General features: G+C 36.5%; 8 protein-coding genes, 2 long non-coding RNA genes, 2 other non-coding genes and 3 pseudogenes across 19 annotated transcripts; 6 read left to right on the top strand and 9 right to left on the bottom strand.

Moving 5' to 3' along the window:
• Positions 1–5,188: 5,188 nt before the first annotated feature.
• Positions 5,189–14,169, bottom strand: LOC139771493 (synaptic vesicular amine transporter-like; annotated as a pseudogene).
• On the top strand, positions 7,388–7,458 carry Trnag-gcc (transfer RNA glycine (anticodon GCC)). The gene has a single exon. It is a non-coding gene; the product is annotated as a tRNA-Gly (tRNA).
• On the bottom strand, positions 8,866–8,936 carry Trnag-gcc (transfer RNA glycine (anticodon GCC)). Its single transcript has one exon. It is a non-coding gene; the product is annotated as a tRNA-Gly (tRNA).
• A 310-nt stretch (positions 14,170–14,479) lies between the features above and the next one.
• Positions 14,480–30,581, bottom strand: LOC139771500 (uncharacterized). The gene is made up of 5 exons (XR_011717920.1): positions 29,725–30,581; positions 29,116–29,459; positions 28,367–28,989; positions 28,018–28,146; positions 14,480–14,757 (listed from the first exon to the last, which is right to left on the bottom strand). It is a non-coding gene; the product is annotated as an uncharacterized lncRNA (long non-coding RNA).
• LOC139771499 (T-box protein 2-like) lies at positions 20,593–24,268 on the top strand (annotated as a pseudogene).
• Positions 30,582–55,838: 25,257 nt separating the features above from the next.
• On the top strand, positions 55,839–280,095 carry Shal (potassium voltage-gated channel protein Shal). The gene is made up of 4 exons (XM_071704304.1): positions 55,839–60,009; positions 167,436–167,598; positions 191,957–192,145; positions 272,305–280,095. Exons 1-4 carry the CDS (start codon positions 58,895–58,897, stop codon positions 272,680–272,682), a joined length of 1,845 nt encoding a protein of 614 aa, XP_071560405.1. The 5' UTR covers positions 55,839–58,894; the 3' UTR covers positions 272,683–280,095.
• Positions 92,133–93,647, bottom strand: LOC139771489 (uncharacterized). Its single transcript, XM_071704305.1, has one exon. The coding sequence runs from the start codon at positions 93,645–93,647 to the stop codon at positions 92,850–92,852; it is 798 nt and encodes a 265-aa protein (XP_071560406.1). The 3' UTR covers positions 92,133–92,849.
• Positions 144,728–146,112, top strand: LOC139771468 (uncharacterized). The gene is made up of 5 exons (XM_071704264.1): positions 144,728–144,804; positions 145,220–145,430; positions 145,501–145,632; positions 145,752–145,924; positions 146,016–146,112. The coding sequence occupies exons 1-5, from the start codon at positions 144,728–144,730 to the stop codon at positions 146,095–146,097; spliced, it is 675 nt and encodes a 224-aa protein (XP_071560365.1). The 3' UTR covers positions 146,098–146,112.
• On the top strand, positions 171,173–174,307 carry LOC139771498 (uncharacterized). 2 transcript variants are annotated; one of them, XR_011717919.1, is made up of 4 exons: positions 171,173–172,158; positions 172,248–172,625; positions 173,488–173,646; positions 173,757–174,307. It is a non-coding gene; the product is annotated as an uncharacterized lncRNA (long non-coding RNA). The 2 variants fall into 2 exon arrangements; XR_011717918.1 differs by having other exon boundaries at positions 172,248–173,646.
• Positions 280,096–285,389: 5,294 nt separating the features above from the next.
• LOC139771485 (uncharacterized) lies at positions 285,390–298,150 on the bottom strand. 5 transcript variants are annotated; one of them, XM_071704299.1, is made up of 9 exons: positions 297,924–298,150; positions 296,919–297,062; positions 289,837–293,415; positions 289,313–289,525; positions 288,902–289,195; positions 288,572–288,795; positions 288,051–288,210; positions 287,084–287,192; positions 285,390–285,727 (listed from the first exon to the last, which is right to left on the bottom strand). In XM_071704299.1, the coding sequence occupies exons 4-9, from the start codon at positions 289,512–289,514 to the stop codon at positions 285,553–285,555; spliced, it is 1,164 nt and encodes a 387-aa protein (XP_071560400.1). In that variant the 5' UTR covers positions 289,515–289,525; positions 289,837–293,415; positions 296,919–297,062; positions 297,924–298,150; the 3' UTR covers positions 285,390–285,552. The 5 variants fall into 5 exon arrangements, with proteins under 5 accessions (XP_071560400.1, XP_071560403.1, XP_071560399.1 ...); XM_071704302.1 differs by having other exon boundaries at positions 289,837–289,952; XM_071704298.1 differs by having other exon boundaries at positions 289,313–293,415.
• Positions 298,151–346,907: 48,757 nt separating this feature from the next.
• On the top strand, positions 346,908–357,531 carry LOC139771492 (F-box/LRR-repeat protein 4-like). Its single transcript, XM_071704308.1, has 6 exons — positions 346,908–347,012; positions 355,580–355,810; positions 355,933–356,044; positions 356,136–356,586; positions 357,013–357,082; positions 357,248–357,531. The coding sequence occupies exons 1-6, from the start codon at positions 346,908–346,910 to the stop codon at positions 357,449–357,451; spliced, it is 1,173 nt and encodes a 390-aa protein (XP_071560409.1). The 3' UTR covers positions 357,452–357,531.
• A 35,315-nt stretch (positions 357,532–392,846) lies between these two features.
• LOC139771491 (insulin-degrading enzyme-like) lies at positions 392,847–435,727 on the bottom strand (annotated as a pseudogene).
• LOC139771484 (insulin-degrading enzyme-like) lies at positions 435,541–452,887 on the bottom strand. 2 transcript variants are annotated; one of them, XM_071704296.1, is made up of 14 exons: positions 452,627–452,887; positions 450,780–450,988; positions 449,514–449,999; positions 447,303–447,499; positions 445,266–445,514; positions 444,711–445,112; positions 444,188–444,300; positions 443,643–443,787; positions 443,063–443,173; positions 442,872–442,992; positions 442,539–442,748; positions 437,157–437,446; positions 436,775–436,987; positions 435,541–436,604 (listed from the first exon to the last, which is right to left on the bottom strand). In XM_071704296.1, exons 2-14 carry the CDS (start codon positions 450,949–450,951, stop codon positions 436,359–436,361), a joined length of 2,955 nt encoding a protein of 984 aa, XP_071560397.1. In that variant the 5' UTR covers positions 450,952–450,988; positions 452,627–452,887; the 3' UTR covers positions 435,541–436,358. The 2 variants fall into 2 exon arrangements, with proteins under 2 accessions (XP_071560397.1, XP_071560398.1); XM_071704297.1 differs by lacking the exon at positions 452,627–452,887 and adding an exon at positions 451,716–452,102.
• A 552-nt stretch (positions 452,888–453,439) lies between these two features.
• LOC139771483 (insulin-degrading enzyme-like) lies at positions 453,440–468,133 on the bottom strand. 2 transcript variants are annotated; one of them, XM_071704294.1, is made up of 14 exons: positions 467,659–468,133; positions 465,128–465,327; positions 463,837–464,337; positions 461,669–461,868; positions 458,253–458,501; positions 457,728–458,114; positions 457,174–457,286; positions 456,623–456,767; positions 456,201–456,308; positions 456,014–456,131; positions 455,688–455,891; positions 455,040–455,332; positions 454,662–454,868; positions 453,440–454,491 (listed from the first exon to the last, which is right to left on the bottom strand). In XM_071704294.1, exons 2-14 carry the CDS (start codon positions 465,288–465,290, stop codon positions 454,261–454,263), a joined length of 2,919 nt encoding a protein of 972 aa, XP_071560395.1. In that variant the 5' UTR covers positions 465,291–465,327; positions 467,659–468,133; the 3' UTR covers positions 453,440–454,260. The 2 variants fall into 2 exon arrangements, with proteins under 2 accessions (XP_071560395.1, XP_071560396.1); XM_071704295.1 differs by lacking the exon at positions 465,128–465,327.
• Positions 468,134–468,535: 402 nt separating this feature from the next.
• Positions 468,536–483,976, bottom strand: LOC139771482 (insulin-degrading enzyme-like). The gene is made up of 14 exons (XM_071704293.1): positions 483,756–483,976; positions 481,889–482,097; positions 480,598–481,098; positions 478,419–478,618; positions 473,538–473,786; positions 473,010–473,399; positions 472,434–472,546; positions 471,877–472,021; positions 471,314–471,418; positions 471,132–471,243; positions 470,794–471,003; positions 470,140–470,432; positions 469,760–469,969; positions 468,536–469,589 (listed from the first exon to the last, which is right to left on the bottom strand). Exons 2-14 carry the CDS (start codon positions 482,058–482,060, stop codon positions 469,356–469,358), a joined length of 2,934 nt encoding a protein of 977 aa, XP_071560394.1. The 5' UTR covers positions 482,061–482,097; positions 483,756–483,976; the 3' UTR covers positions 468,536–469,355.
• Between the last annotated feature and the right edge of the window lie 59,046 nt (positions 483,977–543,022).

Raw genomic sequence — 543,022 nt, 5'->3', positions numbered from 1 at the left:
ACTTCAGATCAAATAAAAATAAGTGTGACGTTAGGTGGTCCATCAGTTTCTCTCTTATGGCAAAACATGCTCAAATCCGTAGATACATCACGGAAGCATTTCTACCACGTCACACCGATCAATTATAATGACTCGACTCTATACCCGCAATGAGTGATGGCCCGAAAATACGGCACGCGCGATTGAAAGGACGCGAAATACAAGACACGCGAGGAGCGATTCTCCTCAGCGCATACCGCACGCAAGAAACGAGTCTACGCAAAGATTATACCCGCCAGCGAATATACGCCAATGAATAATGCACGCCAAGAAGGAACATACGCAAAAGAATAAGGCACGCGAAGAAAGAATATACGCAGAAGAATAACGCACGCGAAGAAAGAATATACGCAAAAGAATAATACACGCGAAGAAAGAATGTACGCAAAAGAATAATACACGCGAAGAAAGAATATACGCAAAAGAATAATACACGCAAAGAAAGAATATACGCAAAAGAATAATACACGCAAAGAAAGAATATCCGCGAAGGAGTAATACACGCAATGAATATACGCAAAAGAATAATATACGCAGAAAAATGGCTCGCCACTAGGGGTTCTCAACCGAATTATCCGCAGATTATACGCGCAAAGAATAGATGCAAAACGATTATCCGCAAAATATTATACACGCAATGAACGAATCTCCGCAAAGACTATATATGCAAGGAAGGTGAGGAACGTTTATCCTCGGCAGGCGATTCACGCCGCGAGCGCGTGATACTCTCGTACGCTACACCCCGGGGCGCGTGATACTCCCCATAATACCCGCACAATCTGAACGCTAATCGCGGCCGACAAGAACTCTCAAAATTGTCCGCCCGCGATAACACACGACGAGAACGCGTAATCCGGGAACACTTCCGACCCGTGATTCCGACACCTCACACTCTTAAGTACCGGGCGCGGTAATTAACGCATTGGAGTGCCGGCGCGCCCCTGAATGAATATGCGCGTCGAGAGCACGCCCCGCCTAATCTTAACCATACGCGAAGACGAATTTTAACGAGAACGCCGAGACTAAGTCCCACGCGAACGCAAAACTAAAGTTAACGAGAACGCAAAAACTAAGGTTAACGAGAACGCAAAACTAATACTACGAGTGACTGTTGAGTCGATCCGCGAGGTTCAACCGCGTAACACGCACAAGAATCGTGACGCGTGGCCGGTGCCACGTCGTCGATCGTCGGTACTCTATTACACGCAAATCACATACTACGATTGTCGAGTCGGGAAGAAACGGACGGCCTTTCCTATACTTACGGGGTGGCAGCGGGCGGTATATGTCTGACCCGTAGAAACGGACGGCGATAATCCCGGCGAGGAATTCACGACAATGGCGCGTAGGCTGTAAGACAAACCTACGCGTCTCTCTCAAAATTAACGCGAAACGGTACTCGACTTTCCGCCCCGCTGTTCCCCGTTACCTGGTGTCCGGGATTGCTGGTCGTTTACATCCTCCTTCGTCCTCCCTTCTCGATCACGCTCGTAGGGCCGCCGCCCTCGCTTATGCTGCGTTCCCACTATACGCGTCGCGCGTCGCGTCACGACGCCGCGTCATGAGTTATCCAATCAAAACGTTTTATTTTATGGCAAGATCTCGCGTCGGAAATGACGTCATAAAATGAAACGTTTTGATTGGATAACTCATGACGCGGCGTCGTGACGCGACGCGCGACGCGTATAGTGGGAACGCAGCATTACTCTCCGCGAAACGGGAAGGTCCTCGCCGGACGTCCGCCTTAGTTCACGATCGACCCAACAGTAACGAGATCTTTCCCGCGGCTTCGATAATTGGGGCGCTTCGCCGTGCCGGCGGATGGCGCCACTCTGCCAATCTGAGGCCGCACGGCCGCTTCCTCCTGAAACTAGATAACTAGACGACAACTAGCGATATATACAATCGGACCAGACGACCCGCGTAATACAAAATGTTCGGGTGGCATACGCGCCGCAAGTACAGGTGACGGGCACACGGTGCAACGTCACAACGCATACGCAAACACAACACGCAAAATGCTAAATTCGCGACACAAGATTTGCCGAATGTCGAAACATTTGTAAATGCTCGATTTCTTGAATTTAGTTCTTGATCAAAACATTGATTAATGATCGCTTTTAAATTATTCTTTATTAATGTTACTTGTTCCGCGTTATATATAGGATTCCGAGCTAGATTTTTTGCCACTGCTCATAAGAAAGGTCTATGGTCTGGAGCGTGCAATGATTTACACCGAGTATTGATTTAATTCACAAGTTTATTTTAATCAAACGTTGTCACGGTTTTATAACGTGCTCTCGACACACATGCTCAAGTCACTCTGCCCTGCTCCCGAATTCATCGGTGCGGGATCGCTAGATCGACGCGCGCGTCAATCGATATATAGTGGGGGTAAGGGCCTCGCGATTATTATATACCGGCTAGAAACTCACTTTTATGCGTGAACAATTAATATTTTGCATTTTGACACAGGTGAGAATTTGCTGCGTATTGTATTACAGAACTGCTTCCGAAATTCTAGCATTATGAGAATCTCATTTGCTAAAATTAACGCGCTTTCCGCTTTTCAAATTTTTTTTGCAGATTATTGAACTAAATAATTCTGTAGGATTATTCGTCAAATTTAACAGCAAGCTGCCGGAATAAGCGCTTAGATAAATAACACTCTATTTTTGGGTATAGACCCTGCAGTTTCAGAAACGGTACGTAGTTTTTCTTCGTTTCACGCCCCAGGGGGGTCGATTAAAACCTTTCATAGCAAGGCAAGATATATCAAAAGATTTGGTTACCCTTGATTTGGTGTATCACATATTGAGCAAGCGTGGCGTAGCAGACAGCGCACTGGTCTGCTAAACCAAAGATCTCAGGTTCGAATCCAGTCCTGGTAGAACCAAAATAAATAAAATTGTATCGCTTGTCTCTCCTCTTCGACGGAGTGGCAGCCCGTCAGGAGTATCCCTTGCCTAGAAACCCCCTCTATTTTGCCGTTCGGATTCGGCGTTAAACTGTAGGTCCCATGTGCTTGTGTACAACCTGCGTGCGCACCACAAGCACATGACTTTGGGGGAGGCCTAAGTCCGATTCGGACTGTTGCGCCATTGGATTGGATTGTAGCTCCGAAATATTATTATCTCTTGTTTCGGTACTGACAATGAGTTTATTATCTTTGTAGACATTGACAAGTTGTTGAAATGCATCATACGCCATTTCCGACTGACAATGAGTGTTAATGGTATCTATGATACGATCTTCTTGATTTCGCGTGGTCTGCTCGACTAGCAGAATGGTCATGCTTGGTATCACAATACGTGATACACACATATTGTGTATCATAATTTATTTGATACACAAGAGAAAGAATTTTATTTTATATTCATTGTAACTTATCAAGTCTCTTCAGGTACAAAAATTTACAAAGAACAGCCCCAGGTAGCAAGGTGACGTCTATTTAACGTCATTTTTTGGTCATGTTCTGACGATTGCGACGTTATGAAATGACGTCAAAGTGCCGTAAAAATGACGTACTTTTGTCTCATCTCCGTGACGTCATATATTGACGTCACTAATACGTAATTAATGACGTCGCCGGGACGAAATAAAAGTACGTCAGATTTTGAACATTTGGACGTCATCTTGGAATGGCAGTCACAAGACTGACCATAAAATGTCATCAAATAGACGACAACTTTTTAATCTACATTATTTTTTATGAAATTAAAATGTTAAAATGTCCACTTGATAAACGTTTATAAAAAAACGTTTTTCTTCTTTATCTGTGAAAAAAAAACGCTTTTTTAACTGTTTCTTTACGTATCATGTGCATATTAGCCCCGCTCTCTCAAGGCGGTCACCCATCCTAGTACAGTACCGCGCCCGTGTTGCTTGACTTCGATGATCCAGTGAACAGTGACGATCTTCTGACCCTGATGCTTCCTTAGTAACTGTACTTGTCTATAACAAGTACATATTTAAAGTGTTCAAAAATCTTGTAATGATATCTTCTTGATAGCTATAACACTGCATGAAATAGTTATCATTGTCTTATAAACGTCCATTATTAGTCGCCGTGACCGGGGCACGTTGTCACATCAAATGTTGTAATTGCATGCAAAATGTTATCCAAACTGTATTCAACGTAAATATCAATATATTATAGTGCGCTGCAATGTAAAAAAGTAAAATCCTTCACAGAAACATTTATTTTATTTCAAAAAAGTACAAAAAGCACGAAGTTTTTGTCTTAATCTAAATACAAGAATTCCACTCGAATGCGCAACTTATTGATCGTTAAAATCAAGACGAATTACTTCTAGATCGACTACTGCGGCTCTCGCAGTTTTCCGTTTGTAGGAGCGCACCATATTCCAATTGCACCTATGACATTAAAATTCGTGACAACGCGCCCCGAGGGCATTTTTTTACTCCAAACAGCCTCATGGCCGACACATTTGAGATGTTCATAAGGTTAGGTATTGCACGCGGTAGGTAAAAGTACATACTTTAAGATAATATAAAGGTCTATTCTGAAAAAACATAAGCTTCATGTCCAGTACGTTGAATATTAGACAATAAAATTTTACTTACGGTCGCAAAAAACTTTCAAGTTGATTTTACGTCAACACGGCTGGAGCAATCTCAACACTGTAAACACACCAAAGATGGGCATACACTAACACGTTTTAGGAATGACGGGTGCTGCCCTCTGGTTATTAGTTTTTTAAATAAAGCCGATGTGACAACGTGCCCCGTGTGACAACGTGCCCCGGTCTACCCTATTAATTGTTACTAATATAAATTCTATAGAAGTCCATCAACGGTTTATCTTAAACTGCATTAAATTCAATCATGGAGATCTGTAAAACAGGGATATAAAGTCTTTCATTTCCCACTCCGAATCGTGTACAATTTTTCACGCATTTGTACAACGATGACGTTATTCTCGCTGCAAATTTATATTTCATACACGAAACGGAAAATTTAATTCGATATGGCAAATAAGGGCCGGTCTACAATGGGTGTTGTAACTGTCGTAAGTCGTTAGTCGTAAGAAATTGACCAATCACAATCGAATTTGAAGAGAATAATCAACTAATGATTGGAATCATGTAAAGGAAAGTAAAATGTGAGAGACATACGCGGAAGTTAGTCATGTGCATATACCTATAGCAAAGCCGAGGCAGAACGCCACATCGTCGATGGTAAACGCTTCCGTAAACAGCGCTGTGCCTTATGTCAACCAGATATCCTAGCTCAGGCATCATTGAACTGTCCACCATTCCGATCGCGAATCCCAATCCCGCGTTCGATACGATCAAGTGATCGATACTTCTCGCTAACGGAATCTGCGAAACAAATTGAAAAAAATAAGATTAGGAACAGCCACGGAATACTACTGTCCTGATCGACGCTTTCACCGACGATAGGCGGGCATGTACTTAATTGATTTGTTATCAGAAATTTTTGTTTACTAATTTCATAAAATAATGAAACTATCACTACAGGTAGCTATAGACTAATAGGTTTCTCATCATCGAGTCTAACTTTCCATTTTATGAAGGTGAAATAAAAATTCTTGATCTGATAGTGAAGTAGTCTGGCCAGTTCCTGGTCGAAATTATTTATTATAGTTTATTTTATATCATTCGCGAAAAGCATGTGACAATATAACTCATATATTCGGAATTGCTATATGTATAAGCGTGAACAAATTTGCTAGACTACGGTTTTCCGAGCAATTTTCATACATTTTCTAATATAGTGAAATATTTTAAAAGCTTTAATTACACGAGCTTATTTTAACGCGGTCCAATTAACGTGGTTACTGATTCTCGAGTCTCTAACAAATCTTTCAATTTGAATGACTTACAAATGTATACATTTGTAAGTCATTCAAATATATAAATATTTTTATCACTGTATTATTGCATTACGATTCATATGTAATTTCAATCGAGTTGTCGACGAAATTCCGTCGTTTTATGTCATAACGTAGACACAAGTGACGTTAAATGGCAGTTGTTTCGCTCTCTCGGTGGTAAGGATGTAAGCCAATCCTTACGGGTTTTTGCCCTGGCCGTGCGCCTGGGCAGATAATCGTTACGGTGTTAACCGGCTCGTCCCGAAATTACAGGGTCCCGAAATCGTCGCAACTTCGCTCAAGTTCACGGGAAACGCAAAATCTTCGTAATATTACTGTGACCGGACGAAGGTATGATGCTCGTCACAAAATGAAATTATGTACCACGCAGGTATGTACTTACACACATCAAGCAGATACCAATGACGACGAGTCCTATCAGGGAAGCTAGCCATCTGTAACAAGCGCATATCGAGATAAAAACGTTAGGCCGTCTAGCAAAAGATATCTTCGCCCGAACAGAGACTCGAACCCTGGACCCTCAGATTAAAAGTCAGTCTGATGCTCTGAGCTATCCGGGCGACATATAGCTCGAAATTTGGCGATTTCGCCATTATTAGAATATTTTTATATTTAAGGCAAGATACCCGGCCGGACTGACCTGCCCATTTTGTGCCCGAGCGGCCCGAAAAGATTCGTCCCGATCAAGTAACTGATGCTCGCCGGTAAAAACGTCGCCCCTTGTTTCCAGCGGCTTGCGCCCATCGTATCCATCATCCAGATAGGTAGGCTCGGTTCCAGCATAGCGATGTCCATATTTGCAAACGTTATCGCGCCTGGAATACCGGTAACCCTTATATCTTTTACTTGAAGTGCGAAACGTGGTATTTTATATAACTAGGTAGATTTCCCGTACCAGCTGCTAAAATGATGTAAGGATCGGTACGATAAGGGACTTCAACGACGGTGGTTCCGCTTCCGTGTACACAACCGACGGTTGAAGCATCAAAAGCTGCAATACTTGAGAATTTTTCAAAAAATTATTAATTATTATGAAACATGAGCATTAAGAGAAATTTTTATTTTTGAATGCGATAATATAAGATTATAAGCGAATTTGAGGTATAATATCACGTATATCAGAAAATATTTTTAAACTGTAAATTAACATATAAATTAAGCATAATTTGTCAATTACGCGTGATAAGTGTTTTTTTATTACACATTTATACTCACGTCCATCGCCAAGGGCTAACGCGGAAAGGACTAAAAACGGGGCGGATTTTCCTACAAATTTGTACATTACTCCGCCGAATGGAGGGCCAATAAGGACGCCAAGGACCAGACCGCCCAGCGCGATACCCATCGCGTTCTTTGTCGTCCTGATATCTCTCCGCTAACATACCCATACCTGTCGGAGAATCGTATATGAGAAAGTATTACAATCACATACTACGTCATTGGAGAAAGAGCTCCTACGTCGCAACAACATCGGTGGTTCAGTGGTAGAATGTTCGCCTGCCACGCGGGCGGCCCGGGTTCGATTCCCGGCCGATGCAATTTTGAATTTTATTTTGTTAATTATTTACGTAACTCAATTAAGTTGCACTGTTATTGCAACTTTAATTTTAATTTAAAACAACCTTCGTTCGAAACGCGGATCTAGCTCGCGGCTGGGCTGGGTTCGAAGGAGGTGCGGAGGAACGGACGCGCGGTGAGGTTTGGCAAAATGAAGTGTATCGTGGTTCGCAATAACGTAACAGAGTTTATTCTATAATGAACGGGCGCGGTATTTACAACGGGTTGAGAATACAGTGGAACGGTCGCGGTATGTACAATGGTGCGGTAAGCGCAGGACACAGAGTCAGGGCGCACGCGGTGTGCGCGGGAATGCACGTGTGGTGCGATCGTGACGGGCGATCGGCTTGTGGCGGGTGGCGCGAGGTAAAGCGCGGCGCGCACGGGAGCGGATACGGCGATGAGATCGCTGCAATTCGGCGCGTTAGGCGGCAGGAGTATCCGGTGAGAAGCGCTCGGTGGAGGCAGAGAAGCGCTCTGCCCCCGTGCGGATAACTCCGTGTGCAGGGAAGCCGGTCGTGTACCGAGAAGCGCTCGGTGAAGATAGAGTATGCCAGAGGCTCTCTACCTTCGTTCTGACTAGCGGGGGCGTGGTGTAGGGAAGCTGGTCGTCTAACGAGAATCGCTCGGCGAAGACAGAGAGTGCCCGAGGCGCTCTACCTTCGTTTTGACTAGCGGGTGCGCGGTGGAAGAAAGCTGGTCGCCTATCGAGAATCACTCGGCGAAGACAGAGAATGCCGGAGGCGCTCTACCCTCGTTCTGACTAGCGGGCGCGTGGTGGAAGAAAGCCGGTCGTCTATCGAGAATCACTCGGCGAAGACAGAGAATGCCGGAGGCGCTCTACCCTCGTTCTGACTTGCTAGAGAGATGCGGGAATTCAGGATCGGTGCGGTCGGTCGGAACGTTGATCAGGAAATCGCCTTTAGCGTTAAAAACGCTCGTCTTTTATACCCGGCGCGGCGGTGTTACGCAGTGGCGGGGGTAGCGACGGCGATCGCGAGCGCCGGGATGGTGCGGCGGAACGGTCGGGAAATACGGCGTCCCGACGCCGCGATCGCGTTCGGCGGTCTTCGGTCGCGGTCGGCATCGCTCGGCGTGTCGAGGCGGTTGCCGCGGCAAGTCCGTTCGCGGGCTTCCTAACGTTACATGCTAGCGTTTGAAAGGGTGTGGGCATAACGTGCCCTGTCTTCGCCCTGCGGGTGGTCGGCCGGGCGGTCTCGGCGGGATGTTATGCCGGAACGATGCATATTTGGGGGTGCATCGTTATCTCGTTGCAAATTTTTTATGCAACGAGATTTAAATGCTTGATAAAAAAAATTAGAACCTTTTGTGCGATTTTTTTTGAAAAATTTTGCCGAAACTAAACGCTAGAGCAAAATATATTTTCTTGCATCGGCCGGGAATCGAACCCAGGCCGCCCGCGTGGCAGGCGAGCATTCTACCACTGAACCACCGATGCTTGTGTAGAAATGGGAGAAAATAGCCTTGACGAGTGTGGAAACTTTCTATGTTATTTAATAAGATTGCCATTTGTGAACACCAAGTTAATGCGGGTTAATAGAGACAAGCTTTTACCGGAAACACTAGAGCACGATGAACCGATACCCTGAAGAGCTCGCGCTAGGAAAAGTATACCATAGCTTCGTCCGAAAGCAAAAATCAGCGTGGATAGGAACATGATAATGAATCTGGTAAACATAGGTATGCTGTATCCGATTCTAAAAACAAATAACAAATTTAAAAATTGAACCTAAGCCTGCGTTCGTTTGTTCTCATTGGGAGCTATTGGGAAAATAAAATATATAATACACGTAACATGTATTATAAGATTTTTTATTTTTCTAATAGCTACCAATGTGAATAAACGAAACGCAGACTAAATATTATCACGTTTTGCGATATTCTTTTGTTTGATACATCGGTACTTTATTGACATTAGATTAAGGAGAAAGATTTCCCATTTTTCGATTAAATTCTATTTTAACGTTATTTCTATTATAAATTATATTTTTAAGTTATTGATCTGATAGAGAGGTAAAGAGAGAGAAAGAGATTGTTTTAAAAAGAGATCGGAAAATTTCTTTCTAAATAGAAAAATTTTTTTGATATTAATAGTGACTATCTTGATGGATAAAAATCGCCTTTAAAACGTTTTGTTCTCGGTTTGATGCAACGCAAGCATAACAAACCTCTCTCGTATTAATCTAATATTTAATATGTTCCGAACAAAAGTCAGTCACATTTTGGGTAAGTGCAAAACTTACTTATGGGTCAATGGCCCAACTATAGGGTTAGCCAACAATTGAACAAAAGCTTTGGAAGCGAACATCATTCCTACTGCTACGGTTTCTTCTAATAATTCTCGATGTCTCTGCTCTTTTTCCTTTGTGTCCGGCAATGTGAGATTGGCTGCGGTAATTTTTAAAATGGAAAATAAATCAGTGAAGCGTTCGTCCTATTGAGCGTATCGAAAGATTTTGTAGCTGAACAAGAAGGTCTTTGCTCTTCTCTTCTTCGTCTCTAAAAGAACGTAGTCGTTTAAAACGTAGTTTCTAGTCGTTTAAAATTGTTTTTAATTATTTCATCCTTTTTGCGTAATTCGAGGAGTCTCCTGCTGTGCAGTATCATCCTCGTGAGACCAACTACCGCCTTCCGCATCCTATAAATAAAAAAATATTTTAGAAAACATTAGAATAAATACTTTCTGTTCCTATCCCTTTCTAAAATATGATATTATTTTCTAGATTTTTTAAGTTTAACATGCTTTAACTTCTTCAAGGGCACATATAAGTTTAATTCTTTTTAAAATTTTAATATTGCTAACAAAGGAAAAGTAACAGTCATTACAATAATATTCTTAATTTTTACCAAATAATATTTCCAATTTTTTTTATTATTTTCTTTTTTATTTAATTGCTATGGATTTAAAATATAAAATATAATTAAACAAAAAATCAAATAAATTTTTTCTAACTTTAAAAAATTTCTGAAGAAGTTAATCTTTTTCACGAATTGCCTTATTTTTTTACGATGGAACATATACATTGCAAATCAATGTGTTTTATTTAATACACTTTTGTAGTTACTTTTTAGACGTTTAGAAACGTATTCAATATAAAATTATGTGTTAACACATAAAGCGTTTTCAAGCGTTACACACAAAATATGAAACACTAAAATTGAGTTAAAATAAAACACTTATTAATCGAAAAAGCGTTTAAAGTAACAAACGCTTAATCCATTTATAGAAAATACACTTTAAGCGTTTTATTTAACTTATACATTACTTTATTTTGAAAATTTGACAGCACATTACAATTTTTATAAAGATTTAATTTATCCAAGAAACCGCTCATGATTAATTAATGGAATAAACCTTGTATTTCTAATTTTGAAATCAGAAAGAGGGTGCGGAAATATTAAATTATTGACATTAACAATATTTTGTCGATTGTTTGAAAAAAGCACTTTATGTGTTTTTATATTGAATACGTTTCTAAACGTTTAAAAAATGACTACAAAAAAGTGTATTAAATAAAACACTTGGATTTGCAGTGTAGTTCCAGGTACAATTTCTGAAATCTTCAATTTGTTGCTATAATTGAATTCTTCCAGCCGTTATGGTTTTTATAATATTGGTGGTGTTTTAAAAAATAGTTATAAATTTGGGATAATTCGAGCTTTTTGTTTCGCGCCGAGGCGATCGCCATGACGATCAGCTCTCTGGTCGTATGCGGCGGTGGCACGGGAGATCGACGTCCTTGATTCTCGACTTTTTGACCAAATTTCTCGTTAATGAGATTTTGTTCTGGTAATTGTGAAATTTTATATACAAATGAGATGTCTAGTTCAGACACGTTGTCCAAGACTTCGTTGCTACTGAATTCCACTTTCGCACTAATATCTGTGTCGAATATTTCAAGCATCACAGTTATTTGTATTTTGAGACATTGCATCATCTTTCGATGATAAAATTGCGTTTTTCACGACTTTAAGGTCAGATTTCCCCTCTTGGGAGAAAGAGGTTATTTTCTTTTTGTGACCATCAACTTTTATAATTGCTTTCTTTTTTGTTTTCATCGCAGCTAGGGGAGACCGGGACTAGTTAGTTGGTACATGGGCCAGATAGGTAAAGTTGATCGTAGGAAACAGTAGCTTCACAGAGCCTTTCCATATAAGTCATGCCGTATAATTTTATACCTAACTTACAAATAGAAATTTCATAAAAATAATAGTAAGTAGAAATTTCTAATACAGTAAACTTTACATTACTAATACAGTTTTCGCAAATATAAGGGCACTAGTCTACCAGAAAAACTTTTCATAATAAAGATCAAGGGAAGTAGTAGAACTCACTTCTTGGTTACAAAATATGCATTTGTCTACGCCTTCTGCACATTCAGAGCAGCATATGATGCATCTGCATGGCAGAAACACGGTATCGATTCTTTTAGCATGACAGTAATCGTAAAGATTTATAATGATTTCTTTATCGCCAGATGCCGTGGCTGTTTCTGTACTCTCAATGACAATACTTTGAGAGCTCGGCGTACTTTGAGAGCTTCCGGCAATTATTGCAAAAGTGACAAAAGATAATATTGCATAAAAAATATAATATTTTCGCAAAAACATTGCGATAATATTTCAATTAGTTATTTTAGGCTGAGTATTTTTACAAACAGAAAATATTTTTAGTTTTGTATAGCCAAAAGTAAAATAAATCAGTGATGTATTAAATGTTATATTTATAAAGGACCCCGCGGAATCCTTATGGAAAATGGCTTTCGGTCAAATGTTTCGAAACTTTGCAAAAAGGTAGTTCTCAACATGTAGATTAAAAGTGTCAATGGGCATGAAACTCTAAAAATTCGAGATTTTGAGCTACAGCCATCCAAAGTAGTAGATTTTTTAATTTCTGCAGCATATTCCGAAGTTCGGCAACGGTAGCTTATCTTAATTGGGTGAGGTTTTACAAAAAAATGGTAAATACAAAAGTTTTGTATTAGATTCGAGGCTCCTTTTTTTAGGCTCTTTTTTCACTTTAAGGCCCATCGCCTGTTTGGGGCCCATTGCCTATTTGGGACACTACACATGTAGCCTGTGGTGCATTTGGCCAGCTAAGGCAAGACTGTGGGGCGTCCGGCCAGCTAAGGCAAGACTGTGGGGCGTCCGGCCAGCTAAGGCAAGACTGTGGGGCGTCCGGCCAGCTAAGACAAGACTATGGGGCGTCCGGCCAGCTAAGACAAGACTGTGGGGCGTCCGGCCAGCTAAGGCAAGACTGTGGGGCGTCCGGCCAGCTAAGGCAAGACTGTGGGGCGTCCGGCCAGCTAAGGCAAGACTGTGGGGCATCCGGCCAGCTAAGACCCACGCTATCAGACGTCTCCTTGCTCATAATTCCAGTTTACGCTACCCTTGTGACTAGGCTATGCTGAATTTTTGTGCTTAATATAGTTGAACGTATATAGCCTTAGTATGCCACGGACCCAAAAACTTGAGTTCTCCTGATGATTTTACAAAACTTTTGTACTTACCACTTTTTTGTAAAACCTCATCCAACTAAGATAAGCTACCGTTGCCGAACTTCGGAATATGCTGCAGAAATTCAAAAATCTACCACTTTGGATGGCTGTAGCTCAAAATCTCGAATTTTTAGAGCTTCATGCCCATTGACACTTTTAATCTACATGTTGAGAACTACCTTTTTGCAAAGTTTCGAAACATTTGACCGAAAGCCATTTTCCATAAGGATTCCGCGGGGTGTTGGAATAACGCAGGAAAATTGAAATAAAATAGAAAATTATCTTTGAAATTTGTCCTTCTCGTGACGTCCATTTATAAAAAAAAAAACAAAAATTACGTACCGTAAGACTTTATCCGCAACACGTTCGGGTTTCGCTCGCTGAAAAAAAAAAAAATTTCGCATTCTGGCACAATTACTCGCGCGTTTCGCCGCAATGTCTCTTGCTGGCGATATCGCTAATCCCACTGCATTCTTCAATGTCATCCGTGGTGCGTTTACGATTGTACAATGGACCTTTGAAAATGTGTACTTGTATTCGGGCTTCGATAGCCTCTTTCGTGCATTGCAATATGTCATCTGGCCAAAATACATCCATCGAGTTGACGCACACGATCTTTCGGAGGCCAGCCGGCACTCGCACAGAACTATATTTAATGTCTTGCGTATAAGCAGTTTCTCTCTCCATCATATGGATAATCGTTTCTGGAAGCCATTTTCGGAAGGCCATGTCGTCTAAAGCGTCGATAGTATCCAATTTGATTTATATGTTACATTATTTCCACCTGCACCAGATCTTGCCTGTGATTGTACAACCTTTCGGCGCTCTTTCCCAAATTTCTGTCGCAGACGGTAGAATTCTTTCTCTGCAGCGGATCTTGCGAATATACATACATAATTTATATAGGGACCATAGACAAATTGATGCATAAAAGAGCTAATTTAACCTTACTTCTTCGTTATTATATCACTTACCAGTCATTGGCGGTATCAACGCTTCTCCAATATGCTTCCATATTAAATCCTTGTCAGATTTTTTACTGTATCCTTTCGTTTTTTTTTCATACAGTACAGAATTTGGCATAACTAAATTAATTAATGTCCTCCATGCCAGGATTTGCGCTTCCGATGCATTCTCGTCTTCATATTCCGTATCTGTATTCCATGTATCCATCCTTTCAGCGAGAGATACAATTTCGGTTGCAGTTTTTAGGTTGTTGATTATATTTTGATAGAATGAAAAGACCCGCCAGTTCTGTCGGGAACCGGAACGATTTTTCTGTTGTGAGGTGGCGTTATAACCTGTTGCGTTCTGATTGGCCGAGCGTAAGTGTAAGAATAAGAGTAGGAGTAAGAAATAAAATTAATTTAAAGCGTCGTCTACAATGGCAGCAAGAGTAAGGATTAAGCAGGATTAAGGCGTAAGCAGTAAGTTATTGACTAATGGGATTTTTACAATTTAAGAATAATCGACAGTGGTTGGTTAATAGCTTACTGCTTATGTCTTACTGCATACTCCTGCTGCCATTGTAGACGACGCTTTATTTCGCTTACGCCCTTACGCCAGCTCTCTTAAACCGGAAATAGCTCTCTTACGCCCACTCTTACTCCTTACTCCACGCTTACTCCGTGCATTGTAGACGACGCTTAATACCACGCCGTCTGTGTGTCCCTCTTTGAATCTTGTCCAATCTTGTTTTCCCCTTATTAAAAGCGGGTTCGTAAAATGCGCCAACGCAAATTGTGTCTTGCCGATGCGAGTCTGTAACAAAAAAAAGACAACATTACACACACGTGTATATATACATATATATATATATGTCCGCGGCCCGACATAACCTACTTTTACAGACAACTTGACACTTTTCACAATCAAATATATTTACTTTTAAATGAATGGACTAATAATAAATTCACTTTTAATCACAGCAAACAGTCATCACAGCAGTCTTTCAGAGTACTGCATGCAGCTTTGAGTTTATAAGTTAATAAGTGTTTACTTTCATTAGTGTGTAATTAGAAAGTGTTTGAAATACAAATCTGTTTGAATTTCTAATAATTAAACACAAATTGTTTTATTTTGTTCCCGTTTGAAAATCAAACATATATATCTGTTTAATTTGACTTGTGTTTGATTTTAGAACTACAATTTTGTATAGGTCTGTAATGTTTGATACAAAAGTGTCTTTTCTCGCCTAACCGTTGAAGAGTGCGGACGTATATTCGAGTGCGGTCTTAGAATTTTCTAGATTGCGCAACATTGCATATCGTTTATTCGAGATCGTAAATACGCTCAGGGAAAAGACAGTTTCGCGATACGCGATTACGTATAAAAGTCTTGACACGGCATACGTTCTGCGAGTAATTTAACGTCGTATTATTCCGAGGTATCGAGATTTGTACCCGGGTAACGCTCGTGAACAGTTTGATTCATCAATCGCTTACGCATTACTGTATTCGTGTGCTAGAAGCAAATATATGTGAGATCTAGATTCTGGAAATATTGAGAGCGCTCTATCACGTGATCGATATACATGTGACATGCCTCGACCGCGTGTGTGTGCGTGCCGGGCCTGTCGAAAGTACGGGTTGGAGTGGCAGTCATCTACCGGCCGCCGAACGATAAGACGGATTAATGTAGTAGTATCTAACATATATATTCTTGTTTTTGTTAACTCAAAACGAGATACATTATAATTATTTAAATAATCCTCATCTTAATCCTTGACGAAATCGTTCGTGAACCGAGTGTTAGTGCGCGATCTTGTCCGAGGACATTGGCCATTACTACACATGAAGCTGGCAGCGGACATTTTGTATCTTGGTACGAGACAGGAAGGAAGGAAGTTCAGCAGCCTTCGTATACATCGTATACATCGTTGGCTCTTATATGTTCTACGTTCCAACGTCAAACGTAGTGGCGACCGTAAATTCAACTCAAAGTGAGTTCACAATATTCTCAGACCTAAAGTTCGGTCACAGAGATAAATAGCCATTAGAAGCGCGTTCAATAGCCAAGTTAATGATAGACTGCAAAAGAAAGCCTGTGAGGTCCGATAATACGCGGTAATCAGATTTATGCAGCGGTGCTAGAAGGGGATCGCCGAGATAAGGATATGATTTTCCGTCGGGATTAATTTACCGAATAGCATTAATCGTAGCTGGTGCAAACAACGGCTCGAGCGCAAAAAGGGCATACACCCATAATAAGCATGAAGAATGGCAATCACTTCTATGCATAAGTGTTTGAAACTCAAATGCTTTTCCAATTGTTTGATAAGTTAAACATTTTTTCTACTTTAATGTTTATAATTTAAACAGTTACGATAAACCCATTTTTAGAGTGTATCTATTACAATTGCGCCATAATTTTGACACAAAGATTTTAATTTTTCTAATGCTGATATTTTTATCCGCTTTAGGTCTACTATTGGAAATTCCGTAGGTCTCGTTCGTATTTTTCGATTTTTTTAATTTTTTAATGGCATCGATCTCTCTAAATGAGCACAATGACCTCAATGATTTGGTCGAAAGCAATCTGAGCTGTTCGTTTGATTTCTTTAATTCTTCGTTTGATTTTTCGAACTCATTAAGCCTTGAATTGAGCTGTTCATTTGATTTCTTTAATTCTTCGTTTGATTTTTTGAACTCATTAAGCCTTGAATTGAGCTGTTCGTTTGATTTCTTTAATGTTGTTGAAGTGGTTTCTCGTTTGATTTTTTAAATTCTTTAATGGCATCGATCTCTCTAAATGAGCATAATGACCTCAATGATTTGGTCGAAAGCAATCTCGCCATTTCTACAACAAAAAACAGTAGAATGAACTAAGTACGCGCCTTCTTTCTCTCATTCCTCTCCGTGCACAACTCGCTCTGAAAGTAATGTATTTCCCTAATGCATTTTCTAATTTCTTAATTGACATTTCATATTTCAAAGAAAGAATTTAAGTCGACCTGACTGGCCTTAATTACAAAAACGATGTTTCGACCATTATTCCGTATCTTTGCATATTCACCGTATCACCGTATTTCTTAATGAAAAACATCAGCTATCTCTTTTTCTATAACGTTTTTCACTGTGTAGCACTTTTGACTTAGATCAATTAAAATCGTGCCTATTTGAAAGACGGTGTCTGCTTACTGATTGGCTATTCTCGTGTTTTCTAATATCTAAACGAAGTTTATTAATACGCGTCTTTAAGTGTCTCTTGGTTGTTCTACAAAATAGGCATTGCAATCGTTGCAACTGATTTTATACACAATTTCAGTCTTCCTAATATTATCAAGCACATCGTTTCCTTTTTTTTATAATAAAATCGAATTTTTTCAGAACAGTGTAAAGGACGTTGAAATTAATGCCTCACAAAATACGACAAATATTCTCGCTATGGCCCTTGACGTAAGGGATTTTAAAGTATTTTTTAATATCGTGGAAATTATCGGTAGCATTATTAGTATCGAATTTCATATTTCATTGCCTCACATGGGGTGTGTGAAGTTGGCACCCCTACTTTAAAATTCGATAGTTCTGATTAGAGTTCCGAAGATTAGAGATACTCTTCTTTTCGAAGAGTATAGGAGTATTTTTATGTTTATAAAAAGAGTTCCGGCGATTAACACTATGAAAAAGGTAATTAAAAAATGGGGTGCTAACTTCACACCCAACTTTAAGATCGAATAGTTCTCAATAGCTCATCTGAAGAATTTTGATGACTAGAGTTCCTGATAAAAGTAAACATTTTTTGATTTTTTTCAAAAAACAAAGAAATGAAAATCTGATTTTAAGTCAGAATAGTTCTAAGTAGCTTATTTGATTTCTTTCGAAAAGTTCTAGAGTTCTTGATAAGTAAAACATTCCAAAACCTTAGAATTGTTTTAAAAAATCATCATCAAAACTTACGCAAATGACGTTTACGGCAGACCTTCGAAGTCGAATATCTTCTTAACTAGTGACTGGATCGTTTTCGATCATAGAAATTTCTTTCAGAATTCTTAGAGTTATACTAAAAAACGGAACTCTTATCAGAACGTCTAGAACTTTCAAAATAATTTTTATGCGGACTTAGTCGAATTTTACGCGTTGCATCCTCGAAGTCGAATATCTTCTTAACTAGCTATTAAGAAGTTAATATATGTCTTGCTCAACATTTAGAAATTAAGTTAAAAGTACCAATACCCGGACATGTATCTATATCTGGACACCTTTATTATTTATAAGTATAACGCGAATTAAAATTAAAGATACAAATATTTTTTTTGTAGTTTGAAACTTTAGTTGTGGTATCCAAACGTTAATTTTCATAAATTTATATTTTTTTAAAGGTATCCAGACATAGATACGTGTCCAGGCATTGGTACATTTACCTACTCTTAAGTGTCCGGGTATTAGTACCTTTATACCTTAATTGGATTTGAAAATTAAATAATTTCCCTCCACACGAGCCGAAATAATTAATAAGATATTTTTTTTTTCTATTATATGCAAAATAAAGATAAACTTTATATTCTACAAATTTAGATTTTGTATTAAACATAATGATTAAATGTCTAATACAAAATCTAAATTTGTTCGAATTTTTATTAGAGAATTCGATAATTTGTATACGACAATTAAAATTAAATCCATATAATTAATTGCATCTTTAAGCTTATCGGTTAAATGAGTTTTGATAAATGATAGCATTTATCTTGTGTTTTTACTAAATCTAGAATTTATTGGTACCTACAATATATGATGATGAATAGTTCACAAAAGAGTACTTTTTAATGAAAAGTAGATTACAGCGGATATACTGAATAGTCCGAGCTTGTGAAAATATCGTTTTGTTAATGATACCACGTAAATGTAATTTTCAAAAAAGGCAAAAAAAAAGGCGCCAAGTACACATTTATAATATATACATTAATGATGCGCGAGATTTACTTTCGTGTACAAGCTAAACGTCTATTGTTTTCTATTTTGTATACATTGAGTATAATTATGTATTTTTCTTTTGATATTTAAAGGCGCACATTATGTCATCGGTTGAAGTTCGGCCGAAACAGTCGTTTATTATAAGTTTTAATACGATATCGTAACACGCGATTTGGCGTGAAAACGTGAGTTTTCGTTACCGCAGAGAGAGAGAAAAAGAGAAAAATCTCGAGATTCCCCGTGTACATGGATTTTTACGTAAATTTAACATTGTAATGACTTAACGCATTTTTATTTTTCGATATCCTCTTTCTATATTTGTAAAGAGTGTACAGAAGAATGGTGCACGGAAAGAACGGTTTTGCTGAAGTATCAAAAAATTTAGCTAGATACAGATCTGAAAATAATTTTGTTGCATCATCAAAATAATTATGTAAAACAATCAAACTGATTACTAAAATATCAAAATTTTTACAGCATTATCATCATAGTCCAGCGACCTACTATAATTATTTTAATGGTGCAACAAAATTATTTTCAAACAGAAAACCGTTCTTTCCGTATGTGTAGATTAAAGGCGTGCATTTCCATGATGCGTGAATAAGAAACTCTGCAAGTCTCTGGCTTTCGTTTGCGCTTCACAAAACCGAATTTTGTACCCGTAGTATCTAAAAATTTAGCTAGATACAGATCTGAAAATAATTTTGTTGGTCTATTAAAATAATTATGTAGAACTTAAACTGATTGCTAAAATGTCAAAATTTTTTACAGAATCATCATATTTCAGCGACTTACTATAATTATTTTAATGGTGTAACAAAATTATTTTCAGATCTGTATATTTAGCTAAATTTTTAGATACTTCAGCAAAACCGTTCTTTCCGTGAACATATTTTTATCAGGATCTAAATATCGCTAATATGTATCACTAATGTAAAATGTACATAAAAGAAGCCAGTTGTTGCCATTTGTACACACATTAATCTAATAATTTCTTCGTCTGAACGTTGTTGGAATATTATCGAATCATTAGAGAATCTTAATATCTTGAGTTCGACTGATCGAGATTCAGCGGAAAGGCAAATATGTATAATATATGAGAAGCTTGAAAAAGTGCAGGATGTCTCTACTGAGATTACCCGGAAAAGGAACAGACAGTATCTGAACATTTTTAATCCTTTAGGGGCCTGTGTACATAATTATGTACTGGAAAAAAAAACTAAAAAACTTTCATCAGGGACGTCTTTTAAGACTACCTTATAAATTATAACATTTTACTCCAACGGGATCGATGTGTGGCCCCTAAAGGGTTAAAGAAAGATAAAGTTACGACAAATGGATTAACAACGCGTAATGAATTAATATTTATTTTAACTGGCTCAGTATTATGATTATGATTTAGTATTGTGATTATGGCATTTAAAATTATCATGTGAATGTTATTTGTTACCTTATATATTACCTTTTGTGAATCGCGGCAGAAAGAACAAAAGGTTCATGGACACATAGTTGTCTCATGTGTTGGCGCCGAACGACCGACGACACATATAGTTCACCTAGTTTCGGCGGATTGCACTGATCTCGTTTTGTGGTAGGTCACTGGTAGGCGAGAACCGATCGTCTCAGTTCCATTCTACAACTGCACGTGATTTCGACGTTCGTTCTGACCATTTCCGTGTTTGCCTTATACCTTACACCGACGGTGTCGGAGAAGAAACGTCGATCATCGGAGATGTTTCTTCAGGATCCAAACAACGCACTGATGCTACTGGAACTGAATATGCAACTAGCATCGCCATTCTTCGCGCAGTCACCGATCGCTCTACAACGCAAATTAGGTGAGAGGATGAATTCAAGCGAATGGGTATTTCAACTCCCATTGCTGCGCGGAGTCAACGTGGAGCTGCTTAATCAAAACCTCTGGCAGCAATTCTACAAGAATAATACAGAAATGATAATTACCAAGAGCGGCCGGCGCATGTTCCCGTCCGTTCAAATAAACGTAAACGGTTTGAAGAAACGTGAGAATTATTATGTCCTCATGGAGATAGCACCGGCCTCCGATCGCCGCCACAAGTACTGTGGATACCAAAACGGGGGCGAGAACAGCAATATGGGTGGCTGGAGTTTTGCGGGGCCGGCAGAGCCGCAACAGCCCTTCGGCTATAGGATTTATAAGCATCCCGAGAGTTCGGCAACGGGGAGCCACTGGATGGACAATCCGATCAGCTTCAATAAATTGAAGCTCACGAACAACATCAACGACCCCAATAATAACGTGGTATTAACATCGATGCACAAATACGTTCCTAGGATCTGGATAGTCCGTTGCTTCGATGCGAAGAACTACAACGAGCTCTTTACTCATTCAACCGCGTTGTTCGCTTTCAAGGAGACGGAATTTATCGCGGTGACGGGACCAAAACGAGAACATTACGAAGTTGAAGATCAATAACAATCCATTCGCGAAGGGTTTTCGCGAGATGGGTCAGTCACGGTTCAAGCGAAAGCATTATTCGATCGATCATCAGACCCAATCGGATTCCAGTCCCGACGAAGGGGTCTCATTGACCTACGACTCCGAATCGAATCAGCCGAACGACCTCCCCTTAAGGGTTCCAAGCCCATTAAAGCACGCGATTATCTTTTACTTTAGCCGGGGAGTCGAAGTTGGCCGGCCTTGCAACGTGGGAGAAGCGGACGCGAATCCCGCCACCGTTGCGAGTCGATCCCCGGCGCCGGGCGTGCTTGAAACGCAGTGCCCGTGCACTGCGTTTGACACAGATGGATATCCATTCACGAAATAACTTATTACTATTTATTTCTATTTTAATTTGACACGGCTACTGGGGGCAAGTCTCGTCGAGACCGTGGACATGTTCGGACGTGTTTTGTCCTGAATACTTTTTGAAGATTGCTGATGCAATCAGCGTCGAGTTTGGATTGAATCTTTCGAGTCTGTATCTATTATTTTTGACTTGTTCTTGGCCGTTATGTAATCCTGAGGAGGATTAGGTGCTATAAAATTTACAAAGAAGAAGAGGAAGAAGAAGGCTATTGGGGGCCACGGCTACTCGTGGCATGAGTCTCGTGCGTCAAGAGGCGTAATCGTTTCTATACCCGATAACTAGCGCCTACTCTCGAGGAGCCAGCTACGCAGTCACTGGGTGTCTCCGCACTAACCGAGTCATCAATCTCGCATCGTGCGTGCAGTGCCCGGACCATCCGAGAACCCGGGCGTGAAGATTCATTCTTAACTTCTTCATATTTATTGCGTATTGGGGAGCAAACGGATTGACAGCCGAGAGCTTCCCAGATAACCGTGCCCTTCCTTGGCTCCACAACTCACCAGCGGTACTTGGGCCCGTATCACTACAGGCTCTTATGGCCAATTTCTTCACCGTCGGATAACTCTATCCTTCGGTTAACCTTACTTTTCATCACTTTCTAACTGCCTCCTTAGAAAGAGATGAAGAGTGAGGTTAACCGAAGGATAGAGTTATCCGACGGTGAAGAAATTGGCCATTAGAGGCGCAGTCAGATCGCTATTGACGCCACTTGGTTACTGCAGAACGCGCTGTCCAGCCGACATCAGATCTTGCGACCGAGCCGTACTGAATCGGAACAGCCGCATTGCAGCGGTTCAGCGAGACCACTGGGAGGTGGGCGCATGACTCGACTAGGAGAGGTTATATATTCGCATCACCAGACCAGTAACTGACTCTGACCCCAGGCCCAAAGAGACTCGTGCAGAGAATCAATGGCTTAAGACAGCCTGACTCCTTCGATACAATACGACAGTGCTCGCACCAGCGTAGTTTTCAGGCCACTTGAATCTTCGGATTCTAACACGGATTTGCCATTTTTTTCGCGTTCCTTTCTGCCACAATTTACAAAAGGTAGTAGTCTTGCCGCTGTTCGCAACGCGGACGGGAGCGAGGCCGCCGTGGCCAGCGTGATAACCGGTAGTAGGTCCGAGAGAACGAGTATGTGTATACGCGATCGTTTACTTAACGCGGATCGGCGAGCGACCGGTCGGTCGGCGGGTTTGGTACACGGCTAACAGTGCCTCCGATCGCGTAATCTAACTGATCGTTTCCAGTTTCGCCGGCGTGAACTCGCTTCTAGTATTAGGGCCACGCGAAGTAAGACTATCTCTGCTACTCAATATGTCGTTAACCCTTTAGGGGCCTGTGTACATAATTATGTACATTAAAAAAAAACAAAAAAAAAAACAAAAACAAACAAAAACAAACAAAAACAAACAAAAAAAACAAAAAAAAAACAAAAAAACTAAAAGAAACTAAAAAACTTTCATCATGGACGTCTTTTAAGACTATCTTATAAATTATAACATTTTACTCCAACGGGATCGATGTGTGGTTCCTAAAGGGTTAATTTAATTATTAATTTGACTAGTCAATGGAGTTAAAATAACATTATTTGTGTTAAAATAATAAATTTCGACACATGGTAATTAAAAAGAACAAAATGTTATTTAACTCAAGGTATTGGTTTAACCCTTTGTAACTCATGTTATCAAAAATAAAAAATATGACAACTATTTTAAATTGATTTACAACAGATAAATTCATGATTTAGAATGTTAATGGACACTTTGCCGGTTTGTAACAGTATTGTTACCAGGAGTTACAAAGGGTTAAATTTTATCTTTTGATATTTAATAGCGTAGGGACAATTATAGTAACTATACCATTTTTGATTTATATAGAGTATATAGACTAATGATTGTATGTATAGAATATTTTGTAATGAATTGTAATTGCAAGCCGTTTTATTATACACTTTAAATCCAAAAGTGTTATTTCTACACGGATAAACGTTTAAAAATGACACATTTGACTGAAGCTCGTTTTACATGTTTTATTGCGTGTTAAATCCACACGTTTAATCGTATTAATATGTTCAACCGTGTTAAATGGCATCATTCAAAACGACAAGAAAATGTGTAAGAAGAGCTTTAGTTAAAGCAACACACTTGGATTTGCTGTAAATTAACCGTATAGAAAAAGAATTTCTCATTATTTCATAAAATTATACATTTCTTTTTTAAATGAAAGAAAGTTACGCACGTTGCACGTAACTTTCTTGAACTTTTTAATGCGCCATGAATGTCTGTACTCGATGCATTAAATTATGCGTTTTACTCGTTGATATTGTTTACGATAATTTTATCGTTGCATCTTTAATCGATTATACGCGTATATATCGATGCTGCGAGATTTATATCAATATTACCCGTATGACGAACCTCCTCCGTGAATGTATCTCCGATTTAAGGTCGATTTAGACATAACCGTGCCGTGCCCGTACCGTTTACGGACAGAAAGATTTAGACTCGTTTCACATGTAGGTATCCGGCACCGGCCTACCGATGCCAGGTATCCGATCGATTTTCTTTGTTTTCACAAATCGGTTATCGGACAAACGTGTAAATGCTCCCATATTAATCCATACACTTCGTGATCGGATACCCGGCGTCAGTAGTCCAGTATCGGATACGTGTGAAACGGGGCTTAGTCGAATTTCATCCGTTGCATCTTCGAATATCTTCTTAACTAGGGGCCGGATCGCCACTAGTTAGTGGTAGAGTTGCAGACGTTTTGATGGGAGTTTTAAGAAGATATTCGATTTCGAAGGTCTGCCGTGAATGTCATTTGTGTTTTGATGATAATTTTTTAAAACAATTCTAAGGTTTTGCAATTTTTTACTTATCAGGAACTCTAGAACTTTTTGAAAGGAATTAAATGAGCTACTTAGAACTATTCTGACTTTAAATTAAACTTTTCTATTTTTTTTTGTTTTTTGAAAAAAATTAAAAAAATTTTTCTTTTATCAGGAATTCTAATACTCGTCAAAATGCTTCAGATGAGCTATTCAGAACTATTAGGTCTTAAAGTTGGGTGTAAAGTTAGCATTCCATTTTTTAAATGCCTTTTTCAAAGTGTTAATCGCCGGAACTCTTTTTATAAACATAAAAATACTCTTATACTCTTCGAAAAGAAGCTGGAACTTTAATTAGAATTAAAAAATTTTAAAGTAGGAGTGCGAACTTCACACACCCAGTGGGTACATAGCAGAGTTACTTATTTCTGCATTTGTCTTGCATTTTACTTGATTTTTATTTCAGATATTTTTAGACTTGAATTTTGTTTTCGTATTTCTCATTTATATGTATAAATATTTCTCATACATGTTAAATTTTTCCGTCAGTTAATATATTTGTCCAAATTTCTGTGATTTTACTTGTCTCTTTGTATATAGTGTGGAAAAGAAATTTGAATTAATTTAATTTGAAGTTGTTTCAAATTCTTACGAATATGCATATTTGTATGCAATTTTTGGACATAAGAAACTAAATTAATCCCAATAATTATTTAAAAAAAAAAATTGTAAGGCATATATTTCAATATATGTTAAAGAGTTGTGACAAAAAGATGAATAAATTGTCCAATTTTATTTAACATGTACTTTAATATCAAAATCTAACTGGCCAACCAAGTTTTCACCCCTAACAACACACACTCAATCCAATAACAGTCTTTCAAATCGACTTTTCATAGCTCTTCGCACGATAACTATTAACGGTAAATCTACTTTTCTCACGTCTTGTATAATTTGTAAAAATTTCTTTTGAGCCAAAGCCACGGCTTTTAAAAACCGTTTATCTTTATCTTCTTTCTTGTCCTGACACGACATTTTTAGTCTGCAGCATCGCTGCTGTTAAGGCGCAACGGCGCGTTATAATCCATAAACATATGGAAGAGTTCCACTGAGCTCCTGAGCGCTTGAAGTGTTAGCGTTCTCAGCGAGCCTCTGTCTTTGATTTGCAGCTCATGAAGACAGGTAACAGTGTCTCTGGGCATTGCTCCTCTTGTCCCGATAACTATCGGGAGGATCACACAGTCTTTCGCCCCTAACTGAGCTTTAAGCGGGGCTATGAGGGACGCATATTGCAATTGTTGTGATTTTACCATTAATAATTTTAAAATTATAAAGGCCAGAATATTCACCAGATGTTGAAAGATCTACTTTTACAACACGTTGTCCTTGAGGTCTTGGTGCTGAACTGGGGATTAAAATCCCTGACGGACCAGGCGAGCCATTTTCCGGTAAAAGATCGAGTTTTTTTATTTTTATGATTGTATTTTCAAACACTTCTTGCAAATTTGCTAAATTAGCTGAAACATTTGAAACTTGTGTGGCAAATTTTAAACTTTTATTTTAATAGTTTTCTGTAGCCGCAATGGTTGATTCCATTAAGGATACTAACTGTGTAGTTCGATCTTCAAGGGTACCAAATTTTTCAACTTGATTTAATAGAAGGGTCTTAACTCTGTTAAGACATTTCAGATAAGGAAATACACTGTTTGGATCATCAAGGAGATATCCTGCTATATCTGATGCAATTTCAGGAAGCCTCAAGTTGCCAATTTGAGTCAAAATTGGATTCAATGTTGTCCATAAAGATAATGTTCGTTTACATCCAATGCTATTAGACATTTTTTCAGCTGATTGAAGATATTGAAAAGCCTCCGATTCAGAAATCTTAGCTCTTTTGATAAAATTTAAATAAATATTTGTTAGATTGCCTTCCATACTATCTTTATTTTGATGTGGATACCATTCCTCATCTTCGATTTCTGTAAATTTAGGAATCTTTGGAGGAGCTGGTGGTTGAAGGGTTTTTGCAAGAGGAGTTTTGGTCATAAAGTATGATCCAGAGCTTTGATCTCCATCTCCTAACATTGATTCAAAAGCTGCATTAGGATCGATATCCATGACTGACCTCATATGCTCAAAACTAACTTTTTGTAGTTTTTCAGCCAATTGATTCGCCTGATCTTGCATTTCTGGTGTCATTTGTTCTGTCTGTTGATCATTTGTATTAATAGGACTGTAATAAGGATCTTTTTGGTAATCATCTGAATGTTCTGATGAGCTAGATTTATTGGATGACATTGTTGTGGTTGAACGAGGGGTTAAGAAATTAGAGATATCAAATTGCTTTATTCAATAATGATAATACTATTTTTCTCCTTAAGAGAGTCATAGTTACTCCCGTTGAAGTTTTTGGACGCGCTGATAAAAAAAGAAACAGAAACAGAGATTATTTAAAAGACCATATTTCCGAACACACAAATTGTTCGATCTTGCTCTTTCGCTTTCTCTCTCTCAATTTCTCTCTTTGTCTATCTATTTATTTATCTATGTACTATTTAAATCTTGCGCATCCTGAACGGTTTAATCTTGCTAATATCTATGCTTTATTCACTAATATATTCAAAGTTATATGACACAAGCATAAAAATTACGATTTGGGGGGAAAATGTACACGATATTTTAAGTCCGCATCTTTTTGAAATATAGTGCGCCACGTAGTAACGCGTTCGTCGCTTTTTCTGCAGATGGCGAACGCTAAGATAGCAAAATTAATAAAAATAATTTTTGTGAGCGTATCATTTTTAATTCATTAATATGTATCACATGCTAGGAAAATACATGTACACTCCACTATCAATTGTATATTTGTTTAAATTAGAGAAAATGCCGATAGGATTATAAACCAAACTTAATTAATTTTAAAATAATTAGCGATATTGACAATCACTTTAATGTCAAGTTAAATGATAAATCAGTATATCTAAAAGTCGATAGATGATCGACTTAGTCAAACATCATGCATGTAAGTTCTTTTTGATAGAAAAAGAATCAGAGGCGCCTACTACGACATATATGGTTCGCTAATATCCAAGTACATATATATATATATATGTATAAATATTTAAATGTCAAATTCCTTATAACACCAATAATTACAACATTTAATAGTTTATAGAATTTAAATGTACGGAAAGGTACAAAAATATGAAATGTAAAAATGTAATATCAATTTTGCATATTAAGTTGACTTGAAATAAATTTAACTGTAAACTATAAAATAAATTACATGCAATAGACTACAGAGTAATACAAAATAAGAGATTATTTTAAAGTAATAATTTGGTCGGTTTTTTCGCAATAATATAATACATATTGTATACATATAATTTTGATATATATATATAAGAGATGGTATTTATTATACCTCGACACATGGTGTTATCCGAATATGTTCTCTTATCTGAGCCAATGCTGAGATGATTGTATTGCTCGAGATCATGTATCTTTCCGACAGGGAAAGAATTGATTTTTCAGATCCTTTTTCAATTACTGTCTGTAAAATAAAATAAAACACTAAATTCACGTTGTCCTACTTCACCGAATATTCATTATTTAAATAACTTTCGTGCGGTTGAGGAATATTATTATTTTTGCATTCAACTCTGAGAAATGTATTTGAAATACAAGAATATTGTTACAGATAATACGCATTGATGTACATTCTGCGTGAATGTATTGAGCTTTAAAACTGCGATTAATAAAATTAGACATACCCATAAGCAACGTGATTTCCTTTTGTCTCGACACAGAGGACGGACGGACCAAATCATAAGAGAAAGTTGTCTTCGAATACTTTTCTCTTGCTTCTTTTTTCACTTTTTCGTTTTCTACATAAGCAAAGAGATACTTATGTATGAAGTTTTTTTTTTAAATTGAATAGGTACTTTATTTACCCCCAAGGGGTCTTAAAGGGCGTTTTAAAGGGACGTACCCAACACTGTACAATCCTATCTTTCAATATTCGCCTAAGTCCTATTCCGTACAAACTTTCGACTTTCCCTGCTCCGCTCAAACCGTCCACCCGTCACGTCCGCTCCACCGGAAGTCCTCTGCTTGTTGTTAGGTATTACTTGTTATTAGGTATCACCTATATATTTCGCGTTTTCCGATTAACGCAACTGATGTAGATATTTTTTAGAATATATCTATTTGGCTTTCATCAAATAGCATAATGTCATCAAAATCTTCCCTTGATTTAGAAGAACTCGGTGTAAGTTCCGAATTAAAGTTTGTTATTCCTGTTTCTCGTTCAGGCGGTTTCATTTGATCGAATGTTTCTATTCCACTTTCACATTGCATAGGCTCATGAAAATTAGCGTCACTCATATCTGTTAATCTAGAAGTACACGGTGCAGATTCAGTGCTTTGTAGTGATGGACAAACTCCTGGTTTGATATCTTTTAACATAACTTTCGTATATTTTGTAAATAAAGTCTGATTTTTTTAAGTGTTTGCTACAAACCGAAATAGTTCGGCTTGTCGTGCGACCAATAAATCCAAACCATTTTTCTCTATCCTCTTTATTTTTTAGTAATTTATGAAAGGATACGTCATGTTCTTGTCCGTGTTCCAGCTTGCAAATGCAACAATATCTAACCGTTTTTGCAATACAAGTACACTCTCAGAAAGGATTTAGTTTATTCTCGGTACACTGAGCAGTGGCTGGATTTCGTTGCATCAATAGTCCGGTCCAAAACTCCTGGATTGGCAACCATTATTTCTTTTACCTGTTTCTGGTGCGGAGTTATTTTGTTGATGATAAACTTTTTAAACAATTGTTCTATAATTTTTTTTTCCTTCTCCGATCTACAATGTCCCAGGAAAAACTAAGTAGTCTTGCACTTATTTCTATTGAACATGAAATATCAGAAAGTATGGACTTATAAAAAATAATAGACGAATTTGCGTCTCTAAAAGCCAGAAGAGTTAATTTGAATCGGTAAAAATTCTTGATGTTGATAAATCAAAAACTGAAAATTCTTATGTTAATAAATAAAAATTGAAAATTGGCACTGCTAGATTTTGAAATTTAAACATTATTTATAAATAGTTTTATTCATTAAACTTTTACCTTTTTTTCGTTTTTTTTTATTTGGTCGTAGACCTGTCTCCTAATTGCATCAATAGTCCGGTCCAAAACTTTTGGATTGGCAACCATTATTTCTTTTACCTGTTTCTGGTGCGGAGTTATTTTGTTGATGATAAACTTTTTAAACAATTGTTCTATAATTTTTTTTTCCTTTTTCCTTTACCGATTATATATATCGCCAAATTCAATACCAACCTTTCTTAAATGATACTCTATCGATTAAAAAAAAATTCAACCCGATATCTCAATATTTGCAGAAATTAGAGCAACCACGGACATTTCTAAAAAAATTCAAAATTTTTTTAAAAAAGAACCCCTTTACCGATCATCGCCAAATTTAATACCAACCTTCCTTGAATGATACTCTATCGATTAAAAAAAAAAAAAACAGCCCGATATCTCAATATTTGCGGAAGTTAGAGCAACCACGAACATTTCTAAAAAAATTCAAAAATTTTTTAAAAAAGAACCCTTTTACCGATCATCGCCAAATTCAATACCAACCTTCCTTGAATGATACTTTATCGATTAAAAAAAATAAACAGCCCGATATCTCAATATTTGCAGAAGTTAAAGCAACCACAACATCAAATCTGCACATACACACACATGCGGACATTTTTTTTTAATGCGATATTTTGACGTTTTAGAACACTCTGAACATATTAGCATCAAAAACTCAAAAAACAATCTTTTTTTTGGTTTCTTCTATCCCTATTTCATATATAATTCTTTTAAGGACGTTCTCCGGTCCTTATACTAGAGAAAATCGATTTTCTTAAGATTTTCTTAAAACTGTGAATATACGTTAATTTAGGTGTGCTTTATGCGTGGTATAAATTTCAGTACCTCTTCCGGTATGAAAAATAAAGATACTGAGCCTCAAAGTTTCAAAAAAAAATTTAATTTTAATTTTTTTTTAGTTTTGGCATTTTTTCCTTATAGAACTCGACGAGAGGAGCAACTTTGGTCCTCTTGGCCAACCTCGTATCTCTTACCGTTTGGCCTGGAAAACCTTTTCATTAGTAAAAGTTGAAACTTTGAGGCTCAGTATCTTTATTTTTTATACCGGAAGAGGTACTGAAATTTATACCACGCATAAAGCACACCTAAATTAACGTATTTTCACAGTTTCAAGAAAATCCTAAGAAAATCGATTTTCTCTAGTATAAGGACCGGAGAACGTCCTTAAATTTGGTAGACCCAACTTTATGAGGATTCATGAGGAAGCAATACAATTCAATTGTGGTGGTGATGGCTGGTCTAGTGGGTAGAGCGCCAGACTCGTAATCCGGAGAACCGGGTTCGAATTCCACTAGGCCACTGACAAATTTCTCAGCAAAAATGCCGCCCCCCCCCCCCCCAGCTAGGAAAGAGGTAACCCTAGCCGTACACAGTTGATAATTTTCGGCTCTTTAAGGCGCGATTAACGTTGTTGATAGTTATTGTTTTCCGGTATGCAAATTTAGTATAGATGAGCATCACCTATAACGTCCTTTAAAAATCTTCGTAATACAGTTCAATTTTTTGTAAAGTAGAGATTATATTGGAGAGGAATAAAGAAGCGTGAATTTATTAGAAAAAAAAATAGAACGAACGACGTCAATTCGATCGAAATAAAAATAGTATTACGAAAACTTTTTTTAAAGAGAAAATATAAAATACGGTTAGTAGGAACTAGCCTGTTTGACACATTTATACATGCGGTTGCGTTTTTTTGTACTGAAAACTTTTTTTGATACCAGCTAATATCAGAGAAACCTGTGAGCGGCCGTGGACACGATTTAGGCGATCATAGTATAGCAGACATAAAAATCATCTATGCGCACGTATTTCATTGTGCTCAACCCCCAACCTGGTGACCCTCTCCAAATATAGAGAGGGCAGAGCTAGGCAAGATACTCTCGGTGGGTTGCTATTCCTGCTTCCGAGAGGTGGCGATTGAATAAAAATCAACAATTTTTGGTCGGATTTGAACTCGGATTTTCCGGCTTCGCGGGCCAGCGCACGTACATTGCCGTAGCGTCTTAAGCCTTACGTGAAAATCTTGAGGTTACGTGAACATAAGCTAATCTTACGGCTACGCACAAAGAAAAATGTAACGTAACTAGTCTTACGTTACATACGTTACGTTACGTACGTTATGGTGCGTCTCCACCTGCGAGTAAAAACTCTCGAGAGCAAAAAGAGAGAGAGAGAGAGAGACTCTCGAGAGTCTCTGGACACGCACCATTACGTTACGTTTTTCTTTGTACGTTGCCGTAATGGTGCTTGTCCACCTGCGAGTAAAAACTCTCGATAGTAGCTCTCGAGAGTGATTCTCGCACATGGACATACTCCTGAGAGTACCTAAAGGTACTCTCCATATACGAAAATCACTCTTGAGAGCTACTCTCGAGAGTTTTTACTCGCAGGTGGACAAGCACCATTAGATTAGTTTACATGTCGCATAAGTGCTGGTCTACAACCTTGCTTTAAAAGATTTCCAATCACAATGGAATTTGAGGAGAATATTCGACTGTGATTGGTCAATTTCTTATGGCTTAGAGCTTAAATACCCTTTAAAGCAAGGTTGTAGACCAGCACTAACGCAAGACTTTCACGTAAGGCGTAAGACGCTACGGCAATGTACGTGCACTGGCCCTTTACTTATAGACCAGTACACATCTCTCTGCGCCACGATCCTGTAGGTAATATCCACGACTTTGTGGTTCTTCCGTATTGTTTTTTTTTTAGGTTAGATCCCTCGGATGAGGGAAATTAAGTGCCTTCAGCACCACCTTAGGGCTATATGACACTGTGTATATGTATGAGTGTACGTGTAACTGTGTGTTTATGTCCGCGATGTAGTGAACTCGGTATGCCGTAGGTGCGTTAGGCCCAAGGAATTGCGCGGATCACTTCCCCCTGCGGCCTTCCGTATTATGTCCACGATTATTTGGTTCTCTTTCGAAAAGAACAAAAAAATCGTGAACATAGCACGGAAGAGAACCACAAATTCGTGGACATTACCTGCGGGATTCATGAACGTTAGCTACGTACATCAATGTCCGCATTTCATGGACATAGAGGCGCTTTAAAATAAAGTAACAGCTAAATCGCGCCCATGACCTCTCTCGTTATACCTTTGAATCCTATTCTGATGTATCTATAGATCACTAGTTTACCAGTAATAGCTACATTTATTTGTATCTACAAGAGATAATTGTGAGTAGACTAGATTCCAGAGTTAAATTTTACGTTCAACTGTAGAAAAAAAAAGAAAAATTTATAATAATAATAACATTTGAACAAATAATTTCTGCAGTAAAATAAAATTGTTGGTAAATGGAAGTCAAGTCTAATCACAGATCAGGAAACAAGTGGTCCACATTGCATCATGACTCTTGCATAGTGAATGAGATTATGATGTTTTGGTTTCGAATGCTGTTTTGTGCATTTTATATACAGATTATGTTCTTCCACTAATGTTTTGAATGCTGTAGCAGATTCCTGTGACATTGATCTACTGAAGACAAATTCAATTATTTCTTTTAACAATAAGTACAATTTCCAAAATGGGTTATTATATGATTTCACATTATGTCCAATAATTACCCCAAAAAGTTTACAAAAACAGTCAGCTGTCTTTATAACATTTTTTTGCATGATTTCTAAGATTTCTAGTAACGTACTGCATAACAAATAATTGAACCACAACGTTTAGATATAGGTATACTTATTTAGAAGCATTTTCAGAATGTGAAATATTTTTTCGGTTTTTTTAAATATTTTAGATTTCATGAAAGATGTTATATTCTTTTAAGTGTTGTCTTAGTTCATGTCTGTGTGTACGACTACCAAAAATCTCGCGTCAATCAGGACATTTTATATTACCGTATACATTGCCATATATATCTATTGGAATAAAGTATTTGTATATAAATTTAGTCATGGTCCATTGTTATCATTTATCAATATTATAACATTTTCGTGCATGTACGTTAATTTTGTCAGTAGACCATGTATAAGAAATGTATGTACCACAATGTTTACATTCACCCATATTTATGTTTAGATGGAATGTGAAATATTCGTCCAGAGCTGTCTTATTGGAAATGTTCATGTTTGCATCAAATATTTTATGTTTTTTTAAGTGTTGTCTTAGGTAACGGCTCGGTGTATAATCATCAAAACTCATGTCACATTCAGGACATTTTATTTGAGCTTTACCTGTAATTTTAATAAAGTGGTCCCGTATGTCATCATATACTATAGCCTTGTACGTCCGCAGAAGCTTCTTGATTTTCTCAGGCCTAGAAAAAATTGAAATATTTTGCGATTGAGTTGAGTTAATATGCAAATAATTAATTAATCAGTTGAGAAATAAATTTTATAGATCGTGACATAATAACCATTATATAAAATATCCCAGATTTTAATGGCCAAAATATGCCAGTGTGCTACAGATAAAAATAGAAAGGACTGAAGAATATAAAAAAAAATAAAAATAGATATCTCAAAATTTGTGGAAATTAGCGCAACATTTAAAATTCGAAGAATCCGTACTTACATAAAAGTCTTATAAAACTGGATCTAATCAACTAAATCTTAAAGTATCATATATGAAATAGGGGTAGAAAAGACTGAAAAATATAATAAAATTAGAATTAAACCGATATCTTAAAATTTGCGGAAGTTAGAGCATTAACGGACAAAAAGCGTACATACATACACACATACATACGGACATTTTTAAAATTACGATTTTTCGACGTTTTTGAACATAAGCAATCGAATTGGCATCGAAAACTCAAAAAACAATGTTTACTTCGGTCTTTTCTACCCCTATTTCATGTATAATTCTTTTAAATTCGGTTGATTAGACTTAGCTTTATATGCGATCAAAGGTCCATATACGAAGTTTATGAAAACAAAGCTTCCTCTATGAGGAAGCAAAATTAACATTTCTGAGGCTGTCATTTTTTTTGTTGTAAAATTATTTGCGATACAAGGTGGTTTGTTTTGTACACTAGGACCGTAATCAAACATTTGCAAGCTATAATTCAGACTTGATAAAGTAAAATAACCGATCTCAATAAAATGATTTGTTATGGGAATCATATCGTAGTGAGCGATACCTTCTAGAACATCATGCATGATATCAACATAAGTATTGTCTATAACGTGAAATGAAGTAATTGCATTGAAGACACACTCTTCTTTGATTCTACTGAGTGAACAGTTTGCTAAAGCTAGATCCATATTATACGATGCACGTGTTCTCAAAACAGATTTGTTTTCAAGGCAAGTAGTCTCAGAATTAGTACGATGAATTTTGCAAAATCTACATGTATATAGTTAGCCCGGAAACTTTCAGCAAATCCACACATAGCATGAAGGCCCAAGTTATCGCCCAATAGTGAACTTAACACAAAATTTTATGAAGATTTCCATTAACAGTAATTGTTATTCCGATTTGTTCTAAAAAATTTAATTTCTCAGTTAAAGGTGCGAATATACGTTTATTTCCAAATTCTCTACGATCTTTTGTGTTAAACAGGAGAGTCAAAAAACTATTTTCCAACTGAGATACACATTCAGGTGGCAAACATGGTATGTAACAATATACTCTTCCAAGAGCAGTACAATGAGATTCTAATGGATTGTTCACTTCCCAGTCATCATTATATACAAACAATGGGAAAACGATAGCGTCATCTTCAAAGCTTTTTCTTTTCTCACGCCAAAGTTTGGACTAAATAAAGTTCGTAATGATATCTGAATCTTTCAGCGAGTTAATATAATATATTCTTTCAATTATTACATATAATAAAGTTATTCTTGATTCTGGAATTCATGTTCTATTAAGATATATATAAAAGCAATTTTGTTTCTATTTCGAAAAGATATAACAGAAATTCTCGGAGAACGAATTTATAAAGGGCACGCGAAATGAATAGTCGAATAATACTTCTGCGATACATTTTACGATGGTTGAATCGTTTTTAAGGCGCGCTATTTACCAGTTTCTCATTCGCTCGAGAGACTCGTTCCATTCCGCAGAAATCCTTCGTTAACCCAGATAAGTATCATACATGTTTTAGTTATGTAAATCATCGCTTATCGCAGAAAACCTTACAAAGAGCTCGATTGCCTGTTTTAAATCAACATTTCAACGGGTCAAAAACAGAACGGTCACTGTCAGCAACTACCTCGAGGGGTTGCTCTCGCGCGTTTGTGAAACAAAAAAAACTTAGAAAAACGACACGGAGGGCGGACATACGAGGTGGACAGGAGCGCGAAGGGATCGCGACCCCGATTTTAATACGGAACGGATTAACGAATGCCTGCCGGCGATTTTCCACGAGCATTTTTCAGTTTTAGCCGCGGGAGTATGAAATGAATTATAGTCCAAAGGGCAATATGGGGATGAAAAAGGCGCGCAATCTGCAACAAAACAATCGTGGCGATTGTTTCGCTTAGCTTTATTGATGGGCGATTGAAACCATTGAAAACGAGTAAATTGCATGTCACGAGATTTTATCGAGCCGTTTAGTCCTTAACTCTTGACATCGATGTAACGCATTGCAATTGAGATCAAATTCTTGTTATAATTATGTCATAATTAATTTCTGATAAAGCGATGAAGATCACAAAATAATTTGGAGGTAGATTCGCAAGTATTCACGAGGCTTGAGATTCGGCATTGTGCTTTTGTATCAAAGAATTATTTGTAATTTATAATTATTTAGTTGTACTTTGATTTACTGCAGTTTTGATGGAAAATATTTGTAGACGTTGTATTGGCACGAGGACAATTGACTTCGTTAAAAATCGCACGTATACGAACGCACGTACACGTAGAATTCGAGATGCGGTATAAAAATCATTAATTGAATCGATAATAAAGGAATGTTTACGAAAAAAACTGTGCACATGCGTATCCGTATTATAATATCGCGTTGGGTTGAAGTGCGTAAAATACAATAGCATTTGCGCGTTCTTTTCCATTTTTTTCAAATCAAAGCAAACGCTCGCGCAAAACTTTACTTATTCAAGATACATAATTAAAAGCATGTTAAATAGATAACATCCTGAGAAAAAAATGGGTATAATATCAGATGTAAAAATATATTATTAGATACAAAAAGGAAACATTCCCATTTTATCACACAATATACCTGTGCTTTTACGTATCAATTATGTATTTCCTTATTACATTGTTTATGATATTATAAGTTAATTGCAACAACATATTTATTTAAAAAATATATATATATATACATATACACATATATACATATATTAATTTAAAATTAAATACCTCTATTAACAGGAAAATTAATATAAACAATGATAGTTATTAAAAAAAGAATCCCTTGGGGTAAATAAAGACCCCTCGGGGTAAATAAAGTATATGTCTTTATCCTTTTTTTTTTAGGGTAATTAATGAAGGATATAAACGTGGTGGTACAGTTTTATTAATAGCGAATTCGGGCGCTTGCACTAGTGCACACTGAGTACGCACTAAGGCTTGTTTATAATCTATTCTTATATTTAAAGTCGCTTAAATACACATTTAAAGACTTTTTAGCCAATAAAACAATCTGTAATATCTATATGGATGCTGTACAAATCATTTTATAGACTAAGAAGTATTTAAGATGATCTGTAAATATAATAATTGATTAAGAACAAGCCTTAGTGCGCACTCAGTGTGCACTAGTGCAAGCGCCCGAATTCGCTATTAGACATAGGTCTTATATGTACAATTGGGAGGGTAATTATAATGAAGGATATAAACGTGGTGATACAGTTTTATTAAGACATAGGTCTTACGTGTTAAGCGCAATTAGAGCGCTATAGGCTGTAGAGCGCGGCAAGATACTCTCGGTGGGTTGCCATCCCCTGCCTTCCGAGAGGTGGCGATCGAATAAAAACACCTAGCGAGATTCTTGGTCGGATCGGATTTGAACTCGGATCCTCCGGCTCACTAGACCAGCGCACATCTCTCTGCGCCACGATCGCCACAAGGTAGTTTTGCAATGAATAATTTATATGAGCTCACATCACATTATTTTGTTTTATTTGTTGTAAAACCAGTTTTTCAATTATTAGATGGATAAGCTATAAGCATTACACAGTAAAAAATTTTGTGTCAATGGAAGTCCACTCTCAATTTTGTGTTAAAATAACTCATTCATCGTGTTATTTTTGACATTTAGAAATGTTATATCGACATTTATAACATTTCTAAATGTCAAAAATAACACGATGAATGAGTTATTTTAACACAAAATTGAGAGTGGACTTCCATTGACACAAAATTTTTTACTGTGTATGTATAAATTGGCGCTTTATACAAATTAATATAATATTGTCATATATATAATAAATACAATATATTGCGTTACTGAAATACATGTTTCTTGTTTTTATAAGATAATACTAATATTTTATATACACATATTCGAAAAAATATTTACAGATATACATGTAGCTGATTGCACTAATTTCTAAAATATTTAATCTTGGACGAATATTTGGGGAAGAGATTAAAGGAAACACATGTCTAACTGATTTAGTAAATTTATTTTCTATATAAAGACAATTCTTTATTTCTATTTTGCATATATAAATATTCTGTATTAATTTTTTTTGTGAAAAAGAAATTTGTAGAAAAGCTTTATATATTTTTAATCAAACAAGGGAAAACGCCGTAATCGGTCAGGACTGGATCTTGCTTGTCCGAATAATATATATTAATTTTAGAGTGACTTTTTACGTACAATTCTTTGGCCCTTGGCAGACCACGCGCCGTTACTTCCGGACATAACGCAGTCTCAACCAAAGCCAGAACGATACAGTCACACGATTAAATTGATATCAATTTAATCATATTAAAACATACACAAGAAATTCGGATTAAACGATATGATATATCTATATATATATACATATACATATAGGATAGGATACTGAGAATATAAAGGAAAATGTTGCGAAAAAATAACACCCCAGCCAGGATTACACCCCCAGTCACTCTAAAATTAATATATATTATTCGGACAAGCAAGATCCTGTCCTGACCGATTACGGCGTTTTCCCTTGTTTGATTGTATATCTTACACAGTCGTATAATTTCATACTTATTGTTTATATTTTTAAAATGCTAATATTTTGTTCTCAATATACGATTTTAACTTTTCTTATACCTTTTTTATTATTTTTCTGATGTCTATGGAACTATTTATCTTTATTAAGATACAAGATATTCTCTCGAATTTAATGTGTTTCGCGAATATGTTGCCTCTAATTAGGTTCGTGTTCGATTTCAATGCTACAATAAGGACATCGAAACTGCAACAAAAAGAGAAATGATTATATAATAATTTGAACTAGTGCAGACAGTTCAGCAATAAAAAACAAACCTCTAATCTAGTCTAAAACTAATTCGTATTTAAATATATTCAAAGAGAGTTTTACCTTTATTTGATTATTATTGGTTTCTCTGGCCTCATTATTTTTTGCCACTTCATGGCCTGAGCCTGAGCCTTCTCCGTATGTAGCCATATTTCCCACATCGTGGGATGGTGCTTCCTCGTATGTTATTGCTGCTGCCTGATTTTAAACAAATTTAATTACAGCATAGATAATTAAATATTTTTAACAGAATAAAAATAAAAATATCTTTACACAATGTCGATACTTACTTCGTCCTGTCTAAATAGTTTATCCACATTTTCTCGGAATTCTTTGTAATATGTTTTATATTTGTATTTTTCTCTTAATAAAATTTCAATGGTCTTGTTTGCAATATTAATCATCTCTTTCTAACTGCCCCCTTAGAAAGAGACGAAGAGTGAGTTTAATCGGAGGATCAAGTTAATCGGAGACTGTGAAATAAGTCCTATATTGAAGTAGATTATCAGAAGCGAGAAAACGCATATAAGTTTTTTCTTGTATTATACATTAAAATAAATGAATATGTTCACATTTCAGTACTTATTATTCAATAGCATATTCGTAAAATATATCGAAAATTATCTTCTTTGTTGTCCTTTGTTAGTAAATAAATATGCAATTCAAACAACATTTCTAAAAATTGGTTTATAACAAATATGAAATTAACTTGCATTAATTAAATATACACTAGTAAAATTAAACGTCTATTACATTACAAATCTAGTCTTCAATATTTTATCAAATATTATTGAATATTTGATGATCAATATTGAATATTGAAAATTTGATAACATGAGTAGCGAAACTTAGAAATATAATTTTATTTCGACATATAATGCAAAAAAAGATTCATATGTCTCATCTTTTATTAAAATATAAATACAAACTTAATTAAAAGTTGTAACTAATAACTATTTATTTCTATGTATATACCTTGTAGATAAATGTAAATACAAATATCTTATTGTATTAATATTTATTATTAATATTTAATTAGTTGCTTAATTTAACTTCTTGTTTAATAAATGAGCGAATGTAGTACTGAATGTACCTATATTGTATAATATTTCAATTTTGTTGTGACTTTTACAGTTATAAAGTAACTATTTAATGGAAATGGAAGCCTAAAAAAATTAATGTAATTATTATGCTCAAATCATAAAATCTTTACATTACCCATGTCTGCCAATACAATATAATTTTCTATTCATATTGCATTCTATATAATGGCAATGTTATTATATTTGACAGGCGAATCAAAATTGCTTCGAATTGATATCAAAATGATGAAATATCGATGTCTTAACAGAAAATACATAATTTGCCTATTTAGAGTCTGGCGCGATAAATGTGTGTCACAATATATATATATATATAATCTCTTCTTTTAAAAAATGTCATAAAGCACAAACATCGAAATAAGCTTCAAATTTCGAGCATTATTTCGATATGATGTAATATCGATGATTTCGACATCAATTAGACGTCGATTCGATGGGTCATTTCTCGCTGGGCAGATATTATAAATCACATCAGATCAAGATTGCACTGAAATTGTCTAATTTTATATGATTATATTTATATGATTCATATCTTATTAATTGGTTATTAATTTGTTCCTCGAGACTTTCAATAAATTTTTTATATTTGCCATTTGTTTTTTTCGTTTTGGCGAAAATAGCAAAAAAACAATTTTTATTTTTTTACTTATTAATACTCATTTATACATGTCGTACTTTTTTAATGAAGGTATTGTTCAAAATGTTGGCCTCCTGCAGCATGCAACGCACCGCCTGCAAGCTAAGATTCATACAGAAGAAAGTGCACGTGCACAACGTCGATATATGGAACGTAATTGAGGCATTTCGAGAGAACGGTCTGAACACGTTGGAGCCGTCGAGCACTTTAGGAGTATCCAGACTTGAAACACTACTGTCTTCCTTGTTCTGGTGATATTTGATCAAACTTATTCGTATTTAAATATATTCGAAGAGAGTTTTACCCTATGCTTATTTTGGTTATCAGTTTTCTCGCCTTCTTTGGTAGCCTCATTACCAGCTGCTGCCACTTCGTGGTCTGAGGGTTTATCCTCGTATATGTTTATATTTGCTTGATTGTGCAAATTGTCCGCAATCGCTGTCTTATTCTAAACAAATGGAATTACAGCAGATAATTAAATATTTTTAACAGAATAAAATCTTTTTTTTTTTGACCGGCTTGTTCCCGACGGTGCAGTGGCATTTTATTGGTTCGAAAAAATTACTTATTGTAGAATACTATTCCAAAATTCCTCCTACATAAAATATATGGCGATCGTACCAAAAGCATATCATATTTTTAAAAAATGGAAAAAAATACTTTATTTTTTAAAAGCGTACCCATTTTATTGGTTCCAAAAAATTATGTTTGATAGGAAATTACTCCAAGATTCTACAAAAATTTTTCGTAATTGTGCCAGAAAGATATCGGGACAAAAAAAAGCAAGAACATTTATTTATTTTTTTATCAATGTTTCTGTTATCAGAAACCTTTTCCGAATTTTCCACAAATGTGTCTCAATGATATCTACAACATATTAAAATTTCATCAAAATCGGTTAAGCCGATCAAAAGATATGAATTATTTTCGAAATTTTTATTTTTATTTTTTACACCAAAACGGTTCAATATTAAGGGCTAATATCTGACTAAATTGTAAATGATACTGATAACAGTCAAAGGAAAAAAAATTAGCATGATCTGTGTGGGGGCACATTTATCCTTCTTATCCGGCTACGGCCTTTGAGTATAAACACTCAATATTTGAGTGTTTTTTCCGTAAGGGTATAAATTCAATAATGATGAAAGTCGCCACGGTAACTCGTGTTTAAGATTTATGGTTTGTGGTAACTCGCGTTTATAAGATTTGAATCCGAGATCTGGTTAACGATCGAATAATTGAATCGGAAATCTAGACAGTATTAAACAAATTCGGATCCGAAGAAGATCTGGATCCGAACAAGAACCGAATTCGAACAAGATCCGGATCCGAACAAGTTCCGGATATTCGGATTTTCACTTGAATCGAATATTTTATCGCGGATCTCTATTTCTATCTCGAATATCCGGATATCCGGATAAACGGATAATTGTCATCCCTAATTTATACTGTCCTGTAGTAGCTATGTCATCAGGAGACAAACGGTTTATTTTCTCATAACTATAATACATCTTTCTAATTTATACATATTGTAGTCGTAATTAATTAACTCTTTGACTATGGCTGAGTTGGACGTGAAGCATGTCTAATAGACATCTTAAAGACATTTTTACCAGACAACACGCATGCCTAAAAGACGTCGTAAAGACATCTTGAAAATGCCTAACTTCTTAAGAACTAACTTTTTCGATGAAATAAATGCAAATCAAAACAATTAAGGATATTCGAGCAACGAGGAGATAAAATGAGTAAAACAAAGCTGCTATAGTGGCGTTTTGTCCCAAATAATCGTGCAGGAGGAAGTTATTATAGTAGCGTTTCGTGAAAAAAATCGGTTAACAGAAAGTCACTATAGTGTCATTATATGGCGCGTAGCAGCCAAAGGGTTAAAACTTGAGTCTTTCGGCGTATTGCAATATATTACTCGGTCGAGTGACGTAAAATTGTAACAAATTATGAATTGCGTATTCGGTTGCGGGGAAGCTAATATAAATTAATTATGCGCCACGCGTTTGTTCTATCTCATGTGATATGATGTATTGCGAAACGAAACCTTATCTCGATCCGAGTGCATGCGTGCATCGTCGGGTTACGAAACGGAGCGTCGATACTCGATTGGCGATCGGATAACGGGAAGCCGGAACGAAACGCGTGGCTATGTTCAAAGCCATCGTTATGTCTCGCGTTAGTTCGATGCGTTCGGAATGCGAGGAGGAAACGGTATTTATCTCGCTCGCGCTGTATTTGTCAAAAGCAAAGTTCTCGTTTGTCGCCGAAGTACTACTAGACATCCGAGCGCTCAGGTATTGCGAGTAATGGGAGACGAGGAGCTTCCACAACGGATCGCCGCAAAATCGTGGTCGAGACCCTCAAAGTAGAGAAGCGCGAGAGAAAAACGCGTAAGACATTCGCTTCCGATATCAGATTGTTTACAATTTTTATGAGACGCAGACAGCAAAAAAGGCGTGACACGTAGAATTACAAAGAAAAAAAACAGGAATCTTTTTACGAATTTCTTGAAAAATTTTGTAAATTGTGGGTTGTTTGAAGTGAGGTTGACCGATGTTTCTCTGTATCTTTTTATTTTACTTAACTTTTTCCGTGTGGTGTATTTTGTGTATTACGTGAAATCCGTGATTTGTCAGTAAGCGTTTATCAAGTAGACATTTTAACATTTTAATTTCATAAAAAACATTTCTAGAAACCGGTATGTCGTACAATGGACCTATTTTTGCCGTCAATAAGACGTCAGAAAATGACGTCAATTGTCTGTGACATTCGACCGTCATTTTAACGTCATTATGTCGCCAGTTAGTGACGTCAGGAATAGTCAGTAAAGGACCAAAATTTGACGTCAAAATGACTTGTGTTTCCTACCTGGGTATACATTAGAGAAAACGTAAAATGTTCCGGAACATACCTGTGTGCAAACATGTATATACAAAAATATATTAATTATAAACTTGTAAGATATGACAAAAATATTAATTTACCTGTAGTATACAATTAAACAGAATAAAATGGTTAATCCGCCACAGGATATTAATAATAATAATTTTTTACTGTTATTATTAGTTACATTAGATGTAACATTAGTTACATCTAATGTCATGTTTTCCGGTCTGACATCTAAAATAATAATAGTTTCTAATTAGTAAACATGTAAAAACATTAGTACTTACCCTTATACGAGAAATTTAATACTGTAAGTGATTATTTGGCTAGTAATTAATTACTTATTTTGAGTATTAAAATCATTAAAAACAGTACTTTTAATACTCGAAAAAGACTTTGTGAGATACATTATTGCCCAACTGATGAGACTCGAAATAATCTCGCCGGGAGTCGACAATAATAAACGTCTTGTACGTATAAGAGACAAGGTGACAATGATAACTGATAACTCGATTTGAAATGTAGAGGACGAGGATGTAACTCTAATTTCTAATTGGCTAATTTAAATAATCGTCATTGGTTATAAGCATTCGATACAAAACTGTACGAATACGAATACGAACCAATCACAGGCGCGGCTATACCACGCATTTCAAAGTGGCCGCCATGTCTCGCGCCGTTCGCTTTGAAATTATGCGCGCGGAATACCTCCTCATTATTCACACGTTTTACTCGTGAATACCGTGTGCTCGTGGAAACATCGAGAGTGCGAATGTGACGCGTAGACGATCGCGATTAACTGTTGTTGATTCCGACTCGATCGCCGCCAACACTGAATTCAGTCATTTACCGGGAGTACTCTTACGTGTCTTAAATTTATTTTCTCACGGAGTATATCGGGAGTCTCATCGAATATGGAAAGTATTATGTGGATTGTTGAACAATTAGGATCTGCGAGTTTTGCAATTCGCTGCGCGATAGATATGTAACGCGAGATGTCGAAGTAGTAGATTTCTTCGTGTTTTATGTCTTATTCATTTAGGTGAGTAAATCAGAAATGTCAAATTATTTTAATATTGCTTTGAAGGCTTTGTATACATAGCTTTCCACAAATAATTTCCCCAAAATGCAATTAAGTAACGTTGCGCTTTCAATATACAGCCTATTTGGAGTCTTTGTTGTAAATCGTGCGTTAGTGGAGGTAAAGGTGTTGGATATGGTAGCGATCCCTTTAGTTTAGATAAATTCTTTGTTGTTTCCTTTATAGGTACTCGTATCACGAAATATAAAGAAGTAAAAAAATAAAGGGATTTAGTTGTTAAAGTTTCTTAAATATACATCTATCATTTCATCTTTTTAATTTAAAAAATTGTTAAGTCATTGAAATATTGTGTCTTTTATACTTTTTTATATATTTAAACTTGCATTATATATAAAAAAGAAATTGTTTGGCAATAAAGGTATATTTTTCGCATCTCTGTATGTAACGCAAATGGATTAAAATGCGATTCAATTAAGCGGTATTCCTATTTATATTAAAAATATATTATTAGTGTAATAAAAAAAATATATTGATGTCTCGAAATATATAAATTTTTTATCTTCTTAAAAAGAATTTACACCACTTTTAAAATTATCTATGATTATTGCTAATGATTAACATGCATGAATTATATTATCTTATTAAACAGCTTCATTGTTATTTACAAGTTTTGCAATCCGTAATTAACGACAGCCTGATTCTTTGTATTATTTTACATCCGTTTCAATCTGATAAAAGATCCGTAGCAGTTGCGAGTTACGAAACTTATGAGTGCTTTTCATTTGCCATGCCGACATAAGTTTCCGAAGAAGAACTATTCCGTTCGTTATTCGGAGTTGTAACTTTCGACAAAGTCAAACGGCCCCGTGGAGAGATGGCGATACAACTTTCGATGGCGACGAAACTCTTGGGAAACTGCGCGACGAAATTTTACCGAGACGGACACGTAGAATTGCCGTGAAGGGACACGGGACTTCTGAAAGCTTTTGTACCTTCAACACTTCTATGTGTCTTCTACTCCTGAGTAATCCTCTTATCAATAAGATCTTAAGATCGATACTAAGCCTCGAAACTTACAACTAGTGTACTAATCGCGCGACTTACGAGGCATTACGATGCATTACACGCGGTTTGTGTTTGTTCTAATTGATTCCTTGTGCGATGTCTTAAAAATAACAATTTATCGAAAGGATGCTGGACAATCGAAATTTTTCTAATGCTTAAAAATGCATAAGTTATTAGAAGATTTGATGAATTTCTTAATTAATTTTACTATATTTAAAGACAATATAATTATTTTGATATAAAATTTACTTTTATTGAATACTCATGCCGTATTCAATACACACACATATATATTTAATATTATTAATAAATGAGAAATTTCTTTACATATAAATATCAAACAAATTTTATTGAAAACAAAAAGTGATTATATAAATAAAAACGCAGTCAAAATAAAAATGTGTCTTAATTAATCATCAAAGTAAAAGTACAGTTAAAATACGGTTACCTCACATTGTCTTCCGGGATCTTTGTCTCCGTTAGTAATACTGCGGATTGGCAAAAGAGAAAAGATTCCAGATTTTTAATAAAGAATTCAGCAGCTAACTTGGCGCAATTACCAGACATATCACAAAGAGGGAGAGGGAGAGGGAGAGGGAGAGGGAGAGAAAGAGGGAGAGGGAGAGGGAGAGGGAGAGGGATTTACATACACCACCACTCATAATTATTTGAACGGATATTGTATTTTATACTTTACTCCGATTTTAAAAACTCGATTAATATCTTATATTGCTGTTAGCAGAGATAATATTTTATTAAAATAATTAATACTTTTTTTTATTGCATATTTGTTGTACGTATTCTCAAATTATTGGGACAACGTTCAATGATTATCTATTTTTGATTATTTGCATATCGTCTACTATCTGTCTATTATTGAACTATTTCTAATTATTTTTGAGTCAATATTGTTATTATTATTATTATTTTATTTATTAAAATCTATGCTTCCTAATATTTTTACAACAATATGTTATATTATACATATGATAAAGTTGTCTAATTTAGTATATTAAGTATATTAAATTATATACATATTTCACTACTTTAATACAATGAAAAGCGTGCATTTTATTTATTACCGAAGCCGCGTTCGATTTGGAGCAACTACTTTAATTTACGGTGTAATGACAATGCTGCGAGTTTTCTATTTGTCTTTTTCCGCCGCAATAACGATCGCAAAAAACTACCGATGAAAAAAACCCCGCCGATTACAAACGGAAACGACGTTAATTGAAAAGTTCCGCGTGAAAGGAGAAAAAAAGAAAGGAAGAAAAATATGTGAAAGAGACATGGGTTCTCGTTTGCGGAATATATTCCGGAAAATGCGGTTGCATCAGTTGTGAATCCAAGAAGTTATTATATTTGCAAAATCCGCCAAAAGAAGACTACCTATATTGCGATACATTGTTACGACTCATCGCTTTGTTCAAATTTTTAGTTTACTCCTCGCGTACAAAGTCTATCTTTTCATCAACGATTTATCAGGATTTTCCTAACGGTGATAAATTATTGCACTTAAGATTATGTCATATCTAGATTAAAAAAAACTGTATAAAGATAAGTGTGTTTTGAATTAATAAATAAACTAACAAAGGCAAATGAGAGCCCGTTCGCACGATGGTCGGGCGACAGTAACAAACCAAAATTACAAAAATGAATAATTATATAATAAAGCAAACGTTTCGGTCCTTGGTTTGGACCTTCCTCAGTACATACAGATGGTCAACGGAATGTGTGGTTCTGATAGCCATTATACAAATCTTTTGCTCCACTCAGGCAAGTAGAAAGTTTTTGTTCTTTAAACAATTTTTACACTTCTTTTTCGCTAAAACCAAAATGGGTGCTATAACCTTTATCTAAAAGGGTATAAGTTTTAAGGTTATTTAAACCAGAAAGCATACTATCTTTAGAAACACGTAATATGCCCGTTAATATGCCTTTTTCTAAAATACAATTATCTTTTAAAGCAGAACTAAGTAGGTTACGCATAAATTCTACCACAGTTTCCAAGTATGCCTCATTACCGCGTTTTTTTTATTAAGCTCTAAAGCTTTATTAAGAGGCGTATCATATTCATCTATGATAATATATACTGTTTGGCCATGATGTTTGTAAAGGCATTCACTAAGGAGCTTTAAAGATAATTCTAATTCTTGTTGATTAGCTTTCTTACTTATAATATCATTTAACTTTGTAATCTCAACGGAGTGTGTGGTTCTAAAAAATTAAAAAACTGTCAATACATTTATATAACATTTTTTAATTTAATTTTAAATTTAGTTAAACCAAAAACTTGTAAAACTATATATTTAAAATGTTTGTATTTACCAGTATCTGGGTCGACGAAATTCATAGAATGATTAACTATGGAAGCTTTCATTGTTTAAACAATTGACTTCCAACAATCTGACATTATTGTCGTCCCAGGTGGGATCCACTCTTTAATTATTTCAAGCAAAGTTTTTTCTGTGTGCGATCAGGAACCGCAACAAGAAATATTTTTCTTGACTCGCGTTCGTATCCATCGAAGATCCATTTCCCTTCGATAATTCGGTCACAATTGTACTTCCTCGATTTTTGCTTCGTCTATTTCAACAATTTTTTCTGGACTTCCAAGCTTTGTTGAATTTTTTTCAGCCCAATATATGCAAACATCATTTTTTACATTATATAAATTTACTAAATATATATTTATATTAACATATTTATATTTAATGTATTAAATGTATTAAATTATACTTCTCGGCAAAAGGAAACCCAATCAACAACCGAATGCTCGGAAAGTTGTAATTCCGTACATAAAAATTGATGTCGTGGATTAACTTGACTAAAGATTTGTTACAAGCAAATATCGTTTAATGATTTAAAATGATGACATTTAAATATTGTGTTTCTCTGTTTTGGCACAGCAATCTTTTGATACTTTGCACATTCTTTTCAGTAGTTAAAAAAAAAAAGGTATTTTGAGAGATAATGATTATTTTAGAATAAAATCTCTTTGGTGAAATGTGTATCAATTTGTTTAATTTGCCGTGTTATTTTTGAAATATTAGGTCCGTATCGAAGTTATTATCACGGCTGTTTGTTAATGTGGAACATTCTAAGAATGTTTCACAAAAGGGTCGTCTTACGGAAAAGTTACTAGCTCTGCCGGAGGGTGACTCTCATCTTCAAGTTGCACTCTTTCGCACGTTCATTAAAGTCGAGAATTTACCTGGCGGCGCAGCACTCGTCCTTCTTGTATCTTTCCCTAGTTTCTCTTTATTATCCTTCTACTAGATTGTTCTATGCTTGCAATTAGGAGCAAGTTTTATATAATATTTCCATTTGTCGAATTGGTAGGACACCCGTTACGGAATGGAGGTTCCAGGTTCGAATCCTAGCTGAGGTAATATTTTTCGCAATAAATTAAGGGGGTATTCTACTCTAAAACGCGCTTTTTTTCGGGATTTTTTTACAAGAAACTAGTGAAAATTGTTAATATTAGCTTTTTATGTATATATTTTATTATCTTTAGAGAACATAAAAAATATTTTTTGAAGCTGAATTAATGAATATAAATATTAATTAAACCCTATCGAATACATGGCACGGTGACCATGATTGCGCCTATTCTGGTTGTCTGAAACAAAAAATTCAAAAAGATTCTTAATTAGTATAAGTTTGGCTATAGCCGGAACTAGAATAAAGTAAAAAAAAAATTTTTTTACGATTTTGACAACCTTCGAAAGATAAGAAAATTCATACTAAATTTTCAAAGTGCCGCAATTTTTTAAATTTTCAATTTAAAAATTCCATTCTAGTTCCTGCTATAGCCAAACTCATACTGATTAAGAATCTTTTTGAATTTTTTGTTTCAGACAACCAGAATGGGCGCAACCATGGGCACCGTTTTTTTTTGCCATGTATTCGATAGGGTTTAATTAATATTTATATTCATTAATTCAGCTTCAAAAAATATTTTTTATGTTCTCTAAAGATAATAAAATATATACATAAAAAGCTGATATTAACAATTTTCACTGGTTTCTTGTAAAAAAAATCCCGAAAAAAGCGCGTTTTAGAGTAGAATACCCCCTTAAATTATTCAAATAGGATGCTTATAATATAAGCATCTAAATTACATCAATTTCAGAAGGACCAGAACCCATGGTCGAAACGGCGTGACGAGTTCTTATTTCACTCAATATTACATATAATTTAACAAACGGATTTGAATTCTTGTCTCTCTTATTATATTTTAGGGATACGGGTCTCTCACGCGTGTTTACGTGATCGCGCCGTGACGGGCGAGCCAGTTGAAAATATTACACTATTTCGATATAATGCATTTATTACAGCAAAGGGGCTATACTTTAGTAGCCTGTAGAGCACAGTAGAACATACGAATCTAAGCGTAACTTAGCCATGTAATTAATATACCGAATATTCGCTTTCTGCTGGAGGAACAAATTCGTGTGATCACTCGAAGTCGAAAGAGCGGCCGTATTTCAAGCTAGTCACTAAAATTCAAATTTGTCAAGATTAATGTTTAAAGAAAAGTGCATTCTGTTAATGATTGTTACACAAAAACCTGCCCCGAATTACACAAAATGAAGAGTTAACTAAAAAAATCAGAATAATTTTAAGAGAAAGTTGTAACCTTTCCAACATTAAAGCATCGTTCAATTCGTCGATTTGGATTTTCCCTCTTTTCAGTTTTTCCCGAAAGTTTTTCCAATTTTGAATTTCTTCTTCCGTCAAAAAGTCTCTCCCTTCTTCGACCTTCTCGTCCAATTCAATCAGCAAAGTAATTTTCTTAATCTTGTTATTTAAGATCTTCAGTCGAATAAACATTTTGACATTTTGAGCTAATTCGCCCACGTATAAAATATGTGATGAATACGATCCTTTTCTTTATTCATCTCTTTCAAATTTTGTATGATTTCATAATTGTTTTTAGTTATTTTTTCCAAATTTTGTATGATTTTTTTTCCTTTTACTTAATTACCACGGCCAAAGTAAACTAATAAAAAAGGAGAACACATAAAACAACAGACTTATCTTTATTTCAAAAGTGTCGCGTGTTTCCGCTCGGCCCGCGATACCACTCACAAATTTCGCACTTATCAAACACCCCCGCTCGTAACACTTTGGACATAGAAATAACATATAAATATGTAAAATTTATATAATATGAATTTATAGCATACTGATTATTTATCATTAAATAATCTATTTGAGTTTTTTAAGAAAATATTATAATAAAGATGATCTATTAAACTCAATACAAATGGAAATCTAATTAAAACTTTAATCGACTATACTGGCAAATGTGGCAAACATTATTATCGTCATGACAAATCGTAAAATATATATATTGAGTATGAAAAATGTTATTTTAGTAATATAAAATCATTTTTTAAGATGTCCGTTGCGCGGCGGCGCGTACGCGATCCTAACGAATTCATATTTCGAAGGCTGAAGTATTCATACTTTAATTTCTAATGAAACAACTACTGTATATATATGCATATATATATCATACTAGTCATACTATAATATAAAACCCGACTGTTTGTCTGTCTGTCTGTCTGTCTGTCCGCGAACTACTCATTCGTTAATGGACCGAATTTCAAAGCATTGTACATGAAGTAGGGGTAGAATTTCCCGGGGAGTGCTATGATGTGGTTAATTTTTCGTTATCGATTTTTTTGGAAACCGGTATCAGAATTTTTCCAATTTCTTGGGAAATAATTGACCGAATCTCAAAGAATTATATATGAAACAGGGATGGTAGCTTCGCACCACCGGCCGCTCGACCGAGTGCGTGAACCAAATGTCCGAACCTGCGGTTTCTCTCGTACTGAACAGGATTACTATCGCAATGACTGGTCATCAGTAGGGTAAAACTAACCTGTGCCAAAATTTGTTTAATTCTTGGAGGATAAGTTTAATTTTTCATTAATGGACCGATTTTCTTGAAACCAGTGCCAAAATTTTTTTTAATTCTTGGAGGATAAGTTTAATTAATATCACCAAACTTCAATTGACTATAACTGGCATATTTATTCACAAAAAATCACACAGAAATACAGACTTTGAATTCGAGTGACAATTTGAAGACATACAATTACAAAACCGTGTTCATAATGGGTGATATACTATAGACATAGTATATACTATGTAATCGTTAATCGGGCGTTCTTACTCACTTTTTTTTAACAATAGTTATATTTCCGTCTACTTCTATATAGATTTTGCATATAGATAACATAGCTATAAACTTCCGGTGTCATTTCAGGCGGTAATACTCTAAAGTTTGTGTACATTGGCCTTTTCCATTGCGGGGACATTCGCGTTCCATTGAAGCATTGCGTCTTGAGTGCACCGAAGAAGATGCCCTTAATCACTATACTTCCTGCTTTCGCCAATATGGTATCGATATTGTCCAAACAGTTTTTAAAATCACTTTCGCAGCTACAGTGCGACATCGTATATGACATACTGTTGCACTGCTCATGTTTTTAATCTATTAAGCTGCAGTGCCCTGGCTCAATTGTCAAATTACAAAAATCATGCGCGCGACAGCACGCATCTATGGCCTGCGCCGAGCCTAAATCATCGTACGATTCAGCCACATTGCCGGTGCCACACCACTTGGTAAATGGCACTATCAACTTTCCATTGAACCAATATTGAAAGGTGCGGGGATCCCTGTTTTGTGCGATTGATTCGTTAAGTTTTACAGCAAACTGGTGAATCTCATTGTACATTTCGATGGAAATATCGTCTTTAGGCTTGTCACTGTTAATCTTGATTAATAATCTCGTAGATTATTGTTTTAAAAATTGTGAAGTTATCTGTATAGTATGCAATAACATAACAGTCATAAAGAGTACTTAGGGTGCAAATTCTTTGTGTATGAAAGAATTCTTTTTTTTAACACCGTTTTTGCAAAGAATATAAAGAGTGAAAAAATAGATATAAGCACAGCGCGAGAAATGACATAATTGTAAAAAAATTATCATAAATTTATTTAAAAATGTAAAATATTAAAAAAGTAAAAATATTTAAATATTAAGAAAGTAAAAAAAAACAAAAAATAAAATTGGGATATACTCTCGCCACCTCTTCGACGGTTATTCCCGAGTTCGGTAAAGAGTGAGATAAGATTGTTTCAATTTTTTAGGTCGTTATATTGGATCCGTTATTTTGAATTTTTACATTAGATTTGCTTTCAGCGACATGAAACATTCTTATAACTCCAAAATTTAAAAATAGATTTAATTCCGTGAGCTTAAATGCGACGAGTTAATTGTTTTCATCCTTAAAGTTGCACCATTGTCGATATAAAAAAAATACGTGTTTATTATTTTTTTCTGCTCTACAAGTGTACCGAGTTTCAATAAAATCGGTGAGTAACACTAAGGTTGCTTTACTTGTTAGTGGTACCACATAGAGAGGAGTAAAAAATACTTTCGCGCGCGCTCAAAATCTAGCTTATATATATATATATATATGCACATATATTTAATTGTTATGTACAACGAGAATTTGGGTTCTAGCACCATCGAACTCAGTTTTAAATAGCATTCATATAATTGTCTGTATACAGTTGCCGGCCTTAAGTCGCTGTGCTCGCGCAAGGACTCGGATTGGCTGAGCCGGGTATGTTCGCGACGCGCGATTTAGGGAGACCACGCTATATGAATGCGCGACTCCCGTGGTGCGCGATTCGCGGGTTGACTCGGGTTCGTCCCGAGTCGATTTTGTTAGGAGGAAAAGTGCAGTGCGGGACCGAAAAAACGGCTCTGCACGTAACAAGAGAATCACTTAAAGAATTTTTGCATACATACACTTATATTATTTATTTTTATAATAATCAATGCATACATTGTATATAAGTTGTTATATAATGAGTTGCATTTTTATTTTTTAATTGATATTAAATCACGTATTGTTAAAAATTGCTGAATTTCGCCAATGGTGACGAATGAAAACCTGTTGTACATTATTTCGCTTCAACCAAGCGCCGGCGCTATCAAAGTAAACTGACAACAAGGAATAGAATCGTGAAACCATCTGCACCTCCTGTTGAAGACGAATGAATGGAAGCTTAAACGAAGTATCTCCCTTGCTACAGGAGAGGCAGAAAGCTGAAAAATAACGCAACACTTAGAGAATGAACAAGGGAAACTTGTCAGGCCCGCGGTAATGAAACGGAAGGTGAGGGGAAAATGGTGGAAAGAAAAAAAGGACTTTTTGTTTCTAGTCGGGGCGTTTGTCAGATGAAAAAAGCGCAAAAAGATGATGTGAGATCATAATTTGTAGAATTGGTCCGAAAGTAACAAGCTGGAAATGAGGGACATGGAAAATATAAAAGGAAAATAACGAGAAGTATGTGCAAAATCGAGAGCAGCCGTACTTCATAAGATGCAAAACGTTAACTAGATAAATACGAATGTCGTACGAAATTCTTCCAAACAAAAGAAATTTAAATGAAAGACACAAATTAAAACTGTAATTAAAACGGTACACACCGAAAAAATGAGAATGAAAAGGCGACAGAGATATGGCAGAAGTATAAAGATAAAGTGTCGGTGACTGAAAAAGAAGATAAGGAAGAGAAAAGGTAGAAACGGAAGACCGTCAGAAAGAGGAAAGACAAACGGCCCGAAATTATAGTCCGAGGTGAAAATATAAGAGAAAGGGGTGCAGCAATGATGATTGATACTGGTGATGTAAGCGGAACGGTAAAAATACGAGAAAATCGAACGAAAAGAACCCCGAAGAGAATGGAGCTGGGCTCGGTGGATAACACGTGGACGCGCAAATAGAGTAGGCGAAAGGAGTAAATAGAATGGGAAAGCATTGTTCATCACAAGGGGAAATGGAAGATGAGAGAAGAGAGGGAAATAGTGAGATGGGATTTAGATTATTAAATCGCAACATTGTCGTGCAACTAAAGCCAAAGCAGCGAAAGCCATTTTTATTTATCATTTTTATTCACGCGTGCGAGTCAAGCAGTTAGAATAACCGAGTTTTTTCTTAACTTCTGCATTACTACTTGGATTGGATAACTGCTTTTCAAGTCTTTCTAGATCATAATGACAATGTAATATAAGAGAGTCAAGGTTAGCTAACCGAGGAATAGACTTAACCGACCATAAGCCCGCAATAAGTCCGGAGCAAGCTCGATTACGGATTACGCGCGAGAGAATAACAGAATAAACTCGGAATAAGCCGGATTGGTTTGATATTAAAATACAGAAATGATAAACAGAGTTAAATGGAAAAAAGGATGATTCGTGCTGAGAGATTGATTATTCGAGATGAAGACGGAAGGAGTTTTTTCGTCGGGAAAAAAGCCTAATACTCCGCTAGAGTAGATCTATGTGGAGAGAATCATAACGAGAACAAAGGACAAATGAATGAATGAATGAATGAATGAATGCAAGAACACGAGAAAACACAACAGTACGATAAATACGAGGGTTCGCGTGAAAGGCGAGAGGTAGACATAGCGGATCGGGATAACTTCTACCTCTCTCTCTCTCTCTCTCTCTCTCTCTCTCTCTCTCTCTCTCTCTCTCTCTCTCTTTCTCTTCCTCCCTTTTTCTTTCCCTCTCGTTAAGAGAACCGTGCGAAGTGCGGAGCGAGCGGACGAAGCTGAAAGCCAGCGTTTCTCAAAGCGCAAGTAGGCTAAAGTGGAAATACGGGGGCAGCGCGGCGGTGGTGGATCGGGTGGTGAAGAAGGAGAAGCGAATGGTGGCGGCGGCGGGCGCAAAAGGGGTAGCGGTGGGAACCATGACGTCATCGTTGAGGGGTTGCCCGGGCAACGGGAAATGTTCGCCGCGTCGGGACGCCGACGCGCGTCGCCACCGCCGCCGTCGCCGTAAAAATCAATTTAGACCTTGGCTAGGTGACCGCTCTGCACTCGCACGGCGTTGCTGCGACGCGGCCGCTCCGCTCTCTCTGGCGAGGCGACGAGAGCCACGCTTCTCTGGAGGTGCCGGGCTAGCCGACTGCCACCACCGCACCACCGCCGCGAACCACACGAGCTCTCGGGGCCGCGCGGGCCAAGCTCCGGCAGTCGCGAGCGGCCAACTCATCGAGCGGGTGCTCCAATCGTGGTGCTGGCGACGGTGCCGCGCGCGTAAAGGCCACATTACACGCGCTCGTACAACACATATACACGTACGTGTGACACACACACATACACACACACACACACACGCACACACGTACACGGCACGGCAGTTACCGTATACGTACGAGGACGTCTGCGCGTACACCCGGTCACGCGTGCGTACGCACTATTCGCGCGCGCGTCGCGTCGCATCGCGCAGCGGGAGGAGCAGCGGTGGAAAAGCTTGGACGAAAGAGCGATACTCGTGCAAGAAGGTAGCATCGGGTACACGGCGAGAGAGAAAGAGAGTGAGAGAGATAGAGTGAGAGGAAACGGGGGGGGGGGGAGCATCGAGTTTGTGAGCGGAACGTAGTGCGCGCAAGCTTACGGAGAATAGTCCAGGCGGACGCCTGAGGGGGAAGATCGACGTGCGAGCTCCCAGTGCCGGAGCTTGCGGAGACGCGCTACCTTCTCGGGAAGAACTCCGATCGTGGAGGCTTTTGACCGACTGGCGTGCTTCCGGAACCTCCGGAATCGGTGGATCGGCACGTCGCAGGAAACGGGAGCGTGTACGAGTTTGATAGACCTGGATGCGACGCGAGAGAAGCACGCGCGGTGCTTGCGTAAGCGGTCGCGTGCGTCGGTGAGTGAGCTTCGTACCTGCGCTCCGGCGATCGCCAGAAGAGCCACGAGGAGGAAAATGTCCGGGACCATACGAAGATAGACGCTGCGCGTAGCGCGGGGCGTGCGTGATCGAAAAAAGCTCGCGCGTATTCCGATCCGGAGTGCCCGATGAACGAGACTCGCTCGGCATTTGGTCTTTGAGCGAACGACAAACGCCTCTTTTTGTTTTGACGCGAAGCACGGCGGAGCTTTCAGAAAGTACGCCGGGAAGCTGTGCGGAAGCTCTTCTTTCGTTGACTGTTTGATGTTTACTCGTAAGCGTTTTCTCCTCTATTCTACAAGCGGCTTCGGCGAAGCTTTATCCATGCGAATTTCGACTTCACGGACGTGACCAAGTTTACGAGTGTGCGCTTGGATAACGAAGGTTTTATAGCAAGAAACGAAATTTTTCTTAGCATCAGCCAATTGGCATTTACAAGTGAATGGCATCTTGAAAGAAGCTTGTATCTCGATACACGGTGTCTTAAATAATATTCTGCGAAAAGCTCTACGTGTGACCTCTACCTACTACGAAGTGTATAAGAGAAATTTTACAGAAACCTCTGATCTTCTCGCAGAGACTACTTCTGGACTTATTTTCTCAAGTGTCGCGATTATCTTTAGCCTTTAAAGCACTTTTTCTTGTTATTATTAAAAGAGAACGTTTTGTTGTTTGTTACATGAACTCGTGAGGTTTGAATGTGAACCCGGGCTCGATAAAAACATCGAGTCTTATCGACGCGTAATGTCGTCAACAGCCGTCTCTCCGAGAAGTGCACTCGTATCTATGTAGGGACCCGACGGTGAGCTCGAAAGCTCGAGAATGTAGTGTCCTGGTGGGCGCTTGCTGGCGGAGACTCAAGCTCAGGCTCTCGCGGCGGCCAAGCCGAGCCAAAACAGGTGGAAGATCTCCGGCGCGATACTCTGAAGAGTACCACGAAGAGCTATCGCGTGACTATCGATGATGATGGGAGGCACGTTGCCAGAACGCGATTGGTTGGCCCGGCGCGCGTCTCCGCTCGGCTCGTGTTTTGCTGCGTGCCGGTCGTCACTTCGTTAAGCTCGATATTTCCTCAAGAGACCGAATTAGAGAAAGGGAGGACCTTGGAATGCCAGGTGTGAAATGACGATCTTCGGGATCGTGCCCGATCTTAGGCAATCAACGCTGATGTCATCGTCATTGTTGTCGTCGTCGCCGGCGTCGTCGTCATCGTCGTCGCCGCGACGTTGGAGAGGCAAACGTTGTTTGCCCAGTTAATTACGATTCTTCGATGCCACTCGCGATCTTATAATGACGAATGCGGCGAGGTGCGACGGGTCTCGGTGAGAGACTGTTTCGATATTTGCATTTTAAAGAGCGAGAGTGACGATAAAGAAAAATTGAATCCGTTTTCCCGCGAGGGAGAGCTTTGTTGAAGAGATTAAGTATACGCAACCGACGAGTAGATAAATAGATTTGTATATAAAATAAGCGAAATAAATAGATGGAAGTAGAAGGGTTGCCGATAGCAAGGAAGACATAGCAAGTAGATCTTGGACTTAAGAACTAAGATCAGATTAGAAGAATCGTTAAAAGTCGAGAAGTTGAATTAAAAATAGAGATTAGCAATGTGATCGTTTTTTGAGAGAGAGAAAGAGAGAGAGAGATCTAGACCAGTAGTCATACTGCTGATCGTGCGGCGGGCTTGAAGAAGCATGAATCAAACAAACGTCAGCTTGAGCTGACCTAAGAAGAATCGCGGCAAGAAGCAGCGTATTCCACGCCACAAATTGGAGAGAGGAAGTCTTTAAGTTCGAAAGGTTTATTGAATCTGTATGTAGAAGAAATCTTTGGAGAGTTGCCAGTCTCAAATAAAAAAATCGTTTTAAGTTTGTTGCAAGAAAGATATTTGAAGTAAGATATTTGAAGTCGAGATAGCGACGAACGTTCGAGCGGCGCGCAGTGCCGCTAAATTTTAGCTCGTAAATGTCGAACCGACGAAAAAACGTACTACACGCTCCAAGGATTTTATCCATCGTCGAGGCACGTATTCACCGTAAGTGATTGATGCAGGTCGGATCATCGATGTTGAACCCGTCGTGGATCTAGATCGTCACTCCGAAGAGAGAGGGTCTGGGCGTATAGAGGATCAATTTGACGTGACAAGAGTAGAGCGTGCCGCCAAGCACTTCGGGTACGGTGAACGCTGGCTCTCCCGTTACCCTGAAGGAAGATTCCACCTTCAAATATGGCCTCGGTGGCAGCGTGGCTGCCATTCGCCCGTGCGGCGGCGATCGGCTGGGTACCGATCGCCACACACCCACTGCCACCGCCGCCGATCCCGAAGGACCGGCGCAAGGCCGACGACGAGAAGCTGTTGATCAACGTGAGCGGCCGTCGCTTCGAGACGTGGCGCAACACCCTAGAGAAGTATCCGGACACGCTGCTCGGCTCGAACGAGCGCGAGTTCTTCTACGACGAGGAGAGCAAGGAGTATTTTTTCGACCGGGATCCGGACATCTTCCGGCACATCCTCAACTATTATAGAACCGGCAAGCTGCACTATCCGAAGCACGAGTGTCTGACGAGCTACGACGAGGAACTGGCGTTCTTCGGTATCTTGCCGGACGTGATCGGCGATTGTTGTTACGAGGACTATCGGGATCGTAAGCGCGAGAACGCCGAGCGGCTGATGGACGACAAGCTGAGCGAGAACGGTGACCAGACCCTCCAGCAGCTGCTCGACATCCGGGAGAGTATGTGGCGAGCCTTCCAGAATCCGCACATCTCCACCGCCGCGTTGGTGTTTTATTACGTCACCGGATTCTTTATCGCCGTGAGCGTGCTGGCGAACGTGGTGGAGACCGTGCCGTGCGGCAATCGTCCGGGCCGCGCCGGCACACTCTCGTGCGGCGAGCGTTACAAGATCGTGTTTTTCTGCCTGGACACTGCGTGCGTGATGATCTTCACGGCCGAATACCTGCTCAGGCTGTTCGCCGCGCCGGACCGGTGCAAGTTCGCGCGTTCCGTGATGTCTGTCATCGACGTGGTGGCGATACTGCCGTACTACATCGGGCTCGGGATCACCGACAACGACGACGTGTCGGGCGCGTTTGTGACGCTGCGCGTGTTCCGCGTGTTCCGTATCTTCAAGTTCTCACGACACTCGCAGGGACTACGTATTCTCGGCTACACTCTAAAATCCTGCGCCTCCGAGCTTGGTTTCCTCGTGTTCTCGCTCGCGATGGCCATCATCATCTTCGCCACTGTTATGTTCTACGCGGAGAAGAACGTCGACGGCACCAACTTCACTTCGATACCTTCCGCCTTCTGGTACACCATCGTTACGATGACTACGCTGGGGTAAATATGATTTTTTTATTGATTTTTATAATGTTGTGATTGTGACGAATTTCTTACGTGTCAGTTGCAAAAATCACGATACCTTGCTATATACGAAATCTTGCACGTCAATCTTCCTCACGTACAAGATAATTTTTAATTACTTATTTTTATTTGAATTAATGTATTATTTAATTTGAATTATGACACACAGACGCATCAATGTCTGAACGATTATAAATATCTTGTTCTTTTCTTCCAAGGGCGAATCATATTATACTTTGCACGCCCCTATGCAAAAAGTGTTTTTCAACGTTTTTAATTTATTTGCTTTTTTTCTGCATGTCAATTTTTGTCGTTGATACTTAATATCCTTAATAGAATTTTGATCGACAGACCCATGTCATCTTCGAGTATGAAAGCAGAACGCAATTTTATTTTAGAAAACTGTTGCAAAGCGAGAGAATGATGTACGTGTAAATATTTAGATGTCGAGTTTATGTAAAACTTCTTTGCATAAAAGAGTCTGTCGATAAATCGATTTTTGCAAATTTCGCATTTATAACTCGTGTTACTCAACACGATGATGGAGTGTAGCGGTACATTTACAATGCGACGAGTTATGCACCGCCATATAGTACAAGTGAATTGCCCGTCGAAGTGCACGAGAGTTCGAGTATTTGACACAATCTGGCGGCCAACTTTAGCATCGTTATAACTTTTTAACGAGATCGTCACAGTCCCTCGCTCGTACGTAGCTGTTTTTGCGCGAAACTTTGACACTTAGTGTTTTGCACTTTGAATTATTTCGATAACGCGCGTTTTCGTGCGCACTTTATCATGTTTTTAAACTTTCCCAGATTATTACTGCTTTGGTGCGTGAATAATTTATGAACTCTAACATCACGCAAAATAAAAAATTTAGTTATTACAAAGTTTGAACGTCTTTGTAGTTTTCACTTTTTATAATTTTGTGTTTGTGAGAGTACACAACTCTTGAGCTGAAAACAATTTATAATTTGTATATATGTAATGAATATGCATATGTCATTATATTTGTGTTTAATTTTCAAAATCTTTTAATGTTAAATATATCTACTTCATCTACATATTTCATTTACTTCATACTCAATCTCTTTTCATAATTCTAGAAAAAGAGCTCAACTTGAAATTCATCGAATATTCGTTTTATATAATGCTTATATACGTCATTATACTATGCACAGCTTATAACGTACAGCTTATGGCTCATAAGCCTACTAATTATCCAATCTAATCATCATCGGTTGAATGTAGTAAATTCTATCCGGTGGAAATATGATCCGAAAGCGCATTATTCCCGCGGAATTTACTGGCCCATAAACTCTTCTCTTTTCCCCACAACCCACGTATTTTCTTTTTCCCTTTCTCTGCTCAATATCGAAAACGAGCACCGGGTACGAACGGAAAAGTCTCGGACGCATTTCTTTCGTAGCCGCAAACGCGCCCGCGCTCGATGCCTCGGAAGCGCCGGTTGTTCCTCTATTTTACGACACAGCCGCTATTTTTGTCCGGCCGAATCTATGCCAATGGTATTTTTGTTGCGTTTTCGTTCGGACAGCTGACAATCACGCGTGTAACCCGAGTCACCGAGAACCGCCTGATAGTTGCACCTACTTGTTACCATTCGTACGTTTTGGATCAAGTTTTGTCTGGATCGCGCCTCGCCGACCGCGTTTTTTTCTACATAATATTGGCGCTGAGTACTAGATGACTCTACGTTCAGACTACATTCGAAAGTATTTTTCGAAAAATGGATTTAATTAGTTTGTATTTACCATCCAGTGTGAGCATTGAGGGAGAAAATAGACAGTGATGCAATTTTTTTAAAGTTTTTAAAAAACTTGATTTGAGAGCTTTAAGAACAAAGAAAGGCATTCTTTATGGATTATCACATGGAAATATAAATATTTTGTTTCCAATTTTTTTTTCCAAAAAATGTAGTTGCTAGAAAAAATTTATAACTATCATATTAGGATTAATTTAACATATTAAAAATAATATTAAGTATTAAAGGACAAATATGTAAATTATTTGTTTTAATGTAACTAATATCTATATTTAATTTGATTTATGAAATCCATTTGATCCACGTTAATTGAAAAATATTGTTTGTTATTTTATATTTTGATATTTAATTTGTCAGAACATTTTTATTCTGGGTTTTAGGTACTATATCTTTTAGATATACCTATCTCTACATTACAAGAACCACCATTGTCCTTCGGTATCCAAATAGAGTGGCGTGGCACAGTAGTTATACGGAACTTTGTATGTAAATTACATTCCTCAAATAATTTTATGCAAAACTATCTTGTCTGACATTATCGCTCAGACGAAGTGTGAGTACGTAGCTCCGTAGATCGAGGTTTCCTTAGAGTGCCGGACGAGGCTCATAAAATAGCGCTAAAGATAATCTCCGGCATAGATCCGGATTTAATGGATAATGTAATGTATATTCATGTTGGACCGCGAGCAGGAAAAATCTGATTTGTCAGTAGAGCCAACGGCGTGTCGCGCTACTTTTTTCCTGTCTCACCGCCTGCCTTAGCATTTGCGTGTCTGCAGGACTAGGACAGGTCACTTCCTTCAAACTTTAACGAGAAGGATCAACAGGTGCCTCGAGGGTTCGTCTAGTCGCATGGCTAGCGTGATCCTTTTTTAATCTACACCGGCCGAATAGTTGCTGCCGATACGAATTAGCTTCGGCCCAGGCTTATACGCGGGTAAAAAAAGGGGTAAAAATTGCGGTATTGAAAACCACGCGAAAAATTCCGAAATCAAATCGGTGCGCGGGATTAGTTTCGCGAAACTTTTCGCTTATCATAGGGATTACGTAGCTGTATCGGCGACAGCGTAATTCGACCGTACTTTTAATCCTCCATCGTGCAAATCTATTTTCGTTAGAAACGGATATTAATTTTCGCGCACGTAAAGCACGAATCTCGGAAAATAACGAAGTTAAAAAGCTTTTTGCCGCTGGAACTATCGAATTAATTTTGTAGCAACGCTTTATATAAGCTGTTATACCCTACTCTCGCAGGGTATAAGAAATATTTGCGTTTACATTGACTTAAAAATTTTGTTTAAATCGAATTTTTCGCCGCATTAAAAATTATTGCATAATTCTATAACGCGTAAGTTAAAAATTTTTGTGTTCTTTATTCAATCCTTAATACACTGGAAGTTAATACACTGAAAGTAAAATGATCCTCAGGGATCATTTTGTCCATATCTCAGGGACGTACATTTGTACATCCCTGGTACCAAATAATCTCTTTACAGAATTTTGGTAAAAAAAACCTATATATACCTAGCAGCATTAATTCAGAACATTTTTTGGGGGGGAAAAAAGCAATTAGTTAAATATAAAGTTTCTTATATTATGTTTATGTAGCTTAATTGATAAATAATTGAAATATCTGGTTTTACAAAGGAGTATAAATCTTTAGTAGATCCTTATAAAATCCAAATCCATTTTATGAGATTCATAGCCGATTTATAATGCATGTTTATATAACATTTTTAAAATTATTATTTTTGTATTGAAATATATTAAAAAAAGCGATATATTCTGAGCTATCAGTCCTGCTGTAGCCTGATCCATAGTCTCGCTACAATTAGTTTCGTTATTTCGTTAATTTTAATTAATTTCGATTCGCGAAATCTGGCGTCCTGAACATCTAATCAGCGCGTGAGAGACGCGCGGTATCGTTCTCGCGACGATTTGTACAGTAACATGAGAATCACGAGGCTAAACACGACGGCATTATAATTTACGATAAATCAAAAACAACTTGCAGGGTGGTTATATTACGCGGGTTAAAATTCACTCGTGCGTCAGGAAATATTTAGCGGCGTATGTAAATATAATATCATTATATTATATATATGTAAATATAATATCGTAGGCCTATGCTATTATAATTTCACATCAAGAATTTCCGCTTTGTTATGTATTTGTACTGAAAAATAAATGTTTATTAACAATATTCTCTTTCGTATAAATATCGTCTCTTTTATATTGTATATCAAAGCAGAGCAAGTAGAATATCAATTCTCGTAGTCATAGATCAGAATCATTATATCTCATTCTCTATCGATCGGCATTTGATTCGTATGCAATTTTAGAAAGAACAAATACGAAGAGGCTTAAAAATCTCTACTTTATGAAAACAAGAATTAAGATGTTTGCTGAGTACACAATTATTATACAATTACATTACATATTTCGAAATCACTTGGGATAGTAGATCTAAACTGGCTATACAAGGGTACAGTATTGCTTGTAATATCTACCATTTTTTTTTTGACCGGGGCTAGAAGTCACACTTCTCTGGTTAGTTGTCACAAAGCTTATATATTTTACTTAATAGATAGAGTGGTATATTCTTCTCTAGTGTAGGTTGCCCCTATCGTGTTAGTTGGGTGTACGAAACAGCTCGTTGCAAAAACATCGCATGTGATATTTACGAGCACTTTTTAAAAATTGGACTTGGTTAGTAAATTTTTCTTATACCTTTATTTTTATTGTTTCGTTGGTTTTTGGAATTACTAGTTGTAATTTTTATTTTATTTCTACGATATGACACTCTATACATGGATAACATAATACTAATAAAATTCTCGTGGGCGTAAAAACGGTATCCCGTTGTTTAATATTTTCAGTTTAAACCCAAACAATACTGCAGTAAAGAGTAATAATATTATAGATACGCGCGTAATGCTTTTGGCAACACATCCTTTTCTTTAGAAAACAATGTTGAGGAAAGAATAGGGTAAAGTGCATATTTCGCATCAGAAAATTCGGATCAGTAAATTTGAAATGCCTCTCTAGCCGACTGTACCTGTCATATGTGGATTTTTTTCATTAATTGTCTAACAATAAAAAGGTTTGAAGAGATAAAATTTATCATCTATTCAGTATTGAAAAAATTAACTAGCACACAACGAAATATTATGGAAGCAATAATTGAATTGTAGAAAGATTCGAGATATGATAACGTTTATGTGAGATTTAGATAAATTTTATAAAACGGAAGCAATAATTGAATTGTAGAAAGATTCGAGATATGATAACGTTTATATATGAGATTTAGGTGAATTTTATAAAACGGAAACACAACGAAATATTATGAATATTTCAAATATTTAAATTAACATTAACTTTCTGGGGTATTAAATCGTGTATTAAATTTGGGGTATTAAAACTTATTGTAATACAAAGTTTATCTAAATCTATTTACAATTTTCTTTATTTTACTTTTATGCAAATACTTTGAAATTTGTGCGTCATCAGAATTGAAGTAATTACTAAAAGTTTTTGAGTGCATAACATGCATGCGTATATCTCAGTGGCTTTCAAGAGGTAAAATATATCGCGTGAAGTGGGTAACGGTCGTCGTAAACGAGACTTAACAACGTTTGAAGAGAAAAAAGAGCGTGAGTCTTTAAAGGGTTCGTTCGAGATTCTGAGAGCGGTGCGTTCTGAGCAACGTTATTCAGTTTGCTGTAAGTGGGACAGTCTCCCAGATCTCGACGTGTCGTATCACAGTACCTTATTCAATCTGCTCGGTGCACTCTATCAGCCAATCTCCCGCCAATGGAATCCATCGAGCGTGAATTCACATCGCGACTTGAATGAGAATTGCGTTTGACATGACGACGACGACGACGTGCGTTTTGCAATTACGCTGTAGTCATACGATGCTACGTAAAAAATTTAAATTTGTATATCAAAGATGTGCTCATTGATAAATATGAAGTCATATTTTCTTTGCGAAAGCCAAAGGTTGGGTCAATGAGCTGTTTCAAACATTACAAATTGTTGACATAATTAATTTTTGTACTCTCTATAGAGTATGTATGAAACATCCAACATAGAATAATTACTCATCAGGTTTCTTCTTTTCAATCTTTTTTCTTAAGTCCAATGGTTCGTCTTAATTATTTTGTTCCACATCAAACGGTTTGTTGATTTTGTGCTGGCTAATTTTGTACTTACTGATTTTGATTTTCATATGACTGAAGGTATTGCCATAAAAAGTAATAGCCTCTTAAAGTCGGGAATATAAAATTGCAGTGTTTGCATTTTGCTTGAAATCCGACTAATCGGCAGCAAAGATGTGCTTATTGACAAATATGAAGTCATATTTTCTTTGCGAGAGCCAAGGGTTGGATCAATGAACTGTTTAATTTCAAACATTAAAAATTGTTGACAAGATTAATTTTTACACTCTGGAGTTTGTATGAAATATCCAACATAAAATAATGTTCTTTTGTTCAATTTTGTTTTCTTAAGTCCAAGTTGGTGCTTCATTCTCGGATGCTATTGTAACCGTTTTACGTTATAAGTTTACAAATCCGCAGAGAAATCGAATTAACGGACTATCACTATGAGTAAGTGTACATGGTCTAAATCATTTTGTTCCACATGAAATGGTTTTATTGCAGAGTTACTCCAAAGGGCAAATGGTAGTATCTGCATTAAAATATGGAAAATATTATTTATCTGTCTATATTATATTATATTCCCTTGAATATGATTAAATGCTTCAATAAAATTTTTAATGTGTACTTACTGATTATGATTTTCATATGAAGGTTGTAACACTTCACATGGGACATTCTATATATAATTCTATTAAAGAATGAGGACAGGGCATTTAACTTTATGACTTAAATCATGCATGAGGTTGCATAAAAATGCTTTCAACAATTATAGTTCTAGAGCGAAAATATAATGCACGTAATCATTTTTTCATATCATGCGGTTTTTCTTGAAATACCAGGGTGCACACTTATAATTATTGTACAAGTATTTATTGAGGCATTCAATTTTACAATGTTTTAACAAGTTGTAATCTTTTATATATCCTTTTAAAGTTGGGAATATGAGATTGCAGTGTTTGCATTTTACTCGACATCCGATTAATACAATATCTTCATGTTTAGTAACAGTACGCGGTGTTCCCATTAAACAAAAAAGGTTATTGCGTTTATAGAATTTGATGGAATTAGCTATGATGTGTGTTACATAAATAAATTTTTTTTTTACCAATCTTATAAAAGTTTACATAATTTTCTCTTATAACAAAGATTAGCTTTTATTGTCCATTTGCTCATTGTATATTTAACTTATTATAAAAGACATTCAGTTCAAAACAAATGTAAAATAATATACTATAAAAAATGCTACAAAGTATTTTTAACATTTTTCAATGTGTACATTGAATGCAATAACGTCAAACTACCAGTGACTTCTTGTGGATCTAATATCTCCGAGTTTGAAAATTAGATGTCCCCTTCGGGCCAATTTCCGAGGCGACGCCTACTATTACTATAATCCTTCGCACTGCTGCTCGAAGCCTGACGGCCGAGGCGCCGATTGTACGTGTGACATATCGTGCCTCAAGAGGTTTCCATATGAGACACAGGAATCGTACCTTCCGCCAAATCGTTATTGAAACGTTTTCCTTGGTATATAATTTTTATTTTCTTAAAAAATTTATAAACTAATAATTTAAATACAGTAATAATAATAATAATAAAAAACATTGTAAAATTTGTGAAAACATAATTATCGTAAAATTTGGTTAAAAACCGTATCCCAAAATTAAATCAAATAATTTTAGACTGTCTGCATTAATAATTTTTTTTTTTAATACTTTTTAACAGGTGGGTGTATGACTATTACTTATTTAAACTGTTGTTTAAATAAGTAATACAGTTGATATAGGTATACTAGACATGTGTTGTGGCCCAAATCATTATTTGAGCTCCAACTATTATGTATTTACATAATACTATTTACAGGATCAAGTCCTGAGGTTTATGCTGTTTAAGGCGTCTTATATCTGCTTTAGTATCAATCAGTTTAGTGGCTTTCACATTTACATGTTGTTGTAGCCGTCTTTCATGTAATTTATCAGTCGCCTTTCATGGAATTTATCAGTCCGTTTTCGATAAATTCTTGTACGATGTCTTCCACGTCCCGATAACTTCTCTTAATTTCTTTCGCTAGTTTCGAGAAAGCTGTTAGAACATTGCGTCTCTGTACATGGGAACACTCCGAGGTTAAGAGATTTGTTATAGGTTGTATGACTTTTATCATTAAATAATCGGGAAATGCAATCGTAGGGTCTGGCGTGAGTCCCAGATAGACCAGGGCTCGTGAAGCATATGAGTAATACTGTTGCAGTAATTATTGTCTCTTCTAATCTATTTTACAGGCGCTAAAATTCACGATAACAATTCCGAACTTTACTTAAACGTTACATTCGAATGATTAAACGAGCTTAAAATGTAATCAGAGCGTATAAATCTGATTTCTTCGAGTTTTGCAAAACTAAACTGTACGCGAGGCGAAGAACTTCGATAATCGCGCCGTCTGCATAATTTGGCAACAATTCGGCGAGTGCAGCCAATTAGCCAGGTAATATACTGTATATAGAAATATTTAATGCGTAGTTTAGAACGATGGATGAAGGAGAAATTGGCCGTAGACTTATCAGTACTATCGGTGCTTTATCATTTTTACTGCATTTTTAACATAAAAGCGCGAACGCATCGATAATTAATTGCTGTCGTGAAATACGTTCACTCTTTAGGCAATTAAAACGGCAAGTGAAATATTCATTCGTTGAATCAATTGTAATAATAATTTCTCTTTACGCGCGATATAGTTCATTAGATCGTGTTGATACAACGGAATTAATGTCGGATTACAATCGCTCGTACATTATGCTTTAATACTTCCACGAATACCACGTAATAAGTGCCATGTAATGTGAATACCACGTATACAATAAATATTGTAAGGAAAAATGATGATGTAAATAAATCCCCGTTTTTCGGGATTTGTGAATGATGTAAATAAATTATGATATATCTCATTTATTATGATATAACTCCTAATATATAATACACGGAAAGAACGTTTTTTTTGCTGAAGTATCTAAAAATTACCTAGATAAGATCTGAAAATAATTTTGTTACACCATCAAAATAATTATAGTAGGTCGCTAAAGTATGATGATAATGTTGTAAAAAAATGACATTTTATCAAACAGTTTGAGTGTTCTACATAATTATCTTGATGGTGCGACAAAATTATTTTCAGATCTGTGTCTAGCTAAATTTTTAGATACTTCAACAAAACCGTTCTTTCCGTGTAGGCGTTACAAATTGGTCAATGAAAGATTAAATGAAACAATGGTTTCCTGTAGAACGTAAATTATAGTCTTCTTAATTTAATCTACGAGCGACCCTCCCGTTTTCATGCAGCAGAGAAAGAGAGAACGATACGAGTTTCGTAGAAAGCACATTGGGTCGAGAAAAAAGCACGCATTATCGTGGCTGGGAAGTCTGTGTTTTGGCGATACGCCAATCAGGCTTTCCCGACACAGCAAAGTGTTTGTCGATGCCTGCAATCCCTCCTCTTCGTTATCCCTGCACTACCTTTCGACCTATTTTTTCGCTCTTAAGGTATACATCAACGTCACTTTAAAGCCATCCCGTGTTAAACTTCGCGCGAACGAATCTTTGATAGCGCCTCGCTCGAGTTTTTAATCCCCGGAAAAAATCTTTAAGAGCGACGGCGGTTAATTTTATATAATAGCGCAATTCTCTTTGATCATCGCAGCTTTTTATTCATACGCTGCATAACTCGCTTAACCAAGAAAAGCGAAATTTCTTCGAGATCGTTTATTATTTATCGAAAAAGAAAAGGAAAAATAATTGAGCTTAAAATTAATTTAAACTATATTTATTTGCAAGTTTATTAACTATATTTTAATAAAACTTTAAAATATTTTTATTTTGAACTTTTGTGATATCGGAAGATCAATTTTGCCCATATGATAATATCGAGAAAAACGAATAGAAAACAAATAACAAAAGATTTAGAAACTTGCGTGAGTTACATAAATACTTTGACGTAACATGATTTTTGAAAAAACAAATGTTTCACAGCAAAGTTTAGCTGAATCTCTAGCCGATGCTTACACCGAGATACTATATTTAACGTTGTAGAACTGCAAAACAAATTCAACTTGAAGCAAGAGTTTCTTAAAAGGTCTCCCTGTATTTTACATTGTATTATCTCGTAATTTTGCCCTTCCATTCTCGAGGATTCTCTTTTTATGAGCCCTAAGGATCTCGTGCCTGGTAACGTGAAACATATATAGACTCGAGAGAGATTTTATTTTCGGAGTTCAATGACGGCGGATACGAAACTCTTGTGGAAGTTCGTCCTTGTACTTATTTTTTATGTACACACCTTAATCCATCCCTATCTCACGACCTAAATAAAGGCGGCCCGCGATCGTGCGCCTTAGGAAGGAAACTCTCCTCAAAACTCGCATTCGGTCGTATACCGAGGAGAAACGGCATTACATAAGTGCATATTCTCATAGCATGCACCATATGCACAGATACAGGACGTAAATTAGTCGAACGATTGTAGAAACTTTCCCTTCCCCACCCTTTTGCTGCCGCTTGCCGAGATGAATGTTCGATTCGGCGCGGCGAGGCTAGAGATCCAGTGCGAAAATCTGTTTTTGATATTACTGGCTTGCCTCTTAAACTGCAGAAGGATTTTCCGGGAGAGATAACTCCTCTTTATCCTTATGTTACCCGTCGCACAAACAATCCTCCCTCATAAGTTCGTTCTTGCGGAAAGCGGACACTTCCAACGATCCGCGATAATACGAATATGTCGAACAATCGAAATTGATCTCGTTTAAAAATTAATTTTTAAAATTTCTAGGAGAGATTTGATTTTAATAAATAGACTATATTTTAATAAATAGACATCCCACCTCTGCTTATAGGGTGAAACGAGGTCTATCATTATATACGTTTCGGGTTTTCAACTTTCCATGCGAATCGAGGTCTACCCTCATCCACCCCTGCCTGCAGGAGAGGCTCTCTATATCTTAGAACATATATAACTGGAAGGGGAATTGTCTCATTTTCATGACGATATCTTAGAAAATACAAGCGACCCCCCAATTTTATCAACAGTTTCGGATTTGGAGGTCAAGAATACATAAAATTTCATCCATTATTAGACCGTCGAGGATAACTTTTTTAGCTAATACGGATCTCGACGCACAACGAGAGACAATTAAAGTGAAACACACTCCCGATCGCGGAAAAAGGCTGGAGACACGACAAGGGAACGCGCAGGCGACCGGCCGGTCACACTTTGGATAAAAAATTCAAGATGCCGCTCGCTCGAGCTAGCGGGAAGACGTGCCCCGCTGATTTGTAGTGCAAATATTTTCAACAGATCTCGACACACAACGAAAGACAAGGCGGAACATACTCCCGATCGCGGAAAAATGCTGGAGATACGATCTTCTTCTTCTTCTTTCTATATGGCCTGTGAGCAATACTGCTCTATATATGGCCAGGGCGAACCACTTGTCGTAAAATAGCCGTGAAGCGTGTCTTAAAAACCACTTGTCGTAAATAGCCGTAATGGCGTCGTAATAAAAATGCGATATAATAAAAACACAATGCAGACAGTAACAGTCGCAATACTGTTACTAAAATAATTGTAATTGTGTTAATAAAAGTAGGCTGTATGCACTAAGATTGTTTGCTCCATTTACACAATTACGCCGATTGCTCCGTTTACACAAATATGTCGTTTACTTCGTTTACAATACTATTACGTTTTAATACAATCCAACTCAACAGTCCTTTGCGAGTATTCGGATTAACTTATTAACGGCAGCCCGATCGCAGTCCCTTGGATCGCAGACTCTACCGTTCGGAGTATTCTCACGTACTGCTCCAAATCGGATTCTATAGCGTCACATTATTTCGACAGGTGGAGCCATATACATATATCGCAATTCGGCGCCTACAATACGCACATCGCAATTCGGCGCTACATGCGCCAATATCGACGTCGTATCAATCGATTCGACGTCTTTTCAAAATCATTGCGTGTCATTTACTTGGGCCGGTATTCATAGTCGGTTCTTATTTCAAGACCGTCTTAAGTAATGTCTTAAGATGCTAATGCGGATCTGTGATCGGTTTATAACATCTTAAGACTGTACTTAAGACGGTCTTAAATATATATGAGATCCGACTATGAATACCGGTCTTAGAGGTCTATTAGATGTTTATTAGATGTCGAAAAGTAAATTGTGCTCAAAAAGTGTTTTATAAACAATGCACCGTTATTGTATGAATATTAGGTTTTAATTGTCTCTATAGAAAACGCAATGAGATAAAATCACATGACATCTAATTAAGATATTTCTAGACGTTGTTTTAAACTAGATGGCTCCGACATGTAATAGACGTCTATCTGATCTTGCGTTTCTCCCTGGGCAGGCAATATTTTTAAATTCAATATTTTCAATATTTTCAATATTTTCAATATTTTCAATATTTTCAATATTTTCAATATTTTCAATATTTTCAATATTTTCAATATTTTCAATATTTTCAATATTTTCAATATTTTCAATATTTTCAATATTTTCAATATTTTCAATATTTTCAATATTTTTAATATTTTCAATATTTTCAATATTTCAATATTTTCAAAATTTTTCCAAATAAACTGCGGTTTCGGGTGTTCCATTTTTTTTTCTCTAAAACACACATACAACACATACACAGGTTAGAATATATAATTTCTATTTTATGCTGACCGCAGTTGAATGGAATTGATCGGTGAATAAATAATTACGCCTTAATCACAATCGACATTTGTACCGCAGCAAGGTTCAAGATGTGGGACAGTGAAAAATTCATGATTGAAGATGAGAGCTACACCACGCTTGGAATGATTCATGTTATATGTGGCATAACTGAGTAGGTGCCGTGGGTCGTTCACGCCCGCACCTGTTTGTTAACATTCTATTAAATGATGCTAAATGAAGTAAAAAGTCATCATTTCTGTTACTTTTTTTATAATTATCTGTGAATAATTAAAAAATTGCGGGGAATACAGCATGTTACTGGTTCACCAGGATTATGAGTCTGGCACCTTAGAGATACACCACACGGCGCTCCTAATTTAGGAGCGCCAAAGTTTTATCTACTACATTATATGTCCATCTCTTGAAAGTACATATAGTACAAATCACACGTAGCATTGCATTAATTGCTACGTGTAGACCAGGCAGGAAAAATGCCGAGAGAGAAAAATTTCAAAATTCTGTACTACCAAGGTAGACTCGAACCTGATTTCTCAGGTTTACCAGGGTGACGGCTGGTCTAGTGGGTAGAGCGCCAGATTCGTAATCCGGAGAACCGGGTTCGAATCCCGCTATGCCACTGAGAATTTCTCAGCAAAAACGCTGCCCCCCCCCCCATCTAGCGGAAAGAGGTATCCCTAGATGGAAAAACTGGGCTCCGTCTTTCGGAAGAGACGTTAAACCGTTGGTCCAAAGGAAATGGTAATGGGAATGGATGAGTTGAATAGGGTTGGGTACGTCCCTTCAAAAACGCCCTTTAAGGCCCCCTCGGGGTAAATAGAGTATATATCTTTATCTTTATCTTACAGCATGTTACAGGAAGACAGGATATTAAAATGTTGTTTTATTCCCTCGTAATTATTTAGCTCTACTAATGTTGTAAATCTGCGATACAATGTTGTTAGTTATACATTGAAAAGTAATCAGACATTACTAAAGTCTACATACTATGTAGTATAAACCATGTGGTTTAGGTTTATTTTGTTTTATTGCTTTTTGAGATAAGCGCCATATTTGTTTCTTTACTTTTGATACTCAATTCGATATTCTGTTCGGTATTCAAATCGATACTCTCATTGAGACTTCCTCTTTATCCGCTGTATTGTTAAAATGTAACACATTAAAGAAGAGGTTATAATTTTCATTGTCATTCTGACCTTTATTATTGGGACCGCACCTCATATCTCATCAAATGTTGTGGCTAATTCGTCTGTAGCTAATTTGGTTGCATTTGTGCAATTCACAAATTATTTCCAGATTTAGTCAAACATGTGTAAATTATTTTTGCAACTTTATCTGCGGATGAGTGAATTCTAGATCATTAGTGAATTCTTGTGATTGCAACAATGCATATTAATATATGCTCTGTTAAATTTTACACTATGTAAAGTATAAACACCATTTGATTGGTGCGAAACTCTTACGACGGAAACATTAATTTAAAGAAGCGAGAAGAAAGCCATATTTCTTTTTAATCGAGTCACAAAATTAAATATTTATTTTTAATATTTTTAATTGACACGTGAATGCATTGATATCTTGATTTACGAAAAATTGGGCGATATATATGTATGGTTTTTATTTTTTTTTAGTTTTGCGACAATTCGGCGTATTCTGTTGAAGATTGGCTGAAATCATTTATAGGCCGGTTTCGCGCTTTATTTCCGTTTTAGTCTTCGACGCTATTTTCCACAGCTCGGATAAACCTCTCGCGCTGAATTTCCGGAAATATAAGGCCTCCTCAGTTTCGCCTCCAATATCCAATCCAATTTTCTTTGCGTTCCATATTTTTCTCTTTCTACCGTGTCTCGTGCCCTCTTTGAAAATATCTGTCGTATTTCTTATTTGGTAAGAAATCCCATATTTTGTCGACAAAAAAAGTGATTCATACTTTCAAATTCGCAAAAATGAACATTCCTTTAGGCATTATAAAGGTTATACAAATGACTAAAGGAATAAGACCTCCTGGATCCCAGTCTTTTACGAATATTTGATACCTAACACGAACGCAATATTTTATGTACACATTCTACATAGCCGAGTTTTGCAACTGTGAAATATAAAAGAACTTATTGAGTCCTTGAACATTATTATAATTAGTAAAATCAGAAAATAGATTTTTTTGTAACAAACTATCGATAGAATAATGAAACAAATAAATCATTAACAAACAAGAACGAATTTCGTCAATATAACATTTTTATTCTAGAAATTTAAGATTTATACGAGATACATGTGTTGTGAGAAAATTTGGAGTTTGAATCTTATCATCCAAAATCATAAATCCTCATCTAATCATAAAATATAATATATTCATGAAGATCTAGAATTCATGAATTTATATCGCTCGCTTACTGTGTAACAAAAGGTCACGATCATTATTGGTTTGGCATATCTTGTCTATAATACTAATTGCACTGTGAATTGCTTCTACATCATCAGGAACTTTCTCTTCAAAGATAGTATAAACGTCCGGCTTCCATGTTGATAGTCTAAGCAGATTAATTATAGTGGTTTCACGTTTCTCGCTATTCTCTGCAATCACTTCAAATGTTACAGTCATCATTTCTGTTACTTTTTTTATAATTGTCTGTGAATAATTAAAAAATTGCGGGGAATACAGCATGTTACAGGATATTATAATGTTGTTTTATTCCCTCGTAATTATCTAACTCTATTAATCCTGTAAATATATCTGCGATACAATGTTGTGGCTAATTCGTCTGTAGCTAATTTGGTTGCCTTTGTGCGATACATTCCTCCAAATGTTCTCTTAATATTTTATGAGATTGAATATTTTTTTCTCAAGCTTACATCAAACTTCGTTGAACAAAGTATCGCGTGGACAGAAAACCAATGGTTTTCGTGCGCGGTTCTCGTCGTTTGTCATTAGCGTGAAACGTTGAAAAATGATTTCCGCAGCCTCACCGAGCCGTACGTCGGTGGCGCCTAGTTCCCGGACAAGCATCAGTGTTAACAAGATCCGATTTGTAATTCATGAAGCGCCGGACGGGATAGATTGCACGTGCTGGCTAAAAAAAAGGAATGCCATACGAAAAAAGAGACTGGTTTTTCTTGGCCTCCGCGTTAACGCTCCGTAGAATTCATTAACTCCGTGAAAATGCATTGCCTCGGCTATACGTTACTTACTGCTGATTGTTAATGGAAAACAGAAAAGCGCGCGGAAAAGAGATAAAATCGTCAGTTCCGTACTTTCGTTTCAACGGACACGCTATCTTGAAAATGTAACGAAACTGTCTCTATTTACGTTAAATATTATCCTGCTTCTTACTTACATAATTTAGTTGCACATTAATCTTTTGCAAATTTGATTCCAATTTAGCTATTTTGAAAATTTATGCACGAGCGTATTGAATCTGGTTTTAACTCAAAATTATATATTGTATTGTAGTTATAGGTACTAAGTTGCAACTTATACTATTTATAAGTTTAGTAGATTATCCTTAAGACGATTGTTATTGTTATAAGGGGGTTGATTTAAAAGTGGCAAGTATGTAATACAAGACCATGCGATAAATCGAATCAGTGCCGCGGTCTAGACAGCCTGGCGTCAGGATATGTATGATCTCAATTTCTCCTTTAATGGGTAACGCCACTCTAGAGTCCCAAAAAAAGCCAATTTTTGATAATTTTTTTCAGAAATACAATAATCATAAATGAAAATCGGTTTAATTCTATTTATTATCTATATATTAAAGTATAAAAAAATTTTTTTTTTATTAATTTTTTATTGACAAAATGGCGGCGCCAGAGCCATTGATCCAAAATGCCAAGTCGTCCAACGGGCGGAATCGAAGCTCCTATAATTTCTGAGCTGGAACAAAAATTCAAAGATTTTTGAAAAATACATAAGATTTTCTATAGAAGTACGTATGGATTTTGCGATAAATTGAACAAAACTTTTTTTATAAACAATTTTGTGCGAAATTTTTTTAGCGAAAAATGAAACATTTTTTTCCAACATGCACCATTCTTACAAAAAATGATATTTCGCAATTCCCATACGTATTTCTATAGAAAATCTTATATATTTTTAAAAAATCTTTGAATTTTTGTTCCAGCTCAGAAATTATAGGAGCTTCGATTCCGCCCGTTGGACGACTTCCGCAAAAAGGCACTTTGGATCAATGGCTCTGGCGCCGCCATTTTGTCAAAAAAAAATTAATAAAAAAATTTTTTTTATACTTTAATATATAGATAATAAATAGAATTAAACCGATTTTCATTTATGATTATTGTATTTCTGAAAAAAATTATCAAAAATTGGCTTCTTTTTGGGACTCTAGAGTGGCGTTACCCCTTAAGTTGAACACTCACGAAGCAATCCAGCCTTTCAACAGAGATTGTGCTTCAATTGTCAAAAGAAATGTTCAACTCGAGAAACGAATAATTAGAGGTTTTAACTCAATTTATAAGCAGTATGGTAAATGCAACATTATTCTAGTAAATAACATTAAATGCACTGTTAAGGCAAAAGACAAACAAATTATACCTGAAAGTCTAAATAAAGAATATGAACATTAATAAGGTAAAAAAAGAACAAACGTGCAATCTCATTAAAGAATACTGAAACCTGAGTGAGAATTGTTTCTGTTTACGTTAGATTGCATTTAAAGGTCATAGAGACCCTTAAAGATGGTACAGACCTGAAGTACGATTTCATAAAGTTGAGAACCTTTGATTGCAGGGAAGAAGTCCGGTAGTTTGTATACCATGTCTATGATTCCTTTAACCTTCCTATACCCGCGTCAAATAGTGTAACACATATACCCGCGCATGGTGTGTGAGACCGAAAGTGCTAGGGCCATTTTAGTACGTTATTTAGTAAAATATCATCATAAAATCAAGTTTACTATCAGATGGAAATGTGTAAAAACATATCAAACAAAGGTTTATAGAAAATATTTACTTTTATTGGCGACTAACAGTCTTTCATTACAGCCTTTGGAAAATTACAATATTCTTAAGAGCTACAAAAACTTGAACGAAAATATACTTCTTATTATATCAAACTAAAAGAAACTCTGAAATTTCAAAGAACAATATATAAAATTAAAAAAAAGAAACAATCTAAATCGCCTCAGATGCCTCTTCATGGCAACCCTGGCGAAAATAAGAAGCTTTATAAAGCGTTGACAACCGTTCAATGAGGGTTTTTTGAGAGTTTATACGCTTTCAAACTTTATAAGAACGCTTACACAACGCCGTTGGGTTTTTCAAACGCTGTAGCGTTGCAATTTCCGCTCTACGAACTCTCTACTGACCGTTTCTAAACTCTCAATGAACTTCCGCAAACGCTCACTTCTCATTTTCGCCAGGGAATCGGAGCATATCATAATAGCATGTTCCATACACGCGTTGTATGCGCGAACGCTCGCGTTGCACTGATTTGAAGTTAACCACGAACCATGCAGCTACCAAGGAGCCCAAAGCGCCAGCGTTTTCCATTTAAAAAAAAACAAGGCAAACGTATATCGTCGGTCTGACAGACCAATGCGCGGGTATAGGAAGGTTAATAAACGAAGGAAGTATCACATTGAAAAAATTTGAGTTAGAGCTATTGTCATTAGGAAAACTCTGATCAGAGGTCCTGTCAAACGTAAAGAGGGGAGAACCTTTTTCACTGTCTTTGGTTCTGCCATTTGGAGAATTTTTTTTTGTTTCCCGTAGGAAGAGGGGAAATGCCTCGCGCATTCAACCGGGGGCCGGCCACCCGGGATATGTGGGGCTTGCACCCACTAAAACCCCTCTCCCTGAAACATAGCACGCTGGACAACAGTTGCGATACGCGGGACTACTACGAGGCATAACATCACGTACCACAACAGTCCTCACGCCGAGGCGACAGAAAAAACGTAAACAGACAAAGGACCAAAACGAGCGGGTTACCGCTGGGGGATACCCCAATTCCCGGGAGGGAAGAAATCCCTAGTCTAATGAAGCGGCACAAGTGTCGCCATTCGACCGCCTCTGAGAGTTCTCATGATAGTAACCGCGGGCAGTCATATCATTGAGGACTCTCTTCATTGGCTGCGAGACACTTCGCCCGGGAAAACCCGCACCCCCAGTACAAAGTCGTACACAGACCACAGGACGTGTACGAACTATAACTAACAGGAACCCTCTATCCGGATAGGGGTTCCACACAACACAGAAAACACGAGCCCAACTTTCTTGGGCCCGTCAACGCTAAGATCCAAACCGGATCTCCATCCCTGGCCAGGGTGAAGCGCCTGGCGAGAGAAAACGGTCGGAGACCAAAATACGACACTCGGCGACTGATGACGACGTCTCGGCGGTCTCCCATTTGGAGAATTGAGACACGCGTTGTGAGCTTCTCTAAGTTTATGTTGACGAATTCTAGAGAGTTGCTCTTGAGTGGCGCGATTACCTGAATTTGAGTCCGCAGAAAGATTCCGCACTACCTGATGAACGCCTTCCGAGTTTGCTTGGCTACCTTGTGATTTGTTTCGAAGAATACTTGCGTATAAGTCTGACGCCGGTTCAGTGGAACTGCGTTGACTGGAAGATGATTCGAAGTTGAATCTCAGGCTTTTCGACGAACGCCCGGTGCTCGCGGAGCTAGACAGAGTGGGAAAAGAAATCGAGGAATTAAAGTCGCGGGGGGGGACTGATTTTTCTCGACACGAGCGCGAGCTTCTAAGTAAGGAATATTCTCCGTTGCTGCAATAGAGACAATTTGTTTTTGTTTCATAAAAACAGGGCAGGAGGTCGAGGTAGGGAGGTGATCGCCTTTGCAATTAATACAGAGAGGAGCCAACTGGGCTCTTGGACAATCCTCTTGTTTCTCATGGGCTAGCTGTGAACATTTGTTACAGCGTGGTTTGCCACGGCAGTTTGAGCTAATGTGCCCGAATCGAAAGCAGGAAAAACAAATTTGAACCTGAGAAATGTAAGGTTCAACTTCTAATTTAGTTTTATAGATTGATATTTCTTTAGGGAATCTCTGTCCCTCAAATTTAACCATAATAGTTTTCGAGGGTTCAAATTTCGTTTCACCATCCTTCCTGACTCTGCGATTCATGCGTTGAACAGATATTATTTTTACTGGGGATGCAATTTTTTCGATGAGTTTATTGTCGCTAAAACACAACGGAATACCCTTAACGAGGGCAATGCGCATAATTTTGAATGAGGGAATAAAGGCAACGAGATTATGTTTTTTTGAGTGCAGGATGGCCGATGATGGCATATTAACAATATTGTAAGAGATAAATATAATCAAATTTTAATATATTTTCTTATGTTAAAAACTATAACTTACACGTTCATTTTTGCATTGCGGACCTCAGCAGCATTAAAGTTGTCATTATTTTTCACATGTTCACATATTATAAACATGTCTACTTTTGGTAAATTATTGGAATTACCTTTTATACAAAGCCCCAATCAACCATTTTTTACTTTATCTCAAGAAACTCGAATAAAAGTATAAACTCTTTACTTCGCTGTATAACACCGTCTCAAACTTCTCGTTGTGACATCACATCATCTTCGGTTAACTTCGGGCGTTTCCGGGGCATCATCGGATAGTTTGAATATTCATGTTTTAAAACGCTATAATTATTAATAAATTCACGTTTTTTAAGCGAAAAAAATTATTTACAATACAATTTATGTATAAACTATCATATTATGATGTTTTTCAAAAATCGTTTTTGACCCAATTGGGCCCTGACCTTATTATTGCCGATTGCGCGAATCTCAGTAACGTCTTCTTTAATTAAACCGTTAATAATTTTAGAAATCAAAAGAGGATCGAGGGAGAAACGTTCGATCCCGCGTATTGAAAATGAACTAGATTCGGAGGGAAGTCGTTATCCGTATATCTGTTCGCTCCCCTTCTGTATTTTTTTTATCAAAACAGATGCGGCGGACGCCGCACGTCCCCCCAATGTTGTTTTTCATGTCGGAAAACAAAAACAAGACTGTTTACAACACCGGCTCATGCAGCGCGAACGTTCTTACCAGCGAGCCGCGTGCCAACCGCCGCGCCCGCACCGGGACACGAGCGCACTTCGTGCTAGCGGTAGCCGGGCTCGCGCCTTAATCTCAAACAACGATACAATATTAAGAGAGAGAGAGAGAGCACATGTTCTTGTTTCTTTATCTTTCGTGTTGCTTTAATCAAATAAGAATTTTTAATTTGCATAGTTGCGAGTATGAGGAAGATGATAAAAAAGTACTAACTTACAACTTTAGTACAGTTGAAGTCGTAATAAGATCAAATGATTTGGATAAGGGAACTGTAAACGGAATCAAGCAATTTAGATTTCAATTTTGATCTCATCTTATGGTTCACATTGCTATGCAAGTATTAAGGATAAGTTATATACACAATGAAAGGATATAGTTATTTATCAAATTTTTTCTTAATCTGGAGATAAAAATTCATCTACGCACTTCACACGCATTTTATGACGTGTTTTACGCATTTTTAAATTGTTATATATTTTTAAATTGTTAATGTATAACATATAATACATTTAACACAAGATCAATAGTTTCTATTTTCACTTGGTTGCATAATCGAGAGTAACCGACTTTCATATTGACTTCTGTGAGCTATTTTGAGGGGAATTTATGGATATAAGATACCGAGATTTTTATTTCGTCGATTTTCTGATTAAATCGACGGCGCGCGAGTCTGCTATGTTCGATTCCTGCGGTGCGGCACTTCTATCCTTTTTTCGCATTAGCTCATTGTCCATTGTTAGCTCTTCTCTTCCCATAGAATCTTTTCATAGCCTTCCGGCATCTATGTCCCTATCGATCTGTCTGACCGAGGCCGTGTACAAGGCCGGTTTGGGCGGGGTCATATCACGAGGAGAGAAAAATTGGCAGCGATGTTGCGAATAGAGAGAACTCCGAAACTCTCCGATTTCGAGAGCACAAGGGAACGACCTTTTCCATTGAAGTCTACTCCATCGTTTTTGAGAAATAAACGGCGGTGTCGCGGTTCGACACGCCGTTTTCTTTGCGCAAAATCACACGCAAACATTTTTACACGAGATACAGCGATAGCTCTTGTAAAACGTTTCAATGTAAACCTTTATTACATTGTTCCGCATTTTATCTAACATCAATGAATGATAAAATTTTAAGAAAATTATAAAACTAGGATGTTTACAGATGATGTCTGTGAAAGAAGAAACGCCATTGAAATAATTTTCTCGTGTTTAAATTACCATTTCTATTAAAATTTAGCGAAGTGCACAGGAAGCATGAAATTGACTGAATTGAATTTCAAATATGTTAGGCCGGGTCGAGTCTGCGAGCGACCATATTTTCGATGCAATTACTTACTCTGAGATATATATGTATGCAAGATGATTCGAAGAAACTTTCGAGTCCGGAGTAAGTCAGTTTGTCTGTATAGAGTGACCCAGTTGCTTGGCGCTAATACACTCTTCTGGACTACGGCGTTAAGTTCCAGTAATTCCTTAACTTGCATTTGACAGAAATTCGGTTCTTCATTACTTGCCTCTCGTTTTTTCTTTGTGTTCTTCATTGCCATTGGCGTCGTTAACGTCAAATACAGATTACACAGCTGACGCTAAATTACATGTGTAATTATGATCCGTTTTTATAATTTCAGAAATGTCTTTAATAATTTTCTTAATTTTTGAGGTTTGATACCAAAAAATTAGACTGCAAGCTCTGTTGAATAATGTGACTCACCCGAAGTAGAATATAAATTTAAAATAGAAGAGATTAAAAACTTACATAAGTGGTCATGTGATAAAAGGAAAAGAGAAATCTTGTAATCAGCCTCTCGTCTGTATGATGTCGTGTGAGAGACTGACGCCGAACGAAAGATCGTTGTGTCCGGGAACAGTGAAATAATAGAACGTTCTGATGAAGACCAAGTAGGTTGAAACGTAAATGAATGTCATATATTTTTATTAAATTTTAATTCTAAACTAACATCTAAAAATTTCTTGTGCTCGAATATTGGCCGTTTAACCTTCTTTTAGCTTTTTGATTGATATTTTATATAATATTAATAATGATCTTAGAATATAATAATGCTCTACAATTTTATTGTTTTAAACATCTATTTCGTTTAATTATTTTCTCATCAATATAAATATTATTAATTTGTTTATTCGTAAATACGAAAGAAAAGGAGAAAGTTGATATTTGAGACGGTCGCCAATCTATTTGTGCGTTGTAAAAAAAAAGAATCGATGAAATCTCTCATCGGTCCGAGATTTCGAGTCCAATTCCGCAACAATTTTTCACGCCCGTCCAATATCGCTTTAAAGCGGTTATCGCGTCGATGTTTCCAGCGCCGATAGTGGTTGACTAAAAATAATATCTCCACTCTCCACTTGCCGGGCGTGACATTTAACGGTTACTCGCCCACGAATCGACCCGACTCTCTCAAACATAATTACCCTTTCTCATTAGCCTCTTTCACGGTTTACGGTCCGATCGGCCCCTCATCGCCGCAGATAATCGCCGCGATAGAAGTGGCTCGCGATAAACTCGAAATACTAGCTGACGATGATTTTCTGCAACAAAAATATTTTACAGTAGTATTTGATTAATTTGTTTAATTCGGCGTGTATTTTTTACGAAGTATATTACTGTTGTATGATAATTAAAAAATTTTAGTGATATATTTCATATGTATATAAATTATTAATAATATTGTTCATTTGAAGTTTTAAAGTATTTTTTGATACATAGCTGTATTTTCTGATACACATTTTTATCATAAAGGATTTTTGATTAAGATTATATCGAAATCGATACATAAATATAAGCTAACTGTCCTATGCGTCCTATCCTTTTCCGTCACATGGATTAGCAACGTTGTTCAAAGCTTTTCAGTTATATTGTAATCCCAATAATTCTATAATCTATTCGCAGCGCAGAATGTATATATAGACACACAATTGTGTCAGTCTCTAATTTTGGATTATTGTATTTGAATGCAATCTAAAGGCGAGAATTTATGGAACTTTGACATTTGAATAAATTTAGAATTAACTATAGATACATGGGAATAATACCGATACATAAATTATTGCAACGATTAATCTTTCTTATGTACTTTTATATATTTTAAATAAAAATGTGTGTATGCAATGAAACTATATTCTCGGGGACGAAAAATTAAATTTGCTTTTTCTTTTAATTAATTAACAATTTATTAAAAATATGTGACATTTTGCTTTCTCATAGAGGAAGCTTTGTTTTCGTAAAAAAAATTTTTTTTTAGTTGCCGCTGCCAATGTGTTCAGAATGTTCTAAAACGTCGAAAAATCGCTATTTTAAAAAATGTCGGGATGTGTGTATGTGTGTATGTATGTATGTATGTATGTGCCAAATTTACCGAAATTTCTATAACTCCAGAACTGATCAACCAAATCTTAACCAATTATATATGAAATAGGGGTAGAAAAGACTGAAGAATATAATAGAATTAGAGAAATTGCCAATATTTTAAAATTTTAACCTTTAAGGGCTACATCTCAAGTCTCAACAATTGAGACTTTTCATAAATTGATATTTTTTGACAATTTAGTATTAATTATTGGCAACTTTTCTAATTCTATTATATTCTTCAGTCTTTTCTACCCCTATTTCATATATAATTATGTAAGATTTGGTTGATTAGACCCAGTTTTATAAAGCTTCTATGTATGTACGAATTCTCCGAAATTTCAAATGTGTGTAACACGAGAACTGATCAATCAAATTTTAAAGAATTATATATGAAATAGGGGTAGAAGAGACCTAAGAATACAATAGATTTTGTTATATATTATGAAAAAATACAAGTTTATGAATTTTGTGATTGAATGATTACTGCGATTATACGCTATCGGCAAGTTGAACAAGCATACATACCCAGCATTGGGCTGCATATATTGCCGATAGTACATTTATATTCGCAGTAAACATTCAATTACAGAGAGAGAGATAGATAGATAGATAAGTATATTTATGCCCAAGCCTTGGCTAAAGGGCAAAGTACAATATAACAGTGTACAGATATACTGTGTAGTATCGACAAATCGATAGAAATAACATTATACACAGAATTACCTAATACAGTATAAAGCAACAAAAATCTATAGAACAATTATAATAATAAACAACTTAAAACTAACGCACTTAAAGCTAGTCTACTAACCAACTACTTAACACCGCCACTCAAAATACTTGACATCTATACTGACCTCAATAAAAGAATAAGAAAAGAACAGCAAGCTGATGCATTCAGTCAGATTCAGATGCTAGCAGAAATGATCGAAGAAGACTCTTAAAAGATACAACAGACGATGCAGAAGTTATATTGTCAGGGAGCGAGTGCCAGAAATAGATTGCAGAGATATGAAAGGAGTTTCTGTATGTAACCGTTCTATGAGCTGGAATGTGGAAGTACTGAGAAGAGGTGACCAGACGTTCAGATCTTCTTAGCAATGGATCAGGTATTGTGAAAAGCTCACGCAGGTAAGATGGCGAACGCATATGGAGGATCCCAGGTAGCAGACAGTCGTCATAATGACGTGATTCTTACGTCATTTTATGACGCATGTTACGTCATTTATTCCTAAAGTTTAACGTAAAAATGACGTATTTTTCACGGTCCTAAGTCACATCCACAACGACGTCATTTTCTGACGTTTTATTGACGGCAAAAATAGGTCCAATGTACGACATACCGGTTTCTAGAAATGTTTTTTATGAAATTAAAATGTCTACTTGATAAACGTTTATAAAAAAATGTTCTTCTTCTTTATCTAAGAAAAAAAAAACTTTTTTAACTGTTTCGTTACATATATGCCATGTGCGTATAGCTGCTCTCAAGGCGGTCACCCATCCTAGTACAGTACCGCGTCCGAGTCGCTTGACTTCGATGATCCAGTGGACAGTGACGATCTCCTGATCCTGATGCTTCCTTATTAACTGTACTTGTCTATAACAGGTACATCTTTAGTGTTCAAAAATCTTATAATGATATCTTCTTGATAGTCATAACACTGCATGAAATAGTTGTCATAAAACTATAATTACACGCAACTAGATCCACTTATACCATAAATTCACCACTTCAATCATAAAGTTACGAAACACTCTATAAATGTAGGAATATTCCTGTGAAAAATACTGTGAAAAATACGTTATTTTTATGTTAAACTTTAGAAATAAATGACGTAACATGCGTCATGAAATGACGTAAGAATCACGTCATTATGACGACTGTCTGCTACCTGGATAGTCAATTAAACGTCTATATAATGTCATTTTACAAAGTCTTTTTGACGTATTAAAACATGACGTTAAATATACGTCACTTAATCGACGAATGACGTCACTGACCAATTATGACCAAATATTGACGTCAAAATGACGAGTGCTTGCTACCTGGGATCCGATACAATTGGCAGCCCATAAAAAGCCTTCTATTTTCAACACGGAGCCATCCTAACTTGCGCCTATATGGAGTTATATGTTCATCACGCCTGAGATTGTAGATGAATCGAATACTGCAATTGACTAACCTCTGTAATTTCGTGTTTAACTCATCAGTCATGCTGTGATACACTAGACAGCAGTAGTCAATGTTACGTGCGGGGTTCGGTTAAGGCGATTGATTTCTGACTGCAACTCTCTCGCAATATCATTCGAATGCGCTGAGTGAGTATTACGTCCTCCGTAATGCGAGGGAGTTGGCGCGAGGAAACTACGGGTGCCGGAGGGGCTGGCGTTTCTGCAGGAGCGTCACTTGGGGGTGCACTCGTGGGCCCGTACCTAGGCCCGGACTCTACAGCGCGACTCTCGTTCGGCGGGACGTCAAAAATGCGCGGATCAAATGTTCCGCTGGAATAAAGGAGGCGCCGCAGCTTCCTTATCTGTCTCGCGCGTCCGGCGCGGCACCCTCGACGTCGACCCATGGGCCCTGCCCGGCAATTCGCAAACTGAATGTCGTCATTGTTCGAGTTCGAATATTACGCATAAACTTACTTACCTGTTAGGCAACTCCGGCGAAAAATTGTTTAAGTGTATATAGGGCTGGTGGCAGGCACTTGCTTTTCTGAAAAGCACCCGTGAGAGGAGATTTATTTCGATTCTATGGCTGTGATTATTATATTTCGCGCGTGATTACTCGGAGGGATAACGCACAGTGAATCTGTTTAAGGATGCCCTTTTCTTTTGCGGGCTTGAGCGAGAGAGGATAGCAGTGACAGGGTTAAAATAGGGTCCTCGGGTGTCCTTAAAGATCGCTCAGATGAAGGTGCGTCGATGAGGCGCCCGAGTTAGGTTGTAGTGTTTGGAACGGTGCCATCGTTCGCCTCGAAAGAAGCGCACGAAACGTAAAGGAGTCGCGGCGAGTTCGCCCTACGAAGGCGCACAGCGCAAGCGGACGCGGGATCGCAGCGAGTTCGCCCCGTGGGAAGCGCACAACGCTCTCGAGGAGATTCGCCGCGGGTTCGCCCATAAGAAGGCGGGCACCGGGCAACTGGATGCACTGCTAGCGGGTAGAAGGACCATCGGGACGACGCACACACTGGGAGAAAGACGGGTAATTTCGAGAGAAAATTATTATTCTTTTTTTTTTAGTTCGGCACTATATGCTCTTTAATATGAACTGGATTCTAACTCATACACGTACTATGCAATCTATACATTCTTACTAACGTTTACAAGTAACTAACTATAAAATATCGCTTTTAGGTATTATGTCACAACGGTGCTCTGGTGGAGGCCACACGGAGCAACTGATACACGTTACTGCACTATTGGTTCACGTGGCTCCCCGGGAAAAAAAAATTATATATAATCATATATAATTATATATAAATGATCATATATAATTATATATGAAAATTGGCACGATATAATTTTATCTGATTATATATAAAAATATATAATTCTACAAATTTTTATATAATTTTATATAATTATATATAACTTTATATTAAGGTTTACTTTCAAAAAGGATTATATATTATTATATAAAATTATAGATATATAATTTTTGCATTATTTTGCATCAAGAAATTTACTTACGAGTTAGTCTTACCATTATGCGCCGCCTAGTGGCGTCGTTGCAAACTATCACGGAAAGACAGCTACCGCGCGCATGCATCTTTCTTAACTGCATGTACATTATTTCTATATCTTTGACAGATAAAATTATATATAATTATATATCTATCTACATATGGAGGGGTTAAAGCCATAGTGGTGTAAGTCACTTTTTTTAACCTATCGAGTTAAGTTCATAGATGCAGTCTACACATGCAGATATGTTGAAAAAAGAAGAAAAAAAAAGTGGTCAAAAAAATTGACTTACACCACTATGGCTTTAACCCCTCCATATATAAAGACAAATGTCCTGACTGACTGACTCATCAACGCCCAGCCGATACCCCTGAACCTAGAAACATGAAATTTGGAGAGTGTATTCCTCTCATGACGTAAGCACCCACTAAGAAGGGATTTTTAGAAATTCGACCCCTAAGGGGGTGAATAGGGGTAAGATGTGTTTTCACGACTTTCTCCCTGCTTGGGCCTGATGAGATATCGACTTGGTTTTTGCTTACAAAGGTTACCCGCATACAAGTGTTTAAAAACATAATTCAAGATTTTGCCCTAATCGACCCCTAAAGGGGCAAATCTAAATTCGGGGGTGAATTATAGAATCCTTCGCATACCGTAGCGAAGCACGCGGGTGTATCAAGCTAGTTATATATAATTATATAAATTTATATATTTTAGGATTTACTTATTTAGAAAAATTCTATATTCATTTATATAAAAATATATTAATATATATAATTATATAAAATTATATATAATTTTACGTGAGAAATCAGATATAATTTTATATAATTATATAGAATAATATATATTTTATACGGGGTGGGAGAAAAGTATGGAAACCCTGAAAAATCTCGAAAACTATAAGTTTTACAGAAAAATGTTTCAGACAAAAGTTGTTTGGTTTCGAGGGGGCCATAAGATGGTATCATTGGTTTGACCTGGGATGGTCGTTTAAAGCTCACGTAAACGACACCTTTAATTTCTTAAATGGAAACCCCTATTTTTCAATGCATATTCTTGTAGCTAATCTCGAGAGCTTTTCAAAACACTATAATAAAGTATTTTTTTATTAAGAACTTTTGGAATTATGAGGCTTGAAAGTTTTAGTATTTTGACATAAAATACAAAATATCTTGTAAAACATTAAGTTTTCGGTAATGTTACCTTAATACTTTTATGCACAGAATAATGAGACGAATCAATTGGTATGAAAAAAAGGCACAGTTCCTTTAAGAAAAAATATGTAATTTGCAACACGCATCTGCATACTTTTTCTTAAAAGCAACTATGTCTTTTTTTCATACCAATTGATTCGTCTCATTATTCTGTGCATAAAAGTATTAAGGTAACATTACCGAAAACTTAATGTTTTACAAGATATTTTGTATTTTATGTCAAAATACTAGAACTTTCAAGCCTCATAATTCCAAAAGTTCTTAATGAAAAAATACTTTATTATAGTGTTTTGAAAAGCTCTCGAGATTAGCTACAAGAATATGCATTGAAAAATAGGGGTTTCCATTTAAGAAATTAAAGGTGTTGTTTACGTGAGCTTTAAACGACCATCCAAGGTCAAACCAATGGTACCATCTTATGGCCCCCTCGAAACCAAACAACTTTTGTGTGAAACATTTTTCTGTAAAACTTATAGTTTTCGAGATTTTGCAGGGTTTCCATACTTTTCTCCCACCCTGTATATAATAATATATAAATATATATGTTGAAATTTTCTGATTTATACAAAATTATATATGCTTATATATAAATATATATAAATATATATACTTATATATAATTATATAAAATTTTATATAATTTTATATAAGAATCTAGATATAATTATATTAAATTATATAAAAGAATACATATTTATATATAATTATGCATAATTTTATATGTTTTTATATAGTTATATATAATTTTTTTTCCCGGGTCGCGACGGGAACTAAGTATTTGTAACTCACTACTATAACCCGCGAACGGGGAGAATGCGGCTAAGTCCTCACGAAATGATTATGGACTGACTGCCGAGCGAACGACGCGAACCAAACTTGCCGATCTTCACGTATTGAGAACGAAAAACAGAGAGCAAGTGTGGGGCTGCGAGGGCCCTTTATATACTGTAATTCGGTGGCCCCGCGCGGGAGCGGAGAGGTCCCCACAATTTCCCGAAATGTGGGATTATTTACAAAAATAAAAACTTTTTATTAATGAATATTGCAGGACCCCTCCTTCGACTCCCTTACAATACCTTATGTGCGCTAGTCATTAACAAAATGCATTCTTTTATTACACAGAAGGCTTAACAATTTGAAATTTAGTTTTTATGACTACATTACCTATGGTAGCTCGACCGTTTTCAGATGCTCACGTGAAACTGCTCTTCTCGTTGGAAACGACTACTTGAAGTTTTATTTGCAAGATTACTCTGTTCTTTCATTCGATTATTTCACATGCGCCCTTGATTTAAACAATCATTTTAGTACTTTGCTCCCAGTGCATCCCGGCTTCGCAAAAGTGTCTCTCTTGTTATACTTGCGCCCGCTAGTCACGCTGCGACCACGTGAACGCGCACGTGAAGGATGCCCGTTACGTGGCGAGCTCGCACGCTATCCTTAACGAGTTTGAACTTAGAAATTAAGATTCAATAATTGGTATTCCCAGCGCGTTTCTTTGGCGAAAGAACTCTCCTTTCTTTGTTCTTTCAGCATTCGCACTTAGGACCTTATCACCTAACAGCTGCCTATCAAAAAGGACTTCATAAGAACGCGTACATACATCGACATGTACACATGTTTATACGTCTATGCGCTGGCATACTCAAAATTTCCTGTAACAAAGACCTGAGTTAGGACGCCATTGCAATTAATCCGAATGCCATTTATTTAATTATTCGTAGCTGAATGCCGAGCCGAAGAAACGGAGCTTAAGCGGGGCGTTGATTGGCGGAGTCGTATACGTGCAAGGCGCGCTATTCGAGGAGATCGCGCTATGGTAAAGCGCGATTTTCCTGTTGCTCTCCTCACGGTTTGTCTCATAGGGGCTCCATTGCCGACGTACCCGTGCAGTGCGAAACTATGGGATGCGCTTTCGCACGTAACATCAATATGAGGCATAATTAAGGTGACGGCAAGCTTTATCCTTAGTGCAGTTGAAAGAGAGTTCTTGTTGAACTTGAGATTGTATAGCGCATGATAAACCTTTTGAGAGATAAGCAAGATATGCCTCTTCCAAGAAAGGTTGGACGTAAAGATAACGCCCAGAATCCTCACCTCGCTCGCGAAAGGTATAGGCGTATCATTTACAACTACAGATAGTAAAAGATTGAGATCAATATTACTAATATGAGCTTGACTGCCGAATATCATAACTTTTGACTTAGCCGGATTGAGTTTGAGATCATTCAGTTCGGCATAATCGAAAATAGCCTTAGCATCTCTAGAAATCAACTCAAGTCCCTGAGCAATATCAGCCGGTGGGCAAGAGCGATATACCTGAATATCATCAGCAAATGGCATGTGATGTGAATAGAGTAAAACACAGGCTATATCGTTGATATAGAGAGAGAATAACGGAGGGCCAAGCACAGAACCCTGAGGCACTCCAGATGACGTAAACAGCCATTTAGAAATGTTACCAACATCATCAACTACTGCCTGAGATCGGCCAGTTAGGTATGAGAAAATCCACATAATAGCAGCATCAGAAAAACCGATCTCTTTCAGCTTTATGAAAAGTCGAGGATGTGGAACTGTGTCGAACGCTTTACTGAAATCAAAGAGTATCATGATTGTAACATGACCATTATCAATCCCCTGCTTGATATCATCACTGACCCGTAAGAGAGCGGACTGAGTATTGTGACCCGGGCGGTAAGCAGACTGTCTGGGATTTAACAAATCAAACTCATCCAGATATTGTGCAATTTGCGAGGCAACAATCCTTTCAAGAATCTTTGACAATTCCGGCAGATTTGCTATCGGTCTCGTGTCAGACGGAGACTGTGGTTTTCGAATCTTCGAATGTGGGCGAATAAGTGCTCGCTTCCATTCCGACGGGAACGTAGAAGTCTCCAAGGACCGATTGAACAATGTAGTAAGCCCTGAAGAAATCACTGGCCAAGCAATTCTTAGAATGTACAGCGGAATGCCATCTGAACCTGACGCATATGAGTGTAAGGGTCCAGTTGTAATAAGTTTATAGACCTCACAAGGCGTTACAGTAGAGAACGTAAACTCCGGTCGCAGGGTTGGTCGAGGTATTTGGGCAGTAGATGAGACAAAGTCTGCATATGAACATGGCAGCTGAGCCTTGGAAACCGAAACATAATACACATTCAACTGATCGGATGTGAAAAAGTGTAATGGAGAGACTACTATCATTAACACTACTAATTATATTACCACTACGCATTTGCTTCTCTCTCGTTCGTTACTATATACCGTGCTAACTTCTTTCTAAAATTTTGTATTTTTTCTACATTTTTTCTCTCTATTGGTAACGCATTATACATAATGAAATGTTTCCAATGATTATATACGATAATTATATACGAAGCTAGGTTCACATAATAAATGTCATTTTAAGAAGATATTAATACTTTAAGAAGATATTAATCTATAAGAAAAAATTGTAGTACACGAAGATTCCGGATATTTTTTTTCAGAAATTAAGAAAATGGATAATAAAAAGAAAGAAATTGAAGAATTTAGAAAAAGTAAATTTAAAAAAAATTAAATTATTATATTCAAACGATCAGCCCCTCGCCCTCAGTTTTCTCTCCTCAAAATTTCTTAGATTCCAACGATGACGTCCTTGTAGAGATCCAAAATTATATAAAAAAAGGAATAAAAAACGCAAATAAAATTTTATTAATTATAGGCCCCCTTCCCCCTAGAGATCTCGCGATTGCTCACATATAGATCACTTTATTCGTTTATACACTATATATAATAACATATAAATGATAGATATGCGAAACAGTAAATACTACCACAATAATAATAAATTTTTCATATTTGAATCTCCGTCGCCTTCTTTACAAATAATATGTTGTAACGATGCACCCCCAAATCTGCATCGTTCCGGCCTAACACCTTGCCGATGCCGCCCGGCCGACCATCCGCCGGGCGAGGAACGGGCACGGTGTGCGAAATTTCCCTTTCGGCCTGTCCATGAATACTTCATAGCCAATTTATTTGTAAATATTTTTTCTAAACTACATTTAATTTGACTCTGGGGTGAGTCTCCCCCAAGCAAATAGAAAAATTTTTCCAGTTGTTTTTTCCCATCTTCATTATTCTTCAATGACGTGTCAAATTGTAGCAATTTTCGATGCTTTTTGAATGGTCTTGTAGGGACAATCGAACAATTATTATTGGAATTACTTGGACCTGCTGTTGGCTGGTCCAATACTACTGGTGTGGTTCCAAAACATTGTTCCAAAAATTTATTTTGTTGTTCTAATAGCTTTTTAATCGCTATCGTGTTTTCCAAAATCTTAATTATATTCTGGCTATTCGGTGCAAGATCTTCAAAAATTATGTTTCGTGCCAATGAGTTATTTATTATCGGAATTGGAGATGCGTTTCCGGAATTATTTTCCGGATCTAAATCATTTATATTTTTATTAACGGTTGGAAGAATGTTGTCAATATCTGCTGACAACCTGACCTGACTTGCTGCCTCTGCTGGCAGATGTCTTGTGGTCTGTGGAACTTTACTTGATCGTCTACGTTTGATTGCAGGATCAAATACGGCGGTAGGCAACATCGGAGGTGGTGTCATTCTACGACTTTGAGAATTATCGCTGTTCTTTATTACTCTTCTTTTGCCTCGGCCAATTTCTGGAGATGATGACATATCTGTATCAGTTTTTGTTTTTCTTTTTACGAAATCTACGGCCTCCTGGTATTTATATTTAAATTGATATTCAAGTTGTCGGGATGACTTCTACTGCATTCGATTCTTCGAAATCCTGCGTAAATTCGACTACAGACCAAAGAAACTCATGTCGTAATTGATCCTCCTCAGCAATAGAATCGGTCCGAGTGTGGGACGTTATTTTTAATTGTGTTTAATATAAATTGTACCACACTGCAAACACTGCTGGGCAAAGCGAGCGGGCAAAGACTGCCGGTCGTTGTCGATATCGGTAGCTATAAATTGTACTTTTTAAATTTTTGGAGTAGATTTTTTTCAAAACGGGACGGTGAAAAATTCCCAAAAAATTCACATAATTCTATTTTGCATTCCAGAACAACATATTAAAATTTCATGAAACTGGCTGCATTTTTTTGTAGCCACTGAACCTCCTTAAGGCCGCCGCAAAATCGAAAATATAAGAAACATCAGGGAACAGATATGAGTAATTAGGAAGAAGGAATGAGTAATAAGAAACAGATCAACGCAAAATAAAATATATAAACAATGGGTTTCATAGCTTGTACACACTACGTAACCTAACCTGGAAAATTGGAATAAAAGTTACTTTCAAAAGTCAAAAAATAAAATCCTCCCAGTAAGCAAGAAACGTCAAGAAACATTTCAACTACATTGCATTAATGTTAAAACGTTGCTGTAATGTAGTTAAAATGTTTCTTGATGTTTCTTGCTTACTGGGCTTATTCCTTATCTCTAATATCTGTTCCCTATTGCTTATGTTTTTGATTGTGCGGTGGTCTTTATTGTGTTGTCATTATAAAAATTATACTTACACTATGTTTTAAACGAATCGCTAAACACAAGAGACGGTTAAACCGTGCGGGATTAGAATATTTTCTTGCTTTCACTCCTTCCGCCGACGCTAATATAATTTGCTCGGTAATTCCGTGATTTACAAATGCGATTATTTCAAAACGTTTAATGTTTTGCTCTTCCTTACGCGTGTTTATTATTCGTCTTCTTTATGACAGCAGCCATATTGGATTTGAACATTTCTGGGCATTTCTGATTCGCCATTATTTAGGACGACTGCGCATCCACGGGACTGGTACACCTTTATATTTACATCATGGGTTTTACTATGAATTATTGGGAATATACCACTATAACATATTTCAAGCTTGACAAAACCTGAGAGGATAATCTTTGGTGGTCCTTTTGATAAATATTTTTTCAAATAATTATGCAATTTACAATATGCAATTATATATTTTTATTGAAAATGTGTTTTCTTTTCACCAATTAATTCATTTTTTTTCATGTACGATTATCAAAAAATGGATAATATATTTGAGATATTTATATTTTATGTTAAAATTAACATGACAAAATAAACTATAAAATATTATCATAAATTCACTGTTCAACAAAAAATTATTTTTTTTTAGCACAAGGACGAAAATAATCTTTTCTTGTAACTTTTTGGATGCTATATACGATCCCGTTTGTCAAATTGTTCTATTACATCACACTTTTGAGAAATTTGCAATTAAAATAAAAAAAGAGCTATTTTACAATATGCAATGTATTAAAGAAATTTTATTGCAATCAAAGTTAAGTATATTGTTAGGACTTTCTTGTAACTTTTTGGATGCTATATCTATACAATCCCGTTTGTCAAATTGTTCTATTACATCACACTTTTGAGAAATTTGCAATTAAAATAAAAAAAGAGCTATTTTACAATATGCAATGTATTAAAGAAATTTTATTGCAATCAAAGTTAAGTATATTGTTAGGACTTTCTATTCTTAAAAGAAAATTGTGTCGATTATGATAACAAAAATATTTATGATTAACATAGAGTCCATTGCATCAAAATTGCAACTTACACAGATGATTAAAAATTTATAAAATATTTCTTAATTATGTGATTCAAACTTAAAAGTTTTTCATGTGCTGAATATTAATCTAATGTCAAAATTAATAAATTAAAAATGACGGAGCCAATATAATAGATTTCAAAAGTAAAAATTTGACCATTTTTATTTATAATTTATTCACTTCAACGTCAGATTAGTATTCAGCGATCTAAAAAACTTTTAAGTTTAAATAACATAACTAAAAAATATTTTACAGATCTTTAATGGTCACAATTTTGATGCAATAGATATTAATATCTATATTAGTTATAATCATCTTTTATCTTAATATTAATATTTTTTTAATCATAGTTGACACAAATTTCTTTTAAGAGCGGAAAGTCTTAACAACATACTAAATTTTGATTGTAATAAAACTTCTCCAACACTTCACACATATCGTAATTATAATATACCAAAATACACTAAAATAGGCCTTTTTGCAATTTTAACTGCAAAATTGTGACGTAATAGAGCAATTTATTAAATGAGACCACATTCAGTGTCTAAAAAACTATAGAAAACAATTATTCTCTTGTATAATTATTCTTGTACATTTTTTTGTTGAATAGTGTTACTAATTTTTTTTAATAACTTTATTTTTTTTTATTTTTATATTAGACTCTTAAGACTCTTGGCCACTTACTATAATTGTTCTAGATTATAGTGTTAGAAGCAAAAAAAATAATAATAAAAATTCTTGCTAAATAGAAATATTTTTTAATAAAGCAACATTTGTAATTGATAGAATAGACTTGTAAAATATACTTTTTTGGGTAAATTCTTATTTTGATAAAAAATTAAATAATCTTTACTTTAAGGTATTACTAATTCAACAACTGTCAATATAGCTTGTTCCTTTTTTGATATAATTCAATTTCAGACATATAGTTATTTAATAATTTACAAAAAAAATTTAGTATATTTTATAAGTCTAGTCTATCAATTATAAATATTATTTTATTGAAAAAGTTTTCTATTTTTATGTATTTTACAAAAATTTTTATATTATGCTTTTTTTCTTTTAACATCTCAATCTCAGATAGTAAATGAACAAGAGTCTTAATCAGAAAACTATTAAATATAATGTACTACACATTCAAGATATAATATTTCATATAATTTAAATAATTTTTAAAAAATTTAAAAATTTAACTTTTTGTCAATTTTTAGAATAAAGTACTACGCAACATTTATATTATAACAACAAGTTTCTACTCGCACACTTAAAAACTATAAGGAAGCAATGCAAGTTTCTACTTGCTCACTTAAACAAGTTTCTACTTACACATTTAAAAACTATGAGAAAGCAATGTACAAGTTTCCACTTGCACACTTAAAAACTATGAGGAAGCAATGTACAAGTTTCTACTTGCACATTTAAAAACTATGAGGAAGTAATGTGCAAGTTTCTACTCGCACACTTGAAAACTATGAGGAAGCAATGTGCAAGTTTCTACTTGCTCACTTAAACAAGTTTCTACTTACACACTTAAAAACTATGAGAAAGCAATGTACAAGTTTCCACTTGCACACTTAAAAACTATGAGGAAGCAATGTGCAAGTTTCTACTGCCCTATTTTATATATAATTCTTTTAAATTTAGTTGATTAGAACCAACTTTATACGCAATCAAAAGTTCATATACGAATTTACGAAAACAAAGCTTCCTCTATGAGGAAGCAAAAAATGAAACAAAATGGAAAAATTAAGAAATATCCGCAATTAGTAGGGATCATTTTAATAAAAACATTAATTATTTAATTGATTTTTGTAATAGTATAACAAATATTAGTCGCAATAAAGCTTATCACAATAAAAAAGTGTGCAAGTAGAAACTTGCACATTGCTTCCTCATAATTTTCAAGTGTACAAATTATAAATTTGAACATTACTTCCTCACAATTTTCAAGTATGCAACTTATAAATTTGCACGTTGCTTAATCAACATTTTATTTCGCTCATAAAGCTTCCTCTATGAGGAAGCCAAATCAATAAATATCTACTAATAATTATACATAAAAAAATAGGCTTCTTCATAAGAGGAAGCTTTATGAGCGAAATAAAATGTTGATTAAGCAACGTGCAAATTTATAATTTGCATACTTGAAAATTGTGAGGAAGTAATGTTCAAATTTATAATTTGTACACTTGAAAATTATGAGGAAGCAATGTGCAAGTTTCTACTTGCCCACTTAAAAACTATGAGGAAGCAATGTGCAAGTTTCTACTTGCACACTTTTTTATTTATTTTTACAGAATACGTTGCTATGTTTTTTTAAGAGGTAATATTTTTTTTGTTTATCACGTTGTACGGCATTAAGTAATTATTGTCTTTCAATAGGCCTCTGTTTAAGACATGTTGGCATATACTAAACGGCTGTTGAATCGAAAACACGCAACGCAACTAATATACGTTCTAATTGCTTAAGTTTGGGCAATTAAGAAGTTCCTGTGCGGCCTGAAATCTCGCGCATGTACCTACGTACGGTATTACGCGAACGGATATTAATCTATATACGTGACGGTCAAAAAGAATCACGCGATAACAGCTTAATATAATAGCAGCGCTATAGTTTATATGCCCCGTATACAATCTAAACTTCCGTAAAAACTTGTACATTTATTTACTTTATGACATACCACTCAATTTTTATCTTATCTGAAAGCGTTCTGCGTTAAGGCAATCATCCTGTGCAATACTTATTTCAGCTCGTTTAAATTAATGAAAGCGGAACGCTAATTTAATTAAAGTGCAAAAGTAACTAACGACCATGAAAAGATCTTAATTGCTCTTGCTAATCTTGTTGCGTGCTTTCGTTTAATAGCGTCGCATGGCACACGCCATCGTGTGAACTCAGATGGCCGATTATAAATTACAAGATTACCGCTACTATATCCATAATTCGGGAAAAACACGGATTATGTTATTAAGCTGGTGTGTGCTGAGCGCACTGAAAATAGTGATTATACAAACGAGGTGATGCGGATTAAAAATGGATGCGATATCGCGTCAAATTACTTAACTGCGTTAAATGCAACGCGCGTTAACCATTTATATTTTACTTAATAACCTGTCAAGAGCTAAATAAATGTGCATGCAAATGTTTCACACAGAGAGAGGAAGTATGCTCTATCTATGTATGTACAGGTGGTAAATTATTTTAAATCTATTTCGTATTTATATCTATTTTAAATCAACTTCGCTTTTTATTCATACAAACTTCACACACACATGTGCTTAGAAGTTTAGCACCGCCAAGTTTTTTGAACGAAATATTGTTATTTTAATAAGTATAATAGTAAAAGAATGGGTAATTATTTACAATAGGGCTTTTCCCGAATTTTGATATTTTCTTGCGGCTCTCTTGGTAAAAACCTTTGTTGTGACTCTGACAGTGATAATCAATCGGGGGAGCCCGAAAAATATGTACCCTACCTATTTTTTAATCTATTTTTTTTTTAAGTATTGTTTAATTTTCCACGCAAACGTTTAATTTTCTTTGGTATTTAAATTAAATAAAAGGGGCCCCCTCTCCAATTTGGTTTAGTTTTAAATATGTTGTTGGAGGAGTCTTCCCGAATCATTTCATATATAAATCACTCTCATACTATTATTTACACTATTTATAGTTATATTCATATGGATGGACTAATCTTCATCACTATTTTCATTGATAATATGCGTGATGCCGTCTGTTTTAAATATATTTAAATAATTTTTTTAAACATATTTAAATATATTTAAATATATTTAAAACAGACGGCAATTACGCCTATTATCAATGAAGATATAGTGATGAAGATTAGTCCATCCATATGAATATAACTGTAAATAATAGGTAGTATAAGAGTAATTATGTGAACAAATGTGTATGTGTACTTTATTAATAAACATTTGATTTAATACGATTATAGTTTATCCTTTTATAATTATTTCAATTTACTTTATTTTATTATTTTTTTAGTACCTGCACCTATTTATTTAATCGATTCCAGAAAATTACTTGTTGTAGGATTCCATTCCAAGATTCTAAACAAAAATATGGCGATGGTACCAAAAAACTATGATAATTTAGAAAAAAAAATTGTTTTTTAAAGTACCTTCTACACATTTTATTGGTTCGAAAAAATTACTTGTTGTAGAATACCGTCTTAAAAGTCTACAAAAAAATATGGCTATGGTATAAAGAGCATATCATAATTTAATTTAAATAAATAAAAAACAATCTTTTATTTTTTTGAACTTCCGCCTACCTATTTTATTGGTTCAAAAAATTACTTGTAGAATACTATCCCAAAATTCTACATAAAATATATGGTGATTGTACCAAAAGCATATCATATTTTAAAAAAATGAAAAAGAATACTTTATTTTTTAAAAGTACCGCCTACCCATTTTATTGCTTGTAAAAAATTATGTCTGATAGGAAACTACTCCAAGATTCTACAAAAATTTTTTCGTAATAGTCAATGGGATCACCTTGATCAATTCCAGAGTCTTTTAGATATGAATATATCTAATATAATTACCTATTGAAGATTTGTTGGTCTTCAGCTGACTAGAGTCCGACCTTCCAAGCACTTATGGAGCGTTGGTTCTGCAGCATATCTGCAATATTTAAGAAAATCGAAAATACGATAGAGAAATTTAGGTTTATTGCTTCAATATAATTTGAAGCATGGGTTGTTGGCTAATACAAATTGTAAATATTAAATGCGAACATTGATATGAAATTAGCAATTCGTTATTTTACCCACTTCGTCATCTTACCCCCTTTCCCGTATGTTTATTTAATAAAATTTCTTAATGGTGTGTAATATATATAACGTCTATGAATATATATCCCAAACGAATAATTATCCCTCAGGTTCTACTTCTTTTTTTCTTTTAGTTCATTTAGTCGTGCCAGGTGGTACGTGCTCTTCTGCCGTATCCTTCTGAATATGAGATGTTCCTGAACAGCCCGGAGCATCGACATATAGTATGGACTGCGCACAAGTATAGAAAAATATGACCGGCGACTCACACCGGTGGAAGAAAAGAGATAGCGACTGGTAGAGGTCAAGCTGTCTTTTTCTATCCAGTGCGTACAGACAAAGAGGGAACGAGGTAGAGGTCAACTCTACCGGACACTTTTTGAAGGCTTTCATATAGAGATCGCGTAGTCCATACTATATGTCGGTGGCCCGGAGCATCTCTGCAATATGGACTTAAAAAAATCAAAAATTCTTAAAAATTTTTAGGATGCAAATTCAAATTTAAAAAGATTCAAGAAATTTAAAATGGTTAATTTTCAAGTGAAATAATCGTGTGATTAACTTTATATTTTTTCCTATCATCTTTTCAACATTATTTTCCTCTAATATGTTCAGACATTTTAGAAATAAGCGTCAATGTTAAAGAACTGAAAATATGGTTTTCTCAACTTTTTATGCAGGAGAGTAACTTAATTATTTAAAAGCAAAGCGAATAATTACAGATCAGAGGCTGCTTCTTCTTGCGATCTCTTTTTCTCCAATCTCTTATATTCTTCAATTTCATATTGAGCTATGGATTCTTTTTTAGTCTTTTCGAAATCTTCGGGGATCCAAAATCTATATACAGAGTTAAGAAGTAATAATAAGACATTTTTTTCAAAATATGAATAAAGTATAGAGTATCTCATAAACTATTGATTTTTCATAAATCAAAATTAATACTTTTATACACGCAGAATAACTAGAAGAATAAATATGAAATTATACGACCGTGTAAGATATATAATCAAACAAGGGAAAACGCCGTAATCGGTCAGGACTGGATCTTGCTTGTCCGAATAATTATTAATTTTAGAGTGACTTTTTACGTACAATTCTTTGGCCCTTGGCAGACCACGCGCCGTTACTTCCGGACATAACGCAGTCTCAACCAAAGCCAGAACGATACAGTCACACGATTAAATTGATATCAATTTAATCATATTAAAACATACACAAGAAATTCGGATTAAACGATATGATATATCTATATATATATATATATATATATATATATATGATAGGATACTGAGAATATAAAGGAAAATGTTGCGAAAAAATAACACCCCAGCCAGGATTCGAACCTAAATAATTAGAAGAATTGTATCATGCAAAAAACTCATACAATTTTATCTTTAAAAAATGGCAATGAATATATCATGAATACGTCATAAATATATCTAAAACAAATAAAACTTACTCAATAACAGTTTGTTGCTTTTCAGGTGATAGAGTTTCTGTTAAGCATCTCTCATATTCTTCAGTTTTATATTGAACTGATTCTTCTCTACCCTTTTCGAAATCCTCGGGGATCCAAAATCTATATACAGAGTTAAGAAGTAATAATAAGACATGAAAAGAAATAAAAAATTTCTGCCATGATTATGTTAAATACACAAATAATTAATAATTAAATGTTCAATATTTTATATGTTTACAATATATAAAATCATATACATATGAACGATTAAAAAAATACAATATTTATAAATTTTATACGTTTTTTCTTTATTTTCTTTTATTTGCGGATTTTGATTGCAAATAATTTAAAAAAGTCAAACAATATTTATAAAATTAATACCGGCTATTTTTTACTTAATAAACTTCTTTTTTTCTAAAACTAAATTTTTTCACGCATTAAGAGGGTAGTACTGGTTTTGCCTTCGAATTTGGCATCATCGTAGTTATGTAGTTTCAACTCGATGTTATAATGCAACGGTTCTATATGGTCTGGTAATAAATAATAATTTTGCTGAACTGCAGGTCGAGACTTGTCTTTCCACTTTTCGAAGTTGTGAGTTACACAACTTAAGAAGTTTAAAGCCACGCGAAAAAAAAATTTGGTTGAATTAATTGGAAATCTGGTTGAAACAACCTGACTGTCTGGTGAGAAATGAACGATCCATAATTTTCATTAAAATAACCAGACAAATTTGGTTAGTCGCATTCTGGTTGAAGTAACCAGACAAATTGGATTGGATGTATCCTGGTTTCGGCAACCAGGCGCATTTGGTTGATTGTCAACAACGGGTATTGTTTATGTCTTCAACGTTTTTGGATTGAAACCTTCCTTGCTTTTGAGGCTCTTCCTCATCGATCTCCTCGTGAGGCTCTTCCTCGATCTCCTCGTGAGCCTCTTCCTCATGATCGATCTCAGAAAATAGTTCCGGATACCTGTAAACATATATATATGTATATGTATACAAGAATAAATTAATTATAAACTTAATTGTAAGATATGTTTACCTGTACTGTAGTAAGTAATGTATAATTAAACTGCATATGTAAATTATTATTAATACAGTAAAAATAATTTTGCTGTCATTGAATGTATCAATATATGTATCAATATTAGTTGTATACACCGATAGTGCCGGTCGTAGGTCATCTGTCAAAATAATAATATAAAATAATATAAAAACATTAGTACTTATTGCAATGTAGTCTAAAGCGGGGAGCACACACTTCTGCATAACGCATAATGCGTAAGCATTAAGAAAATTGATTGGTCCATACACATGTGCATAAGAAAATAGACCAATCAATTTTCTTATGCTTACGCATTATGCGTTATGCAGAAGTGTGTGCTCCCCGCTATAGGCCACGTTCCGTAACGTGCATATGCGCGCATTTATCTATAGTATACTTAACACGTTTACTATAGAAAATATGCACGTTACGGAACGCATACTACGTTTACGTGAGCGTTACTTTTGTAGTAACTTACGATAATTCCTTCGCGTAAACGGGATTTTCCTTCGCGTAAACGGGATTTTGTAGTAACTTGCGATAATTTACTCCGCGTAAACGAGTGATATATCGTAAGTTACTACAGAAGTAACGCTCGCGTAAACGTAGTAGCAGGGATAGTTACCTGAGTATCGGGAAGTTATCGGAATGAGGAAAATTATAATAATAAAAATCACTTTCAAATACATTATTGCTTATATAACTGACTAACACAACGGCCGACACAACACTAATCGTCTTGTACACTGACCGGTAGAGTGTACACATAACAGACAAGGTGACAATGATAACTCGATTTGAAATGTATATGTGAGTAAAATATGCAGGGAGTAAAATCTGTATTATAACTAAAATATAAAATATCCAAATTTTTCTCTGCTTTTTATATACATATTATCAATAATCTGTTCTTAGTAGTTGCTAAACGAGTCGCTATACAAAATGGAGTATCGAATTTAACTACGAACGATATTATTGTTGCGAATCTCATAATGCTTTATTGTTTCGTAACGATCAGTAATATTAAAAATTAATTATAATTAAAATTTAAGCTGTTACTAATAATAAAACAAATTATAAGCCTTGACAAAGCGGCACAATCTACTTATGTAGGATATAATATTTCTTAACAAATTTACGAATTAATAAATAATATAATAATAAAAATTGATATTACATTAATAATTTTAACTTTTTTTGAAATTAAAGCATCGAAATTTCATTATAAAGAGGGAAGAAACAATAAGATTATAATCAACTTAAATTATATTATTCTTGTAATAAATAAATAACTTTGACTTAAATAATATTTTAACTTTTATTTACAAGCTCTTAATTTATGCTGTTTATTTATGCAATTTAGTGCTAAATAGTATTTAATTAATAATTAAATATACGATTTATTTTATTTCAATCAAACTAAGGAAAAAGCCGTTAAACGATCACAACTGGATCTCGATTTCCTAATTATTCGTGTGAATTTTACGTGCATTCTAAAAATTTCATGTTTCTTTTAGGGTGGGAGTTGATGAGTCAGTCAGTCAGGACATTTTTTTAAAATATATATAGATCATTCTGTTAAGTAGGTATAATAAAGGAATTAAATTTTATGGAGTGTATAAATTCATGTTCAGTTTGGCTCAATGTTTGATATCACTACTTTTGTCGCAAAAATAAGTTAAAACAACATATATTCGGTTTGTTTTTTAAAACAACATTGTTTTGCACAATACTATTTTAATAGACGCGGACATAGTGGCGCTCTTTTTGTATTTTTTTTTATAGGTGATTTTATGGCGATTATAAAATAGTCAAAATAATTAGATATTGTAAGTAATCTTTAAATAATCTGGTTACTATTATATCAGCAGTATATCTTTGACTGAGAAAGATTACTTATTGATTACTTTAACGAGAATTTTGCGGTATTTTTATTGCGAGAATTTCATGAACTATACATTGAAAGCCGTACAATGTATTGATGTTAACGCATTTTCAGGCACCAACGAAAAACAATGTTTAACATGGTGGGCTCACTAGTATCGCCCACACGATCATTGGTTTGGCATATATCTTGTCTATAATACTAATTGCGCTGTGAATTGCTTCTACATCATCAGGAACTTTCTCTTCGAAGATAGTATAAACGTCCGGCTTCCATGTTGATAGTCTAAGCAGGTTAATTATAGTGGTTTCACGTTTCTCTGCATTCACGTCAAATGCTACAGTCATCATTTCTGTTACTTTTTTTATAATTGTCTGTGAATAACTCTTTGCCTTCGTCGCAGTTAGAATTGAATCTGTTTATTTGATTTGAGTTGAAATGCGGTGCTAACATCGCGTGTCATTAAAGTGTGTTTTCAAGAAATCGGGGTATAGCGACTACCTCCAAGTACGGCCCGCGCCTTCGGATTTCTCTAGAATCTCTTGGTCGTTTGCCAAGGATTGTTAGATCGCATCCAACGATTCGTATATACGTAATATAATCTGGATGTATTAATACGTACTAAATCCCAACGTGGTGCAGCGTCGGCCGTTTGTTTACCCGTTTATTAGTACTTTACGTTCCTCCGTGTAATCCGTCGAGGCTTTCTCACAATAAATTTGCCTTAAATTAATTTAGCGTCATGACTCTTTTTACCGCCGCGGAATAAGATTTGATCTTATTATTTTTTATACGCGGAAAGATAATTCCCTTTGCTGTTACTCTGTTTTATGGCCATAAATGTGTCACTCACGGATTTTTATATATTTTTGCACAATTATTTTTCTCTTTTCTCATTGCAATTGTTCTGTGAAAATTAAACAATTACTTGAAACACATTTTATTTTAATTATTACGGAATATTTCTTTTAAATCGAATATCTCCTTTTTGCTAAAAGAAAAAAAGCGAATGGCATCATATGTGTATCTATTAAGTACATTTAATTTTAGCAAAAAATTATAATTTGGTATGTTGTTCGATGTTGCTCGCACGATTTAAGAAAGTCTGATATTTCTCTCTTGTTAGAAATTGCTTGATAAAGCTTTCAAGGTTGTTCAGAAGTTATTTCGCGATGAAGAATTTCCCTCAGGACTTTCTGAGAAAGCTCATTTTGGAGATAAAGTCTTTTCGAAGTCTCCTCACGGAACTATTATTTGACTAATTATGGTTAAGAATAAATTATTACTTTATTAACCGTTCCATTGTCAAAAGGCTGCATGAATATTTTTCTAGGAAATATTTTTCCACCGAGCAACATTGAAATTTCATAAAACGGCTGCGGACAAATAAATTAAAGTTTGCTGACATAAATAAAAATTATGAACGATAACATTTTAAGATTGCCGCGTATATTTTTTAACGTTCTACCTGTGTCTGTCCGTGTGTTAATTAGCGGCATTTACTATCTTCCGACAATTTATGATTGTTTTGAATTCGTTTTAACTGTATCATTAACCGGCTGAAATGGGAGTTCTGGATTTTGTCATGATCGTGCTAGGAAGTCGTAATACGCACACGAATTTTCGAACTAACCGCAAGAGTTAAAACGTATCTGCGGAAAGGGTTTTAGACGATGTTACCGCAGATAAAATATAAAAGTTTCGTTTCTCTCCTACGGTTTTTACTCATCCACCATCACTGCTCGCGGCTAATAAATTGTAGTGGCCGTAAAAGTTTCTTTATACGATGCGCGTGTAGCGCGATAGGCGCCGGTACTCAAGTCGTGTTATAAAAAATAAAGTGCGATCTATCAGGAGTTTAATTATCTATATGTTCCGAAGGTGTTAAGAGTAGGTATCATACTAATACTACACGAGTCGTAATGTAAATTATTATTAGGCAGTGTTGCAGTTCTAATACACTATTCGCGATGCTGCATAATCATGCAATATGATGAACTGTCTGAGTACCTCCTGTAGAACTGTCTGAGTTTTGGGACCTTAAATCTGTTACGTCTGTTAATCCATAAAAAGGTTATCTGGCAAATGATCAAAGCCCTAAAATGTATTCTGGCGAATCCTCACGTGATTTAAATCCTTGTTGTCCACTGCTGGACTGTCCACTGTTGTTCACATTGGACCTGCATGTATATACAGAGTGATTAAAAAATATGAAAACTGTTAATGTAATTAGAATTATAAAATCATATTGCAGTCATATGAGATAATTTTATCATTTGCAATTGCGATTTAATAGAGGATTTCAGATACGGCTTAAGATGCAGCTTGAACTTTATTTCTTAATTTAATTTCGCAATTCGATAATTGATGATTGTGAGAAGATCATACGTTTATGTGCGTGTGTTAATTGTTTACGAATTTTGAAACGTTTTCTGCAATTGACTTGAAAGAAACGATTACTTATATTCCTCAAAAAATAATAATCTTTATAAATAGCATAACTAATAATAATTATTTATTGACATTTATGAACAATTAAATTGTTATTAGTCTGTCATTAAAAGAAAAAAATAAATATTTTTAATTTATATTAATATGAAATTTTCTATTAATAAAATATATATTTTTATGCATATTCTTCGATCAGATTAAGGAGGTTCGGTTGCTTCATCGGGGGCAGTAGTGGGACGCGGGGGTTCTGGAAACAGCGCACTAGCGTTTGAAATAGTGGGAATGAAGGAGATTGCTCTGATTGGTCGCCGCGTGTATAGTGCGTGAAGCTGCTTACGATCGTGGCAGTCTAGCAGACGAAAAATCAAGCAATTTATGCTTTAATAATTAATTTTTCTATGAAATGTGCGGTAACCTTCCCCTTTCTTTCACTCATTTATTTGTAAATTATTAAGTTACATGTGCATTTTTTTTCCCTTATCATTTGCATTTTTTCTTGCACTTATTTCATTCTGAAGGTGTGCAATATGTCATTTCCCATAAGAACCTATGTTAAAAATACAGCCAGTTTCATGAAATTTTAATATGTTGTTCTGGAATGCAAAATAGAATTATGTGAATTTTTTGGGAATTTTTCACCGTCCCGTTTTGAAAAAAATCTACTCCAAAAATTGTACTTTTTAAATTTTTGGAGTAGATTTTTTTCAAAACGGGACGGTGAAAACTTCCCAAAAAATTCACATAATTCTATTTTGCATTCCAGAACAACATATTAAAATTTCATGAAACTGGCTGCATATTTTTGTAGTGACGGAACCTCCTTAAAACAAAGTCTCTTGTCAAAGTTAAGATTCAAGCAATTCTATTCTATAACGATTTCACAATTGTTATCGAATGGAAGTAATTAGATGAGTCTACAAAACGAAATGCAAAATACGCAGTAACAATTTGTTTATCGAAAGTAATTAAGAAAACAAGAAGTAGAATACTCAGCGTACATTTATTTCGTAATACGTTGAATATTTTGTGGCCTTGGGCATTTGTTTTTGTGGTGTACATAGCGCGCTATTGTTTACGTACGATCGCTCTGCATTCGTACGTCGAGATTCGAACAGCTAGGTACCTACATAGTAGAGCAAGCTGCGCGCGCTCCGTGCGTCATCGTATCACCTTCGAGACTCGATCGCGACGAGCACTACGAATAACGCGATTCTTCTAGCGAACAAGCAACTCTTCGTATCTCGCGTCGTGCATTGAATTTTTTAACGGATTAATAATTTAGCTACCTTTTTCGGATTGAGAGCGCGACATGTGTGATCCAACGTGACATGGCTATTATTTATATTGGTTCGAAAGAAGAATATCAAGAAAGAAGAAATATGTTCGATACGAATTTAATAAAGTATTAAATATTTCGGGATGATAACACATATCAGCACGTCGTCTGGCATACGGTCTTGGTAGTTGTTATTATGATGTACAGCGCGCTATTGTTCAAGATCGTCGCGCTATCATTCATGCTCAGACTCAAACAGGAAGGTAGCAGAGCGAATGCTTCGTGCGTCATCGTGTTAACTCCGTGACAAGTACTATGGACAACGTAATCGTTCCTAGTGAACGAATAATGTTTAATATATTAATTCTTGCGATCAATAAGTTTTCCTACAATTAACAAGAACTTTATTTATTTTTTGTTACGCGATTATTTTCTATGAAAAGTTATTGAATGCGTACAAGGAGTTTCTTAATATGATAAACATATATCTTATAAACATAAATAAGATATGGAAGGGAAGTATTTGATTGTGTGAGTGTGTGGTGCGACATATTTTAATTTATTTGATAACAAACATGCTAATAATTATTAATTATATTTATTTTCAACTTCCACTTTCTTGGTAATTTCTCCTAGGAGCTTCTCAGTCTTCTCTTTTCTTTCGTTTTTTCATTTCCTAGCTTCGCTCCTTTTATAATTATATTGTTTTTTTCTTTTTCTCCACTATTTTTAAGTTTCTTTCGATCTCGTTCACTTTTTTCTGCAGGTCGTTGTTCTCTTGCTTTTCGTTTTGGCTCATTTTCGATTCTTCGAGCTTATCTTCCAACCATTTAACTCTATTTTCTATACTCGCTTTCTGTTGTTTCTCTGTCTGCGCCCAGACAGCACACAATATTTATGATAAATATTTATAAATATTTTCAAAAAAAGAAATTTTATCATACAAAATTTTGTGCGGAGGCTCCTAGTGGTAGATGCTCTCACATCCAACGAAAAATCACGAAAAATTACAGCATGCAACACTGCTCGAGTGGGGAACCTTGGGAGAGTTGGAGAACATTTAATTTTGAAATAATAAGAGCACCAAATTTTATCTACCACATCAAATTATATATATAAATCAAAATCTCTTTCACTTTTTTCTGCAGGTCGTTGTTCTCTTGCTTTTCGTTTTGGCTCATTTTCGATTCTTCGAGCTTCTCTTCCAACCGCTTAACTCTATTTTCTATACTCGCTTTCTGTTGTTCCTCTGTCTGCGCCCAGACAGCACACAATATTTATGATAAATATTCATAAATATTTTCAAAAAAAGAAATGTTATCATATAAAATTTTGTGCGGAGGCTCCTAGTGGTAGATGCTCTCACATCCAACGAAAAATCACGAAAAATCACAGCACGCAACACTGCTCGAGTGGGGAACCTTGGGAGAGTTGGAGAACATTTAATTTTGAAATAATAAGAACACCAAATTTTATCTATTACATCAAATTATATATATAAATCAAATTATATATATGTATGTATGTATGTATTGATTTATTTCTTATCCCCGCAGAGTTTGAAAGGCGTTTTTCAAGGAACGGTCCCAAACCTTTACAAATTAGCCCACTCCTCTCTTATCCGAATACATAAAAAATTTACATCACACATTTAACACAGACTTATCCTAAATACGTGGCGTTTTTCAGGGACGTACCCAATCTTTTACAAACCATACCCCTTCCTAACCCGACCTGACCAATACGGCCCTTTACATTCTTTTTCCTCCCTCCCTTCCTCGCCCTCTACCCTGCTCTCATTCCCCATTCCTCCCTCTCCTCGCTCCGTCTCCACTCTCTGGCGTCATCCTCTCCTTCCTCTCGTGACAGACCCTCTCCTTCGCTTTCCTCGCACGACAGGTTCTCTGCACCTTCGCTGGGTTCTCTTCTTTTCCGCCGCCTCTCCTATTGCCTCCATCGCTTCCAATCCAGCTCCTCTCCGCATCCTGCCATCTCCTTGTCCTGCTCCCATTCTGCACACAAAACTTTGTCAAACCTCTCCTTACAACCCACAATCTTAACCCCCTCCTTACTCCCTTTCCTTAAGGAGACCCCCTCTTATTCTACCCAAACAGACCCAAAACAGACCACCGGACCAGCTTTCTTCAGCGCTACCCCTTTCGTCTTTTACCACCGCCTCGACGTCCCGCCGTAGTGCCGCCCCGCTCGGCATCTGCCCCCGGCGCCGTCTCGGTCCTCCTCCACTCACCCCGCCAAAGGTGCCCCCCCTGTCCTTTGCCTCATCCTACCTCACCACTTTCCCTTCCCTCTCCTCGTTCGCCTGCCGCTGCCTTCTCTTCACCCTCCTGCCTTCTTCTCCGCTGCGCCACCACGTCTTTCTCTCCTCTATGGACAGGTCTTTGTCTACCCCTATCCCCCCCCTTTACCTAACTACCCATACCTTCCTAACCGCTCCGCTCTCTCCTTCTCATCATCTACATCCCCCTCGTCCGCTCCTTTTCCCCCTTTTTCCTGCCCTTCTTTACCCTAGCTCTTTCTGCTCCACTGCTTCCAGGAACCTCCATGAGCTTCTCTCCCTGCCGATTCACCCTTTCTCCTCCCTCTGCTGACACTCGTGTATCGCCGCTCCTCGCCGCGCTCCATCGACCCCGCCTCTCTCGCTCTCTCGATCTCCATCTATCGCTGGCGCGCCGCTCGCGCTGCTCGTTCGCTCCTGTCCTCTTTCGCCGGTCTCTCCACTCCCTTCCTTACCGGCCCGCTCCGCACGCTGGTCCCGCCGCCAGTCCCGTCGCCCTGCAGTGGTGCCAACGTACCCTTTTGAGGCCGTCGGCACCCCGCTCTGGGCCCCGGAACGCCAGTGCTGCCCGCTTCCGCTACTCTCCTCACCCGCTAACCAGCGCGCCACACTTCACCACTTCGACCGGACGGACCCCGCTCCTTGACACCTCTCTCTCTCTCGAGTCTCTCTCCTCTTCCGTCTCCGCCCCCCTTTTCTTTCTGCTCCTCGCCCTAACCTCCAAACTTGCACCAACTAACTCTTGCCACCGCACTCCATCCACGCCATCCTCGGCTCCTCCTCCAATTCCTCATCTTCTTCTGGGCCTTCTCCATCATCTCCTCCACACCGCTCACTTACTGTGCTCTTATCTCCTCCTTAAATCTCACACCTTTCTCCACTCACGCTCGGAGCCAACCGTCCGCTCTGTCCCCCAACATGGAGTCCCTTAGATTACGATTATTGATTTTGATTTTGAAGGCAATCGCGAGCCACTAGGGCACACAGATCCATGGAAACGCAAGTCGAAGAGGATGTTCCTAGCGAGAGGAAACATCCTTATATAACCTAAATGTGCGCTACAATATGCCACTCCCGGAGAGTACCGAGGTGCACGCAAATCGTCGCGTATCAATATCCACGCACTAGTGGGTACGGTAACGCGTTCATCTGGGAGAAATATTGACCCAAAGGGCGTACCCACAGAGAGATCGTAGGAGTGCTTGCGACATGTAACGCAGGGTTCCCGCACGGCAAATCCGAGAATATATAATATGCGCGCATGCAAAGTACATTCGCATAGTAACTCGTGGTCGCACCATAGGATCCGCCCGTTGAAGACGGCGCCCGCGCACGCGTAATAGAAACACATGCCGAGATCGAGTATCGTCATATAAGTAATCACATGTAAAACTTGGGTGTAATATCCATCATGACCATTAAATCATATAAACGGCCATCACGATAAGATAGATAGAAATAAAATGCACGTAGCACCCGTAGCCGTTGTTCACAGTCATATAAATGTGCCACGTCAGTATGATTCCATTACCACTTCTTAAACGAGGTATATGTGGGATGAAGGCCGGGCCGGAATTAAACCACGGACCTTTGAGTTACCAATCACTCACGAAGCCACAGAGCCACGCCACCCCACTCCATACCAATTCCCTCCTCCTGTATTCCTCTCTCTGTCTTTTTCTCTTTATTTCTTCTTTATCCGTTCTTCTCTCCTTCTCCTGTTCGTCCATTTTCGTCAAAATCTCCTTTAGCATTTTTTCTGCTTCCATGCTTTCTTCTCTCTTCTTTTTTTATTTTATTTGGTGGTGATTTTATCACTCTTGTTTCTTTATTAAATCTTTCTAAAATTTCTTTTTTAGCTTATTTCGCCATTCTACTTCTCATAATCAGTTGAGCACACTTCTGATTTTTAAACAAAAAATTATTGAACCGACTGTTGATCTGAACTTTATCAAGAGACACGGCAGTGTCTCGTGCCAAGTGTACGCACCCGCGACATGGGCAGCGACACAGAAAGTATATCTATACATGAACCATCGAGTTGAGCGGAAGCACGATTGTCATATCTAAAAAAAAACCGCTAATTCCACCAATGTAAGGCGAGTCAGTGGGGTGGCAGTGTGGTCTTGTGGTAAAGCGCCAGACTCGTAACTCCGAGGAACCGGGTTCGAGTTCACCTGATCACAGGAATTTTTATATTCCAAACTGCACTCCCCGCACGAGTGGGGGGCGGTTCGTGCGGCGAAACTGGGCTATCTTTCGGAGGAGACATTAAATTTGAAATTGGTCGTCAAGCTTGGGGAGCTTGGGAGTTTTGGGTCAATAATACTGCTATCACTAGCTGCAATATTAGTACAATTCTATCAATATATTGCAATGTAGTCATAGTTACCTGAAGTTGATGGGATTAAACTTAGAAAAATGGCAATCATTAGTAATACTTTTATGAGATACATTTTTGCTTAACTCGAAATAATCTCGCCGGGATGAAAGCGGAGTCGACAACACTAATCGTCTTGTACACATAAGAGACAAGGTGACAATGATAACTCGATTTGAAATGTAGAGGACGAGGACGTAACTCTAATTTCTAATTGGGTTTTAGGCAGTAGTTATCTGCGCTAGACGCTGGATTCCGGAGATCCAGGTTCAATCCCAGGCAGGTATTCCAAATCCTGTGGGAGTTTTTCTCGGGGATCTGGGGTGGGAGTCTGGCAGAAGGCAGCAATGGCTACCGGGTGCGCGAGTAGTCCCCGGAGTTTTCGGGTGGCACCACCAAGGCGTCGAAATTTCTCCCTAATGGGGACTCGCCCTCTACAACCACCATTTTTCCAGGTGGAAGCGTAGAGAAAGAGAGGGTATCGGCGCCTATCGAGGTATTGCTAGCTCCTCTGCTCGTATTATCGGTATTATGAATGGTGCCAGTTGAAGGAATTCGTGTATGTCTAGCTCCGGATTTTTGCGGTTTATTTTACGTTTTAAGAAGGCAGACATTATTACTTGCAAGCGGGTGAAATTTTTAATAAGCTCAATCGATTGTTTAATCCAGTGTGCAACGTCTATACGTATGTAACATTTTGGTAAACAAGTTTCACTTTTGCATATGTTTGTAGCACCGTATTGCTACGCGCGAAAAGCTTCCTCTATGAGGAAGCCAAACTAAAAATTACGCATCTAATAAAATACAAGATTTCTCATAGAGGAGCTTTGAGCGCGTAGCAATACGTTGTGGATTCAATTTGTTAATTTCCTACTCTCTCACTTCAAAATTGTGACTTTGCTATGTGCAAATTTCCAAATCGCACATCTCAATTTGATGAGGAAGCCAAGTGCAAATTTCTAATTTGCACAATTTTTTTTTCTTTCTACGTCGAATATACAGCGATTGCATTGTCACATATCTAATTGCCCAGATTATTCGAGTAACGTACAAATACAGGTTTTTCCAGCCAAACTGTGTCAGTATAATATGTTTTACAAGTAGAAATAAGAAAAAAATTTTCAATGGTGTATAATAACGTCTATGAAGATATTCAAAACGAATAATTACCTCTCATCAACTCCTACTTTTCTTTTCCTTTTAGTCATCTGATCTTGGTAGTACCATATTCGAATGAAAACCTGAAGGGCCCGGAGCACATCTGCAATATGATTTTAAAAAATCGAAAATACGGTATTAGATAAATTTATTTAAAGTGTTATGTTACGTCCAACCCCGGGATTAGGATAAGAAAATCCGGGAAGCAAAGGAAAGGCTAACCAGAGGGGTCGGGGTAAGGAAGGACGCAACTAGACGCTTAAGAAATTTGCTCGCAGGTACACGCTCTGAGGCGCGTGGCGCGAGCCGGACGCACTTTCGATGGCTCAGGAAGGGTCAACGTCCGTAGAGACGATAGGACGCCTTCCGTGAGCGGTGCGACCGAAGGTCCTCTTTCGAGTCAGGGAATTCAATCCCTTTAACTCAGGATCGGACCTCGTGCGATTTCGAAAGGGAGGATGGTACTGAGAGTGAGGTCTTATTTAAAATAAACAACCATTTAATTAAATCTTATAAACAAATTAAACATTTATTACAATAAAATAATACTTGTTACTGACATTGGTAGAGTGAATATTACAATAAAATAATACTTGTAACTGACATTGGTAGAGTGAATATTACAATAAAATAATACTTGTAACTGACATTGGTAGAGTGAATATTACAATAAAATAATACTTGTAACTGACATTGGTAGAGTGACTATTACAATAAAATAATACTTGTAACTGACATTGGTAGAGAATCAGGTATTGAGATGAACTGGAGTGTATGTTATTTGTGTGTGAGTGTAAATGTGTATTTGGAACTAAATTAAGTCGTAATTACGAATAAATTATAAAGGAATGTTAAGGGGTGTTAATTATTATTCGAGGGTAATCAGCTCGGGATCGCCTACTTCTTCAAGATCGAGAGTTGAGGCGGTCGAGGAGGTCGGGGAATCGGGAGGTTCTAGTAGGGGGGCGGGATCGGGGTTGACGGGGACCACACGAAAAGGGGCCACCCGGCAAACAGGGCGAGAAGATGCGACGAAAGGGCGGGAAGGTAGGATGACAGGGCGAGAAAGTGGGACAACGGGGCGATTCTCTTGTGAAGCTGGTGGAGGCGGTGGAGTGGCGAGTCGCAGAGGACTTGCGTTGCCTGACTCCTGAGGGAAGTCAAGTTCCCTTCGCGCCCGTTTGTTCCGTCGATTTCTCTTCCGCTTGATCATGCGGAGATTCTGTCCTTCAAGGGGTGGAACTTTTGGGTCCACTAAAATTATTTTATTTATTTAGTGGTCGATCTCCCTCGGACCCGGTCGGAAGCATACAAAACGAACAAGGAAATCGTTACGGCTCAGGGGGGTCGGTGAACCAGCCGAGTCCACAACAGCGACAAAGACGCCGGGAGTCAAAGGCCGACAAGTCAGCCAGACTCGCGACAACGCCAACGACCGCCGGGAACTCAATACCTACACCGATCGACCCAAACCCACGATGACAATCTACCACGAGCTCAAGGTGTCAGCGGACCAGCTGAGTCCGCAACGGCGACGAAGACGCCGGGAGTCAAAGGCCGATAAGTCAGCCAGACCCGCGACAACGCCAACGACCGCTGGGAACTCAATGCCTACACCGATCGACCCAAAGCCACGATGACGATCTACCACGAGCTCAAGGTGTCAGTGGACCAGCTGAGTCCGCAACGGCGACGAAGACGCCGGGAGTCAAAGGCCAATAAGTCAGCCAGACCCGCGACAACGCCAACGACCGCCGGGAACTCAATGCCTACACCGATCGACCCAAAGCCACGATGTTAGTAGACTCGCCACAATAAACTCCCGGGGATCCAACAATCGATAGACCACTTGAGAAGGGGGATGATAACACGCGAAAGAAAAAGAAAAAGGAATTACGAGACTTACTACTTGTTAAATTTCGAACGTGGGAGCGGATCTTTCCTGAATGGACCTTAGTTGGAGGATGAGTCGGGGCGACTGATTTGCTGTCGGATTTCTTGCACTGACTCTAAGTGCGGAATCGTGGCTCAAAAGAGATCACGATTATAATGCCGAGATTAAAAGGGCGAGACTAAGGCTTGAGACGCTTGAAGAGAGTCGAAAGCTTTTTGTGTCCTGAGTGCCGCAATGTCAGGGTTTATATAGGAAAATGTAAGGAATGGAAGGGATGGGTTTCGTGTGGGATGTGTCTGGTTTTCATTATGGGAACTTCTGGTTGACGGGATATTTCTAATTTGGGTTTAAAGGATTTCCCTTGGGTGGGTTGGTCTTCACCCAAGAGGTGGATTCTTCAGTTTTCGCCTATCCTAGAGAGCTAGAGACGGTTATCGATTTTTCCGGCTGTTCATTGGTGAGTGGTCTCGTAAGGCCCCCACTGTCTTATCGGGGGTGCAACCCAGCGATTCTTCCAGTGACTTATTTGTTTTCGACTATCGTCGATTTCTCTTTTTATTAGGGTCCCTTATTTATCTCGCGACCCTGCTTTCAGTATCGACAGACAAATGCATTCCGTCTAATCTTAATTGCAGTTTTATTGCAAACAGAGACTTCCGCCACGTGCTCTTACAAGATTTCCAAAAGCACGCTTTAGATCTCGCCTCTATTTGTCGGAACATTGCGCGGGCAATTTTGAGCTAGTCGCGCGATGCAATAAGGATCCTAAGCAAACTCTTCGTCTGGGATTAAGGCCCCTTTTGGCGCGTCGTGGCGCCGGGTTTAAAGTTATGGGTTAATAAAGACCGATCACGTAGGTCCCGTCTGTCAATAGTTTGTCATCTGGAAGGTTGCTTTTAGTTGCCCAAGCAAATAGGTATTTTGATCATAAAAAAAGGAATGTGAGGGGATCAAGGATCACTCGCCGATCGATAACCGTCCGTGCTCAGTTTACTTATCTTAATCTTAAGGCCTATCCTAGGCGCATAGGAATTTCCGCGAAAAAGGGAAATCGTTTAGTTCGCAGGACGTAACAGTTATAATAATGTATATTTCTTATTATTAGATAAAAAACGTTATTTCCAAATTATAATTTTTAGCAGTAAAATTTATCAATGTTATATATAATGTATGTATGTATGTATGTACATATACACTTACTCATAGTTCGTTATCTTAACTGGATAACTTGACGGTTGCTGCAGCTCAAAAAATATTATATTATATATAATATTATATTATATTATGTGATGATATACGAATCTTTTATATTAATATTCATAATATATATCAATTGTTGTTGCGTTGTTTTTAATATTTGGAAGTCAAGCAACGTTGAGTGCAGTTACTACTCGGATGGGTGACCGCCCGAATAAAAAAAATACGGCAATATATTTCGGAAACCTTTCAACACACTTTCAGAAAGGTTTCAAGTGCGAGAATCGCGGACATTTTGCTATTCCAGAGCTGTCTCAGAGATGTTGCAGAAACATTTTGAAATATTTATGAGATGTTTCAACCTATCGAATGAAACATTTCTTAGATATTTCTGAAAGATTCCTGTGCTATATGGATATATATAATTACAAATTTATATACTTACCATTTATATAGCCAGACGTACCAACATTAGATAAATAATGGTTGCGAAATTTAAATCCACATTTCAATTTTATTGCAGCCTAAATTTTTTTTGTGATAAAGTCTTCCCAAACTCCAGGTCGAAAAGTTTTCTAAGTTCTGTTTCGTATTTTTTTCCCTTGCATACGTTTGTATGATTTAAAAACAATTGATTCTTCAAATTCGTTGTTTGGTATTGTTATTACAAAATTAATAGGTTTTGTATCTTTCTCACTTTGTGATACAGAATTGTCGAGAGATGTGGTGCCACTTATTCTATTACGTAATCTTAACCTGGAATTTCTTGTTATTTTTTTGTATCCTTAATCAGTGTTATATTTTCTTCTGTTATTTAGAATTTTTAGAAAGATTGGTGTATCATTATCATAATCACTGAATTTATTTCTATACATAAACATTTATTAAAAAATGGTTATTTTTATTATTGTTTATATTTGAATAATTTATTTCAATATGTTGTAAGATATTTATTTGCCTGACGAGCAACGATGGCCCAATTCACATCGATAAATTCACTTCGTATTAATTGTAGGGAACAGGAGAAACGGCACAAAATATACTCTGAATAAGATCTCGGATAGAAACGGCGGCTCTACTTTGAACTCCTATTCATGTTACAAATTCTATCTCTTTCTTTTCCTCTCATGCCGCGCATACATACATCCGCTCACACATATCACGCTTGAAGTAAGTCACGCTGTCTTGATAACCGGTTACAATTCAATTACAATTCAAGGGCGAATATGGAGTACTTATTTTTATGCTTCTTTACCTTTGCGCATTTCCCACGTTGGCTCTCTCATCTGTTCCGGGGGACTTTTACCTCCTTCTTTTCGATTCTTTATGCTGAGAATGGGCAGGCCGGACCGAATATCTAGAAGATTATGAAAGAAGATTGAAATTCACTCTTCTCAAAAATTCCTATTATTTAATAGAGAAAGACAAAGTGAGCAAATACTTTTGAGCGATAGTGTACGATCAAGCTTAATCAAAATAAATATATTATTTTAGGATTATTTCGACGTTTGCACAACGATGTCTTATCCATCTTGCTGATTCTACTGTATGTAGAATACAGTATACACTGTCACGACTTTTTCACTCCCGGAGCGGTCCGGGACGTGTGCCGGATCAAAAGGGGAAAGGAGAGCGGGATGATAGGCCTCTCCGGTGATTCTCTCGCACCTCCGACACTTCACGAAACGATTCTAATGTTGGGCGCCAGACGCGTAAATTCGCGTCCGCGAAATCGCGAGAAATCAAAAACGAGACGCAAAACGAAATGAGTCGGTGTGCGAGGGAATGGCTAGCTCGACCTAATAGCAGGGCGGGGTTGATGAAGGGCAGCGCAGTATTCGGCGGGGTGACGCCTAATAAAGAATGTCGTAACTCAAGCCATTAACAAATAAAGAATAACATTTATTCTGTAATGATCCCCGGATGAACAGTAAATGCCAATGTGGCTTTCAAAACAAAAGCAAATAGCAGGTGGTAGATAACGCGGGCGTCAAATTTCGAATACAAAATATGATCACGCGGACGCCAGAACTAAACGGAAAATTACGTTAACTCAGTAAACGCGCGGAAGGCGCAGCAAGAGAACGTGTGAGGAAAACTAAACTTACAAAATCATCGAGATCATATAATTTCACAGCTAACAATAGTAGAAAAGTTCGCGGGCAAATAACATAGAATATCGGTACAAATTACGACTGACTACGACATAACGGAAATAAACGCGAAATAATAGCGCGAAATACCGCGAAATGATAATGCGCCACGCTTGGAGCGCGTGAACGCAAGTTCCCAAACCCGTGCCGGGATTCTGTCGCCAAATAATCTTAACCTAACGCAAATCATAATCTTAATCTACCGCAAGTAATAATCTTAAACTAACGCAAAGAATAATCTTAAACTAACGCAACGAACGCGACGCGAGTAACGTCCCAACGCAAGAAGGAACGAACGCAACATGTGATATCGCCAGGGATATCCTCACGCGAAGAATAAAGGCGCCGGGGCGCTCGACGAAATGCGAAATACTAAACTAACGCGAGAAAATATACGGAATTACCGCGAGCAATATTATAACTAACGCGAAATGACCGAGTTATCCTAACGCAAGAACTGATATTACGCCAGTGATTCTGATCGAACGCAACACACGCGATCGTCAGCGATCGTCCAACGCGAAAGATGATGCGCCGAGACACTCGGCATAACGCGAAATACTCGAATTAACGCGAGAAAGATACGGAATTACCGCGAGGGATAACGAGACGCAACATTAGGTCGACGCGAATGGTATCTTAAGGCGAACCACAACCTTCCGCGAATAATCTCTCAACGTAGCCGATATCGCGAGGATAGTCTAAATGTCCGAACGCGAATCGTAAGTAACGCAATTAAACCAACGCGAATATCCCTCTGACGCCATTAATTACGCGTACAGAATCTAAGGTTCGACCGGGCGAAATACTACGCCTAACGAGACACGCGGTCGTGGACGTGAAGGGCGCGAGAAATGGCGTATTCGCGACATCGAACGTCGTCATCGACGCGCCTACCGCGATCTCCAGAGGTTCGTAGATTTCGATCGCGATCCCACGGCCACGAGACCATTCCGGTGCCCCTCGCTCTCGCTATCGATCGCTAAATACGCCTTGTCGGCGAATACGCTAATTATCGCGAATTTTCCCGAGCGAGAGCGCGACCCGGGGAGCGGTGTCGTGGCTTTACATAAAACGTTACCGAGGCAACCTCACCGTAGGCAGATTCTCTTCCGAGGGTCCTCGCCGTCGTCCCAAGGGTCGAAAGAGATAGCAGCCGGACGTCGTACTCGGCTCCGGAATGCGACTTAACGTGATACCGCGACTTGACTTTCGACGTGCGTCGATCACCGAGGACGATTTACGAATGCTCCCGAAATTTCGCTCGATGGCGGAATCGATAGCGCACCCCACCCCGGGCGTACGCGGCCCCGCGACGTTGGAGCGCGGACCAATGAGGGGTGAGCTTGCAGGCTCGCGGCGGATTCGTGCGTAGGGCCGTGAATTACGGCTTTCCGCAGGGCGCTAAACGGCCCTTCGCTCGCGCGGCAAATTTTCCGGGATTCTTCCCGGCGGCAGACGGGACGTGTCTGCCTCCGTGTTCCTTCCCGCACCGGTTCGGGAATGGTGGCCATCCATCCCGGAATCCGGTCAGCAGGGTGAGGAGGACAGATGGGCTGATTTTTGCCCCGGCGTCCCGGGGCCTTGCCATTATGGGTCCGCCCGCCGCTGTGTCACGCGCCGCGCGCGTGTTCCTGCGCTCCGTCGCTTTCGGCGGCCCGCGGGTCGCTTCGATCCGCTTTCCGTCGTCCGAGCTCTCGCCGTTATCCTTCTCGTCGACTCCGCGTCCGCTTCCTCTGTATCCTCTCAGGAACTCCAGTCTCAGCTCGGTGAGGCGCCACGCAATAATACAAAATAAAAGGGATCAGTATATCGTAACGCAATGACTAATATGCCCCTGGAGATCTCGCATCGATTCGTTGAACCGTCCTCGGGCGTGAAAAGGTCGCGAAACCCGCGCCTTGTAACGGCGGCGGGGCGCTGCAACGCTGCAGCGAAACTGCAACGTCACAACACCCCACCCCAAGAGAGAGCATACCGGGCTCGGTTGCCTCCACTTTAGTCACTCGCCTCCCCGGGGCTACCGTGAGAGCGCTCGTGCGATCGAGATCTCCCGCGAAGGGCTCCAGACCAACACAAGATGTGACGATACAAAACACAAAGAAAATATCACACAAAAGAAACTACCCTTATTCTATTCCCCTTCCCACGCGTCGCAAGAACCTCGGAATCGTAGTTCGGAACGCAAGTTTCGACCGTTTCCCTTCGTGTACCGACACGACGCAAGTCGGACTTTTACGATGGCCCACGACGATTAGTTGCCTCGCGCTTGGTGCCGACCGCCTAAAACGTTAAATGTCGACCGCCCTTCTATTCTTAGAACGCGTCGACGGTTCAACCACGCTAAGTGTCGACCGCCCTTCTATTCCTAGGACGCGTCGACGATTTTTCGTCAGAGTCGACCGCCCTTCTATTCTTAGGACGCGTCGACTACAACGGGGATGCACCCCTTAGTGGCCCGGTACGCCGGCTTGTACCGTGGCTAAGTTCGCTACGCCGCTTTCGGCGAGCACGCCAACACCAACGCGAAATGACGCGCCGACCCCAGAACGGGAGCGCAACTTTATTTCCATCGTAGCTCTTCGATGTATTATCGGGCTTACGCGGCAACGCTTACTCTTGGATTCGACGACTACTATAACGGCGATGTTCGCAATTCGGAAACTAACAAATGAACGGAGGTCCCGGGGGTGGGTTCAAGGATTTCACTCTATTTACAATAAAATTAACCGTGATAAGGTTTTAAATCCTTAACGTGGATTTTTCCTACCGAGTTGCCTAACGAATCGGCGAGTTCATACACGACTGGCGACAGAATCCTGCAAACGGTAAAAGGGCCATGGAATTTCGTGGCCAATTTCGCGGAAACGTGTTGTGCGGCGGACGATAACACGTGTTGTCTTTTTAACACCTGTTCGCCTACCGCAAACTGCCGATCCCGCTTACGCAAATTATAATACCGCGTTTGCTTTTGTCTCGCGGCCTCCAAGTTTTCCACGATCCATTCCCGCAGTAGTCGGATTCGCGCCATCCTTTCGCCCCACTTTTCCGGGTCCGCGAGTTCCACTTCGGCCGCCCCGTTTCGGCCGCGGAATACATTGACCGGCTGTGGTTCCCTCCCGAAATTTAAAAACGCCGGTGTCGCTTGTAGCGACGTGTGATACGCGGAATTATACGCGAAACGAAATTCATGAATATGTTGGTCCCATTCACGGTGGTCTCGTCCCAAAAAGGCAGTAATCATTGTTTTGAGAACCCGGTTAACCCTCTCGACGGGGTTCGCCTCAGGGTGGTACGGCGGTACCGTCGAATGGTGAAACCCATATTGCTCAGCCAACGATTGTATTTCGCGATTTAGAAACTCGGTACCATTATCGGTCAGCAGCACGCGCGGCGCGCCCCAACGAAAAATGACGAGATCCTCGATCGCTTCCCGAATCTTTTTGCCGGTCGCCTTACGGAGTGGGCAGCACTCAATCCACTTTGTAAATAAATCCTGAACCACGAGAAGATACGCGTGCCCCGATTTACTGGGCGGGAGCGGCCCCATAATATCCGCGGCGATAACTGTCCACGGAGCCTCGACTACTCGCTGACCCATTAATCCCGCGGGAACGTCTTGTTCCACTTTTGTCCGTTGGCAGGTATCGCACCGGCGCACGTACCGGGCGACATCCTTAAACATCCGCGGCCAATAATATCTTATCGCGATACGGCGGTACGTTTTTTCTACGCCCAAGTGTCCGGCCTGAGGCGGATCGTGACTCTCGCGTATTATCTCCTCGCGCGACTCCTTCGGCACGACAAGCTTCCATTGGTCTAAATCAACTACGGTCTCGTTTACGACAGGGCGGGGTCTGCGAAAATATAATTTGTCTTCGTCTATCTTCCACCCCGGGAATCGACGCGGGTGTTCGGTAACATCGTTTAATCGCTTCACGTACCAATCGTCTTCAACCGCGGCGACCGCGCACAACTCAACGTCCTGTTCGTACATTCGCGAGAGCGCGTCCGGCACGTGGTGCATCGCACCCTTTCGGTGCTCGATACTATAATCGTACTCTAAGAGTTCGAGAGCCCATCTCGCTAGACGTCCGGTCGGATTCTTTAAATTATGTAGCCACCGGAGGCTGCTGTGGTCCGTGATGACAGTAAATCGGTAGCCTTCTAGGTACGGCCTAAACTTTTTAATCGCCCATATGACTGCGAGGCATTCTTGTTCGGTTGTCGAATATTTCTTTTCCGCGTCAGACAGGGCCCTACTCGCGAAAGCAATTACATGTTCGGCCCCGTTTATCTGTTGCGTTAACACCGCGCCTAAGCCGACGGAACTGGCGTCGGTCTGTAATTCAAACGGTATGCTGAAGTCCGGACACGACAATGTGGGTGGAGAAGTGAGACACTCCTTAATAGTCTCGAACGCGGCTTGCTGGTCCTCGCCCCACTCCCACGCCTGATTCTTTTTAAGTAGTCGCGTTAACGGCTCCAAGCGAGTAGCGCACTGCGGGATAAAACGGCGGTACCACGACGCCATACCAATAAACCGCCGCAATTGCCGAAGGTTACGCGGCGCGGGATATTCCCTAATCGTAACGGTCTTGTCGGGGTCGACCTTCAACCCCTCCCGTTGGACCAAAAATCCTAGATACTTCACCTGAGAGCGACAGAATTTGCTCTTCTCGGGGTTTATTGTCAAGCCCGCTTCGCGAATACGCTTGAAAACGCGGCTCAACCACTCGAGATGCTCCTCGAACGTTTCGGTAGCCACCACGATATCGTCTAAATACGCGAACGCGTACGGGTCCATCTCTGGTCCGATCAACCGATCTAATAATCTCTGAAAGGTTGCGGGGGCTCCCGTTAAGCCAAACGGCATCCGCTTGAAATGAAAAAGGCCTTTTCCCGGTACCGCGAAAGCCGTGATCTCCCGACTCCTTTTCGATAACGGAATCTGGAAGTAGGCCTGGCTCAGATCTATGGTCGAAATGTACCGGGCTTTTCGCAGTTTATCGAGAATTCCGTTCATGTACGGCAACGGGTACGCGTCCTTTTTCGAAACGTTATTTACTAGCCGGAAATCTAGGCAAAAACGGTACGTCCCGTTGGGCTTCTTGATCATCACGATCGGCGTCGACCACTCGCTCTGAGATGGCTCGATAATACCGGCTTTTAACAGCCGATCTACTTCGTCGTAGATAGCCTCCTTTATTTTCGGCGATACGGGATAGCAACGCTGTCTAATAGGAGGGTGGTCTCCGACCTCGATATTATGTTCGGTTAACGTGGTGGCCCCGAGCTCGTCCGAATTAATCGTAATTTGAGACGCTAAAAATTCTTGTAGACGCTTTTCTTGGTCCGGCGTCAATTCACTTAACCCACAACAAACGAGAGGTGACGCCTCAGGCTTTCGTGTCTTTTCCCCTTCACCCGATTGACCTGGCTCGAGATTTACGCTTTCATTCTCGGACAAGATCACCCGAACATTCGCGAGAGAACTCGACGAACCTTTTTCAAAAGAATACTGCCGCGAAGGATCGTCCGCGAAACTCCAAGTATCGCTCGCGAAATTCACATTTATCCCGAAATTTTTCAAAAAATCTACTCCCAAGATACACGGTAACGCTAAAGTCGGTAGCGAATGAATCCTCAGATTCAGAGTTTTACCGTGTATGCTAACGGGAACCTTTACCTCCCCCCTCACTCTCGCGGTTTGATTAGTCGCGGTCGTCACACGTTTCCCGCCAGTCGAAGTGAACGAAAAACCGAGTTGCCTAATTAACGCCGTAACTTCCGGACCGGCAAACGTACGACTTGAACCCGAATCTACTAACGCGCTTATTTCGTAGCCCGCGATTTGCACGCGGAGGAACTTGAGAGAGGCCGAGCCTCCTCGATCGCTATACGCGCTATACGCGGCATCCCGAGTTCCCATTGATAAATTTTCGGGGGCTGAGGGGGTAGGAGTCGGGTTGCCCCTTTTTCGCGACTCCTCTATTCGTTTCCCGAACACGTCGGGCATGTCCGGGTGGTAACCGCTACCTTTCCGCAACGGTAGCAATGCCTTCTCGACGGAGCCTGGCAATCGCGCGAAAAGTGTCCTGCTTGGTCGCAGTTCCAACACGTGGCGGCGGGATTCACGCTCGCGGAAGTCGGAGAATCGACCGACGCGCCTGTCGCAGGGGCGGCGGTCGCGGCCGGGGCCGGGGCGCTCGCTTTCGGCCCGCCGGCCTTACCTTTTCTCGCCCCCGTCCCTGTGCCGCTCGCATTCGCGGGGGACACGCCGAGCGCGGCCACGGCGTCGCGTTGTTTCCCCCCCGGGTTGCGATTAGCGCCCTTGGGCGTTCGGTATGCTAAATCCGGGAAGAAAGAGCGTTCTGGCGGAGGAGGAGCGCGATAGTTTTGCGCGGCACGGTAACTCGCCTCTGCACGCGCGGCCCATAGTTCGAGCGCGTCCATATCTTGAACCGAGTCTCGATGTATCTGTGTCTGTAACCGGGGAAGCATATGTCGGTGTGCGTACCCGACCTTTTCCTCCTCGCGCCACGGCGGCGATAATCGATCGTAAAGCGTATTTAAGCACGTCAGGTAGTCCGTTACGGACTCCTGTTCCCCCTGCGTACGCCGCATTATCTCGTCGCGAAGGGCAAACTGAAAATCCGGGTTGCCGAAACGGGTACGCCACGCGGTTTTAAACGCGGTCCAGGTCGTCAGGCGCTCCCGCTTTCCGCGAAACCAGTAAAGCGCAATACCCGATAGGAAGAACGGGAGGCATCGCAGAATATCCTCGTCGTCCACGGGGATCAATTCGCGGCCCTCCTCGACACGCAACAGAAACGTCTCGGCATCCTCTCCACGCGCGCCCGAAAACTTTAAGTCCCATTTCCGCATGATATTATAGATGGTCGTCGCGGAATTGCCGTTCGTATCCCGAGAGGCCCTATGCGCGTTATCTCCGGGGACGCTTGAAGGGCTGTGCCCCGAGTGTGCACCTATTCCCGCGGACGGGCTATCCGGGCGGATGTCGCCTACCGGAATATCGAGATACGCGACGTCGGCCGGGTGGTTCGACTCAGCGTCCGCCATGCGGTGCGAGTCAGCGTCGGCTACGCGGTTCGAATCGGATGCCCTTTCGGAGCCTCCACTGCGGCGCGCGGCCGTCAACAAACGTAATAACCGGAGCGCTAGCTCGGTGTCAGATCCGTCGATAGACAACCCGCGGTGATTCAGTTCGGCAGTTCGCTGTTCACGAGTAGCGTGGAGAATCCACTCGTCGCTCAGCTCAATTGGATCCATTTCGAAAAATCGCAAAATCTTCTTAAACGCTAAATCTACCGCTCGCAAGAAACCGACGGAATCCTACTGTGCTCCAAAAAAAAGTATCGCTAATCGTCCGACCGAATCATTCACTAAATTCGCGAAATTTCATTCATCACGATGTTCCATTCTCAAGTCGAATAACATAACACGCGAACAATACACGCGAACGGAATGTGAAGGTAACTCGATAGTAATAGTTTTTCTGAAGCGGCCTTCCGCCGACGTAAACAGAATTCCGATGATATCGCGATCGCGCTTTCTCCAAATTCCAACGCGCTATTTGGCCGCAATGATTATCGCGAATCTAACGCTAACCCACCCAAACACATTTATTTAAATAATGCTCCCAAATAAGATTTCATACAAAACTGAAAGAAAGTGGTTAAACAAATTATACCAGAACACAAGATAGCATAACACAAATAATATCGCATCAAAAACATAGCATATATAACATAAGGATAGGGTCAATTCTTTATTTCGACAAACACAATTTTAATTCAATAAGAAATCCGCGAAAACCTTGTCACCCGCACGAAATCGCTAATGCCCTGTACGTACTTGTCTTTCGACGATCTTCGGCGGCCCCACGTTGGGCGCCAAATTTTGTCACGACTTTTTCACTCCCGGAGCGGTCCGGGACGTGTGCCGGATCAAAAGGGGAAAGGAGAGCGGGATGATAGGCCTCTCCGGTGATTCTCTCGCACCTCCGACACTTCACGAAACGATTCTAATGTTGGGCGCCAGACGCGTAAATTCGCGTCCGCGAAATCGCGAGAAATCAAAAACGAGACGCAAAACGAAATGAGTCGGTGTGCGAGGGAATGGCTAGCTCGACCTAATAGCAGGGCGGGGTTGATGAAGGGCAGCGCAGTATTCGGCGGGGTGACGCCTAATAAAGAATGTCGTAACTCAAGCCATTAACAAATAAAGAATAACATTTATTCTGTAATGATCCCCGGATGAACAGTAAATGCCAATGTGGCTTTCAAAACAAAAGCAAATAGCAGGTGGTAGATAACGCGGGCGTCAAATTTCGAATACAAAATATGATCACGCGGACGCCAGAACTAAACGGAAAATTACGTTAACTCAGTAAACGCGCAGAAGGCGCAGCAAGAGAACGTGTGAGGAAAACTAAACTTACAAAATCATCGAGATCATATAATTTCACAGCTAACAATAGTAGAAAAGTTCGCGGGCAAATAACATAGAATATCGGTACAAATTACGACTGACTACGACATAACGGAAATAAACGCGAAATAATAGCGCGAAATACCGCGAAATGATAATGCGCCACGCTTGGAGCGCGTGAACGCAAGTTCCCAAACCCGTGCCGGGATTCTGTCGCCAAATAATCTTAACCTAACGCAAATCATAATCTTAATCTACCGCAAGTAATAATCTTAAACTAACGCAAAGAATAATCTTAAACTAACGCAACGAACGCGACGCGAGTAACGTCCCAACGCAAGAAGGAACGAACGCAACATGTGATATCGCCAGGGATATCCTCACGCGAAGAATAAAGGCGCCGGGGCGCTCGACGAAATGCGAAATACTAAACTAACGCGAGAAAATATACGGAATTACCGCGAGCAATATTATAACTAACGCGAAATGACCGAGTTATCCTAACGCAAGAACTGATATTACGCCAGTGATTCTGATCGAACGCAACACACGCGATCGTCAGCGATCGTCCAACGCGAAAGATGATGCGCCGAGACACTCGGCATAACGCGAAATACTCGAATTAACGCGAGAAAGATACGGAATTACCGCGAGGGATAACGAGACGCAACATTAGGTCGACGCGAATGGTATCTTAAGGCGAACCACAACCTTCCGCGAATAATCTCTCAACGTAGCCGATATCGCGAGGATAGTCTAAATGTCCGAACGCGAATCGTAAGTAACGCAATTAAACCAACGCGAATATCCCTCTGACGCCATTAATTACGCGTACAGAATCTAAGGTTCGACCGGGCGAAATACTACGCCTAATGAGACACGCGGTCGTGGACGTGAAGGGCGCGAGAAATGGCGTATTCGCGACATCGAACGTCGTCATCGACGCGCCTACCGCGATCTCCAGAGGTTCGTAGATTTCGATCGCGATCCCACGGCCACGAGACCATTCCGGTGCCCCTCGCTCTCGCTATCGATCGCTAAATACGCCTTGTCGGCGAATACGCTAATTATCGCGAATTTTCCCGAGCGAGAGCGCGACCCGGGGAGCGGTGTCGTGGCTTTACATAAAACGTTACCGAGGCAACCTCACCGTAGGCAGATTCTCTTCCGAGGGTCCTCGCCGTCGTCCCAAGGGTCGAAAGAGATAGCAGCCGGACGTCGTACTCGGCTCCGGAATGCGACTTAACGTGATACCGCGACTTGACTTTCGACGTGCGTCGATCACCGAGGACGATTTACGAATGCTCCCGAAATTTCGCTCGATGGCGGAATCGATAGCGCACCCCACCCCGGGCGTACGCGGCCCCGCGACGTTGGAGCGCGGACCAATGAGGGGTGAGCTTGCAGGCTCGCGGCGGATTCGTGCGTAGGGCCGTGAATTACGGCTTTCCGCAGGGCGCTAAACGGCCCTTCGCTCGCGCGGCAAATTTTCCGGGATTCTTCCCGGCGGCAGACGGGACGTGTCTGCCTCCGTGTTCCTTCCCGCACCGGTTCGGGAATGGTGGCCATCCATCCCGGAATCCGGTCAGCAGGGTGAGGAGGACAGATGGGCTGATTTTTGCCCCGGCGTCCCGGGGCCTTGCCATTATGGGTCCGCCCGCCGCTGTGTCACGCGCCGCGCGCGTGTTCCTGCGCTCCGTCGCTTTCGGCGGCCCGCGGGTCGCTTCGATCCGCTTTCCGTCGTCCGAGCTCTCGCCGTTATCCTTCTCGTCGACTCCGCGTCCGCTTCCTCTGTATCCTCTCAGGAACTCCAGTCTCAGCTCGGTGAGGCGCCACGCAATAATACAAAATAAAAGGGATCAGTATATCGTAACGCAATGACTAATATGCCCCTGGAGATCTCGCATCGATTCGTTGAACCGTCCTCGGGCGTGAAAAGGTCGCGAAACCCGCGCCTTGTGACGGCGGCGGGGCGCTGCAACGCTGCAGCGAAACTGCAACGTCACAACACATATGTAGGTATATACAAGATGTAATAGTATTTTCTCAAAAAATGTTCTATAAAAAAGTTGTAGGGTCTAGAGAGAGACAGATAATAGTAAAATCAATTTTTGAAAAAATCCATTTTTCAAAGTCACATAAAGTTTGTCGCCATTTTTTTAAATAGAATCATATAATTTTTCTTACATAATATAATTTCTCCAGTTATTCTGCATATAAAAGTATTTAAATAAAGTTATCAAAAAATCAATAGTTTAAGAGTCTTAGATATTTTATATTTTGTGTTAAAATATGCCAGAATAAAGTATAAAATATCTCGTAAAGTAAATATTAATTTTTTGGTAATTTTTTCTTAACACTTTTATATGCAGAATAACTGGAGAAATTATATCATGTAAGAAAAATGCGACAAACCGCCGCCATTTATAGGCGAAGCAATGTGACTCACATTATATTTCCTAAAATTTAGATCCGTTGCACTAATATAACACTGACAGCTGTTAAATTAAATGACAGTTGTCATTATATTATAAGTATAAATATAAATGTAAGCACGTGGCTCGGTGTCAGCGCGAATCATAGATTAATTAAATTAAATTAAATATAAATATAATAATACTGAAATAACACTATCCAACAAATTTTAACCTTTTTTGCCTCACGGTTGCGATTAGTCATTTTCTTAATTAATATAAAATAAGTTAATGCTTTTATTTTTTTCTAAAGATTAAAACTATACTCAAATTTCATCAACATATTGCTTTATTATATTGGTCAATACCTGAAAAAAAAATTTAGAAAATGCAAGGAAACAGAAGTAATAAAAATAGATTTATTATATTTTAAATGCATTAAAATGTTTATAAAACGTAGGAAGTAAATCCACAAAATACGCGTCACCAACCCGAAAACGAATTTAAACATTGTTATAGGAATATAAGAAATAGAATAAAAGAAGAAGGAAGGGGACATACAAAATAACTTAACTTTATTTTATTTTACCATGCATACAAACGCTTTTACTAGACATGTTCCATATTATTAGCTTTAAGATCATATATCTTCAACATTTTTTTAAGTCTAAAGCTAAGGAATTTTGCTATAATTTTTTACTTTAAGTCATGACATGGAGGAAGGCTAAAAGAAATATCATTAAATTTGTTAATAAAGAATTATTTAATATTTATAGGTAACATGCAAATTTGCTTGTAATATAGTATTACATAGCGAGACTTCATTATTCTATAATATGCATTTTTACATATTGTTTGGCAGTCGTAAAAGCAGTAGAAGCAACCTCTTCTTGCATTGTCGTGTATAAAAGTATATGGCAGGATGTAATTTGGTATTCTACAAAAAATAACTTGTATGAACAATTTATATATATAATCAAGAGACACGGTAGTGTCTCGCGCCAAGTACACGCGGAGCGAGACCGACCGTGACTCTTACGCGACGCGACGATTTGCGAGTACTCGAGATGTTGAGATCTCGATAACGAGTGAACGGATCAAGTTCTAAGCTTGGGGTCGATAGCTTGGGGTCGATTTTTTGGGGGGGGGGGGGTACGTGTTTTTATTTTTCCGTATATGTTACAGTAACAAACCTGAGCTTATGTTGCCATATTACTGCAGATGATAAGTCTGCAAGACTTCTTATTATAAGGTCTCTTTTTCTCGATTTAGATTTCGATCGATACACGGATTGTTTTGAAAATTTTTTGTTGAGTTCCATACAAAAATTTCTATGGGTGCAGATAATAATAGATTATACGATACGTCTAAAGTGTTAAGACTTGAAATATATCCAGGAGTATGCGGTAAAAACTTTAACTTGTTATGCGAAAGGTTTAAACGTCTTAAAGCTTTTAACTCTCCAATGTAATATGGTATTTCGATCAGCTGTAAATAATAATCATTATTAATAATGATAATTATTAATATTAGTAATAATAAATTAACTAATTACTTACAGAATTTTTGCTTAAATTAAGGTCCTCTAACGTTTTTCTAATTTCAATTTGTGTCAGCCAAGTCCATCTGGAGTAAAATCCAATACGATTGTTCGATAATACAAGGCGTTGTATAAAAGGTAATGTTCCAAATTTTTTGGGTAAACTTCGAACTCTATTGTTGGATAAGTCAATGCAGGTTAAATTGATCCATTTCGTCATATTATTAAAATTATCACGTAATGGATTAAACTGACACAATGTTATAATAATTGAAAATGTATCCGTTCCAATAATAGTCTGCATATTTGTATACGTGCATGTTCTTTACACGATCGTTTTTTAACTGCGTATTTTTTTAAGTCTTGGTTGTCCAAATGAACATTTTCTTTTAAACATCTCCGATGCCGTGCAACAGTTTTTTTCTCCCTCTCTATGCGTAAACACGAAGCGTTGAAACGTGCACGGACACTAGACAAGGCAGAATCAGCGCAGATTCCGAGAATGCATATAATTAAGCACGCCGTGTTCCTTGTCGCACACTCGTGTGCGCACGTAAGCACGCACACACGTGCAGGAGGACGCAGTGAGAGAACCAATCGCGACATCGCGGAAAAGTGGTAACAATTAAATCTCTTACATGGCTTTTTAAAGAGTGCAGGATTTATTGACAAGTATCAAGTGTTATTTGTTTCATGAAATTTATCTTTCACGTTAAATCGCGAAAGACAAATCTCGATTGTCCGTGGAAATTCACGCATTTACGGGGAGGAGTGCGTCGTCCGAGTGTAATAATTCTCATTCATAGTAGCGTGGCTGCCGTTTCGCGGAGACGAATGAAGTGTGCTATTGTGGCTTTGCACGTATCACTTAAATTCTTCAGCGTTGACTCCGCTGGGGTATTTGGCATCGCGACGCGCATCTGGTGCGTGATTTTGATTAACGGCGGCGGCGGCGGCGGCGGTAATTCTCCGCACCCGGAAATAAGTTCGCAGCGAAAATGAAGTCCGATGCACCGGTCTTGAAATAATCTATTGCGCAGCAAAAAATTGATGAGAGTCATGCTATTTTATTTAGCGGTGAAGCTACAATTTTTGACCCTTTACGCGAAAAGATTACTGTGTGATTAGTCTTCCCAAAGGTAAAGAAATTTATCAAAAGAATTAGTATGAAATCCGTTTCCAGGTAAATTGCAACATATTCTTTGGCGTGGTACTTGCTTGTAATTTGGAAAAGACTTGTTTATTTTTTGGGCTTACACCGTGCAAAAGAAATTTACCTACGTTTTTATATCTTGTATACGTTGGATTATTCAGTTTAGCCGTAATGTTTTCTAATCCTAAAATAATATCTTATAATTATAAATAACGGCTACTTACTAAAAGGTTAGACAAATGTTAGTGACAAATGTTTCATTAAGTTTGTCATTTTAGAATGACAAACTTGTGATGTATCTGGCATTATGATGCAGCTTAAATGTATCTTTTTTTGTAGATTATTATTAAATTTTTGGCTGTTGTGTGGTGCAGACGTTCTTGATAACTACTCCAGCGTGATTTTAATATGCGACTCACTAAACATGTAAGTCTCTCAAAGTAATTTACTATTGCATATGTATATTTAGTTTATAGATATCCGTTTTAATCATAGAATATCGTGAACTATAAAGTGTTTTGCGAGAGCGATCTTAATATTAGTACACTTGAGAAGGACCAGAATTTGTGGTCGAACGTTGTGTAATTTTTCATAGAATTGCCAATCACGTCGAAAAATTAACTATCAATTTTTTGTAGAGCATTATTGTAAAGCAATTTAGAGACGATTATGTAACTGAGTTAATCGATGACGAGATGGTTGGAACGGTAGCTTGCGAAACCATTTGAATTCACAACCACTAACTCTAGTCCACTCACATTCCGCCATTCGTTACCGGCCTGCTCTTTGGCGATCATTCGGACCGGTAGAATGTGGGTTATTACATCGTCGTTAAAACGTTGATCGCACAGTGGCGTAACCGAATCTGATCTCGCGTTTGCAGCGAAATTTCGCGCGATTTCGCGTGAAATCAGGGCTGATATGATCATCGTGTTACTGTCAGTCAGGCAACACGATTGACGGATCTTTTAAGGACGTCGCAGATCGATGCTAACGTTGATACAGTATTGTTAACACGATACAGAATAGTGAGGATTAATAGTGCTCCACCTTCGCAGCGATTTTATATTAAACAAAAATTGTTTTATTCCATATTTATTAGTGAAGTTTTATCTTTAATTTATTGTTGATTTTGATTATTTTCACAAATTTTATATGTTCTTTAAATAATATCCAACGTATTTAATATTTTAATACGAATTACATTTTGAAGATAGCAGATTTCCAAGTTTATATGTTTAATATAAAAGATTTAAAAACAGTATATAGTTATATTTATATATGGTTATATATTTTTAGAATTTTAAGATAATCAGGATTAATTAAATAGACATTCACAATAAGTTTAATAAAGTTATATTAGTTTATAAAATGTTTTATGAACTAATATATGTATAAAATGTTTTAACATGCGCGTCATTAGTTAAAGGCATAATTTTCTTACAATTTTTATATATTTGCCAGCACATTAATATTTCGAATTTCAAAATAGAGCTTACGTTATCAAGAATATCGAGAATATTTGATATCGAGAATGATTGTGAATTTAATATGAATCGTTGCAAGTTAGTTTTTAAAAACATCTCATCTATGAATAACATCGTGACCATTCGATCGGAAGGAGTTTTTCTTTCCGAAGGAATTATATTTGATTTATAAACTTTTAAATTATTTTTATATATAAATCTAAACATCCGTATACTTTCTTTTATGGATTCACCTATGGACGTGAGGAAAAACATTTTTCTATAAAAAATATTAAATAATTTTTTTTTCTGTAGGACAAAGAATTTATTAATATTATTAATTGACAAATAATGTTCTTTCAAGGAAATACGATTGTATTGAATTTTGAATGCGTTTTACGACGGCAATTGACGGAAATCATGATATCTTTTTGCCAAACTACGATATTAGTTGAGATCCACATTGGACTGAATTTCCCCGAACTTGCAATTAGGGCGTGATAGATCGTCGACATCGATGTTGAAATCGTCTTTCCGTGGCAGACCGCATTATCCGATTAATCAGAAACTTCACATAGCGGGACTTATGGCACTTTGAAGTTAGGCAACTGACAGAATTAGAGTACATGCATATATACCGTAAGGCAGTTCATATTTTTCTATTCGATTTTTATTCAATTTATATAGTCCGAAATATTTAATAGCTGATAAAGTTAAGAAAATTTAATATTAACATGATTAAAAATTATTATAAATTGGCAGTTTTATTATAGAACTAGATAATTATTAGATTATTAGGCAGTTTTATTCAACACCACTCTCCTCTTCTCCTCTACAAACAAATGGATATTGACTGCAATTTTTACAATATACAGGCTGATAATAATTGGATGTCATATTTCCTCTCAATTTCGAAAGTTCATCTAATTTCGAAAGCGTCGCTCAGTTTATGTCGCAGATCGTAAATGCGTAACCAAATCACGAGCGCTTTATGTTCTCGTATCTTTTTGTCAATCTGAAATGTTCATCATCTAACTTCGAAAGCGTCGCTAAATTTCTTATCGCAGCCTCGCAGATCGTCAATGCGTAGCCGAAGCACGAGCGCTTTACGTTCTCGCGTCTTTTTCTCGGTTCCCCAAAGACGACGTTCCCCAAAGACGAACGCCGAACGAGTCAAATGTAGGTGATCTAACCTCCGTAATGGTTCGATTATTTCGAAGATGAAGATATCACTGTTTCCGTCAACGTCTTGATCTCAGGGTGTCGCGCAGCCAAGCGATCCCTAGTATCCCTATACGCAGTACGCACTGCTAGGCACCTCGAGAGAGCCTTCTCCCTACTACTACTATTATATGTAGAATTAGATAATTATTAGATTATAATAAATTTGAGTTTTATTTTATTTTATTTGTTTGATTGATTGATGTATATTTCTTATATTTCTAGATTTCAACTCAGAGTCAAATCGTATGTGAACTTTTTGAAATAACATTTTCTTGGATAGTAAGATAGAAGGTTCTTTTTAAATAGAACAAAAAAAAGGAAGAATTTTCTTTTCAAAAGAAGAAATAAAAAATGAGAAAGAAAAATAAAGTCTCAGGCTGAAAAACGGGAAACAGAAAAAAAATCGTTATCGAATACTAACAAGATTTATCCCAATATAACGCAAACATCTACAAGCTTTTCGGAAAACATAATAATAGATTATCATGTTTCAGCCATTTTATCTATACATTCAACGGAGACTTAATTATCCCTAAAATTTGAGTAGTTTTGGTCTACCATTGTGGTAACTTTTTAAAAATACACCCCAAATTGCACAAGTGTAATATTAATAGTAATACCTAATTAAAGCTAAATAGCGCGCGTCTATGATGTCTATTACTAATAATAAACGTTATATGAAATTGTAGAGAGCAAGCGTGGCGTAGCAGACAGCGCACTGGTCTGCTAAACCAAAGGTTCGAATCCAGTCCTGGTAGAATCAAAATAAATAAATTGTATTGCTTGTCTCTCCTCCTCGACGGAATGGCAGCTCGTCAGGAGTATTCCTTGCCTCGACATTTGCAGTCGCATGGCATAGACACTGGAGAGTCCAATTTTCAAAGCTTCCCTGTGGTTTGGACTTAGAAAAAATTTCAAAAATTTCCAAAAAAAGGTTTAAAAAAGGAGGGGGGAGGTCCAAAACGCGTTTTTCGACGTTCCGAGTCGCCTGGCATAGACACTGGGGAGTCGAATTTTCTTGGGACTTAGAAAATTTTTCAAAAAAAGAAAAAATTCTAAATCGTGGCCGCTCTTGGTCGGTGCGTCAAGGGGGGACGCACGCGTTCACATCGGCGGGGGGGAAAGGGAAATGGGAAGGAAAGGGAAATTGGAATAGGGAAGGGGAAGATTGGGAGACTTAGGGCTCAGACACAATGAGAAAAATAAGGAATAAGATAAAGGAATAAGGAATAAGGCATGTTGCATCTCACTTTAATGTACGTGTACTGACTCGAGAGCGAAGTGATTCTTTTTGGCTCGGTGTCATATATTTTTTTCGTCGTCATCGGGAGACGACGTTCTTCTCGTAGCATGGCGTCGATTGTAACAGGGCACTTTCTTTCCAAGGAGGCAGCGAAAGGAAATTCATCGTGGCGTGATAACATTGAACGCGAAAACGTTTATGCCTCATGATCTTTTATACCCCCTTGGAGAATCGGTGGGGTCAGCCGATCTTCGGGCGAGACTAACGCCAGGGATGAGCGGCGCGGATCGGAGTTACGAATCCCTGTCGTCGCGCTCACGCTCGGCGAAGATCGGCCCCCGTCGGCGGCGCTCGGCGTTCGGAGGGATATCGGAGCCTCGAGCCATTTCGGGGCTCGAGCTTGACGATTCGGTGGAGGCGTTTAAAACATGGGGGCGCAATGCGCCCTGTCATCGCCCGACTGACGTTTGGTCGGGCGGCATCCGGTTGTTGTTCGCCGAGAATTACGATGCACCGTTTAAGGTGCGCATCGTTACAAGTGTGTTCTTAATATTCCGATTAATCCTGTAACGCCCACATTTTGATTTCGCTGTCATAAAATTCTGAAACTTATATATTTGTTTTATTTTATTATTTGAAAGTGAAAAAACCGACAGAAAAAGATTTGGAGCCCTAAGTGTGAAAATTATGGTATGTTGCACTAGTGCAACGTTGGGCGTTACGAGGGTAAAATACGGTATGAATATAAAATCGGAAAACATTTTTAACAGCAATAAATGTTTTCAATTTTTTACTAATACATGTTTCTATAAAAAATGACAATAAAAAATTATAATTTGTAATAATTATTGTGAAAAAAAATATTGAAAATAAGTCAATTCTTATTATGAAACTCGTAAAAACAGTTTTTCTCTTTACGGAAGCACAGGCGGATATCGCCAGTGATGAGGTGGTTCTTGACTTTGTACGGAGGGAGTCGTAATATGATCCGTTGATCTCTGCCATTGTGTAGAGGGATCCATAATATAATCCGTTAACCGTGAAGTACTTGGCTGATTTTTTGCTTCCTCATAGAGGAAGCTTTGTTTTCGTAAATTTCGTATATGAACCTTTGATTGCGTATAAAGTTGGGTCTAGTCAACCAAATTTAAATGAATTATATATGAAATAGGGGTAGAAGAGAGAGAAACCAAAGAAAAGATTGTTTTTTGAGTTTTTGATGCTAATATGTTCAGAGTGTTCTAAAACGTCGAAATATTGCATTAAAAAAAATGTCCGATGTGTGTGTGTGTGTGTGTGTGGTGTGTGTGTGCGTGTGCGTGTGCGTGTGCGTGTGCGTGTGCGTGTGCGTGTGCGTGTGCGTGTGCGTGTGCGTGTGCGTGTGCGTGTGCGTGTGCGTGTGCGTGTGCGTGTGCGTGTGCGTGTGCGTGTGCGTGTGCGTGAGCGTGTGCGTGTGCGTGTGTGTGTGTGTGTGTGTGTGTGTGTGTGTGTGTGTGTGTGTGTGCAGATTTGATGTTGTGGTTGCTCTAACTTCCGCAAATATTGAAATATCGGGCTGTTTTTTTTTTAATCGATAGATTAACATTCAAGGAAGGTTGGTATTGAATTTGGCGATGATCGGTAAAGGGGTCCTTTTTTAAAAAAATTTTGAATTTTTTTAGAAATGTCCGTGGTTGCTTTAACTTTCGCAAATATTAAGATATCGGGCTGAATTTTTTTTTAATTGATAGAGTATCATTTAAGGAAGGTTGGTATTGAATTTGGCGATGATCGGTAAAGGGTTCTTTTTAAAAAAATTTTTGAATTTTTTAAAAAATGTCCGTGGTTGCTATAACTTTTGCAAATTTTGAAATATTGGGCTATTTCTAATTTTATTATATTCTTCAGTTATTTTAACCCTATTTCATATATAATACTTTAAGATTAGGTTGATTATCGGTATATCTAATAATCGGTAAAAGGGTTTCTTCTTTATAAAATTTTGAATTTTTTGACGATCGGTGAAGGAATTACCGATTTCTGCTTAAAAAGTGTATAAGATGTACATGTAATGTTATATAGAGTATCATTTAAAAAAAGGTTGGTATTGAATTTGGCGATAATCGGTAAAGAGGTTTTTTCTTTATATTGAATTTTTCAAAATTTTAAATGCCTTTAACTCAAGAACTGATCAACCAAATCTTAAAGAATTATACATATATGAAATAAGGGTAAAAAAGATTGAAAAATATAATAAAATTAGAAATAGTCCAATATTTCAAAATTTACAAAAGTCAGAGCAACCACGGGCATTTCTAAAAAAATTCAAAATTTTATAAAGAAAGAACCTTTTTACCGATTATCGTCAAATTCAATACCAACCTTCTTTTAATGATACTCTATATATATAAAATTACATATACAACTTATACATATAACTTTTTGAGCAGAAATCGGTAACTCTTTCACTGATCATCGCCAAATTCAATACCTTCCTTAAATAATATTCTATCCATCAAATAACTTACACATTTTTTAAGCAAAACTCGATAACCCTTTCACCGACCCTCGCAAAATTCAAAACAACTTTATTTTAATGATACTCTATATAAGATGACAAATATGACATGTACATCTTATACACTTTTTAAGCAGAAATCGGTAATCCCTTCCACCAATCCTCAAAAAATTCAAAATTTTATAAAAAAAGAACCCTTTTACCGATTATTAGATATACCGATAATCATGTTACATGTACATCTTATACACTTTTTAAGCAGAAATCGGTAATCATTTCACCGATCCTTGCCAAATTAAATAACAATCTTCCTTTAATAATACTCTATCCATCAAATAACTTAGCGTAGATTGAGGCGAATCGGATTAATATAAGTTTTAAGACAATTTTCGTTAGTGTTTTATTTTAAACGAGCTATTTTATCGTGCTAATTAGTAATCCGATTTGCCTCGGTCTACCCTATACATTTTTTAGGCAGAAATCGGTAACTCTTTCACTAATCTTCGCCAAATTCAAAACAACCTCCCTTTAATGATACCTTATATATAAGATTACATGTATGACTTGTACACTTTTTAGACAAAAATTGGTAACCCCTTCACCGATCATTGCCAAATTCAACACCAATCTATCTTTAATGATACTCTATCCATAAAAAAAAGTGTGCAAGTAGAAACTTGCACATTGCTTCCTCATAGTTTTTAAGTGTGCAAGTAAAAACTTGCACATTGCTTCCTCATAGTTTTTAAATGTGCAAGTAGAAACTTGTACATTGCTTCCTCATAGTTTTTAAGTGTGCAAGTAAAAACTTGTACATTGCTTTCTCATAATTTTTAAGTGTGCAAGTATTATTATTATGTAAATATTAACAATATTCATAAAAAAACGTTACACGGATTGAACATCCTTAAAATGGTCATAATAATAAACTAAAACTTTGGTGTAAAACTTTGGTTTTTTAAACTACGAGTAATATATAAAACAGAGATTGTTTAATTTTTATACTTTGATTTATATTCCGTGTATTTAAAATTTTTAATGTGTGACATAACTCATCGTTTCATAATATGAGACATAGGTCAATCGTGTAAATTATTATTCATGCCGTTAGACACGTTTGAAATAACAATGGATGACTGTCGAACTTCTGATTGTCATGCCGAATACGAGGTATTCACCGAATGTTATAAATAGAAGACACAGAGCCATTTCCCTTCATAAGTAGAGGCGCTTTACTATCGAGTAGTAATACTTAGCCGCGCAACTTTTCGCGGCTTGATTTCGGCAATTATATCACAATATATTAGTGGCAGAACATTCAGACGACGACGTAGTACTGGTCTATAGATTTAAAAAACGATAAAATTTTTCTATTAAGCTGACTTTCGAAGATAATTATAAATTATAGTTTTCACAGGTACTCCATACTTTCTTGACGCCTCTGGGACTTTGCAAACTCCGTTGTTCACATCTTTTATTGCATTTTGTAAGTTCTCATCAGGGTACTGTTTATACGGCTTGTATTTTTTTCCGGATTTGTTTGGTTTTCCTGAAATAAAACAATAAAAAAGATCTTAACATAAGACAAAAAATATATCTTGGAAACTCTTCTAAGTTTCTAAAATAAAGATTTCTTTACCGTAATCGTAACCTTATCATTTTTACCTTTTAATGTAGGATCTTCGTTGAGAGACGCGTTGTCAAAATTCCTTTTCTTACTCTTCTTAATTATAGTTGGGACGGCATTAGGTTTGGCAACTGAACGCCCAACTCTTTGAATTATATTATCTTTTTCAAAGTGATCCGAACATAATTTGGTACAAGTCCTCAAAACTGTTTCGTCAATCCTACAAAAATCCAGCCATTTTTTCCGATATTCCTCTTTTTTCGGAAATTTGTTAAGAATAAATAAATTTAATTTACAATTTAAACAAATACAAAAATACGAACTAAATTTTATCACATGATGTGTTTTTTTAGTGGTTTACCCAGTAGGCCTATTCCACTGTCAAATAAAAAATTTACTAACTTTGTGTAGTGGGAGCGAAGTGTCCTTTGTCAATCAAACTTACGTCCCCAATTACAGTTGAACATCAGTGATGATTCCGTCACTCACCACGTTGTCGACGTCTACATTGATCAATTAATTTATCAATTACAATTTATTTCAATTAAAGACATATAAGTGTAGTAATTTTTACTTTTTGATGTAGTGGGATCTTCGACAGATACAGTGTCCACTTTGTCCTCAGTTTTATTTATGTTGCCAAAACAGTTCTTCTTCTTTTTCTTCTTGATAATCGTTGGGACGGCATCAGGTTTGGTAACTGAACGCCCAACTCTTTGAATTATATTCTCTTTTTCAAAGTGATCCGAACATAATTTCGTAGAAGTACTCAAAACTGTTTCGTCAATCCCACAAAAATCCAGCCATTTTTTCCGATATTTCTCTTTTTTCGGAAATCTGTTAAGAATAAATAAATTTAAATTTACAATTTAAACAAATACAAAAATACGAACTAAATTTTATCACATACTATTTTTAATTTATGTCGATCTACGTGTTTTCTCAAATTCGATCGGCCTGCTACATAAGACACTAGTCTTTCACATATTCTACATTTTGCCGTATAATTAGGAAATTTTTTAAAATTTTGTCGTTGGTCGTCAGGTACATCATAATCTTTTTGAAAAATGTTGTGCTTACATAAGTGCATTTTATACGATGTTGGAATATTTCTTAATTTTAAGGGAATAACATCATTGCAAATGTTGCATCTTGCGATCGGTTTTCCATCAACTTCAAATTTGTGGAAAGTATCGTGTATTTCTTCGAGCGTCAGTTGCAATTCCATGTTCATCGGAATAAGGGAACGACCGTCGTTAATGGGAAAGCATTGTTATTATGTTGAAATTCATTTTTGTTGACATTTTCCGATGGTTCGTTGTCTAAAATAATGATAGTTTCTAATTAATTATATCCAACATGTAAAAACATTAGTACTTATTGTAGTCATAGTTACCTGTTGATGGGATTAACATCATGAAAATGCCAATCACTATGAACACCTTTGTCATGAGAGACATTATGGAATATTGCCAACTGAATGGATGATATTGCCTGGAAAGGTCAGATGCGAATCATGAAATTTACCGCCCTGTCACACACGTCTTAATAATGACTAAGGATTATTTAATTTTTTAATTTTTGACGCACAATGATATATCATTGTTAAATTTAACTTGATAAGGACCCAATTAAAGTAGAGGTCGAAACGTCGTTGTGATTAATAAATTATTGCCAGTCAGGCCGATTAATATTTTTGTCTATTATTTCATCACTGGCGAAAGATTATTCTATTGAATTTAATAATATATGATACAATATATTAACTAATACAATATATTAACTAATAATTACAACTCGTTATCGTCGATATTTTAAAGAATTAAATGCTTATCAATGTAAAATAATTTGTTTAGCTTACCGATTCGGTAATCCGTTGGATGAGACTCGAAATAATCTCGCCGGGATGAAAGCGGAGTCAACAATCGTCTTATACGTATAACAGACAATGTGACAATAACAACTCGATTTGAGAACGATAGAGGACGAGGACGTAACTCTAATTTCTAATTGGCTATTTCAAATAATCGTCATTGGTTATAAGCATTCAATATAAAACTGTTTATTCTAAAGCCACGCGTTCTTCTCGCAATCTTAGGCCGGTATTCATAGTCGAATCTTATATTTAAGACCGTCTTAAGGGGATCCTATAGTGGCAGTAGTTACCGACATTTCTTATTTTAAAGAAATCTTTGAATTGGCTTTACAGAATTGCAAAATTCTTGTACAGAATTAAAGTACGCACAAAAATCTAGTGCAGGACACACTGCACTAGATCCTGAAGTCGGTGAATGTTTCTGTTAGTCGATAATCTTTTATCTTTCGGGATAGGTAATAAACGAGGTTTTGTTTCTAATTCTCAATACAATGGGCACGGGTACACCGGGACATTTAGGCCGCGGCCTATACCTCAAATTCAACCTAAAGTCTGACCTGAAGCTAGTTTCGGCCGCCTATCAAATGTTTACAGCAGGCGGCCTAAATAATTTAGGTCGAATTTGAGGTATAGGCCGCGGCCTAAATTCAGGGTGTAAACCTAGCCAATATCTGCGCATCATCCCTTAAGTTGCTGATGGCGCATGTTTCTAGCGCGTGTCTAATAATAATTAGATCCATCGCCTCCGTAAAGTGCCTCACCTTCATGGTCATTTTTCTGGCCGGTTTGTTCATCGCCGTACTGTCGTCTGTCCTCGCGGCTTCTGATTCGCGTGCCGATATACGCGCCGACCTCCTCAATGTCGGCGGCGGAGCACCCATTACGACTGCGGCGGCGACGGCGGCGACGACACACCTCCTGAACGACGTTTTCTTCCTCGTCCTCGTTCGAAGAGACGAGTCGTCTCGAACGGCGCCTTCTGACTCGAGACGTCGACGCGGATCGCTCCGTCTCGCTCGACTCCCGCTGCGCGGTGATCTCCTCTTCCACCATGTCTTCCAACTCGGGCGCCGATCTCGATTTTCTAGATCGACGACGACTGCTGCCACGTCTCTCACATCGACAAGCGGTATGTATGGCCTCCTGCAGTTTTTTGTACGACAACTGCGCCGTCTCGTCCTCCTAGTCCTTGATTCTCGCCCAGTAGTAAAAATGTTCGCGCCCTTGCACCAAATAGGTTAGATAGACTTGCGCGTGACGCCTCAGGTAGTCGCGAATCGCCATTATTAACGCCTCTTCACCTTCGACGCGTAGCGTCATCCTCACTATTTTATGACAAGTCGGATGGTGGGAGAAAAAACTTAAATATCGTTCAGAAAACGTGGGCTTATGATACCAATTAAATTCAACGATTCCATTGTTGATAATAACCGTGGTATCCAAAAAATTAATGGCCTTATTACGTCCAATTTCAACCGTAAAAATTGCAGTCTATTATGGAAGGAATTAAATATTTCCAAAACCGTCTTGACAAGCGAAAGCGGGATGGACATCAAAACATCGTCCACGAATCTACGATAAATCGGTATAATGATGGGGAGGCGTTCTAATGCCTTCTTCTCCAAATCCTGCATTACTAAGTCCGCCACCACAGGAGACAGAGAAGATCCCATCGGCGAACCGAAAGTTTGCTTATAAATTACCCCATCAAAAACAAAATACGTTGAATCCAGCACAAATTGAACAGCTCTCAAAAATTCTTCCTGTGGTATGGTAGTGTTTGCCGCGATGTAAGGCCACCTATCCTTAATACCAGTCAAAACTAACTCCGTAGGAACGTTTGTGAACAGCGAGACCACATCAAGGGATATCAACTCAAAATGGTCGTCCAAGTGTGTACCCGCCAAGCTCTTAATTAACTCGAAGCTATTTTCCACGCGACTACTAGCCTTAGGCACGCTCGCCTGTATTAAATCTTGTAAAAACTTGGCTAATGGTTGCAGCGAGCTGTTAACGAGACTATAATCCTGAGCGGACAATTGACCTTATGTATCTTCGGTAGTCCATAAGCTCGTGGAATAACGCCATCGGTGCAATTGAGAAAATTATACTGTTGTTGTGTGATAAAATCACTTTTATTGTTTGATGATGGCGTAACTGGCAAAGCCAGGCATATAGGTGTAACCGGGTACCCGGTGTCCGTACTGAAAGAATGCGTCGAAAAAAGTAACATAAATATAGCCAGTGTGTTGAGTTACTCGAGACTCACTCTCATCGACGACACTTTGTTGGAATACGTTCCATTCTTCAAAGTGCGTAATCTCATTCGTGTCGCGTAACGCCGCAGATTTAATGATAATTTCATTAATTGTCGACTTGTAGAAGCATAAGATCGATCTAATTAATGCCGCAACACCATGTATGGGTCTCCTAACGAATAATGGCCCACCGAGCTGGCATCCAGCCTCTGACGAGACAAAGAAACAATGCGCGAATGCTGCGCAATATTGCAAGGTTCGTTAACAATAGAGACGTCAATTAAAACAATCCATTGTTGTACAGCTGTGGTACACTGATGAGATATTCAAATTTAGTTGTGCAAAAAAATGACGTTATGATAAAAAATAACGCAGGAACATGACGTGGAACTCGGCAAACTAGCGATATGGCACTCCATGCAATACACGGATATAGACACCAATTTAATTGGAATACAGAACACAAAGCAGTTGAAGATGAATCTGGATGTGATGCGAAACGGCATTACGGAAAAAGAAAAAGCACTGCTGCAAGAAATTCAAGAAAAGTAAGTTTCGTTAAAAATTTCTTTTGCAACGTATTTTTACTTTTCTTTAATTCACTCTGTGAACACTCAAACCGGGACGGAATTGTTTTAGGTTTCTGTCGACAGTGAAGAATCAGCACTGGGAAGGTAAAGAAATCCGTACGTACCGAGAAGCCACCAAGAAGAACATATGAGAAAAATATACTTTTATTTCCGCCGTTTTATGTATCATTTATAGAATTCTATGATATAGGTATACAATATTTGGAATACCTAACAAACATTTCGTAAAAAATAATACCTCTTCTACGTTTAATACCATTCCATTGGTTAATATAAAATTTGGATAATACTAAGCGTATCAATCAAGTAGAGATCACTATTTGGTTCGAGCACTTTGTTTCGCAGGAAACACAGTATCAGTCGCCTTGTAATCGGCGCTTCGGCTCTCATTTGCCTGTATTTCACGTGTTTGTTTATGCGAGAGCCTTAACCTTTTATATTAATCAATCAGTCAAGAAATAAATTACCAAGCGTTAATTTTATTCTAAATGGATCAAAACTTTTCAATATATCTAAAATAATTATCTCTCGAGGATTTGTAGGTCTTCGGCTGTCAGAGTGCGACCTTCTTTGCAATTATGGGGTGTAGAGTTCTGCTGGGGATGGGGTTCTGCAGCATATCTGCAATATTTAAGAAAATCGAAAATAGAGAAATTTAAGTTTATTGCTTCAATATAATTTGAAGCATGGGTTGTTGGCTAATACAAATTGTAATATAACATGGATCAATATTTCTAAAATAATTACCTATTAAAGATTTGTTATTCTTCACCCGAAAGAGTCCGACCTTCTATCTAATTATTAGGCTTCTCGAAAGCCTCTCACAAAGATCGCGCTGCTTCTCGCCACACGTCTACCCACGCCGAAGGACGAACCGGAAAAGATCGAGCGAACGCTGCTCGATACCGCGATACCGGATCGATGGTATGCCAGCAGGGGTGCGCAAATCTTCTGCGCGTTATCGCGACCGCCGACCAATTAGGGGCGAGTTCCGCGGATTCGCAAGCTCGCCACGGTCCCCGTCGCGCAGTGTCGTATACAGTCGGTCCTACGGGGGTGCTTCGCGAGCCCGCGCCTTCGCAATGGCATTTCGAAATTTTCGCCGAGCCCTCCGGACAGCCGGGCCTCACTTCTATCGACCGGAGCTCTCTCGGTGAACCTCTGGGATGATGACCTCGCCATCCCGGGTCCGGTCGGTGCCGTGGAGATCGGTCGGGGCATCTCTCATTTTCCTTGGCCGTGGAGGGCCCTGCGACAGTCTTCTCCGTCACCTGCCGATCACGCGCTATACGCGCGTTTCATCGCGCTCCCCTTCCGCTTAGCCTCCTGCGAGCTCCGCGAACGGCGCGAACAGGCCTCCCTCCTCCCTCTCGACTTCCTCAAACGATCAGCCCCTCGCCCTCAGTTTTCTCTCCTCAAAATTCCTTAGATTCCAACGATGACGTCCTTGTAGAGATCCCAAAATTATATAAAAGAAAAGGAATAAAAAAAACGCAAATAAAATTATTAATTATAGGCCCCCTCCCCCCTGGAGATCTCGCGATTGCTCACATATAGATCACTTTATTTTCATATTTGAATCTCCGTCGCCTTCTTTACAAATAGTATGTCTATTAAGTACAAGGTTAAATAAAAGTTTAAATTAATTATAATAATAAGAGAAATAGGATCGACAATATACAATATCAAGAATTAAAAGCCTTGCGATCCAAGCCTAGTTCTTTGACGGCCTTATGTTAGTTTCTGTATATATGTATATATACTATATATATACATATAATTTTTCCAACAAACTGCGCGCCGTTGGAAAAATTATATGTATATATATAGTATATATACATATATACAGAAACTAACATAAGGCCGTCAAAGAACTAGGCTTGGATCGCAAGGCTTTTAATTCTTGATATTGTATATTGTCGATCCTATTTCTCTTATTATTATTTATTCACGTCGCCTGAGTAAAACGTTCCAAACTATTATCACCGGTTATTGCGATGAACATTACCACATGCCTCGGTGGTCGAATTGGTACGACGCCCTACACGGAATGAGGGAGGTTCCAGGTTCGAACCCTGGCTGAGGTAATTTTTTTCGCAATAAAATTCTTTACAGTTTTTAGATAATTAAATCGAGTCGATTTAATTCCGGGGAGGGAAGGGTTTTTAATTCTAACAATAACTGTGTTTTAAAGTCCGACATTAATCGGCGCGCAGTTTGTTGGAAAAATTATATGTATATATATAGTATATATACATATATACAGAAACTAACATAAGGCCGTCAAAGAACTAGGCTTGGATCGCAAGGCTTTTAATTCTTGATAAATTAATTATATTAAGTATTATGAATTAAACGATATATGTATATAAATAAAATAAGATAGGTAATAAAATAAGATAAGGTAATAAATCAAATAAATATTATATTTTCATTTCCTCACCGCAGATATCCTGATTCAGAATCTCAAAGAATATATACTATTTATAATATCAGATATGTATACTATTTATATCAGATATATATCAAAATGTGTGAAAAGATATGCCTTCTTTTTTCTCTTATTAATAATTAAGCTCTATTTAAGAAAGAACAACAAACATGTAAAATATATACTTCGATTTTTTGTTATCCCTTATATCGATAAGATTTCTAACGCCCTTGGCAACACGGTTAAAAAGTTTAACTGCCGCACAGCTTTCGTCGGTATGAATAAACTAAACCGTTTCGTTAAGCCACATAAGGATGTATTACATGATTTTGCTCAGAAGGGGGTGGTTTATAAAATTAACTGCCGTGATTGCGACGCCTCTTACGTTGGCCAGACCAAGAGACAATTGGGCACGCGGGTTAAAGAACATCGTAATCAGTTTAGTGGAAAGGCGAAGAAGTTGTCGGTCGTGTCCCAGCACCGCCTAGAAGGACATGAATTCGATTGGGATAATGTCACAATTTTGGACAGAGAGAGATCTTATACTCGAAGGAGCGTCTCGGAGATGTTTCACATTAAGCGCCAAGCCAATGGCATTAATTTACAGGAGGACACGGCGAAGCTAAGCAGCGTCTATTTACCGATCATCGAGAGATTTTCTCATATGTAACAGCCCCTCTCGGTTGTTTATACATCTAATGACTAATTGTTATTTTCGATTTGCCCCTGAATAGTGTAAGCCTAGCGCTCCCGCAATAACGACGACTTGTACGTGGCAAAGTTAACTAAATGATAATTTTGGGCCACAGTGACGATGTCCGCGAATTTCTACGTGGTGACTGTCAGGTAATATTGCTTTCTGATTGATCTTTATTCAGAATTTGAAATTGTTTTCCTATTCTTAATTAAGGCAACAGTTGCCCCGGGAAATTGCATCGTCCCTTTGTATTTGACGATTTGCGACGACATATTGTCGACCAACGGATTTTGCAATGCTGACCTTACGGAAATGACAGCGTGGCTGGACTTTTATTGTTTGACGATGGCGTAACTGCATGTTATTAATTTTATTTCTGCGTCACTGAAGAAGGTCCAAACGAAGGACCGAAACGTATGTATCTGTGTTCGGAGTTTAAATATACTATGTAATTGTCGCCTTGTAATCGGCGCTTCGGCTCTCATTTGCCTGTATTTCACGTGTTTAAAAAATTTGTTAATCCCAAAAAATATTTAGTCCGATACGAACAACTAAACATGTTAGTTAGTTAACTAAACATTAGTTGTTTCAACAATTATTAAGTTGCACTAAAAAAGGTATAATGCATTCATGTCAACCTTTAAAATTTTGTAATCAAAAATTAATTAATTTAACTAACGTTTAGTTAAACTACCTAAAATATATTTAGTTGCTCGTATCGGACTAAATATTTTTTGGGATTAACAAATTTGTTTTCTCAGTGAGAGTTTCGATTACCCTTCTCGACTTTACAGCATGATATATTCACTGCTCTGAAATTGGTATATCGCTATCGATTGCTTTGGAAGACGTCTCATCGCGAATCTCTTCTTCCTTCCATTCGCCGTTTGCGAATGTTGAAATAATCTTTACGGAGGCACAAGTGTACGGCCTCGGATCGCCTAGATCCCGATGCTAAATCCGCTTGTCGGTACAAGCAGACAGGTGCCAGCCGATTTCGAGCCAATCCACTCCACCATCTCCGTATCCCTTACCGTGTTTCTGCCACCTTCGCAGAATAAATATACATATATATAATTTATATATATAATAATATATACGGAGGTGCCACGGGACAAACGGGTTTAAAAAGAGGCAGATGCAGAATTACGCTTTTGCGATCGTGCCAATTGTCCTTATAATCCAATTTTCCAAATAGTTGAGAAAACTTTCCTGTAAAATAATTGAATCAGTTTTACAATGCTACAGCTCTAGTCGCAAAATTATTATTTTGATAATATTACTTATTTTTTTTTTACAAAAGATATAAATTTTATTCTTAAAAGCTCACATTCTTAAAATCAAACGGAAATTTTGAATTTAATCCAGATTATCTCGAGAGAGAAGATGTTTTTAGTTCAATCAAGTTTTTTAATTAAATGACTCGGCTATTAAATCCACTCGTTTACTTATACAAGAGGATAGATGTCAAACAGACGCAATTTTGTATTGTCTACTGATAACGATTATTCCTTACAAAATGCAAATTAATAAATTGTTTTACGTGTATATAGAAGCTTCTCGTTGGCTGATATGTTATAAAGAAATATTGTATGTGGAAGATGAAAAATAAGTAAATTATTATTTTGCATTAAATTTTAATTACAACGAAATATTCTTTTTATATTTGAAAATATGCTATTCTAGATCTCTTAAACTATCTTTCTTCTTTGTCGTTAATAAACAAAATATGTTGCTTAATAATCCTTATGCATTTTAAAAACATGTGCAAGCTTTACGAAGCGGAATCCTTTTTTATGAGAAAGTTCTGACCTTCTGCAGCATATCTTACATATCGATTAATTCCGAGACAATTACGAGTTTAGGTCAGTCGAGTTGCGCACGGTTGATTCGTAAATAGCAAAGTTCTCTTTTCTGGGCAGAAATTCTCGCCGTTTCTGGGACACTCTGTATATCGATTAATTCAGAAATAGCTGCAAGTGCGCTTAAAACGCTCGAGTATCAGTACTCTTCTTTATAACAACGCAATTCTCATCTGTCGCGGTATTTGTATCCGCTGTATCAGCAATATTTACTAGCTCTTTTAATTATTGAATAATGTTATCTGTAATAATGTCAGCAATGAATTAATATAATTGCATATGAATATAGATATATTATATTGATTTAATGCTGTTATTATTGCCTCATATATATGTATATGTAATTAACAGTAGTCCGCCATATAACACCGATTTGTATGCTATATTTGATATAGCACGACGAAAAATTCTAATATTTGTTTGTTTTAAAGTGAAAAAAAAATATTTTACTGTTACATCTTCAATATTTATTTTACACTTTTTTAAATAAGCCTTTAGATATTTTATAAATATATGTTTCCATATGTGTATACATAATCTATATACACTGTGAAAAAAATATTTAATTTTAAATAAATATGTGTATTATATTAAGTAAATAAGCTCTTGGCAGCAATCTAAATAAATATTTTTTTGAATCTAAATTTTTTTTTAGTATATGTATATAATCTATATGACTGATATAACGCAGAACGCATCCGCGTGTTATACGGGGGTCTGCTGTATATATATTACCTATCTGTATACAGGTACTACACAGAAAAGTACATACTGCCTGCAAGTAAATATTAGTTGTTCTAAGTATTTGATAAGTTTATATATCCGCAAATCTACCATAAAGTCATCACAAGCATCTCATTTACTCAAAACATATTCTGGATCTTAGCAGGTCTAGTACTTCAAACAAGAATATTTTGTTGATATAAGAATTCGGTTATAAGAGTCTCTACGGAAGAGAAACACATAATATTATTGAATAAATATATAATATTATTGGAAGAAGAATCAATTCTTGTTTTGAACACAAAATGATGAGCTTTTCTAAGACTTGTGCCAAGTATATCTTAAAACTATTATTAAGAAAATATTATTTGTTGAAGAAAACTACTACTTAAGACAAATAAAATAAAATAAGTAATTGCTTTCCCTGTAGAATGATATTCTTTTGCGTGTAGATGGTGACTCTATATTATCTAATGGTATTTGAATTTTATTTATTATTTTAATTATTGTAACAAGTGTGTATCATTTTATTCATATGACTCATTAACGAGTACTGATGATTAATAAGTAGCGTGATTCCTTGTCATAACAGTCGATCATCGTTCGAATCGTCGTATTCGTCTTCGACTACGCCTTCGTCATTTAAGTTATTACGATGGACGCGTCTCGCGACTCGGGGCGAGAATGCACTTTATTTTCAGACAAGGCGCGCGAACACTTCGCGGCCAATGTGGAAAGCCAGTGGTTCGTCTTTTAATAGCACGTTGCATCTTGGTAACGACGGGCCGCCGTCCGCGGAGCTTACCTGATGTACCGGGTGGCCCGAAAATGTCGTTCGGTTATTTGATGAAGATATAGTGCCGGTCTGGTGCCGGGCGACGCGATGTTGCGGCTGATCGTTTTGTTGTAAATTTAGATTCGTTTGTCTGTGATCGAGTCGACCAGTTGTTGACCGGTATTTGGGTTTACACACAGTAGTCGAATTGTGTGCAAACTGCTCTTTATGCCAACGTAGTAACCATCAATATCATCGATAATTTGCGATGGGATTTCAGTTGTAGCTTAATGATTGTCGCATGTAAAATTTATTTGTGCAGCAATTTGTGAATTTATTTATCTAGTTCCAGTAAAATGTAATTCTTAGGTTAAATACACATATGTGCATTTATAGACATATTAGAAACGATTTCTGCTTTTGCTTTAGCCTGTCAAAAATATGTCACATACATTTATAACGGAAATATAAACATAGGATTCATAAAAGTTTTGATACAGAGGAAAGAAAAAAAGATAACTTATACATAATTCAAATCAATTAATTAGGACTCTCGATAATGAAAACAATAGAGATTAATCTGGCCATGGGAGTCAACGCGGTTATTTATGCGTAATAAATCAATTTATTTAAATCGTCTTACATTTGTCCGAACGTTTCGGCTCCGCATTGAGCCATCATCAGCGACATAACAATGTTGTCGCGATCTCCGTTACGCTATGGATGAGTGCTTTATACATAATTTATACTCAATTTACTTTTAAATATATGTCACTTTTTACATATTAGAAATTATATATAAAGAAGATCGACGCTAATTATGAATTATTGTTAAATTATTAGATAAAATTTATTGTATCCCCTCAGGGTTCACAAGGCGTTTTTTAAGGATGTTCTATCTATAATTTTAAAAACAATGAGAAGTCGATAAAAATTTGTGAGATTGTTCTTTTAGTCTTCCTGATGTGCTGCAAAAAAGTTGAAACAAATCCACTGAACGGTTGCTGAGTTATAACGATTTTAAAGATGTATTGAAGGCGAGATTGAAGGTATTTTAAATATATTCAGAAATGGCTGAAATTTTGAGATGTTTTTTTTAAATTAAATTAAAAACACTTTGTAAGTGATCTACTAAACTATTTAAGAGTTATTAAGGTTTAAAGTTGATAAAATTAACATTATCACTTATGGAGAACATTTTTGCGGTAAATATAAATAAAAACAGTGAGATATTTCTAAAACTTTTTTTATGTGTAAAACATACATTATTGTATGTTTCAAAACTTTTTGCTAAAAATTTTTTAATTTTTTAATTGTTTAAATGACAACCGTATTCAAACTGTTAACGGTAATCCTTTCTAACATCAGGGATTGTATAGGTAGAACATCCTCAAGGAACGTACCCAAATCCTTACAATCGATAATGATCTTTTCCCAGCCTGACCATTGGCACATTGTTAAATTATTATAGATCACATTTTTCTTAAGAAGTAAGGGTAAAAGTTTACAATAACTTACACAGCTCGGATTACTTTGACCTTGACATATGTTGTCAAGGACATAATACTGAGTAACTTTTCCTTATAACTTAATCGGCGGTCGCTGCTTATTAAAAAGTTATAAACAAAAAAAGTTATAATTCACGCATACACTTTTCACGCGAACCGAGGTTCACCCACACCCCCCCCCTGCTTTCGGGGGAGGTGCGATAGCCCCTCCCTCGCTTACGTGTAGGTTGTGTAGGTTTACAAAAATGATAAACAATAAATAAATATATGTATGTAATTTAAGAATTTATTTTCAATTTATATGGGATATAATCTGCCATTATAGTAAAAAATGCATGAATACGTTCATCAAAAATAAACTGACGTTTAAATAAAAATTCTGCAATATAGCCTGCATAATGTTCAGTGCGTGTTCCATAACGAGGTATTGCACCTCGTGTATCTCTCCATGCACGTTCAATATTTTGCGTATGGGCTTTAGTTTCTGGATCAACAAAATTATATTTATGGTTAACAGTTAAATGCTTGTATTCATTATTTTCTAAACAATTGTAAGCTTTCCAGCAATCGGAAATTATAGTTGTTCCTGGTTTAATCCACCGTTTTATAACTTCTAAAAGAGTTTCAGCTGATCGATTAGGAACGGATTCAATAAATAGTTTTTTTGTATTTCTTTCGAAACCACCAAATATCCATTGACCATCGACGAGACGTCCTTTGTTGTATTTGCGTTTTCCAATTTTAGCTTCGTCCACTTCTACTATACATCCTTTTCCGCCTATTTGTTCGCTGATCTTATTCACCCATTGAATACACAGCTGATAGAAATGTATAACAAAAAAAGAAATATATAAAGAGAAAGAAAAATATGTGATCCAAATATAGAACAAAAACGCACATACCTCACGACAAAAATTACTCCAATCAACAACAGTTTTTGATGACATCTCTAATTCTACTTTCAGAAATGGTTGACGCGGTGGACGGATCATCAAAAAATATGCAATAAACCGACAAGCTTTTTGTAAGCCTAAATTTCTATTCGAAAACCAAGTTTCATGAAGCGCACTTTTACGAAAATTACACCACAACCGTCTTCTTTTTTTCTTTCTTGCTTCATACCGTACATTGTGACACTCTAATAATAAACGTTCTCGTGAAAAGGTTGTTGAAGAACCACAATGTGGACAAGTCATTTTGTCACGTATCACACGATATTGTACTAAAAAGTCAATTAATTTAGTTTTGTCTTCGATAATAGCCAGAAACTCGTGTAGTCGCATGTTTGCTTTGGAAGTCAAAGACCGACTAGTAATACGTTAGATACAAAGGACACAAATCCACGCGAAACAAGATGCCACATGGGTTCGTGGCGCGCTTTACAAGTTTGTTTACCATAGCCAATATTTACCAAACAGTACACACGTAAGCGAGGGAGAGGCTATAGCACCTCCCCCGAAAGCAGGGGGGGGGTGTGGGTGAACCTCGGTTCGCGTGAAAAGTGTATGCGTGAACTATTTCGACATAACAAGCTTGTAAAGCGCGCCACGAAACCATGTGGGTCGCGAGGAGCAATGTTTACGTCGCAACAAGTACACATGTAAGCGAGGCAGGGGCTACCGCACCTCCCCCGAAAGCAGGGGGAGGGTGTGGGTAAATCTCGGTTCGCGTGAAAAGTGTATGCGTGAACTATTTTGACATATATATTAGTCATTTATACCTTTCAATACTCAAAATAGCTGCTATATTTTTCAAACTTTTTGACGTAGAACTACGTCTTTATCGACAGTAAGGAGGGGTACAAGGGGGGTATAAGGGAGGGGGTATAAGGGGGGGGGGTATATAAGGGGGTAGAGGGGTATAAGGGGGGGTATAAAGGGGGGTAAATCTAGGCACAGCCTGCAACGAATGCAACGAAAATATGTCACACTTTGAACGTTTGTATCTTTGAAACTAATAATCGTAGAATAATCAATAACATCTCATTTTAAAGCTTAAGAAGTCCCATTTATGATAAGACAAGTCGGAACCTTCCACTTCTTATCTCTTCGATGCAGTAGCGTTAGAAAGTTTAGCTACATTTCTTGTGCTATTTTCGAATGCAACGAAAATATGTCACACTTTGAACGTTTGTATCTTCGAAACTAATAATCGTAGAGTAATCATTGACATCTCATTTTAAAGCTTAAGAAGTCCCATTTATGATAAATCCAGCCTGAACTCTCTATTTCTTTCCGTTTAGATATAGTAGCGTTAGAAAGTTTAGCTAAATTTCTCGTAGATGCAACGAAAACATGTCACACTTTGAACGTTTATATCTTCGAAACTAATAATCGTAGACTAATAAATGATATCTCATTTTAAAGCTTAAGAAGTCCCATTTATGATAAAACAAGACCGAACTCTCTATTTATAACCGATTTTCTTGAAATGGAATTATTATAAGAATCTGACGTCTGTTTGTATGTCTGTCTGTCTGTCTGACCGTGAACTATTCATTCGTTAATAGACCGAATTTTAAAGAATTATGTATGAAATAGGGGTAGAATTTTCCGGAAATGACGGTGGTGGGGTTACTTTTTCGATACCGATTTTTTTTAAACCGGTTGTGCAGTTTTTTGTTACTAGTGACTAGTGACAGTCTTAGAACATATATAACTGAAAGGGGGGCGCATTGCCTATATCGCCCGTGGAATAATCTTGTTACTGTGCCTGGACAGTAGACGTAGTTCTACGTTGTTGGTTGCGGCACAGTTGTTACTGTGCCTGTTTGATTTTTCCAAAAGAACATGATGGTAAATGTAAAATTTCGCCCACATCACACGGAGGTCCAATTATGTTTGGTGTTGTATAATTTTGCTCTGATGTTCTCTTGGTAACAAATTTTTTCTTAACAAATTGATAGACAAAGTCAACGTTACCATAATCTTCTCCTACGGATACTCTGCCGATGTAAGGATATCGACTACAATCGCAATTCAAAAATTTATTGTAGCCGGTCGTCGACATTGTCTCTCTAAAAGAAGATAAAAAATATGGAGAATAATCCTTTCTGTTTTGTTTATAACTTTTTAATAAGCAGCGACCGCCGATTAAGTTATAAGGAAAAGTTATTCAGTATTATGTCCTTGACAACATATGTCAAGGTCAATGTAATCCGAGCTGTGTAAGTTATTGTAAACTTTTACCTTAAATTATTATATAAACACATAAGCCTCGAATATACGTTGATTGCTTCTGATTTGAAACCACTAGTTTATATAATTATCGATTAGCGTACGTGCATTGAGTAGTTTCTGTAAACGTTGGCAATGAAGAGCAAACAGTTCTTGTAGCCGATCGATTTCCGCTTTTTCCCCTTCTATCAAACAGTATCATTTACCTCGGAAGCAAATACAAATTCGTTAAAGCTAGTCAAATGCGCCCACCTCAGTTAACGATTATCGTGTACGAAGAAAAACAAGAAAATCTTGACTATTTTTACTACACACGAGTACATATGTGAAGTAAAAAAAAATGTATCTGGTATTTGTCAATATATATGTATCAATGTTCGGAAAGCAAAACCATGTTAGGTTTGTTATTTTTAACTGCTCTTTATTGTACTTTTTTACGTATAAAGTGGGACAAATGCATATGTCATATTTTTAACCCGTCACATCTTTAATTCGTCTATTCAGGTTTTCTAGACCCATATGTAGTTACTCGGAGAGTTGCTGACATATTTACATATTATTTGTAATATTATATGTTTATATATAACAACAATTTTAATATTATTTGGATTGATATAAAATTAGGTAAAAAAAGGTGTGGTTGTTAGAATTGCATATAGGTAAAACTTTTTATTTAAAAAATTGCGAGTATGCGTTGAAGATTGTTTCTGACATATGTACAATCAAAACAAATTTATCTATTTTTTCTTTTGTAACTGGGTTATCGTGATAAAGTAAAAAATTATAAAAAACAAATATTGTATAAACATTTGAAATTTTTTGTTACATGCTTTCTTACATCTTTTTACCTCAGGAATATTGTTTGAAAAAGAAGTGGGTCATTGTGACTACTGAACAATGGCGCAAAGCAAGAAAAGTGTGCGACCATGCGAGGTAGCTGCGACGCGATGAGCCGGTGATGCATAGATCTCGTGTTAGAACATTTTGCTGTATTCATGACTGTCGACGTAAATCAAAGGTATAGTATGTTCGCAAACGATCGAGTTTTACTAAGAATCCATACTTCAACTAAAATTCGTTTAAGCTTTAAAATTCATTAAAATATCGGAATTCGGTTACATAAGTATACTAGATTTCATATCTTTCGTTAAGTCTTTCGAAATACCTAATATCGACTAATATATTTTCACTTTCTGTGAAATATATGTGAATCGAGACAATTATGATTCTGAATTATTTTCAATGATAATTAAGAATATTACATGAAAATTGTTAAGATAACGGTTATTCATATCGTAGATATGACTTGAAATTGTCACAAGTGATCATATAGTTAGAAAATATCACAATGTTATAATTACTCTAACGTAGTGTCACAATTAGTGTAATTGATCTTATTTTTTTGGAAGAGTCTATTATGAAAACAGCCTTGAAAAACATTGTCCTCGCGTTCTCACGGAAATGCAATTCAGAGTTCACTAAGCCGATAAAATAGTGTCATATAACATTTGTACGTTTTTCGAAGTCGTGGAATATTTTGTCGCGTTGGTGGAATCGTGTTATTGGTTTTGCACAGCTGCAGCCGCGATATATAAGGCCACGTTATTTGCCTGATTCGCAGTTTTTTCTTCGGTGTTGGAAAATAAAACAATTTAATACTTTTTTTAGCGACGTTAAATGAGACATTTTGTATCTTGCGACTTTGTGAGTTTTCTTTCTTATGATATATTTTTGATATTATAGTTATACAATATGATACACACAAAAGCTTTCTCTGAGCTTAAAATATTTAACAAAAGGGGATAAATTTATATACATAGTTATATTACATACATTTTTCTCTTATATTATATTTATTCTATATTATACTTAAAAAAAAGAGATGATTTTTTTCTCATAGATTATAAACGATGCCAATAACAATGAGTTATTTTTTTGTGGTTTTAACAAGAATTTTACATTTATTATTTTACGTAATTATTTTACGTAAATAATTAAAAAAGAATAATAAAATAATTGAGGACTCTCGATAATAATAAGAACATACAAGAAAAATTGGCAATAAGAGAGTCGACGCGGTTATTAGTGCGTAATGTCAAAAGACAGATATATTTTCATATTACAAGTTTCCGGACGTTTCGGCTTTTCTTCGAGCTATCCTTAGTAGTATAATAAACCATTCTCCATCATAACCATGAACTTTCGGATTAGGAGAAACATAATTAAAAAAGAAATATTTATAAAAATATCTTTTTTCTCTTTAATATAATATAATATAATATTGTATAATATTTGAAATTGTTATTATTTCTTAGCCAGCGTACAGTAATTATTAACGTTTCTTATGCACATAAGTGAGTTTTACTGGACATTTACGTTTTATAAAATAGCATCAAATTATATAGTAACGTTGAGTGTACTTGGGATGAGTTTACCAAATTATGTTCTAAAATATTGTAGTATTATATATAGTTAGTATATATAAATATAATTTTTTGAATAATCGCGAAATCAGATAATAAAAACCATAAAAAATAGCTTCGTCCGCCAGTGATTAAAAACAAAAAAATTTTCTTTATTATAACTCGACTAGCAACAATATAAATAATATTCACTATGTTTCGACCCTTGGTTCGAGTCTTTTTCAAGTAAAGTCTGTAACATAAATGGAACATAGCGTCAATTCGTAATACTAATTATATAAATTAATGAAAACAGAAAGCACACACAATATCTAAATCCTCAATATTGAGTCGTCAGTCGTAATCGCGAGACATCTTTGTGTTTATGAAAATATTCGAAAATAGTCATAAAGTAAACGCTACTAATTTTTTGATAAATTACGTAAATAGAAGGAGAATATGAAGATTACATTTATTCTTTATTCTTATTGAATTTATTTTTTTCTCTTCTTTTTCATGTTTTTTTTTCTTTCTTTTTCCTGTTTCTTCCTTTTCTGAGTAGACTAACTGTTTTTATTTGGATTATTTTATATTTTAAATACATTTTTCATTTTTCGTATTAAAATGCAGAAGAGTGTAATTGTATGTCCTCGTATTTTCTATTTTCTCGCAATGTTCTTACGTGACTACTACTTGCGTACATTATAAATGAGCGCGTAACACCGTTCTCGTGACGAAACGAATTAAGGAAGACGACGGCGTCCGCAGTTTGCGCGAACTTTGCTAATTCGCAAAACTTTTGTATTCGGAAGATATACCTGTTGTGACGGAGGTTTTATCTTCGTTCCAAACCAATATAACTCTTGCGAGTTGAGGTTCGTTATAACGTATGATGTGAATTAATTGCAAATTTATTTCTTTCTCATGGTAATGTTTCAAAATTTGTATAGAAACTTCCTTTGAACTTCTATATATAATCAGCTAAAGATTAAAACTGGAATATCGGACGAGGAATTCTACGAGAGAGAAAGAGAAAAAAAAGGAAAGAGAGTCCTCGTATAAAAGTTTTAACGCGCTTATTTAAGTTTGAGTTAACTTCAAAATTTGATTAACCTTTTAGATACGAATGCCGGATATATTTCATCCTTTTTCTTTTATTTGCGGATTTTTTGATAAATCTAGATTGGAGCTTCTTCTCTCAGTAATTAATGAGGTTAAAACTCCAGTAGCTTTGAAGCTGCAGATTATTATAAGATTTTTACAAATTAAATTTTAGAGCTATATGAACTGATAACAAAATGCTTTAGATAATTTATGTAATTGCATTAATCTTTATATAATGTTAAATAGATTTTGAGTAGTATGTTAATTTGAGGCTTAGTTATGAAGATATTTAAAACTGAATAGTCATTATGGGAAGATCGATTTTGAATTGTTACAATTGAAATTGGCTAAATTGCACACTCATGATAGATTTATAGAACATACATTGTACGTATGGATCACATGTACATTGACAGTCGCGTTTGTGATTTAACTATGGATTCGGCCTGGTCTTTATCTGTATGAAATACCAACTTATAGTCCCAGGTAGTTGCTCGGCGACCGCCCAAGGCGCGCTTGCCTAAAAATAGATCACTAAATTCTACGTTTTCGTCGGTTCTAAACTCTCTACCGTCGCGTGTCCCGACTACATTGACAAGTAAGAAAAATTAGTCGCTCGACCATCGGCTCGACCTGAGAGCGTTTGCCTTGAACTCGTGAGACCTGCAATTTCTCATTCCTAACGCTCGATATTTGTCTATTTTAAGCGTACGATATTATTGTAGAGTGAAATAAGTTAGTAATTGTGCTTTGTAACAAGTTTATTTATTTTTAGAATATGTAAATGACTAATTAACTTTTAAGTTTTTGTGATTATCTTGGTATTAAATTCTTGAATAATATAGTGCCATAATTTATACAATTGAATAGAGATTTTTACCATTAAATATATAATTTACATTGTATATTAAATATGCATTTATTATATGTATATTTATATTAATTATATGTATTAAATGATTAAATTTGATTTTATATTTTGCTTAAAAACAACAGATTTGCTTTAAGATTTTGATATATAGCCATTTTTTTGTAATAAATAATAGTTGTAATATTTACTCTTTTTTTATGTCGTTATCTTTGAAGTTTTAATCTGACATTTATACCTTTTTGTTGGGTAACAGCATTTATTCTTAGGCTCAACTAATACTTTAATTATTTTCAATTGTTTATACCTCGCTTGTTTACTGAGAAACAGATTTACCCGTGTAGAAGGTACTCCCCACGGAAGATAGTCATGTAAGAAAAAAAAATTATTCGATCGATAAATAACTAGCGTGAGAAATTGTTAAATAAATAAAAGGTGCGAGAAAGGAGGAAGATCGATAACACGCAGCATATCACGTGCGCGAAAGTCGATAGGGCGAGCATCGGGTGAGATCCCGCTAGGACGAGTTTCATGGTCGCTGTAAAAGTCCGTGGGAAACGTAAATCATGGTCGAGAAACGGGCCCGGGGGGCCATAGGGCGCGGGAAAATTATTGTCGACCGGGAAAAACCGAGCTCGGATGAAAGTTCGCGTGACCCGCAATTCCAGGTTGACTTTCACTTTTTTTTGTATGGGTGCTTTTTATAGACCAAATTGTCGTTTACGTCTTTATGTTACGCGACAGAAGAGATTGTTTATAAAATAATGTGTGACTGGCAAAGCAATATAGAACTAGATAAGCCTAATATAGATTGTATTAGAAGATTACTTAACTAAAGAAACTATAAACCAATCTAGTCTCTAAAAGCTATGTAATTGATTTAATAATATTATTATTCAACAATATATCAGTAGCGATATCTGTGCGAGAAATTATGTATATCACATTTAAAAGCGTTATCTTATAGGTGTATACCATATATTTGCCGTTTATTACCAATACAATTTAAGAGGACTGGGCAGTCAGATTTGTCGAAAATGAAGCTTTTTGGGGGAATTTATTACGAAGAAATAAATTGAAACCGAGATTGAGCTCAAAATCACATTCTAGATCGAAATCTAAGATTCGGAGACGGATCTAGCGTAATCTTAAATCTATGTAATGTTTGAGAATATGGAAAACATTTAATATTTATTCTTACAATTAGTTTATTATTAGAGAGAAATAACAAAAAAATTTCTTTAGAAAATATCTATTTTGATATATCGGTATATCTTCTATTTTTTAGCATTCTTTTATTGTTATATATTATAATTTATTATAACTTCTGGTGTTAATATTTATAATACAAATATCTTTACACGTTCTTCGATTTTATTCTAACGATTTCAAATTTGCAGATTTTTAATTTTAAGAATTTTGCAATTTAAAAATTGGCAGATGTGTGTGTATCGCAGATAACAAATTCTACAATTTAAGCAATATATAAATACAGTAAATGAAAATTTATATTATAAAATTTCTGCAATTTAAACTTAGAAAATCTTAATAATGTTACAATTAAAACAATCTGTAGTATTATAGAATCTATAATAGAAAAATCTTATTTAATAATTAGTATTCTAATATTTTTTAATTAAATTAGTAAATATTTTTTTTATTATTATAAATAGAGTTTGTTTTAAGTTTAAAGCATACATATTTTCTCAATAATTTAAGATTTAATAAATGATAAATTTGGCGATATATCGCGCAGGATATTGAGCAATCGATCATTTTTAAAAAAACATTTTTTTCCCTCAGACTCCACGTCGTTTGCAGAATAGAACTTCCTTTTACTCTTGCTCCCTTCGTCACGAGCCGAAATTGCGTGCGGCCCGAGAAATTCGCTGGAAAAAGGAACGATCTGTAGCTGTCGAGTGCGATCCATTACACTTCATTTTATCCCCTCGGCTCCATCGGCGCTCTCTCTTTTCCGCGCGCGCCTTCTTTTGATCTTTCGAGTGAGGCATGTCGGCAGAATAAACGATCGCCATTGTGCACAGTATAACGTAGTTTCTGGTTTCCCCAGTAATAATGCGTCACTCTTTTTGTACTAATTGTCGTGGCGAGCATTAAGTGTACCGGCATCCCCTTTTCTTCCGGAATTTTCTAATATTTGAAAAATGTCATATAGTATTCTAAATATAATCATGTGAAACCTTTAAGAGTGAATTTTATACATGATAGAACTTTTCATACAATTATTTGTTGCATCTATAAAATCCCTGATTAATTTTTGGTTTTGACATATTTTGTAAATCTATACAATTCAAGCTTTAGAGTGCTAAAACTCAAGAATCCTTGAATTGTAAGAATATTGCTTTGCAAGGGGAGTCGTATGGTATAAAATTCTTGATACTCTCTACCCCTTTCCTATATTACTCAATCCTTAAATCAACAATTCTATAGTTAAATTAGAGTAATCAGAAATCTTATTTCTTATGAAGTTTAGAAGTTGCCCTGATCGACACTCTCACCGAGAGTTAGGCGGGCATATAATGGAGTGGCACCATCGCGACTCGCAGAGAGTCGCATGGCATTTTTGGGGATGCACCCTCCACACTATCATCCATGATCGATCCCCGACATACGTCAATCCCCAAAACCCTAAAAAATATATTATATTCATAGCGGGCCAATGCGACTTTGTTGGTCCTTCCTGTCCCTGCGTTTGCGATTCCTGTCCCTTCTTCTTCTTCTTCTTGTGGTATGGCCTTTACGGGTGGCCAATATTGGAACGTAGTAATGCAATCGACAAGATAACCTTGAAAAAAAACCTAATATGCTTACCTCGAAACACTTTAAAAAGGCCCCGACGCGACGCCGGTATAGCCAGCGTTCGTCTTCTCGTGAGCAAGTTTGGTTACATTAAGCCAACGTTTCGACCTTACTTGGTCTTCCTCAGGGCATAAGGTGGTATTACATTTAAAGTTACATAATAATAAAAGTATAAAAATAAAAATAAAAATAATAATAACTGTTGGAGTTTACATTAGAAATATTGAGAAATATAGTCATCGCCGGTGAACAATACGACACGCAATAGAAACAAGGTCAAAGTCAAATTCGAATTAAACGTTGTCACGGGGCACATGATTGCAATAAAATTGTTACCGATTACAATAAATAGCGATCTGAGTCGCAGTTGATGGAAATGCTAATTCGGTGCATTTTCTGTATATTCTAAACAGCGCTTTTCTGTAGGATTTGATTGTATCCTGGTATTTTTACAATAAACAAATAACTGCACGAATCATTTTCCTGTCAATCGCAATGGTTTCCTTTAAAGATACCATTGTCTCGCTCAATTCTTTCCATTATCGCATCCTTGCTTGAACTCACACGTCACTATCTGTCGCACCTGCAGGTTTCGTCCTGCTTGAACGGAAGATATACGTCGTGGATGAAACCAGCGGAAAATGCTGACGTACGCGACGAATTGCGGAATATATAGTAGTCGGCATAAAAAGATGAGGTAATATTTGGAAATGTCGGTTGAAAATATTTCGCATATGAAAAGTTATTGAGGCACAAAGAGGGCTCGTCAGTGGGGAGCAAATTCGTAAGGAATATCTTGAATCATTTATTCTTTTTAGACGAATACCATCAAAGTGACCGAAAATAACGTAGATCCCGTGAATATTTTTACTTTTATTCAAGAAATATATACGTCACTATGCGAATGGCAAATACGATTTAAATTTACATTTCACACTGGGTGAATAATAATTCTTTTGCAAATATCATTTTTCATTTCTATTCGATTTCGACAAATATTTCGAATTATGATACAAATTTTCATGATCCAATTATCTCAATAGTAAAATTAGATGATAAAAAGAAGCAATGTAGATTCTAAAAAACAGTTCTTATCACCTTATCGTCAATTTTAACGGAACGCAAATATGTTCAAGCGCGTCGTCACGAAAGAAAATTGAACAAATATCCGCGCATTTTGCACGGTCGCGTATTTGCGCCACTCGATATACAGTAAATATGTAAAGAGGCTAGACTGGGAAACCTTGCGGGAAATGATCGACCACGTAGCGAGCCACGTGTAGCCAAGAATAGTATATTACACTACAAGGGCCGAAAGTTGAATTTTCGGCCCTGCGCGTCATGATGCCCCGAGGCGAAGCCGAGGGCATCATGACGAGCAGGACCGAGATTTCAACTTTTGGCCCGCGTAGTGTATACGATTTTTCTTCATAGCCGGTCGAAAGTACGTTATTAATTTTACTTTTTTTAACTTTAAATGTTAATAAGCATGTTTTTGATGCCTGCCCCCGACATTTGCGGCACGAGCGAAGCGAGTGCTGCTGGTCGTGGGAGCAGGCATCAAATACATTCGAAGAGTCAAGTCTTGTCATATTTTGTAAAAATAAATTAATTCCATTCTATCAAAAATGTATTTATTTTCATTAGTTTAACAAATTATATTAATTATAATAAAATTTATAAAAAAAAAACATATTATAAGCTAAAAACTCTTATTGCTTTTTTTTATCGTTTTCATTTTTACTTGAATGATCACAATTATTAAGAAAACTTCCATAAAAAACACAGTTTTCAAACTTGATATTAGAGTAGTTATTTTTGCTAGATTATTGAATTGACTTTAATAATATTTTAATATTAAATTAACTGACGACAGAACAATATTGATGACTATTTTTAAGGTTAAAGGGCGTTAAGGTTTAAGGTTATAGAGGGAGCGCGTGTACTTCTCACAGGGAGTAAATGTTAAACTTTCGTCCCTGCTATTAGGGACGAAAGTACGTACTTTCGACCGAGGTATGAAGAAAAAAGTTTTACGGACGGACATTCGCGCGACTGGGAAACGAGGACGAGCGTATCCTTTACGGCTGAATTCTTCAAGCACTCGGTGAATTATCCACATTCTCCCATTTCCCTCGCCATGATGCGTGCTCCCGCGGGCGACGACGTCGGGGGAATGCATAATTCTATCGTGTCTTCTGAACATTTGGCCGGATCGTTTGTCTAAGCTGCTATACTGTTTTGTGTCGCCAACAATGCTCATAATAATGTTTCGCGAATGAATGTCCGTCGCGCGAGGCGCGACATTCGCCTGGAATTATTATGCGGTATCTCGAAATGAATGTGATATATCCGACGAGTTTGGAAATCTTTGAACTGTGAAATATATTGGATTGTAGAATATGCAAATCCTGGGATTCATGAATCTTGGGGTTTAAGCATACAACAGAAACGGTGACTATCAGAATCCCTGACTTCTAATATGCATGTTCAAATTGGAAACTATAACATTGTTGCATCTTGAAATTGTATATTTTAAAGTTTTTGAATTTTACGAATTTTTTTTATTTTTCTCAAAATTTTATAGTCCATAATATAGTTGTACTAAAGTTTAGAATGTATAAAGAATTGTTTATGTTCGAGAATTTATCATGATCCTTAAATTTTGGAATTTGGGGAGAATTTATAAATTATTACATGGCTGTAACTCGAGATATTCGATTATTTCATAAATAGTTTGTTAAATATATCTAATTTTCTAAATGTTTTGATAATCACAAAGAAAGATACATTGTGAAGAGGATAAATTATAAAAATTTGGTATTTTTGGTGTTTAGCAGTAATTTTTACTTTACGAGATTTATGGAATGACATCTCGTATTGAGTCATGTGATTTTATTATTAAAATATTGTATTTTAAGGTAGTACGTCCGTAACTCATTTTCTTAGGAATCTTGTAAAATTTGGACAGCATATCAATGTAAACACGCTTTACACACATGTGCAATTAGAAAAAGATTGAGGAAGCTTAGCACTTGTACGGTACTTGTACGGTCATGGAATTGTTGCTTTAACAAAACAAATATTTTTCTGCTTGTTTCAGCTACGGTGACATGGTTCCGAAAACGATTGCGGGAAAAGTCGTCGGGGGTGTATGCTCCTTGAGCGGTGTCCTAGTGATCGCTTTACCGGTACCTGTAATCGTCAGTAACTTCAGCAGAATATATCATCAAAACCAACGTGCTGATAAGCGGAAGGCGCAAAGGGTGAGTGCAAGATACTTCAAAAATATATTACATTACTTGTATAAAATTTAATAACAGGACAATTTTTTGCAACTTGAAAAGCAGAGTTAAAAATAAATGATAAAGCATCAATCATCTTTCAATTTTGAAATAAACTTTAACGTAATTTTTATTTGAAACTTTTAGTTATTAAGATATCGAATGGTAAAATGGAAAAATTTGAGAAATTGTGTAAAATATAGAAGGAAAGTTGATTCTATAATTCACGCAAAATTAACTATTTGTTAATTCTGAAGAAAAAATTTGTGGCAGAAGAGATCTATCACATATGAAGTCAGTATCACACGATCCTGTAATAATTTAACATGTCTTTCGCGTTTAGTTATTAAATCTTATATTGATATGTATCCATTACAATTTTATGTAGGATGTCTCTTGAAATATGTGCCTCTTTTTCACGTGTACGATGCGCATCTACAAATAGCCTCGTCACTATTCGCGCGGTCGAGTGTACATTTTATTCTAGTACAATGGATATCGATACTTCTGGATGCTGTCTTCGGACTAGAAAACTCGCTTCGCTAGCTCAAGGCCGTTCTCGTAACAAAGTCGCGAGCGAGGCAGAGCAACCGAGCTTTTCTCCCGTTGTTTCATTATGTCGCGTGACTGCTACTGTAATAAGAAAAAATCGCGGAATATATTATTAATAAAAATTGCTTTCTAGAATACGAGACGCCCTGAAATAATGCCGACGCGCGACAATATATCGCGCGGAGAGAAAGAAATAATGTTAAGAAATATCTCTTTAATTTAAATTCTATTTAAATTTTGTTGCCTGCAATGCGTGATGACGTGTACCAAGTAGCGAGATTTATATTCCTAAATCTTTTCGTAAAACGGAGAGATAAAATAGAACGATCTTAAATCGTAGGAATTTGCAACTCACTGCGAGTTGATTTTCATGCAACAATATTGAGGATGACATGGCTGCGATCGCGGAACGTATTTTCGCGGTCGACATTCTCGTATAAAAGGTGAGGAACTCTCCCGTCGCCATTTTCGTATCCTCCCAATATCGACGTTTCGAAAGATATTTCTTCCATTATAGGGAGGAAGTGGTGGTCCCTAGTCGGGTTGCAGTCGATGACACGTTAGCTCGTTTCGCGTCGTCGTTTCCAGAAGTCGGACGATTTATTCTCATCCACGTGTAGCCTGTAACTTCGTCCCCGTGGCACAGTTTACGACCATTTAACCGAGCATCTCACAAACTGATGTCATCAAGAAAGGAAAACAAGTTATCCCTTCCGATGAAGACGTTAAAACTTTCTTTATTCTCTTTACCTTTATTATTATATTATTTTCTCAAGCTTTATAGTTTCCAAAAAGTAAGAGGTTAATTAAAGTATGCATTCTTGATTAAAAATTAATATAACAATTTGTTAGTAATATTAAAATGTTATAGTATATAAAAAAATTTTTTAACAATATTAATAATTTTTTAAACAATACTTGATTTAAAATAAATTAAGTAGATTTTTGAAAATTAGGCTTTCATAATTAAATTAATACTGTCACGTTAGATATCATTAATTATTATCTAAATAATTTAATTCTTTTTTATAAATATCGAAAAGAAGAGGCATCTTTTTCCGAGCTTCTTAAAAGTCTCTCTTATAGTATCACGATGAAATAAGGACAGTCATTCTCGCACACTCGTTTCCCTCCTGTGACACGATTACCATTTTTAGCGTCGACATTTCGGCGGCGCATCGATCGATCCGTAAAAAGAATTCTGGCCGAATTCGTCTCGAAAAATAGAGAGAAGAAATGGCAAAATCATCGCCTCGAATATCTTCCCGCGAGACGCCGCGTCTAGCTCTTGTATCCTCTCACGCAGAATATCATCCACTGGCGCGCGATATTTTTACAAGAACTCGCGGGCGTGTGTGTGTGTGTGTGTGCGCGCGCGCGCGCGCAAGATTTATTTCGAAAGACGAGATCTTTTAAATCTCTCCCGCGCGAATGGACGATTTATTCCCGCACGTGTACGCTTATGCGTCTACTTTGCTCACGCCCGGCACACTTGCAACGATTTAAGGAGACATCGACGACTCGTCCGGATCGATCTCCAGAAGAGGGATGGAGTCACGCTCAGCTGAAGGAAGAAGTCAGCTGCGCGCTGCCTTAAATCTTCCCTGTACGCTCGATTTCGCGAAAATGTACCATGTTGCGAGTAAAAAGGATTTACGTTGCAGTTATAAATCGAACGATATAATTCACTCTAACTTGCAAAATTGTACCGTCGAGCGAAACTTTTTCAGGGCGCAATTTCCTGAGAACTAAGAAATTAACCAGATGTTGCAGAAAGATTGGTAGATTTCCAGATATTGTCATTTGCGCTATCTAAACATTAACTCTCCATTGCCCTCGTTCAGCAAACAAACGTCAGTACTCTCGTGTTAGCGCCGTGCCGCTCTATAGTGTGTTTGTCACTATATTAGACTGTCTATATTTTACATTATTTATCATGTAGGGGCATTTTTGTGTTTCGAGAATATTCTTTTGGTTAATATTACTTATTGTTCTGCTATTTATTAAAAACTTAGTCGCGATCTTTTAGATATATTTAATGTAAAGAATATAAATGTAAAAAGTAATGTTTTATTAATTTATAGTCTTTTTATTTGTCAATAAAAATCATGGACTGTAGAAGCATTTACTTTTTTAGGAAACTATCAATGAGATAGAAACGCTACGTGATATGATAACGTTATAAACAATATAAACGAAGCAATTAAGCAATTGTATTATTTTATGATTCGAAGAACTCTATAGAAGATTAATAACTTTGTTTTATCCATTATAATTTGATTCTCTTTCTTTCTTCTTTCTTTTCTCTCTTTCTCTTTTTCTGTTTGTCTATCTATCTATCTCTTGTTTTCTGCTCTTAATTTTAGTTTATTTTGTAATTTTTTGAATTGGTTCGAATACGGAATTGCGAAGTCTCGGATCACTCGGTTTCGCGAAGGTCGACTCGCCGATGCCGCGCAGATCTGCATTGCAGATGCAGTCGCATCTACATATGCATGGACACGTTTGTTCTGATTCTCGTTCTTGAACAGCGACGGATTTTTCGTCAACCGGCTTCTTTCTTGCGCCTCGTCGACGTTTGAATTTTTGCGCTGTGAGTTCTCGTGACGCTCTCTTGGAATCGCGCGACACGACGCGTCGTGTATCTAGAATTTTAAGTGCTCTGGTGAACGGTGGTTTTTAGTGTTACCACGAATAACATTTTGAAAACGGAACCTTTATAAAATTTGATACAGTTCTCTTCTTTGAAAGATTTTTCGTTACAGAAATCTTGAAGATTTTTGAACTGTCAAAATAGGAATCGTGAGCTTCGTGTTAAAAAATTAATAAAATCTGAGAACGATTCTAGATTATTCTGAGAGACTGAAGGAATAAGCGCGGCTAAAGGAACGGCGGAAGGATAACTGTCCACATGAATATCTGGCAGTATTCTGCTTATTTCCATGATTCATGCTGATTCAAGGCGCTTTACAATCGTTCATTACGTATTCCATACGCTGCGATTTCCAGTTTGCGCGACTCCTATATATATGAAGTAGCGGTAATGAACCGACGGCGACAGTCGATAATACGTCACGTTATACTCGTAGATCTCGCGTGAAAATCTACTGAGCTAATTTGAAAATCTAAAACGGAAATAGAAACAGTCGTCGTTAACTTTGCGCGAGTGTCCTGTGCATCTCCATTGGACAATATCATTTAATTTGCGGCAATGTGCCGTGGCAAGAATGTTAGGTCAAATGCCGCGCGAGCGTGTGATAATATCGAATTTTGGACGTCAAGAAATTGTGTCACGCGTCGTTGGAAGTTCTCACCGCAAAAAGGGAGTCCTCGACCTCACGTCATTGTTGCCCGGGTTAATATAAAGCCATTCACGCGGTTACTATCTCCCCGCATATTACACGCCCGGCGATCGAACATGGACTGCCGTAATAGCTGTGTGATTTACGGGCGGCATGGCCGTCATCGATATATCTACATTGTCAGTAAACGCCACTGTGAACTTTGCATCTGCATTTAATGTTACGTCCGGCGTTAACGGGCAAACAGGGGTCCGGATCGATTTCCCCTGACCGTCGGCGCAAACAGCGACACGAATCTCCGTTTAACGTCGGTTACTTTACTGTCCGTCGCATCGATTCTTCTGTACTATGTTTGGTCAGGAGGTATACATATATTATATCGCGTGATAATAACGGCATTAATTTTTTGTGGAACAAAATAACTTGGACGAACCGTTGACCTTAAGAGAAAAAAAATTTAAAAGAACAACTTGGTGCTTATTGAAAAAATATCTATACTACATTTAATAGGAGACAATCAAACAACCTAAGTATGTGTTTGATAGAGAAAAATAAAATGGAACTCGCTCAAAATCTGATCCTATTTGGAAACATTTTTTTGAATTCAAGAGTATAACGTACAAACTTATAACTTTAATAAGAGGCTATGATTCTTTATGGCAACACAGTCACATGGAAATCAAAATCAGTAAGTATACGTTGAAGTTTTTATTGAAGTATTTAATCACATTCAAGGGAATATAATATAGATAAATAATATTTTCCATTATATTGCAGATATCACCATTTGCCGAGTACCTCTGGAATAGAACTGGAATAGTTCCCACACAGCAAAATATATCTGTGATATAATCTGTGTATAATCAGGTGTTACGTGCAAGCAAAATTTAACTCAGTCTTAAAATAGCCAGGAATGTTAAAAGAGAGATATCGATATTGATTAATTATCCGACTTCTACCGATTTCGCTGACTACCATTGCCGGGCGGCTTCTCGATCTTCTCAAAGCACTTATTCAGCGACAGATTGTGCTTCACGGAGTTATTCCAGCCAGTCGGCGCGGTCGTAAAGTAGGGAAAGTGCCGGCACATGAAGTTATAGATTTCGGAGACCGGCAGCGATCCCTGTTCTTCAGTGCCATCGCGATGAGACACGAGTACGAGTACGCGGGTTTTGAATAAGAATTGTCACGGTTCCCCGTCGTTAAGTCCTTCTCGCGTTTTGCCGCCTGTATCATCACCGGCTGCGTAACAATTGATCTCCGACTAAATATCTTCGACAAAATATCTTGGTCAAAATATCTCACCGACAAAGTATCTCGCGACTAAATATCTCGCCGACAGATAATTTCACAAATATCAACAATATAGCTGAACATAAGGCGTTTATTGCAAATCCACTTGGAAAGTTGTTAACCCATGTGGCACTTCGTTTCGCGTGGAAAGTCTATGCGTGGAGGCAGTAGGTTTCGCCCCCCTGCGGGGGGCCCACTATTATTAAACTAGACACATAGTGTGCCTTCAAAGTACATGCGTTGGCTTTCCACGCGTGGAAAGTTGTAAACCCATGTGGCATCTCGTTTCGCGCGAAAAGTGTATGCGTGGAGGCAGTAGGTTCCGCCCCCCTGCGGGGGGCTCCACTATTGTTAAACTAGACACATAGTGTGCCTTCAAAGTACATGCGTTGGCTTTCCACGCGTGGAAAGTCGTAAACCCATGTGGCATCTCGTTTCGCGCGAAAAGTGTATGCGTGGAAGCAGTAGGTTCCGCCCCCCTGTTTTTCTGAGATATTTTGTCGAAAATATTGTGTCGGAGAAATATTTCGACGTGAGATATTTTTCCCGAGTTATTTTGTCGAAGATATTTAGTCGTAAATATTTAGTCGTGCTACCATCATCACCGTCGTCGTCGCACCCGTAGGTAGATTATAATTATTAACCGATGGGGAGACGGTTCTCAGGCCGCGGTTCGCAGAGAATAGAATTACACCTAATGATAAGACCTTCCTCCTCCTTTAAGATACAAAGACAAAGAAGTGGTGAGAAGCTCGCGCGGGCGATTTAATCTGTCCAGATTGATATTTCGGAAACCATCAAAGCTAAACGAAAAATTAAAAAATATTTTATGTGGAACAAAATAACAGACGAACTATTGGACATAAGAAAAAAGAATAACTTGGTTAGTAATTATTCTATGTTGGATGTTACAAACTCCATAGAGAGTTAGAAAAATATAAAATAAAATATATAAAAATTAATCTTGTCAAAAAATTTTTATGTTTGAAACAGATACCACCATCTGCCCAATACCTCTGGAATGGAACCATTTTTTTCACGTATTCTAAGAGGAAGCCTCTCTTCGTCATTATACGTTCGACGAAAATTTTTAAATTTATAGATCGTAAAGTCGCTCTCCGCAAAGGATTTATTTTGACACCTAAGTGCTGTACATCAGGCATATGCTGAGATATTTTTCGACCGAGAGGCTAAGCGAATCAACGACGATGCGTTACGAGTCCTCGATAATTCAGACATAATTTTGCTGAAACGATAAAGTAAAAAAAGAATCCTCGGAGTTCTGTGCTTAAATTTTTCTTCTTCTCAACATTTCTGCTAAATCAAACGGATTTGTCTGGTCTTGATTTAGAACAAATGCAATTTTTAACTTTGACACATTTGTGAAATTCGTGAAATTTATTTTATTTGTAACATTTATTAAATATTAAGTTATTGCATACATTATAAAAAGTAATTATTCTCGGTTTTGTAAATATAAAATAATGATTTGACAATGTATTGTATAAACTTATTAAACTGATTGTTTTATATGCAAGATTTAATTCTATGTTTAATTGATCACGATCCCGTGTTTATTTAAGCCCTAAGGTACATTGAATTTATTGATTGCTGATAAATTTGCCATATTTATCATGATAACAGATGATTACATTTTAATCTAATTAAATAATCTCGTGCGTTGTCGAATATCAAAATTCAACAAATTGATTAAATTGTGCTGTAACTATAGAATTCAATAAAGCTTTCAGAGCTATCAGAAGTGTGAATATTTGTAACTTTTATTTGATCAAATATAGTTCTAAAATTTTTAAATTTTGTGATGTTAAATGTAGTGAAAATTTTACAATATTAAATTATAAAATGAATAAAATTCGTTAATTATAACAATTAATTAGAGAGCCATTAAGATTGCTTTTATCAAAGTAGACAGATATATTATTTATTAAATAAAATTAATTGATAAAATTTTATAAAGAAAGAATTATTTTAAGCAAAGATTATTTTATGATCGGTTCTCATTACTGTTACATACTTAGGCCTGTATTCTCAGTTCACTTTTATCGATAAAAGCGCACTTTTATTGATTCTAAGATACTATATAGTTCACGTTACATACACTATAGCATTTCAGAAATAAAAGTGCGCTTTTATTGTTAAAAGTGAATTGAGAATGGGCCTTAGAGATTAACTTGTAAGGATTATAATGAAGTCGACCGAGCTCATTGGCAGCCAGAGTTTGTTTATTATTATAAAAAGCTCGCGATGAAGCAGCTTAGTTATATAAATACACTTTCAAACAGTCGTTTACCTTTAACTTTACACGCGTAGGATTGATTTTGACAGTTGATGCCTGAAACGAAAAACCATGGAAACTCGTAAAGCTCATTTCAACTTTCACACGCGGTTTTCAATAAATCTCGTCAGTTAACGGAAACTTTGTGAATTATCTTAAGGTGAATAATGAGTTGAAAACTGCGGAGTTGTTGAATAGATCCCGTCGAAAATTTATTCTGTATTATGCTTTCACATGTATGTTTATGTAGTAAAAAGTTTTACGTTTCTATTCATTTTAATTTAACCTAGTTTTTCTAATTTTATTTATTGTGCGAATTTTTCAATTAATTTAATTTTTCCTTAGCATACATTTTTTTGCTGTTTAAACGTTGATCGACAGTTCTACGTTTTTCACATAATTTTCTTTCTTTTTCTTTATTTAATATAGAAATAAATTTTATTTCATGTATTTTTTCTAACTCCTTTTTTAATCTTACTTGCAATTGTAATGTATTCTTCATTATTTTTATGTTTTGTCCTGTGTGTTTAATTAATGAAATAATCTCGTCTCGCGTAATTATACGTTTTCTCTTTATCGATGGCATATGCATTTACACCTTCCGTATTTGCATACTATTCTTTTTATCTCTCGCGTATTCAAACCGTCGGTAAATTGGCTTCACTCTCGTCGACGACGCGGGTTAATTGTCTGTTTGTAAGCTATATATAGCGTGAGTATCTGTCTATTATCTCTCGTTAGACGTCTTTTTCCTTAAAACGAGCACCGACTCACGGCCCGTCGTTCTCCTGTTCTCTATACTCTTGTTTCCCAAGGGCAGATGTGCAGCTAGAGGGGACCGCGGAAAGAAAACAGAAGCATCAAACGTGCCAAGGGTTTGCTCCAGGAATAAACGAGGAGGATGAAGGAGGCCCGCGAAAATCTTGACGAAGCATAGTCAGCAAAGCGGGATTCATTAGCGGCGACACGTCAATTTTTTAGACCGTGATTCAGCGTCGGCTAGAAACGCTCGTGAATAGAAAGAGATGAAAATACCTTTCTTAAACTTTCAATATTTTTTTATTGTAAGCGTAACATTTTGGTCAGGAACTTTTTTATTTTACGATAGCTTTATATGTCGTACATTGGTATAAGAGTGAATAGTTTCTATACAAATACAATATAAATTTTATCAAAATGTGTGTGATGTGTGAGACGGAGATTTTAATTAATTGATTACAAATTTTATCACATTTTAATTTAATATCTATAGTACATTTGAGATTTTCATCGAACATACCTACTCGTGTTATGACAATATATCATCGGCGATGTATGCATCGGAATTAATATGAGGCGGTTTGAGATTTAGACCCCTGACCTACATTTGAGTGAATGACTTCAGTTTGAAATTTCACTGGGGAATATTTTCCTAAGGGAAATATTTTCCATCTCTATTTCTAGCTATGTAATCTAATAGCGTAAACGCCGTAAACCATTCCTTAATATATACCGCGGTAATCAAGCAAATCAAGTAATAGAGTGCTTATCTATATTATAAAATGAGAGTAACAAACAAAAGAACTTTTTATGTGCATTATTTCTCTCCAAAATAAATTTTGCATTTTAAGTTTGTATTATTTTATGATTTTATTCGTCAAATTTACGAGAGTGATTCTTTTTCGTTCGAGTCAATCGTGAGTAAATAAAAATAATCGCGTCTCATTGTCAGTCAGACGAGTAGCTATCGCAGTTCCAGAATATACTTTATGTCTTTTCTCGGCAAAGAGAAAGACTTTCTGTCGATTACTGATTCTTTTAACTCTTCCTGTGACGCGCGATCAAATCGTTGACGTCATTGGCCGACTGTCGAAGTTTATTACGCCGCTTTTCTACTAAACAAACAGTCGCGCGCGGCTGCAGCAACGGCGCAACGTGCTCGCGTTTATTCTGAACGCTGCAAACAGTTCCGAATGATTCGATCGTGTGTGGGCGCGTTAATCAAGATCACCTCGATCATTCACCATCGAGGAATGTAATGCTCATTTATCGAGCCCCTTTTTTGGTCAAAATTGAAAATTTCTTCCCATCTTTGTTAATCAGCAAATAATTGCATACACTGGGAAACCCATTTCGTTGAATCAACTAAATCCTTGTTTGGATATGGTCAAACAAATTCTTTAGTTAATATAACAAAAATTTGGTTCACATAACAAAAAATTTAGTTATGTTAGAAAATTTTTGTTATGTTAACCAAATTTTTTGTTATGTGAACCAAATTTTTGTTATATTAACTAAAGAATTTGTTTGACCATATCCAAACAAGGATTTAGTTGATTCAACGAAATGGGTTTCTCAGTGTAGGGATTAAAGTCAAATATTTGCTTGCCAAATATGGATATTGAGAAAGAAAAATTTAAATTTGTTGAAATTTTTTACAGAGAAAATTTTTATTCTTGATCTATTACGAATGCCGTACCAAAATTTCAAGTGCAAGTTACGACTTTTTTTATTTAAAAATCTGGATAAAATATTCAAGAAATCATTTTTGGTAAAGAAAAAATAGCTTCGAAAGCAGTCAATTTTGAATAACAAAATTAATATTAAAGAAAGAAGATTAGTAGTTAAAATATGCAAAAATCGATCAAATTTTAAAGTTAAATATTAAGCTATAACATCATGAATGATATTTCTTTTAATCTTAAATTAACTTAGGTTTGAAAGAAATAGAAGAAAGATAATAATTTAATAACTAGACTTTATTCTACAATAATAATTAATAATAACCGGATTTCCTCTTATTTATTTTTTTATTTTTTTAGATGATTTTTCTTGCTTTTTGCGTCTCGATGATGAGTCGTCATAGATTTTAATCATAGATGTTAATTGTTATAGATTTGCGGATGCCGATTAATTTCAATGATCACGTTTTATTAAAGGCACTTTATATTTGTGGCATAGCCAAGACTGTAGAACATTATTGCGCCCCTGGAAAATCCGATATTAATTTTTTGCGAATGGCAGTGGCGCTGAGAATAGTTACGACGCCGACGTGGTATGCTATGGTTCTTGCAAAAAACACGTTATCATGGGCAGGCAAAATCGCGATAGATCGATGGAAGTGCGCCGATCGGCAAACAATATTGCTATAATTCTCAAATGAAAAAAATTTGATTAAAGTCATATCGTTCAATTTTGCCTACTTATTGTCCATAAAAATGCACGAAAGAGCGCTTCTCGGTAGCGTATATGACTCAACGAATAAATCTGTATTAACTCGCCTACTCATGGCCTGCTCGAACATGTAGGCGTTCTAACGAACATGTGAAAAACATCGAATCCTAGAATAAAATTACCGGTCTGATCTTTTATCTTCAGTAATTGCGTATACATATCCAAAGTGCACAAAGTCCATTTTGTAATAACATTAACCTTTTTGCTAGTCGTTTTTACGCGATATACATATACTTTTAATTTAAAATAAAAAAATTACATAATATTTCAAAAATGTGATACTCTTTATATATTTAGCGATTTACGTTAAAAATATTTACATTTCGTTGATTTTAATCCAGAGATATAAAATTTATTAATATTTGTTACAGTCAAATTATTTTAGTAATTTTTTATTGGCTACAACGATATTCTTCAATGATTTTTTTATTTTTTACTTTCTATTGTTAAATTTTTATTTATACTCAAGAATTAATTTTTTATTAGCCAAATTAAATATGCGACACGAAATAAGTATACTATACTATAAGATATACTTTACTTTGAATGATATCTACATTATGTGCACATATTATCGTAAATATTCGATATGACAACCGCGCTGAATGAAATTTAAATTAATTTTTTTCGTCGGAGAAAAGTTTATTGATTTTATTTACTCGGTAACCGGAGTTTCTTTTGAATATTATCTATGCGCAACAGTTACGGGCACGCTCGATATTCATAACGAAATTATAGCAGTAGGAGCTATTTGATCGCTCCCGTACACTGAGAGAAATGTTTTGTTGAAACTACCAAATTTTGTTGCAGTAACAAAAATGTTTTGTTGAAACAACCAAAATTAACCAAAATTTTGTTACAGTAACAAAATTTTGGTTGTTTTAACAAAACTTTCTTCAACATTTCTCTCAGTGTAGATAAAATCTTTACGCGATTTTCGTATCGATGCGATTGAACGCGTTGCTTTCATATATATGAGTAACGCGCGAAAATGGCAGATATTGTGAAATTAATACGTACGAATAAATATGTTGTTATGACGTCATACGTGACTTAAATATAATTTTCGAGCGAATTGCGTAAATTACTCTGAAATAATTAATGAAGTTTCTTTGCAGAAAATATATACTTCGCGTAATGAGTTACAAAGTACGTATACGTTTGTTAATACTTCACTCTAAAATTTCATCCGTTTATTGTACCCAAACAGATAATATTTCACTGAATTAGAGATGTTATAATTACTTCTACAATTATATCGCAGTTGTATTAGCCAAGATTTATGAATGCATTTATTTTTATGATTAAAAACTCATGAGAATAAGATTGAAATAAAAGGTTTTATTACGTTTTATAATAGAAAATATATTGCGACTTTTGTGCAATTATTATACAGCAACCCAAGCGAGCATTATTATTTCGCGCTCATTACCTCGCAATCGTCGAAGAACAGTAAGCTTCGTCGAAAGATGCGTCGTTGCGCTTATGCAATGCCTCTCGACATCTCCAATAATGCAAATGCACCTATTAGCTATTCGTCGTGCGAGTTAATTATAAGCGGCGGTCCAAAACGAAAAGCCTGTGACAAGAAATTTTGGATGGCACTTCCAGCCGGCAGTGTGAATTATCGTCAGGCTTCCGCGTTGTCGCCGCCTCTAATTAATTGCGACTGCTACACACGTAGGCGGTAATTAGAACACACTCTCTGCTACGGATGTTAAACGCAAATAGTAATCACCAATAAATGGGCCGACTAACGGATGTGCGCGAGACGCGATGTAAATAACTGACCTTAATTTTTCGACGCGACGCGACGCGCGGACATTTTTAATAAATAGAGCCTTGGCCCGAAGGAAGATGGTGCATCTTAAATAAATCGTGTGGCAGTTGAAGCTAGTCAATATTTAGAAATTAGGAAACGCGATAAATCTTTTGGAGATGTCTTTTTATTAACGTACTTCATGATCATGATTTTATATATATAATCTAACAGTATTTTTCTGTATTCGCGGGAGTTGTTACAAAAGATACTAGTAATATAGTTGTTTACGTAGATTATTGTGTTCCCCAGGTAGATTGTTGTCTAGATTGTCGTTGCATGTGACATTACGTGCAACGTTACATGCGACGTTACATGCAGGACGATTAATCAAGCATATTGATATTTGCAATTCCGTCGTTATATTTGAATTGTTACGTGCTGTTGATTACCTATTACGTTCCCCAATATGATTTGCAGTACTTAGTATTTGAAAGGGCGTTATTCATTCATTAAAATTGTTAATGGATGGAATATCAAAGTGAGGATACAGCGAACGCAGTCTGAAATTTCCAACGCGTACCTATTATTATGCAACTGTCGCGACGATTAATTAATACAGTTTAATTCACATAGTCTGGAAAATCCATTTAATGTTACGCATGCTACGTTACGCAAGAGAACTTGATCATTAATAATTCGAGAAACAGTATATTGATATAAAAATATGAAGTATTAAGATTAATAAAAGCATATATGTTCCATCAAATAATTAACGAATATGAATTAAAGTACTATATTTCTTAAATTATTATTGTATATTATCTTCAATGTTTACAGTATGTTTCTAGTGTTTACTATCAAATATAGAATTTCTGTAGATATTAATAATTAATAATTAATAATTATTAATTCCTACTGCTAATTACGGTAATGTAAATTTGAAGATTATAATTTTAATGACGTAATTAAATCAACGGTTGTTTTTTGATTATTTTTTATGTTAATGAGTCGAGATTAGTCACGAATGTTAGATAACATGATGTAGATCATTACGCAACCAGCATGTTGACGTAACGTTAATTAATAATTACGTAATTAGTACATGGTCTTGTATGAAACCGCTTCAATCGAATGTTACGTATACGAATTCGAACAATACCAGCGTCGATGCTGGAGGCGATTGGTTCACTATATTTGTGAAATATTGGATAGAATTCTTTTATCTTCTTGCTTGTGTGTCGGCGATATCGCGGCTTTTGCCAATGGCGAAATTACAATAGCCTTCGATACTTTCGGTAGACGATACCGAAACGTGGGTACTAACGTTTTTATTTCATGCGGATAGACATTTTCCTCTGGGAAAGAGACAATATTTCCGAGAAACATTCTAGGCGTATGCTATCTCAGTAAATGTCATGGGAATTTATCGTGCTACATTGAAATCATTTAGACTTTAGAAGGAAGGAAGCATGTAACATAGTACTTAAACGTTTTTGTATTTTCCTTATATCTTGATTAAATTTAAGTAACATGAGCATGGTTCAAGTAATAATAGCATTTCTCATTCTCATTAACTTTATTGTCTTTACTTTTGTGCTTCCTACTAAAGTTTATTCTTCTTAATGTAGCATTCATATTCGCATCTATATAAAAATGTACATAAAAGGAAGCCACCATATATAATGAAAAAGATAAAAATATCCTTGATACGGACATACCTATACATACAGGATGCTTTTACTAACTGGACTGGGTTATAATTTTTTTCTAAACCAAGATAGAAAAAAATAAAAGAAGGAAATCTTTCACTGTTTAGTATGATCTTCCATTGTATGATTATATTTTTTTTTTCAAACAATATATTTGCATTTTCAAACAATATTTTAAACAATATTGATGTATTTTTTAAATTATATATTTTCTTTATCATAAATCGATTCTTCTCATTATTCTACATATAAAAGTACTGGAGTAAGATAATTAGAAGATCGATACTTTGCAATATTACATTTTTTATGTCATAAAATTATTTAATTAATAATTATTTTTTATAAATTATTTTTTGAAGTAAATTCTTATAAATACATTATATTCTTTAAAAACTCTTATAAGAAAAAATTCTGCTGATTATTTTATGCTAATATATATAGTGCATTTTTCGAAAAAAATATAATTACAAAATGATAAATCACACATATTAATAATTGTATAGTGAAAAAATTTTTTTTATTTTGTTTTCTATTTTAATTGAATTCAGTATCGATTTTTCTGACATTGTAAAGCGAATAATGGCATCGATTTTAGAATCTGATAGTTTCAGTTTAATGATTATTTGAATCGATATTCGCATAGCAATTAGAAATCAGTTTATTGCAAATCCAAGTGTGTTAATTTTTACACGCATGCACGTCTAAAAATTAACACATTAGACTGAAGCTCTTTTTACATGTTTCTTTATATGTTAAATGTCGTGATTTAACGGCAAGAAATGTATAAGAAGAGCTTCAGCTAAAATAACACACGTGGATTTGCAGTGTTGTTTCGATGTAACGATTGTGTGAAACAATTATGCGTATCGATTGCGAAATCGATGACTGTTTTACACAGCCCTAACCGGCTCCTTGACGGGAATTTCCGAGTTCGGTTGGGTAATAGAGCGATGTGAGCATACCACGGATACACGCGATGACCCTCGCGTGGCATTCGACGATTAATTCCAGCGGCGTGCCTCGACGATAAGAAAAGAGTATAACGCGATCGGTAACGATCGCGAGCTTTCGCCCGCCGCTTATCCGCCTAAGTTAATTAGGCGAATGCCGCGAAATAACGCGGGTCACGGACGAGAGGTCTAGCCAGTCTGAAGCGGGGTTGTTTTTTTCTTCTTTTTCTCTCTTTAAAGAAAGCCTACTCGCTCTCGCACGTGTATTACGCAAGACCTTCTTTTTCAGGTTTTTCTGAAAAGGGTAAAAGTGATCCTTCAGAATTGCGTTTTCTTCTATGAGAGCTTGGGAGGCAGACTAAAGAGAGAACTCCTTTGAGATTTCATTGGGAGAGAGAGAGAAAGAGAGAGAGAGAGAGAGAGAGGGAGAGAGAGAGAGAGAGAGAGAGAGAGAGAGAGAGGGGAGAGAGAGAGAGGGAGAGAGAGAGAGAGAGAGGGAGGGAGAGAGAGAGGAGAGAGAGAGAGGAGAGAGAGAGAGAGAGAGAGAGAGAGAGAGAGAGAGAGAGAGAGAGAGAGAGAGAGAGAGAGAGAGAGAGAGAGAGAGAGAGAGAGAGAGAGAGAGAGAGAGAGAGAGAGAGAGAGAGAGAGAGAGAGAGAGAGAGAGAGAGAGAGATTTTGGCGGGCTTCAGTGAGTGCATCATTCAGATCCCGCGAGATAAAATTTTTCCTAAAAGTGAAGCATGCCTGACGTTTATACGGATGTTTGAAAATTTTTCGCGACCGTGTTTGCGAATTCGAATGTCTCTTCAGACAACCTAAAAATTGCAATCTAGACAGACCTTTGCAACGTTGTCTTCATATTCAGTTGAATTATTTCAACATTCATTCAAGTTATATTTGTTCTCCGAATTATTGGAATTTTTCTCGGTAATTATAAATCATTGGTTTTTTGGAATATTTAATTGGGTTATTTGAACGAAACAGGAGATATATATGTGAATAATTCACATTTGGTGTTACAGTTTTCGGCGACACAGTTTTCTCGTAATTGCAGGATCGTCATGCACTTTTTAATCGCTCTGTCTACAGCCGCGTAAATGTACAATATTGTTATCGTCATCGCTTTTGTTTTGCGCACGCGTCTGTTTGGCGACTAGCCTGTTCGAATATTCGATTGTGTCTGCCTTGGGCTGTGAAACCGCTGCGAGCTGTAGATACGTTTCAGCCCCAACTTCTACTTTCCCTCGTTTCACAAGCGATACCGTGCCGACGGGTTGAATGCATTCACGAATCTATGTAACTTCCGTCGGCGACGCTGCCAGACATTGATAACCCTTTCGTGGTTTCGAAATGTAAAAGCTTCTTCGGAAAGACACGTTTACAATGTAACGGCGATAAGGAAATTAAGTGATTCTATGTCTCGTTACTGGCAGAACACTTCTTTTCGGATGTTTACCGGTTGCGTGTTACGTTAAGTATTCCAGAGTACTATTTCTCCCATTTCTTTTTTATGTAAATTTGATTAGAAATGATGTTGCTTGATAAAATAATTATGAAAATTTTAATATGCGTTTAAGCATTTTTTTCATCTTTATGTTTCTTAATATTTTAATATACGTGTAAGAAAATTATACGTATTCAAACACTATTTAATATGACCGAGAATCGATACGCGACATCTGGATACACCAACTGCGGTTTAACTGCGCTTTACTGACGACGATCGAGAGTAGCAGCGTGGCCTGACAAGGTGGAATCGTCGCCTATGATTGAATGTGGCGTTATGAAGCCGCAATGAAAAAACGGGCGAAATTGAGCTCTCCAGACGCACAGCGTAACGTGATAAAATGCAGAGTAATGGTGTTTGATACCCAACAACTTTTGTATTCAACATTTTTCTCTAAAATGTCTTATTTTCGAGATATCTTGCTGGCCCGGGACTTTTTAAACATCCTCTATATACATTGTGTGTGTGTGTGTGTGTGTGTGTGTGTGTGTGTGTGTGTGTGTGTGTGTGTGTGTTTGTGTGCGTTTAAACTTTTATTTTAATTTTTTGAAGAAATAATTTCAGACGGCCGTGGAAGAATTGATAACAGGAATCATGTATTTTGATTTATTTCTTCGATCGGTAACCGATCCTGATTCCTGATTTGTTTGAAATACTTGTTAGATTTCTGTTAGATGACTGTAGAATACCGGATACCGTAATACGAAGGATTTCTTCTCGATGGAGGGTAAATTACAAATCGTTCCTTCTTACAATCATCTGACAGAATATTTAAATATAAATTTGTTTCTAACTATAAATTTGTTTCACGTGTAATGGAAACACGCGGAATATTTGGATTCATTAAATGTTATCCCAATGAGAATGAAAATAAAATTGTATTGTTGATGTAATTTCTGCTATATAAATTGCGTAATTAATATACGCCGACATAACGTGTCATCGTGTAATCTCGATAAGAACTGCAGCAAGCCCATATGCAAATTGAGAATGGTCATAAACCAGCGGTTGATTTGTTACACGAACTCTGTCAAGCATGCCATTTGAAATACGCCCGGCACAACATACGTCAGTACGCGTTGTTTGCAGGCATTTTCATGTATACAGTGGAAATCACAATTTACATTTGGCCTGTGTTTAGTTACGAGTGCATCATGAGAACGTTAATTAACCCGAATAAACATTTTTTTCTAAGTTAATTTCAACTTTTTTCGCGTGATGATATTTATAATTAAAAGTAAACATATGTACATAAATACACACCTACATATACATACATGTAGGGTGATTCTAGGCTCTTTTCTAATTGTAAGTAAAGATATAAAATAGTGGTAAAGGAAAATCTTTTTTCGAATACTTAATGCACCATTAATATAAAATAATCAGAAAAATATTTTCTTGTGGAGTTTAAAAAAAATATTCTTCGGTATTTGCAAAAGAATCGATTTCACAAAATAACTTGAAAGAACGAATTACAAGTGTGTTCTAATGTAGCTAGTGATCAACTTGGTATGTTATAAACAATATAAAAACCGTGTTAGAAATTTTTAGAATATCACAATGATACACTCGCCACTTAACGTAATAAAGTAATTAGACATAAAATATGTAATGTGTGGCAAAGTATAATATTGATTTTCTAATTATCTTACTCCAATACTATATACAGAATAATAAGAAGAATCGATTTAAGAAAGAATCGAAGCTAAAAGAGGTATATGATTCCATTTAAAGAAGAAAGTACAATTGCATCTTGCAAGTACATCAGTGCATTGTTCGGAAAAATATAATCACAGAATGGTAAATTATTCTAAACAGTGAGAGGTTCTCTTCTATTACTTTTTTCTATCTTAATTTAAGAACTAACCGTAATTCAACCTAGTTTCTAGAATCGCCTTGTAGATACAAATCGCTGGAAGCATTGAGATAATATTTAATAAATCCAAATATTCCGCGTGTTTTCATTACACGCGAAACACCATTGCTCTGCATTTCACGTTGCGCCGTGCGTCTGGAGAGCTCGATTTCGTCCGCTTTACAGTGTTTTCATTGCGGCTTCATAAGGCCACGTTCAATCACAGCTGGCGACGATTCCACGTTTGTCAGGTCACGCTGCTACTCTCGACTCTCTCGATCGTCGTCGTCGCTGTCGTGGTGTTGTGACAGTAAAGCGCAGTTAAGCCGCAGTCGGTGTATCCGGGGGGGAGAGTTTTCTGACGTTTCGCAGATGCCTCGATCCATAACGGCGTAAACATCCGCGAGTGCCGAATGAATGCACGTCGCAGAAAAGCGCGGCTGCGATTCTGGCCGAGATTGCACCGCGCGAAAATATACCGAGGCGAAAACGTAAACGGGCCTTCTGTTCGGCGAGCCGACCTTGCGGCTTCTTACCTTGGCTACTACTATGCCCCGCAATTTATCGCGAATTCGTGATAAGCGGAGAATTTCCGGCTTATAATCTCGGCGAATTTAGCGCTAAAGCCGGCTGCTTGAAATTTCTGAACGGGCGGCGACGGAATTAGATCTGTATAATTCTCTATTACGCGGTTCATTTACCGCAAAATGCGCCCGTCTGTGATACGGATCTTTAGAGATATTTGAATTAATTTCTATTAATTCAAACTCTGCGTTCACGCAGAGTTATCGGATTGTCATTGACGATGAGAATACATTTCTTGAAGTTACATGAACTTATGAAACGCTAATTACGCGAAAATTATTTGCGTTTTGCTGACCCGATTATTGTAAAAGTAATAAAAAGCGCACGATTTCTGGTGTTTTTATCAACATTTATTAATTAACAGTTAAGTTGATGAATACACGTGTCACAACTGCAAATGTGAGACGGGCTATATTGTAATATTTGCACATCGCGTATATTTTACTTAGTGTACGGTTTTTATTTAAAATTTGTGTTACGAAATGATACACGTGTCCTTGGATATCTACGTGGAAAATAACTTATTTACAAATCATTTGAAGATCGAGAGCGTAAATTTCTTTGGCAAAGAGAGAGGACTCAATTCCTCGTGTCCACGTTCCCAGGTAGCAAACACAAGTCATTTTGACGTCAAATTTTGGTCCTTTACTGACCATTCCTGACGTCACTAACTGGCGGCATAATGACGTTAAAATGACGGTCTAATGTCACAGACAATTGACGTCATTTTCTGACGTCTTATTGACGGCAAAAATAGGTCCATTGTACGACATACCGGTTTCTAGAAATGTTTTTTATGAAATTAAAATGTTAAAATGTCTACTTGATAAACGTTTATAAAAAAATGTTCTTTTTCTTTATCTAAGAAAAAAAAAACTTTTTTAACTGTTTCGTTACATGCCATGTGCGTATAGCCGCTCTCAAGGCGGTCACCCATCCTAGTACAGTACCGCGTCCGAGTCGCTTGACTTCGATGATCCAGTGGACAGTGACGATCTTCTCACCCTGATGCTTCCTTATTAACTGTACTTGTCTATAACAGGTACATCTTTAAAGTGTTCAAAAATCTTGTAATGATACTCTTCTTGATAGCTATAACACTGTGTGAAATAGTTATCATAAAACTATAATCACACGCAACTACATCCACTTATACCATAAATTCGCCACTTCAATCATAAAGTTGCTAAACAAACATATTGCAGTTAATTTTGTGGTTTTTATTTTATTATTACTTTATTAAACAATATTAAGAAGTAAAAATAGTTATATTACAAAAAGATCTTATTTGGACGACTTTAAGACGTCTTTAAAATGACGTCTTTAGATGGTCTAAGAAATGACGTCTTATAAACGTCCATTATTAGTCGCCGATGTCATAGACTAACCTAACCAAAAATGACTAAAAATAGACGTCATAATAATGTTATGGAATAACGTCAGTATAATGTCATTTTTAAAGACATAGTCGCTTTTTGGTCATTTGACGTCATTTGTACAAACATGACTAGTATTTGACGTCAAAATGACTTGTGTTTGCTACCTGGGTTTTTATCGACTAAAGCAAATTCTCCGACCCTCCAGCTGCCATGACGCTTTTACCCCTTCTTTTTAACAAAAATAGAACCGATAGAAACACTGAGCCCTTTCAATCTCTAATCAGCCGATTAATGGTAACTATCGATATCGTTCGCAAAAATATACACTAGCGTTCGGTAAAATCTCACAAAGAACATGTGGCGCATCTTAGCTCGTTATATATTCATAATCACGCACGGCAGTTGGAGACGTGGACATTGAATTAGCGCTTATAGCCGTCTGCCGCAATTTCCGCAATTACATGGCGCAAGTTGCGAAAGTTACAAAATTAGCGCGGTCGATACGCGACCGCTCGGACTTCGCCGTTAATCCTCGTTTGCGGCCGGAAAAGAGTCTGTCGAGAGTTTATTCGTTGTAATATCGCGTAAAACCGCAGAAATTCCGATATTATTCCATTATATCAAAACTACGGCCAGAACGTGTACGAAAGAGCGTTTAACGATCAGTTAATGTTTTCAATCACTACACCATTTTTTATTTTTTCAAAAGTGAAATAATAATAGAAATTATAATGATAATAATATCTTTAACATTCGCGGATTGCTTGACGGATCGTGTGGTGAATAACCAAATTTATTATATAATTTAGGTACATATTCAATATAATTTCTCTTTTCTTTTTCTTTATCGAATAAGTTTTTAGGTTTGGTTGGCTTTTGATCTTGTTATTATTTAATTATAAATTTTCTTTTTTCTTTAAAAAGGATACACGTTAAAGCCAAAGAAAAAAGATGATATATTCAGCATGCAGAGATGATAGAATAAATTCTATATATGTGCGTGTGTGTATACATCCGAGGTTAATTAATTATGCAGTACAAATACATATAAGTAGTTGAAGTTTCTGGCGTTATTTTTTTATTTAAAAAATTGAAATTAAAATTTTTTTATTTATATTTTTAATTTAAATTGTATTATAATTATGATTTTCAAGAATTACAGTTATTTAAAGTTAAACGTTAAAATATGAGCAAAAATAATATCCATTCGAGCTTTTGCTGTGGAAAAATTGAAATATTTTTACTAGATTTCCTTTTGAATTTAAAAACAACGTTTTTAAGCGTGAGTTAGAGAGAGAGGTCTAAACATGAAATTAAAGACTTTTTTATATACATACATATCTTCTTGTATCTCTGTGAAGAATTAATTGTAAGAAAAAATCATATAAAGATTAAACAACATTGATTAAGGAAATTATTTGTGTTCGCGCCGGTCGCGCGCAGTTTTCTTGCCGCATAAAATAACGCGATAGTTGTTGCAGGTCGACCGTGAGAAAAAAGAAAAATTAAACACGTGGTTGTATGCGGCGTCAATAAGGTTGCATAAGGTCGTTTATTTATAAAAACGCTTAGAAAAATACAGGGCGGAAAGAGCCGCGTTTATTTATAGTTTCTCGCTTGTCCGTGATTATAAATAAATGATTCAAAGTATTTCAACTTGTAATATTGCTTGTCATAACTTAAGATTTACGAACTCTGCAAGTCTTCACTCTTCGCGTTTTGTTTTTATGATTTTATTTTATTGTAGATGAAGAAGCAGCTATAGATGATACACGTCGTATTTCAAGTTATCAATTTTAGAGTGTAGCAATAATGGGATTTGACATTACACGTGTTCCATTTATCTGTAATAAAATTTTAATAATGTTAGAGAACTATTAAGTTCTGATATATTATGTTACGTACACCGTTATTCATTTTGAAATTGAAACCGATACCTTCAGAATTTAACGGCAGACACTAGATATCTTGTGTTATCTTGTATAACTATAAAACACTTGTAAAGATCGCTTCTCTTTTATTGGAATAGCAAACGTCTTCTCAGTCTTCTAAAGATAAGCGAGAACAATTGCAGAAACTAAAAGATAGATTATATGTAGGGGAGACCGGGGCTAAGCCGACACTATTTTTTCAAAGGCAATTTTTAATATTTAATTAAAATTTTTAGGCAAATTCAATGGTACATATTTAAAGAGTGTTTCTTCAGGTACAAAATTGATTCAGGAAGTTTTGCTGTATGTCGCTTTGTTTTGCCGCCAGGAAAGGAAAAGTGACGCGAAGACAAATTTTCGAATTGAAAAATGCCGGGGCAAACTCGACACCCCGCCGGGGCAAACTCAACACTTTGTCTGATCGACACAATTTGATCTGGAACTTATTTTTTACTGTCTGAAAATGAAAATACATTGTTTATTGTGTATTTAAAAAGTACAAAAATTCGGAATAAAGTAGCTAGAACAATCATTTAAAATAATGAAAACAAAAATTGTTGAACTTTCAATTATCTTCATCTAAACTCATGTCTGAAAAACAATTAATGCAGGTAAACTCGCGATCGGACGTGCGCATACATTTGTCATGAGCCATACGGCTGCATGACAAGCATCGTTTGTTACTGGAAGCCGACGAAACGGCGTGGTGTTGACTTTGCCCCGGACGTCGTTTTTCACTTTTGTCACTTCAAAAACATGAAAATTTTGAAAATATGCAAAAACGATTATCGGATTCATATAGAGCATCAAATTTCCCATCAAAATCACTTACCGGTAGATTCGCAAGAGTAAAGCTCGATGAAAGAGTAGACATTTTCGAGAGATCAGAAAAATTACTTTTCACTATCAAAAACGCTTATGTCGCGTTAAAAATTACACTATAACTCAGAATGTTACCAAATTCCGTTGATAATACTGGCACATAAAGACGCATTTACAGTAGGAAAGGCAAGTTTCTACGATAGATTTAAATTGGCAAAAAGCCTAGTGTCAAGTTTGCCCCGTTGTCGGCTTAGCCCCGGTCTCCCCTACATTATATAAAGTAGAAAAATGATAATGTATTTATTGAGAATAATTCAATTTAGATAAGATTTCCGAATACAGTCTTTATCTGCTTGCAAATTATAAAACAATAAAAAGCTGAAAAGTTTTGCTTTAATTTAAGAGAGAACGAAAAAATACCAAGGGAAAATACTAATCAAAAGAAAATTTTCTTGAAAAGGGTTCTTTTTCCAGAGAACTGTACTTTAAAAATTTTCATAAAATATTTACGGCGACGAAATTCAGCCATTTGTCAACCGAAAACTTCCCCGCGCTGCGTAAAATGGGGATTTAAGGAGGCACAATGAAGTCCGGACGTTATACGCCACGACGCGCGACGCCGAGATAAAAATTTATTCTGGCCTTAGCGGGAGTTTATTTCCAGTAAACATCGAAAGACATTTTTACGTATACTTTTATCATAAAGTAATATACAAATGGTTGTATACCTACGTTTCTCTTACGACGGGTTTTATTTATTCCAATCAGAAAGAGCGCATGCTCTTTAACAAATTGAAATCACTTGGCTTATTTTCAAAGCGTATAATGAAATGGTTATGTACTGTATATCAGAATTTAGATTTCTCGAAAATGTGGTGGAAGCATAATTTATTAATGTTATATAATAGAGATAAAAATATTTAAATGTTAGCTTCTACTGACAACTAATAACACACTTATATATTATGCTCGCTCAATAAATTTAAATTTCTCTCAATAGATTATTTAGCGAGAAAAAATTTGATGTATCTATATTGGGGGGGTTTCTTCGATTTTTATTATTTATTGTATTTCTTCATCGTAGTTTTAAATTAACCGATTTTCTAACTGATTTTAATTTGACGTTTAGATCTTATTAAAAGAATAAAGAACTAACGCAAATTTCTCTCTTTTCCGTGTTGCAGAAGGCCAGATTGGCGCGTATCAGAATCGCGAAGGCGTCGAGCGGCGCCGCCTTCGTGAACAAAAAGAAGGCAGCGGAGGCGCGTTTGGCTGCTCAGGAGAGCGGACTGCACCTGGAGGAGTTCTACAAGGAGGAGGATATCTTCGAGCTGCAGCATCATCACCTACTTCGTTGCTTGGAGAAGACCACGGTAACTACTAATGCCCCTGTCTAGTAACAACTGCATGTCCGCTTTTATACGGGAAGATTCTCCTCATCCGTTAAATCGCTTTGAAATCCTTAAAATCCCACCGATAAATTAGCTTTCTTAAATAGGGTACTTTATCTCCTATTTCTCGTTCTGATAATAAAAGAACTTAGGCAATGTTCTTTCTTCTCTTGGACACATTTTAAAGTTAACACTGTAAAGAGAGAGAGATGCGTAAAAAGAAGAGATTACGATTTCTTAATGAAAGAGATTTTCTTTTTAAAGTATACGTTATTTTTGATAATAATACAAGCATTGAATAGGTATGCTATATCTGTTGCGTTGTTTTTTAGTTAGGATTCTATTAGAATAAACGGTTATAATTAATAGACAGAATAGAAATAATGTTGACAAGTTACATAACTATAGCATACCGGTATGCTCATCGGTATACAATGGCAATTTTATGAAAAAAAGAATGACATCGAAGGAGATTAAAGAGAAACTTCAAGATAATATAAAGGCTGCTTGCTATCATTACGCAGAGTTTTTCGACGTTCTGCATAAAGACCGGTGCGACGAAGATGGATTAATCAGCGAAATGATAATTAATCATTCATGAATGCAATGGTTCTCTCGCCGTGAACGATGACAAAAACTCGTACAAAAACGCAAGTCTATCTTTGAGCGTCCCCGTCATTATTCCCGCGCAAAGTGCGCGATAAAGCAACTTGCATCGTCGCGAATGCATCGTCGACACTTCCGTTTCTGGAGCGCCGAGAATTCAATGGGTACTCCGCCTCGCGAAAATCCGGCAGTCTGTTTCGTAGAGTATTGCGCGCCGAGTGGCGCGGAGTAATTTGAATAAACCCTAGTCTCTCCCTCTGTCTCTCCCGGACGCTCCGTGCTCCGTCTAATTTTAGCCCTGGTGAGAGGTTGGTTGCGCGAGCCGAGGGTTGGTGCCTGCCGCGTATACGGAGTGTATAGTCGTTATCGAGCCCGAATACCAGCAGCCAACCCTCGTTTATGGAACCGCTGTTACAGAAACTGTGCTGTTGTGAAATAGTACATGCGGGGTGTCACAGAGATCCCCGGACTTTTCGTGCGAACGCAGATAAGAAGGCCAAACAGTAAAGTTAGATAATAAATGAGGCAATAAATATAAAAATAATCTTAATATGTTTTTTAAATTAAAAGAGGAAAATGAAGTATAACTACGTTAGATGAGATAAGATAGGAATATAAAATAAATTAAAATTTGTGCGATAACTTTCATTAGTCATTTTTCTTTACTTTCTTTTAAAAATACTGAAATGCAGAATAAAGGTCTGCATAATCTCTGTTTATATCACTGAAAATTAAGTTTTAATGGGCATAACTCGTAAGAATAAGTTATATCTAATTTTATAGATTAAGAATGTATTATGTTTCTATTTTTTTTATTCCACGACTCTATTGTCATATAATAAAATAAGAATTTTATGAATTACGGAAAACATTAGTAAAAAGAAGATGGAAGCTGTGCAAGAGAATATGAAACTCAAATAAATTTGTTAAAGAAAATTCGATTCAGCGTATTCGTAAAAGGATTTGCAGCTGCGGAAAAGGGCACCACTTTTCCGATATATCCTATTCGGGTTACATGTATGTGTATGTTTCTGCAGATAAATGCATACAGGCTTATGCGATTAAACCAACCGCGACGTGCGATTTATACGACGTATGTAGTGACAGTGCTGGGGTTGTACGAAATATGTAATATACGCGAAAGGGTGAAATTAGTTTATTACGTTGAAAACGAGAAAAGGAGGTTTATGACGTACAGGATATATGAATAAGGATTGTGTAGGTCCTAATTTCATATAAAATCTGTTAGCATAAAGTGATAGTTAGAAGGCAAAAATTTAAGAAGGAGAATATAGGTAAGCGTTTAGATAACAGTAGATAAAAGACTACGCGGAGTTTATACTAATTAATTTTGTTTATTTTAGTAGTTTTATCTAAAACCTAGTTTTCTTATTTGATGATATTTCGGTTATTATTTCGTGTAATTTTAACTCGGCAACATTGAAAAAATTAACTTATGATGTGAGGTTTATATAATACAATTTTATGTCACACGTGCATGGAAAGTGACACATTCCGCACGCGACGCGTGCGGGATGGACCACTTTCCACGCACTTGCAACATAAAATAAGGTGTGCAACACGTGCGTGAAGTTGAAAATTCCCGGGTGCGGTGACCGCACTCGCCTTCGGCTCGTGCGTCAACTCCGCACCCGTGAATTTTCATCTTCCAGCACTTGTTGCACAAATAACTATTATTACAAGATTACTATGTTTACGCGAGCATTACTTCTGCAGTAACTTACGATAATTCCTCCGCGTAAACGGAGATTTGTAGTAACTTACGATAATTCACTTCTAAACGAGTGAATTATCGTAAGTTACTACAGAAGTAACGCTTGCGTAAACGTAGTATATGCAGAAGATACACATAGCTGAAGGAAAATACAAGACAATTTACAAAGGAAAGAAAGATGAAAGAAATACTAAACTTATCAACTTTCATTTTTTTATCTTATTGTAGAAATTTAGAATTAAACAAGATATCTTTACAATAAAGTTTTGGGAAGAAATCTTTAGTTGCAATAAAATCTGTGGCGGTCTAATAATTTTTTCATTAACACTTTTAAGCACTTACTAGGCAGCTAGTTTTGCGCGAAGCTCTCTTATATTGTCTCGTCCTTTGGTTGAAGATATGGAGCTTCGAATATTGAGCTTTCCCTCATGATGGGTTCATGTGATTTGTGTACCTTGATGTTGACAGAACAAAATGATCAAATACATGAGGTAACGTGTAAAGCAGTAGTCGCTACTATAACACAAGTTGCAGGAGTACAAACAACTTTGGAAATACAAATTCAGGAACTGACCAAATAGGTCGCAACACTTACTTCGCGTAGATAAAAATAATATATATGACGCGGAGGGAGCTTGGCGGAGGAAAAATTTTTGTTTAAAAAGCAGAACACGTGACAGATAAGCAGACGATAAAAATATTTAATAAATGATTAATTAACCAAAGATATTAAAGTTAACGTGTAACAAGGAAAAGTGGGCTTTGACAATCAAACGCGGTTAATTGTGCGTGAGTTAATGCTATGTAACATTTAATTAATAATTTAATGCAAATTATAAATCGTATGTTTCGGATCTACTTTGAGCCATCTTTAGCGACGAGGTGATAGATAAATTAAATAATCTCAAGCTTTCCGACGAGCATAAGGTGCGTATTTAAAAATTGAATAAAGGTAGTGTAATTTTTAAGAGGAAATTCTGCCAGAAAAATTCTGCCAACATTCATAATCTGCCAAATGTTCGGATTAAAAATGCAAATTGGGACCAACCGACAAAGAGAAGTGAAATCCACTCACCAAACCAAGTTCAGAGAACGTGAGATTGATAAACTGAAGTTTTGAGAAAGACGACGGAACATGAGATGATTTTTAAGCGGTGGTGGTTGATATAATCGAAACAATGATACAATTAGAGAATAAATCTGCATGGTTTCAAATAACACTTGGTTCATTCGGGAGTCAACCATTGACTGAGGTCAAAAACGAAACATAACTTATAGTCTTAGTGCGTACGGTAAAAAGCGTCGTAGGTGAAGAGAAAAGAAGAAAAAAGGGGATTTAAATTAATGTCAATAGAGTAATAAGAAATACAGAAATAAAAATTAACCTCCAATATAAATTTAGAGAATAACTAATTTAAATTTTTACAATAGAAGAGTGAACGTAATAGATAAAAAGTTTACAATTTATTTAAAATTGAGACGTATGCATGATGTAGATACTTTGTGTCTACATTGTCGGTTAGTCTTAATTTTCATTTCTAGTTTGAATATTTTGCAGACTATGAATGTTTGCTGAATTTCCTCTTGAAAATTACACTGTTTGTATATTTAATTTTTAAATACTCACCTTACACTCGTCGGAAACTTGAGATTATTTAATTTATCTATCATCGCTGAAAATAGCTTGAAGTAGAGCCAAAACGTTTATAATTTGTATTAAATTATTAATTAAATGTTACATAGCACTAATTCACGCATAACTAACCGCGTTTTACTTTCAAAGTCCACTTTTCTTTATTAGCCGTTAATAAAAACATCTGTTATTATCACTGACGATTCAGAACGAAGGCAAAGAAATATTCTAAACCATGTGAATATAAGATAGAAAACCCAAGAGGGCAATCTTAATTGAGGCTAGCGTTTCGAGTTTTAGGTCTCACCGTCTATTCATGACAGACTATAGTTAGTTTTAAAATGAGATTGACATAAGCTCAGATGTTAGTGTATATTCTAAATTGATGCGAGATTGACAACGAGTGGACTTGTATGGACTGTTGCCAATTACCCCACAATCTCCATAGATGTCATATAACTCTGGTTCTTAAATTGTATAGATTAACAGAATTTTAGTTTATATTTCTGTGATTCTATTGCAATTTCATTAAAATTCAAAATCGTACATCAAGAATATTGAATACTGACAAAATATCTATCTGTTCCTCCATCGAGAATACAAATTAAGATATAAAAGCAATGATAAATTTCAGTAAAATTACAGAAGAAAGCAGATATTTCCCAAGAAGTAATAAAGACTTTTTATCGGCATAGGAAATATCAGAAGAAAAATTTAAGCAACAAATAAGGGTTTAGTTGCCGCGTACCGAATAACAATTTTTTTACGTAGTGCAATTTATGTTTACAGATAAAGATGTTTATGCGTAAATATTTAATTTTTGAAGTTATTTTTGTACACTTTACGCAGTATAAGAAAAGAAAATACTTACTCGTAATTTAAGTATGTTTCTGGTCCAGTCTGTTCCATCTGGTCGAATGTTCCACTTCCAATATGCATAATCTCGTGAGAATTGGCTGCACTCATTGATGTAAAAGCACTTGATGCAAATCTGGAATTATATGTGATGCGATTAATAAAGTAGAAAGCATTATAACGTAAAAAGTTTTCAAAATTTTACAATTACGATTAATTTCAGCACTTTGTTTGTTATATAAAAATCAATATAAAATCATTCTTTTCATATAGGCATATTGTTTTCTTTTTATATCATGATAAAAGTTGCGACGCCCGTTACAGCTACTGGGCTGATATACGTGGCTGCAGGGCGATGCAAAATAGGATCGGTTGCTTGAGCACTCTCAATAACTGTTAACTGTAAATAATTTATTGCGAAGAACATTACCTCAGCCAGGGTTTGAACTTGGAACCTCCCTTATTCTGTGTAGGATGTTGTACCAATTAATGTTCGATCATTGAGGCATGTGGTAATATTTATCGCAATAACTGGTTATTAATATTTTTATACTCGAAAATTGTAATGTTACGCATTTTTAGCCAGCGTGACATAATTAAATTGGAGAATTAAATTGATTTTATGTTTAGTTCTTAGCAGTTAATTTTTTACTTTATGATATATATATTATACTTTTTAATATTTTTTATGTACTTGTTGTATATTCGTTACCTTTATAGTTTTTTGATAACATTTACATATTTTACACTTATCAGTAATTTTGTCGTAAAATTTAATCTACTAATCATCAAAAATATCAAATACTCATTAAATGTCTCTCTGTTCCTCCATCGGGAATAAAAATTAAGATATAATAGTAATAATTTAATAAAAAAATTTTAATAAAATTACGAAAAAAAGCAGATTTTCCGCAAGGAACAACCGTGTATCTGTTGTCATAGAAAATATGTATACAAAGAAAAATTTGGTAACAAATAAATGTCTAGTTGTCGCAAACTGAGAAACAATTTTTTCACATAGAGACAATTTATGTTTACAAATAAAGATCTTTTTGTAAATTTAATTTTTAAAATAATTTTTTTACACTTTGCGCAATATAAGAAAAGAGAATATTTATATACTCGGTATTAAAATCTGTTATTCGTGTTTGTTGTTCAAAATATATCTAATAGATTAATTTATACTAACTTATAATAGATTACATACGTGGTCTGTTTAAAAAGTAATAAGATTAAATTTTTTTTTCAACAACTGGTAATACTATAAAAACGAGACTGCAGTAGATCGAGAGCTACATTTATACTTTACCTTCAGTCAAAATTTTAATCTGATAACATTAACACATGTGATTCTACAATCATTTGTATAACTGTATGTTTGGGTGACGCGCCACGAAAATGAAACACAAGAAAATCGAGCAGCATTATACGATCAAATTTTGTGTCAAACTCTAGGACAATGCGATGGAAACATTTAAGAAGTTGAAACAGACTTACAAAGATCGAGTTCTATCCCGGGCACAAGGCATTTTTAGATGGCGGTGAAATTATGAAGATGAATCCCGTTCTGGATCACCAATATAGCCTGACTTCGGATTACGTGTTTCCATGGCGATTCGTCATAATTGATGTTACGCAACCAATAATCGGATCAGACTGATCAGATCGGATCAGGTCGGATTTTTCTCATTCTACCATCTATCAAACGTTTCAAAAACAGTTAATAAATGACAAGACTTTCGCAAATTATAAGATTTTAAAGAAAAAAATTAAAAAATGTGAAAAAATACATTAATAAGTAGTAAATATAAGAGTGATATCAACTATCAAGAGACACGATAGTGTCTCGCGCCAAGTACACGAAGCGAGACCGCACCGCGACTGTTTTACGCGACGCGACGAGTTGCAAGTACTCGAGATTTTGAGATCTCGATAATGACTGAATAGAACGAGTTATGAGTAGGCTTAATCGATAGTTTGGCGTTGATTTATACAATAAAAGTGTTTTTATTTCTCCTCTACGTGCCCTACGAGCGGAGATATTACGATGCAAAGTCCGAAATGTAAATACAGTAAAACCTCGTTTATCCGAGATAATGTGGGGAAGGGGTACCTCGGATAAGCGAAAACTCGGATAACACGGAATAAATAAAAAAAACTCGAAAACTTCCCTTATTTTTGGTATATTTAAAATGGTACAAGGGAATTTAACCACATTAACATATGAAAATGAAAAATTAACGAACGTGGATTAATTTTTCGCGTAACAAGCATTACTTATTACAAACGTGGTTTAAGAAAGTCAGTGATAGAGCACTGCTTCAACCTGCTCATTCGTTTTTTAGCTGCAATATCTCGCCATCGTTTCATCAATAAGAGATCACTTGCAGTACTTTCCGGCTGTTCCTCGATATATTTGAGAGCTAGTTCAAGCGCATTTAATCCTTCTTCGTAGCTGATTACCGGACTTTCTTCCGTCTCGCCGTCTTCTATATTATCCGCGATCTCTTCTCCAGAATTTACGAGTTGGCTAATTTCGTCGTCTGTAAGTTCTTCTTCACAATCGTCACCATGAACCCATCCCTCAGTATCGTTTTTTTCGACGTTTTCACAACCAGGAATCTGCTCCATGATGCTATGCAGATCTACATCGTCTGCTATTTCATCGCTTTGATTGTTAGAACACAAGATTTTTGCCCATGATCTTTCAAGCGTAAGCCTTTGGACAGCATCCCAAGCTTGAGCTGACCAGTAAATAACACTTTTCATATTTATTGCTAGCAAACACTCTTTAAGGGTACTACCCGCGGCGCTTTTTTCCAGAATTTCTTGCAGCAAAAAACGTCGATAATGACGTTTGAAAGTCTCGAGTACGCCTTGATCCATTGGTTGTCCAATGGAGGTCACATTCGGTGGAAAAAATTTTACAATTATATTTTCACTTCTGAGAACCGACTCGTTCGGGTGTGATGGAGCGTTGTCGAGTAACAAAATAGCTTTTCTTGGAAGACCATTTTTGTTCAAAAATCTCTCAACCGAAGGGACGAATTGTTCGAAAAACCATTTTTGGAAAAGATCGCGACTCATCCAAGCACTCTTTTGATGCGCGTAGTAAACTGGCAAGGCTTCCGGTTTGATGTGTTTAATTGCTCTCGGTTTAGCCGATTTCCCGATACACATCAACGGAAGTTTGTGTGTACCGGACGCGTTACTGCATGCTAAAATGCTGACCCTTTCTTTGTTCTTTTGTACCCCGGAGCAACCGCTTCTTCTCGCGAGGCCAATGTTTTAGAAGGCATCATTCGAAAATTCAGGCCAGTCTCGTCGCAGTTATAAATTTGATCCCGCAAGTATCCTTCTTCCTCTACAAGCTTATTAAATTCTTCTTTAAATTCATTCAATCCGCCTTCATCAGCTGACATTTTTTCGCCACAGATGCTTAACTGACGAATAGCGTGTCTTTTCTTCCATCTGTCGAGCCATCCGCAACTTGCCGTAAAAGTTTCGCTTTTATCGGGAAACTGCTTTGCAAGCATCATGGCCTTTGCCTGTAAAATGGGGCCTGAAGGGGGGAAAACGATATTGTATCGATGACGAATCTTCAAACTCCGGGGTGTGCTTACCTGATACTGGCAGTCCCTTTTCTCTCATTTGAGTGAACCATAGAAATAAAGCTTTATCAACTTTATCATACTCTGCCGGTTTCATCGTTTTACGACTAGTCATCGCACCGCCCGATTTTATCGCGAATTGCTCTAAATTAGATCGATTTCGACGCCAATCGCCAACGGTGGTCTCTTCAACACCATAATCAGCCGCGACATTGCGAATGATTTCTTCTCTATCCAATCTTCTAATTGCTTCCAACTTTTTCTCTACACTCACGACGACTTTTTTTCGCTTCTGCGACATAGCGATGTTTTTTCATTGACTGTTGAAGCCCAACTGTTAAATTCTACCTCACAACCGCGGAGAACAAAGCGTGCACTAACAAGCTCGTGCGTGGTTAAACAACAGAGTAGCGATCGCAAACTACATACATACTTCGCGCGCATCGCGTAGCAGCGAAGCGCCATCCGTTTCATCCGAGTTTTTCCGTATTATCCGAGCGCACAGCTCGGTTAACGCGGAGTGCTCGGATAAGTCCGGTGGCTCGGATAACGCGGAGCCTCGGTTGATCGAAGGCCGGATAAACGAGGTTTTACTGTATTTCGATTAAGATACGTCGTTATTATTATCGTCGTCATCGCCCTAACAAATTGTTGTCCCTTTCACTTTTTCGACACTATGCGGTGCTAATATCACTTCTGATAAATAAACCGTTTGACGACTATGGAAAAAAGTGGAAAATGTTCCTTCCGCATATGTATTTCTTGCAAATCTTACTTTTCGGCCAATTGTATATGAATTTCACGAATACGTTAAACATTATAGCATAAGAGAGAATAATAAGGAAATTGCACGCACGACAAAATAAAGTTGTCAACATGTCACAGAGAACAAAGTTGTCCATTGGACAGAGTTCTTATTTCTATCGTTACGACTACGTCGCCACCGTCAACCCGGAGTTCTCGGCTGAGGGACCAGGAGCTTTAAGGAGGTTCGGTTGCTTCATCGGGGGGAGTAGTGGGACGCGGGGGTTCTGGCAACAGCACACTAGCGTTTGAAGTAGTGGGAGTGAAGGGGATTGCTCTGATTGGTCGCCGCGTGTATAGTGCGTGCTGCTGTTCACGTCGTTCACGACCGTGGCAGTCTAGCAGACGAAAAATCAAGCATTTTATGCTTTAATAATTAATTTTTCTACGAAATATGCGGTAACCTTCCCTTTTCTTTCACTCGTTTATTTTTAAATTATTAAGTTACATGTGCATATTTTTTTTTCCTTATCATTTGCATTTTTTCTTGCACTTATTTCATTCTGAAGGTATGCAATATGTCATTTCTCATAATAACCTATGTTAAAAATGCAGCCAGTTTCATGAAATTTTAATATGTTGTTCTGGAATGCAAAATAGAATTATGTGAATTTTTTGGGAATTTTTCACCGTCCCGTTTGGAAAAAAATCTACTCCAAAAATTGTACTTTTTAAATTTTTAGAGTAGATTTTTTTCAAAACGGGACGGTGAAAAATTCCCAAAAAATTCACATAATTCTATTTTGCATTCCAGAACAACATATTAAAATTTCATTAAACTGGCTGCATTTTTTTGTAGCGACGGAACCTCCTTAAGTAGTAGAATATGATTATATTGTATAATATAAGCAATGGGAATAATTAATTACTCGTTGTACCATTGAACGTACAATGCGAAAAGCTGGTAACAAAATTTATTTATTGATAGGTGTACAACGTTTGGCGCGATGCTCACCGGTCGCGCGTACCATATACGGCGGGCACTTGTCAATTATATAATCGTTTGACTGTTCAGCGCTTCGTATTAATATTTCTCGGAGGCACTCCACGTTCATTTAAGATAAAAATACGCAAATAGAATATAATAAGTATGTTAGTGACTAGGCGAACTCGGAGCGATCTAACTATTCGTTCGGCGGTTGTTGGAGCGACTGACTGTGCCGCGGTCTCGAATACACGTATTCGGCGATCTTCCCCCGGTTCGGCAATTCGCGCACGAGGCCCACGCGTGATCGGGTCGTGCGGCATCAACCGTTACGAAAATATAATATATAATACATACATATCCCGCCCACCATTAATAACAATTAATCCTAACGCTTGATTGCACATATAGCAGGCGACGCATCGGTTAGCGGGAGTTTACACAATTTATTTATGCTTCGCTTACAAATTCCGCTCGCAGTTTTGAGGGTCACAACACGCACCCTGTCGTCGGTACCCTCGTGAGTTTTTATTACCTTTCCTAATTTCCACCTTAATGGTGGCGCATTATTGTCTTGTATTAAGACAACATCGTCAATGGCTAAATTGTCTCGCTCGGACGTCCATTTCGTTCTGCCTTGCAGTGACGTCAAATATTCTCTGCTCCATCGCTTCCAAAAATCTTGCGCGATTCTCTGAACTGCCTGCCAGCGGTCGAGTCGATTTAAAGGAACGTCTGTTACGTCAGCATCTGGAAGAGCGATCAATAAATCACCTGTTAAAAAATGTCCCGGTGTTAGTGGTTGTAAATCCGCTGCCGTGGACGGCAGCTGGCAAATCGGACGCGAGTTCAGACATGCCTCAACTTGTATCAACACTGTAGCCAATTCCTCAAAAGTCAGAAGACTTTCTCCAATAACGCGTTTCAGATGAAATTTACAAGATTTTACCCCAGCTTCCCACAATCCCCCCATGTGAGGTGACGATGGTGGAATAAACTTCCACTCGATATTGTGTGAAGTGCAAAACTCGTTTACGTCTTGCTTCCTATTCTCGAGTAGATGATATATCTCACGGAACTCATTTTTGGATCCCACAAAGTTGGTAGCATTATCGCAATAAATGCGCTGTGGACAACCTCGACGTCCTACAAAGCGTCTAAGCGCTGCCAGAAAGGAAGCCGTGCTAAGATCACTCACCGCCTCAAGATGGACGGCCCTTGTTGAGAAACATACGAATAGGGATATGTAAGTTTTGTTAGTTTTTCTTCCGCGGCCTCGATTAACCAATGTAGTAATAGGTCCGGCAAAATCAACGCCGATTGCGAAAAATGGACGAGTCGGGGTGACTCGATCTGCGGGTAAATGACCTATGATTTGCGATAGTGGTTTCGGCTTGTTGCGGAAACAAGTTATGCAATCATGTGTGATTTTTCTAGCGATGATTTTCCCTTTGAGCGGCCAATATATTTCTCGAATAGAATATAACAATGCCTGTGGACCTATATGCAATAGTCTACGATGTTCTCTTTCGAACACCAACCGCGTGAATTTGCTGTCGGATGGTAAAATGATCGGATGTTTTTTCCCAAAAGATACTTGCGAATTTTGAATTCTGCCGCCCACCCTGAGAAGTCCTTTCTCATCTATGAACGGATTAAGCGATAATAATTTGCTACTAGATCGAATTTGCTTCCCCGACAATAGGCTTGACATTTCCTCAGACAAATGAACTCTCTGCACCGCTACAATCAACAACTGATGCGCGCGGCGAATTTCGTCAATTGTCAGAAACCCGAACTTACGATTGTCGCGATTCGCTCTAACATTAAAGCCGAATCGAACAATCCAAGCCAGAATACGCTCGATCCTTGACAGTGAAGAATAGTTATTTAATAAGAGTTCTCTAACGTCATTCGAACTGTTAACGCTTGCGAAAACTCGCGTACTCGAAATCTGCTCAGCCCGAATAATTTTTTCGTCTTCCTCGGTAAGACTCGGAGGTTGGATCTTGCGCTGCTCGCAATCACCGGAACGCGATAACCAATCGGGGCCCTCCCACCAGATTCCGTTTTGCCTCAAAATTTTCAAACTTGTACCCCTTGAAATCAAATCCGCAGGGTTCTCGTTTCCGTCAACATGATGCCAATGTTTTGACGGAAGAATGGACTGAATCTCAGCTGTTCGATTCGATACGAATAACTTCTGACGCGATGGATCGCCGGCAATCCATGCCCGTGCTATCTCAGAGTCAGTCCATGCGTGCTCCTCATCGAACTTAATCTTGATAGCCTTCTTAACACTCTGCACCAAATTTACAAGCACCACAGCACCGCATAGCTCGAGCCTAGGCAGCGTGATAGTCTTACTTCTAACTGGCGCAACACGTGCCTTTGAACATAATAAGAAGGAATTAGAATTGCCATCTGCGTCGATTGTTTGCAAGTAAATACAAGCCCCATAGGCCTTCAAAGATGCATCGCAAAATGCATGTAGGATGAAGCGCACCACATTGGAGCTCCGAATCACTCTACGAGGTACTTGGATCGTACTAACCTCTCGTAAGTCTTCCGTATAAGCCTCCCATGCCTGACGAAGATCCTCAGTCAATGGCTCATCCCAACCCAGATTCGCTAACCAGGTCTTTTGCATGATCAGTTTAGCTCGAGTCAAAATGGGACCGATCAATCCGAGTGGATCAAACAATCTAGAAATTGTTGACAGAACCTCACGCTTAGTTTTAACTGAACTCGCTATAGGCTCGATAGAAAATTGAAACATGTCTGATTTGGGATGCCAACCCAATCCCAATGTCTTTACGGCGCTCGCGTCAATCTCCAACACCGACGATTCCTCGACTCGATCGACGGCATGCAGCTCAGGTACAATTTCCTCACGATTTGAGCGCCATTTGTGAGTCTCGAAACCCCCTTCGCGTAACAAATTCTCCAATTGTGAGACTAGTTTAATAGCTTCAGGCTCGCTATCAGCTCCTGTAATAATATCGTCAACATAAGAATCCTCCAGTAGAACTCGCGACGCCATTTCAAACCGGGTAGCCCCGTCTTTCGCCTGCTGTTGCACGGAACTAATGGCTAAATGCGAAGCGCTAGTTTGACCATAAGTCACGGTATTTAGCCAATATTCCTCTACCGGATCATTTGGGGAAAAACGCCATAGAATTCTCTGATAATCGCGGTCATCCTCGTGTACTAAAACCTGACGATACATCTTTTGTAAATCAGCCGTGATCGCAACGGCGCGCAAACGGAATCGCAACATTATGTTGATTATGCTATCTTGTAAATTAGGTCCCGTCATCAACGCATCGTTCAATGAAATACCCGAAGTGGTCTTCGAGGACGCGTTGAATACCACTCGCAGCTTAGTTGTTGTGCTTGATTCCCGAAGAACGCCATGGTGCGGCAAATAGACTGGATTCGGTATTCGAGCGTCCCCGGTGACCTTAGACATGTGATTCAAGTCGATATATTCTCGCATAAATTCGGAATACAATTTGTATAATTCCGGTTCCCGTTGAAATTTCCGTTCTAAACAAAGTAAACGCTTCATCGCGATGTCTCTCGATTGTCCGAGCTGAGCCTTATTTTCGCGGAAAGGTAGTCGGACGATAAACCGCCCCGAAGCGTCTCGCTTTGTTGTGTTTGCGAAATGATTCTCGCAGCACTGTTCTTCCTTCGATAATATTGTGTTATTATCCGCGTACTCCTCTAATTCCCAGAATTTCCGCAAAGTATCATCTACTGATACTTGCTGTGTAATTAAACATATGTGATTATTCGAAAGTTGGCGGTTGGTCGTCCGACCTGCGATCAAATGTTGTGGTACCGGACCCGACACAATCCAACCGAACTTAGTGTTTTGCAAAACCGGCAAACCTTCGCCGATTTCAATCTTACCGGCTTCCAACAATTGAAGGAAGAATTCTCCGCCTATGAGCGCGTCAACGTGACCTGGATTGTAAAAGAAAGGATCTGCCAATTTTAGATTTTCTGGGATAGGCAAATTCGATATTTTGATGGAAAACGAAGGCAAATTTTTGGTTATTTTCGGGACGACCAAACAACAGAGGCTCAACTCGAACTTGGACGTTCGCGATTTCATCGAAATTTGACAACCGTAATTTATCGCGCAACTCATATTGTTTAGACCGTTTATGGATTCGCATACGCTTTCTAATTTTAAGTTTAGTCTTTTACACGCCGCTAACGTGATGAAATTAACTTCGCTCGCACTATCTAACAATACGCGCAACTGATTATCGTTATTGTTTGATTTGACATTTACAATAGCCGTTGACATCAGTACTTGCTTACGCTCGCCTCGGGCGTGTTGTACCGACATGTTTCCTGATGACTCGTCGTCGTTGGTTGATGCTCCCATCTCGATGTCCGCCACGGAGCACAGCGTGGTCCCGGATGAACGGTCCGCCGAACCCCCTGCCGAATTCGCTGACGAACAGGATGCCCGCTTCACGATGTGGCACAGTGTGTTATGCCGCTCACCACATTCTCGACATGAACCGGACCTGCAATCTCTCGAAAAATGATCATGTCTGAGACAATTGAGACAAAGTTTCAATCGCTTGATTTCCCGGATTCTATCCTCAACGGATAAGCCCAGAAATTGTTTACACGCATAAATAGAATGCTGTCCTTGGCACAGGTAACACCGTCGCTCCTGTGTGGTTGTTGACAGCGTCGTCTTGTCCTGCGATTTCGAATATAACGACCGCTGCTTGCTCGCCCTGTCCTTCTCGCGAATGTCGTCCCTCGCCTTGTTGACGCTTTCGCTGTCCGAAGTCGCTCGCCGCAACAGCTGACATTGCCGTTGCAAAAACTCGATCATCGTGCTTGTCGTCACACCGTCCCTCTGCTCGATGTGCTCCTCCCAACGTCTTCTCGTCGCATTGTCCAAATTTTTCTCGATCAAATAAATAATTAGATCTCCCCATGACTCGGTAGGGAGTCCCATTGCTTGTAAAACTCGCAAATGTTTTGAATATGATCCACCAAATCTTGGATCGCACTGGCTGATTCTCGTTTCACCAGTGGTAGCTCGAACAAACACTGTATGTGCCGCTTTCGAATGCCTCGCTCGTCATCGTATCTCTTCTTCAATAAGTCCCAAGCGATGGCGTAATTGTTCTCGGAAATGTCTATCGACTCGATTATTTTAGCCGCTTGGCCGCTCAACGAACCAACCAAATATTGATGCTTCTGTACCTTAGTCAGATCGCTGTCGTGTATCAATGTTTTAAAAGTGTCGGAGTATCGCTTCCACTCCTCCATGTTTCCATCAAATGACGGCAACTGGATCACTGGCAATTTTACTTGAGATTCTCGTGCGGGCATGTTAGACCGCGTACTTAATCTTTCTAGCAATTGATTTTGCTGTTCCACTATCCGTGCCAACGCACCACCGTCGCTGCTCTCAACCGACCGCTCGGCCAATCTCTGAATCAACGTAGTCTGCTGCTCCAGAACCTGCATCACGCTTGCATCGCTATTCGAACTCGATGTGCTTGTTGAGGGGCCCATGGACGGCGGTTTGATTTTGTCCGCTAACTGCTGTAAAGATGCCTTTGCCGAAAAGTATCGCTCATCGAACTCACTTTCCTCCACTTCGTCTCTTCGTCCGTATTCCTCCTCAGGCAACAGTGAAACGAGGTTCTGCGCCACAGCTTGGAACCTCGAATAAATGTCTTCCAAGGCTTGAAGGCGCGCCGTAATCTCTCCCGGTAGCACGCTCTCCACATCCTGGTCAGCCTTGACGACGAAGTTTTTTATGTTCGTTAATTTGCCCTTTAATGAGCTTCTTTGCTTGCGGAGGTTTTCGACGCTCATTTTCTTTGTTATACGTGTACGACGACTGACTGTTAGAAACTTGTCTTTCTGTCTCGATGAAAGCCAGGAAGAGGAAAAAAAATGGAAACACGATCACGCGAACTCAGGCTGACACTCAGAGCTCAGCGAGGTCGGCCGAATGCCTCTCGCTAACGACTGTTAATAGAATGCTCTCGAAGTCTCTTGAAAGTTTATAATGTCTATCTGGTGAGCGCACTAAATGTTCACTCGTTTTAAACGTACACCCTTGTTACTCCGGCGCGCGCTAAGACCGGCGGTTACTCGCCGACCGCCACCGCGTGCTCCGAAACGTGCACCCTATCCGGCTCGAAGGACCAATGTGTACCATTGAACGTACAATGCGAAAAGCTGGTAACAAAATTTATTTATTGATAGGTGTACAACGTTTGGCGCGATGCTCACCGGTCGCGCGTACCATATACGGCGGGCACTTGTCAATTATATAATCGTTTGACTGTTCAGCGCTTCGTATTAATATTTCTCGGAGGCACTCCACGTTCATTTAAGATAAAAATACGCAAATAGAATATAATAAGTATGTTAGTGACTAGGCGAACTCGGAGCGATCTAACTATTCGTTCGGCGGTTGTTGGAGCGACTGACTGTGCCGCGGTCTCGAATACACGTATTCGGCGATCTTCCCCCGGTTCGGCAATTCGCGCACGAGGCCCACGCGTGATCGGGTCGTGCGGCATCAACCGTTACGAAAATATAATATAAGCAATGGGAATAATTAATTACTCGTCAAATGCGCTTGTCTTATTTCTTGTTTCGGCAGTTGATAAAACGAGTGTATCAGATACGATTCCGAACTTTGTTTTAAAGTGCTCCCTATAGTAGATTTACAAATCTGCATTGAAATATGACGTGATTAAAAATGGAAATTAAAGAGTAATTTTTTATAATATTACAGTTGCAAATTATACTTGAGCAAGAAAGTCAATATATATAATAAAATGTTATTATCCTTTATGATATAAGTAAAACGAATGCTTACTCGTCAAGTGCTTCTCTTCTAGTGTTTCGTTTTGGACGTTTTATGCTTGCCATAAATCTGCATAGAAATGTAATTAGTGATTAAAAATAGGAACCAAAGAGAGAGTAATTTAAAATATTACAGTTGTAAATTATTTTCGTGCATAAAAGTCAAAATTTAACTAGTCAGATAACATGTGTGATATAAACAATAATTACAAATAATTACTTATCAGGTGCGTCGATTTCTTCAATCGTTAGCAGCTCATGATTGAATCGACGAATTTGGTGGATTTTCATCTTGATATGGATAAGATGGAAATGAATCTATCACGTTAAGTTTGACGTGCTAAGTTTGCATTAAAATGTAGGGCGATTAAAAATAGAAATAAAGAATTATTATTTATAATATTACGATTTTACGCATTACTTAATGCTATTGTGTCTATAAAGAAGGTCATCCATAATGGAGTGAAGGTTGTGAGAGCGTGATGTAAAGAGTAAAGGGGAGAAAAATATAAGGAGAAAATATTTTATATCTCGAATTTCTGTAATACTAATGTCAAGTAAACAAAAATCTAAATTAAATTTATAACTTTTTATATGTATATAGTTTATAAATAAGACTGTCTCGAGTATGCGTTTAGACATTAGTCGGGATACAGTCACAAATCAGGATAGTCGAAAACAATAGAATGTTTTTACAAAAGATTGTAGAATAAGTTAGAATTTACTTATTATTAATCATTTATAATAAGTAAATGGTAAATTTGAGTTTTTATATGTAGATTTTATTAAATATTAGTATTTAATGTTGAATACCGATAAGAACTACATATCGCTTTTATCCAATTTAAATTTCTGAATTACAGTTGTTTTGGAACGGCAGGGAATTTCGAAGTCTGAGGCGAGTAAGTTTGAATCTCGAAGTTCTGATAAAAGTGAGCTTTATTGCATCGGTATGTACATTGAGAGTCGAGCTTTAAGATTGATTTTAGCTTATCTTATGCCGGTGCACAAGGGCGCCGAACTTCTCAAAAAAGGGTCTAAAGCAAGAGCTTGTGCTTTACTGCTTGCTTAGATGCGATTACTCTGTCAGGGAGGCCGTCGTTATTATTGACGTCGACTTTCTTTCCCGGAGTTGTAGGGGCCCGATCGAGGGGTAACTCCGGGATTTCAGAGGAGGGCAGGGCCGGCTCGCTGGTCTTCCCCTTATGAAAAAAAACTATTGACAGCGAATTAACTATTGGACTTTCAATAGTTAACTATTAAATTTGAATAGTACGTACTATTCAAATCTAATAGTTATCCAATAGTTAATTCGCTCTCAATAGTTTTTCAATAGTTTTTTTTCATAAGGGTCGGTTCGCAGCTCCTCTTCGTCTTCTTCCTCTTCTCGGTTTGGGTGCCCACAGTCCTCCAGGCATCCGGTGGTAAAGGCCTTTGTGCCCGAGGGTCACCCGGCGCTAGGCTCAGCCCTGGTGGGCGTGTGAGTCTCCTATGCGACTCGGGGAGGCTTATCCTGGTCAGAAGCCACCGCGGCTCTGGTGGAAGCGCCGGTTTTGCGGCCTCTAGTCGTTTCGGTGAGGAGAGCCTTCTGGCTCGCCTCCTTGGTCGTGGTCGTCGGCGTCCTCTGCTGGAGCCTCGGGCAGAGTGGCCCTTCGCTACTACCACCACGGATCGAACGTGTCCTGTTCGGCGGGTGGGAGGGGCGGACTCTCCCGGGCTCGACAGCAGGCGCTGGTGGTCCCTCGCACTTCGTTCCGAGGAACGGGAAGAGTATTCCGCTCGCTCCAGGTTGGTGCGGAATTTGGTATTCGTCTCGATCGCAGTCTCGACACCCGGTTTATGTAACGCCCGGAGGAGTATCAATGCGAGAGACGAATAATGATCCTTATGGGCAAGCTCGCCCTTATGAATGTTTCCGTTCAAGTTTTAAATGCGAGTAATGACAGCCGCTCCGCGGCGACAAGTGTTACTCGCGCTCGCGGCTTGGAGTGGGGTGGTGCCGCGTGCGCCCGGTTTGGCGGGCTTGAGAGCGCAGAACGGGTTGCCGCTCTCGCAGGCGCGCCGTTCGGAGTACGGATCCGAACAATAGTATATGTTTGTGATGCATAAAAAACGCCAATATAAGCAACTCGAGTTTTTTTTTCAAATTATATGTAAAATGATCGAAAGGTCATTATTATCATTATTATAATTGAAAAGGAACATTTATGATCGGAATTGCAAGAAACTATTATAGGGATGAAAATTTTATTGTTTTAATCTTCTCTAGCTATTCATTATTCTATCATTTATTTGCAACTTTTAATAAGTTCTTGAATGTATACTTACTCATGTACTTACTCATGTATACTTACATCTTGAGACTGCATTGTTCCATTCTCATGTATCTTTAAATGTCGTTCTAAATTAGTATAATTCCAGATGTATGATAGTGTTTTACCACATATGTTACATTTTGCTTGGTAAGTCCGAGTAATATTGTCGCAGCCTGTTAGTATGTAGTGTTTATCAGGAAACATTCCATGCTTTATTTCAATGGCGCAACAGCTCGAGTCGGACCTAGGCCTCCCTCAAAGTCATGTTCTTGTGGTGCGCACGTAGGTTGTACACAAGCACATGGGATCTACAGTTTAACGCTGAATCCGAACGGCAAGGTAGAGGGGGTTTCGAGGCAAGGGATACTCCTGACGGGCTGCCATTCCGTCGAGGAGGAGAGATAAGCGATACAATTTTATTTATTTTTGGTTCTACCAGGACTAGATTCGAACCTGAGATCTTTGGTTTAGCAGACCAGTGCGCTGTCTGCTATGCCACGCTCGCTTTCAACATTCCATGTTTACTTAAGTGTATAACGACCTTCCGTTTTCTCGAACGCGGATAAGCTCGTCGGATTCCGGGGTTCGAGGGATAGGTCCAGAAACGAATAACACGCTCTGTTCAAGTCATTGCCCAATTCTTTAACAACTATCATATATTTTAAAGGTTCTGCTACAAAGGATTTCAATTCTGGGAACCTTTTCGAATATTTCTCTTGTGTGAATTTGTGTATAGTAGCTATTTCATTATAGATTAAGATTTAATATAAAATCTTAACAATTTATTATACCAAAAGATACAGTATGCAGACGGACCGACGTACGCGGACGCCGTCGAGACAAGGTGCGCGATAGAGACCACCGGTCGTGCGCGTTAGCAAATCTGCAGTACTTTCGGATTACAGATATAAACGGCGTACGCCCGTAGCGAGTTTCCGGATAACGACCGAATACTTTGATAATCTAATTACTGAAATATAATACAATATAATACAAGCTATAATACAAGAATTACGGACCGAGAATATAAACCTTACAATGAAGAGTACGGATATAATTACGGACCGAGATACATTACAGCGCGAGAATACGGTAATTGCAGGCGCGGACGATTTAGCGGAGATCGGAACGCATGCGCGGCGGCAATGGCGCGGCAGGAATCGTATCGCGGCGCGATGTTTCCGGTTTCAATTGCGAAGCCGATGCCGTTAATACGGCGTGCAGAAAAAAGGTCGGGATGCAGAGACACTGGCGTCGAGAGTTCTCGACCGGGGCGGAGTTCCCTCAACCTCGGTGTTTCACCAGTGGTACTGAGCCCAAGCAGCATTTTTCGGTTAACTTTCCGACTAAGGACTACTTTTCTACTAATCACAACGTTGTAAGCGGTCCAAGAAAGTTATAAAATGTAACTTATAATTATAATTATAAGGGTTATAAAAGATAATACTAACGTTTTTGGGACGTTGTCTTAACGTTAAAATTACGACGTGCTTTTTTTATCATTTCCCCAACGTCAAATTTGAAACAGTTTAAGTCCTATTACCCGACGTTAAGATATTTAACGTTCGCCTGACGTTATACTCTGCACCACACTTTTCGAGCGACTTCAATACGTAATTCCCAACGTAAACCAACGTTTTGTTATCAAACGTTGTAAAACGCTAACGTTGTGAAACGTCGCCTGTGGTCATTTCTGACTGACGTTAAGAAATCGCGAGAAATGGTAACAAATTCTGCCTAAAAGAGAGTAGAGATATAAGTGTAAATCCGACTTACGCTTAACGCTATACCATAACCATAACCTAGATCACCATAGATGGTATTGCATAGGTCGGATTTGGTTAAGATATACGACGCATTCGCAAATCTAGTATAGAATTTTCAACTAATCGATACTTTATCGACATGTTAAGTCAGTTTGGCGACCTTGTTAAGACTTTTAGTCAATATAGGTACAATTTTGCCTACAGTGGTATACTACTTAGTTTGCAAAAGTCTGAAAAAGTTTATTATTTTATACGAGAAGACAAATCTTAGTAGAATTTATCGCACCTTTTACTACGTAAAGTTTGATATAGTGTGGAACGCTGACTTCGCCATTTTCATTCCTCAAAGAGGAAGGCAAATAATCCGCCATTTTCCAGTATATTTAGATTTATATTTTTTAACGCACTTTATTAACAATTTAAAGCATTTATATAATATCTGTTGTTAAAGTTTTGACAACATGTTTATTTTAAAAGTAATTTTGATAAAAAAAATAAAAATCTACATTTTGAAAATTTTAGTTATTTAATAGAATATTTAATAAATTGGAATATTTTAGAAGGGATTCGTCTAATTTCGACCTATTATTTCCACATTTATCAATAAAGTGGGTTTCGTTATAAATTTTCAGTGCTGGGTTCGTGTATTTATGGCAAAATTACAATAGTATCAAAGACTGCGCAAACTATATTTTTCCTCTAAAGCCATTTTATTTGTGCCAAATTGATAAGTACGTATTATGATACATTTATTACACCAATGCCGTCATATGGTTTGAATGGAAGCACGAAAACTACACGTAATATTACGTTGTGAAAAAATAACCTCAGGTCTAGCAGAGTGTACAAAATCAAAGTTTACAAAAATTACTTACACCAACGTTAAAACTGGTGGAAAAAATGTAACCTTAATTTAACTTATATAAGTCGGATCCCAACGTTGGTACAACCTAAATTTGATTCCCCAAATTAGTGCAAAAGAGGGTTGAAACGACGTAGCGAAAACATTGGATACCAACGTTAAGTGTGTTTATCTTAACGTCGGGCGGACGTCAAAATGCTGCTTGGAAGGATAATTCAGAGTTTCGGGAGAGCGAGTGGACTTTCGAGATTACTTGACCGAGAGCAGGAAGATCACTCGGTTGTGTCGACTCTGATGGAGCGGAATGGCTTCGTATCTCGAGTTTAACGGCGGATCGGACTGGAGCTGACTCGAGAGCGAAGTGATTCTTTTTGGCTCGGTGTCATATATTTTTTTCGTCGTCATCGGGAGACGACATTCTTCTCGTAGCATGGCGTCGATTGTAACAGGGCACTTTCTTTCCAAGGAGGCAGCGAAAGGAAATTCATCGTGGCGTGATAATATTGAACGCGAAAGCGTTTATGCCTTATGATCTTTTATGCCCCTTGGAGAATCGGTGGGGGGTAAAAAAACTTTTGGGATATTTAATGTGCCGTCGACCATTGGAAATCGGTGAAGGGTAAGAATCGGTGGGGTTAGCCGATCTTCGGGCGAGACTAACGCCAGGGATGAGCGGCGCGGATCGGAGTTACAAATCCCTGTCGTCGCGCTCGCGCTCGGCGAAGATCGGCCCCCGTCGGCGGCGCTCGGCGTTCGGAGAGATATCGGAGCCTCGAGCCATTTCGGGGCTCGAGCTCGACGATTCGGTGGAGGCGTTTAAAACGTGGGGGGAGAACGCTGGTCACACCGGCATTCGCTAACACGCACCGTCTATTTTGCACGAAGTCGTCATCTGTGGCCAGATCAGCCTCGGGGAAATAAAATAAAATAAGCTTTATCAATTCTTTCACCTCGGATATGAAAAGGTCTTCCTCTTGTTCATAACCGTCATAAGCGTTGCATAGATTCATCAACATTATGACTACGGCGTAGAGTACTAACAGATCGTCAGTCTTGGTAAGCTCGATCATCGCTTGAACAACGCGCTTGAACAATGCGCCCTGTCATCGCCCGACTGACGTTTGGTCGGGCGGCATCTGGTTGTTGTTCGCCGAGAATTACGATGCACCGTTTAAGGTGCGCATCGCTACAAGTGTGTTCTTAATATTCCGATTAATCCTGTAACGCCCACATTTTGATTTCGCTGTCATAAAATTCTGAAACTTATATATTTGTTTTATTTTATTATTTGAAGGTGAAAAAACCGACAGAAAAAGATTTGGAGCCATAAGTGTGAAAATTATGGTATGTTGCACTAGTACAACGTTGGGCGTTACGAGGGTAAATTACGGTATAAATATAAAATCGGAAAAAAAATTTTAAGAGCAATAAATGTTTTCAATTTTTTACTATATGGATTATGGATAGAAATACATGTTTCTATAAAAAATGGCCAGTCATTGCGATAGTAATCCTATCATAAAAGAAACCATATAGATAATCCTTAAAGCGATTAGTATCCATTATATCGTTTTCAGATTCGAAAAATTGTAAATAAGATTGTAAAAAGTTTTTGAAAATTACAGGTCCTAAAGAAAGTTCCAAGTGATTTAAAAGTAAACATCCTTTTTCGTACGGTACGTTCTTGATAATATTCATGGGTAAAACATCCGTCAAATTGGGTACTAGAGCGTGACTATGTAAATTTACGTCTAGAAGTTTTGGCATTTCTCCATCCACCATATTATTTACAATATTCCTACAAATGAATGCACTGAAACTTTTAATTAACCACAAATGTTCAAAATTTGCAATCGTAACCATTCTTCCCATCCAGCTCTCAAAGATGTTTTGAATCAAGCGCCCGCGGCCAGGCCCCGACAATAAAAAATTATAATTTGTAATAATTATTGTGAAAAAAAATATTGAAAATAAGTCAATTCTTATTATGAAACTCGTAAAAACAGTTTTTCTCTTTACGGAAGCACAGACGAATATCGCCAGTGATGAGGTGGTTCTTGACTTTGTACGGAGGGAGTCATAATATGATCCGTTGATCTCTGCCATTGTGTAGAGGGATCTATAATATAATCCGTTAACCGTGAAGTACTTGGCTGATTTTTCTTTTTTAATTTATGTCGATTTACGTGTTTTCTCAAATTCGATCGGTCTGCTACATAAAACACTAGTCTTTCACATATTCTGCATTTTGCCGTATAATTAGGAAATTTTTATAAATTTTGTCGTTGGTCCTGTTGCTGCTGCTGCTGTTGTTGCAACATCAATAATTCCTGACCGCTGTGTTGTTGCTGGCGTGAAGAACTCATCGCCGCGTACGAACCTTGAGAGCTATATGCCGAACGGTTAGGACATCTGTGCTGATATAACCGAATTGATCTGACCGAATGGGACGAAAACATGGTCGTTCTCTCCGTGAACGCAGTATAGTTAAGATGTTCAGTTTCAAAGAAAAATGAAAGTTAGGCCAAAAAACCTGTCACATAATATTTTATGCAGTCAAGGATCGGGGAGTGGGAATCATCATGATCGGAATAGCTTTTGAAAATGTCATCAGCTACCCAATTGTCATGTTGTATAATTTTATCTAATTTATCTCTAATTTTCAGTAGAAATTTAGCGCTTTGTGCTTCAGATTTCTGTCCGTAAGCAGCCTTCAGGTCTTCCAGCGAAACGAGAATGTGTGGTTTCGGCTGATCAGTAACGGTGCAGTTTCCAAATTTCGGAGGTTTTATAATGCTGTACATTACTAACAGTTTGTAGAGCTGCAAGAATGTTGGGCAGTTTGGGTGATCATTGCACACTGCAGCTTGGCGAACGGTACCGAGAAATTTCTAGAACGAATCGTAAGGACGCATATAATATTGAATAAAAACATGTGATTTTTTGTTACAAAAGTCACTGTAAAAAGAAAGTACCTCCAAGTTATCCTGGTTCAACTTTCCCGTTAACAGATACTGGAAATCATATTTTTCAATAAGATAACGGCACATGTCCATTGATGATTGTAGGGTTAATCGTAATCCTTGTGAAGTCTCTTGTGTGAGGTATTCATCTGGAATTATGTCACCTTTTTGGACAGCTGTCTCCCACTCATTCAACCACTCCAACGAATCTTGCAATACCTGAAAATACGTGGAACAAACTTACGTTAGTGACAAATCGTCATAAACTGCTGTATACATATTTTGTGAATGTGATTTATATACCTTGAAGTCCTTGCTGTCAGGGGTAGGTCCTTGATTCAGGGTTTTTCGATTCAGCGCATCGAACATATCATTGATACGTTTGCAGAATTGAATTGTTTCTTCACATCCTTTTTTTTGTTTACGCGGAAGAGGGGAAATGCCTCGCGCATTCCTGGGCACCGGCCACCCAGGATATGTGGGGCTTGCACCCACTAAAACCCCTCTCCCTAACATTCAGCACAAAATGGACTACAGTCACGTTGCACGGGAGACCAGAGGTATTACATCGCAACAACGGACAGTCCTCACGCTAAGCGCCAGGAAGACAGTTTCTTCACATCCTGTGAGAGAATCCTTCGTATGTAATGCGTAAAAAGCTAATCCCTGTGCCACAGAATTACTAAAAAAATCTAATCAGGGTCAACAAGACGAAGTGTTAGTCACAAAAAGTAAGAAATGGTACTAATTGAAAGAAGTGAAATTACCTGGGTTGTGCAAGGCGAACACGCATTTTCGAGGGGTTATTTAGCACAATATGCCTTTGCATTAATTTAGGACAGACCCTGGCGATTCCTGCGTGTTGAGTATCAAGATCGAACAAGGTCTTCAAGTGATCCCAATAGCTGTAGTTATCGGACGATTTTGTCTACAGAAACAAAAAAAGAAACATTTATTTATTTTTTCACGTTATTTCATATCTGTATCATTTATCCTGTTTCCTGTTTTATTAATTGCAAGTGCTATTTGCGTACCCGTAACTTACCCGCAACCTTTTCTTATTGTACCACCGATTTTGTATACATTTGATGAGGTGCGGTGTATCCAAAAAGACGAAGACTTTTCGTTCATCATCTTCGGGATGGGTGAACCAGGTCTTCGTGACGTCCATTGAACCCGATACGCCCAAAATGGACCACATTTTCTCGTTCGTTGCCGCACCATCGGCAATGATGCCATGAATTTTTGCGCCAGTTATTTCAAGATACGCGATAGCTTTAATTACTATCTTCGCGAGTTCATCACCCTTGACGGGGTTTTTTGAAGCAAACATTGCTATTGGTTGAGTGTACGTATCTGCATGTGGCTGGAACATTAAGAAAAGACCGTGTGTTACTTGGTCTTCGATGTTAGTAGATCGCGGCCCGTCATCGCCGAAGTCAGTCAAACCAGAATAAGTCTACCCGGGAAAAAAAACCTCTTATTTGTTCATATTAGTCTATATTAGTTTATATTAGTAGATATATGATTATATATGATCATATAAGAAATGGAAAATATAATCTAAAACAATATTATATGGCCATATATAAGAGTATATAATTAAAAGATAAAGATATATACTTTATTTACCCCGAGGGGGCCTTAAAGGGCGTTTTGAAGGGACGTACCCAACCCTATCCTTTCCTATTCCTCCCTATTCCTTATTCCTTTGGACCAACGGTTTAACGTCTCTTCCGAAAGACGGAGCCCAGTTTTTCCATCTAGGGATACCTATAAGAGTATATAATTATATATGGCCATATATGAGCATATATGATTATATACTCGGGAAAAAATACCTCTTATTTGTTCATATTAGTAGATATACAGGGTGTAACAAAAAGGTCGGGACCCTGGATTATCTCGGAAAGTTGACGTTTTCGGAAGAAATGTTTTATACAAAAGTTGTAGGATACCAAGTTACCTATTATGTGGTGATATTGGTTTGACTTTGAACGATCTTGGGAAAGTCACATCAGAATTACATTAAGTTTTTTAAACGGGGACCCCTATTTTTTATTGTAAATTCTTGTAGTCGACGTCGAGAACTTTACAAAACAGTATAAGTAAATTCCATTTAGCCAAGAACTATTCGAGATATGCGCCGATAAAAGCGTTATTTCGAGGTTTAGGGACTCCAAACAGCGGTCGGTGACCCAGCCAGCGAAGGCAAGATCGGTCGGTGATCCAGCCAGCTAAGGCAAGATTCATATATACTATATCGTGTATATACGATTGATTCAGACGAGTAATAATTGTACATATAGAAAACGATTCATAACTATAAAATTTGTATAGTTATTTCCTTATTCGGATCTAAAACGATAGAAACAGATTCGATTCGATTAATGTTTTATCTGTCTTCTAAATATGCAACGATAGAACCGATAAGATATAATTAAAAACGATACAGATATAGCCGTTTTTAATCGTTTTCTATCGGAGATGGTTACCAGGGCCATCATCACTGAGAAGTAGTGGTTCCACAAAGAAATATCGAACATTGCGCCGCGTCGTACTTTACGACGACTTAACACGCCAACCCAAGTGTGCTCAAAATAATCGAGGAAACTCCTCAAATCCTTCTCATTATCCGTGAAAAATTTCGACTGCAGCAAAGCATCGTACGCGTAGGTTACATCGCAGGAAGGAACGAATGCCAATGCGAATAACATTCGCAAATTACGAGCTACGCGGCTGCTCTCGCGGTACAATGGCGCAAGGTCGTGATTTTGTATACTACGCCAAAGTGCCTGACCGAAATGGAATAAACACCCTTTGATATCACACTCGGGAAATTCTATTGTAACGGCCTTTAAAAATGCCATCTCAAAATCCGACATTACATTTTTTGGGGCCAAAGGAATAGCATCCTTTAGAACCCGCAACAGAGTTTGATATGTTCTCTTGCGTCGATTAGGGCATAACGCCCCGGGAAAAAAAAATTATATATAATCATATATAATTATATATAAATGATCATATATAATTATATATAATTATATATGAAAATTGGCACGATATAATTTTATCTGATTATATATAAAAATATATAATTCTACAAATTTTTATATAATTTTATATAATTATATATAACTTTATATTAAGGTTTACTTTCAATTTTTCAAAAAGGATTATATATTATTATATAAAATTATACATATATAATTTTTGCATTATTTTGCATCAAGACAGTGTTGGGTGAGTCTTGCGTTGTATTGCTGACAAAGATAGATGTCTCGCGGATGTCATGATTTTGCTTCGCAGGAGGCCTGCTTATATTAGCCCCCAACTGAAATTTACTTACGAGTTAGTCTTACCATTATGCGCCGCCTAGTGGCGTCGTTGCAAACTATCACGGAAAGACAGCTACCGCGCGCATGCATCTTTCTTAACTGCATGTACATTATTTCTATATCTTTGACAGATAAAATTATATATAATTATATATCTATCTACATATATAAAGACAAATGTCCTGACTGACTGACTCATCAACGCCCAGCCGAAACCCCTGAACCTAGAAACATGAAATTTGGAGAGTGTATTCCTCTCATAACGTAAGCACCCACTAAGAAGGGATTTTTAGAAATTTGAACCCTAAGGGGGTGAATAGGGGTAAGATGTGTTTTCACGACTTTCTCCCTGCTTGGGCCTGATGAGATATCGACTTGGTTTTTGCTTACAAAGGTTACCCGCATACAAGTGTTTAAAAACATAATTCAAGATTTTGCCCTAATCAACCCCTAAAGGGGCAAATCTAAATTCGGGGGTGAATTATAGAATCCTTCGCATACCGTAGCGAAGCACGCGGGTGTATCAAGCTAGTTATATATAATTTAATATAAAAATCATACGTTTTGGCTCTACTTATTTAAAAAATTGAATAGGGGAGACCGGGGCTAAGCCGACACTATTTTTTCAAAGGCAATTTTTAATATTTAATTAAAATTTTTAGGCAAATTCAATGGTACATATTTAAAGAGTGTTTCTTCAGGTACAAAATTGATTCAGGAAGTTTTGCTGTACGTCGCTTTGTTTTGCCGCCAGGAAAGGAAAAGTGACGCGAAGACTAATTTTCGAATTGAAAAATGCCGGGGCAAACTCGACACCCCGCCGGGGCAAACTCAACACTTTGTCTGATCGACACAATTTGATCTGGAACTTATTTTTTACTGTCTGAAAATGAAAATACATTGTTTATTGTGTATTTAAAAAGTACAAAAATTCGGAATAAAGTAGCTAGAACAATCATTTGAAATAATGAGAACAAAAATTGTTGAACTTTCAATTATCTTCATCTAAACTCATGTCTGAAAAACAATTAATGCAAGTAAACTCGCGATCGGACGTGCGCATACATTTGTCATGAGCCATACGGCTGCATGACAAGCATCGTTTGTTACTGGGAGCCGACGAAACGGCGTGGTGTTGACTTTGCCCCGGACGTCGTTTTTCACTTTTGTCACTTCAAAAACATGAACATTTTGAAAATATGCAAAAACGATTATCGGATTCATATAGAGCATCAAATTTCCCATCAAAATCACTTACCGGTAGATTCGCAAGAGTAAAGCTCGATGAAAGAGTAGACATTTTCGAGAGATCAGAAAAATTACTTTTCACTATCAAAAACGCTTATGTCGCGTTAAAAATTACACTATAACTCAGAATGTTACCAAATTCCGTTGATAATACTGGCACATAAAGACGCATTTACAGTAGGAAAGGCAAGTTTCTACGATAGATTTAAATTGGCAAAAAGCCTAGTGTCAAGTTTGCCCCGTTGTCGGCTTAGCCCCGGTCTCCCCTATTCATTTATATAAAAATATATTAATATATATAATTATATAAAATTATATATAATTTTACGTGAGGAATCAGATATAATTTTATATAATTATATAGAATAATATATATTTTATATAATTATATATTTTAATATATATTTATATATAATAATATATAAATATATATGTTGAAATTTTCTGATTTATACAAAATTATGTATGCTTATATATAAATATATATAAATATATATACTTATATATAATTATATAAAATTTTATATAATTTTATATAAGGATCTAGATATAATTATATTAAATTATATAAAAGAATACATATTTATATATAATTATGCATAATTTTATATGTTTTTATATAGTTATATATAATTTTTTTTTCCCGGGGCATATACAAGAGGCACAATTTTGCCATTCACCTCCCCATGTATGGTGTACAGTTGGTCGAATATTTCTGGCACTACTTTAAAAGTACCATCACAATATCATATGTCACATCCTCGCAAAACCTGCAGATTATCCTCCGTAGCAAATATAAGCAGTCTGTTGTTAATATCTTCAGAGTCAGAGAATAACAAGAATTTAACGCTCTTCAATGTGTTTTGAAATTGATCTGGTATTACGTACAATGAGTCCTTCCTGAGATTAGGCGGTAAAGGATTGTTCCTTTGACGGATTCCTCGGACAGCCCGACTCAATGACTCAGCACTCGGTAATTGTGCAGCAACAGGAGACGACATTGTACCCAGCACGGACGCCACTAACGACGATGATGCTTCCTTGCTTGTCACCGCCTTCTTCCGTAATTTTGCAACAACGCGCTTCGTCTCAACTGCTACAGCGTTAGGAGTGTGAGTTGTGTGCTCAGTTTCATGCAAAATGATGCCTATATTAAGCAATAAAAAATTATGTGAACCTAGCTTCGTATATAATTATCGTATATAATCATTGGAGGCATTCAGGAGCGCAACCGCTCACTGAGCGCTCAGTGAAATTTCGGAGAATTCGTACATACATAGAAGCTTTATAAAACTGGGTCTAATCAACCAAATCTTACATAATTATATATGAAATCATATGTGTGTATATATATATACTAGCTGGTTACCCGGGCTTCGCCCCGGAGGACATATGTAATAAGACACGCAAATAGTCTCTCTCTCTCCCCCTCTCTCTCTCTCTCTAAAATGCTATAAATTGAAAAATATTACTTTTTTATCTACTGAAGTTCAATTCCGTCGTATACAATTCTTTGAGATTCACTCAATTATTTCCTAAAAAATTGGAAAAATTTCGTAACCGATTTCCAAAACATACCGGTTTCCAAAAAGATTGGTAACGAAAAAATATATACTTTATAGCACTCCCCGGGAAATTCAACCCCTACTTTATGTACAATTCTTTAAGATTCGGTCATTCGGAACCGGTTTCCAAAAAGATCGGTAACAAAAAATAGACTTTATAGCACTCCCCGGGAAATTCTACCCTTACTTCATGTATAATTCTTTAAGATTCGGTCAATTAATTCTCGAAAAATTGAAAAAATTTCGGTACTGGCTTCCAAAAAGATCGGTAACGAAAAATTATACACTTTATAGCACTTCCCGGAAAATTCTACCCCTGTTTGATCTATAATTCTTTGAGATTCGGTCAATTATTTCCCGAAAAATTAGAAAAACCGGTTTCCAGAAAATTGGTAACAAAAAACTATACACATAGTGGCACTTCCCGGAAAATTCTACCCCTATTTCATATACTTTTGGTAAAAATTCGGTTCAGGGGTTTGGGCTGGGCGTTGATGAGTCAGTCAGTCAGTCAGTCAGTCAGTCAGTCAGTCAGGGGACATCTTCCTTTATATATATATATATATATATATATATATATATAATTCTATTGAAGTGCGATCAAAGGAGGATAGATCAAATGGTTTAAGGAGAGTTTTTTTAATATTTACATGACGCTCCTAAATTTAACGCACGACGCGACGAACCGGTTTATTTATTTAGCTAATTGTAAGCAACGGCGACAATCTATATTAATTTTTCCGTTGTTAGGTTTTGAGCTCTCGTGCTAAGTCTTACACATCAAGTGTACCCCATAGAATATGTGGTCAATGAAAAGAAATGCTTTAAAAAATAATCAAACTTTCGTCAATACGTTAATAATTATTCAATGCACTGTAAAATAAATGCCCATTGTTTTGTTTAATGCATCACACATTAATCTCAATTAATAAATAGTCGATATATAATGGTTCATTACTTGAATCATTTAATATGGCGATACATGTATTATTCCACACTCCTGATCCGAAAATAATATGAAAATTACATTTAATTCTACGAACAATTAAACATCACCAATGAGGTACTATTGTTGATGCGTTTTTTTTGTGGTTTCCCCAGTAGGCCTATTCCACTGTCAAATAAAAAATTTACTAACTTTGTGTAGTGGGAGCGAAGTGTCCTTTGTCAATTAAACTTACGTCCCCAATTACAGTTGTATCATCAGTGATGATTCCGTCACTCACCACGTTGTCGACGTCTACATTGATCAATTAATTTATCAATTACAATTTATTTCAATTAAAGACATATAAATGTAGTAATTTTTATCTTTTGATGTAGTGGGATCTTCGACAGATACAGTGTCGAAGTGTCCTTTGTCCTCAGTTTTATTTATGTTGCCAAAATAACAGTTCTTCTTCTTTTTTTTCTTGATAATCGTTAGGACGGCATCAGGTTTGGCAACTGAATGCCCAACTCTTTGAATTATATTATCTTTTTTAAAGTGATCCGAACATAATTTCGTACAAGTCCTCAAAACTGTTTCGTCAATCCTACAAAAATCCAGCCATTTTTTCCGATATTCCTCTTTTTTCGAAAATCTGTTAAAAATAAATAAATTTAAATTTACAATTTAAACAAATACAAAAATACAAACTAAATTTTATCACATAATTCATTAGTTGCTTTCCATTTACACTCAAGTGATCTGAGTCACTCACTTATGTGAGTATTTTATACTCAGGTAAGATATTGCTTCCTCATAGAGAAAGCTTTGTTTTCGTAAATTCGTATATGAACCTTTGATTGCGTATAAAGTTGGCTCTAATCAACCAAATTTAAAAAAAATTATATATAAAATAGAGGTAGAAGAAACCGAAGAAAAGATTGTTTTTTGAGTTTTTGATGTCAATATGTTTAGAGTGTTCTAAAACGTCGAAAAATCGCTATTTTAAAAAATGTCGGTATGTGTGTATGTATGTGTGTATGTATGTGTGTATGTATGTGTGTATGTATGTGTGTATGTATGTATGTATGTGCCAAATTTACCGAAATTTTTATAACTCCAGAACTAATCAACCAAATCTTAACGAATTATATATGAAATAGGGGTAGAAAAGACTGAAGAATATAATAGAATTAATAAATAAAATGTAAAAACAAAAACATACAAAAAAAATTTAAAAACAAAAATTTATACAAAAATAAATTTAACTACAAACAAGTTTAAAAAGTTTAAAATAATAATTTTAAAAAATTTAAAAACAAAAACTTTACCAACAAAAACAGGTTTAAAAAGTTTAAAATAATAAAAAAATTTTAAAACAAAAACTTATACAAAAATAAATTTAACCAAAAACAGGTTTAAAAAGTTTAAATAATAAAAACAACAAGTCTTAAAAATTAATTGGTATATAAGACAGGTTTATTTGGTAATAAAAATGTAATACACATATAATAATAAGTATAAAGTACAAAATTAAAAACTTCTAAAAATTTAAAATAATATTAATTATAAAATATTAAGACAATTGACACACTATTAGGAAATATTATCTAATAACAAATATGATTGAAAATCTATACAAATACTTGATTACTTACTACAATTTATTCTTCTTATTATTATATTAGGCATTACAGATATAATTATTAATTGCATATTTTAAAAAAGCAGTCGGGAGACGCCATGCCAAGTGTTTCTCAATCACGTTTTAGATGTCAAAGAAAATTCTGTATTTAAGTTGTTTAACTGCGTACAGAAAAAGAGAAGCAAAAATATATGTTGAAATATTAAGTATAAAATTTGGCGTGGCGTCTCCCGACTGCTTTTTTAAAATATGCAATTAATAATTATATCTGTAATGCCTAATATAATAATAAGAAGAATAAATTGTAGTAAGTAATCAAGTATTTGTATAGATTTTCAATCATATTTGTTATTAGATAATATTTCCTAATAGTGTGTCAATTGTCTTAATATTTTATAATTAATATTATTTTAAATTTTTAGAAGTTTTTAATTTTGTACTTTATACTTATTATTATATGTGTATTACATTTTTATTACCAAATAAACCTGTCTTATATACCAATTAATTTTTAAGACTTGTTGTTTTTATTATTTAAACTTTTTAAACCTATTTTTGGTTAAATTTATTTTTGTATAAGTTTTTGTTTTAAAATTTTTTTTATTATTTTAAACTTTTTAAACCTGTTTTTGTTGGTAAAGTTTTTGTTTTTAAATTTTTTAAAATTATTATTTTAAACTTTTTAAACTTTTGTAGTTAAATTTATTTTTGTATAAATTTTTGTTTTTAAATTTTTTTTGTATGTTTTTGTTTTTACATTTTATTATAAATTTTAGTTATTAAATTTATTTTTTTTATAAGTTTGTTTTTATTTATTAATTTTTATTTTCTGCATTTAATTTAACCTAGTTTAGGCAGCAGTCGGGAGTCTTTTTTTAAAAAAAAACAATTTTTTATTTAATTTTTTTATATAAGTTTTTGTTTTTAACTTTTTAAAATTTTTGGTTTTTTATTATTATTTAACTTACTTTAGGCAGCAGTCGGGAGTCTATTTTTTTTAAAACTAACTCTTTACCAATTAATTTCTAAGTTTTTGTTTTTTGTATTTTGTTTTCTATTATTATAATTTTTGTTTTTATTTAATTTTTTAATTTTTTAATTTTTAGTTTTTTTAATCTGTTTTTTTACTGATTAATTTTTAAGTTTTTATTTTTTTAATTTTATTATAATTTTTGTTTACAATTTTTTTGCTGCAGTTGCAAGATTTTAATTATATATTTATTTCATACTTTTAAAAGCAATATATATATTTCTATGCTATGCAGAAGTATATTTTATAATATATAAATAGTTGAAAATGTAGGCACTATAGGCATAATCTAAATCTTATACACAATAGTATATGAGATTAATTATGACAAGTAATTTTCTCTATCTTTTTGGCATTTTTAATGATTTTTATTTATATATAATAAATTTAAATTTACAATTATATAAACATGTATATACAGGGTGTTAGGTAATAAGCGGGCCACTTCTCGTGGACAGAAAGAGCGAATTAAACTGAATCAAATTAAACGTCCTTTATCGTACTGTAAGTTTCTCAATAATTAATGAGAAATTAATTAATAAAGATAAGAGAATTAATCAGTGTGCATCCACACGATTTGACGAGAAGGAGCAGCCCAACGTTTACGTTACTATGTGCATAGCGAAATATTATGAGAGGAGTGCTTTATAAACAATAACGACAATGAGTGTCACTCATGTATAGTTAATAATTTTTGTTATAAACATAGCGTTTCTCCCAATATCTCGCCACGGCCTAGCAACGTAAACATTGGGCTGCTCTTTCTCGTCGAATCGCACGAACGCATCTTGATTCGCGTATCTTTATTAATTACTTTCTTATTCATTATTGAAATACTTACAAAACAGTAAAAGACTTTTCGATTCAGTTTTACCCGCTTTAACTGCCCATTACGGGCATCACGAGCAGTGATCCGCTTATTACTTGACACCCTGTATGTATACACACATATAAGATACTTGATACCACATGGTATTTCCAAGGAAATGATTCGATAAACAAACTTGTATTAGGCAGTGTATTACTGTTTATCACACTATTTATTATATTTTTATTTAATTTTGTAAAGATTAAACCTGTATAAACAAACTTAACCTCTAACTACCGGCCAAATATGACATGTGAGCAATAGAGCAGACCAGTAGCCCTATTCTGTAACTCTAACGACAGTATCGATATCGTTATATCGTCGTTGCGCAGCTTTTTTCCCATATAGTATACCTGCGCAACGACAACATAACGATACCGACACTGTCGTTAAGAGTTACAGAATAGGGGTACAGCGCGCGCGATAACATCGTGCACGACGAGCGATATCCAATGAGCGTGCAGCAATGAACAGAACAGCTGTACGTTCTGCCGGAGCTCAATAGAGGTAACTGGAAATCACTCAAATTCCCCATGCGGATGCATGTCATTGGTTAATCAATTTCCTCTGTAACTCAGTCGATAGCCAATAAGAGAACGTATAAATGTAATACATCGTTTTTTCGCTTTTTATTTAACACAACGATTAATGATAATTATAAGCTATAAACCTTGCTTGATCAATAAGAAACTTATATACGGAAGCACATATCATAGTATGTTGTAGTTATCGAGAACTAAGGTAACAAAGGTTCGGCCCCAGTGAAACGCATACTCCCTCGTCTTCGCCAACCGAAGGTTGGCAGCAGTCGGGAGAAAAAGTTAATAATAAAGGGGTTACCGATTTTTGTTAAAAAAAATAACCAAGTTTATACCAAAATTTCTATAACTCAAGAACTGATTAACCAAATTTTAAAGAATTATATATGAAATAGGGGTAAAACAAAAAACTGAAGAATATAATAAAATTAATAAAAATTGCTAATAATGAAGGGGTTACCGATTTTTATCTAAAAGAATCTACATGATTGCTCTCATTTCCGCAAATTTTGAGATATCAAACTTAATTTTTTTTTATAGATAGAGTATCATTAAAGGTAGGTTGGTGTTGAATTTGGCAATGATCGGTAAAGGGGTTACCGATTTTTGCCTAAAAAGTGTACAAGTTATACACGTAATCTATATACATATATAGAACGTATCATTAAAGGAAGGTTGTTTTAAATTTCGCGAAGATTGGTGAAAGGGTTACCGATTTCTGCCTAAAAAATATATAGGGTAGACCGAGGCGAATCGGATTACTAATTAGCACGATAAAATAGCTCGTTTGAAAAAAAAAAAAACACTAACGAAAACTGTCTTAAAACTTATATTGATCCGATTCGCCTCGGTCTACCCTAAGTTATTTGATGGATAGAGTATCATTAAAGGAAGATTGTTAGTGAATTTGGCGAGGATCGGTGAAGGGATTACCGATTTCTGCTTAAAAAGTGTATAAGATGTACATGTAATTTTATATAGAGTATTATTAAAAGAAAGTTGTTTTGAATTTTGCGAGAATCGGTGAGAGGGTTACCGATTTCTGCTAAAAAAAATGTGTAACGATTTCTGCTTTTTAATGATACTCTATATAAAATTACATATATAACTAATACATGTAACTTTTAAGCAAAAATCGGTAACTCCTTCACCGATCCTCGCCAAATTCAATACCTTTCTTAAATGACGTTGTAAGAGACGTCTCTATGACTTGTTAGAAATACGTCTGTATGACGTCATAAGAAAAACGTCTTTCAGACTTTGTTAGAAATACGTCTGTACGACGTCTTAGAAAAAATGTCTTTCAGACTTTGTTAGAAATACGTCTGTATGACCTCTTAGAAAGACGTGTTTGAGAGTTTAACAAAATGTCCTTTCCTCTTTCGCTATCTGTAAACAAAATTCTGGTTACTGTCTATTCTCTCTGTTTAGCACCTCCTGTGCTCTCTTGCATTCTTCTCCTCTTCAAATCCTCCATCTGCTTCACTTATTCACCTTTACTGCCTATCTTTACCTTTTTTCCTTTCGCAAACAATTCTTTCTGTAATCACCGCTTACTTTCTATTAACGCTCGCTTCTTCTCACTGCTTGCCTTTACTGCCGCCGTATGTGCGTCTCACATCGATCCCTTCCTTCGATCTCTCGATCCCGCCGCATATCCGTCGCACCCGTTGCGAGGACGCGTGTTGCGTATCCGTTTTATTTCCTTCTGCTGCTCTTGCCTCTTGTGCCATCTCCTCCGTCGCCAACGCCTACTGTTACCTTAACCTCTTTCTCAGGCCTCCTGATCTCCAACCGATTTCTGCCGTCCAGCCATGCTTTCCATCTCGCCTCCAATTACTCCACCTCCTTTCGACTTCCCTCGCACCTACCTTGCCTCCTCCACCTTCCTTCTCCCCTATATCACTTTTTTCCGGTACTCTTTTCCTCCCTTTCCACTCTCCACCTGTTCCCCCGCCGAGGGCCACGGGGGAACTCCAAATATATCCTCTAGGTGTTTCGTATAATGCAGCAAAATTTAGAAAGATTTCTGGTGAAATTAGAAAAGTGATGATGTTTGAAAAGAGGACTAATGTTTGAAAAGAAGACGTTAAAATTCTCGTTAGGTTAAGTGGACTGTATTCTCAGACGATATACATTTATTAAGAACTTCGTTAAACATATCGAATTACAGGCGTGAGATGATGGAACATTTATGATATTCGAACAAATAATTCTCTTATAGGTTGGATCAATGCATAAATATATTAAAGATAATATGCTATTATTATCAAGGGTGATATAAGAAGAATGCTCCTTAAAAACAACGGACTAATACATAGTTTTTTAATAGATTAAACATAAATTGGAGGTCGACTCTAATATTAATTGTATGTAATATAAAGTGAATTTATAAATATGGTCTTTACGCATTAATCCTCGTGTAACATAATTCAAGGTAAATAGATACCCGAAAATGCTTATGTCTAAAACGGAATATTATTCGCATGCTCGTAAACGTATTCTTTCTAATATGACTATATATGAAATTACATGAGGATCTTGTGAACTAAATTATTAAGAGGTTGAGTATCTAAGTTAAGAATCTAATACTTTAATGCCTCGAGGACTTATTAATTACAATAAAACCAACTCAAAGATAAATATCGAAAGTGACTCGTTAATGAATGCATTCAACGCGATAGATGATTTTCTCAGTCACCAAATTCTGCAATCAAAGATCGAGAGAGTTACTGTAATGATATTACAGTAATCATAAAGCTCAGTCGGATGATCCTTTGATATAATACAGAATGCGATGACTTACCTCGTAATGTAACAACGACTCGCGTTACATTAGCATGTAATATATTACATGAGTAAAGTTCCTTGTAGCCATAATGGCCGGTAAGGATTAGACAACGACGTGATGTGGTAATGGCCGTCGTAGAGAAAGTCCTTCTTTGTTTTCCTTCCTTCCTTCCTTCCTTCCTTTATAATAATATCGAGTAATACCCCTCCGTTGCAAGGAATACTTCGTGTATCTCTCGGATCCCGATTCCGTGGGTGTAGAACTCGGGGATGTGTATAGCCGGTATCGTTATCCTCAATAACGCTAATATGTATTTCGGAAGATTAAGGACGTGTTATCGTAGTGGAGACTCGATGGCTTCTGTCGCTGTCCGGTCCCGTCTTCTCGCGATGGCAGCGCGGAGTGATATCTGGTCTGCGCCGTTAACGAGTGCGCATCGGTCCCCTTGCCGTGTGACCGCTGTGGACCGTTCTGCAGTGGCGCGTAGGGCTCGGCCCTCTCTTTCTTTCTATGGTGTGTATGTTTCTCGCGTGTGTACCCGCGTGCTTGTGTGAGTGTGCATGTGTGTGTGTGTTTACGGAATAAGGATTATAAAGCGTTCGCGGAGCTCTGTTCTACGAGCGTATTCCTTCTCTCTTTAGACAGATGAGAAGCAATACGTTACGAGTCACGTTAATACTAAGAAATCCTGCATAGATATATGCTGAATCGATTTTTTTTTGTCAACAATTATTGCTATTAACAAGTCAAAATGATAGAAGCTCCAAGTTCTGAAGACATAGTAGGGAAGCGCAGATATTTATGTTTGTCTGTCACACGTACTTGTCACATATCAGAGGTCCTAGCTTGTTTATTATGTTCTATATGATGCTACAGGCTCTTGTCGCCGTTCATCTTCTTCCTGCTCATCAATTCCAGAAAATTGTAGAAGATTCCTATTATAATATAGAAGTAAACGGTATAAAATTATTATTATGCAAATTGTTGTCATTTTAAATATATCGTTATCATTAGTTCTCATTATAATCATTGCAATTTCTAATATATCTGAGAGATACCATAATCACCTGATATCGAAGGAATTTTACTTAAGGCAATTATAATTATTAGTAAAAATTTTATGAGATACATTTTCATACAGTTAGTGTAAAATAACTGTGTAGCAACTGGAAACGACGCTACAGAGAGAGAGAACTAGTTCCCGTTATATATATATATATATATATATATATATATATATATATATATATATCTGCGTCTATATATATATATATATATAGACGCAGAGAGAAACCTCTCTCTCGGAATTATGTCTTACAATTTCTTGTACTGCGATGTTTCAATCTGGCAAAACGATAATGATCTAAACGATAATGATCACGTTGAGCGAATATATGAAAACGATAATGATGACTGGACTTGTCCTCGATTTGAATAGAGGACGAGGCAGTGTTCAAATCAGCCACTAATTTATTGATTTAAAAGATTGCATTCCGATTATACTTTGCTAAATAATTTGCTAGTTTCAGAGAAAAGAAAAAAATATCGAAGACCAACCAAATCTTAAAAAGTGTGTATTTATCTTTTTAAATATTTACCTTACTTACGATATTTACAAAACTTTTGGTATTAATTTTGTCATTTCTCTCTCATATAAATAGAGAGATTTAAATTGAATAGAACAATTCTTTATCGATTTCCTCAATAATTATTGAGACATTAATTAAAGGAAATTTGTTCGAATTAGTATACGTCCGCGCGCGATTTAGTACGATAGTGTAATCAAATGAATATTCCACCCGGTTATTCTGTATTTTGTTTTAAAAAAAGTGTGCAAGTAGAAACTTGCACATTGCTTCCTCATAGTTTTTAAGTGTGCAAGTAGAAACCTTCGCTCACAAAGCTTCCTCTATGAGCTTAAAAACTATGAGGAAGCAATGTGCAAGTTTCTACTTGCACACTTAAAAACTATGAGTTTTTTTTGCACTTTGAGGTCGCTCGCTCTCATCAGTCTGACTTTCGATTCTCCGTGTCGATACCGAGTAACAAAGTTAGCATGCCGACAACGCATGTTACGCTCCAGGTGACTGATAATCTTTTATCCTTTCCGCTTCCTAACCCGACGTCGTTGTATAAATAAATCGGGTTTCCCAAGCGAACGGCGAAGACTTTCGCATTTCGACATCCTGTTACCGCAGGAAGCCCGCGTTCGCCGGAAATGCGCGCTGTCTACGACGTACGCGCCGATATATACACTGACCGCTTACAATAAATCAGATTTCTCAGGTGTTTACAAGATTTCCGCGACGCGCCAAGTAAATTTTCTCGCAACATTGAGCAAACGTTGTTTGCGAGTCTTGCAAATCTTTTCTCGATGCGCATGATCCCTCTACCTCACAACGTAATTTATCCGTTTGCTATTGATTTATACTTTTTCTTTGTTTTTTACTTATTTGCTGCAATTATATTATCGAATTTTTCGAATTTAGAGAGACCTTATATATGTAACTATAAAATTTTTATTAAGATTATTTGACGCTGAGGATGACCCAAAAAAAGTGTCGAAACGTTCGTTTTTAATATATTTATTTATTATTACAATTTGTCTGCGCATTGACTACCGCGCTTGGCTCCGATTGCCTCACCTATTTCCTTTGAAAGATTATTTGATACAGGTTATTTTTAATTAGAATATAAAATTTGATAGTTTCCGATGTTGCCATCTCCCACTTATGCTACACCTCTCATGTCTCCTTACAGTGCCAGACTAGAGTCAAGCTCAACAGGGTCTTCTTTCCCCGCTAATTTTTCCAAGCCCGTTCCCTTGGCAGTGGTTTCGCTAGATAGTAGATAGGGACAGTGGGAATCTCGTTAATCCATTCATGCGCGTCACTAATTAGATGACGAGGCATTTGGCTACCTTGAGATATTGATACAAATTTGGCTACCTTGGCTCATTTGGCTACCTTGGCTACCTAAGATATTGATACAAATTATTTTATTAAATTATAAGATTATTAATATAAGTTAACATAAAACTATTATATATAAATGATAAATCAGACAGATAATATTTAATATTTTGACAGATAATATACACAACAGATATCTAACGTTTTATTTTGTTTGTAACAAGAAAAGTATATATAAATATAATTAATATAAGTGATATAGTAATTATATATAAACATGTAAGAAATAATAAATATGTATTAAATAAAAAAATATATTGATTTAATTAGAAGAAACAGTTATTTTCCTCAAAAATGTATAAAATTATATAGACATAATATTGATAATTGAAGTAAAATTTTAGATTAATACACTGAGAAAAAAATTTGTTAATCCCAAAGATTATTTAGTCCAATACGTTCAACTAAACATTTTAATTAGTTAACTAAACATTAGTTGAATTAATTAATTCTTGATTAAAGAAACTAAATAAATTGTTAAAACAACTAATGTTTAGTTAATTAACTAAAATGTTTAGTTGAACGTATCGGATTAAATATTTTTTTCGAATTAACAATTTTTTTTTCAGTGGAGCAATAATTCCTTAATTCATTCAGTTAAACATTCGCGATAACTAACAAAATACTTTGTAAGATTAAGTTAATATTATACCTATTAAATAAGAAATATGTATAATAATACAAAGAAAATGTTTACTTGATCCAATGTTATATTTGACTAATTTTAAAATATATGTTGTTTTTTAAACTCAATATATATTTGAAATAAGATATTATATTGATATAAAGAAAACAAATCTTGATTTTATTTAATTTTATATTCGCGACAGTTAATACAATAATTATTTTATATTACATTAAATATTGTTTAATAAATAATTTATTTATTTGAATGAAATTTATATCTGTCTTGTGTAATTATGTATATAATTAAAATATATTAAATTAACTGTCATTTAATTAAATAAACAAAGTTGATGTACAATTGATTTTATATGTATTTAAACATAATTCAATCTTGTTAAACCAACTAAATATTTCTTTTGATATAAATTAAATATTGTATTTACTGAGACATCATATTTTTGCAGAGTAACAAATATTTGCTTGACAGCCCGTGACCGCCGCATATAGTTGGATAAAACCAATTTTTTTTAAATTTAACTTTTTTTTTCTTAGTGCACATACGATGGACAATAACGTGAACATTCCACTTGATCTGTTCAACTATGTCATTTGTTTAACATAATAAATTATTTATTTCCGCGGAAAGTATGGTGTAATGAAATTGACAATAAATACATTTTATTGAATCAGGTCTATTAACTAAATATTGTGTTTATGCAGCAAAATGTTCATCAAAGTGACTAAATTAATTTTCCTCATAACATAATGTGTGCTTATATGCAATTAATTGTTTTTGTACAGTAGCTAAATATTTCATTCGGGTATGGCAATAATTATTCCACCTAATACAGATGAGTATTTTAAATAAATAGAAATATTTTTTATTTGATCCAATTTATTTATTTTATTACATATTTTCTTCACCATTATTGCATATTTGAATTAACTATAAATTGCATGGTTAAGATAATAAGTTATTCAGTTCACTAAATTAAATGTGTCAACAAAATCATATTTTTCTTTTAAATTAGGTGAATCAGTTAATACTACTGACGTATATTTTACTTAAACATCTAAATATTTCAAGTAAACAAATGATAATGAACTAAACGCGTTTAGTCAGTTTAACAATTTTTTTTCTCAGTGTGGTATAGCCAGTTTAATTACTATGTAAATAAATAAATTTTTATATAGACGCAGGAAATTTACATCTATAATAGTTGGTCCTAAAATTACATTACAAAATTTTTTACAGTGTGGTTGAGACTTTTGTGTCATCGAGCGAACCATTTTAAAATGCCCTACTCGTACTGCGTATTATGCGGTAACTCACCCCGTAACGGAAAAAAATCGGTCTCCTATTATAAGTAAGTAAATATATGTAATATTTTGTGTACATAATAATTGCTTTCAATATACATAAAAACTCAGATAATTCACACTTGTGACATCATAACTCAGTTGAATGCACGTTCTTTTTGCATGCTGGCAAGTGAGATTCAACCAAGTTTTTATTCTAGTAATATTAATAGATGTTTAATATGTCCGCTCCTGATAATATTATATTGAGATCTCAAAATCTCGGGTAGGTACTCGCAACTCGTGCGTTCGCGTAAATGAGTCACGGTGCGTCTCGCTCCGCGCGTACTTGGCGCGAGACACTACCGTGTCTCTTGATATGAATATTATATGAAATAATATTATTTAATGTTATAAAAATAGTTTAAATTTTCGGGAATAAACTATCAAATAAATAAACTATTTTTAATATAATAATTAAAAAATTTATAAATATTTAATAAATAATAGTTCTAAAATTAATGTTATAAATGTTATAAATGGTTATAATGTTATAATGTTATAATGTTATAAATGGTTATAAATATTGTCTATTAATCAGTGTGAGAGATATGTGAAAACATGAAAAAAATTATAAATGTTTCGTATTCCTCATATTTATTACGGCTGGAGCATGTATAGCGTGATCATTGTGTCGAGTCATACATCGTTAAGAACGATCATTTAAAAGCGATCGTTAGATTCCGTCAGTTCGCGGAACCTCAGGTGTCCAAAGGATATTATGTGAAGTGTACATATAACATCAACAGAATAATCCTATAATATTAGAAAATATTATAGGGTAGACCGGGGCACGTTGTCACACATTTTTGCTTCCTCATGGAGGAAGCTTTGTTTTCGTAAATTCGTATATGAACCTTTGATTGCGTATAAAGTTGGATCTAGTCAACCAAATTTAAAAAAATTATATATGAAATAGGGGTAGAAGAAACCAAAGAAAAGATTAGTTTTTTAGTTTTTTCTGCCAATATGTTCATATTGTTGTAAAACGTCGAAATATCGCCTAAAAAAAAATGTCGGTATGTATGTATGTGTGTGTGTATGTCTGTGCCAAATTTACCGAAATTTCTATAACTCCAGAACTAATCAACCAAATCTTAACCAGATATATATGAAATAGGGGTAGAAAAGACTGAAGAATATAATAGAATTATAAAAAATTGTTAATAATAAAAGGGTTACCAATTTTTGTTAAAAAAAACAACCAAGTTTACTGAAATTTCTATAACTCAAGAACTAATCAACCAAATTTTAAAAAATTATATATGAAATAGGGGTAGAAAAGACTGAAGAATATAATATAATTATTAAAAATTGTTAATAATAAAGGGATTACCGATTTTTGTTAAAAAAAGAAACAACCAAGTTTACTGAAATTTTTATATAAAAATTGTTAAAAAAAAATAATAAAGGGGTTACTTCCTCTATGAGGAAGCCAAAAAAAAAATACTAATAATTACTTCTACTTGCACACTTAAGAACTATGAGGAAGCAATGTGCAAGTTTCTACTTGCACACTTAAAAACTATATGAAAGCAATGTGTAAGTTTCTACTTGTTTTTAAATTTTCAATATTTTTTGTATTTTTTACATTCAATATTTGAGAGTACTGTGATATGCCAAAATTTCGAGTGAACCCTCAGCTTCAATTGGACAGTATCAAATTTTGTGTGATTGTTACTCTACAGTTGTTACATAACAATAAATAACGACAGGTCGCTTGTGACAACGTGCCCCGTGACCGGGGTACGCGCTGCGCTTTACATTGCAGTGCTCTGAATGTCAACGTGAAGAAATTCAAGCAAGCGCGGGTAAACGGTGTACCCTGTGCCGTTTGCCCATAAAACGGCCGTGCTGCTGCCCAATCCCAAGTAACCAACTTGGCGTAACGGATGCAGCCGGTCGTACTGAACAGGGGAGCGTCTCGCGAGGCGGAGCGCGGCGGGAGCTCGTCTAGCGTGGGCGGTGCCCGACACGAGCGGGGTATATGGCCCACCACGTGCCCTATATTCCTAAGGCGCGTTGACTGCTGCCGAATCCCGGATCTCCGGGCAACCGATGAGCGACGCGTTAACAGCGCATCTGTGCGTTACGTGGTAGCTGGTGAGCACGGCACCGGCGACGGCGACTCGTCAAACGTGAGCGGAGTACGCTCGACACGAGTACTACGGGGGTAGGGAGCCCCACCGGGAGGCTACCGGTGCCCTACCAGTTGGTGTCGGACTCGTAGGGGCGGTGGTTCGCATAGCCGAATGGGCGGCATCGAGGACCTAGTGTGGGTCGCGCTATGAAGCTTATGTTGCGCATTACCTGTAAAAGGGGTACTATGGTACCCCAGGTCCTGTCAGTTTGGGCTGATCTAATTCGAGTGGATCACGTTCGCTGCAGGACTGAACCCTGCTACCTGGGGAACACTACAGGTACAATAGTGAGTCATAAGGGCGTTACGGGAAACCGTGCCCCTACGTCGGAAGAGTCGCCTCTACCGGGAGTATGTAATCTTCGGGTATGTACTCTGTAAATCCACGGCGGCGGCTCTGATGCTAGCGCGAAGGGAAGTACTGATAACGTTGGTCGCACTCCGACCACGGGGAGGATTCTGGGGGGGTTACCGCCCCCCCAGACCCCCCGGTGCGGTCGTAACTATGACTCTCTTTACAGTAGCCAAATGCCTCGTCATCTAATTAGTGACGCGCATGAATGGATTAACGAGATTCCCACTGTCTCTATCTACTATCTAGCGAAACCACTGCCAAGGGAACGGGCTTGGAAAAATTAGCGGGGAAAGAAGACCCTGTTGAGCTTGACTCTAGTCTGGCACTGCAATGTAAAAAAGTAAAATCCTTCACAGAAACATTTATTTTATTTCAAAAAAGTACAAAAAGCACGAAGTTTTCGTCTTAATCTAAATACAAGAATTCCACTCGAATGCGCAACTTATTGATCGTTAACAGCAAGACGATTTACTTCTAGATCGACTACTGCGGCTCTCGCAGTTTTCCGTTTGTAGGAGCGCACCATATCCCAATTGCACCTATGACATTAAAATTCGTGACAACGTGCCCCGAGGGCATTTTTTTACTCCAAACAGCCTCATGGCCGACACGTTTGAGATATTCATAAGGTTAGGTATTGCACGCGGTAGGTAAAAGTACATACTTTAAGATAATATAAAGGTCTATTCTAAAAAAACATAAGCTTCATGTCCAGTACGTTGAATATTAGACAATAAAATTTTACTTACGGTCGCAAAAAACTTTCAAGTTGATTTTACGTCAACACGGCTGGAGCAATCTCAACACTGTAAACACACCAAAGATGGGCATACACTAACACGTTTTGGGAATGACGGGTGCTGCCCTCTGGTTATTAGTTTTTTAATTAAAGCCGATGTGACAACGTGCCCCGTGTGACAACGTGCCCCGGTCTACCCTATAATATTCTCGGAATATTCTAATAAAATTATTTTAATTTTTAAAAATATTAATACAACATTCTAAGAATACTGTATGCTTATAGGGTAAGTACAAAAAAAAATTAAGCTCGATATCTCAAAATTTGCGGAAATTAGAGCAATCATGTAGATTCTTTTAGATAAAAATCGGTAAGCCCTTCATTATTAGCATTTTTTATTAATTCTATTATATTCTTCAGTTTTTTGTTTTACCCCTATTTCATATATAATTCTTTAAAACTTGGTTAATCAGTTCTTGGGTTATAGAAATTCTGGTAAGTTTGGCTGTTTTTTTAAACAAAAATCGGTAACCCCTTTATTATTAGCAATTTTTATTAATTCTATTATATTCTTCAATCTTTTCTACCCCTACCTGTTTCGAGTGGTGTGTGGAATTGGCTATTTGTCGCACAAAAAACACGCGCGTAATGGGCCACTTTCCACGCACGTGTGATATAAAATAGTGTGTGTAACACGTGCGGGTTGAAAATTGGACACGGGTGCGGAGTGGACGCACGAGCCGAAGGCGAGTAAAGAATCAGTAAATATTCAAATCAAGCTTATGTTGCTTTTCTTAGATAAAGTTTCAGAATATACTTGAAAGAAGAATAAATTCTTCTTTTAAGCACATGATGATAAGCTTTTCTAATACTTATGATAAGTATATCTTAAAACTAATATTAAGAATACAAATTCTTTTTTGAAGTAAACGATTATTCTAGATGAATAAAATTTTTACTTGATTCAAATAACGGATAAACTTCTCTCAAGAAAATGTGATATCTTTATTGAAGTATATGCTTCTCTTCCGTGGACTCTATATTGTAAGTAAACAGAATGTTCGTATTAATTTAATATTCTTGTTTCAAGTACTAAACTTGCTAAGATCTAGAATATGTTTTGAGTAAATGTGATACTTATGACGACTTTATGGTAGATTTGCTCATATATGAACTTATCAAATACTTGAAGCAAGTAATATTAACTTGTAGGTAGTATATATTTTTTCTTCATACCTCGGTCGAAAGTACGTACTTTCGTCCCTAATAGCAGGGACAAAAGTTTAACATTTACTCCCTGTGAGAAGTACACGCGCGCCCTCTATAACCTTAAACCTTAACGCCCTTTAACCTTAAAAATAGTCATCAATATTGTTCTGTCGTCAGTTAATTTAATATTAAAATATTATTAAAGTCAATTCAATAATCTAGCAAAAATGAACAATATGTCATCTGATGAATCCGTAGACGAGGAAGAAGTTATACGAAATTTCGATGCAGAAGCGCGATTGATAATAAATACAGATACGTTGCCAAAGAAGTCTGTTGATCGATACAATCTTGTTTACAACACGTATAAAAAGTGGCAGATAGAACACAAAACTTCACTGTCAAACTGTGAAGAAAATAATTTGATTGTGTATTTTAAGGACCTATCTAAAAAATTAAAGCCGTCAACTTTATGGAGTGTTTGGTCAATTTTGAAAAGCACATTAAATTCAAGAGACAATGTTAACATAGATAATTTTCTTAGCTTGAAAGCTTTAGTCAAAAATAACTCTAAAGGTTACAAACCGAAAAAGTCCTTGGTATTGAAATGGGATAAAATTTTAAAATTTATTAACAATGCACCAGACTATGTTCACTTAGCTTCAAAGGTTAGTATTTATATTAATTTTTATTTATTGCTTAATGTTTCATCTTTTTAATGTATACTTAAATTAATAATAATCAACTCATCATGACATGTAAATCTATTTCTATAATAATTGCAGGTTATTTTAATCTTTGGCATATGTGAAGCTCTTAGATGTGATGAACTTACGAAACTTAAAATCCAAGATGTAGAAAACAACGGTAATAAGTATCTTGTTTCTATTCATGAGTCGAAAAATGACATGCCTCGACAATTTATTATCGGAGATCTTTTCTATAAGAAAGTTACTCAGTACATGTCACTGAGGCCTGAAGATCGATTTACTGATAGATTTTTTATCCAGTATCATAAAGGGAAGTGTCAACGTCAAGTTATTGGCAAGAATAAAATTGGGGAGACACCTCAAATTATAGCTGCATACCTAAACTTGGAAAATCCAAAACACTACACCGGTCATTGCTTTCGTAGAACGGGTGCAACGCTTTTATCTAACTCAGGAGCAAGCACTACCATGCTTAAACAACTAGGTGGATGGAAGTCAATTACAGTAGCACAAGGTTACTTTTTTATTTATTTAATTAGATTGTAGATATTTCCTATCATTTACTAATTGTATAAATACATAAAAATTTAATTCTCTGTAAAATATTCAGATACTACACATTTTTATCTTGATATCTTACCTATAAATGATTTAATTATTTACAGGTTACGTCGAAAATTCGTTAAAAAATAGAGAAAAAATTTATGAATGTATTACTAATGCTACTGTATGTAATGATCATCTGAATCCACAACCATCGACTAGTAAAAATTATTCTAGTGGCACAGTAACTGCAAATAAAAATTTAAAAACTACTGGACAAGATGTTAATTCCGATGATTTTTCTGATGATTTTATAATAAGTGAAGATGATCTAGTAACAATTGATAAATTAAATCAGTTAACAACACCGGAACCTCCAATAACCTCGATTACAACACAGACAAAAAGAAAAGTACTAACAGAATATATTAACCAATTACCTCCAACTCATTTTATGAGAAAACCACCAATTTCAGTCTTTGCTAAAAAACAAGAAAATGAACCACCGTTAAAAATGAGAAAAAGTGATGAAACTAATACTCATACTAGTAAACTATCATCAGAATGCTTATCTAAAAATTTAAATTTAAATAATCAAATCATGAATTATCAAAACTGTATATTTACCGGAGATATTACTTCTAACTACTCTAATATCAAGTTTGAAAACTGTGTTTTTTATGGAAGTTTTCTTAATAATTGTGATCATTCAAGTAAAAATGAAAACGATAAAAAAAAGCAATAAGAGTTTTTAGCTTATAATATGTTTTTTTTTATAAATTTTATTATAATTAATATAATTTGTTAAACTAATAAAAATAAATACATTTTTGATAGAATGGAATTAATTTATTTTTACAAAATATGACAAGACTTGACTCTTCGAATGTATTTGATGCCTGCCCCCACGACCAGCAGCACTCGCTTCGCTCGTGCCGCAAATGTCGGGGGCAGGCATCAAAAACATGCTTATTAACATTTAAAGTTAAAAAAAGTAAAATTAATAACGTACTTTCGACCGGCTATGAAGAAAAATCGTATACACTACGCGGGCCAAAAGTTGAAATCTCGGTCCTGCTCGTCATGATGCCCTCGGCTTCGCCTCGGGGCATCATGACGCGCAGGGCCGAAAATTCAACTTTCGGCCCTTGTAGTGTAATATACTATTCTGTGTGTAGGTTATATACTTACGGATTTAATGTATTTTCTGAATTTTCGTTCTTTAATCAACAAGCTCTGCATCACATCCTCGTGAAACGTTACGATAAATATTATTATCGTAATTGCAATTTTCATGTAATAATATATGCGCGCTTCTTCGCCGCTCCCGAATGTCGACGGGCGAGCCGAGAGTAACATACTTGATCGCGCACTCTTGGGAAGTGACAATCCGCTCCCGGCAGGTCCGTTGATCCCCCTCGCGTTTTGTTCTCGTTTACAATCGAGGATTCGAGCTTCGATGCGCGGCACACGCGGCAGAGCGCGATTCCGGGCGTCCGGAAGCGCGTCGCTACGGCGGTGTCGGCGTCGATCAAAGTGCTGAGGGGTTGCGAAACGCGCCGTCGGCGAGTTTCGGACGTTACGCGGGAAATCAGGAATTCGCCGTGACGGGCGTGGCGGCAATCACGCGTGTCACGCACTGTTCGAACTATCGGCGCGCGATCGGCGCGAAGTTGTCGCCACGGGCGGTGCACTCGCGCCAAAATTCGAGGTCGCCGGGTGTCCCGGAGAACTCGGGACACACACACGCACACAGCGGAGGGGGCGGAGGGGACGCGCGAATCACGACGCGGCCTATCTCCTCGCCGGCTTCCCTCGCGAGGACGATTCTCCGCTCTTCGTGGAATATCCGTCGCGCCGCGAGCCCGCGGACCGTCGTTATATATAGTAATCGTTATTAATTCCCGAAAGTGAGTTTGGCCTTTACGCTGACGAAGAGTGTGGCGAGCTTAAAATTCATTTTCGAGAAGGCGGGCTGAATGACGAAAAAGGGAGGTAGACGAGTTCAAATCAAACGAATTAGGTTCCAGATTAAACAAGCTGTTACTTCTAATCGAGATCCTCTCCCTCTCCTCCAGGAATTGCAACAACTAGAAAACGCATCTCCATTTAAACCTATTCCTGTCGACTTCGACATTGATTATCCTAATTACAATCAGATAGATAAAAGTGATCCACGTTACGAAACTTATAAACTCAGATATCTTTTCGGTCCCGAATAATAATAATAATAATAATAACAACTTTCGCACGACTTGTCCAAATACTTGGTAAATTGCTTAAATGCATTGACCAAAAAACGGACGAACAACAGACAGAACGTGACAATATATAAATGAATGTATACGTACATTGATTAATAAGTAGATAAATTATCAGAAATTATTTAATTAGGTACAAACGTAACGTAAAAAGTTTTTGCAGCCACATAACACACACTTAGCACACTACACACTGCACACTGCAGCCACATTACACTTTCAAATTATACCTGTCAATTAAATCATTTTTTCTTCCAGCAATGGGCAAAGCACGGCATTCGAGTCATCGTTTTAGATCCGCCACTGTGTTAATTATAATAAACTTTAATTTGGCTCCGGGTACGTCATCTTCGGTTAAAGAGTGATAACAAGTGTCCATAGGCAAATGGCCCCATTTTTTTCGCATTTGATTTTGGTCATAAAGTAGGTACCAAACAAAAGGTCTCGTCAATCTGATTACAGATATGTCAGTCTCAGAGTGTACCTATTTACCGTTCCAGAGATATCGGGCTCCAAAAATTCCAAAACCAATAGATGGTGCCTGTTATGAACGTTCTCGGTAATGTCAATCTCGGGGTAGGATATACGACTCGGGTCAGAGAGAATAATCTTTATTGTCCTTTCGAGGAGACCGATAGCTTTCGTGGTCTCTGCGCTACTGGTTTCGCCGGGCGAGCGCTCCCCCCCCCCCCCTCTAGTTCGCGCCTTTTGTCGTCAATTGAAAATTATGCGGGAAATAAGCAATAAATCACGTCTTTATTAACTAATTATTAAGATCGATAGCAATATTAGACAGATTTTCAGCAGGAATTGTAAATGGATTTTTGTGACCGTGGGATAGATACCAGATGATGGTCATTTTTGGAGCCCGATATCTCTGGAACGGTAAATAGGTACACTTTGAGACTGACATATCTGTAATCAGATTGACGAGACCTTTCGTTTGGTACCTACTTTATGACCAAAATCGAATGCGAAAAAAATGGGGCCGATCTTGTTCTCACTCTTTATCTTGAAATACGTCAATTTCCTATTTAAACCAATGTTACGGATCTAATGTTTGTACCTACCCCCAGCGCCGCGTAGTGCTGACTTTTTCGTTTTAGACGAAAATGGTTCATTAAAAGATTTGCTCGAAAAATGCAAAAAAAATGTAAAAAAGAAATTCACGTTTCCCATAAAAGCTGCTTAATCGGAATATTAAGAACACACTTGTAACGATGCGCACCTTAAACGGTGCATCGTAATTCCCGGCGAACAACAACCGGATGCCCCCCGACCGAACGTCAGTCGGGCAATGACAGGTCGCGTTGCGCCCCCACGTTTTAAACGCCTCCACCGAATTGTCGAGCTCGAGCCCCGAAACGGCTCGAGACTCCGATATCCTTCCGAACGCCGAGCGCCACCGACGGGGGCTGATCTTCGCCGAGCGCGAGCGCGACGACAGGGATTTGTAACTCCGATCCGCGCCGCTCATCCCTGCCGTTAGTCTCGCCCGAAGATCGGCTACCCCCAATGATTCTTACTCCCCATCGATTCTCCGAGGGGGTATAAGATCATGAGGCTTTACGTTTGTAAACGCGCCTGTCATTTCTTTAAGTGTGCAACTGGTTCATAAACACTTTCGTGTTCAATGCTATCACGCCATGATAAATTTTCTTTCGCTGACTTCTTGTTTCGATGATTATTTTATATAAGTGATATATAAGTGATTTTGTTCTCTCATTCACTGGTCTCTGTTCATTCATTGATCAACTTACCCTATATCGTAGAGTAAAACTTTTGATTTGGTTGTATAATCTATACATATTTCTTCATCATTTTCGCGTGATTATTTTTAATAATGTATCGAGTAAAATATTGCAAAGTCTCAAGTAACCGACGTCAAATTAATTGATAAATAGTTTAACTAGAAGGTTCTACATTTTGCTACTACGCCGAGGTAGTCAGACCTCGCATGTAAACATACGTCGCAGAATAAAATGTTAAATAAAGCTATAATCTTCCCGTGTCTCTGCAATATTTTCGCGTGCAAGATATGGCAAAGTCTCAATTAAAAGTATAAATGATATATAAGTGAAATTAATCAAAAAATAGTTTAACTGGGCGGTCATGCTATTTACCATTGCACCGAAGAAATTGGTCCTCGCATGTGACGATACGTCGTAGAATAAAAATTTTAATTCGGCTTCTCTTATTTCCGCATCATCTTTGCCTGTTTATTTTTAAATAACGCATCGGATAAAGTATTGAAAGATCTTAAGTAATTGAACGCATAGGTGAAATAAATCGGAAACTAGTTTAACTCAACGGTCCTACTTTTTGTTACTGCATCGAAATGGTTGATAAATTTGATGTTCCTCAGGGCGATTCATAACGTAATCCGTTGTCCTTGAAGTTCTTGGTACAGATCTGCATTGGATATGGTTAAAAATAGAAAGGGGAAAGTAATTATTTAAAATATTACTTACAGCTGTAGATTATCATCGTGCGGAGAAGTCAAAATTTAAATAGAATATTATTGCAATATAATCAAAACAAATATAATTACTCATAAGAGGCGCCTATATCTCCTATCGCTGGTCCATGTGATTGAACGGGCAAAGGAAATAATTGATAAATTTGATGTTCCTCAGTGGAATTCATTACGTAATCCGTTGATCTTGAAGTGGTTGCTACACTAGGTCTGCATTGAAGTGGATGTGGTTAAAAATAGAAAGGGGAAAGTAATTATTTAAAAGATCACGTACAGTTGTAAATTATCGTCGTGCGGAGAAGTCAGTCAATATTTAAATAGTAGAATATTATTGCAATATTATCCAAACAAATATAATTACTCATAAGAGGCGCCTATATCTCTTCTCGCTGGTCCATGTGATTGAACGGGCAAGAGAAATGGTTGATGAATTTGACGTTCCTCAAGGGGATTCGTAACGTAATCCGTTGACCTTGAAGTGGTTGCTACACTAGGTCTGCATTGAAGTGGATGTGGTTAAAAATAGAAAGGGGAAAGTAATTATTTAAAATATCACGTACAGTTGTAAATTATCATCGTGCGGAGAAGTCAAAATTTAAATAGAATATTATTGCAATATAATCAAAACAAATATAATTACTCATAAGAGGCGCCTATATCTCCTATCGCTGGTCCATGTGATTGAACGGGCAAAGGAAATGGTTGATAAATTTGATGTTCCTCAGGGCGATTCATAACGTAATCGGACTTCGCATGTATATACTGTTTAAATTTCTGTGCTTACATAAACAATATATTAGTAGCTTCAAACTTAAAGAAGAAAATTATCTGAAGAAACTATTTACATGTCTAAACATACCTATACGGTATTCAGCTCAATCCAGCCGAGTGCACCTTTAGGATGAATCAAGTAGAATTCCTCAGCTATTTCGTCTCGATAGGAAGCACACAACCGCTGTAGAAAAAGTGGAATTAATACGCGACTTTCTGAGATTAAGCACCGTCAAACAGCAATTCCTGGGGACATTTAATTTTTATAAACGTTTTATCTCAGGAACGGCGGTAAACCAAGCAAAGCTAAACGACGCACAGAGAGTTCCAGAAACAAAAGGAAAGTGTCAGTAATACTGAAGCAGAATTGGAGCAAACATTCAGCAATTGCAAAAACGATCTTTCTCGCCACTTTGCTGGCACACCCAAATCCAGAAACAGAATTCATTCTTACAATTGTTACCTCAAAGATTGTAGGAACGGTACTGGAACTACAGTCACAAAAGGGATGGCTGCATTCTCCTGAGAAAAAAGCTTAGTCGAGCGCGGACTAAAATATAAACGTACAGCCGAGAATTATTGTTGAATAAGCACTAAAGGCAGTTAAATATTAAAGGCACACAGAGTGGATAGATGGATTTCACAATCTATAACGAATCACAAACCAATCATGTAAGCTTTCAACCAGAATCCACTATGCAGTTCGCTTCGACAGATTCGCCATCTAGAGTATATCGGTTAGTTTATAATTGACATTTGACATGTATTTGGAAAGGATAATATTGTGGCAGATACTCTCTCTCTCTCTCTCTCTCTCTTTTTCTCGAATTTAAGCGATCTATATAGTAATAAATTTCGAAGCTAGCCGAATCTCAAGGGAACAATGGCAGAGATAAAGATAACTCTGCAGAACGAAAAAGCATTAAAACTTTCCGAAGGTACAAAAATATACTGAATACCAGGCAGCTATGAAGCTGCCACACATTCTATTCTATTCTACCTCTGTTTCAAGCAACTGTATTATTTACTTGAAACTCTATCAATCTTTCTTACCTTTATTTCAGTTTTATGTTTTAGATTTTTACATTAAATTTACGAATTATGTTAGAAAGTGATAATAACGATTAGTATTTAAACAGACGATAATTGACATCAAATGAGGATTATTATTAAATTAAAAATTCCGCGATTTATTCCTACTATTTTATTTTATTTAGAAGTTTTGAAAAATAATTTCGTAAAATAATCAAGAAAGTAACGAAAATAACAAAAAGAAAGAAATGCCGCGGTATATGCTGCCTAGTCGTTCATCTCTTATAAATCAACGTGTCAGTAGGGCAACTTGCTACCTTTACCCTTTACATAGTAAGCTAAGTGCCAAGCATGTAAGCAGGTGGTAACCCTAGCTTGCCTCGTGCTGCTTTTGTTCCTTTGGGAATTTGCGCTGTATGGCAGATAGGATATTTTGTAGATTAGGTAGAGAAACAAATACAATTACGCGCGATCGTATCACCTGTGCAACATTATCAGTGAATTTACATTTCATACAAACGATAATTCAGCCTAAATTTGGAGAGACCTTTCGGCCTTTTACCGCATTATACATAATTAATTCCTAGATAACCTTTTTATCAGTTTTTCAAGGTTTGCACATGATGCTTTAATACACGTGCCAACAGTTTCTTATTACCTTATATTAAAAATAATATGAAATATTCAGTATTAATAATTATAAAGCTAATTTTATAGAAAAACCATATAATCGTGTAATTTAGGAAAAGCTATATTTGTTAGATTTACCGATTTATTCGTGTGATTGATAAATTAAACATTTCGTCTACGATATGTTCAGTGAAGTAATTTGATTGAATATCGTGTGATTTTCCGAAAATTCAAATCGACGTTCGAGAGCGGTCGCAAATATTTAATCGTTTACATACGCTAGGATGTTTGCATTTACTCTGACCTGATCTTGACAGACAGATCAACGTTATATATAGTTAATTCCATCATTAAGTGATATTTCCGATGTTGCGATGACAGCAATCCCTGATGATGGACGCTTTCCATGTTGTAAATGATGACGTCGCGGGGCGCTTCGAGGTCGCGTTTCCGATCGATTCGTTGCTCAAGCTCGTCTACGAAGCTGGCGAATCTTTGACCCCGAGCTCCGGGTTTCGCGCACAAATCGTGGTGAATTTCTCCCAAGAGTGCAACGCTCGCGTGACGCTCGACACGAGGATGTTTTCTCGAGAAAATGAAGGTTTTCCTGCTGATCAAAGAACGACGTGGACGGAACCGCTGACCGAGCGTGGCGTGAAATTCGAGCAGGAATTTCGTAATTGAACGTGGAACTGTAGTTTGTGTAAACCTAATAATGTGTTTCCGAAGAGTGACAATTAAATTAGGTACAACACAGTTTCATTTTATAGTATAAGTAAGACGATTGTACACGAAAAAAAATTGTATTAACAGCATCAGTGTAATTGAGATAAAATCTGTGCAACATCAATATTAATGAACAAAAAACATTAGATAGTTGTCTTAATAATTTAAATATTTGGTCCAATAATATCCAGTTGAATTAATTATTTGTGGCAGCCTGTGACGTCGACGTTTAATTGAAGTAACTTCTTTTTTTAAATTGAACAGCATTTTTTGTGTGTATGTAATATTATATTTGATATAATCCTTCTTAGAAAATTTCTTAGAGCTCAGTTTTTGTTTAGATCAAACCTCTAATGTTGAAACTTGAGGAACATATTTAATTATATATGTGTGGTTTTGAACTTGAGAGCAAATTTTCTTAAAATACATAAAAAAAAGCTCGATATTTCTATCGAGAGATACATGGTAATGTCTCGCGCCAAGTGTACGCGCCATTTATATTACATGACATTCTTATAATAAAACACAAATTCTTCAATGAGTATTTCGATAAAGATGTAAAACATGGCCACATATTGATATAATGTCAATAATGTCAAAAAGTTTTAAAATTGCAAGTTTTAATTTAAATTAGAGACTAGTCCTTTCTATTTTATATATTGAAACTTACAGAATATCGGCGATGTAAACTCCAGAGCTGCTAGTGAATAACAAATTGCAGCTTTTAATTAATTTAAAAGACGGCTCTTCACGGGAAAAAAGGCTTGGTTGAGATAATAAAAAAAATGGTCGCCTCGACCAAGTGCCTTGATTATATATGCGCCAGCTGATATCTTGGTCACATATACCAACGGCACTTGTTTATACTGCCATAGTTGGAGCAACCATAGTACTTGGTTATACTGCCGTAGTTGGAGCAACCACAGTACTTGGTTGGACCATCCAAAAGAAATTGGTAACACACATCGGTGATTTCCCTTTCTTCCGTTCGTCTGCGACGACGGCGGCGATGGTGACGATGACGATGACGACGACGACGACGAAGATTCGCGCGGTCGGTGCCGACCGCGCGAATCTTCGTCGTCGTCGTCGTCATCGTCATCGTCACCATCGCCGCCGTCGTCGCAGACGAACGGAAGAAAGGGAAGCACTCGTGTCAAAAGTCTTCGATTGCGGCGATGCAACCGGCGATCGCGGGACGGTAACCACGACAATGATGATGACGGTGACGATGACGGCGCGCTGGAAAACGTCGACGAGCCCCTCGGGGCTCGCGAGCGTCGCCGGGAATCCGGGACGTAGATTCTCCGCTGGCCGCCGCGCGTTGAAGGTTAGATTAGGTTGGTGAAGGACTTCGCGGGTCCGCCGGCGATTCCCGCCGCGCTTCCGTTCTCCAAGATACCGTTCGCGTTTCACCGCGACCGATACCCGCACACGACGCCGATGAGAAAAATCGTCAACGACGACGCAACGACAGGTCGAACGACATCCGCGTAATGTCAGCACGTTCAGTCTTCGACTGCAGTGCAGCCATGCTGCCATGGCTTAATTCACCAAGAACTTGGTTAAACTAGCTACGGTCAGCTACGGTAGCTGGTTTGTGAGAACTAATTTCTGGGTGACCAATCAGAATACAATTTCTTGGTTACCTAAACTAATTGTGTTGATTATAAGCACCAATAGTTCCTACCAAATTTGAATCGTGAAAGAAATTAAGTGTACATGGTTACGGCAACCAAGTCAAAGGTTGTAGTTACCAATATATATGTAACCAAGAAAAACTTGGTAAATTCAACAAAGCCTTTTTTTCCGTGTTATTTTAATGAAAAATAGATTCGAAACTTAATTAATAACGAGAATACTTAAAATTGAGAAGCGGAACGTTGCAATGATAGAATATGCTTTAATTTTTGCCAAGATTAATCTCAATCGAATCTAGATTTATCAAATATTAAAATACTATTTCTATTATTTACACATTTTCTATGATAAGCAATGCATTTATACGGAAAGAAATGGCGCATTATAAAACCAAGTTATTCGAATAAAATTGTATTTTTACATCAAATCAAACACCTATATGAGAAAGTACGTTTTTTTCATTATCAACATCAAGGACATTTGGATAATTAAATGAAAATTATTATTACTGTTGAATATTTTTTATCGAAGCAATCTCAATCGAATCTAGATTTATCAAATATCAAAATACTATTCCTATTATTTACACATTTTCTATGATAAGCAATGCATTTATACGGAAAGAAATGGCGCATTATAAAACCAAGTTATTCGAATAAAATTGTATTTTTACATCAAATCAAACACCTATATGAGAAAGTACGTTTTTTTCCTTATCAACATCAAGACATTTGGATAATTAAATGGAAATTATTATTACTGTTAAATATTTTTTATCGAAGCAAAAGACGAGAGGAGAAGACAAGTGAGAGAGAAGAATTTTTAATAAAATATTTTACGCGAAATATTATAGAAACGTCTGCTTAGGATTGAATATTCTCACCTAGGTTCGCGTACTGACGCGTGCGCCATAACTATGTGCTTTTGCGAAATGCATACTAGATGCGCGCCGCTTTACGTCATCGTGCCGCCAGCGTTCGTACAAACGAAGGTATTTCGGGAATTCAACCGGGGGTAGAGTAGCCTCTCTTCTTCGGATATTCCGCCGGAATCCTTGTACTGCTCATGCGAATTTGCATTGTTATACATGAAGAGCGTGCCACGGTTGAGTAAGGCGGTAAGATGTCTGGCCAATTAATATTTCAATTGACAATTTGCAGATCATTCTCTTTGTGAATACCAAATACACACAGACAGCTATTTGCAGTCAATGATTTCCACTTTGCGGTTTATCAACGTCATGCTGGATATTTTCACATGATCTTATGAACTTTATAAAAATATTATTACGTGTTAAATCATTATTTTCTCGCTGTACATACAATCGAGCTTTCATTATATAGACAATTCGATTATTAGCGAGGGGTATCATCGTTACTTTAATGAAGCAGATGTAGAGAATAAGATAATGTGATATGTTAAAAAGCAAGAGGAGAGGTTTTCCACATCTTATTTTAAAAATTTACATATTATTTAAATTTAAAACTAAAGACGTAGACTTGTGTGTAGTAGCATCGAGTTTCTCCTAGTTTTGATGACTTTTAGATTTATTTGATAGGTTTCAATGAAGATTGCTTCAATTGTTATCATATCTATATTATTCTCATCTCATTTCTATATATTTTATTTTATCTTGGTCTCGCCTTACAGACATTTCCCTTCGTGTTCGTCGGATGCGGCCAATCGTAGGCGTCTTCGGGTCGGCGTATTGATTTCTTCCGGGTCGTGGTCGTAGGCACGATCAGATCATAGACGCGTGTAAAACGTCATTATCGTGACTAATTGTAGTCCGTCACGGTGTTGAGGAGATATTCGACATAGCAATCGGTCTGTTCACTTTGAACAATGTAATCGCATAAGCGATTATAGGATGAAAAGCATTGGCGATGTAGGAAAAGTTAAAGAGATGGAACAGTTGTAAAATTCGAAGAGACTGAAGAAAAATTGGAAATGGGAACGGGTTACTTTCGATTTTGCAACTTCGCGAAAGCATCGTGAAGAAAAGGAAGGTTTTGTGGCTTTCTTTGAGCATAATTAATATGCCATGGTGATTTCAATAATTAAATGGTTGGTACACGGTTGGTCCTTTAGATAGGAGGTTGGTTCTTGGTAGAGAGGAGTAAAATTTGCTCGAGGGAAATATAATAATAATAATCTCGGGTTGAAACGAGCGCACTCGCAAATCGTGGCTGTTGAATCGAAATCGGCGGGAAGGGGGGGGGGGCATTGAATAAATATGTAGCAGGGACTCTTGGGAGAGATCATGTAAATGGAGGAAATTAATATCGGCGTTTGTGCGAGAAAGTGTATTAATTATTCTGAATGAAATAAAATAGGATGAAAAGAATATTTTCTTACGCGAGGGATTGCAAAGGGGTAACGACGGGTCAAGTGAAAAATGTATTAGATGAATTAATTCCGCCAAATAATAGCTGAGTATAAATTGTGGTCTTTTATGAAATATTCAAAGCTCAATTGGACGAAGTTGTACAATAAGGAAGGAGCCAAGTCCCATTTTCGTGATTTTTAGTTCTGCATTGCAAAGTGGTCATGAAGGACGGGAGATTTTCTAAAAACGCATACAACAAATGGAATTGCACTTGAGGAAGATAAGATAAATTTTACTGTGTAGTCCGGTCATTATATTTGAGATAACGTTGGCACGGAATTTTATTTCTAATATTTCGCGAAATTTACTTTAGCGGGCAAGGTTTCTCTCTCTCTCTCTCTCTCTCTCTCTCTCTCTCTCTCTCTCTCTCTCTCTCTCTCTCTCTCTCTCTCTCTCTCTCTCTCTCTCTCTCTCTCTCTCTCTCTCTCTCTCTCTCTCTCTCTCTCTCTCTCTCTCTCTCTCCTCTCTCTCTCTCTCTCACTCTCCTCTCTCTCTCCCCCTCCTCCTCCTCTCCTCCTCTCTCCCTCTCTCTCCTCGCCTCTCTCCCCTCTCCTCCCTCTCCTCCCCTCTCCCCTCTCCCTCTCCCCTCCCCTCTCCCTCTCTTCTTCCCCCTCTTCCCCCTCTCTCTCCTCTCTCCTCTCTCCTCTTCTTCCTCTCTCCTCTCTCCCTCTCTCTCTCTCTCTCTCTCTCTCTCTCTCTCTCTCTCTCGGAGTTGGTTCCGCATTGCAGAACTTGCGTCCAATTAATATTCAACACGTTTTGAGGAATCGTTATAGAATGACATTCCCCCTATCAGGATTTAAAAAAATGTTATCAAAAAGTCACTGTACGCGCGTATACATGTGTGTTTGATTAAATTTTGCAGATAAATTGGTTTATACGAAGAAAATGTTGGTCCCCTGACAATCTGTAAAATTTTGCAAAAAGCCAAATGTCATTTTAACTGAAAAGAGACATATGGTTCAATTAGTATTTGACATTTCGGAAAATTGCTGCGGCAAAATGTTTTCTGGTTGGGTTGGGGAAAAAAAATTTCGCGCGTGTTCCGCTCATTAAATCTTTAGAGGGTTTCTCGTCGCTCACGTTCCACGGAATAGCACATCCCTCGTCCAAATGTCTGTCCGAAACTAATCCCCCCCCTCCCCGAGAAGGGAGAAGGCAGAACACGATGTGGTGGGTTCGCAGTTACGTATGCATTACCGCCGAAAAGGGTGACGCACGTGGGCGCTCCTGAATTTAATATCGGCCAACTGGAAACAAAGCCTTCGGAAAAGGTAGAAGGTTGAGTATACAGATGGAAGGATATGAGACTGGGGAGTATCAGGACTCGCAGAGTGAAGCGAATAAAACGTATTTGACTGTCGCAGACGTTACCTGACGAAATCCTTTCGGGTCGCTACGTTTCGTGTCAGACGTTGCGATACTTGCGACCGTAAAGAACCTACCACAGTAAATTAAGATCCGCAATATTGCGCGACAATTCGTCACTTACATGTGCGAATTCTGTTTATATTAGCATCATATTGATACATTTTGAACCATTAAATGATCTCTGGAAAATCGGATATCTAAATTTTGTGGAAAAATATGATGGACAATTAAACCATTAACGAAGAAGTGATTTCTCTATTTAAATAGTGTTTTGACGTAATAATAAATGAGTGCATTTTATAAAATACATTATTACAATATCCACACAGAAAAAAAATAAGTGTTAAATCAAGACTCATATTCTTGTATATAAGCAAGAATCTATAATCTTCTATAAGAACTTCAACTTTTGTTTTAACTTTTTTTTCTTGATTAAACTATATAAGTACCTTTATTCAAACAAGTTTTCTTCGTTTAACACAATTTATATCTCACTTCAAGATTATAGATTCTTGCTTATATACAAGAATATAAGTCTTGATTTTACACTTCTTTTTTTTCTGTGCATCAAAATTATTTTATTACGGTTTTTAATCAAATTTCATTGTCGATTACTTTTTCTATGTTTCGGCGAATTTTCGAAATTTATTATTTGTTTCGAAACATTAAAATTGTATAGAATTTATTCCATCCTAAATTGTACAGAGTTTACCTCTTTTAGAATCTCAGTGTTTTCGTCGAGAAATATGAGACTAGAATCCGTAGTTAACATGCTACATACCCGAACGTGTCGCTCTTGATTATCTTGATGAATCCGACAATCGGTCTAGTTCGTCAAACGGCCAATGTCTGATATGTAGTACGTCGGGGTTGCGGCCGACATCGACGTATGTGCAGCGGTCATTCCGTTGATTCCGCAGTCACCGTGGTATTTAGACAATGCATGCCCGCAATTCCGTTGCTGTACTTCTGGCAGCGTGTTTATTCTCGATCGCAATTCTGTACCTCGCGGCGGAATGTTGTAAAATATCACGTCGATTAAGGCTCGCTCGTTTGTACCGTCGCAGTTGGGTATACCGTAGGTGTTTTTGCCCGTTATTACTTTAATTCACAGTTGATTTATTACATATGTTTATATGCGGGTATTTGTAACAATTATAATTAAATATTGAATTTTTCATGTTTATTCGTGATAATGCACAATTTACATTGGGTTATAATAAATATAAAAGTAAAATAAAAAGCAGAGAATAACACACACATACACGCACAATATTTAAACACTTTTATGCTGCGACATCCAATTCCAATCATTAACAATTATCTTATTATAACTGGTATATTTCAATTAATTTCTCGCTAATAACTGCCGCGCGCATCGCATCGATACGATGCATACAATGCAATGTTTCCTCATCAACAAGCCGAAACCAGAACTTACGTAACATATAAAATCATAAAAATTATTAAATATTTTTGATCCATATGAGTATATAAAGCCGTTATCTGACCCGATAGTCATGTACCGTATTAAGTGCCGATCTTTATAGCCCCTTTTACACATACACAGCCATTTTTGTGTTACGATACAACAATCGTATTGTTTCACATAACTTTATAGCGGTAAGTGATTTTACGCACAGACGTGCGAGGGACATATTAGAGCAAATAGCACTCTTTCAAGAAAGTGCAGGTGTCTACGGCGTTATATCCGTTCCCGAAGAAACATTACGGGGAACGATACCTTTTATGTGAGCGGATATAAAAGGGACCATTAGCTTCTCTTATGGTATTCAGTGACGCTCTAATACTCTAAAAGCAGCTAAATCTCGCGTACGACAAAGAAATACGCGACCATAAATATGCATTGTACGATAAATTTGAGCTCGATATAAATGAATGCAGTATATAAATTAAGCTCCCCTACTGCGCTACATGTTTTATAAGATTGTAAAAAATTTTACTTTGAAAGAAGGAAGCTGATAAAAAAAAGATTCTTCTTCTTTTTCTTTCTCTTTTTCTTCCTTTTTGAACATCAGGCTTGAGCCTGTCTCATCAATAAGACCGAGGTTATTGCTGATATTGTGAGAATTTATTCGTTTTACCCCGGATATACTGCTAACCTTGCTCACAAACCCTTCTTTAAGATTCCGAACATCAAATAGAGGGATTTTCATGGGAAATGGGGAAGGGGTATACATAGCAGTTGCCGACGGAGCTCAACTTTTTCGCACAAGAGTCCCCTCGTTAATTTCTCATGCAGAGGGGTACCGTTTGGAATATTAAAATTCCTGTGGACTCGAGCCAGTTCTTCGTGGTTACGAGTGGCGCTTTGCCACTAGATCAGCCTGCCATCTAAAAAATAAAAGGATTTGTATCTATAGTTTGAAAGAAGCTGGATGATAATCTCCATGCTCCACATTTGCACGACGTAATTACACACATTAATAGTTGTTATAAAAAATTATTTAAAAGTAATAACTTTAGAGATGCATTATATGAGATCAATTCTGCAGGAGTCATAACTGTATCCTCTTACAATTTTCAATACAATGCGAGTGTAGAGAGGATTCAAGGATGCGCAATTTTCCGAGCGATCGTTGAGAGCTACGTGCCGATCTGCCCTTTCGCGAAGCGAGGAATCGCATGAGTATGTCAAAATGTCGCTATGGTCGTAAAATTGCGAAGTATGGCAGGTCACGATACCGCGTTGAGTTATTTACGAGGCAACGTGGCAGTTACTGATTTACGAACACCGATCATGGGTTGTGTCGTGTCGAGAATGTACCTATACCCTTGTCACGTCTTACAGTTTCTAATCCGTCATTGCTGGATTATGACGTCAGAAGCAAAGAATCGTCCGTAATTTATTATTGCATAGGCGTTTGAAATAAATTAGTTATTTCCGTGTTGTCACTCATACTCGAGCACATTTGTAAAATTCGCTGTTGACTCTCTTTCTCTCTGGTTCGTGAATTAGATAGATAGATAGATAGATAGATATTTATTGTTCCCCTTGGGGTTACAATCTTTACAAATACAAACTTAACACTAACTTAATTCTATCTTAGTCTACGCCTTATCTCGCTCGCACGCTTCGCACGCTCCGCACGCTCCTCACGCTCCGCCCGCTTCGCCCGCTTTGCACGCTTCTCGCTCACCCTACCTACCGTCACCCTCTCTCTCCCTTTCTCTCTCTCTCCCCCTCTCCCATCGCATGGACTTCCGTTCCCGTTTACAAGCTCCTTTCCACTCACTCATACTCTCTCAAGCCTCTCTCTCCCGCATTCTTCATTCACTCTCCTCCCTCACCACGTCCCCTTTCCTCCTCTATCTCTCTTATCCATTCCTCCCCCACTCCATCCTCCCCTAATACCCTCATATATGCTTCTTTCCAGCTTCCGTCTCCTTCTTTGATCCACCCCCTACATTTCTCCCATACGTGCTCTCACGTCTCCATTTCCGTACTACATAACCTACACACTCTTTCCAATACCCTCCTCTTGCCAATACCTACCCTCCCTCATCTCATTGCCTAGTCTAAAACGCACTACTCTTCTCCATCTACTCTCCCCCCAACCCTTTAACAAATACTGCGGTATACCGTCCCCTTTAACCAATCCATACCATTTATTGTACTTAGATTCCCTATCTTCTCCCATCTCTCCACCTTCTGCAATTCCTTGTCCCTTTCTTCCAACTCCTCAGTGTTTATTACTCCTTCTACCCTTATCAGTTCGCGCAAATCTACTTTTCTAATTTCGAAGAACTGCTTTCTTTCTTCCTCCCATCTCGACAGTTTTCTTCCCTTTGCTATATTGTCTCCCATCTCCTATAAACATCTCTGTGCCAACACATTTCTCCTTCCCTCCATTAATCTTTCTTCAAAACTGCATACTCTTCTTCCTGCCCTACTCCTTAATTTCTCTCTTTGCACTTCTTCCCTCACTAAATATCCCGTCGTCCTCCCTTCTACTCCTAACACCCATCTCAAGAACCTTTCATGCATTCTCTCCACCTCCCCTCTCTCCTTCCACCCCCAAATCTCCACTCCATAGCTCGCCACCGTCCATACTAATTTATCAAACAACCCTATCCTCCTCTTCCAATTCTTTCTAAACCTTCTCTTTCCAATACCCCATATCTGCCCCATTATTGTAGCTGCCTTCGCCACTCTTTCTCTAACTTGTGCTTTCTGCCCTCCATTTCTCTGCAATGTGTACCCAAGATATTTCATCTCCTTCACTTCCTCTATCTTTTTTCCTTTCCATCTCCAATTCATTATACTCATCCTACCCTTCCCCTCCCTAAATCTCAAAATCTTTGTTTTCCCGGTATTCAAACTTAATCCTTTCCTGTCCAAGTAACCTTCCAACCTTTCTATCATACTTTTCATACTCCCTTCACCTTCTGCCAGTAGCACAACTTCTGCATATATCAATGAGTATATTCTGTCTTCCCCCAATCTCACCCCTCCCCATTTTACTCAATGTAATTTGTGTGGTTGTGTGGTTGAATGTTGAATTGCAAAATGTGCTCCGATATTACTGAATGTTTGGCTTGATACATTTTTATGTTGTTTTGGTGTTCTTTTAATCTAGTGCGTAACTGTCTTTTGGTTTGTCCCACGTAAGAATGCGTCACAGTCTTTGCAGTGAATCTTATAAACTACGTTATTACTCATTAACCGCGGGTTCCTGCCCTTGTGGACTTGTATATATTTATTCAGCTTATTATTTACTTACTATGCATCCCAAATAAAAATAGACATTATACTGGTTGATTAAAATTTGCAGTTTATTAATTCACGAACCAGCTCGTTTTCGTTGTTCGCCCGCTATCGCTAGTGCAAGGTGCCGTCTATCAACAGGCTTAAAGTCGGGCCAAGGAGAACCGTCGTTCCCTTATTCCGATGAACATGGAATTGCAACTGACGCTCGAAGAAATACACGATACTTTCCACAAATTTGAAGTTGATGGAAAACCGGTCGCAAGATGCAACATCTGCAATGATGTTATTCCCTTAAAATTAAGAAATATTCCAACATCGTATAGAATGCATTTATGTAAGCACAACATTTTCCAAAAAGATTATGATGTACCTGCCGACCAACGACAAAATTTTAAAAAATTTCCTAATTATACGGCAAAATATAGAATATGTGAAAGACTACACGGAGAAAATTTTATATTAAATTTTACTATGCTGCCGCACCAACTGCGGACCATCAAGACGCACAAGTTTAAATGATATAGTCTTATAGTAAAATTACTATGTCCATAGCATTTAATGCTATGATCGTAGCATGTAATGCTATGGACATAGTAATTTTACTATAAGACTATAGCATTTAAACTTGTGCGTCTTGATGGTCCGCAGTTGGTGCGGCAGCATAGTAAAATTTAATATAAAATTTTCTCCGTGTAGTGTCTTATGTAGCAGACCGATCGAATTTGAGGAAACACGTAAATCGACATAAATTAAAAAAGAAAAACCAGCCAAGTATTTCACGGTTAACGGATTATATTATGGATCCCTCTACACAATGGCAGAGATCAACGGATCATATTATGACTCCCTCCGTACAAAGTCAAGAACCACCTTATCACTGGCCCGTTCAATTATCTGAACAAATGACAGACGGCCCATTTTCGTACACATATCATACAAGACCAAACTTAAATTCAATGTTATATTATGGATCCGGTTATATTATGGATCCCTCTACACCAGGCCTGTCTAACTGCTCGAAGCGAAGGAGCCACTGCTCCCACTCTTACCACTTCAGACTTCCCCCACCATCCAGTAGTATCAGTAGTGGGGCAGCGGTTTCTCGCAGCATGAGTAGAAGTAGAGTATAGCTATATTCGATTGCTTTATGCGTAACTAAGAATACGCATACAGAGCACAAGTGCGTGTCATATTCTTATTTACGCATAAAGCAATATAACTGAGTATGGTATTGATGGTGATATCTCGGTATATATTATGCGACTTTTTCAGAATATAATATATAATATAAATTAAATAAAAGTAGGCTCTCCTGAATAAATCAAGTAAAAGAAATAAGGAGGCAATAGGAGCCAAGCGCGGTAATTAATGCGCAATCAAATTATCGTAACAATAAATATATTATAATAAAAACGGACGTTTCGACACTTTTTTTTGTGTCATCTTCAGCGTAAAGAAAATACATGATGTTCCCGAAGATAATACATAAAATTCGACGAAGTTGATCTACATAAGTCAATCAGGCGCAGTCTAAATTCACGACGATAATACATAAAAATGAATCAAACCGGAGCAGGTAACGCGTGAACCAAAAGTGTAAATAGAAAATAAAAACTATGAGCCAAATAGGTGCAGTCAACGAGTAAAACAAAAAGTGTAAGTTAAAAATAAATTCCACAATAAACTGTAAGTCAGGCGCAGTCAACGGATAAAACAAAAAGTGTAAAATAAAAATCATATAGAAGTTCGGTAGACTGTAAATATATGCCGGTATGCACGTGCTCCATGTCAATCGCATCTTAAACGCAGTCGTTCAACAATCTCGCAGACGCTAAACTCCCAGGTTGGAAGACAAGGTAGAAAGGAAAGATCGATTGTCCTTACAAAACCAAAAGCGGAGTCATAACGTGTTAAAACCGCGATTTATCAGTGTTAAATATAATTTTCTTACTTACGGAGCAATTACCGGTGTGTCAAAGCGTTAAAACGAGCTTATCACTCTGACGTGTCGTATAATATAATAATATATATTATAGTATATAATAATTACAATAATTTACAATGCCATTTTGTATGTTGACATGATATACTTTGTCTAATGCGAAATTTGTGGATGTACTGCTCGATCAACAAATGTTGAAATGTCAACACAGATTTCAGATGTTGCAATCCGCATTACATGTGACAATGCAGCATCAGTCATCGAAGCACGACTTTTACTTTTTATTTGCTTCATTACTGAAAACGCACTCTCACAACGGTAAGTTGAACCGAACATGGAGCAGATTTTAAGGCCAAAATCTCTTAATTTAGGATAAGTGGTTTCCGATAAAAGCTTAAAAAATTCTAATCCACTTTCTGATCGTCCCATCAGAAAAGGATCGGCCTGTAGATCGCACAACTCCATTCGATATTCAACTTTTTGTTGATCGATTGCAACTGTCATTGGGTTGTTAAAAAGAATAATATCAGTTTTTAAATCGTCAAAATCGGTAAAACGAGAATTAAATTCATTACTAATGTTATCTATAAAATCGGAAAAATGGATGAAACTTATAAAAGGAAAATCTTTTTTTAATTCTTCACAACAAAGAAAATGAACTAATTCGTCTTTCATTAGTTCTATTTTAAATACAGTTAAACGACTCCGAAATCCATTAATATGATGCATTAAATTTGAGATAGTTTGCTTCTGAGTTTGTAATTTTAAATTAAGTTCATTCAAATGTTGTGTAATGTCAACCAAAAAAGCAAGCTCACTCAAAAATTTTGAATCGTGAAATAATTTTTCCAAATCAGCGGCATCCCTCTTAACTTCATTTTTTAAAATATTGGTATTTCTTTCCTAAGAGCGAAAAACCGATTCAAACATTTACCAGCACTCAACCAGCGAACTTCGCAATGCAATGGTAGATCTCCATATGCAGCATTTACTTCTTGCAAAAATGCCTGAAATTTGCGATGAGATAATGATTTATTACCACCTCTAATTAAATTTGTTATCTTCGTTACTAATTTCATTGTTGAAGCCATCTTTATAATTTTCCCACATAAGGCTTCTTGATGAATGATGCAGTGTATCATTCGACAAAAAATATTATGCTTTCTTAATTGGCCACAAAATCCATTTTCAGTTCCTACCATTGCCTTTGCTCCATCAGTTACAATAGCAGTACATTTTTCGAAACCGTTACAAAATTCATTTACATGTTCCTAGACAGCATTAAAAATATCAATACCTTTCGTTGTATCGTGTAATGAAGCCAATGACAACAACTCTTCATTAATAGAAAAGTCGTTCTGGATACATCTCACAAATATACATAATTGACTAATGTCTGAAATGTCAGTGCTTTCGTCAAGGCATAGTGAAAAATATCGACAAGATTGCAATAAATTTTTTAACTTTTGTTTAATGTCCATATCAATTTCTTTAATTCTAAGAGTAACAGTTTGGCGCGATAATGGTACTTGTTCGAATAATTGTATTGCACGTGTATTATCGAAAGCTCTAGCCATTTCAATTGCACACTTTTTAATAAACTCTCCATCTGAAAAGCACTTTTTCGCTCGTGCAATTTCTAAAGAAATGGCATAAGACGCTGCAAGACATTGTTGTTGCAAGGTTTTATTTGAAAATAGATTCTTTTCAACATTTTCTGGCAAATGTTGTTGCATTTTGAGAATTTTCAAAATTTGTTTTCTAATGTCTCCATGATAATGCCCGTAATATTTTTCATGACTTGTGCTATAATGGCGAGAAATATTAAAAGATTTCATAGAGGAAATTACAGTGTTACATAGTAAACACTGTGGTTTATTTTCCGCATTTAAGAAAAAAAAAAATCAATTTCCCAGCTCTGTTGAAATTGACGATTGGACGTATCTTCGCGTTGTCTTTTAGACATCGTTAGTAGAGTTTATAGTTATAAAAGTATATAATAATAGTAGGGATATAAATATTATTCAAAAATGATCTTTCGCCAAATGTTGATGAAATTGGTGAAATAATACCAAGTTATTTATTGATCGGCCTGACTGGCAATAATTGATTAATGTTGAACGATGTTTCGACCTCTAATTTGGGTCCAAGTTACATTTAATGCTGGAACAACATAAATTGCCGGTAACAAATATAAAATGGAAACAATAATGCAAATTACATATTCAACTTACATGGATCATTATGCGTCAAAAGTTATAAATTACTAGTCATCGTTAAAACTTGTGTAACGGGGCGATAGAACAAAGGAATGTAAACTTAGTGCGGTATGACCGTCACGTATAACGCCCGACGAACGACTGATAAATGTGTCATGTTATGAATAATCACAAAATAAATAAAATGACATAGAATGTAAAGTTTACAGTGAAAATATAATCCGATCGTAGACCAATGGCAAGTTTTCCGTGTCTTTCTGCGAGTTTATCGCGTCAGTATGCTTTTTAATAAACAGCATTTCAGAAATTTCTCATTTTTTGAGATGCTGTTTTTTATGTAAAATCTTGACATCTTGCCATTCAAAATTATGATCGAACTCCATTCTATGCTTGCTGACGACCGAGTGTTGACTGGAATGCTTGTTAATGTCCGATTTTATCGATTAAAACGTTCCGATGAAGACCAAGTGGGTCAAAACGTAAATGAATGTCATTGTATACATATATTTTTATTAAATTTTAATTCTAAACTAACATCTAAAAATTTCTTTTGCTCGAATTTTGGCCGTTTAACCTTCCTTCAGCATAGTAAGTAAATATAGAAATTAAATTATATGATTATTTGTAAAATGATACCTAATACATCTTTAAATATTTCGCGCAATTTAAATTGATTAAACGCAAGTAATTGCGCGTGATAAACTTTATGCGTCTACTACCAGATAAGAATTTACGATTTTTTGCTTCCAACGTTACAATTTAACACGGCTGCAGTGATGAATGAGGATTCTTAAGATTGATTTATGTAAAAAAATCTCGCTTATGGATGAATGCGTTAAAAGTAAAATGACACGCGGAAGAAAATTCGACGGTGTGCACTCGCTCTATTCGAAAGTCTGAACCTCGAGATACATATTTCACGTTAATTGTTCGTCCATCAGTATCAGGGATCGGCAAAAATTTCGAGGAATCGATCGGCCCGTCGCACTGGCGCATCCGACCCATCCATCTTTCTGCGATACCGTCATTAGCGGGCGCTCCCTTTCGCGCGATATCCGCGCGAACAATGTGATACGTGCAGGAGCGTACTAGCGAGCTCTCTTGAGAAAATAACAGGGGAGATGACGTCTTTTATTGGACCGATATCTTGTCCCCATGAGAAGGCTCCTCGTTTTATCCTTATGCTCGGTTACCTCTCGAGGATGTGGTAAAGACGCGATAAGGACGAGTCTAATCTGGCCTTTACCGAGGGGCAGCAGGGAAGATCTTTGCCGATGGAATATGGGCCGATCTTGTGGGTGAATAACTCTCAGGCTGCATCGGATAGAGGCCGAAAGAGGCTATTTAAATCCTTGAATCTCTCAGGTTTAGAGAAATCTCGTAGCGAGATGAAGAATTCTCGTTTTATAATGTATATATATACACATCAAATGGTGTGATTCCTTTATAATTTGCGCTATCAAGGAGTATAAAATATAGAAGCTGACCTTATGAAATCATTAAAACGCTCATACAAAAGATTATAGACAAAGTTACATCAATTTGATGTTTGAATGCGCGAATCTGCGCGTCCTATGACACAGGTATAGGGATATCTAACGGATAAAACAAGTAGTCAGTAGCAGTAAGTAGAGCAGCAGTTTATAGTTTTTAATTAAGCCGTTAATGGTTCTAAGATTAAATAAAAGTCAATGAGTAACGATTAGATTGAAACAAACAAAATGACAAGAAGTAAAATTAATTAGTAATAGAGAACTTAAAATAATGGTCAACGAAACATAATTAAGAAAAATAGATATTTGACTGTTTGCCAATTGGCTTCCTATAACAGTACTTAAGACTAATTAAAATTCAATGTTTTCCTTAATTTCTGTATATGCAAATCAATTTTTACTAATTACAGAATATTTTATTTCAAAATTTTTCAGCGAAAAGAAAATTTAAATAATTTAAAATCGAATAATTCACATTGTGAAATTATTTGGAGTAAATTTTGCGGCGCAGGTCGTCAACGATAATCCCGCGTGTTTCTGTTGTATAAATCACTGCTGACTCTTGCATCGGGATTAGAATACGCCTGGCTCAAACGATGAGGGCTTGGCGAGGACAAATCGCGTCCCTCCGGAAGGTCTACGCGTTGAAATACGGACAGTCTCTCGCGAGTAATCCTGTAGTTTTCCAAGATCGAGTTTGCTCGAATGCGAGCCATCTGTAGCATTGAAAGCCGTGCATGGCTCCTTCGGGAATTCTTCGAAAAGCTGACAAAGCCGTTCTACGACGCGATATCTTTTTGCATAACTATGATATCAATACTTTATGTCGACATAATAAGCCAGTAAAAGTTGCTTGCATCTCTCTTTTTTCTTTTACATTATATTCTTTTATTATATCAACTATATACAGTTTATTTACTGTTATATAGCACATATATAAATACAGAATTTTCGATCATGTAATCGATATTTCATCTTTCTTTATGTCACTACAACACTATAATGCTTTTTATCTCTCATCAGTTTTACACATAAATATTTTATATACAAAATATATAATTGCCTTACAACGTTAATCTATAGCGAAACGATCTTAATCAACTAATTATGCAAAACGGCAAGGGAACAGTTATCGCGATCGCGATCGTCATCTATCGCATATGATGAAAAGCTTTTGCCAGTTTACGCGGACCTTGTCGAGTTGCTCGGGCGCGTTTATCGCAAAAGCGATCGAGGCGCTGCTCCATTCTGTACGAGCAATATCCCTTCGCGCAGCGCCCAAGAACGCGACGTTCACTCGAGCGACATTGAGATCACTCGATAACCTCTCGTTTTCCGAGCATCGTCCCCGCAGGATTTCCTCAAGGCATTCCGTTTCTTACGCGGATCACAGAATCCCTCGCGTATATGTATTGTATATATATTTGCGTGTACATCTTTACATATCTGTCGAAACTTTTCTAATAATTAAACAACTTATTCCCAATAAAAAAAACAATGACAGACATCGCATTACGTAAAAAGATAAATTTAAAAAAGTGAAAAATGAAGTTAAAGTGGAAAAAGATGGAAAAGGAATTGAATTGAAAAATGCTGTAAAAGAAGTTCTGAGATATTCAGAACAAAGTACTCTTTTCTTGCAAAGTTTTATTTGCATATTTTCTTTTCTCAAACAGCGCGAATTATTTTTCCATTGCTGTTGTCTTAGTGCCACTTGATGAATAATATGCATGAAAGATTAAATAAATGACATAAACAAAATAAAAATGTTGAAATATATCGAAATATGTTTGTAAATGACATGGCTATCGATGGAAAACGAATCATTATTCATGGTAAATCAATTTAATTACTAAATAAACGTTAGTTATTATTATCTTTTCTCGATATTTCATTGAAGCTTATTCGTGTGATAAGAGCAGTAATATGTGAGCAGATGTAATTAGAGCGTTAGCCAATTGTAATTACGCTCGCGGCGTCTCAAATTAATGCGCGAAATACATACGACGTAATTCAAACGGAAGTTCGTGGAGCCGCGAACAAAATACAAGTAATATGAAATGGCTTAACAGCGAGAAACAACGGAAAGGGCGCGCTACTTGCTGTCTCGTCTCGGCTTAATTCGGGTTAACCAGCAACTTCGTACATAGATTAAGCCAATACATGGCAGACCGAAACTTGGGTCAGCGACGGCAACGTGTCAAGAAATACCTACAGCTTTGCCGCGTCCTGTCTCGGCGCGAAAGCGACATTGTATGCAAAGTGGATTAATTAATTAAGCTAGCTGTAGCGCGAAATTATTACCCGTCGGGAATTAAAATTTAATGAAAAATACGTCAGAGAAGTTTTATATGAGAGGAAATTTACACTCATCAAGAAAGTGTAAGATGTGATTATGTTGAAAGCCTGCTAATATGTTTATTTTCTGATGCAACGCAGTGCTTTTTACACGCAACGAGACGATTAATCATTTTGTTTTTAAGTGTAATATTCAAAGAAATAATAGTTAGATAATAATTCCATTACAGTTGGTTAAAACCATGTGATGATAAATTTATAGATATGTCCCCGTTGTAACTAATGTGCTTCCGCTGTAGATAAATATTGACAAAGCAATAACGCTTTTTCATCATTTATTCAGCGTGTTAAATAATAAACGAAAGCGTTTATCCATGTCTCATCTTGCATGGTTCAACTCAAGCTTTTCACCAATGCGACGTGTCCTAATTAATGTGTTCCACTTGAGAATTGGTGGCATCTTTAGCTTCGCAATTCCTTGCCCTTTTTCGAAAGATGGATAGACCTAGAAGGATCCTGCACGTTGTAGTTTTTCTTATTACATTCTCCTATCCAATCCAATTATTCTTTCCGTTCTTCAGCGCTGCTCTACTCATTGTCAGTTCCACGCGTGAATCTTCTTTTTAGCATCTAAATCAATAAACTTCAATGTTCTTCTTTTAATCCTTACATATATATATATATATATATATATAATATACATACATACATAAATATATGAATTATATGTATATACGAGAGGATATTTAAAAGTTACTGGAATTATTAAAAAAAGAAAAATATTTAAAGTGCACTTATAGGTTTAAAACTTCAACCCTCTTTGAAGTACCTACTCTCTATGTGATTGATGCAACAATCTCAGCGCCTTTCCCACTTTAAGAAACACAGTCTAAATTCTTCTTCCACAGAAGAATGTTGTTAAGGACTGCCAGCGTTTCTCATTGAACCTCGCCAATGTCAGCAAAACGCCTCCCTTCTCTCTTCGACTTTTGTGAGCAGATTTCGAACGCTTGTCGAGGCGAATTTTGTACCACATTTAGTATCTGACAACCTGTGTATAGAACTGTTATAATGGCACCGAAAGGGAGGCTAATCAGCGAGTTGTGGGATTATTTCGAAAAATTAGAACCTTTGCTCGCAAAGTGCAGGATTTGTGGAGTAGAAATTCGGTCACCCACGTTGGGCAACGTTACAAGTTGTTTAAAAACACACTTACTAAAGTTACCCGAATCGAAATTTTTAACATAGATTAGGTCTGCAAATTTCGCCGAATTTAGAGAACCAATGTAGGCTTTCAAGCGCAAAACAATATATGGCTATTACCCTCCTTTGATGCTACGAATTGTCGCTTATTGCCGTTTATTCCATGTGTAGGCTTAAAAGAGTATCTGCTGAGAACCTCTAAAAGGGCTCCAGATTCTGTGCTATAAACATTTCTAGGAAATAATTATTTTGAATTATTTAATATTCTTCATTATCTCATGTACTATACTTGCATTTAATGTGCATCTTGATTTCAATAAACAATGTATTATATAATTTGCTTAACTGTAGATAGACTAAATATGATAAGCAAATAATAAATAATATACTTGCTTATCGTATTATATACTCTGCAGTTAAGTAAAGTACATAATTAATACATTGCTTATTGAAATTAAGAAATGCATTAAATGCAAGTAGAGTAAATGTAATAATGAAATATTAAATAATTCAAAATATTAGTTTCTTCGTTGTTCTATCATAATTATTTCAATAAAATCTAATACAGTTACACTTTAATACAGCTACCGTTAATAAGTTGCTGTTTAATACAGTTGATTTACACTTAATTCTACTGACAATGAGTATATATAGTACTAATAAGAATATTTTTATATTTTAAAATTAAATAAATATCAAATTGTGCCCAGAAACTATATCACAAAAAATACATTTGAGATATAATAGTAAATAAAAAATATTACTAATTCTATGTTAAGTAAGTAAATATTACTTGGAAACTAGTTTAATTTTTAACACGAATGTATTATATTATAAATTATAAGATAATGATACTTTTTTAAATGTGTTTTGTAATAATTGATAAATTAAATATTTTTTATACTTTATCTTTATTAATCAAACCAAATATTCAAATATCACAAGTATCATTTATTATTATTATATTAAACAAATTTTAGAAAATTGTTCAATATTTTAAAGTTTCCAATTAGTAATAGGATAAATAAAGATAGGACGGTACGATCTGGTAGTTAGGCAAATTTAAATTACATATTTATATTTACATACATTCTAGTAAATAAATAGTGTTTTTCTTTTCGATCTTTGTGATCAGTATTTCAAACGCGTGTTGAGGTAATTTCTTTCTGTATGAACTATATAGGCTGCATTCGGGGAGCGCGCTATTAGCGCTATTGCATCATTCTATCTTTATCGCTCATCAAGTGTAGAACAAGGATAGAATAAGCAAATAGCACTAATAGCGCTAAGTGTAGAACAAGGATAGAATAAGCAAATAGCGCTCCCCGAACTCAGCCTTAGTAAGCAGCTAGACACGTGCCCTTTGATATACAATGGATTCTCATAAAAAATTACCGACAATCGAAGAAATTAAGCATTTATTCGAGGATGATGTACTGCAGCCTCAGTTAAAAAGATGCAAATTGTGGTGAATGTGGTGAATCAATTTTAATATCCAACTGTGTCGATGATGACCGCATAAGACATATAATTACAAAACATAAAAGCTGGGATGAGTAAGTATTCAACCGACTTTTATACGACTTTCAACGATTTTCATACGACTTATCATGTTGAATAAAAAAATCCTGATTCGCCAAATTGGGAAGCCTATTAAATTTTCACCCATTTTATTAACGAACTATCACTGAATCTTATTATTTCTTTCTTTGTTCTATATTTGCGTTTGTTTGACGCACACTTATGTATGCACTGTACATACCTATGCTTTCCGAGTTATCGGTCTTCCAGCTTTCTGAGTTGCCCAATCTATAACAAAAATACTACTGATTATCCGTAATAAAGTATTAAAATAAAAATAAATAATAGCCTAAAATTACGTACTAAATAAAGCTTTAAAAAGTATAGCATTAATTGCAGGTCGAGCGTCTTTTTTTCCAGTGGCAGAAAAGTTGGTGATGCTCTCACCGTACACCTCTATGAGAGTTTCTCGCACAAGCCTTTTCCAGTCGCATTCCTGATTTTCCGTTGTTGATTTTAATTCGATGTAAGCGATTTTCTCTCGAGATAAATAAAAGCTGCTATTTGGTAATATCTCCATCTGCAATAATTGTTCGAAAATCGGTTAATAAGCTTATGTCAGTAAAAATATAATTTTTTAACAATAAATGTTAGCAGCTTTTACTAGGTTGTCCCCAGGTTTCACCATTTCCGCCGGAATCTGTATCAAAAAAGAAAGAAAGCAAAATAATAAAATGGAAAAATAAAATACATATAATTATATTGAATTCTTTCAGGGCTCCCCTTTACCTAAAAATTTTTTCTATTATTTCGGTCGGCTTTTGCTTCAGATTCATATGAATGTCTAAGAGCTACGAGAAGAAATTTTAAAAACTCAATGTCTCGTTTGATAACTAAAATATAAATAAATGAATACAAATATCGTCATAATTTTAAATAAAAAAATAATAATAAAATTACAATTACGAAGCTACGCAATTAGAAAATTACTCTTAAATGGTATTAGTCCTGCAAATAATCGTGCTGCATTATAGTAGTTTTGCTCTTTACTGGATTGAGAATCATCCGAAGAATCCAGCATCAAAGTTTCGCTGCTACTCTGCATAGAATATTCTTGAGTAGATTCTGAAGCTGCTATTTCATTCGTGGCAATAAAAAAGTCACAAGGGGCGAGAAAGAGTGGAAGAAAAGTGGAAAAGTGGAAGAGTGGTGATTGGTTTCTACCTCACGACAATGCCCCTGTACAGCCTTGAGCGTTCAGCAGATTTTGGCTAAAAATAAAATGGTAACTGCGCCCTACCCGCCCTATTCACTCGACCTCATCCCTTGTGACTTCTTTTTATTCCCACGAATGAAGCAGCAACTTAATGGGGGGGGGGGGTTTGCTGACATTGACGAGGTTCAACGAGAATCGCTGGCAACATTTAACAGCATTTTGGAAGAAGAATTTAGACAGTGTTTCTTGAAGTGGGAGAGACGCTAGGATTGTTGCATTAAGTCACACGGAGAGTACTTTGAAGGAGTTTAAAAATTATTCGGAAATTTTTGGGTACTTCTTTGTGTATACAGTATATACGCAGTCATATATTTGATTTATCTTTTTTCCATTCTTTATTTTCCCTTATTCTTGTCTCGATCTGTCTTAGTTCATCGAATATCTGTTTTGTCCTTTAACTTTAGCCCAGTCTTTTTATTACTCCACTTAGTTCATTTCTTTTATTCGTTATCTGAACCTTTCACAGCTCAACGAATATCTTCATTATCATCATTGCGCATGAATGAATCTGCAGCATGGCTCTTTTCTTCAGCGTTTCACAAGCTCAAATTCCGTCAGATTGAGAAAGCCCTCTCGCCTAAAAGCTCCGTTTGTTATTGTTTTTTCCAGGACCGCGAATTCGTGGAGATGGAGGTGCCGTACAACGGCGCTCCGAAGAGGCCGGGCTCGCCATCGCCCCTGACCTCCCCCGCGCACAGCACTGCCTCCAGGGGCGGCCTGCTGCAGTCCTGCTGCGGGCGCTGCTACCCCCAACGTTACCAGGTACGCGGTCGACGTATACTCGCCTCGATTACCTCTATAAACGATACCGCGCCCTCGTCCTCCTCCCATTCTCACCAATCGCAACCCGGTCGTTCGCACTATCAGCCGGCCACGGTCGATCCGACGACCGTGCCGAACGTCGTGTTCAACATGCCGGGCGATACCGATCGGCAGCGTCGTCAGGGCGCGAGCTCGTCCAGCCCGTACAACGAGACGAGGGTGTGAGCCGGGGTAAGGACTGTCGAATACGCGATTCTTAATTATCCGGCGGACGGAATCGATCTTTCGAAATCGATTGCCGGGGACGAAACGCATCGCAGCGCGACCCCCGGTCACTCTCGCCGAATTCTGGGACTGTCGATTGGGATTCTTGTTCTTCGAAGATGCTGTTGGCTATTCCTGTCGAATTCTCAGGTGTTGATAATAATTTTTAGCGAATTTCTCGGATGGACTTAAGGAAACAAAAATGATGTCGCGAATGAGACATTTGTGCATATTCCAGCCTTGCGTTGAAATTAATCGCTTCAACTACGACGAAAGTATTACTCCTTTAAGCGCTCCTCGGCTCGACAAGACGAAACCGACCTTTACTCGCGTGCGAGGGAGAATTAAATCGATACAAGAACGCGACTCGCACGAGGCTGGCTCGTACCGATTGTATAGTTACATCGCGAGTAAGGGATCTTAATTAAACGAACGTCTTGCCGAGGAGCGCTTAACTCGGATACGACGCTCTTAATCGTCGCTACTAATGGAAATCAGCTGTTTCCAACCGAGCGAGCAGCTTAACGGTCGCAGCCAGTTGTTTCTCCTCATTCTTGATCCCTCAGGGTCGTTCTAGTCGCTCTCAGTCAAAATTTACGATTAACTGGGGCCTCTGACGACAAAGACTAACTGCAATGCGTATCGCGAACGGAGAACGAGACAGAGGCGCGTCGGATGTACTCTGTCTTTCTTTGCAGGGCACCGTAGCTACTCTATCTTCGTTTCTGCTGTCATTAATACAACGTGCAGTTTCTCTTCTCTGGCGAGAATGTTAATTGTCCTTTCGGTACCGTTTGTTCTTCAGCGCGGTTAAACTTTCTTGAAGATTAAATCGTAGATCTAAGGAGATTAATGAAATTGATGGAGATATGTCTATTTATTCGGTGAGAAGATTGGATCTTTTGATTTTCAAGACGAAAACAAAGACAAAACAAAATTTCATTAAAGGCAAGAACGGGTTGAGTTACATTTAGCTCGCTTGTAGTCCATGATAGATCAGAGTAATGAAATCATAGTTTGCGTTCCCATTTAGAAATTCATCAAATTACGTCTTTATTTTTTGCCAAATCATGATATCTCGTTGATACATTCGTATTATATTTTATTTTTAATTAGAGATCGATAATATAGGGTTTTTATCTTGTTATGTTTATTTGAAATAATGATTATAAAATACACAAGTCTATTTAGATGAATAATTTATTATATTATAATATAGAAAAGAGCTTTCATTTTTTTAAGTAGCATGAAGTTTAATATGAGAATTTATTTATTATTTTTGTAATGTATTTTATATAATAACAAAAAGAGAAACGTTTTTTTTTTCCAAAAAAGGAGAGTCCAAACTCGAAGAATATAAAAATGGCATAATATATAAGAGAAGTTGAAGGTTAGATTGGATACAGTCGAGAAATTAATCCACCTTGTTTGCTCTTGATAGATCATCCCGAATTAAAGTCGAGAAAGTTAAGTTAAAGTTGTTCTAGAGCTAAACTTCGATTGTCGAAAGAGATTCATAGATTTGATCTGTATTGTCTATCTCTGTCCAGCACTGCCGTTGAAGGTACGAATTTTGGATTGATATTCTTAAGCTGGCGTTAGACTATGCACAATTCGCGCGATTCGTGATTCGCGAGTCATAGTAATTTGTCAGAAATTTATTATTTGCCAACGTGGACCCACCACTCTTCGCAATTCATACGAATCAATACAAATGTACCGATTCGTGGTGATTTGCATCCTTTGAATTCGTTGAGAAACCACTACGCTGGCGAATTAACACGAATCACGAATGCGAATTCGACGAATTTTCTCTCCGCACTATTTGCGAATACTACACATGGATTGCGAATCACGTGAATTGCGAATACGCGCATAGTCTGGCGCTCGCTTTAGGAATTAGGCGATAATCTCGATTTTAATCTCCATCATGAGGGCGCGGCAATTAATAGGGTCGCCGACGTTTCGCTCGCTTGGTTTCCAGAGAGATTTATCGTTGAAAATGTCCAGATTGGCAGACCAAATGAGGTGTCCAGCATGCGAGCATTCCGTTCCGCTACGTTACTCTATTGACTAATCTTTAGGATTGCTCAGGTACGCGTTGACCGAAGAATCTTATCGCGCACATTTATCGTGACGAACTCAGTATTTTGTCGTCGGTAACTAGGCATCCCCGGAAGAAAAGACATTATCTCATAGTAGTTGCTATCCCTTTATCAAATTCTAAATCGATGTCATAATTATAAAGATAGAGTAATGGCAAGTGCACTGAACTTTTTACTCTCTCCTCGTAATTTATTCTTCCATTTCTTGATATTATTTATATTAATCGGGCTCCATGTAATATTACTTAAGAACGAGAAGAAATAAATTAAATTAAATTACAATAGTTTTATATGTCGATATTTTTTCGATAATATTTATTTCGTCTGTATTGTATTCTTCTTTATAATTGCTTTAACGTCTTCCTCTTTATACAATTCTTGAATTTACTTAATTTATAACACTTAAACAATATTTGTTTTATTGTTTCTTTTCGCTTATTATGCCGAATATGATTTATATAGAAAAATTTGCCTTCAAGGAAATTATCACGTCAGGTCTATCACATTAAAGAAAGCGCAATTACATTTTCCGGCGGGTTTCAATTTTCTCAGATATATTTTTGTTTTCATTCTCGGCGAGCTTCGCGATTCTTAAGTCTTGATCGTCTCGAGTATCTGATAATATAAATAAAACGGCCACGTGTCTGTCTCCCTTCGTTATTCCCTCGACTTTTTCCGACGTTATCTGTTTTCGTTTCATCACTCTGATTGTGAGTGATAGTTTCGAGTGCCGCGCGAAGGAAATAAAGTCGTCTCGCTGGATTATATTGGTACTTTGAAGAAAACTCACAGAGTCACGTGCGTTTTTCTGGAACATTTTTTCCGAGAATTGCGGGAAGAGATAATAGCTACTTTAAAATTTCATTACATTGTCTTGTCACCTGCAAAATTTTATCAATATATTTATAGTAATAATACATATTGATAATGTTTATAAATGAAGTATGATTAATTCCCCAATTTCTAATAATATATCATGTCATTGGTTGGTATCTACATAAATATATCATTGAGTTGTAGAATTATATTGAATATTTACCTTGACTATCTTATCGCGGAATTATTGCTATATCTCTCGATGGCATAAATGGGATTTCCGAAGGATCGACATATTTTTCCATATTTGAGAAGAAACTTTCGCTTTTCTCGCATCAAAGATCAAAGCCGAGACAAATTTTAAAGGTAAAGTCGTATCATTCAACGCATATTGATAGTGACGGTCGACATAAATTTACATACAAATCGATCTTCATATAACCAAGGTCAGTATTAACGAAGAAAAATAAAAAACATGAAAAGTGATGAACAGCCATTCATCAACCCGTTCGATCGATAGATCCAGTACGAAACATCGTTGAAATTCCATTAACAAATGCCTCTGTTACCTTGGCTTTCATTTTTTGCGACCCTATACTCGACTGCCGTTTTATCCTTTCCTTCTCATCCTTCTAATCGTCGGTTAATCCACACCGTAATTTACGAATAAGTAATCCTTATTACGCTCGTGAAATACTGATGGCGATTCCGAATGAGAACAATTTTGACAATTAGGCTACTTACAATATTTCATTTCAAGAATTATTAAGACCTAATTTTTATTACATTAATGTGACTTAATTTAGGTTAACTTTATCTATTTAATTTTAAATTTTTTAAGGTTTATGTTTTTAAAATTTTTCAAGATTTATTTACGCTTTTTAAAATAGCTGGTAATTTTTATGTTTAAAAAGTAGAAACGATTCTTTAATATTGCGACCGTTTTATCACAAATATTCTTTATCGTATTTCCTCTTTTTCTTCCTCTTCCTTAAATCATTACTCCTTTCATATCGATCATATTGTCGGTGGAACAGTATTATCCTTCATCTGAAATATTGTCTTCCATTGAAATCATCTAATTTTCATGGAAGTTTAGTGAAGTACTCTTTTGTTTTCCTTACATTGTAGATCCATGAAAGATCTCGATTCATAGGATGCCTTTGCCTTGCACTGATATAGAACTTGAGCGAGTCGCTCTTTTTCTCTCGATCATATCGCAAGTCAATGACACGCAACCTGTATTTTATAATTTCAACAAAAAGACTTTATTAATTTTGTTATTCCTATAATTAAGTTTTTATTGAATTTACATTTAATTGCAACAATTATAACTATTCTTACGTGTATTTTATATTTTAGATAAAGTAACAATATCACAAGTTTCAAATCTGTTAAATTAAACTTTTGTTTGCCTCTTTTTAAAACTACATTTGTTTGTCAATTTTATGAACAATATGATTATTAATTAATAATTATTAATAATTATAATGAAATAGAATTAATAATTATTAGATATATGTAATTAAATTGCAAGCAAATCGAGAAATGAACGAAAGAGGAGCTAGAATTACGAGGGTTGCGCGTCGTTGTGCTTATACAATTAGATCCATAGGGGATCCAGATCCGATAGAATCGACCCGTCTTCCAGCGATACTGTCGACTCCCATCTCTCGCGGGGAGCGTATCTCTCCGCAGCCTCGTGTCCCATGTCTTCCATTTTTAGATTAACTTGACATATATCGCATCGAGTCCCTGCCCCGAGCTCGCGCCCGTCCTGTGCTCTCGTCTGATAATCGCTCGTATTAATAACCCGTAACTCGATATATCCCCGTTCCATTAAAATCTAACCGAACTCTCCGCCTATCCGCGAGTACGCCGCGCCGCCGAAAGTTCAACCGCAAACCCGACCCGGTGTGGCCGATTCACGAACGAGCAGCCAATCGATATGCCGGAGACAAATCCAGCTCGTATTTTATTATTCATAGAAATCATAATTGCTATTTTTGCGAGCGCGCTAGTGTAACGTATTTCAGCTTGATCGAAACGCGAAGCAAATCCGCTAAGCTGTAAATTATATATTTAATTAAAACCTAAATAAGAAGGAGCTACGCGCAAAGTGATCTTCGAATCTTTATATTCGTAATTATAAACAATAATTCAAAATTTACATAAATTTCGATAATTTTCTAGAAAATTTGCGTACTACATTTACATCTAAATTGGCTTTAACATAGAAATTTAATTAGAAATATATCATGCATTCGTATTAAGGTAAATCGTAATAGGCTTTGAGGCAGTTAATGTTAAGATTCTTGTATTTTAATAGTTTCTTCGATGTGGACGGTTTATATTTAAATCTTAAGATAAGAATTTCACAAATAATAGTTTCGCATTTCGATTTAAAATCTACGTGACGCTAGTGATCGTCGCTGTTAAGAACTGGAAATCGCGAATTGGTGATATCACGAGCAATATTTCAGCAGTGATGTAATTATTGCCGAGATAATCAGCTTAAATTCCGAAAATGGCGGAAAATTGCGCGAAGAATTCCGAAACTTTTCCTTATCAACGTGGCGATATTCGTCACGAGTAAAGGAACGAAGTTTCGAGATTAAAATCCCCCAGAGGTGGGCAAAAGGGTTGATCAATAGTGCGAGATTTTTCTGCCCTAAACTAGCTTTAAGATGAAACGAACTCTTCCCTTGTTGACTCGACGATAACAAAGAAGCGTTCGAATTATTACGATTAATTATCGACCGACAGCGATAATGCAACCGGTGACAATGTAGGAGCTCGCACGGTGCGAGAGATGTACATATATATAATAATTCATTAATGCAAGTCGTTTCATGGACTCGTCGAAAACTGGCTTGCGTTGAAGATCAAACGAAAAAAGTTTTCATTTCTACTTTCGTGCGACTTTAATTTCTCTCATTCGCAATTCGTAAACTTCCTTCGCAGCGGGGAAATAGCAATTTGCAAGTTCATAGTTGTAATATCATCCAATTGGAATAATTTTTTTTCCGTCTTATTGTCTTATAACTATTGTTTTATTTCACAGCATAAATTAAAAATTATCAACTGTGGTGACAATCTCTCTCGATGGTATCGTTTTAATTTCTTTTTTTCCTTCAAATTTCAATTGATTAAAACGAAAGCAGATGTAATATATATTGAAATTCTAAACATCTTTAACTATATTATTTCTTCAAGTTGATCATACGGATTGTTGTTATCGTCTTGTTGTAAGGAATTTAATTGCGACGTTATCGATTAATCGGATTACTTGAGTATCTTTTCATTTCAAATAGATTTCCGATCGTTTCCCAATCTGGGTGACGCACGCCAGTCTGACATAGTTTTCCCATTGTGATCGGTTCACGGGGAAATACGGTCGCGCGTCCTTTATTTGTTTATTTTTTTCCACGGAGATCCATATCGACGTCATTCATTCGTCATGCAATCGATTGTACGTGGCGATTAAGGGTTGATCGCGAACCAGTGTGCGATTGTCAGGAGAAAATAAAAATGAGACGTAACATGATTTCCTGGGGAGAATATACAAATATTTATCTCAACTTGTCGTGTATTTGATTGAAAATATTGTCACATCTAGTATTTCTATTTTCTAAAGTTTCTTTTCGCCAAATGTCGTACTTTGCTATTTTGAGAGTTACATTTTTTTTATACCTATGAGATTTTACATTAGATTAAAATTGATTTGCGAGAGAACGGTTGTATTGATAATATTCATGCGCTGTGTCGAAGTTTTCGATCGGCCCTTGTTACATTTTAGCTACGAAATACTTGCCACATTCCAGAAAACGGTCTGTTACTCTCGATAATGTGATTATTTTTTTTCCCCACGTATCGCGGCCTAAGCGTGACATGATGAAATCAAATCAACAAAGAATCAAGGAAATAAAGAAACTGAGATTTTTTAATAAACTCCTTCATTCCTCACATGACTCTTTTTTAGGCAAATATAAATAACACATTTTTTTTGTATAAAGATTATAATCAGAGCCATAACAAACATGAAAATGTTTGCGACATTGAGAAATATTTTATCACAATTTTTTTTTTCAGTAAAGTGCAATATGAAAGAGAGTGGTGACTTTGTTTCGTTATTTATTTTTAAATATACACACGTTTGTAATGCGTATGGATTATACGTAAAATAAAATACTGTGATATTTATATTTGCATGAGTTTTTTTATGCAAGATATAAAAACTATGACATATTAAAAATATTTTCGCGCGCAATTTGTAACGTTAAGACGATTATTATACACCTATTATTATTACCTATTGACAGCGCTATTTAGATATCAAAGAAAGAGATATTTAATATTAAGAGATATCAATATTTGACGACTGAAAGGTGTTATTTTTGTTTCTTTTTTATAAACTTTTTAAATGCAATAAACGGTTATTAACGATCGCTAATATCATGTATAGCGCGGTAACGGGATATAAGCTAGTTATTGAGTTGGGAAAGGGATAGGAATCGATAGCGCTAATTATGACGGGCAATTATCAGTGTGAAAAAAAAATGGTGGAAAATGCTAGTCGGGCAGCGAGCCAAAAATAAACGTTTGACAAGAAAATCGCTGTCCGTATGCGCAAGTTTGCACGAGTTTTTACAAGTCGCTGTATACAACCGCGTGTGTGGTCATCCTTGCACAATTATCGACTTCGAGTTGATACAACGGCCCTGACCTTAGGGTTATGCCACGTGATGTATAACGCTTAGGATAGAGAAAGTAGGTTCGATCGTCCTTCTATATCTTTTCGTAAAGCGGCATTCACATCGCAACTATCATCAATACATAAAAATGGGCGAATTAATCTATTATATAAATATATAGATGTGTGCCCTTTGAAAAACCAATTTTTTGACCAAGTAAATCTGCGTTTTTTACGATCCATGATTAATGAACGAAGCAATAAATTAATATACATTAAAATTAAGGATTTGTATGCTAAATTGTCTACTTAACATACGTTAAAGTTGAAACTTCATGTAATTAACATGAGTAAGGGTGCGGTCACATGGACTGATATTTTCCGCGTATCGCGTAACCAATCAGAAACGCGAATATGCATAACCAAAAATGCGAAACGCTTCTAATTGGTTACGCGGTTACGCGTTACGCGGAAAATACATGCCATTTGACTCCAGCCTAATTAGTTGGATTTTAATTACGCGCATTTCAGAATTTACACTCCTTCCGTTATGTCAATTTATTTGCCATATTTTATGAAGAAAACTTCTTGTCAAGGTAAAGCGGAGGGATCAATTTTCAGTCAGAAAATAGCATCGACTTAGGAAATGAGATGCACTCTAATGCGTATATTTTGCACAAAGGTATCATTCTCCCGATCATACCTTTATTATAGAAATATATTTTTAGTCTCCTCGAATGCGTCACGCGATGCGCGGCGTGTATAATTAGAGATTGAATTTATATGCAAGAATGACGGGGAGAGTATGCATGCCAAGGGGCACGCGAAGCCGAACGAAAACAACGCCGGTCTTAATTCATTGACAATAAAAGCATTCATTAACGTACGACGCGTTATAATTTTCTCTTTCTCTTTTATCATTCATTATCAGCATCACATTACACGCTTGCACACATAGGCGCACGATTCTCGGTTTTCAGCTGCCAATACGGATTCCGAACGCAGAATCGAGCAATTGAAACGTTGGCGGGCAACACATTTTGAGCGTTCGAGGGATTTATCCGCTCTCGATACCTCGGCGAGATTAATACGGCGAACGCGATTATTTATACAGTCCGCAATCGCACACATGCTACGTACAAGTCGCGTGTGCAGCTTGGCATATCTGTACGCGGCGTGCAGTTTGTACACGCTGAATGGCAAGTGGCATACCCATGTTGCAAAATGATGATCGATCGGTTGGTACAAACGCCCGCACGTGACCACCTATACCGCGGGGATACATCGCGAATGCACGTCGTGTCATGAAACGCACGTGTACAACTCTGATCAACAAATTAATTTTAATCGCGGTAATGTCAGGGATAACGATTCAATAGCCGCGCGGCGACTAGTTTCGATGTTAAGGAAATTGCTTTACGTGTGATAGCGTTGACGGACAGAGAATGGTCCAATTAATTAATGTTGCGTTCTAATTTAGAATGCAAACGACATTAGCCTCTTTATCTATTTCCTTTTTTCTTTCGGGTATATAGACAGAGATAAGGTTGTAATTTTATACGATGCCCGTGTAAATATAAATGTAAAAAATAGAGGGTACTTATTTCCCTATCTTTTATACGCATTACTTTAATGAATATGAATACGAATAGCGCGTTGCGATTCATTTAATTTGTGAGATAGAAAGCTCAAAGAAAAGAAATCTTTTAAGAATTGTGTATCCTAATACTACACGGAGAGAATTTTTTGTTATATTTTACCCTTAAATTCACTACAAACTTGGGACAACTTGGCAACCAAGGAATTTTTGAAATATACAAAAGACATTTTACAAACAACGTGATAAAAATTACCAAGCAGATTGGTAAATTTTGAAAAATTATTGAAATTTCCTAAATATATTATAGTAAAATTAATCAAACATATTTTATATTTTAATGTAATAGATATTAATATTTTTTATTCTGGTAGATATTAATCAGAATAGCTCGCATAAAATTCTTGGTGGTACATGTTGTCCCACAACTACCATGATTTCAGGGTAAATTTTAAGAGAAAATTCTCTCCGTGTATAAGCTGTAGGTTACTATATCAAAGAGTAATAACTGCTAATCTAGTTGTAGATTAAATCAGCAGGAAGGATCGAAATTAGATTTGCCGGGCAAAGGTTCCAATCGTTTCTTTCAGTGGTCCGATATATATTATTAATTAAATAGCACAATGTTCGCTCCGTTCCGTCGAGCACCGTCAATTTAATTGCTCGTGAAAAGTCCAGGAGATTCCGGAGGCAGTTTCCGGTCATGCGAGCGCGGCACGTGAATAATTCATCCGTTAGAATCGGCCGAGTGATATTCGTTTTCTTTCATTCGGACCGCGCCGCCGCGGCGGCCGCGGTAGCGTTTCAATTAGGGCGAAGCCCTTTCGATCAACCGACCTCCGCTAGTTACGAAAACTCTTGTTGATTCTCTGTGTACGTTCGAGGGTGAAAAAGAGCGAGATGAAAGGAATGACAGTATAAGGAATACACAAACGACAGACGGCCTTGCTAATTCGTGAACTCATTAAGCTTCGTTTTATTCGAGCTTTTCTCTAATACCAGTCGTTCCATCTTCACCGGCTTTTTGTTCGGCTCGATGTTGATTTTCCGAAGAAATCCGTCGCGCATAAAATCGTCCGATCAAAATCGACACTTGGAATATTTTCATATTTGCATCTTTTTAAATATTGTTAAAATATCAATGTTGCGTTTTCACACATTTTTATTTTTAATGGTGCTTAATTATTATGTATATTATTCTTTCTAATTAATCGAAGCAACATTTGTTAAATATTGCGACTTTTAATTCACCAAGCCAAAAATTTAAATTCGAGATTCTACATGATATACAACGTTCACAATAAAATTTGCTAAAGAGAAATTTCCTTTAAATAATTTGTAGTATATGCATTCTTTAGGATAATCTATATAAATATGTCGATCTTGTATTGAAATTGATATCCGGTCTGTGTCAATAATATTTCTTTACAGTAGAATTAGAACGATGTTGAGTATTCTCTGTGTCTATACTCTATACCCGCGTTTCAAGGCATTAATATAAACTTCTACTGTTCTTGTGTACTTTGAGTCGATTAATCAAGACGGACAGCAATCAGGTTGATAATTAACCGCATCCGAGTCTATTAACGCCAACAATAAGCAGCCGCATTATGCCTTGGCTGTCCGCTATGAGAAATGCGCTCCGTTGCGCGACGTAAATTATCGATTCCGTAATTCCAACCTGTATCATTTACATTGAGCTTTACGTGATTACGGGCAATAACAAATGGTTAGCAACCAAATGCATTCTATATTATTTTGGTTTACGTGAAGCTTTGATTTTCAGAAGTATGTATATACATAATTTGATGGTTTTAAGAATAGAAATTATAGTTAAACATTAGTCGTTGCATAATGAAAAACCATAATTTGTTTTGATAGTATCTTAAGTTAAAATTTAATTTTTTTTAAATTAAAACAGCTGATTGTCGAAACTAATGTTGTTATAGAAAGATTTTAAAAACTAGAAGAAATCATTATTAAAATGGTTCTGATGATTTTCAAACATAAAAAATGTTATTATATAAAATGTATGAAGAGATACTATTTAATAGATTTTGAAAACTCGCAGCAACAATTTGTATAAAACTCCATCTTTCAAAAGATACTTTTATTCTTATATCGTTCTTTTATCATCCTATTTTTATTCTTTTATCGTCTTTTTCTGAAAATTAGAAAACATATCTTGAGATCTCAATCTATTACTATATCTCAGCTATCTTCTTTTGTAAACAGGATTGATTACCTTTTTGATTTGCCAACAGTTGTAATAAATGTTGGAAGAATTGCATAACATATACATTGGAGTTAAATACACGTCATCCGCAAAACACATAAGAATAACTGCAATTACTCACCCCATACCCAGACAACAATTTTACGTCCATAATACATCCTTGGGACATCATGCCAATTATCCCGCGATGGTAATAAGATCGTCTTATGGGATACTCATAGGATAAAAAATGTCCGCAGGGCGTTACATCCCTGGGACAATCTTGTTGACGTCTTAAAAAGATTCTTACGATGTCCCAAGGACGTACTATAGACGTATAGTTTAATGTCCTTTCGATGTCTTATGAAAATCTTGGGCCATCGTAAGAACCTTTTTAAGACGTCGACAAGATCGTCCCATTGCGGTAAAACCATGCGGACATTTTCGATCCTATGAGCATCCCATGAGACAATCTTATTACGATCGCGGGATAATTGGCAAGACGTCCCAAGGATGTACTATGGACGTATAGTTTAATGTTCTTTCGATGTCTTATGAAAATCTTGGGCCATCGTAAGAACCGTTTTAAGACGTCGACAAGATCGTCCCATTGCGGTAAAACCATGCGGACATTTTCGATCCTATGAGCATCCCATGAGACGATCTTATTACGATCGCGAGATAATTGACAAGACGTCCCAAGGATGTACTATGGACGTATAGTTTAATGTTCTTTCGATGTCTTATGAAAATTTTGGGCCATCGTAAGAACCTTTTTAAGACGTCGACAAGATCGTCCCATTGCGGTAAAACCATGCGGACATTTTCGATCCTATAAGCATCCCATGAGACGATCTTATTACGATCGCGGGATAATTGGCAAGACGTCCCAAGGATGTACTATGGACGTATAGTTTAATGTTCTTTCGATGTCTTATGAAAATCTTGGGCCATCGTAAGAACCTTTTTAAGACGTCGACAAGATCGTCCCATTGCGGTAAAACCATGCGGACATTTTCGATCCCATGAGCATCCCATGAGACGATCTTATTACGATCGCGAGATAATTGGCAAGACGTCCCAAGGATGTACTATGGACGTATAGTTTAATGTTCTTTCGATGTCTTATGAAAATCTTGGGCCAAGTATGTCCGTAGGATCGTAAATATCCGCTTTTTTACTGCAATGGGACAGCTTAAAAAGGTCCTTACAAGATTCTCCTACAGGTATTGGATCTGATAATTAATTAAAATACGAATATATTTATTGGAAAGTACATTATTGTGTATATTGCAAATACATATCTTCTACATAGGCATAGTCACATAATATATAATTAATATATTAGGAAATTTTTCGCGTAAAAACTAGATTTTTATCATTAATACATAATATATAAAAAGAATTAAAAATCGTTATTTGTCACGTTTTCATCAACTTCACCGTTACTGCTCTTACTTGTGTTATTAGCTACAGTATTGTTAACTGGTTGTATTCCAGTCATCTCATCGACAACTTCATCATCGACAACTTCATCATTATTGACCACGCGTTCTGAATCGTGCACCATAATTGCTTTCCTGAAAAACATTTTATCAACGTAAATTAATATTTTCTCTACAATTTTTTTAACTCACTAATTTTTTTAGCTTAGTATGATAATGATTTATTTTATTTGAGACCTTTTACATAAGGTCAACTTATATAAGATGGCCATTGCTTTTTAAATTTTTAAAATTCACAAAACATATTTTATTTTTGTTATCTCTTAGTGTTTGACAATATTATTTCACTGAAGCTTAAAATACGTAATACCGAAATTAAAGAAAAAATATTTAATAGAAATTTTAAAACATAAGTATTGACTATCTCTTATGACTTTTACAGAAAAAAGTAACCATAACATATGACACAATTAGCTATACATATTTTATGTTAAAAATATGCGAGTTGTGTGTGTGTGTGTGTGTGTGTGTGTGTGTGTGTGTGTGTGTGTGTGTGTGTGTGTGTGTGTGTGCGTGCGTGCGTGTGTTTATGTGTTTGCATATGTGTAAAATAATAAAAATAAAAATTATATGTAATGGAAATAAAAATTATAGGTCAAATTATAATTTATCATTACTTTCATTACATCTTTAACGTTAATTACGACAGCTTAACTGTAATTTATTCAATATTATAACAATTTTTAATAGACATATGAAAAACTTTGCAAATAGTCAAAAGTAAAAACATGGTACAACATTCACGATATCATTATTTCAAAAAATATATGTAATATAATTAAACTACTGTAAATTTCGATCATTTTTTAGAATGACTAAAAGAACATTTAGCGATAATTAGAAAAATTACAGCCTATGATTATCTTTTCCATTATATCTTAGTTTACTTTATATTATAAAGTATATTTGTTTAGTTTTTTGCCGAAATTACTTAATGGAATAAAGGGTAGTAAATTACGAAATTATTTTATGTTTCGCAAAATTAAATGGATTGCTCTACAGGAATAATACATAAAATTTATTTATATTGGGTGTCCGAAAGCACTCGGACCAACGCTCGTGAGGAGATAAAAAGGATGGAGATATATAAACAGAAATGTCCTTTACTATTTTACGAAAATCGTAATAATTATGGAATTGTTAATTGTTAAAAATCGGAAGATGCGATAGACAGCACGGTGCGCGAGATGTGAGAGCGACAATGGCAACACGGACAGAGAACCCCCACCCATGTCTCGCGCATCGCGCTATCTATCTATTCTTCCGATTTTTAACAAATAACTCGATAATTTTTACGAATTTCGCAAAATGGTAGAGGACATTTTTGTTTATCTCGATCCCTTCTATCTCCTCATAAGCGTTGGTCCGTGTGCTTTGAAACACCCTGCATAGTAAACTATATGCTGTAAACATATGTTGAATAAAACTCACTTTTGTTCTCGTGACAAGCGCGCAGGGGCATGGCGCAGCCATGATTTAATAGGATCACTTATATCCTTATTAACAACAAGAGGTTTCGTAAATCGGCAACGGACGACACCTATATAAAATTAAATAAATTGAATTCATTAATGTAATTAAATAAATAAAAATTAATTTAATTCATAATTTATATAATTGCTACTTCAAATATGTCGTTATAGATCAAGAAATTGAGATAAACAGTTATAAAGTTTAGTCACTAAATAGTCTAACTCACGTAATTACTAAATAGTCGAACTAATTTTCAGGCGAGCTTAAAAATTCGAATGCAAAGAAACAATTCAATGTACTGTTACTACGGTAATGATTTATTTATGTCCTTTAATTTCTGACATAACATTTTTGATCATAGCAATTTTCCTAGTCATGTTGCGTCAAAAACGAACTGAAGACACTAAAAGTCACTACTTCGAAAAAGTCGCATTGGAAAACGGAATAGGAAAGGTGCAATAATAGAGATTAACCAATCATATCAATCATAATCAAAATCATAATCACATAAACTTATTGCGATTCTGACTTTTTATTGTTGAGTTCCTAATGGAGTCATTTTTATGGAAACGAAATATGATTCTAATCTTATTTTTCTTCCAATTTGATATATTTTACCTGTTTAACGTGAATAAATATGATGATCATTGTAGAAAAACATTAAAAATGAAGAATCTAATAAAGAAATTGTATGTCAATTAAGTAAAATGAAGAAAAATATAATTGAAAAAAAAATAAGGTTACAATATCATTTCGTTTCTGTAAAAATCACTCCATTAGAAACCTGTATATTAAAAATTAAAATGCAATAAATTTACATGATTTTAATTAAGTCCTATCATTCCACCTTTTCGATTCCGTTTTCCAATGCCCATGAGACGGCATTTTGAATTTGTTATACTTATTTTGATATGATTTGGCTTACTTGATATAACTTCATAAAGTTTCAATTTCTGAAATGCTTTTTTTTTATGGGCTCCGTGAAAGCTATAATTAGAAGCTAATGCGTTGCTCATGATTTCCGACATTAGTTTGGACACGGTACTTTTTACGTCGTTTAGTACAAAAATACCCAAATCCTTTATCTGTAAAAGTATTCAAAAATTTACGAGGTGCACAGTTAACGCGAGAATTTTGAAAATCAGAAAGTTATCAAGATGAGGTCAAGTCATCGAAGAATCATAAAAATAAAATTGTTTAATTTTCAATTTGTCATAAGATTAAAATTGTATTGATAAATCAAATTGACTTTGTAAGCTCTCATCCTTTTGTAAAAAAGTTCTTTCCAACGCGAATATAGGATTTTCAATTTGAAGATTATGTAGTCACTTTTGTTTTTATAATTTACATGTAGCTTGATTAAATATACAATATTCTTTCTTGTACTTAGTATAAACAAAATTTTCATTATAAAATATATACAACACAAATATTATATATACTTACTAAATTGTTTTTGTAATGTACGTCAGATGATAGACGTTTTTCTTCTTTTATTAGATCAACCTCTGTTAATAAGGGATAGACTTTCAAAATTTGACTTTCTGTTCTTTCTATTTCTTCATTTGTCGTTTTTGCTGTTATGTACTTTTTAATATCACGAACATCATTGATTAATCCGTCTATTTTTATATTGAGGTCAGCTATCGCTCGTAGGATTGCATTTACATCTATGAAAACAATAAAAATATATATGATTACGAAGATTTATTATTTTTTTAACAAACTCGCCTATTACAATTATGCATCAAAGTTGATTGTCCGGTTAGTACTGACCATCTGTATCAACACTTTGTTCGCTTCCAGGAAAATCTTTACTTTTTGTAGTAGGTATTGTCTTACAATGATTTGTTCGGATACCGTATTTATTCGATACTGTATTTAGATCGGATTTTTCGGCTTTACCATCTTCATTATGGCTGGAGCCTGCTGCATTGTTGAAGTCAATAATCGGAAAAGGTCCAATAGATGATTTTTTAGTCGATTTAACTTTTTCTCTTTCTGAATCAGTATTAATATCAGACATAGTTAAAGCTTCCGAACATTTCTCTTTTCCTCGTTTAAAAGTTTCTAAGAAAAAGAATAATTTACGATAATTAAGATTAATATTTATGAATCTTGTAGAATCTTTTTTGCAAATACCTTAGTATACAGTTATGAAAAATATGAAAATTTGGTTAAACATACTTGTCGAAGCAAATATTTTTTTAATTTTATATAAACTCCAATTTTCGGACACGTCTTCTTGAGTCTCAACAGCTTTCAACGTTCGTGATTTACTGTTATATGGAGGCCAATAACATTGAGTTTTTCTAGGTGTCAACCACTTTTCTGCGGCAAGCGTGACGCCATCATCAAATTCAATGACTGTATATCGATTAGATGCCATCTTGATGGGAGCTAAAAATTTGACAAATTTGGAATAGTCATATTAAACTCTTGAACCCTCATTGCAGCCATATTAAATTTATATCTAAAAATGACACGTTGAATTTTTTCATTCGTGTCATTTGCAAATAAAAATAAATTTGAATAAAGTAACATATGAAGAATATATTATTACACATAAAATTGACAAACAGGTTTGACTAGAGGCCTGTATTCTAAAGTGTTATCGATAAATGCGCGTATATAATACGAGAACTTTGCACGCAAAAGCATTAAAAATGAACTGATTAAGCGTTACGGATTATTTATAGATTCTGAAATACCTTATTTAGGCGCTTCGCCAGATGGATTAATAGATGACAAAATTGTAGAAAGAAAGTGTCCTTACGCAGCACGGTTTTTAACACCAGAAGATGCGATAGAAACAAATGTTTCGATTCTACGATCATTACATAAGAACGGAAAAGAAAAAGAAATGAAACGCAGTCACGTATATTATTTTCAAATACAGAGACAATTACATATTATGCAACGACAGCATTTTCACACTACCACGCTATTAAGGTTAAAAATGGAAAAGATTGAACGTGATTCTTTTGGATAGAAAATATAATTAATAAATTGGTACAATTTTATGAAGACTGCCGGACTTACTTGATCCAAGACAGGAAAGAAACATAGGAATTCGTGATCGTGAATATAGAATTAAACGAAAGAAATACAAACTGAAAGAAAAGGAAGACAAAGTAATAAATGTACAAATAATGGAAAAAATATGAAAATTTAAGTAAAATAATGGGGAATAAATTAAGTTGAAAATGCATTATATGCTGGGCACAGTGATCAGTCTAAAAATGCATTCTGCGCTGGGCGCAGTGATCATTCTAAAAATGTATTCTGCGCTGGGCGCAGTAATTAGTCTAAAAATGCATTCTGCGCTGGGCACAGCGATCAATATAGAAAATTGCATTTTGCACAAAGTGCATTTATATATCAGAATAAAATGATTGCTCAGTTCTCCTACCTTAGTTAAGCACAGAAAATAATCTTATTGTTAAAAACAGCAACTGTGAAGATTCTATCGTCAGTAAGTGAAAGAATTCAGCTAGGGTATATTTAATTCGATCCAACTGGCCAATTTTATTCGATTGAACGCTACGTTTCGACCTTGGTTTTAGGTCCTTTTCAAGCGTGTACAAATTGTTACATCAATTAAGCATATATAATGCCTGCTACGTCATATCTAGAAAACCTGACGAATAAACGAATTACGAAATGTATATGTATAATCAAAATTCTAAAAATTAAGCGCTTACAATTTGTTCGTTGAGAATTATTAACGTTGACAGCATATTCGGTCGTGTAGTCGTCGCGAACTTGTCCGGACGGAGATGTTATTGTTATTCAAAATACATTGCTTAAATTGACGTGTACAGCTAACGTTACTTCCTTTATTTTATAAAACATTAATGTCTTCTTAGACACTATCTACATATAAAGAATTGTGCCACTAGGATTTGTGAAGTTGCTACTCATATGTGTGCATGAGTGCATTTATATCTTACCGTTAGAGTTTAAAATATTTATTCCCAATTAAGTATGGATGTCAATTTTACATTCAAAATGTGACAGTGTGATTACTACAGTTCGGACGTTCGTATACAATTCCGTGTCGCGTGCGAAGAACCGTTGCGCCCGAGTGAGGTAACAAATTGGCTGAGGTAACAGGGGCCAGGAGCCTTAAATTCTTAATTATCAGTATGTAGAAATGGGAAAACAACAAATCCTGATTTGTATGGGAGTTTTACACATTTGTTGACAATATCACTGAGTGGTCGTAAGGATAATTTTTTGCTGCATGAATATTTAACTTTATATATGTCCAGCAATGATGATGGGCACGGAACTGTGAAAAAATCTTCCTTAAAAGTGAGCTGTCGGCCTATTATCATTAATTCTCGAGTTTCACGACAGGTGGCTATATTTTGAATCTCAAATATGTCACCATTTTTCAGAATACAGCAATTATCAGCCTTTCCAATTGTTTTGATGGTAAAATTCGATGATTTTATAACTTTATATTGTGGATTACAGCAATTCTCAGGTAAAGGACCTTTGTCATGAAGAGAGGTTGCAACTAAATCATCGTTCGTGCTTTCATTGTAATTTGAACATGCAGTTCTCATAGTTTCAATTTCTCCATAGCGCCGGGCTATTTGCTGCAGTGGTTTCTCTGGTTTACGTATCAGATTTTTTAGTGTCTGCATGAAATTCTCGAATTTAAATGCACTAAACTTTTCTATAGATCCATGTAACTTTGCATCTTCTACTAGATGGATAATGCCATGAACATTGTGAGTTATATGATGAACGCCATATATTGTAGCAAATGACTTGATAAAATGTTTCGCAAGATTCTCTGCGTAGTTCAATTTATTCTGATGCCGTTCCACATCGCATAATATTCTTATCAAAACGTGGAGTGTTATGAAATGGTCATATATCGCTTTTGGTAAAATCTTTCTTAGAACAATTGGCCCTGTATAAAGAAGAAATTGTCGAAATTCCGTAGCTTTCCACAACTTCAAAAACTTCAAGGTTTGAGGTTTTCGACCGAACTCTTTGGAAATAAATGGTTTCATATCACTTTCAAGCCGTTTCGAAATTTTAAGAATTTGTAGCTGGCCCAGTCTATGTGTGTTTTCACCATGAATCCATAATGTTATCATTTTTTTAACAACGCCCAACAATACTAGGTGCATATAATCTAAAGTTACATTAGTTACCAATCCTAGTCTTGGTATAGAATCGAGAATCGTTCTCTTTTCATGGTACTTCTTATCGCAATATTCCAAAAAATCTTGATCCGTTCGTCTTTTGGCATTCAATTTGGGAAAACACCTCCGATTTTTTTTGGATTTTCCTTTTGTTACACATTTCGTGCAGCTATTAAATCCGGAAAAACCTTTTACGCACAAAATAAACGATTTTGCAGGAGCATCACAAATGATATATCGAATCGAAAATTTGTACAGTTTTTCCCCAATAATAATGCCATTTTCGCACAACTCAATAGCCTCTCGGACAAATTGGTCTAAATAAATATTAGCATCTTGAGGTTTTTGGTGTCCATAATATACTCCGATCATAAAAACTTCTTTGTAAGGTATAACATTTCCCAGAATGGGCCAAAGCGCTGCCGTAGAAGAATTAAATAAGGGAACTCCATCAATATTTATAGCAATAGCTATTTCGTCAATACTTAAATTTCCAATTCTATTGCAAAAATCACGAATACTTGAAGCAAGCCCGAAATGGTGGTACTCTCCAGGAAAGACTTCCCAAATATCTGTCTGTTTTGCAGTCTGCAGTAAGGTACGAGGATCACACGGTAATACTGTGGATAGGTTTGGGACTAATTTTAATACGGCAAGCAATTTTTTCAAGCTGTTATGCGAAATTTTTTCAGCAACAGCCCATTCTGCCAGTTTTGTCTTAATGTAATCCATGCTTTGAGAACTATCTGTCTGTCTATCGACAGTTTGAGAACTGTCTGCGTCATCTACCACTTCAGCAAAGGAGCTTATGTTTCGATCAATATTTTCATTTTGATTTATATTTTCATCGCTATTTGGATGAATGTCCATTTCAACAGATTTAGCTACAGAAATACAGCTTTCGTCCGACGAAATTGAAATATTAAGCAAATTATTTGAATTTTCTATTTCACTGTTTTGTGGATCAGGTGACAAATCGGGAATCAAATTTTCCGTAGAGAGTACATCAATTGATGAATTAGTGAATTCAGGTTGCTGTTTCCACCGTTTAACAATTTCAACGATTCGTCGACGTCGTTGTCGATTACTAATGTCAAAGCTATGTTTTCGTTTACGCGATTCCATCTGTAGAAGAATAATTACTTTTTACTGATATATTAAGCTGTTTAAAATAAATAATTAAAATATTAAACCTTATATAAAAATTATTTACTTTTTGCTTATTTTTTGAAAAAATAATTTTTGCTTCAGCCATTTAAACGCTATGAACATCTAAATAGTTTAATCTTAAGCTATCTAGTCATTATAAATATAGTCAATATGAAAGTAAAAATAAAAAATTAAACCTACTAAAATAATTTGCTATTTTTGTTACCTATTATATAAAAATATTTTGTTGTTCCAATTTTTGAGAAACTTACTAAGAGTAAGAACAAAATGCATCATTCAAAAGTGAAGTACAATACATTAAGAAAATTACCCAGATAGGAACGCATGCAAAAAAATTTTAGCTTCATTTTAATAGAAACAAAATTAAAATATAATGTATAATGTATATTGCGTAATAAGTCTACAGCTAAATTTAAAAATTAAAAATTCTAAATTTAATTATTGTAACGTATATTGTAGTTATTGTAGCATCTTTAAATCTTTAAAAAGCAATCTTTAAAAAATTAATGCCCAAAATAAATTTCTATATAATTGTAATATTTGTGAGAATCATTTCGCACAATTATTACTAAATACATTTCAGATATTAATTTTGTAATTATTATACAAATCGTCACAGCATAAAATTGTATAATTATTGTTCAAGTCAATACTAAGAAATTCTTTTTACTTTTTACTTTTTACATTACTTTGTTTCATAATTTTCTCAATATTTAAAACTTATAATTTTTAAATTTTATTTCAACAAAAAATATCGGGAATCAAATTTTACAGAATCGAATGACAATTATTGCGAAATATTGTAAATAGAAAGAAGCAATAATTGTGCATTTATTACAAAAATTTTCTATCTCGATAATAGTTCACGTACAAGGTGTTACATGGCAAATTGTTGAAACTAATTAGCTGTCATTTGCAAATATATTAAGTTGTTGAAAAAACAAAAATTGCGTTGAAAAAAGTAAAATCTGCAGTTTTTAATGGCTTAAATAAAATTTAACATGTGTATATTAGTTTATTTTAATGATGAAAAATATATTAATAATCAAGTAAGCTAATGATAAATATTTTCTAAGTGTCAGATTTAATAGCAGCTATTAAAAAAGTCGTCAATAACAGATGACATGTTAGATAAAGTTTTCATGAGTTTTCGTAAAAGAATTGAGTTTTGTACAAATTTTCAAATGATACGCATTTCGAAAATATTTATCATTATTTAATTATTAATATATTTTTCATCAATAAAATAAACTAATATACTCACATTTTGTTAAATTTTTATTTATACCAATTAAAACTGCAGACCTTCATCTTTTCAACGCAATTTTTGTTTTTTCAACAACTGAATGTACTTTCAAATAACAGCTGATTAGTTTCAGCAACTTCTCATGGGACACTGTATTTTCACATGTTTCCATACTTTAAAATTTTCCCTGACTTATTTATTATTAACATATGTAGGTTTCAAACTTTTACTGACGAAATAAGTTTAAAAAACTTAATAGCGGATGTGCTTTAAAAAAAATTTTGTTTAATCGTTTCTAAACTCTATACTTATATTATATTCGAGTCAAATAACCCTTAAATACTTTTAATAAGTATTTTTTATATTTATCTGTAATTTATCCCGATATATATATATATATATATATCTCAATTTATAAAAAAATTGACACAATGAAAATTTAATCCTTTCTCATGTTTGCGAAGACCTTTAAATAAAAAAAAACCTACGTTATACAAGATTCAAATTGTTGTTAGAAATCTTAAAGTACTTAATATTATTATATAATACATTTTTTAACATTTCATTTTTAACATTTAATTTTTTAATACTTTTTACTATTTATTAGTATCTACTTTTCATGTTTTTATAATTTTTTTCTCATAAAGCATTGTTTCTATAAAAAATAATTTGAGATTTTTATGCCAAAGTGCTCAAAATATTTACAGTTATTATACTTAGAAAAAGTGTCCAAATGAATGTGTGTACATGTGTATACAATACATGTACAAAGAGTAAGTGAAAAGGAATGAAATCTTTATTGCGTCAATTTTTTTTATAAATTTGATGTACGTATATGAAGAAAAAATTATAGATGATTTAAAAATATTTAAGATTTGACTCGAATGTGGCATAAAGAGAGTTTATAAATGATATTAAAAACATTTTTATTTAAAAAGCACGCATAAAAAATAATTAAAATATTTTAATTTTATGTAAACACAGTCTTTGTAGACAGCACGTATATACATGGAGATATTTGGAAAATGCCGACGATATCTTATTGTCACAAAAACATCTTCGGGATGTTTTCTGGCTATTTGGATATGTGCAATGGCCAATATATATGCGACATGTTCAAATAATGTAATTGTTACAATCCGAAAAAAATGAGATAATTCACTTAATGTTGAATGTTTCATATATTAACAGAATTATTTTTGCTGTTATAAAAATAGGTTAAAAGTCTAGCAATTTTAATGAAATGTTTCTCATACAGTGTACACATCCAAAAGGCGTTCAGAAGACATCCCGAAGATATCCTGTAGCTCACATGTATCTTCGAGATGTCTTCTGAACGCCTTTTGGATGTGTACACTGTATGAGAAACAGATTTCATAGAAATTACAAGGATTTTAATCTATTTTTATAAAAGCAAAAATAATCCTGTTAATATATGAAACATTCCACATCAAGTAAGTTATCTCTTTTTTTTCGGTTATAACAATTCAATTTTTTGAACATGTATATATATTGGTCATTGCACATATCCAAAAATCAGCCAGAAAACATCCCGAAGAAGTTCTTGGGACAATAAGATGTCGTCATTTTCCGAATATCTCCATGTATATACGTACTGTTTACAAAGACTGTTTACATAAAATTAAAATACCTTAATTATTTTTTATGCGTGCTTTTGTGATTAAAACCTTTGTAAAAATTCATTGTTTTTTTGCAATGTCAAATTTTAATTCAGTTCTGTTATGTTACAAGAAATGTACAAATCACGCGGCATAAATTATTTTCACAGTTTTAGATTGAGATTTTGTACGAAACTCATAACAAGAGAGATTCGTACGAATCTCATAACAGAATTATTCCATATTCTATACTGGTCCCAGATAGCAGAGAATCAAAAAAGAATTCTTTTTTATGTCACTAATTCTGAATTCTTTTTTAGATGCAAAAAGAATTCTTTTTCTAAGAAGAATTCTTTTTGCATCTAAACAAGAATTCAGAATTGGTGACATACAAAAGAATTGAAGAAGAATCTTTTTCGATTCTCTGTGCTATCTGGGGTGATACATTTTTATTCGTGATTATTCCAACATCGTCAATTTCTTGAAAAATTGACTTTGTTAGGAAAATCATGAATAAAAATGTCTCGCTAGTATAGAATAAGGCACAATTCTTAAAACAATTAAAATTAAATTTTTATACAAATTATACATACCTTGATTCAGTGGCTATGCGTTACGCCGGCAGAAATCTTCCACGTACTTATATTAAATGTATTGCAAAACAATTCAGATCAATCCTGATGTGAATATATTTTTCACAATTTCCGCAAATTATATGTGGCACGTGACAAGATTTCCTGTAAAAGAATAATAAGATAACTAAATGTTTAACATTCATAGCGTTTAGAGAATAATTAAAAATCTTGTTACGACATATCTTTTATACATTCGTATAAAATCGCAATCTAAAATTGTGAAAATGATTTATGCCGCGTGATTTGTTCATTTCTTGTCATGTAACAGAACTATACTAAATTGAAATTTGACATTGTAAAAAAAATTAATGTTTTCAAAGCATTTAATCACAAAATTAATTTTTGTACGACCAATACAAAATCAGTGTGGCTCTGGAGGTCGATTCTGTATTTTGAAACAAGGTAAAAATTACAAAAGTGAACAGATTTACTAGATTTCGACAAATAAAATTGTAGATTCTCTAGTGAATTTCCTCACTGTTGTAATTTTCACCTCGTTCCAAGATACAGAATCGACCTCCTGCTATCAGATAAAAAACGGACATGCCATACAACACTTTCACGCTTTTAGAAGAGATTTTGTGTGCATCTAATACAAAGATATTTCCATATGAGAAAGATAAAGGCTGCATTCCGTAAAATGCATATACGCGCATTTTTTTATAATATATGTAACATGTACTGTAGTTAAATGTATGCGTTTAACAGAAACTTCAGACCATTATCGATAATTGTTCGGCTATTTTAATGGCTATGTTTACACTCTGAATTTAGGCCGCGGCCTATACCTCAAATTCAACCTCAATTATTTAGGCCGCCTGTTTATAGCTGCTGTAAACAGGCAGCCTAAATAATTTAGATCGAATTTGAGGTATGGGCCGCGGCCTAAATGCCCCGGTGTAACCGTGCCCAATAAGAAAACCCACGATAAAAATGCATATTTATGTTATCACAATGACTTACCTCAATACCATGTAATAACTAAATTATCTTCCTTGATAATATGGCTGAACCGATCTTCTGTGCAGATGAAACGTCTAGACACGTCTATAGGTCACAGCCGACATATAAAAACAAACGAACGAACATCAGAATTTACCGCGCACTACCGCACCCACACTACGGCTGCGTTCGGAAACGTCACCGGAGTGCACACGAGTGTACTCCCTTCTCGTTCTACCTCAGCGAGTTAGAAGGAGAAGAGAGTATACCCGTGTGTACCTGGGTGACGTTTCCGAACGCAGCCTACAACAAGCGCCTGAGTCCATGTGCTCTCGGCAGTTGAGTCAATGCCATCTACAGCATATTCCACCACAGAATATGTATGTACAAGCTAGAGTTGCGTTCGCTTTGGACACTCACGTGCTAAAGGCATAATTTTATCTTTGTTGTTCATTGCTAGTAGAATAAAGATAAAATAAAGGTACTTTCACATAAGGCGTAACTTGCGTAAAGGTAACCTACGCTAACCAATCATATTATCTCATTTGAATATCAACGGACAAATAAGATAATGTGATTGGTCGGCGCAAGTTACGCTTACGCCACATGGGAAACCAGCCTGACGCTTTCAATGCTTGGGCGCCAAAAGATTGAAGCCTAAATAATCGCAACTATAAACGTATAATAGACTGCGCGTTTGTCTCAAGAGATGTTAAAAATTAAACAGAGAAAGCTTGCCATACAGCACAATGTCTAAAATCGGGTAATAAGACGTTTTAAAGACGTCTTTAAAACGTCTTTTAGGCATTTTTTAGAAATATGCCTAAAAGACGCCTAAAAGATGTCTTTAAGACGTCTTATGACCCGATTTTAGGCCCGTATTCATAGTCAGTGCTTATATTTAAGATTATCTCAAGTAAAGTCTTACATGGTTCTAAACCAATCACAGAGCCGTATTAGCATCTTAAGACATTACTTATGCTGGGTCTACAATGCAAGTCGCAGAGTCGTGAGTCGCAAGAATTGACCAATCACAGTCGATTATTCTCCTCAAATTCGACTGTGATTGGTCAATTCTTGCGACTCACAACTGTGCGACTTGCATTGTAGACCCAGCACTAACCCTTAAACTACACCCAGTAAATTGACCCAGTAAAAAAATTGTGTTGCATTATCTACCATTGAAACGCTGAAATCGGGATCTGTCGCGTCACCTCTTGGTAGTTTTAACCTCTCTCTAAATGACAGTACAGTCGCTGTAACGGTTGGTTTATAATAGCCGTAACCGTTGATTTAAGCCGTAATCTTTAAGAAATTGACCATTCACAGTCGATTATTCTTCTCACATTCGACTGTGATTGGTCAATTTCTTAAAGATTACAGCTTAAATCAACGGTTACGGCCTCTATAAATCAGCCTTTAGTCAGCAGGTGTCCGGCTGTGTCTGGCTTCCGTCCGCGTCAACGTTCCAAAAATCACGAGTCATTTTGACCCAGTGTGTAGTTTACCCATTTTGGGGGTGATTTTTTGTGATTTTTTTTTAGTCTTTTTGAGCTTCTTTCGAACAATTAAAGTGTAAGTAAACGTTTAAATATGCTCTGAAATTTTTTTAATTAGTTATCTCTACTATTATATAAAGGGGAAAAGTTTGTACTGTTGTTCGGGGTAATCTTAAAAATTATTGGACCGAATTTGTATTCAAACCATATAAAATAGGGGTAGAATTTCCCGGGGAGTGTTATAGGGTGTATAGTTTTTCGCTACCGATCTCTTGGAAACCGATTTTTCAAATTTCTTCAATTTTTCGGGGGAGGGGGGGGACTGTTGTTCGGGGTAATCTTAAAAACTATTGGATCGAATTTGTATTCAAACCATATAAAATAGGGGTAGAATTTCCCGGGGAGTGTTATAGGCTGTATAGATTTTTGTTACCGATCTCCTGGAAACCGATTTTTCAAATTTCTTCAATTTTTCGGAGGGGGGGGGGAGAAGTTTGTACTGTTGTTCGGGGATATTGTTTGGCGATGATCGGTAAAAAGGGTTCTTTTGAAACACAAATAAAGTCGTTTCAAGAAAAACGACTCCCGGGCGAAGCCCGGGTAACCAGCTAATCAATAATAACACTGAATTATACATAGATGTCGTAAAAAAAATCGTTAAATAAAAAATTAATATTTTTTAACATTGTTTTGTCTATTTACTATAGTTCGAATTGTTTCCATGCCCTGGGGCTTTCCATGCCCCATCGAAAACGAATCGTTCATTAACGAATCTTGAAGCGAATGTGCTACCGATTTATATTGCTTTCGGTTTTCCAAATAAATACCTTTTTTGAGATGTTACTGGCTTTCGCGCGTATTTTTACCTTAAAGTATATAATCCAGAGAGTATGCAGTTAAATTTTCACGTAAAAATATTGAAAATTTAGAAAGTTATTGAATATTTCGTAAAAAATAGCAATTTTTTGGTTTATATACCATATTTTGAATTTCTGAACCATAAAGCTTTATTAATAACCCTTCACAAACAATCTCACACTCATTTTGAGTGTTGCAAGAATGCATTCTTTTAATTTCAGCCAAAAAGAAACAATCCCCTGTTTGTGGTAATTACGCAAAGTAGCGCTGGGTCAAAATGACCCAGTGTGTACTTTATGTCTCAAACAGGTAGTGTGTAGTTTAAGGGTTAAGACGGTCTTAAAATAAGAACAGACTATGAATACCAGCCTATGAATACCGCTCTCAGGCCGTTAATTATAGTCAGATCTTATTTCAAGACTGTCTTAAGTAATGTCTTAAGATGCTACTACGGCTCTGTTAGATATGTTTTAGAGATTATGCTGTATGGGTTGCTTTATATCATCATTATCTTTGCTAAATAATAACGTTAGAAAAAGACAGGAAGATGATACAAACCATTATTCTTTCTTTTTTCTATTTTTTGATGCATGTTAGGACCGGTCTACAATGGATGTTGTAAGTCGTAAGTCATAAGAATTGGCCAATCACAGTTCACTATTCTTCGGCCGCAAGGAGAATAATGGATTGTGATTGGTCAATTCTTACGATTTACGACTTACAACACCCATTGTAGACTGGCCCTTATGCGTCGTCTACAATGAGTAGTATAAGGTCGTGGTCGTAAGATCGTAAGCAAATCGACCAACGACAGTCAAGAATACATAAGAAAACTTGACTATGGTCGATCGATTTGCTTACGATCTTACGACTACGACGTTATACTCATTGCAGACGACGCAGTATTGTGCGTCAGGCTAGCATACCATGGGATGTATTTCTCGCGTATTACGTAACCGTTTAAACAATCAGAAGCGTTACTCGTAAAAAAATGACATATAACATGATTGGTTACGCAGTTACGCGTTACGTGGGAAATACATGCCATGAGATGCTAGCCTCATTTTAAGACATAGGCCGGTATTCATAGTCGGTTCTTATTTTAAGACCGGCTTAAGTAATGTCTTAAGATGCTAATACGGCTTTGTGATTGGTTAATGACATCTTAAGATTGTACTTAAGACGATCTTAAATATAAGAACCGACTATGAATACCGGCCAAAGACTTAAACCGTAAAACATGTCTTGAAATGGTAAGTCAGCCATTCTGTTTAGGCCTTATTCTTATGACTTTCGATTCTTACGATAGCTATTGTAGAATGTTTTTTAGGACTACATACAACATTTTCAATCAACGCACAAGGAAAATCGTAACATAAGCTGCATAGCCTACGTAAGATTTCCTTTGTGCGTTGATTGAAGTTTGAGATTATGTGCGTATCTAAGTTTAAAATTAGTACTTAACATAACGTAATATTTTACGAAAGAGCGTGTGCGGTAGCCCTTATAGCTAGTTCAGTACTGAAGTACTGAAATAGCGTATGAAATTTTCTTGAATTATATATTTTATTTTCCCTTCTTGAGATGCTCTATAGAGACTGTGCTTAATTCGGTCGTCTATACATTGTTATGACGTGATATCCTCAAACCATCCTATATTAATCTTGAGTAGGACGATGTCTTACTTACATCTACTATGGACGTCTCATAGATGATACTCTTTGCTCGTCTATGCACTGTTAACGACGATGATGAAATATCCTTAAACCATCCTATATTAATTTTAAGTAGGACAATGTCTTACTTAATATCTTCTAAAGATGTCGTATAGATAGTAGCCCTTTGCTCGTTTATGCATTGTTACGACGGGATATCTTCAAACCATTCTATATTAATCCTAACAAGAGACATGTCACAACTGTCCGGAACCGATTTGATTCTTTCTGAAATATGTTGTTAAATACAAAAAACTAAGAGACACATATTTTTTTATATGGGCAATAATTCAGGTTTAAGGGGTGAAACACCCCTTTGAAAAAAAAAGGTTTTTCTCTTTCGGGACGAATATCGTCGAAAGTATAACAGATAGGAAAAAATGTTTTAAATAAAAATTAAATGGTTTGAAGACTTCATAAGAGTTATTTTAGAAAATAAAAAAAATTAAGTGGTAGGGGAATAAATTTTTTTATTAAATTTTCTGAAATAATTATTATAAAGTACTCTTCAAACCATTTAACTTTTATTAGCTAAAGAAGCATAAAATAAAATTGCATAAGCCCATAAACATAAGCATAAGAGAATTGATTGGTCTATATGCATGTGCATAAGGAAAATAGACCAATCCGTTTTTTTATGCATATGGTTATGCACCTATGCAAGTTTGTCTAGATAGACCTTTATATCTCCTATAGATGTTCTATAGATAGTGGGCCTTTGCTTGTTTATGCACTGTTATGACGGGATATCCTCAAACCATCCCATATTGATCTTCAGTGGGATAATGTCTTACTTATATCTCGTATGGATGTCCTATAGATAGTGGGTCTTTGCTCGTCTATGCATTGTTATGACGGGATATCCTCAAACCATCCCATATTGATCTTCAGTGGAATAATGTCTTACTTATATCTCGTATGGATGTCCTATAGATAGTGGGCCTTTTCTTGTCTATGCACTGTTACGACGGGATATCCTTAAACCATCCCATATTAACCTTGAGTAGGACAATGTCTTACTTAGATCTCCTATGGATGTCCTATAGATAGTGGGCCTTTTCTCGTCTATGCACTGTTACGACGGGATATCCTTAAACCATCCCATATTGATCTTGAATGAGGTAATGTCTTACCTATATCTCGTATGGATGTCCTATAGATAGTGGGCCTTTTCTCGTCTATGCACTGTTACGACGGGATATCCTTACACCATCCCATATTAACCTTGAGTAGGACAATGTCTTACTTAGATCTCCTATGGATGTCCTATAGATAGTGGGCCTTTCCTCGTCTATGCACTGTTACAACGGGATATCCTTAAACCATCCCATATTAACCTTGAGTAGGACAATGTCTTACTTAGGTCTCCTATAGATGTCCTATAGATAGTGCCCTTTGCTCGTCTATGCACTGTTATGACGGGATATCCTCAAATTATCCTATATTGACGTTGAGTAGGACAATGTCTTACTTATATCTCCTATAGATGTCCTATAGATAGTGGGCTTTTTCTCGTTTATGCACTGTTACGACGGGATATCCTTAAACCATCCCATATTAACTTTGAGTAGGACAATGTCTTACTTAGGTCTCCTATAGATGTCCTATAGATAGTGGGCCTTTGCTCGTCTATGCATTGTTATGACGGGATATCCTCAAACCATCCCATATTGATCTTCAGTGGAATAATGTCTTACTTATATCTCGTATGGATGTCCTATAGATAGTGGGCCTTTTCTCGTCTATGCACTGTTACGACGGGATATCCTTAAACCATCCCATATTAACCTTGAGGAGGACAATGTCTTACTTAGGTCTCCTATAGATGTCCTATAGATAGTAGGCCTTTGCTCGTCTATGCATTGTTATGACGGGATATCCTCAAATTATTCCATATTGACGTTGAGTAGGACAATGTCTTACTTATATCTCCTATGGATGTCCTATATAGATAGTGGGCCTTTTCTCGTCTGTGCACTGTTACAACGGGATATCCTTAAACCATCCCATATTAACCTTGAGTAGGACAATGTCTTACTTAGGTCTCCTATAGATGTCCTATAGATAGTGGGCCTTTGCTCGTCTATGCATTGTTATGACGGGATATCCTCAAACCATCCCATATTGACGTTGAGTAGGACAATGTCTTACTTATATCTCCTATGGATGTCCTATAGATAGTGGGCTTTTTCTCGTCTATGCACTGTTACGACGGGATATCCTTAAACCATCCCATATTAACCTTGAGTAGGACAATGTCTTACTTAGGTCTCCTATAGATGTCCTATAGATAGTGGGCCTTTGCTCGTCTATGCATTGTTATGACGGGATATCCTCAAATTATCCCATATTGACGTTGAGTAGGACAATGTCTTACTTATATCTCCTATGGATGTCCTATAGATAGTGGGCCTTTTCTCGTCTATGCATTGTTATGACGGGATATCCTCAAACCATCCCATATTGACGTTGAGTAGGACAATGTCTTACTTATATCTCCTATGGATGTCCTATATAGATAGTGGGCCTTTTCTCGTCTGTGCACTGTTACAACGGGATATCCTTAAACCATCCCATATTAACCTTGAGTAGGACAATGTCTTACTTAGGTCTCCTATAGATGTCCTATAGATAGTGGGCCTTTGCTCGTCTATGCATTGTTATGACGGGATATCCTCAAACCATCCCATATTGACGTTGAGTAGGACAATGTCTTACTTATATCTCCTATGGATGTCCTATAGATAGTGGGCTTTTTCTCGTCTATGCACTGTTACGACGGGATATCCTTAAATCATCCCATATTAACCTTGAGTAGGACAATGTCTTACTTAGGTCTCCTATAGATGTGCTATAGATAGTGGGCCTTTGCTCGTCTATGCATTGTTATGACGGGATATCCTCAAATTATCCCATATTGACGTTGAGTAGGACAATGTCTTACTTATATCTCCTATGGATGTCCTATAGATAGTGGGCCTTTTCTCGTCTATGCACTGTTATGACGGGATATCCTCAAACCATCCCATATTGATCTTCAGTGGGATAATGTCTTACTTATATCTCGTATGGATGTCCTATAGATAGTAGGTCTTTGCTCGTCTATGCATTGTTATGACGGGATATCCTCAAACCATCCCATATTGATCTTCAGTGGAATAATGTCTTACTTATATCTCGTATGGATGTCCTATAGATAGTGGGCCTTTTCTCGTCTATGCACTGTTACGACGGGATATCCTTAAACCATCCCATATTAACCTTGAGTAGGACAATGTCTTACTTAGATCTCCTATGGATGTCCTATAGATAGTGGGCCTTTTCTCGTCTATGCACTGTTACGACGGGATATCCTTAAACCATCCCATATTGATCTTGAATGAGGTAATGTCTTACCTATATCTCGTATGGATGTCCTATAGATAGTGGGCCTTTTCTCGTCTATGCACTGTTACGACGGGATATCCTCAAACCGTCCTATATTGATCTTGAGTTCCTACTCAAGGACAAGGTCTTACTTATATCTCCTATGGACAGCCATAAGATGTTTTATCCTGCCGGGATAGAAATTGGACAATTTCAGGACGATCCCGGGATTAATTTTGCTGTGTGGGTCTTTTCAAAAATTTTATACGTGCATTTATACTCTATACGTATAATATATAGTACGCAATTTTGCGTAATATTCTCTGTAATTTTGTCATTTGTACAAATTTGGGATCAACAAAATTGGATTAGATACTAACAAACGCCGATTTCGCGCGACACAAAACGCGCCTCGTTAGTTTTAGTCCCCGCGAGTGATACGTACTATCTCGTTTATTACGTTTTGATCAATCATACTCTTTTGCAGGTAATGACATTGTCCGGTAGAGGTAACAAAGGGGAAACCGCATAAAAGGCATCAAATTACTAGCGTGTACAATCTCGTAATGACACAAGAACACGCGGCAAAGCGTCCGAATTATTTTGCGATACGTAGACAAAGCCGTTGTTCCCAAATCGAATTTTATCTGTGTCTATTAATCGTATAATGGATAATTCTTGTTTGAAAAAATGGATAATATATTTTATGTTTGTATAAAATAATTGTGTAGCATTGTATTGTTACTTAAGCAGTATACATATTTTATTCATTGAATTGGAAGCTAATTATCACTGGATAAATATGAAAAACTTACTATTTTAATTTCTATGTAAATGAAAAAATACTAAAATAGAGATATGGATCTGATGAAGAAAAAATAGTATGAATAAAACTGAATGAACGAGTTAACCTTTCTTCGGAAATCAATTTTTCTTACTTACTTCAGAGGACAGCAAAGTTTTTTTTTTACTTTTATAATTATCCTTTTAAAGAATACAAAAGAATATGAGCTTTGCTCGTCAAAATGCAAGGCAGAATACTTTAAATGAGCTGAAAACAATAAGAAACTGTATCAAGAGCTCAGCTAAATGAAACTCATAATGCCTTTTATGCATGAAAATATTAATTCTGCTAAAGATATCAATTTTATAGAAATGAAAAATAAATAGTTAAAAATTTTTAATGACGAACTTTTTAATGACGCGTGATATGTTCGTAAAATTTATCATTTTTATACTAAAGTTTATATCTATTTTCAAGAGAAATATTATGATAAATAATTCACCGCGATTCATGATTTAGAAGTAACATGTTCAAATTAATGTGTCTGTTTTAATGATTACTTTTGGTGTTTGTAACGAGACAATAGGAACGATTAAAAGCGCGCTCGGCTTTTAGGTCCGCATAAATTATAAATATTAATTTGTTAAAGTTTCCAATCGTTATCTCTGTTGGCGGGCATATTAATTTCGCCGACATTCGAACGGTGGATATCTCGCGTTGCACATCACTGCGATCGACGTCGCGGCCCGTCAATCCGTTAGTCTCTCCCCTGTTCGTTGAGAACGTGTCTTCGTTATAATTATTAATTACGATAAACACTCATTTTCTCGTTACTCGAAAATTCCCCGAAGCGCTGTCAATCAACGCTTATGCATAACTCACAAGCGCCATTGGACGTTACACGAAACGATAATATAAAATACATTCGCATAAAAATTTATTTGATTGCGGAACGAAGAGGCATCGTTGCGATGGACGTCCGCAAAATCAATTATCTTTTCGCTACTAGTAATGTAATTATTGAGCGAATTTTACTGACTTTTGGACTGACACTCGATGCGTGACACGTAGATTTAAAAATTTATGAATTACGTACAGAGATAAATTATAATGACGAGAAACAATATTTTTATCGTGTACGATAATCGGAATATATAAAGAGAAAGAATTATGACATTTGAGCAATTAATATATTTTTTTAGCTACAGTAATATTGAAGCATAATAATGCTAATTGTAATTTCTGTATACGGTACAGCATATAGAAAATTAAAAATTCATATAATATGTAACAAAAATGTAATAATTGCTAAAATTACAAAGACTTATATATTGTTAAATATTCTCTACTCTCAGTAATAAGCTACGAAAATTGGAAATTTGCATTACATAGTTATTTGGTGCATTGTTGCGTTCGAAAGCTTCCTTTAAAATTGCCACAAAAGTGAACTTTTGATGGGTCGGTGTATGCGTGTTGGCACTTGAGCCGCGAGCTCATCGCGAAATCTGTCGATAACATTCGCGCTTGGCTTACTTCCAGCCCCGGGAGCAGAGCGAAAACGACAAAGAGCGCGTAAAAAGCGGCGCAAAGAGCGTCGCAAATGCGATCGAGACTTCCGGTGACTTTAATTAGTGGTTTCCAATTCGTTAACGGCGCGATACGTGAGCGGAATTTTTTCGCCCGGCGAAAAAAATTAGCATTTCGTCCAGCGTACCTTTTCAACTAATTTGCCAGAAGACGCGCTCCTTGGTAGCACACGTAATTGAAAAAAAAAACCTTAATAGTTTTTGTAGGTTTAACGTCGGAATTTTAATCTTTAAATGTAGAAAATTGGATTGGTAATAAACCGATTTATATTCATGAAGATATACATTTCTCGATGTGATCAGCGAATTTTTTATCTATAAGACAGTATCGTGCGCGCATAAAGGATTATATCGTACACCGGTTTGAAAAATACAAGGATTAGGCATTAAGAACAAATTTAGTTTATCCAACAGATAAGAAAGCACTTTTGATAGTATCATTGAAAGAATAGAAAGTAGAAGAAAGATTATATTGTAATTTGTGATATGCACCCTTAAAAGGGTTAACGCGAAGAGAGGAATAGAATGGGAGGAATAAGGAGCGGATTCCACGCATATATATATATATATATATGTATATATATATATATATACATATATATATATATATGTATATATATATATATATACATATATACATATGTATATATGTATATATATACATATATACATATATATGTATACATATATACATATATACATATATACATATATACATATATACATACATATATACATACATATATACATACATATATACATACATATATACATACATATATACATATATACATATATACATATATACATATATACATATATACATATGTATATATGTATATATACATATATACATATATGTATATATGTATATATATATATATATATATATATATATATACATATATACATATATATATATGTATATATGTATATATGTATGTATATATGTATGTATATATGTATGTATATATGTATGTATATATGTATGTATATATGTATATATGTATATATGTATATATATATATATATATATATATATATATATATACAGGATCTGAGAAATGAAAAATAATCAACAGCGATTCGACCCGCGGGAGCCGATCCTTTCGTTTCTCTAATTTCGGAGAGTTACGCTTCTGACCACGCGTAATCGAATAACATAGAATTGCGCAGAAACTTATACTCCTGCGAGCGGAATTGCGGAATATAATCGCGGAGCTGCAGGTCGAGTTGCTTTCGAGAAAGTTATATGAGCGATCTACCTCCCCTGTCTTTCAATTTAAACTAAATTTCCAGTTCCTCGCATTTAATCGACTATTTCATTCTTTATTTTCCTTTTTCACTTAACCATTGTATCGTCGTGTACGTAATGCATAATTATATTTTCAATATTACATGCTTATGTAAAATTCAGACCATTTAAAGCTTGCTCTTGGTGCATCAATGTAAAGCTATTATCTATATCATTAACCACAATATGTAAATTATTCTGAATGATGGAATGAGAAAGAGAGATAATAAGTGTGAAATGATCGTAAAAATAATAATAATGAGATTATTAATCTATTTTTTCTTTACTAGTCTGTACGTCAATTTTATTAATATTTCAATTTTCTACGTTAACAACAGATTTATAAATTATTATAAATTTGCTTAAAATAAATTATATATATCTGTGATTAATAGAAGACTTGACATTTTTCCAATTTCTCTTAAGTTCTGATAACATTTCGAAATGTTTCTAGAAAGAGAGAGCGAAGACATCTAGAAAGATGATTCATATTACAAATTCGTAAACCGCGCGGCGAGAAACCATAAAAATAAGTTACACGTCTTCTTCGTTAGAAACAGGTTTTGCTACGGAACTGATGCGGGAAAGCAGAAAGAGGAAAACGCGTTAAAGCATGTAATGAAGACAAAAGCGTGGTCGTAAGATTGTCAGTGAATTTTTTAGGGTCAACTCGTCAAAATTAATTACACTGTCGTCTTTAAGGAGCGCTGAGAAGTTCTTCTGCAAAAGATATTTCTTCTCCCCTCCCCTCCTCTCTCTCTCTCTCTCTCTCTCTCTCTCTCTCTCTCTCTCTCTCTCTCTCTCTCTCTCTCTCTCTCTCTCTCTCTCTCTCTCTCTCTCTCTCGCGGAAAAAGAACTTTATTATGCCGAGTCGAGTTTAAAAGTCGAAAGCCATTTGCTCGCTTTCATAACGATTTACTTTAATTAAAGTGTCTTTAAAACGATTACGGGAAACTGCTTCCTGGAAGATATTCGATCCTGTGCAATGGGTTCGGGTTTGGTTGTTTTATAATTTCAAGTTACAATCGTTTTATTCTCTCAATTAGGAGCAATATTACTTCTGACTGTTTCTATTTTAAAAACACAAGTAAATAAAAGCACGCCTTTAAGGCGGCAGAACCATTTCGATGCCGGAAGGATGCCGGTTAAAAACGGCTTTGCCTTACTACGCTCTAATTTCCCTGGTATTTAATTAATTGAAACTTCCGAGGATCGAATGCATTCCATCCTTGAATTTATAGTGTCCTTGAACGCATCCTATCATTGTAACTGCACGAAGCCTTGAAGACTAGTATCATAATAGTATATTCTCGGTAAAGCCGGGAGACACTTGTAATTACCTACGTATCTCGAAGCACATTACAGTCTCACTCGGTACATCCGATTCGCCGGCCTCTCATCGATGCTCGATCCCGTCGAGGCGATCGTTAGGCGTCTTCCTCAAGGTTAATTGGGCGCGTGGAAGTTGTAAGATATACTCTTCGGCAGTTTTTCTTTATTTTTGGTTCCCTTGAATCAAAAGTTATACACGCGCGCGCGTCTTTATTTGATATGGAATGTTATGCAATTTTCACCAATCCCATAAGTTGTGATGTGGTTGTTTCACATTGCGCAGCGCGTACTTATCGGATTTTACCGTGATGGCAATTTTTGATCTCGGCTTGCAATGAGTTACGAGCTGCTATGAGTTACGGCTTGTACATTTGCCTCGCTTCATTATTTTGCATTCTAGAAAATTAAATCACGTTAAAATTAGTGGGATTTGAACTAGGACGACGGCCATCAATTACAGCGATCTTGCACTCGAGTTTATAATTTATGATTTTTTAATTTCTTCTAATTACTTTGCATTTTAAAGATTTCAAAATCTCTCTGACGTATAATTTCATGTTTTCGTCGGAGAGCTTCGAGTTTTTTCTGCATCTCGTATTAAAATTATATATGTTGCAGAGTGAGTAAAAAGAGGGATTAATTAGGGGAACATAATTATCCGGAAATTAAATTATTTCGTCCGCATGCAGGTATCGGATGCGCGTTTAAGAGCTCAATGTTTCACGGCTGAAAGAGTGAAAAGAAAGGGTCGAGAGAAAAAAGGTGGTTTGAAAGTGGCCCAGAAGAATGGAAAGAAGAAAAAAAAGGAGCAGGCTCGCGGATTCACGCTTGCACTCGCGTTTTCGGCGAGAGGGTCACGTATTCGGCCGGAACTTCGCTCCTTAGGTCTAATTGTTACTCAGTTTTAATTGCAGCCGGCCGCGCGCGCGTTGCGCATAAGTGGCCCTGCGGCCCGTTTGTTTCTCTTTTGACGTCGCGAGAAAAGAGAAAAAGAAAGAGATAGAGGAAGCGGAGAAAGAGAGAAAGAGAGTGATAGCGAATTCTCGCGCGCGCGCGCGCGCGCTCGCTCGCGTGTGTTAAATTGAATTAATTTCGCCCTCTCATTCCGCCGGTCGTTACTCGAGACGAGATAATTAATTGCCGGTTCGCATGGCAGCCGATAAATAAATCTTTTTAAAGCGGAAACTCGCGTGCGACCCAATAATGTCCGATGTTTCGTAGGCGAGCTCCACTATTGCCATTTATTAATTGTTGTATATCGTAATGTATTAATAATAGAATATTAATAAATCGATTGATACATATATATATAACTTCTTTAATTTTTTCTAAAGTAGGCTAACGTTGATAATCGCTGATTTCAAAATTATAAATAATTGGCGTACACATAATGATATTTATGCTTTATATTTCTACAAACACACTTTAATATTCTACTTTAGAGATTAAACGTTGAGGTTTTTAGAGTTGATATTGAAAGTTAATTATAGTTAGAGAAATATAAATCTCGAATGAATAAATATATCTTTAGACGCAAATGGTATCTTCTTTACATTTCTTAACAATTCTTTGATAAAGTCACCAAATCACATCGGCGTTATAGTCATAGCTGATCATCATCATTTACATACGAATAAAAACTTCCGTTGAGGGAACGAGATAATGGCTGTCGCGGATTACGATAGGTTTTTGCGAAGGAAGGGATAGATAGAAAGAGAGGCAAAGGGACCGTATATCACTGATCCAACTAATGAGCCTGGGAGTTCATTGGGATTCCCGCAGGAAGAAAGAGAACGCGATGGGCTGCTGGGTCATCAAACGGGTGCCCAAAAGTATCGTTGGAATCAAGCGGCGCGGCGGCGGTTCGATTAAGGCGATGAGAAAAAAAAAGAGAGCTCGAGGTTGGCTCGAAGCGGAAGAGGGCTCGAAACGGTGATGAGAAGGGATACAAAAGAAGAATTTTGCATGTCTGATTACTTAGAGCGCGGAAAAGACCCTTTGTAACTTCTAGAACGTTGCTTCCACGAGAATCATTCGATGTCCCGGCGCGTCTTTATCGGAGGATCTCGTCGAGATCTTCGTTGCGATTTCGCGAATAAACGGAACAAAGACTGATCCTTACTCTCGCGGTGGCGGAAAGTTTTGTGTATATTGGAAATATCAATATTACGGGATATTTTTCGAGTGGGTTTGAGATAAAAACTTTTACGAAATACTTTATTCTATTATTTTTATTATTGTCTGTGTAGAAAGCGCATTTATTGGGCGTATAACTGGGTTTATTTACAGGATCGCGTTCTTAGCTGCGATTGTATACGATCAACAGCCAGGCAGCACAGCGTTAACGCAGATTTACAAGTCGGCGAAATGCGCTTGCGGAAGTTACCGCACGCCCGGCGATAAGGCTCTACTGTCCATTCGCTCACCCGCTGCGTTAGTCATTTTCTTGCTTTCCTCCTTCCTTTCCGATCCTTTCCGCGCCACGGAGGCGGCTGAAAACTGCCACTAAGATTGTCATATTGCTCCCGCGATCTCGCATCTGAAATTCAAATGGCCGACGCGAGCCATGACTTTCAAATCTATCGATTAGCGCGGATAGCAATACGGCGAGAGATACAAATTCGCCCCGGCCGAGATGCCGGCGCATATTTATGCGCCCGGCAAGCCACGAGCGCGTGATATACCTCGATGAATAATAGAGCAGAGAGAGAGAGAGAGAGAGAGAGAGAGAGAGAGAGAGAGAGAGAGAGAGAGAGAGAGAGAGAGATCTGTCTAATCCAATGCTGCTCGCGCGTTTTGATTTCTTACCTGTTTCACCGCCCACCGGAGATTGGCGCCTAGAGTATACGCGCTTCTTGCGCACCTCGATTTTTGCATGATCAATAGTGAGGGAGCGAGCAGTGGCTTATTTGCATCGACAGCAAATTTCTATTAATTAACATGCAAACGGAGTCGATAAAAACTTAAAAATTTGTGGAACGTACGCATGTTAATATCGCTGTTGTGCAATCGCTATAGTTCGTAATATTCTCGAAGTATCTCTATCTCGTGCTTTACGAGCGAAATAAAATTTCACGATGAGGATATGCCACAAAGAAACACGCTTGCATTAGCATCGGCGTTGCGTTGCGATGATCTGCACTTTTTGTTGCAGCCGGATGATAAAACGTCGGGCAGCGCGAGAAGAACTCGCGAAATAATAATACTAATAAAGTGTAATTCGACAATGTAATGATAATATATATAAACTGCAATTATGGCTAATTTATGCAGCGGTATTGAGGCGCTCCGTTTTGGCGAGAAGATAAAAACCGTGGGGATCGGCTGGAAGAATTTGGCTCCGCTAATCAGCATTATCCCAATGGAGTTTAATCATTGGGTTGAAATTTAAACATACATTATTGCCTGATATGTTGTCGTATACTTTCTTCGCTGAGTGCATAATTTAACACCTCGATTAGGGAAGAGATTACGCAGCACTTTCAGAGCGGCATAATCCTCTTAATCGATTAATGAACCGTTAAAGCATTTTGAAGATTAAACCGTTAAATCATTAATTAAACTGTTAGATTATTAATAAGCGATTTATAGGTGAATAAGATTTTTCGAAAGAAAAAAAATGTAAAGAAATATGATCTTTGCGAAGTAACAATATTTCTGCGGACGTCTCCGTGTTGGATATAATTTACGTGCAGTGTGTAAAACTTTTTCGAAGAAAAATGCGTCCCGGTATTGCACTTTTGCAGTTGTCGTCGTAATAATTTCTACGAACTTTGGCCCATTAATAAGGATAATTTTTGCAGGATGTAACTCTTTACATTTTTCCCGACATTCTGTTTTTCTTTCGCATTTATTTTTCTCTTTCGTTCATTTATCTCTTCTTCTCACCGAGCACGACATAGACGTAATCTTGGACGGTAGATTAATCTCTTTAGCACTATTAATGTTTCATTTATCTAGAGGAGTATATCTTCTTTTGTAGCATAATTTTCTTTCTATTGTACATTACATCAACCTGCAATAGAATGTTGTATTATTGTCTACTTTCAAATTCTGATATAGAAACGTTCTATATAATACTATATAGATCAAAATTTTGCTGGTAGTATTATTTTCCAAGGTGTTATGTTTCCACGAAACAATGACTTAAGACATTTTACAGTCGCGAATTTGTTAGGGCACATTGAAGATTAAACTACAAATCTGGGTATCAAAGAGAGAAAGAAATAAAACGTACGCGGATTCAAATGAGACCACTTTTCCCGAGAGGGTTAACGTCGCGCCTGAATCGCGAATTGCAAGCTGTGCGATAATATTTACTCGTCGCCGCGTTTCGACCGTATTGGCGCTCGTATGTGCGCATTTTTTCGCCCACGTTGAAGGCAATCAAGAAGTGATACGAGCAGGTACGTACCTACCGCGGCCCGTCGCTTTTTCGTCGGCCGAGGGCCTGAGCCCGGCGGAGGCGGCAAGGTCCAGGGAGCGAAGGAGATGAGAAAAAGGCGTCGGGCGTGAGAGGGCATCAACGGCATCCGTGAAATAATAACGGTGTATATAGAGTGTAATTTAGCTAAACGTATGCAGCGTCGTATTGAAGCTCGCCTTCGAGTACAGGGACGTGCTAAGTGAAATGCTTCATTGGCGATGCCTCTCATAAAATAGTTACGTTTAAAAAATACATTTAGGACTTTTAATTTAAAGTAATTCGAAAGTATTGAAAATTATCTTTTCGCAACTGACATTTATTAAAAATTATTTATATAATGTGTAAATATCCGTTAAGAAAGGAATATTTTGAAAGCTTAAATCTATTATCACATTGACTTTTCAAATTTGTCCTGAGATCTCTTTGAAAATATGCAAACAATATCATAATTTGTAACAGTTTGTCAAATTAAACTTTTTGGTTTAGTCTCTTTTCTTAATTCGCTAGAAATAAATGTATATATTCTTAACTCTTAATCTCTATTTTTGTAATAAAAAAAAGCGCGTTTTGCTTGAGGGACCGCGTGTATCGAAGTAGAGATGGTCCTGGTCGATCGAACGTGACAAATAGTGCCATTGGAGATAATAGAATTTACGATTGCGCTATATCCGCGTCTATTGTTTCCGTGACGCCGTTGCGCCTGCGGATAACCGCCATTTTTCTTCATGGCATCGCCAATTGCTCAATTACATTGAGACTACTAATCTGGTTGCAATTCGTGCAATCCATCTATCTATTTTCCATATCGTTATCATCGAAACGCGATAAAATCGCATTTTAGGAAAATTTTAGGAAAATTATAGAGATTTTATAAGTGATTTTATAGAACTACGGATTTACGAACTATATAAATCGTGGTCATATTGAAGTCATATTATATTCTGTGTTGTGCTAATTTTATCAACTATACATTATTATTTCTGACATCTGGATATATGGATATTCACATAATTTCGCTCAGCTTGTCGGAATTTGCTTTTCCACATAGGTAGATGATAAACATATTGCTTCTGATTAAAATTAATTCTAGCATTAAAATTCTAGTATTAAAATTAATACCAATATTAATTTTTCTAAATGCACTTTATTTCTGTAGTCGGGCACGACTTGCGTTTTGCACAAGTGTTTCAATATACATTTTACGTCCCATTAACTGTCTCATTCAAAACTGAATTTTACATTATATCCCGAATATAAATATGCAAATCACCAATCGTTTGGAAACTCGATCTGTTTGAAAAATGTTCCAGTTACATAATCGCATTCCATATATTAATTTTCGAACCAATTCATGTCGGAGTTATGCGACTTCAATTTCGCTATGATTATAGCTGTCGTTTTGCAACAAATATCTTCTACATATAATTAATTAATAAAATTATTAGATATTATTAAAGGTATTTTGCTAGAATAATATTATCACATTTTTTAATTTTTTAAAGATATTAAATCTTAAAATAAAAATGCACACATGTTACAAATGTTTTTTTAATACATCTACTTCGTGCATGTTAATTTCTCTGATACTTTTTTTTTAATTTTTAGTATTTAATTTTAAAAGATAAGCATACTATTATGACAGAAGAAAAATTCCACTTGCTAGAGGAAAAGAGATAGGAAAGAGTAATTAGAGTATATTGTGAAATATATAAAAAAATCTTTCCAAAAAGTTTATTTTTATTTAATATTTAATTATTTTGTTTATTTACAAAATACATAACATAAATTATTATATCATAAGATATATTTCTTTATTGTAAATTTACTAAGTATCACTAATATTTCTTCTGCGGTTCCTTAGATCTTTTCGAGGAAGAGCTAAAAGACCTCTCTCTCTAAAAAAAAAAGATCGAATAGGTTCAGTAAGTTGCGTTCACAATCTGCAAGAGATTGCGCAGCGCCCCTCACGAGGCGACATTTCAGGGGCCCGTCGGGGTCCATCCCTGAGTTATGCCACGAGATGGATAGCCTGAGGCCCGCGGTGAGTAAATTACAAGGTAAGACGGAACGCGCTGACTCCCTCCCGGTGCCCTGGTCCCTCTTATCCTCTCCATGCTCTCTCTCTCTCTCTCTCTCTCTCTCTCTCTCTCTCTCTCTCTCTCTCTCTCTCTCTCTCTCTCTCTCTCTCTCTTCTGCCCTACCGTCTCCATCGTGTTTCTGCGAGGGGCCCGAACGTCCCACGAGCATCCAACACTTTGGGCCCTGCTATGAATACACCTTCGGTGTGGCTACTGTACTGCGAGATACACTCGACGCTTTTCGTTCCTTCGTTCCTTCGGCTTACTCCTCTCTTCTCGTTTCCCTCTTTCTCGCGTCGAGCATCTTTTTTTCTTCTTCTTCCTTCGCTTCTTCTTCTGTACTTTCTTCCGCGGTGGATCTCAGCGAACATCTCTTCGTGGCACGCTCGAGTCGTGATGTGTAAGAAAGATGAGTTTTATTACGGTACGAGGGGGGACCATTAACCCTTTTATGCATCGTTATTTGTTTATTAATGGAACAGATCGTGCATAAATGAAGGGAGCGAATTTATTATTTGGTGACTTCGGTTCAGGATCTTTTTGCGGTGGATTTAGGTTCGTGTACATTAAATTGAAAACAAAAAATTCTTGACGTATTAGACCATTAAAAGTTTTTAAGTTATAAAAGTAACATATATAGTGGCTTAACTTTGATTGTATTGCAAGGAAAACTATTATATAACACTTATATACATATAAATCTTAATATCTTTTTTTATAATATATATAATACAAATTATACACATATATTAACAATATATATAACATTTTTATTATAAATTATTTATATAATAACTGTCTAATAGAGGATTGATCAGTACAAAAGTTAACAGTATAGTGAATTCTTTATCATCGCAGAAGCAAAAAAAAAGACGATAAATTTCTACAAAGTAAGTTATTTGTCCACGACGTAAATGATCTGTCTATTTATCTCAATGTTGCGGATGTCCAATATATGCGTGGAACGACACGCACCATAAAGACGTCACAAGCGTCGCGTTTATCGGACACGACGCAATACGCACGCATTATCGCGACCGCGTTGCGGACAGATGTCGAACTTTTCCCCTTGGCGCGTTACGGATTTTCCACGCACGTGGCACAGCGGCCGCATATGTCGTCGATAACGGTCATTAACGCGCTGCCGGAATTTTCACGATCCGTGAGTATCGGGCAATGCGTCGACGGACAAATAAGTGGCGTCGCTGTTTTCAGCGTTGAGTGCCGGCGCTGAATTTGCAGTTTCGGTTACAGCGATATTAAGAGTGTTCTACTCGACGCGAGACAAAATACACCGTTCTATTTTGCAGTTTATATCCGCTGGGATTTTTTTTTATTTGCACCGCTCGCGCTAAATAAATTATTATTAAATATGAAAACTTGAGAAATATGTGAAAGATTTCATTATCTCGCCCTATTGCCATTCATTAAATGATATTATCATTGATGAGCAACATGAAGCATAATGATGCATAAGATATTAATTTTGCAGTACGTGACACTTATTGCAATAGATGCGACGGATTTAAAATAAATAAAATTAAGAAAAACGAAATATATTAAATTAATAGATATTGCAACATAATAATTGATGATTATTATCGTGGACACTGTGGTTTATTTGTGAAATAATTAATATGAAATCATATCAATTAGTAATTACTTCTCGTTAGGATGAAAATTGTTACGTATGACCCTCGTGATTTGTTGTTAATTTCGATTTCGTCGTGTTACGCGTCACAGCGAAACACGCGGTGCGGCCGAATTACGCAAGTTTGTTAATTAATCGCGTTATAGATAACCGCATCAAAATTTCGCGTCGCAGGTTAAGGGTTAATTGCATTCGCACCAGTCGACGCCGTCGTCGCGGCTAAGTCCTTTACGCCACTCAACTGTATGGCAGACGCCAGATTTGCAGCTTCGCAATTTCCATGTGCAACCGCGCAATTACAACTTACCCTCTCTTGTCTTCTCCATTCGGCGAGCGCAATGTTGCAGGCGAAGTCTGACGTTATAATGGTACGAAAAACATACTTTCGCTTATTATCAAAATTGATCGTCCTTATGAATCTAGCAAATCAATGTAAACGTTAAATAAATTTAGAAAACTTTTTTGGTTGCAAGCAAAATTTAATGAAACATTCTTTCGTTCTAATTTGAGCATTTTTAAACATTTTTAAGATATTGATCGAGATATACATGAAAAAAAAGCGTATATCTGAAAAAATGAGATTTAGTGGGCATTGTTTTTTGATAGAATTCAGTAGAAGAAGAGTTTTTGTTATTAATTTGATCGACATTGATATCATGAGTATACGTGGTCAAAAGGCATCGAAAGTTTTTAGCAGATACAAGATTCCAGCTGCAAACTGGGTAAGATAGATTCGATTCGATTTGACGTACATGGAATTGCGTGTGCGTGACTGCGCGAGCAGCGTTAATTATGCATGCGCGCTGTTAATTTCGCGCGCCTGATTTGTCTCCCCCTCGCAATGAATTTCGCACGGTGTTGCGGACTGCGAACGTCTTGCTTTCCAGACAGGAATCCGCTTCGTACATGGATTTATGCGACGCTCCCCTACAGACCGACATTTATTTTCAGTACGCAATTAAAAAAAGTAACAGAGCACCTCGTCAGATTTATTATTACCATAAATTTGCAATTACGTTTCAAATTAAGTTAATGAATTTTTTTTTATCGGAGCATAAGTTTCTGTCTTGGGCGATTTAGTAAATTTATAATTAAATATTTTTGATAGCTCATTCACTTTATTATTGCCCTTATTTTACACCCTTGAACGTAAATGTGTGTAATAATTTTCCATAAACTTATTTATCATACGCAGATAAAGATATTTATGAATGTAATTAATAATGCATGAGAGTTTAATAATTATGTGCTTTAAGGGATTTTACGGCAATGCAGAGACAGGTGAAACAAATGTTTTGCATGTTCGCGCAAAGTGAATCGTCTCGATCGCTCTTATCGCGAATGGCGGGCGATTTCCGCAAACCGTGAGCGTGAGGGGCCTCATTAGCGTCCCTTTTTATTCATTCCACAGAACGATTTCCCATGTTGTCCCTCGGAACGGAAATGGCGAGAGCTCCCTTATCGCGGTTCCTTCCTGCTCGCGTAAACCAACCGTGCGCCCGACGGCTATCCTCCGGAGTTGCAATTTTGCACCTCTTTGAAGTGCAATTTTCGACGAAAATTATAATGTGGCGTTATTTAGAGAAATTACTGGTTTCATTAAAAGTATCTTATCTAAAACGGATCTATTCGAGTTATTTAACGGAAAGCTTCTCTCTTCCTATTTTCCGTAAAAAATAAATATTTTTATATAGGTACTACAACTTCTGGAGAGAAAATCGGACACTCTGATGAATAATTAGAATATTAGCTCATTTAGATAAACTTCAAAATATATTTGAATACACTGAATGAACTCTTCTATAGTTTATCTGTCAAGACTTCTTTAGAATACTTCCTGCATATTTATCTAAATAATCTGGCAGTAAATTGCCGAATTCTTAACAGTGAAATGTTTTCATGCTCGTGGTGAAGGGACAGTTCGCTTATTCCGAAGCAACGTTCGAGCGCGATGATTCACAAACGAATGGCGAACTCAACAGTGCAAAGCCGCATAAGAGCTATTGGAATTCGTGACCTTCGGCGAAGCGAGGTGCAGCTTGTAATGCACCGTATTTGTGCCCACTAGCGTGGGCGTCGGAGATACGTGCCGTCGCGAGCGTGTTGGGGAAGCTGCGCGAATAAATTCATTTACCGAGGACGCGGGATGAGTTACATGCATCGGAGAGCGCATTACGAAACGCTAAATTAATTTTGGAAGTTGAAAAACTGCAGTTTGACACGAATGCCAGAGAGAAAATGGCGTGTTGCGAAATTTAATCTGCGACTGTTTCGCCGGACAGGAAATAATCCTTCTAAATATCCATATGTTAATATTTCAATGAGTTGAATATTTTAAACCTTAGTTCGAGCATCCGGAAAAGTGGTGTGCATTTGGCTTTTAAATTATGTAGACCGCTTTGAAAAGTTAAATTCGCTGAAGCTATTTCGAAGGCGAATGATTTATTTTATCTTTATTGCTAACGAGATGTCCCCGGCACAATCCACGAGATATTTATGTGGAATAAAATCGCACATATTTTAAATCGCACGTCGGTGAAATATGATACTTTTGAATGATGCATACCTTATTCAATATGGATCACGCTGTAGTTCGCGCGTCAAGCGGTCGCTTTGTACCGTCATGTCGCTGCATCATATGAGCGACCGAATGTAGCTGAAATACGTCCATTCGGGTCGAAATGCCGACGAGTCCGGTCGCGGGCAGAGTCACACCGCATCGTAAATTCATCAGTGTTACAACCGATTAGCATACCAGGAGTGTCGCGGTTCGTATTGTCGTCTACGAGTATTCACCATCTACCGCGTTGAGATTTAAGAAGATTTGGGCACATTTTCTGTCAGATCACGATTAAGAATTTCGTGAGCCGCTTCACTCGTCAGTAACTATAACATTGCCGTACATTTGTTGTCAATAAAATTCTATCATGTTGTTGTAGAAATTGCAACAAAGTACTTTTAGCAACTAGGTATATGATAAACTCGAAATAATGAGTATTAAGAGACACGGTAGTGTCTCGTGCCAAGTACACGCGGAGCGAGACCGACCGTGACTCTTTTACGCGACGCGACGGGTTGCGAGTACCCAAGATGTTGAGATCTCGATAACGAGTGAACGGATCAAGTTCTAAGTAGGCTTGATCGATAGCTTGGGGTCGACTTTGGGGGGGTATCTCCTATAATATTTTCCGCTACGTGCCCTACGAGCGGAGATATTGTGACGCAAAGTCCAAATGTGAAAATTTTTTATTAAGATACGTCTACGTCAACGCTCTCAATTCAATATATTATAACATACATGTAACAAACAGATAACAGAGAAATGTCGCTTTCACTTTTTCGACACTGGCGGCGCAGGTATCGCCAGTTTCGATATCGCGCGCGTATTTCGATCGATCTAGTAGGTAAATTAAATTAGGTCGATAGACTTATCGGTCAGGAGAAATATTTCTATTTAGGTAAATTAGGTATATATATATAATACATATTGAGTCAATTGTTTCATGTTTATCTGGAGAGATTTCGTATCCTTACATCGTATTACCACCGCTGCCGGAAAAGAAGGAACCCTACGCTTGGCAGAAAGTGCCGCTAGGGAATTTTTAAGTCGATTCTTATGAATCAAGCTTGAATTCGATGTCTAGGTATCCTAGGTTGCCGATGACGAGGTCCAGATAGTGCGCTTCATAGTTTTCGGTGTCCAGGTGTAATAATACGTTGAATTCGATGTCCACGTGTCCCAGGTTGCCGATGACGGGATCCAGATAGTGCGCTTCATAGTTTTCGGTGTCCAGGTGTAATCGTACGTTGAATTCGATGTCTAGGTGTCCCAGGTTGCCGATGACAAGGTCCACATAGTGCGCTTCGTAGTTTTCGGTGTCCAGGTGTAATAATACGTTGAATGCGATGTCTAGGTGTCCCAGGTTGCCGATGACGATGTCTAGATAGTGAGCTCCGTAGTTTTCGGTGTCTACGTGTATTAATACCTTGAATTCGATGTCTAGGTGTCCCAGGTTGCCGATGACGAGGTCCACATAGTACGCTCCGTAGTTTTCGGTGTCTACGTGTATTAATACCTTGAAATTGATGTCTAGGTGTCCCAGGTTGCTGATGACGAGGTCCAGATAGCGCGCTCCGTAATTTTCGGTGTCTAGGTGTAATAATACCTCGAATTCGATGTCTACGTGTCCCAGGTTGCCGATGATGAGGTTCACATAGTGCGCTTTGTAGTTTTTGGTGTCTAGGTGTATTAATAACTTTAAATCTAAATGTAGGACACGTAGATATCGAATTCAAGGTATTAATACACGTAGACACCGAAAACTACGGAGCGCACTATGTGGACCTCGTCATCGGCAACGTGGGACACCTAGACATCGAATTCAACGTATTATTACACCTGGACACCGAAAACTATGGAGCGCACTATCTGGAACCCGTCATCGGCAACCTGGAACACGTGGACATCGAATTCAAGGTATTAATACACCTGGACACCGAAAACTATGGAGCGCACTATGTGGACTTCGTTATCGGCAACCTGGGACACCTAGACATCAAATTCAAGCTTGATTCATAAGAATCGACTTAAAAATTCCCTAGCGGCAGAATTAAAATTATGTCATGACATAATAAAAATCCGCTGAATTAAAATTATGTCTAGACATAATAAAAATTGGACGAATAATAGTAACCTTTCGAAAGTAGAGGTTTTAAGCTTGAAATTTAAATTTTATTCATTTTTAACAAAGTTACCGCTGCTCGAGTTTTGCCTATTTTTAAAGATAAATTTAGTGTTCCTTCAATTTTTGTGAGAAATGTATAATTTACTTTTACTTAAATATTATTAATTTTTATGTATTTGTTGTTATTGCTAATTTTGTGAATAATTAAAAAATAAAAAATAAAAATGTTTTGCAGATCCTTGCTTAACACTACAAAATAGGTGATATCAGTACAAAATTACCTTTTTTAAAAAAGGTAAAAAAAAGTGCCAAGTACACGCAATGTATTTTGTAAATTCAATCGAAAAATTATCTCACAAAATTGTCTCACAAAAATTGTCTCACAAAATTGTCTCACAAAAATTGTCTCACAAAATTATTAAATTACAAAATTGTTATTTTATTCAATCCAAGTGATATCTACCTCGAAAAAACCTAAATAACAAGTGGTATCTATTTAAAAAAAAAATACGTGAAATTATTTAATACTGCGCCAATTACAAAGAGAGAATATATATATATATATATATATATATATATACCTTAACAAAATTATTTTTATATCACGAAATTGCGTTACCAAACTCAATCTAAGTGATATACCTTAACAAAATTATATCACAAAATTGTTTTACCTAACTCAACCTAAGTGATATGTTATTTCAAAAAAATATATGAAATCTTTAAATTACGCCAACTACAAAGAGAATATATATATTGCTTTGAAAAATAATTGTAGTGCAACTGCTCTTAAAAAATAAAACAAAATTGTGTTACCTAACTCAACCCAAGTGGTATGTATCTTTGTATTCCTGAGGATCTTTCTATCAACCCAAGTGGTAGTAGTTTTAATTCTCCTTGATAAAATTATAATATTACAAAGAATCATTTAATCATTTTAATCACAAAGAATTAAAGAGGTAACATTATAAAATAAAAATATTTAATTAAAATAAAATAAATAAATTTTTCTTGTAAAAAACTTGGCGCTGCTTTTTTAAGATTAATCTAGACAAACTTGCATAGGTGCATAAGCATATGCATAAAGAGATGGATTGGTCTATTTCCTTTTGCACATATATATGAACCAATCAATTTCTTACGCTTATGTTTATGCGCGATGCAAATTTGTCTGGATAGACTTTAAAAAAGCAGCGCCAAGTTTTTTACAAGAAAAATTATTTATTTTATTTTAATTAAATATTTTTATTTTATAATGTTACCTCTTTAATTCTTTGTGATTAAAATGATTAAATGATTCTTTGTAATATTATAATTTTATCAAGGAGAATTAAAACTACTACCACTTGGGTTGATAGAAAGATCCTCAGGAATACAAAGATACATACCACTTGGTGAGTTAGGTAACACAATTTTATTTTATTTTTTAACGGTTGCATTACAATTATTTTTCAAAGCAATATATATATTCTCTTTTTAGTTTCGTAATTTAAAGATTTCATATATTTTTTTTGAAATAACATATCACTTAGGTTGTTTTAAAACATTTTGTGATATAATTTTGTTAAGGTATATATCACTTAGATTGAATGTTAACGCAATTTGCTTACTTCACAAAATTCCATTTTATCCCAAAACGCAAATGCGTTTTCTTGCGTCATTCTTGCGGCGCCTATAATCGAGTGAACATGTTCGGCCAATTTCGTGGATAGGCCGTCGGCCTTATCGAATTAGAAAAAGCTGCGTTGCTTTCCGCGTATCCACATAAATCTGCAGAAAGACCGCGGTCATCCCGCACGGTCACGCTGACGTCGCAGAACCGTTCTTTCTTTCGGTCCAGCGCGTGCCGCACTCTGTCTCTTCCCCGGCCAACACGTGCGTGTTATCGGAAGGCACCGCGCTGTCGCAATGCTACGAGAGCTTTCGCCTCGTCGATTCACAAGACGTCCCTGATAATCCGTATATGCATGGGTACTGTCAGGATTTTCCAGTTACACGGACCGGCAGAAATTTTTCCTGGAAATTCAATATCAAAAAATCTAAATCTTTTTTATTAAAATCTTTCCACTTTGAAGAATACGTTATGGAATTTGTATTGGTGCACTCATAGAACATTTTGTTTGCAATGGAATTTTATAACATTTTTTTATCTGAAATATTTTATCTAAAATATTTTTATCCAAAATATTTTTACCGTTTTATGTGACAGAATATTATTAATAGGTATTCCATTTTCATCCGTTCGTAATAATTCATACTTTTTCCTTGGTTTACATATTAATATTCAATTTTTGTCTTTAATGCCATTTAATCGAGGATACATCAATGATGCTATTTTACTTCAATCATCAATCATTGGATTATCGGTCGCGCAATATCCCCTGAATGCGTCTTGAAAATCGGTGCCGGCACGTATAATCGACGCACCCTCGATATCGTCGACAACTGGAGAAGGGGTGGAATAAGGGCCGTTCATAATTGCCAGTGCATTGTGGATATTAATTTAGTGGCTCGTTCATATCGAAAGTAATATCGACCGCCCTGACCAGGGAAAGTCTAATAGAAGTCCCGAGATGAGTTACTGCCTTTAATTTCCCGATAATAGGTGGCTCCGACAGCCCTCCCGACCACCATTGCCCACTCCCCTTTCACTCTCTTTGTCTATTTCCCTTCCCATCATTCTCTCGATCTCCTCTCCTCCCCCCTTTCTTTCTGTCTTTGCTCGTACTCGCTCAGAGTCTACTTCTTTCTCCTGTCTCTTTTCTCTTTTACCGATATTCCCCAACTCTTCGATTGTTTTCCAATTGTCATTTATATTTTCTCATTTCCCAAATTTCCGTCTTTCTAGTTACCTTCTCATTTACTTTATCGTTTATTATTCAATTCCTTCATCTTTCTCGTTTCCTCCATCGTCATTCCTTCATTCCTCGTCTTTCCTGTTTCCTTCATGTTCATTTTGCTCTCTCTTCCTTCTTCTTCTACTTCCTTTCACTCTTAATTTCTTCGTTTTCTTCACACCTCTCTTTCATTTTGTCTCCTGTTCCACCCGTTCCATTTCCTCTCACTCTTCTGTTCTTTTTCTCGCTTGAGTGTATTTTATTTCCTTTCTATCCTCGTCTCATTCTCGGCTTCCTTGTTTTTCCCCTCTTGCTTTCATTTCCTCTGCGTACAACATCCTTCTCAGCAACAGCGAAGCGGCCGTCGTTCTAGTTTGCATCCCGCGGGTACCATTGCGGACTAGGTGATTTCGGAATTGTTCGTTGATAGTTTCCGCGTGGGGGACACTCGGGGCCACTAGTTAACTTCGCGACCGGGCCGGGGCCCATTCATTGGCTCGCAGAACAACTATTTTATTGGTGAGCTCGCAATAACCCCGCCGGACGTTTATCAGGGAACTATGCTGGCCGGCGTTCCCTGTAGAATTGTTGATCGGTAATTATGCGGCGCGTTCGTGCCCCGTGCTAGAGTCCTTGTAAAGATTTTCTCGTCCTTCCGCGGATAGAGTGACAAAACACTTATTTTGTTTGTGGTCGTTATATTTTTTTCACGAGGGATATATATAATAAGAATAATATTTTAAAAAATTGAGACTTTGTTAGCATGGAAACATTTTAATAATTATCATGTTTTTAAATTTATTTGCGTTGTAACAGTCTTATTGTTATCGGCTGCAGTCAGAAGATCTGCAGTTAATTGTTATTCGTGGTATAATGCACGGAAATTTATGCTTTGCGGGAGCTACGTTAAAAATATGGAAAAAGATACAATGATGGAATTCGTACTTATTTTAAAATTAATTCTACGTGAAATTTGATATAAACCATGAAAATTTTTTGAAGTTTCGACTACGCTTTGCCGCCGATGTTCTTTTAATGCAACATCGAGTTACAAATTTAATAATGTCTGTCCGAAAGAGGATTATTCGACCGCTCGCGTAATGCGGGAGTTGCAGAAAATGCGCGGATGAATATTTCATCGGAACGAGCAAAAAATCGTGTAAGACTCTTTCAAACGTGTACGCGTATTATATGAATTATTGTTATTATTGTTATAATTGTCTATTGAAAGTAAAAATATTGCAAGTATTTACCCAAAAATGCAAATACATACAGACGTTCCATTTGTGATGGACCTTGACATTCGCGTATAACAAAACAGAAATATCTTATCTTAGGATAAGAACATCACATTCACGAGCATAGCGTCTGTGCAGACATTGTGCTTGAACAGTTGATCTATTGAAATTGTCAGTACAAGCGTATTTGAGCGTCGGTGCATATGCAATTTTAAATACAGACTCGCTCTTTTTTCTACGTGTTTTTGAACTCGCAAATCGAAGAACGTCTCAATTACGGAGAAGAATTATAATTGTGCGGTAGCTTTCACGGATTCCCTCGCGATCACTCTAAATTCTCCGTATTTCGCGCATGTCTCTAATCACCCCGTGTATCGGCCGAAACAATGGCGGACTCGGATTACGGAAATGGGATTGCCGTCGTCAACTTGAGCGCGTAACGAGCATGCAGTTAGGCGAACGGCTGGACTAATGGCCGTTCCTCAGAGAGGCGGAATCGCATCACCGAAAATATATTTTAAACTCGCCAGGCCAATTATACGTAATTTAGTTCCGTATAATAGTACCAAGTTACCGCACGTCTCGTCCCTTATACTGCCACGTCTGCTCTCTCTCTCTCGCGGGGTTAGCTCTCACCTTCTTAATCGTTTTAGTTCACGCACACGCGTCCGCCCGCTCACGCATGAGCGCCGAAAATCATTACGCAGTGCGAAACTGTTCGTTTCCACCGTTGTAAGTTCGTACGACGCACGCGTGCGGAAGGCGAACGCAACGGATGGCCTAAAGCCGACGTCTGTCGGGGATTTTTGCGCGAAATGCGCCACCTCGGTCTCTATTTACGTAATTCTCCTTTTCAAATGTGAAATTGTGTGTAGAGCAGAAACAGAAATTGTGTAGAGCGCGTGCTGTTACATTTTTTATGCAAAATTACGCTTTGTGCAACTTTCGCGATGAGACTACTCTAGTAAAAAAGATACAAATGTGGGAATTATTACGATACTTATTGTTAGACGCAAGTTTATTTGTTACTTTTTTTTTCTACAGATTAGATATTTAGAAACTGATTATTATCTTATATGATGCCGAGAATATTTGCGCAAGATCGCCTGAGCACATAGACTAAACACGAAAAAATTAAATTTGAATATTATATATTTATTGTTGAAAAAATTTATGTCAAAATTTAATGATATCTTGTATGAAAAATCTTTTAATCAAATGTAATATGACTTATCATTTTTTATAGTTGTCTCTTTTCACATCGATACCATTACATTTTATTTCATGTTTAGTTTCCATGTATATAAAAAAAAACTTTTATACAATTTTTCTTATCTTTATGCTGTCTAAAAATGTCTTGTAGCATCAGTCGGTACTAATAGAGCTTATATTCATTGCGCCGCGACTCGGTTATGCTACTTTGTTCATATCGATACGATCGTCGTAACTCTCTCGAACGTGGAGATCTACGTCGCGACGATCGTAATGTTACATGAACCTTGGTCGTCTTTTGCGGTTCTTCAAAGTCGTTATTCCGCTCGCTGTGATTCCAGCAGTTTTACCGCGCTCGTCAACGACGATTCGATCACATGAAATTGTCATCAATGCGGCCTTATTGCTTCGCACGTGTGTCGTAAAATCGTGCGAAAATTATCGTTGCGTTACGTTTGATTTATGGTTCGCATAATCGAAAATTAATATAACAGTATCACGTGTACATTTTTTCTACAAGTGTACGTGACGCTCGATAATTTTTTCATTTGTTGAAAATTGATTTGTCGAGAAATGCGAAGGATTTAAAAGTTAGATCACCGTTAAAAATTTCACAGTTTTTAGAGTTGGACATAATTATACCATAGAATTATACATGCACTTAATTGCAACATGCTCATGCACGTTTGCTCTCCATTAATGATGATATCGATGACGTGTCGACGTATTTAATAATTCCGTCGTAATTGGAACGGCTATATCATTACAATTGAATATAACATATCTCTCGTCGTGCTCTCCGTAATTCTGGTAACTTACCAATGCCTGGATTGTTATTTAATAATGAAACTTTTCAAGCTGACGCCTAACCCCCGACGGTGAACGGAACGCCCACCATTATACTTAAATAGGAACACACGTATCCGTGCTGCACGATTCTGGTGACGTATCGATATGTTCCGAATGCCATGTAATATCGGCGCAGCGGGGGTCGCGTGTTTGCGTTCGCACGAGTGCATATGCGGCCGATCTCACCGATTCGTCATGATCGGACGGGACCGTAGAGAAGGGACCACAAAGCGGAGAGGGAGGGAGGGGCAGCAGCATATATCCTCGCGGCTGCGAAAATGCCTCGTTGATTAAATCTATTTTGGGTAATCGACGATGTATGAATGATGGCGCGCTCGTAAGGGGGGTGCGTCGGGTCTGGCGTCCGAGAAAATACGAGCTTATCGGGGGTATAACGGCCGCGATCCGGCGCGGAACTTCCTCAGTATTTCATGGAGACATTCGCTGTTATCCCGAGCGGGAGTTTGCCTACGGAACAAATCGAGCGATCATCTCCCTCGCAATTAACGCTGAAAATATCAGACCTCTTCCGATTATATCCGTAATCGGACAGCACGTTTCTCGAACAGAAGAGGTATAAAAGAAAAAAAGCAGAGGTCGCAAATGGATATAAAAAATATTGCTCTGATAGACATACCTATATATAATTACATTTATTTTAATATTTAAGGTATATATTACACGATATAATAACGTAAGTTACTTTTACTTTTCTGAAAACAAAATAGATTTAGAAGTAGTATTATATTTAGTCTTATATGACATTAAAACGGTTGTTGCAATCGCAAATAATTTAAAACTGCATTTTTGAAAAAAAGATAATTTTTTTCAATTAATTTGCTTTGATCATGACGAAAAATTAATATTATTTTGTTATTTTATTTATTAGGATTTACGATTTACTTTCTTTACTCATGTGCACGCAAATGCTAATCAGGATGTAAGAGTTTAGGGACGTATAGAGAGATATAGAGAAATATAGAGAAATATAGAGCAGAAATATAGTAGGAAAAGGAATATTGTAGAAATATAGAGTACTAGGAAAATTCTATTCCATCTGCTGCTCGAGGAGTTAAGGTCGCTGTACCGATGTTCTGGACTCAACTGGCATGTAAGCTGTAAGCCGATAGTTCCTACGATCCGAGACCATTATCACGTACGCACAGGCGGTAATGTCTGCGTACATCGACGAGCGTGTATGCATTGTGACGGATATCGACTTTATGTTCGGCTGAAAACGATGAGAACTCCGCCTTGTATGACACAGAACCGTGTGTTATGTCTCAGAATCTATATGATCCGATTTCAGTTATCGTTAGGTATTAGATTCCACAAACTGGTTCCGAAAACATATATTTGTTTGGCCCGTTATTAACAAAAATTTAATCTGCATTTGTAACAATTCTTTAACTATCATAATTAAGTATTTGAATTAATTATAGTAAATTCCTACGTGACTTAAAAAATCTGACAGATAATATAACAGGATTCGTTTATACGTAAATTAGAATTTTCTGAAACCCTGCGAATGCGATAACTTTATAGAGATTAAGACTGATTAGCGTGTCGTGTTAACGAATCGGATTTCGAGCTCTGTTTGAGAAGTGTTTTAATTTCTGCTTTAAAAGATTAAAGCAGTTGATTCACTTTGACGCGCAATGTTGGTTTTGAAAGCCAGGCATGTAGCGCCGATGATTGAATGTTTAGCATGTTACATGGCGTGCGTTGTACGAAATTACAGAGTCGATGGTTGGTGCCCGTGCTACTCTTCGACGAGACACCGTGTACGCGGGCAGCGCCGATACTAGTTAGGGTCGCCGAGGGTTGTTTCGCAGGGGGAAAATAGCTGGGACGAACAATGTGGTGCGTGTGTTTTTTTACAATTTGCCTGAGAATAACCTTTAATTTCTCGTTGCGCCGAGAGCCTCTCACACCACGGGGACCCTCGGTTTTCTCACATGGATATGTGAACGTTGGGCGTGTGAGTCGCGCCGTATTAGTATCCGTGTAATCAACTCGCCAATTTTTGCCAGACTCCAAATTTTACGCTTACACGGGACTTTCGGTGCATTATTAGGTCGTATAGGTTTGAAAGCAATAATGGGAGAACAAAAGGTTCATTTTGCTAAGCGTAAGAACAATTAGCGTTAAAGTAAGAGCATGAAAATTATTGCAGGTAACGATTCATAAGGTGTAAAATTCGATACTTTTGTAATACATAAAAACCAACACAAAGTACAGCGTGCAAATACGCATATAACAATGGGAAATAAATAAAAGTATATGTATAATAGATGAAAAATAATTGTTTTATGACTAAAGACGCTGACTCACAGTTGCAATCGTCATCAACCGCTGTAATCTCTTTCGAAGCATCAGTGGACTCTCTTTTCCCGGTAGAGGTTTCCTTTGGCAATGCACAGGCGTAATGCGTTTCCGCGGAGAGCGTGCACACAGTAGCAATGGATTTGCGTGCTCAATCGGCGCCGTCGAAACGCGCGGTTGATTTAGATACGTACAAGGGAGAGAAAGAGAGAGAGAGAGAGAGAGAGAGAGAGAGAGAGAGAGAGAGAGAGAGAGAGAGAGAGAGAGAGAGAGAGAGAGAGAGAGAGAGAGAGAGAGAGAGAGAGAGAGAGAGAGATAGGGGGGGGAGAGGGAAAGAGAGAGAACGCGCGCCCTTACCAGGGCTGAACTCTGACTCACCCCTCGTAGTTCGGGGATGTAGTCTGCCAGCCAGTCACCCGCCTACCTACCCCCGAGCAACCCCCCTATGGCTCTCCTGGCCCCGAGCTACGCACGCAATTACCATCCCTGATTGGATTAGGCGGCGTCTTGATTTGAACCCGGCGTCGACAATCTCGCTCTCGAACGCGTTTACGCTGTCTGTCGGTAAAGCTACCGGAATTCGTTCTGCGTAGAATAATAACAACCAAGGTCGGAGGATCCTGGAAGAGATGCGCGAGGAGACCGCAAAGCGAAGCCACCCGAGAAGCCATCTGCATAATTAATTCTTAATGACAACGTTGATTCTTCCTTCTACGCCGCGACTGCGATTGATATAGAAAAAAATTATTTAAATATATTACTTCTAATAAGTAATGTTCAATATAAGTAAATTTTAGTCTAGTTCTTAGAAATGTACATTTGTTTAGAAGATTAAATTTATTTTATTATTATTATGGGTAAAGTATCAAACAGGAAAGAAGGATAAAGGTTATAAGATAGTAAGAAATAAAATGTTTAGTGTAATAGGTCGTATTGATAAGCTAAATTTGTAAAATAAAGAGGACGCGATTACATCTAGTATAGAAATTTCTAAGAACAAAGTAAACGAAGAATTATTGTGGTCAGGGCTACAATATTTCTCTCATCGCGTGATTAATATTTAGCGTATGAATTGAACTTAAACCGCCGCGAAAGAGGCAATGCACGCGCGCGTGCCTAATGATGCACGTAACAGCCGCTTATTTTCTATTTCTTACACGCAATTACAGCTGTAACCGTCGACTGCGACCGGCCACTGATTCGATTAGCGATTTCTAACACTTGCGCGACTTAATGGGCGGCAATTAGGGCTGCTTGGAAAGCGACGGGATGTCACGCACGTTCGTTCGTCGCAAAACGCGACGCATTTAGACACATGCACCTGAGTACGCGTGTGCTGGTACTCGTAACGATGCCAAGTATTAGCCGTTTTTGGCGCATAAATCTTTTATGCGGAAAAAATAAAGAGGAAAAGTGTGTATGATATGTTTTCCGATCTTTTCTTTGTAACGATGCGTCTCTGACGTAATTTATTATTTTCCTCCGCACGATAGTATCATTAATCATTTACTTTTTTATATAAAATATAAATATTACATACTCAAATGAAAAAAATATAATAATCGAAAAATTGTTAAAATTAAATAGCTGTTTTTAAATGACAGAATGAAATAAATTAAATACTAATCTGGAGAAATAATTCGTCATTTTTTGCATAATGCAAAAAGAATATAGATATAAACTTGTAAAAATAAGAGTTACAAAAAATTGAAAATTTAGCTGATTGCATGGCTCACATTTGTGATATTTAGAAGATCTCGCCATAAGCGATATTTCTATGAAAAGTATTGATATGGAAGAATATATAAGGGACACCATATTGGGAATCAATAGAATCATTTCAAACGATTATGCCGGATGCTACGAACAGTGGAAGCATTATTGGCAGCAATATATAGATGTTGGTGGGTCATATTTTGAAAGGAATCTTTATAATTTAGTCACATGCAAATCAAGAGACACGGTAGTGTCTCGCGCCAAGTATACGCGGAGCGAGACCGACCGCGACTCTTTTACGCGACGCGACGAGTTGCGAGTACTCGAGTTGTTGAGTATATAATACTTAAGGTTTTATCGATTTAATCTCATTACTTTTCTAACAGACCTCGTATATTACCGAGCCATGCAATTAACTGATTTGTTGGCGTCTTTTTATAATATTTATTTTTACAAATTTATATATATGTATATTCTTTCTGCACTATATACTAATAAAAATAACAGGTTTTTTTCCCTATAATATAGTATTTAATCCATTTTATTCTGTTTATTTATTACAAAATAACTATTCAGTTGGTTTAGCTCGCAGTTTAGATTCAACAAGTTGACAATCATCACTCTAAATGTTTCCACATCAAGAGATTTCGAATTGTAGTAATTTAAAATAAATTAAGCTTCACTGGTATGAATATATGCCAAAGTTACAATAGTCTAAAATTATTATCTATTTGATTGATTAACATTAATTATTGAATTTAGCACAATACTGGTATTATCAACGATTATATATTTATTTAAATTATTTATCTAAAATTAAAATAATTTTCTATTTACGCATTTGCAATTAAACTATACCAACAATATGCAATCTTGGTATACAAGGCGTAAGGAAATATCAAGTAGGCTTTGGCAATATATAGGCAATTCGTCAATAAAATATAAAGAATAAACAGGCAAATCATACAAATGAAATGAGTTAATGACGCGTCGTTCCATTCTCGATACGCGTAATAACTTTAATCGCGGCTAATGACAAGCTATACAATACAATCTCGCATAAAACGGCGAATAGTCAGCGCGTAGATAATATTGGAATTAATGGATATGAATTATAGCCATCCTGAATATGTGGATTATCGCGAGCAACAATAACTCGACGAAAGTGCAAAAGGACACGAGTGCCGCATATATTAACGATGACATCTTATCGGTACTTTCATTATCTCATCTTGAATTATAATTAAAACTGATTACGGCCGATTTATTTAATCGTGAGATTTGCATTCGCCTTCGTCGTGATTAATTCATACATGAATGAGAAGTGGCCGGACCGTTTTGTAATCTTTGTCGTCTCTAATAGACACTTTTGCTTTCAAGAACTGTTCTATATCGTTTGAAAGATGTTGTGACAAGAAATCATTATATAAACTCGTTTTCAGAATTAATTAAAGTCTTTTAGTTATATGCCAGGATGAGAAACGACATTCCTGAAGATGCGACATGTAACAACGTTGTTACTCGTAATAATTTCGAATCTTCCTCTCTGTTAATCGAGTTTTATTATAATATGTCATATTTTTTACTATTGCAATTTAAAGATGTATTCTTCTTATATGTAGCTATGTATTGTATTCATATACGTTTTATTTAATAAATTATTTAATTTTTGTCAATTGAATTTTATTATAAAATCCCGTACTTTTCATATTTAATGAATTATATAATTCCTAATTTATATTTTGTTCCTTCATATTTTGACGTGTAAAGTATAAAACATTTTTCTATGCTCTACGTATTGCATCTGCGGCATCTAACGCATACAACGCCCCTGCGGCATATACGTACCGGCGAGTGCATCGCAAGTGCGTGACATCGAGTCGTTTTCGAAGCCGTAATTACCGACTATTAGGAAATGAGTGTTAGAAATGACGGATCGATTGAAGGAGATTGGACCCGCGGAGCAAGAAACGAACGTTCTCCAGTATCGTGTGAATTAAGTATTATTAAACGAACACCACCTAGAGCAATGCACGGTGTTTTAGAAAGCGTGTGCGTGAGACTTCAATTTTACTCTACATTTTCAATTGCTAGTATGCGACGTTCTTGTTAAGGCGAAGTCAATTTCAACTAGACCAAAGAATCCGTATAAATGGTAGTAGTAATGATACCTGAAACCTGAAATACCCATTAATCAATATCGAGAATCGACAAGTTATGATGCATTAAATTGTGCGTGGAAGCAAATGAATTAACTCAAGTTGCAGTCAAAATAAGGTTTATCTTTTTACATTAGTTAAAAATATTTAAAATTGTTTTGCATCTAGTAAATTATATAAGGTGCGATTAAATGTAAATTTATATTTAATATATACACACACACACACACACATTTTCAGTATATATTAAATTTCATATATAAGCTTATGTAATCCTCTCTTCTCTCTCTAAAGAAGTTTATATATAAAACAATAATTGATTCACTTTCAACTTCGATCTAAAGAGAAGGGATCTAAAGGGATCTAAAGGGTTATAAGCCTGATTGAGAAACTTACTGTGAAAACATTCGATATACATTGATATTTATTGCACCAATTGCACCAACTAACAGAAGCAACTAGCTTCGAAGGTAGAGATAAGACTATGTGCGGTCTCGTGAAACACGACGAGGAATATCCTCGGGGATTGCCCGTGTCACGTGTCGCCGGGACACTTTCGATCGAGCTTCCAAGTTGACGAGAAGGGGGAGTGCCAAATGGACGGCTTGGTGGTAGGAAACGGGCATGAAGTGATAAATGTTCACGCCCGGTACATTGCTATTCGACGCGCGCGTCATCGTTACGCACAATTAATGATGGACACTAATAATGGGTTTTAGAGAAATACGATTTTTCCGAAGTAATTGCATTTTTAAATTTTTTCTATATTATCAGGAAAAATATACACAAAATTATTGATATCGTAGCAATTACATTATTTATTTTATTATTGCTATATAATAATTATATATTACAATAATTGCTACTATTATTATATTATTATCATGTCATATATAGCATTCCAAATCTTTTTTTGCCGATTGGTAGAATATTTTAAACCCTCCTCAATATCATTCATGATCCTTAGCGTGCCAGAGTCTCCCCATTCGACAATACATCAAGACGTTTATACTCCCCTAAGTACTCCCGTATCGCGGCACTCTTTTCGAACCCCTTTTTCCCAAAGAGCGGTGCTCTCGACGTCAGTTCGCAAGACAACTGGAAATGCAATGGATTTGGTCGAGTATCGTTGGAGAGAACCATCCGTTTGGAATCCTTGGGTGCCTTCGACGGCGGGGTTTCGATAGGGCGCGCCGATTCTCGGCGGGACTTAACATGTGCACTTTATTGTCTCTTAGGCGGAATAACACGCGTTATTTGGCGCGAGACAAATGCTTAAGTCAAAAGATACCGGAGTCGACGGGGACGGCCGCGAAACTTCGTATATCTTCCGAGGCCGGTGTTTCGCCTCATAAAGGCTCGATCGGCTGTCCTTTTTTCCTGTACCCTTGCCTGTCGGGTGCACGGTGGGCTGCTCTATGTCATTCCTTTTATAGTCGCCGCGAATGTTGCCACGGAATGACGCCGGAAAATCTTTACGTAGCGAAAAGCGCACTGGTATAGTGGCTAATATACTTTATCGAAGGAATTAAGACAGACTATATTAAGAGCAAGAGTTAAATGTGTATATATATGATTTAAGTAAACAATAAATTTAATTTAATTTATAAAATGTTAAGCGGAAAAGTTATTTACGGAACCGAATACATCTCTTGAATTAGATTTCGAAAATTCCAAGAAAACCCTTGAGATTGATTTAAATATAAATTGAAGTATTTAAGACGTTATTTCCCTTTTGTCATCCCGGAAACGTTGTTCGGGAGGAAATAATTAAGTCTGAAGATATACAGTGTGTCTCAGATTCTTAGCGCTTTCCATTATTTACCGGGCTCTCTCTGTAATTGACTAATTTGACATTAAATATATCCTTGATAGCGATATTTTTTTCAAAATCTAGAGAATAAATCTTCAAAATTGTATTTAAAAAATGAGGTTTTTTGAGCGAATAAGAAAATAATATTTAAAGAATTCATTGAACGATAGGTATATAGACGATAGATGTTGAATTTCTCTCGATTCTTTTCTCGGAGAGCCACGGTGGTCCGAAGGAAGGAGATCCTTTCGCGCTTATTTCCGCGCGATCTGCGGACGGAACGAAGCCTCCGGGAGGCGGGACGTTATTACCATAAAATAATGAAACGGGATCCGGGCGCATTACGGGCTCCGCGCGGTCCATTATGCAGGGGTGAGAGCCGTCTTCCTACTCCATCTCGAGGCACGTATGCCTCACTGGACGGACAGATAGCCACCCGCAATGACGGGACGAAAGCCTTTCGAGGCTTTCCCCAAGGTCTATCTGACGGTCTAGGCAAACTATGCATGTATCTAAGCTTCGCATCCTTGAGGGAGAGCTCGTAAATAATGAACACTGGCGAAATTCTAATACTAAATATAATATATCAGATAATTTTATAATTTTTATCTGAATTTTATAATAATGGCCATTCATTAATTAAATTTATGTGCCCAGAAGTAACAGTATTTGTATTTTGTACATAGATCTATGTATCTCAAAACGTACGATTGCTATCCTGATTATAGCTGTCGATAATAACTATAAACCTAAAAAAACACTTTAATTTTACATTTTTAGGAAATATAAAAAATTATACTAATATTAATTTTTTTACCATGCGTCATGTAAGAATTATATCGCTTGCGGTTGTATTGCTATTACGGCGTCTCTTTCCCGTCGAGATATTATGCGAGGAAATTTATGAGCGAGTGGTCGCACGAGAGTGAAAAGCGGAAACGCTTGGCAGTCACGAGAGCGCACCGCAATAAACGCATCTCGGTATATACGATTCGATATATCGGCTCATGATTTTCGGTCCCGGAATCGAGAGGCGCGTCGTGCACGACATACCGATGGCGCCGAAAGACGAATGGCTTGCGCGCGTCGCGATGGCTACACCCCAAATCTGTTCGAGATTTGGCGATGCCGACGGGACTTAGAACGAGACTCACGTTCTCTGTCGGGAAAGGACGATGAGTGGCTCTTCGTAGGGAGGGGACGCACTCACGTACCGAGGGCCTATCCCCGGTATTCGATCCTTTCCTGCGAGGATTGTTTGGCCGCTTCTAATATAATTCGGCTTGTATTCGTTATCCAGCGAGACCATTGAATTTCGGGTTATTTCTATACTCGGCCATTGCCGGTTCTTAAATTTCAAATATCGAGAAATTGTTTAGTTGCAAATATATTGTAGATTATTATTAAAAAACTCAGATTTTATTATTATTGTTACCGTCGTTATTGTTATAACTGTTATGCATACTAAAAATCTTCTTTCGTCTATTTATTCTATATAGTTAAAAGGTGGCGAGAGATATAGAAGTCGAGGATTTCTCGAGAATTACAGAAAATCATTTACCACTCAACTCAAGTTACCACAGTTTACTTCGATAGACGACGAAACCTTCCCCTTTTCACAGTCACCGGCTAATGGAAGGTGTCGAAAAGGCCCTCGGGAGGGTAGCAGTGGGTGGAAATTTACACAGAGGCGGAAGACTGGGAGAGTGCAATTCCAATCTCGTCTCGACGACGAGGCTCGCCTACTACACGCCGGGTGTCATTTTCATTTCTGCTTACGAGAGCTCAATCGAGGTGCGGTCATGGTAAGAGTTGACGTGATGCATTCGATGCGCTTGCTCTTTCGATCTGATACGTGCGATCATCGGGTCGATGTGAGACACCCCGCTTTCGACAAAATTGATGACCCGCGAGCGTCTACCCTTCCCTGCCATCGGATATATGTTTGTGAAGATCCTCCTCTCGCGTAATCCTAATTGTTCCTCTTCCGCGCCGCCTTAATTGGATGTTCTTTTTTCCTATCTGTTGTGAAAGCAGAGACAAGCGATTTTTTAAACGTTTCTTATAACATTATTTCTGTTTTTCAAATTTTTTTATACACTTTTGTTTACTTACTGTAGAAAGCTTTGAGTCTTCCTTTAATTTTTTACTGTTACTTTCATACAATATAGCTTTACTTTCCAAGATACAAAGGCCTATTTTTTTTAAATAATACTGTATGCTCAATTTTAAAAATTTAGAAGCGTGAAGTAATAGAAAAATAAAATTGATTTATCAGATACAGCGGAATAACATATATAATATATCGATATTTTATTGAAAATCATACAATTAGAACAATGTATTTAGTTAAGCAATAGTTATATATTAAGAAATATTATTCTCGATTACATTTTTTATTAACGTACACATTAAGAAAGAAGTTTGGGTTGCAATTTTCGAAGACAAAAAAAATATCTTACGGTATCGTCGATAGGCGAGAATAGGCTATTAATTTTGATGGATGCGTCGAATGGTCCGACAAGTATCGATTCTCGTAATACACCTGTGCCGTGATCGAACTCATCGCGCCACGCCGGTAGTTTACACGCTCGCGTCGACGAAGAATGAACGTAACAATTTGCCGAAGGAAGTTTAATGCACATCCTCGATCACCAGCCGTGGACCACCGGTGCGTTTTTCTCGGGAACCAGGAAGGGAAGCAATTTTTCGTAAAAGCAGCAACCCCTTACGCGCATCCTGCACGCAACCGATTCAGATTGATGCAGGTAGTGTGTTCGTTTTTTTTGCGCCATATTTCCTGAATTACAAATAACGCCTCAATACGAGAGTCGTAAAGGTGAAATAATTTCATGAAAAAAGAGGCGCAAGACATTCTTGATACTGAAACTAAAATAAGGGGGATATTATGAATTTAAATGTATAATATTTAAATATTCAAATAATGGCATATCAATTTTCAGTCGAGAAGAGGAAGGAAAGAGAAATTTCTTTCCTAAATTTCAATTTTCCTCAAATTTGATCCATTTTTTAAATGTTAAAAAAAATACTGAACATAATTTTACTCCGCGCGCGCGCGCACGTTAATACTTATGCTTTTATAATATCAGAATGATTAATAAATGCTGATAGTAATTAAGATAGTAAGAAAAATTATAATGCTATCGACATTTATCATTGTAGTCCGACTTTTTTCGCATTTATTTTAACGTGCCGGTAGTCCTAACGCAAACGTATTCGACCACATTTTGCGCAGCTGCGCCGAAGTGCATGTTATATGTCAAGCTTGATCTCGCATTGGCAGGGAAATTCGCGCAGCGCCAAAATCCAAAATCACGCGAAATCCGCGACGAGGGAGGACTGTCGGATGGCTGTCACAATTTCCGGATTTCAATATTGACGGTTGCGGAGAGCTGCTCGCGCGCGCCTGCGTTATCCAATGTGCAAACTTTCGCCCTGTATTTTAATTTCGCGACGCTCAATATGCCGTCGCCTCCGACGTTGTCGGCGCCGGCGCTCTCTCCGTCGCGGAGAGAGTTCGCAATAACAGTTTAATCCCCGGTGATGAGAGTCCCATAGAGTCCCCCCCCACCGCCCTCCTCTTCCCTCTTACCCCTTTCAGGAAAGTGCACTTCAATCAAGCCACGTGTTTGATTTGGCGCCACCCAAGACGCACCGATAATAATCGATAAATCCCCTGTTGTCTAGTCCGCACTCGCAGCGGATTCTGTCATGTACTTTCCGCTCGCACAGAGATACTCTTCACCGGGAAATAATATATCCATCGACAATACTTAGATAACATTTCGCAAGATTGCATAGAAATAAGTTAGTATTTATTTACCGTGTTCTGTTACTTCACCTTTGACAGCTTTAGATGCCACGAATTAAATTTTGAGCTGTCGTTAATCTTCGTTGCGTATTATTGAAAGAACGTATACTGCAATAGAGTTATAGAGAAAACTATATATTGGGCGATTTAATTTCGCTTTCTTTGTGGTTGATTTTATATCCGCAAAACGCATATTATTTCTATTTTACTTCTAAATCTTTACAATGTTGCAGTGCAAGAGCTTTTCCGCGTCTTATCTCTCATATTCTGTATGTAAAATGCAGCGCGCTGTATGATCAGAGAATACAGGGGATCAGAGGGTCCAGAATCGCGAAGAAGCGTCAGGAAGTGAAAGGAAACCGGTGAGACAAGGAAGGCGAAAGGGCGCACGGGGGTTATATCATGATATAGGGCGGAATGCGAGGAGGGGTGATGGAGGAGGGGCACTGGCACGTATGATTATACATCATCATGTACGATTATGGTCGCTCGCCTGTGCGAGACCGGCGCATTACGAGCTTATCGCAGGCGTGTACGATAATCGTTAAATTGAGATAGAGCATGCAGACGGGTCCATGATGATACGGTCGAATTTTGATAGATATATAAAGCGCCAGTTATCATCCACATCTCTGTTTGATACGTTAAACAATTCAGAGGTGTCTCATACTCTTGAAACTGTGAAAGTTTCTTTAATATATTTACAAAAATTATTATTAAATCTCTTATATTAAGTGTAATTTTTAAGATTTTTCTGCAATATTTAATCTATATCATTGCAAAAAATTTAGTTTAAATAAAAAAAATTAAAAGATAGAAGTACCTATGTAGACATAATATGCACCAAAGATATGAAAATATCTAACAATAAGTTTTGCTTTGAGAACGCTTTAGGAACATATACTTTGATAAATATGGATCTGTCTTATCTTTTAATAATTTAAAGATAATTATAAAATCGCTTAATTAAAAAATGTTGAAAAATTTATATGACAAGAATATAAAAGTTAAAACCGAAGATAGAGAGAGAGACAGATATGACGCGTAATTAAATAAGAAACTTCTATCGTGTCCATATTTGACATTTTATATGACATTTTTGTGGCATCTTGCATTTTTCAGTTTATACAGATTATATATAAGCTCATTTTAATTCCTAATAGAATTTCTAATAGAGGATCTAATCGATGAGAAGCTGGAGGTAGAGATAGATAGATCGACGTGGTCTCTGCAAACGGGGAAGAATAGACCGCGAAAGGGGTTGGAATCCTAATTAACAGCATTGATCCGCGTTCATTTGCATGCGTAAACAGAGGGATCGGTAGGCGCACTCAGATTCTTGGTAAATCCAAGAGTGACTCTAACGCACAGGATAACCCTTCCCAGTCCCATCACTTTCCGCAGAATGAAGCAGAATATAGAAACGGTGTGATTCTGAACATTACAATGTGCACAAAGGCAATGATAATGCATCGATTGACGTAATCTTTTAAAGAGAAATTAGTCTATTATAATTAGAAATTAGATATCTCATATTATATTATTATCAAACGGTTAATGGGGAAAATTAGAGTAAAGAAGAAAAAAAGAAAGAAATATTTTTGCTATATAATATCAAAATATCAATTTAACAAGAACATTTTAAACAAATATAATGTTGCACACGGAAATTGTTTATTACGGGAGCAACAATAGAGTATCGTCAGTGGAGGAGATTCGGTGATCTCGTCTCCTCTGTATCTTCATATCCCGTGGAGCGTGCGCTCAAACAAAGACATTATACTCTGCGCGCCGTGATTACTGTCATTAGCTCGTGGACATCCTGTTGTATCTCTCCCGATATAATTTCCACGACACCCTCGAACGACTGCCGTGGCGACTGGAGTATTGTACTGGAGTATAATATTCACCTGTGGAAAGTCCCCATGTTCTGAAACTCTATAAAACCCAACGATCGAAGCGCAAATTCACGTGAATTTATTTGCGCGAAATTGTGACATTGTGTTCAAACCGAAATAGAAATTGCAATATTGGAAGAAGCAGTAATTAATTAGAAAGGTAACGTATACTAGCCGAATATCACGAAACTAACAGTGGCTCGTGAAAATATTTGAAGAGTATCATTCAACTAAAATTCACAGTTATACCGATGCTTGAATACTTTCGTGGATCACCGTACTCTCTAAAAATGTTCTTCAAATATTTTTTCAAAAGTCATTTGAGTGCTTTTTATGTATAAAACTTTTTTTTTCAATCAACTGCGAGGTCTGTGTGTTTTTATAAAGTTTTAATTAACGTTAGGGATAACATTTTTATATAAACCGTGATGTTTTCGGTACTGTGTTTGCAAGCTTGAATAATTCTCCCAAAGATCTTTTAAATATTCGCTTAGAGCTCTCGATAAACGTTTGGCGAGCCTGTCTGCAAATTACAGGCGCGTTACTTTTGCGTCCGTTTAAACGGAACTAACGAGAGCCATCTCTTGCGAAAAAAACGAATTTTGCGGAGTCGCCGATGGCAGGTTTATCAACGAATACGAGAAATTCCTGATCTTCGTTATGAATTTTTTGTCGACATGCGCGCGGAAAATTTGATGGGTCGACAGCCAAAGTAACCGGGCCGAGAGAGAGCGCTGTGAAATCGAAGTATGGCTTCGATATCCGCGCCGATGAATCGCCCGCAATTGATATGAGCGCTTGGACCGAGAGCTTTCCTCTTTAGACATCGAGATCAAACGTTTTAACCAGTCGGTAAACACGTGCGAATTTGCTTGCGCGACTGAAATAGTGATATCGTTAATTGATCGTTCGTTTCAGCTTCCGATAAAAATGCGATATAACGAAAAGCACGTAGACTATCGTCATTTTTTACGGAAGTTCTCCGAATCTTCTTTTATTTGATATTCCTGTACATCGTAATTTAATATTTATTTGATCCTACGCGTAATGTTTGTAAAAGATTTTGAAATTATTTAACGTGATATCATTATTACAGATTTTATATTAATATCTCCACCTAGTTTCTTATATCTGTCGAGAGCAGCAAAACATCATGACTATTCTACGTAATCATTTTGCCTCCCGATGTGGCATGCGGAATTACAATCGTGTCGTTACCGGTGCGGAATCACCGGTGAAATTAATGGCTGCGCTGTATCGCCGAGGAAAGGACCCGGCTATTGTGCGACTCGCGGCTAGATGCGTTTCAATGACAATGAAAATCATTGCCGGATAGATAATTAAAAGGTATATGAACTTCATGGTTATGTAGATCACCCCGAAAGTGATGGGCGATGTTGGATTATGTTTTGTTTGGAGTTTGTCATCGCGACGATTGTGGACGGTATATTTCAGAGATTAATTGCTAAGTCCTTCGCGAACGTTATGATACAATGAGATCATATTTATGGCCGAGAATATGTTTACGTCATTCTGCATTAAAATTTTCAGTGACATCATATTAAGTAATAAAACTTTTTTATTCGAATTTGATACTTTCAACCGATATACATATTTTTAAGTTACTTTTCTAACAGTAGTATCATTCTTAAAAAGATAACTATAATATATTAAAACGAAATTTTGTTGCACTGAAGATTCTATCATATTTGTCTCAGTCTCGGTTTTAATTAGCAAACAAAAATAGATGGCTTATTTTTGCGATACGGGTCACGTTTTTTATAGGCAGACCTCGAGGAGAATTTTCGATTAACGTATGCAGTCGCCCCTTATTTTCGTTCTGAAATCCTCGAAATCCAATTGCGACGACGCATGGTCGATTTTGGTACGTCTCGAGTCATTCGAACTTAGCATATCAAAGCCCTTATCGAGGCGAGTCAAGGGCAGCCGCCATCTCCAGATGGTCGAGTTGTCGATATCCCTCTGGAAATGTCCCGGGAAAATGCGAAATTCAGAAAATACGCGTATACAATACATTCGCTTCCTTGGTCAAACGTGACGTAAATATTCGCCGACAACTGCTCGCGAAAATCAGAGCTCGTGTAGAATGCATCGAGCTAAAGCGGAAAATTTAAATCACGTGATAGATAAAATCAATGTTAAAAAATTGCAAGGAAATCTCGCCCAAGAAAATTTCCTCTCATTGAGATTCGGTTAATGTTAAACAAAACAGTTTACAAAATGCCAAATAAAGCACTACAACTGATGAGAGATTTAAAATATATTTATAACAAAAATGAGCAAACATTAATAAGGCATATTTTCTAAATGTTTTCACTAATTAATCTACTTGGCATTGATTAATGTTCATTGACACAGTTAATAATTTAGCTTTATGAAATTGCTATAAAAATTATTTCTGTCAATCTACATATACACAGAATTTGCATTTTGAGATGAAATTTAATTAAAGTATACATATACATTCACATATTCTATTGTTAATTCCTTTTTTCGCTATAACTTTATTCAGTGCGATCCTCGTGTAATAGTTATCCCTTTTGGCAGGACGGATTTTGATAGCTTTCTGTGTGACCATCCGAAAACCGCTTCTTGCTTCTGGTACGCTTTTTCCGGGTCATCTCCGATTACGCTGCTGCCGCGGTAACCTCGTATCTCGTTTCGAACCCATATCGCGAGATCGAGCGATCGCCAGCTCCCATTTTTCTACTTCTCCAGGTATAATGGGAGAACACAGAGCGGCGGTCTCTCTATGAGCTTGAAAATAATAGAAGCGCTTCCGCGCGGCTCTCTCTCACTCCCTCGTCGAGTGTTCTTTGAGTACTTCTGACGGGTCGTGAGTGTTCGCGTTATGGTTTATGATGAATATGTCGTATCGTGTTACACTCGATTAATGCTTTCTTCACCGTTCTTTCTGCTCGTCGAGAATAATTCTCTTTCTTTATTCTTCAAAATAGATCTCTCCATTTACGGTACTTTCGTGCTCCCTGCGCTCTGCGCTCTGCTTTTATTTCTTCAGTCTTGCCAGAGACGAGTTTAAATTCTAAAGCATGAGCTCTAATTACTTTATTGTTAATCTATCTAACGTTGTGAAAAAAAATGTTGTAAAAAAAACATGATACTGCCCTTTAGTTACGATTTAAAGTTATTATTTAATTTGCGATTGATTTTTTTAGCTTGACCGACGAAAAGAGATTAAATAAATTTATTGAATCTCAAAATCTAATTTAACAATAATGCAAATTTTGCACGCATAAAATCTACATAGACATAGGTAGTCTTCAACTGATACTAAAAACATTAGACACTAAGAAACATTATTAAATTAAACGTAACCAAACAAATTATGTTTTTATAAATATCCATTTTCTTAAACATAGTTCTTGTGTATTTACAAACTAGGATTTAATTTGTATATATAAGCAATGCAAATGATCTTGCGATCTCTATCGCGGGACTTTCTTAGAACTGTTGGAACAAAGTTACAAGTAAATCACGTTCCATCAAATACAGCTATCTCGAATCGTTCCGGGTCATAAATCGGCAATCCCCTGAAATTCTCCAATTTAGCTCCGGCAAGCAAGCCTTGCTTGCTCGAAGGAAAACTGGAAATGATAAGCTAAGTGTCATAACAATGGCTGCGCACAATGCGTCGTATCCCTCGGGACGAATATAAAGGAAAGACGATGTTTTTCCTTTTTACGCTACACTTGGATCTGCAACTTGCTCTCTGTGCAAACGTCAGATTAAATCAATACAGCCCTCTTTACGCACTGCTCACGTAACTTTTCGAGCTCTACCGGCGATAAACTAAATATAAACATGAGAAAAATGGCTGTCAACGGCGACGTGTACAACACGTCGTGGAACACGCGTGGACGAAAAGACGCTCATATAACGTATACTGGCGTCATAAGTCCACCGTCTTGCACCACAGTAAAAGTCCGTGCCGCTTTTATCGTAACTTGTAAAATAGCTCTTGCTCGAGGGCGACTCGCACAATAGTATCGTCATCGCTGCAATAATCGTCACAAATAACAGTCACATAAAATTCTTCCCTAAACATGACGCTCATATGTCGCATCCTGTCGTATTCTGTCGTATCGGATAACAGCTCTCTCGATCGAAAAACTACCTTAAGATTAAACTATAAATTGCTGCAATACATTCTGCTAGTATTATCTAACTATAATCTAATATATAGAATTATTTCTTTATTAATTATTAAATTGTTATAGATTTGAAAATATTATTACGCGATGTTTTAAGATAAGATAAATATAATTTAAATATTCTGCGTGTGAGTTTCCAATGCCAGCAGATACGAACATTTATTACAAATTTCTAGCCAAACTGCTTGAGACAATTCGTTCTCGAGATCGTTCCTCAAACATCCAGGGTCGCTGCGCGGCGCGGCGCGGCGCAACGCTTCCGATTTCCGAGCTAATCAGTCGGGATTCTTAGATTCGGATGCCGTATGCCGACGGCGTAGTCGGCGCAACGTGGCGAGGGAATAGTAATTTCCTAGATTTAATTAACCAATTAGCACATGTCGTCGTCGGGCTCGACGTCGCGCTTAACCGAGTCACGTAAACAAGCAACGCTACGTCTCGGATCTCGGGGACGATTCCAATCGCGGCAAACGATGTTACGCAATACGTCGGATCGAGTGGTTAACGCGAATATTTAGCCGACTGCGAACAATCGCGGGCCGAATACGCAATGTCCCGAAATCGTCGAAATGCGTACTTCAATGACAGACGCATGCGGCATGAGGTACATTCTAAAAGGGTACACCGTAATGAGATGAAAGATACCTACTGATAATGCTTTATTAAATTAGATTGCAATACACAAACATAAATTTATCAAGCATTAAATTCAAGCATTTTAATAGCATCCGAATTAGGCGAATATTACTCTCCATTTAATTCCACAATTAGTGAACAATGTATGTGTACTGGTTCAGTAAATAGACAAAAGTGAAAATACAAATATCGTAATTATAATTATGGCAATATGTAGGATAAGGTGAGGATTACGCGACCCGCCCGTCCACTCATCCGTCTTCCATAAACAAAAACAACAGTTTGCAACTTGATGCGTATTACCGACTTATAGCCCCTCGCTTATCCATCTTGCTTCCATCATCCTCGATGTTCACTCTCTGAAGATCTAATCCGTAATAGTTGCGAGCGAATTTTGTGCAGTGTATCGACGAGTGATACGCAGTTAAAAATGCAAGATGCAGCTCCGGTCAATACGCTGTCGTGTATTGACCATTATTGTCATTTTATGTTTAAAACATGATTACATTTATCTATTCATTTATCCTATTATTATCGAATTGTCCCATATTTGTGATTTTTTAAATATATTTTTTTCTATATCAATCGAAAACACAGCTTTTATTGATGTTTAACAGAAAGAGATTTTTTGAATAATAACATTTGATCCTGAATTCTTCAGTAATTCGCGCAAAACTGGTAACAATTTTGCGAAAATGTTCAATCCAATATCAAAGCGAATCCCTTTTTTTGTAATACTAATATCACGTTTTTCATTTCCTGCAATAAAGCCCGCACTTAAAGGTCATAAATTTAATTTTCCGAATGCGTGGCACGCGCGAACGTGTAGCGACGTTACGTGCACGATACACACGTGCGATTGTGATTGCGATTCAGCGAGACTATGCGTCCGGGCGACTATTGGATTTCCATTATTAAGGTTTCCATCGAAACGCGCCTCTTTCCGCCCGAACCGTACGCGATATCGTCGTAGCTTTCAGCTTAAAGATCAACGTTTCATATTTGCATGCGCATTCTAAAAGGCTCGGCAATATCTATGTCACCACAATGAATCACAATGTTGAAACAAAGAAGTAAACAGGAACAAGTAATTTATGTGTTTAAACCATAATTTTATAATCATTTTTTAAATATAGTAGATAATTTAATAAAAATAAAATTTAATACGTAATTATATTTTTTTCAAAATTGAGGAATATGTACATTATACGTTCGCAGATGCAGACTGTGAATCGGCTTTACACCTAGGCTTATAAAGAGCGAGCGCGATCTCTTTTCATTTACGCCGGCTGCATGCTGGTCGAAATTGTCGTCCGTGCGATTTATTAAAAGCTGGGGTAGCTGCCACTGTATTAATCCACCATTCTCATAGTCCTCGAAATATCCGCTATTACGACCCTTTGAGGCCGTCGCGCGAGTACTCGCAATAAATCGCGCGTTTCGCGGACGGCCGTGAATGAGCCGGATAAATTATTCCCCGCCGACTTTTCGTTTCCGGTATTTACGAGATTCCGCTTCCCCGCTAGCTGTTTGCTCGCTCGTTCTACGCTTTTCCGTTCTACGTATTTTCGTGTGCCGCCTAATTAAATGTGTTTCCGTACATTCCCTTTGAGGGTTCGTGCAATGCATTCCATCATCACGGGAAAGTGAAGCGGCCTTTGATGGAATCAGATTGGCTGATTTTGAGTCGGACTGCAATCATTGCTGGATGATAGACGCAATATAACGATCATTCTACAGAAACCGCAATATGAAATAGAAGATTTTATCAGTATTATTTTTCCAGCAAAAGAGCAAAAATACTTTAGTAATTATATTTAACTCCAATTAAAATCTTAAATTTATTAAAACCATTAAATCATATTTTTGCTTAAATAAAATTATAGATACTTATATAACTATAATTCTGCTCAAGAGCTCTTATATATCGAGTCAGAAGTTCAGCGATTTATCGGTTATTGCTCTTTAACAAGAATTTTATGAAATTAGTGACAAATTGATGAAGAAATGCAAATGCGGCCGGATGCAAATCGCCGTTTACTTATTCAAGAGAGATGCGCATTAACAATAAATACGATAAGCTTTTTTCCAAAGAAATCAGGACGATGCTGGTAACCCCGTGTAAATCCCCAGGTAAATCCGAATGTATCAGGGAACTGCGGTGGGGGCAGAGTGTGGAACGGCGCGTGGAATAAAAAAGATGGCTTGAAGGAAAGCGGGCTGCTCAAAGCGGAATTCCATTTGGCTGTTACATACCTTCGCGAAATCCTCCCGCAGTCTCGAGGCGCGACACGCAGTGTTACGAGGCCGATAAATAATGTATCAGCCCGGGCCGCGAAACTTCGGGCGTGCGATGAATCAGCGCGCGCGTGTGTACATACACGCGGAAATGGCGCGGCGCGGAGTAACTTGTTGCGATGTAAATCAGACCGGATGAATCGAGACGGAAAACAGAAACTCGCGTCGTCTTGCCCGCAATTTCGCGATATTGCGAGAGAAGGGCGCGGCGCGCCGAAGCGGGATTCCACCGGGAGATCGTCCTGGAACTCGCTTAACCGTTCCCATGTGAATTTTAAGGTGGAGACTCTTAAGAAGCGGTTAACGACACGATTGCTACACTATTGTCGGTAGTACGGAGCAAAACGAAAAAATCGCCGATAGATAGAAGATAAGGGTAGGTAATTGGATTAACATTTTTATCTAAATTTCGCGCACGAATGAGATTATAATTTTACACGCTATATGAAATTATGTCAGTATGACAAATAATCGAGTTTTCGTTAAAGAAAAATGGATCAAAACTTATCGAGGAATGGATTTCCGTCATTTTTCTTGAGTAAAAAACACAATTTTTCTGTGATTACGATAATAAACCTGAATTGATGCTTACAGTTGTTTCGAAAAAATAACTGATACCTTTTATGACCGAGCATGTGTGAGATTGCGCCGACTGTTCCGCAATATCGTATAAATTACGATCGTTAGATAGGAAAACGGCGGGGCCCTTGAGCCTGGCGCGCTAATACCTTTTAATTCGCCATTACATCGACTATTTATTGCCTTATTATCCTATTCCTCAATAATTCTCGACGATCGCGTAATGACGAGCCAGTTTCGCCCGAGGTATGGCTATGGTTAACGAAGATCGTTAAGCGTCAACCATGCGGCTCTTTAAAAATTATGCCCTGTAATGATTGAATTTGATAAAAATATATAGACATATGAGACGCATATGAGCAAAAACACGTCAAGCGGGACAAAATAAATACAAAATTTTGGGTCATGACTCCGATTTTGTCACTGAATTTTCTACACGTTTTATGCAACCAAAAAACAAACGTCAATTTTTTTTAGATTTTTAAAACCAGTATTTTCAAAGTTATTAAAGATCGAAAATTGCACCAAATCGCTGAAAATTGGACAAACACTCTCATTAAAATATCAATATCTCCGGTTTTATGCTACTTACAGACTTTGGCATGGGCTCCTTTTTAAACCTCTCAAACGTCGCTTCAATTTCGTGTAATTGAATTTTAACTTTGGTTAATTGTTATAAACAATTAAATTTTCAAAGGTGATTTTTCATAACTTACCACCACTGTAAAATGTTGAAAAAAATACGAGTTTGTTCGTTAGTTAATTGTCTACAAAACTGGTAAGTTTCAGAATGGAGAACAAATGGATACTATTCGAAAAAAAAACAAGTAACCACGCTGCTGTCCTGGCGCGCTCATAAAACTTGCGTGCAGGAAAGGAATTGTGTTCGGGATTGAACAGGGTAATTCAACAACACCTCGACAAGTATTTGAGAAAACCAAATAAGTATTTTGAAGAAAAATCTTTACATTGTGTCAATTAGAAAAAGAATGTATGATAACAATTTTATAAGATTAAAAAATTTTATTTAAATTTAACAAGGGTATACAAGATATTTAAATACAAAGTTTACATGTGTATTTTTTTGTGGTCACAAAGAATTACAGAGGTAACAGTACAAAATAAAAATATTTTATAAATATCTATCACGCGGCGATGATCACGACTGTCACTTACTACGTTTGCGCGAGCGTTACTTCTGTAGTAACTTACGATAATTCACTCGTTTACGCGGAGTAAATTATCGTAAGTCACTACAAAATCCCGTTTACGCGTAGGAAAATCCCGTTTACGCGAATTAATTATTGTCAATTTAACATAAACTTTGATTTCTGATAGCGTCTAAATGTTAAATTTTTATGTTAATTTTTTACATATTATGTTTGTTATTTTTTTTACATATTTGCTTTATGTTAAATTAACACAAAAATTTGAGTGGATAAATTGGGACATGTGAAATGTGTTAAATTTAACACAAAATTTTTTACTGTGAACATAAGTGCTGACCAATCACAATGGAATGTGAGGAGAATACTCGACTGTGATTGGTCAATTTCTTACGGCTTGGAGCTTAAATACCCTTTAAAGAAAGCAAGGTTGTAGACCAGCACTATGACAACGCGCTGAACCGGCTGAACGCACTATCTGCACTAAGCGCAGAACGCACACGTACATACAACCGGCCATACGCTGACTCCATCGGACTTCACCCTGAGAAGGAAAATCGTCACTCATGTTTTGTTTATCTTTAATTAATTATAGTTGAAATATCACAATGTTGCATGTCACATCTCAAGTAAGTACGTGGGGTTCAAGTGCTTCGTTGTATAATGTATACATAAAATATATATACGTAATAGTACGATAAAATTTTTACTGTGACATAATTTATGGAATTACGTTATATAAATTTTCTCAAAAACTAACATTTTAAAATATCTAAAAAACATGACATTATTTATAATCGTCAATAAATGATTGAAGGTATAAATTATTGTATATTGTTGAATTTATAGGCATCTGTTAAGTTTTTATTATCGATACTCATTGTTAGTTGAGAATAAACCTTATATCACGATTTAAATCGTTTTGGATTCAAGTTCTCGTGATAGATCAAGCGATATAATAAAGCGCTCGCGCATGAAAGATTCATTGAATTAATAAATTCAGCCTTTTGATGAATAGTCCTCGTGAGAAGAAGCGTTTGCGTCTAATATGCCAATGGAACATAGGGTACACATGTACATGAAATGCCATACAAAAAATGGCCATCGGTATTCCCTCCACTTTGCCTCAATCCTGATTGGTCGAGTTAGCGGTCCAGGGGATCGATCATGTATCTTTTCCCCTAGCGCGAAAACGTGAAAAGTGAAAAGTTTCACACCATTGAAGTTAATGGCGAAAATTTTCACTTTTTACCTTTCCGCCCTAGGGATAAAGTTACATGATCGTTACTCTGAAAGAAATACTCATACTGCTCGCAGTCTAGTATCTGTGGTGCTCACCGACTGCGTGTTCCCACATGTCCTCTCTTTCTTGATTTTTCATTTTATACGGATAAATCAAATCTGCTTCGCATAAACAGTGAGTATAAAAATCGATTAGCTTTTCCGATTAATCTTTAATTTAGCTTTCGTCAAATTTCCGTTAATTTCCTTTATTCGCTGTATTCGCTGTATTCATATATGTTTGACTTAATCGCTATTATACATATCGATATGTAAGATAGAAAATATATTATAAATAACATAAAAAATATACATTCTTGAAAATATTAGTCACTTAGAAAACATGCGAACATGAGCAATTTTTTTCGTTTCTTCTTTGCTACTCACGTGGTAAAAAAAAACACAGAGCACGTGCTCACGATATCTCAGATTTAGAAAAAAATATTTCCATGTTTTATTTAAAAAACTTTAAGAAACTATTTTTTCTTTAAAATATTTAATTATTTAATAATGATATACATATGTTTTTACAAATTAGTTCATATTTTCAAACACTAACACATTATTATCTAACCTCAATTTCTTTTTTCACGAGATAGACTGCAGTGCTATACTTATTGCTAGGGCACGTGGCATACTCACACAGACGCGCAGTGCGCATATGCATGCACTAGTGGCTCAGTTTCTTCCCCAGACTTCTATATATCACTAGATTGGTCATTTCGCAGCCTTTTTGCTTCTGAGAATGAAGAATGTCATTGAATATTTTTTATACTCACACATATACAAATCACGCGTAACAATATATCACTACTGATTTCAGTCACGGCCAATCACGTAAAACACTCAGATCACTGCATGGTACACTGAGGGTATTTTCCGTTTCACGCATGATGCGCAGAATGCATCATTTATTCTTGTTTAACACTCGATGAACAACAAGGATAAATGACGCATTAAGAATCATTTCAACTATCTCCGATTAGTTTAATCAGCCGATTAGTCCACTGGAAATGACCAATCGCATTTGTCGTTAAGCAGATTGACCAATCACGGGTGTGGTACTTAATCGTCGATTAAAATTAATCGAAGTTGGTCGAAGTGACCCTTATATACCTGTGCATTTTATAAATGTTCTAAGGTATGTTGCCTGGCATTGTGCAAGGGGCTTTACAATAGTACATACAATTATAGGCCTGTTCTTTTTAGCTAAACTTCTCGCACATTTTATCTTTTCTCTTTTTTTCCAACATCGTAAAAAGAAAAAAGGAAAAATGAGCCGTATAAGAAGTTCAGCTAAAAAGAACAGATCTATTATCTATTTTCAGAATAGAATCAATGCTCAAAAACTTGTTTTCTACTGCACAATGTTTCATGCAGGAGTAAGCGAATTTTGAACAAGTTGATTGATCATCTCTAAATACTTCATTATCATATATAATTATTATAAGAAATAATATGAGAATTATACGACCGTTATATGATATACAATCAAATAGATTAAACTAAAATCGCCATTTAGCGGTCCGAGCTGGATCTTGGTAGCCAAATTATCTGTATATATATAGATATATATACATATATATATATATATATATATATATATATACATACATACATACATATATTTTTTTCCGTGTATTACACATAACTTTTCCAACATAAGTAAACTGCGCGCCGACTAGATTTGTCAGACTTATAACACAGTTCCCATTGGAGCAAAATCTCCTCTCTCCCCGCAATTAAATCGATTCGATTTAATCATTAAATAAAGAAATTATTACGAAAAATATTACCTCAGCCAGGATTCGAACCTGGAACCTCCCACATTCCGTGAAGGGTGTCGCGTACCAATTTGACCACTGAAGCATGTGGTAATATTTATCACAATAACCGGTTAACAATAAATTGAACGTCTTTTTCAGGCGATATAAATAACAATAATTATAATTATAAATCGAAATTATCTTTACTTTCTTCTCAATAGAAATAAAAATATACAAAATTGATTCACTAATCTCAAGAAGCATTATTGAAAATTGTTAATTACAGTTATTTAATAAAATTAATTTTGATTGCACTAGACGCGCTAATTACCGTTCGGCTAAATAGAGTTTGTATGCTGTATTTTAATAAACGGACAAAAGTGTGCTACTTTTGAATGTCAATACTGATAATGCAAAAGCAAGCAGGCAAGCAAATTTATACTATATAATGTTTAAAGATTATATATATTATATAATTATAATAGATATAATTAATTATATAATTATAATAAATGTAAAGTATGTATTATAATGCAGCATTTTAGCGTTTTTATGCCAAAAAAGGGGCAAGGATTATAACCTTTATATCTTTTATCTGCTTTCAGAGAAAGAATATGACATTCCATTATCCATTTGAGAGTGAGAGTTTGAGTCAGTATCCCTACATCGGCAGGGTCTCAACAGGAGAGGAAAATTCTGTTGACTTTATCTATCAATTTGTGAAACATTGTAAAAATGATATTAATAATCTCGACACACTTAATACTTTATATTACATGTGTGGGGCACCTACCAAATTTCCAAAATATGGAGATTTTTCAGAAACATTCTTTATGGTATGCGTATATTTCACGGGATTATCTGTTATTGTCCTGTAGGAGTAATCACAGTTTAACATTATGCTACAAGATTTTGTAGTATTTTTGACACATTTTGACATTTCAATATTTTAATACAGAGAACTTATGATCTCGATCTCATCTCATTATCTTCATGGCATGCAAGCGTTGCACTACCTGGTATGAGTATATCGTGGCATGGAAAAGATATCAAACACATCAATCATATTGGTATGTAATATTTTAATTGACAAATAAAATATTATTAAAGAAGAAACGTTTTTATTGAGAAGAAATTATAATTATACTTTCTATTTTATAGAAATCGAGTATCATGAAGCAGTATATCCAATCAGAGTCTCTATATACGAAGTATATAATCCTGGAAACATAATTAAAATTTGGGCTCAAGATTCTTCAAATGATCGGTGGATTTTATTGTGGGATGGATCGCCTCAGATTGTGCCTCCGATATCAAGACTATTTTCCCCACCCTTACAGCTGTGTAACTTTAAAACCAACATACTCAAACTAGAATTTAAGCACAGTATATTAGACTACACAAAGCTAGACGCTGTGATGCTTATCGGAACGTCAGAATTGATCCTTCCCAGAAATCCTGAAGAGAGTTTAACTGATCTATTAAAAAGACTTAACTGCATGTATTCTCACCATGAGGATGTCCATAATCTAACACCAAATTACGAAAATGCACATTTGGATATTGACCATCTTCAAAAGAATTTTCCTGGACACTGTATTATTTGTAAAAGGTATTACATTTGTCAACTTTAAGTAGGTAGCAAAACGTGAGTGTGCAAATTATTGCTGAAAACGGTTTATGTATTGTTGCCACAAACATTGCGTAAACATGAATGAAATCGTAGCTCTATAGAATTCATATTTATGGTGCTTTGCAGCAAAAATGTGTTGTTTCCATCAATAATATTTAAACTATATAGCCAATGGAGCTTCTTGGCGTAAACTGTTGCTACCAAAATGTAACAAATAATGAATAAACCATTGCTTGAAACAAATTCAATACTGTTGCTGAGCATTTAAAGACGCAGTTTTACATGTTGTTTGTACATTTACGCACATATTTCGTAAATATAACTGACGTTTTGCTATCTGGGAATATTTAATCTTTCTTTATTTTATTAATAATAAAAATAAATTTGTTCCGACATTATTTGCAGCGATATAGAAAACAGTTTTCATAATAATAATAATTTCGGGAATGAAAAGACATCTGTACTTCTTAGGAAGGTAATCCCTGATTATATGAGTCGTATAGATGAATCCGAAGAGCTATCACCTGACAGTTTTTCTGCGCTTCCTGTAAAGTATTCTAAGAAGTCTATTTCTCATAATAATATTTATTTTAATGTTATCTCATGTAAATACTAAAGTTTTGTGTTTTATCCTTTGCAGGATGAAGTAATTCTAGAAATATTAAAGCACTTAGACTTGAAGACGTTATGCCTCATGAACCAAGTAAATAAGCGCTTCAATGATTTAACACGGGACCCTCTACTATACTACACTACACGTTTGAACATGCGAAATATATGTTGTCCTACTTATTTTTATAATATACTTTGCTACTTTACACCTAGATGTAAATATTTGCGATAATTAGATCTTACATTATGCGACTTTTCTTCTTCGCATTTCGTGCAATTTCTTGAGAATTGCGGCAGGCATTTAACGCACTTACGATTCATTGAATGTACATTGGTCGACAATGATGTCCTATTCAAAATTTCAGAGATATGCAAAAATTTGAAAGGTATATATGTATATAAAGATTATACAAATATCAAAATTATTGTTAAGTTGCATATATGACCAATACATATTTTTTTTAGAGTTGGATCTGACGGGATATTTAGGTAAAGAAGGACTTTTATGTTGTCTCGAAAATCTAGAGAGCCTGGAACAGTTGAAACTTGAAGGAATGGAAATAGAAACTCAACAGATTTGCAGACTACTGCAAAGAGATAAATGGAAATATGAATTATATTTGAGCGGTAGTATTAGTCGGGAAAGTATACGGTCCTCATTCGACAACATTGGAATTTTTTGCTGGAAATCCGGGGTCAAACAGTTGCGCCTATTGACGGGCTTTACCCGTATTGACAGGACACTGTTATAGTTTGGAAATGGAGCAAGGCTCCCGTTTAATTAAATACCTTTTTCAAAAAAGGTAAAAAAGGCGCCAAGTACACGTGGTTGTTACCTCGAAAAAAAAACCAAGTGGTTGTATCATTAATTTTAAATTCAAAAATAAATAAAATCTATTCTAACCTAGGTGGTAGTAGCTCTAATTTTTCTTAACAAAATTATTATATTACAAAATTGTTACTTTATTCAATCCAAGTGATATCTACCTCGAAAAAACCTAAGTAACAAATGGTATCTATTAAAAAAAATAATATGTGAAATCTTTTAATACTGCGCCAATTACAAAGAGAGGCGCAGTATTAAAAAGATTTCACATATTATTTTTTTTAATAAATATCATTTGTTACTTAGGTTTTTTCGAGGTAGATATCACTTGGATTGAATAAAGTAACAATTTTGTAATATAATAATTTTGTTAAGAAAAATTAAAGCTACTACCACCTAGGTTAGATATGATTAACGGACAAGTACGTCCGGTAGATTCTTGCATGGTTATCGACGTGTGGGTGTACAAGGGTGGGCTCGAAATAGCGATGAGATCGTCCGCGTAATTGGTTTTTTACCTTTATTAAACCGCGCTAGGATTAGTAATTCGATATTTAGTAAAGAGTTGCACTGTTGCTGAAGAGTAATATTCTTCTATTATTAAATATATATAAATACAATTCGTGATCATGTAATTGCTTAAGTTGTATAATTTTCATATTCATATTCAACAACGTTTTACAATCCATTACATAATTTATTACGTAATTATTTATATAATATAATCTACATTTTTTATACTCGTCTTTTTACAAATAAATAGGTTTTATGTATGCTTAAATGTCTATGGTTTAAGCATGCACACACACTTATCAAGTGCAAATGAGAGTCATGAAAATGCTGAGGTCGAAAATAAACGTCAACGATATAGATATAAAGCATGATTATTTTGCAATAACTTTTACGATGCGCCTACACTATGAGCGTGAGCACATTTCCATGTTGAGAGAGCCGCGTGTTCAAGATCCTGCCCGTATAATATCGTCTTATGCGGATGCATTTAATTAAGCTATATATACCAGAATTTAAGAGATGTGCATTTCATATCGCACTTTTCTTGAGTCACAACATGTAATAAGTAATACTGCACTGCAACGATTTTGAAACTAGTCTCTCATAAAAATTAGATCGTCTTTAGTATACTAATATATCATTAAATTTAATGATACGAGTTGCCTTTGCACAATTATACTTATACATATAATTTCTCTCTAAATTTCTATTGATTAACTTTAAATGTATAATGTCTTTTCAAATCTTTTTGTAGACGTTTCTTTTGTTGCTTAAAAATGTTTGTCTTCTGACTTTCCCACGAGGCAATCGATTAGAAGCGCGAAAAGGTGAAGCATGCACTGCTTCCGCTCAGAAGCGTCGAATCCGTGCACCGTTTTCACAAAATTCCTCGCGTCGATTTCCGCAACCGTCTAATTATTCCTCAACGATGCGGATACATATGGTAGACCACACGAAATACCATCCGCGAAGCACGCGGAAAGGGATAATTTCGACAGAGGTTGCTCTTAACGATCGCGCATCTTCGGGCTACTCATTCGCGCCCTTTGCTTGCATCCCTTCCCTCGAGACATTATCTCTCCTTCTTTTAGAAGGAGAGATCATCGGTTGTAATATGAGCCTCTCCGACCCGCATTAACGCGCATTACGCGAATCGGGCGCAATTTCAGAATTTTCAGCCGCGCCTCTTTTTTCGTTTCTTCGCGCACAGAATAGTGGAATCGAAGACACGCCGATTTATGAATTGAAATTCTTTTATTTCTCCTCCTCGATTTACCAGATAAAAAGGAAGCATTGAATGCAAACGATAACGGATGTGGTAAAAGAAAAAGAATGAAAGAAAAAACAATGTGAGAGCGTTGAAAGATATAGATCACTAAAATTGGAATAACCTGCAAATTAAAAAGAACGAAGGTTCATAATATATGCACTTGTGTCACATCGCATTTTGCCCTGAGTAATATTGGTAAACGCCACTCTTTCGTCATAATTTGCCCATGTAATAGCTATTTAATAACCGCGTAATTTAATTCTTCGATAGATTTCCCGAGTAAAAGACATATTTATAGCCATAGGAGATATTTGTTATTATAGCCATCTAGTCTCGACAATCTGATCTCGATCTACTAGCCGACTCCTGAGAACGGAAAGACGGTTAATCTTGACTAAATAAGTGACTATCGAAATGATTATGTAGTTGTAACGCCGAGTTAAAGGAGCATATTGACGTACGTGGTAAGATTAGGTCTACATTACCCGATACTCGGCAATGTATTCCTGGGTGGTCATAGGAGATTGGCATATTCCACGGAGCGAGTAAAATACGTCTCGCTCGAAAAAGCCGAGATCTCACGGCTTCCTGTAACGAGCGAAGGTACGCCCTGAAGATTCCGACGATACCGTGATATCGAACGTCCATTACGGCCGCACACCTGTGCGTTCTCTCTCTCTCTCTCTCTCTCTCTCTCTCTCTCTCTCTCTCTCTCTCTCTCTCTCTCTCTCTCTCTCTCTCTCTCTCTCTCTCTCTCTCGCTCGCTCGCTCTTTTTTATTCGTTTTCTCTTTCTTTCTTTCTCTCTTTTGTATCTGCAGGATATGTTGCGCATTGCCGGCGGCTTCTCGCCGACGACGAAGGATACGACAAATCGACAGTTTCTCGCGGCGCGTTTTCGAAGAGCCAGAGGGAACGGAATGCAGTGAGATGAACAGGCAGGAAACCGAAATTGCGCCCGTTTCGCCGTGACGCGTACGGATATGATTTATCGTCTTTAAATGCAGATTTCTTGCGATCCCGTAGGCATTTTGTCGGATGAATTCCGCGATGCGATGCATGCAGACCAGTGCAGACGCATGAGAATGTTCTCCGTTCAGGATGTTCGGTACGTCGCGCGTCGCTTCGAATTGCTACTCTCGTTGCGCATTCTGTCTGTCTGGATCATTCTAGTTCTATCGCTACTGATGTCGTAGTAAAAAAATAGTACTTCTTTTAAAAATATAAATGAGACATAATTTCTGGCAGTATATGTAATAATGATTTTGTGTAGGGTATGCAATTTCTTTTTTAACTCTGTTTCATTTTTTATTGTATATTTCTTTGACTTTAATTGCTTAACATACTTGCTGGGAAATTAATTTTTCTCACGAATGCGAAATTTCGCGCGGATATTGAGAGATCGATGCGATCGAAACGCTCCCATGCTCTCGGAAATGCGGCGGCGGCGGCATCGGGGCACGCAAAGTAGCGGCGGGTTACATCGCGTTGGTACCCTTTATCGGCGTCGGATCTGCGGCGCATTTAGAAAGAGATCTCGGCCCGATGCAACGACCGACGCATCGCGCCGACCGGCACGAAATCGCCGTCGCCCAAAGGCGTACCGACCGATCTTACACGGTTCTACTATATATATATACTTCCTGGCCGACGGCGCGCCTAATTGCGGGCGCGCTCCTCTGCGGAAAACGGCACGACCACACACGCGGAATCGATAGTTTAATTTTTTCGTGGCTTACTTCTTTCCATTACATCCAAATTTTTCTTTAACGGAAACTATGCGATAATATTTTACCCATACATTAATTTCCATTTGTTATCAATTGTATTGAACATATATAAATTTCCTTGTAAAAATAAATCTATTTTTTTTGCTATAAGCATAATACGTGTTTTGTATGATTAATTTTACATGTTATTTGAATTTAATAATTATTAATTTCAATAAATTATTTTAATACAATTGATTTTGATAAATTTTTACGTATTGTTTGACTAACGCTTGCTTGCACGAGCGCAGGTTAAATAGAGAACGCCGCAAATAATTAATCTGCTGGATTTAGCTATCTTATATTCTTCCCAGTAACGTCATAGATCTATCTTTTTATGTTTACTTAAGGTTTAGTTTACATTTAGTTACGTGTTCATAATCTCGTGCACTCGGCGGGAACGAATTCATTAGAAGAGCCAACTATCGGCCACGTCGCGCCATGAATTTTAATTAATCAATCCGCCGACTTTGGTCGAAGTTCGCGACGGAACTTCGTGCTTTCAGCGAAATCGACGCGGTTAATTTCGATCGAAGTTCAGCGACTCCCGTCTTTGAACTTCGGATCCCACGCGAATACTTTGGCCCGTATTCATGCCGTACATTTAGCGCTAAATGCGACTGTCTAATTCTCTTTGACACAAGGCACAATTTTAATATCAAGAGCGCGTTAAATATACAATTGTCAACTTTCTGACATTTTAAATTAAGTGTAGATTTTTTATAATACATTTGATATGTATGTTTGATGTCGTACACGGTCTTTCCATTTAGCGAGCAAAGTCCGGCAATCAAGTAGTCACATCTGATGTCTGATCAAATGAAACGTTAGATACGTGGCTGTGGAACTGTGACGTGAATGCCGTTTTCGAAAAGCTGCCGCATTGCGAGTATTATGCGGCATAATGCAATCGCGATAGAGATAAAGTTTCGCAGGACGCGTGTCGTAATTGACTTGATCGCTTGACATGACACGCCAACATTTATCAAACGGATACGCTCGCTCGCGAAGTATAATTTGATTTATATGTAATTACCGGGACCTCCATTATATCCACCTGACACGGATCAAACTCGAATTAGCTTAATCATAATCGAATGCCGGTCGTTTCAATCGGATAGTGAGGAGGGGGCGGCGGAGGGAGGTAATTAGTCGAGTCTCCTTTGACCGATCATCAACGTTCTTCATTTCCTCAACGTTCGATCATATTCGAACGTGTTTGTACTTTGCAAAATCGCAGAAAGTTCTTCTTTATTTTAAACGTGCTTTAGTCATTTTTTTTATATAATAGGATGAGTATCACGGAGTTCGCGAATGCATGAGCGACGAAATGCGCCGTACCGACACCCATCGCGAATATGGATAAAATCTATTTTTCGCATCGATGTCGCGATTCTCGAGATTTTGCCTTTTAAAGTTTACTTTTGCATCGTATTTTTCTTCTGTTTATAAATTGCAAAATTTTATTTATATTTAAAATACTATAACCATCTCTCTCATATATTCTTTATATTTATTATTACATCCAAATAATATTTTTAGCTTTTTAAATAGTTAACTGCTAAATTGTAATCTTGTTATCATATAGCCTCAAAGATCGGCGGTAAATTTTAGATCAATTTTACCCGGACGGAAATGCCTTGGCAGTCGTGGCTACTTCCGGAATCCTCCGGGATTTCTGTACGCGAAACTATGCCAAGTGGACGCGGGATTTGCGTGAGTCATGCGAACGGTTATGGCCGGAATCGGAATACCGTTGCTGGATATCGGGCCCGGCTTGCTTAGCCGTTCAATTCTGCGGTTTACGTTTTCCCTCGGCGTCGTCATGCTCGGCGATTTCGCGATCGCGCATTTTCGCGGAAACCGAATTTGCTTGCGAGCTCGCGCTGCTCCACGGAGACTTTTCTCTTCCGCACGTAGACATTCCTACGGGATTCTCTTCCGTTCGATTTCAAAGTAAAATACTGGGGAAATCACGGGGAGTTCGCGAATGCATGAGCGACGAAATGCGCCGTATACCGGCACCCATCGCGAATATGGATAAAATCTATTTTTCGCATCGATGTCGCGATTCTCGAGATTTTGCCTTTTAAAGGTGAATAAAGTGTACCTTTCGCATCTCTCGCGAAATATCACGTACGTGCGAAAATGGGCTGCGCGCGTGTCGGCTGTGTGTAGCAACATTAATGAATAGAGAAACACATACTTTATCTAATCATTGTAAGGAAAAAAAATGAGTATAAAAAATCGATGATTTAAAAATATATTTTTTATGTTTAGTCATCATATGAAATAGAAAGAGTATCAAAAATTGATAATTTGGTATATGATTCCACTAGTAACTAGTTTGTATCACCGCTCGATTCTTCTCGAGCACTTGTTAAATATTACGCAAAAACCGCTCCGACTGGCTGTTTACGATCGACGATTCCCATTTCGTCGCGGTTAATTCGTTTAGCCATCGGACAGGGCATTGAGCGCGAATCGAGTTAATATCGAGTGCACGCTCCGGTCGACCGGACTCTCCCTTTCTCTCTCGGGCCGGCTTTCCCCCGGTCTGATTATCGGCGAGCAGGGCAGGGAAAAAAGGCAGCCCTGTTGCCATGGCAGTCAAATCGATTACTGAGTGGCAGGTAATGCGCGTATAATGCGTCGATTGCAACCGCCGTCGTGGCGGTCGCTGTGCCCTTCCGCGGTCGCTGGAGTGCACTTGTTGAGTGGCACAAGGCCGAGATGTGTTATGCATCGCTTCCGTCGGTAGTCGAACGGACGGGATTTGTTGGTTAAATGAAGGCTGAACGCGTCTTTTTTTTTAGAGCGCTGCTAATTGAGAGACGTATTATTGATGTCCGCGTATTCGGACTGAATATAACCGGGCACACGTTGTGCTTAGAGCGAAAGAATAAAAATTATAAAACGTTCTAAAAATAAATCTAAACAGACAGTAAATTTTATATACGCGACAGCGTAGTTCTTCGAAATATAGATAATTTAGACCAAAAAAAATCTGATTTATATAGATAGCGAAAAAATTTGAATGAACAGTCATGTATTATATCCGTGTTTGCCAAGTTACGTTCATTTTCCCTTTGGGCTACTCTTAACATCGCCGTGTAATTTTTGATTTTTTATTGTCGCAAAATACTTGACCGCACGGGTCGCTCGCGGAGTTTTCCCGGAAGAGGCCGATCATCCGTAATCATCGATGCAAATCTCACACCTCGGGTTAGGTACATCGTACCGGTCGCGCGAGAGAAAGCGCGATTTTCGCATTCGCCGACTCGCGCGATAGAAATCACCTGCATCGTACGAAGGATTAGGAAGAATATATACATTCTATGTATAAACGCGCTACACGGTATTCCTGAACCCATCACTTCTGACGTCTCAGGGTTGGCCAATTATTATTGTTCCCCAATGCATTGCAAGTTACGAGGATATAATTTCACGAGAATTGAATTAATCTCGCGTATGTATAAAGAACGACATTCTCGACGTATCTCTTGCGCGCGGCGCGCAGCTATTATGCACAAGAGGTCCAAAATGGCTTTAGAGGTCTAATATGGCTTTGCGAGCCAAATGTGGATCTTTACTTCTAAAGACAGATTTAATCTGACTTCACGGAATCTTGATAAACCAATTAGGGATTTAAAACAGAAAGTCTGTCTTTTATCTAATTACTGTGTCTCTTCTCGCGTATGTCCTTTTTCAGCTTCCAAATATTTACAGCAACATTTGCAGAATTGATTCTTGATATGCAAAATTATGTTCCCGATGTGTGTCGACGTTAAATATTAATATTAATATGTTTTTTAGATACGTCTCGATTTATATCTTGCAGCGTGAGACATCGCGTTTAAATTCAATATGAAGATTATATATTATAACTTCTATGATAACTACTATATTTTGTATTAAATTACATTAATTCGTATACTATATTAAAATTAAAATTCAATAAGAAATATATACTATACATTTACTCCTTATCCCATTTTAATTTTGATCTAGAAACTAATTTTATTAAATTTAAACGCGAACTTTATAACAATTTTATTAATGTCTTTTTTCTTATTATCCAAAATAATCTATTAAACATTTTTTACCACAAAACAGCGTGCACGGTTTCGATTTTGAATATCAGGGATGTTAATAGTTTCTCACTTGTCAATCTTCTTCTTTCTTTTTAAATTTTTACGAGGTAACTTTTTTGAATATACACATTCTTAAACATGGCAGTTAGAGTTTTGGCGGAGATTGTAGTATGCGATAAAGTTACATGTCGCGGCTACAGTCGGAGTTTCTTATTTAAAATTTCCGTTGACGGGGGCGGAATGTTGCGCTCGCAATCTCATTGCGGCGTGACTCATAAGATATGGGCTGTCGTAAACGTCTGCGATTGTGCAATTTTTAAGCGCGCGGTTCCTCGTGACACAGCTTCGTTATTATTAACGACAATGTTGCCGCAATATTGCGTTTTCTACGTAGGCTAAACGTATGCAAAAAATATTCCAGTATATCTGATTTTACAGAGTAGTTTAAATGCTAAATTTTCCGGTAGAAATATCAAATTGAAACGCCGATTGTGATTCTGCGCAACAGCCGGTCTAGTCCGATTTCCGGACGCGCTCGAATATGCATACAAATAGGCGAAAAATACTTTACCGTTTTCCGCAATTTTGCTCTCATCGCGCGGTAAAATTGATACACAGCAAATCTACTAATTGTATCTTGCAAAGTTTACTAGTATATGTGAGTTTAGTTATTGTATATGTATGTGAAATATAATTCGTTTTGTACATTTTGTTAATTCGTTTACAATGCAGTGTCCATCTATAATATTTTGAAACTAACAATTTTAATTTTATTGATTTATTATTATTTTTTTTTTTTTTGAAAATGTGGATGTAAGTCTTTAGACATAATTTGAAGGAAATTTTTCATTTGACGCAGAATTTTAATATTCAGCATTAATGATATATTGATAGTAATACAGTAATATTGTAAAAAACTAATATTCTATAATTCTTATTCATAGGATTTTGTGTAGCTTCTAGAAATTATTTTATTATTATAAATGAAGAATCAGTCTGATATAGAAATTTATTACTTTAAAGAAGTTTTCTAATCTAATTTAATTTAATCAAAAACAAATCATATTGATCTGGCCAATATGTAGCAGTATTCTTTGAGATTATTTGCATCGCTTTTGATCCGATCAATGCTTTATTTATGATATCAAAACCTCTCTTTTATATGCGCATCTCCACTCAAAATACTGGCTTGCTAATAGTCTCATCTCGCAAGGAGCGCGCCTTATCAAGTGAGAGTTAACAACGGAAATAAGAACAATGAGAGGATAAACAAAAAGAAAAGATGATAGACGAGTATGTACTATATACGGGCAAGCAGGTATAAACAGACCGTGCTTATTAGTAGCGTTTCTATGCTTGTCGCGACCAGCTACGAGAGAGAATGAAGCTTCAGCAGGTGTTACCGTCGGGAATAAGAGTAATGAAAATGGAGGTAAAAGACGGTAGTCGGGTGCAAGAAGTCGGTTCTTTCGGGAATGTAGAGCATGGCGGTAGTGTATCTCTGCTGGCGTTGCATCATGATTATTGTCACCCCATTTTGGCGAAAATAGAGGCGAGAAATTTGAATTAGTCATGCTGGAACGGCGAAGAGAAATAACATATTTGAGATATTTCCTATTTGTTTAACGAATGGGTATTCTCTCGTATAGCATATTTAATAACGTAATAATAATAATAATTTCGGTAACAATCCGGTAAAATGTTTAAATCTCAAAGCGTAATTTATATTCAAGTTTAGCCAATAATTGAATTTTATGAATATTTTATTTTTTCTGTCGTTTTTTTTTACTGAAGATATTTATGATTTTTTCTTTAACGAAGAATCGGAACATTTCAACACGACAAAATCTTAAAATTTCCAATTCAAATGGATCTAGTATTAAGAGGTTTAGAAATAGGAAATGCACAAATGGTACAGCTTTATGAGTACCAATTTCAACGAATCGGCCGTTCCATTTCCGCAGGTCCAGTGCTGTATATCGTGTAGTAGCCGCGGTATAACGTCGTGTGTTAACGATGCCGCGGTGGATTAAGATGCGACGGGAAATACCGCATCTGGCGTCATGCGATGGCGATGGAGGAAAAAAGAGAAAGGGTTAATTTCCATTTACACGGCGTTCGTTCCAGGAACGAAATATCCGGCTGCCACAGTTTCGCGCGCATCACGCGATTGTTTCCGTTCGTGTCGGTCGTCCGCTACCATATTTTTTAGCGCCTTCCCGCCTCTTTGAATCTCGCCCCGCAGTCCAGACTGAAAAATGCGCGCGAGAAATACGGAAAGCTTCTCGAACGGTGCGACGTTGATTAAGCTGCGCTCTCCGTCGCCGCTCTTCCTGCTCCTTCTCCGTTCTCATCTTTCTTCTAGTCTTTCTCCTCTTCCCCCAGTCAGTCCGTCCTTCATTTGCGTAAGAACCGTCTCACCTCTCCTCGTAACGTCCGGTTAATTCGAACTTATTATTCGCGCCGGCGCGGGCGGCACAAAGACAACACACTAATGAGCGGAGACCGACTTCCGCTCGCGAAGGCCCGGCCCAATTTTCCGTTTCGTTTGCAGTCTTGACACGATGGCTTTTAACAACGCTCAGTTAATCTGCGTTAGCTGAATTATATTTGCGAGAAAAAGAAAAGAAATGTGCAGTCCGGCAAGATGTAAATTGAAAAATAGGATCATGAAAGAACGAGTGCGGCTAGGTAGATATATAATAATGCTAAAATCGGGAGACATTCATCGAGAGGCCAATGACGTAGTACATCATTTTATATAGTACATCAGCAGAATCAATCAAAATCAATGTACACTAAAATTCTTCTTAAGAGTATAAAATCGATTTGCCAAATATTTTAAAAAAGAAATTACTTGATTTCGACCAATAATATTTTATCACACAATACTGATTGTTCGTTGACGAGACTTATTTAGAACAGAACTGAATCCAATACATCAATTGAATTGTGCAACGAAACAATTACGTGCACGTTCATAGGCGAACAAAGATTTGGTTAAGGTGCGATTGAAGCTATTCTTTTCTTTTTTTGATATTCAGTCACGCATGTCTATACTCGGGACAGTCTCTCCTCTCACCGCGCCGGCAGCAGCCTCGAGATAATAATGCTAATTACAGTCGAGGACGCCGCGAAGAACGTGATATTTAAAAACGCTTTAATTCCATTTACATGCGGTCAGTTCTCGGAATCCACTACTTTGCGCTGCATCGTCAGGATGCTACTTCTTTGCAGCTGTTTCACTTCCAACGGCATTTCTCCTTTATCTCAGTCACTTCCAAGAGGCTATATCTTTACTTTCTGGAACTTTTCGGTTATCATATGATTACTGTCAGATTTAGCATATACTCTTTGGACCGCTTTCTTGTGCATTTATTTATGCCTGACGTTAAATTTGATTATTTATGTTTGAATTTTATATCCTTAATATGAACATTATAAACAGTATAAATATAAATGTAAAATTGGAATAAGATAATTTCTTTTTGTACTAGGTATTAAAAATATGAATCTTTTGAATAGCACTATGTCTAACATCAAGCATCAACATAAGTATGATGAAATCTAACTACTTTTATTGTTTTTAATCACCATTTTAGTTTTAAAAATCCTGAAATATTTTTTATTACATCCGAAAATATCTTTTTATTATCATTTTATTGTGATTTAACATATAAGAGACGTAATTGTACTCATTGTCAGATTAAAGAATTTACTTCTGTTTCTCCTTCAGTTTGCTACGTCATACAAATACAGTTGGTTGCAACACGTTTTGTTGTCTACCTCGTGTTTGCACCAAATTAAAGTTGGGGTTACAGATGTTTCCTATCTAACTTTGGTGTACTCACAACTTTGGTAAGTTTGCAATTGCTTCGTTCTTGTGCCATACGAAGAGTTCTCTTTCGATTAAGCATCTCCTATATATAACTTTCAGTTAAATTGGTGTACTTCTAAAGTGTATAATATATCATATTGATATAGCTTTGATATAGTCTAGTCTTCTAAAAAATGTATATATAGAGAGCGTAGTGCCATATTTTTTTATATATATGCCATCTTTTTAAGTTTTTTCTCTATTGTCGCATTAATAATAAACATTTTATTTTTAATATAAAAGTCCTTTTTATCATACATCAGTAACAATAATAATAATATTAAATTACATTAAAAGATTGAATGACATATCATTGATGATAAAGACTATGATATTAATAATGAAATGTGAAGCTCTTCTTTTTGCATATTGTACCGGGGTCTACAAATATGCCTGAGTTAAAGCGTAGTTCAGTCAGTGTCGTCGAGCCATAAGTAATCGGAGAAGCTTAATTTATCGGAAGAATATAAACGCGAGCTGGTACGTGGGCAGTGATTATCAGGTTGAACCAAGTCCGAGCCACTCTAAATGATCCGCCGTATCGTGATTTACCGAGACCTCCTGCGCTCACGGTGGGTTTTAGGAATTCATCAGGTGACATTCCCCTTTTACTCTTCGTTGTCGTGAAATATTCTATCTCTATAGCCAAAACATTTTACATCCTCAGACAGCACATTTCTCCAGCAAGTATCAAATGTATCGATTACTCGAATAGATTTATGGATCATCTATGGATCTGTGACAAAAATATATATCATTGAACGGTGACTATTATAATAATACTTGCGCTAACTGGAAGTTGCATTAGTATACGTCATCTCGAATATGTGAATTTCATTACTATTAATTTCATTACTATAATTCTGAAGCACAGCGTTCCTTGGGACACACATTGCCCAAGAAATTGAAAAAGAGAGAGTAAAAAGATGATCACGGAATTATTTTACCTTGGCAATCTCTTCGCTCGCATTTTTGTCAATACGTTGCGTCGACACGAGACACTCTATGGACGACAATCGCTCGAATGGTCGTCATCGTCGTAACGTCCTCTCAGACTGGATCCATTTCGACCCACCTTTATGGACAAGCCGCGAATGTTCGTTTCGACTTGCCTGCGATTGTTCACGTCCAGCCTCACTTCCTCTCGTGACGAGATGGCCGAACGTTAAAAGTGCTACGTCCGCGATAAGTATGGCGAGAGTATGGGAAAGGTATAGTAGAGAGGAAGGCGCCCTTTTTTTATTCTGCGGACGATCGAAGCCCTTCTTCGCGGACGAAAACCGATTACGACGGGGCTGTCCCGCGCCCAGGATGGACCGAAAATGAAATTGCACCGGAAAGTGTCTGTATTATCTTCCCTCTCGTTGCTCTCCTCATGCGTGTAATGTCGGACGACAATGGATGAACGTTGAATAATCATTTTATGTAAAACGACTTATCACATAAAGTTGACGTTCGTATCAATATTTGGTCGGTTTGGAATATCAAGAGAATTTTAAAACTTGAAACGACATATATCTACAAAGGAGGTATAATGGACATTAAAAAATAATGATTTTAAATTAATAATTTATTAATTGCAACATTGATAGAAAATATTTTGTTAGTAATAATAATCTCTTCCCTTCTATTTGCACTTGCGTATTCATTAGACGTAAAATAATATCAGAGAAAATGTTTAACACTTCTGTTTTAAATCTCATAAAGTTTAGAATAAAGATTGATCTAAAAGTCACTCTTAACAGCAGAGAATCACCGTTAACAAGATTCCTTCCTCAAGACATCTCACGAAAAGGCTAGCGCATTATCTACATGGTATTAATTCAACTACGGTGGTTTCCACGTTGCATTCGATCTCTATTTTCGTCTCGCGAATGGATTTACGCGTCGTTATTCAATTCCCCGACATTAGATTCGCGGATAACGCGGCCGCGTGTTTCTCATAAGGGAAACAATTCGCCGCCGCCGCCGCCGACGAGGAGAAAAGCAATCGCGAGAAGTCGTGAGAGCCGCGGACGAGGCCTCTCGGGGAGATGCGACTCCGTGCATACACAGGCTCGCTCGATGCTTATCTCGTGGTAGTCGCGCGTTGCGCAATCACGTCGGCCGAATCGTTCTCTCGTTCCGTTAAATCATTTATCGATGATTTTGCAACTATTTACATGAATGCCGCGAGGCATCGGCGTCGAGCGGTGAATCCTTAAGAGGAGCAACTGTCTTGTTATCACTCAGATTTTGACATAAGGTGACGAGGTCAGGTCTAACAACTCTTTTCAAATTTATATATGTAATAACAGATTATAGAAACGTGAATGTTAAAATAAAAAAGTTTGATAGACAGACAAAGATTTTTTTCCATTTAAAAATGAATTTTTTTTTCTCAATACAAAGTATCTCGACAGTGAAATGAGTTTAGCAGTTTTAATTGGCTGCTTCACATTTTAATCTGATATGTCATTTTTGCATAATGGTTCCACGAAATCCTTCGTTTCTTCTTAATGTTAAGAGTATTGCCCGCAGTCACGGGAGAAATCACTTTTGTGCATTTCTGAGATATTTGCGTCCGACTGGTTAACGGTGTCGCGCGAATCAGGTTTTATCGGAGCAATACAAAGTTAAAAATTACGATCATCGGTCGACTCTCGGGCGCCTTGTGTTATCCTTTCTGATACGTCCACGACGATCAAGAAACGTTTCTCAAGGAAGACACGCGTAAAATTCATGTGCGCTATTTGGTTAATGGATGGTGAAAGGGGATCGTTGATAATCTTCGACATTTTCAGTTCCTTTAATGCACATCATAAGCCATTGATAAGCCGTGAAATGGTTCTCCGTGACGGGAATATGGCGTCGTTTTACCAAAAGGCTTTTTGGACCTTCTGAATTTATGTAGATATAGATACGGTTGTTCATGTGTACTAAATATAGATACGGTTGTGTGCATGTACCAGATTCTTTTTTCGCTTACAAAAACATTTTAATTAATGTAAAGTCAACTTTATTTTTCATTAAATTTTAATTGATATTCTTTATATTAATATATTGGTATATTGTGTTTACACATTATTTTACATTTAACATTCAACTTTGAATTGGTAACCGCCAAATCAGAATACTATTATATTAAAATTTATTTTTAACATTAAATAAAGAATGAAATTCTGTTGTGTTAATTTGAATTTGTTATATTAATATTCAATTGCCTCGCACGAGTTCTGAAAGTTCTGAAAATGTTTATTATTTTTCAATTTTTATAATACATGTAAAAATTATTAATACTTTATTATTCAGATCAACTTAAATCAAGCAAAGAAACTATATAAATGAAAGAAAGTACGAGGAATCTGAGACACCTTGTATGCTCTGTTGTCTCTTCCAGCTGGACTTAAACAATAACTTAGATAAGAGCACGAAAGTCCGCTTTAATACTGCAATTTTTCAAAGTGATCTTGGTTCTCGGCTCAAACTAACAAGACACATCTCGTAGATTTATGAATGGAGCTATATGACAAACTTTCTTTTATCTTATTTTTTAATCATAAAAAGATATTTATATTAATGCGAAATGAAAAAATTGTAATTGTTTATATTAAGGATATTTATATTAAGAAAAACTGAAGTATTATATATGATTAGATTTTTCTAACGACTTTAGTTCGGTAAAGGTATTTTGTACACTAAAGTGGAACTTTTTTCGTATATATGTGCAAAATGTTTAGTTTTTAATTGAGTCCATACGTATGACGATGGCCATACGACGATACTGGTCTAGATATTGCAATTATATAGCAGATTATATCCTATATTTTTCACAACTTTCTGTTCAGCGTACGATTGTTATGTCATACTAAAATTAACGAAAAACCGCCGCACGTGCTGCTAAGCGTTTTATTGTTTAAACCGGAAACTGTTATATAAATCGTCACCGATATTTATGACTCCTGACAGTGTCAGGAGTCCGCGGCTGTAATCGTCTTTAGGAATTAAACATGCATCCCGTAGGAATAAATAGATGTTAATTAAAAGCGAGGATGGGTGATGTTAATTAAGGTCCGTGCATAAATAAATAAGTGAGGGAGTTAATTCTTAACATTGCTAACGAGCTACGAGAATTGTCGTATTAAACGAGAACGGGAATGGAGAATTTTCGCAACGAGCTCGCAATGCATTATAAAGTAGGGAGATAAAATAAAGTTGAAATTGAAATACCGTTATGAAATTTATGTGATTGCCGGTGAATTTCTTCTTAAATAAAAGAAGATATTGCGTTTTTTCACCTGTTAGAGAATTTATGATTATAGATATATCTATGATTTAAACATATTTATTGCAATTTACACATTCTTATATAATTAAAAAGTTCCAGAATTTAACTAGTAATTATAGTTGAGATTATCTAAATTACCGTATTATTTATCATGCATTTGACTATCGTGATATCTAAATTTTTCTACTCAGCTTTAAATTTTTCTTTTTACCATCGTCGCGTCGTCGCGACGGATAAATAAATGTGTTGCCCTAGAATTTAATATTGAGCGGTCGTGTGCTCACTTTTTATTCAATCTTTATTTTACGGTCTATATCTAGTTTCTGCTGGTACACACATACGCACCATGTCGAACGTCATCGGGAAAGACGACGAGGGGGGGGGGGGAGGGAAACCGCGCATAACAACAACGCCGGCGTGCAAAATGAGTGCCGGCCGGTATATTAATTCCGCATTTAAAGCTGTGGTCGGGGCACGCCGGTCTCGGTGGTCGAGCGGTTAGTACGAGTGTAGGTAGAGAACGCAACAATTCAGAGGGGCTCGCCGGGTGTAATGGCTGGTAATTAGAGTGCCATGATAGCAGGCTCCGCGAAACCAGTTATCTCGCTACGTGCATCGTGCATGCCTATGCCGAAGCCCTCCGCGAACCTCCGCCCCTTCCCCTGTGCTTCTACGTCCCCTTGTTTTCTTTCTCGTTTCCTTCGTCCTTTCATTCTTTATTCGTCTCTCCATCCAACAAACATCTTTACTTCGCCATTCCTGTCACTCTTTCTTCCGTCCTTCGAGACATCTCGCTTGCTCTTCAAGCTTTCTTTTCGTTAGAAATTTTTGTCCAGCTGGAGGAAGAAAAGTCCTATCTGCTACATTCATTTTTTATTAATTTAAAATATTATTTATCATTATATGTATTTTGCTTATTCTCTTTATTATTTTTTATATGGTGTGAAGAATATTCAATATCATGGTTTAAATTATATTTTTCTATAAATAGCTGCAACATGATCTGATTGCAATATAACGATTATGAGTCGATATAACAGCACTTGTATTGACAGCGATAATGATTTTAAAAAATGCAATATACAATCTCTCTATTTTCCACAAAACCGAAACAAAATAAAAGGAATAAAAATCGCACGAGGACACTTTTCCACCGTTACAGAATGTAGTCGATAAAATTTGATAAGCATCGCACGCGATTCGGGGGCGGACGGAATTGCAGCCTCCCCGCTATCGAACGAGTTTGGTAACCGCGAAAAATCCGCGGCGGCCGTAGAAATAGCTTTTCGTTGCTGGGGAAAAATTTAGTTTTCATCGGTCCGCACTTTGAAGCTGACGTGCGAGTTTACGTACACGATTGCGCAAGCTCGGAGACGTCTCGCTTGGCATTTGCCGTTTAATTACATTAGGTCAGCGACGACGGTTGTGATTCATCGGTCGGTTGACGTGTTTAAAAAAAGAAGGACGAATTAGTCGGGCGCATTAGCCAAAGTGTCCAATCGGCGCATGTTTGTTCTCTTTCTCTGTGACACATCCATCCGTCCGGTTTCAGGAAATGACACGTTTGTACGCTATTTTTTTATTCTCGCATGTCACCAGGAAAATTGGTTTTTTCCATCGCGCAATGGTAAACCGCCGCGAAAAAGTGCGAGCTATAATTTCTTTTTTCTATATAGTAAATAGCGTGCTTCGCTATGCGACAAGTGAAACATGAACCCACCGTTTACCTTTCTAACTGATCATTATCCGTCCGTTTAAAGCATAGTCTAATTTAATTTAGTACTAGACTGAATATAGATCGAATGCTATCCTTACAGAATGCGTTAACCGAGAAAGGAGTAAAAAAAAATTTATAAATATGGTAAACGTGAATTATACCGCTCTTTCTGTTGCTCAAGATTCAAATAACATACCGCGAGCCGGCCGCTCTGTGACTATTTTTGAGTCTGCTGTCTTTAATAGGGCAATTTGTCGATCACGCAATTAAATCCGGGACCTTTACGGCGGGATGGATGCTTAATGGGAATGCAACCTTGCGGTGGAGCGCGTAAGGTGAGATAGCGCTTAAAACACGCGCGCGATTTTTAACGGGTGCAAGGAAAGGAAAGTGGACGAGGATACGTGTCGGAGGAGGGATCACGAGGATAATAATGATTGCTAAGGTCGGACTCTCATAAAATGAATTTCTCTTTATTTTTCGAAGGACGTGAGAAAATATCGACGTTATTGAATTACGCGAATCTAAAGGCTTTCTCGACGATTGGATTTTTATTTTGTCGAAATTACAGCACTTTGAAAAAACAGGATCTCCTACGATTCTTGACATCGCATATTTTCAATGGGAATTTTTTATTCAGGCTGACTATACATGTGACATTTACAGATACTGCAGAATTTTAATCACTTGATGCACTATCATTTTTTTTTATCGAAACATAAGATATAAAATAATAAACTCGTTTTTTCAAATACATGCAGAGCATATCTCTCTTTTAGATCTCAATCTTTATTAGAAGAAAATCAGCTTCAAATTTTTCAAAGAGTCTACCATTCGGATAAAGTAACGTAAAAAATACAAATAGATGCTGCAGATTTAATATATGTGTATCTATCTCTCTTTAACAGATTACTATATTTTATTATTAAAATATTTTAATTGACGCCATTTCTTTGGGAACCATTGCACATAGAGAAAGAGTCGGGAAATGCAAAGAAAGATTATCCTTGTTGTATTTAACGCGAGAATTCTGAAGCCGCGTGTGCTCAGGCACGCGCGCGAGTGTGGGTGGATATATCACGTATCGTATGGAAAGATCCATGCGTATCCACACGTTCCGGTATATATATATATATATATTTGTTTCATGTTTCATGCTCATTGGTTCCCCTTTCACATGAACTTTGCGCGGCCCGGTCTCGTCCTCATTCTGAATTGCACGTACGTTATCCCAACGTTAAGTCACATACGTGTAACCGCGCACCGACGCTTCTATTCCGCACGCGGACGGATAATTAGTTCGGCTGAACGTGATTTCCCCGCGCGCGGATGATCGCGCGTAGATCTTTTCGATGATCGCGCATTCGCCGGCCGAATGATCGATTCGATCGCTCGCGCTTGGTTTTTGCCCGTAAAACGGGCGTGACCCGATTTCCTCCACGGTGGCCGTGCGGCTGCATGCACCGCGCGCGTGTTATGCACTTGGAAATTGCAGTCGGATTACGAGCGAGGTGCGAGCGGCGTCGAGAACTTAACTATAAGCGCGGTCGAATCTGGCTTCTCAAGTATACCCGAGATTGCTCGTCGTAGCGAGATGCAAACCTATCGCCGTTAAATTGCAATTGCTTTCCAATTGATCCGAGAAATTAAAATAAAGCGATTACGAAAATGAGAGAAAATAGGCAGTTAATACCTTTTTCATGAGAAGAGAAGGGGAGAGAGAGAGAGAGAGAGAGAGAGAGAGAGAGAGAGAGAGAGAGAGAGAGAGAGAGAGAGAGAGAGAGAGAACTCAGAAAATGAATGATAAACATTACAAATGCATTGTGTGCGTTACACATGCGTTCGTAAAATTTCGTATTGCCGAGAGAATTTCTTTATCGAAATCTTACATGCAAATAAAACAACGAAGATAAATAAATGAAAGAGGACCAATTGTCGGTTATCGCGGATTTTAAGAAGCATAAAAATTCCTTGCCGTTGATGTCCCACATTTTTTGACGAAAGAATTCTCGTACGTCGCTCATGTCCGTCATCTGTGTCCGGGACGTCCATCACTCGTCAAAATCTGCGCGCGAAAACATTGTCGACGTGTTCTTCGCGTGCGTGTACGGTGTCCGCCCCGACGCGCGGGGACGCCTCTCTCGCGTGAAACATCAGTTTAATATAAACACCCTTATCGATGCGCCGGCCGGAGTCCTCGGATGAGCCGGTTGAATTTTCAATCGCCGCGCCGCGAGAGAGGAACGATTATGCCGGAGGAAAAAGCGACGGCGCGGCGGAATAACAAGTCGCATATTTATGAGCTTACTTTGAAAACCGATTCGACGCGACGTCTCTTTCTCTCTTCTCCGTCGGGACCCTGTGCAATAAGTAGGCCCACATACATACATACGTACATATGTATATTAAATACGTATATGATATATATATGATTTAACGAGATTGCCCGAGTACATGCATAAGAATGCGCAGTTAATTAACCGCTCGATATCGGACATCTGATTGCCCATTTAATTGGATTAGGCATGGTATATGCGCGTTTCTATGAGAGCGCGTACGCGGTAATTACGTCGGTATACGTATGCATACGCTGCTACACGTACCTGTTACACAACGCGGCGGCACACCGGTCGTTCGAACGAATCGAGGCTGGAAAATGCCGATCGCTGCTAACTGGGAATATTGGCGCGCGGCGCACGTATATAAGGAAAGGTCTTATATAAACTTACGATTATGGGATCTCCGTGTAATCTAGGAGTGTGTAATCCCTAAAGCTACCGCGGATGCTTTTATTATATAAACTACTTAGTTAACGTGTCAGAATACGGTATTACACGAAATCGAAGTGTAGTTTCTTCCTTCTTAATGGGGTTTAAACAGTTTAGACACGGCGCGGAGAGAGACAAAAAGGGGAGTGAACACCTCTCAAAGGAGCTTCGAACTTTAAGTTTGTAACTTTCAAATTATGAAACTTTAGGATTTTGCAGCATCTATAATCTTCTTGCTTTGAATATCAAAACCCGTCAAATTATAATAAAGTTTACTTAGACATGTTGAAATGTTGGTTAACTACCAAAAAAGAAGTGAAGGTAATCTCTACTTACATAGCGACACTTACTCTAGGTTTGTTTCTTTTTCTCTCTGCACACACGTTAAGTTTTTAATCCAGTTTAGAACTCTTATATTTTTTAACACTTCAAAATTCTTACTTTTCTTCATTCTGCGATACTTCGTAGAGAAATCCGGACAAATTTAGCGAGTTTCTTCAAGTTTCCTACCGGGAACGTAAGATTTCTCGTCAACTTGGTTATGGGAAACATTGCGTCTTACAAGTCAATCTGTTGACATCTCCCGTCAATTACTCGTCGCCGGGCGCGAGAATCGTGGCTCAAATCGTGCGTTCTCCGGACAATGAAGACGAGGCATAAAACGAGCCCGGCAAAGCGAGCATTTAAAGGTCGTTCGCGGTACAAAAGGAAGCGCTAGAAAGCGAATGAGCCGCACGTGGGAGTCGATGTAAGGCTTTTGCGCACGTGTGCGAGCGTACGCGGAGTGTGCGGGCTATATACGAGTGTGAGGATGTCGCCGGGCTATGTAATGTACATCATGTAATGACACCGAGGAAGCCGCTGATTTACAGCGCGGTCCGCGGTTACTCCGAAACTTCCTAACTTCACTTTCGCAATTTCATTTCGAGTATTCTTTGTCGGATTAAATTGAAGGTGGCCGGCACGAGAGAGAGAGAGAGAGAGAGAGAGAGAGAGAGAGAGAGAGAGAGAGAGAGAGAGAGAGAGAGAGAGAGAACTGTGAGATGGCAAGAAAATCTCGGGTGAAACTTTATTAAATAACATTTTTTTTTTCACTTTAGAAAGATACGGGAAAGAAGCGCTTCTTTTACATTTATTTTGTCCATAAGCGACGATATCATTAATCACATCAAAATAAAGAGCGGGACGCTGAATTTATTGGGCGGAGAACGCACGGTTATCCGGAGCTCGCGGATTCCATTTCTGCGCAATCCGCGAATTTATTTCGTGAATTTTTAATCCCGGAATACGTTCGGGAGATCGTCTTTTTTTTTAAACTCACCGAGTTTTCTCTTTATTTGGATGTATTATTATGCAAGAATAAATTGCACGGCACGACTTCGAAAGTGTAGAATTTCAAATAGACATAGTTACCCAACTATACCGATGCAAACTAGAACCGAGCTTACTTTTGCTTTTATGTGTTCCAGTGAGTTGAAGTTTAATAACCATCGACTAGTAGGATTATAAAATGCGTGTGTATTCGTATGTTGAACATATTCTACCAAACGTATTCAGGAATGAAGTAATTTCTCTCTCTCTCTCTCTCTCTCTCTCTCTCTCTCTCTCTCTCTCTTTTGATACTATCCCAGAAAGTTCGTTTCTGCCGGGTTGACGACAGTAAACAAATTAGATTTCGAGCCCGTTCGTTTGCTCGTCGAATATCAAAGGCTTGCGCGTTCTTGCCGTGCCGCAAACTATTCGAACGGCACGAAACGCGGCCACGCTTCTTTTTCTCCGGAGGAAATTCTAAAAGGCTATTTCTCAGTCTTAGCGTACGACGTATGTGATTTCTGCTCGGGCACAAAAGCCGATCTCGCCTATGAGTAGGCGCTGCGCGCTGCGTAATGTTGCATACGCCGCGCTCTCGACTCTCGTATATGCGATACCTGTCTGCCCCGGGGGCTGCCGATCGTATTTATAGGCGTAGTATATCGCACGCAGCTAGATTAAGTAGATAAGCTTCGATATGAGTCGATTCCGATTGTCTCCCGCTGGTCCAGGTTGCATACCCGCCTCGCTGCCTCCCCCCTTCGCCCGATCGACTCACCGCGGGACGGACCCGCCGCAACCAGCTGCACTTGCTCTCGAGCTTGTAACGCTCGCGAAAAAAAAAAGAAGGGCCGTCGCGTTTCTGCGATTCATTACTTAGAGCTGATATCATCTCGGACGCGAGATCGAGCGGCATGTTGAATTTCGACGAGCGAGAACGTATAATACGCGTTTTTATACCTTTTGCGATGCAACATTGCGCGTCTATACTTGTGCACGCGTCAATTGTGACAAATCGTTGAAGCTTTCCGACGTCGTTTTAGCTAAACGCGCGCATTTTATCCCGGGATGGCTTTAGGCTTTATATTTGGAAAACATAATTTTATATTGAATAGAATAGAATGAATAGAGCGAATTCTTTCTCGCGCAGTGGTGCATTGCGGGGCATTACGCATTGCTGCAGCTTTCTTGCATAAGATATTTATGGAATCGTTTATATTTGGCAAGGAAATTGGAAATTACATGAGCATATGCTGATGAAGAATTCAACTCGAGAGTTATGCAGGAAAAAAAAGAATGATTGTTGCTTTTTTGCGTTTGTGGATTTCTCTTGGATGTAGCTAAGTACACGCGCAATATCTCCTGAAATGATTTTAGCCGGAAGACAAAACGCTGGAATGGCTTTCTTCTTGCATAACTGCATCCAATTACAGAGTCACTCGTAATTAACAGGAAAATTATACGCGAGGATAATAGTTACGTTGATTTATTGTCGTCGGAGAAATGTGAAACGTCAATTTTTTTTTTATATTAATACTCCGATTTTCGATGTGAAAGCACATACGCAATGCATTCACGCAACAATTCGCAGATATTACGCAACGTTGGCCCGACAGGACCTGAAATTTGCAAATGCCGCTTTTTTGCACCTGTTCGTAATTTCTGGCGGAGTGGCCGATTACTTTCCTTTTTCTTTCTGACTTCCAAGAAAGACTGGAAGCGTTAATACGCACTCACGAGGAATTGGATAATCGCGGGATGAAAGGAACGCCATATAGGAAAGCCAATAACTATGTGCTGCTTTGCGCGATATTAAGTCCCGCTAATGATCGCCCGTTGGCCCGTAATTATTTATACGCTGGCTAGCAGAAAAGCATTTGTTAGTCCGGGTAAACGTGAGTTATAGTCACGTTGATTTCTGCTCTGGTTTATTGTTGCTTTACTACTGATATTTATGTATATCGCGCCATACATCATACGTTTCAATTCCGTGCGGTATTTATGGTGCGCACGGAAGCTCGTGCGAGAAGCGAAAAGCGCCGTGCTAAACTTGCAGGGAATAATACGCGGATGTCGGGTAAAAATATTCATAAATAGGTAAACGAAATTAATTTTTAAGCTCTGGATGAATGCAACTGACGGCTCGTCACCGCGACGGCTAAAACGGCATTGAGAAACGAGACGTGACAGTTACTTCCTAGGTCACGTAATTTGACAAGCGATTTATGATTATTTTATTCTGCGTTATTTGATAAATGCGCATCTATTTTTTATGAGTACACTTGACTTACAAATCCAAATTAGTCGAGGAATGGTTTTTTTATATCTTCTGCACGTAAGTGACGTCCACTATAACAAAAAGAACTTTATTTTTTTTTCAAGTACATGTTAAGGCGTTTGCGATTAGATAAAATTAATTAAAATTAATAACATCGCGAAATACATGCGTGTGAGATTTTTCACAAATTTTCTGCCAAATTTCCTGAAACATAATTCCGAATAGAATCTCTTTCGAAAGGAACGGGTAATAGGTAGACAAACGTTGGTTCGAAATCATCTGCGGTATATTACGCATGAGATGTAAGGTCGTTGCACGAGATGCAACGCGGCGCGGGCGCAATCGACACGCGTATCTCGCGCTCGCTTTAACGCTACATCTTCCGTCCATTTTTGAATCCTCCAGTGGAAACACGCATCGCGAACGGAGGGCTTCCATCTCGAATGGTTATGATGTATGTATGTGGGCATATCCATTTACATATTAATGCATCATATTTTGAGATGAAACGCTTTCTGTGCTTCAAAATATTCAATGATGACAAAAGCAACGAAGTACATTGCCGCTGCCTGCTGTAGGCCACTCTCTCGCGATTTTTGTACGCCTCTTGCTTTGACATGCATTTCGATATCAAAGATATGTTTGTCTCTTAGAGCCTTTAAAATTAAAACGGAACGTGTAATGACTATTTCATATAACGATTCTATGAAAATTATCTTTATCCGGGATTCGCGGATAACGTGTATTTAATATATTTCCGACGCGTGTTTTTGTTATTAAAAATATTTGTGCGGATAACTTGAAACTCCACAAACTGTTTTTGCATGTAAATTGTGAAATGAATATGATATTGAACCATCTTGGAAAGAGATGCATACAATATTGAATATTATTAAAATAGCGTATAAATATAATAAAAGAATTTGTACTTATTATTGTATTAATAGATATTAATATTATATGTAATGTAATAATATTTTGTATATATTTTTATATTAATAGTTAGTGATATATTTTATATTTAATATTAAATTTTATTAATATTCTTCTAATATTATTTGCGCTTTCATTGCTTATGCGTCTTACTATCATTATGCTTTTTTCCCGAGATAATGAATTCACCTCTGGTCTGGTTATTATTTCTCCTCCAATCTTCAACTAGAAATATTCGCATATTTTATACGGAAATGGAATATTTACGTATGCAAATTATAAATCTGTAAACTTCTCGTATTTTCAATTACACATAAATCTATAACGCCGAATATTATTAACAAGCTGCATTAATGATTACATACATACCATCTTTCATATATATATTTGCAAATTAAGGATAAAAATTGATCTCGGGAGATTACTTGTTCGAGACATACATTTGTTTCCTTTTATCGCACGTTTCCTCCTTACGTTCGGTATGCTTCCTTTTTGAGATAATAGGCTCGCTTCTAGTCTCCCTATTACTCGAAGCACATCTCCCTCCAATCTCCCAAGCCTACATGGAAACGCGTATCACAAACGAACGAGCCGGGCTCTGGGATGGATATAATATCCGTACGTGGGTAGGTCGACTTACATATTAATGTAATACATAATCACGCGGAGATTGGAGAGGCAGGAGACCCCGGCCTCTCAAGATGAATGAGCCTTAGAGCACGCTCAAAAGGCATGCGGTTGATCCAATGTGTCGTAATCCTGACCCCGCGAGGCTGCCACGGGCTCCGCTGTATCCCGTGTCTCAGTCAGGATCGTATCTAAGCTATCACCGATACGGCCAACATCTCTCAGATCCGATTCCAATCAGGCATCAGCATACACGTATTAAAGGAAACGTGAATGCTACTTTTGTTATTTATCGGACAAGGGGAGTAAATTGCACCGTGTGAGTATTTCCCACAATGTCGACGTGTCTTGAATAAAAGCATTCTTTAGTAAGATGATAAAGATTCGAATAATTGTGAATATTCAACGTAACCCTAATTACTATGGTATTAGAAACATTTCTCGAATTATTAATTAATTTAAAATATATCTTGAATTGTTTATGATTAAAATATTAATTGTTTAAATAAATAAAGAGAAGTTAGGAATACCAAACACCAGGTAGATAAAAGAACATTAATAAAATTCGAGATATATTAAATAGAGATATATAATACATATTTTTTTGCATCTACATTTGCATAATCATGACACAAAATGACTATTTAGATGTAAATTTATTCGATAAATATTTTAACTATTATTTCTGATAGTTTCTTAAATTATTGCCCGGCGATGCGGCGTGGGCGCCTTGAGAATTACACGCGGCTTTGACGTTACCTGTATGTTCATTTTAATCCGCTCGGCATACATCGACAGGCGGCATGCACGCGCGCCTATATGTTTTAATGGTGAGCAATGCCGACGATCGGAGAAAATTTCGATTGTAGTCAGCCGCTATCAGATCTTGGTCAGGTCGGAAAGGAGTGTCTGGGAAAACGCATTTAAATATGCGCCACGTTTGCACGTGATCTCGGATTGGCGGAGAGATGTCCGTACGATAATTAGAAAGTTGACATTTATTCCGCCGTCGAATGTCCCGTTTTCCCCTCGAAACGCAAACGAAAAATAATAATCAATTTATGGAATATAATAGTAATAATTCCGTGACTTGACGCTATAATTAGCTGAATAACCGTTTATTAACTTTGTGATTAAAGCGTGCTGAAATATACAGAATGTTGAAATGTATGTGCATATATAATGTATATACTTGCAGAGACAACATTCCTTTAATCGAAAGTGATAAATAATCAACGAACAGTAATTGATAACATTTTTCATCGTATATCACGCATTTACATATTTAGAATTTTCTTGAGACACGTAATTCAATTTTGCACTTTTATTAATATATGTATTTAGAACGTCGCGTATGACCTATAAAAATTAAAATTTAATTACGCAAATTGAGCTGACTGCACTCATTAATTTTAATTTCGTTTAAAAATTATTGCAGTAGCTCGTTATTAATGCAATTGACATTTTCTTTTGGAACAGCTTCTCTCCAACATCTGTTATTTCTAATATCTAATATCTAATATGTATGTGCCACTAATTTTGATGCACCTTATATAGATTGGACAGAGAACACTGATCTTTCTACCTCGTTAAATCATGCTCTGTTCTAATTTCGAGGTATCGAAATGATTAATGAAAATGCAACGCGGACGAATGAGCACGAATCGCCGCGCCGCGTATCTTCTCTCGCTCTTGCTCGCTCGATGTTGCGTCTATTCTGCATCTGCGTCTCTCTCTAGAATCTCCGAGAAGACGACTAGAGAACGCACGGACTTTCCCCGTTAAATCTCGTAGCCGCGAGAAGAGACAAAAGAGGGGGTTACGGTCTACCTACGAATCATTCATTGTCGCTTTAGACAATGGAGATTACTTTATCTCCGGCGATGCGAGCTTCGCGCGTTAGCGTGTGCACGCCATCCGACACGCTGGACCCGAGACTTTCTCGACGGATCGCCGTGTCAAGTGTGTGCACTGGCCGATCGTAATTTATTCCCCGTTGCAGTTGCCTAATATGTAGACCGACCCGTGCTCGCGTTCGCGTGCTCGTAACTCACTGAATGGTGTAGAAAAAAAAAGGAATAATAGACATTTAATCGATATTTATGCGCGTCGCGGGAGTTCCGCGCGTATGAGTATTAATTTGATTCGCCGGAAAATTGTTTGCATAGAAAACGGGCTCTCCTCTCTCTCTCTCTTTCTCTCTCTGCCGCGCGTGATTCCTTTACGATTAAAATTTATTTGCTCGTGCGAATAGCAATGCAGATTATAATACAGTTTCGATCATGAGTATCCTAAATGTGATATTTCATAGTTTGATCGAACCATCGAACGTATAATTTGTATTATTTGTTGGCAATAAGTTCATGTTACGTCGTACGAGACATTAGCGAAATAATGACTCTATAAGTAATGCATAATTAAACATAATATATATAATTAATTAAATATATTAAATTTGATATATTATATTATAGTAATATTAACAAGATGATTATTGTGGATTTATATCACAATTATAATAACATTTTAATACTAAAATATCACGGTTATAAATATTATAAAAAGTCTAGAACGATATTTTAATGTTATGTTATTGCAAAATTCACACGCACTGAGAAAAAAATGTTCTGCATTTTAATAAATATTAGTTTGTATACAACTGCATTGACTTCATTTATTAAAATAAAGAAAATTTTCCTTTTTATTAATATATTTTTTTCTCAGTGAATAGACACATACTAATAAAAAGGAAATTTTTCTTCATTTTAGTAAATGGAGTCACAGTTGTATAAAAACTAATATTTACTAAAATGCAGAACATTTTTTTTCTCGGTGCACATCACAAGATTACTCCGTCATTTCTGTCCACAGTTTAATATCTTAATGAGACACCTATTATTTAACACCTTGCTCGATGGCTCGATGCGATTTGTGTATATGTAAGTATGTAGATATAGCTAGTAATGCCTCGACCTACCGCGCGAGAACAATCGAACGGCTTTGCAGCAAAACCGGAGCGCGATTTAAATAACGCGATGAAACGGAAGATATCGGGCCCCGTGATTGTACCTTGCAATCGGCGACAAACGTATTTCGCCTCGAGTCCGAGTAGATTTTTATCGCATCACGTCGTCAGGGGCTCTGATTAGACGCGCCGCGCCGTTCGTCGCATACATATGTCTGCAAGTCGATCGCGCGACATAGGAATTTTTTATTATGGCCGTCAGTCATGCGTGCTCTACTACGGGCCGGCACGTGCTTGATTGAAACGAATTAAAGTTCGAAATAGTTTTGTATATATATCTGTGTATGAATGACGATGCCGCATCCTCGATAGATTTAGGAATAATAATTCTCGTCTGCCTACAAAGGACTCCGTCGCGCAAACCGCAATTGGATAACAGCTTTTTTTTTCGTCGTTTCCTGGCGTTGTCACTTTCCGTTACAGTCACAGAAGTGTTACTGTATTAAAGCTTGATATATTGATACGTTAAACTCATTACCTTGGTTAAAATATCACATTAGTTTCTCTCGTTGCGGCAATCGGTCTGATCGGGAATCAATTATTATAATTTTTCCGTTTGTCAGTCAACAAAGTCCGACCGCCTAATTAATGCATTTGCTGTCAAGCCAATGATCCCTGCGCATTTGTATCCCCTTTGAACAAATGCATCGCCATTTCCACCATTTATCCTTATAAATGATAACATCTCGAAACGCTCGAGATAACCGCCGGCTCATTGAAGCATGAGCTCATTACGTGCGACTTACACGTGCAGAAATACAATGCGTGTCGAAAGGGGGTGCGGAATCGCGGGAAAAGGGATACCGCGGTGCAACTATTCGCGGATTAATTCATAGTTCACGCCAGTCCAGTCTCTCGTCACACGTTAACTTGTGGCGGCGCGGAAGTCTTTGTTTTCGATCGGGTATGCTCGATTAATGTCGGTTCGCACCAACAATATTTTTTTTCCCCCCGAGCCGCCGCATGGACAAAGTCGGTCATCGGATATTTTTTTTTCCAGTGTGCGAAATATAGACCGTGTACGCACATGTGAGGAACGTATATGCACGCGCGCGAAACGCTTCGCTCGCACGCCGGACACAATCGAATGATCCTCTTTTTTTCTTTATTTTGCACCGCTTGGTATGGCATACGCGGAAATATGTGGCGTGGCTTAACTATAACTCTCCGCACATTCGTTTGAGCGCGCGCGTGTGTATGTGTGTGTGTGTGTGTGTGTGTGTGTGTGGGCTCTTTTTCGCGGCCCGATTTGTCCACGCTGTTATTAGACACCGATCATATGTGCAACGCGACGCGAAAGCGTCAATCTCCCTTTTTATGAAATCGCGACACGAGAGTTTCGGTCAAGTAATTCGTGTTTAGCGAGATCCTTTTGCTTTCTTTTGTATCACATATTTAAGCTGAATCACGAGCAATGTAAATTCGATGCTGTCGGTATTAATGCCGAAACACTTCAAATTCCAGAGATACGTGCTGACTTCTTGTGCAACAGTGGCAAAAGCGTGAAATAGTTTTTCGCGCGAAGTATAATTGATTTCATTAATCTGCGGATTGAATTTATTGCGCGATCGTACCACCCACCTACTTAACGCAGCCTCGCGGATCGCCTCGCAGATTGATAACCGGGTATCAATAAGGCGTACGTGTTACACGATAATTCCAACAAACGACGTCGGGGTGCGGTCTCGTGACTACCGACGAGAGAGAGAGAGAGAGAAAGAGAGAGAGAGAGAGAGAGAGAGAGAGGGAGAGAGCCATGTGCACGCCCGATCACCGCGCTTATTATTACAACGGTCGACACAGTATCTCTCGCATCGTGTTAGGCGTGAAACGGTCGGGCAGGTCAAGACCCCGTTCCTTATCCCCCGAGCCGACCGGTGAAATGAATTCCTCGCGACTGCCCGTGCACATCCGTGTGTGCGAACTCGTATACACGTTGGCGTATAGCGATATAAGCAAGCGTATATACACGCCGCTATTTATGGGTTATTAACGTCACTGAGAAACGATCCAGAACCGACGGACTCGTGGGATAAGAGGATACTTCCGGCGATCGCGACACTGATAATCCATCTCAAACCTGAAAACGCGTTCTTGACGTGGTACAGACTTATGACAACCTCTCGCGTTCTTTTTTTTAATCTGTTATATCCGGGTGCTGATGCCGCTTTTGATGCCGATTAATACGATCGTTACGATGCGACGTACACGATTCAACTGAAGTATCGAAAAAATATAACGGTCCAGTCTCTGGAGAGAAAAAGAAGCGTAATGAAATGTGATACTGGGATCATCCAGGCATTATGTATTGCGTCAGGATGTAATACGAAATTAAGATGATATAATATGCAAGCTGTTAAAAAGTGTAACATGTGTGTGAAGCTGTTAAAGAATCTAATGTGTGGATTTTTTTATTTTTTAGTTTGAAATATAGCGTGAACAATCCATATATAAGTTTAAATAGCTTTCCCAATATTTATGCAACATTAAAACTTACGTAGATATTCTTACATACATTTTTTTAAATATTCTTAGTTTTTATAAAACGGTATGATTACAAGCTAAAATTATAACGATGAAAATAAAGAAATGTTTAAAAAATTACGCGGCGATAAGAGAAAAGACTTTTGTAAGAACTCTAATAAATATAAGAGCGATACGTTTTAGATGAAGAAAGATGTCCCTTCGTCGTTTTGGGTCGGGAAAAAACGATACTGACTCATTTGTCGCGCCGGTACTTAACTGCAAGTTTTGGTAACGTTGGAACTTTTCGTGTTAATCTCTCTCAGGGTACCCCAACGGACTCGTCCCTCGCCATGAAATAACATAAAACTTTTCGTTTCTCCGAGAACCACCCTCCCACTCGCACTCTTCCTTTCTCCGTGACGTCGCTCAGGACTTTTACTTTTAAATCATTCAGCCGATGCCCGTTACATTATTCAACCACTAAAACCTCGCTATGCGGATTTCTGAAGAATCTCAAGGATCCCATCGTACCCCGCCCACTTTTATCCTTTTCCTCGCTCCAAAACCTCTTCCCCCCTACGTGTATTTGCACGGCCGCTTCTTATTCTCGAATGCCGATGCGCGCGAGTCTCGCGAAACTTCTCGCGAAATTCCCTCAATAATTCTTGTCCACGCATTAGCATTATGGCCGCGTCATGAAAGTTCGCATGAAAGTGAGTTATTCGGCTTCGCGACTCACGTTTTTTTAACGACAGTTCTGTATCCTATATTCCGGATCTGTATATATTATTCCGGATCACTTGCATGATCTTATTGTTAGTAAGTATCGAGTTGGTCGAAATCTCAGCAATCCTACTGAATTTCTGCAATAGCATTTTATTAATAAAGAAACTACATAAGTGAAGTCGGTTCTGTATTAATTATTTCAAAATTTAGAAATCGTATCTCCATTGTGGTTACCTACGAATCATTCAGTATCTAACTTTGAAATACTATTATTTTTAATGAGATTGACACGATTTATGCGAGAAGCAATAATTTCGAAATTAAATCTTTTATATTTCCTAGCAAAACTTTGATAGCTCTATATAGTTACGCAATTGAAGATGATAAAATCTATTAATAAGGCGCTTGATTATCAGAAAAAGACTAAAATTAACAATGTATATACCTATTTTTACTATATATAAATATACTATATATATCTTTGAGAAAAAGGGAAAGAAGGAAAATAAATTAATCAATTTAATTATTTATTGCAACTAAAAGTCATATAAACTCATAAAATACATCATTATAAATTTGATAAAAAATTACAAACATTTTGACCGTTTTGATAGTTGTAATGATAATATTACAATAGCGCTTACACAATAACGCTGCTCAGATATGACCCCAGAGCCAATTACATATACGTGTACAACGATTTAATATGAAATTCGTAAATCTAATGTCCACTTTTGGATGGTTTCCAGGCGGTGCACCGCGGTGTTCGGAGATTCTACCCCGAGATCGTCGACGAAGCGAGCAGCCAGGCTATATCCTGCGCAATAAGGTAGGAATGTTCTCACAGCTTATTATATACTAACATAACGCCTTTATGGTAATTGTCTGCGATAGTAACACTTGGATTTGCGTTTTGTGCGAATTATATGCTTTATGTCTCGGTGAGAAACCTGTTAACGCTTGTTCGCGGACGTGAAAATCACGCGTTTGTCTTCGATAATTCGACTTAATTTCCTTCAAACCTTTTACCAATCGTATCGCGCTGTTTATCACCGCACTGCTAGGCGATAACGTCCACTGTGTGACTGATAAACTGACAAATGGGAGAACTTGTCCATCTCTAGGGAAATAATTGGATTATGCGGAGATGATTATCGCGGCTATTGTCCCGTTTTTGTCGGGTGATCAAGGGATAATAAATAAAATAACACTTATTGCTTTGTGTGAATAGAGTGACGTTGTCCTTTTGTATAACATGATTGGTGATGTCGTAGCTTAATGAATCAAGCCATGAAGAATACAATAAAAAACGCTTAATTTATTCATTTATTAGAGATTCTCTCTAAATAGAAAAAAATTCATTTATAGTATAAATGCGGAGTAAATTAATTTTGTACATACATAGCAAACTACAAAAAAAACTATCATGCAATGTGTAATATCGACAACAAACGACAATATAAGTAAATCGATTATGTAGACAAATGAAATCAAAGCAATGCGACATGACATGTTTCGTAAATCGGATGTTTGACTTCATGCATTATTCGTTATCTGATTCGGTGAGATGTTCCATATGACTGATGTTTAGTGCTTGATGCGTGTTAAAATGGTATTACGTCGCGAAATGGAGCGAAAACGGGAGGTAAAGGAAAAGCACCTCGTAAACGCGAGAGAGAGAGGGGGAAAAATGCAACATATAACACGGAAATAAATATTCACGTAACGAGATGCAAATCGATTTGGTGAAATATCGAGATAGACGTACCTCGTAATATAAAAAAAATTCTACTGAGGGAATTTACATGCAAAAACGTGTATACGACGAGGTATTGCGGCGCTTCTTTTCAAATGCTCTCTATATGAATTTCGATCAGTTTGGAGTGTATCGTTTCTTAAAAAAGATATCAGAGCAGATTTTGTATCATGAATGATTGAAAATGTTATCAGTTTTTAATTGAAATTACTTGGATATAATTTAGTTTTTAATTGATAAAAAAGCTACTGAGGTAAAGTAGCTATAAGTTATAAAGATGAAAAAATTATGAAAAAATTTCACTCGAGGAAATTCTTCGTGAGCGAAGACCGACTCCCTCGATCTGGCAAAGAACCTATGGATGGAGGAAAATATCGGGCATACGCCCCTATGTTCTTTTCCATATAAATTAAGGCTGCCCATTCGAGTCCACGTCAATCGGAACGAATCGCGCTGGTGGCGGACGACGTTTAAATTAACTTCAATCAATCCCTTCATCCGCCATGCCAGTTATTTATTGCCCGCGCTCCGGTGAATTCTCATTCGAGAATACGTTTTCGCATACACGATCGCCTACATGAATTCTAATTACGCCTTTTTAGCTCTCAGGCTTTCGTATTTAAAGGTTCGATATCTAGGTCAGGTGAGATTTCAAATGCAATTTGTCGTTGCGGTGAAGTTTCTATTTACTTTACTCCGTCCGTTTGTAATTGGCGTTCAAGATTTTTAAGGAGAAAACAATTTAATAGGTATTTCATTGCTGCACAATGTGATATTCTCTTTCTTTAACGTATGTATATACGATACGATAAGTTGAATTAATCCAATTTTATGGTTATTAAATTATAAGATCGTTGAATAGAGGAGTAAATTATAAGACATTATGGGAAATATTTAACTGAAATGTGAGTTCTTATTTTTGCAAGCTTATCTGAGGTACTTCAATATTTATCTTGATAACGAATGTTAAATCATTTAATTGCGATTGGATTCTCGATTATTTTTCTTATTCTTGCATATAATATTACTGTAATTGCAACAGGAGTATTAGTATCTGTAATACTTCTCAGATATTTCACAGTCGCTGCAAAATGTCGGTGTATACAAGTCGACGTTAAACAGCCACTTTACTTCCATTTTATGTTACTTCCTCTCCTCCCCCGCCTTATTTTCCCTTTGCGACGGCGAATGATTAATAACGGCACATTACGGGCTTGTAATTAATCAGAATAATACCGCCACACATGCAAAAATTATCAATTTACACCAGCGCGCCATTTAGCTTCTATTTTCTGGAAGTTGATTAAATTACTGTACTAGATTGAGGCGCAGAGCGGAGGAAGGAAGCCCCAAATTGTGTGCGCCACGCTCTAATAGTCTTCAAATAGAATTTATTACATAACGTATTATTCGCTATTCGGATTGAGTCCAGCGAGTCTAATGCAACGTCGACCGCAACGCGATGCATCTCTTCCTGGGTTCTCGCCCACGGGGAAGCTCGTGTAAAAGTCGGCGTTAAACAGAGCCCTTGCTTCCACCTGAGTGATTAATAACATCTTGGCGAACGTTAAACGCTTGTGCTTCTTCAGATTAGCCTGGGCAAAAATCGCCAAGTTTGAATGAGAACGCGCATGCTCGCGCCCTCCAAACTAAATAAATCACTTTAGGAACGGCCTTCCTACGCGAACGCTTTTTCGCTTCTTCCTCCCTCGTCGCCAATTTTTTTTCTTCCCGCGACTTGAGTTATGGCAAATAAAGGAGCAAAGACGGAAATATGCGTCGCTATAAAAATAGTATTTTCCTATGTTACGTTATGAATAAAATCAATAATTACAGATATTTATTAGCGCAAGTAGCAGTTTGTAAATTATAAAAATTACAACAATATTTTATATATAAATGGCACAGATAATATCACGAGATAAAAAGACATGAAAGCAATCGTTGGAATTATATATTATTTATAGGCGCATCATAATTATTAAATTATTAAAATTTATGAATATATATATATATATATATATATATATATATATAATGCGTATTAATTTTTTATTAAAAAGTAATTTATTGTCATAGAATTAAAAATTAACGTATTTGTTAATTTGCAAAGGGTTATTTTATTAGAGAAACTTTACTTGAAACTTCTCGAAATCTTAATTGAGGAGACTCAATTTAAAAAATGCGAGTGGCTCTCTCGCGCTCCGCTGACGCGAAAAAAACTCGAGAATGGTTCATCGGAGCATTTCTCTCGTCGCGTATATATATGTGACGTAAGTACGGATGTAAAGTTGAAGCTGCACAAAGCTCTTACACGGCCCTTTTTCGGTTTAATGACATCGTACAGCGTGCGGAAGGGCGAAGTGGTTAATGGGTGCAATGCCGAAACGTTTTTCTCTTCTTCGCGATGACAGTATTGTTATAAGGCGTATAAACATGGTGAAGCGAATAATAAAAGAGACACCCGAGCGTGTAATTTGCGCGCGAGCATCGGGATAAGATACCAACGCGGAGGAGAATGGCGCTATCGCGAATGAAATAATGAATAAAGAAGCGAGTGTCGGGCGCGCAAAGTATCCAACACGGAAAAGAGCGTTCTTTCCCCGTAACGACATCACCCCGCGATGCTTTACGCGCTCGGCGTATCATAAAGATAAAATCCACTTTCTTGTCTATCGCTCTTGGTATCGCTCAGGAAAACATAATTATACGCCCCGCATTTTTTTATATCGCTATTATATAAGAGCTTCGCGCTGTGCTGGTTTACTCCGATCAATTTTGCACGAGTCTCTTGTTAATCGATGTTTTCTACAATTTTCCCGTGTTTTTAATTTTTATCTAGAAATTTTGAAGTAAAATTTTACTTTATTCGTCTGTTAATGTCTTATACTCAAAATTATACGAGCTTAAATTACGTGCAAATAAAAGAGATTTTATTTTAGCAATTGTTTTTTAATGTATTAAATTGCACATATTTATATTATACACTTGTTATCGTTTAGATTGTTTATTATATTTATTTGGAAAAATAAATGTCGATTTAATCAACATTTACATCATCATGTTGCGGACGTGGATTGAAATGCCGAGAGGAAAAGCGAAAGGAGACGAGTACGTGGAAAAGGTTGCCGGAAAATTGCGGAAGTTGTTACTCTGCGTGATAAATAAAGTCGCGCTTTCTCGCCGGCGCGAAAGAATTGATCCCCTCGGCGTACTTGGCGTCGTCGTAATGTCGAGTACCACCTAGAGTTCAGAGGGTATCGCGTAATCTTTAATGGGTCTAATAATTTTCACTCTTCTCGTTCCGCGATAAATCGTGAGACCTGCCATGCCGCTTTCTATCACCTTTCGCAGGCTGGTTTCGCTCGAACTTGTGTGACGAAGAGAAACAATCGATCTTTTTCATTTTAGACATTCTTATCATAGGCTTGACACTAAATGTAACTATCTTATTTTATGTTAGTTTCCATTGTTCAAGTACCTAAAGCGTAAAATGCAAGAAAAAACGCTTAACTTTTAGAGGGCCATGAGACGTTAATAATGACTTAAAATCAGTGTCATATTTCGCATCTTATTATATATTTTTTCCTAGAGTGAAATTGTCGTGACTTAAGAAAAAACCCTGTAGCTCATTTTAAAGATTAAACAGATCTGTTCCATGTAATTGTAGCGCAATTACATTTGCTTTATATATATGTAGATAGACTAGCAGTCAACCGATATCGACATGTGATTAATTTTAATTGCTACAATGCTACAAATTATTTAATACTTTTTTAAAAGAAAAACTGGAATTAGCTACGTTCTAAAAAAAAGTTGAAATTGATATCTAACTTTAAATCCAAATTTCAAGAATAATATGTCTATCTTTGTTTTAATCGGGAAATAAAAATTAATTTATTATTACATTTTTCCTGAAATTTTTACATTTCAAGAGGAATAAAATTGTGTGATTTTAATAAATCAGGAATATGTATCGCTATATTTTCCGCGTTCAATTTAATTTTATTTATTTTCGATTTATTAAAATCACAATTTTTGATTTATTAACATTACACAATTTCATCCTTTTTGGGACGTAAAAATTTGAAAAGCAACGAGTGATAATCAAACAAAGTGATAATCAAATAAATTGATTCGATCAAATATTTGTCCAATCTTTTCCTCTTAAAAATTAAAAAGATTCTCATTCTTCAGAGAAACATTTGCTTTGATGTGCGATAGTGACCCATCGACTGCAAAATATAAGAAACGAAATATTCGGCATGTATATATTTCAAATGTAACGTTAAATATTTCATGGCATAGCACTCGGAGGGTGGTACTGTTTTTATATCTATGACGTATGCGCGCCGTTGCGTATACAAGGTCGCCGCGGCGCGCGGCGCGCGGCGCGCGGCGCGGCGCCGGCACCTGCCATTCGTATGGCGTGCCTCGGACGGGTATGAAGTGGCGCGTGCCGCTCCACGTATCGTCGCACCGTTCCTCAGAATGCGATGCTACCTTGTGATTACTCGCCGAATGGTGATTCACACGATTGATTAATTCGAACTAACATGATCAACAATTCGTAAGAGTTGACGGCGTTATAATAAAACCGCTATATTTCTCTTCACGCGATTTATCTCTTGGAAGTATTTTTATTTGGAGGTTAAGCTCCTCTTTGGTTATATAGTAGCGTAGGCGCTTTCAATCCTGCTTTTGAGTTATATAGCGCATTCTTTTGGAAGTAAAAACCAAAGCGGGATATAGAACTTATAAATTGCTTCGCGATTGTCAATTGCCTTTTTAATGATCCTTCGATTCAGATTCCGATATTATCTCGTGCGTTAGCCAATTGAAAATGACAGGCACATCGTATAAAAAAAAAGTCGGCGAAAAATTTAAAATACAATGCAAGACACTATACATACAAATCCGAATAGTTCATAATAGAAAGTATAGCAATCGATAGTACCGACCGCTTATAATTAATTCGGTATCCGAGGAAAAGAATTCGGTATACTTACATTACTTAATTTCATGAATATTTCGTGGTAACGATAAATTGGCTGATACGGCCGGCGCGCTCGACGACCCGTACTTGTTTTTTTTTACGGTGTGTATCGTGGTATGCGTGTTTGCGCGTTCATCTTGTTATCATTCGCGCGACAAGACTCGAGCACGCAGGCATTAGCTCCGTTCATTATTGTACCACTCTTCGAAACGCGATCGCGATAGGTATGAGAAAAAACGAAATCATTCTCTACGAATGCTTAGCGATGAGCAACTCGTGTCACTATGTAAATTATTGTAAATCTTACAATTAATTACTTGTGACCGTATCGAGGAAAATATTTTACGTAACTTATTCGCTTTAAATCGAAGCCGTAGCGATATTCAGTGGAAATTATAGATTGTTTATAATAATTACGCGGATAATACCCGCTTCTTCAATTATATTTTCGGATATTGTCGGATTAGATAAGATAGAAATATTATTATTTTTCAAACTTTTGGTAAAACGCCGCGAATAGGAACCAGTTCGCCGTAATCTGATGATTAATGCGCACGCCAATGTAATTAACAGTATTTTCGCGAGTGAGTGCGTTGTGTGAGTACCGTGAAGAAAAAACAGTAACGGAGGAGTAAGAGAAAAGAGGCAGACTTGGATGGCATTGGGCGACGGCGGAATAGTTATGCGGTAAGCGTTTTGCTATTTATTATTTATTAGTTGCGGAATTACTCACGTATTCTTGAAATGATGACGATAGCGCCATTATGTGATGTAAAAAATGCATATAAAGTACTCTTTTACTCGCTATTTTGAATTACTTACTGTTTAATCAAATTATAAAACTTTGATTAAATCCTACATAAAATAACCTGATATAAAAATATTCTGACAAATATTTGAATGGTCAATAAAACTCTGAATTTTTTAATACTCTTCACTGTAATGAAGCGTATACGAAAAATATTTAGAAGATACGAATTTTTCGCGAGGCATTCGAGAATTTTTCGATTACAAGAAACGGCCATCTTGCGCGCCAGCCACTGCTCTAATTGAGGAAACTTCGCGGAACTCATTAGTCTCGCTAGTGTCACTCATTTTCACCACAGGCTCGCGCAATTAAAGAGAGCGACACACCGGAAGTAGTTTCTATCGCGCGACGTCGACCGTGCGGTCTTATCGTTTTTTTTTTCTCGCGCCATTCGCCGGAATTTTCCAGTGGCGAAAGTATAGCTGACATTGGCTCTCGTTAGTCGTGATCGCGGCCACTCACGTAAATCACCCCCGGAATTCCACATTCGCGCGTCGCGCGATGCAGCTTTCGCCCCGTGTCGCCGCTTTCTGTATCTCTCCCTCGCACTCGCGCGCGGCAAGAAGGTAAATGTTGGCAAGATTACGATCCTCGCTAAATTTATTCTATTAATTAAGTTTACCTGCTCCGTCGCCGCCTTTACACTGTCGTCTCGACTGTCGCCGAGATGGTCAGTCCGATGGAGGATAATACGAGGAGAAACTGCTTCGTAATTCGTGAAGATTATAATCGCGCGAGAAATCCACAATACGCATTTTCACAAGATCTATTCGACGACTGTACAGAGAGAAGTACGTCAAGCGGCCAAGATCTAAACTTAACCGTTTCATTTTTAACATCATGGACGCATTTTGTCTTCCCTTAAAATACGTGAAACGTATAATGTGTCTCAAAATTATTCACGGAAAAAAAAGATTAGCTACTGTAGCAAATTTAGTTGTAAAATAGACATAACTAACATTTTTTGCAACGAGAGCTATAATTTAGCAATACCTTTCTTTTAAAGTTTTGCTACTATTGCTAAATTAGTTCTCGCTGCAAAAACTGTTAGTTATCCCAATTTTACAACTAAATTTATTATAGTAGCTAATCCTTTTTTTCCATATTCAATCTGATCATATTCTTATCTTATGAATTGAGTATTTACGAAGTAAATCATTCAGTACACTTAGGAATAATTGTTATATTTAATTAAATTAATTACGGTCTGAAAAATGTGCCTCAAAATTATTTATTCTTATTACGTCTTAATCTTATAAATTAGGTACCTATAATTATCATTTATGAATTAAGTCATTTTCAGTACGCTTAGCTTTAAATATTATCTATTTTATTTAATTAGTTACGATCTGACAAGAATATATCAGGATGAACTTTGCAAAGAACTCGTATTTAACTTTACGACTTAAAATACTATAAGAAGCCTCGTGCTTCGTTCTCTTTATCGTTCTGCCGTGGAAGACAATTTAACGCGACGCAGTCACAAGTTTTCTCGGAAGTCTGTATCAATTGCTGTGTTTTCCACCAGCGATAATCGGGTGTTAACTACGCGCCGTCAAGGGGCGGCGTCGCGTAGAGGGTAGGCATGAGGGAGAAGGAAGGGGGGATACTCGGTGCCGGCGAAATTTCGGAAAATTTATGGCTGCGACCTCCGCGAATTTCGAGAAGGGGCGAGAGAAACATCTTAACGAGGGGTCGGGCTATCGGCGAGAGCGGATGCGCGTTCCACTTCCGGCGGGGATGGGACGGCGCGGTGCCGTCGCCGGGGAATTATTGCGCCCCTCGTGCGCACCCCCGCCGGGTCAACGCGCGTCGAAACTTCGCCGGGTGCTGTCGCGCACCTGCAACAACGGTGGCATTCCCTTTAGTCGAGAAGCGGCCTCCACGCTCCGATAGTTCGGGGCGGCGCGGTTCGCCAGAAAATCACATACGATGCTCACATTAATGCGTACACGCACGCGAACCCACACGCATACATACCGGCTGGAGCATTCATGCGGTCGTATTGCATTAACGGAAGAAAGGAGAGGGGTGCGAGAGGCGATGAGCTTAATCAAATTAGTAACGTTCCCGTCATATTCTGGAGGAAAAGCGCGCGAGGCCGGTAATAGCAGTGTATAACTGACGATCAGAAACGGTACTCCGAATTTTCTGACATCAAATTTATTAAGTAATTTTTGTATATTCTTTTTGATAGACAAGAGTTAAGGCTCACACAATGACACAATGATCAGTATTGAGATTAAGGAGAGGATACGTGAAAAATTTTGATCAGAAGCTTACAAAATAAATCTATGCAAAATAGAAATATTATTTTATGAAATATATGTTCTTCTCTCTTATAATTATAATATATTACTCCGACAATGTCGCAGTATAAATTTTTAAACAGAAGTTTTATTATATTTTATTGTTCACGGGAATATGTGTCATATTATAATGAGGTGTGTGGTTATAAATTTTGTATAATTGAGTTTTATATGCATTTATTCCTTAAATAATGATTATGTTTTCACTTGATATAGCCACAATTTCTCTCTATATGTTTTATTTCAATAACGTTTATTTTTCAACTACAAAGATGATTACATGAAGTAACTGCATCATTTTCTGTTGCATTTTCTTTATCTTACACAAAGAATTTTCTATTGTAACAATTTTCACGATTCGTACTCTATCGGTTGGATGGAATGAATAAATAGAGTATTTGTGGCAGGGAAATCACTTTTTAAGTCGGTCATGTACGAAGGAACATCCGCAACACATGAGATTACATATTAATTACATCGGCCATCGTAATGGCTGTTCTATCCGTGACCCGCGTCATTTCGCGCATGGCCTAATAATATATTTGTCATTATTCTGGACCAGTTGTCCGCGCGCCGTATATTTTAAATAATGCGTGCGACGTGCGGTGCATCGCGCCGTGCAAAATTGCAATTGCAGTTTTCGCGCCTGGCCGTGCTGCTGGTCAATAAATTACAATTGTTCGTCGCACATAATTCTCTGTTGCATTAATAAATATCGTACGCTCCATCGGGCGCCATGCTGCGCGAGCTGTTTGTCCATTATGTTGTCGGTTCTTTAAACAACAAAAGAAAACGCGGGGTCGCGTGCAATATCTATGAATAATGGATTTCTGTCCGTTCACTGTTAAAAAAAAACCAGATGTGTTAAATATACGAAATGTAATAAGAGAAGAACGCCGAAAATTGGCCTCGACAAATTTAAACAAATTCTTTCTTTTTTCCCTTTATAGAAAGTAGAATTATCATTCGACTTTATTCCAAATAGGATGGCGTACATTTATATCGCAGATTACACCGGTCGATCGATCTGACTTGTCTGATATTTAGACAGGAACTTACTCAATTCGTTCTCGTACACACAAACCACTATTGTTCGATTATTTAGAAAGCGTTTGTTGACTTAAACTATTGTTTAGATGAAATTAAAAGTACGCCGCTATCTGTTACCAAAATTCTAGCTAGCGGTATGTCGATGTGGTTGGCAGCTCAAATATTGCTCAGATTAAATAAAGCGCGGGTTTTAGTCACCCATGATGTGGTGCCTTCTATGATTTTACATCTTTATAGAAATCTTTCGGAATAGACAATTAATTTTCCAGGAATCGTAAAAGCTCTGATCTGAAACACAGAATGAAAAGGTTTGCAAGTTCCGATTCTCTTCCCGGAAAAAAAATATCGAGGTAGAGTTACAGCATTTTTTGGAGAATACATAATAGCGCGACTCTATTTTCGTTATTTTTCACCGAAATTCCGTGTTTCCACGCATCGGCGCTCACCGCTGCCATTTCCGCGTACGTTGATGACGTTTACACTTGCATTTCCGTCCTAGTGCCGCGCGGATCGGCGACTTCATACCGGCGCGGCGCGGCAGATGCAATAAATCTCTGTCAGGTTTCGGTAACATCATGGCGTCCATCCAGGCAGCGATACAGGTATACGTACGTCGGATAACGATTTGTGCTACTTACTCAACAATTTACGTGCTGGTTAAACTGGGTTAGTTAGCAACAAAACAACTTATTCGAGCTACGCGCGGCTTTCCGAACATTGTCGAATACTGGCAAACTGCATGTGTCGGTGAAACATCTTGCCCACCGTCGCACTTTTCAGATCCGTAGTATTGCGGTATTATTCCTCCGGACGAAGTTGAGTTTAGACTCGGACGAAGTAGACTTTCCTAGGTACCATTGAATGTGCACAGTGCTCTAGAACTGTCGCCATTTCTTTGAATTACAGATACTAAAGAATAGACCTCGAGAAGTATGGCTGTTTCACCGGTGCACCGGTAGTTTTTAAGTTGTAAATAATTGAAAATAAAGCGGTAGTTGTAAGTTATTCTGTATAATAAATAACATTAAAATGATGCATATATTTTGATTGCAAACGACTTCGTCTTTAAGTATCTTTAATTATTTATAATTATTATTAAATAAATCATTTTCTTTTTATAAAATCAAATTTGCTTGAAATTAATAAGGCTTTGTCAGCTGTTTGTTATCTTACATCGCAATTTGCAGAAACCGGTTAGCTTCAATGGTTTATAACTTGGTAACTTGATAACTTAATGCAAACGAAAATTATATCTAACAGAAGTTTATGAAATTTCATAACAGGGCTAGAGAAAGATAATTCTCCTAGGGTGTACTGTTTGTAATGCAAAATAATGCCTATGACTTATGAATATCTGCAGCAAAAGAAAAAAGAAAAAATTTAAAAACAGCGATTTTTTAAATATAACGCTGCGACTAAATCTGGTGGGGAAAAATTTCTCAACGCGAACTCTTTCTTCCTCTTTTTTATAATCAAGCGCTTTTCACTTTCAGTGATCCTTATTTCGCAATTTCTTGAGGAGATACATTTTTTGCACTTAAAGTATTATAGGAATAAAGCTTATCTACCGTTTTTTTCGTTGTAACGATGCAAGAGAAGTATACAAGATAGCTGAAAACTCGGTTATTTGCGGTGAATACTGTAGTTTGAAATAAATTATGTCATTAGGCACATGTGATACAATACATAGCTATTGCAGTGATTATTTAAAAAACATAGATTTTCGCCACTTAATTTTACAAAATTCATATACCTATTCATAAAAGTCCTAAAAAATTTCTAGATATATCTAAAAGAAACTTATCACTCGAAGACTATTGATGTTGAAGTCAAAGAGTGTGTTCGTAGATAAAACAGAATCACATGGCACGCTCTTTATATGCGAAGTGCAAAACGTATCTATTGCGCTTTATCGAAAAGCTAGAAGGGAGGTCACGGCATACGGTTATTAAGGAGGAGCCGGACGCGGGCTAGTGCGCTCGTTCGTCTCCGACGGACTCGTTAACATTATCTTCGGGGGTTGTAATGCGGTGCATGCGGTAGCCCATCTCTCGAATCCCAGAGATTGCCCTAACGAATTTCCTGCCCGCGGGAAGCACGATCGTAAATCACTCGTTACCGCGAATCGCTCGTCGTAATACCCCCGGATCTGGGCGCGCGTTTTTAACGAGAGGGCCTGGAGGGTGCGTGTTTTCCATGTCGATGAAAACACGATGGTGGCAACGACGAATGATGATGACGGCGACGACGGCAATGATAATGGCACTTCGAGACTCTCGTCAAGTAGTTAGTAGTTAGGTATACTGCGCAATGTATCGCGCATTTTGGTTAGTGATAATGAGCAATCAATGCTCTAATGCACTTCTGCAATCGAAATTATATTCTGGATTGCACGTAACTTTCTCAACTCTATACCATTTTAGTTATATTGGCAAACGCTTATTTTATTTTATACTTAATTACACGTTACATGAAAAAAATAAAATAAAATTAAGAAGAGTTGGATTCAGTGTTTGAAATGTCGAGATATAATCTCGCATGATCTTGTTTAGAAAAATACAAAAGTTTTCTCAATTTGTAATGGTTTGCACAATTTGTTTTTATATCAATTGGATGCACATAACACATATTTAGAATATAATATATGTTACATTCGTGAGATTAAATATCCGACTTATGTGCGTGCACACAGCTCATACTTTTATTATATATTTTCTTCTATATTGTTTAAGTCTGTACATTCACACACATCGAAGTTGTACGTCTGACTCATCGCATATTTTGCGGAAACATGCACATTCGTACGTTGACTCAGCCGACTACGCAATGTTCATTAGTGGCTCGTAAAGGCTCGTAAAAGTAAAATGATTTGACATTTAACAAGGAATCGATGAAAAGATAACCGATCATGAATGCGCTAGCCGACTGTTTTCTCCACTGTTTTCAACGCTTTCTCTTTTTCTTTATATCTTCCTCTCTCGTTTTCTTGGAATTTCTTGGATTGGAAACCGGTAAAAATAACATGACTAATCTTTCAGTTGCTGGAGTTTCACCATCTTGTCACTTTCGCATCGACATTGTTGAAGAAAATTAGTACCCGGTCCTTTGTATAATTAAATAATCGATTAATTGAGACTAAAGTGACGCTCGAGGGCTGATCGATTTCGAAATAAAAGTGATTTTTAGATATATATATAAAGTAATATATTACTACGAATATGTCGTGCTGGGTATCAATATGCTCGTCATAAAAGAAAAAAGTTATGGAAAGAATGACAAATCTTTCTATATACTCACAAACTTATATTATTTATTTAAATATTGATATAATATATTTTTATATATTAAATAATAATAATATTAATGTAATTAATATTATACGCGAGAATTGATAAGCGAGAATATTCTTATAAATTCCAGTTTTTAAATATTTTTTAAAAATTACCAGAACTGTCTTTTGGTTTTAGCTTTGCAAGAAATATGTAATATCTTCCTAGTGCTATACTCCCTATCTAGAAATGTATTGAGAATTTTTATGGATCAATACTCTATATATCATTATAACTTGCATTGGGTGTCGCGTGGATGGGCGGACATCCAGAGTACCATATATTTCTCATTTTCTGAAACGAATTGCGCGTCCGCGAAGACTGTCTTCCTCTAGACACAAGTTCGCTTGATCTTCTCCTCCGTTCCTTCTGCTCCTTTACTGACTGCGTCTATAAATAAAGGGAGAGGCGAGGTAAGTGCGGAGCCGGCAGGTTGTCGTCGGAGTCATTAAGGGTAGTGCTTCGGTTTCCCTTGGAAGCGCGGGTTTCCAAGCGCGCTTGTGCGCGTTGCGTCGACGAAAACGCATGCATGCACGTAGATGTGTGTACGTATACATACGCAAACACGCGCCGGAGACACCTCAGCAGAATGAGAGGTCGAGAACTGACTCGCACTGGCGTCGAATTATCAGCTTGTTTCTCATGTGAAACGTTCGTTTCTGCAAGTGCAATTTATTGCAAATTATGTACTTTAAAGAAAATATTTTGATGCAGTGCATTAAACAGTTTTACCACAAAATGGGGACCATCTTGTAGATAAAAATTGTGGAAAATTATGAAAATTACGCACACATACAGGATTCTTCAAGATAATCGAGTTTTTTTACGATCCATATTCATATCCCAGATTAAATAGAATTTACGGACGTAGTTACGGTTAAAAGATTCTTTAATACAACTTTTTTTCGTCAAACAATATATTTTGATCAAAGGGAGGAAGGGAGGAAGACGAAAGAATCTGATGAGTTTTAAGTCTGGAGTTTTATAGCTCTGAATTAGACAAAAAGTTGGAACGTTGTTTCGTATGATGCGAGATGTTTTCCCTCGGGGGGGGGGGGGGGTGAATTTTATGAGATGGTCAAAAGACGGGTACATTCTCTATTATCGCAAATAGTAATGCAAACTTGCCCTCTCGGCGCTCCTTGCGGAGTTTTAAACGCGCCATCAAATGAAATATTTCAACGCCGTGAATCATTGATGTCGCCGTTGCGTTGTAATCATCGCCGTGCGCTCCCACCAATTACTTTGCCCGTCGTGTTATATCTTTCGAAGGGGGCAGCTAAGATCGTACTTCTCGAATATAGAGCATTCCTTCGAGAAATTGTAACATATTTCTTTATAATTTTAGAAACTATATCACTTTGTGTTTCCTGTGTAAAATTGAAAATGAGAAATCTCAAATGACTTGAGCATATCCGAATCAGTATATCCTTTTACCGCTAATGCGTGCTCTTTCCGTGAACGATTCGTGTCTTTGTCAAGATCTGCGTATGACAGAAATGAAAAAGGCCGTCTGAAGTCTGACATTGGCGAGTGTTTCGCGCGAGAACGTCGACAAAGGTGCTCGTGTAATTTTCGCCGCGCTTTCACGGCTGTAGCCGTGATTTTCTAATATTCGGCTGCCGCGTAATGAAGACCGGGTTGTTTGCGGGATGTGTATAATACCATGAAAAGAAACGAACGTACAAAAGACCGCGCGATGCAATACGGTGCGACATGTATCTCGAGTTATTACTGATGTTTCCCTTGTCGGTCTCATCGCGCACTTGCATAGCGTGATGCGAAAGGCTTTTATAAAAATTTGAAATGGCTGAGATTATTAAAGTTAATTAAAGCGTCGAGAGGTTAATCAAAATTATGTTTTATACATTTTTTTGCTACCCAGCCGGTGTGTGACGAAGCACATTCAAAACATTTTTCTTTCTGATGTGAATATATATAGCACTAGAAATATTAAAAATAAAAAAATATGTAAATAATCTTTCTCTCTCTTTCTCTCTTGTACTTTTATATAGATTTTTTTTTCAATTTGAATTACATAATATACTTATATGTATAGTGAAAACTGTGAGTTTTTGATATATTATAGTGTTACCTTTGTCTCTTTAAGGATTGACGCATTATAGTGATTTGTATCACAAGTAGACAAGTGACATAATCACAATTTGTCATTCTTTGCAAAAATAACGGATATTAGTAAACGAAGTCCTCTTCTCTTCTTCATCTACTCGGCTTGGAGACGTGGCGATCCAATTTCGTGCAATTCACTACTGTGATCTTTTTATCATTAGCGGACCGTACATATGGCTCATACTGCGAGAATTGCATAATTTTGCGCAAGTTCCATGCCGCACAAATGGAGTCTCGATGCGACAACCGTAATTCGAGTAGGGGCTTATGCCACCATGAGAATATCGGATAATGAGCAAACAAAGGGTTGAAACTTGTTCTGACAGAGTCAAATGGGGAGAACATTTCAACGAGAATTCTTTGGCATCGGCGCACCGATCTCGTGCGGCGTGACGTAATTACATAAATAAGTTTTAATTGACATCGATAAATTATTTTATCAATTAACGATCGGTTTCTAGATAAATGCAAAATAAAGATTGAGGTTTGAGAGAATAAATACATTCTAGTTTTTCAAACACCTGCACCACAAACTTTTTGATTATAAATTCTTTAAATTAGGGATAATAAAATATTGACGAATTAAGTGTAAGACATGTAAATATATTTATAACGAAATATGAATCTTAAATGATATATTTATCTAGAAGAAAAACTTTAAACATATTTTAAATATATTTTAAAAATTATATATACCAAGACATTTAATATTGCAAATTGACAAACCACGATAAACGAATAGATGCTCCGTTATAATTTTTTGTTGCGTAAAATTATCTTGTAATTTAAAAGAAAAACATACTATTAAGTCTTTTTACGACGCCGGCTGGTTATCGCATGTACCTACTAACTAAGGAGATTATTACAACGTCGTGCGTATGTTCGTCCAGGGACGTTAGATTAGCGGCAATCATTTACGACTCCTCCTGCGACATTCAAACCGGTAGAGGCGCGTGTCACAAGGCGCGCGAGAAAGGGTTCGGCTAATCACTTTTTAACTATATTAGCACCGGTAAGCCACCCTTGTCTGCCGCGCTGCACCCTCGTCGCATCAAAAATAGATTACACCGCGCGTTTGCGTCCCGATGTATTCTCTCCGGCCACGGCGGAGCATGCGTCTCCGCATTACCGGTATATTACGCCGGTAATATATAAACGAGCACGACGGCGAAGGAAGTGCAACCGCATTAAAAATGAAAGTTCTTTTCGCGACGGGAAAAGAAGGCCGCCGCGCGCCGCACCGCGGCCGCCGCGAAGGAAAAGCCGCGAGCTGTCGCGTGTTGGTCCGACAAAATGCGAACTTATTTATTCAGTCCTCGGAATTTGTATACGTAGTTTCTGGCGGAGTGAGTGGCTGGACTCATAGTTCTGTAACGAAACATTTAACGTTGCTGCATGATTTGCGAGCTTGGTAAAACATTAACTCTTTGAGGTATTTCAATGTATTAATGCGATTAAATAGCTTCTTCAATGTCGCACGCGCTAAAATGATAAAACATTGACTCATTTATTCTGCAGTAGTTATTATTTGTGTATATGTTTTAGACAATGGAAGAACATTTTTACACTATATTAAAATAACAGAAAATAACAGAAATAACAGAAAAATTAACTTCTTTTTGTATCAAAATAGATTTATTACTATTATTTAGCAGCTTAAGCGTTAAGCTATTGATTTAATATGTCATCAGAAAAGAACAATGCAAGTATTCGCTTACGGAAAATAATTAAAATGACGATAAAATTTATGTCGCTAAGATGATGGACTTACTTAGATAATAGAAAATTGTACTCCAACGATGCTGCGCGTGACCGAAAGAAAGAACAATCTATAATCGCGAGAGAGGGAGCATTCAGAAAAGAGTACGTTTAGCGGGTGGGAGAAATAGGGGAAAGCCGAAGAGTGTTTTCTAGATCCGAAGTTGCTGCCACCGCAAGACAATCTTGCCGCATGCCTCCGCTAATAGACTGCGCACGTCAGCCTTTTTCCCCCAGCCATTTCTTTTTTCCTCCATCCCTCCCGGGCCGTGCGCGATCTTCCTCCACGTCGGATTCGCTGCCAGGACGATGGATAACCCCGGGGCCCTAACAGCCGTTTAATTTGTGTCTGGCTCTACGTTTTTGTGCCGCGGACGGTCCTTCGTCCGAGCACGGAAACAAGACGCCCGCCTGCGCGACGACCCTTCGCCTTGGCTACTTGTTGTAGCCTGTCCGAGTGTTTCAAGTGTTTTTCGAATCTCCCCGTCCAAAGTGAGAGCGTCTGATGGTCTTTCGAGCCGTTGACATGGCACCCGTGACAATAACAAATTGGTTTGGTCTAGTTTAAAGGATGAGAAATTTTAGGCGAGCGAATGGGAGTGTGGTAGTTCAAACGGCGGCAATTCACGTAGTTTGTAATGATATCGTGTAATTCGATATTTATATATATAGCATGATATTTATAGTACGATAGTGGGTTTCTTTATTTACTCCGAAGTTTAATTTATCTTTTTTCTTAAGCTAACAATTATTGGAATCTTAACTTTGGCGCAGACGTCCTTCTTCTCTGACAGATTTTGGATATTTAGTCTCACGCTGTGGATCTTGATCAAAATTACAAAGCAGGTCGACCATCTTACCTCATTATTTACGTAGACAATCGTACATATCTAGCGAGATTCCCAAAATACAAAACGAGAATAAACATTCTATGTGGGACGAAGCGAGAAATCGAGAATAAGGAATTATAAGAAATAAATAAGCGCAACGCGTGTGTAAATTAATTAGATAGACATATTTGACTTTCGCCATGTCTAGACAGATTCAAATGTGGATAACGTGTAATAGTAATCTAATATCAATGTCAGTCGTAGTTTGTAATGAACGAAGCAAACAGCTACAAATGCTTGTTCAAAGGAAACGTCCGTTTTTAGCAAAGTCGTGTATATATGTTTCTCACCGAATGCGCTTTTCGCATTTAATAATTAAATGCGAGCGCATTCGCTTGTCTTATACTTTCTGAATTTGCGAACATTAAAGTTGCTTTCTATACTCTAAAGAGTGTGCAAACATTTCTCTACATTGTGAATTATTATCGCGAAGCTCTGATGGTTTTACATACATCTGCGGAAATTAAACAGTAACTGCGAGAGATGTGCACATATTCGATAAAATAATTTAATTTATTTAAAATTTTCTGCGCGATGAATTCGTTAAATTGGATTATTTATCCAATAATAATATCAATTTTGCTTATGGAAAAATCAAGTTGAAATTAACGATAAAAAAATAGACAATTTAGAGAAGGGTATATTTAAACGTTCTCTTTATATTAAAATTTATTTCCGTATCTTTAGGTTGGGGAAAAATTTTCTGTATTTTTTTTTTAGGGAAGCAGTCCGAGAGTTCAACGTTGAAATTTGTATTTTAAATGTCCGACATTCTGCGGCACGGCGCAAGCTCACCAATTATTCATCTCCATCGGACGATGGAAAGGCGTGTCTCGTCTCCGGCGACACTTCCTAATTCCTAGACAACGGTTGGAAGATCTAATTTCCTAAGCTGTCATTCACGCCACCAGAACTCCGTGCCTTCGTCAGCGGTGCGGACGGTTACGGATCGTTCTAAGGATCCGTTTAAGTCGGAGACGTGTTCCGATACGCTCCGAAAATTTCCTGCGGCAAAACATCCCGGCGGCTGTAAATTTACTTTTACTTTTAATACGTGATCATGCGTGACGCTGATAACACAATAACACAATTTTATATTTCTTGAAATGACACGAGATTTATATCAGTAATTACAATTTTTTGTTGATAAAAGAGTACTTTTTTAAATATTTAGTTTTTTTTATATATATAAGTATTAAACGGAATTAACGTTGTTTTTAAAAAGAATTTAAAATAATAAATTTTATTGTAGCAACCTTGTGACGAAACCGTCTTAGAACATATAAAATATAATTATAGTTAATTGCAATCAATTGCTTATAACTTTCAAATGTAAATGAATGAATGATATAATTGAGATGTTAACACTTCAATAGCATTAAGTTTCAAATAAGATACCGATACATTAAATCGTCCTTAAAATGATTTTATTAATAATTACTACGGCAAAGCTTTCGCTGCTTTTACATGCAAAGTACAGCGGGGAGTCTATGAGAGAAGGGGAGGACGCGGAGTCGAATTACACCGGTTGACGTCTCCAGTGACTACAGTAATAATATGCAAATTCGATACGGATGGTTGAAACGGTTTCCAGAATAAAAGTAATGCAACGGAGCGAAAATGCGCGCGCACGCTCGTGTCGGGGCTTATAAGCTTTAAATTTGTTTTGCGCGCAAGTCCATTTTGCCTCCCTTTCCTTCGACGGTGCGCGAAACGGTTTCGTCATAAGCTCTTAATACCGCATTGCAAATTCACGCGGGATTTTTTCGCGTTGCTGTCGGACTCGGATTTTTTTTAACCCTCTCCCTGCTTCCCCTTCCTTCCCCGCGTTTTGTAGGATTAGGAAAAATTGCGGTCTCAACGCAGTCTCGTGAAACTTGTCAACATATATCTATTAAGAACAAATATTCACTTTGTCAAGGGAAGAGACTAAGGGGGTGCATAAATACTACCTTGCATCGAAACGTTCAAGCGAAAGCTTGATTCTTTAACGATTTTTTAAATTACTATTTAATCAAACTTTTATTCTCGATAATATTGCTGTATTATCCAGAAAACATTGTACTGATTGCTTGATGTAACACTTGATTCATTATTTTGTTATTATATCATAGGCGAAACCGAGTAGATAAATCTTTAAATAATAGATACTATTATATACAATATTAATACAACTTTATAGAGAAATTATCTTTTTCTATTTTCTAATACTTTTTTAACTCTAATCAAGTTTATTTAACATTTTCTTTAAACTTTAATTTTTCCGATAAATAATAATTTAAGTAATTATATTAGGTAAGCCATTTAATAACTATTCTCAATGAATATTTTTGTGCTCTTGAGAAATCACTGCAATGCTTTCTCTGCCATATTATTTTCCATCCAGAATATGTTTCTTTACGTCGTAAGATCTTTTGCAAAACTATTTGTTTCAAACTATTCGGGAAAATCGAGCGTTTTAAGCTTTATCGCGCGTGCGTGATAAATGTTCGTCAATATCGGAAGAATGTAACACATTCAATTGTTATGCGTTACACGGACGAACGCTTTGTGGCATGATAGGGTAGATTTGTCGGATCGCGTTTAGATCGATACCGGAAGGCAATCGGAATCAAGGGAAGGAGCGGACAAGGACCAATCGGCGAAACGGATGGTCTAATTTAATCTTGACTAAGCTCGCGAAGAAAATTGGCCCGCGATCTGAAATGGCCGTCCAAGGAATCGCAGCTGCTCTCTTTGCACTAACCAGAAATCTTGTCCCGACTTCGTTAAAAGAAGAACACGCGAAGAACCTCAGCACGGACACGAACCTATTAAAATCGCCGTTTGTAGAATTACTTTTGCTTGTCGTCGATTTTCGCGGAAAAATTCCAGCGTCGCTAGACTTTCGTAATTAACAAATCTCGACAAGCTCGTGAAATTTAATTTAACTGCAAGTATTTCAATTTATTGCATTCCCTGAATTTTGCGAGGCAGCGAGCATTTAGCGAAAGGTAAATTAGATTTGTATATTTATTTAAGGTAATTACGCGATAATTTTTAATTAAATTAATTAAATTTATTAAATCTCTCTTAATTTGCACATTAATTCAATTTATTCAATAATATAATTGTATAATATATATAAATAAATTGTAGAGACTCACATAATTTCCCACAGCTATAACATTACACAGTTTTAGAAGCATTAGTTTATCATATAATTTTCTCTTATTCTGCATTTTTATTATACATTTTGCATTTACATACACATAAGCAATAATAGTAATTAATTTTTTATTCAAAATTAATTTATGCATAATTTTATAACAAGCTACATTAAAAGGCATTACCTTATTTTGGCTGTAGTTCCGAAAAGCCCATACTTCTGATCGTTCTGAAATTTTGTATACTATTATATTTTGATATGCTAATTATGAATATGTCAATGAAAATTGGCGCAAAGGTCATTTTCTAGGTAAAAATTTAAAAAAAAAATTTTTGCATATTTTTTAATTATCTAAATAAATATACATTTTAGAACAAAAAGTTTCAAATAAAAATTGTATATCTCTTAAAAACGCAACTTTTATATTCTATACGCTATTACTGTAAAAGCAGTACTTAACGAGAAAAATATAATGTAAGAAAAAACGAGATAGCGCGTCACTAATCTACAAGATATACAATTTTTATTTGAAACTTTTTGTTCTAAAATGTATATTTATTTAGATAATTAAAAAATATGCAAAAAATTTCTTTTTTTATTTTTACCTAGAAAATGACCTTTGCGCCAATTTTCATTGACATATTCATAATTAGCATATCAAAATATAATAGTATACAAAATTTCAGAACGATCGGAGGTATGGGCTTTTCGGAACTTTATCCCTTATTTTTTATGATTTATACATATCTTATCGTCATATACGCAACTTTAACATTTCTCAATTTTAATCTTTTCTTTATTATTAATTAATCGTTAACATGTATCTATATAAACACTCCCACGCAAACGAATAGCTATAGCAATGAAAGGTCGAGGAATCTTTAACAAGCGCGATCTAATCCTGCAGTATTACGCGATCGGCACGATCGCAATTAACGAAATGATAAAGTGCGTTCGGTCGACGCGAGGAACCGGCGCGGGCGGGCACGCGAATCCGGAAGAAAATGTATCGATGTAGCAATTTTTTTTTTTACTTATGACATAACGGCGAGTCGTGTAATATCGTAAGTTACAATCGATGTGTTGGAGCTTACGCGAGTAATGCGTACGTATTTGCGATTTGCCGTACACGATCATCAGCCACATACATATTCGCGGTAACCCCTTCGGGTCTTGACTTTTACGTGTCTGGAATTCCTAGGACGGATCCGCGCTATACGGACTTCCAGCAGCTGGATATGCATACCGGGTGAATCCGAAAAGCGAAAATCCGTGGAAAATACTTTCTTAAAATAAAATTTGAGAGTTGCATTGAATCTTCAAATAAAAATTTAATAGCAGTAGAGTGACTTATTTAAAAAAATCAATATTTATTTAAAAAATTATTGTAAAAAATGATTTTCTCTTAATAATTGTGCAAGATAGCATTGTAATTTTATCTTTATTTCAATTTACTATTGTTTTTTACATATTGCTCCTTTAAATAAAAAGATCATATTCTATTATTGAATTATCGACGAGTTTGCACTCATCGCACTAAATCGTGATCACAAATGCGTTCTCTCCATCCGATTCCTTATAAATCGTCCCGATATCCCGAAAGGACCATCTCGGCGCGTCGTCCTAATGTGGTCGATTGCAACACAAACGCACCGTCGATCGGCTATTAAAGATCGCGAAAGAGCGAAAGGAGGGAGAGTGAGAAGAGCGGCAATCTATTCCAATTTAACACCCGAGTCCGTGGCATTAAATAATCGCTATTGCCTTCGGTGAGACTGGTCCCCCCCTTCTCCTCCGTTCAATAATGGACTTTTATCCAACGAGCTTGTACTTAGCGTACGAGACGGGCCTGGGCGGGCCAAGATATTACCGCCGGTAAGTCGGCGGTGTTGTGACAGTAAAGAGCTCGAAATAAATCTTGGTTACAATAATTTCTTTTGCGGCCCGCGGCCCACGACGCGCATAAATCAAATATCATCGTTCCGCGCGAGCGCTCTCGCGCCGCGCTTCTCTTCCTTCTTTCCCATAGTCGTCCTCGATTCCGATGCACTTGTATTCGCCCGGGAATGCCACCCGCACCCTACGTTCGCCAATGCGAACTTCTTTCTTTCATTCTTCCTCTCGTCGCAATACTTTTTAAGAGTACGATCGCTTTATGCGTATTTGACGACTTGCGTGCCGTACACTTGAGGGGGTTTCGTTGTCGAAAGTCGCTCGAAAAAGCATATTTCCAAAGATTCTTGATTATATTATTTATTTAAAGTGTTAATTTAGACTCTGGAATTTCTTATCCAAATTATTGATAAAAGACTATTTCACGAAGAGTGAAGTTTCCGGTAAGCTGTCTCCGACGTATTGACGTATGATTAATTTTCATTAACATAATGGACTTCCGTGGAGGAATGTAATAAGATCAATGAAAAATTGAAGATAGTTAAAATTGTTCACGTTCATCGTGCGATCACCGCGAATGGAAGTGCTTTAAGAATCGTAAATTATGAATCATGTCGAAGAGTTCTTCGGCAAATCCGTCGTAGAATTTGGAGACTCGGTAGTTTTACAATATTAACACGCGCGCGTACGCACGAAGCAGAAGCGCAGGAATGGCTAATCTACCTCGTTAATATGTACTTAGCGATATAATTATTGCATCCGGTTGTACATAATGCAGCGGATATTCGGAGCAACGCCACGAGAAGTTAGGACGATAAAGCCGTTTACAAGCGACGGAATTAGTAGGCTTCGTGTACCGAAGTGCCTAACTATCCTAAACTTCATCCTCCAAGAACATTAAGCGAACTGGTCATCAAGTATGTAAACATGACCTACGTCACGCGAGTAGACACTGTTTAGCGCAAAATCAATTATTTTAATAAGGTTGGAATTCTTAATTCTTTATTTTTAATTTAAATTTTATCGTAACTCGAGCGTAGGGGGGAATTTAGGTGTATAATTATGTAATTTATATAACCCTCAGGAGCGTATATCTCTGAATACGAGATAGGCAATCCCGAGGTATTCGAGCTACCCAATGTCTGGGGGTGTAACTAGGACATACGCGAACACAAAAAAAAAGAAAAAAAATCATATAACCTGTAGGATAACAATATTTCTATAAAAACAGATTATTCAAAATATAAAGTATTATATTATCGTTGTGTTTTTTTTTATAGATTTTACTATTTGTCCTTATTATGTACAGGTCTTTAAAATTCGATACTTTTGTGATCAAAGATTCTTTCTGAATCTTTCTGATATAAAAATATTAAGCATGAATTTATCAGGCGGTATTTATTATAATTTTATTCGTGATAATGTTGAAAAATTTACATTAAAATGTGTACCCTTTTGAATACTAAATTTTTGCGTTTTGAGTGTTTGAATGCACCGGTGATCACGATCGGATTAAATCATGCGTCCGGAACAATAATTTGCAATCTTTCAAGATGAGGCAGTCTCCTGTTAAATAGCGAGCGGCGATTTAATAATTCTTTCGATGGGAGTAGCCGGCCAGCGACACAATCATGTTGAAAGTAGGTTTCGCCACGCCGGCCCTCGAATTCGATCATGAAATCGCGTTAAAAGGCACTTTAACCGGGCGACTCGATTTTCCGGCACAAATGATGGCACCCCGTGTTCTTCCGCTAACGCCGACGCGCTATTAGCTCAGCTAATTTTCTATTAACCGTACCGGCGAGCTATATTTGCAAGCCGCAGTCTATCTCGAACCCATCTGCAACAATCTACGAGATCAGCCTGGAAAAGAGAGAGAGAGAGAGAGAAGGAGGGGAGGGAAAAAACGGGGACGCGTAAGAGTCTTAATAAATTTGCGTTAGCGTCCACTTTCCTAAGGGCTGCAAAATGTGAAACTTGTTGCAGCGAAATTGGCTGTTTCGTCACTGCGACGAATCGATGAATATGCGTGAGATGACTTGTTGATAGCATCCTGTTAACTAGTTTTCAAATACATAAGTGTAGTAATAATCAAGCAAAAAAAAATTAAAAATATTTAGCAACATCAGCTATCAATATACTTTGCTCCAGCTCGATTTTATAATTGCCGTGCAAGATGCGCGAATCTTCTTTTGAACATTTCTCAATGTAAAATATCAAAGTTTTTCGTATTATAATGTTAATACTTCTCTCGAGATTTACTGAATAATAAGCTCATATATTTAATTCAGAGAATATTTTTGCTCGCGATTTCATTCAGAGTTTGTTGGCGAGAAGCATGTTATCCCGCAGACTATCAAGATAAACTCGGGGAGGTCGAGAACGTTTTGTTTCCCCTGTTGATTTTCCCCTCTTTCCATGGTATGTTATCGCGACGGCAATACGAAGCGACGAGCCAACAAGGGTTAACCTAATTATTTAGCCGGCCGAACTCCTTGGCCGTGGAGAACGAGTGTAACTATTCTGCCAGATAGTACCCACGGGACGTAAACCGTAGGGGAAGATGCTGAGCGAAGTCATGCTCGTATGCGAAGAGTGTAGAAGAAATAGGATAGAGAGTGTGGGAGAAAAGAGAAAAATAGTTTGCCAATATTAGACAGTATAGATAACTTAAATAAAAAGTTTATTATATTATTATAGAAAAAGATGCCACACAATTTTTTCGAATTCCTCCTTGATCTTAGTAATATGATTGAGATGCATTAAAAATGTCTAATTATTTACAATTTTCTTTGATATAATTATACTGTATTTGTTATAAATATTAGTGCCAGTTATAGTCAAAGAAGTCTCATTACTGACAAATATTAGTGTTTTTCGAATTTAATAGAAACATTCTGTCAGTCTAAAATTGTTCTAGTCCTTACTACATTTATGTAGTATTATTAGATATTTAATAATATCGAAATCGGAAAATTAAGACGTTATATAAGAACAAATTTGAACAAATTTTTAAGAATTTTTATTTTACATGTTCATATTTTGTATATAACAATTTTCTAACATTAATGAATGCGTTTTTGCTTGTTTTTGCGTGATTGAAAGAATTCTATTTGAAGGATTTCTCTAATTGCCGATTATTATCTTGCCGTTAATTGATCTCTCGTCACATTGGCCGAGTTGCCAATGGAATTTCCCATGCACGGAGATTTCTCTTCCAGTATATCCGTGAGCCTGCGATATCACGGCGACTGATTATCGTAAATTTCGTGCTGCCTCTTCCGGGAGATCCCCGAGGTTATTACGTCCGGCAGACTCTCCCTCAGGGACATGTCCACCAGGCATTTCTTGGAAACTTTGGATCGATAACGAGCCCTGTGACTGTGCCCGATAAATCGGAGATTCCACCGGGGTAGTGTTGCAATCGTTTAAGACTTTAGAGCTCTAATCGTAAAGTAGCGGTAAACCTGTAAATAAATTGTTAGAATATGAGCGCGATAATAGGATGTAGAAGTATACAAGATCCTTAAATTATTAAGTTTCCATATATGCAGTCAGTATTTTACAATCAAGAAATACCTTTAAATATATTCAAACATTAATTATTTTTACTTATAGTGATTTAGGCGCTTAGTTTCGTAGCAAGCTATCTAACGGCGAAAGTTTACTTCGGTCTGCGGAATTATGACACGCTCGTAAAAGCATTAACGAAAATTCCGAGTGAACATTAGAGAGATTCTCGACTCCTGTTAATTCTTCATTCAGATGAGAATTCAATTTCCCATTACCTAGATCGTCACAGACTTTGCCCACGTGCTCTTTTCCCTTACTTTATTTCCATTCTATCTAATCCCACGCGATTTATTTACGCCCCAAGTTGGATATAGAATTGCGAGCCGGGGCGATTCGAGTTCCCGCTAATTTCTTTCTCACAAGCGGAGACACCTTGCGCAGATCTGCGTTACCTGCTCTTTGCTAAGCCCCCGCTAGGCCCCGTCCTTAATGGGCAGCCATACATTATCGTAAATGAGGAAAGTTGGGCGCGGGATAGGGCGGCAACGGAGGGTTGCCCACGCGGCGCCAGCTGCAGGACTGCGCAGCTTCCAACTTCATAACCGCCGGCGAGATGGCCCAAACTGGTCATACACCCCGAAATTTCCAAAGTGCACACCCTAACGTTCGAGGCGCGCGCCTCTTTTCTTCGTCTCTTCTTTCAGTGCCGTGCGCGCCGAACTTTGCTCGTTAAAGCCGCTCGATATCGAACGCGTAAAAAGGATAACGAATGTTTCGGTCGTTAACTCTCCGGCGCGTTGCAGGGATCAACGCGATCTTGTACGCTGTATATAAAAGTTGTCGACACACTGTTTTGCTGAGGCTTTTATTTTATTTTCTCTCTCTTTCTCTTTTCGTGTTTATCAGATTATTTGAAAACTTATATTGCGGAATTTATAATTATCCCATTAATTCTGCTAATACAATAAAGATTTGCATTCTCAATGTACTCTTGACATTAAAATAAAGGTCCAGACGGTGCATATTCTACGGAATTTACACATTCCGGAAGCACATTCGCCGCCTACAAAGTGCATACCGCGTAAAAAGCGTGCAGCTATAGAGGAAAAGAGAACGAGAGAGAAGAGAGATGCTGGAAAACGTTCCTCAATGAGGAAGGTGTGGCATCGCGGTGCAAAGTTGCCGGCTTAAAAGAGCGCAAGCGGCGTGGCGTTCCATCGCGCGCTTTATTATAATAAATTGCGCCCGTATGCGCATATTCGTATGATTACACGCGTGCCTGTGTGTACGCGGGCGATATAATAACGGCGGGACTGTAATACCCCGCGCTTCTCTAAGCGCTCGTACGAAGAAGGCACGTACTTGCGTATACATGCTCTTCCATCACGATCATCTCCTCCGGATCCCGGTCCCTATCCCATCCTCCTCCCCGCCCTACTCTTGTCCTCCGTCTTTACGCTGTAAGAAGGATCCGAGATGCGCTCAGCCGCCATATGCCGCATGTCGGGGGAGAGAGAAAGAGAGGGAAAAGAGAAGAAGATATGGCCATTAGCTCGCGATTTCTACAAGATCTTATATTGATATACGTCTAATAGATACCGTCCGCTACTGCTTAGCCCGCCGCTTATGCCTGGAAATTACCGGTGGGATCTTTCCCGCTTCATACCCAGTGATCTAAAAGTATGCGCGTATTCTCGGAGCCGTACGGCAAGTTGGAAGGATTTCGGCAAACTTTGTTCTCCGCGGAGCTTCATTTTCTGACGTGATGGAATTGATTTCGCAACTTTGTTTCAACGCTATGCATATATAAATTATTCTTGCGCGGTTATTTATTATATTTTGGTACGTAGTTATAGATTAATGTAATTCCAAGTCTGCCGTTTCTCATAGAACTTATTGTTAGATATTCATATAGTTCTATAAATGTACGTGAATGACGTACGTGAATGCATATGATTATAGGATTTTAAACGTAGTTACGAATGTTCCCAATGTTACGAATCTCCGTGTATTTGAATCTATATACGAGATCGATATTGTCTGATCCAAATGTGTGAATGTTTTTTTTATCCCGCAAATACCATTGACTCGCGAACATTGAGATATGATAACGAGGAGGATCCATGACAGCTGTGTACAAATTTTGCCCGGAATATCCGGTCAAGTGAGACCGTTGTAACGGGACACCCTTAGAGTGAATACAATGCTCGCGTGTAGCTTCGCCCCAGGCCAGAGCAGAGAACTACCACGTTTCACGATGCCATTACGATTTGCCCGAGCGCTTGTCATGGATATGCTTGTGAGGCTGTTGAAGAAGGTGTTGCTCAATCTGCAATACGCGTAATAACTTGTAATACACCGATTAACGATTATTTCTGCGAGTTTCTTTCGAACCTCAGTATACAATATTTATAATATCAGTTTTATTAAATATTTGTTTGTTATTTATACTTCTAAAGTTCTTAATTTATAAAGAATTAGGGGAAATCCTTAAAGAAAATATTAATATATTTGAAGATACATGTATGCGTTTTTGTGGATCTGTAAACTATGTGGTTTAAATTTATATTTAGTAAATTGTATATATTATAATGTGTGTATTAAGTTCAGTAAAATTCAATGAAATTAGAACATTATAGGAATATGTCTGCAGCTCCCGCAATTATTTAAATTTGTTTGCTGTGTGAAAGTCACGTGTCATAATGTTTTTTCCGTCACGTTTTTCGAATGTGTGATCTACGGTACGGTGTTACAGATTATCGGACGTGCGGATCTCCGTAAGGATCCAAAACTCCTCTTAAATCCTTCCGGATTTCACTGCAAGATACCGTTGCTCTTGTTCCCGCGTCTCTCATCGCGCGCGCTTCGCGCCTTTGCCGTGAGTGGAAATCGGTTCCTCTCCGTCTCCGGGTCTAGCAACTTTAATCTCGCACCAAAATCGATGCGCTCTCCGCCGTCGCGTCGTCCCGACAGGACGACGGGTACATTGATTTACCTCGTGAGCGACAGGTTTATTACTCCGGCGCGTGTACGAGCGCGCCCGCATGAATAAAACCCGAGTCGTACGACTCGCCGGGATTGATTCGGGGCCCTGGCGCGGCTCTTCTCGCGAAGGTGGAATCGGCCGTCCCGCCGCGGAAACGCGCTCGTATAACTCTGCCCCGGAGATCCCGAGATTGAATTCCTGCGTTTTTCCAACCCCTTTCTTAAGTCGCCCGTAAAATCCATAATGGTAACGTACACGTATGTATACACGCCGAGGCTGCAGCTACTGTTTTCGTCTGTTTCTTTCACGATTTTCTCCGCCGCGATAAAAGTGAAATTGAACGCTCGAAGATTCGCGACATCGTCGCAGTCGCGATGTTTCTTTTCGGTAGGGAATTGTTTAAATAATATTACGCGAAATATTCGAAATAGTAATTGTATAATGTTGACATTGTTACTGAAGCCACATTGTTCCCCAGAAAAATTATTTTTTATATTCTTTACGAATATATTTTATTGTTACTGGAAATTGTGGATGAATGGATCGTATTCTATTTTTAGCATTAAATCTTGGGCTTTAAATCTAAAATTGGATTTTCACTAAAGGCAGATTTCGGTATAAATGCAATTTAATTTTCCTTCAACTACATCGATCTTCGTTTAGAATTGAAGGTACCCGCAAGCGTGACATCGCACCTCGCCCAATGTGCGAGTCGCGCGACTCAACGAGGAATAAAACCGCGGGGAACTTCTCGCGTGCGGACGAGCAGATTAATTTCGGCGGCGAATTTCATATTCGGTGCGTCACGGGCAAACGACTCTGCCAGTACCGTATCACCATAGTGTTCAAGAGGTGGCCCTGACAGTGACACGCGCGGTCGCGGCGGAAAAGCCGCGCGAAAATCCGCGCTTGATCGCGAGCGCGAGCGTGCACCGAGGGCGGCAATCACGTCGCCGCAGTTGAAATTGGCATTTTGATTGGGGACGAGACAAAAATTGCGGTCGCTCGAGGATACACGTCGCTGTTGAAACGCGTTCTTCAACGTCGACGTTTCGCTTCAAACGCAGAGATCTCGACGTTTAAGCTGCCGCGACCTACTTATGTGACTTTCGGATCGGCGCGTATCAATAGCAGACGGTACTTCGTATTCAAGAGCGCGGACATCGCTGTGACATTGCGTACGACGTCGCGTCGTACGTTTCATACTTGGAAAAATAATAAATTGATCGACGATGAGTTAGGAGAGATTTGTCTTGATTATAAAATCGTATTTGTTTTCAAACGAAATTATTGTTTAATACATATAATGATGTAAAAAAAACTGACTAAGAATTTATATTAAGGTCTCTTTTCTCTTTCTTTTTCTTTACCGTTGTTGTAACTTCTTCCTATGCTATTTCAGACAATGCAAATTTTTAAATGTGTTTTATATTTTTTTCTTACTTAGGAAATTGCAATATCAATATATGTTTTACGATATAAAGGATGCGCATTTTACCAGCAGTCCCGCGAGACGCGATAACGAAGCGTCTGCTTTCGTCGAGATCCTCTTCGGGGTTCGTTGATCGTTCGACTGCATCGACAATCGCGACTCTGGCATACGAGTATTCGAGGTGAAACGGATCGCCCGGAGGCATTCTATCGGGACCCCGACGTTGACTCGTCGTCATCGTACATCGCCGTTCGTGAACGTCGATTGCCCGCCGCGACGCACGTTGATTCGAAGCTCTTTCGGGGCTTTTCATCGCAACACTTTCGTCTAGGGCTCTTTGTGCGGTTTAAGGGGAACCTCGCGCAACCCAAGGCAATTCGCTCCGAAGGTGGTTTCGAATTTCTTCTCCCTCCTCGTCTATGAAGCGCCGCCCGGCTCTCGCCCTCCAACCCAATTCGAAATCCGTTTCCTCCAGGAGAATCGTGGGCGCCGCTCAAAGGCGACCCGACCTTCATCGATTGCCGGGAAAAGTTGATCCGGGCTTTTCCTCCTTTGAAAGCGAGCGACACCTTGCCGCGATCATCAACTGTATTGGGTAAACTAAAATGTTACTTCTGGCACAAGTCTCCGGTCTGCGATATTTAGAACTCGGAAAATAGATGTCGATGATTTAATGTTCATTATGTCGAGGAAAAAGTCAAAGTTACGGATTGTAGGTTGTAATTTTTATGAGGTCAGATCGGGTTGCTATAAACACTTGAATCTGCAATGTAATTAACTGGCAGTCTTTTATTGGAACATTTTTATTGGTTGAGAATAACACTAATTTACCAAAGTCGCGACTTTGCGAAATTATTTATTGTCTCGCGTACTTAAATAATAACGATGGTGAAAAAAAAAACATCTTGAAATACGACTGCGAATGATGTCGAGAACGAGACTTTTTGTACTTTACGAACGAGGAAAGATCAGCCGGTTAACCAAGCTAACTGTCGGAGACAGGGATATCCCGCAAAATCGTAGCAACTCTTTAACGATCCCTGCGGCGCTTCAATTAATGGGACCGGCAATTATCTGTTATTTAAATGAGACCTTTCAGAAACGATCGTGTTCTATACTCTGATTACAGTACAAAAGCCATGAGACTATAAAAATTTAAGAATCTTTTTACATAAAGTAAAATAATGTAGGATAATTGAAACATATTGTCGGATAATTAACACTATAACAATGCAATAATTTTATAAGAATACAATTCATTCGCGTACCGATAAAATTTATTGTTAAATAATTAAAAATTGAGAAATATTTAAAAATTAAAATTATTTAAAAAAGGAATAATTAATTTTGTTATGTCTGATAATTATTGTTGTATTTTTCTATTTATATATAACATAAAGCATATTATTATTTGATTCTGTTTCATTCTTTATAAAATATTTAAAAAAAGGTTTGCAGAGTATAAGATATATTTAATTACAATATTTTAACCATATTAATTTATTAATTTATAATTATCACATTTATTACATTATTACAATTATTATTAGAGGAAAGTCCCCTATTATGAGACAGGATCCTAATATGAGATATGTTAAGCTAAAAGGCCCTATATAGGCCCTATCTGTTGATCCCACCATGAAAAAACTCCGCCATCTCATATTAGGATCCTATCTCATAATAGGGGACTTTCCTCTATTATTATTATTTACAGTTAACAATTTTCTTTATTTAATATTTTACAAATAATTTTTTCCGGTTATTTTATGTTATCTTTTGGAATATTAAACTTTTTGGAACTTATTATTTAGAATTGTTCATGTAGCTTCTAATCTTTTAAAGAAGTAAAAATAGAGCGTCAAGTGTCCGTGCCCATCAAAATAGTTATTGGGCGAAACAATGTTGTTTTAATCTATTTTTATTATAAAAGCAATAATATATCAGATATTGCGCTAACTGAGCATGAGTTTATATACATTATAAAATTTAATTCTTTCATCATACTTAAGAGAATAATAAAATATTTAATGCAAAAGAACTTTGTATTAAAAAATTGTGTTTATCATAATATTTAATTCTTTTATTACGCGTATTAAAAAAATTATTAACAGAAATACTTCGTCCAAAAAAACTTGGCTATAGACTTCTAAACGTGTGCGTGTGTAAAGTTTATGTGAATGAAGAACGAATTTGATTTAAATGTGAATGAATAGATATCTGTGCGAAGCAAATTCAAGATAGTTTACCTGATAGAGACCACGCTTTCTTTCTTTACATGAAACATTCGCATATTTATTTAGCACAACGCTAAGTTTTTTCTCTGGAAAAATTAAAATTTTCTAGATGAGATTTGTATAAAGCTTGCAATGCGAATAATTTTTTATTCGAATACAGTACATACTGATCATTTATTATTTTGAGTTAAAAGATTCAATTTTGTATCAAGAGTGAAAATTCTCGTCGGCGAAATAACCCTTCTAATCGTCGACGATGTCGCCCCTTACAAGGTATCCAGGATTCTGCACCTCCTTCCCCTTTTTCTCGACAGTCTGTTGCGACTACGTCCGGGTGCAAAGACGGAGAGACGCGGCAGCCTCATTTAAATAACAGATAATTGCTGGTCCTGTTAATTGAAGCGCCGCGCGCCGCGGGGATTGCCGGGGCAGAAGAGTTATCCAAGATTTCACGCGCCGCCTTTCCGCCCCCATCGTTGTTCTCCACCTCTTCTTCCTCTTCCTCATCGCCGTCGTTGTCGTGTCTTTCGTTGCGCGCTCGAGTTAGTTAATGCGGGGCTCGTTTTACGACGACGAGTGTATATGCTTTTGTCGTCAGCTGCGACGCGTCTCGGCACTCATTACGCCGCCTCGACTTCGCCTCAAAGCATCGTCGTCGTCAACCGTGTTACTATCGAGAAGCCCGCGAATGCAATAACAGACTGACTTACGCCGTTATTGCATAGGATAGTTTTTTGAGATCTTTTTATTTTTGGTCAACTGCTGCGCATGATTCCACTTTTCATGATTTTGTATAAGAATATGGAACACTTTCACATACAACAACAATTTAAATCCGATAATAGTGTAATATATAATTAATAAAAAGAGGTATTATATATTTGTATACATACGTTAATAACTTATGTATTTGTTTAAATATGAGGGACGTAGCACAATTTTATTACATTTGAGAATTGTATTTTCTCTGGCTATCGCAAATGTAAATAAAGTTATTAATAAGGTTATTTGATATCGCAAAAATATCTTTATTGCGCAATTTAGAAGTTATATGACATCAAATTGTTAAATTATAACATTTCATAGAAACATAATAGATTCGAAAATATTAATACAACGAAGATAAAATAAAGATAATGATATAACGAGCGATGACATAATTTACAGAAATGACTTTCTGCATGTATCACGCGGTATTTAATAATGTGTATAAATTATACATTATTACTTACTAATTTAATATAGGGGAGACTGGGTCTGGTTGTGACATGCGTTTTTGACGGCTGCTTGTCCGGGCTCCTCTCACAAGAACACCAGCGCCACTAGCTCGCGCGGTATGTCGGCCGACACTGGCGTGATCGTTTATCTCTTTCTAACGTTACTATTAGCGTTTTCGGTTTAGCTACCGTTGGCACTGTAACAACCTACCCCTGTAACAACCAGCCCCAGTCTCCCCTACAATGATTTCAGTTTCATAGAAAGCAGATAATTATTTTACTGTTTTATGCGTGAACAAGATTTGATACAGAAAAATATCGTAATACTAAAAGACAGAGAAAGAAGGCGAAAGAATTAAAAGCTAGCTTCTCTTTGAAGAAATAACGAAATACATTATAACAAACCAAAACCATTATTATATCATTTCTTCTTACATCTTAGAAGAGCATCTTATAGGGTTTTCTAACAAAGTTTTTGTTATGCGGTTCTAGTAAAGGATATAAACTTTGACTTTGCTTAAATGACAATAAATCGTCAAATTCTTTAGTTTCATTATCAGATGTAACGGTAATTCTTCTAGATGTATCAGACGAATTCATTTCCACTGCCATAGCCATAGGCATCACATGTACCGACAACTTTCGATCAATGCTATATATGTTTTCCTAACGGATATTATGTATTAAAAATATTAATAATTTATTATCTATCAGAATCACTTCTTTAAAATATTATAGGTCATTTAAAAAGAATCATATTTTAGTTTTAAAAAACCATTTGTTTTTTACTATAAAACCTTTTCTTTTCAGTTGAATGATATATTCCGCGTATAAAAATAAGTGGTTACCCCAATGAATTCCAGTAATTGTTCCTGCGTTATCATCTTTAAGTAATCTACTTCAATATTTACTTGATCGAAATTATATTCTTGGCTTTCAATTTCTTTCCAATATAAAGAGCATTGACTAGTTATCGTATCGGGTGCCTTCAAACGTGATGAAATTAGACCATCCTTGTAGTTGTCAAATTGCTCTTCTGGCATAGTAGATATGAGTTTCTGAAATGTTGTTATTGTGATAGTAACGATATTTTAATAGAAACATACTCCAATTACTATGCCACAAAATAATTGGAGTGGTATATTTTTTAATATGATCATCATATTAGAATATTGTGTGAGATATTAAAAAAGAAGATGTTGTTATATAAGATCTTATATTACTTACATACATAGAGTACATAAATGACGTGATTTCTCGTTCGACATTTTTTAGGCAATTGTCACCTTGTACTACGATTTGCAAATATTGCGTTCCGTTCATTGTACATATATCACTAAATACATAGCCTAATTGCTTCTCGGTTCTTAAGATATCGAAGCACGGCTTTTTAATAATTTGTGCAAAGAGCGATAAAAGCACATTTGACTTCGTTGATCGTAGACCAGTTGCGTAGTACACTATGGTACTAGAAGTTTTCTGCACTTTACTTTCTTCTTCAAATCGAACGTGGCAACCTACAGTAATTATACATCAATACACAACACTTTACGTACTATGTCATATAAAAAATATTAATTCACTAAAAAGCAAATTTTAAATTTCTGGAACAAATTGTAATGCTGATAAAATAACATTAATAATACATATTTTTTCCTATATTTTTAAATACTTATTTTTTAGGTATATGGATTAAAATAAAATTTTTTTTTAATTATTATTATATTTTTTATTTCGATAATAATCTTAATAGTAACATAAGACCATTAGAATAAACAATAAAATATTTATATTAAAACTATGTTCCATAATATTAACTGAAATTTTTTAAGCATATAAATTTTTTTAAATTATTATAAATAAAATTTGATCTTGTCGAGCTGTTATCATCTTCTAGTTTAATTTCACGATACAATACTAATTGCTCTTGCAACAATGGTATTATGTGAGGCATAGTTTTTAAATTAGACTCAATTAGTTCATCTATATTTGTAGCTTCCTTTTCAGTCACGTTACCATGTATTAAGCACTTTACATGCATTTCGGTGAATAACTTTTGTATAAAGTCCTGAAGTTTATCGATACTTAGATCCATATATCATAGAAATTTAATATATATCATTAATAAGTAAAATAATCATTCTAAAGACTAAAAACAATTTTTAAGAAGGAAAAGAAAATGATTTTTAACAGAAAATATTAGTTCTCTCTTACACTCGCAATCAGTAAATTCTAATAATTCATCGTTAGACCAATGTTGTTCTGTAGTGCGATTCTGTAACTCGTTATGAGGTATCGACTATCGTTGCGCAGATATTTTATATGGTAAAAAAGCTGCGCAATTGTCGTTATAGCTCATAACGACGGCATAACGAGTTACAGAATTGCACTACTGGGGCGGCAGTGTGGTCTAGTGGTAAAGCGCCAGACTCGTAATCTGAGGAACCAGGTTCGAGTCCACTAGAGCCATGGAAAGTTTTTTCCGAAAGCTGCGCCCTCCGTGCAAGATAGGCCTCTTGTGCGGAGCAAACTGGGCTTCGTCTTTCGGAAAGAGACGTTAAGCCGTTGGTCCAAAGGGTTAAGTGATTATATATATACACTTACTGTTATTCCATATTTCGTACGAGCAAGTTCCCATTTTAAAGAAGTTCTATTTACTGTACGTGTATATTCATATTTATGAATATTAGCTATATATTCTGACAACAGTAATTCAATATAATCCATTGGGTGTTGAAAGGGTCGTTGTGTAGCGAAATTTTCCAATTCCCTGATATACTGTAAGCCATTTCACATAAATAATGGTTTTAATTAAATTAATGTAATTGATTGCATTAATTATACGTACCTTTTCCTTTAGGATTTTAAACCTTTCTGGATTAATCTTAAAATTTATTATTTGGCCCATGCTTTTTTCTAACCAAACACGTTGCTTGTCATCGTAACCATCTATTTTCAGCTAATAAAATAATCCGTTTTTCTTAATTATAATTTTACATATGCTTTTATGTAATACATTAAATTGATGATTATTTGTAAAACATTCCGTAAACTTTATTATAACATTACAGTAATATAACTGGTCATATTTACGAGTAACAATAATTATTAATAAGAAATAAAATCCGATTTCTTAATAAGTAATATTTGATGTACATGAAGAAGCATATGCTTAAACGTTAATAATATTAACAAGTTGAATAATAATTTATTTGAATAAATCTATATAAATAATATTATAATATTTTATATAACTGTTATATAAATTATATATATAGGGGAGACCGGGGCTAAAAGGTCAGTTTTTTTTCGGAGCCGATTTTTAACAACAAAATAAATAATTGAAGTTAAATGTGGTATACCACTGTAAAGAGTGAACCTTTAGCTACAAAATTTATTAAGGAAATTTTTATCTACGTCGCTTTGTTTAACCGGTATAGAGCAAAAACGACAACGGTGCAAAAATTGAAATCTCAAAAATGCCGGGGTTTAAGCGTCACCCCCCCGGGGCTGATCAGTCACACTGCATTTTCAATACATATACGTACAGCTAATCCTGAAAAACGATAGGATACATTTTAATAATTGTTTTTTAAGAGAAAAATATAAAAATTTATTTAAAATTTTTATGCGAAACATTAAAAAATAATTGTTTTACCTAGACCTATTCCATAAAACAATTTAGGCACGTGAATACAGAGGTTAACCAAATCGTAAACTCCCCAACGGCACGTCATATTGTCAACGCGGGCAACCACGGGGAACACGCGTGACGGAGTTCCGGTGCCATAGGATCAGCGCGGACCCTCGAGCAACCTAACCAAGCCGCGTTTCTCGCGGGGGAGCGATAAATAGCGACAGGGGGGTTAGAAAAGCTAGCGGGGGAGCGCGACCATTTTACCGACTCGACGGCGTCCTCGCGCCGATTCCTCGACGCGCCGACGACGACGACGACGACGACGACGGCCACGACCACCACGACGACGACGATGACGACGACGACGACGACGACGACGACGACGACGATGACCACCACGACGACGACGACGACGACGACGATGACCACCACCGACACCACCACCACTACAACGCCGGCGACAATGACGCCGAGACGATGCGGCGAACGCTGGACGATGCGGTCGCACGCGCGACTGTCACTGACACAACGACCAACAACGACGATCTACCGCGCGCGCGGCATGTCAACTCTCGCGCGGAAATCGCGGGATCTCAGAGCCGTGCCGTGCCTCGCCGTACCTCGCCGACGTGCCGTGAGCGCGAGCGATCTCAAAAACAACGGTCCGCCATCTTTTCGGTCGGCCAAAACACCCGTTTTGCGACGATACGTGCGTACTATTTCCCTCCTATACAAACTGACGCACGTGCAAGGGAAGACAGAATCACGCTCAAGGGAAACCTAACCTGAAATTGGCGAATTCGCCGTGAGCTGAAGTCGTGCGCCCGGCGCGCCACAGTGACTGACCAGCCCCGGGTGCTTACTGACTGATTAGCCCCAAACACAAGTTTCAGGTTTGATCGCCCACGAAATATTAGACATCAACGATAATGAAAAAACTACACTGGATTCGTGTTCAGCATGCATTACTCTTTATAATCACGTACCTCGAGATTTGGAGAGCAAATATTATTGCAGATATTACAAAATTTCCACGCGCAGAAAATTTCACTTTCACCTTCCGAAAACACGTTTGCCCTCATAAAAATCATAATACGGCAGGTAACCTGCCGAAACTCCGTTGGTCACATGGGTACCATAAGCAGCGTTTACAATGTTAATAGCGAGTTCGCACAATATACAGGTTCCGAGATATTTGATTTGACACTTCAACCCCGTTGACCTTTTAGCCCCGGTCTCCCCTACACTTACTGTTATTCCATATTTCGTACGAGCAATTTCCCATTTTAAAGATGTTATCTTTACTGTACGTGTATATTCATTTTTATGTATATTAACTATACATGCATATTCATCAAGGAAATCACGAAGTAGGTTGACAAACATATCAGTTAAATTGCAATTGAGAGGATCCATATAGGCGATCGGACTATAAATTAAACACGAACGTTATATATATAATTATAAAAAAAAAACATATTTTCTATCTCTCCCTGAGATTATAGCACCATTTTAATTTATATTTTTTAATTAAGGAGGTATTTTGAAATTACGGCATTCAGAAATATATAAAAATGTACCTACAAATTTAGATTTATTATATTATTGATAACATTTTAGAGGTAATCAATTTTTTATTTTAATTTTATTTAGTACGTATATTAATATGTATGCACACTAATCTCATTATTATAATAATTATAAAAATTAATTCACAATTACAATTTCTATAAGTTGCTAGAATATCTCAAATTCTGATTTAAAATCATCTCGGTATTCCATATTTGATTAGAACAACAATGTATTTTTTACAACACTTATCTCATACCTAACGAAGTGGAAGATCATCGTCGCTTTCTGCACACGAAATACATCATCTTTTTTATACCAAACTTTTACAAACGACGTATCCTTTTTAATAGTAGGAAACTTTTGGTCCTGTAAAATTTTACTTGTTAATATATGTAGAAAATACACAAATGACATCAAAATTGGTGATTTATTAGAGCAAAGGACAATTCCGTATGCAAAAAGCATGTATAAAACATTCTTTGCATTACAATTTTTTTACTTATATTACAATCTTTTGGCTCTGTATTATATAAATTAATCTCTAAGACCCACCGTATGTTTTTATAAAGTTAATATAAATACATGTAATATATATATATTATATATATATATTATATATATATATATTATATATATATATATATATTTAAATAATTATACAATCTAAATCTAAATAATACACCATAATTATTTTTATTATATAAAAAATATGCATAAGAATAGAATTTATTATAAACTACATTAACGTTATATTTTATATCGAGTTTCATATTGTTAGTATCATAAATGGTGTTCAAGGATTAATATTGCGAAAAATGATAATTTTACTTACGTTAGGTTCTGTCTTGATATCAAACTTGATCGGTATAAATTCATTTTTAGAAGGCAATTTCAGATCCGTACTAGAGTCAACGAGATTCCACATTTTCATTGTTTCCTTGGATATCTTCTCTTTCTTATATTTAACGCCATACCATTTCTCAGTTTCATTCGTCATACTTTCGTACGCTTTTGCGGCAACGTAAATTCTAATATTTTGCGGCGTAAAATATTCCATTAGCTCGTCGATCAAAGCCGGTTGCAATTCACGTTGCATCGAAAAGATTTCTTCCATGGGACACTCGTGCAGCAGATAGGCTGTAGTAGCTATGTCATCAGGAGACAAACGGTTTATTTTCTGATAACTATAATACATCTCCATAATTTGCAGTAGTTCTTATAAATATAAAATTTCCATATAACTCCATATGTGGTATACAATATTAAAGTACAAAGTGTCTAGCAAATTGCAATCCTACGACCTGCCGAGCATTCTACGAACGATTATATTATTTTTCACTAATCTATATATGTATATATAATCAAATGTTCCGACTGACTCATCAACGTTCAGCCCAAACCCTTCGCCTAGAAACATGAAATTCGGGGAGTATATTCCTTCCATGACGTAAGCACCCACTAAGAAGGAATTTTTAGAACTTCGAAATCCCCTAACGGGGTGAAAAGGGGTAAAACGTGTTTTCCATATCTCTTAGGCCTGTTGAAATATCGATTTGGTTTTTGCTTACAAATGTTATCCATACAAGTGCTTAAAAACATAATTTAAGATTTTGCCCTAATCAACCCCTAAAAGGGCAAATCTAAATTCGGGGTTGAATTATAGAATCTTTCGCATACCGTAGCGAAGTACGGGCGTATCAAGCTAGTTCCATCAATATCATATTTCCATTTCATCGGTCCATTCTTCTTCAGCATATGGAACATTATTTGAACAATATTTTCTATATTGTTAATACCTTCTTCAGTTAGATCAAATAGAACTCTAAAGAAATACACGCTTGTGTCCACGGAGCACTCTTCAATTTCTATATTGTTACACCAATTCTTGGCCTTTAAAGCCGATAATAATGAACCTTCACCTTTGTGTCCAAGTAAATACTTAATGTAACAGAGAGGCTATGTTAACAAATAAATAATAAACATAAGCTTCAATTAAAATGTGACATAATGATGTATTGTTATATGTACTACAATAATAATTATATGTAGTCAATTAGGAAAAGACAGAGAAAAGAAGAGACAAAGAAATGGAGACAGAGAGAAAATTCTATAAGCATATTTTTATAACTCCTGCAACTATAATGGTCGTGGCCGATTTTCTTATGGCGGGATACCCCCAGCGATATCTGGTTGATTTTCGCACATAAAGTACCTTATGATCCAACACTAAATTACCATTCATACTAGCTTTTAGAACAACGTGTTTCCGAAGTTATGACGTAAAATTCAAAAATCAAAAAGTTTATTTTCGGAACGGAAAAAAGCTAGAACCTTGAAAACAAATTTTTTGATTTTTGAGTTTTACGTCACAACTTCGAAACCACGTTGTTCTAAAAGCTGGTATGAATGGTAATTTATGTGTTGGATCATGAGGTACCTTATGTGTGAAAATCAGCCAGATATCGCTGGGGGTATCCCGCCATACGAAAACCGGCTATGGCCTTTTAAAATACAAACTGTATATATACATATATACATTATATGTGTATGAATTAATGTATACATATAATAATTGTGCAGAGATAGGGGCCACATTTCGATTTCAGTAATTTTGAAATATATTATCACTGTCATTAGCCTGAGTAACCTTTAAAAGGTTTTAACCGGCGATGTTTATTAAGAATTTAAGTTATTAACAATTGCATTGTAGGCTTTTTGGGGAGCATGTAGGGATTGTTGGATTCATTTTTTTTTACTCATTGTCAGTATCATTTGCTGAATCCGAGAAAAATGGCAAAAAAATCGTAGTAAGGGATTGCAGAACATTCGGTAAATTCATTTTAACAACCAATGTTACAGCTACTCTACAATCATCATTATCAAGCAATTATTTGTTGATCAGTCGTTACACTCGTTAATATATAGGGTAATAATCTTGATAACATATTTCAAAATTATTGTGAAATCAGAAAGAGTTTCTATTTCTGCATAATTACTATAATTATATTTAAAAGAACTTAGATAAAATATTCGTATAAACTGTATTAAGCATTAAAGTCAAACGGAAAGTGTATTATATTACCATATCGTCTTCACGCTTTATTTTGGGTAAAGAAAACGAAATGCATAACTCTCTGATATTAAATATCGGAACGTATTTCCACATAGTGTTAAAGTCTTCATCCTTGAATGAATATTCAGAATACATAGAAAGTTCAACTTTCTTGTTTTCTACATTACGAAAGCGTTCTACTACCATATTTTCGAGAACATCTAAACTATCTAAACAAAAAATTTATTTGTAGATGTAAAATACATACGCTACATAAATATGTAACAAAACATTATTATATCTGTTTATGGCAAAAGATATATTTTTTTCAAAAAGACAAATATTATTGGAAATATATTTTACTGTGTATTACAATTAGATATTTCACATTTTGATCAAACCTTTTTTAAAAATATTGATTATAATAATAATATACTGGTTAAAACGAATTATTAGAAAACAATTAAAATTGTATGTAATAATTTCATGGAGACCAATATTTTTACATATTTTCCTTACTTATGTATTGATAATATTCTATTTTTTCTCTTGAAGACAGACAATATGTAAATGTTTAATACAATAACTGGTAATAAAATACATATTATTTTATTAATTATTATTAAAGTTTTATTTATTATAATTTATTACATATTTCAAAATTCAAATATTTTTATATATAACATTATAAAAAGCATTCAAATTTCTAATATTAAAAAGTTTTAAATTATCGTACATTTACCAAGAACACACAGCGACATAATATCTGTAGAATAATATTTCTTATAAAACTCCGATAGTCTATTTATAACGTTAATGTTCTTCTTCTTCGGTATTTCGTCTAATGTCTCTTTATTGCCACAGCCGTATTCAAAATTTAGCTGTGGAAATAAACAGACATTAGACAAAATACGGATTACGGATGATCCGGTCCTATAGATAATTTCTCTAATGCAATAAATCGCCATCTGTCATTTGTTAATTTCTCCTTGTATTCTAAATCTATAGCATTTATCTCCTTCTCTATCAAAGTCTCGTCAAAGAGAGGCGCTATGAAAAACTGCGCAAATCGATCTAAAGCTCCTTTCAACTTGTTCGGAATTATATTGAAGGAATAATCAGTGGAATTTATTCTTGTCGTTGCTAGGCGCGAACCGCCATACTGGTTCAGGTACTCAAGGTAATCATTTCGTTGAGGATTCAGACCTAACATATGCTGGCAAAGGTGCGCTAATCCAGGTAGATCCTTGGGATCGTGCTTGTAGCCTTTTTACAGTACGTTACAGGCTATAAGCACGATCCCAAGGATCTATCTAAATTATATGTGTGTATATTTACGAAATCACAAAATATAACTAAATCTATCCAGAAGAAAATGTAAACAATATTAATAGTGTAGAATGACCCAGGGGAAGGAGAATTGGCGTGTGCACCGCGGCTCGGCGCGAGCCCTCTGCAGTGACGCGCTAATTCTGAATGGGAACGGGGGAACTTTTCAAGAATGAGGTTGACAGTTATTAATTTTTAATAGAATATTAATTAGACACATTTGTTCCCGGCTTCTCAAACAATGCTTGAAATCCAAATTGTAGGATAAAAGGAAAGAAATTAATGATGGCATATATAATTATGCAATAGGTTCAATTTAAATAGAAAAAAATAATATTTTGCACTAATTACATACTTTATTGAAATACAGTTTTGTTTGAAAATATAGAAATAAATAAGATATGTAACATGTAATATAGAAACAAGAAGGTTGACAGCTTAAACTCTTGTCTAGCAAGTTCGGTTCCGACAGTAGTTCCCAAACGCATGTATTTTTAATAAAATCTCCTACGCCAGACACTTTGTGCTCTTTATTCCTATGTCTCCCTCTTCCTCCCTCTCTTTCCCCCTTTTTCTTTCCCTCCTCCTCTCTATTTCGATTAATGTAGAACTCTGACAGCCCTAACTGGGGGATGATAATTCACTTTTTTTACACGAGAATCGATTGCGTAGCTTTCTTATGGCTAACGATTTTTATCGTGCACATTTTTTATTTTGTATAAGAATATATAGAATACCTTCACATGCAACGACAATTTAAATCCGATAATAGTGTAATGTATAATTAATAAAGAGAGGTATTATATATTTGTATACATACGTTAATAACTTATGTATTTGTTCAAATATGAGGGACATAGCACAATTTTAATACATTTGAGGGTTACATTCCTTCTGGCTATCTCAAATGTGAATACAGTTATTATAAGGTTATTTAATATGGCAAAATACTTTTGTTGTGCAAATAAAAAGTTACATAACATCAAATGGTTGAATAATATCATTTCATAGATAATAGACTATTTAAAAATATTAATATAATGAAGATAAAACGAAGATAATGATATAACGAACGATGATATATTTCAAAAAAATGACTTTTTGCATTTCGCAGTATTTAACCCTTAAACACATAACGTCCGTGTTGGTAACGTTAGTTCATAACGGGGGTATGCCATATTCGACTCGAGTATTTCAACTATAACTTCGCGTCCTGTGCATCAATTTTAAACTCTTTTTTTTTTAATTGTGTGCCAAACTGTAAGGAACAAGACCATGTACATGATATTGTTATTTAACGTTTACTTTCAAAGATATTTGCAAATAAGTCGAATAAAATCGTAAGAAAATTTTGCAGAAATCTATTACCGACCCTCGTTGTATGTTTAAGGTTAATAATGTGTATAAATTATACATTATTACTTACTTATCTAATATACAATGATTTCAATTTCATGGAATACACAGAATTATATTACTGTTTTACGCGTGAACGAGATTTGATACAGAAAAATATCGTAATATTAAAAGAGAGAGAAAGAAAGCGAAAGAATTAAAAGCTAGCTTCTCTTTGAAGAAATAACGAAATACATGATAACAAACCAAAACCATTATTATATCATTTCTTCTTACATCTTAGAAGAGCATCTTATAGGGTTTTCTGACAAAATTTTTGTCGATCGGTTCTAGTAAAGGATATAAACTTTGACTTAGCTTAAATGACATTAAAGTGTCAAATTTCTTAATTTTATTATTAGATGAATTATTAGAAGTAACGGTAATTCTTCTAGATGTATCAGGCAAATTCCTTTCCGCTGCCATAGCCGTAGGCATCACATGTACCGACAACTTACGTCGAGTCAACTTGCTAAGTATATTTTCCTAGTGGAGATTATGTTTAAAAAATATAATTAATTTATTATCTATCAAAATCACTTTTCTCACAAATTGTACGTCATATAAAAAGAATTATATTTTCCATTTGTTTTTCTCTATAAAACCTTTTCTTTTTCATTGAATGATATAGTCCGCTTATAAAAATAAGTGGTTACCTTAAAGAATATCAGAAATTGTAGCTTCGTTATTTTATTTAAGTAACGTACTTCAGTATTTACTCGATTGAAATTATATTCTTGTCTTTCAATTTCTTTCCAATATAAAGAGCCTTGACTAGATATCGTGTTGGGTGCCGTCAAATGCAGATACAAATTTAGACTTTTCCTGTGTTTGCCAAACTGCTCATCTGACATAGCAGATATATGGTCCTGAAATGTTGTTATAGTGGTATTAACAATATTTTAATAGAAATATGCTCCAATTACTACGTCACATAACAATTGGAGTGATGAATTGATTCATATAATCATAATATTAGAATATTGCGTGAGAAATTAAAAACATACATGTTGTTATATAAGATCTTATTATACTTACAAACATAAGGTCCATAAATGAATCGATTCGTTCTTCGACATATTGCGGGGGATGGTCACCTCGCACAAAGATTTTCAAATATTGGGTTCCGTTCATCATTCCACATATCTCACTAAATACTGTATAGCCTAATTCCTCCGTGGTCCTTAAGAAATCGACGCAAGGCTGCTTAATAATTTGATTTAAAAGCAATGAAAGCATCCACTTTGATTGTAGACCAGTTTCGTAGTACACTATGGTACTAGAAGTTTTCAGCACTTTATTTTCCTTTTCAAATAGAACGTGGCAACCTACAGTAATTATACATCAATACACAACATTTTACGTACTATTTTGTTAGAAGTATTTTTATTGGCCTATTTCTTTGTATGATTCTAATTGGTTAATACTGCTACTAGTAAGATAATGTCCCTAGTCTATACTGCACCCTATGCACTCTGTGCACTCCTTCTGATGATATACACGTCTTAGTTTTTATATAGTTTCAGTTCGTTTCCGCCTTGCCTTGCCGCAAGCCGCCTGTATCTGCGTTCCTTAAATATATTCGTTATACCAGTAAATTTGTGTAATTTACTCAATAGGTTATGGGCCCAGGGCTTGCCCTACTGCGTGTACGTGGCATAGTGCTCTGAAGTCGTGCTTCGCGTAAAGAATTAGTTTCTTTGACTGTTTTCGCAACCTAAACGACGTGAAGCGCGGGAACGCGGAAAGACAGAAAAATGGCCGACAGAATCGACGTGGCATCGATGAATAAATTCGATGGCAGGAATTATCAACAGTGGAGATTCCAAATGATCTGTGCATTAAAGGCGAAAGGTGTCTACGGTATCACATCGGGAACGGAAACCTTGCCAGATGCAGCAAACGCAGCGGCTCAAGCGATATGGTATAAAAGCGACGCGATCGCAATGTTTACGTTAACGGCGGCAATGGAAACAACTCAGATTACATTGGTCGAGAGCTGTACATCATCGAAGGAAATTCTTGATAAATTGGACTCAGTGTACCAACAAAAATCGGAATTCAACAAAATGATTATTCTCGATCGTTTTCATCAAGTGAAGATGAACTCAGACGAAACCGTGGCGCAGTACGTAGCTAGAGTGGAAAACATGGGTCGTCGGGTGAGAGAGACAGGAGAGACACTAAGCGACGCAGCCATCATTACAAAAATTCTTGGTACGTTGCCCATGAAGTATAGAAACTTTCGTCAAGCTTGGCTTTCAATGGACGACGCAAGACAGACGTTGCCAAATCTCACGGCGAGACTGCTAGATGAAGAAGCCAACCTAACCTCTACGGAAGAACAAGAAAATGCGTTTCTCGTCTCTTCAAGTAAACAGAAGACCACTCAATCCACAAATAAAAGCGAGGATAAATCGAATAAGAAGAGATTTGATAAGAGTAAAGTGATATGTTATAATTGTCGTAAAAAGGGACATTTTGCTCGACATTGCCGTAGCGCGAAGAAGACCACCACTGAAGATCAAAAATCACAGCAAGAGAATAGTTCGGCGTTCAATGTCGAATATCAAAGCGTTTCATACGGAGCATCTGAATCAGAAGAGAACAAGTGGATTATAGATAGTGGAGCGTCTGCCCACATGACTTATCGACGAGAATTCTTCTCAGAATTTGAAGAAACAAATAAAAATAATGTTGCACTTCCTAATAAACAAGAATTAGAAATAAAAGGTATCGGTACTATTAAAATAGAGAAACTCATCGATGGAAGATGGTACGAGTCAACTATAACGAATGTTTTGTACGTTCCGGAATTACGAAGAAATCTATTATCTGAGGGAGTACTAACCAAGAAAGGCATGAAGATACTAAAAGAAGAGAACTCAGCTAAAGTATTCGATCGAGAAAGACTTGTCGCGTGTGCAGTCCGTGAATCGAATAACCTCTACACAATGATGTTTCGAACAATACTTGCTCCGGAAGCAAATGTAGTTTCGCGCGGGGATTTAAGACTATGGCATGAACGTCTTGGACATGTCAACGTAAAATACTTGCGTGAGATGATCGAAAAGGATCTCATTAAAGGTGTAAAAATAACGGACATAAAAGACTTTTTTTGTGAAGGATGTCAATACGGGAAGCAACACAAATTGCCTTTTTCTTCAAGTAAACAAAGAAAAACTGTACCAGGTGAACGTATATATTGTGACTTATGTGGTCCGATGGAAACGGCATCTATCAGTGGAGCGAAATACTACATTTTATTCAAAGATGATGCCTCAGCCTTTTGTACTGTAATGTTTATTAAACATAAATCTGACAGTCTCGAATGTTTTAAGAAATACGTCAACTTATCTAAAAATAAATTCGGTAGATCAATAAAAGTTTTTCACACAGACAATGGTACCGAATTTTGTAATTTCGAGTTTCAGGATTATCTTTCGAGACAGGGTATTCAGCACGAGACGACAGCGCCATACACTCCCGAGCAAAACGCCAGAGTGGAACGGGAAAATAGAACGGTCGTTGAGAGTGCTCGGTCCATGCTATATACGAGGGACTTACCAAAGAATTTATGGGCCGAAGCAGTTAATACTGCTGTATACGTATTAAACAGAACTCCTACGACACAGACTCCCAACTCAACACCCTTCGAGACATGGTACGGTAAGAAACCATCATTAGATCACATCAGACTGTTCGGCAGCGAAGCGTACGTATTTGTTCCAAAACAAAGTCGCACCAAATTGGAACCTAAAGGAAGAAAAGTGATTTTAGTTGGATATGATAAAGATTCAACAAATTACAGATTATTCGATCCAATAAGTAAAAAAATTACGATTTCAAGAAACGTAACTTTTAATGAGGCGACTGAGGTGAAACTTCCGAGAAGAAACACAGTTTTGGTTCATCTAGAAGATTACAGAGATGAGAATATTCAACCGCTGGAAGAAAATAAAGACGTAAATGCTCAAGAAGACAAGCAGCAACCTGTAGAAAAACCAGGACAATCACAGGATAAAGTGCAACTGGAAGATAAAAAACGAGTATTACGACCTAGAGAAACTTTACATCCTCCAAATCGCTATGAAGCTAATTTTGTAGAAGCTGATATACCGATGACTTTTAATGAAGCTGTGTGCAGTCCAGATTCGAAAAAATGGATGGCAGCAATTGCAGAAGAACTAGAAGCCTTGAAACAAAATGATACGTGGGAGCTAGTTCCTTTACCTCCTGACAAAAGATGCATCACTTCGAAATGGGTATTTAAGGTAAAAAGGCATCCAAATGGTCAAATTCAACGTTACAAAGCAAGACTCGTGGCAAGAGGTTTTGATCAAATTGAAGGAGTTGATTATACGGAAACCTTTGCACCAACAACGAGGTATGATACAATTCGAGTCTTACTTGCTTTATCTGTGTCTAAAGATCTCAAGATATTACAGTTTGATGTTAAAACTGCATTTCTTCATGGTGAACTGGATGAAGAAGTTTATATGGAGGTCCCTGAAGGAGTGATGGAGTCGACGAATTTAGCTTGCAGATTGAAGAAAGCCTTATATGGGCTGAAACAAGCATCTCGATGCTGGTATCTCAAACTTAATGATTTTCTCAAGAATCATGGTTTTCGTCAATGTCAGGCTGATAAATGCATTTATATTGGAATATTCGAAGGTCGTATAGTATTGATCGGTGTCTATGTGGATGATGGTATTGTCCTTGCAGAGGATGAGGAAACAGCAATGAAGATAATCAGCGCATTAGAACAAACTTTTCAAGTTACAGTAGGCGAACCAGAGTATTTTCTTGGAATGGAAATAAAGCAAGACAAGAAAACTGGGTCGATATTTCTTCATGGAACTGGATACATTGATCGATTAATCAAGAAATTCAACATGGAAGACGCAAAAACAAAGAGTGTGCCAGCTGATCCGCACGTGATATTAACTTGTAATCCGGAAACAGAAGAAGATGATCTCGAAGATAAAGTACCCTACAGAGAGGCGATTGGATCGCTTATGTTCGCAGCTTTAACTACAAGACCGGATATCATGTTTGCGACGAATCTCCTTAGTCGTTTTCAAACTAATTACAATGGAAGTCACTGGAAAGCCTTAAAATGCATTATAAGGTATCTGAAGGAAACACGTGATTTTGGGATCTTATACAGTAAGGACAACAAAGATGAAAAATTAGTCGGATACTCTGATGCTGACTATGCCAACGACAGAGAGACCAGACGTTCAACAACAGGATATGTTTTCCTAATGTGTGGAGGCCCAGTCACCTGGGCATGTCAACGACAGAAGTCCGTATCCTTATCCACAACGGAGGCGGAGTATATGGCAGCATCAAATGCCACCAGAGAAGCAGTATGGTTAAAACAACTATTACTAGAAATTGGAGAAGGACAGACCAACGCGACTACACTGTACATTGACAATCAAAGTACTATTAAATTAATACAGAATCCAGTTTTTCATAAAAGGTCTAAACACATAGACGTTGCTTATCATTTTATAAGAGAGAAGTACGAGAGTAACGTGATAGATGTTAAATATATTCCAACGACAGAGCAATTAGCAGACATATTTACAAAGGCTTTGCCTAAGATTGTTTTTCAGAATATTCGCTCTCTTCTTAACATAAGAAACAAATAAGCGTATAAAGTTATTAGTATTAATATTTTTTATGTGTCATTTGAAGTCTAATATTTGCGTTTTTATTCATAAAAGATTTGCGTTTTAGTATGTAATCTCTATTAGTTTTAAGAGATCTCATGTGATAGTTAGCAGATATTTTTGGGTTATTTTTTTTAAAAATAGGCATCAAAATAGTGGGAGTGTTAGAAGTATTTTTATTGGCCTATTTCTTTGTATGATTCTAATTGGTTAATACTGCTACTAGTAAGATAATGTCCCTAGTCTATACTGCACCCTATGCACTCTGTGCACTCCTTCTGATGATATACACGTCTTAGTTTTTATATAGTTTCAGTTCGTTTCCGCCTTGCCTTGCCGCAAGCCGCCTGTATCTGCGTTCCTTAAATATATTCGTTATACCAGTAAATTTGAGTAATTATACATCAATACACAACATTTTACGTACTATTTCATATAAAAAATATTAACTCACTAAAAAGCTAATGTTGGAACAAATTGTAATTCTGATAAAATAACATTAATAATAAATATTTTTTCTTATATTTTTAAATATCTATTTTCTATATGGATTGAAATAATTTGTTTTTTATTTTTTTCTTTATTTCCATAATAATCGTAATTGCAGCATAAGGTCATTGGAAGAAACAATAAAATATTTATATTAAAACTATGTTCCATAATATAAACTGAAATTCTTTAAGCATATAAATTCTTTTAAATTATCAAAAATAAGATTTGGTCGTATCGAGCTTACCATTTTCTAATTTAATTTCACGATACAATACTAATTGCTTTTGCAACAAGGGTACCATGTGAGGCATTCTTATAGTTTTTAATTTAGACTCAATTAGTTCACCTATATCTCTAGCTTCCTCTTCAGTCACGTTACCATATATTAAGCACTCCACATGCATTTTGTTGAATAACTTTAGTATAAAGAGCTCGAGTCTATTAATACTTAGATCTATATATCACAGAAATTTAATACATATTATTAATAAGTGCTTTAGTCGTGCTAAGGACTAAAAACAATTTTGAAGAAACAAGAAAAATGATTTTAAACAGAAAAATATTAATATTCTTTTACACTTATCAGCAGCAGATTTCAATAATTCATCATTAAGCCATTGTTGTTCTGTCAACAGCATTTCAAGATAATTCTCTGTGTTACAATATAATGCATCGTGATTTTCGAAGTACTTGATATTCTGTAAGCCATTTCAGATGAATTTAATGTTCAATTAAATTAATGAAATTGACTACATTAATTATACATACACATTCTTTTAGGATTTTAAACCACATCGGATCAATCGTAAAATTTATCATTTGGTCTATGCTTCTTTCTAACAAAACACGTTGCTTGTCGTCGTAACCATCTATTACAAGCTAATAAAATAATTCGTTTTCTCTTAGATTATATGGAGGGGTTAAAGCCATAGTGGTGTAAGTCACTTTTTTTAACCTATCGAGTTAAGTTCATAGATGCAGTCTACACATGCAGATATGTTGAAAAAAGAAGAAAAAAAAAGTGGTCAAAAAAATTGACTTACACCACTATGGCTTTAACCCCTCCATATATGCTTTTATATAAAACATTAAATTAATTATTTATAAAACATTCCGTAAACTTTATTAGAACATTACAGAAATATAACTGGTCATATTTACGAATAATAATAATTATTAATAAGAAATGAAATCTGAATCCTAAATAAGTAATATTCGATGTACATGAAAAAGTAGATATATGTTTAAACATTATTAATAACATTAACAAGTTAAATAATAATTTATTCGAATAAATCTATTTAAATAATATACAATATTTTATTAATGTTATTATATTTATACTTACATTTATTCCATATTTCGTACCAGTAATTTGCCATTCTATACCAGCTAAATTAGCTACATATGTATATTTTTTAAGGGACTCACGAAGTAGGAAAACAAACATACGAGTCAAATTGGAACTGAGAGGATCCATGTAGGCGATTGGACTATAAATTAACGACAACACGAACATTATTTGTAATTATAAAAAAACATTTTCTGTCTATTACATGAGAAGAGATTATAGCACCATTTTAATTTATATTCTTTAACTAAGGAGGTATTTTGAAATAACGGCATTCAGAGATATATAAATGTACAAATTTAGATTTATCTTATTAATGATAACATTTTAGAGGTAATTAATTTATTATTTTAATTTTATTTAGTACGTATATTAATATATATGTATACTAATCTCATTATTATGATAATTAAATAAATTAATTCACAATTGCAATTTGTATAAGTTGCTAGAATATCTCAAATTCTGATTTAAAGTCATCTCAATATTCCATATTTGATTAGAACAACAATGTATTTTTTGCAACCACACTTATCTCATACCTAACGAAGTCGAAGGTCATCGTCGCTTTCGGTACATAAAATTTATCATCCTTTTTATGCCAAACTCTTACAAACGGTGTATCCATTACAATAATAGGAATAAACCTTGGTACCTATAAAGTTTCACCTTTTAATATGTGTAGAAGATACAAATATGACATCAAAATTGGTGTTTTATTAGGGCAAAGAACAATTCCGTGTGCAAAAGTGAGCATGTGTAAAACATTTTTTGGATTACAACTTTTTTACTTGTATTACAGTCTTTTGACTCTATGTTACGTAAATTAATCTGTAAAACTGTATATATATATATACATGTATATTAACAGTACACCATAATTATTTTTATTATATAAAAAATATGCTTAAGCTAGAATAGAATTTATTATAAACTACATTAACATTTTATATTTTATATTAAGTTTCATGGCATGGTTCATGCTTCATGGAGATTTTGCTTACTGTTAGTATCACGAAGTGGTGTTCAAGGATTAATATTGCGAAAAATGATAATTTTACTTACTGTAATCTTGATATCAAATTTGGTCGCTATAAATTCATTTTCAGGGGGCAATTTCAGTTCCGTGCTATACTCAGCGCATTCAACATTTCCACAGCGTTTCCACATTTCCATTGTTTTCTGGGATATCTTTTCTTTTTTATATTTAACGCCATACCATTCCTCTGTTTTATTCGTTATACTTTCGTACCCTTTTGCTGCAACGTAAATTCTAATATTTTGCGGCGTAAAATAATCCATTAGCTCTTCGATCAAATCTGATCGCCATTCACGCCATTGCTCCGAAAAGATTTCTTTCACGGGACACTTGTGCAGCCGACGGGCTATGCTAGATATGTCCTCATGAGACAAACAGTGTATGTTCTCATTATAACTATTATTTATTTCCGAAATTTTCTGAATTTCCTATAAATGTAAAATTTCCATAGTATATAACTCCATATAACTCCATATGTGATATACAATATTATAATATTAAAGTACAAAGTGTTTAGCAAATTGCAATCCTACAATCTGCCGAGCATTCTACGAAAGATTATATTATTTTTCACTAATTACTTTATAGATCCATTTTTGCGGTCCCTTCTTTTTCAGCATATTGATATATTGGAACATTATTTGAACAATATCATCTACATGGTTAATACCTTCCTCAGTTAAAGCAATTATAACTCTAAAGAAAGGTATGTTTGGGTCATCAAAATCATTTCCAGCTACTATAGTGTTACACCAACCCTTGGCCTTTAAAGCCGATGATAATGAACCTTCGCTTTCGTGTTTAAATAAATGCTCAATATATTCGAGAGGCTATGTTAACAAAGAAACAATAAACATAAGCTTCAATTAAAATGTGATGATAATGAACCTTCGCTTTCGTGTTTAAATAAATGCTCAATATATTCGAGAGGCTATGTTAACAAAGAAACAATAAACATAAGCTTCAATTAAAATGTGACATAATGATGTTTCATTATATGTACTACAATAATAACAATTATGTGTAATCAATTAGGAAGAGATAGAGAAAAGAAGAGAGAAAGAAATGGAGAAAGAGAGAAAATTTTATAAGCATATTTTTATAACTTCCGCAATTATATATACATACACATAAAATTTTACAATACAACTGCATATTGTATACATATATATATTATATGAATTAATATATACAGGATGTCCCAATTTTTTGCGGACGAATTTTTAGTAGTATGTTTTATGAGCAGAAATAAGAAAAAAATGTTATATAAACATTAGGTCCTAAAATGCTTTATTAGAAAGTTATAGCAAAAATATGAATTATATATGTAAAAAACAATTTAACTTAAGTTTGCATTTTAAAGTGCTGCCTGCCCATACCAATACAAGATGTACATCCATCTAAATGTATCCACATGTGTTGGCGAAATAGTAAAAGTATATCTTCGAAAGCAATCGTTAAATTGTTGCTAAGAAAGTTCAAAAAATAATGTGAACTTAAACGTTCTGGTAAGAAATGGAAGTTAATTAGCACATCGTTGTACATGCCCATTCATATATTGCAGTTCAATTGACGTTGAAAAGCTGTTTCTCGAACAGCATATGAATTTTCGTATGACCATGGTTGTTACGAAAATTGAAAACACCGCCTCTCGTAAATGTAGCTCTCTATAATAAATGTCAAGGTCAAGATTGCAGGAGATTCTCCCCTAAGCTAAATAATTACCACCTCATCTAACGGCGTAACATTTATGTACGACGTGTCACTTCTTCAATACGAAATTTTAACTTTTGCTATAACTTAATAATAAAGCATTGTAGGACCTACGTTTATATAACATTTTTCTTATATTTCTGCTCATAGAACATTTTATTAAAGTTTGTCTAAAAAAACTTGGGACACTTTGTATGATAATGGCAATTATGCAGAGAGAGGACCACTTTTCGATTTCAATAATTTTGAGATATATTATCAAGGTCCTTAGCTTCAGCAAATTTTAAAAGGCTTTAACTAGCGATGTTTATTAAAAATTTATTAACAACACAAATTTATGAGTAGAACGTAATTTTTTGACACTATATATATTTAAAAATGAATTTACACTTTGCCGAAACTTATATTTTTCTCTTTTTTTGTTCCCTATGCGTATCAGAAACGCGCATGGGCCTCGCTTTGCGTGGAAAGTTGAAGACCCATGTGGAACCATTTTGCGTTAATGATATGTGTGCTACAGAGAAAATCTGAGATGTGGAGGGGGGGGGGGCAAAGACTCTTCTCTCCTACTTATACATGTGTTATTTTGTAATACATATTAGCAAATTATGTCTTCCATTGCTGAAAACAACTGTTACATTTTCAAAACTTTTTTTGTTAATAACTTGTTGATGAACAATGACCACCGACTAAAACTTTTTAAATTATATATATTATATTTGTTGGTTACACGTTACTTCATTAATAAGCTAATGACTTTGATAATATATTTCAAAATTATTGAAATAGGAAAGAGTCCCTATCTTTCTGCATAATTACCATAATTATATTTAAAAGAACTAAGATAAAATATTCGTATAAATTGTATAAAGCATCAAAGCCAAAGGGAAAGTATATTATATTACCATCCGGTGTTTATACAGCTTTTTAGGAAAACAAAACGAAATGTGTAACTGTTTGATATCACATATCGGAACGTAGTACAATATAGTGTCTTCATCCTTCAGTGATGGACATCCAAGATCCTTAGAAAGTATAACTTCCTTGTTTTTTACATTACGAAAGCGTTCTACTACCATATTTTCGAGATCACCTAAACCATCTAAACAAAAAATGTATTCGTTGATGTAACATACATATGCTAGATAAATATGTAACAAACAATTATTATATATGTTCATGGCAAAAGATATAATTTTTTTCAAAAAGACAAATATTATTGGAAATATATTTTACTTTGTATTACAATTAGTTATTTCACATTTTGGTCGAATTTTTTTTAACCTTTTGAGGCCACACCGGGTGGCGGCCACCCCGACCAAATTTCAAGACCCGATATTTTTAATTCTTGATTTTTTATCTTAGTTATTTTTTCTGATATATTTATGTAATATTTGTTAATAAAAATACTTTAGTTTACTTTTAATTAGGAGTACATAAATTAAAATGTGAAAATACGCGTTTGCTTTATCTACTCAAAATCTCAACTTCGATCCTCCAAGTAATTGTTTTTTGGAACGCCCATATAAAACATATTTTTTTCCTTAAAATAACACATTTTACGTAATTTCTTAAATGAGCGCTACTTAATATCGAATCTTTAAAAAAATACGAATTTTTAAATTAAAAAAGTCATTTTGCCAAATTTTTCTTTTTCGATTTTTTAATAAAAATTGGGAGCACATTTCGGGTTTTGCATCATACATATTTTTTTAACAATACCCTTAAGATGTTTCATGAATTTTTACACATTTTTGCACATTAATTAAAATTATGAGACTTTGAATCCGTCTGAGTGGCGACCACCCCAGGATGGCCGGGGCGTATTAAAAAGAGAGGTGTGGCCTCGAAGGGTTAAAAATATTGATAATAATAATAATAATATACTGGTTAAAACGAATTTAGAAAACAATCAAAATTTTATGTAGCAATTTTATGAAGACCAATATTTCAACATATTTTCCTTACTTATGTATGTACTGATAAGATTCTATCTTGAAGATTCTCTCTTGAAGATAAGATAATATGATATTTAATACAATAACTGATAATAAAATGTGCATTAATTCATTAATTATAAAAATTTCATTTATCATCATTTAGTAGGGGAGAGTTGCCGAATGCTTACCGGTCGCCTAAATCGTACCTCATCAATATTTTATTATATTATTACTTAATATAAGCAACATTTAGTAACAAAAATGTGAAATAAATGAGAAATGAGTAATATAGACAACAATTTAACATGACATTCAGAGCACAGATTATATCTTGTTTTGTGCGTGCTAACAACGTATAAAAATTTCAGATACAACTGATGTAAATTTTTGATCAATTTATATAACTAATAATAATGTAATAATACAATTTTATTATCAATTTTTACATTTTTATAAAAAAAGGTTTAGTCGAATATTTTACGTCCTTTGCATATGTATATTTGCAATTATTATAATGATTATATATATATATATATATAAATCGATATTTTTATAAAATCTACCAAGTTTCCTAAATTGTATCATAAAATTTCCTATATCGTGCCGGTACAATCTAGAAATTTGTGCTGTATACTCATGCGCACACATCTCTACGTTACGTGACATAATTTAAATTATGTTAACACGACAGTGACGTCCTTATCTTTTCATTATTGTGATTTATTAATTATTAAGTACTTAATCCTTTTTTGATAAATTATTAGTAAAATAGGTATAAGTTAATTATTTCTTTCATTAGTCTTATATTTTTAATTATTTTTATTTATAAACTCGATACTTTCAAGGAGGATATGATTTAAAAGACCCGTTGCGACCGGTTGCCTAAATCGTACCTTTTGCAGCATGTTACGAAAAGACTTATAACAAATTAATTTGTTATTGGTGAAAGGTCAAACATGTAATAATAGGTGTCTAAAACATCAAGCTATAATTTCTAACGTTTGTTTGCGTACAAATCACTACTAAATGGGAAATATGATAAAAAATAACTTAAGTGGTACACATTCGGCAACTCTCCCCTACTTATTCCAAAATTCAAATATTTTTATACATGCATAACAGTGTAAAAAGCATTTAAATGTTTTAATCATAAACAGTTCTAAATTATCGCCGTACCTTTACCAAGAATACACAGCGACATAATATTTGCAGAATAATATTTCTCATAAAAGTTTTCCAGCCTATCTTTAATGTTAATGTTGTCTAATGTCTTTTTATTGCCTAAGATGAATTTTGAATACGGATGATCTGGTTTTATAGAAAATTTCTCTAATCCCATAAATCGAAATTTGTCATCCGTTAATTCTTCGTTGTATTTTGAATGTATAGCTCCTTTTATCACCTTCTCTATCAAAGTCTGGTCAAAAAGAGGCGCTTTGAAAGACTGCGCAAATCGATCTAAAGCTTCTTCCAACTTCTCCGGAATTATATTGAACCAATAATTAGTGAAGTTTAAGTACACATTTGCATTGCTCCTACCGCCATACTGCGATAGGAACTCATCGTAATCATTTTGTTTACGATATGTCTTTGTTCCCATATCTAACATATGGGAGCAAAGGTTCGCTAATCCAGGTAAGTCATCGGGATCGCGATTGTAGCCTGTAACATATTTTATCTCTAGTTAAATAATTTCTGAAATTGATAATATGGAACATTAATTAACCCTTTTGGTACGGAGAGTGACTATAGTCACTGTCCATTATACTGCTCGTTGCGGCCGAGCAGTGACTATATAGTCACTGTCCACATGCTGCTCACTGCGGCCGAGCAACTTAAAATGTTAATTTGAAATGCTTCTGTTTATACATTTTTTAAATTGTTCTTGTTATTGAGTTTTATTACATATAATAATTGAAGGCGTTGAACGTCGAGTGCCTCTCGGCCGAATCGCGTATATCGGCGGATCGACGCTTCGACCACTGGAGGGCCGTTCGCGTCCCGGTCGCTCCGTACCGAAAGGGTTAACAGAAACATATTAATCTTTGATTATATATATACGCAAAATCACAGAATATAACTAAATCTATCCATAAGAAAATGTAAGCAATATTAATAATGAGGAATAATTCAGAAGAAGGAGAATACATAAACTGCACATCAAAACATTGAATTTATAGGTATACAGAAAATATAGAATGTTATTAAGCAAATTACGGATCAAATTACAAAGACCTAAATGTTAATACATTAAAGTATATTAAATACTCGTATATTAGTAACTTTCTAATGAAAATGTTATTTATCCTTTGACGATATATTCTTTTGTGACAATTTATAATTTATGCACAGTATGATTTCATAAGAAAGTTTATGTAGGTAAGTATTGCTAGAAACATCAAGTTAATGCATAAAATACAGAAATAATATACATGTAATTACCGATATTAACGTTCATTGCAGCAGTACTGATGTCAGTTGATGGATCGCTTATTAAAAGAATTTTCATTTTATTTTTAAGTACTAAGCCTCTGTACTCTTTACGGTCATTATCTGCATGTTTTATGTTATCGAATCGCTTCTTCACATAGGAATTCTTCACATCAGTCGACATGTTGGTCACCAGTGCCGCAGACTCGAAAATATTATTTCTAAACGTGAAGAAAATACAAAAAAAAACTTGAAGGATATATGAAATTGTCAATTTATTATATCTATACAACAACGATGCTGAAAAATATTGTAACAAAAAATAATTATAACTTTTTAAGAATTATTCGCACAATAGTCTGTGCTCGAGCGAAGGAAAGGAAAAGAGACCTTCGAGATTCACTGTGAATGCGGAAATTATAGATTATAATCGTCTAAAAGTTGTATTTACACAGTCTTAAAATAAATATTTATTTACAAAATATGTACAAGTTAATCAACCCGAGAACGCGCGGGCGCGGGCGCTGGAGCTACTTAAACAACCAACCAAGTGTCAAAAAATGAAGCTCACTTCACAGTAATTTATATGTGCTTCTTTCGTTTTTCAAATATTTATTTGCTTTTTCTTTACTTTTCTCGGAAAATATTGAATAAATCTGTATACGTATTGTCCTCAAATACTGCTAAATTATATAGCAATCCAAAATATGCAATATATAATTATAATAACAATGAGATTAATTGGGGTGTATAAAAGTAGCCCCAGGCACCAGGTAACCGTTTTTTTTTTAAATGAAGTGCCCGTTCTCGGGTTAACAGCGAGCGGCGGAAAGCAATCGCGCTTCCGCGAATGATGGAATAATGTTCGATTCCACGAATCGCGGACTTTAAACCTGTGAGAATATCTAGACTTGGCGAGTCATCGCTAAAACCTCTTTTGAAAATTACCGAGCAAACGAAAAGACACGTAATCTTCTTCGAAACCCAATAAAATCACACACTGTTGCAACTAAAGACTGGAGATCGAGTGCGAGCCCGCGCGCGAAGGTCCGGAGTTTTTCCTCGCGAATTTCGCATGTTTCTCAAACCTCGGACCTCTATCAACGAGCCCAAAAATTTACCGGGCCAATCGGTTGTCGACAGCCCGAGATATCAGTTAATTTTCCAAGTGTTAACGACTCGGCTGATCTCGGAGTCGACAACCTATCAGCTGTTGTTGTATACCGACCGTTTGCTTTGCCCCTAGTGTTTACCTCGCACTGAGTCCCCGAGTCCAAGTATAGTGAGTCTGCATGACACAGGCAAAAACGAGACATTGTTTTTCTTTTTTTGGGGAAATATGCCGTCTATTCCCCAAGCGAAATTAAGCTGTTAGATTTTAGAATATTATTTACGCCGTTTAACGTCGCGAAAACCATGTAAATTTGTAGGAAAGATTTATCAATATTTTAAGGCGGGATTTTTATTAAACGGCATAGAAAAAAAAGGTTTGATTTTGAACAGTATTTTTCGGAAAATTTCTGACACTGAGTCATAAAATAAGATATCAATAATATCAAATGTTACATAAAACGTTGAATAAAAACATTAAAATGTTGCACATTAATGCCAGCAAGTTTCACATTCGCCGATCTTTCTGAAAATGAAGAAGGTTTTATCTGGAACGTTTCAAGCGAGTAATACTTTTTGTTTTTTATAAAAATAAACGCTAACGGCAAGCACCTTTATTAATAGTTCCTGAACTTTAATATCTGATTTTTATTATTGCATGTGTGATTAAGGTCGCGCGCGATTTTGCGGTGATGGATATGAAGTGCAAGTGCAGAAGTAAATAAGAAGAAAAATTTGTTAAAACTTACGGTCTATTCGCGATACACTATACTGAGCGGTGGCTAGATTTCCAAGACCGGTGGAAGCCTGGATCTCGCACTGCGGATGCAATCTAGCTCGGTGGAATTATCACAACAATGATAGTTTAATCGGAAGATCTGTCAGATCGAACGTACGAATTACACGGACTCTGTAGGCTCACAATCAGCGAAAGCGGGGTGGAAAAAGATCTCTGCTGCGAACTGCTACGCGCTACTGTCGTGAATACGTGACTGTAACGTGCGTGTCGCGATCCTACCCGCGCGCTTTTATTTACTCGACCTTCCAGAGGATTCTCGATAATGATTTGCCGATTTTAGGCTCAAGGCAAGGGATTTACCTTTACGTCTGATGGATTTTGTGTCTCGCGATTCGCGTGCGAGGCGATCCGCGCCGGGCACGGCCGCTGCTGATTGGCGCACGCACTGTTAACAAATATTAAATTTTAATAGAATATTGATTAGACACATTTGTTACCCGGTTTCTCAAACAATGCATGAAAATAATTTTGGATAACTCAGGAAAGAGATTAATGATGGCACACATAATTATGCAATAAGTTTAATTTAAATGGAAAGAAATAATATTTTGCACTAATTACATGCTGTATTGAAATACAGTTCTGTTTGAAAATACAGAACTAGATAAGATATATATGTAACATGTAATATAGAAACAAGAAGGTTGACAGCTTAAACTCTTGTCTAGCAAGTCCGGTTCTGACAGTAGTTCCCAAACGCATGTATTTTTAATAAAATTACCTACACCAGACACTTCGTGCTTTTTATTTTTTTGTCTTCCTCTTCCTCCCTCTCTTTCCCCTTTTTTCTTTCCCTCCTCTTCTCTATTTCGATTAATGTAGAACACTGACAGCCTTAACTGGGGGATGATAATTCACTTTTTTTACACGAGAATCAATTGCGTAGCCTTATTATGGCTAGCGATTTTTATCGTGCACATTTTTTATTTTGTGTAAGAAATATAGAATATCTTCACATATACAACGACAATTTAAATCTGATAACAGTGTAATGTATAATTAATAAAGAGAGGTATTATATATTTGTATACATCCGTTAATAACTTATGTATTTTTTCAAATATGAGGGACGTAGCACAATTTTATTACATTTTTGAGGATTGTATTTTCTCTGGCTATCGCAAATGTAAATAAAGTTATTAATAAGGTTATTTGATATCGCAAAATATCTTTATTGCGCAATTTAAGAGTTATATGACAGCAAATGATTAAATTATAACATTTCATGGAAACATAATAGATTCAAAAATATTAATACAACGAAGATAAAATAAAGATAATGATATAACGAACGATGACATAGTTTACAAAAATGACTTTCTGCATGTATCACGCGGTATTTAATAATGTGTATAAATTATACATTATTACTTACTTATTTAAAACACAAATGATTTCAGTTTCATAGAAAGTAGATAATTATTTTACTGTTTTATGCGTGAACAAGATTTGATACAAAAAAATATCGTAATACTAAAAGAGAGAGAAAAAAAGCGAAAGAATTAAAAACTAGCTCCTCTTTGAAGAAATAACGAAATACATAACAAACCACAAAACTATTATTGTATCATTTCTTCTTACTTCTTAGAAGCATCTTATACCCTTTCTGACAACATTTTCGTCGATCGGTTCTAGTAAAGGATATAAACTTTGACTTAGCTTAAATGACAATAAATCGTCAAATTCTTTAGTTATATTATCAGATGTAACGGTAATTTTTCCAGATGTATCAGGCAAATTCATTTCCTTTGCCATAGCCGTAGGCATCACATGTACCGACAACTTACGTCGAGTCAACTTGCTAAGTATATTTTCCTAATGGAGATTATGTTTAAAAAATATAATTAATTTATTATCTATCAAAATCACTTCTCTCACAAATTGTACGTCATATAAAAAGAATTATATTTTCCATTTGTTTTTCTCTATAAAACCTTTTCTTTTTGGTTGAATGATATAGTCCGCATATAAAAATAAGTGGTTACCTCAAAGAATTTCCGTAATTGTTGTTGCGTTATTTTCTCTAAATAACGTACTTCAATATCTTCTCGATTGAAATTGTATTCTTGGGTTTCAATTTCTTCCCAATATGAAAAGCATTGACTAGATCTCGTTTTGGGTGCCGTCAAATGTGACTTTAGACCTTTCTTGTGGTTGTCAAATTCCTCTTTTGACATAGTAGATATGTGTTCCTGAAATGTTGTTACAGAGATATTAATAAATATTTTAATAGAGACATACTCCAATTACTACGTCACATAATAATTAGAGTGATAAATTAATTCATATAATCATAATATTAGAATATTGCGTGAGAAATTGAAAAAAAGACATGTTGTTATATAAGATCTTATTATACTTACATACATATCCTCCATAAATAAATTGATTTGATCTTCGACATTTTGCGGGCGACAGTTACCTTGTACAACGACTGTCAAATATTGCGTTGCGTCCATCTTTGTAACCTGACTAAATACTGTATAGCCTAAATTATACTTGGTCCTTAAGGTATTGAAGGTATTCTGATCAATAATTCGATTTGAAAGCGATAAAAGCATATTCGATTCCGTTGATCGTAGACCAGTTGCGTAGTACACTATGGTACTAGAAGTTACCTTCTCTTTATTTTCGTCTTCAAATCGAACGTGGCAACCTACAGTAATTATATATCAATACCTACACAACACTTTACGTATTATATGTCATATAGAAAATATTAACTCACTAAAAAGCAAATGTTAAATCTCTGAAACAAATTGTAATCCTGATAAAATAACATTAATAATAAATACTTTTTTTATATTTTTACATATTTATTTTCTATATGGATTGAAATAATTTTTTTTTATTTTTTTTTATTTTCATAATAATCCTAATGGCAGCATAGGACCATTAGAAGAAACAATAAAATATTTATATTGAACTGTTCCATAAAATAAACTGAAATCCTTTAAGCATATAAATTCTTTTAAATTATCATAAGTAAGATTTGGTGGTGTCGAGCTTACCATTTTCTAATTTAATTTCACGATACAATACTAATTGCTTTTGCAACAAGGGTACCATGTGAGGCATTCCAGTTTGTAATTTAGACTCAATTAGTTCACCTATACCTTCAGCTTCATCTTTAGTCACGTTACCATATATTAAGCACTCTACATGCATTTTGCTGAATAACTTTGGTATAAAGAGCTTGAGGTTATCAGGTAGATCTATACATCACAGATATTTGAATATGTCATTAATAAGTGCTTTAGTCGTGCTTATGATTAAAACCAATTTTGTAGAAACAAGAAAAATGATTTTAAACAGAAAAATATTAATATTTTTTTACACTTTTCAGCAGCATATAATTCATCATTAAGCCATTGTTGTTCTGTCAACAGCATTTTAAGATAATCCACTGTGTTCTGATATATATTCTTATTGAAATTTATGTACTTGGAGTCCCACTGTAAGCCATTCCACATAAATTTGATGTTCAATTAAATTAATGAAATTGACACATTAATTATACATACATATTCTAAGGTTTCAAAACACTTCGGATCAATCTTAAAATTTATCATTTGGTCCATGCTTTTTTCTAACAGATCACGTTGCTTGTCGTCGTAACCGTTTATTGTCATCTAATAAAATAATTCGTTTTCTCTTGGATTATATATGCTTTTATATAAAACATTAAAAATTAATGCTTATTTATAAAACATTCCGTAAACTTTATTAGAACATTACAGAAAGATAACTGGTCATATTTAGGAATAATAATAATTTATTAATAAGAAATGAAATTTGAATCCTAAATAATATTCGATGTACATGAAGAAGTAGATATATGTTTAAACATTATTAATAACATTAACAAGTTAAATAATAATTTATTTGAATAAATCTATTTAAATAATATACAATATTTTATTAATGTTATTATATATATACTTACATTTATTCCATATTTCGTACCAGTAATTTCCAATTTTAAACCAGCTAATTTAGCTCTATATGTATATTCATTAAGGGACTCATGAACTAGTTCAACAAATACATCAGTCAATTCGGAACTGAGAGGATCCATATAGGCGAACGGACTATAAATTAACGACATCACAAACGTTATTTGTAATTATAAAAAAACATTTTCTGTTTATTATATATGAGAAGAGATTATAGCACCATTGTTTATATTTCTTAACTAAGGAGGTATTTTGAAATAACGACATTCGGAGATATATAAGTGTACAAATTTAGATTTATTTTAGTAGTAATAACATTTCAGAGATAATCAATTAATTACTTTAATTTTATTTAGCACATATATATTAATATACATATATGCATATTAAGCTCATTATTATAATAATTAAATAAATTAATTCACAATTGCAATTTGTATAAGTTGCTAGAATATCTCAAATTCTGATTTAAAATTATCTCAGTATTTTATGTTGGATTAGAACAACAATGACTTTTTTTACAACCATACTTATCTCATACCTAACAAAGTGGAAGATCATCGTCGCTTTCGGTACACCAAATACATCATCTTTTTTATGCCAAACTCTTACAAACGATGTATCCATTACAGTTTCAGGAAACTTTTGTTGTACCTATAAAGTTTCACCTGTTAATATGTGTAGAATATACAAATGACATCAAAATTGGTGGTTTATTAGGGCAATGGACAACTCCGTATGCAAAAGTTAGCATGTAAAGCATTCTTTGCATTACAATTTTCTTACTTATATTGCAGTCTTTTGACTCTATGTTATGTAAATTAATCTTTAAATCTCAGCCTTTATTTTTATAAAGTTAATGCAGATATATATGTGTATATATACAATATATATATATTTTTTTAATAGTACACTATAATTATTTTTATTATAAGAAAAATATGCGTAAGAATAGAATTTATTATAAACTACATTAACATTTTACATTTTAATCAAGTTTCATGACATGGTTTATACATGGACATTTTGCTTATTGTTAGTATCACGAAGTGGTGTTCAAGAATTAATATTGCGTAAAATGATAATTTTACATACTTTAGGTTTCAGCTTGATATCAAACTTCTTCGGTATAAATTCATTTTCAGGAGGAAATTTCAGATCCGTGCTACGGCCAGCGTGGTTCCACATGTCCATTGTTTTCTCGGGTATCTTCTCTTTCTCATATTTAATGTCAAACCATTCCTCGGTTTTATCCGCTGTACTTTCGTACGTTTTTGATATGTAAATTATAATATTTTGCGGCGTAAAATATTTTTTCATTAGCTCTTTGATCAAATCTGGTTGCCATGCACGTTGCTCCGAAATGATTTCTTCCATGGGATACTCGTGCAGCTGACAGGCTATTCTACATATGTCCTCATGAGACAAACGGTGTATGTTCTCATCATAACTATTATTTATATCCGAAATTTCCTGAATTTCCTATAAATGTAAAATTTCCATATAACTCCATATGTGATATACAATATTATAATATTAAAGTACAAAGTGTCTAGCAAATTGCAATCCTACAATCTGCCGAGCATTCTACGAAAGATTATATTATTTTTCACTAATTACTTCATAGATCCATTTTTGCGGTCCATCCTCCTTCAGCATATTGATATATTGGAACATTATTTGAACAATATCATCTACATGGTTAATACCTTCCTCAGTTAGATGAAATGCTACTTTAAAGAAATGTATGCTTGTGTCCACAGGATCATTTGTAGCATGTAATTTATCACACCAACCCCTGGCCTTTAAAGCCGATAATAATGAACCTTTGCTTTCGTGTCTAAGTAAATGCTCAATGTAATCGAGAGGCTATGTTAACAAATGAACAATAAACATTAAACATAAGTTTTAATTAAAATGTGACATAATGATGTTTCATTATATATACTACAATAATAACAATTATGTATAATCAATTATAGGAAGGAACAGAGAAAAGAAGAAAGAAAGAAATGGAGACAGAGAGAAAATTTTACAAGCATATTTTTATAACTTCCGCAACTATATATATATATATATATATATATATATATATATATATATATACATACACACATAAAATTTTACAATACAACTGTATATTGTAAAGGGGAGGCCGGGGCACCATGAGCCACGGGGTACCATGGGTCATTGACTGTTTAGGGTAATCCAAAATGTTCAGGTTGATTCAGTTAGTATCATGTGACAGTTATTTCGTTGTCCATATTTCGTATCTAGATAGCAGTAATCAAAGTCCATAGCCTTGAGACGCACGTGACATAAATGGTTTTCGTGATGCGTAAATTTCTGTTTAACCATTTATGACCTTTACAGTGCCAGACCAGAGTCAAGCTCAACAGGGTCTTCTTTTCCCGCTAATTTTTCCAAGCCCGTTCCCTTGGCAGTGGTTTCGCTAGATAGTAGATAGCGACCAAATTTAGAAATGTTTTAATATTGTTTCTGTAGTAAAATATACACGTACTAAAAATTAGATGTAACTTTCTAACATCTTTTGTCATTTACTACACTATAGATAATCATGTATCATTTATTTTTTTTTATTACGTTTCACCGTTTTCTATATTAAAGGGGGAAACCACTGTGACGGCCGGAAAAAAATGCTATTTTCATGAATTTTTTTCGCGAGAAATAATAAATTTAATCAAATTGGTTTGTCATTTCTTTAAAGTACATATATTAAATATATTGTAAAAGAAATCATTAAAAAATATTAATATTTGCGCTTTTAGCGTGTGGTGCCTCGAAACTACATTTTCGTATATCTCGGACGCTCGCATATCTCGGTCAATTTTTATCCGTACGACTTGAAATTTGAACAAAATGTTTATAACAAAATTGTCTTCAATTAAGCGTACGATTTTTTTGATTGGACAATTAGTTTTTAAATAACAATTTAAAAAATGGAAAAATTGTTGTCTAAATCTCGAACTTTTTTTAAAACTGCGCCATTTTGTTAAAGATTAATATTTCAAAAAATCCGTACGCTTAATTGAAACTACATTTGTATAGTTTAAAATGACACCAAAATTTTTCATTTTAGACATCCCATTTTGACAGAGCACGAGTGTCCGCTTTTTTTGCGGAGGTACACGGCACCACATGCTGAAGGCGCAAATATTAATATTTTTTAATGACTTTTTTTTACAATATATTTAATATATGTACTTTAAAGAAATGACAAACCAATTTGATTAAATTTATTATTTCTCGCAAAAAAAATGCATGAAAATAGCATTTTTTCCGGCCGTCACAGTGATTTCCCCCCTTAAGTGCATTCGGGGCATCATAGGACACCCAATGCTGCGGTACCATGGGTCACATACGCCACCAAGGTTGATAATAGATAGATAGGTTGATGATAGGTTGATGACATATGTTATTTTTGATTGAAGAAAACATGTCAGAAGTTAGTTTTTCTAAAAAAAATGATATTTTAGTAGTGGGTTTTGATATCTTGTTTGTCCTGCCAAATCCTGAACAGTGTCATAAGAAAACGTATAAAATAAATTTTTTTTTAACTTTTGTAACTTTTCGTTATTTCTTGAATAAATAAACTTAGTTTTTGTGTATGATTTATAGTGCTTCAGTGACAGACCCATGGTGCCCCGGGTGTGTGCACCTTGGGTCATTTCTCAAAAAAATGTGTTTTAATTTTTTTCTCAAAAACTAATCAATATTTGCCAAATACGCTAAATAAATTTTAAAATATACATAGTGCTTTAATTATTAAAAAAAAATGAGACAAAAAATTGTATGTTTAAAAGTACTTTTTAGAGTTTGAATTTTTATGGTGCCCCGGTCTCCCTTACATATATGTATTAAATAAATTAATATATACAAGATGTCCCAATTATTTGCAGACAAACTTTAGTAGTATGTTCTTTGGGCAGAAAAAGAAAAAAATGTTATATAAACATTAGGTCCTAAAATCCTTTATTACAAAGTAATATCAAAAATATGAAATATATATGTAAAAAACAATTTAACTTAAGTTTGCATCATAAAGTGCCGCCTGCCCATACCAATACAAGATATACATCTATTTAACTGTACCCACATGTGTTGGCGAGATAGTAAAGGTATATCTTTGAAACCAATCGTTAAATCGTTGCTGAGAAAGTTAAAAAAAAGAATGTGCATTTAAACGTTTTGACAAGAAATGGAGATCAATTAGCATATCGTTGTATATGCCCATCCATACATTACAGTTGAATTTTAACGACAGAGTCATTAAAGAGCTGTTTCTCGAACAGCATATGGATTTTCGTGACCATGGTTGTTACGAAAATTGAAAACATCGCCCCTTGTGAATGTAGTTCTCTATTATATATGTCAAGGTCAAGATCGCAAAAGATTCTCCTTTAAGCTAAATAATTACCACCTCATCTAACGGCGTAACATTTATGTACGGCGTGTCACTTCTTCCATACGAAATTTTAATTTTTGCTATAACTCTGTAATAAAGCATTGTAGGACCTACGTTTATATAACATTTTTTCTTATATTTCTGCTCATAGAACATTCTATTAAAGTTTGTCTAAAAAAAAAACTTGGGACACTTTGTATGATAATGGCAATTATGCAGAGATAAGGGCCACTTTTCGATTTCAATAATTTTGAGATATATTATTAAGGTCATTCGCTTCATCAATCTTTAAAAGGCTTTAACTAGCGATGCTTATTAAAAATTTATTAACAACACAAATTTATGAGTAGAACGTAATTTTCTTGTTAATAACTTTTTGATGAACAATGACCATCGACTAAAACTTTTTAAATATACATTATACTTGTTGGTCACTCGTTACTTCGTTAATAAGCTGATGACTTTGATAATATATATTAAAATTATTGAAATCGGACAGAGTTCCTATCTTTCTGTATAATTACCATAATTATATTTAAAAGAATTAAGATAAAATATTCGTATAAACTGTATAAAGTATTAAAGCCAAAGGGAAAGTGTATTATATTACCATCCGGTGTTCACGCTTTGGTTTAAGTAAAGAAAACGAAATGCTTAATATTTTGATATTAAGTATCGGATCGTAGTACCATTTAGTGTTAAAGTCTTCAGCCTTGATTGGATGTTCAGAATACATAGAAAGTTCAACTTCCTTGTTTTCTACATTACGAAAGCGTTCTACTACCATATTTTCGAGAACATCTAAACTATCTAAACAAAAAATTTATTTGTAAATGTAACATACATACGCTACATAAATTTGTTTATGACAAAAGATAAATTATTTTAAAAAAAAAATGTTATTAGAAATATATTTTACTTTGTGTTACAATTAGTTTTTTCACATTTTGATCGAACCTGTTTTAACCTTTTGAGGCCACACGGGGTGGCGGCCACCCCGACCAAACTTCAGGGCCCGATATGTTTAATTCTTGATTTTTTATCTTAGTTACCTTTTCTGATATATTTATGTAATATTTGTTAATAAAAATACTTTAGTTTACTTTTAATTAAAAGTACATAAATTAAAATGTGAAAATACGCGTTTGCTTTATCTACCCGAAATCTCAACTTCGATCCTCCAAGTAATTGTTTTTTGGAACGCCCATATAAAACATATTTTTTTCCTTAAAATAACACATTTTACATAATTTCTTAAATGAGCGCTACTTAATAACAAATCTTAAAAAAAATACGAATTTTTAAATTAAAAAAGTCATTTTGCCTAATTTTTCTTTTTCGATTTTTTAATAAAAATTGGAAGCACATTTCGGGTTTTGCATCATACATATTTTTTGAACAATACCCTTAAGATGTTTCATGACTTTTTACACATTTTTGCACATTAATTGGAATTATGAGACTTTGAATCCGTCTGAGTGGCGACCACCCCAGGATGGCCGGGGCGTATTAAAAAGAGAGGTGTGGCCTCGAAGGGTTAAAAATATTGATTATAATAATAATAATATACTGGTTAAAACGAATTTAGAAAACAATTAAAATTTTATGTAGCAATTTTATGAAGACCAATATTTCAACATATTTTTCTTACTTATGTATGTATTGATAAGATTCTATCTTGAAGATTCTCTCTTGAAGATAAGATAATATGATATTTAATACAATAACTTATAATAAAATGTGCATTAATTCATTAATTATAAAAAATTTATTTATTATCATTTAGTAGGGGAGAGTTGCCGAATGCTTACCGGTCGCCTAAATCGTACCTCATCAATATTTTATTATATTATTACTTAATATAAGCAACATTTAGTAACAAAAATGTGAAATAAATGAGAAATGAGTAATATAGACAACAATTTAACATGACTTTCAGAGCACAGATTATATCTTGTTTTGTGCGTGCTATATATAACAACATTTAAAAATTTCACATACAACTGACGTAAATTTTTGATCAATTTATGTAGCTAATTATAATGTAATTATACAATTTTATTATCAATTGTTACATTTTTATAAAAGAAGGTTTAGTCGAAAATTTAACGTCTATTGCATATGTATATTTGCAATTATTATAATGATTAAATAGACATTTTTATAAAATCTCCCAAGTTTCCTAAATTGTACCAAAAAAATTTCCTATATCGTGCCGGTACAATCTAGGAATTTGTGTTGTATACTCATGCGCACGCATCTCTACGTTACGTGACATAATTTAAATTATGTTAACACGACAGTGACGTCCTTATCTTTTCATTATTGTGATTTATTAATTATTAAGTACTTAATCCTTTTTTGATAAATTATTAGTAAAATAGGTATAAGTTAATTATTTCTTTTATTAGTCTTATATTTTTAATTATTATCATTTATAAATTCGATACTTTCAAGGAGGATATGATTTAAAAGACCCACAGGTACGATTTAGGTGACCGGTTTCCTAAATCGTACTTTTTGCAGCATGTTACGAAAAGACTTAAAACAAATTAATTTGTTATTGGTGAAAGGCCAAACATATGATAATAGGTGTCTGAAACATCAAGCTATAATTTCTGACGTTTGTTTGCGTACAAATCACTATCAAATAGGAAATATAATAAAAAATAACTTAAATAGTACGCATTCGGCAACTTTCCTTTACTTATCCCAAAATTAAAATATTTTTGAATATAACAGTGTAAAAAGCATTTATGTTCTAAATTATTGCCATACCTTTACTAAGAATACACAGCGACATAATATTTGCAGAATAATATTTCTCATAAAACTTCCTTAGTTCAGTTCCAACGTTAATTTTCAGTTTCTTCGGTATTTCGTCTAATGTCTCTTTATTGCCTGCGTCGAATTTTGAATACGGATGATCCGGTTTTATAGATAATTTCTCCAATGCTATTAATCGGTACTCTTCTTTCGTTAACAATTCGTTGTATTCTGAATGTATATTATTTATCTCTTTCTCAATCAAATCCTCGTTAAAGCGAGGCTCTATGAAAAACTCCACAAATCGATCTAAACCTCCTTTCAACTTCTCCGGAATTGCAGTGAAATAATAATTAGTGGAGTTTAATGATGTCGTCGCATTTTGGTGACCGTTAGACTGCGACACGTACATATCGTATTCATCTTGTGCAGGATATTTCTTCGTTCCCATAGGTAACATATGCTCGCAAAGGTGCGCTAATCCAGGTAGATCATCTGGATCCTGGTTGTAGCCTGTAACATATTTTATCTCTAGTTAAATAATTTCTGAAATTGATAATATGGAACATTAATTAACCCTTTTGGTACGGAGAGTGACTATAGTCACTGTCCATTATACTGCTCGTTGCGGCCGAGCAGTGACTATATAGTCACTGTCCACATGCTGCTCACTGTGGCCGAGCAACTTGAAATGTTAACTTGAAATGCTTCTGTTAATACATTTTTTAAATTGTTCTTGTTATTGAGTTTTATTACATATAATAATTGAAGGCGTTGAACGTCGAGTGCCTCTCGGCCGAATCGCGTATATCGGCGGATCGACGCTTCGACCACTGGAGGGCCGTTCGCGTCCCGGTCGCTCCGTACCGAAAGGGTTAATAGAAACATATTAATGTTTGATTATATATATATACATGTATGTATATGCGAAATCACAAAATATAACTAAATCTATCCACAAGAAAATGTAAACAATATTAATAATGTAGAATGACTCAGAAGAAGGAGAATACATAAACTGCACATCAAAACATTGAATGTATATAGGTAAACAGCAAATATATAATGTTATTAAGCAAATTACAGATCAAATTACAAAGACCTAAATGTTAATATATTAAAGTATATTAAATACTCGTGTATTAGACTAATAAAATTGTTATTTATCCTTTGACAATATATTCTTTTGCGACAATTTATAATTTATGCACAGTATGATTTCATAAGAAAGTTCATATAGGTAAGTATTGCTAGAAACACCAAGTTAATGCATAAAATACAGAAATAACATAGATATAATTACCGACATTAACGTCCATTGCAGCAATACTGATGTTAGTTTTTGAATCGCTTATTAAAAGAATTTTTATTTTATTTTTAAGTACTAAGCCTCTGTACAATTTATGGTCATTATCTGCATGTTTTATGTTATCGAATCGCTCCTCCACATAAGGATCAGTCGACATGTTGGTCACCAGTGCCGCAGACTCGAAAATATTATTTCTAAACGTGAAGAAAATACAAATAAAGACTTGAAGGATATATGAAATTGTCAATTTATTATATCTATACAACAACAATGCTGAAAAATATTGTAACAAAAAAAATTATAACTTCTTAAGAATTATTCGCACAATAGTCTGTGCCCGAGCGAAGGAAAGAAAAATAGACCTTCGAGATTCACTGTGAATGCGGAAATTGTAAATTATAATCGTCTAAAAGTTGTATTTACACAGCCTTAAAATAAATGTCTATTTACAGATTATGTACAAGTTCATTAAGGGGTCATATCCGTTTCTCGGCCCTGAAAAGTGGTCCAATAATTATGAGGGATTGCCAGAAAACTATTAGGCGGCCGATTAAGTTGAATCTTTTTTTATTGTAAAGAGTGTCCTTTGCAGAATAGATAACATACACTAAGAAAAAAAAATACAAAAAAATGTTGCGGCTTCTCGTTTTTCTCGAAACACCACTTTTCAAAACGGCGGGCATGATAACTGTTTCAGCATTCGTCCGATTAACTTCATTTTTTTAATACATATTCCTAATGAGATTCTTTATCGTGTCACGGGGGCATTTATTGATAAGTTAAATCATGTTTTAATAATAATAAAAAATGTAACGACTTTTTCAGAAAAAATCACGACAACTTTTTGAAAGTGTGACCATTTCCGTAATTTTTTTTTTCGAAAAATCCTTCCTGTGACATGATAAAGAATCTCATTAGGAATATGTATAAAAAAAATGAAGTTAATCGGACGAATGCTGAGGCAGTTATCATGCCCACCGTTTTGAAAAGTGGTGTTTCGAGAAAAACGATAAACCGCTATATTTTTTTGTATTTTTTCTTCTTAGTGTATGTTTTCTTTCCTGCAAAAGACACTCTTTACAATAAAAAAAAGATTCAATTTAATCGGACTAATAGTTTTCTAGCAATCCCTCATAATTATTGGACCAATTTTCAGGGCCGAGAAACAGATATGAACCCTTAACTCGAGAACGGGCGATGGAGTTACCTAAACACTCTATAGTGTCGAAAAAATGAAGCTCACGTTACTGTAATTTCAATGTGCTTCTTTTGTTTTTCAAATATTTTTTTGGTTTCTCCTTATCTCGGAAAATGTTGAATAAATCTATATACGTATTGTCCTCAAATACTGCTAACATATATGACAATCCAAAATATGCAATTAATAATTAATAACAATGAGTTTTAATTGGGGTATAAAAGTAGCCCCAGGGGACCGTTTATGAAAAGAAAAAAAAAATGTGGCGCTTGTTCTCGGATTAACTGTGAGCGGCGGAAAGCAATCGCGATTCCGATAACGATGGAATAATGTACAATTCCGCAAGTCACTGACTTTAAACCTGTGAGAATAACTAGACTTGTCGCGAGCTGCTAAAGTCTCTTTTGAAAATCGCCGAGCGAACGAAAAGACACGTAATCTTTTTCGGAACGCAAGAGAATCACACACTGTCGCAACTAAAGACTGGAGGTCGAGTGCGAGCCCGCGCGCGAAGGTCCGGGTTTTTATATTCGCGAATTTCGGAAGTTTCTCAAACCCCGGACCCTTAGCAACGAGCAAAAAAATTCACCGGGCGAATCGGTTGTCGACAGCCCGAAAAATCAGTTAATTTTCCAAGTGTTAACGACTCAGCTGATCTCGGAGTCGACAACCGATCAGCTGTTGTTGTATACCGACCCTTTGCTTTGCCCCTAGTGTTTACCTCGCACTGAGACCCCGAGACCAACTATAGTGAGTCTGCATGGCACAGGCAAAAACGAGGCATTGTTTTTTTTTTTTTTTGTGAAATATGCTGTCTATTCCCGAAGCGAAATTAAGCTGTTAGATTTTAGAATATTATTTACGCCGTTTAACGTCGCGAAAACCATGCAAATTTGTAGGAGATATTTATCAATATTTTAAGGCGGGATTTTTATTAAACGGCATAGAAAAAAAGGTTTGATTTTGAACAGTCTTTTTCGGAAAATTTCTGACAATGAGTCATAAAATAAGATATCAATAATATCAAATGTTACATAAAACATTGAATAAAAACATTAAAATGTTGCACAGTAATGCCAGCAAGTTTCACATTCGCCGATCTTTCTGAAAATGAAGAAGGTTTTATCTGGAACGTTTCAAGCGAGTAATACTTTTTGTTTTTTATAAAAATAAACGCTAACGGCAAGCACCTTTATTAATAGTTCCTGAACTTTAATATTTGATTTTTATTATTGCATGTGTGATTAAGGTCGCGCGCGATTTTGCGGTGATGGATAGGAAGTGCAAGTGCAGAAGTAAATAAGAAGAAAAGTTTGTTAAAACTTACGGTCTATTCGCGGTACACTATACTGAGCGGTGGCTTGATTTCGAAGACCGGTGGAATCCCGCGCTGCGGATGCAATGTAGCTCGGTGGAATTATCACAGCAATGATAGTTTAATCGGAAAATCTGTCAGATTGAACGTACGAACACGGACTCTGTATATAGGCTCACAATCAGCGAAAGCGGAGTGGAAAAAGATCTCTGCTGCGAACTGCTACGCGCTACTGTCGTGACTACGTGACTGTAACGTGCGTGTCGCGATCCTACCCGCGCGCTTTTATTTACTCGACCTTCCAGAGGATTCTCGATAATGATTTGCCGATTTTAGGCTTAAGGCAAGGGATTTACCTTTACGGCTGATGGATTTTGTGTCTCGCGATTCGCGAGCGAGGCGATCCGCGCCGGGCACGGCCGCTGCTGATTGGCGCACGCACTGTTCAGCGATCCCTCTGCGGTGACGCGCTGATTCTGAATTAAACGAGGGAAACTTATTAGGAATACGGTTAACAAATATTAAATTTTAATAGAATATTGATTAGACACATTTGTTACCCGGTTTCATACAAACAATGCATGAAAATAATTTTGGATAACTCAGGAAAGAGATTAATGATGGCATATATAATTATGCAATAAGTTCAATTTAAATGGAAAGAAATAATATTTTGCACTAATTACATGCTGTATTGAAATACAGTTCTGTTTGAAAATACAGAAATAGATAAGATATATATGTAACATGTAATATAGAAACAAGAAGGTTGACAGCTTAAACTCTTGTCTAGCAAGTCCGGTTCTGACAGTAGTTCCCAAACGCATGTATTTTTAATAAAATTACCTACACCAGACACTTCGTGCTTTTTATTTTTTTGTCTTCCTCTTCCTCCCTCTCTTTCCCCTTTTTTCTTTCCCTCCTCTTCTCTATTTCGATTAATGTAGAACACTGACAGCCTTAACTGGGGGATGATAATTCACTTTTTTTACACGAGAATCAATTGCGTAGCCTTATTATGGCTAGCGATTTTTATCGTGCACATTTTTTATTTTGTGTAAGAAATATAGAATATCTTCACATATACAACGACAATTTAAATCTGATAACAGTGTAATGTATAATTAATAAAGAGAGGTATTATATATTTGTATACATCCGTTAATAACTTATGTATTTTTTCAAATATGAGGGACGTAGCACAATTTTATTACATTTTTGAGGATTGTATTTTCTCTGGCTATCGCAAATGTAAATAAAGTTATTAATAAGGTTATTTGATATCGCAAAATATCTTTATTGCGCAATTTAAGAGTTATATGACAGCAAATGATTAAATTATAACATTTCATGGAAACATAATAGATTCAAAAATATTAATACAACGAAGATAAAATAAAGATAATGATATAACGAACGATGACATAGTTTACAAAAATGACTTTCTACATGTATGACGCGGTATTTAATAATGTGTATAAATTATACATTATTACTTACTTATTTAATACACAAATGATTTCAGTTTCATAGAAAGTAGATAATTATTTTACTGTTTTATGCGTGAACAAGATTTGATACAAAAAAATATCGTAATACTAAAAGAGAGAGAAAAAAAGCGAAAGAATTAAAAACTAGCTCCTCTTTGAAGAAATAACGAAATACATAAAAAACCACAAAACTATTATTGTATCATTTCTTCTTACTTCTTAGAAGCATTTTATACCCTTTCTGACAACATTTTCGTCGATCGGTTCTAGTAAAGGATATAAACTTTGACTTAGCTTAAATGACAATAAATTGTCAAATATTTTAGTTTTATTATCAGATGTAAAAACGGTAATTTTTCCAGATGTATTAGACAAATTCATTTCCACTGCCATAGCCGTAGGCATCACATGTACCGACAACTTACGTTGAGTCAACTTGCTATGTATATTTTCCTAATGGAGATTATGTTTAAAAAATATAATTAATTTATTATCTATCAAAATCACTTTTCTCACAAATTGTACGTCATATAAAAAGAATTATATTTTCCATTTGTTTTTCTCTATAAAACCTTTTCTTTTTGGTTGAATGATATAGTCGGCATATAAAAATAAGTTGTTACCTGAAGGAATTGCCGTAATTGTTGCTGCGTTATTGTCCTTAAGTAAGGTACTTCAATATCTTTTCGATTGAAATTATATTCTTGGCTTTCAATTTCTTTCCAATATAAAAAGCCTTGACTAGATATCGTATCGGGTTCCTTCAAATATAATGAAACTAGACTTTTCTTGTGGTTGTCAAATTCCTCTTTTGGCATAGTAGATATGTGTTCCTGAAATGTTGTTACATTGATATTAATAAATATTTTAATAGAGACATACTCCAATTACTACGCCACATAATAATTAGAGTGATAAATTAATTCATATAATCATAATATTAGAATATTGCGTGAGAAATTGAAAAAAGACATGTTGTTATATAAGATCTTATTATACTTACAAACATATCCTCCACAAATAAATCGATTCGGTCTTCGACATATGGCGGGCGACGGTTACCTTGTACAGCGACTGTCAAATATTGCGTTCCGTTCATCATACATATCTTACTAAATACTGTATAGCCTAAAGTATACGTGGTCCTTAAGATATTGGAGCACTTCTGATGAATAATTCGATTTGAAAGCGATAAAAGCATATTCGATTCCGTTGATCGTAGACCAGTTGCGTAGTACACTATGGTACTAGAAGTTACCTCCACTTTATTTTTTTCTTCAAATCGAACGTGGCAACCTACAGTAATTATATATCAATACACAACACTTTACGTACTATGTCATACAGAAAATATTAACTCACTAAAAAGCTAATGTTAAATCTCTGAAACAAATTGTAATCCTGATAAAATAACATTAATAATAAATATTTTTTCTCATATTTTTAAATATCTATTTTCTATATGGATTGAAATAATTTGTTTTTTATTTTTTTTTTTTTTTCTTTATCCCTATAATAATCCTAATGGCAGCATAAAACCATTAGAAGAAACAATAAAATATTTATATTGAAATGTTTCATAATATAAACTGAAATTCTTTAAGCATATAAATTCTTTTAAATTATCATAAATAAGATTCGGTCGTGTTGAGCTTACCATTTTCTAGTTTAATTCCACGATACAATACTAATTGCTTTTGCAACAAGGGTACTATGGGAGGCTTTTTAGTTTGCAACATTGACTCTATTTGTTCACCTATATCTGTAGCTTCCATTTCAGTCACGTTACCATATATTAAGCACTCTACATGCATTTTGCTGAATAACTTTGGTATAAAGAGCTTGAGTTTATCATGTACACTTAGATCTATACATCACAGATATTTTAATATGTCATTAATAAGTGCTTTAGTCATGCTAAGGACTAAAACCAATTTTGTAGAAACAAGAAAAGTTATTTTAAACAGAACAATATTAGTATTCTTTTACACTTACGAGCAGTAGATTCTAATGATTCATCCTCAAGCCAATGTTGTTCTGTCAACAGCATTTCAAGATAATTCTTTGTGTTCTGATATATATCCTCATCCATGTACTTGGAGGTCCACTGTAAGCCATTCCACATAAATTTGATGTCCAATTAAATTAATGAAATTGACTACATTAATTATACATACATTTAGGTCTCTAAACGTCTTCAGACCAATCTTAAAATTTATTATTTTGCTCATGCTTTTTATTACCAGAAGACGTTGCATTTCGTTGTAACCATCTATTACAAGCTAATAAAATAATTCGTTTTCTTTTGGATTATACAATGCTTTTATATAAAACATTAAATTAATCATTTATAAAACATTCCGTAAACTTTATTAGAACTTTACAGAAATATAATTGGTCATATTTACGAATAATAATAATTATTAATAAGAAATAAAATCTGAATCCTAAATAAGTAATATTTGACGTATATGAAGAAACATACACTTAAGCATTACTAATAATATTAACAAGTTGAATAATTACTTATTCGAATAAATATATTTAAATAATATACAATATTTTATTAATGTTATTATATATAGAGGAAAGTCCCCTATTATGGGATAGGATCCTAATATGGGATATTATATGATAGAATCTCATAATATGTCTCTGTGGAACCTATTAGTTTAGCAGAAACCTCGCTATCTCATATTAGGCTACTATTCCATAATAGGGGACTTTCCTCTATACTTACTTGTATTCCATATATCGTACTAGTAATTTCCAATTTTAAACCAGCTAATTTAGCTCTATATGTATATTCATTAAGAGACTCACGAACTAGTTCAACAAATACATCAGTCAATTCGGAACTGAGAGGATCCATGTAGGCGAACGGACTGTAAATTAACGACATCACAAACGTTATTTATAATTATAAAAAAAACATTTTCTGTCTATTGCATGAGAAGAGATTATAGCACCATTGTAATTTATATTTCTTAACTAAGAAGGTATTTTGAAATAACGACATTCGGAGATATATAAATGTACAAATTTAATTAGATTTATTTTAGTAGTAATAACATTTCAGAGATAATCAATTAATTACTTTAATTTTATTTAGCACGTATATATTAATATACATACATGCATATTAATCTTATTATTATAATAATTAAATAAATTAATTCACAATTACAATTTGTATAAGTTGCTAAAATATCTCAAATTCTGATTTAAAATTATCTCAGTATTTTATGTTGGATTAGAACAACAATTACTTTTTTTACAACCACACTTATCTCATACCTAACAAAGTGGAAAATCATCGTCGCTTTCGGTACATAAAATTTATCATCTTTTTTATGCCAAACTCTTACAAACGGTGTATCCATTACAATAATAGGAATAAACCTTGGTACCTATAAAGTTTCACCTGTTAATATGTGTAGAAGATACAAATATGACATCAAAATTGGTGGTTCATTAGGGCAAAGGACAATTCCGTATGCAAAAGTTAGCGTGTAAAGCATTCTTTGCATTACAATTTTTTTACTTATATTGCAGTCTTTTGACTCTATGTTATGTAAATTAATCTTTAAATCTCAGCCTTTATTTTTATAAAGTTAATGCAGATATATATGTGTGTGTATATATATATATATATACACATACTATATATATTTTTTTAAATAGTACACTATAATTATTTTTATTATAAGAAAAATATGCGTAAGAATAGAATTTATTATAAACTACATTAACATTTTACATTTTAATCAAGTTTCATGATATGGTTTATACTTCATGGAGATTTTGCGTACTGTTAGTATCACGAAGTGGTGTTCAAGGATTAATATTGCGAAAAATGATAATTTTACATACGTTAGGTTTCGGCTTGATATCAAACTCCGTCGGTATAAATTCATTTTTAGGAGGAAATTTCAGATCCGGGCTGCAGCCAGCGTGGTTCCACATTTTCATTGTTTTCTCGGGTATCTTCTCTTTCTTATATTTAATGTTATACCATTTCTCGGTTTCATTCTCTGTACTTTCGTACGTTTTTGAGGCAACGTAAATTCTAATATTTTGCGGCGTAAAACATTCTTTCATTAGCTCTTCGATCAAATCTGATCGCCATTCACGTTGCTCCGAAAAGATTTCTTCCATGGGACACTCGTGCAGCCGACGGGCTATTCTAGATATGTCCTCATGAGACAAACGGTGTATGTTCTCATTATAACAATTATTTATATCCGACATATTCTCAATTTCCTATAAATGTAAAATTTCCATATAACTCCGTATGTGATATACAATATTATAATATTAAAGTACAAAGTGTCTAGCAAATTGCAATCCTACAATCTACCAAGCATTCTACGAAAGATTATAATATTTTTTACTTATTACATCGTAGATCCATTTCATCGGTCCAGCCTTCTTCAGCATATTGATATATTGGAACATTATTTGAACAATATCATCTACATGGTTAATACCTTCCTCAGTTAGATGAAATGTAACATTAAAGAAATGTATGCTTGTGTCCACATGATCATCTGTAGCTTCTAATTTATCACACCAACCCCTGGCCTTTAAAGCCGATAATAATGAACCTTTGCTTTCGTGTCTAAGTAAATGCTCAATGTAATCGAGAGGCTATGTTAACAAATGAACAATAAACATTAAACATAAGCTTTAATTAAAATGTGACATAATGATGTTTCATTATATGTACTACAATAATAACAATTATATGTTATCGATTATAGGAAGGGACAGAGAAAAGAAGAAAGAAAGAAATGGAAACAGAGAGAAAATTTTATAAGCATATTTTTATAACTTCCGCAACTATATATATATATATATATATATATATATATATATATGATATATATATATATATGATATATATATATATATATATATATATATATATATGATATATATATATATATATATATATGGGCAACTCCACGTCAAATCGGACAAGATTTGACCTCGTATTTTTTAAATCGATTGAAACTTTTTTTACATAAAATATACATAAAATAAGCAGATACATATTTTTTTGTTTGTCCGAAAAATTTTTTTTACAAAAGTTATAAACAATACAATTTTCGTCAAAAATGAAGAAGTCGTCTACTTTACAAATTAATATCTCTGGTTATATTTGTCGTAGAGAATTATTCAAAAAAGCATTTTAAAGCTAAGAAGGCAATCTTTGAAAAAAAAATAGTTTAAGTTACAAGAAATTGCAAACTCCAATTGTTATAAGCAATTGAAATGTTTAATTAATTTTTTCACTAAAAAGTACCTTTTTAAAAATTTTTAAAATAATGCTATCTTATTCTTTATTTCATTCTGAAAGTACACATATTTTTCTTTTTATGGAGAAACGATGGATTCTATTTTTTATATAATTTTAATGACTGAGGCGCCGCGAAAATACAGGTGGCGAAATAATCGACGGCATCGCGACTAGAGACGCGTGCACAGTGCGACGCGGCGCGGCGCGGCGCCTCAGTCATTAAAATTGTATAAAAAATAGAATCCATCGTTTCTCCATAAAAAGAAAAATATGTGTACTTTCAGAATGAAATAAAGAATAAGATAGCATTATTAAAAAAATTTTTAAAAAGGTACTTTTTAGTGAAAAAATTAATTAAACATTTCAATTGCTTATAACAATTGGAATTTGCAATATCTTGTAACTTAAACTATTTTTTTTTTCAAAGATTGCCTTCTTAGCTTTAAAATGCTTTTTTGAATATTTCTCTACGACAAATATAACCAGAGATATTAATTTGTAAAGTAGACGACTTCTTCATTTTTGACGAAAATTGTATTGTTTATAACTTTTGTAAAAAAAATTTTTTGGACAAACAAAAAAATACGTATCTGCTTATTTTATGTATATTTTATGTAAAAAAAGTTTCAATCGATTTAAAAAATACGAGGTCAAATCTTGTCCGATTTGACGTGGAATTGCCCATATATGATATATATATATATATATATATATATATATATATATAGTATATATATACACACATAAAATTTTACTATACAATTGTATATTCTATAGGGGTGGCCGGGGCACCATGAGCCACGGGGTACCGGGGGTACTATGGGTCATTGACTGTTTAGGGTAATCCAGAATGTTTAGGTTGATTCAGTTAGTATCATGTGACAGTTATTTCGTTGCCCATATTTCGTATCTAGATGGCAGTCATCAAAGTCCGTAGTCTCGAGACGCACGTGACATAAATGGTTTTCGTGATGCGTAAATTTCTGTTTAACCATTTGACCTTTACAGTACCAGACTAGAGTCAAGCTCAACAGAGTCTTCTTTCCCCGCTAATTTTTCCAAGCCTGTTCCCTTGGCAGTGGTTTCGCTAGATAGTAGATAGCGACCAAATTTAGAAATGTTTTAATATTGTTTTTGTAATAAAATATACACGTACTAAAAATTAGGTGTAACTTTCTAACATCTTTTGTCATTTACTACACTACAGATAATCATGTATCATTTATTTTTTTTTATTACGTTTCACCGTTTTCTATATTAAAGGGGGAAACCACTGTGACGGCCGGAAAAAAATGCTATTGTCACGAATTTTTTTCGCGAAAAATAATAAATTTAATCAAATTGGTTTGTCATTTCTTTAAAGTACATATATTAAATATATTGTAAAAGAAATCACTAAAAAATATTAATATTTGCGCTTTTAGCGTGTGATGCCTCGAAACTACATTTTCGTATATCTCGGGCGCTCGCATATCTCGGTCAATTTTTATCCGAATGACTTGAAATTTGAACAGAATGTTTATAACAAAATTGTCTTCAATTAAGCGTACGATTTTTTTGATTGGACAATTAGTTTTTAAATAACAATTTAAAAAATGGCAAAATTTTTGTCTAAATCTCGAATTTTTTTTAGAACTGCGCCATTTTGTTAAAAATTAATATTTCCAGAAATCCGTACGCTTAACTGAAACTACATTTGTATAGTTTAAAATGACAAATTTTTTTATTTTAGACATCCCATTTTGACGGAGCAAGAGCGCCCGTTTTTTTTTGCGGAGGTACACTGCACCACACGCTGAAGGCGCAAATATTAATATTTTTTAATGATTTTTTTCACAATATATTTAATATATGTACTTTAAAGAAATGACAAACCAATTGATTAAATTTATTATTTTTCGAAAAAAAAATGCAGAAAATAGCATTTTTTCCGGCCGTCACAGTGATTTCCCCCCTTAAGTGCATTCGGGGCATCATAGGACACCCAATGCTGCGGTACCATGGGTCACATACGCCACCAAGGTTGATAATAGATAGATAGGTTGATGATAGGTTGATGACATATGTTATTTTTGATTGAAGAAAACATGTCAGAAGTTAGTTTTTCTAAAAAAAAATGATATTTCAGTAGTGAGTTTTGATATCTTGTTTGTCCTGCCCAATCTTGAACAGTGTTATAAGAAAACGTATAAAATAAAATTTTTTTTCAACTTTTGTAACTTTTCGTTATTTCTTGAATAAATAAACTTAGTTTTTGTGTGTGATTTATAGTGAGTCAGTGACAGACCCATGGTGCCCCATACCTGGGGCACCTTGGGTCATTTCTCAAAAAATGTGTTTTAACTTTTTCTCAAAAACTAATCAATATTTGCCAAATACGCTAAATAAATTTTAAAATATACATAGTGCTTTAATTATTTTTAAAAAATGAGCCAAAGAATTTTATGTATAAAAGTACTTTTTAGAGTTTGAATTTTTATGGTGCCCCGGTCTCCCATACATATATGTATTAAATAAATTAATATATACAAGATATATGTCCCAATTTTTTGCAGACAAACTTTAGTAGTATGTTCTTTGGGCAGAAATAAGAAAAAAATGTTATATAAACATTAGGTTATATAAACATTAGGTCCTAAAATGCTTTATTACAAAGTTATAGCAAAAATATGAAATATATATGTAAGAAACAATTTAACTTATATATAAGTTTGCAACATAAAGTGCCGCCTGCCCATACCAATACAAGATATACATCCATTTAACTGTACCCACATATGTTGGCGAGATAATAAAGGTATATCTTTGAAATCGTTAAATCGTTGCTGAGAAAGTTAAAAAAAAGAATGTGCATTTAAACGTTTTGACAAGAAATGGAGATCAATTAGCATATCGTTGTATATGCCCATCCATACATTACAGTTGAATTTTAACGACAGAGTTATTAAAAAGCTGTTTCTCGAACAGCATATGGATTTTCGTGACCATGGTTGTTAAGAAAATTGAAAACATCGCCTCTTGTGAATGTGGTTCTCTATTATATATGTCAAGATCAAGATTGCAGGAGATTCTCCTTTAAGCTAAATAATTACCACCTCATCTAACGGCGTAACATTTATGTACGACGTGTCACTTCTTCCATACGAAATTTTAATTTTTTCTATAACTTTGTAATAAAGCATTCTAGGACCTACGTTTGTATAACATTTTTCCTTATATTTCTGCTCATAGAACATTCTATTAAAGTTTGTCTAAAAGAACTTGGGACACTTTGTATAATAATGGTAAAAATGGCAGAGATAAGGGCCACTTTTCGATTTCAATAATTTTGAGATATATTATTAAGGTCATTAGCTTCAGCAATCTTTAAAAGGCTTTAACTAGCGATGTTTATTAAAAATTTATCAACAACACAAATTTATGAGTAGAACGTAATTTTCTGACACTAAATACATTTAAAAATAAATTTACACTTTGCTGAAGCTTATATTTTTCTCTTTTTTGATCCCTATATATGCGCATCAGAAACGCGCATGGGCCACGCTTCGCGTGGAAAGTTGGAGATCCATTTGGAACCATTTTGCGTTAATGATATGTGTGCTACAGAGAAAATCTGAGATGTGGAGGTGGGGGGGGCAGTGCTTCTACTTATACATGTGTTATTTCGTTATACATATTAGCAAATTATGTCCTCCATTGCTGAAAATAACTGTTACATTTTTAAAATTTTTTTTGTTAATAACTTTTTGATGAACAATGACCATCGACTAAAACTTTTTAAATATACATTATATTTGTTGGTCACACGTTACTTCGTTAATAAGCTAATGACTTTGATAATATATTTCAAAATTATTGAAATCGGAAAAAGTCTCTATTTTTCTGTATAATTACCATAATTATATTTAAAAGAATTAAGATAAAATATTCGTATAAACTGTATAAAGTATTAAAGCCGAAGGGAAAGTGTATTATATTACCATCCGGTGATCACGCTGCTTTTCAGATAAAGAAAACGAAATGGATAACATTCTGATATTAAGTATCGGAACGCAGTACCATTTAGTGTTAAAGTCTTTATCCTTGAATGGATGTTCAGAATACGTAGGAAGTTCAACATTCTTGTTTTCTACATTACGAAAGCGATCTACTACCATATTTTCGAGAACATCTATACTATCTAAACAAAAAATTTATTTGTAGATGTAACATACATACGCTACATAAATATGTAACAAAAAATTGTAATTATATCTGTTTATGGCAAAAGATATATTTTTTTCAAAAAGACAAATATTATTGGAAATATATTTTACTTTGTGTTACAATTAGTTTTTTCACATTTTGATCGAACCTTTTTTAACCTTTTGAGGCCACACGGGGTGGCGGCCACACCGACCAAACTTCAGGGCCCGATATGTTTAATTCTTGATTTTTTATCTTAGTTACCCTTTCTGATATATTTATGTAATATTTGTTAATAAAAATACACTTTAGTTTACTTTGAAAATTAGGAGTACATAAATTAAAATGTGAAAATACGCGTTTGCTTTACGTACCCAAAATCTCAACTTCGATTCTTAAAGTAATTGTTTTTTGGAACGCCCATATAAAACATTTTTTTTCTTAAAATAACACATTTTACGTAATTTTATAAATGAGCGCTACTTGATATTGAATCTTAAAAACAAAATACAAATTTTTAAATTAAAAAAGTCATTTTGCCGAATTTTTTTTTCGATTTTTTAATAAAAAATTGGGAGCACATTTCGGGTTCTGCATCATACATATTTTTGAACAACACCCTTAGGATGTTTCATGAATTTTTACGTTACATTAATTGGAATTTATGAGACTTTGAATCCGTCTGAGTAGCGATTATTCCAGGATGGCCGGTGCGTATTAAAAAGAGAGGTGTAGCCCCGAAGGGTTAAAAAAATTCATTATAATAATAATAACATACTAGTTAAAGCGAATTTAGAAAACAATCGAAATTTTAAGTAGCAATTTTACGAACATCAATATTTCCACATATTTTTCTTACTTATTTATGTACTGATAAGATTCTATCTTGAAGATTCTCTCTTGAAGATAAGATAATATAATGTTTAATACAATAACTGTTAATAAAATGTGCATTAACTCATTAATTATAAAAATTTCATTTATTATCATTTAGTAGGGGAGAGTTGCCGAATGCGTACCGGTCGCCTAAATCGTATCTTATAAATATTTTATTATATTATTACTTAATATAAGCAACATTTAGTAACAAAAATGTGAAATAAATGAGAAATAAGTAATATAAACAAAAATTTAACATGACATTCAGAGTACAGATTACATCTTGTTTTGTGCGTGCTAACAACATTTAAAAATTTCACATACAACTGACGTAAATTTTTGATTAATTTATATAGCTAATTATAATGTAATTATACAATTTTATTATCAATTTTTACATTTTTATAAAAGAAGGTTTAGTCGAATATTTTACGTCCTTTGCATATGTATATTTGCAATTATTATAATGACTAAATCGATATTTTTATAAAATCTACCAAGTTTTCTAAATTGTACCATAAAATTTCCTATATCGTGCCGGTACAATCTAGGAATTTGTGCTGTATACTCATGCGCACGTATCTCTACGTTACGTGACATAATTTAAATTATGTTAACACGACAGTGACGTTCTTATCTTTTCATTATTGTGATTTATTAATTATTAAGTACTTAATCCTTTTTTGATAAATTATTAGTAAAATAGGTATAAGTTAGTTATTTCTTTTATTAGTCTTTTTAATTATTTTTATTTATAAATTAGATACTTTCAAGGAGGATATGATTTAAAAGACCCACAGGTACGATTTAGGCGACCGGTTGCCTAAATCGTACCTTTTGCAGCATGTTACGAAAAGACTTAAAACAAATTAATTTGTTATTGGTGAAAGACCAAACATATGATAATAGGTGTCTGAAACATCAAGCTATAATTTCTGACGTTTGTTTGCGTACAAATCACTATCAAATGGGAAATATAATAAAAAATAACTTAAATAGTACGCATTCGGCAACTCTCCTTTACTTATCCCAAAATTAAAATATTTTTGTATATAACAGTGTAAAAAGCATTTATGTTCTAAATTATTGCCATACCTTTACTAAGAATACACAGCGACATAATATTTGCAGAATAATATTTCTCATAAAACTTCCTTAGTTTAGTTCCAACGTTAATTTTCAGTTTCTTCGGTATTTCGTCTAATGTCTCTTTATTGCCTATGTTGAATTTTGAATACGGATGATCCGGTTTTATAGATAATTTCTCCAATGCTATTAATCGGTACTCTTCTTTCGTTAACAATTTGTTGTATTCTGAATGTATATTATTTATCTCTTTCTCAATCAAATCCTCGTTAAAGCGAGGCTCTATGAAAAACTCCACAAATCGATCTAAACCTCCTTTCAACTTCTCCGGAATTGCAGTGAAATAATAATTAGTGGAGTTTAATGATGTCGTTGCATTTTGGTGACCGTTAGACTGCGACACGTACATATCGTATTCATCTTGTGCAGGATATTTCTTCGTTCCCATAGGTAACATATGCTCGCAAAGGTGCGCTAATCCAGGTAGATCATCTGGATCCTGGTTGTAGCCTGTAACATATTTTATCTCTAGTTAAATAATTTCTGAAATTGATAATATGGAACATTAATTAACCCTTTTGGTACGGAGAGTGACTATAGTCACTGTCCATTATACTGCTCGTTGCGGCCGAGCAGTGACTATATAGTCACTGTCCACATGCTGCTCACTGTGGCCGAGCAACTTGAAATGTTAACTTGAAATGCTTCTGTTAATACATTTTTTAAATTGTTCTTGTTATTGAGTTTTATTACATATAATAATTGAAGGCGTTGAACGTCGAGTGCCTCTCGGCCGAATCGCGTATATCGGCGGATCGACGCTTCGACCACTGGAGGGCCGTTCGCGTCCCGGTCGCTCCGTACCGAAAGGGTTAATAGAAACATATTAATGTTTGATTATATATATATACATGTATATATATGCGAAATCACAAAATATAACTAAATCTATCCACAAGAAAATGTAAACAATATTAATAATGTAGAATGACTCAGAAGAAGGAGAATACATAAACTGCACATCAAAACATTGAATGTATATAGGTAAACAGCAAATATATAATGTTATTAAGCAAATTACAGATCAAATTACAAAGACCTAAATGTTAATATATTAAAGTATATTAAATACTCGTGTATTAGACTAATAAAATTGTTATTTATCCTTTGACAATATATTCTTTTGCGACAATTTATAATTTATGCACAGTATGATTTCATAAGAAAGTTCATATAGGTAAGTATTGCTAGAAACACCAAGTTAATGCATAAAATACAGAAATACCATACATATAATTACCGATATTAACGTCCATTGCAGCAATACTGATGTCAGTTTTTGAATCGCTTATTAAAAGAATTTTCATTTTATTTTCAAGTACTAAGCCTCTGTACTTTTTATGGTCATTATCTGCATGTTTTATGTTATCGAATTGCTCCTCCACATGAGGATTTTTCACATCAGTCGACATGTTGGTCACCAGTGCCGCAGACTCGAAAATATTATTTCTAAACGTGAAGAAAATACAAATAAAGACTTGAAGGATATATGAAATTGTCAATTTATTATATCTATACAACAACGATGCTGAAAAATATTGTAACAAAAAAAAATTATAACTTCTTAAGAATTATTCGCACAATAGTCTGTGCCCGAGCGAAGGAAAGAAAAAGAGACCTTCGAGATTCACTGTGAATGCGGAAATTATAGATTATAATCGTCTAAAAGTTGTATTTACACAGCCTTAAAATAAATGTCTATTTACAGATTATGTACAAGTTCATTAACCCGAGAACGGGCGTTGGAGCTACCTAAACACTCTATAGTGTCGAAAAAATGAAGCTCACGTTACTGTAATTTTAATGTGCTTCTTTTGTTTTTCGAATATTTTTTTGGTTTCTCCTTATCTCGGGAAATGTTGAATAAATTTATATACGTATTGTCCTCAAATACTGCTAAATTATATGACAATCCAAAATATGCAATTAATAATTAATAACAATGAGTTTTAATTGGGGTACAAAAGTAGCCCCAGGGGACCGTTTATGAAAAAAAAAAAAAAAAAAATGTGGCGCTTGTTCTCGGATTAACTGCGAGCGGCGGAAAGCAATCGCGATTCCGAGAACGATGGAATAATGTTCAATTCCGCAAGTCACCGACTTTAAACCTGTGAGAATATCTATACTTGTCGCGAGCCGCTAAAGTCTCTTTTGAAAATCGCCGAGCGAACGAAAAGACACGTAATTTTTTTCGGAACGCAAGCGCAAAAGAATCACACACTGTCGCAACTAAAGACTGGAGGTCGAGTGCGAGCCCACGCGCGAAAGTCCGGGTTTTTATATTCGCGAATATCGGAAGTTTCTTAAACCCCGGACCCCTAGCAACGAGCAACGAGCAAAAAAATTCACCGGGCCACAATCGGTTGTCGACAGCCCGAAAAATCAGTTAATTTTCCAAGTGTTAACGACTCAGCTGATCTCGGAGTCGACAACCGATCAGCTGTTGTTGTATACCGACCCTTTGCTTTGCCCCTAGTGTTTACCTCGCACTGAGACCCCGAGACCAACTATAGTGAGTCTGCATGGCACAGGCAAAAACGAGGCATTGTTTTTCTTTTTTTTTTTTTTTTTTTTTTTTTTTTGAAATATGCTGTCTATTCCCGAAGCGAAATTAAGCTGTTAGATTTTAGAATATTATTTACGCCGTTTAACGTCGCGAAAACCATGCAAATTTGTAGGAAATATTTATCAATATTTTAAGGCGGGATTTTCATTAAACGGCATAGAGAAAAAGGGTTTGATTTTGAACAGTCTTTTTCGGAAAATTTCTGACAATGAGTCATAAAATAAGATATCAATAATATCAAATGTTACATAAAACATTGAATAAAAACATTAAAATGTTGCACAGTAATGCCAGCAAGTTTCACATTCGCCGATCTTTCTGAAAATGAAGAAGGTTTTATCTGGAACGTTTCAAGCGAGTAATACTTTTTGTTTTTTATAAAAATAAACGCTAACGGCAAGCACCTTTATTAATAGTTCCTGAACTTTAATATTCGATTTTTATTATTGCATGTGTGATTAAGGTCGCGCGCGATTTTGCGGTGATGGATAGGAAGTGCAAGTGCAGAAGTAAATAAGAAAAAAAGTTTGTTAAAACTTACGGTCTATTCGCGGTACACTCTACTGAGCGGTGGCTTGATTTCGAAGACCGGTGGAATCCCGCGCTGCGGATGCAATGTAGCTCGGTGGAATTATCACAGCAATGATAGTTTAATCGGAAAATCTGTCAGATCGAACGTACGAATTACACGGACTCTGTAGGCTCACAATCAGCGATAGCGGAGTGGAAAAAGATCCTCTGCTGCGAACTGCTACGCGCTACTGTCGTTACTACGTGACTGTAACGTGCGTGTCGCGATCCTACCCGCGCGCTTTTATTTACTCGACCTTCCAGAGGATTCTCGATAATGATTTGCCGATTTTAGGCTCAAAGTAAGGGATTTACCTTTACGGCTGATGGATTTTGTGTCTCGCGATTCGCGAGCGAGGCGATCCGCGCCGGGCACGACTGCTGCTGATTGGCGCACGCACTGTTCAGCGATCCTTCTGCGGTGACGCGCTAATTCTGAATTAGACGAGGGAACCTTATTAGGAATAAGGTTAACAAATATTAAATTTTAATAGAATATTAATCAAACACATTTGTTACCCGGCTTCCCAAAGAATGCATGAAAATAATTTTGGATAACTCAAGAAAGGGATTAATGATGGCACATATAATTATGCAGTAATTTTAAATTTAGATGCAATAAAATAATATTTTGCACTAATAACATACTAACTGTATGTTGTATGAAAATTATTAATTCTGTATTGGAACACAGAAATAATAGATCAGATATGTAACATGTAATATAGAAATGATATGTAATGTGTAATATAAGATTAGTATAATATTTAAATACATAATATTAAGATACATATATTTATACGTAATTTTAGTAGATTAATAAGTCATTATTAATATCTCTTTCTTATTTATTTGTTGCTTTTGTATACATTTCTACAAGTATGTAAAACTTTTTTACATGTTTCTATTTCTTATATACTTGCACGTTGCGCTTTCATACATGACAATTTCCTATACATGATGATGCGTCTTGGTGGACAAAGTCGCTTTGAGTGTGTAGGTATGTGCGTAAGTGAAACTGAAAACTGGAATCTTCAAACATGCCAATTTTTTCGTAGATTCGACTCGATATCTCAGGATTGACTGCACTAATTTTATTTGAATTGGTCGCAATCGAAACTTTGTATCGATATAATATAATAAAAGTGTTATTAGACTTTTTTTACAACCTTTGTTTCCGAGATGCTTAAACCGAAAATCTGACGAGGCGAAAATTCCAGATAAGCTACTTGGCAGCGCCAGTGCCGTATCATGTCGTGCGGTCATGTGGCTAGTTGCCTACTTTATTTAATTTTTTGTGTACTTTTCAAGCGTCACGTCGCTTGAAAAGCATTGTTTTTTTATATCAAAAGACGCGGTAGTGTCTCGCGCCTAGTACACGACCGTTTCGTGTATATTTATGCGAACGAACGAGAATTACGAGTAACCGAGTTGATTATAACATTGATGGACTGTGACCCATCTGTATGGATAGAATTGAAGAAAGAGAGAGAGATATTGGCTTGTCGGTGTCTTTACTACCCCTTTCTAATCGTCGCCATCATCCTCATCGTCGAAGTTGTCCTCATTGTCGACGTTTCTTGCATTCTTCATCTCGAGCCATCATCTTTATGAAACATCTTTGTCCATTTTCCGTTCTCCTACTCTCTTCTTACTATCGTAGATAGCGAAGAGGGTTGACGGCATAAACCCTGGTCTAGCAAGCCCGGTTCCGACAGCAGTTCCTAAACGCACAAATTTTTAATAAAATCACTTTCGCGTGCTCCCTATTCCTCTGTCTCCCCCTCTCCCTTCCACCCTTGCCCCTTCTTTCTCACCGTCTTTCTCTTTATTTCGACTAATGTAGAACTTTGACAGCCCTAATTGGGGGATGATAATTCACTTTTTTTACACGCGAGAATCGATTGCATAGCCTTGCTATGGCTAGCGATTTTATCATGCTCGATAACTCGGCCGTGACGTCGAATCTCGATGAATTTGCGAATGCCATTTTTCACGCTTTCACGCCTAATTGATAGCGTATTTGTTCTGATTGTATGATTGCTGGTTACATTAATTATTAGCGTTAGTAACGGAAGCAACAAATGGGTTTGACTGCGACATTTTTTGTGACTACCTTTTAATTATTATTTGCAGCTACAGCGTTTATATAAAACAAATATTTCAGAATGCGAAACATATGCTACTAAAATCAAGAGATTTTTTAATATAACATAGAAACATCATACTACTAATTAAAAAAAATATTTTTTAATTAATAATTTTAATTTCCATTGTCTATTAGAAGCATTTATTTTTTATATTTTTGTGTTATTTATTAAATTGCTTAAATGATGTCAATAAATGAGAATGTCTCTTCTAGATGTCCCAAGAAACTGTAAGGTCTTAGCGCGGATGATTTTTTTCTAAATTTTGTAAGTCCATATTAGGATATCGTAATAATTTAGTTTTGCCCAAATCGTCTTTTTTCCATTTCCGATGACCCTCGTCTGGGAGAGTTCGTTGATTCCGCCACAATGCTACATTATTGTTGACTTTACGTTATCGCACTCAGACATCTGTCTGACTACTTTCGGGATTTTTTATTACACCGATTTTCATTTGCCCGCATCAAAACATTGTCAATCGTTTTTTTTTTTTTTAATAATTTGCAGTCGAAGTAGATACCAAAATATTAACATCCAGAAATATACTTGGCTAGATTTAGTTTGAAATACATAAATCGAAGTTTACATTTAAAAGTTAATTTTGTGATTTTAATTGTTGGCTTTGTTTTATTTAACTTTGTTTAATTAATGATAAATTTGAGTTCTGTCAACATACCTTACTTATTATTATCTACGAAAATAATTTAACCGTTTGAAAGCTGAAGGTGCTTAGAGAAATAAGTTTGCCGAATTTAATAAATCAGATTTGTATCCTTGTGCGAATTTTGATATTAGAAGATTTTCCTTTGAAGGAGACTTATTTTACTCACGCCTACCATTATATTGTCGCAAAATCTTCATTAAGTGGATTTTTTTTAAGAATAACGTGTTTTCTAACGATTGTTGGAAACAAAACTTATAATACATAGCGCTTATATGCTTATATATTTATGTAAATAAAAATGTAACATCTTGCCAGTATTTTGTACAATTATGCGAGGAATTCAATATTTACGTACAAAACAGCTGCAAACGTGTTTCTTGTATTAAGTTTTAATATGATTTATTCGAATGTATAATATGGTATTTAAAAAACAACAAGATGTATCGAGATTGCATTTGAATTCACCACGATACCGACACGTTGGTTTTTTCAATGGTCGAGTATATTACGTCATGTCGTGTTGTAATTAAATTGCGATACATTTGCAATTGTACAAACATTATTACTTACTTATCTAACACACAATGATTTTAATTTCATAGAAAGTAGAAAATTATTTTACTATTTTACTCGTAAACCACAGATTTGATACAGATAAAAATCGTAATAGTAATATACTAAAAAGAGAGAGAAAGAAAGCGAAAGAATTAAAAACTAGCTTCTCTTTGAAAATATAACGAAATGCATAACAAACAAAAACTATTATTGTGTCATTTCTTTTTACATCTTAGAAGAGCATCTTATACCCTTTCTGACAAAATTTTTGTCGTGTGGTTTTAGTAAAGGATATTAACTTTGACTTAGCTTAAATGATATTAAATCGTCAAATTCCTTAATTTCATTATCAGATGACACAACGGTAATTCTTCCAGGTGTATCAGGCAAATTCCTTTTCATTGACATAGCCGTGGGCATCACATGTACCGACAACTTACGTCGAGCATTGCTACGTATATTTTCGTAATGGAGATTATGTTTAAAAAATATAATTAATTTATTATTTATCAAAACCACTTCTCTCAAAAATTGTACGTCATATAAAAAGAATTATATTTTCCATTTGTTTTTCTCTATAAAACCTTTTCTTTTTGATTGAATGATATAGTCCGCATATAAAAATAAGTGGTTACCCCAAAGAATTGCAGTAATTGTTGCCGCGTTATTGTATCTAAGTAATGTATTTCTATTTACTCGAGGGAAATTATATTTTTGGCTTTCAGTTTCTTTCCAATATAACGGGCATTGATTAGATATCGTCTTGAATGCCCCCAATGAAACTATTTCCTTGTGGTTGTCAAATTGCTCTTCTGGCATAGTAGATATGTGTTCCTGAAATGTTATTACAGTGATATTAATAAATATTTTAATAGAGAAATACTCTAATTACTACGTCACATTAATAATTGGAATAATATATTTTTTAATATGATCATAATATCAGAGTATTGTGTGAGAAATTTAAAAAAAGGCATGTTGTTGTATAACATCTTGTTATACTTACAAACATAGAGTCCATAAATGAATCGATTCGTTGTTCGACGTTTTGCGGGTGATGGTCACCTTGTACAACGATTTTCAAATATTGCGTTCCGTTCATCATTGTACATTGTACATATATCACTAAATAGTGTATAGCCTAATTTCTCCGTGGTTTTTAAGATATTGAAGCAATGCTCAATAATTTCATTTAAAAGCGATAAAAGCATCGACTCCGATTGTAGACCAGTTGCGTAGTACACTATGGTACTAGAAGTTTTCTGCACTTTATTTTCCTCTTTAAATAGAACGTGGCAACCTACAGTAATTTATATTTTTTAACTAAGGAGATATTTTAAAATAACGGCATTCAGAGATAAATAAATGTACAAATTTAGATTTGTTTTATTAATGACAATATTTCAGAGATAATCAATTTATTATTTTAATTTTATTTAGCACGTATATTAATATATATGTATAGATACTAATCTTATTATTATGATAATTAAATAAATTAATTTACATTTGCAATTTGTATAAGTTGTATAAGTATTTTTTACAATCACACTTATCTCATACCTAACGAAGTGGAAGGTCATCATCGCTTTCGGTACATAAAATTTATCATCCTTTTTATATCAAAGTTTTACAACCGTGTGTCCTTTACAATAATAGAAAACTTTTGTACCTGTAAAATTTTACCTGTTAATATATACGTAGAAAATACACAAATGAAAAAATTGGTGATTGATTAGAGCAAAGCACAATTCCGCAATTCATGCAAAAATGAGCGTGTGTAAAGCATTCTTTGAATTACAATTTTTTTTACTTATATTACAATCTTTCGGCTCTGTATTATATAAATTATTCTCTAAAACCCAACGTATATTTTTATAAAATTAATGCAAATATACATATACATATAGTATATTTAAATAGTACACCATAATTATTTTTACTATTTAAAAATTATGCGTAAGAATAGAATTTATTATAAACTACATTAACATTTTATATTTTATACCAAGTTTTATGACATAGTTTATGCTTTATGGAGATGTTACTTATTATTATTACCACGAAGTGGTGTTCAAGGATTAATATTGTGAAAAATGATAATTTTACTTACATTTGTTTCAGTCTTGATATCAAACTTTATCGGTATAAATTCATTTTTAGGAGGCAATTTCAGATCCGTGCTATAGCCAGCGAAGTTCCACATTGTTTTCTCGGATATCTTCTCTTTCTTATATTTAATGCCAAACCATTTCTCGGTTTTATTCGTTATACTTTTGTACGTTTTTGCAGCAACGTGAATTCTAATATTTTGCGACGTAAAATATTCCATTAGCTTTTCGATCAAATCCGGTCGCCATTTAGGCAAATCTTGTCGCATCGAAATGATTTCTTCCATGGGATACTCGTGCAGCAGACGGAATGTAGTAGATATGCCATAAGAAGGGTCTATTTTCTTTATATATCTATTATTGATATTTTTAATATGTAGACGTTCCTAATATAAATGTAAAATTTTCATGTAACTCTATATTTGATATACAATATTAAAGTACAAAGTTGTCTAGCAAATTGCAATCCTACAATCTGCCAAGCATTCTACGAAAGATTATAATATTTTTCACTTATTACATCGTAGATCCATTTCATCGGTCCATTCTTCTTCAGCATATTGATATATTGGAACATTATTTGAACAATATCTTCTATATGCTTAATACCTTCCTCAGTTAGACGAAATATAACTGTAAAGAAATGTAGGCTTGTGTCCACAGAATAATTTCCAGCTACTATAGTGTTACACCAACTCCTGGCTTTTAAAGCCAATAATAATGAACCTTTGTCTTTGTGTCCAAGTAAATGCTTAATGTATTTGAGAGGAATAAACATAAGCTTTAATTAAAATGTGACATAATAATGTTTCATTATATGTACTACAATAATAACAATTATATGTAATCAATTAGGAAGAGACAGAGAAAAGAAGAGAGAAAGAAATGGCGACAGATAGAAAATTTTATAAACTTCTTTTTATAACTCTTGCAACTATATATGTACATAAAGTTTTAAAGTACGACTGTATATATACATTATATGAATTAACATATACAGAGTGTCCCAATTTTTTCCGGAGAAACTTTAGTAGTATGTTCTATATGAGCAAAAATAACAAAAATATGTTATGTAAACATAGATCCTAAAATTTTATTTATTAGAAAGTTATAGCAAAAATATGAAATATATATGTAAGAAACAATTTCACACTTAATTCACTCACTAATGATTTTGAACACATATTTCAAAATTATTAAAATCGGAGAAAAAGTCCCCATCTCTGTATAATTACCATAATTATATTTAAAAGGACTAAGATAAAATATTCGTATAAATTGTATAAAGCATCAAAGCCAAAGGGAAAGTATTGGGTGTCCTTGCTACTCTTTTCCATCATCCTCATCAGTCGAAGTCGTCCTCATCGTCGACGTTTCTTGCATCCTTCATCTCGAACCACCATCTTCATGAACCATCCTTGTTCCTCTTCCGTTCTCCTACTCTTTTCCTACTGTCGTAGATTCCAAAGAGGGTTGACAGCATAAACCCTGGTCTGACAAGCCCGGTTCCGACAGCAGTTCCCAAACGCATGAATTTTTAATAAAATCACCTACGCCAGACACCGCGTGCTCTCTATTCCTCTGTCTCCCTCTCCCTCCCGCCTTTGCTCCTTCTTTCTCTCTCTCTCCCTCTCTATTTCGACTAATATAGAACTCTAACAGAAATAACTGCAGGGGGATGATAATTCATTTTTTTCACACGAGAATCGATTGCGTAGCCTTGCTATGGCTAGCGATTTTTATCGTGCTCGATAACTCGACCGCGACATCGAATCTCGATGAATTTGCGGATGCCATTTTTCACGCTTTGACGTCTAATTGATCGCGTATTTGTTCTGATTGGATGATTACTATTTACATTAATCATTGGCATCGTTAGTAACGGGAGCAGCAAACGGGTTTGATTGCGTCGAGATTTTGGGTGACTGCCTTTTAGTTATTATTTGCAGCTACAACGTTTACAAAGCATATATTTCAGAATAGAAAACATATGCTACTAAAATCCAGAGATTTTTTTTGTATAAGATAAGAACATCATGTGTGTGTGTGCGTGTGTGCTACTAATTAAAAAAAATCTCTTTTAATTTCCATTGTCTGTTAAAAGGATTTATTTTGTTGTTATTCATGTTATTTAATGAATTGCTGGAATGATGTCAATAAATGAGAATGGTTAGAAATGTTCTTTCAAGATATCCCAAGAAATTAAAAGGTCTTAGCGCGGATGATTTTTTTCCGGATCTTGCGAATCCGTATTAGTAGGATATCGTAATAATTTAGTCTTGCCTAAATCATCTTTTTTTCCGTTCCCGATGACTCTCGTCTAGGAGAGTTGATTCCACCACAATGCAACATTATTGCTGACATTACGTTATCGTACTCAGACATCTGTCTGACTACTCCCTCACGAGATTTTTGTTACTCCGATTTTCATTTCCCCGCATCAAATCACTCAATCGCATTTTTTTTTTTTTTTTTTTTTTTTTTATAACTTGCAGTCGAAGGATATATACTGGGTGTACCGTAAAGACCGGATCAACTCTTAAGGGTAGATTCCTGAGATCGTTTGGAGACAAAAATCCTAATGCCAAAATGTCGAGGCTGCTACAGTGTTTAAACGGAAAAGGTTTAAAGTTCACTAGTGTGCTTGTCGAAATTTTGCGCACTCACGGACGTTGCATGTCAAAACAGCTCTTACACACTTTACTCAACTCAATAGAAATATTTGAAATTATTATTTACTTTATTTCTTTGTACACTGTTCGCAAGACCGACGAATATCGGGATGACAATTTGGCAGCCTCAACATTGTGGCATTAGGATTTTTGTCTCTCTTAATTAATCTCACGATTTTAACTGTTTGCTTTGTTTTATTTAACTTTGTTTAATTAATGATAAATTTGAATTTTGTCATCATACTTCTTGTATTATTATCTATGAAAGTATAATTTAATTGTTTGAAAGCTAAAGGTGCTTAGAGAAATAAGATTGTCGGATTTAATAAATCAGATTTGTGTCCTTGGCCATGTGAAAATTTTGAAATCAAAAGATTTTTCTTTGAAGGATTAGAAATTCTTATTTTACTCACGCATACTATTATATTGTCGCAATATCTTATTTATTAATCGGATTTTATTAAGAATGGCGTGCTTTGTAACGATCGTTGAAAACATAGCTTATATGCAGCTTATGTATAAAAATGTAACATCTTGCCAGTATTTTGTACATTTATACAAGGAATTCGATGTTTAAATGCAAAACAGCTGCAAACGCTTTTCTTGTATTTTACAGATTTTAATGTGATTTATTCGAAAGTGTAGTATGTAGTGTTTAGAACACAACAAGATGTTTCGCAGATTGCAATTGAATTCGCTTTGATATCGACACGTTGGCTCCTTCGATAGTCGAGTCCGATACATCACGTCATGTCGTGTTGTAATTAAATTGCGATATACATTTGCAATTGTAATGCAATAATGTGCAACAACAATCAGCACGCTATAACGCCCGACGACGTATCGCGACGTTGCATTTCCCTTCCAGAATTGATATCGTTCATGTTTGGACGGCCGGCCCGCGCGGTATATATTGCTTCTATTATCATAATCGTGGCTAAGTTGTAAACAAACAAATACGTTATTTAGATCGCATTACAGCGCGCATTTCATTCTGCGCGATTTCAGAAAGCAATTACATTTTCATCATTACATTTAATTACAGTTTCGTTACTTAATTAGATTTGTTTAATGCTGTTTAATTACAAACCCGTTTAATTATGCGCTGTTGGAAAATTTTATCATCATTCGTCATTGTTATCTGGATGTTTACTGTCAGCCACGTATACAGGATGCCTCGTTTAACTTTGATTTACAATCGGTTTATTTCTCAGCGTAGGATTGATAAAATTCTCAAAAAAAATTCAGCAGATAAATCTGAAATAAAACGACTGTTTAATTCATTTGAGATATATATTAGTGGAGCAACATGTTTTTGTTACATGCCATTATATAAACGCTCTCCATTCTGAATTTTAAATGTTTCTCTCATTAAGGCTTCCACATCAAACTTCCGCCGGGGAAAAATTAACTTTAAATATGTCAAATAACGTGTAACGAAAGTTCCGCGTGTTGAAGCTACACTGAGAAAAAAAAATCGTTGATTCAAAGAAATATTATTTGATTCAACTAAATGCAGCGGTCACGGGCTGTCAAGCTAACATTTGTTAATTCAAAAAATATTTTATAAAATAAAATAAAATATTTCTTGATATTACTCACGTATATTTGATTTAAATATATTAATATTTACATTAAACAAATCACTACAACTAAACGAGTTTAGTCAAATTAACAACATTTTTTTCTCAGTGTACAATATTCCGTGTATTCCGCAGCAACTTTGGGTAATAAAATTCTCGTCGCGCGCGTTTACGTAAATACAAATAGCAAGATAAAAAATCCTAGTAAATCCATGAAACAAGAGGGGAGATACGTGTGCGAAATATAAAATATCGTTTCTCGTACGGCAGATCGATTCCGGCAACCGAGACGGACCAAGAAATATAGCGGCCGGTATTTACGTATCGGAAGGTTAAACGGCGCGCATCGTCGAGTTTATTTCGCGAGCGAGGAATCGATCTTACGCGCGCGCAATATTCCTTAACTTTCCGAAACGGCCGTCGCGGTTTTCCCTTTTTTTTTTGTCTCTCACGAGGAGGACGAACTAGGAAGACGGTTGAAGAAAAAGGATCATGGGGCGGAAGAAGGGAAAAGGGAGGAAGGGCAAAGCAAAGTTTTCCAGCAAACTCGCTCTCGTCGACGATTCATGGACTCAGCGCGATCTCATCTTAAAGATTACATCGAGCAGACTATAACGAACCGGCCCTTTTTTTCCTCGTTGGGACTGGTTCAATTCCCTGCCTTACCCTTTATGATATCGCTTTTCCCGCCACCCCCGGTCTCTATCCCGTCTATCTGCAGAAGACCGAGGGGGAGGGGGGGGGGGAGAGTTCGAACTGCTCTTTGATGACGATGCGTCGCCAAGTCGCCGCGGTGCAGCTTTATTTTATGGGCATCTCGTGATGTAGATATTGATTGAGATTTCTCATCCTCAAATGTCGGTAAAGAAAAGGAGTATCAGGGATGAGAAATCTCAACTTCCACCGACTGGTTATTTCAAGGGACTCAAGTCTCATGACTCGGTTCGACATAAAGTTCTTTTCTTATGGAAAATGTAAATTCATAAACATGTATCTTTGCGAATCGAATTTGGTTTTATTAATCCAAATACATGGAAAAATTTGAAAGTTATTAATTGCAAACTTTATAATCTAAAAATAATGAGAGATATGATGTTTCTTAAAATGTCAAAATAGTTGAAGCATTCTATAATACATGGAAAAAAGATAAAAATAATAAAATATTGTCACTAATATTCTATGAAAAGTATTATCACTGAAATATAAAATGTATAAATTATGTAAATTTTACGGACAAAAGTATAAGACATTTTGCATCTGATAAACTTCGCTGATAACGCTCGCTGATCGTAAATCGGCATGGCAGAGTTACGTTCTAATTTAAATCAGCTCATACATGTGCATCGATCGCACGTTGTGCCTACCATTAATCATCAATCATCAGGCAAGTAAAACGAAAACGAATTAACCATTAATCACCATTAATCGAGGTTCCTATAAAGCGTGAAAATCTCGAGGGTCGATTTCTCGCGAGCGGCAAAGTGTGACGAAACGAAATAACGGACGAGTGATAGAAAAATGGACATGTCGATGGAATGGAATGGTGAACGAGAAGCAACGGTGAGCAGAAAGGAAGGAGAACGCATTGTTAAAAACGTGGGCATATGGCGTCGAAATGAGCCACTGGGGAGGGATTTTCGGAGAGCGCGAGCAGTGTTTGTCGTACGCATCCGTGTTTACCGATTCACCCCTCCGCGTGACGTTCGTTCATTGTGCATCACGCGTTGCACTCTTGCCGCCCTTAACGCGCTCGTTGAGGCGCGAGGACCGCGCCTCGTTGTTTTGAGCGATTGAGAGCAAAGATAGTTTGACAGACTCCGCGTATAACTCGAGGGATTGGTCCTATCCCAAGACTGCAATGAAAAACAACTGTGTCTATATAAAACGATTTATTTAATGTTACTTGGTTCTCACAGACAAGAAAAAGAGTTAAGAATTATGCCAGGATTATCGTTTTGCTTACTGAAATCTCTTCAATATTTTTTAATTGATTTTATGTCTTATAACAGAATTAATAACAATATAAATGTATTCTCTTTTACATGTACGTAATTATTTAAAATAATATTAAGCGATTTAAACATGTTATTTTGCTTGAAATTATTTTAGCTGATAGAAGAATGAAGATAAAATTCTAGTTTTCATGTACACATCCCTTAAATTAAAACAGCAAAATCGACATAACGATGTTTTTGGTTGCCCCGAACATCGGATATCAATTATTGTGTACTGAAAATATCCGATGTGGCTAAATAAACATTTCATTCGACAAACGTGATAATCACTTGCTTTTTCGCGAACCGAACGTCAATGTGCGGCGCATTAATATGTTTTATTATCACGCGTCCTGACAAAAGATGCACTCGCGTCAAGTCGACACCACCCTATAGGCGGTGCTGGTTTTGTACGTTAAATGCACATCCTGGAACAAATTCACCCACAAAAGGCTCATTAACGCTCTCGCATTTAACTCGGTATAAAGCAGAAAATTTATTTACACTAACTCTTTTATGCAGGATGACCTCGTATTATTCTGCGAGTTAACAGAGAGAAACGTATCATAAAAAACAATAATTAAATACAAAATATTCTTATATTAATAAAAATATAGGTATAATAAACATATCAAATACACATTGATAACAGTAATATTCATCGTTGAAAGTTTAAATGATTTCCAAATAGGCTATACTATACTATATTACGTGAGATAAAATTTTCAAATGGTGATTTACTCGACAGCAAAGTGTTCGTAAGTACGTTCGTGAAAAGCGTGCACTTTCCATAATTATCTGTTAAATAAAAATTGCAAAATTGTATTTCCATCCTATGTAATTTCCGCTCTGCACAGCCAATTAAAAAGTAAAAGGGTATTTATTAATATCCGGAATGCCCATCCATATAAATTTTTCTTTTTTCCGGTCAGGGGCTCGTTCGAATCTTCCAATATTAATTATAAAAATATTTCTGATTGTATCTTGGTTGTAATGTAAAACCAGAGCGTCGAGGTATCACAATAAAAAATAAAAAATATTATTTTTATGTAAAAAATATTTAAACAAAACAATATTAATTTAAAAATATTAAAAACTAACAAAACACAAGTTTAAATGCTATCACACACCTATTACATGTAATAAACTTCACTTTTTTTTCTGTAAAATCTGTAGGTACGCTAAGATTCATAAAGACTTTTTTTACGCTAAAAATAATAGTCATTAATTAACCTTTTGTTTCATTAAGCGATAGTCCCTATTTCCTAGCGAGTGCTTACTCGCGGAGATAGGTACCTAATTACCAACCTGCCCGATGATTGCCAATCACGGAAGCAGCGAGAAATGAAGTTAAAACGGACTTTTACGTAGCGGATAGACGCGTCCCGCGTTTAAACAACGTACAAATAATTTTTATAGGAACGACAGCATTTTTTTAACTTTTTTTTATTGTATTCCAACTCGCAAGGATGATCTTTAACCTTTTGTTATTCTATGTAAAGTTGGACTCAACATAATGCTTTGTGATAGTCTTTCTTATCTCTTTAAGCTCTTAAGTACGTGATTATATCAGCAAATTGTACTTTTGGAATCTTTATACAAATTTTTTTAAATAATAAAAATTTTTCGATTTGTTATTTAGACCCTTTGATTAGATTCGCTGATTTGATTAAATTGAGGTTAAAATATTTGACCTTTGTTTATTTGTGAGAAGTAATTTTCTGGTTCATGAGTATTTCCATAATGCAAAGACGTGTAAGAGTTTCAACAGTTTTCTTAATGAGAATTGAACATAAATTAAGAAATGCTAGTTTGGAGACAATCATTTAGATTTATTATGAAAGCGTTTTATTATTTTTATTATTTTTATTAACAACTGCATTATTAACTGAAATAATCGATGCGTACATTAAATGCATAAGAGGTGTTTGCAATTGCAATCAAACTGTACGGGTGTTTAATTAATTTCGAAATATTGAGTGTAATAAAATTGCCAGCTTCTTTCACATCCATCATTTCTTAAGAAGATTTGCAATGAATCCGCGTTTCGCGATAACCGGCCGTTCATTCATTTTCCTCGCGAAGTATCTAATTAACGACGTCACGAAACAAGTGTGCATAATCAACGCCTCGAGTGCCTGCTCGTCAAGCGCGTAATCCTCTCGTGAATGGCCGTTTACGTCGCGCGCGTACGTGCAATTAGCGAGCATATTTAAATGGAACATAGCAATGCAACTCTCGAGAATCCTCCGTCATCCTTTCGGCTTTTGTCGTATTTACCAGCGAACTCGCGCGCCACGAGCGTACATTCGTTTAGAATACTGTTTGTCTTGAATAATCATCTTTCAACACCGCGAAGTTATTGACAGCTTACTTGTTTCCTAGGCTTTGTAAAGTTTCCCCCCTTTGAAATACTGATATCCCGCAAAAACGACGTACTCTGTATCTCGACTTTCACATCTTCGAAAATCGAAAATCGATCGCGTTTAAAGTAGGAGCGATCCGGAGAGGTTGTCTCTTCTCCGTAAAATTCTGAGACAGTAATTTCTGACCTAATAGATTTTGGAAAAACCACTAAAAGTCAGTAAAGCAAATGCTGAATTTAAAATGCGATTTGCTCCGGTCTCATTCAGCCATCATTACCGGAGTAAAAAGAAAAAAATCCACAGTGACTAATCGAAGATAGACCGCACGGCAAATTGCACCGAGACGTGACTTCGCCCTTCCGTTTGCTGGCCGTCCGCGTCGGCATTCAGTTCGGTTATACAAGGAGACCGGAGAGCGCCCGATATCAAAGGAATTGTAAAATAGGCCAAGAACCGGCTTATATATATATACGTACGAGTTTTCCCCGGCTACGCGTCGATACGCGCGAGGCTCGATGTATTATTCATATAGGACTACGCTCGCGGGGCCGTACCCCTTTTCCCGTCTCCCTCTGATCAGGAATGGATCATCCATCGGGTGCAGTCAGCACGCTCGCGATGCTCATGAAAAGTGTCTGGAATATCAAAAAAGTATCGTCCTTTCGGAAATAAGAAAACTCACATGCTAGAAATTAATCTCGCTGCTATTTGGTGGGTACATTGCACATCGATTGTAATATCAAGGATATATAGCTTTTCCTCGTTTTATGATAAATCTCCGTTCAATTTACATTTTATGTAAGGCAGAATTTGTTAATTGTAGTTTAGTAATCTTTTGGATATGAATTAATTTATTGAAAGATACTTTTCTATCTATTTCTATTTTTTGTCGGCACGTATGATTGTGTGATAAGATTTCGTTTGATTAATATTTTATATATAAAGCAAACAATTTTCTCTGTCGATCCATTCTTCGTTTATAAAACCAATTTGGACTCGCGAAGCTTGAACCTGGTCCTCGGCCCGCCTTTTCAACTGCTCTTGCCGGTTTTAACAAGCGCTCACCTCGAGCGCGAGCGAAGCGCTAAGTGACGGTCGCTTTCTCGAAAAAAAGACCCGAATCGGGTCCCTTGATTATTTGCAGACGGCGCGTAATGATGCGAGAAGAAGATCGAATAATTAATCTCGAGAGGAGGGTAAGGATGACAGGATGGGGAGAACGGATAGGAAAGAAAGACCGTAGATGGAGGAAGGGATGACACGACGGAAGGAAAAGAAGCGAGGAATTCGCTCTTCCACGATCTCTTTCTCGTTTTCTCTTTCTTCCTCCGGAAAGTTACATTTCCGTTGAGAGAGCCGTCGACAGAAGGGTAGAGGGTAAAGGAATAGACGAGGTATTGACAATCCTTTAGTCGGTACTTAGCTGCACTTTTTTTCTCTTTTACGAACACTGTTCGCCGTCCTGGAGTCGTCTTCGGTTCGTTGTGCTGATACGAACAAGAGTATTTCCGCTGTATTGAAGCCAATGGATCGATAAGACTGTAGTCATAAATATAATGCACAAGTTCCATAAATAACACTAAGAATTGTAAAAGCAAACACAAGAATATGTTTTGTATTTATTTAGATCTTTCTGTGAAAATAGCTTAAATATGTTCAACACCTGTACAAAATTTCAATATCAGACATCTGGGATCGATTGGATCTTTTAATTACATATTTTTCAAAAAATATTAAATTTATTTTTATTAGATATTTATCAAAATTATTTTACGAAATTAAGACAATTTCGTCGTGAATCTACTTCTTTACTGCGTCGATTCGCCAAGATTGCAAAAATATAGATTTAATCGGTCCCGAGTGGAAGAGCGAGTGGTCTTTGAGGAGCAATCGCTCACAGCGGCAACTCGATTCGTGTATTGTAGAATGGATCCGCAGTTTGCGAGAGCGATCGATGCAAACGAGCCACCGATCGAATTGCGGATAGAAAAGATGCAATAAAGGAAGCGCGGCAGCCGACAGAGAAGCGGAGGCACGCGCGTCCTGCAGGAACGGAACCGCGTTGATCCAAGTGGATGTCCCTCTTTCCCTTTGTTAGACAGTCGATACTCCCTAGAGATCCGCTTGATCAAGTACAGCCCTAGCGTAGGGATTTGCTGAGCATGTACCGGAACGCATGGTCCCTTTTACGCCCCCGGAAAACAGCGTGACGAATCGTTAAGAAGTCCCATCCTCGTCTTTTCGTCCCCGTTCGATTACAGACGCGCCAATCAATGTCAGATACATGTCGCACTCGTCTACTATAGCGTTAATTTGATGTACCAACAGTCGCTTTATTGTTTTAGGTAACGGTTGAAGTATACTATAAAAATAGTAAAATGGGTTATCATCATCGGTATCGTCATGTTAGAAATAAGGTGTAATTTTTTTAAGGAAATATGCAACGGTGGTGCAAATAGTATATCGTGCCTTTAAGAATTTTTTTTCAATTGAAAGCAATATTTAATTTTATAATAATGTATTATTTCGCAAATATTTTATCAAAAGAATAACTATTTTTATATCAACATATTTTTTATATCTTGTGTTACATCTTTTTTAAATAAAAAAAACAAGGAATAAAAATTTTTAGTGTTACAAATAATATCTGTTTATATTAACAAGACATTTTTATATAAAGTTTTAATATTTTATTTGTTAAATTTTGGTCGTATTGTTGTATAAACTTTTGGTCCAATTGGAATATATTAATTACGCTCGCCAATCGAATGCAAAATAATGAAATCATGACGATTGTATAACTCCATGTCATGAGGTCGTCGGGTTTTCGGCGTTTTCAATATGCTTCTCGCGTGAGTATATATCCTTCGCTGGCTGTAAAGCAGAATAGGGAAATAAAAAAGAAGGACCGCAATGCACAGTATCGACAGCGAGCTCCCTTTTCAGGAATTCTTCTGAAGGCCCATTGGGAGAATCTCCCTATCTATCGCGCTGATCCAGAAGGGCATCGAAAGGAATTCTCTCTGCCATATCTGTGATCTTACATGAGTAAATGTAACTGAATTATGATATAAATCTTTATAATTTCACTCGTGCGTTTCATACGATACGCGAACAATTTAGCCTGTATAGATTTAGAATATACAATATGTAAAAAAATTATATATATGATAAAATTTAATCGACAACAAATTTATTCTTCAAAAAGTTCTCCTGATATTTACATAATCATTTTAAAATAAAAAATTTTCCTTATATTTCTTTTTAAGAAATGCATTGAAAGGAATTGGTAGAAATTAAATTAAAATGACAAATTTCCTTTTGTAGCTTCTTCTGTTTTTAATTCTTTGTTTCTAATATTTGAAGTGTAAAAAGATGATTGAAGAATAACGTCCTGTATTTTGAAGAGAAAAAGAGGTTTAATCTCGAAAATGAATTCTAAATAACTCCTCTTAATTTAAATGTTTAATTAACTGAAGACTTTTGATATTAAAGTTAACGAGTAACAAGGAAAAGCGGACTTTGAGAGTTAACGCAGTTAGTTGTGCGTGTGTTAACGTTATGTAACTGTTAATAGTTTTAATTAATAATTTAATACAAATTAAAAAGTCGTACGTTTCGGCTGTACTTTGAGCCATCTTCAGCGCGACGCGATGATAAATAAATTGAATAATATAAAGCTCTTTGACGAGCATAAGGTGAGTATTTAAAAAGTTAAGTGTACAAAGATGTGTAATTTTTCAGAGAAAATACCAGAAAAATTCTACTGATATTCATAGTCCGTAAAATGTTCAGACTGGAAATGAAAATTAAAACTAACTGGCAAGGAGAAGTGAAGTCCATTTACTAAACCAAGTCCAGGAAACGTGAGATTGACTGAAGCCTTGGGTTGGGAAAGACATCGGAAACGGAAATGATTTTTAACCGACGGTGTTTCACCTCAGTGTCACCTTAATCAACGGTTGACAGTCAGACGAATTAGCTGTTATTTAAAATCAAGTCCGTTTTTTAATTGTATTATTATCTCGATTATATCAACCACCGCCGCTTAAAAATCATCTCAATTTCCGATGTCTTTTCCAAGGCTTCAGTTTGTCAATTTCCCGTTCCCTAGACTTAATTGGGTAAATGGACTTCATTTCTCTTTGCCAGTTAGTCCCAATTTTCACTTCCGGTTTGAATACTTTGCAGATTATAAATATTAGCAGAATTTTTCTGGTAATTTCTTTTAAACATTACACTATCTTTGTACACTCAATTTTTAAATACTTACCTTATCCTCATTGGAGAGTTTGAGATTATTTAACTTATCACCGCGTCACTGAAGATGAAACGCACGCTTTATAATTTTTATTAAATATATTATCAATTAAATGTTACATAACGTTAACTCACGCACAACTAACGTTTGATTCTTAAAGCCTACTTTTCTTCATTACTCGTTCTTTTTATTTCTATTAACTTCCCATCCTTGTAGAGAGATAACTCATTAACCGCTAATTTTCTAAGGAAGATATGACATTTTTGGATTAACAAATAGGACACTCTCTCTCTCTGAAATATACTCCACACTTTCGTAGCTTATTTTTTATTTACAAGATAGAACCGTTTATAATATTATAACCTTTAATATTTTAAATCACCTGATCCCACGCGGCAAGCACGAGATGTATGTTTGTTGCAAACTTGCGGAAAAATTATGGCTCAAATATCCATGATGTATTATTCGCATCTGCGTGGCAGTCGACTGCTGTATTCATAGCGGATGGCGGCTTTATAGTAGCAAACAACTAGAGTATGCCAGAACTGTCTCAGCTGCGCGGTAATAGACTGCTATCATGACCTGGTTTAGAATGATAGTTCCGAAACTCTCTCTTGTCAAGCTTATCGCGGTGGCCAAGGAGGATTATACTTGGCTCCTCCCCGATAATTCTGACATTCATTCTACTTAGAACTGTTTTCCGTTCTCCTGGAAGTTCCTCGCGCCATCGAGTATTTTGCGAAAACAATCGTGAAATAATAAAGCGGCGGAACGTTGGTGTACGTAAATGAGAGCGATGTTGAAGTCGCGCGTAATATTGCGATAGAAAAATGTACCGCGCATATTGAAATACGGGAAGATATTGAAAAACGAGAAAACGGATAATTAACGGAATAATAATATTTATTGAACCGTAAGAACGAGATCTCGTAATAACAAGATACAAACATATTGAAATTCATATTGAATTGTACATTAATATGCATTACAACGTAAGCGAACTTCGAGATTCCAATTCGGCATGTTGGGAATTACCGTAAAAATATTTCAATATATATGCCGGTATTATACGCATACGTATATATTTACAAAGTTATTTACTTTATTCATAGTTACAGTTTAATATATAGATAGATTAAAATTGCATTAACATTTTAAAATTATAAATCATTACAACATTTCGACTTTAACATATAAAGATTATAAGATAAAAATATGAATATGAGTTTCCATTAATTTAAAGTATGACAAACGTAACAAGCTTTATAAAAACAAACTATTAATTTATTAAAAAGTTATGTAAAATTAATAAAAAATCTTTAACTTTTATAGTAGCTGCATTTCAAATATATAAAAATCCTAACATGATGAAAGCTTAGTATGATAACGAGTTTGCGATATTCCAAAACTTCTAAAATATTGATGTAACATAATTTGTGAGACTTACGGGTCGAAATTCCAAACTGATAGATTTCCAAAGTAATCAGATATCAATAACAGCGATCTATGAAAGGACCGGTCGATAGGATCGCTAACACTCCGCGAACATTGAACTTGCATGCAGAGCAGAATCTGGGAAGGAGCTTCTATCGCGAATATTCTAAGGTGATTCAGAAAGGAACGCCTTTTCCATTCGCTTCCACCTTTTACATGTATCCCTTCTGATCTGCGTAGAGGGCGGCGAAGACGGACTTCCGCGGGATCGCCCGCGGTAGATTTATTCGCCGTTGCTCCTTGCACAGTTCTTACGAGTGCGTTCCTCTTCGGGGGAGCCCCGATAAAATAGGAGTGTGGGAATTGTGGGAGAGAAGATCGACATCCATCACCCGGTTAACCAGAGATAAGAGGAGCCGTTGGATGAGCTATCGGCGGCGCCGGCGTGCGATCCTCCACTTAGGAAAATACAATTGGATGGTCGAAATAAATTCTCGCGGCCGCTCGTGAGCCTCCTCCCCTAACGTCGCTCCTTTTCACAGTATTTGTTTTCCGAAGTTGGAACCGACGATGTCGGTATATCACCGGAGTTCGCCCGGAGTTCGATTCGGCGGAGAAGCGGAGAGATAAAAATACTCGATAAACTAAAGGAACGAGCTCGCACGGACGTTCGCCGAAAGCGAGAACAATCGTCAATTACGATAAACTACGAACGATGTGTCAGAGAGATTGCCTTGCCATCAATGACGAATCTATCATATGTATAATTAAAAAAAAAATGTCCATTTTATACTTCCATAATATGAATAAACGATAAACGACTTCTTAAACAATTTAAAATATTTGTTCAGTGATTTAAACAGTCTGAATAGTTAATTGTTAAGAAATTCTTCATCTTTCCATGTAGCGACTCTCCAAAAAAATATTCTCTTGATAGATTAACAAAATAATATCTCTAAATCGAGAAGGAGGTTCACGTTTTCCACAAAATCTGCCTCAACCTACCAATCGTCAAACAAAACCACTTACATCCAGCATCGATCACGTTTGCCGGTTCCTAGCTGGGAGAAAAAAATCTTTCACCGAGGAGATTTTCGCGAGCGAGTCAACGAGGAGAAGGACACGGATCGCAGGACGAGCGAACGACAGCAACGAAAGAGAGAGAGTCTCCCCAGGAAGGGGAGAATTAGGCTCTCGGGCCGAATCAGCGTTTATCGCCCCAACAAGCCGGCTTTTAATGGGCCGCTCGAAAACTGGGCGAAATAATCCGCGGCCCCTCCGGCTGGCGGGGATGTCGGCCGAGGGTTTAGGGAAGGCAACGAGCCAAGGGGGGCGGCTGCGAACCCTCCGAAGCCCCGACGACAATACCTTACGGTTCGGCGCACTCTCAGCTTCGGGATCGACGGGCTTCGAATCCGAATAGCGGCTCGATGTCGCTATTCTCTGTTTAAACTAGACACGTGGCTCCGTTTACGCGGTTCGAAGGGTGATACAGGGCGGTTCGTTTGTGTGCGCGCCGGCCTTTGAAAACCAAAATCAAATACATTATTCCGGGCTCGATCGGCGCCCGCGGGATCCTCCTATTGTTGTACGCTGTCAGCCTGGAAGAGATCGCGCGACTTTATTGGCCGGCTAACAATCGCCGGTATCATCGCCGTCCTACAGCTAACGCTTTCCTAATTAAGTGTCTTGCGGAGACGCACCGAATCTATATAGGATATATTACATATATACGTGATTCGGACGAGAATTAATTTCATTTGAAACGCTGGTGCGTTAATCCTCGTTAAATCCCTGAAGAGACATGGTTACGTTGTAACTGGACGCGACAAAATTAAGCAAAATATAAGGTAAATAGTTAGTCACTAATAATGAACAGAAATTAAAATATTTATTATCGGTATGTCCCAATATAAACTAAAAATGTATATATTTATTTTAAAATTGCAATCTAGCTTCCAATAATTGTTGTATTGTATCACTAAATACTCATGCGATAAATACGAGGTGTTGAAAAATTTATTAGCAATATTAATTTTATCATATCTATTGTATGCATATTTAAACAATAATCTACAATGGGTTAATAGAATTTTAATTGCCCTGTCAAATTCACTCGAATTCTGTGCCTATCGTAATACCACATGCACGTTTTTTACTCATTCTATTATTATGCTATTATGAATTCAGCAATAGGAATATACATACAAATTAATTATATTAACCCAAACAGTTATATTAGTGCATTGAACTCTGCTATCATGAAAACAGTATTATTTTAACCAAGACAATGTTTATTTTAAACAATTACTATTTAAGTATTATTATAATTAGTAACTTTAATATAATGCTAAGAATACAATACTAAAAAATAAAAAAATAAATATTTTTTCTTTATAAATAAGCTTGCGTTAAATATAAAATAAATAGATATAGGTAAATATAAGATATTTCATTAAATAAAATATAAACAGTTAAAAAATTGCTTTATATCCACTAAAATCGTTCGCGTGATAAATATCGTGGGTTTTGCATAATGGACAATATTCTACCAATCCACTGAGTTGCAAAAAAATAAAATGCTATTATACGTCCTTCTTGCTTAATATGATAGCGGGATCGATTCCAGCCGTCGCGTCGCGACGAGGAATTACACATATATCTAATACGTAGACAGTACGTAACATCGAGCAGGCATTCCATCGCGAGTCCATTATCATATGGCGGAGTTGGCAATCCTCCCACGTTGCTCTGCAGCTCTGAATTGCGAGGTCGGCTTCTCGGCCGCCGCCGCCGCCGCCGCCGCCGCCGCGGCAAGATACGACTCTCGCTCTCGCCACCCCCGGGTAACGCACAAAAAGACACTCTGAATGGAAACTTCGCGGCATTAGGGGACAATTGGGCCCTCCGTCGTCACGTTATTATTCCCGCCACCGCTGCGAAGGCCGGAGCACTCCTGAAATTGCTAGAATTTATGGACTCAGCCGGAGAGCGAGAGACGAGCGGAATGAGCGAGCGAGCGAGCTCGGTGAACTTTTCTTCTTTCGGACGACGCTTATGGCTCTCTTTTTCGACGACCCGACGAATCCGCGTCGTCTTCCCGGTCTTGCTTTAATCGCCAAGACGAATGATCGCTGTTCACGAGGCAACGATCGCGTCGAGAAAATGGTAGGCCAGCCTCGTTCTCACCGCATTCACGGATTTTAATGAGAAATTATAAGATTTATCTTTTATACTTGGGAATTTGTAAAGTTCAGATTTAATATTTATCAAAGGATATATAGCGATTTCTTAATATACGCGATAGTATCAAGCTGAAAGCTATAATTTAATTTTATATCTGATTTATTCAAAATGTATATTCTTTTATTTTTGTTTTGTAATTTTATAATTCTTTGGTGCACACGAAGAATATTAGAATTTAATAAGATAAGATTATCTAATATATTTTTAAGCTGATTACTTGATGAATTTTTACTCCATAGATTTCTGCCACGATTCACCTCTCTTATTTTATCTTTATATTTATAATCTTTATACACATATTTTATATTTAATTTTTATTTATTGCTTTTTATAATCTGGATTGTGTATCAACTTTTAAAATGTTTCTTCCCCTCGATTAAAACATACAAAAGAAGGATTTTTCTTCCTTATCAATTGGCCGGCACGACTTTCGACTCTTTTTAAGTACTTCCGAACTCCTCTCATTGAGCACCATTTGAATCGCGCAATTCGCCATAATAGGAGTATCGGTGCCGGTTTATAAGTCGTTCATCGGCCCGAGGAACTTTTCCGAGGGCGAGTAACGATAATGCAACGGTGGCAGCGGGTGTTCGAAAGAAGGAGAACGGCAGTTTCGATGCTTAAGTTGTTGTCGCCGCACCACCGAGAAAACCCTTGAGGATTCGTCGTGGAGGCGGCCATTCTCCACCGATATCCGAAATTCGCTGTTGTACGGTATACGTGTGTTTGTACAGTATTAAAACTTGAAACTCACCCGGTGCTCTTCCAGCGAGAGAATCTTAAGCTCCCTCTCCTCTTGTGCTCCGAAAGTTTTCCGCTGTCCTCCTTTCGGTATTTATGCCGCGCGTATTTCGAAAGCTTTTGTCCGCCCAAGCAAGTTGCAAAGCTCATTGGGCTAGTTAAACACATTTGTCAATGTCGCAACCGATTTATATACTTTGACAGTAATGTACACGTCACAAAAATTGCGAAAGCTTAACATTTGCGGCGAAGGAAGCGAGAACTATTATAAACTGATATCTTTAATCTTATATCATGCGAATACATTGTTACTTACAAAATATTCAAGTGTTTAGCTGTTCGAATAATTCCTATAAACTTGAATTATCGGAAGAATGGAATTGATTTCAAGAGTGCAGTGAAAAATGATTAAAAATGAAGATCTTTAGTTTTCTCTTTTTCTCTATTAGATTTTATAAACATAACCACAAACTAAAATAGAAAAAAATTATGTAGAACGGCTATTCTTTAATTATTTTATTTTAAAGTAAATTGGATTTGTATAACTCTATATAATAATAAATTGAGAATTATAAGAAAAGTACCAATGATAAAATAAGATAAAAAGTTATAAAATAGAAAAAGCGACGTTTTCAGCAATCAGCAATATTATTACATTGCGATCTATTATCCGCTACTATAAATTTTAAAAAAATATTTAATTATTATAAATTAATGCACCGTATTGTCGATGTTCATGTCGCTAAAGAACTAAATTCGCAATAAATGCTCAAATTCTACAGAGTGTGTTCGCGAATGCGCCCTCAATTACCGTAAAATCACATTTTTCTAGCGTTCAATCGTCTGTATTCGGACAATTAGGTTACTAGTACCAATGACCCATTAAATTTCCGATATACGATTTCTGATACCCAAGCCAGGGCGGAAAATAATCAGTTAATACACGTTGTAGCGGATAACTTTTGAAAAATGGATCTATCGACCGAATTAATACGGGCCAGTTGAAAGTCTATTGATTACAACCGAATTCGCTTCTTTTTCTGTTAAATAACTCAACTCTGCAAAATATTTTTATTATTTTAATTTCTTTTGTGCGAATATAATAATTAAATAATTATTATGAAAGGTCTACAGTTTAATTACAAATAATAAAAATAGAAAAATTTAGCCATAATTAACGTCCGTGTTTGTTAATATGTGATAATAGGTATATGAAAACAAGTAAATTTGAAGATATCGCAGCATTAAAAGTTATAACACAATTTTATCTCATTGTCAGTTACTGAGATTAAAATAGCAGTTTATTTGGACCAAAAGAAAAACTGATCCGGAAATTCAACAATAAACAGCTTTTAAATAATATTACAGAAATAGATAAAGCAAATAACAAAATTAGATATAAATCCATTACTTTCTTTAGAATTTATTTTGCTAATTTGAGATTTTATAAGTCTCTTTTACTACTATTTTCTTAATTTATTATTAGATTATAATTAGATATTATTAGAGTATAGTGCCACAATATTGCACTATATTTTCTTTTTTTAAATATTTGTCTTTGAAAGTTTTAGCACATACATATATTTCATTGTTATTACTTCAGAATCTTTTTTAATCCTTTTCTCGAAGGTTAAAAGTAGTTACGCTGCTTCCCTCGACCGAGTCACGAATTTATTCGTGGCTCTATCTATGCCTTTTATTATTATATCGTGTGTTTCGAGATAACTTATTGCCCGCAATGCTCTGTTATATATTATATTCCGAGGCTTTTCCACGAAGCCGACTGCCCCTGGCGCACATTTTTCTCGCAATATTTCTGTGGAAGGATCGGACGTTATGGATTTCGGAAGTGGGCACTACATTAAAGAAGGGCCGCTCAGTTTCTTGCTATCTCTTAGTCGTTTCCATATTTATGGCCAGTGATCTATTGAGTTCGCCCACGCTCATTGTGAAAAATTCGATGGGTAAGCGGATGCTAAGTAGCTCTCGAAACTAACTCCGCGCGAGAAAAATTGAACGAACGTCTTCGCATCGTAAAAGTACTTTATATTGATTGCCTACGGCTGTAAGAATTAAAGACTATTTACGGAGATTTAATATTTGTGTCATTGGTATAATATGTGAAAATGTAAATTGGAAGTAAAACTTATCGATAAAAAATAAATGTGAACGAGATTTGGAAGAACGTTTGAGGATTACATTGACGATTTCGAATATTTTCACGAATTATTATTGCAACATGTCTTAGGTTTTTCAACAGTGTTTTTGTTAAAAATAAGGTGTATTATTATGTGAAAAGAGAAAATCTCTTAAATTTGTTAAAAATATTGCGTATTATTATAAAAAGAGAGACAAGAAGCTTCTTTGATCAATGTCAAAATGATAACTGGATCTTGTGAAAGGACCGAGAAATCCGTGTGTGCACACAAAAATATATGATTATGAAATAATATAAAGGTTAAATTATTTCTTTCTCTTTGCTCGTTTTATCGATGAGGTATTCCTATGCGTTTGCAAACTTAATTCTGTAATAATTAATAACAATTGTCATAAAGAGAACACTCTAAAAAATGTCGGGGCTCGCTCAAGAATTACCGTTTTCGAATTGCGAACGGCTTAAACTTTGACAAGATTCCACCTGGCGAACCGCTCAAAACGGGACGCGTGTATGCACGCGCGCCAGGAATCCCGTTTAATGAAATGTCAATATCCGCGACCTAGGTTTTAGTCTGGCAGCGTCCGCGTTACTGTCAAACCGGATTCACGCTCGCCATAGTTTTGCCACTCTGTTTTGAGGACAAACGGCGAAGGCGGATTTATGGGTTGGCAGATGATAGCGATTGCAAGGAGGAGAGGATGAAAGAGAGGGAAAGGAGGAGAGAGTGAGAAAGAGATGGGAGAGGGAAAGAGGAAACGAGAGAGAGAGAGAGAGAGAGAAGAAGAGGGACAAGGAGAAAGACAGCAGACTTGCTGCGACAATATTTCACGAACTTCCGTCTCTTGCCCGGTAAGATTAAATAATGCAGATTGCAATTACAGAAAGCAACGCGAATTCGTCTCTGTCGTTACGCTGCTCCTCTCCGAGAACGATTAAAGCGTAATGAGATGACGTCCGTTGGATTCGAAAATATCCTCTTCGAGACGTGTCTCTTTCCTTCACTAAATGAAACGCGAAGGCTCTTTGCTGAATTTTCTCACGATCGCGGTTTGACATTATATTAAAATTTGATTTAGTTCAGTTTGAAAATTGATTCTTTAGATATAGACACGAAAGGCCCACCGAAAGGGCCAAAAATATCTTCAAAAATGTTAAGAAATAACTTCGTTCGTTATATTTTCGCAGCGTTATTATCAATATTAAGAATATTGGCTTGATCAGGTAACATAGTGTATTTGTTTATATAAAAAAAACTTGGATATATATAGTAATTTTATCAAATTTAATCCTTTAATATTTTTCCTAAAAATGATTTAAAAGACTTCAAGATGTAACAGAAAATTAAATACCATGCAATCAAGCTACAAAAACCGACGATAAATATCCAGGAGCTAATACAAATAAAAACGATGTAAAATAATAAATAGAAGTTAACGAAAAAATATATTTTTAAAAAGTAACGAGCAAATCTTCCCTTAGGGCACCTGCGGATATTTCACATCGAAAAGTTAAATCGCATCGGCGGGGGAGTGCATCCCGTTCGAAGCAGGGTACAGGGGTACGGGGGTAAAAGAACGGAGCTGTCTGCCTCGCGACGCGGAACCCTTGAGGCTTCAGCTACGTCCTCCATTGCCTCGCTCTCTTTCTCTTTCTCTCTTCGTTTTTCTACATCCGTTCGATTCTCCCGTACATCCCTCGGGGCTGCGTAACACGTGCGGGTGGATCGCGAGGGTGGGCTCGAAGGCGACGGCTATAGGAGCGGAGGTTGAGGGACCCAGAGACGAGGGAGGTTGAAAAGGTGGTCGGGAATCGCGCAAGAGTAACTGCTAGTAACAATGTTTTCTCACCCCTTTGCGTTTTAGCGGCGAGGGAAAGAGCAGGAAAGGGGCAGGGGGTGAGCATGCCATCTCTATCCTCGCGCGCTTTGCTACCCCACGTGGGACCGCGCTTGCTTATACACCCTCCGCAATCAATTTCGTCAATACTGCTTGTTGCGGACGGGGCATGAGGTAGGGGGGTGTGAGGAGGAGGGGAAGAAAAGGGGATGAAAAGAGGGTCGCTGCCTCGCCCGCGGCAGCCTCTTTTGCCCTCTTCGTGCTCTCTCTCTCTCTCTCTCTCTCTCTCTCCCTGCCCTAGCCATTCTACGAGAGGGGCCGTTGATGGATTTTTACGTTCGAACGATGGCGCGACACCGAAGTCATCGAGACCTTTTGTTTCCGACTCTCGCTCGAGTTTTGATTAAAGGTATTATGTAAGTAGCGCTGGAGCGGTAAGACTGTGGACCGGGAGTGAAGAAAAGGGTGAAAGCGATGGTCGAGGGCGATTAAGCTGCGTGGTGCTGAGGACGATCGAAAGTTCCGGGATTTGATGAGTTTTATCAATTTTCAATTTCTCTCCTCCTTCGTATTCTGTCTACAAAATCGTATAGCGTAATCATTTTTATGCGTAATTATTAAATTATTAATTATTTTTTAGTTAGTAAAATTTATATGGAAATTTATATGGTAGGGGAACGGGGGGGGGGTAGCCCCGGACATTATTGAAATTAAAGTATACCGCGTATCTATGGCCATTGTTTAAACATTATGCATATGTCGAGATACGCAGAAGGGCATATTAGAATGTTTAAACTACCCCCCGTTCCGGCCCCTATTTTTTTTTTAAATAAGAAGAATATAAACAATGAAATACAGATATTTATAAGAATTTTTTAATTTGTTATTTTATTTAGAATTTAACACTCTTCCTTCTTTAATGCACGCACAATGGTACTTAAATGTGGAGATTGTCTTCCGGTTTTTTAGTTATTCCTTAGAAAGATCACTCTTCGTGTTCAGTGCTTTATCCCTTCTATGTTGTATTCTCGAGAAGGGTCGGGTGATAGATTTTTATGTTCGTCCTGCAGCACCGATCCCTTTATTTCCTCCCTTCTGCGCTTTTATATCGAATCCACTTACACTCTTACGTTGCAGTTCCCGCTCGGATCGTAATTAATATTGCCATACAAGTAGCTGCATCGAAAAAAGATCGTGCAGATATTGAAGAATTATTGCTCGGTGGGGAATGGTACTTCTGTTGTAATAGGATATAAATAACACAGTAATTTTACAATCGACGTGTTTCAGTAGTAAAGGGTCATAAATAACTGAAAAAATAAAACGGTTGTGGATTTTTCAATATTTATGAATAAATTTAACTTTATTGAATAAGGAGTTAGGAACAAATGTGCTAATAAATTGAATAATTCGTAAAATTTTTATATACTAATTTAAAATAATATCTATAATTTAAATATGTATAACATAATAGAGCTTTGTATTCATTTTGCAATACATTTCTCTTTTAATGTCTTCAATTACTTTGCTAAGATCCTCAATAACTTTTTTTATGCCTCTGGATATAAGAGATTACGGTGAATTTTTGTTTATACCGATACGGATTTTCTTTACATCCGGAACAAAACAGTATATACCAAATAAAGGAAGAGAAACAATTTACTTCTCTAATACGCAGGTCCGTACCCATAAATATTATTGCAAGGTTTCGGTCTGTAGGGTGACCGTAACAGTTTCCATGGTGCCCTTGAAGATCTCGAGAAATGATGCTTTTCAGTAAGATAACAGCCCTGCGGGCATCTCGAACCCCGGCCTTCTATTCTTTTTCCAGCACCCTTGGATAATTGGACTTCAGGATTCTGTGCAAATATAATGATAATAAAACAGCATCCTCGTTCAATGAAGATATGATTGACGTAAAAATAATTTTGGAACAAGAGGGTGGCAGCGTGGACCAGACTCGTAGTCGCGAAGAATTAGGTTCGAGTCCACCTGATCAGGAATTTTTATATTCCAAACTACACCCTCTGCACGAATTTTGTATCATAATATAAATATACTTTTAGATTGATTTCTCGCCAGAATGGCTAGAAGAACATTATAACATATTTCCACATAAATATAGGACAAGTTGTGTTAGGACTCCCCGCAGAACTGAATTATATTTTTGGTAAGTTGTTTAGAAGAATATTTGAAAAATAATCATAAAAGGCTAAACAAATTTAATATTAGTGGATTCCAACGGAGCCTAGTTTCTCCGCACAAGAGTCCCCTAATTTCTCGTGCGGGGAGTGCACACAGTTCTGATATAAAAATTCCTGTGATCAGGTGGACGCGAACTGGAAATTGCAGTTATAATTAAAATAAAAGCGAATAAGTTGTGGAACATGCTTTTATTTACGTAATTTAAATATTAAAGTTTACAGTACGAAATTTTAAAAATAATTAATATTGAAACTCAGTAAAAAACATTAAGCTTCTACGTGTTAGTACAATATGGCTTTATAATATTTTTATTGTAGCTTCTTAAATTATTGTTGTAAAATGAAAAAATAATTCCAATTTATAAGTTACAAATATTGTCTACCAATATTTTAATATATCAATTTGAATGTTTAAAATCCTTAATTTATATTCCTTCGTATTTTTTAATTAAATAAAACGATTTGCGCACATTTAATTAAAAATTAATTCCCGGATTCCCGGAAATCAAAAAGGTTTTAACCCCACAAACAAAATGAATAAAAGTAGATAAATTATATTAATACTGATTTACATATTAAATATTACAACTTCGTGCCATAGATCAGTGAATTTATTGTCTCTCCGAGTAAGCTCTGAGCTAACTAATGATTTCATTGCTGTCAACTTAAATGCTGATTAATTCTGTAAGCTTTTTCCCTATCCTTTCGGTGATCTATGAATATTAAAATTTGCGACTGTATGAAACAGTATACATCGGCAACAATACCCTCGAGGACTGACAATATACTCGGATTAAGGTGGCGTTACTTTTTTCACGCATCCCTCACGTAAATATCGATTATCCCGTTTATCCGGATCATCCCGGCAGATTGAAATTACTGTCTCGGCTTCTGGAGATCCGCGAGCAGCCATTTTATCGATATAAACACAAAATTGGCTCGACTCCAATAAGAAAACGCTCTTCTTCGATCTCGATGAAGTATTCGCTGTATCGAAAATTAATAAAATATCTCAGTTTAAAAATAATATTTATTTCATTTAATAAAAAACAATATTTATTTTATTTAATATACAAGAATTAAAAGCCTTGCGATCCAAGCCTAGTTCTTTGACGGCCTTATGTTAGTTTCTGTATATATATACTATATATATACATATAATTTTTCCAACAAACTGCGCGCCGATTAATGTCGGACTTTAAAACACAGTTATTGTTAGAATTAAAAACCCTTCCCTCCCCGGAATTAAATCGACTCGATTTAATTATCTAAAAACTGTAAAGAATTTTATTGCGAAAAAAATTACCTCAGCCAGGGTTCGAACCTGGAACCTCCCTCATTCCGTGTAGGGCGTCGTACCAATTCGACCACCGAGGCATGTGGTAATGTTTATCGCAATAACCGGTGATAATAGTTTGGAACGTTTTACTCAGGCGACGTGAATAAATAATAATAAGAGAAATAGGATCGACAATATACAATATCAAGAATTAAAAGCCTTGCGATCCAAGCCTAGTTCTTTGACGGCCTTATGTTAGTTTCTGTATATATATATACTATATATACATATAATTTTTCCAACAAGTTTGTTGGAAAAATTATATGTATATATATAGTATATATATATACAGAAACTAACATATATACATATAATTTTTCCAACAAGTTTGTTGGAAAAATTATATGTATATATATAGTATATATATATACAGAAACTAACATAAGGCCGTCAAAGAACTAGGCTTGGATCGCAAGGCTTTTAATTCTTGATATTGTATATTGTCGATCCTATTTCTCTTATTATTATTTATTCACGTCGCCTGAGTAAAACGTTCCAAACTATTATCACCGGTTATTGCGATAAACATTACCACATGCCTCGGTGGTCGAATTGGTACGACGCCCTACACGGAATGAGGGAGGTTCCAGGTTCGAACCCTGGCTGAGGTAATTTTTTTCGCAATAAAATTCTTTACAGTTTTTAGATAATTAAATCGAGTCGATTTAATTCCGGGGAGGGAAGGGTTTTTAATTCTAACAATAACTGTGTTTTAAAGTCCGACATTAATCGGCGCGCAGTTTGTTGGAAAAATTATATGTATATATATAGTATATATATATACAGAAACTAACATAAGGCCGTCAAAGAACTAGGCTTGGATCGCAAGGCTTTTAATTCTTGATATTGTATATTGTCGATCCTATTTCTTTCATTTAATAAAAAACAATATTTATTTTATTTAATATACAAATGAGATATTTACATGGACATAACTTTCATTAAAAAGTGCAAATGAGCATGTAAAAATGATAAAAATATTACATTTTACGCTACGTTTTATTCTTCCATTCATCAGCCACAAGCGTCGCAAAATCGCGATTCTTCGTACGCTTAAAAAATGAGCTCTTTTTGTCGCAACTTTAAATTGTTTATAACGGGCGTGAAATTTCGCGGTCGCCGGGCGAGCGGGTCCTGAACTGGTTCTGCGACCGCGACGAAATGGAAATGGCCGGCACGATCAGATAGTCACGCACGATAATGTCGCCGAGAGCGTTCGTCAGGACTTTACTGACCGTGTGAAGGGTTCCTTAAATGCGTCAGGATTTCGTAGATGAGTGCGCACGAGTTATGATGGCTTGTATGGCCTCAGAACGTGGCGCATTGTGAGAATGCGTTTCAAATGTTGTGAGTTTAAAACGCGAATTTATATTTCAGAAATTTATTTTTGTCTTTTTTTTTAGTATAAATAATAAGTAGTATAATATTCCGTGTAATTGTAATATTTTTAATTGCTCTAAGAAAGAAAATTTAATTTTAGGTATGAATAACAACGTGAAATGATGATAGTAGATGGTAGCGAGAATTGATCTTTTGATACATGGAAAAGCTCAATGATGAATAACATTACGCGTTGAAAATAATCTTCGCAACGAAGCTTTCGAACAAGGGACAGCTTATTCAGTGCTTCATTTTTAGCGGCACATTGCCGGGAATCTCTAAAACGCGCCTCACGATGGCTCATAACTCTGGCGAGAAAGCGATAATCCGTCGACGTCATAATGCACGGGTACTCTCCGTCGGTCAATCGCAAAATCGCTCCACTGCACTGTCGAGCGAATAAACGCGCGGAACCGGCGCGTTTCAATTACTCGTCATTACGAATCGCGCCGGCAACGAAATTACAACGTCGCCCGACACGTAAATAAATCCGATCGCGCGCGAATTACTCGCCGTGTTTCCCCGCTTCAATTGAGTTTTTACGCGGTGTAAAAAAAAAAAGAAGTCATACACGCACGCAAGCCATGTTGCGCGCGCTATCATATTTTATCCATAAATCAAACGAGCACTCTCGCGAGCTTTGAGTCGAGTTTGGATTTTGTCCCGTGCCAAAAAATTCGTCACGAATTTCATTGCCTTACCGCTGTTAAAAAAATTATAAGGTACTCGTATAAATTGTTGATTCTTTGCTGCAATATTGGGAGCGGTACGCCAATACAATTTTTTTTTTAAATTGAAACGCACATTGTATTCTGTTAACACATCTGATTATCTTATTTCAGAATAATCTTATTGAAATTGGATTTTTATATTATGTATAGTTATATTTTTTTAGTTAATATATTTTATTTTATTTTAGAATTAAATACATATCCTTCGCATAATATAGTTTTGTTTTATAGTATGACTAAAATTATTATCACTATTGGCATTTAGCATGAAAGTATAACTTCTAGGGGTATACATCAAAGAACACATTCCCCTATCAATTTCTACTTCTTTGTGCATCCCTCCTCGCATACTTACGTCACAATCGTTTCTCTCCGAACAAATCGCGAGCAAATCTGACTTCATTTGCGGAAGTCGCTCGAATGTGAAAGAATCCGCTTCGTAGCACGCATGGCCGATCATCCCCTTGCTCGCTCGCGGCGACCGGGGAGAAAAAATTCCGACGGCAATCGCGATCGATCGATGGTGGAATTGCGTGTCCATTAGGTGATTGGTGCCGCGATGCGTGAGGAATTATCGTGGAAACAGCCCGCGTTCTATCACGGCGCTATCACGAGAAAGCGCAATCGCTCGACGTCAATCCGCGATCGGATCCACGCGATCGGAAAGGGTTGAGGGAGGAATGCTGGGCGGAATGTTGCACAGCAAGGGTGCGTAAATACGTACCATGTTACCACCGATGTTTGTACGCGCAAAGATACGAACAAACACGCGTCGCTATGTATTCCAAATTGCCATTTATGAAATTAAATTTCATGGTCTGTGGTATTCGGTTGTATCCAGCTTGTTGATCTTGTCGGTCGATGAACTCTCCATCCATCCCCATTGTTTATTCTCGATTGGATCTAGCCCGGCTTTGCGTCGATCGAGATCATTGATCATTGGGCTGATCGAATGTCGGATTGGCTTCACTTTCTACAAATGTATTGTATATTTTGTGTAAGGTCTCCTATGTCACTTCCTCTTCATCTAATTAAGGAGAAATTTATTAAAAGACAGAATATATAATTAGCATACTTGATTATGAGGACAGGCTTTTATTTCTATAGTATTTTTGGTCAGAACTATTCAGGAAAGCTTCTCAGGATAGCTATGTAATAATTCTTGTATGTTTAGTAAAAAATTCTTAAACTAGAGGCGTAGTCTAAAATAATTTTAGCACATATTATATTGATGTTTATTTCTGACTAATGAAAAAAGAAGAGCTAAAAATATTTAAATAAATTACATTTACGGAATAAAAATTACATTTACAATTAACTATTAAATATAAATGAAAGAAGCTTATTGCTGTAATTAGAATTTATATGACAGTCTCTACTATCTCGACAGACTTTATGCTTTCACGAGAAGCATTAGCACGACGACGTTATGGAACATTGTCGGTCCTCTCACATACGTTCGCAGGATCGTCAATAAAGAGATAGGAGGGTGAATAGCCCTTGTAATTTCGAAACGTGCGGCGAGAAGACGCGGAAGAGAAGAGGCGGTACGCAGATGCGTGTGCGACGCGTAATTAAATAAAAGGTCCATCAGTTATAGCGATGCTCCGAAACCGACGTTAGGCGTCGACGCGATAGAACACCCAAGGGAGCCGCGATGCGCGCCGTTGAATCAGCCGAACGCGCATATACGAGCATGCATCATTCCCAGCATGGTAAATGCGTAACCAGCGAGTCATTGATTAGACGCCAGACACGAATGACTCAGGGAATTGTTTGCTACTTATTACGAGCGGAGAAGTCCTTCGTCATGCGGGAGATACGTTTGAAAAGCGATTCGGCATCGTTACGCACAGAGGGAAACTATATTGCTTTTGCCGAATGAAAACATCTGTGTTCGTTGCGTACGTACTTTTCAAGAATCTATAAAAGCGCACATTTGAAAACATTATTAATATTACGTGTAGTGAGAAATTGGAAGATAAATATTCAAATAACGCGATTATCAGAAGAAAAAGTAAATTATAATGTAATTTTCTAAGAAGAATTATATCACTTTTGTAATAGTTGACTGAAAATCTTTATTGTCCTGAACGGCGTTTTAGTAGCACAACTTCCAGTGTCGATCCGAGTGATTTGTCCAAAGAGCGGAGAATTATCTCGCAGTTCGTAACAGTCCTTAAACAATGACATGACCGTGTTTAAATAATGATCGCTGCGTCGTGCGATCGAGGGCGATTCGTAGAGATCAGGTGTACCGAAGGCGAAACTATCCCCCCGGAAATGGATTGGATCGAATTCCAAAGGGCCCGGGGGTCGATTAGGGTGAAGCCAAACGGGAGATGCGAGAGATTTCTCGAGGAAGTGGAGAGACGTCGCCCGTCTATCTCGATTTACCGAGCGTCTCTCTGTTGCTCCTCGGTCATTTTCCTCCTCATCCCCCGTTGACGTTTCCCCCCGGTGCGTTCAAGCAAGAGCACGTTCCACTTAACATTTCCATCGAATTTTTCCGCGCCATGAAGCACCGTATGAGCGTTTTTTGTCGCGTTTACACGACTCCCCATTCTTTGATCGACTAGAGTCGATTGTTTCTTATAACGCATGGCGTCCCAAGCTTATTGCCGTTTCTTTCATCCACAGATTCTTTGGATAATTCAGGTGCGGTATTTTCTCGACGATAATTCAATTAAGCATCATCATTAATGTTTCAATCCTGCTAAGTCACTATTCATTATTGAAATTTATACGTTCCTTACATATTTGTATAAAAATAAATATTTACGTAATATTTAGTAATCCAGAAATGCAAAGATATGAAAAAAATTCAATAATACAAATATCAAGCATTTGAAATCGCTAAATTTAAAAAGCTTAGAGCACTAAACATTTAAGAAATCAGATATTCATAGATACAGGGAAATATGAAAATTTATGCAATTAAATGTCCAATCATCTAAGGATCTAACAAGACTATAATGATTCAAAGATTCAAAGCTCCAAAGACGGGTCGAGACAATCCTGAGTCGCTCAGTTCGCGATCAAAGCGAATGCTAGCATTATCTTTTGAGATGTCAAAATCAGTCCTCGGTCCCTGTATCTGGTTTCTGTCGAGCGCTTCCTATCGAAATCAAGCGCTTGCCACGATCGAGTAGCGGCCGACCCGCAAGATGAAAGACAAGGGTGGGCCGGGGTTGGGGTACGTCGACGCGGGGCAAGGTGGGAGGATGGGGGAAGAACGGAGCAGGTATAGGTAATGTACCAAAATTGCTTTACCGCCGGTCCATTTACGGAGATGAAAAGCACTCTCTGCCAAGTACACCGGTGGCCCCGGCCAAGGGCTCACGGCAGCCCAGAAGCGCCCCGTGCGCCCTTCCATCCTTACGACGGTAGTCCCGGTAGGCGACAGGGAAGAGAAGGGGAGAAGGGCGGAGCCCTCTCCATTTCAGTTTGCAACCAACCCTTTCACCAATTTGGCGACATTGCCCGGCGTATAACTTTTGGCATGGCACTACCGACTATGACGGCGGTGAAGCGACGTGTAATAGATTACACGTAAGTGGACTACTACACGGGTACACGTCGCGCAGTATGCGCTATCGTGGCCGAAGGAAATCACCATGTAATGCCGAAATTTGCGGCGAGCGTGTCGGAAGTAAGTTCTCGCGTTTCCTCGCATTTGCAACAAGTTTGCAATAATTAGTGATTACGTTTACTTTGAAATATGTATGACGTCTTGATTATAAATAAGGTTTTCTAAGATTTTCTAAATCGTACTCTAATTCCTTATTATATCAATTAGCATTTTTTATTGACAACAGCAATATCAGTAAATAAGATCACAATCAACTCTGTTATCCGAGCTTGAAGTCCCTCTCTTTGATAATATTGTTGCAAATAAACTTTATGTGATAGTAAAAAGTGTTATTTAAAATTAATTTCGCATACATAAATTGACGCAACAAGTCACGAGATTAAATGACGTAACATGCATGCTACACGTGAATCAAATCTTTGTCCGAAATTTCGCACGAGTCGCCCACTTCCATTAAACAATCATCGTATCGGAAAGCAATCAGTTACTCGAAAGAGTCGGCATCCGATGGTTACGTTTAGATTATTGCGTCGCGACGTTAAGCCACGCCGTGTCGCACAAGGACCGTTTGTCACATGTCGTTACGGGGAATGCGTCTGCACCGGCTGTGCTCGTCGGTGGCGCAACGAGGAGCAACTTTTGTGTGCGCATTCTGCGGCCCGAGATAGCACAGGGCGCCATTGTCGTGAGATACACGAAGGGTAACGGCATTGTCCTCCATTGCGCTCCCTAACCACCCTATACATTTTTTTTGCGCACTCAATAATGAAAATCGAAAGAATTGAATCTTCTCTCGCGAAAATGAGAGTTCCATCGAACGAATGCTCGCGAATATTTTCGGTTCTTCGTCTGGATCATTTATCTCGTGCTGACCGCGCAATTTTAGATACGTAATAGCGAAGCTTGTTAATTTTCTAAATTCCTCTTCCAAGATCATAGAGGATACATAGAGGAATAAATTAACAATCTATTTAGCTACATTGAATTAAGATCAATCTTCCCTCGGTGAAAATTTTATTACATTTATTTTATCGAATATTTATAACTTTACTTGTTCTGTTTTTAATATTTAATATACAGATAAATTATAGATTTCAAACTTATATTCAGTTGAGTCTTTTTACTTCTATATGCATAATTGCTGCTTCGAATTGCCTAATTATCACGAAAAATGCGTTCGATTGCTTTTCGTTAATGCAGCTTCATATTTTACTAACTTGATTATGCTAAATTACATTTGTTGACTCTCGACGCGTGTCATAAAGCATTTTTATTTTGCATCCTTTTTATATGGCACAGCGTACGCGGTAATCGAATCACCTTAAATACGTCGGCGTATTTAGTTATAATCGTATTGCGATTCGCAATCTACATGTTAAAAGCAGTTAATCGAGTCGTTTATTTCGAAAGTGGCGTTAGTCAAATTTTGGAACTAAATTTAAGCCGCGTTACGGCACAAAGTGATGTAACATATCCTTTTTCAATTCGATTCGAAGTTTAAATTACGTTACTTTGAAAATGATTGTTATCAATTATCTCGAAACATTATTGCCGAATGGTAATACACAACGCGTATGCCATAAAATAACTTAAAAGGATTTTTTAAAAACATTCTGTAAACACAAGTGATAAATGTAAATAATATTCTAACGCGTTTTTATTTATCTACCGCTGTTTAAAAGAAAATGTGATTGCATTTAACATATCCATATATGTGATCGATGAAGTAATAAAATAAGTATTTTACTATATAAATAAGTACAATTCATATGTAGTCTTTAAATCCTCAAAAACAAAGAAATCTGGTTGTTGATTCCAGAGGGATTTGCATACTTTCATTAAACGGTAGAATATAAATTTAATATCTGTCGTTCCGTACACCCCGAGCTCCTGACGGGAAGGCTTCTTTCAAAAGGAGCATTTCAGGGGCGGCATTGAGAAGGTGCGAGGGTGCGAGAAAGTTTGTCCGCGCGCTCGGCGATGAATGGCTGTACAAACTCGTGGCGCCGTATCAACCCTTCAAGCGTGGGAGTAGGATAAACCTAATTTGAAGGGTCGCGCGATTCGTTTTTGAAGGCCCGGTGCCCGGGCTTGCGGCCGACCGAAGCCGAATCCCTTGGGGGTGCTGGTGTGATGGTGGCTCTACAACGAGCCGTGATTTTCGTTATCGGGGCTACCCTTGCGCACAAGACAACGCGGTCCGACGTGACAATGCCATCCCCGAGTGCATCCCTTCCGCCCTTCCACGCGTTGGTGGCGGCGCAACAATAGCGCCGAACCCCTCTTCACTAAAGTGCTAAAATATAAACTTTTACGCGGTCTTTCGCAAGATTAAACGTTATCGGTTTTCCAAGTTAACTATTCTGTCATTACTACCTATCGTTGTTAGTGTTATTATGTAAAATATTTCAGGAATATCACCGCTTATCGGATTACTTAAAAGATTTTTCAATAACGGACTGTGCGATGATAAATTCCGTGGAATGATTTTCTTTCGCGATGATTTGGGGATGATTTTTACAATTGGATCATGAGCGATCCAGGAGCGAGAGGCGGTTTCCGCTCTAAGGGTTTTCAACATTGCCATTCCCCGCATCTCCAAGCGGTCGTGAAGATTCTTCGCTTACGCAGAATGCGGTTCTTTCATCGTTCTCCCGGGACCGAACCTTTCTTCTAGGGTCTTCGTGGTTTAAGGGTAACCACGATTTTGCACTTTCCCGCGTTCATCGAGGGTCACGGCCAATACTTGTGCTTACGTCTCTTCGGGGAACCGCACGTGTTTTGCATTCGGGATTTGTTCAGGGGGGACCCCTTCTTTCAGCAAATAATTCAAAGTTAAGTTTATGACACGAACAGACAATTGCAAGAAAAAAGCGATACTTTCGACTTGACAGCGCTAATACTTTTTTTCTCCTACTGCCGGTAAAGTTTTAGCTTTTTATGCCTCAATTGTTTTCAAATCTCTCCAGATGTCAAGTTGGCATTGTCGAAATACTAACAACGTTCTGTGGCATTAAAACAGAAATACGCTCTATCCAAACGTATAATATTTTCTCTCTACTTTTCCTAGTTTTCGCAGAACAGTTTCAACTGTTCTAGTTTCAAGATGAATGATTGAAATAACAATAATGGATGCTGAAATAATAAACTCATATTTTCGCTGTGGTGTAAAATTAGTTCTGTTAATGTGAGAGAAACTCATTCAAGCTTAAATCGCATAGGATCTATCGCAAACAAAATTTTACCTGTTTTCTTCCTTGGCATTTCTCACTTTTCTTTATCTTTGTATCTAGAAAATACCGAGTAAAGCAATTAATTCTCCCTTCTTCACCACGACATAAGTAGTAGTTTTCACGTTACGAGAGGTGTAACAAAAGATAGCGAGATGGGAACTTCACACTGATAGCTTTATTGCGTGATAGACGTTTAAAGATTAATTCGCGGTATTCTCATAGCAATCGATGGTAAGGAGGACGGGGAGAGGAACGAGGAAGAGAGGTAATCGGTCACGCAACTAGAAATCAAGACTCTCTCTTTCGCGCGCGCCGCGCCGGCGAGACGGAAATAAATGAGAGGATACGAGAAAGGGGCTGAGAACGATCGAGATAGACCGCGGGACTTGCGACGACGCACATTTGATGAAAAGGGTTTATGGCGCGGACAGAAATCCCGTAGACAATAGCCGAATTAATTCCTTGAGGTCTAATCGGCCTGTAATGATTCTGATCTCTGCAGTCGCGTCTGCTCAAGAAGGAATTAGCCGTAATGTCCCGAGTTGCGGAGATCACTGGCGTCCGTCGCGTAATTAACGACAATTTGATCGATGATTTAAGGATCCTCAGATACAAAGCGGCACTCTCTATACGGGTCTTTGTCCGAAAATGACGCTCTGATTTTATCTCCTAATTATTGCGGCACTTAAGATTTAGATTATTATCTCTTTGTAATGGACTATCTCATTATAATGCGTTACAATTAGGACTGGGACTAGGCCGATTAGATATTTTTAATGTTTGATAGAAACATTCTCGCGATTGAATTTAATTTGTAGTTAACTTGTTGAAATTTTTAATCTTTTAAACAAAAACTCATTTCTTCTCTTCCTAATATTTTTTAAATAATAAACGTTCTATATTCAATTGTTATATATTTATTTAAAAATTAGACGACCATTTCTTAATTATACAAGAAAATATTTCACTATACGATTGCGTAATTAGGTAATTAACGCGATACATTACTAACAAAATAAAATGTTATTATAACTGTTATATTGAAATATTTGTCCCATAAGTAGAGTAAAAATACTGTAAATAGAGCCGAAATAGAGAGCAAGAGAAATAAAAGGAGAAGCATGGATAAGCATTCCATACAACTACATAGCGTTATCCGCTGACGTCCTCGTCGAGAGTCACTCGGTTTCTCCAGGATCCTACGTTCTCGTCACCTCGCCGAGATGTTCTCGTGTCCTTTCACGGAAAGCAGGCTCATTTAGCTCGACGTTGCACGACCGGTGCGGACAGAATGTATGAAGGCAGGCGAGCCAGCCGCCGCCGCCACCACCTACCACCGCCTCGGCCGCGATAACCCACGGCGACAGAGCATGGCGATTAGTGTCCTAAGAGTTCTCCCTCCCTGGGCCGCCTCTTTTCCCACTTTCGAAGAAAGAAGGAAGTTAATACGGATCCTCGTATCCCGCGGTCCTATCTTGTCTTATCTCGTCTCTTATGGCCTGGTGCCCGTGGCCACGACGGGACGTATCATCTTACTTCGTGGCTCCGGGCAGAGGCCGGACTGAGGGAGCTTCGAGGGGAAAAATAATAACGGCGGTGAGAAGACAGCCAGTCTTCTCGCGCTGCACCCGGTTACATAGAACCACACTCCGCTGGTAGACATTACGGTAATAATGCGCCGTCGCTCGTACTGCATATTTTCTGTGAAATTCTTGCGTCTCCGGTCTACATTTACATCGCATACTTCGCGCTAAATATTGTAAAAGTCGTTTGATTCTCAGTTCCGCGTTTGCTGCCATGGAACGGACTGAATTAGCAATAATCACGCACAATAAAAATATTTACGAATACTCGTATTATCTACAGCAATTCTGTAACGTTTAAAGGGGAATTCTTAAGGCTCCTTTTCCCTTCTACTTTTTTTTATTAAGTAACTGCGATCGGAACTATCGTCGGAAAAGATTATTCTTCAGCGCGAGCTATAGTCCGTGACAATCACATTAACCTTTCGTTCGTGCCATGTGCCATTAATTATAAAACACCCTCTATATTGGCTGCTTAATATTCATGCAGATGGATGTATACGTAATTATACCTTTATAACTTGCCTACGCGCGTGAGTCTTTATATTACAAATGGCAAGACCGGATTAGCATCTCGATCGCCGTTTCTCGGTCGGAAGAAATTGTAGCGTGCTGATCGTCTGGCGTATAATACAGAAGTCTGCGCGACGCCGGTATTTCTTCGACGTCGGACAAATTTGTCTAGTGTAGGTCACGCATGCGAGCCACGAGAGATCTCAGCTGCAATATGGCCCGGCCGGAGATTGTTATCTTAAAGCCAATGGATCGGCTAAGCAGCAGGTCCTTTGTGATCGAACAACGGGGCTTGGTGGATAATTACAGGCAAGAGGTTCGTTGAGTAGCCGCCTCGATTGCACTAGTTGCCTAAACGACAATGACCCTCATTGCTCAATGAATGACCATCAGCCGCGGCGGAGTAATCGCTCGTCACTCGCAACCCGCGAAGAAGTCTCCACCGAGTAATCATCTCGAAGTATGTAGGCCACGTCTAATTTGGCTAGGTCAGGTGTATGTATCAACGTGTTTATTAATTATGCGTGTTTATTAATTACTAATTATGCGAACAGCCCAAAGATCGACAAGTTATTAGAGACGATAAGCAACTAGCCTCAAACATTAGGCTAACGACCGTTAAATTATGCCTCCCATATATTATATATATGAAAATTAATAATCGTAACCTAATCAAGAGTATTTATAATATTACAATATCAATTAATATAAATTTAAATTAATAATTACGCGACATTATAAATGGCTGGCGTAATCAAACGCAATACAGTGAAAAGTAAGAAATAATTTATTATTCGTCGAAATACTTTTTATAACAATGTTGCAACCCCTCGTCTACGTTGTTCTACGTTTGCAGATGCGCCGCGTTAGTATTTTATTAACATAGTCACGAAGATGACCTAAGCAAGTCTTGCGTTTCGTATTCACGGCCCGATACCGCACCATAATTTGCGGAAGCCGCACACGGTCGGAACGCAAAACCGTAATTGATAACCACGCGACTCGCAAGTAAACGATGAACCGAGTGCATCATCGAAGCGGAGGATTGTAGCGGGAACCTCTGATGACGGCGAATCAAACGGCGCTCCGGGGCAACCGCAGTTCTGGACGTTTCCGTGATTGGGCGCTGGGGCAAGTCGCGAGAGCGGGCGAGCCGCGCTCGCCCGGGGATGATGGAATTTAATAAAGAGAGTGATTACGCCGGCCGCAAATCAGCATCGAAACGCATTGACGTGACGCTGATGAATCGCAGCCAAAGCCCCGCGGCACGGCCGCGCGATCAGGCTCTCCTCTCTCGCTCCCGCGGGGCTTCGGCCGGCAAGATAAACCAATTCAATTACGCGCCCCCGTGAAACGCATCCCGACGCGGGGCTCGCGGCCCGACACGGACGACGATAGCAGGCACAGAAATTAAATGAAATACTACAATGACCGTACGCGGGAGCTTCCGGGGGTCGTGTGTAATAATTATACCGCGCACGGTTATTATAAGCTGGTTATTATAAGCGATGCGTACGCGATGCGCTCGCATAACCAGGACTTTCCGTTGCAATTTGTGCGACGTGACGGTTTAAAATCACGTGCATCGGTTTGTACGACATGTCATGAGCGAGAACATTTCGTGCTGTGCGCGTTGCATCACCGTTCTCGTCGATCCTGCAGTGATATTACGAGGGACAAAATTTCAACTCTTTGCGAGCGTTTCTCATTTCTCTCTCTCTCTCTCTCTCTCTTTCTATTTCTGGAAATTATAAATTACAAAATATCCCAATTACATTTTGCGCACCAAAATGGAAGTATCCCACACAGCATGCATATCAAAAAGATGTCCAGAAGATATCCCGAAGATATATTTAGGCGAGATAGGATATCTTCGGGATATCTTCTGAACGTCTTTTTGATATGCTTGCTGTGTGGGATTTCGCGTCTCGAATTACTATGCGTTGATAATATCGAAGCAAATTTCGTTATTACAAACTTTTGAAACTTGTAAACTCTGCGAAATACGAAAGTACCTGGAATTCTTAAAGGTGTTGAGACTCGAACAGTCAAGAATTTCACGGATCGGAAATTCGAATCAAATCATATCGCCCGTAGCTCAGAAGTACGAAATGTTGTGCGATAAAATTGAATACTTGTAAAATTTCGATTTAGAGATTGCTTAATTGTTCGAATTGCGGCTTAAGCGCGTCGCCGAATTAGATCGATTGATCTGGCAGTGCGATCAACGAACGACGCAACGTGGCATCTTATAATGACGCCGGACATCCGACGAAGACAAAGAAGATGCAAGAAGAGCTTCCTCGCAAATGCCATCCCTCACGGGTGAAAGAAAAAGATACTCGATGAAGAGAGTTAACGTGGACGAATACGATGAAGAGAGGCGTCGCGTCGTCGAGCGTTATATCAACACGCATGCGAGACAACGATTAGCGGAACGTTTAAGGGCTCACTGAATCACGAGAGTCTGAAACACGATGCAGATAAAGCGAGAGTCTCGAAAAAAAAACTCGAAGGAGAAGGAGAGAAGATATTTGTTGCTGATTCTTCCCCGGCATGAAGATCCGCGAGGCGATTATCACAGAGCAAAAAGATATTTATTAAAGAAAGAGCAGATATTTATTAAAGAAACTCCTTTAAAAAAAACACAGTGACTTAAACGTAAAGATCTGAAGATATAAAAATTGTAACATTGAATTTATCAACGAGCCGTTACAAATAAATGATCGAATAAATGATAGAAATCGAGAAAAGTTGATCAACGACAAAAGCAGGAAATGAAAGAATCTCAAACATCACAAATGACAAAATGCAAGACGCGGTTAATATCATGCGCGAAAAAAAAACATTATTTTGAACCGCATTGTAAAGGAATAAAGGAATGGAGATCGAAAAAGGAATATTGAAACACAAAAGCAAGAAAAACAGAGATCACGGGGGTAAAAAGAATGTAATAATACACGGCGTATTATATCAAATCGCGAGAGTGTGCAGGTGCGCGCATTCTTATTTTTACGTTCTCTCTTGCTCTCATATCACCGATGTATAGATTGAAAAAGTTCATGTCAAAGGACGAGCGCCGCGGATATGGGGAAGAAATACAGAGAATGAAGAGAGAATACACGGCGAATGATCAAACGTAGCGCGCGTTTATATATTTCCGATATTCCATGGATACTCAGTAGCTCGAGAAGTGATCTTAAAAGCAGCGCGAGCCCTTCTAATTTGCGAGGTGCCGTTACAATGTACGGCTTTTCGCTACGCCGACTGCGACAGACACGGAGAAGAAGATCAGAAGAAAAGATGATAATTATGGAGAGCGAAGGTTTAGCTGGCTCGTTAATAATGCACTTTTACGCAATCTGGCGAACAGCGGCCCTCATTTTAATTAATACATAGCGAATTTGCGATTGAACGTAGCGTCGTCCACTTAATTAAATACTAAATACATAATTCCATCGGTATTAATTTTGCAGAACGCGACAAAATTGCGATGCGCAGTTAAATTAAATTTGATTAAGCACGAGAATTTTTTTACACGCATCGCTTCACTAGTAATCTCTTCGGATGTTCGTCAAGTCCGGCGAGCGCCGCGATGGGGCCTCAGAAATATGTGTGCCTGTCTCATCACAAGTCTTGTAAAACGCAGGAAGCCGAAGAGCCCAATGCGACATGCTTGTTCGTTGGGCGGCAGATAATCGACTCGGATATTCTTCAGGTTTCATTAAAACCCTGCATGAGGAAGGCATCTACTGCTTCACTCTCTGCTGCGTCGCTATTCGAGTTGGCGAAAAAAAAGGCGGATGCAAAAGATGATATGCCTGACTTCATCAATCTACATACCACGAAATAAAATGACACGTTTCATATAACTGCTATTTACGTTGCAAAAAGAATAAAATTCGTTGCGGGATATGGGGGGGGGGGCATTGATACTCGACGCGTTAAAAGAAGCCAACGACATATTCGAAATAGTCTTTTGTTACATAAAATCGTTTGAGCCAAATGTTTTGAAAAAGACGTTGCGCATCAATCAAAGAAACCTCACTGTCTTGCGATTCGAAAGCTTCTGAGAAAAACTTCTAGTATCAGTAAGCGCGCAAATGTTTGTCGAAGACACGGAAAAGTCTTTCCCTCCCTCCACCCTCTCTTTCTCTCTCTTTCGCGCGCGCGCCTGCGTTTAGCTGCGTTTTATTTCTATTTGCGTCGTGTTGTTGGCAAACGTGTAGCGCCTCGAGGAGATGCATTGTACGACTGCAGTTATTTCTTTCGAGAGAAAGTCGGGATAAGATAGGATACGGGATTTGCTGGGACGTAAAGGGGTGAAGGACGCGGGGTAGGGTGAGAGGGTGGTTGCGCACGAGAAATGGAGATACGAGCAAGAAGTGGGTCGCTGTAAACGCTTCTTTTATTCGAATCGGTATTCTCCTTGAACTGCATTTTTGTGCAGCGCCTCGCGTATCGCCGATGCGGAATTGTAGGCTCAAATCTCCTGAGAGATTTGAACAACGCATTAATTTCGATGACCATTTCTTTAATAGAATGTCGTTATATACCAAAATTATTTTATTTCTTTCAGTACTTTATATATCATCAATTTTAAATACGGAACTTATTCATAGAAACGTCAAATTTTATTTTTTATTGTTAACTCTCTAAATCTGAATTAGTAAAAGTCACTGGAGTGGCATATACTTTAGACTGGCATCAGTGACTATTCACAATGACTTTCACTAATTCAGATTTAGAGGGATTCATCATTAATATTAAAAGAGATGCCGAATAATATTAAAATTTGTTAGAAATACATCGCATTTGCATTTGTTATAATAAGAAAAATTATTATGAATTATTAAAAAAATGTAATTATCGTGCAATGAGTTTACCGGTTTTTAACTCACAAAATTATCAAAGGCAGCCGTCTATAGTAAAACAGATTAAATCGGAGTGCCCTATGACACCTCGAGATAACGAAAACTTTAACGGGTTAATGGTTCGCTACATTTTCCCTAATGCGATCTAAACGGAGAACTTCATTCTCCATTAGATCTGTTTGATCGGCGACGGAGAAGTCGTGGGCGTAGAAATCGATCAGAACGATCGACATCACATATGAATGTTCAAGCGCGGAGATGGGAGGGATGCAACTTGCGCGCTATCTCAAGAAGCCGCGAGCGTGCACATTTGGCACGTAGCTGATGTTTATCACCGGCGGATACGAAGCTGCCGCCCGATAGGCCGCGCGCAGAAAGAAACGCGCGTCGTTTCGGAAGGGATCTGGTGCACGAGGAGGGGAAGAGAGAGAAAGAGAAAGAGAGAGAACTGCGTCTTCCGGAGGAGAGGCGCATCGCCGCAGAAGTAATGGACCAGTCGAAATCGTATGCATCGCGCTCGGCTGACTCGTTTTCGCGCGCCGCACGTGAGTGCAGTCCGAGTCGCGAACGACATCCCGGTAATTCATGTCCCTTCCCAACCCTCCTCGTTCCCATCCCCGGATCGCCGATAATATCGATCCCTCGAAAGCACATTGCGTCTCACTCTAGCGAGATTTAGTGCGCCCCGCCCAGTGCACCTAACGTATAGGGGGTCATGGATGTATGCGTCTAAATTGGACCACCTAAGAAAAAGTGCTCGTTTCATGTAGCGGGGCCCATCTGAAAAGCGAAATACGTTGAAAAAAATGGATCGGAGATTAGATAGGGAGTATCGAAAGCGGAGGCGGATTTGATTTGAAATATTTTATCCGGAGTAATCGCAGTAAAAAGAAAAGGGATGAAAGGAAGTTGATCCAATAATTTTTGTATCTTAAAATATCCGCTTATAGATGCGTATTATAATATTAAATAATTATATGTATAATCAGAGTAATTACTTTCAATTTTAATGTCGTACGTCTCCTAGTTGAAGTTTTTTCTTCGCGCATGTGTAATTCCGTGAGAAAGCAACCTTGCCTCCATTACGTTTATTAAATAATGTAACATTCTTGTAACGCTATAAATTTCTTGAAATTCACGCTTAAATAGCGCTAAATGGTAACTGCCGGAGCGTGATAACGCTCTCAGTAAATTGACTTTAAATCATTGAAAGAAGCGCGCTTCATTAGCGGAGGAACCAGCAACGCCGGAAGAGAATTATCTCTGAGTGGGTTAAAGTCGTTTGCGTAGAACGATTGAGCTCGCGAATTCCTTGCCCTTAGACGCTTTGTGCGAGCCCTTAGTACGTAGCATTTATAGCAGTAGTTGCAATCCACGAGGCCTCTCTCGCGTGAAGTGCATTTCATTGCGCGTTACATTTCGCGCGAAAGTCCTGAGAGTACAATTCCTCACCAAAGCTCGAGGTTTTTGTTGTTTAGCATTAAGTTCGAGATTTGGCATCGTATTTTTCTGACAAATTGCAACAATACAGAGAACTTTTATACGTGTAATGTTCAGTAAACATAGTGAGGATTATAAATGCAGAGAGAAAAAAGTAATGAGATATATCGAGTTTTAAAAAGTTTTCTAGTATTTTCACACGCGCACACTTGTACATTTCTCACCAAATGACTAACCATTTGGTAAAAATTCAGTAGTAAAAATTATCGAAGCGTTATTGCAAATGCAAATGCGCGCGCGTAAAAAACAGTTATATTTAATTTATTACATGATGAAGTGTTCCGCGCGCGCGCACACACGCACGCATACACGCGCGCGATAACCGACGCCTTGAATGCGACGTAAGGACTCATCATTTTTAAGCCATGTGTCAAAGACAATATAACCGGTCCTTTTAAAATGGAATTTTAAATGCGGCATATATACATCCGCTGCGTTTAAATGGAATTTAAAAGGGATTTAAAAGCGTCATGTATTTATGGATCCGCTTCCACGTGCGCTCACGGGATCGCGCGCGTCCGTCGTCGCTACACTCGGCGGCAGTCGGCGGTGCAGCCACGCGCCACGCTGGTGCATTATCATTGTCGGGCCCGTTGAGAATTGCATTTGTAAAAATTTCCCGAGGAACGGCAGAGTTCCTTCCTGCGGAAAGAATCGTTACGGAATGAATTCCGCATATTCATGATTCATCGAAGCGCGTAAAAATGCTCCTCGGCGAGACTAAACGTAACAAACAATAAACGTTGAAAGTACTCGCAAGCGAATTATTCTCCACAACGCTAAAAGAAAATATTGATTATCATTTCGCGAATGTTAACCAATAATATGAAATAATGCTTTAGGATTATATGTCAACCGCCAACTTTTATCATATTTTTCCATTTAAAAAATTATAGTTTAATAAATTCAAGAGTAGTTCTTCAATTGTTTGCTTTAATTTTATGCGCCGCGATGCGCTCGGCAACACTGTAAATGGGATCGCGAAAAGCGGGACAGAAGCATTGGTTCGTTTTTATTTCAGTTATGCAGATGCAGTCGGCGCGCGGCAGGTGGGCGGGCGGGCGGGCGGGCGCGCGGTTCGGTAAACGAGGAAACTTTTTATTTCGCTCTAAACGACGATAGACGGTGTCGCGATCGCTCGGGATATTCGCGGTTCGCGGCGTTTATTTTCTCATCTCGCCCGACAATGGTCCCGCGGAGCACGGAGCCGATTCTCGCGGTGAAGCGAGTCAGCGATTCGTTTCCCCGAGGCGCGTGTGTCCACCTGCGATAACTGCATCGACGTGTCGGAACTCAAAGAGAGCTTTTTCGGAGCGAGAGCGGCGCCGCGGCCGAAAGTATTATTGGAGAAGTTCGTGGAGCACGGCGGCGGCCGCGGCGCGGCGATTTCTTATCCGGCCGAGTGATATGAGGTCGGACGGTTTTCGCGAGAAAAAGGCTGTGACTTCGCACTCCCGGACGTCGTCTTTCAACACTCGTTCGACATTTTTAGTCAGATCCCAGGTGAGACTGTGACAAGTTTTCTGTTTCTCCGCGGTTGGAAATTACATGCCAAGTGCCCGCCGTCCGATATTGAGGGCGCAGCGGGGTGTAATCAAAAAGCCGGCAGCTCGGAGCTATATTTTTAACCTAACCTAACCTAACCAGCTGTGGAAACACCGCGCCTAGAATTGTAAACGGAGATTCTAGATTTATTGCATTATTGCGAGGCGCGACGTGGAATGAAAAGTGTCTTCGGACGATCGAAGGGTGGGGGGCAGGCGGGCAGGCAGGAACCGCGTTGCTTCCGGGCATTCGGTTAAACGTGCGTAACACTTAATCAAAGCGCACAGGGCGCGTCCACCGTCCACCTCCTCCGGGATTGAGATACGCGACGATCACTTCGGCTGTCCGCTTCCCCTCTCCTGCGGGACGCGGAGGACGGGAGGGCGGACATATCCTGTATCGTCGCGGCGGCGGGCCGGAAAGGCCTAGGACGCAAAAGAAACGGCGATAGGGAGGAAGGGAGGGACTCGCGTAGCCGGCAGTGACGCATAAATCTGCCGCGCGATGCGTTCGGTTACGCGCGCGCGCGCATTTAATTACAGTGCAGTCGCAGCGGCTGGACCGCCTTGTTGCGCTCGCGGTCGCTGCGACGTCTTCCCCTCCACCCCGGCGCGCGCGCGAGACGCAGCAGATATTTTCGATAAAAAGCGAGGGAGCCCGGCACGATCCGATCGAAACTAATAGCGCCCCCGTTTCACGATGGCGAGCCGCATCGTCGAACCCTCCCCGGATGTTACAGTCCGGAGGCGTCGATGAGGGCAGACGAGGATTTCATAATTAGCGGCGATTTATCAGTGCCAACATGTCGTTCGACCCCGATCGTACGGCGCATTTATTTTTAAGCGGATACCTTCGGAGGGTATCTCCTATATAAGAGCGCGCGCGCACAGTTTGTAATCTAATGCTTTTAAGAGACTTTCTGAAGTTGCAGATGTTTACTTTATAACAGGTTGAAAGAAAATTTTGTTTCTTATCGGAAATTGCATTACTTAAGAATATTTCGTTGAATAATGAAAATTGATGACATTTATCTCACAATTCTGGCAAGCAAAATTTGTACTCTATTATGCGTTTATTTCGACAGCAATTTTACTCGTAACATTATCCCAAAATTAAAATTAATTACCATATTTAATTAAATGTTACTTATCGATTTTCGCTCCAAATATATCTGTATTTGATATGTATGTATAATAATATATCCCATATACTGCTGTTAATGATGCTTTAATAACAGAATCAAAATAATTATATATTTTACCGGCTACTAAAAATTTACCCAAATAATAAGAATTCTGCAAATTTTTGTTATTATCCGTGAAAATTATATTTTTCGGCATTGTTTAAAACAATTTATATCGATGCACATGCGTGACAAGCAGAAGACTCGTTCGCACGTGAACATATTGCGTTCGCATTGTGGCCGATCGTCTCGATTTGATCACGATAAAACGATCGGGCGCGATGGCTATTTAGCGTATGGCCATTTCGTGTGAACGAACAATGCAATAACGAATTTAGGAGCTCGAGACATCACGAACGAGCAAACTATAAACGCGAAGAGCAAAGAAGATCCTTGACTTCTGTATTCTTTATTCTACTTATGTGTGCATAAGATGATTCGTCGATAACGGTATAACGAATAAAAATATCATTGCGACGAGCGGCACAGTTTTATTTAAGTATCCGATATATGAATTTGACATGTGTTCTTATCGCGGTTGTTCCGATCTATCGGTTTTCTTCGCAATATAAATTGTCGATTATTGTGTAGAAAGATTACTGTAGCTTAAACATTGCTTTTCTCGTATTTTCGGCATTATCTTACGGGAGGAATGGCATAGTACGCATATTAGCATTTTACGATAAAAGCGATTATTATAAAAGGATAACTAGGGGAAAACATTTGTTGAAAAACTATTTACTTGCTATTACTATTATTATTATTTATTATTTTTACTCTGTCTCTTTCTTTTACCACATAATTTCTTATTTGTATTATTTCTAAACGGAAGAATTTATTATCTACATTATTTATAAATAATTCTTCAAATGATCAATTACGTTATCCTAAGTTTCATACGAAATCTTCGTGCTATCTTGCGGCATTTCAGTTACATAGACAGCTTCACGGAACTTGAAATGATTAATCGTAATGATTTACAACATCTGAGATGATCAATCGAACTGAATTTTCCGATAGCAATTAATAATGTGTCATTAAAACCAACTCAGTTTCTTCGATCGAACGAAAAACGATATTGAGCCAAGCCTATTCTCTGTCTTTTTCGCTTCCGAAGAGGACCCCTTCGTGTTCTCGAGAAAACATGATTCTTGTCTATCCCGCTCGGACCCAAGGATCGATCGTCCGTGGAGATTGTCGGCAGCGCAATTTGTTTCAGTGCCTAATACGAATGTTCCCTCTTGAGACGGCGGCTACCTGGAATATCCGTTTAATAGACAGGTGAATTTGGTGCCCCACAAACGCGATTTTATTCTACACAATTTAATGTTATTCTCCAAAATAAAGTTACAAAAATTAATTCTGTAACTTCCGTAAGGTTAAAAATTTACATTTAATATAATAAAAATGTATGTTTATTTTTGTATGCTAATTTGTGATATATGTAACATTTATCTTGATATTATTTGCAAATTTTTTAGTTTTTATTTTGTGTAAATAAGAAAGAAGAAATTGTTAAATTTTTAAAATTATATTATTTTTGAATTTCTAGTCACGATGAAATGTTACTTTATAAAAGTTATTTTATAATATCAAGTTGACTCGATTAATTAAAAAAAATTATAATTATTTTATCAATTATTAATTTAAAAAATAATAAAAAAATTTTTGAACTTTACGATAGACACATGAGAAGATATAAGAAATGGAAGTAAATTCGGAGTGGTAAAATTGTGCGGCACGAGCAGAGTGAGAATTTAACCCTGCACGACCCGTTCCGTCCCCTCGTAATTTCAGGGTAAGATATCCATGCTCGTGTGAGGGCACTTTTATTATACCGGCTTTGTCGAACCGCCCGCTTCATCTCTGTTTGAGTGCTTTTCGTACGTTCTCATTTTCTCAAGAAGCGCATTACAAAATTATAATTAAATCAGTACACGTGAAAGCCTGCATCTACCGTTTGTAACATTATATGGGCTTTATACGAACAGGTTGCATTACCGAACGTGGTGATTATTTGGCGAATTTTTAATCAACTCGTGCACGACATAAGGTCCATTCATATTTCTTTGTTATATGAAGGAAATCGCCATTAATATGATTTACATAAAATATTTTGACTGTAGTAAGTTGGACGACCTTGGATCCAATTCTTTTTATGAAAAGTTCCAAGGAAAGCCATTATTTTTATAATTTGCAACTCTCTTATAATCAAATACCAATACTTATAACCAACTTATAATCAAATTTGTTGCAATTAAACTTATATATTTAAATTTTAAATAAGATTTTATAAATCTTTTATTTTTTCCGACAATGTTAATAAATATCTGGAGATTCGATGGCGTATATCTAAAAAATTGTTGTAAAATATAATAACAGAAAATTGTTATTTTATAACATTTAGCCTTCCATCTTCTTTAAAGATATAACCCTTGCTCTTTTATGATCCTAAGTAGAGACTGGTTCATCCTTAAACATTATCGTAAACCTTGCGTTCACGTAGAGCGAATAAAGCTCGAGAGGACAAGGTAATTAGGTAGAATTTATTTAGTGTGGCCGAGCGCACGCGGGATTTAAGATTATTGTAGGGATGCGCGACCCGGATGAAAAAAAAGATCGCTTTCGTGCGTTGCATAAAGACGCGCGCAAAAAAAATTACCTTATCTCGGGGTAGTGTTACATTCATGTACTCGTGCACTCATGGTTAATTAAGGGAACTATGTAATCTTTACCGTTGGTGAGATCGCGCAACATACCATGCGCATCGCAAAATTACAATGCTATTAAAAAAAGTGTGCTCGAAAAGAAAATTATATTACATTGTTTTATCTCAATGTTATATTAAATGGATTCAGATGTTTGACTAAATTACAAGCGTAGAAGAAAGAAGATTATAATTTTGCAACGTAATATTCTTTACTTATTTTTTGTAAACGATACATGATGCATATAAAATATTGATTTTTAAAAAATATTTTTATAAAATATTAAATGTTAAAAGTTATAAGAAGGAAGTTAATTTGAAGAATAGAATACATACAAAAAATGAATTTATAATTGTATATACATAAGAATTAGAAATATGAAATAGAAAGAGATTTTCAACATATGTATAAATCATTTCTAATAATCACGGAAATAATATTATATAATTTATATGTATACATATATGTATAAATATAAGAATACTAACATGGAAAAGTATAATGCAGACATATAAATACGGACGACGAAATGGAAACATAGATAAGAGAAAAGAGTAATATACACATGAGATAAGTAAACGAAGAGAAAAGAAACTACCAAGTAATAGGCAAGAAGAAAAATGGAAAAATGCTGGAAACCTGCCCGTCTAGGCGTCTCGAACTGTATTTGTTTCGGATATTTTCACCGTGTCGGCAAAATTATCTAGCAACCGGAACTGCCTCACTGACCCTCCGGTGCCTTACGGGCTTTCTCCTCTGCGTTTATACGCCGTTTGAGTCGACGCATCGTCCACATCGCTTCGCTCTCGCGCATGACGAAGGTGCAAGGCACCCGGCATGTTTAATGCACCGCGCAATACACTCCGACGGTCGCGAAAGCGTTACTTTCTATACCATAATTTCTCTTAATTATAGAAATATTCATCTTTTCTTGTTATACCAAGTTATACTAAGAAGCGCATTTTATGCCCGTGATGTTATATGCAAGGTGATCCCAAAAATCCCGTCGTGTTCAGATTCTTCGACCAAAGGTGTGCGAAGTCAGTTCTCGCTTGGAAATATTGATCTAAAATTAAATGAAGAATGTAAGGGATTAATACTCACTCGATTAAAGATCACCTCGTGAATAACGGTTCATTTTCGATTGTTTGTAATTTTAAAAGTATTCATGGAAATTTTTATGAAAGTAATAGATTTTTGCTTTCTCATCCGTTCGATTTTCTGAATAATTGGAATCGTCGAATTCTCTCATTAAATCGTTACATTTTCGCACCTTCAGACTCATCCGGCAAATTTACGATTGCACGATTGCGCACGGTTGAATCGGCCCGCATATTTTCTCGCTCAATATCTGAAACGGATGCAATGATCATTTCGGGGGCAGAATATTTAAGCCATCTGTTTGCATACATTTCCCATGGCCGGTGTGATTCGCATGTTCGCCCGATCGCCGCCTATGATTTTGTTTGAGCCTTCCGCGGAGACGGAAAATGCATGGCGATATTAATTGATTCCCGGGGCACGCTCGAGCCCGTAAATAAATTAATAACGCTGCCACCCATTGTTTACATGCGCCGCTTACAAATGGCGCCAATAATGATCGACGCGACTAATATACGGTGAACTTTTATGTCATAGATTTAACCGTCACTCGTAACTAAAATTTGGAGTATTATATGATGCAACAGCAGGATCTAATTTTGTGCTGCAAAGAAGTTGGAGAGATTACAATATGCCATTTAATATTAATAATATAAATTCGTAAAAATGTAAAATACATAAAATAACCTTTATATCTAAGAGGTTAATTAATTTTCGAGTAATCGTGGGACAAGACAGCTGTAAGCATGTTTGTGCCAAATGCAGGTCGTACATCTCAATTGTGACACATGTTGATTGACCGCCGAAATGTCTAACGAAGTTTAATAGAGAATCATCGATTCGCTCTATCGAGATTGATCGATAGGGAGGAGCATTAAATGGCCGATTACAAAAAAAAATGCTCATCGAAACCTGCCATTCCTTTCCTGTCAAGACCCATTATCGAAAGTTCCGATTTATCGGCTGCAGAAAATAATTGATAAACTGCACCACGTCTGCAATGCGCGGTGAGTGAATCTCCGAGCAGTTAATCAATCACAATATTTCGACACCGCGAAAGTGCTGCTCCGTGCATCTACCTTACGTTGATTTACATTTAGTCATTTTTTCTGCTGATGTATCTAGAACGCGGGGAATTCAATTAACTGGAGATTCTAATATAATCCATCTTTCCCGTTTATAACTTCCATAATTTATCTTTCTTTTATATAGCGCTACAATCTTTATTCATACTTGTACATTGCATTACGCTTGTGTAAATCTTCGTCTTACTCGAAATTATATAATAAAAAGTTCTTATATATACATATATACACACATTTTGAAATACTTACATAATATTTCAAATTCTGAATACACAAAAATTCTTTTCTATTAAATTTATTTTTTTTTTCAAACTTTTAAATAAGTATACTTTTTTAAGAGCTATAAATAATAAATCCTTTTAAAATAAATGTCGCGAGCGCAGTGCAGACTACTGTTATCGAGAATCCATCGATCATCAAATCGACCAATTCGATTGAAGGAAGTATCGTCTACTTTCGTAATAAATGAGCTTCGCGAGGGAGCAGCAGTGCTTTCAGGATAAACTCGTCAATTCGCGTTCCGTCGGGCGATAAGCTTCTCCCGCGGGCACGAGTTTTATTATCCGCCGGCACGAGTCGGGCGCGAGTCGGGGTAGCTTCATTAAATATCGATTCCCGGACGCGAGCGAGCGGAGCGCGCGGTGCGCGTATCGTGCATACGCGCGTCAGGCCCGCATCTTCCTTATCGGAATCGCGACGATAAAACGTACATTCGTATACGTGTACGTCTCGCCGGACCGCATGAATTATGCGCGTAACGCGTGCCGCTGATGCCACACCTCTCGTACCTGGGTGTCCTATCCGGCGAGCATCGCTTTATCATCACCGCGCGAAAATCACCCCCGTATATTTCAACGCAGCGTACAATGCCGAAAATACGGTTTTTTTTTTCGGAATGAATGAATGAAATTACGGTTAAAAATTGGCGAGATCGCCGCGATATTCTCTCTGTGCGCGGTACAGGAAAGAAGATGTCGCACAAGCTGGACTGCGCACGACAAAGGAAAGGGATTATGCGCTGTCAGTCGAAAAGAGCGCTCTGTGTGTGACGTAAAAGAATTTTAATATCGATAAAAAAAGCAATTCCCTCCTTCCCATTACATAATTGAATTTTTAAATTTCTAGTACTTGGAGGGATAATACGAATGACCTAGTTCGTCTGTTTATGCAAGCAACATTATCTTAGGCGACATATATCCACGCGGTCGAGCGATCATTCTTTGCAAGGGGTGGCTTCTATTTTTTTTCTTTACGCAATCGTCCGCCCGACCTTTCACCCTTTATAATGTAACGTGTTACGAGTTGCGTTTCGCAGAGCGCGTGCGGCAGCTCGTTCTGTGGGTCATAAATAACCTGGAAACATGAATATCGCAGGACCGGCCACCCCCGGCGGGATCACTCCGAGCGTTTTCTCTCTCTCTCTCTCTCTCTCTCTCTCTCTCTCTCTCTCTCTCTCTCTCTCTCTCTCTCTCTCTCTCTCTCTCTCTCTCTCTCGTTTTTTCTGCTCCGCTACTCCCGCGTGCGTGCATGTTTTCTCGGTAATTAGGAAATTTCTCTTCTCCTCGCCTTCTTCTACGTCTGATTCTTTTTTAATTTGTACCCCGTTTGCACTCGCTCGCAAATTTCGTTTTAAATTTCTTTGCTCACGTAGCTCTCCCTTTTAGGAGAAAACCAAGTGCGTCGGACGGGAATTGTTACAATTTTGAAGATCTTTTCGTTTGTGTTTCCGTTCTCCAAAAGATTAAGGAGCTATTACCGTTCGGAAAGGAAAATCTTTTTTTCCTCTTTTTTCATATGTCCTATTCGTGTTCCAGATGTAATTAAAGAACATTTCAACTTCCATTTTTATTGGTTTTTATTTAATTATCTTTATTTCTGCTTGTATATGCTCACAAATTTCGTGTCAATTATATCCTTAAAAAAATGCAGCTTCATGTATCGGACGGTTCAACATGACTAATTAGTCAGATTGGCCATTCGCAATTAGCCTCGCCTCTTTAAGTAAAGTTACCTTCTAAATATATTGCACATAATTTCTTTACACTATACACCTCGAATCACACAAGTCACACGTGCAATTTAAACATTGCCAAAACACAAAAATAATATAAATATCTACGGGGCGATCACATATTTGCGCGGATCTCGCGGAGGGAGACGAAAAATTTAGCAGACCTAGCGACCCGTCCTAGGATACCCGATACTCCTTGAGGACAAACAACGGCGCGCGCAAATCCTTCCACGAAATTGTCGCCCCAACATTTTCGCAGGATAGAGACAAAGGTATCCTTTAGCGAGAGGAAACGTACGGTCTATGCACGCGCGCGTGTGCATGTGTGTGTATGCGACAGCAAATAATCGTGCCGCAAATCGCGGATCTGGGCCCGTGCCGCGTGCGTGCACGCGTGTGCGTGCCGGCCGCGGGATTCCTGATTCCTGTTCCGTGGAAGTAGCTGCCTCCGCAGTTAAGATCTCATGGTATCAGGTTTCCCCGATTCGTATCGTCGACCAGTCTCCGCTCCGTCTCGTCGTCATCCTCACCGCGATCGCAGTCAGGCATGTTAAAAAATATCTCGCCACAGTTTCCAACGGGCAATAACATAAAATATCATTACGGACGTGAAAATTATGAAAATTATGATTTTTTAAGTTTTTAGTTAACCCTTAAATGCCACACCTCTCAAGAATCTCGTAAATGACACATGGGGTCTAAAAGACCCCAGCACGAAAAATGTTTTCCGATTATAATAATATTGATAAATGAGAAAATAATAATGTTCGACGTATTCAAACATGCATATAATCTCAAATTTTACATCTCAGATTTTACCCATTAAGGGCCGGTTGTTCCAACCTGTTGGTAATCTAACTAATAGTTAAATCATATGTCTATCTTTGTC

This window comes from Temnothorax nylanderi, unplaced genomic scaffold (genome assembly GCF_030848795.1).
Source record: "Temnothorax nylanderi isolate EJ_2023f unplaced genomic scaffold, tnyl_v1.0 TNYL_tig0040_pilon, whole genome shotgun sequence".
Lineage (NCBI taxonomy): Eukaryota > Metazoa > Arthropoda > Insecta > Hymenoptera > Formicidae > Temnothorax > Temnothorax nylanderi.
The sequence above is the reverse complement of the archived record's forward strand: the minus strand, read 5'-3'. Positions and strand labels throughout refer to the sequence as shown.

Excerpts from the sequence above, each read along its gene's own strand:
- Shal (XM_071704304.1), top strand. The coding sequence starts at position 58,895 with ATGGCCTCGGTGGCAGCGTGGCTGCCATTCGCCCGTGCGGCGGCGATC. Across the intron at positions 60,010-167,435 it reads GTTACGATGACTACGCTGGG|CTACGGTGACATGGTTCCGA; the intron begins GTAAATATGATT and ends TGCTTGTTTCAG. Across the intron at positions 167,599-191,956 it reads ATAAGCGGAAGGCGCAAAGG|AAGGCCAGATTGGCGCGTAT; the intron begins GTGAGTGCAAGA and ends TCCGTGTTGCAG.
- LOC139771489 (XM_071704305.1), bottom strand. The coding sequence starts at position 93,647 with ATGACACCACCTCCGATGTTGCCTACCGCCGTATTTGATCCTGCAATC.
- LOC139771468 (XM_071704264.1), top strand. The coding sequence starts at position 144,728 with ATGCCTTCTTCTCCAAATCCTGCATTACTAAGTCCGCCACCACAGGAG. Across the intron at positions 144,805-145,219 it reads ATCCCATCGGCGAACCGAAA|AAAATTATACTGTTGTTGTG; the intron begins GTTTGCTTATAA and ends GGTGCAATTGAG. Across the intron at positions 145,431-145,500 it reads AATACGTTCCATTCTTCAAA|AAGCATAAGATCGATCTAAT; the intron begins GTGCGTAATCTC and ends GTCGACTTGTAG.
- LOC139771485 (XM_071704298.1), bottom strand. The coding sequence starts at position 289,514 with ATGGCATCTAATCGATATACAGTCATTGAATTTGATGATGGCGTCACG. Across the intron at positions 288,796-288,901 it reads ACAAAGTGTTGATACAGATG|ATGTAAATGCAATCCTACGA; the intron begins GTCAGTACTAAC and ends TTGTTTTCATAG. Across the intron at positions 287,193-288,050 it reads ACTTTATGAAGTTATATCAA|GTGTCGTCCGTTGCCGATTT; the intron begins GTAAGCCAAATC and ends AATTTTATATAG.
- LOC139771492 (XM_071704308.1), top strand. The coding sequence starts at position 346,908 with ATGGCTGTCAACGGCGACGTGTACAACACGTCGTGGAACACGCGTGGA. Across the intron at positions 356,045-356,135 it reads CAAACACATCAATCATATTG|AAATCGAGTATCATGAAGCA; the intron begins GTATGTAATATT and ends TCTATTTTATAG. Across the intron at positions 357,083-357,247 it reads CATCTGTACTTCTTAGGAAG|GATGAAGTAATTCTAGAAAT; the intron begins GTAATCCCTGAT and ends TATCCTTTGCAG.
- LOC139771484 (XM_071704296.1), bottom strand. The coding sequence starts at position 450,951 with ATGTCGACTGATGTGAAGAATTCCTATGTGAAGAAGCGATTCGATAAC. Across the intron at positions 447,500-449,513 it reads GCTGTGTATTCTTGGTAAAG|ATGGTTTAGGTGATCTCGAA; the intron begins GTACGGCGATAA and ends TTTTTTGTTTAG. Across the intron at positions 442,749-442,871 it reads GAAATCTGCTGCTGATAAGT|ATCTAAGTATTAATAGACTC; the intron begins GTAAAAGAATAT and ends TGTGATATATAG.
- LOC139771483 (XM_071704294.1), bottom strand. The coding sequence starts at position 465,290 with ATGTCGACTGATCCTTATGTGGAGGAGCGATTCGATAACATAAAACAT. Across the intron at positions 461,869-463,836 it reads GCTGTGTATTCTTAGTAAAG|ATAGTTTAGATGTTCTCGAA; the intron begins GTATGGCAATAA and ends TTTTTTGTTTAG. Across the intron at positions 458,115-458,252 it reads CGCAAAAATGGATCTATGAA|GAAATTCAGGAAATTTCGGA; the intron begins GTAATTAGTGAA and ends TTACATTTATAG.
- LOC139771482 (XM_071704293.1), bottom strand. The coding sequence starts at position 482,060 with ATGTCGACTGATGTGAAAAATCCTCATGTGGAGGAGCAATTCGATAAC. Across the intron at positions 481,099-481,888 it reads TGCAATGGACGTTAATATCG|GCTACAACCAGGATCCAGAT; the intron begins GTAATTATATGT and ends AATATGTTACAG. Across the intron at positions 471,419-471,876 it reads GTACGATATATGGAATACAA|CTTGTAATAGATGGTTACAA; the intron begins GTAAGTATAGAG and ends TTATTTTATTAG.